Source organism: Vanessa atalanta, chromosome 30 (assembly GCF_905147765.1).
Source record: "Vanessa atalanta chromosome 30, ilVanAtal1.2, whole genome shotgun sequence".
Lineage (NCBI taxonomy): Eukaryota > Metazoa > Arthropoda > Insecta > Lepidoptera > Nymphalidae > Vanessa > Vanessa atalanta.
In genome coordinates, this window is record NC_061900.1 from 4,393,890 (window position 1) to 4,970,605 (window position 576,716).

The following is a 576,716-nucleotide window of genomic DNA, read 5'->3' on the forward strand; positions in this document are numbered from 1 at the left end:
AATGAGTAAATACGTATTTGAGCGTTTCTTGATATTCTACCTCTGAAGGGTTGAAATAAGGGATGAAAGTTTTTATGGAAGTCCGTAATTTTTTAATTTAAAAACATGAAACGTTTTTTTTTGAGATACTTATTAAATATTAGTAGAAGATACGTGTTTAAGCGTTTCTGGATATTTTACGACTAAGGGTAGAAATAGGGGTTGACATTTTGTATACAGGTTAGTCTGGAAGTCTGTCATTTTGAAGTTAGAAGCTCGAAATTTTATTTTTGGGCTACCGATTAAAAATGAGTTGATTCGCATTTAAGCGTTTTTGGAAATTCTACCCTAAGGGCTGAAATACACACCAATGTGGTATACAAAGAGGTCTTACATTAACGTAACATTTTAAGTTAATTTGTAAATATGTTCATATTGATAAATGAGTACATAAGAGGAAGTTTGAAAGTGGCACCGGTAACCGAGAAGCTATCTGGAAACCGGCTGTCTTGGTATGGGCATGTTATGCGGAGGAATGAGGACCATGTTGTGAGAAAGGTTTTGAGTATGGATGTGGATGGATATAGAGGTAGGGGATGACCCAAGAAACGATGGATGGATTGTGTGAAAGACGATATGGTTAGAAAGAATGTTACTTGTGAGATGACGTCTGACAGAGAAGTATGGAAGAAGAAGACATGCTGCGCCGACCCCAATAAAATTGGTATAAGGGCAGGAGGATGATGATGTTCATATTCCACGTGAGCAAAGCCGCGGGTAGCAGCTAGTATTATATATAAATATAGGCTTTGCTGTAATAAGGCAAATTTATATAAAATTAAGGTACCTTAGAAATTATAAAAAATCTAGTAGGAACCGGTATAAGTGTCTGCCATTATTTTTTTCTAATATATTTTAAGATATCAAAACGGCAGACATGCTGCGATCACGTATTGAAAGTCAATTTTTGTGCTTTTCAACTCCTCGGCGCGCTCAAAGGAACCCTCGATGGGAATAATAAACCTTCATTTCCCCAACAGCACGTGAAGCGGTATACCTGGCAGTATGGAGTTTACTACTATACCGTAAGTCTGATGTGGTTTCTAATTGGAAAGTCTAAAGCCGCAGATTCAGCTAGTATATTTATATATATGTAATTGTATATGCTCACTAAATATTTCTCTATAAACGGCACTTTTCGTTTTCTCTATGAACAAATTGCACCCGTGCGATGCCGGGACACTAACACGTAAATAACTTAAAACGTTTTCTGACTGATTTTAAAATAATTAATGAATAAATATTCTTAATCAAAAGATAATCTGAGTGGGTTGAAGTAACGCGATAAGATATATGTTCTCAACAGCGAAAAATTATCTACAGCCTTTTCCAATGGTAGTGGGAATAAAGATAAACAAATCTTAGATGACGTATTGCGTACGATTTCCTAATAACTCAGATATATTGTGCAAGAATATAAACTCTTGCACAATAATAAAGTATGTAATCAGAAGATTAATTATATCATTATATATAACTAGCGACCCGCCCCGCCTTCGCACGGGTGCAATGCTGATACTAAATATACGACAGAATGTCTTACAACGTTCACAGTTTTTCAGTCGTTAGACAATACAAACCGCTACGTCCCTGCGTTTTAAATCTGTGATATCTTCGAAAATATTCATTTAAATTACACGCTGTAAAGGGCCGTATTGATCTATATTAAACGCACAATGTATTTAAGGTACTTAATTGGATAAGGATTAATGCTGTATTGCTTAAAATCGCTTCATAAATAAGCCATTATTTATCGTAAAAAGTAAATGATAAAAAATGGTTATTGTGAGTTATCCCTGAGCGATAGACATATACTATCCCGGAAATTATCAGTGTTTCTCTACTATACTGTGCTGTGCATACATATAAACCTTCCATTTGAAACACTATTTTCAAAATCCGCAGCAAAAATCGTTGCGTATTTTTGAAGATCTAAGCATACCCAAGGAGAGACAGACAGCAAAAAGTGACTTTGTTTTATACTATGAAGTGATATAGCACTGTTACACTTAACTACTTATATCCACTCTAAGACTCCGATAGCAGTTTCGTCGAAGTTCAAACGCCAATCGCGAATCCACAGTGAATATCACAGATTAATCGAGCTCTCGACCAATGATGGCGCGTCAATTTGCTGTCAAATGTTGTTTATTTGGCTTTTCTCCTCTTACGACTAGAATAGAGTATAGGAATACACGGACTGCTATTATATTTTAAATAATACATACTGCTTATATACATATATGACAGAGTAGCTTGTCCCGGCTTGTTTTTAAAAACATGACGTCACGAATGTCAGGGCTTGGATTTCTATCCATCTTCGAAGGTATGAAATTCTCAGGAAATATTTTTCTCTGATTTATTCCAAATTGAGGAGGTCCGATCGCTCCGACGGCTCGAACAAGCCTCCCCATACCGGCGGGCGTTCGGCCTTTTATAACAAAAATGGGTGGGGGCACTATTCACTCAATATAACACCTATTTTAAGGACGGTAAAATATTTAAAACTAATTTCACATCTCAATATTCACTAATTATTATTAATTAAATAATCAAACAGTTTTCAATTATTAAAAATAATTAAAACAATGATTTCCGGGCACGTGTTTTTCTTAAATACGTGATTATCCGGCGACATATATTATGGAAAAAAGATCGTGGCACATCCGGGGCATATTTAACCGACTATGAAGGATGTATAATTTCAGTCGATATTTAAGTATGTCTGTCTTTTCGTATACCTTCTAAACGACAGGCTCAAATGTTTTTTATTTGGTGGAGCTCGATATTTCGACATTATACGAATGTCTTGTTCACGAGACTGAATTTTGCGGGTAGATGTTAACGGCGTTCGGAGTGCCCATATCGGACTACCTCCTTACTCCCTCGTTTGCTGCGTAAACACTGGTCACCACTACCATTGTCACTTTTACCTCTGCTATTGTCCCTTGTTTTATTTGTTTTTTGAAATATCGAGCTCCACCAAGTAAAAATAAAATACACGGTAAATGTCCCGTATTAATACTCGTAGTAATAAAAACGAATGTTAATTTAAAATCTTATATAAATAATGATGTCCACAGTTTATGTAATTTTTTTTAAAGCAAACATTACACGATAATTGAACTATTTATTGCTATTTCTACGACAACAAAAAAAAAACAGAATCGAAATATGAGCAAAAAAAAAATTAAAGTTTGCACGTTGAATCAACTTGAAGACTTAAATGCAATCATTATGTTAGGGGGGGTTTATTCGTAACCCAGGCACTCACTAATGGAGGTGTCATAGGCGGGTCATCCGTCGGGGCGTCAGGGTCGCATGCGCAAAGGATCCCGTGACGCCCCTCGAAGAGATTGGGTCACCCGATTCGGGTATTCCAGCACAGTTGGCTGCATGGCGGCAATATGAAGGTTGTGTAAGCCAGTGTAACAACAACCTATTTCAATGGAAGTAGGAAAAAACATAAACAAACCTTAGATTTACGTATTTAACTCAACCGTAACTCGGCTATATTGTGCACTACTATGAGTTTATGATTAATATATCTTTATTTATAATACAAAACTGTTACACTTAACTACTTATATCCACTTTAATTTTACTTCCAAAGTTCCGATAACAGTTTCGTCGACGTTCAAACGCCAATCGCAAATCCACAGTGAATATCACAGATTAATCGGGCTCTCGACCAATGACGTCGCGTCAATTTGCTGTCAAATGTTGTTTATTTGGCTTTTCTCCTCTTGTGGTTGGAATAGAGTGTACAACATAACTTTGGTGCATTGGCAAAGCAAAGTATTGTTAACGTATCGTATCATGTATACCATTGCCCAGACTGCCTGAATATTTGACAAAGAAAAATGAAATCACATATTTATACGTGCGAAGCCGGAACGGATAGCTAGAGTGAGCCAGTGTAATCACAGGCACAAGGGACATAACATCTTAGTTCCCAAGGTTGGTGGCGCATAGGTGATGTAAGGAATGGTTAATATTTCTTACAGCGCCTTTGTCTATGGGCGGTGGTGACCACTTACCATCAGGTGGCCCATATGCTTTTTCCTACTGCTGGGTTAAGGCCTCCTCTACCCTTTGAGGAGAAGGTTCGGAGCATATTCCATCACGCTACTCCAATGCGGGTTGGTGAAATACACATTTGGCAGAATTTCATTGAAATTAGACACATGCAGGTTTCATGTTTTCCTTCACCGCCGAGCACGAGATGAATTATAAACACAAATTAATCACATGAAAATTCAGTGGTGCCTGCCTGGGTTTGAACCCGAAATCATCGGTTAAGATGCACGCGTTCTAACCACTGGGCCATCTCGGCTCTCTACATTAACAAAAAGAGTTTATTTAAACGTGTATGTTCACAGATGACATTTAAAGGTACAATCAAAGTGAAAGTAGAAATCTCGAGATGTACAGTCAGAGTAGGAAAATCTTCGTCAGTTTTCAAATTCATTCCTTTATCAAGTCGTAAACTCTTAGTACGTTTTAAAACTAAAGCTTTAAACAGAAAACTGCACATAAAATTAAACTAACACAGTATGATAACTAGGTTCAAAATAGTGTACATTGCGACGCAATATGTCAAACTCAATCCGTAAAGCAGATTATCGCTCATACTGAGCACACGAAAATAGACCTTAAGGTGACGAACCTTTTCTTACCCCGACCGTACGATTTATTTTTTTATTGGTACACATTTCGTATGAAGCAAATTTCTCACAAAATTGAACGATTTCGTGAACCAACAGGATATTTTCCGGACCTCTTCCGCTCTCCTGTTGTAATCTACATACATATAATAAAATTGGAGTGTCTGTTTGTAATAATAAAATAACCGATTTTTACTAAAGACGGACAATTTTTGTCTGTCTGTTTGTTCCGGCTAATCTCTGGAACGGCGGGCCCGATTTTGAAGGGACTTTTACTGGTAGATAACTGATGTAATAAAGAGTAACTTAGGCTACTTTTATTTTAAAATTATACTTATATAAAATATAAATAAAATCACGCTACAATATCCAAATGACTTAAATTCAAACAACGCTCACGAAGTCGCGGGCACAGCTAGTATAACATATAATTTTTTTTACAAATTTTGTCTGCCTGTCCGTTTGTTCCGGCTAATCTCTGGAACGGCGGGCCCGATTTTGAAGGGACTTTGACTGGTAGATTGCTGATGTAACAAGGAGTAACATAGGCTAGTTTTATTTTTGAATTATATAAGTATAATATAATAATAAAAATGTTCAAATACGTCCTGTATTTAGCAACGTCGCGTGTCTCCCATTAACGACTTAACATCATAAAAGCTGCACGATACAGAATTAATAACTGTAATTGTAATTGTAACTGTACAATTACTTTTCTGTTAAATTCAAACGCGCACGAAGTCGCGGGCAAAAACCAGTTAGTTACTTTTTAATTTACTTTTTACGGGTCTATATGAATGTTGAAATATGCTTGTTCGTTGACATTCTCGGTTTTAATAAACCTTTCTCTTAGTCTAACAGTATGGCCAGCCTAAAAATTATTCCCCTTAATTTATGGAGTAAAACTTGTGAATTAATAATAAATAAATTAAATTTTGGAATTTGTACACAATGCATAAAATTTGACTGATATTATTTTATCTTAATTATTTTTTTTTGTATTTTGTAGGCGGATAGACAAATGAGTACCTGATGGTAAATGGTAACTATGGCGCTGTATGAAATATTAACCATTCCTTACATCGCCAATGCGCCACCAACCTTGGAAGCTAAGATATCAAATCCCTAGTGCCTGTAGTTACACTGGCTCAACATCCTTCAAACCGGAATACAACGATATCAAGAATTACGGCACCGTTAAGTAAAAAATCATTATAATTCAATCTGTGTCAATTTTTATTGTTTCTAGAATAAATGGACCAAGTTAAAAATATCTGTAGAATTTTAATGGAAAATAACAAAAAATTAGAGCTGTCGTGTTACACTCAATTAAAACGAAGTTACATTTGCTATATTTTTATATTATGTATTAAATAACAGACGCAATGAAATAAATCAACAGCCTTTGAGAACTATGCATTTTTTTTTAGCATTAGCAGCCTGTAAATTTTCCCACTGCTGGGCTAAAGGCCTCCTCTCCCTTTGAGGAGAAGGTTTGGAGCATATTCCACCACGCTGCTCCAATGCGGGTTGGCGGAATACACATGTGGCAGAATTTCGTTGAAATTAGACACATGCAGGTTTCCTCACGATGTTTTCCTTCACCGCCGCGCACGAGATGAATTATAAACACAAATTAAGCCCATGAAAATTCAGTGGTGCCTGCCTGGGTTTGAACCCGAAATCATCGGTTAAGATGCACGCGTTCTAACCACTGGGCCATCTCAACTATGCAATGATAAGAAATTAAATTATTATTAAAATCCCGTGTGAATTAAAACAATCACAGAACTCATTTAAAATAATGTTATATAAAACTGCATTTAATAGAAAAATAAAGAGAGTTCCCTCTCTTTATTTTTCCTTGCATCAATTTCTGCCAGTTCACTATAATGTATGCCGCATAAAATTTCTAAGATCAAATTAAACTAACCAACTGCGCGAAGGTGTTCCACTTCCCGTAGCGCCGAAGGCCAACGTGATTCGAGATCTAATTCCAAGATTCATTCCTACAAATATTACCATTGTTTGATAATAACCGTGTTTTCGCGAAAATTCCAAGTATAAAATCGTCATATTTGACATCACACAGGGAATAACAACAATAAGTGCTGGCAACACTGGAGTCTCCGACGATTAAAACTGAATTTATTATTACATATTTTTATTATCGTATTGAAATTCTTTGGTATTCGATAAAACACATGAAATAAGGAATTTAAAATTGTCTAACGATAAAATTGTCGTGATTTTTCACGAGCTCCTGTTATCATTCTTATCGCTTGTCAATAATACACATTGTTTACACTACATGGCTCAGTCGTACCCTGTCCGACAAACCGCGGCTACGTCTTATACTGGTATAATCCGACGCGGTTAAAGACGCCAGCTATCCGGTACATTTGTTGATCACGTACGCTCTCCTCAATTTGCCCGCATAATCATTTTGGCGCGTATTCGTTTTTATTTTTTTTAATTAAAACTTTGCAGCACATATAAAAACTTTTTCGGTTGATTAAATTGAATAGTGACTTTTTTAGTGAAGTGTTGTGATCGTGTATTGGATTTTTATTTACATATCTGTAAGTATTTATAAACATGATGTAATACACTTAATGGAATCGGTCATATAACATTTGACATTTGTAATAGTTTTTTTTTTTCGTATAACGTATACATTGCCATCGTGTAAAGTAACTTTGGTTATATTCATTAACAAATTCATCAATGGATGTTGCGTAATAATTATCATCATTAATTATATTTGACGTAGATTTTACAATCAAATATTTAATTATTAATGATATGCGCCATTGATTGTTTATTTTTATTTATGTTAAGTATATCTTTTATTACTTATATCGACTTGCTTCTATACTTATACGAGACACACGGAAAAACCAGTTGTTCATAACGAATTCACTATCACTTTAAACCAAAGTTATTTTAAGCATGTCGATCTAGGCAAGTAGGCACTTAAGTAAACTCGAGTATCAAGTTATCTTTACTTCAACTTGTAATAAACGATAAAAAAGATAATCAAAACATCGAAAACAATATTGGTATAAAACGATTAGCGCCATCTATACGAATTTTTAATAACTACATGAGATTTAATTTTGTATCTGTATTTTGATGTTCAGTTTATTAATCTGTTAATATTAAAACGTAAATATTTGTTTAATTACTTATGACTACGTAGTATAAAATAAAGTCGCTTCCCGCTTTCTGTCCCTGTGTATCTTTAAAACTACGCAACGGATTTCGATGAGGGTTTTTTTAATAGATAGATTGATTCATGAGGAAGGTTTATATGTATAATACATGCATAATATAGTAGAGAAACACTGATAATTTTAGAGGTTTCTAATGTGATGACGTAAATAAACTCCTTTTTGTGCTTACAAACGCTGGCTAAACCCGACGAGATAGATCAAAATAATGTAAGTACTATAGTTTTGTACACCTTGAAAAGGTCTTCAAAAAATGCGTCACGATAGGTATATGTCTATATCTTAGGGATAACCCTTTGTTTATTTTTATAAAAAAGAGAAATTACTTTAAAGACGAGACGTGTTTGATTAGTGGTCGAAAAATGATAGTAGTATTACGGTCAGTGGCGTAGCTATCGTAGGGCCAGGTGGTGCAGTGCACCAGGGCCCCGGAGCTCAGGGGGCCCTCTAACCTAAGCTTTGAATAGAGATGATGTATGGATTTAGCCTACTAATGATAAGTTCAACTCGCTGTATCCTGTATCCTATTCTTTTTCCTAGTTATAATTTTGAAGGGCAATATAAAATTTAAGATGGAGTGGAAAGGGGGGGTGGGGGCCGATGATTTTCTATGCACCGGGGCCCTTGCCCACCTAGCTACGCCACTGAGTATGGTCTATTCCAATGGAAGTAGGAATAAAGGTAAACAAACCTTAGATTTACGCATATCGTGCGATTCGCTAATAACTCAGCTATAAACACTACTAAGAGTTTACGATTAATATATCTTTATTTATAATACAAAACTGTTACACTTAACTACTTATATACACTTTAATTTTACTTCCAAAATCCCTATAACAGTTTCGTCGACGTTCAAACGCCAATCGCAAATCCATAGTGAATATCACAGATTAATCGAGCTCTCGGCCAATGATGTCGCGTCAATTTGCTGTCAAATGTTGTTTATTTGGCTTTTCTCTTCTTATGGTTGGAATATAGTGTAGACTAATGATCGCCCAATGGTCGAAATTCGACCGTAATTCATTGCTAATATTAGATGCGTTGATTCGAAAGATAAGTAGGAAGTATGAGGCTCAACTGGCCTATACCTTGTCCAATACTACAATAAAAAAATTAAAAAGTTAAATAAAAAAACTTGACGTCATTGTCAGTATGAACGTAAACTATGAATGTTATTATTACATATTATGTAGATTAAACGTGTATGTGTTGAACGTGTCGTAGTGTGTGTGATGTTTTTTTTTAATTGTTTTAATGTGTTTGTAATGCATATTTTATGAAAAATATTCGCTTTCTACAAAAGTTAAAGCTTCACGAATTAATATATAGAATATCTGTGTACCTATTGTATCCCATTGGAAACGTTATACTGTAATTCACTGATTATTCCTAAGTATTATGGAATTTTGGTTGCCTGCGCCGCCAAAAAAAATTCCGTATTTGGTACTTCAAAAAATCATCCACACAATCTTTGGTTCCTATTGTAAGTCATGGGATGGATCGATAGGGTTGAAATGATTCTCTTTTAATTGATTTCGATAATCCATGCATTGAAATAAGGCGAACTTTTATACAAAATTTTGATCACTTTGCGGTGATGGTCAAAAACACTACGCCGACTATCTTTTACTAAGTATGTTCTAAAACGCCCATTTCCTTACTTCTAAGTTTTAAAACTGACACGAGTTCCTTACGAACTTTCCTTCTAAGTTTCTAACTTATAAATAAAATAATAAATTCGATGTGTTTGTTGATTATTAAAATTATTTAATTTATAAATTTAGCATTTAACAATAACAAGTTTGTTCTGGAACACGAATAGAGTAGACCTGTCTTAACACAGATACAGGGGTGTAAAAAACGAGGCCGCCACGTTTGCCAATCCGATAAGACCCTGAAAAGGTATTTTTGGAGGCATCAGATCAACTCACGCCAGATCACCGCTTGCATCCGAAAGGTTATTGTGCTTAAGACGGGTCTGATAAAAAGGCAGTTGTTCTGATTGATTCATACTCGAATCAGAGAATTCAACAGGTGTCTATAAACACAATAAAGTCTTCTGGACATGTGTAATAAATGGGTGTTCCACTATGATGAATTTTGGGTCCATTTTTATTTTTGTTATGCATAAATTATGCTCTTTATGTTGAAGGTATTTGTGATATTGTATTTTTTGCTAATGATACCTCATAATTTTTTAAAGAAACAAGCTAACTTTGAAGGTGTTAACAATTCATTAAAACTGAAACAGAGCTGGTTGAAATAATTTAGTTCTAAATGTACAATGAACAATAGTGATCTAAATGTATCTAATTCAACAGAATTTCTAGGAATCACTCTAAACTATAAACTTCAGTGGACCCCTAATTTATCATCCCTGACTGGGAGACTCAGTTCCGAAACATACGCGTTTAGAAAAGTTTCACAATTTCAACACACGTTGATTCTCATCAATATAATTTGGTTACTTTCAAATAATATTTTAAGCCATTTTGTTTTATTATTTAGTTAAATAATTATAATATTCTGTGTCTTGCTTGACTTGTATGCACGAGCGATCCCGTGGCCCCCTTTTAAGGGACGAAGGGTACCGCTGGTGTTTTAGTGGGTATTCAGACATTTGTTTGCCAGTGAGTCCCACATAAGACGATGTAGGAAATGGTAGTTTATTTCACAGCGATGATGTCCAGACGGTTTTAAAGGTCTGGAGGTGGAGGTGGACAAAAGAGTGGAGGCCCTAGAGAAACAGAGGCATGGAGAATATTTAAATTTCAATCAGTAGGTACCTAGAATTTGTTTACTTGTATCGGTAACTTTTGAAACAGTTATTAGTAACATTATTATAATTTATATATATCTAGATATTTGTTAACTCGTCGGAATCTCTGTTTAGGCCCCTCGCAGATGGAGACCCCAGGGCAGTTGCCCCGGTTGTCCTCCCATAAATCCAGCCCTGGTAATGTCTATGAGGACCACTTACCAGGAGCTAATTTGTATACCATAAAAAGAATCACCAAACCCATGGTACATCATGGTTGCAAATTTAAATATCTCCAAGCTAAAATCACAATATAAACACACGTCCACACTTAAACAGTATTTTAACAAGAGTCAGTTTACGAGGTCATTTAACACGTGCGCCATTGTACTCCTCAATTTAGCGGTATTATATCTAACGCATGCGTATTAAGAGTTGAGTCACAGTCGGAAAAATAACAAATCACTATGTCGGTGTGTTTTTCCTGTTTCTTTATTGATACTGTACTGGGTTTGTCCTTGCGATATAATTTTACTAATATTAGAGTATGTCTACGACTTTTAATGAGGCTGAATTATTCTGTATATGTATATATTACTAGCTGAACCTGCGGCTTTACCCGTGCGATATTTATAAAATAATACTTGCGAAAAATGAACTGGGAAAATGTCGAAAAAAATTGTGTCCAACAGTTGGCTACCAACACGCACACTAGTAAAGTAGTATGCCGTTTGGCGTCTGACGCACACCAATAAAGTTTGTTTGTTTTTATTTATTAATAGACATTTTATTGCCAATTTCAGGATTATTCATGATAATTGGTGTAATCAAACTATTATTCAAATTCAGTAAGTTTTTAATTTAACAAATCAATTACACAGATAATTTCACTGTAGTCATAAATATCGTTTCGTTAAAATATCGTATACACAAACACACATAATGAATCTGTTACATAAGAATAAAGATAATATCGGAAATTAGCGATTCGTCGCATACGCGCGCGGGAAATCTTAAATGTAACCGTCGATTCAAGATGGCGGCCGCGCTACCATCGACGCGACGCTTCACTTTAGCGCCGTTCGACTCCCATTGACACTCTTTTCCAACCAGTATGAACAAAATGGCGCACCATGTGCCGTCATATTTATTTATTTCAAGGCAAATCTCCATCTCTATTAGGATAAGCCATTTATTTATTATTTTTTTAAGAAATTATGAAGAAAAGGCGATTCTTTGAAGACTTGCAATATTCCACAGTAATGGTGGCGTTCAAACTTCCCGCCAAACATCGATACGACGCTTCACCTCACCGACTAACTGTCAAATCTTGTTTCCTCGTAATTTAAAAGATGGCGCTACTCGTCTAGCCGTCATATTTATTTATTTGACAACACGAACAAGTAGTAAAACAAAACTACACAATAAACCAAAAGTCATTATAAGTAATTGGGTAGTTGCCTACTTTTTAGTGTTCCGTAGCCAAATGGCAAAAAACGGAACCCTTATAGATTCGTCATGTCTGTCCGTCTGTCCGTCCGTATGTCACAGCCAATTTTTTCCGAAACTATAAGAACTATACTTCCCCATACTTAGAACTGAAACTCAAAAAATATTTTTCTTCAAACCCGTAAGTTTGGGGTGTCTTTGGATAGGTCTATAATAATGATATTGAGGTTTCTAGTATCATTATTTTTTAAACTGAAAAGTTTGCGCTAGAGACACTTCCAAAGTGGTAAAATATAATTCCCCCCCTCCCCTGTAACTTCTATAATAAGAAAATGATGATGCAAACTTCCACTAAAAATTGATTTCAACGAGATCTAGTAAGTAGTTTTTTTTAATACGTCATAAATCGTAAACCGCAATTTACATTACATTCAAAAGTTACAACGAACTACAAGATATTTTATATTATGTGCTGCTACGGAACCCGTCATGGGCGAGTCTGGCTCGCACTTGGCCGCTTTTATTTATTTACAGTTGTTCTAAAATTACTTGGAAATTTAACTATAAGTCAACATTGTATAAAAACTTATCGATAAAATAAAAATGAGATAATATGGAATCAGTCTAAATTAAAACAGTTTAAATAAAATAAACGATTTTGAATTTAAATAGTAATAGTTTTAATTCTTTTTTAGTGCGACACTTTGTCTAGATATTATAACTCAGCGAACTTTGCTATAATGATTGGGTTGTCTGGAAGAGATGGCTATTTAGCCATAAGTCCGCCCATTGTACAACACTCGTACAATACTACACGAATGAGAATCAAAGTGACTCGCATTGAACAAACAGAGCGCAATCGGTGAGTTTTTTATTATGTAGACAGCTTCATAATAAACACATATACACATTAAAATGATTTCTGGACTCGTTTAAGGTCGAAATTAGCGCGCAAAGCGGTAAGGCCTCATTCGCACGAGAGTTTTTAACGGACGTTAAAAAAGCGTTCAAGTATACGTTCGCACGAAAACGTTTTTAAAACGCGACGCTTTTTTATCGAGAAGTGTTTCATTTTAAATTTTTTTTTTTTTTTATATTAAGTGAAAGTCCGTTTATTCTTTAGTGGCTTATATAACACAATATATAGAGTGATCCAAATATTCTATACGGTGGTAAAGAATAAATTAATATATTTTTAACACTTGTGCGAATGAGGCCTAATATACACGATAAGACGTCACGCCGTATGTCGTGACATGTCTCCTCCGTCCGCACTCTCCTGTCGTGCGTGTGGCGTGTATATATACCAATATTTAAACGCGAAAGTAACTCTGTCTTTTGCCTCTTCACGCTTAACCGCGGATACGATTTAGATGGTTTTTATCAATATATATAAAGGCAAATCTCCCTCTTTATTAGGATAGGCCATTTGTTTATTATTTTCTTAAGTAACTCCAATTACACAATATAAAAATTATGAGGTACAAAGGCGATTCGTGGCAGACGTGCCGTTGACTACCTCACAGTAATGGCGGCATTCAAGATTTCCCGCCAACCATCGACACGACGCTTCACCAGACCGACTAGCTGTCAAATCTTGTTTCAAAGATGGCGCTAGTGGTACGCCGTCAAAATTATTTAATTATAAAATTCAAAAGAATCTTAAAAGAGCGTTTGTGTGCTAAAGGATATTACAACACTGATGACTTTTTAGTTGACTGCACACCTTGGGAATGAAATGATCGCCTCCAGGCTGTTTCAAATAACTAAAATATAATAATGATTGTACATGTAACATGGAAAAAAAAATAACCCGCTGAGTTTCTTTCGCCGGTTCTTCTCAGGTCCGAGGTGTTAAACTCCGAACCGGTGGTAGATCTTTGACTATCAATAAGCAAGTGTAAACACTTCTAGATTGAATAAAGATTTTTAACTTTGACTTTAAAGATGTGAAAAAGGAGGGGGAGTTCGTACGGGGAATCAGTCGAATTCAAGTAACGAATATAAAAGTCATTTTAATTTAACTGTTGACCTATGCAATGTTTGTGCATTGTTGACCACTCGGCTTAAAGAGAAGATTAATTTTAAGAAAATTTGTACAGGGGGTGAAAGTTTACGTGCTATAAAGTTTAATGATATCTGTGTCGGTTCGGCTAGTACGTGATAATTATTCACATTAATGACTTATTTATAAACAAATAAAAATTAAAAATAGCTACAATAAAAGAACTTAAACGAACGAACCAACTTTATTATTTATTATATTTATGGCTTCTGTCAATAGGTTGACGATTCTGCCAGTGTCAGGGTTGAAAGATACACGTGGTTGCTTGAAACGGCACTTCGTTCTGCCAAATGACCAGCAGCACGATTTAAAACAAATAAGACATCACAATTTTATATAACAACACCAACACCCACTAACATACAAAATCATAAAACTACCTACATAAATATTCATATAATATAAAACTAACTTAAAGTTACTTAAAGTTTAATGTTATCTTTCAATATAATTAAATTAAATAGTTATAATAGAGATTTCTGAAGAAGACAAAATACAGGACATGTTGAAACGGCGAGGGAAAGTAGGAGGAAGAACGTCATACAGTGAAACAGGAAATCTGGTGCAATCAAAGAAAATATGTTCAACGGTACCCTCATCAAGGCCACATTCACATAAAGAGTGGTCCCGAACCCTGATCTTTGATAAAACGAACCAACTTTATTAGCTTGGTGTGCGTGACGGCTACTCTTGACACGCCTAACGTCATATTTACTAGTGTGCGTGTACTTAGTGGATAACTGTTGGCCACTGTTTCTATCGATGCGATCTCACCTTTGACAGTCTGTCTGGATATACAAATGATCCAAGTAAGGACCATTAATTCGAATCATCATTGCAGAACTATCGATAGTTTGACTATCGATAGTACACCTTGAAAATTATTCAGGATATCGATAATACTATCGATAGTATCGATAGTTTTGGACTATCGATAGTATCGATAGTTTTGGACTATCGATAGTTTAGGTTAAAAGTAATAATTTTTGCAATACTATCGATAATTTTGCTCATGGGGAGCTATCGACTCAATCGATACTATCGATAGACTATCGATACTAGCGCTAACACCTTAACTATCGATCGCGGACTATCGATGATTTGTGTGCATGTTAAACGCAACACACACACTAAGTTTGTGATGTTTTTTTTATTGTATTAGAAATAAGACCTCTTTGCATCCATCCATATAAACTTTAACTGTGGCAAAATACTTATCCGTCCGAGTAATTTTCGTTAAGAATGTTTTCATATATGACGGTGAACCAGTCCACCAGTCCACTGAACGTCCTAATCTTCATGCATTTTGTCAGGATACGTTATCACACACAGCTAATCAATATCTTCTTTAAAGAGTGTAGTACATCACATGTACAGCTGGATTAATGCCTCCCTTTGAGAAGTTAGAAGCATATTTCACCACGCTGCTCCAATACCGGGTAGTGGTTTCACATGTAGCAGAATTTCGTTGAAATTAGACACATGCAGGTTTCCTCACGACGTTTTCCTTCACCGCCGAGCACGAGATGAATTATAAACACAAATTAAGCACATGAAAATTCAGTAGTGCTTGCCTGGGTGCCTCAATTTTGTGTATATATGTACATCAGAAATCAGAAATACACACAAAAATAATCTAATCAAAACGGATGCCGTTCGTGAGGTCATCTAATCATTGTAACCTAAATCGATTCTTAGTTTAAAGGCTTTTAATTGTTCCGACAGGGCAGAGATTATTAAAGAGATTGATCGGTACGGTTGAGGTAACAAACTCAATTAAATTTTGAAGACATATATATATATATAGAAGATACATACATAGACATAGCATAGAAGTAGGAAATTCCTTGTATTAACAAATGCCTAATATCCTTAGCCTAAATGTCAACCGCTGACAAGACATCAACGGTGACATTGACGTTTTGTGAATTTGACATCTCGAAAAAACTCGCGCGAATTCTGAGCACTTTGTTAGTGTTACGAAACCACTTCTGGTTATCTTAGTTTGATAAGTAAGTCAAGTTCAACAATAAAATAATAGATAGTCTTATTTAAGTTAATCTATTTAAAATAACAACTTTAATACATAGACATATATATATTTTTATAGGCTTTAGCTCTGTCCCCCTTAGGGGTGGAGTTTCGTAAGTTCTTAGCGGATGTCTGCACCCTATAAAGAACCTACCTGTCAAATTTCATAGTTCATGAGATTTCGTGATTAATCAGTGGTAGATTCCTTACATCGCCAATGCGCCACCAACTTTGGGAACTATGTTATGTCCCTTGTGCCTGTAGTAACACTAGCTCACTCTTCACACCGGAACACAGCAATACTGAGTGCTGTTGTTCTGATGAATGGGTGGTAACTACCCAGACGGACTTGCACAAAGCCCTACCACCAAGTGAAGGCATACTACCTTAAAATCCAAGTGTTTCAAGGAAAAAGAAACTCCTTGCAACGCTTTTTTTAAGTATTGCTATCAATCAGACGGCCGTTTAGGCAACTGATGGTAAGTGGTCACCACCGCCCACAGTCATTGGCGCTGTGATATTAACAAATTGTAACATATTAATTCACCACCAACCTTGGTAACTTAAATGCTATGTAATATTGATATTACCAACAAGTGATATTAATATTATTGCGAGGGGGGGGGGCGTATGTGGAATTCGCCGGTTCCCAGGACACCGAATACCCACTAAAAACCAGTGTCTCAGTCCATCTCAGTGTCTTAGGCAGCCCGTACCCAGCCCAACCAAGACCAGACAATACGACCCCACTGATAAAGTAAAACTGAAATAGTTCACGAACGAATAAAACGTATAAACATACAAATATATCAACATTTTAATGTAAAGTAATTAAGTGCGTTTTGTTACGTCGCAGTTAAAACACTTAGATATGATTTATCTTTATGATAAGTGACGTGATTGTATTTACTAAATCAAACCCTATTCCGTAACTTACAGAGTTTATTTCCCTTTGAGTTTTTTACATATATATAGATGGTATATTTTGATAACATTGAGGTTTTTTATTGACATTTATGTATAGGAAACGAAGACAAATAAGAACTCACGTAATATGACCAGACTGCCATAAACAAAAAGACGATGGTGGTATGAGGACCATGTTTTGAGGAAGGTCCTGAGCATGGACGTGGATGGATTAGAGGAAGGGAACCACAGAAACGATGGATGGATTGTGTGGAAGACGATATAGCTGAAAATAATGTAACTTGTGAGATGATGTCTGACAGAGAAGTATGGAAGACGAAGACCGACCGACTCCAATATTAAATTGGGATATGAGCAGGAGGTTGACGATTTACGCGACTATGGAAACTATTGTGCCTATGTCAGAAGCCTGTTTGTAGGTACCACCCACTCGCTTCCCATCCAACGGCTGAACCGATTTTGATGGGACTTTCACTGGCAGATGATGTAATAAGGAGTAACTTAGGCTACAATAATAACTTTTTTGTTAAATTCAAACGCGCACGAAGTCGCGGGCATAACTATTATTAACTAATAAATACTTAAACTAACACAAACTAGACAAAGTCACGGCTCAGGGCTAACTAACATAACAATTGTAAACTTGCAGCGTGTATTAATTCCTAAAGCTAAAGAGACTTTCGATTAGATCTTTTGATTGGACATCGATGTCAAGTCTGTTCATAGAATTATAAGTCTTGTTTAATGATGTAATTTGTGAGAATTTCCCTATCAGGATACATGGGAGACATCTTAGTATCTATGGTTGATAAGAAATAAAGAAATCCTGGACAACATCACATACATTACTCTGATCCCAATGTAAGTAGCTAAAGCACTTGTGTTATGGAAGATCAGAAGTAACGACGGTACAAACACCCAGACCCGAGACAATATAGAAACTAATGAACTTTTTCTACGTCGACTCGGCCTGAAATCGAACTGACCATGAAAACCGGTGTACACACTACTCGACCACGGAGGTCGTTGATGGCGTGAACATCTTAACATTGTACTTCAAATGTTAGAAAACAATAACTTTGCAGTTTCTTGCCGGTTCTCGGTGCAATCTACATTCCTAACAGATGGTTCACATTTAAATTAATCGTTTGAAAATATTAGAAAGTGCTCGCATTTGAATAAATTATATTTTTGTTTGACGCGATATTTTGGCATATAAATAATCGACCAGGGTTATTCTGTAACAAGAAACTCGTAACTCACCGCAGAACACGAGCTGTAAACGTAAGAATGTGATACACGACATCAACTGTGATAATTATAAAATGGCGTATCACTGTAAATCGGTAAGATTTCACGAGTGAGAAACGAAGTGATTTCTTACAGAATCGCACTGCAGACATTGAAATGATTAGACCAAATCTTTTAATCGATAAGATACTTGCTATCGATTCTCGGAATGTACACGTATTCAGGGCCGGACCGTAAGTTTAGGGGGCCCTGGGCTAACACTGCTTAGGGGCCCACCTAAGACATATCTGAACGTAGACTTGAATTAAATTAATTGAATGGGTTTGATTAATTGCAGGACTCACAGGCTGCAAACCTTACGATCTGTTTAATTTAATAAAGTTATAGATACTTTCGCATTATAGTCTATTTTTGACTTTGACCTGACTTAGCTGGGGGCCCCTTGAATACACGGGGCCCTGGGCTGAAGCCCAAAAAGCGGCCCTGCACGTATTGTTAGATTTTACGCTCTATTATTATATTTCTTAGTTAAATTGTCAGCAAGGCCAAGATTGCATGAAAATGGTAACAAGGTATCCTTACAATGTTTGATTTCATGATTTTCATGGGTACGCCACTCCGAGGTCCCGGGTTCGATTCCCGGCCGAGTCGATCTAGAAAAAGTTCATTAGTTTTCTATGTTGTCTCGGGTCTGGGTGTTTGTACCGTCGTTACTTCTGATCTTCCATAACACAAGTGCTTTGGCTACTTACATTGGGATCAGAGTAATGTATGTGATGTTGTAAAATATTTATTTATTTATTTATCCTTACGATGTTCTTCATCTAAGAAGAGATCTATTAACTTAAATATTTGTGTGTAAGACATATTATGTGTGGTTAAATTTAGCAAAACACACGTATTTATACATCTTTAGCATGTTTTTGTGTGTCTGACTTTCTGGAATTACCTAGACACTTTGGTAACGTAAACGAAGCTGAGCTGGTAAGGAAGATTTGGGAAAAAAAATCTATAGGCAAAGGCACCACTTAAAAGTGCCTAAAATTTATTTAAAAAAAAAAATCACTAATTCAAAGTTTTATATAACCGTTCTATTACCTATATATAAATAACTAACGTTATCTTCCATAGTGTATATAAATAGTATGTATTTAATCTGTGTTATCGAAACGTAATTTAATCGTAGGATTACGACGTATCGCAAGTAACTATTACCAAAACACACACAATATACATACATAGGTATCTATGTGTATATGTATTTAGTGTGCGTGTTTCTGTTATCTCACATTCAAAGATATTTTTTACAGCCTACGTGAGGCATAGCGTGATGTTAGGTTGTTTATCTGACTCAATAAATACGCTGTAGCCGTCTCAAGCTATGCTGGAGCCCTTGGGCACCCATGAATTTGGGGCCCTATTGGTAGATATTTACTATCATGCACAAATAACTTGCTTTTGGCCAGGTCTTAAGTATAGTTTCAAATAAACGGTGCGGTTATTTTCGTATATTCGTAGGAATCTGATTGGTTGCACAATCTTATGGCTATTTTATAGCCTTTTTTGATAAATATGTTAGTTATTTCTTACAAATATATCACTTTCGAAAATATGCATAGCAGTCAACGTGAGAACAAACGTCTGAAAGAATTATTAAGTATTGTTGGTTCTTCGGGGCCCTCTCAGGATGGGGGCCCTGGGCACGTGCCCCATGATAAAGACGGTAATGGTTACAACACAACATAATAGGGTATTTTCATGGTGAAATATAAATAATGAAATTTGATAAAAATTAACATATATGTATGTAGAAATTACTTATATATTTTGATTTTGAGTCATAAAAGCGCATTAATAATTTATTATATTAAAATTAAAAGTTATTTTTAGTCTGTATATCACGTGACCTAAAACACGAGCCGCTATGGTGTGACGTCAGATAGGCAGAAACTGACATTTCAATATGGCAGTTTGATAAACAACTTTTTTGGAGTTTTATTGCTAATATTCGTACATTACGCTCCAATTATAGCGATTGTAAATCATTATTTTCCCTAAAAACATCAAATATTTATAGCTGTGAACGTTGAATGAGTGCCGGTCGTACATACAAGACTGTTGTTTTTAACAATCTGACGTCATCAAAGGGACTGACAAAGTTTTTGCGGGACTAAAAAAGGTTTCAAATTTAATTTAATTTTATGGCAAGTACGTGTTTATTTCGCTGAAATATATTTTTTGTGACTTTTTATTAGTAAAATCAATATTTTGAAGTACTTTTTCAGACATAGTAGAATACTCTGGCGACAAGGCAGACTTGTATGTCGTGACGAGAAACACGACGCTCTCTTATACCGACATGCACAGTTTACACAGATCTATAATAACATATTAATTAGTATAAGATTTATATTTTACATTTGAATATATATTATCTGTGTATTTATGCATCTGTCATCTCGAGTGACAGGTCGCGAAAGCGCGGGAAAATAATATAAACAAGATGGCGCGCGGTGAAGACGGTGTGCGTGCGAGGTGATATTTAAATGTCTATTTAATCTTATTTGTAAATCGACCTTACGAGTGATACTCAAAATGCCCCTTAAAATGATATACTATATACTTCGCTGATATTATTTTAATAAATATTAAAATATTTTTTTGTATTATTAAGGATTTGTTTTAATTTATCAATAATTTCAATAAATCTCAGTGTTAGGTTTCGATAGAGCAAAGAAAGAAAACAAGAGATGTCTAATACCTGGTTGGAACGAAGATTATTTACTAGCGTTTCGCCCCGGCTTCGCACGGGTGCAACGCTGATACTAAATATACATTATGTCTTACAACGTTCACAGTTTTTCAGTCGTTAGACAATACAAACCGCTACGTCCCTGCGTTTTTAATCTGTAATATCTTCGAAAATATTCATTTAAATTACACGCTGTAAAGGAATGTATTTAAGGTAATTAATTGAATAAGGATACATTCTATATTGCTTAAAATTCCTTCGTAAATAAGTCATTACTTCTCTTAAAAAGTAAAGGATAAAAAGTGATTATTGTGGGTTATCCCTAAGAGATACCATTACGGAATTATTTTTAGATATTTTAATGTGTACTATACTGTAGTGTATTATTTTGATCTATCTCGTCGGGTTTAGCCAGAGTCTCCAACGTAAGCGCAAAATTTGTGTTTAATTACGACATCACATTAGAAACCTCTAAAATTATCAGCCTTCCTCATGAAATACTCTATCTATTAAAAAAAACCGCAACAAAATCCGTCGCGTAGTTTTAAAGATCTAAGCATACACAGGGACAGACAGCCAGCGGGAAGCGACTTTGTTTTAAACTATGTACTGATATATATATATTATTGCCGCCTCAAGCATTAATACCTTGTAGCAATCCCAATAAAAAAAAAAACACGCGATCGCCTGTCATTAGCTTGAGTTTAATTTTGGCGCGAAGTTTGGGCGTTTCTGACATATTATAATTTCATAGCAAAATTTGGCGTTTAATTTGTTTTCCGTTATTAATTATTATTTAGAAGTAATGTATTTGTTGTGAAGAACTTAATTTTTGGAACGAAGTTCTTTTACGCAACAGTTTAGTGAACCGGGCAAAAATCGTCTCTGTCATTTCCTTTGTGCATTTAATATAGACCGATACGGCCCCGAAGTGACTGAAAAAGCTGAACGTTGTATACAAAGACATTCTGTAGTATATTTACAATCAGCATTGCACCCGTGCGAAGCCGGGGCGGGTCGCTAGTATCATATATATAGCTCTGTTAGTGTTCTGTTAAGGAAAACATTGCGTTACAATACAAGTGTATGTAATTATTTTGTACATGACCTCAATCGATGACGTCGTTTTAAAATTACAAGATAACTTACAGCCGAGCTATTATGTAAAAACAAAGTCGTAACAATTGTAAATAATGAGTTTTTTCTTGTTATGGTTTGGCGGACGAGCATATGGGCACCTGATGGTAAGTGGACACCACCGCCCATAGACAATGGCGACTTCACGACCTAGATGGTTGAGTAGCGCGTACACCGGTTTTGATGAAGAAAAAGTTCACTAGTTATCTATGTTGTCTCGGGTCTGGGTGTTTGTACCGTCGTTACTTCTGATCTTCCATAACACAAGTGCTTTAGCTACTTACATTGGGATCAGAGTAATGTACGTGATGTTGTCCAATATTTGTTTATTATTTAAGCGCTCAGAAATTAAACAATCTTTGGTTATGACCTGTGAACCACCAAAATTAAATTAAATTAAATTAAATATATTATTAAAAATATAGAGCAACTAAGTTTAATTATATATATTATGAGCCGAGATGGCCCAGTGGTTAGAACGCGTGCATCTTAACCGATGATTTCGGGTTCAAACCCAGGCAGGCACCACTGAATATTCATGTGCTTAATTTGTGTTTATAATTCATCTCGTGCTCGGCGGTGAAGGAAAACATCGTGAGGAAACCTGCATGTGTCTAATTTCAACGAAATTCTGCCACATGTGTATTCCACCAACCCGCATTGGAGCAGCGTGGTGGAATATGCTCCAAACCTTCTCCTCAAAGGGAGAGGAGGCCTTTAGCCCAGCAGTGGGAAAAAATTACAGGCTAATGCTAAAGTTTAATTATACTATACGCGTAAAGTATACACCACACAAGGCGCGATGTGTCACGGCATACGAATCGGTTTTACCCCCAAGACACGCCAATAGAAGTTTCACAGGAACAATTAGAGCGAGTGACCAACTGATTGATGTTTATGATTTCTGAGATAACTCATTTCGAAAACATATTATAATTGTAGAAAGCATGCAAAACTAATTTCTGAAATCCATGGTTTAATTACTATGCGTGATAATTTTTCAATTAATTATTCTGATTCTGTGTCCGCGACTTCGCGCGCGTTGTTTGAATTTAAGTCATTTGGATATTGTAGCGTGATTTTATTTTTATTATATATATATAATAACATAAAAGTTAATCCTTATTACATCCGCTATCTGCCAGTGAAAGTCCCGTCGAAATCGGTCCAGCCGTTCCAGAGATTAGCCGGAACAAACAGACAGAACAAATGAAATGTTATTTCGGTATATGTACCGTGTATACATACATATGCATTTAGTGAAAATGGGTTATTTTAATATAACAAACAGACACTCCAATTTTATTATATGTATAGATATGACACTATAGTCAGACAATATTTTTATGACATTGGTATGCGATCTAAGGGCATGGTGGTAAGTCCATAAACATTGGTGTTGTACGAAATTCTAACCATTAATAAAACGTCACCTATCTTGAGAACTATATACTTTATTCGAGTAGGCTTTTACAAGCACTTTTGAATCGTCATTTAACAAACTATTTAGAGTAAAGCTACCACCGGTTCCGAATTTAGATTCTACCGAGAAGAACCGGCGAGAAACTCTGTAGTTACTCTTTTTCAACATCTAAAAATACAGTCATGTTAGTTAAATACAATTATATATGTATGTTATGTCTCCTGCCTGGAAACCAACAAGCATTAACTCCGCGCTTTTTTATCATCAATATAATCGTGTATTTAATAATATGCTTTTTTATTAGTGTATTTTTTACAAATGATTTGTATTTATGAATCAACTGAGTTGTTATGTCCCTTGGGCCTGTACTTTCATACTCCTTTAAACCGGAACACACCAATAATATATTGAATATATGCTTAACGGTAGAATATATTAATAGTGGCTGGTAGCAGCAGATGCACTTGTCTCTTCTTGAACCTTAATAATACCTCACGGTGTACTAACAGATGGACTTGTCTCTTTTTGTGCTGTCCTTCAAAGCCGAGCTCGAGAAATTATAACAGTAAAATAACTCAGTTTTTGATCGGACTTGTACCCGTAACCTTCGGTCAAAGTACACACATTGACGCCACTGTGCCATCACGAACATTGCACAACATATAACGTAACGACGTAATCTAAACTCGTGACGCTTAAGGCACTTATACACATATCTACACTCCATTCCAACCATAAGATTTACAAAAAGCCAAATAAACAACATTTGACAGCAAATTGACGCGACCTCATTGGTCGAGAGCTCGATTAGTCTGTGATATTCACTGTGGATTTGCGATTGGCGTTTGAACGTCGACAAAACCTTTCTTTATATAATTGATTCCAAGCATTGTTAGTTTCGTTCAATGTGTCATCATCATTACACACTCGTAGTATAAAACAAAGTCGCTTACCGCTGTCTGTCCCTGTGTACGCTTAGATCTTTAAAATTACGCAACGGATTTTGATGCGGTTTTTTTTATAGATAGATTGATTTATATGTTAATACATGCACAATATAGTAGAGAAACACTGATAATTTAAGAGGTTTCTGAAGTGTTGTCGTAAATAAAGGCATTTTTTTTGGCTCACATTGCAAACGCTGGCTGAACCCTACGAGATAGATCAACATAATGTACTACAGTATTGTACACCTTAAACAGGTCTTCAAAAAAGTTCGCGCTCCGTGCTGGTGTAAGTCTATCTCTTAAGGATAACCCACAATAACCATTTTTTATCCTTTACTTTTTACGAGAAATTGCTTATGAAGCAATTTTATTAATAATGTCTAATGACTGAAAAACTGTGAACGTTGTAAGACATTCTGTAGTATATTTAGTATCAGCATTGCACCCGTGCGTAGCCGGGGCGGGTCGCTAGCTATACGTAGCGAAAGCAACTTTGTACCAACCGGGTGTCACACGAGTCCCAAGCCATAAAAAGCGAGCAAACCGCCGGCGATAACTAGTATTAGACAAATAAGACACAACTACAGCACATTTTTCTCTTCTATTTGTCAATACATTGTTTTTCCTTGTTTTATAGTTATTAAAAAATTCAAAAAAACAAATGAAGATAAAGGTAGAAAAAGTTCACCCTTAATTTTCCAAAATTAGTGATCGTATTTTGATCGCTTAGCGAGTGAACTAGTTGCTATCTGGCTTTTAAAAACATACAAAGTGTTGCCATACTAAAATTTTTGTTTCATCGAGTGTGTAAACTATTTTATACGATTGTTCCTTTACCTGGATGTTGTCTGGAAGAGATCATCTGTATTAGTTGGTTTCTTGTGTCATCATCCTCCATCATCCTCTTGCGCTTATCCCAATGTTACTTGGGGTCGGCGCAGCATGTCCTCTTCCATACTTCTCTGTCGGACGTCATCTCACAAGTAACATTCTTTCTAACCATATCGTCTTTCACACAATCCATCCATCGTTTCTTTGGCCCCTACCTCTATATCCGTCCACGTCCATGCTCAAGACCTTCCTCACAACATGGTCCTCATTCCTCCGCATAACATGCCCATATCAAGACAGCTATTAGTTGCTTTCTTTATATCATCTGTTTAAAAAAGTTCAGCGTAATACAAATTTTAATTGCAAGCGAATAATAAAATAACAATAAATATTTATTTATATATGGATTTAGAGTCCCAAAAAAAAATTACTAATCATTTTTTCAAAGTATCAAAAGCGGTGGGACTTCTAAATGTGTCTTATTTAAATAAATATAAAAAAAAAAAAAAATTGAATCGTCATGTTAGTGGTGACATACTTTTATTTGAATATAAATCAGAAGTTTTACAGTGTAGCACCCGCTTTAGTTTCAACGAGAAATCATTAAGATAATATGAAATAAATAATTACTTAACTTTCTATAATTTATGATAAACTATCAACTTCACGTCTTATCAAACTCATGGAGTAATTTTATTGTCATTGCGAATATAGCATACATACTTTTTCTTTAATGACATTTTTAAAAACATACAAAGATACATTCCATACAGCCTTGTTTAGTTTTTTTTTTTGATGCGTTACGTCTCTGATGTATCGTTTTTTTTGTCTTGAATAAAGTTTAACGGGGTATCAGTTGAATTTTATTTTTTACTTTTAGTTATATCATGAATACAAAAAAATAACACGTAATACACAACAAAGTCAATCAAAAATCTGTTATATACTCAAATAAACCATACTTTTATGCGAAAAGTACTGATATTACTTACTGTCCTGAGTATTAATTAATTCTTGAATCTATTATATGTGTATGTAAATGTCAAACATGCAAACAATCCATTTAGAATGAAGTATGGACATTTGGCTTCCCGTTTGACGTTCTGTCAGAGTGACATTCACAGTAAATCACTAAAAATTAAATCTCGATCGATGACAGCGTCGCCGTCAAATTATATTTGATGTGCCAGCATGTTTTATCAGAAATAATGACGACTACACTATAAATTGAACAAATAATTAATTATTAGTATTTCATAAGTCGTTTTAATCTTATGTAATGCAACCAATAACTAAAATGTTGAGTTTCATTGTGATGCCTAACTGAATAAACTAGTACACGTATACATAGAACTTTTGGAGCATGTTTAAGAGTTTGAAAAAAAACCAAATCCACTACTAATATTTTCTTATTTTACGTTTATAATTAGACAGATTTGAAACACACTCGTGTAAGTGTCATAAACAAAATAAAACTATAAATATAATTATTCACATCAGTTCCAATTAAAAACAAATGTTTATCGTATTTAGCAAATTGAAACGCATTTATTTAAATTGCGTTTCAATAGTGGCGTGATTTTTAAACTCGCTACTGCCCGATAGATGGCGCGCTTTAATTACCGATGTAATAACACCATATATCGTTGTTTGAAATGAATAACCTTGAACTGTGTTAACTTGATTGATAGATTGAAAGATTAATTGTTCGCCGCATATGATTGTCAGAACGATAAAAACAAGTGTATTTCCAATAAGACGTATTGGTTTGTATTATATTAGAAAGGCGGGCGGGCAAATCTGCCACCTGATATGACAGTGGAGCTATTAGAATTATTAACCGTTCTTAACATTGTCAAAGCTAAGGAACAAAAATGTTATGATTAACTAAGATGTCTTGTTGCTATGTGCCTGTATTTACACTGGCTAACTCAACCTTGAAACCAGAACATAATACGTTTTGCTGTTCGGCGGTAGAATATGTAATTACGGGTGGTATCTACTTAGACAGGCTTACACAAAGCCCTACCACCAAGTAACTCATCAAAAGTTCAAACTATAGTTATTAGTTAAAATATCTTGTAAGTCAAATTTGAATGTATAATATTTAATAATATTATTAAAGAAATAAATAAAAATAAAATATATCATTAATTATAGATGTTTATAAACAGATAAAAAATATTGAAATATATTATTTGATTGACAACTTTGTACTTTGTTCCAGTGCCCTGAAATTAAAAAAAAAACAAAACAACAAAATGCTGGACGATGTACTGCCAACCATGAGGAGCCTGAGCCCCGATCCCATAGATGTCGCTCCGATCAACAAAAAATATATACCAGTGAGTAAACTTGAAATACTTTTAAATTGTGCCAGTGTGTTTTGTGATGAAGGCTTTATCGTTTAGATAAAATATTTTTAGACAAATTTCATTTATTTAAGATTTGAGTGCTGAACGGTTTTAAACCGAGGAATTTGAAAATATTTATAAGAAATTACTAATTTAGAAGGCGTATTTAATTATTAAGGAAAATGTAGTTTTTTTTTATTTTATTTTTATCTTAATTTTTTAAAAAGCAAGCAAGATTCTTATGTATTGTTGTTTAACTTGTATTAATATTATTTTAAACATCTGTGACAGCGTTAATAGAATTATTTCCTGAAAAGAATATCGTTGCCGTGAATGTATTAAGCTAATCCTGAGCTCTAGTGAGTACTATTACTCACTAGAGCTCAGGAGATATCGGTTATGCTATCATAACCGATATCTATACTTAAAAATTCTTTCGCTCGCTAACAGATGGCGCTGTGCGATGCTAAGACATAATGTGTCGTAATTAATTTATATAATTGAATATTATGTAGTAATTGCATGATAAAATAGATTGTATGATGGAAATATATACGCATTTAATTTCTTGTAATTAATATCAAGTAAAATCTATTTCGTTCGTCGCTATAGCTCCGTCTCACTCATTTGTCAGAATGACGTGTCGTCAGCCGTAGTTTCGTTTCGATCCGAAGTCAGTCACAAACAGTATTTACTAAAGTATAATCTTGTTTCGTTTTATTGTGATATAAAAACGTAAAATTATTGTGAAATAGTGTAATTGTGGCTCTAAAACTATTACTCGAGTGTTAATAAATAAGTATAGTGCACCATAAGTTGGAAGAAGTATCGTGTTTCTGTGTAATTGTGTTGTAAAGTGACCTACACGAAACAAATGAAAAAGTAATTCGCCGTTTTTCCATTGGTTTTACCTCTTTTTGTGGATATCTTCCGTTACTGAAGGTAACGGAGCGTAACATAAGTATATTATACGGCAGTCTTTAACAAACATTTAAAATAACCTCAAAATATGTATTATCGACGAACACTCATGAAATTATTTCCATTGACATGATACCGAAAAAAAATAAAGGTTCTTTTTCACGTCGACTCGTTAGGTTAGTTTTTTTCAAACAAAGGTTCTTTATCTAATCAGTTCTTATCAGAATCTTGTATACTTTCAAATAACGTGATTCACGATTAATATGAATAAACAAACATAAAAGCATACATTATTTACTATGCATATTCTTTATTACAAACGATTACAATATTATTTCATTACCTTGTATAATAATAACAATGAATACAGATAATTATTGGCAGGAAAAGCTATTCCCTTTTCCTCAAAATTTAAAAATGTTTTAATACTATAAACAGATAATAAAATTATTGTACTTTAAAATGTGTTCAAACCTTGAAGCACTTGCCCAATTAAAATTTAATATGTACAATATTTTGTAATGTATTGTTCTTAAAACCATGTTTTCTCACATGCCATATAAATATTAATGATAATCTGAATGGAAGACAATTATAATCTTTTTTTTTTAAATATAACCATACCAGAAACCAAGTTCATACGTTTTTTTTTTACAAATGATATTTACATTTTATTTGTGAGTCTTAAATAATAAGACAAAGAGTTTTTGCCTTCATTTTAAAGGGAATTAAAAAAAAACAAACTGTGCCTAACTGATTTACTATTTTATAGTCTCAATTAAATATGACTAGTATGGATAAAAAATATAATCTCTAAAGGTTTTATTATTTTAAGACTTTAATTAAAATTCTTGTAAATCTCCAGATAATATAATTCATTAATACATATTCAAACTTTTAGAAGATGTGTTAGTAAGTTAAATATTAATTTAAAAAAGTTTTTAGTGAATTATCATACAAAAAATATGGTGCCGATACAAAAACACTGAATAGATTTTGATGACACTTCTCTTAGCTTATATTCTGTTTTAATTAATAATATTTCAGTCTTAGTATCTATAATAAGTTCATAGAGTATTTTAAAGTTTCACAATATCATATAAATGACAACAGAAAATAATTTAACACTACAAAAGTTAATGGTTTCGATAGATTCATTCTTTTACATTTATTATAATTCTTATCTACCAACTTTCCAGAAGAGTTAGTTTTAATAATGTTGTCATTATAGAAAATGATCCTATAAAATATTTATATGTTTTGTTGGATTCCAACATCAATTGCAATAAGACGGGTGCTTTAATAATTCTAAATAAGTACAATACTTCAACTACAATAAGGGATTACAAGAATTCTATGATTTAATGGATACAAAAGTAGTATTTGTAACTTAACACCTGTATAAGTCTCATTCACAAATATACGAGCCCTCATCCTTTATTTCTATATCTAGATAGTCTGTTGAAGCTGAGAATGTGTCTGAAGAAAATAGTGTCCAACGTTTGGCCACTGAGTACACGCTCTAGTGTGTCAAGCTGTCACACACACCAAGATAATGAATTGATTTATTCAGTACTTTCTTCTCTTCCGTTTGTCAACAGATATTCTTTTGTTTTTGGTATGTTTAGTATCTGTAGATGATCTTCATATGGCGATTAGAAATATACAAATTCATTTTTCCCTCAAATTTTCAATATTGATTATGATTTGACAATTTTGCAAACACAAGTATAATATTAATTAATATCCATACAAGAAGGGAAATCTATTTATGTGGTTCTTACTAAGTAACAGATTGTCTGCATCCATAAACGTAGTACTGCAGGGCTGAGGCCGTCTCCTTTTGAGAAGGTTCAGATTGCATTACACCACACTGTTTAAGTAAGAATAGGTTGTGACCTACTCACACGTGGCATATCTATCCTTATGAAGTTTATGTCAACACTGAGCATTAGATTTATATATTTTTTTTATTTAGGATTACCAACACGACTAACAGTAATTATTAGATACGAACAGTTGCCACTGAGTTTCTTGTGGGTTTGTCTAGATAAAATCTACATTCCAAATGTGCTAGCTTAATGTTTAATTAAATTGATCTTGTTTTTTTTTTTTTAATGGATGCGAAAATGACCCCTTGATCAGATATGAGTTAAATATATATTCTTATTGTTGGATTTAATTTTTTTAAATACAAAGTTTATATATACATAACTTTTAATTTGTTTGTGACCTGTCTCATAATATACTCTGTCGCATACATACACAATACTCTGTCTTACTCTGTCTTAGCTCCTATACCAATTGTGACATTTTGTATAAAAGGGGTAAAGTACTAGTCGTCAACTCATAACAATGATCTTTTTAAGAATTAAATGTATATATATACCTACAATTTTTACGCGCGGCTTCGTTCGTTGACAGGTGTGTTGACAGTTGGGGTTCACAAATTTCATTCTGTACTGAATAATCTCTTTCATGTCTTCTCCAACCTACGTGACATTGGCGAAATAATCTGTGCCCTGACAGCACAACTAAAAGCAATTAAACTAAGAATTGAATTGACAAATTTCATTAAATGATATCTTGTGGTTTGGCCGTGAAAGATGAATAGACAGAGTTACTTTCACATTTATAATATTAGTATAGATTAGTGCGTAAATAGTAAAAACGAAGATAATATTTATTAGAACGTCCTTGCGAACGGTCGGACGTGGGTTCGTTGACCGTGTTTGCTAAATATAATCGCGTTCACGTTGGTCTTGGACGTGGAAAAAAGTAGAAACGATTTTACGCGTTTTGAAGGTTAATGGCGAAAGATAGGTCTGTATTACTGTTGAAGATAGATCTGTGTTTTTATTTAGGTTGAATGTTAATGTTCCACTGGTGGGACAGCTCCTTTTAAGTTTGGTTTGTGTTATTATTTAATTGAATCTAATTTATAGGAATTTGCGCGCGAAAATTTGCTTAATAAAAAAAGAAAACTTTGTTTAATTCGATGTAAACCCACGATTGTCTGATTTAATTAACGCCATTGGTATTTTTTTTCTTATTTGACTTTATTTAACAATTCTTTAAAATGTATTTATATTAGATGAAATTTGTGGCAAAAAATTGTTCACTGATAGAAAAGTATATTTCAGAGTGCTATAGGGTTTAATTTATACAAATATATATTCTTGTTAATAAACCGCACCCGTGCGAAGCCAGAGGGAGTGCTAGTCTGAATATATAATGATGATAATTAAATATGTCTCGTAAAAAGTGCGCCAAGTGCGACCAGAGACATTTTTTTTAAATGTTATTTTACGTCTTTATTTTATGTAATTTATCTGTGAAATGTCAACTTTCGCGGTCACCTGATTTTTTGGCGGTAAAAGAAACGAAAAAGCAACATCTTCGTAATTTTTTTTAGTGTTTTTTAACGGCGTATTTGTTATTAAATATACAAAAATGAACAGTCATAAAATCATTTTTTAAGAGCTTGAAATAATCCACTTCGTATGAATATAACTTTCTAACATTTTATTGCGGTCAACAAATTTTTATTTTTTGATTTTTTTTTAAACAATGATAGAAAAAAAAAAATTATGTTTATTATTGTTTTTTCATCTCAGAAAACCAGTTAAAATGCTTGACTAAGTTAATATATTCCCCCTAATTATACAGTATAGTGGTTGATTTACTTCATATTCTTGTTTTAAAGTGTTTATATTGGTTTTAAAGAACTAATTCTCGTAAGACATTAAAATTATGTATTTTTCTAAACCTCTTCTAATAAAAATATATCGATTCGTTTAAATTATACTTTAATAAATAAGTTATAATTATTTTGATATGACTTGGGTCGTGACGTACAGTACGTGACCTCATCATATAGATCGATAAATTAAAAAATATCACGATAATATTAGTTTTAGCGACTTACCCAAAATTAATAAATCCAAATAGTAGTGGATTAACCTGATTGGTCCAAAATGTACGAACATTATTTAAGTTAGCGAAAAGTTGAATTATAATTAGTTTTATATTGCTTATTTAAGTAATTATTGAGTTCCATATAAATCTTCCAACACAAAGAAAAGAAAAGAAAAGAAGAATGAAATTTATTAAAAGAATGAAATCATGTCATGTCGTCTTAAACGATTATTTCCATGATAAAAACTAACCCATGTCCTTTCGCGGAACTATCTACATCCATACGAAATTTCATCAAAATCGATTCAGTCTTTTAAGCGTGCCGTGGTAACAGAGTTACTTTCGCGTTTATAATATTAGTAGGATGTTTTTGATTGCCTTATTGATTCCATTGTCACAATATTTATAGCAAAGTTATTGAGAAGTCATTTTTATTCAACCCCTAAAAGGTGATAAGTTTGGATTAGAAATTTTAGTAACTATGAGTTAATTATCTTGATATAATTTAGCTGGTAAGTTAACTATTTATAATGTCTACTTGATATAATATAAAGAATATTTATATTTTTTTAGAAGACGTGACGTTAAAATGGCGTGTTTACAAAATATTGCGTGATATTTGACGGCGTTGGTGGATTTCATATACAGCCTAACAAGAAAAGAAATTATATATGACTCCAGTATTTTATAACGCAGACTAAAAATAAAGAAAAAATGTCTATGAATTTACAATTGTTGGAACGAAGTTCTTTAACGCTGATTACAGTGGTGAACTGGCTGGAATGGTCACGTAAGGAATAAGCGTTCTGCCCCCCTCCAGGAGACCTTGGGATCTCTTTATCTTTCTCTGCCTCTTTTCTTTGAATACGGTTTTAAATAATGTTATTTTTTTATTGTCTACTAATTATTCTCAAACATTGTTAACTTACTTTTCGTCTGTTATTTAATACATAATATATATATCTAAAACAAATTCGATTCAACCGGTCGTCCCACGACTAGTTTTTTTTTTTTTTAATTTTTCATTACAAAACATTTAAGAAAAAAGTACTTACTTATATTTTTGTTAAATTTGCACTGACATAACTGTTATTGTTATCCGGTCAGTCACACTGTGACTAATGGTCACGTGACTATGACGTAAACTCCGAATATCTTGTCGCATGGTACACCGGTTATTATCTGAGTTAAATTATGCTTTAGCGTAATTTAGTAACGATAATAAATGTTCAAATTTATAAATGAGAGGACCGTGTGATCATCAGTAGATTGCGGTAATCGTTACTTTTAATATAGATTAGATATTATGTATTTCAAGTGCATTTTAATAGTACATTATTGTCCCGCCATTACTAATTTCCCGCCAATCGAATTTATTTCATTGTACTTTTGTTTAGGCAAAGGTAACTTGTGGTACAGCCAAGTGACCTTCGAAGTACAGATACAAAATTGCAAAATAAAAATTATTAATATTAATAGAACATAAAAATTCTTTTTTCGAATGTCATTTGAATATGTCATTGCATGTTTGGGAAAATAATTAAAGTTTTTAAACTTTTATGCCATCAATAAAAACGATATTACCAAGAAGCGTATATTGTTTAGGTAAATATTAATGTAGGTGTTACGTTCATCGTTCTGTGTGGGTGGTGTGATCTTGGGAGATAAGTCATCGTCATTAAAGGGGCGTCGTCATAATGCAATTGTTTTCGTGAGCTGTATCGTTGGCTGTTTGTTGATATACCTTTTTATATAAATTCGTAATTTAGCTAGATCGTTTTTTTTAATTATACTGTCATAATTTTAGCTACAGTTGAATTAGTAGTTCAACCATTACATATAGTGTCCAGGTGTCTAGATAATTTATTTTGACTATGACATAGTAATCTGTCATTGGTTAAAAATATCCTGGAATATTTTTTTTCTGACTTCATAGGTAGTATTAACTGTAATAGTGGCCGCTCATTGGTCGAAATTCACCTGCCATTCGGAAGGCAAAGATTATTTCGCCAATGTCGCGTGCGATGAGAAAACACTGTGAAGATAGAACCATGTGTCATTGATTTTTAACTTTGTCATGACGTGTGTTTTCACTGGTAATATGAACGTAAACTTTGAATGTTTGTTATTATATATGCGTGTGTATCAAACGCACGACACATTTTTATGAATTTAATGTACTTGTAATGCACTCAAAAACAAATAAAAATGTGTTTTATTCAAGTAGCTTCTGAATCGTCGTGTTACAGGGTTGAATCAAATGTAAAGTTACCAAATTCGGAAGGTAGATTCTACCGAGAAACGACAAGGAACTCAGTAGTTAGTTTTCCACCATTATAATTACAGAGTTTGTCAGTGAACAACAAGTATTTTTTATATATCCGGCTTAGAAGTAAATTAATACTAAGTCCACGCTTTTTTATCTTTAATATAATCTTGAATTGAGCTTTAAATTTGTTTTATATTTGATAAACCTCCGTCAGCAATTTTATAAAAAGCTGTACAAAATGTTTGCTTCATGTGTATATCAGATAAGCTGAAAGTTAGACAAGTGTGGGATGATTAAACACCCACGTATACTCTATTCCAACCATAACAAGAAAAAATTCAAATAAACATCATTCGACAGCAAATTGACGCGATATCATTGGTCGAGAGCTCGATTAGTCTATGATATTCACTATGGATTTGCGATGTTTGTTTAGACGTCGACGAAACTGTTATCGAAATTTCGGAAGTAAAATTAAAGTGGTAATAAGTGTAATAGTGTTGTATTATAAATAGAGATATATTAATCATAAACTTTTAGTAGTATTAGAGCTGTCTTTATAAACACAATGTCATAAGAAAATAATTATGAATTAGGTCTCACATAATGTCTATTGTAACTTACTCCGTAAATGCTTAATAATTGGGTCTTAAAGAATGTTCCTTAGCTGTATAGTTTTAAAATTGACATCTCTCACTTGCTTCTGGAACGTTCTCGAATGTGTTAATATACGGATTAAAAATATTTTCTCATCTCTTTGGTGTTTGCATTTCCGACATTAATCTATCAAATAGTGCACAATATAGCAAATACATTTGTTGAATTACACTATGATAAACCAAACAATTCATTTTTACCACTAGAGCGTCTTTAACGTTTTTTCTAAATTATTCGTAAGCTTTTTTTTATGTTAGGTGGCAAACGCTTAAATTTGCGGGTCGCCTGTTTTGTTTCAACACGATTTTTTAGGACAGTAGGACAAGTATCATCAACGCTGGTTTGTTTGTAAATGGACGGAAAAGAGTTACTACGGATTTTCTCGCAGTTTTATTTGGTAGATATATATATATCTTAATACACTTTAATTCGCACCAAGACGGAACAATTACTGCTTACAATAAATCGTCAGTGGAAAGAAATAAATCACATTTTCCAAAAACACCTTTTTGGCGCTTAAGCTCTTTTTCCTCAGGATGATTTTCGATAGGATATTAAAAAAGGCTTGATTGCTTAAGAGCTATCTATTCCAGGATAACAGGTAACTTAACGACGATTTAAATGTCCTATTATAAGTCTACTTGAATAAAGAAAATTTTTCTTTTAGTCGCGTTAGCAATTTTTTATTTTTTTATTTATGACAACGTAATCCCTCCTGCCCATAGACATGAGCGCCGTATGTGTTTTTTTTAAATCATGTCTTACATAAAACATGTAACACTAACATTGGAAACTGCGATGTTACCTCCCTTATATTTAAACAGGTTACTAGGAATTATCATGTTATGTCCCTTGTGCCTGTAGTTACACTGGCTCACTCACCCTTCAAACCGGAACATAATACTGAGTGCTGTTTGGCGGTAGAATATATCTGATGAGTGGGTGGTACCTACAAAGAAAAACTATGTATTTATATATTTTTCTAAATAATTTTACATTATTTATCTTTAATTATAAATTATTTCAAATACTATCGATTGCTGAGCGTACAGTGTCGACCGTATTTCCCGAACAAACAAATACCGAGATGTTTCTCTTAACAACATTAACGTGCACGGTTCACCTTGCCCGCGTCGGAACACATTCAACCCATTATCCTGTAATTTGTACGTTTCCAGAAATAAATTCAATGATCTTATCTCGACTGAAGTTACTTTAATATTTCCCTTGAACCATGCCAAGAAAATCGTTGGAATTATGGCGTTTGTTTAAAGCTGAAACGAGGTTTATATTTGTATTATTATCACGTTAAACCTCTTTGTCCACCCAATTTGTTCTTGTCTTTGTCAACCCAATGTACCCAAATCGGGTAGACCATGTCTTCGTTTTGCTTGAGCGTGACTCCAAGCCTTTGTGAGGTCGAATTTTCGAACGCATCAAACAAATTGCGATAGAATGTAACTTTAATTGGAGTTGATGCTTAAGCGATAATTATAAAAGAAAATTGAAAGGACTGTAAAAGAAGGATTTAAATATTGGCGCCCAACGTAAGCCTAATACATCATAGTACTTGTTAAAAATATTTTATGTATAAATTAGGTACCTTTACTTTTTTTATTGAAAACTAAAGTTTTATATTGTAAAAAACAATGCTTATAGACGATCGATTGGACTTCTGTATAACTTTTTGCTATAGAAAAACTTTACGTTTTGTACGTAATGCAAGTAAATAAACATTGTGAGGTTTCCGACACGGTCGGCCTTTTTACAACTTATAATAAGTTTTGTTTTGGAGGGTTGACTTCAGAATTCAAATATAAACAGTAATTCGTTAATAAAATATAATATACTGAAAACAAAATGGCGTGGGCGGTGACATCAAGGCAAAATTTAATTTCTGTGATTACATCGACCTCGTATTATTCTTAAAGGACGGACATACGTCACAATTAATTTCACTTGTGTATTTTAAGAGCCCTACTTCGCGATTGTTGTGCTAATTTAACAAACCAACATTTTCCTGTGACTTTGCACACTTGATATATATATAGGGATATATCATCTTAGTTTCCAAGGTCATATCACTATGTAAGGAATAGTTAACATTTCCTATAGTGTTAGTATCTTTGGGCAGTGGTGACCACTACCCACCAGGTGCCCCATTTGCTAGTCTGCCTAGCTCTATATTATATATAAAAAAGATGGGCATTAATCTTTTGATTTCTTTCTTTTTTCAATAAATATAGCAGTTTTCGTAAATCGGTATTAGTTTGGGCAACGTTTGTTTCGATAGTGTCTGGTATTTTCTTTCCGACTAGGTTTGAATTATGAGCTATATCTTAAATTATACAACATATAGACGAGGTTCTTCCTAAAACTAGAAACTATTATTATATACAATTTATATATTTAGTCGGATTAGTAAAGTCTGCAAATAAAGAAAAAAAGTATATGTTTATTTTAGTATCAACATATGATTCAAGGAATTAAAATTTTGGATCGAAGATAATTTATTTATCAATGTCTTATGATTAAACTTTTCTAAAGTTCCACAAAATTTCGTTTAATATTTGTCCCTTAGTTTTATTTGAACTTCGAACAACATCGAATCGATATTTACAATAGTTGAAGTCCCATACAGAGACAGCCTATGCCCTTATCAGTTAAACAGCTTCATTGACTGAGTTTCCATATTAAGGTAAGTTATAAAATGAGAATTTAGACGCCATAATTGAAAATGTTTATCGCTGTGTAAAATTTAGGTCATCGTTTGTCCTACTAAGCAAGTACTTAGTTAATTTTGCTATATGAAAAATATTAATTTCAACCTCAATAAAATAAAAATGTTTGGAAAATAATAATTGCGATGATAATTATCTACGGGTACTTTCGATTTAGAATGAGGTTATTTTAATCATAGGTAGTACAAAACAAAGTCGCTTACCGCTGTCTGTTCCTATGCATGCTTAGCTCTTTAAAATTACACAATGGATTTCGATGCGGTTTTTTTAAATAAATAAATTGATTCAAGAGGAAGGTTTATATGTATAATAAATGCACAATATAGTAGAGAAACACTGATAATTTTAGAGGTTTCTAAAGTGATGTCATAAATAAACACATTTTTTGCGCTTACATTGTAAACCCTGGTTGTGGTCTGTAATTCGCTCGCATTTTGAGGGTTGTTCTTCAGTCGTTAGGCATAACATTTGTCTAAGCATTTGATCTCTTTTGGAGTTTTAAGCTTGCTTCATCCCAATTTCATCAAATTTGGTGCAGTTCTTGGACAACAGGGCATAGGGAAGTGAACAGACTTTACTTTCGTATTTATAGTATTATTCACAGCGAATTTTCGACTAACTACATAGCGAGCAAAGGACACTTAACTGCTACGTTACATTATGTTCCAAACACTAACGGTATAAACCACATTCCCAACTACTCGTGCTAGTAACACTAAGATTCTCGAAAATTCTTAGTATAACTAAGACCATATATAGTATACTGATTTTTTTTATGATACGTTGGTGAACTGGTAAGCAATCACCAACGCCTGTTGATATTGGCCTTGTAAGTAATATTAACCATTCCGCATGTCGCCAATGCATCACCAACATTGGTATTTGGAGCCAGATTTGTCTAGAGGTCCATATTATTATGAATATTTTCATTTCTGTGTATGTTTACTCTTTGTATCAGTATTAAAACATTAATTAGTGAATTAATTATAATTTCACTATAGCCTACTCCAATTGAAGTAGGAATAAAGACAAACAAACCTAATTATAAGAATTACGTATTTCATGCAATTCGCTATTAACTCAGCTATATTGTGCACTACTAAGAGTTTATGATTAATATATCTTTATTTATAATACAAGACTGTTACACTAAACTACTTTAATTTTACTTCCGAAATTCCGATAATAGTTTCATCAACGTTCAAAACGCAATTTGTTCGCAAATCCATAGTGAATATCATAGATTAATCGAGCTCTCGACCAATGATATCGCGTCAATTTGCTGTCAAATGTTGTTTATTTGGCTCTTCTCCCCTTGTGGTTGGAATAGATTATACATCTAGATATCTTAACATATATAACATTAAAATTTATAATTTGTCAGAATATTTGTTGTAAGGGCTCAAGGTCCCAAGACAGTTCCCAAGAATCCAGCCATGGTGTCATTACGTGTCATGTGCGTACAGTTACCACAATAACACTTAGTATTCCTGTTTGGGATACACAAGGTGACGGAGATTATCGTTGCACCGAGCCCTATCACCAAGTAAATTATAATGTTATGCTCATATTTATTTAAAGAGATGATTTTAATGCCAGCAAATTAGGTCATCTTGAGAAGGGCATCGGAGATGTGATCCTTGAAAACGTGCACACGCTCTAAAATTACAACGTCCTAAATATTTTGATATTTGTGCCAGTTTCAATGAAAGTATCAAATATTTATTATATATTTTCCATCTGCCTTGTTTAAGGTTAATTACAAATGGCGAAGGCTACACGATATTTTTTTAGATCGATATTTAATGGCCCTATAGTCTCTTGCTGGCAGGGCTTTGTGCAGGCCCGTCTGGGTAGTTACCACCCACTCATCAGATATTCTATCGCCAAACAACAATGCTCAATATTGTTGTGTTCCGGTTTGAAGGATAATGATTGGATTAGCGTAATGTAAGGAATGGCTATTATTTCTTACAGCGTTATTGCCTATGGGCGGTGGTGACCACTTACCTACCGACAACCTGTATCATAAAAAAAAATCGATATTTAATGCTCGTATAATTTTTTATTCCAAATTCTTGTACGTAAGTAAGTATCAGTCGCTGTTGGTACAAGACCTGTCTTTAGTAGAAGTAACTCTTAGACCTACCAGCTCCAATGCGGGTAAGATACGTATCATTATGATTCCTCTTCGCTATCCACTTGGAAAACGACGAAAATAATCATGCCTGCGATGAACCTCTCAGGTTCCTTAAGGACTGCAGACATCCGCTAAGAATTTTACGGAACTCCACCCCTATACGGGTAAAACGGTGATTGGAAGTACAAATAGTTATATATATAATATCATAAAGGGGAAAGATTTGTCTGTGTGCAAACGATAAACTCCGAAACTATTAAGGCGATTTGAATAATTCTTGAACCATTTGAATTCCAGAAGCGAAACCGAGCAATTTTTTTAAATAATTACACGTGTGTATGTATGAATATAAATACGATTATTTGTACGATTTACGATTGATTGTCATAAACTGAATTCCACGCAGACGAAGCCCCGTCTACAAACATTTAATTATATCAGTACTTATCGCCTCTCGTGGTGAAATCCACGAATAAATTCGTTGCTCGTTTTGTGGTTAGGGGTGATACGTTTGACCACTTGTGGTATATTTGTGAACAATGCATGTAATTTTATCGATAGTATTTGTTTGTTGTCTGTAATTACACTTGCACACCAACCATTTACGACGAACGGTACGATATAAACGCATCTATGGAAAATTTACTGCTGATTGGATGATACTTATTCAAACTAGTTTAAACTGGATCTCGCTACATATAAAGATATGTTACTAGCGATCCGCCCTGGCTTCACGCGTGCTCTGTATTAATAAATATAATCATATTATATTTCGATTCTATAGCTCTAGGGAATGTTCATGATCATTGGTTCCAAAAATTAACCCCCCCCCCCCCACAAACTGAGAAAGATATGATTCATTATTAATTATATTATTATAGATTATTATATTGTCAATGGTTCAATGTCGATCACTTTCCATCTGTGTATTTAATACTTTAATTTCGAGACCAGCAAAATGTGTCAACGACTTTTTTTTTCTAATTGCAAATATCTAACCGAAGGCCGTATGGTCGTAGGCATCGCTTGTTTTATTATTTTTTTCTTATGTGAAAAATCATAAAAAACTATGAAGCGATAAAGATGAATTAGCTCATAGCTCGGATGATATCACTTGTTGTTTGCTGTTTCAAATAACGAAAATATATTAATTGTTATAGTATGACAGCAATACTTGTAAATCTGACATTAAAAAATTTTTTTTTTTTTTTTAATTTTCTTCTCCGGTCCGTGGTGTTAATTTTGGAACCGGTGGTAGATTTTTGACTATAAATAAGCGAGTGTAAAACTTCTATATTGAATAAAGATTTTTGACTTTGACGTTGACTTGGCGCGTTACTCATTGTGTTTGTAAATATTCCTCGAAACTTCGATCATATCGTGAAATCATATATTTTTTATGTATTATAGACCATACTACAAATAACCTTGAGGTATTTAGTCTGCCATCAGGTGGACATATGCTTCTCTGGCGTCTGACAAACGATAAAAAAAGTTAAACGAGGAATCGCATAAGTGTCATTTTATCTAATGCCATATATGTCACTGACACTACACGTTTCGCGCCTTTTTTAATCTGTGGTAAATCAAAGCCCGCCAATACTTAAAAGGCAAAGGAACGATGTATTCGTCATTACGTTCTGTCCTTATCTATTGTCATATAAGGGAAAGGGAAGGTGACATGTTATCCTTAGTTCGCTTCGCCCTTTCTGTTACAAGGTGACTCGGTTTTGAAGTAAATAAGTTAGAAATAGTTTACAACAATTATCGCTTTGTTTGTAATTGCGTCGAGGTTATTTTTCAATTGTTTGCAACCGTCTTCAGAGAATGAAGGCGACCTGGTTCCGTAGTGTTGTAAGGTAAATAAAAAATACTTCTTCCATTTTGATGACGTAAATGTAAATTATATTTTTATTTATATTTGAAACGAATTTAATTAATTTATTAAATCATTTATTAGGTTTAATTATCATTAATGTCAATACTAAGATTTTCGAGGCGAATGTATTGAGATCTTTCGCGCGTTTTGATTGGTCGATACTTTGACAGATGATCTTATATTTGTATAATCTGTATATTCGCAAAATGTACTTGCATTTATTCTGACATTTAAAATTAAAAGTTATAAAATATTATTCCTAATGTTAATGAAAATCAAATCAAAATGGTCTTTATTCAAGTAGGCTCATGATACAGTGTTGAATTAAATACAAAACTACAACCGGTTCCGGAAGTAGATTCTATCGGAAACTCAGCAGTAACTACTCTTTACGTTTGTACGTTACAAAAGAAAAATCAAAATTTCGAATTTAATAAATGTTCTATTTTCAATTTATTTTTCTTCAAAGTATAAAATCGATAGATTATCCGTTTTCGTACGTTCGTACGCGCTGAATAATATTAAACTTAAAAAAACATTGTTTTCGAACGAAAAATATCGACGCATAACCTTGAACTCTAGCGGTCGTACGAAAAACTTCGAGTAAGGTAAACGACGCGAAACGCCATTTTAATTGGAATTCTAAATTCAAATAGGATCAACGACCAAAGTTTGACAGATAATAAGTTATCTAAATAATACATTTGTTATCTGTATCTGTTTGATCTTTTGTAATGTTACGTACAATATTGCAATTTTATTTGCTACGGTTATTATTAATTTATTTTTTTAAATTAACTAACTTCGCATCCCGGCTTTGCACGGGTTGAGTAACGGTTTACATAGTTAATATCGAAGGACGAACATACAAAGAAAAAAAAGTTGTGTGAACTGTCGCTGTAAATGTATTTAAAGATAGTTTTATTTTGGAAGCTAGCTGTGCCCGCGACTTCGGGCGCGTTTGAATTTAATTTATTTCGATATTGCAGCGTGACTTTATTTTTATTCTACATAAAATTCTAAAATAAAAGTAGCCTAAGTTATACTCCTTATTACATCCGCTATCTGCCAGTGAAAGTTCCGTCAAAATCGGTCCAGCCGTTCCAGAGATTAGCCGGAACAAACAGACGGACGGATAAAAATGTTATTTTGGTATATGTACCGTGTATACATACATATGTATTTAGTTAAAATGGGTTCTTTCAATATTACAAACAGACACTCTGACCTTAAATCTTACTTGGTGGTAGGGCTTTGTGCAAGCCCATCTGGGTAGGTACCACCCATCAGATATTTTAATCCAAACAGCAGTACTTGATATTGTGTTCCGGTTTAAATGGTTAGTTAGTCAGTGTACGGGATATACCATATTAGTTTCCAAGGTTGGTGGTGCATTGGTGAAGTAAGGGTGATTATTTCTAACGTGAGCGGTGGTGACCACTTGACATCAGGTGGCCCATTGGCCGGTTCGTTTGGTTCAGTTCGGATAAAAAAAATCACTTTCAAACCCGATTTAAACTCCAAAAACACCACCAGTTTTCCATATACGCCATGATGGAAATAAAAAACGGTAGAAAGTTCGCGAAATATCAAGAGAAAGTAGAATAACAGGCGCGAAAGCGTTTATTTTTGTTGAAACAATTAAAAATTTCGTTACTTCATACTCGGATGGCTTTTATTTTAAGTTTAGAATAGAATTAATACATTTAAATTAAGAACGCCATTTATTTCACTAATGTTCTCAATCTTTGGATGGTATTGTTTTTTTTTTTTTTTTTTAATTATGGCAATGCATAATAATTTTTCAGCCATTCATTGCGTGTGAAGTTTCTATTAAATTATTTGTTATATTTTATTCTTATTCTATTAAAATTTATACTATTTTGTTGTTAAAATTGTATGTATAATTTTATGTTTTGTCGAGGCAGCTATAAAATTGTGTTGCTATATGCAATATTGAAACGAAACGATAGATCTTATGTTTTATTTATTTTAATCAATTACCGAGATAAAATGATCATATAAAAACTTTAACATATATTCGTTTAATCTACGCAATACTGAAATAGACACGTGCTAAACAAAGAACCATAAATCTAAAAACGCAATGCGCTCGCGCAGGCAACGCCCTAATTAAATGCAATTTATTTTTATCTATGATTTTAAAGACGTCGGAGTGCACTCGACTTTTACGAACACGTGAAGAAATTATGTTAAAAATATTTACTAAGATGTTGTGTTGTTTTTTTTTTAAGTATATTTTTGGGGCAAGGGCGTTGCAATGATATTTTGCTGGGGGGGGGGAGAATACTAACTAGCTAAATATCGATGTACAGATAAAAAATGAGGAATTTAATTTAAAGCTCGGCTCGGAATGTAGATCTAACCGCGAATGTTGGCAAGAATTTCAGTAGTTACTCTATGTAATTAAATTATATCTAAATTCTAAACAGACGTTTGGACTTATATAAACTTTTTTTTTTATGAAATTCTGATCGTGATCCTAATTTATGATTCCTTATGTTTTGCGTAATATTTAGTAATAAAATTTAAGAGAAAATGACGATTTAAAAATATTCTTACTAGCGACCCGCCCCGGCTTCGCTCGGGTGCAATTTATTAATTTATAAAAAGTTAAGTATAAAATTTGAATTTTTTAGTTTCGGAGATTGCTCCATGCATACAGACACACAGAACATCTTTGTAACATTATTGTAGATCATAGATAACATTTCATCAATGGTAAGTAAGAAACGCAAATACGCCAAAGTAATATTTTGTGAAATGAGATTTATTGTAAACGAATTAAAGTTAATTTTCCAAAAGCATACAATGGCGCTTGAGCTCTTCCTACCCAGCGACTGCGATAATACCCTGATCCATTCACATGTGATACTAGTCAACTGCCCAAGATGTATTATAGTATGTCTGCGTGAGAGCCGAGATGGCCCAGTGGTTAGAACGCGTGCATCTTAACCGATGATCTCGGGTTCAAACCCAGGCAGGCACCGGTGAATTTTCATGTGCTTAATTTGTGTTTATAATTCCTCTCGTGCTCGGCGGTGAAGGAAAACATCGCGAGGAAACCTGCATGTGTCTAATTTCACATTGAATGTGAATTCCACCAACACTCCAATATGCTCCAAACCTTCTCCTCGAAGGGAGAGGAGGCCTTTAGCCCAGCAGTGGGAAATTTACAGGCTTCTAATGTATGTATGTATGTCTGCGTATGTTATATACATCTAATTGCAATCGGTCTTCGTAAGGACGACTACCGTAGCTAAAAGAGGTCAAGTGGAAATCACCATCAAGAAATTAGACTGGTGAACATCATTGGAAGAATTAACTTAAAAAATTTAAAGGTCATGTCAAAAAAACTGACAAATAACGCATTCGATACAAGATTGTGTTTAAGATAAACAAGCTCCGACTGGACCTTAGTGTTTAATGATTGTACTTTACTGATACTTTAGTTTTGTACTCGCGATCGTCTTGCTGTGCATTATCAGATCGGCCATGTGCAATATTATTTATCGATGTTAAAAATGGCACAAACATTGTTATCATGAGTGTAAAATTATTTAAAAACTTCGTCCATCTTGGACGAGCGCCATGACGGGGAAACGGCCTCTAAGTCATTCGAAAGACGAATTCAAAAAGAGAACGCAGTAAAACTTCGATTGCATTTATAATCTGTTTCAACGGAATATGCGAATTTATGCTTGTATATATATATATAAATTAAATTGTAATGTCTGTTTGTGATATTGGAATAAGTAGCTGAACCTGCGGCTTTACCCGCGCGAAATTTATAAAATACAAACTTCCGACCCCTGTTTTACCCCCTTAGGGGTGTTTTTTTTGTAAAATCCGTTCTTAGCAGACGTCTACACCCTATAAGGAACCTACCTGCCAAATTTCAAGTTTGTAGGTGTTATAGTTTCAGAGATTTCGTGATTAAACAGTGAGTTTTATACATGCGTAATTTTTGTCAGTCCGGTGGTCTGTAAGTTTGTTATCTTTGCTTGTAATTAAAAAAAAAAAACGATCAATAGACATCTTGTTTAAACTTAAGTTGATCTCGATTTCAATGAAAGTCAATTTTATTAAATTATACGGTAAATCAACGTATCGAAAAAAAAACTCTTTATTTAAATTTATGGGATTTTTCTAATATATTATAAATTTTACGATATTATTGCGTCAGCTATTAAAAAAAAAGTAAACTCTTAAATTGTTTTTTTTTTAATACTCTGTGCTAATTCTCTTGAAATCACACTCAACCCAAACATAGTTATATAAAATCATCTGTGTACGTATTTGTTTTAATGACAGATCCGTCATCTTTAAGTCTTTGTCTGAAAGTACAATGTTTTTTTTTTTTAAGATTTGGCGCGCATCGGTAATATTTTATCTTTTTTCGTCGGTAGGTTATTTTCATTTTACGTTTCGTTAATGCGTATGTATACTTAAGTATATAGTAGTTATTTTTTATGACAATAATAAGGTTATTTAGGTGATATTTTTTACATTTTCTAGTACAAAAAGTATTTATAACAGAGGTATTAGTCAATTGATTCGGCATAAAGAGTACAGAGCTATCTTCCATAAGCCTGAGGCGGTCAATCAAATTCGTTTTGAAGGAAGTAACCCAGGAAAAGACTGGACTTTTTTTTCTGGGCGTTAAGTAATTTATACCACAGATTAAATATAACATGTCTTCCGAACACATTTGATGTTGTAAGCAAATTTGTACTAAACATATTATTATTGTGTTTCGGTTTGAAAAGAGTTCCACTGTGATCACAAGGGATGTAAGGATTAGGTCATGTTACAGTGGAACCTCGATTATCCGAACGCCGACTTATTTTAACCGTACGTTTAAGTATTCGAACGTTGGTGTTTAACGTCACGCGTCAATTAAAAATTTACGATTTAATAAAGTATATATTTAAAAATATAATCTGGCTTTTTTGATCTTAAATAACCATCTCGATTATCCGCACTTCGTTACCAAACGAATATATATTAAATGGCAATGTCTATGGGTGTTTACGACCATTTATCAATGAGGTTCATTAATTTTGAAATTTTTGAAGGATTAATTGCCAAAATATTGTGATACACGTATCGCGTTACTTCATCATGTATCCTTATACATAACTATACAAAGTTACATGACGTAATTACGATATATCAATAAGCGTGATTACTGATACACGTGTGTACCGTGATGCAGCTGACTTTAGCGCCAAGGATTGCAAAGTTGCAACCATCGGTTCTCGCTGGCTTCTCGATCGACTCAGTTGCTTGGTGTAAAAATGTCATGAGTGTATTTTTGAGTAAAATGTAAATTGTATTCTAAACGTTTGAAATAAAAAGTCACTGAGCAGTAATACATTGTATTTTTCTGGTTTTTAAGGCGAGTGAGCCAGTGTACGAGGTTGGTGGCGTTGGCGATGTAAGGAATGTTTAATATTTTTACAGCGCCTATGTATTTGGGTGGCCACTTACCACAAGATTGCCCCTTTGCCTAGCTATCTAAAAAAATGAATTTATTTGTTCTAAATGGCCGGCATAAGTTTTAGGCATTACAAGATAAATTACGCGTTTTAGGCATTACAAGATAAAAAGTTATATCTTACTAATTTTTTTAACTTACAAATCTTCATCCCCATTTTACATCCCCGAGAGGTGGAGTAAAGTAAAGTATAAACCTATGTCCTCCCCCAGAACTCAAACTATCTCCATACGAAATTTCACCAAAATCGGTTCAGCCGTTTTTAAAATCATTGTAATAACCAAAAACAGAAAACATTTCGATCGATCTACGCCAACCAACAGAGTTAAAAATGTCTAGAATGTTCTAGAATATTCTCAATTGTTCTGCCTTGTTTGATGAATAAAGAAGTATTTTTTTTATTCTGTGCTTTGTTTGTGTCAAGAGGGCACAGATTATTTCGCCAATGTCACGTGCGTCGGAGGAAACACGATGGAGATTGAACGGTACGGTCGAGATTACAGGCTTAATTCAATTTTGAAGGCATAAGAGTACTAGACTCTCTGTTAACCCATAACCTAAAACAACACAACAATAAATAATTAGATAAACATTAATTATTATTAAGACATTAATTAAAACTTAATTTTATTACGCTCAATATATTTACATGAAAATTTACAAAGTGGACTGAACACAAACGTTTACAAACATTCGACATTAACAGGGCGAGGGACTTTTGGAGGGAGAACGTCGTGTACGGGATGGAGGCGGAGTACAAGAAAACAGTATATGGGATAAGGAACCTCCGTCTATGATCTCTGACTCTATTTGTACAAAGATGTGCTCCCAGTACATTTTCAAAATTATAATTTGACATTGGCATCTCGCGTACAATACGCGCGATCTAAATTGACCGCTCTGAAGTTCTCTCGGGACGTTTGTACGTCGAAAACAGTACGATCGCCCACTGTTTACGTAATTGTAATCGCGTGTTAATTTCAGTAGTTCGGGATGGCTAAATAAAATTATGTCGTACCATGATGTTTCAATCTCTCTCTATATTTTTACAATCCCCCAATAATCAAATTGTTTTCCTTATGACAGCTCAATCACTTTTAAAATAAGAAATAGTGTTACATGCCAGTTTTAAATGTTATAAAATAATATCAACTAAAGTTGTACAAATTATTGATCAATTAATTACAATAATAATAGTAATAATATGTAATAATAATAATGTGACATTATTAATGATATTATTAATTATGATGTCCTATGACGTAGCACCGTATTGGAGGCTAGGGCTAGTCTCGTAACACGCGTTATATGTTTATTCGTACACACAAAAAGAACAAGTGAAAGCTGAATCAGCGCATCCATTCGTGACTATCTACGCTACGTTTTGTACGCAACGGAAATGTTTGAAATTTACTTGGATATCACCCTCTCCTGTGATATACCGTCAAACAGTACTCATTTTTGTGCGTCCGTAACGATGATACGTATGGCCACCTACCATCACATGGGCCATCGTTTTATTGCCGTTGTTCTAAGCATCTGACTGATTAGCGTCTATCTCTTGTCAGACTAAAAAAAATAATTATAAATAGTTTAGCACTAAAAATCACAAATAGAAACCCTTTCATTTAATACCCATGTAATGGGGGTGCATTTCAAATAGCCAATCCGCCATCTTGGATGTCCGCCATGTTGGAATTGAGTCACGTGACTATTTTTTTCTCGTATTCCTGACAGCAAACCCTTTCATTTGATATCCATTGGATTTGTAACGAAGTTTCTTAGCTGGTCATGTATTGTCATCAGAAGTCAGAGCGTGTGCAAAATTTTATCCCGAGAAGTGGGTCAAATTTTGATTTATAGTATATATATATAGTATATGAGGATCTGAGTTTATTTCTCCAATTGAAGTCGATTATTTTCTTATTTAAATATTTTATTGTTAACAATTATATTCAACAATAATGTCAAGTGCCTTCTCGTTTATTCCCCCGTTGCCATAGTTACATAATTAAAGTAATTATGTGACTATGGCCAGTTATAACTTATACATTTGAAACTTATTAGTGTACACATTACATAGTATTAAATAAATACATCATAATATTATATCTTGGCTAATTAACCTTACAAAGTGAATTTAATAAAAGCGACTTAAAAATATATAGTGTAAAGTTTTGATAATTTTGTTTTGAATTAATTCATTTTACAACGTCGTAAGCAAATTAATTTATTTAAAATTCGAACGTATGTAGTTAAGTTTTTTTTTTTTTGTAAGTTTAAAGTTCATATTCTTTTGAAATTGTAATAATATCAACGTTTCGTTGTCTGTGGACGGCTGGATTAAAGGCCAGGCAGTCTGGTCATTGAACGCCCGTATGTAACGTGTGTTGTTCTTCATTTCGTCGCAGTAGCTCGTCGAGCGTCACGGCGCGCGCGCGCGTGTCGCGTCAGTTTACTAACAAAGACATTGTTTCGTGTTGTAACGCGCGAATCTTAAATAAACTCTGGATTTATTTCATTTCAAAAGTGGAATTGGGTGTTTTATAGGGTCGTCTTTTTAAATAGGGTGTTTTATAGGGTCGTCTTTTTAAATAGGGTGTTTATTTAATTTTTTTTAAAATAAAACTCCCTTTCAATTAGGATTTTAAATTAGTGTTATTATCAATTGATGTCAAATGTTAATGAATTCTCGTAATTAATTCAGTATTGAGGAAAGTTTTATTTAAACATGTGCATATATAAGTTGTGCGTAATTCAATAACTTGTTGGACCATTTTGTAATTAAAAAAAAAAAGTTTATCCCTGGTATCGTATAATATAACATCCTTTGTTAAAGACTGCCCGTATTCAAGGTTACGATGTTGCCTACTTAGGTTTACACGAGGACTAGAGAACTATTTGGCTCGAAGCCAGTGAGAACTAAAAATTTATCCTAGTGATTCAGTGACAATGTTCCCGTGGAAAATGTGCGCGGAAACTGTTAAAAACGTGCTCAGGTGTTCGTGACGGTGCGACAAAATGTCACCGGACAAACGTAAAAGGAAAATCAACGAAAATAAAAAACAAAACACACACAACACCCGGACTTGATTCTAGCTCAGTGATATAATAATAATAATAATAATATATACACTTTTGATAATGATCTCATTAATTTAGTGCTTAACCATATATAAAGACTGAATAAAAATAAGTTCAACAAACCTTAAAAATGATAGCGTTGAAAAAACTCTACGGCGACGAACTGCTTCGGTTGGCGTTAGTTCTAAGCCTCCTGAAAGCGAACCCCGATGACTACTTCGAGCTGGAGACCCAGCAGCTCGCTGGTCTCCACATATCAAACGGATCTGATTGGTCCCTCGAGCAGGAAGCGAGGACGCTGATCAGACCGAGGTTCGTCCACCCGAAATCCCTCGACCACATACTGGTTAACTACGAAAGACAATTATTCGAGGAGTTAAATTCTCTAGGTCGCTACAATAACTTTGAAAACAATGACCGGATGTGGTATAATCAGGGTTCGATTCATACATATTTAGTTAATAATGTTGCGACCGATACAGTTGTGCCGGGACTGTCCCAGGAGGCGGTCCACGATGAGAACGCCCAGGACAATGTCTCGTCTGATGATAACGTCGCACAGGAAGTGAAAGTCGAGGAGGAAACCCAAGCGGACCAGCCCGACGCTGTCGTGACCTTATCAGCGGACTTCCTCCAAAATCACACGGAGTCGGACATATTTGCGGAGATTTCGAGTCGATCGTTCGATGTCAATGAGTTTCTGATACCCAATGAGATGCAGATTAAGAAGGAACAGGAATCTGACGAAGATCTCGTCGTTAGGGTCAAGAAAGAGAGAGACGATGATGATGACGACCTATACAGCGACAACGCCATCGACGATTATGTTCCGTATTTCTCGGCGAAAGCTGGTAAGTTGGAAGTTGGTGAACCGAATTCGGTCTTCCATCAGAACCTCGCAGATCTCCAAGACTATGAGGAACTCTTCGACGATGTCAAAGAACTCAAGAACGACCTGGAATGTTTGGACGTTAAGCAGCAACAAGAGAATTTGGAACAGTACCTTTTGGAGAATACGCCGTTGGATACAGAGGCCTACGAATTGGCGCCAATGTTTGAAGAGGAATTGGTGTTGGACGTGAAGAGAGAAAGAGCTAGTACGAGTTTTACGTCAGCTAGTTCGAGTGGTGTGAGCGAGATGGACACGTCTTCTGTTTCCGATATGCCCGATATTAAATTGGAGCCGGATGAAGGTCATCACAGTGGGGATGAGCTTACTCAGGAGGTGAGTCTTTTAAATTATAAACATCCATATTGTATTTAGTGGGTCACAGTTTTGAACTGTATGTATATTCGTGTTTATGTTTTTTATTGTATTGTAAACAACAGGATTTGCCAAATTTTTTGCTCATTTTGAAGAAGGCGTTTAGAAATATATATGTATCTCTTTCTGACGACAATGTATTCGTATTTTGGGCGAAATTTTCCATCTCGTGGAAGCTATGTCGTTAACCCCCGACGCGAAGGGTTATTAATTCGGAGATTTTGTAGCTGTCTCAAACGAATTATCTTAATAAATTATTATTGTTTAATAATAATTCTCAGAAATATTTATCTCTTGAGTTATTTCTTCCTGTACAGTACAGTCAGCATAATAAATTATGATATAACTAAAGTCTATTCCAATGACAAGAGTACCAAAGACAATTAAACAATTTTGACCTTGAATAGACGCGATACCATTGGTCGAGATTTTATATAATCTGTTATATTCATAATGGATTTGCGAATAAATGACGTTTTGAATGTCTGAAACTTTGGAATTACAGTTATTTTTAACTTTGCCTATTTTAAAATTTTTAAAGCTGTGTCAAAGAAAACATTGACAAATAAGGGGTGTTACTCAATACAAGATTATAGTAACAGCCTCTAAATTTCCCTTTTCTGGGCTAAGGTCTCCAATCCCTTTGAGGACAAGGCTTGGAGTTCATTCCACCACGTTGCTCCAATGCGGATCGTTGGACAAACATGTGACAGAATTTCGTTGAAATTAGACACATGCAGGTTTACTCACGATGTTTTCCTTCACCGCTGAGCACGAAATAGATTATAAACACAAATTAAGCACATGGAAATTCCGTGGTGCTGAACCCGCAATCATCGGTTAAGATGCACGCTGGCCACTGGGCCATCTCGGCCCAAGATTATATTTATGATAAAAAAGCTTGGATTTAGTATCTGTTCAGTTCCAGGCAGGATATTAGAGATAGTTCGGGTCCTGCGTAGGATATAAGCAAATTTTTATAACTTACAATATACATATTGGGGGTGACTGTTTATGTACAATAGATATTTTTTTTTCACATAAAAGGCAGTTTTTACTGACTTTCAAAATAATTCGTCTTCTGTCACGTGTCACTGAAGTCGTAAAATTGGACCGATTTCGATGATATTTTAAATAAATAAATATTGGAAAACATCACATACATTACTCTGATCCCAACGTAAGTAACTAAAGCACTTGTGTTATGGAATATCAGAAGTAACGACGGTACAAACAAGATAACATTGAAAACTAATGAACTTTTTCTACATCGATTCGGCTGGGAAGCGAACCCTACGCATGAAAACCGGTGTACACTACTCGACCACGGATGTCATCATTTTGTGATTGAGAGGATGAGGATGGTTTACATTCGGATCCGATAGATGGCGCTGTTATAGGATTGGTTTTTTTTGCGAAATGCGAGACTGAGTTTGTTTATTGTGTGGTCTGTTAGACGCTCACGTCGAAACTACTAAACTTACGTAACACCTTAGTTGCCAACGTTGGTGGTGAATTGGCGATGTTAGGAATTATTAATATTTGCATCAGCGTCATTGTTATCAGATACCTACAAATTCCATATGGAATATATTTAATATTAAATTGAAGAATGAGTGAGCTAGTGTAATCACAAGGGACATAACATCTTAGTTCCTAAGGTTGTAAGGAATGGTTAATATTTCTTACAGCGCCTTTGTCGTTGGTGGTGACCACTTACTATCAGGTGGCCCATATACTCCTCCGCCAACAAAAACCATAAAAAAATAATGTGGTGTTTGTGTTGTCGTCGGAATATCTCGGTCACACACACGCGCGCAAAAATTACAAGACGAGTTATGTTAATTTGTTTATTCCGTTTCCGCGCAATAACTACTATACCGATTGATAGGTAACTTTCGTATTGTTATAGTTCATAGTTTCATGTCGGACATGTCGATCTAGTATGTTTGTATGTTGTATAGTTTTTGATATATAGTTTAATACGTCGTAGTCGGAGGGAAAACGGTCGAGCCGCTTCCAAATATAGAAATTAATTTAAAAGAAAATTCTGGAATTCGATTTGAACCAACGACCTGACGTTCAAGAACACGTACCGTCCACTGCGCCACAGCGGCACAGTTTTACGATTCGTCAAACGTTCAAAGTACATTTCAAACTCGCAGACTAAATCAGGTCAGACGGGTTGTGACGTATGTTGTGACGTCATAATATATGGATATACTAGATTGACAGTTAAACTCTAACGGCTTAGTAGTTATTAGGTACGGTTTTGTTTCATACGGTACCGAGTTCGATAGTTGGGTAAATTTTGGATGATCTATATGGTTAAACTAAATTGATTCCGCTGTCTGTCCGTATGCATGCTTAGATCTTTAAAATTACACAACGGATTTTGATGCGGTTCTTCTTAATAGATAGATTGAATCATGAGGAAGGTTTATATGTATAATACATGCACAATATAGTAGAGAAACACTGATAATTTTAGAGGTTTCTAAAGTGATGTCGTAAATAAACACATTTTTTGCGCTTACATTGCAAACGCTGGTTGAACCCTACGAGATAGATCAAAATAATGTACTACAGTATTGTACACCTTAAAAAGATCTTCAAAAAAGTCCCTGATGGTATACGTCTATCTCTTAGGGATAATCCACAATAACCATATTTCGCGTCTTTGCTCGCGTTTTAGGGGTTGGTCGTCTGTAAGGCATAAAGTAGCTTGTCCTTGGAGTCCTTCCTTGGAGTTCAAGCTTGCTTTATATCGAATTTCGTCAAACTCTTTAGGTTCAGTGGGTTGGTCGCTAAGGAGCAACAGACAGACAGAGTAATTTTCGCATTTATAATATATACGGTTTTGTAATAGGATCTCAGGTTTTTTTGCTAAAAATTAAAAACGAAGTATCATACCGGTGGTAGGGCTTTGTTCTGTCGGTGTTGGTACCACCCACTCAACATATATAAGGAAATACTTGGAAGTTTTGTGTTCGGGTTTGTATGGTGAGTGAGCCAGTTTAATTACAATAGGGACATAACAGTTGCCAAGTTTGGTGATGCATTGCTTATGTGAGAAATGGTTAAAATTTCATACGTTAATCTTTATGGGCAGTGCTGACCACTTACCATCAGGCGGTCCATTTGAAATAAAAAAATAATTCACACCTCTTTGATGTAACGTTATTAATTAAAAAAATCTACAACTCGCCGGTATATGCGTATTAATGACCTTGTCTGGGACCTCAAGAATTTGAACGTCTCTCACCCAAGCGGGCAACGCACTCCGGATCGATATTAATAGGACCTTTGATTTTGCTGTCTGCAAGAATTAACTCCAAAATTCACTCTAAGATACGATCGTGAGATATCAAAACTTTAGGATTTTAGGACTATTAAAAAAACACGAGTCGGTTAAGCAGGAACTATAGTTAATACTAGCTACCAAACAGCCCGCGACTTCGTGCGCGTTGTTTGGATTTAAGCTATTTGGATATTGTAGCGTGATTTTATTTTTATTCGATATATGATTCTAAAATAGAGTAGCCTAAGTTACTCCTTATTACGTCCGCTATCTGCCAGTGAAGTCCCGTCGAAATCGGTTCAGCCGTTCCAGAGATTAGCCCGACCAAACAGATGGACAGACAAAAATTATAAAAAATGTTATTTTGGTATATGTATCGTGTATACATACATATGCATTTAGTAGTAATGGGTTATTTTAATATTACAAACAGACACTCCAATTTTATTATATAGATGTATATTTATAAAAAAAGTGTTGCCACTTATAAACAAATGTATTAAAATTCAAATCAGATGTAATTTGTTCAAGTAAACTTCACAATGAAGCGGTTTTGGATCGTCGATATTAAAACACTACCACCGTTTCGGATGCAGCCTCCAGCGAGAAGAAACGGCAAGAAATTCGCATAGTTGGTCTTTTCAAATAAACAGATCTACAATGCTGTTATGGAAACCGAGCCTAAATCCAGGCGTTCGTTGCGAAGATAGTTTGATTAATTAGTCTAAATATTTTTTTTTTAATTTGTTAAATGGTATTTTGGTTACATTTCCCGATATCTTATTATATATGCGTATACCATTGCCGAGATGGCCCAGTGGTTAGAACGCGTGCATCTTAACCGATGATTTCGGGTTCAAACCCAGGCAGGCACCACTGAATTTTCATGTGCTTAATTTGTGTTTATAATTCATCTCGTGCTCGGCGGTGAAGGAAAACATCGTGAGGAAACCTGCATGTGTCTAATTTCAACGAAATTCTGCCACATGTGTTTTCCGCCAACCCGCATTGGAGTAGCGTGGTGGAATATGCTCCAAACCTTCTCCTCAAAGGGAGAGGAGGCCTTTAGCCCAGCAGTGGGAAAATTTACAGGCTGCTAATGCTAATACCATTGCCCAAAAACGTTCTCTGTACCGTATGCAAACGGAAAGTAGGGGTTACAAGTTCATTATTATTTCTTGTATATTAAAGTTTACCTTTAATATTTATAATTATAATTATTAATTAAAGTTTACCTTTAATATTTATATTTATATTATAGTAATCTCTATAGTTCCTTCCACAAGAGAACAAAAGCCAAGTACAAAAACATTTGACATCGCTTGACAGCTGATTGGACTGTGATTTTCCCGCGTGTTTTTGAATCTGGATGGTTTAGCTTGGATCCGGTAGGCGGCGTGGCAATCGGGAAGTAAATAATATTGGTGGCAGGTACGTCAGGTTATACCACCTGATAATCTACCGCCGAATAATAAAACTCGCTTTATGCCCAAGAGATATAATATCTTGTTCCAAAAGTCAGTGCATTTTACAGTGTAGTCTATGGATGTTATGACGTTTTACTATGGGGTGGACCATTTGCTAGTCTGCCTACCGAAAGTTAATTTAACAATAAAATTGTTTAATCAAAAATATAAACAGCCAGATGATAAAAAAGCGTGGAGTTAATGCTCGTTGACTTCCAGGCAGGAGATATAACCTACATATATCATTGTATTTAACTTACATTACTGTATTTTTAGATGTTGAAAAAGAGTAACTACTGAGTTCCTTGCCGGATCTTCTCAGTAGAATCTACATTCCGAATCAATGCACGGTGTTTGATTCACTTAATATACTTTGTTAAATGACGATTCGATTTTGATGTCCCACGCGTGGGTGAACGTGCGCTTAGTATCAAATGTGATTATTTATATCTTAACGTCGCAGTTGATAATAAAATTTGAAAGGTCAACGAACTTTGATAAGAACAAGTATTTATTAAATATAGTTTTAATACCTATATTTACCAACGTCTTAAAGTAACCGGATTTCTAGAGGAAGACCTTTTATCTGTGACGATGTGTTCGTCCTGACCGATTTCGGTTACGGTGAACTATCTCAAGAACCGATATGGCCTAGTGGTTAGAACGCGTACATCTTAACCGATGATTGCGGTTTCAAATGTCGGCAAGCAGCACTGAATGCCGACATTTTGAAATGTGCTCAATTCGTGTTTATAATTCATCTCGTGCTCGGTGAACTCTTTTCCACTTCTTGAGTACATAAGAGGAAGTTTGTAAGGGCATGTTGGAGGCATTGCCATGCGGAGGAATGAGTACCATGTTGTGAAGAAGGTCTTGAGCATGGACGTAGATGGATATAGAGGTAGAGGACGAACAAAGAAACGGTGGATGGATTGTGTGAAAGACGATATGGTTAGAAAGAATGTTACTTGCGAGATGACGTCTGACAGAGAAGTATGGAAGAAGAAGACATGCTGCGCCAACCCCAAATAAAATTGGGATAAGGGCAGGAGGATGATGACACTCTTTATATCTTCACTCTCGTAATTTGATGGGACGGCAAATACAACCAAACAGTTCAGGTGCAGGACCAACGGCTTAAAGTGCTGTAAAGCATATAAGTGTACTGAATTCCAATTTCCAGACTCCTGGCTAATGAGAATTTTACAATGGAAAAACCCAACACTTTATTGGCTCGACTTGGAGCTTGAACCGAGAACCTCGGGATCTGTAGCCTTTTATCTAGCTACTAAACTATGGGGCGATCAATTATTTTTTATGCCTAACTGAAAAGGCAATGGTTTAAAAACATTTACTAATATTGTAGACGTTAAAAAGGTCAACAGAAATGTCCGCGCTGGTATATGTCTATCTCTTAGGGATAGCCCACAGTAACCATTTTTTATCTTTTACTTTTTACGAGAAATAATGGCTTGTTTACGAAGCGATTTTAAGCAATACAGCATTAATCCTTATCCAATTAAGTACCTTAAATACATTGTGCATTTAATATAGATCAATATGGCCCTTTAAAGCGTGTAATTTAAACGAATATTTACGAAGATATCACAGATTTAAAACGCAGGGACGTAGCGGTTTGTATCGTCTAATGACAAATCTGTGAACGTTGTATATAAAGACATTCTGTAGTATATTTAGTAGTAATTAACGATCGTGTTCTGCGGTGAGATTCGAGTTTCTTGTTACAGAATAGCCCTACGGATTTCCGTCGATAATGATTTCTAATAGTATGTGAGTGCAGACATTTGGCTAGACTTTCTTGAGCGCGGTTGCCTTGATAAAAATCTGTTGGGAAATGATAATCATATAATCGCAGATCGAAAACACGTGGCGCTTTCAATATAATATATAAATATAATCTCATACAAAGTAAGTTTGTTATATACTAATAATGTGGAGAACAATTTGTTTGTATACTCTGTTTCAACCATAAGAGGAGAAAAGCCAAATAAACAACATTTGACAGCAAATTGACGCGACGTCATTGGTCGCGAGCTCGATTAATCTGTGATATTCACTGTGGATTTGCGATTGGCGTTTGAACGTCGACGAAACTGTTGTCGGAACTTTGGAAGTAAACTTTAAGTGGATATAAGTAGTTAAGTGTAACAGTGTTGTATTATAAATAAAGATATATTAATCGTAAACTCTCAGTAATGCACAATATAGCTGAGTTATTAGTGAATTGTATTGGATACGTAAATCTAAGGTTGTTTATTTTTTTCCTTCTTCCATTGGAATAAGCTTTAATCTACGGAACTAATTTCACTGAAATTAAATAAGATTAAATAGACGCTTTTCACGTTAATAATTAAAATTTGAAGCGTCTTACTTAAATTACCTTCTGCTGGGCTAAGGACGCCTCTTCTATTGAGGAGATTTTCAGCGAATATAATCAATGTAACCTACATTGTACAGTCCAGATGCGGCAGAATTTCATTGAAATAAGATACGTGCCATTATAGTGTAAATTTCCCACTGCTGGGCTAAGTCCTCCTCTCTCTTTCGACGAGAAGCTTATTCCACTACGCTGCTCCAATGCGGGTTGGTGGAATTTCGTTGAAATTAGACATATGCAGGTGTTTTAATTCACCGACCACGAGATGGATTATAAACACAGATTAAGCACGTGAAAATTCAGTGCCGCTTGCCGATATTTGAACCCACAATCATCGGTTCAAATGTACGCGTTCGAACCACTAGGCCATCTCGATTCTTATATAACAATATTATTTATTAGAAACTACTGGTATAAGTTTTATGAGTGAGTCATTACAAAGAAAACTACGTCGCCTAATTTGTTAGTCACCCTACATATCTATATATATATGTAAGTATGATAAATAATTTCGTGACCTAATCGCTTTCGTTTCGCTTCATTGCTCAAGTGCATTCAGCACTTTAAATATTTGTATTTTGTACCAACATAATAATTTATTACAATGTTTTTTTTACGTTTATAAACATTCAATTGATATAAACGTCATGAATTTCTAGAATGTGATTGATAGCCGCCATTTTTTTATATACTGTTTACTTTTTCCTACTAATTAATAATATATAACCGACTTCGTACGGAGAAATAAGTTTTTATTTGTTTGTTGTGCAAAGAAATATGAGAAGCAACTCGCAGCGCCACCTAGCGAGTTCAATCTAAACCGTACCTACACAAACATAAAAAAAATAACAGTTAAGCAAGGGTTAAATACGGACCTACAAAACATAATCGTGAAAGTTTATTTACAATGAAACTACCGCCATATTGATTTATTAGATTTGACAGGAGGCGGCCATTTGCATTTACGCTTTAATTTTAATTTAAAATCGATTTTAATTATATGGTAAATTTGAGATTAATTCGATTCATAGTAACTCATTCCCACCTTGTAATACTCATACTTACTTATCGGTCATTGAATTCAACGACGTATTCGTTAAAAGAAACCGATTCAAAACCTAATCATACAGAAAATATGTCCGAATATTGAACGTAACAATAATTAACAAATATACAATGAAATTTCGACTCTATAGCGATTTAAATAAAGGTGAAAACGTGTGAGATGTTTTATTTTTAGTTTTTTATAGAACATTTAGCGTTAAAAACGTAAATTTTCAACCTTGGTTTGCCTTGACCGCCATCGACCTTGTATTTACCTCCAGCAATCATATGTTCTAAATTTCTAGAATGTTATTTATAAATATCGCGCAGCGCCATCTCTTGAGTATAGCGGACAATATAGTACTCTTACTCATTGATAATATTGTTCTCGACATCCTCAAAATATATTTTATATTCATTTACTTTAAGATAGTTTTGTTGAAAACCGAATATTTAATTTTAAATTTTAACTGTTATAAGATTTTAGACTACCTTTAAACTTGAATTTTAAATAATACGCTTCTTTTTAATGTGTTAAATATAAGCATCTGGTACTTATTGAAAGAAATATTATTTCATAACGCCATCTGCTGACGAATAGCGTTATCATAATATCTCATTGTTATCATATTCTGATTATAGATGGCGCTCTTAAAGGATAGCGCCATCTATCGCTTAGAACTTTGCTTGCAATTTGATATAGATGGCGTCTCATGCTTGAAAAGTTGTATTTTATTAATATTTTTTTACTAAATAACACAGAACAAATACATTTAAGTACTGATATCATAAATTATGTAAATATTATTTTACTATAGACATTGTGAAAAAGGTATATACGTTTTAAATATTTATTGTTTCAATAGATTCGTTCGTGTTCCTTATTTAGTATTTGTTTGTTTATTTAAATAAATTTATACTTAGTCTAAGTTGATCGAATACATATGTACATATATTACGTGATTTAAGTCAAAAACATAAATAGAATTATTATAATTTCAAATGTAAAATAAAATTTTAAAATTTACATTTTCGTAAATAATATCAACTAATTTAAATATTATTTACGATATACTGAACATAACCGAAAACTCATTGTAATTGATTATACGTTAATTTTATTAATAATTCTATACAATGTTAAAGTTGTGATTTATGTAATGTTTACAAAATATATAACACACATTTTATTGTACATGATATAAAGTATGTGAATAACAATTACATAGAAAACGAAAAACAAGTTAATCGTAATTAAAAATTCGTCATGCAGAGAACCCGACAGATTAAAAAAGGCGGTAAAGTTGCATCAAATGAAATTAAACCTTATGAATTTGACATAAAGTTCAATTTTCAATAACAATTCAATATTTGTATTAATATTAATTTTATCAAAGTCAAATATATTATTCTCAGCTTTATGTTTATGTGAATAGAGTTCAATTTGTAAAAATGTCTTAAAGAACTGTCTTATTTTATGCTTTTGTTGGGTTATTATTTGAATTTATGGAATTTAGTTTTTTGTAGAAAGTATTTAATTTATTTTATAGTTGTTTTTTTTTTTTTAATATAAACAAAATTAGATTTAAGGGTATTGCATTATACAGTCTAGTTTTTAGTAATTCACATTTTAAATGCCATTTAGTTTTCTTAGACATTGATATATTTTTTTAAACTATTTTAACTTACAGTCCATTGATCCATTTCATTAACAGGAAGAATTTCGTGGGATATGCTAATAACTCTGCTATCGGCACTGCTGTCTTTGTTTATAACACAACACTATTACAACTAAAGACTTATACTTATTTTAATAATAATTTTACTTCCAAAGTTCCGATGACAACTTCGTCGACATCCAAAACGCCATTTTGTTACGAATCAAAGATTAAACAGATCTCGACCAATATTGCTCTGTCAATTCAAGGTCGAAATTGTTTACGTATCTATAAATTATATTAAACTTTTTATTTATATCTATTAATATTTAAGACCTTTTTAAAAAAAAACCGGCAAGTGCGATTCGGACTCTTGCATTTATGGTTCCGTAGCACCAGACAGCTAGACTAATTTTATTTTTAAATTTCTTGCCAAATCATGATTATAGGTCCACGCGAAGGTTAGTGGTGCATTGGTGATGTAAGAAATGGTTAATATTTGTTACAGCGCCATTGTCCATGGACGATGGTGACCACTTACCATAAGGTGGTCCATAAATGTATATAACGGATAGTTACAGGTCTATAGTGATATATTTTTTAATGATACATTTTTTTTAACATTTTTATTTTGTTTTCAGGACATGGACCTTATCGAGGTGCTGTGGAAGCAAGATGTGGACATGGGTTTCACCATGGAGGACCCTGTTCAGCCGGTGAGTAAAAATAACCGATAAATCAATTGTTGGGCTTGGAGCTAATTCCAAAATGCTGTTCCAAACAAATTAGATACTGAAAATTTTCGCAAGATTTTTGTCACCCCCGAAATTCAGTGGAGCTTGTCTGGATTCGAACCCGCAACCATCGTTTAAGATGCATCGATGGAGCCGATGAGTTGCGTTATAAAATTTTTGATTGTGTCATAAAACTTGACTAATGGAAATGACTCCATCTAAAAAGTTTCCGCGGACAATTTTAAACTTTAAACTCAAAAGTTTCAAAGTTTATATTTGGTGAATATTACGTGCACGTAAGTCGTTTCGTAACTGATAGTGTTTATAATTTTATGTAAATTTTCGATTGTCTCGTTGCACTGGTAGAGTCCAGGGTTCTGGTTCTGGTTTCGGACTCGAAGTCGAACCGATGCAATGTTATCGGTTTTTTCTTGTCGGAAATTCTCAGTTACGTCTGGAGTTTAGGATTCTCTGCCTCTGAAGGTACGTGAACCAGTTGGTTCTGCGGCTAAATCCTCTCCAGTCATGAGCTCTTCTATCGGATTAAGAGATTTAGCCAATAGACCACGAGCTTGTCTTTGCTGAAACAAATGGTCACAATATTTTTCTTATATGGCGCAGTTAGACGGACCGGCTCGAGGTCCACGGCCCATACGCCACCGCATTTGGAGCTAAGATGTTATTTACCTTGTGCCTGTAGTTACACTGGCTCACCAACTCTTCAGACTATCAAATAATATCAAGTATTACTACCCACACATTGCACAAAGACATACGTCCAATAAAAAAAGGTTTAGTGTTTGGAAGTCTTTTTTTGAACTCCAAGTACCAGTTTTTTTTAAAGTAGCATTTATTAATAACACCAATGCTCGTCAATATATAAAATACAAAGGGATAGATTGATTGGGTAGGTTTAAGGTATTAATTAAATCTCTCGTTCTAAACAGGAGGGCCCTCAAGCCAAGAAGGTGAACTTGAACGACCAGATCGATAAGGAACTGAAGCTGGCCGAGGAGAAGATACAGAAGAAGAAGAAGGAGGAGTGCGAGAAGATCGAGAAGGTGAAGGCGTCTCTTCTGGAACCGGATAAGGAGGTGAGGGCATTTGTAGCTGAGTTATTCAACTGTTTGAATCATATAGTTTTACTGTCACTAATAAATTTCGCTCTGAATGTTCTAGACTCATTTTTCTAACTAGCTGTTCACGCAACTCCGTGCGCGTTTGAACTTCATATCTATTGTTAAGTTCGCTGATTTTACTGCAACATATTAATTCAGTATTAGGCAACTTTTGTGATTATTATTATTTATTTTATATATGATTCTAAAATAAAAGTTACTCCTTATTACTTCAGCTATCTGCCAGTGAAAGTCGCGTCAAAATCGGTCAAGCCGTTCCGATATATATAAAATCAACTCATATATAAAGTCACCTCAATGCTAATATATCAAACGTAATTATAAATTAATTAATTAATTTTTAATAAGCCTAGTGTAGTATTCTTTGATATAGTTCGAACAACACTTTGTAACGGTTTGAAAGTAATTTCGTAACACACAAACAAACATATTTATTGTAAAAAACAGCATTGTAAATCTGTTTAATTGAAAAGAGCAACTAGTTTCTTGCCGTTTCTTCTCGCTGGAGGCTGTATCCGGAACGGTGGTAGTGTTTAAATATCGACGATTCAAAAACGATTTGTGAAGTTTACTCGAATTAAATTGATTTTATTCGATATTTGTAATGTTAAAAGGATTCGTTGTCGACAGGAGGATCCGTGGGCCGGCTTGTCGTACACCGTCGATACAGAGACCGGTGAGTGAACTATTTGCTGTATCCGTTTTGATAAGGTTCCACAGGTTCGAGAGATTTCGTTTCGTGTGTGCAGGTAGTGTTGTGGTTCTTTGATGGTTAGTTCTGTAAGGTTGTCTGGTTAGGTACTCATTACGTATTCCACCACCAAACTGTAATAGTATGTGTCTGGTTTGAAGGGTGAGTGAGCCAGTGTGAAAGTATAAGATTTTTTGGGCTTCAGTCCAGGGCCCCGTGAGTTCAAGGGGGCCCCAGCTAAGTCAAGTTAAAGTCAATAATAGACGACAATGTGAAAGAATCCATAACTTAATTAAATTAAACAGATCGTAAGGTTTGCAGCGCTCCGAGTCCTGCAATTAACCAAACCCATTCAATTAATTTAATTCAAGTCTACGTTCAGATATGTCTTAGTTGGGCGCCTAAGTATTGTTAGCGCAGGGCCCTCTAAACTTACGGTACGGCCCTGGTTAAAGATCTCAATGTCCTCCAGCAATCCGTTGGGACGGTTTGAAGGTTATGCGGAGGACGAGGCTTGCCCGTAGATGCTTTCAGACACCGGTCTGCAACTGAGGATATCGGTACAGAAAATCTTCAGTAACTTTACAATGTCCTGACTCAAGATTCGAACACACAACCTCGTGATCTAAAGCCCCTTAAGCCAGCCACTTGACTAAAACCCACATAGATTATTTTATATTTTTTGAATACTTACTCAGAGCTACGAAACTACGAATCGTAACGAAATATCAATAACAGCGATGTAGGGGCGTTTAGGGCGAGTAAATAAGGGCGCAACCCTTATATAGAGGGGTGGGTATGATACATTCAATTCGGGGGTGAATTTGTAGCGGTATGCGATCCGGTTTTTTATATAGCCAATTCGATGTAATATTGTCGTAAATATTTATCGTTCTCTTTTGTGACTTAAAAAATATACCTATTAAAACATATACACGAATTTTAGTATGTAAACTAATTTCAAAATAGTTATGTTTAAGTAGCTGTCGTCCGCGGTTTCGCTTGCGTTTTTGTGTTCGGTCGTTGGGTGTTAGGTAGATAAAATTACCCAATGTCTTTCCTTGGAGTTCGAGATTGCTTGATACCGAATTTCATCAATTTCGGTTCAGTAGTTTGGCCATGAAGAAACTAAACAAGAACCGTTGCAATGGAAATGGTAATATTTCTATATACGTAAACGCATCCGAGCGAACCTTTTTCAAATAATTTTAACTATACGCATTTTTTTTGATCTTACGTAAGAACTATCGAGACTCCTTCCCACCCCCTTGTAAGAAAACATAAGACATGGTCGACCCCCTCCTGCCTAAATCGTCTTACGTAATAAATGAATGGCCCCTTAGCTTAATTTTTATTTATTGATTAATTTATAATACAAATCTGTATAAATTAAAATAAGTCTCCACGTTATACAAGATACAGTCCAAGTGGATTTTGTTGTGAGTTCGGTCACTGCAATAAAACAAATCCACCCTGTCGGTTATGACATTTAGGGTACGTAACGTGCGTAAAAACACCGCACAGGTCACTACAACGCAATAACTGAGCCCGATAAGTCGGTCTCTGTACGACCGACCGACAAATCTCGAGTTAGAACCCGCAATCATTGGTCAATATTCAAATTTAGTAACCGCTGAGCCGTCTCGTACTAAAATTGAAACTTTTTAAATTTAAAAATCTTTGAATTTTAAACGTACGGATTAGAATAATATGACAAAAGATCACATTTCGCCTAAACAACGGACGGTTAGCGCTGAATCACATGACAAACGACTTTCCGTCACGGCGGACCCACGACGGCTTGTGGTGTATTTGAGAAAAAAAAAAAGTTTTTTTTTTTTTTTGATATTCCAATATCTTTGTTCGAATTTTGAAATTAAATATATGTGTATCTTATGTGTATCTATATTTTTGACGACGATGGGTACGTCACTCCGAGTCGACGTTGAAAAAGTTCATTAGTTTTCTACGTTGTCTCGGGTCTGGGTGTTTGTACCGTCGTTACTTCTGATCTTCCATAACACAAGTGCTTTAGCTACTTACACTGGGATCAGAGTAATGTATGTGATGTCCAACATATATGTATATATTTAAATTGTTTTTTATAATTATCAAAACATCTGTATCTTATACAGATGAATACCATAATGCTTATAGTCTTAAATTTTTTATAGGTTAGAATAGTTTACCTAAATATAATGATTAATAAATAAAAACACATATATATATACAGATATAACCGACGTATCCGCAATTAATTCTCACGTAGAGCTCACTCTAAGCCCAATCGTGGGACTATAAAAGGATCTTGCTACTATACAATTGGTTACTTAAGTTGCACCCTTTTAAAACGTCATTGCATAAATGATTCGTATAGTGATCTTTACTAATATTATTAATATGAAAGTAACTCTGTCTGTATGTTCGTCACAAAAACACTGAACCGAATTCGATGGAATTTGTTATAGAGCAAGTTTTAACTCCCAGGAATAGTCGTAGTGTCTAAAACTAAAAGCGAAATCGCGAAAGGACGAATCGTTCTATATGGTGTATAACGGTTCTCAATGATTGGGCTATGTAAACAAAACGGATATTTTAAATCGGACTATAAACGCGACTACAAACTTTTCGGCTCTATACAACGTTACTAGCTATCCGCTTCGTACGGGATTAACGGTAAAGATATCTCCCATGTCTTCAAGGAGTATCGTCATTGTTCTGATGATTTATACAATTTTAATGAATAATACTAATAACTCTAAACCTTCCTCGTGACTAACTTTGACTATTATTGAAAACGGTATGAAAATATGTTCGATAGTATTTGAGTACAGACAGACAGTCGAAAAAGAAATTACTTAGTTTTATAAGTGATTGTTTTAATTTGTATAAGGTTAGAGGTCAATGTAGTTATTACATTCTATGTAATAAATACCTATTAAAGAAAAAGCGAAGCGCGGGAAATGAAAAGAAGTTTTTTTTTTAAAGTGATAGTTGTACCAAGACACAAATATATACAGACATGTCAAAAACATCTCTAAATCGATTCAAAACGATTTCGGTACGTGTGTATTTGTCAAAATTGAAACCTCTCTGAATCTATACGAAAGTACAATATCAAAGTGCAACAACTTCATATATTTAACAAAGCCAGCTGTTATATAAAAACTCAATGCTGGAAACCTTCACAAAGGTACAATACACGGACTATATTCATAATATCACCAATTTTTATCCATAAAAAAAGGCCAAGGTATTAATCATAAGAACACTGCCGAAGACGATGACTTGAAGAAATGTTTTTTGATCGAATTCGGCTGTCACTGTTGCCGACAGCCATTTTGTGTTGACCTTTCGTTTTAGCATAACGATCTTACACCATTCAGCCTAATAATAAGTTTGAAATATTTTCAAATAAAAAAAAAAGTTGTATTAATTTATTTTTATTATAGCGTTAATAGTTTCAACGTATTATTTAATAATAGTTGTATTGTTGTACGTATATGATAAAAAACATGGATTTTTGTAGGCGATGATTTTCGTGCAAAATTTATTTTAGTTTTTAATGTCAATATATTAATTATTTTTATATAAATATGAACGAAATCTAATCAGTAATTTTTGGAGTCATTCATATCTACAGAGATTTGTCTTGAATTACTTTAGACCACATGCCAGGTACAAGCTATTAAAAAAAAAAAAAACTATGTACTAATGCTCTCGTGTTCATAAGTACAGTGTAAAGTGTAAATCTGATTGATGTCATTTCATTACACGAATCGACGTAATGTTTATTTTATGAATACTTTTTTAAAATTGTTTTGTCACTTGCGTATTACACTGTACAGCCTGTCTGACCAAATGTTTGAGACAAAACATAATTAATGGTAAATTAACTTTATGACTAGTACCGGTCTTGGTTTTTTTTTTATTTTGGTACCTACTGCATGTATTTATGCCTTACGTAATATTGTTATCGGTCGCTGTACCACCACGTATAATAAATAATTTAAATATGTAAACTCTTTTAAAAATCTCTTTGAATTAGTTTAAATGTTAGTTGATAGTAACATGTATTTTGTTAATTTAAATACCTTTTAAATATGTTTTGTAAAAATTTTTTTTTTAATCTCTTTGCTCTGTAATTCCGATTTGTGACAAAAGAAATGTAAATCTGAAAGCTAATTCAAGTAAGCATTAAAAAATAACTGTCCAAATTCAAAAATCGAATACGAGAAATTTGGATCGTTTCCAATATTCGAAGTTAAACAAAATGGCGCGCACCCAAGTGTCAGTTTATAATGGCGATTTCGTTCTCATTAAATTGTTCGTATCCTTTTCGAAATTTTTAAAGATAATCGACGTTTATTATTGGCCTTTTTTTATACCCTTTGTTAGGGTTTTCGAATCGAAATTCGATATTAATTTTAATGATTTCAATATGGCGCCATTTTGTTTTAAACTTGATATAAATATAGTTTATTGAATTTGTCTGTTCTGAAACGGAGTTATATTTGTATTTTAAATTGTATCGAAAACATCAAAGAGTTGACAGTTTCAGCTCTATTGGTTAGGTAGAACTAAAAATTCGTATAATTTTATACGTAAAAGTACTTATTTTAATTAGGTTTTTGTATATAATATAATTTAAGTTACCTGTCCCGGCTTAACAAGGTACAATAAGGCTCTATATTCAACCTAACCTAAACTTTCCGGCTAGCAAAGTTGAAATTCTCGGCTTTTCTCTGCTGCTATTATACACGTAAACCTTCCTCTTGAATCGCTCTGTTTATTGCCGACCGCATTAAAATCCGTTGCGTAGTTTAAAATAACCAAGCGTCTTTGCTTTGTGCTCTGTCTAAAAATTTTTCTAGTCGATATAGTTTTTAAGTCTATGCTGGTTACCGTTGATAAGTCCTGGATGTGGAATCAGGTATCATTCACCATGAAAATGGCGTCTCATTGGAACTGCACCAATGACTGACTTTTAACTAAAAGAGGAAGTGATTCTTTTAAAGCTTACTATATTATGACATATTACACACATACATTACATTAGCAGCCTGTAAATTTCCTGCTGGGCTAAGGCCTCTGCCTTTGAGGAGAGGGTTTGGAGCATATTCCACTACGCTGCTCCAATACGGGTTGTTTATTTCAAATGCTTACACTTAACTTTAATTTGACTTCCAAAATTCCGATAACAGTTTCGCCATTTTTTCGCAAATCCACAGTGAATATCACAGACTAATCGAGCTCTCGACCAATGACGTCGCGTCACTTTGCTGTCAAATGTTGTTTATTTGGCTTTTCTCCTCTTATGGTCGGAAAAGACATATATAATCAAAGGTCATATGTGTCTGTAAGTTAGGACGTTTTCGAATAACGCATCGTAGACAATTCAAATCGTCATCAAGAGGAGTCGTTTCTTGTACGTATAAGCCGGAAATTAGCCAACTTCGTATATAACATTATTTACGATATATACATTAATCGCCCTTTGAATTGACGCGATATCATTGGTCGAAATCCGCTTAATCTCTGGTGTTTGATGTGTTCTGCAGCAGAATTTGACCGGATAGTTTTGTATTTTCACTACATAGTATAAAACAAAGTCGCTTGTCTGTATGTCTGTCACTGTGTATGCTTAGATCTTTAAAACTACGCAACGGATTTTGATGCAGTTTTTTTTAATAGATAGATTGATTCAAGAGGAAGGTTTATATGTATAATACATGCACAATATAGTAGAGGAACACTGATTAATTTAGACGTCGTAAATAAACACATTTTTGCGCTTACATTGCAAACGCTGGCTGAACCCTACGAGATAGGTCAAAATAATGTACTACAGTATTGTACACCTTAAAAAGGTCTTCAAAAAAGTCCGCAATGGTGTCACAATAACTATTTTTTATCCTTTACTTTTTACGAGAAATAATGGCTTATTTTCGAAGCGATATTAAGCAATACAGCATTAATCCTTATCCAATTAAGTACCTTAAATACAATAAGATCTAAATATAAGGTTTATTTTTAAAGCTATAAAACCTCCTTCAACGCGAACTCACCGGATCGCCTAAAGTTACTTTAGAAGTTTTATCGTAACAGACCAATTCAATGACTATAATAGTTTTATTATTATAAACCAACATTGTCATCCAAGTACATACAAAACTCCATGATTAATAGTACAGCCGACATCTCAATCCCCCGAGATTCCGATCATTAATAACGTACGGATGTACAATACGGGATTATATATATGTATATTGTGAGTCGTGTGCGCGTTGAATGTGATTCGTACAATGGTACCCTCACTGGTCTGTGACTTCAATACAAATTTTTAAATCTTAATCAGGTACGTGTTGAATACTTAAGGTATTTTAATTTGACTGAAAATATGATAATAATTTTTCGGAGGATTTGAAGGTCTCGAGGCCCCGGGTCGAAAAGGAGAGGAGGTCCTAAAGCAACAGAGGAGACCCTAATACTATGAACTACTTTGAAAAAGAATAACTACTGAGTTTTTTCTCAGGTTCTTCTCGGTGGAATCTACATTCCGAACCGGTGGTAGCTTTACTTTAAATAGTTTGTTAAATGACGATTCAAAAGTGCTCGTAAAAGCCTACTTGAATAAAGTATATTTTGATTTTTGATTGTTTTGAACCTGCGGCTTTATCCGCGCGAAATTTATAAAACACAAACTTCCAACTCCCGTTTTACCCCCTTAGGTGTGGAGTTTCGTAAAAAACGTAATTATTTGCGGATGTCTACACCCTATAAGGAACCTACCTGCCATATTTCAACTTTGTAGGTTTGGTATTTCGCTTTTATATATGTAGAAAATAAATTTGTATATTTTAATATAAATTAGTTAGCTTTAATAAATGTATTAGTAACTTTTTAAACAATAGTTAGTAACATTATAATTTAACTATATCTAGACATTTGTTAACGAGCCGAGATGGCGCAGTGGTTTGAAGGCGTGCATCTTAACCGATGATTTCGGGCTCAAACCCAGGCAGGCACCACTGAATTTTCACGTGCTTAATTCGTGTTTATAATTCATCTCGTGCTCAGCGGTGAAGGAAAACATCGTGAGGAAACCTGCATGTGTCTAATTTCAACGAAATCCTGCCACATGTGTATTCCGCCAACCCGCATTGGAGCAGCGTGGTGGAATATGCTCCAAACCTTCTCCTCAAAGGGAGAGGAGGCCTTTATCCCAGCAGTGGGACATTTACGGGCTGCTAATGCTAATGCTGATGCTAGACATTTGTTAACATGTCTGAATCTCTGTTGTGGGGGTCCCTCTCATGTTGAAGCCCCAGGTCCTCCGGCCCTGGTAAAAAATATTTACTGATCTGTTTCCTGTGGTCCAGAGAACTCAAGTAGACTCATAAAATCAATTTTGAATCGTCATGTTAGTGGTGAATTAAATGTAAAGTCGCCACCGGTTCGGAAAGTAGACCGAGAAGAACCGGCAAGAATCTCAGTAGTTATTCTTTTTTATTGCAGTTTATGACAATCAAATACTAAGTGCACGCTTGTACCCCGAGATAAAAATTTAAAGACATCACCTGTATCATTACATAGTATAAAACAAAGTCGCTTACCGCTGTCTGTCCGTATGTATGTTTAGATCTTTAAAATTACACAACGGATTTTGATGCGGTTTTTTTTAATAGATAGATTGATTCGAGAGGAACGTTTGTCTGTATAATATCGCACCCGTACGAAGCCGGGGCGGGTCGCTAGTATCTGTATAAAGTGTACCTGTATTGATGTAACCAATACTGAATATTTAAAGGCAGTGTACTACAAGGGACATAACATCTTAGTTCCCGAGGTTGGTGGCGCATAGGTGATGTAAGGAATGGTTAATATTTCTTACAGCGCTATTGTCCATGGACGGTGGTGACCACTAACCATCTAGTGGCCCATTTGCTCTTCCGAATACCTGTATCATAAAAAAAAAAAATCTTGTTGCAGAAACAGTTTGAATGTTACGCGACCATCGGTCCGGAAGTTAGATCCAACTCGTCAAGAAACTCAGTAGTTACTTATTGTAGATTCTTATGTCCTGTATTGGTGTTATACAAATTTGAACCGACTTCGAAAATTGAGCTTTTCATTGAGTCTGTATTTTTGTTAAGCATGTAGTTCCTTAACAGAAATAGTCACGTAAGGAATAATCGTTACGACCAAGGCGACGTTCCTCTCGTAGTCTCTATGATATAGTTTCGTTACGACCCCCCCCCCCCAGGCGACGTTCCTCTCGTAGTCTCTAAGATATAGTTTTTAAATAATATATAAATTTTTTATTTGTCATGGTTATTTAATTGATTTTGATGACGTTGTTGATTTATTTCGTTGTTTGGTGTTTAATAAACGGTATATAACGAGAGCAACTTCGTTTAAATCGGAAGTCCCACGACTCGCTTTTGTTTTTCTGTTTGATATCTCTGACGTAGTTCTTCTGTTTTGATTTTGGAAATTAAACTTTTGTCGTTACACATTAGCCGGTCGTGGGATTTTGATGCAAAGAAGCCTTTGTTCAAGCGTGAGGTTCGAGCTGGCTTCGCACTAAACATAAACAGATTTGGTTCAGCGGTTCGGAAGCGTAACAGACAGACATTCGTATTAATAATATTAGTATAAGGTTACGATCTTTTTATCGTAAATGGTAAATAGATGGTACCCCCCCAGACATTTGAGCTGTACCAAATATTGACCACACCATACATCGTCGACGGAAGTGTTATCAATACTAATATTATGAACGCGAAAGTAACTCGTGTCTGTCTGTTGCTCTTTCACGGTCAAACCGTATCGTATTTGATAGAATTTGATTCGGGCTTAAACCCCAAGGAAGGATATAGGCTAGTTTTATTACCTAAAACGCAAGCAAAGCCGCGGACGATAACTGGTTGTATAAATATATTTAAAAGTTCAGGTTAAAACTTTAATTCAACGACCTAGGAACTCAAGCAGCAGGCCTTGTTTATTTAATTTTACACGAAAAAAAAAAAATCCGGAGCGTCTCTAAAAGTAATTCCGATTCTAGAAAGTTCTATATAAATTTCGGAATAATATTATTCGAGTACCGAGATCGATGAAAAACAAAATGGCGCCCCCTTCCCGCCATTTCATTAAAATAAAACATCGGACCATTAATAAAAGGAAAAAGATTAATGTCTGTTGAGTACAATACGTAATAAATTAGACCTCTAACGTAAATTTTCAGAAGGGAGCCTGCCCTGGCCGCCATCTTGTTCCCCGGGCGCACCTGATTGGCTGGCGAGCTTACTAATCAATAATTCCTTCGAATTTCCGAAATGACTTAACCGCCGCAATCTTTAACATTCGATTTTCGACCGTAGTCCTTGAAGCTAAAGATCTAAATATCCTTTTTGAAGTTATTCGAACAGAGTCACTTTTGAATGTGTTACGTATTATTGCGATACAAACTACACTTTATTGCTCAGCGATACGATTCACATTAAACGAACATTTATATCGTCGCATCCTTTGAATTTGGAACTATTTATCCTAGAACTAAATGACGATCAATGAAAAAACAACCACAACTGTATAGGAATACGGTCGAATTTTGTTTACGATTCGGTTTTAAATATTGATAATGAATTCGACTTTCATTGATATTGGATTTTATATCTTTTCAATGAAAGAATAAGGTGGTGTTTCGTTTGTAGCTACTTAATAGGATTTTCATAATGCTGCGCCTATATTAGATATATTGCTTTACAAATATAGGGAGACACGGGTACTTGTTTTTTTTTTTTTAATAATTAATAGTATTGAACTTTTATTAGGTACGATTTTACCCATGACTTTGTCTGTTTGGCTTTCGTCCTGTACCACTCGAGTGTTCGGTGGTGGAGTGGTCACCATCATTTGCAATGTATGAGGAAGAAATTAATTAACTTTTTTATTTACAATGTTTGGTTTTTGTGTTACGCGCGAACTATTTAAATGTAATTATGTCGGTACCGGTGAAAGGGTTTAAACAATCAGTGAGGTTTAATAATGATTTGAATTTTAGCGTTAATTTCGTCGTGAGAGATTCATTCAAATTCTCCACATAGTGTCAAACAAAGTCGCTTCCCGCTCTGTACGCTTGTATCTTTTGAACCACGCAATCGATTTTGATGCGGTTTTCGTCAATAAACGGAGCGATTTAAGAGGAACGTTTATATGTATAATACATGCGTATTATAGCAGAGAAACGCCGAAAATTCCAACGTTAGTCTGAAATAAACAAGATTTTTCTTTGTATGTTTATATTGTGTATGTATGTCCCTTATTGTAACGTGTGAGGCCGGGACGGATATATTTCATAACGAGAAACATTGACAATTGACAATGTAATTATTTATTGACGCGTGTGTAAAATGTCCAATTACATTTTTATTAGTCTCGATTGTCTTTTGAAATAGATAATATTAGATTAGGATATACTAGTGACCCGCCCCGGGTTCGCACGGGTGCAATGCTGATACTAAATACACTACAGAATGTCTTACAACGTTCACAGTTTTTCAATCGTTAGACAATAGAAACCGGTCTTTTTTGTAGATCTTTTTAAGGTTTACAATAATGTAGTACATTATTTTGATGGGTTGGGTTAAGCCAGCGTTTGCAATGTAAGCACAAAAATGTGTTTATTTACGACATCACTTCAGAAACCTCTAAAATTATCAGTGTTTCTCTACTACATTGTGCATGTATTATACATTTAAACCTTCCTCTTGGATCAATCTATCTATTTAAAAAAAACCGCATCAAAATCCGTTGTGTAATTTTAAAGATCTAAGCATACATAGGTTCAGACAGCGGGAAGCGACTTCGTTTTATACTGTGTAATGATATTGACATTCGCTTACCGTCAGTGCACCGCAATCAAACTTCAAACCGGAACTTAAGCACGAATATATAAATTGCGGTCGTCAAACGTGAATCCATTGCAATAAGTTTTAATTAGTATAAAAATAATTCAGTTCCCCAAGTCTAACACCAGCATTAGAAACAGCAGGACGTCGAAAAAAAAACTGGTTTTCGATTAATCGAGCTTTTTTCTTTTTAACTTGTACCGGTTATGTGCTGTGGGTTTGTCTATGTTATGATCTACGGCTTCGAACATTAACAGCCTGTAAATTTCCCACTGTTGGACTAAGGCCTCCTCTCCCTTTGAAGAGAAGGTTTGGAGCATTTTCCACCATGCGGGTTGGTGGATACACATGCGGCAGAATTTCGTTGAAATTAGACACGTGCAGGTTTCCTGACGATCTTTTCCTTCAACGCCCAGCACGAGATGGATTATAAATACAAATTAAGCACATGAAAATTCCGTGGTGTTAGCCTGGGTTTGAACCCGTAATTATTACTATGATATATAGAACATCATTTATAACAGCGTGTAACAAGCTGTTATTCCCACGGCTGGGCTAAATTAGTCACACATGTAAAATATCAACCGATACATGAAAGTTTCCTTACGAATTAGAGAATCAATCGGTCAAAACTCAGTGACCGAAATCAAAATATTTCCGACTCGAGTATGTTTGATTTAGATCTTTGCGTGAATCGTAAAAAAAAAAAATAATATCTAAAGCAATATCGACTCTGTTCACGCTTGACACATTTTTTCAACCCCCATTAGTAGTTATTATCTCGAAAGCTTCCCATTTCCAGGTAAGTGTTATCTGACGATTGACAATAGAAGCGTTAATTTTTAGTAATTTTGCGGTCTGACGACAATGGGCGTTTTTTTTCTTACGTCTCTAAGATAATGATTTATGTTTCATCGTCAAAATTTTAGAGGATCTCGTGTAATGGTACCGGAATATCTGGTAATAATAATTGTTATATATTTTTCTCAGTTTGATCAAAATCAAATGAAACATTCGAGTGGGCTCGTAAAAGCACTTTTGTATCGCCGTGTTATAGAGTTGAATTAAATTTATATCAACGGTCGGTTCCGAAAGTAGATTCTACCGAGAACCGACATGAAACTCAATTTTAATTACAGACGTCAGTAAATATATATTTTTTTATATATTCTGCCTAAAAGTCAATGTATACTAAGTCCACGCTTGTTTTATCTTTAATATAATCTTGTATTAAGTCTTATTTATCTATGTGTTTATTTACATGAGCCTTAAATACTTTAATAGGCCAAGTTAAAAATAGCTGTCGAATCTTAATTCTTGTTGACTTCCAGGCAGGAGACATAACATACATATATAATTGTATTTAACTAACACGACTGTATTTTCAGATATTGAAAAAGAGTAACTACTGAGTTTGTTGCCGGTTCTTCTCGGTAGAATCTACATTCCGAACCGGTGGTAGCTTCACTTTAAATAGTTTGTTAAATGGCGATTCAAAAGTGCTCGTAAGAGCCTACTTGAATAAATTATATTTTGATTTTATTGTACAATCTGTAATGTGTTTCTGTATGTTTCGAATGGAATATCTGAACTCCTGGGGAGGAGTGGTGGTGATGGCTGGCGACTAGGGAACACTTATTCTTAGCACTTTAGATATCGTCGCTGTAAGGAAAATTAAACTTGCCTTCATTTTCTTTGTGGTAGAGCTTTCTGGGTGGGTTACCTACTACCCATTCAGCACACTACCGCCAAACTGAGTGTCACAATGTACATAAGATATTCAAGGTCGGATTCATTGACGATGTAGAGAATAATTATTTTTTATTTATTATTATAAGCGCAAAGACAATGTATTATATAGAAGCCTCTAAAGTTATCAGTGTTTCTCTACTATATTGTGCACGTATTATACATATAAACCTTCCTCTTGAATCACTCTATCTATTATAAAAAACCACATCAAAATCCTTTGCATAGTTTTAAAGATCTAAGCGTACAAAGGGACAGACAGACAACGAGAAGCGACTTTATTTTACACAATGTATTGAAACTATTTTTATTTCAGTAGGTTACGTATGTTTTACCAACGGTAACACTATGAAACAATATAATTTGAACATAGAATTAATTCGATATCGTTCAGCCGTTATTACGCAACGTTCTGACAGACATACACCCATATCTAATATTATTAAAAAAAAAAATTACGAATAAAATTAATTTGTTTAATTTTTTTTATACGTAATTGTCAAGATTCCGAACAAAACCCTTTATAAGTACTAAGGCATCATAAACCAACAGAAGTATTTATTACATGCACTTAAATCAAGAATCACGTATAATAGTCACGGTGACGTCACAAGATGGCGGCCCCGTCATCACTGATCAGCGCTTTTAAAAGCTCGACTTTCGAACTGATACGTTGAAGTTAAATATTGCTATTACTGTTTAACTAATCAGTTGAGTTGATACGTGCGTTGCGTATGATTTTTTATAGTATAGGTAGGTAGGCAAATGCGCCACCTGATGGTAAGTGGTCACCACTTCCCATACACAAAGGCGCTGTAAGAAATATTAACCATTCCTTACATCGCACCAACTTTGGGAACTAAGATGTCTCTCGTGCCTGTAGTTACACTGGCTCACTTATCCGGAACACAACAATACAAAGTATCGCTGTTTGACGGTAGAATATCTGATGAGTGGGTGGTACCTACCCAGATGGACATGAAGCTTAAAAATTGCTGGTCAAACCCTGCAAGTATCACTGACTTTTCATTTGCAAGGAAAATGTTATAAGGAAATACTTTGTAAGGATACCTATAGGTCTCTGTTACGGTCAAAGCTCTGTTACAGCGCGATTGTCTATGTGCTTTAGTGGCCACTTGCCATCATTTAGCCCATATGCTCGTCTACCATAAAGAAAACTAACTAATTGACCCCCTTTTTAAGGCTTGTAAGGAAAAGTTGGCTATATTGGAGTTCAAGCTTGCGGTTTGGTCGTGAAAGAGCAACAGACAGACAGATTAACTTTCGTCTTTATTAATATTAATATATATTTTTACAAATGCTGTAAATTAACTCTGAGTTTAGACCGTATACTTTAAATCAAACTATTCTTTATTCAAGTAAGAGCACTTTTGAATCGTCAGTGTTGAATTAAACGTAGAGCCGGTTATTACCGGTTCGGTATAATGATTCTACCGAGATACAAGAAACTTAGTAGTTACTCTTTTCGACGATTTTACTTACAGAGTTCAGTCATTCGAGTACATTTAAAGTTAGATAGATCTTGGCTAGACATCAATAAATACTAAACCAAGATTTTTATTGTTAATAATCTTTGATATTAAAATAATCACAATTGAGTTACTGCACGTGATGTAAAACCTTTATCTCAGTAACGCTACGAGTGTTACGTTAAACGTAGCTCTACAATTCGACCTTGAAATTGGTACCGAGTTCGAGTTCAATGAAGTTCAGTAAACCATGCATGTTTTGAACTCATCATTGGAGATTTCACGGAATTGTAAATTTTCGATCTATCGTAATAATAAATGAAAACTCGAAATAAACTTTCCCCTGTGCCACTGTTGTTTAAACACTTTCACTGTCCGGAAACGCAGACATTTCGAGTCACGGTGACATCACAAGATGGCGGCTAGTCATCATCTGTCAGCTATTTCGACAATAGCGTGGTTACTAGTTCAAACAACGTAAAAAAAAAACACATTGAAAAATATCTACGAATTTGTTAGTAAATGTTTTATTGGTTGTAGTTCAAGGGCGTTGCAGACTTTTTTTGGGTGGGTTAGACTTGTCAAGCAATCTCTCAGAAGCAGCCAACGAGGATTCTGGAGGAAGGAGTCTTCATTGACGGAAAATTTTACTCGTTTTGAAAGCCCTTTTCTGGGTTAAATTTTACGAGTTAAATCAAAATATACTTTATACAACAAGCAATCTTAAATCGTCATTGAATATTTGTTTGATTCAGTACGAAACAAGTTTAAAGCCTAAGGATGGACATAATCTTGCATCATTCAAAGGAGTAATGTTGGCTTTGAAGGGTTGTATAAGAGTTCTTAAAGAATTTTCTTCATAAACTGAATTTGACGCTAGTAAAGCCGTGAGCGCAGCTAGGAAAAGAACCGTTAAGAAACTCAGTAGTTTCTATCTTTGTTTAATCAACAAAAAGGAATCTCGGAAAAAACTGATATCCGAAGGGTAGGCTCTTGCTCTCTGAGGAGGAATTAGTTGGAAAATGGAACTCGGCTGGACTCCTAGTATAGCCTCCTAATATAACAAGGATTCTAATCCTGGATATACTAGGAGGATTCGTAATCAGGATCCACGGATCTTTGAAATATATTTAGGTGAACTCCCATTTTCTCATCTTATATCGTAATTTCTCTAATTTAATCTAGGAACGGAACTTGCGTCGATAGTCACGTATCCTGAACGTATGTGAGGTTTTTGCTTTGTAATTGATATTCTAAGATAATTTACATATTATTCTTAATAGTACATTTGGTACTGGTATAAAACCTGCTTCATACATCATACAGATTTTTGTCATAAAGACTTTTCAGACGTTTCATACATGGTCTGCCGTGACTTATTTTAATCAGATTACGAGTTCCTGTTTGATATTTAAGCAGTGGCGTAGCTATCTAGGGCCAGGTGGTGCAGTGCATCAGGGCCCCGGAGCTCAGGGGGCCCTCTAACCTAAGCTTTGAATAGAGATGACATATGGATTTAGACTACTAATGATAAGTTCATCTCAATGTATCCTGTATCCTATTCATATTCCTATCTATAATTTTGAAGTGCAATATAAGTTAAAGAGGGGGTGAGGGCCCGTTTCTTTTTCTATGCACCGGGGCCCTTGTCCACCTAGCTACGCCACTGTATTTAAGCTTAAAACCTCTCCAAAATGAATTATATCAGATGATGGAAATTGTTGAGATAACATTTGTATACGTAATTAATGTACATATAATTCAACTAATAAATACTAGATGGCGTTATGTCAAAATCAAAAAAAATATAAATGCTATATGCAAACAATTAGCGAATCTTGCCATCGCGATTTAGAATTATTTACAATTTGACATAACGCCATCTAGTATTTATTAGTTGAATTATATATGTACATTAATTACGTATACAACATTGTTAAATGTTTTTTTATGTGGTCTTAAAATAGCTTTCAAGAACTGTCGCTGAAGGTTTCAACGAGGCTCTATATTCTGCAATCCCTTCCTGGTTGTTTCTATATTCAACAGCCTTGATCATTGGTCGTAAAGAGGATCAGGTGATGGTCATCTCGTGCCCCAGTTTCGAATCCCAATTTGAGCCGGTAAAGTGTTATTTGGTCTTTCAAGAACATCTTGATAAGATAAAAGTGCTACCTAACTGCCTAAGAAAAAACGTATGGCTTTTGTGTAAACCTGATGTCTAGCCTTTTTAAATATTTAAAGTTGACGTCAATTATCGTGTTATTTTATTGATTAAAGTTTTAATTATGTAATCATAGATCTTTCTGTATTATAAATGTAAAAGTAAGTGCTCCGTCTGTTGATGTTTCACAACCAAAACACTGAAACTAGTTTGATGGAATTTAGATCGAAGCAAGATCGAACTCCAAGGAAGGACATAGGCTACATTTTTGTGACTTACACTTGACGACCAACCCCTAAGAATGGACCGAAGTCGCAGTACACTAAAAAGTCTAGAATATGTTTTAATTATTATTATTAAAAAAAAAAAATAAGTGTTCGAATTTTAAAATCGTCCCAGATCTCAGAAACTGTTCAGGATAATTCAACTCAATACGTTCGTAATAAAAAAACACACAATATCTAAATTGCATTAAGTATTTTTTACACAAAACCAATTTCCAAAACGAACCGGAGACCCTTGACGCCGTATACATATATATATCAAAAAACGCCTAATCGTCCATCTCTCTTTCGCGCGAGACATCGCGACATAACCAGTATGTGTAAGCGAGACGGGTATGTTTCTATCGTGACGCAGCACGGCGTCCGTGTGACCCCGCCTACGAAGGCAGTATTGGTCGGCAAGAAAAAAAAGAAGTTCACATACAAGGGAGAAAAGGTACAGCCATTATGGGTCGTGGTTGTTCGAAGGCTGTGCCGTGTTATTCGTTTATTGTGTGGTGTGTATTAAAATAAATGTGCGTAAAAACTCTTTAGACAATACACGTGTGTTTGTGTTTAATCTGTGTGAGATTTTATATCGGTGAGTTTTTTTTTTAATATCATATTTAGATATAAATATATTTTAATATTTAAATAGTGGTATTATATGCTGTAATATTCTCTGTTCTGTCTCATTAAAAATGTAAACGAATTCCTCCATATATGCGCGTTATATAGATCTCTAAGCCTTACATAAAGATCAAAATTATTATATCTATTCGCCCTTGTGTAAGGCCTTAGATTAAGGGTAGGGCTAAGTTACTACGTTACAAGTTAAACCTATGACGCAATTTATTGAGTACGTATAACAAAAACATTGCTATCGTTACTAAAATATATCGTCGATAAGTTTAAAAATGTTATAGGTAATTAAAAGTTCGAATTGTTCTAGAAATCTTTCGTTAAAGACGGTCTTAGTTTAAAATTTGTAACCAGTGTAATCACAGGCACAAGGGACATAACATCTTAGTTCCCAAGGTTGGTGGCGCATAGGTGATGTAAGGAATGGTTAATATTTCTTACAGCGCCTTTGCCTATGGGCGGTGGTGACCACTTACCATCAGGTGGCCCATATGCTTGTCCGCCAACCAATGCCATAAAAAAAAAATGTTTAAACTCTGACGCAAAAAGCTGGTGGTCATGGCTCTGAGTCTGTAGTTGTCTGATAAAACGTTCATGGAACGAATTTTGATTTGTGGCAATGAGACCGCTGTTATTATTATTATTAAAGCTGCAAATATAGCTTACAATAATCGGGCTATTAGAAATATTGCGGAATATTCGTGTATAATGGTCTAAATTTAATTGATGTCGCTGATCATGTTTAAAACAGAGAAAATGATTAGCCGAGTAAAAAGGCGTGTGAGCTAAGTTCGTGGTACGGGAGATTAAACAAAGCCTTCTTTCAAACTGTAACTGTTAGTGAGAATTGGTACTCCCAAAACCTATTAACTTCGAACGAGATCTATAGCCTTATGAACTACCTAAATGACTTACGTTGGTCAAGTAATTTCAAAGTAAATAAGTCAAAGATTTTATTAATATGTCATATAAAATTTACTGTATATATTCTTGAAGTCGTCTTAATTAAGTACGTGTACCAATAGCCCATATCATTCTATCGACTATAAACGATAATGTAATAATAGATGCGTCTAAATCGGTGTTGTAATTGTTGTATTAATCTGGAATAAACAAATAAAACCTAGCACTTTATAAAATTGATATATTTTTTATTTATTACTAGCTCTGTTAAACGTTAAACGTTACCGTTTCTTCCCCGGTCGGGTCGCAGTTATACTCTATAGCCTTTTTCAATAAATGGGCTATTCAAATCGAAAATATTTGTTGAACTAGAAATATCTTTTGGTTATTTATTCGAATAGACATTATATATTAGTATGTAGTAGTTATTACTTATACTCTATTCCAACTTTAAGAGGAGAAAAGCCAAATAAACATCTTTTGACGGCAAATTGACGCGACATCATTGGTCGAGAGCTGGATTGATCTATGATATTCACTATGGATTTGCGAAAAATGACGTTTTGAACGTCAAGGAAGCTGTTATAGTAACTTTAGAAGTACAATAGTCCTTTTATAAATAAAAATATACAATTTCGACGAAACTTCGCGTTTATTCAAAAGATTTTTTAGGTATTTCGAAAAATTATGACAGGTTTTGTTTCGATTTAATTTATTTTTATTTATTTATTTATTGGAAAAGTTACACCATCAACCTCTCAATAAGCACTTAAAAATAATATCTGACTTGGGTAACATAGAAAGTGATACGTCTTTAAAGGTGTAAACAACTAATAATTTTAACTGCAAGATAATAATCTACATTTGGCGCCAAAATTATGAAACCTTATTGAAATTAAACCTCTAATGTCAAATAGTATACATAAGTCCAGTTTGAATTGGAGTTTGTTTAAAACGATTTGTTTTAATTTTGTTTAGGTAACAATTTAGTAAATTACGATAAAGAATTTGTCTGCACATCTACGGCTGGAGTTCTTCACAATGAGACCGTAACAGATCTTCTATGTGCTGCTATCGTCCCATAATCACTGGGACAAAAATCGGCTCACGCTCTTAATATATAAAACCAGCTGTGCCCGCGACTTCGTGCGCGTTGTTTGAATCTATTTTTTTTGAATATTGTAGCGAGATTTTATTTTTATTCTATATATAATTCTAAAATAAAAGTAGCCTACGTTACTCCTTATTACATCCGCTATCTGCCAGTGAAAGTCCCGTCGAAATCGGTCCAGCCGTTCCAGAGATTAGCCGGAACGAACAGACAGACAGACAAAAATTTAAAAATTTAATACCGTGTATACATACACATGCATTTAGTAAAACGCGGTTATTTTAATATTACAAACAGACACTCCAATTTTATTATATGTATAGATATAATACATCAATAGTATTTCTATTGTAATGTCACGTGACAGCGATCGATCAATGCGAACATATTAAATGTCAAAATATTATCCAAGAATCGTGGACTCTGGGGACAAACGTGTATATCGGTTTTATCGACTGTTTTATTTTTTGATTTTAGAGTATGTTGCGCTATCCACCGGGAACGGTTTTTGTTATAATGTTATAAATGATTCAACTGCTTAACGAATGATTAATTTTGTGTCTGGTTAACTGAGTAACACCCACGCACCAGATATTCTAGCGCCAAACAGCAGTACTCATAGTTGTGTTCCGGTTTGAAGGGTGAGCGAGCCAGTGTAACTACAGGCACGAGGGACGTAACATCTTAGTTCCCGAGCTTGGTGGTGCATGGGCGATGTAAGGAATGGTCAGTCCACTTACCATCAGGCCTATATGATCGTCCGCCTAACTATAACTCAAAAAAGTTATATTAGATACTTATATATATATGTAATTTTTTTCTAATAACGTCCCCTTATTTTTTTTACTTAACTTGTTCATGCGTTGAACTCTTTTGTATGGAGAAAGAGTGAACTGATTTTTTTTTTGTATTATTTTAAATATTGACAAAACTGTCTGAGTAGGTACCACCCACTCATTATGCATTCTACTGCATTATAAGTACCTACATATGTTTTTGTAGGTACTTATAATAAATTTATTTGTAGTTCCTACATAGTATAAAACAAAGTCGCTTACCGCTCTCTGTCTGTCCCTGTGTATGCTGAGATCTTGAAAATTACACAACGGATTTTGATGCGGTTTTTTTCAAAAGATAGATTGATTCAAGAGGAAGGTTTATATGTATAATACATGCACAATATAGTAGAGAAACACTGGCTTATTTTCGAATCAATTTTAAGCATTACAGCATTAATCCTTATCCAATTAAATATTTTAAATACATTGTGATTTTCGAAGTGTTAACTTGTCATGGGGGGGTAAACCGCTTCGTTACGTAACGCGTTACGGCGCCAGTCTGTCTGTCTTCCCTTTTCTCTTACGCACATGCAGCAGCAGGCAGGCAATAATGACACTAATAAGGTACGTAAACAAAATTCTAACGTACACATTCAAGAATTACATAAAATTTATGTAATTATTTTTTCTCGAGTTAAACGATTTCAATATTAAACAGTTCAACTTGGATTAGTTCTAGTTATCACTGTTGTAGGACATCCCGACTCCCGAAACGTGCACGTTAATTTTTAAATTGGATAGTTAGTTTCGGAGTTTGTAACAACAAACCTACAAACTAACATATAACTATGATATGCTAATAATTGGTAGATATTCTTAAAAATTACATCTCTATAACCTTCGTAACTCCAATGTAATCGAAACGAAGCCTTCTTCAGAAAAAACTTACAATAACATTTTTAGAATTTTAACCCAAAGACGTAAAAAAACGTAAAGAAATGTTTAAATGAATACATTCACCCACGCGTTCGAAAGTTACGCGCGATTTTGTGCCTTATTGCGTTGGGATAGGGTTTAGAGTGTGTTTTTTTTCGTTTGTTTTTTGTCTCGGCTTAAAATGTTTCAAGTGCCATATGAGTTGATCGTGATTTCGTTTTGGTGACTTTGTTTCGTACGTGGTTTTACTTGTGATATTTTATCGTTACATTTTGATATTATTGTTAATTGAAAAATCAATTCTCTTTCTCTCTCTCTCTCTCTTTCTCTCTCTCTGACACTTTGTAAGTCATTTTTTAGAAATTCGATTTGTAAAGAAAAGTCAACACGATAAAAATATTTATATAATTTGACCTGTTAGCATGTGTGGATCAAATCTCATGTCCGTCTACAGATATAAAAAGCTTAAAGCTCATATCAAAAAAGTATTGATGAATAAGGCATACTACTCGATACAAGATTACATTAAAGATAATAAAGCGTGGACTTCTAGGCAGAATATATAAAAAAAATGATTGCTGTTTCCTGAAAGAGTAACTACTGAGTTTCTTGTCGGTTCTCGGTGGAATCCACTTTCGGAACCGATCGTAGATTTAAATATAATTCAACTCTGTAACATCACGATTCAAAAATGTCTCTGCAACTAACTCTTAAGCTAGTAATATTATGTTGAAAAGGTTTCTCGACTTTATTATTAAAATAAACACATAAAAAACATTGAAATGGATGTTAACGAAAATTTAAGGTCACTGATTCTCAAATTTCAAGCGCTACGGAGTATTATGTAAATGTATTTATAAGTGTAAGTTTGGAGAGGCGTGGTCAGGGGATGAGGGATTGAATATGAATCTATAATATTTATTAAAAAAAATGTGTTTTTTTTTTTTTTTATAAGATCTGATTCTTACTAGTTACGTAAAAGCAGGATATTCACAATTATGACGTTATTCATCTAAATTTAAAGCGACTTAATCTGCTTCAAGTAGGCTTCTACGGGTACTTTTGAATTTTGGAAAGTAAAGCTACGAATTTTAATTTAGATTCCACCGAGAAGAACCGCTGAGAAACTCAGTAGTTACTCCTTTCTGACATTTGAGATACGTCGTATGAAAACCATTATACTAAAACCTTCCCTGAAACTCGCGTCTATTGGTATGAGTTTTATGTATTTTGGTTTAGTCGTTTTTTCGGTTAGAAATTACCAAAAAAACAAACTGTTATTCTTTTAGTATGGATGGATGCCTTAGTCTTATTTGTGTCTGAAAACTGGAATTACTTTTATACATAGCTGATATCGGTCTCTGTAGGTTCATAGTAGCGTTAGCATTCGCAGCCTGTAAATTTCCCACTGCTGGGCTAAAGGCCTCCTCTCCCTTGAGGAGAAGGCTTAGAGCATATTCCACCACGCTGCTCCAATGCGGATTGAAACACAGATGTGGCAGAATTTCGTTGAAATAAGACACATGCAGGTTTCCTCACGATGTTTTCCTTCACCGCCGAGCACGAGATCATCGGTTAAGATGCAAGCGTTCTAACCACTGGGCCAGGTTCATAGTATTGTTTTAATAGATATCTATATTGTTCCTGCACTTTGAATTTGTAATATCTTCGACAATAATAATTTCTATTACATGATTCTTTGGCTCTTAGGTTATAGATTGCGCGAATAGCCCTTTTCTGCAGCACAAATATACTATGGATAGCGGCTACATTACCTCCAAAGCATAATACCGTAGGACATTATACTGTAAAAATAACTGAAATAAACTAGGCGAGCCGTATCAACATCGGTAAATAATCTAATTCTTTTGACCGCAAATGCCGCAGAACTCAGTCTACTCGCCAATCCGTTAATATGGGGGACTTGGCAAACTTGGCATCAACAGTAAGGCCAAGAAATGGATCCATCGATTCCCCATTGATAAGTACACAAGCTTACAGTTACATGGGCGATATTTATCTATATTGAATGCACAATGTATTTAAGGTACTTACATGGATAAGGATTAATGCTGTATTGCTTAACATCGCTTCTTAAATAAGCCTTTATTTCTTGTAAGATATGAAGGATAAAAATGTTTATTGTGGGTTACACGTAAGAGATAGACATATACCACCAAGGACGTTTTTGTAGACCTTTTAAAGTGTACAATACTGTTGTACATTATTTTGACCTATCTCGTAGGGTTCAGCCAGCGTTTGTAATGTAAGCGGAAAATGTGTTTATTTACGACATCACATTAGAAACCTCTAAAATTATCAGTGTTTCTCTACTATATTCTGCATGTATTATACATATAAACCTTCCTCTTGAATTACTCTATCCATTAAAAAAAACCGCATCAAAATCCGTTGCGTAGTTTTAAAGATCTAAGCATACATATGGACAGACAGAGCGGGAAGCGACTTTGTTTTAAACTATGCACTGATATATTTCTGTACATACATAAATTAATATCAAATGTTCTCAACGAGGCCATTAATATTAATAAAGTTTCAATTGCTGAAACAATTGAATCTAATTCACATTAGAGAGCCGCCATCTTTATATTTCTATCTTTCGTCTCTTTCGCACTTGTTACGTTTTATGTTATGCCGTCTCCTTCCAGGAAGGAATGGTTAGGGTGACGATGAATTTTTGCTATTAGACGGTTTTCTTGTTGATAATATTCTTTATTAATAATTTACTTCGTTATTAATGTTTTGTTTTAGGAGTGAGGTATTAGAATAGGCATTCTTTGTGCAACTCAAATGGATAGGTGCCACCCACTCTGGTATATTGTATCCCCAAACAGTAATACTTGGTGTTGTTATGTTCCGATTTGAAGGGTTAATGAACCAGCTTAACCACAGCTACAAGATACCAATACCGATGTAAGGATAGCGACAGTCTATATAGTTGACCACTTAACATAAAGAGACCCATATCAACTTACCTATTACAAAGAAAAGTGCATGGAACGAGCATGTTTAATTAAAATCAAATCTAACTAAAACTATATATGGACATGTCCGGACAATTTTATAAAAACGTGGCCACCCTAATTTTATCGTGCTCACCTAAATTACAATTCGTTAGAGCGAGACGGATTCGTTCGCTATCCTCCCTCTCATCCCTTTGACATGCCGACATGGGACCAAATTACGTCTTGCATCTGATGTTATTTGTTGTAGGGTGTTTTTTTTTTTTTTCAATAATTCGTTTCATTTTTTGTCAAGGAGGTTTTGCTCGTTAAATGTTTTTCTTTTATTGTCCTTTGGGATGTAGAGCTATTATATATGTACGTCAAACTAATTATATAGTATATGCTAAAAGAAGAACTACTCTATCTCGAGAAATACTCTTAAAATATGTCATTATAATGGTGACTCTCAATTAGACCGCCTGATGGTAAGTGGTCACCACTGCCCATTAATCCTTAATGCTCACCAACCTTGAGAACGAAGATGTTAGGTCCCTTGAGCCTGTAACATTTGTTCAATAGATTGTGTTGTTGCGGTGGAATTCTAATTAGTGGGGGGGGGGGGGGGGGTTTATATTATATTTTTACATTAGCAGCCTGTAAATTTCCCACTGCCGGGCTAAGGCCTCCTTTCCCTTTGAAAGTTCTGGAGCATATTCCACCACGCTGCTCCAATGGTGGAATAAACATGTGGCAGAATTTCGTTGAAATTAGACACGTGCAGGTTTCCTCAAGATGTTTTCCTTCAGCGCCGAGCTCGAGATGAATTATAAACACAAATTGAGCGCATGAAAATTCAGTGGTGCCTGCCTCACTTGGGGTTGCCTACCATCAAGGAAATGCTTTGGATGCCCTGCATGACATATAGACACGAGGATCGGTTAATATATCTTACAATGGCAAAGGCTTTGGATAGAGGTAACCATAAAATATACCATCATGTATACATTTGCAAGTTCCCGTATAATCTCCACATAGTATAAAGCGAAGTCGCTTCCCGCTCTGTACGCTTGGATCTTTAAAACTACGCAACAGATTTTAATGCTGTTGTGGTCAATGAACAGAGCGATTCAAGAGGAAGGTTTACGTGTATAATACACGCATATTATACGGGAGAAAAGCCTAGAATTTCAACTCTCCCAGCCGGAGGAAGAGGATAATTTTTCATTGTATGTATGTTCTTCAAATAGTTAAATATAGATACCGTGTGAACCCGCGCTATGTACCTAGTCTAAGTATAAACAAACAGTAGTAGATATATAATCGTATAACGAAATAGAATTACATAATTCAGTATCTCCTAAACTGGCACAAAGCACAACCTTGACAATGATCGTCGACGGTCACGAAAGTGAATTTACCGAACTATTGACTCTGAATCTATATATATAAAATTGTCCGTCTGTTCCGGGTGACCTCGAGTACTATTTCGGTTCGGACGGAATGGGGGGGGGGGGCGTGTTGTATTGTGAAAATTAAAAAAACTCTAATTGATTTATTTACAGTTTGTAATTAAATTTGCGTAATGGATTTTGTTTTTTTTTTTTGGTTAAAGATTTTATTGACCACCATTAGGTAAATGGGACGAAAGGCGGACTTATGCCTGAAGGCATTCTCTGCCAGTCAACCTTTAGGTCGAACAGAATACAATGAAGGCTTTACTTAATAATTGACAATACATAAGAATATACAAGAGCCGAGATGGCCCAGTGGATAGAACGCGTGCATCTTAACCGATGATTTCGGGTTCAAACGCAGGCAGGCGCCACTGAATTTTCATGTGCTTAATTTGTGTTTATAATTAATCTCGTGCTCGGCGGTGAAGGAAAACATCGTGAGGAAACCTGCATGTGTCTAATTTCAACGAAATTCTGCCACATGTGTATTCCACCAACCCGCATTAGAGCAGCGTGGTGGAATATGCTCAAACCTTCTCTTCAAAGGGAGAGGAGGCTTCAGCCCAGCAGTAGGAAATTTACAGGCTGCTAATGTAATGTAATGTAAAGAATATACATATCTATATATAAAACTATGGAAAAAAACATATACATATATCTCATCCTGCCCTCATCTCAATTTTACTTGGGGTCCAAAGATACCGGTTCGATATGTAGATCCGGCAAGGAACTTACCATTTGTTTTCATGCGTACGCCACTCCGAGGTCCGAGGGGTTCGATTCTCGGCCTAGTCGATGTTGTAAAATTTTCTTTGTTGTCTTTGGTCTGGGTGTTTGTGGTACCGTCGTTACGTCTGATATTCCATAACACAAGTGCGTTAGCTACTTACATTGGGATCAGAATAATGTATGTGATGTTGTCCAATATTTATTTGTTTGTACAATTAATTCTGAAAACATAAAATACGAACTTATACAATTCGTTTCGACATGATTACAGAACCAAATATATGTACGGCGTGTCTAATTTATCCTTATGTATATACCTAAAATAACTCCCTCGTGATTGGTCGGGCGTGAAGGACAAAATGGCGGACGGTGTTGGTTTTTTATTCGTATCCGACGAGGGATAATCGATTTTAATTCGACTTTTTTTTTGTCATTTCGATTACGGGGAAAACGATTATTTTATTTAAGTTTACGATTTTATGTGTGTTTTTTTGTTACGTGTGTGTGTTTAAGTTGGTAATGTATTTAGAAGCGACATTTTCGTTCACTATATGTCCCGGTGGTTAGAACGCGTGCATCTCAACCGATGATTGCCGGTTCAAACCCAGGCAAGCACCACTGAATTTTCGTGTGCTTAATTTGTGTTTATAATTCTATTTGTGCTCGGCGGCGAAGAAGAACATCGTATCCATCAACCCGCATTGTAACATCGTGGTGGAATACACTCCAAACCAAATCCAAAGGGAGAGGAGGCCTTAGTCCAGCAGTGGGAAATTTACAGGCTGTTACTGTGACTGTGCATGTCTGACTAATATTATGAAGATGTTATATTTGTTGGTTTGTATGTAAGGGGTAATCTCTTGCAGTAATGATTCGATTCTAAATATGTTTTTACCGGTAGAAGGCTAATTTACACCTGAGCGCTACGGAGTGTAAATTATATTCATATCATATAGTTCTTAATAATAAATTGCTATTGTGCGAAGACGGTGTTGCTAGTTTTAATAATAAAAAGAAGTACTAGTATAAATTTAAAGCGCGTGAAACATCGAAGCGCGGCTTCTTATATAACAATTCTAGCTGAATCTGCGTCTTGATCCGTTACCACTTCCAACCCCCGTTTTACCCCTTTAGGGGTGGAGTTTCGTAAAATCCGTTCTTAGCGAATGTCTACAGTCTATTGGGAACTTACCGGCTAAATTTCAAGTTTGTAGTCGTTATGGTTTTTAAGATTTCGTATTTAAACATTGAGTGGTATTTCGCTCTATTACATAGTATAAAACAAAGTCGCTTACCGCTGTCTGTTCGGATGTATGCTTAGATCTTTAAAATTACACAACGGATTTTTATGCGGTTTTTTGTTAATAGATAGATTGATTCAAGAGGAAGGTTTATATGTATAATACATGTACAATATAGTAGAGAAACACTGATAATTTCATTTTTGCGCTTACATTGCAAATCCTTGCTAAACCCTACGAAATGGTTTAAAATAATGTACTACAGTATTGTACACCTTAAAAAAGTGTACAGAAAACACTTTTTTATCCTTTACGAGAAATAATGGCTATTAAGAAGCGATTTTAAGCAATATAGCATTAATCCTTATCCAATTAGGTACCTTAAATACATTGTACATTTAATATAGATCAATACGGCCCTTTACAGCGTGTAATTTAAATGAATATTTTCGAAGATATTACAGATTTAAAACGCAGGGACGTAGCGGTTTGTATTGTCTAACTGAAAAACTGTGAACGTTGTAAGAGATTCTGAAGTGTATTTAGTATCAGCATTGCACCCGTGCGAAGCCGGGGCGGGTCGCTAGTTAAATCATAAATTATATCTTTTAGTCATATTCATGAAGGCTTCGATCGCGTTTTAAACGTTGGAATAATAAAGTAGTTTAATACTTCCCTTGGAATTCAAGCTGAATAGACAGACATAATTTATTTCTTATTTATTTAAAAATTCTATTTTCGAAATGTAAATTCGAATTTGGAACATCCATTTATTTATCCAATCAGAAGAGGCGTTCGACGTCTTAAAATGTTATCGAGATCACTTTATCTCGGTTTAATGTGATGACTTTAAGTAAACAGACACAAATCTTTTTTTTTTTTTTTGCCGACGGTAGACCGTAGGCCGTAGACAATGGAATTAAAAATGTAATCCTTCTTTTGTTTTTTTTTTTTTTCTCAACTACCGTTATGTACCGGCAATAGTTGTCAACGAATGATTTAACCGCCTCTTATAGAAAAGGGTTGTTAAAATATTAAAAATGTGTTATTTTGGATGGACGTTTTGTGGCAATCGTGATTGAAACTTTGAACGGATCTCAACGATGAGTCCAGATAGATTTGTAGTCTGGATACCACATAGGATACTTTGGAAAATGATTTTTTTTATATCATCGGCAGACGGACAAGCAAATGGGCCCCCTAATGGTAAGTGGTCACCATCGCCCATAGACAATGGCGTTGTAAGAAATATTAACCATTCCTTACATCACCAATGCGCCGCCAATGCGCTGCTTGGAAACTAAAACGTTACGTCCCTTGTGCCTGTAATTACACTGGCTCACACTTCAAACCGGAACACAACAATACTGAGTACTGCTGTTTGGCGGTAGAATATCTGATGAGTGGGTGGTATATATATACACCTAACTACTACTGTAACTCTGTCCATCTGTGTGCTTATCCGGTTTGCCACAAGTTGAACTCTACCCAGGCTTTTTTATCTAACACCTGATGGACATGTTAAACGTGAGCGAAGTCGAAGGCGACGCCTAGTGTTCCGTGAAATAATACACCCGCACGAGCTCGAACAACAAATGTTCATAAATTAAAATAAATTTTAAACTGTCAATCGTGATCTTAACTACTGGTCATTATATTACCCAAAATGTTTAATCCTTTCACGAGTAATGGGATTACGGTTGACCATTCAAATTAGGGGATCCTTTATTGACGCGTTTTTTTTTTCACGAACGGTTGACATCTTTAAGCTTCTGGCTTGATTGTCTGGGAACAATTCGTATTGTCGCCGTTTTGACGACTTTTTTTTTTTCGTTAAAACTGTTGCTTTGAATATTCGGTTTCGTGGTTTTGCGGAATTTTGGGTGTTCTTCTAAAATTGATAACGATAACATCAAATTATAGCTGGTTCTGAGTTTCTTTCGCCGGTTCTTCTCAGGTCCGAGGTGCTAAATTCCGAACCGGTGGTAGATTTTTGACAATCAATAAGCAAGTGTAAACACTTCTATATTGAATAAAGATTTTTGACTTTGACTTTGGTCTAGAAAATTCAGAAAGGTATATTGATTAAGGGTATCGACCTGACCGGCTTCGAACTTATATCCTCTCGAACTGATAAGTAATGTAATATTCTACCAGTGAAAACATTCTTAGAACTAGATCATTGGTTCCAGATATAAGCCCCCACATACAAACAGACAGATTACCTCTTTAAAATATTGGTATAGATATACGTTTTATTTTGCGTTTGTTCTGCTTCATGGTGACCATTTATAATCCTGTATATAAGTGGTCACCATCTCGCAAATACCATCAAAAGATTACTTATTTGCAGAATTCATAACGTTGCCCTCAATTTTCCAGGTGAATACGTCATCCAAGGCGAGCTGCCCCAGCAGTTGGTCAGCGAGGAGTCACGTTTCGATCTTCTCGAAGAGGCGCTTCAGCTGGTCGAGCTAGGGGACGAGGCGGACAGCAAAGATGAGACCCAGGTCAGTGCGAGTATATAAATATTTTATTATATCATCATTTATATTTTAATTAGCACATTTATATATATTAATAAAATCGCTCTCACCCAGATAAACCCGTGAGGTTTAGGTTATTACTGTAATGTATTGGACAATAAAAAAATATTTATTTTAAATTGGTACGTGGGCTACCTGATGCCGAGTGGTCAACGGTTCCCGCAGACATTGGGAGATATATTAAGCATTCCTTACATCACCGATGCGCCCACCGACCATGGGAACTAAGATGTTATGTCCCTCGTGCCTGTAGTTACACTGGCTCACTTAGCCTTTATTATTATATTGGTTGGACGTATGATGAGTGGGTTGTTTATTTATTTGGGAAACAAACAATTATAATTACACTTAAAAACAGAAAGTAAAACAGTTATACTTTAGTAATATGACGTAAACTAAATTTATTTTCGCTAATATTTGAGTTAAATACATCTAATTCTTTACAATGTATACCAACCCGTCGGATTTGTACGCAGTTATACCACCAAGTCCTAAATTAAGTCTCTCCGCAGGCGGTAGAGGGCAGCAGCGGTACCAACATGTTGCACCCGGCGATGCGGCATGTGCCGCACCACCCCCTCGCCCACTACCACAACCAAGTATGTAACATTTTTAATATATATATATATATATATATATATGTATGTATATTATATATGTTAATTAAATAGTGCGTTCACATGAGTTTCGATTTTCAAACGATTTGAACGGTTTGACTGTGTAAGGCTGTAGTTTCAATTAAATTTAAAATGTCATAGGTACGACCCTGACCCCTTGGACCCCTAAGCTTTAAGCTTAAATGGAAAGGTCAATAGGTTTATTAGTAATTCCGTTCAATGGGGGTATTACATTAAAAATAATAATAATTGAATCAAATTTTTTTAATTTGTATCGGGCCTTTTTTGTATAAGTTTTGAATTTTTTTTTTTTATCGTCTTATGTTGGTTGACTAATATCTGACCATTTAAATCCAGTATAACGAGAATTGTTTCTTAAACTCGTTTTAATGTTTTTTAATCTATTTTATTATTTTTAAACCATCACTCGAAGGGTTAGAATTTGGGGTGACGATCTAAGCGAGTTAGGCCGCAGTTTCAGCTAGTGTTTTTATGAAGTTATTCTTTCTATCATTACACATTTTTTTAAACATCGACTTGAGATACGATCGTAGCGGCGCCTGTATTTTTTTTTCACCGTCACGTCGAAAATCCGTCGATATTAAAAAAAAAAATCGAATGACAAATGGTTTGGTTAAACGTCTAAAGTTTAAATGCCACACACATTGAACGCTGGCGTCGTTTACGAAGATTCTCGATTCGAAACCACTCCTTGCTGATATTTGCTAACGTAAGCCTGTTCATTTCCCACTGCTGGGCTAAGCTGGGCCTATTGTATGGCTCGTTAACGTTTGTAATATATTATCTTACTTTGTGTAGGTCGAAAATGACAGTTCAGTATTAAATTTCAGTCCGATGTTCTGTGTTAGGTATTATTAAAAAAAAAAGTCAAAATCAAAATATACTTTATTCAAGTAGGCTCTTTTAGGTATTCGGTAAAGCTACCGCCGGTTCGGGATGTAAATTCTACCGAGAAGAACCGGCAAGAAACTCGTAGTTAGTCTTTTTCAACATCTTAAAATACAGTCACGTTTAGTTAAATACAATTATATATGTACGTTATGTCTCCTGCCTGGAAGTCAACAAGCATTAACTCCACGCTTTTTTATCATCTATATAATCTCGTATCGAATGATATGCCTACTTTACCGATGTATTTTTTACAAAAGACTTGAAGTTATGAAACGGCTAACTTAAAAATGCGTTGAATGTTACGAACTTAATTCGAGTTATGACCTATTTGTAAAGGGTCAGAGAGATGACATACTACTATAGTTTTCGACCGTGAATTTGCCCGCACTAGACATGTGTTAGATATCTTACGTCGATTTTTGTAGCTATGATAAGTCAACAATACCAAACAAACAAACACACTCACATTGATAATATTAGTTGGGATTAGGATTGTCGTTACGAAGGCCATTCTTAAAATATCAATCGCCAGTTCGATTCTGTAAGTCACTTCGTACCTCACTTGTGAAATTTTGACATTTTCTTTGCGGCTAGCAAAGTTGATATACTTGGCTTTTCTCTACTAGAATATGTGTTTATCTATACATATAATAAAATTGGAGTGTCTGTTTGTAATATTTAAAAAACCGCTTTTTACTAAATGCATATGTATACACGGTACATATACCTAAATAACATTTTTTACAATTTTTGTATGTCTGTCTGTTTGTCCCGGCTAATCTCTGGAACGGCTGGACCGATTTCGACGGGACTTTCACTGGCAGATAGCGGATGTAATAAGGAGTAACTAAGGCTACTTTTATTTTACAATTATGTATAGAATAAAAATAAAATCACGCTACAATATCCAAATAACTTAGATTCAAACAACGCGCAGGAAGTCGCGGGCTCAGCTAGTTATACATGTATACCTTCCTCTCGAATCGCTCTGTTTATTTATGTAAACCTCGTCAAAATCCGTCGCGTTGTTTAAAAGCGTACAGAGCGTTGAGATGTAGAGATTGTAAATGATAGTAAAAAAAAAAAAAATTCAACGAAATATAACTTGTCTGTCCATTTAGACGGGTCGAGAAGAAGTCGCCATCTTTTTTTTTCAATTTAAAATACAAAAGTTTCATCATTTTAAAATTAAAAAAAATATCACTCGACATTTTCGATTCGAGCGCATCTCAAGTGGAACCTAAGTCAATAATAACATTCCTTAAACGTGAGGTTTTTGAGGTGGATGCCAGTGATGGGATTTCATCGATATCTGTGTTAAGGAAAATTAAATTAATAATATATTTAATTCCTTTATTCAAGTAGGCTTTTAGAAGCACTTTTGAATCGTCATTTAACAAACTATATCAAGTGAAGCTACCACCGGTTCGGAATGTGGATTCTACCGAGAAGAACCGGCGAGAAATTCAGTAGTTACCCTTTATCGATATCTTAAAATCCAGTCGTGTTAGTTAAATACAATTATATATGTATGTCATGTCTCCTGCCTGGAAATCAACGAGCGTTAACTCCACGCTTTTTTATCATCTATAAAAAAATTTAACTAAAATTCCAGGAATAAAAGTAATCTTGATATTCATCATTATAGCTTGTCTGAGTGTCTCTTTAAACCTTTAAATTAATAAAGAAATGTTAAATCAATAGGATTATATTACAATTTAAATTTCGAATTTTTATTAATTTTTTACTGTTTTTTTTTTTTCGTATCTGGGCTTAAATGTTTTTTTCTGCAAACTTTGCGTTGATTTATTTCAGTAATATGTAATAAGTGTATATATATTTGTAAGAGACTCATAAATTAAACGTGTTACAGACAATACACATAAAAAATAAAACTAAAACAACATCAAGTGTTTAGAAACGAAAACTTATTTTTAAACTGTATACAGGCAAATGTATGTACGTATACAGCCAAGAAATATTTTATAAAATAAAATTTTGCAGAATATATTTACCGGAAATAGCTTTAATCCAGTAATTGCGATACTTTTAGTTGTTTGCCCTATATATTAAGAATAAATGTTATCAACCATCTCACGGAGGCACAACGACGTAACGATTTCTGCCATTTTATAAAAGTAACAGAACTTCGTTCCAAACACTACGCTGTATGTAAATCAAAACATCACATTTGTTTGCTATAAAGCTTCCGTATCGAATGTATCGATAATCGAATATTTAAATAGATCAAGTCACTAGCAAAAAATGCTACCGTTGACGCTGTTAACACATCACTTGAACAAACATGTACGGATTAGTGATGGAATTTCGATACATTTATTATGTATGGATTTTCGAAATGATTTAATTTTATTTGGCATTATAAAAGCCGAGATGGCCCAGTGGTTAGAACGCGTGCCTTAACCGATGATTTCGGGTTCAAACCCAGGCAGGCACCACTGAATTTTCATGTGCTTAATTTGTGTTTATAATTCATCTTGTGCTCGGCGGTGAAGGAAAACATCGTAAGGAAACCTGCATGTGTCTAATTTCAATTAAATTAAAAAAAAATTAATAATTAGGCTCGGGTTCCGTCACGGGACACTAATTATTGTAAAAAAACAGCATCGTAAATCTGTTTATTTGAAAAGAGCAACTGTGCGAGTTTCTTGCCGTTTCTTCTCGCTGGAAGCTGCTTACCGAAACGGTGGTAGTGTTTTGATATCGACAATTCAAAAACGCTTCGTTGTGAAGTTTACTCGAATAAAATTGATTTGATTGAACCTGCTTCTTATACGTGAACCATTGCCAATGGTGTTTTTATCATTCGAAGTCAGCGAAGTTATATATCACAGAATTGCATCTCGCAATCATTTTAAACATTGAACGCAATTAAATACGATATTGCGGTGAAACGACGAAACGGACAGACGAACTGACAGCTGCATAGGTGGGCGGAGCCCTTTCGAAACGATATGTCATGGCAGGATACCTGACTTTACGTCTGAGTCATTATCAATGCGGTTTCAATGTTGGATATTATTTTCTTATGTTCAAATAATGATTAGTTATGAATCATCGTTATATATTATATATATAATATGCTTGTGACGTCAACGCATTAAATGATTTTAATATATAGACGCCATTAACTCAGCCACAGGACAATTTTTTCGTTTCATTAATTTACAACATCCAGGGCCCATAACTAGGACCGGACCGTAAGTTTAGGGGGCCCTGGGCTAACACTACTTAGGGGCCCATCTGAGACATATCTGAACGTAGACTTGAATTAAATTAATTGAATTTGGCTGCAAACCATGCGATCTGTTTAATTTAATAAAATTAGGTAATTCTTTCGCATTATCGTCTATTTTTGACTTGAATCCACGGGGCCCTGGGCTGAAGTCCAAAAAGCCATATGGTAGATCCGGCCTCGCCTATAAGATTATCGGAGATATTGTTACATAAGTACTAGTGGGGCGATAACTTGAGGACGAAATACGTTAAACGTAGCCGTTCCGAACTATTCGTTCGCAAATTATTAGTCTAAAGTAACGCCGGCTGAAGTCAGAGGGGACTGAGCGGGGAGCGGGCAAGCGGGTACGTCCGTTGCTGCGTTTATAGGTGTTTGACTAATTTCGAAAATAGTTACTTTTTTTTAATAGCCGTGTGAATTATTTCATTCGAAAATTTTACTTTTTGAAGTGATAACTTCTTGTGGGAGGGTAAACCGCTTCGTTACGTAAGGTAGCTTAGGGGTGGAGTTTCGTAAAATCCGTTCTTAGCGGATGTCTACGCCCTGTAAGGAACCTACCTGCCATATTTTGAGTCTGTACGTGTTATAGTTTCAGAGATTTCATGATTAATAATTTTTCACCCTATACCACGCAGTAGTGTAGTTTACTATCGGCGAAAATATTTTTTTAATTGTATTATTAGTTGCAGTCATTTTTAACTTTGCCGTTTCATAGATTCAAGTCATTTGTAAAAAATACATCGGTAAAGAAGGCATATTATTCGATACGAGATTATATTGATGATATAAAAGCGTGGAGTTAATGCTTGTTGACTTCCAGGCAGGAGACATAACGTACATATATAATTGTATTTAACTGACACGACTGTATTTTTAGAGTTAAAAGAGTAACTACTGAGTTTCTCGCCGGTTCTTCTCGGTGGAATCTACGTTCCGAACCGGTGGTAGCTTTACTTTAAATAGTTTGTTAAATGACGATTCAAAAGTGCTCGTAAAAGCCTACTTGAATAAATTATATTTTGATTTGATTTGATGTACACACAAACAAATTTAAACTCTTAATATATCAGTAAATTACTAGAAGGATAAATTCATATGATTTTTCGTTTAACTGCACATTTGCGTCGGTTAACACAAAGCACCGAGGAATTCTATAAAGTATTCGACCACAGATCTCATGAGTAATTTGATTTCTGATACGAATCGCTTGTTCGCTTTGAACTCGCCGCCTTTATCTCCGATCAGACGGAACATCTCGTCATATTACGATATTTTATTTATACTCTATTACAACCACAAGAGGAGAAAAGCCAAATAAACAACATTTGATGGCAAATTGACGCGACATCATTGGTCGAGAGCCCGATTAATCTGTGATATTCGCTGTGGATTTGCGATTGGCGTTTGAACGTCGACGAAACTGTTATCGGAATTTCGGAAGAAAAATTAAAGTGGATATAAGTAGTTAAGTGTAACAGTGTTGTATTATAAATAGAGATATATTAATCGTAAACTCTTAGTAGTGTTTATAGCTGAGTTATTAGCGAATCGCGTGAAATACGTAAATCTAAGGTTTGTTTATCTTTATTCCTACTTCCATTGGAGTAGGCTTTATGTTGAACTCTACAAGCTTCGAAATGAACAGTCATGACTTAATTGTGATGATTTCATTTTTCACTTTTTGTTTGATGGAAGGGGGGGGGATCTCTGTACCCCTGATGACGTATATGTAAAATTTGATTAGGGTCAAGGCAGGAAGATCTTTAACGCGGCTAAGGGTGTCATGTCTCCATCTCTCTCTCTCTCTCTCCCTCTCCCGTAATATGATTTCAATTTCTTTTTCGTTATTGTTTTAATTGATGCGGGATTATTAATAACGACATTGTCGTTGACGTTTAACTGTAGTCAATCGTTGTTGATTTATTTCATTGTGTCTATTGTTTAATACGTAACTAGCGACCCGCCCCGGCTTCGCACGGATGTAATTCTGTCATTAGACAATACAAACCGCTATGTGCCTGCGTTTTAAATCTGTAAACGGCCATATTGATCTATATTAAACGCACAATGTATTTAAGGCACTTAATTGGATAAGGATTAATGCTGTATTGCTTAAAATCGCTTCGTAAATAAGCCATTATTTAAATAATAATATTAAGTAAATAGGAAATGATAAAAAATGGTTGTTGTAGGGTATCCCTAAGAGATAGACATATACCATCGCGGACCTTTTTTGAAGACCTTTTTAAGGTGTACAATACTGTTGTACATTATTTTGATCTATCTCGTAGGGTTCAGCAAGTTTCGACATCACATTAGAAACCTCTAAAATTATCAGTGTTTCTCTACTATATTGTGCATGTATTGTACATATAAACCTTCCTCTTGAATCAATCTATCTATTAAAAAAACCGCATCAAAATCCGTTGAGTAGTTTTAAAGATCTAAGCATACATTGGGACAGACAGTAAAGCGACATTGTTTTATGCTATGTAATGATGTACTTTGAGCGTATGCTCTTCCTTGGAGTTCATCTTGCTAATATCAAAATTCATCAAATTCGGTTCAGTAATTTTACCGTGAAAATCTTAGGATAATAGACGTAGATATGAGAAAGTTTAATACGTAATGCAATAAAAGCGGCGGTACAGACGGACGAAATGACAAATGTTATTTGGACAAGATTGGACAGGTGACGCCCGGCCACCTGCGTTGTATGACAAATTATTCATTGATATATTATACATGATGTTTTAGATGTTGAGCCGATGGCTGAAAAGAGTTTTATTGACTTTATTTTCAGTGTAATCTATACATATAATAAAATTGGTGTGTCTGTTTTGTAATGTGAAAATGACGAACAAATTAACATTTATTTACGGACGGCTCGACCGATTTTGATGGGACTTTCACTGGCAGATAGCTGATGTAATGAGGAGTAACTTGGGCTAACTAGTATAACTAATTGAGTTTTATTTTATAATTACACATGGTGTCCCAGAAATCAAGGTCAAACCGGCAACAGGCGATAGCTGAATTGATGGATGTTTTCAGGAAAATAAGTATATTTTTTTATAAATAACAAAAAAATTATTGGCTTTTTAAAAAATTCGAGAATTTGATATCCTTTGACAGTCTTTCAAGCTTTGTGACCACGAAGCTTGACCACGTTTTGATTTTTTTTTTGTGTAACGGGTCCCTGAATAACCATTTTATAAATTGTAATTTAAAATCGATACAAAAATGCCTCAGTTTTAGCAAAACATCATTTTATTGTGCAACCATTACGGAAAACAAGATTACATCATCCATCTTAATGTGACCGTCTTGTAAAAAAAAAATGTATTACGCTCTTTTGGCAAGTGTCTTTAAAAGATGCCGCATTTAGTCTGAAATCTAAAATGGTACTACACTTAGTAGACTACGTTAACGTTAGGTAGAAAAAAAAATAGTAACCCAATTGAAAGTTAATTATTTTTATCACTTAAATTGCTGTGGACCGCGTTTGAGTACGAATGTGCCGTGTGTGAGCGAGACGGACAGTGTCATTAGACTTAGAAGACTGTTACTTAAACAAGGACAAGGTTAAAATAGAATTCAGTTATTGGAATCTTAAGTTTATTGACTCATAACAAATGTTCAAATTGTTCGCCTTCAGCCGCAATGCAAGCCCTACGTCTTCTTAAAAGGTACGCATCCGAGCGAAGCTCAGCAACCGCGCGGTTTCCCGCGTTATTTTTCAAATAATTTTAATTTTTTCGATCTTACGAAAGAACTATCGAAACTCCTTCCCACCCCTTTGTAAGAAAACATAAGACATGGTCGACCCCCTCCCCCCCCTAAATCGTCTTACATAATAAATGAATGGCTCCCAACTGTGCCAGAATTTCGTTAATAAATGCATATTGATTTTGAATCACGCTGTATAAGTAACATGTGTATGAAAAAAAAAAAAATCTCCTTAAGTTTGACAAATGATGCGTTGACACATGCGGTCGGTCCGGACAGGTACATTTTTTTTTCATCACCCGCGCCTCCACTTGGTGGTGTGGTGGTCTTTTATCCTTAATATCGGGACCGCTAATTGATTTCGTTTCGAATCTTTTGTATCGATTGCTTTCTGTGTTTTGATGGGGTTTTAAGTATTGATAGGTATTCCTTTGCACAGGACATGTGCGTGCGAACTGTCGAACGCTTCTTCGTGGTAGTCCTTGTTTGATCTTGTTTGCAGTGTGTGGTGGACACACTAAAAAGTCGCTTCCCGCTCTGTACGCTTGGATCTTTTGAACTACGCAACGGATTTTAATGGTGTTTTCGTCAATAAACAGACCGACTCGAGAGGAAGGTTTATGTGTATAATACACGCATTTTATAGCAATTTCAACTCTGCTAGCCGGAAAGATTTTTTATTTTGTTCTTCAAAATAAAAGTTGATAATAGATGCTTATTGTACTTAAATAACTGCCCAGCTATTAAATAAATTAAACTTTGAGAACGATATTCGAATCGGGAAAATCACTAATAATATTTTTTTTAAAGTGTAATCCGCGATCATATTTGATATTCCTACGTTCCTACCACTGAACCATTGCGGCTTCTAAATGTTAACTATTTTTTTTCGAATATCATAAAACCATCACCAACGACACAGAGATCGGCGTTCATCAAACGACGAAATGTTACCGCTAGACAAAAAAATATCGGCATTTTAAGAAAACCCTTCCGTGTAGTAGCAAAATCGCTGTCATTTGTTTTATTGTTGTAAATCTTTGGGGAATATGGCGGGATTTTGGTTAAGGTGAAGGAAATTATGGTTTGCATTGTTACGGCAATGATGCGGACTTTATGGTATCGCAGTCCCAAAGGATTTTGAAAGAACAGTTCGTTAGATAGTGACGGACTTTGTGAAAAATTACTCGCTTTTTTTATCGACTTCTGTCCACGTTCAAAGGTTTAGTTCGTTTAAATTATTTTTATAAGTGATTTAAATCGGTTTACGATTGTTTTCGTTGATTTATGGCCCTTAAACGAGTAATTTATTTAAGAGTCGTTTCTTACTACTTGGTAGGGCTTTGTGCAAGTCCGTCTCCCACTCATCAGATATTCTAACGCTGAATAGATATTTTAATCAAAAATAAAAGCTGCACTGCGCTGATTTAAATTAAAACTCAATCAGATGACTTCCGCGTCAGACTGACAGCCGTTATGTGTTCTAGTTGTATAGAGTCGTGTTGTTGTTGTTGCGTTGTTGTGTTCCGGAGCGAACAGTGTAACTACCAGCACATCTTAAGTCCCAAGGTTGTTGACGTTTTGGTGTGATGTAAGAAATGATTATATTAGCTAATAATTCGATACAAGATTATATAGATGATAAAAAAGCGAGGAGTTAATGCTCGTTGACTTCCAGGCGGAAGACATAACATACATATATAATTGTATTTAACTAACTCGACTGTATTCTTAGACGTTGAAAAAGAGTAACTACTGAGTTTCTTGGCGGTTCTTCTCGGTGGAATCTACGTTCCGAACCGGTGGTAGCTTCACTTTAAATAGTTTGTTAAATGACGATTCAAGTTTTCGTAAAAGGCTACTTGAATAAAGTATATTTTGATTTGATTTGATTTGATTTACGGCGGTATAGTCTATGGGCGGTGGTGCCCACTTAACAGTCATTTTTACTTCGTCGTCAATTGTTTTAAATCCAAAATAAACTGATTATTTATTGTTAAAATTATATATATTATATACAAGTAAGGAAAGTGCATGTATATTTGTAGCCTAGATGGCCCAGTAGTAAGAACGCGTGTATCTTAACCGATGATTTCGGGTTCACCCAGGCAGGCACCGCTGAATTTTCATGTACTTAATTTGTGTTTATAATTCATTTCGTGCTCGGCGGTGAAGAAAAAAACCGTGAGTATACCTGCATGTGTCTAATTTCAACGAAATTCTACCACAGGTGTATTCCAATAAGCCGCATTGGAGCAGCGTGGTGGAATATGCTCTAAACCTTCTCCTCAACGGGAGAGGGGGAACTTGTATATATGTATATATAAATACAATAACACAACGAATCGATATCGCATTAAGAACAGATTCTCGACTTTCGTATCGATCCTTATTATCGATCATTTATCTAAAGATCTCGGATCTATGGATCGCGGAGGTCAGTCGTAGCAATTACGTTGCTATTCAGTCGTTGAGAGCGTCCGTGATTGTGTTACCGCTGATGTCGTTGTAATTGACAGTTTTATAAATGTCCATATATATATTTTTAATGTTTTATTAGTACAGTTATTTTAATTTATATCTTTGATTCAAATTACTGTATATCCCTTGTTAAGATATCCGTATACATGTGGATTGTCGAGTGATAATAATGTTATGTTCTTTATAAGGTAGATATTTTTAACTTTGCCGATTCATAAATTCAGGTCATCATTTGTAAAAAATACATTGATTATACAAGATTGTCTAAATGATAGAAAAGCGTGGAGCTAATACTTGTTGACTTCCAGGCGCGATGTATATATAATTGTATTTAACTAACATAACTTTGTATTTTAAACGTTGGAAAAGAGTAACTACTGAGTTTATTGCCGATTCTTCTCGGTAGAACCTACATTCTGAACCGGTGGTGGTTTCACTTATTATAGTTCCGTAAAATGATTAAAAATGATATAAATGTGAAAGTAACTCTGTCTGTCTGTCTGTCTGCCTGACGCTTTTTCACTGACAAACCAATGAACCGAATTTGACGGAATTTGTTTTGAAGCAAACTTGAACTCCAAGGAATGATATAGGCCTCTTTTTTTGCCTAAAACATGACAACCAACCCTTAAAACGCGAGCGAAGCTGCGGCCGACAGCTAGTAGAGTATCGTTATATGTTAGTATGAGGGGACCATTCTACCAACATATAACGATCATGATACGTTTCGATTCTATTCCGATCGAACTTCGACTTTTCCCCGCAAGAAAAACCTCAGCCTTATCGTGATTGAAGGCCAGATCTACTTATAACCTATTCCAATCGAAGTAGAAATAAAGATAAACAAGCCTTAGATTTACGTATTTCATGCGATTCGCTAATAACTCAGCTATAAACACTACTAAGAGTTTACGATGAATATATCTTTATTTATAATACAACACTATTACACTTAACCACTTATATCCACTTTAATTTTACTTCCAAAGTTCTGGTAACAGTTTCGACGACGTTCGAACGCCAATCGCAAATCCACAGTGAATATCACAGATTAATCGAGCTCTCGACCAATGATGTCGCGTCGATTTGCCGTCAAATGTTGTTTATTTGGCTCTTCTCTAGAAATGGATGTGTTGTAATGTCGCACGTTTAGGTCGTTCGCGTAAATCTCTAAAACGAAAACTGTAATTCTTCCATAAAACTTTTATTTTTTGCAAAATTAATCTATTTTTTTAATGTTCCATAGTAACATACATTTTTCTAACGGACGTTCAACGTAAGCGGGCCAACGTTACATAAAATAAAGCCGGGCTTTTCTAGAAACGTCGTAATAAAACATATTTACAGTAACGTAAACGCTGTCGTTCTGTACTTTCTTCTCGCTCGAAGTTAATTTAAAAATAATTTAATTGTTAATTTATAATTCTTTAACCGATTTCAACGAGACTAGGAGAGGTTATGGTTTTACTGTTTCTTTCTAACGGATATGGAGTGATACGTCATCGCGATGACGTCATTACGATGCAAATGCGACTTTTCTTTTTAAGAAGGCAGATGCCCTCTTGATCTATTTCTGTCATGATAAAAAGTCGCAATCAAAATATACTTTATTCAAGTAGGCTTTTACGAGCACTTTTGAATCGTCATTTAACAAACTATTTAAAGTAAAGATACCACCGGTTCGGAGTGTAGATTCTACCGAGAAGAACCAGCAAGAAACTCAGTAGTTACTCTTTTCCAACATCTAAAAATACAGTCGTGTTAGTTAAATACAATTATATACGTATGTCATGTCTCCTGCCTGGAGTCAACGAGCGTTAACTCCACGCTTTTTTATCATCTATATAATCTTGTATCGAATAATTTGCCTTCTTTACCGATGTATTTTTTACAAATGACTTGAATCTATGAAACGACAAAGTTAAATATGTCTGCGGAATTTTATTATAGAAACGGATACCTTGCCCCGAGCAGGATTTATTGACTCTGCGGAGTCGGAAACTTGGCGTTATAAGCTTATCCTTAGCAATGAGAGACCAGTCAAGTACGTAGAAAGTGTTATAATGAACGTATGTATTAGTGTGTGTTCAAACACAGATGCACTTAATGTTTATAATTTGAGGTTAACAAGGGACTGATAGTTTCACGTGCTTCTCCTTGAAGGCCTTAGCCCAGTAGTGGGAAGTTTACAGGATGTCGCTTTTGTAGGTATATCTGTATTTTCCGTGAGGCTTGGACCATATGGTCTATAGCCTTTAAGTCAACGAGACAGATGCTGCATTCTCCACAAAGATATATCTTAAAATTTCTTTTAAAATACTTTCAAAATATTCGTTCCGTAAAGTAATTGTCCCCATTGAGCTCGGTGCTCGATGATAATCAAGAGGTCGCCGGTTCAAGCTCGTGCAAAATAATTCAATGCACATAAAATGCATTTATTTTTCTACTTGTCGAATTATTTGTTGTGTTTGCACGACTCATGATACACAGAGAGTGCTTTATTATACACAAAGACAATTTTAGTTTTTATGTATTCTTGTTTAACTTCGCCGTTTCATAAATTCGGATCAATTGTAAAAAATACATCGATGAAGAAGGCATATTATTCGATACAAGATTATATAGATGATAAAAAAGCGTGGAGTTAACTCTTGTTGACTTCCAGGCAGGAGACATGACATACATATATAATTGTATTTAACTAACTCGACTGTATTCTTAGATGTTGAAAAAGAGTAACTACTGAGTTTCTTGCCGGTTCGTCTAGGTATAATCTACATTCCGAACCGGTGGTAGTTTCTCTTAATATAGTTTGTTAAATGACGATTCAAAAGTGCTTGTAAAAGCCTACTTGAATAAAGTTTATTTTGATTTTGATTTTTTATCAATATTATTTGGAAACTTCTTTCGTAACGAAAGGGTTTTTGTTACGAATGTGAGATCATTTAAACATCGTATAAGAGAATACTAGATGGTAACAATTTTACTTTATTTGAAAGCAATTATCTGGTATTCGGTGTCACAAACTATAACACAATGCAAAAGCAAAATTATAATGATTTTTTTAAGCCAGGGTTTTAAAGAGGTTAGGGTTTAGACCTTAATCTTTGAGGTATAAATTTAAAGAAATTAAGATATTGACTGTTGCTTCTCAATATATATTCTGTAATGTTTTGTATGTACGGAAAAATATTAATGTTTTTATGAGAAAATGTGATTCTCATAACGTTGGTACAAGGAACAAACACAATCTTGTTACTCCTGTTACTCGACTGCATAGAGTCAGTAACTCTTTTGTGGGGCAATGTATACGCTTCTACAACAGGATCCCAGAAAGCGTTCAAAATGCTTCTGTTGCGAAATTTAAAAAAAATGTTAAGGAACGCTTGTGTGCGAAAGGTTACTTTACAATTAGTGAGTTTATGTTTGATAGCACACCTTGGGAATGAAACGATCGCCTCCTGGCTGTTTCTACTCATATATAATTATGTATATAATTAATTTGACGTAAAGAAAAAAAAAAGTCCCGCTGAGTTTCTTTCGCCGGTTCTTCTCAGGTCAGGGTGTTTTCTTTTTCCGAACCGGTGGTAGTGTTTAACTTGACAATCAATAAGAAAGTGTAATACTTCTATATTGAATAAAGGAATTTGAGTTTGAGTTTGAGTTTACTCCGCCACGCCACGAAATTAGACACGTGCAGGTTTCCTCACGTAGTTTTCCTGCACCGAACACGAGAATTCAGTGGTGCTTGTCTGGAATTGAATCCGCAATTGGCTTTTCATGACATAAATCCATAAATACCAATTGGAAAGAATTATTAAAAAGTCGTGTATCAAATCGTTGACGAACGAGTACTGATACGAAGTCGGTTTAAATAGTATGACGGATCTAGATTGATCCTTAAACGATCACATTATTGATGCGTTCACGCTAATGATCTTTAGATCATCGGAGTGTCGTGTACGCTTTTTGCGACGTATGGTTATATCAAGAGTAATGATGTTGTCGAGTAACTGTAACGCGTTCGGTTCCCGGTTTAAGTGCTCATATCGATGGTGTTATTTGAGGTTTTTATCGTTCGATTTGTTCTAAGCCTCCTATAAATATCCAATGTGTTTATTATCTTTTGTGTATATGTTCTTATGGTAGGTCCACACGACACAGACTTGGTACAGAATTGTATCGAATTTTGTCTGTGTTAATTAGCAGCGCAGACAAAAGTCTGTGTATTGGATAAGTCTGAGCTTCGCGTGATAGTTTGCGTATTATTAGTCGTTAATCTGTTAAATTTTCAGGGATGAGATTTCCTTCTTGGATTCGTTAACTAAATACGGAGCTGTTTTGAAAAAAGGTTTTTTGTCACAACTAAAAATATAGACATTTTCTCGCTAGACTTTTTTACTCAGACTCAGTCTGTAAAGATGTCTGGACGACAAAAGTGTGTGCCGTGTGGACCTACCATAACAAGTCTTTATTTAACGGTCCTATGTCAGTCCGTTGTGGTCAAATCTCGCAACCACAAGTAGAAAAACTCTTTTTCTACGGCGTTGAAATTTTATATTTCGAGAAAATGGTTTCCCCATCAGCTACCTACCTACCCAGCTCACAAGATTTGATCTCAACTAACAATATTACAAGTTAGACAAAGCTCGTAATAAATCCAGTTTATTTAGATCCTGAACTATATCTAGATGTATAGTGATCCGATTCAGGGTTCGAACCGACGAGATCTGCAGACATGCAGCCACTGGACCATCGAGGCAACTGGACATTAATATCGTAAATGTGAAAGTGTGTTTGTTTGTGCTGCTTTCACGCATCAATCGTAATCAAATCGTGTCTCGTGAATTCGGCACATCGATATGCACTTCGAAAAATTTTTACAAACGGACACACACATTGACATCTTATCTATATATAAACAGGCAGGTTGATTGGTTACCTGATGGTGAGTGGTGAATTTTAACCATTCCTTAAATCGCCAAAGCATCAATCGTTGATGAGATGTTATGTCCCTTGTGCCTGTAGTTACACTGGCTCACACAGCCTTCAAACCGCAACACAACAATTTCTGTTTGATGGTAGAATATCTGACAAGTGCTCGTTGCCCAGGACGGGCACAAAGACCCAAGGAATTGATTAATTGTTTTAAATCTCGTGCCTTGTTACTTGCTCGTTAGCTTTTAAGTAGTTAAGGGATGTTTGATTGATACCCACAAGCTTAACCTGCGGTTGTGCCTGCGCGAATTTTATAAAAAAATACCAAAGGCACACGTTTTTGTTTCTGATCGCGCTGGAAAAACGCGTTACGCGTTTGCCCCACGTGAAAGTGGGAGGGGTATGTGGGGCACGCCGATGTCCTGAACGCATACCTTCGACGGATGCCATGGGATCTATATCATATTTACCTTAACCCACATTTTACCACCTACCGAGGCGTTGAATTTAAAAAAAAAAAGTAGCCTTTGTTCTTCCCCTGGACTCAAACTATCTTCACACCAAATTCCATCAAAATCGGTTCAGCGGTTTAAGCGTGAAGAGGTAACAGACAGAGTTACTTCCGCGCTTATAATCTTAGTATAGATTCTAATCTACTCTAGATTGTAAGCCCATCTCCTTTTAAGAACGTCATCAGCACTCATGGTGGATAATATGGGCATAATGTATCGTATACATTATGCCCATGTTATCATTACAATAAGCCGAGATGGCCCAGTGGTTAGAACGCGTGCATCTTAACCGATGATTTCGGGTTCAAACCCAGGCAGGCACCACTGAATTTTCATGCGCTTAATTTGTGTTTATAATTCATCTCGTGCTCGGCGGTGAAGGAAAACATCGTGAGGAAACCTGCATGTGTCTAATTTCAATGAAATTCTGCAACATATGTATTCCACCAACCCGCATTTAAGCAGCTTGGTGGAATATGCTCCAAACCTTCTCATCAAAGGGAGAGGAGGCGTTAGCTCAGCTGTGAGAAATTTACAGGCTTCTAATGTATGTAAATGTATCGTATACTCTATTCCAACCACAAGAGGAGAAAAGCCAAATAAACAACATTTGACAGCAAATTGACGCGACGTCATTGGTCATGAGCTCGATTAATCTGTGATATTCACTGTGGATTGGCGATTGGCGTTTGAACGTCGACGAAACTGTTATAGGAATTTTGGAAGTAAATTTAAAGTGGATATAAGTAGTTAAGTGTAACAGTGTTGTATTATAAATAAAGATATATTAATCGTAAACTCTCAGTAGTGTTTATAGCTGAGTTATTAGCGAATCGCATGAAATACGTAAATCTAAGGTTTGTTTATCTTTTTTCCTACTTCCATTAGAATGGGTTATAATTAAATCAAGAACAAACTCACGTCGCTTTTTTCCCTCGTAATCAGTTAAATGCAAGGTTTGGTCATTTTTTGTGATACTTATGAACTTTGCCAATAACTTTAGCCGGATCTAATGAAACCTCTTGATTGTACAATTGAAGGTCACAAAGATTCATTACTAGGATACAATAATAAATAAATTGTTACGTCTGTTTGTTTCGAATAAATGATTCGTTTGATTTTCAATATAAACTCTGATAGTTTAAGTGTCTCGATCGATTTGATTTAGATTAAGGTTGAATGTTAATATACTTTATTCAAGTAGGCTTTTAGAAGCAATTTTGAATCGTCATTTAACAAACTATCTTAAGTGAAGCTACCACCGTTTCGGAATGTAGATTCTACCGAGAAGAACCGGCGTGAAACTCAGTGGTTACTCTTTTTAAACATCTAAAAATACAGTCGTGTTAGTTAAATACAATTATATATGTATGTTATGTCTCCTGCCTGGAAGTCAACAAGCGTTAACTCCACGCTTTTTTATCATTTTTTTTATTAATGTATTTTTATAAGTGATTTCAATTTATGAACTGGCAAAGTTAAAAATATCTAATATACCGGTTCGGAATGTAGATTCCAGTGACTAGAACCGGCAAGAAACTCAGTAGTTACTCTTTTGCAATACTCAAAATACAAAGTTATGTTAAACTTTATCTAAATATCAGAGCAGATTTGTAAAGGCCCTGTGCTTCATCTGGCTCTCGTTGTGCACTCTGGAGGGTGAAATGTATCTTTGTGCACGCACTTGTGCCGTAAGAACTCCTGTGACGGTTCTGGGTCAATGGCCACCTTAGCTGGCAAATTTTTGCACATTTTTCGTGTTAATTTTTAAGTATGATATAATATTTTCGATGTGTGTGTTTAAATGATCACACCTATCCCTCCGTAAAACACAAGTACAATGAATACTATGGTAATTTTCGGTAGGATGTCACCAGCGACATGTTTTAATCCACACGGGATTTTTAATAGATTCTTAAGAGCCGAAATGGCCCAGTTATTAGATGCACGATCTTAACCGATGATTGCGGGTTCAAACCCAGGGAAGCACCCCTGAATTTCCATGTGCTTGATTTTGTGTTTATAGTTCTCGTAATGAAAGCGCGAAAATTGTGTTTATTTACGACATCACATTAGAAACCTTTAAAAGTGTTTCTCTAATATATCGTGCATGTATTATACATATAAACCTTCGTCTTGAATCTGTCTATCTATTTAAAAAAAACCGCATCAAAATCGCTTGCGTAGTTTTCAAGATCTACAGATACGAACAGCGGGAAGCGACTTGGTTTTATACTAAGTAGATAGCTAAACCATTTTCGTTTTCAAGCGAATCCGTGGTTTCAAAATAGTATATGTTAACAGGAAAATTTGTAATACTTAACTACTTTATAGTACGAATGTAGTACACAAAAAACTACACGCCGAAACCGGTATTGAAGATGTCCTCCCGTGGGGACCAAGGCAAGGCTTACTATAGGTTCAAGCGTGTGCAAGTTTGGGTAGATAAAGCCTATAGAAATTCTACCGTACCGAATGTGTCGTATCCCGGTGAGCGTCCTGGTTGGTGACTATGTAAGGCAACTTAAGTCATCCAGTTGCTCATACCCTCAATGGATGTTGATAAAGGAATTACATCTAAAACATAAATGTAAAAATGAGAGCCAAGTCCAATATTATGATATATACCTTGGTTGTTGACTTCAACGACAAAAGAAGTGAGATCTAAATGGGTGCCAAGTACAATGGTCCTTCCTGAAATTTATTTATAACTACATAAAATATCATTTCTTCTTATAACTTAGGATAATATATTGTTGCCTGACTTGGCTTGGCCCGTAATTTCGTGTGGGTTTGAATTTAACAAAGTTATTGTTGTAGCCTAAGTTACTCCTTATTACGTCAGCTATATGCCAGTGAAAGTCCCGTCAAAATCGGTCCAGCCGTTCCAGGGATTAGCCGGAACAAACAAACTGACAGACCAAAATTGTAAAAAATGTATTTCGGAATACGTATTGTGTATACATACATTACATACATTAGCAGCCAGTAAATTTCCCACTGCTGGGCTAAGGCCTCCTCTCCCTTTGAGGAGAAGGTTTGGAGCATATTCCACCACGCTGCTCCAATGCGGGTTGGTGGAATACACATGTGGCAGAATTTCGTTGAAATTAGATAGTTTTCCTTCACCGCCGAGCACGAGATGAATTATAATTAAGCGCATGAAAATCAGTGGTGCGCCTGAGTTTGAAACCGAAATCATCGGTTAAGATGCACGCGTTCTAACCACTGGACCATCTCGGCTCTTATATATATGTATATGTATACATATGCATTTATTAAAAAGCGATTATTTCAATATTACAAACAGACACTTCAATTTTATTATATATATATATATATAGAGTATTGATACGGATAAACGTGTCATGTAGACCCGGGGTTTATACCCGTGCGAAGCCGGACGTGTAGCTAGTACATTAACTTCCTTTAGCGGGAGGCTGAATTAACAGTTGTAAAGTCAAAAAATCTAGACGCGCTCGCGGTTAATCTAGATTTCGTATAATTTTACAGCTAGAAAACTTTCACTATGTCGTTTAGTTTTCATTAAACACAAAGATACTTGTAATAATAACAAAATGGAAAAATTATTACATTAATAAATGTATTAACAAGTCGTAACTGTTCAGATCAATCAAATTTAAAAACGCTCCGTCGACCATTTTGAATCTTGTGTCATTTTTAATAAGCGACAAAATGGCGTCGCGAATAATATACGTTTGTAATTACAAACACTTCAAAAGCTAAAGAAAGCCAACGGCGCAGTCTCCTTACGATGTACCGTTAGAAAATGTCCGACGATTTCACACTATAGTATTAAGTTTAAGTTTTTTATGGTCGTACGGTATTAAACGAGCGGAGATCGAGGCGCGCGGACGCCATTTTGAAACATGGGATACGCGGGAACTACGTAAAATGACGGGAAATTTTTACAGATAATATATATACAGATATATATCCTGACGCGAATCTTAGACGATGTGATTTTTTTTTTTTTTTCGATTTTTTTTTTTTTTTTTTAAATTAATAGCCGACGGTACCTGATTGTGAATTTCGTGCAATATACCACACGTGTGGAGTCTGAATAAGTGCAATATATAGTGTTTTAAGTTATTTTATAAGTGTGTTTTTTTTTGTTTTCGAAAATGGATTTGTATGAGTATCAGGTAATTATATGTTATTTATTTGCGTGATATGAGGACATATTACTCTCAACGTAATTATATCTTTGGATGCTGTGTGTATTTTTTTTTTTTTTATTTAAGTAGTAATCTTTAACCATGTTGAGTTTAAATCTTAATATGTCAAATGCAGCTCTGCCACATGTGTACCTACTAACACGCATTGACGCAGCGTGGTGGATTAAGCTCCAATCGTTTTCATTAACAAGGCTTCTTTCCAGTAATGCAATATATACAGGATGTTTCAAATAATCATAATTCCGAAAAATATACATTTTTTTTTAAACGTACACGATAAAGTTACATCATAATTGGTCGATCCGTATCTTCAAACGTTTGACATAATGGAGGAAAATGAAAAATAACTATACTATGTAACAAGTGTAATTATTATTGTAAATATAGGTTTTTTTAAAATAAAAACGTTCGTACGTTCCTAAGTCGTTTATCCAGTTGTTGGATTGAAGCTTTAGTTGGGTGTTCTGCATATGCCACTCAAAGTAAATTGAACTTAAGAAAAGCCTATTACGGTTGTTATCAGTACTCTTAGGGACTGGTTAGATGTTAGGAATTAAAAATACTATACTTTCAACCATAAGAGGAGAAAAGCCAAATAAACAACATTTGACAGCAAATTGACGCGACGTCATTGGTCGAGAGCTCGATTAATCTGTGATATTCGCTGTGGATTTGCGATTGGCGTTTGAACGTCGACGAAACTGTTATCGGAACATTGGAAGTAAAATTAAAGTGGATATAAGTAGTTAAGTGTAACAGTGTTGTATTATAAATAGAGATATATTAAACGTAAACTCTTAGTAGTGTCTATAGCTGAGTTATTAGCGAATCGCGTGAAATACGTAAATCTAAGGTTTGTTTATATTTATTCCTACTTCGATTGGAATAGGATGTCCTTCCTTGGAGTTCAAGTGTGTTTCGTAGCGAATTCAATCGTATTCGGTTTAGTGGTTCGAACAGCCAGCCAGACAGACAGACAGACAGACAGTTGCTTTCGTACGTAATATTAGAATGAATCGTTTAGACACGTTCTATCCGTGTTTGACAGGAGTCGTACTGCCCATCGCGTCACTTCCCGGTACTTTTTGTTATCTACAAAATAAGTAATACTAGATTTTTTTAGTGTTTTGCTTTTAATGTCAAATGTGTTCGGTGTGCGTGCCAGCGATAATGTATGAAGTCCTTGCTAATAAAATCACGTCGATCATGGCCGGAACCTTAAGGTCTAGGTTTGTTTTTGAAGGATGTCTGTATGTGTGCGTGTAGGTACGTCAAATGTGTTTTTAAACGTGAGATCGGATGTTGATGAGTCGATTTCATACGGCGCGTAATTTTATTATGATTTTATTAAATACGATTTACTTTTTTTTTTTTTTTTAATAAAAGTAGGTACTCGATGGAATCTCCCTTTCATCCTATTTTTTTTTTTGTACTACTAATATTATAAAGGCGAAAGTAACTGGTCGGTTTGTCTGTTGCTCTTTTCGGTGAGGCAAGTTTGATTCCCGAGGAATAACATAGATTAATTTGTGGTATAAAAATCAAAATATACTTTATTCAGGTAGGCTTTTGCCTTTTGAATCGTCATTTAACAAACTATTTAAAGTGAAGCTACACCGGTTCGGATTGTAGATTCTACCGAGAAGAACCGGCGAGAGACTCAGTAGTTACACTTTTTCAACATTTAAACCTACGGACACGCGGATGTCAAATCATTACATAATATGTCAGTACAAACGAAACATACAATACGGACCGGAAGTCATCTAAAGATATACAATTATACAAACAAAACTGAAGTCTTTAATAGCGAATGATTAAAAAAAAATTTGACATTCATACGATAGCCGAAACATGCAATTGTATCTCAAGGTCCTAGGTTAGTTCCCAGTTGAGGTAATTTTATCATTTTCGAACGATAATAGCGCCAATTTGCGAACGGATAAAAAGCTACAATTATTTTTGTGTTTGTTATTTTTTTTTTTTTGTACAATGATGTCGTTTAACTTGACAGAATTGGGCGTATTGTCATCTCTCTCTGGTATATGAGGTCGAGAGGGATGGAAAGTTGTTCCATTTTTTTTTTCGCTGATTTGAATGGAACAGGTTTTAGTAGGTTCATATGCTTGTCGTGTTAATTGTCTAAATTTAAAGCCTTCTCCGGAACACGTTACTTGTGGTATAAGTTTTGTATTTAATTGCTAAGGTTGTACTTTATTCGAGAAGGCATTTACGCACTTTTTAATACGTCATTCCACAACATAACATTGAATGTAAACCTTCCTCCGTAAGTTCTCGGCGTGAATCTTAAGTAGGTACTCTTTCTTCTCAAATTAAATTTAGATTTAATAATCTGTAATGATATTATTGATGCGGAAGTTATCATGTCTGTCGCTCTTTCACGGCAAAATCGCTGAATCGATTTTGATGAAACTTGCTACGAAGCAACCTTGAGCTCAAAGGAAATGCGACGGCTACTATTTGATGTCTAATTCATAACGATTAACCCCTAAAACGCGAGCGACACGTATCCCATATCGCACCCCCGGTACGAGATCGCCACTTTTGCGAAATTTTTTCAGGAGAAAAGCGTCGCCGTGATTCGCGCCAAAACCGTAATGACACTCACGTCATCTTACGGCAACTACGTGTTACGGTTATTGCACCAAGTAAAGGGTTGCACCAGGACACATATTACGCATTTGAGTAATTTTTAAATTTTTTGGTAAATGGCGGTCTCGTACAACGTCACGCCTTTTTATCTTAACTCAAAGATCGCTGACTATTTTGACATGAAATTTATATGTTAAAATAGTATATGTTCGGCGATTTTCAGAGAAGAATTTTGGATAAACATTGTCATATATTGTACAATACAATTCGAAGTATATCAGAATCACAGCAACGCGTGGGCGAGTCTCCTAGTTATGTATATAATCTTGTGTTGAGTAATATTTCATTACATTACATACATTTACATTACGCCACTCCGAGATCCCGGGTTCGATTCGTTTTCTATGTTGTCTCGTGTCTGGGTGTTTGTGGTACCGTCGTTACTTCTGATCTTCCATAACACAAGTGCTTTGGCTACTTACATTGGGATCAGAGTAATGTATGTGATGTTGTCCAATATTTATTTATTATTTATTTATTTATTATTATCTTGGTGTGTGTGATTTACGCTGGACATTCATGTTTATTCTCCAGTAGTTATTCTGGCTCACTCACTTCAAACCGAAAATTTGGTAACATAAGGTTTGACAAAAACAAACGATAGCGTTTCCGGGGCACAGCGTATAGTTTATAAGGTATCTCGAATTTATTTGGCTTTTATTTGTACTACAATTTTCGTAACAATATTATTAAAATAATTCATGCATAGTCTCGTAACGGCGCCATTTTTATTGATGTGTCAATAAGTTCCAAGTGTCAAATAACGTAGTATAATACTAATTGCGGTATAGTTATGCGTTTACGGGCAAACCTATGAAGATATGTTTTTATTTTGGGGGGGGGGGGGGGGGAGCGTCAACTCGACAAAGTTTCATCACAATCGGATGAATGATTTGGGAACTCATGTAAAACGAAGTCAGGGAAAATCCTTGCCATAAAAAAAATTGAGACTAAATGTGTAATGTTAAACACACAGATTAATATGTCAAATAAATTTTTGTTAGATATTGTTAAGTAACCCACTGCTTGGTTAAGACCTCGTCCCCTTTTTGGCACCAGGTTATAGCTTTTGCTTCTTATTTCGTTAAGCATCTCGTCTTCGTCAAACTTTATCTCTTAGCGCCTGTTGAGAAATATTTGTCGCGCTAATTGGCAACCTTAGCATCTAAGAACCAAAGGTCACCTCACATGCGAAAAATGTTCGAAACAGTTCCCTATCAACGACCTATCTTGACAAGGCAATGTATGCAAGGTAGTACCTAGAAAAGTTCTGAGTTCAAAGTCCGAATCAATGATAATTTTGGGTTGTTGTGGTTAGATCGCGTACATCTTAACCGATGGTTGCGGGTTTCTAACCCAGGCGAGCACCGCTGAATTTTGATGTGCTTAATTTTTGTACCAGAGGTACCATCCACTCATCAAACTACCACCAGCAAAAATGAACAACAATGGATAATCGTTGTGTTCCAATTTGGCAAGGGACATAATCCTAGGTATCAAGGTCGTTGGCAAATTTGTTAGGAACGGTTAATATTTATCTCATTGCTAAAGTCCGGACGTTAGTGAAGGCTGCCTACAGGACTGCTCTAGTGCATCATCAACGTCTGGCTAACGCTCGAGTGTTCAGAATTAAAAGACTTTTAAAACCAGAGAGACGTGGTCTTGCTCCGCTATTATCGTCCGCCGCGTGTCATTAGCGTTGCGTGTGACAAATGACTGTCTTGTATGTGTAATTTTAATAAGCCTTGAGTCGGCTGCAAGGTCGGCCCGTACGCTAGTTCATTAAAAATACCTACTTGATTTTTTTTTTCTTTATCACTCAACTAACCGCCCCGACTTTGAACTTTGAATCACGTGATACAAGTTCCTGCGTGTAGGCGGGGGGGGGGAGCTATGTGATGACTTAGGATACATCTCCCCCTTTACATTCTAAGCTGGTTAAATCAAATCAAAATATATAAACATAAAGTTGATTCACATTTAAGAAATATGCACAAGAGGCGGCCTTATCGCTAAACATCTCTTCCAGGCAACGTCAGGGTAGAGGAAAGAAACAGAGGTAGGGGTGTACAAGACAGATATAAACATAATATATAAATACGTTACAGTGAAATAATAATATATTTAAAATAAAATAATGTACAGTACCCGGTAGCTAAGCATACATATATGTATGTATCTCGTTAGATATCAATTAAACTAAAATTCTCTCGAACTAAATACTGGTCTGGCCTAAATTTATTGCATTTATAATATTAGTTGCCATTTATACGGTTTTTTTTTGTTTATGACGTCAGTTGAAATTAAGAGCAGAATATAGCTTAATTGCTTACGAAGAACTAGTCTGAGCACATCCAGAATTGCTCTAGAAAGCAGAATTGTAGAACACCGGTTTTTTTTTTTTAATAATGTAAGCAATCATCGCCAGATATTCAGGGATAGTTTTAACTTCAAGATACGATTGGGTGAAGTATGCTTTGTGATTATTATTATCATATGACGTATGATTTTTACATTATTTATAATAATAATAGTTGACATTTCATTGTTGACTTCCAGGCAGGAGACATGACATACATATATTTAATATTTAACTAACATTACTGTATTTTTGGATGTTGAAAAAGAGTAACTACTGAGTTCCTTGCCGGTTCCTCTCGGTAGAATCTACGTTCCGAACCGGTGGTAGGTTTACTTTAATTGTTAAATGACGATTCAAAAGTGCTCGTAAAAGCCTACTTGAATAAAGTATATTTTGATTTTTTTTTTTAATTTAAAAAACGGTTCATCATTTTTACGCCGAATGTAGATGAGTGCCTTGCGGGTTTACAACGAAATGGAATCAAAACAAAACCTATAATAAGTTTCGAAATTTCTAAAAATATCTTTCGACTAAGCGCTAAGTTTCGCGGGAGATCCACCAGTAATAATAATTACTGTACTTAGTTTTGATGTCAATCAACATACGTCTTTATAATACGGAACCCGATCAACGACGAAAACCGCTAATCCACGTGTAGCTGTAAATATTAAACTTCGATTTTCTAGTTTGTAAATAGTCGACTCTTAAAAATGATTATAAGCAAAATTTAAATAAATGTTGACACATCGAAAACGGTAGCGATATTTTTGTGGACGCCATGTTTGTTTGGTAACAGTTGAGTTGGCGCCAAAAAGTTTACATTCGATGAATGACTTTGACATTTCGAAAATCCCACAGATAACTTATGTACCGGACATACTATGAACAGAGTATAGAGCTAAGTCGCTTCCCGCTCTGTACGTTTAGATCTTTTAAACTACGCAATGGATTTTGATGCGGTTTCTATCAATGGATAGAGGATAATTCAAGAGGAAGGTTTATATGTACAATCCACGCGTATTATATTTTAAAAAAAACAACATATTTCTTTGGGGCTCAAGCTTGGTTGCAAGTTTTATCAAATTCGGTTTGTGGTTTGGTCGGGAAACAGCAACAGACAGACAGTCACTTTTGCATCTATACATATAATAAAATTGGAGTGTCTGTTTGTAATGTTCAAATTTTTACGAAAGGCATATTTATGTTTGCACGGTTCATATACCGAAATAACATTATTTTTTAATTTTTGACTCTCTGTTTGTTTGATCCGGCTAATCAATGGAACGGCTGGATCGATTTTGACGGGACTTTCACTGGCAGTTAGCTGATGTAATAAAGATTAACTTAGGCTACAACAATAACTTTTTTGTTAAATTTAAACCTAAACTTAAATTTATGATATTAGTATAGCTAAAAACATGAGCCGAGATGGCCCAGTGGTTAGAACGCGTGCATCTTAACCGATGATTTCGGTTTCAAACCCAGGCAGGCACCACTGAAATTTCAAGTGCTTAATTTGTGTTTATAATTCATCTCGTGCTCGGCGGTGAAGGAAAACATCGTGAGGAAACCTGCATGTGTCTAATTTCAACGAAATTCTGCCACATGTGTATTCCGCCAACCCGCATGGGAGCAGCGTGGTGGAATATGCTCCAAACCTTCTCCTCAAAGGGAGAGGAAGCCTTTATCCCAGCAGTGGGACATTTACGGGCTGCTAATGCTAAAAAAAAAACCTAAAAACGTATTACTAAAATTAAGGCCGTTCTGAGAAAAGATGGCGGACCGCAGCTAGTATTAAAATAAATATGCTTTTGACAGCTTGTCAATTTCATTATGCAAAAATTTACACAGATAACAAAATAACGATAAATAACGGCCCATTTGTAAACAAAATGGCTCTCGGTCGAACATTTCGAACGCTCTTGTTCGCGTGCCACTAAACAAACGCGTGCATGTAAACACATGCGCTTGTTGACAAGTGCTGAGCTAACATCGATATGGTTTTCACCGTTCGACGTTTACTCTGAGTGTTTGTACTTGAGTGTTTCACATTTAGAAGATTTAGTTTTTTCTGCATTCCAATCTTTAATAGATCAAATAACATTTCGTTCGTTGAGGATCTTTTGTTTGTCTAGCTATGCGGATTTGTCCGCGTTGAATTTACGAAATTTGACCTATGGTGCACTAAACTTCAACACCCCTTCGAGGGGTGAATTAAAAAAGTAACCTATGTATATGTATATTAGAAAATCGAGTGGGAATTATAACAATAACAAATAAATAAATATTGGACAACATCAAATACATTACTCTGATCCCAATGTAAGTAGCTAAAGCACTTGTGTTGTGGAAGATCAGAAGTAACGACGGTACAAACACCCAGACCCGAGACAACGTAGAAAACTAATGAACTTTTTCTACATCGACTCGGCCGGGAATCGAACCCGGGACCTCGGAGTGGCGTACGAAAACCGGTGTACACACTACTCGATCACGGAGGTCGTCAATAACAAAAAATAAATTTATATCTATAAATATAAAAGCGAACGGATTTTACGAAACTCTACCATAGTTCCCTTGGTTGCTCGCGTAGGTGATAAGAGGTATGATTATTCCTAACGGTAGCAATGTCCACTCATCATCAGACCCATTCGCCAGTCGGCCTACCGACGTAACCTAAAAAAAACACACTTATACGGTATAGGTATAGCTTTCGCCCGCGGTTTTTCCTAACGCACTCCATCCTTAAAGGCCGGCAACGCTCCTGCAAGCCGGTGTTGCAGATGTCCATGGGCGGTGGTAGACACTTTCCATCAGTTTTTTTTTTTTATGATATCGGTAGGCGAACGTGCAAATGGGCCACCTGATGGTAAGAAATATTAACCATAACATCTCCAATGCGCCACCAACCTTGGGACCTAAGATGTTACGTCCCTTGTGCCTGTAGTTACACTGGCTCACTCACCCTTCAAACCGGAACACAACAATACTGAGTACTGCTGTTTGGCGGTAGAATATCTGATGAGTGGGTGGTATCTACCCAGACGGGCTTGCACATAGCCCTACCACCTAGTGTACCTCTGTGTCTACCACGCACAAAGCGTAACATAAAAATTAATGTTATGAGCATTTATTTAGTTCCCATTCCTCGTAGTCAACATATAGATAAGCTCCACGAGTACGTAAACATTTCGTGTTAAAAGATATACGAACGATGCCACGGCGATCCCAAGTCGAACAAACACAGCCTAGCTCAATTAAGAATGACTCTTAATCGCATGGCAGTAAGATTCAAGGTCGCGTCAATGTCAACAGAAAAATTGAACGGTGCAATTTGACGTATGAATGTCAGAAGTGGTTTTCATTCGGGAGATTTATAACGGTACGGTAATTAAGAGCGACTTTTAAATTGATTAAATATTGCTCGTAAGCCGAGATGGCCCAGTGGTTAGAACGCGTGCATCTTAACCGATGATTTCGGGCTCAAACCCAGGCAACTCCACTGAATTTTCACGTGCTTAATTTGTGTTTATAATTCATCTCCCTGATAAAACCTGCATGTGTCTAATTTCAATGAAATTCTGCCACATGTGTATTTCACCAACCCGCATTGAAGCAGCGTCGTGGAATATGCTCCAAACCTTCTCCTCAAAAAGGAGAGGAGGCTTTAGCCCTACAGTGAAATTTACAGTTCTAACCGCTGGGCCATCTCGGCACTATTTTTATAAAACCCTGCAAATATTTAGATGCTGGGCTAATGTCTCCTCTTCCTTTTTGCCGTAATTTTTGCCGTAAATTCCACAAATTGGTGCATTGAAATTAGACACGTACCGGTTTCCTCGTGACGTTTTCCATCGCTGAGTACGTGATTGTAAACACAATGATTAACAACATCTTAAGCCAGTGGAGGGTAAGCTGGGTTTGAAGTAACCACGCAATTTGTATAGGTTTTTGGTAGTCATAGTGTTGATATTGACAGAAAAATATGAATACCATGTAAAATCCTGCATAAGGTCAGCGTGGTGGGTTTCGCTCTAAAAATTCTCGTTGAGAGGAAAGGTTATGATGCTATATGTAAGGATGTATGTATGTATTTATGTATAGCCTATTCCAATGGAAGTAGGAAAAAAGATAAACAAACCTTAGATATACGTATTTCACGCGATTCGCTAATAACTCAGCTATAAACACTACTGAGAGTCTATGATTAATATATCTTTATTTATAATACAACACTGTTACATTTAACTACTTATATCCACTTTAATTTTACTTCCGAAATTCCGATAGCAGTTTCGTCGACGTTCAAAGGCCAATCGCAAATCCATAGTGAATATCATAGATTAATCGAGCTCTCGACCAATGATGTCGCGTGGATTCAAGGTCAAATGTTGTTCATTCGGCTTTTCTCCTCTTATGGTTGGAATAGAGTACCTATATATATATATATATATGTATATATGTCGGCTAATGTCGTATTAAGTATACATATAACGTTGTTTCAGTCGCTCATGCGTTCTATGTCTGTTGAGCAGCGGTGGCAGGACCTCGCTTCGTTGCTGACCATCCCCCCACCGCCTGACCAGTACCAGCACTACCACCAGCACGCGCATCCGCATCCTCATTCTCATCCGCATCCGCACAACATCAGGTAAGACATGTGTTATAATTGACTTTTATAAATGATCACCATGGTCATAGAGAATACGCCAATGTGACCTTGGACTAAGATGTAACGTCCCTCGTGCCTTTAGTTGCACTGGCTGTCTGTACTGTAATTAGTAAACGTATAGTAATATTTATTAATTTCATAAACTGTTGTAATTTTTCAGTCACGGTGCAGCGGCGGGCTACACGCCTAACTACCACGTACCACCGCCTGTTCCGGAGAAACATCATGACGGATACGGTAAGATTTCATGTACGAACATGACGTTTTATAGGACAAAACTTTTTATTGTTGTAATGTTTGTTTGTTTACAATGTTTCCTTACTCACGATTGCGTAGGTTACTTTCGAATCGATTTTTTCCAATCGGTACTATGAACTAAACTAAGTAAGTTCCAATTTGTTTACTAAGTGGAACAGTTGTTATGAATTTCTTGTTTTTAATCTTAGGCGCACCGCCGCCGCTGGACGGCGCTTACAAGGTTGAATCAGCTCACCACCAACAGCACGACCCTCTGTACTATCAGGTAAAACATTACTTAATTTTACTTAAAGAGACTTTCCTCCACTTTTGTACTAAAATGACAATTCTCATGGACTTCTCAACTGGGCAGCGTATCATTTTGTACACACGCACACACACACACACACAACTAGAGATGCACTCTTTATCATCACACTCTTATAGGTATTTTGACGGAACAGTTGTACGGACTTTTTCCACGGAAGAGTATACTCGGTTAAATTTTGAGTTTCCAGACTGTCTTTGGAACTAAAAAACTGATCTATTTGTAGTCATTTTATATTCTTTGGCTGAGTCTTATGTCTATGGGAGTGTTGGATTTTTTAATTCGGATTACGAGAGATAAATAGATCATGGAAAAGGTCTCGGTTCGAGTTGACAATAGCGCTGAAAGAAATAAAATTTCCGACACCAATGCGTCGACAACGTCAGAGATAAGACGTTCTGTATCTTGTGCCTGTAGTTAACTGCGTGAGTTTTCAACACAACAACGCTAAGCATTGCTGTTTGGCGGTAGAATACTATGAGTGGATGGTACACAGAGGGTCTTACACAAAGCCCTACCACCACGTACATACTTTTGTTAATTAAATTTATTTTTGTTATTGTTTTTTTTTATGGCATTAGCGGACGAGCGTATGGGCCACCTGATGGTAAGTGCTCACCACCGCCCATAGACAATACCGCTGTAAGAAATATTAACCATTCCTTACATTACTAATGCGCCACGAACCTTGGGAACTAAGATGTTATGTCCCTTGTGCCTGTGATTACACTGGCTCAATCACCCTTCTAACCGGAACACAACAATACAGAGTTCTGTTCTATAAAATATAAAATAGTATCTGATGAGTGGGTGATACCCACCCAGACGGGCTTGCACAGAGCCCTACCACCAAGTTTAATTGCTTCTGTTGTTTTATACAAAATAGTGAAAGCAACTTGGTGACAACCGAGTGTAACGCGACACAAGTCTTGTTTTATTTTAAGTCTCGAAATTTCCACGTAAGTGAATATCACTTTTTATAGGGAACGATAATTATTGACTGTTGGAGTTCTATGTATGTTTTTTCTTTCACAGAATTCAACGTCGGAAATGCCTCCGAATCAAGACGGGTTTCTGCAGTCCATTCTGAACGACGAAGACCTGCAGCTCATGGACATGGCTATGAATGAAGGTATGTTTAATAATCCATTAAAACATCATTAAAATTTGGAGTAGATTCTACCGAGAAGAATCGCCAAGAAACTCAGTAGTTACTCTTTGCCACCATTTTAAGTACAGAGATTTTTTTTTATATATCCTGCCTAGACGTAAATAAAAATTTCTAGCTAACATTTTGAAGTGATAACTTCTTGTAGGAGGGTGAACCGCTTCGTTACGTAACGCGTTACGGCGCCAGTCTGTCTGGCTTCCCTTTCTCTCACGCACACGGCAGTAGCCAGGCAATAATGATATCATATTAATAATAAAAACATAAAATCTAAGTTCTGTCGGGCGTCCCAAGACGCCCTTTTATTTTTTATTACGCTTTCTAAAAGGTCGAAACAATATTTGAATTTAAATGATTACATCATGTGTATTTTTATCGTTATCGTTCAAGATAATTCCAAACGACTGAATGAAATTATCGCCTACATGTGTGATAGTTTCTTATCGTAAACATATCGTTCGATTGACCCACACGATGCCACGAAAAATCAGTCACGAAAAGATATCCTGTTAAAATGGACGGCTCGGTTCGGTTACAAGAAATTATTGAAATGATTAATCAGACGTTCGGATCTTTATTGTTTCTGTGCAAATAATTTGATAAAGCGTTGTTGTTTACTTTTAACGTTCGTTATGAGATGTCGTGATAATTTGCGTCATTAATCGTTTTCGCGCGCAACGGAACTGTCATTCGTAGCATAAAAAAATAAGAGGTCTTTTATAGTGTCGTGAGTCTTTTATAGTGTCCAGTTCGGTCTAAGTTCAATAAAAATATTTATACAGAGTTTCGTTTTATCGTCGATACTGAAGAATTATATGAATTTGTTTATTTAAAAATTGCGTTTTATCAAGATGGGAATATTCTCGTACGTTTACAGATTGTTCGTTAAGAAGAATAACATCGTTAAGTGATTACGTTATAACAAATTGCGCACTATAAAGAACTATATTTGTTTTCTTTATATATATATATATATTTTTAATAACTGCGCAGTGGTCTAAATTGTGACATTTTAAAGTTGAAAAAAAAGTATTTATTTTGTTTTCGATTAAAAACTTTTCGGTGTCAAAACTTTTTTTTTTTAAAGTTTTGTGTTGAAGTATAACAAAGGCCTACATATGACATACTTTCTGAAACGCACCACGAAGAGTAGAAAGGTGCACAACAACGAATGTTGTTTATGCTTATGTGCTTTTTGCTGTGCTTTGCGACGTCCGAGGATATCCTGCGACTCGTTGACCAAGGTCTCTGTTTTCGTGCTGAAAAGATACAACTTTTGCCTATGGTCGTTTAAATATCGAGAAAATTTCGGACCTATATGAGATACCAGCCGTTGTGTCTATTTTAGTACTAAGTCAAAGCCAACAAAGATGGTTTGTTTAATATGGAATTAAATGAAGGATAACATTGTTTGATCTGCTTTTACGACTGTTTGCGAAAACGTCAGAGAAATTTCCGAACGAAACTGTCAAAGGTCGTCGCAGATTCGAAATAGCGCAGATAATATAAATAAAAATACATCGGACCTGTCAAATATTTTTTTTTTTTTTATGAAAAATACTTCGACGCACAGATAAAAGAAAGTTTTAAGATAAATATTAAATATACTGAAATAAAAAATATTTAAAGATTTGAAGGATACGAACGGATTTAAAAATGGAACTATCGATCGTCCATTATCCGTACAGCACCTTTTTCACGTTTCCAACGTATTTCAGTCGAGTATTTCGTCACGATGCGGATTTTATTAATCCTTACTACAAATTCTATGATGGTAAGTTACAGGGGAACATTGTTTGTTTTTTAATTTTCATATGGTATTTGAACAGGGGAGGGAGTTCCAAGAAATGTATCTGAAAAAATAATTTAATGAAAGCAACACGAACTCAGCGGATATAGTATTAACAACAAAGATTTAGTCTATTTCAATGGCGGTAGGAGCTATAGACAAATCTTGGATTTAATTCCGCGAGTTCTACTAATATATCTGCTATATGCACTTTAAACAGTTCTGTGAGCCAGTGTAAAAACAGGCACAAATATAGCATCTTAGTTACCAAGGTTGGTGGCGCATTGGCGAAGCAAGGGATGGTTGATATTTCCAACAGCGCCAATGTCTACGGGCGGTGGTGAACACTTAACATCAGTCGGCCTATTTGCCGGTCTGCCTGAATACATAAACGAAAATACCGCAGATTATTTAAATCTCGTCCAACGACATCTAAATTCAAGGTCAAGGTCAGAGTAGTTTATTTATCTTGCTCCGCCTACTATTGAAATGGACTATGTTTTCGTACGTGATCGATAGCGTTGTATGTATTAATTATTTTATCCCACCACGCTGCTCCAAATTGGTGGAATACAAATGTGGCAGAATTTCGTTGAAATTAGACACATGCAGGTTTCCTCGCGATGTTTTCCTTCACCGTTAAGCACGAGATGAATTATAAACACAAATTAAGCGCATGGAAATTCAGTGGTGCTTGCCTGGGTTTGAACCCGCAATCATCGGTTAAGATGCACGCGTTAACCACTGGGCCATCTCGGCTCTCATATGTATGTGTTAGTGAATTAGAATTAAATTGTACTTTTAAGAAAAAAACCCTGTATCTCAGGTAAGCTCCTCTTCCTCTCGTTATCCAAGTTGATGATATATATCAATCAACATAGTAAATAAACAAAGAAATGTTAAAACAAATAAAATTATCATGTAAGCAATGATTATAACTATATTATATGCGTGTGTGTGTGTGTGAGAGAGAGAGAAAGACAGTACGTGGGTCTCTTTTTATGTGATCGTCACATTGAAACGCTGGTATAAACGTATACGTATACTTTTACGGCCCTTATACTAATATTTTATTTAAACTTAGGCTTGCACTGAGTCAAGTTTGATGAAATTTCGTATGAAGCAAGATTGAAACCCAAGAAAGGACATAGAACACCCCTCATAATACAAGCCTCACCCCCTCAAACTAACTCGTGTCTGTAGCCGCGGTCGATAACTTGTTCTAGAAGTAAAAAGTCTGGCGTTTATGTGTAGGGTTTCTTAGCATTGTCACGTAGAATGGAGAAGACACGTCGATTGTATCAATTTGATTTCGAAGTCAATTATAGTAATTGCTTCTGTAAGATTTACTCTGCGATCTTCTCGTGTTTTCGTTCGCTGTCTTCTCACGCAGAGGTAAGAGATCCAGAATGGAAGACCTCCATCGCAAAAATTCTCGCCTATGCGAGTGGGCGTCGTGTCGATACGAGCGTGTTTTTGCGTCCAGAACGCGTGCATCTTAACCGATGATTTCGGGTTCAAACCCAGACAGGCACCGCTGAACTTTCATGTGCTTAATTTGCGTTTATAATTCATCTTGTGCTCGGCGGTCAAGGAAAACACCGTGAGGAAACCTGCATGTGTCTAATTTCAACGAAATTCTGCCACATGTGTATTCCACCAATATGGAGCAGCGTGGTGGAATATGCTCCAAACCTTGTCCTCAAAGTGGAGGCCTTAGCCCAGCAGTGGGAAATTTACAGGCTGCTAATGTAATGTAATGCTAATGATTAGCGTGTTAGTATCAATAACAATTATTCGCTTGTCCCATAATAAAATTAATCAAGACTCGCTCAAATAAACATGACGCGACAGTTTTAAGTACATCACTTATCGTCGTCACGATGATATGTATTTTTTTTTATCTCTATTTTATCTTTGCGGTTTCAGAGGATAAAGGCGCGATCGTATTCGGCCGTATAGTTCCATTGCATAATTTTTTTTTAACGAATTTATATTCATTTGTGTCTCTCGTGACGGACGACGGTTGTTATGAAGGGTTGGGGGTTGTTGTCGTTCTTTCGTACACTCTATTTTAATCATAAGAGGAAAAAAGCCAAATAAACAACATTTGACAGCGAATTGACGCGACGTCATTGGTCGAGAGCTCGATTAATCTGTGATATTCGCTATGGATCTGCGGAAAAATGGCGTTTTGAACGTCGACGAAAGTGTTAGTGGAATTTTGGAAGCAAAATTAGAGTGGAAATAAGTAGTTAAGTGTAATAGTGTTGTATTATAAATAGAGATATATTAATCGTAAACTCTTAGTAGTGTTTATAGCTGAGTTATTAGCGAATCACATGGAATACGTAAATCTGAGGTTTGTTTATCTTTTTTCCTATATTTATTGGAATAGGCTGTATAATATTATGTCTCCATCATTCCCTCGATATTATAATGCAACATACCGTCAATTACAGATAGTATAAATTAATATTTTTTAATTAAATATTTAATATTGAATTTATTAATTATTTTGTTTTTTTAATTTATTTCTTTTTACTAATTCTCTTAATTTTTTATTGAATTTATTTTGTTGTATCTTATTGACGTGATCATTTATATTACTGAACTTTTTGATTATACTATATATTGCTTTATTTTTGAAATGAAATGTAGTTAATCTCTAGTGGTTTAGTATTATAAAATTATTTTAGAAAAAAAAAAATATATCTGTGTATCGTACCTAAAAATGCATGTTGTCGCCGTCTTGAAGAGTCACACGCTTTATATTAAGTATAAATATGTTTTTTTATATATAACATGTGTAAATGTAGTGTCTGCTGACGGTCGTTAATAAATAAATAAATAATCTTTAGAGTATTCCAACCACTAGAAGATTTAAGTCAAATAAACTTTTGACATTGAATTGACGTTCGAGTTCATTGGTAATTGGAATCATACTTTGTACCGCCAAGCATCAATATTTTGTATTGTTGTGTTCCGGTTTGAAGGGCGAGTGAGCCAGTGTAACAGGCACAAGGGACATAATAACTTAGTTCCCAATTTTAGTGGGGAATGATTAATTGATTACGGCGCCATTTTTGCCCGTTTGTCTGTCTGTTCCACAAAAGAAAAACAAGATTTTTTTTTCACTTTCATTTTGTCGAACCTTTTTCTTCTCGACGTGTTTCTTTCCGCTCGCAATGTATGCGAGTGATTGCGCGAAAGGGACGGAAGTGTGTAACGCCATTCGGTTTGACCAATGAGCGCGCGTCTCTAGAGTTAGTGCTATTTTCCAAGAAGTCGACGTTGCTCGACACCAACGTGCGTTGACAGATGGTATACGTCATTACTCTAATGTAAGTTATTTTTCTTTTGATTGTGGGAGAGTGTACTACTATTATGCTTTCAAAATTAAATTAAATTAAGCCTGTAATGTCGACCGTACCGTTCGATCTCCGCTGTGTCTTCTCTGTCGTCCGACATAATCTGTACCCTCTCGGCACAAAAAAAAAACCCAAAAAAAATAATGTTATCTTTGGTATTATAATTAAAAAAAAAAGCTAGAACAACGCGTTAATTGTTCAAATTCATTTTTTTAATATAAATATGCGGGTAATTGCATTTTTAAAAGTACCCACCGGCTTGAGTGTATTTGTACAGTCAGAGTAAGAAAACCTTCGTCAGTTTTCAAATTCATTCCTTTATCAAGTCGTAAACTCTTAGTACGTTTTGAAACTAAAGCTTTAAACAGAAAACTGCACATAAAATTAAACTAACACAGTATGATAACTAGGTTCAAAATAGTGTACATTGCGACGCAATATGTCAAACTCAATCCGTAAAGCAGATTATCGCTCATACTGAGCACACGAAAACAGACCTTAAGCTGACGAACCTTTTCTTATCCCGACCGTACATAAAACAATATTTGTGTACAAATCACGCTTGAAATTTAAATGCTAATTATTTTGGATACTAAAAAAAAATCTTAGAAGTAATGCTTTTGTTTTTTATGCCGCATGTTTTTTTCACAGTACCTCAGTCATTAACCCAAAGACGTATGAAACGATGTAAAGATAAAAAATATAGTCTAATATCTTATCTTTTCAGATAGATAACTTTCTTCGAGTGATGTTATCGTTCGTATATTTTTATGTTATTGTAAATAATTAACAGTGCTATGTCCTCGGTCCTAAATTGGTAATGGTGATTAACTCTCCAAGCGTTAGGAGTTGGCAGGAGAATTTAATTTAATACGATGGTTATTTTTTACATTTTGAATGTGCAGGCAGACTGGCATCAGTACATAGTATAGAACAAAGTCTGTCCCTGTGTATGCTTAGATATTTAAAACTACTCAACGGATTTTGATGCGGTTTTTTTTAATAGATAGAGCGATTCAAGAGGAAGGTTTATATGTATAATACATGCACAATATAGTAGAGAAACACTGATAACTTTTGAGGTTTCTGAAGTGATGTCGTAATTAAACACACTTTTTGCGCTTACATAGCGAACGTTGGCTGAACCCTACGAGATAGATCAAAATAATGTACTACAGTATTGTACATCTTAAACAGGTCTTCAAAAAAGTCCGCGGTGGTATATGTCTATCTATTATTGATAACCAACAGTAACCATTTTACTTTTTAGTGTCGTGTAACATGTACGATTTTTTGTTTCAGGCATGTACACCATGCGCATGTTGGACGGCGCTTCGGCTGCACACGTAACACATAATCAAACTCATATGCCAATGAATAATGGTAAGTCTACCACTCATAGGGACCTCTATATATATATTATCAGAATTGTTAAGCGGGCGTATATTAAAATTATTGTTCACAAATTCAATAGGTTCTTGATTGAACAAATCAATTACACAATTAATGTCACATTAGTCATAAATATCGTTTCGTTAAAATATAATAGACACAAACACATATAAATCAATGAATTTATTACAAAAGAATAAAGATAATGTCGGAAATTAGCGGGAAATCTTGCATGTAACCGTCGATACAAGATGGCCGCCGCGCTACCATCGACGCGACGCTTCACTAGAGCGCCGTTCAACTCCCATTGACACTCTTTTCCAACCAGTGTGAATAAACAAGATGGCGCACCACAAGCCGTCATATATATATGTAGATACAGTCAACATAATAATAGTCCTAAGATTCTTAATTAAGACTCATAGTTTTACCAATGTTTAAGAAACATCTGAATTCTTTAATAGAACGGGACTCAGCATCCGATAGCGCGGTGTCCTCGATGGGATCGGAGAGGGTACCATCTCTGTCTGATGGGGAATGGTGCGATGGAAGCGATTCAGCGCAGGAGTTCCATAGGTAAGTTGTTTGATAAAAATAGATAGGCAGACTGATGGTAAGTGGTCACCACCGCCAATAGACATTGGTGCTGTAAGAAATGTTATTGGAAACTAATTTCCGTTTAAACTGGACGGAAAACTAATCTAAGTATTGTTGTTTGGCGGTGGATAAATGATCAGTGGGTACCTACCCATAGACCTGCACAAAGCGTGGGGGGTACCCAGTTAAAACCGTAATCCACGTGTCCCAATCAGGAGCTTATCGCTCAGTGTCTGATTCCAGTACAGTGTCTGGTAGCTGCCTTCACTTATATTGCATTGTAATATATTTTAAAGCCTCATCGTCTAGCTAGATATAAGGCTACAGATTCCGAGGTCCCGAGGTTCCAAACTCCAGGTCGGGCTGATAAAGACTAATTGGGTTTTTCCGTCGGAAAAATTCTCAGTAACCGCCTGGTGTTTAGAAGATGTGTACACTCCTTTGCCTCGGAAAACGTAAATCTTGGACTATTTCCGGTCGTATCGGATTTGAGTGTTTGCACAGACATACACTAATATGTCCCCCGTAGTCGGCTGGTCTCCCTCGAGAACGTCATCATCGTCGTAATTTTTGATTTTGAATTTATTGAGCTTTTTGCTTCTAGCTCCAAGTTCCGACCCTACGAAGGGGCGTATGGAAGGGATAGAACTCCGCACGCGCCACAAAAGAAACATCACATGTTCGGGAAAAGATGTTTTCAGGTATTTAGTACTTTTTTTTTTAATTCATCGTCTTTGTTAATCATTATACAGATCCTTTATATCTATAATTGTATAAACGCTTTAATATTGTATATACTCTTTAGTATTTTTCCATTGTGAATATAAATGAACAAGTGTTTTGTTGAGAGATTTTTATTTTGTTGACTGTACAATATGTTTGTACGGTCACCAAAAAAAAAATTGATAAAAATAGGAAACAATTTTAAATGAATAGACGGCTTTTAATACCGTATTACTCCAGTTGCAACTTTAAAGGCAGTTAGCCTGGCTCTTCAGATATTTCCTTTATAACATTTTTGTTATATTTTATATCACAGGAACAAGCACCCGCTCCCCTCGAACCGCTGGTACCAGCTCGACCACCGGGCGTCGTCAAATACGAATGCGAACAAACATACCACGATAACATGCACATGCATAACGGTGAGTAACTAAATATAAAACTTGGAACCTGCGAAGTACAGTTACTTATATAATTAAATAATATACAAGAGCCTTCTCCGAAACGTGCTGCGTCATCTGATATAAGTTTTATCTATATCGGTTCAGTAGTTATTTCGGTTAGGCTTTACAAAAGATAATATCTATCTATGTTTATAAAGTTTGTCTAAATAATTTGTAGGTAGACAAAATGTTTTACACAACTTACAATTCCCCAGTGGAGTACCCGCCACGCCACCAGCTGCCGCCGCCGCACGTGACCGCCCTCCAGCCGGCGCTCGACTTGAACACGCCGCACACGAGTCACGCTTTGCTACAAGTGAGTTGATTTAAAAATATATATTTTAATATTTGGTCACCGCCTATAGCCCATTGAGTTATAGCCTTTTCGATATAGTAATAAAATAAAATAGTCTTTATTACTGGTTCTTTTTGCAATAAATTGATACATGCCTACTTGCTAAAAACTAAATTTATATTCTGATTCTAATTTGTGTTAAAGTGATCGGTTGCTTTTGTTGATCAGCTTGTCTGTCGACGAAGGCCTCCTCTGAAGATTTCCACGTATTCCCGTCTCTTGCTAATCGGCTATAATTCGATATAGTACAAAGATCATAACGTAGTGGGCTATTGGTCAGAAGTTTTGCAGCTCGTGGGAGAAGAGAAGATTTTTAACACGACACAAGATTAAGCGAGCGGGAATCCAGTGGTGGTTGATGCGAATAACAATCTCCTGTCTCTCCCCCAGAGTACCATACCGAGTCCGACTCGCTTCGGCTTCGCTTCCGGCGACAGGGTGAGGCACAACCACACGTACAGCGCGCCGCTGCCCGCCGCCGAGCAGCGGCAGCCGACGCGAGACAAACGAGGTTAGCGCCATTGTCTTCAGTCGATACGATGACTGACCCCTTCCTGACAGCTGGTGTCCTGGTACACTCGACAATAACCTGATTTCGTCCCATCGCAGACCTCCGACCGCGAGGTCCAATGCCCTCGAGAGTGCAACGGTGGTTATATAAACAATAGTTGGTCTTCGTTTTTAACATTTTGTATCTGTGGATTTTATTAAATTAATGGCGTAGGCAGTTGAATGTTTGAATAAATTTTGGTATGTGTATGTGTACGTTATGCAATTTGACGGATAACGTTTATGCCACCGTTATTCGACACGGGCAGGCTTCCTTACGATGTTATCCTTGATCGCTGATTATGAGAAATATAAACGGAATGAAGCAAATGAGGTCTTTGGTTAAGATTTATGTGTTCTATGAACTATCTTGACACTGGGGATATTTGAATTAACAGTTAAGATATAACTAAAATTAAAAACATTCGATCCAAAATTTTGAGCCCCAACTAGATTTAGAGACATTTGAAGCAATTATTTGAGGCACAACTAGATTTGGGGACATTTAATCCAACGCTTTGTGGTATAATTTGATCCGACCATTTAAGATACTAGATTTATTGAGACATTTCTCGCCAAGATTTGAAAAACGTAACCAGATTAGCCTTGTTACGTCTGAACTTATTGACAATGCAACAAATCTTTGGAGTTCTTGTGCATTTCATAAACAACCATCTCATGTTTTTTCCCCACAAAGGTTTGTTGGTTTCTAAAGATACATTAAAAGTACACCTGCACACCATCTAATTTCTTAAGAAACATAGGACTTTCATACAAACTTCCAACCCCCATTTTACCCTCTTAGGGGTGGAGTATCGTAAAATCCCTAAAAACCCTATAAGGAACCTATCTGCCATAATTCAAGTTTGTAGGTGTTATAGTTTCTGAAATTTCGTTATCAATCAGTGAGTGGTATTCGCTTTTATATTAAACATATATAATAATACCAAGATAAATTGTTTATAGTTCGTCGTCTCACGGATGGGAGTACGTCCGACGGAGGGAGCATTGCGGGCCACCTGAGTAGAGACGAGAAACGAGCTAAGGCCCTCGGTAAGTGATCGTCACATGTACACGTATGCACATGTACAGAGACACACGCGTACGGAACCCGCACATGCATATCAAAATGTTTATTCGATGTTTGACTTTGAATCAAAAGAAACAAATGCGAAATGTTAAATTTTAAATTTGGTGTTTGCTGAACCCCGTGTGGCCTTCTATACGTCATAGAAAGAGCGTCTACAGTGCCTAAGATGCGCTGAGTTTCTAACGGTATCCTGTTCTCCATTTGTTTAACATGGGGAGCAAGTTCATGTATCAACTCATTGTTTTCGACCCTTTCCCCCCCCCCCCTTCTTTCAAACATAAACATTAAAATAAACCAAACGTGTCTTCAATCAATCATTCCTTTAAATTCTTACGTAATAAATATTAAACAGGGGGGAGGGGGTCGGCCTATTCTTATTTTTTCTTATAATAGGGAGGGGGGGCGGTAAGAAACAAGCTAAAATAGTCTTACGTAATAAATTAGTGCCCCTTATGTATGTTAAATTATAGTTAATATACCCACTAACATAGTTTTTAAGCTTGTAAATAACACTGTAAATTAATATTTTTGTCTCTCCCAGGTATACCTCTTGAAGTTCACGATATAATCAACTTACCAATGGACGAGTTCAACGAACGCCTCTCGAAGCACGACTTGAGCGAGGCTCAGCTATCTCTTATAAGGGACATACGGAGGCGAGGAAAGAACAAGGTGAGATATATAGTTGAAAACATATACTTCATACAAGTCAATATTTAGTATTATGTTTTGCTTTGAGGGGTGAGTGAGCCAGTGTAACTACAGGCACAAGGGCTTTAGAGTTTCCAAGAGAGTTTGCACACTATCCAAAACTTTCTCAAGCCGAAAAACTATATTAATAATTCACTGCTTAAAACTCAGTTAAAGATTTTATTGTCAATCACCAGGTGGCAGCACAGAACTGCCGTAAACGTAAGCTCGACCAGATAACATCGCTGGCAGACGAGGTGCGCACCGTGAGGGACAGGAAAGCGAGGACTCAGAGGGATCATAACACTCTATTGGCCGAGAGGCAGAGGATCAAGGAGAGGTTCGCTGCACTCTACAGACATGTGTTCCAGGTTTGTTATAGTTTAAAATATTTAATCATTAGTTTTTAGGTACGTATCTATCTTTGCGGATTACGATCCAGTGAATTAACTTCGGGGACGCTGATGCCACATTTTGAGACGCCTAACTAGATTTGGGGACATTGATGCCACAATTTGAGACGCCTTACTAGATTTGGGGACATTGATGCCACAATTTGAGACGCCTTACTAGATTTGGGGACATTAATGCCACGATTTGAGACGCCTTACTAGATTTTGGGACATTAATGCCACGATTTGAGACGACTAAATTCGTGAATAAATTTGAGGATATTTGTAATTATGTAATGTTATTATGTTTATAAAAAAATGTTTCGATATCATTTAATTGTAAACTGAACTAATTATGAAGCCTTTTTTAAATGAAATCTCTAATGTCAAATAGTATTAACATTAGTTCAGTTTGAATTGGCGTTTGACGATAACAATTTACTTTTAACACTTCCGCTTTCTAACGGACTAGTACCTCTCTAAAATAAATTCTTTGTTATATCGTAACAATTTCGTGAATTGCAATCAAGTATCCTCTTTAATCTGTCTGCACATCTACGGCTGGAGCTCTTCAAAATATACCAGGCCATAACCGATCCCATAATCAATGGGGCAAAATTGGGTTTACGCTGTTAATGTGTAAGATATATTTATCGTAATATATTTGTATGTGTTTACAGAATCTACGCGACCCCGAAGGCAGGCCGTTGTCGTCGAACCAGTACTCATTGCAGCAGGCTGCTGATGGGAACGTCGTACTCGTACCGAAGATGCAGCACGGTACGTGGCGATTTTGGATTTAAAATAGAGCCGAGATGGCCCAGTGATTAGAACGCGTGCATCTTAACCGATGATTTCGTGTTCAAACCCAGGCAGGCACCACTGAATTTTCGTGTGCTTAATTTGTGTTTATAATTCATTTCATGTTCGGTGAAGGAAAACATCGTGAGGAAACCTGCATGTGTTTAATTTCAACGAAATTCTGCCACATGTGAATTCCGCGAACCCGCATTTGAGCAGCGTGGTGGAATTTGCTCCAAACCTTCTCCTCAAAGGGGAGGAGGCCTTTATTCCAGCAGTGGAACAATTACGGGCTGCTAATGCTAAAAAAAAATAATGCCTGAAGTTACACTGACTCACTCACCCTTCTAACCGGAACACAACAATACTGAGTATATGATGAGTGGGTGATACCTACACAGACGGGCTTGCACAAAGCCCTACCACCAAGGCTTTGACCGTAGAAACCTTACAGACACACAGACAGACAGTGATAGTATAACTTTTCTTGTTTATGAACTGAGTCCAATATAAGCTTCAAGGTCACACAGCACTTTTATTGTTACTTATATTCAGACGACATTGTAATGATTTTTTTGTTTTCCTATAGATCATCCCATGAATCGGTCGTCCGACGATGAAATGGACCGCAAGGCGAAGAACTACGAACAGTGACGTCGCCTGCGCGGACAGACATACGCGAACAGTAGTATTTGTACAAACCGTTAACAAGAATAGATTTTTTTTTTTATCCTATTAAACTATTTTCAGTATCTATTCTATTCTACTTTCAATATCGTACGAATACTATTCATATTGGATTATCGACCTTATATACGACTCATTAAAGACCAATTTGACATTGTATTAACTTGGGATGTGTGGAACTTTTTTTTCATACAAAAATACACGTTATGTAAAAATGTCTATGTAAAAATATACATAAAGACGTTTTTGTTACAATAAAAAGTCTTTTAAAACCTGTAACGGTTAAGTTGTAACTTAAATTGACTTAGTTCGTTTTGATATTCAACACGGTTTCCTGTATAATCTGTTGAGAGAATTCGTAATTGAAAAAAAAAGGGACGTCTATGGTAGAGGCGATATCGCGGGCCGATTTAACAGAACATATTTTTTTTATAACGTATACGACTTGTAGTTTAATATAGTCTCAAAATGAACGAAAGAACTCAGTATTTATTTATTTTTTTCACCTCTGGTGATGATTTGAACGCAGACCGACGTAACGTCGCTTTTAACGAAATTAAGTTTGATTAATTGTATTTTGTGAAACTTTCTCGATGTATATGTGATAGTCAAAAATTCCATTTTTGTTTAGCGTCGCATAGTTTTGTCGAAGTGTTGCCAGTTTAGACTTCATCGAAGTTTATAAATTGACGTGTGTAACGTCGCTGAGTTGCAATAAGTAATTATAAATTATGCTTTTCTGTAATATACGTGTTAAGTACATACTTTATTTATGTATAATAATTAATAGGATAGATTATTATTAAAAAAAAAAAAACTTTTAGATAACAATAAAAAAAAATACCAATCTGTTGAGAAAAGTACAAAATTAACGAATATGGGATTTCTATGAAGGTTTCAACTGGAAGCGTTAAATGTTGAAAGTGTGCGTTGAAGTAACGATTCGAAATTTAAAAAAAGAAACGACAATACATAAAAAAAAACTCTGACATCTTGAAGCTATAATAAGCAAATGTAAAAACTGAACTGCCATTCAGCCTTATCTTATGCATTAAAAAAAAAAGTTCATTTATTTGTTTTCATTGATGCTAGAATTGTCTATTTTTTTTCCTAATCATCCGGTTGGAACCTTGACTTTAAAGATTTCAAGTTATGTTTTTTTTTTTTTTAAATATAAGAGATCAGTCCCTAGTGATGTTACTGGTCTTTTAGATTTAACGTTTTATTTAATCTGTAAGTTATAGATATGTCATTTGTGTCGGCAATTATGTAACTTTTTTGAAGACAACAATTTTTTAAATAAAAAAAAGTATATATATATTTTTTGAGGTTTCATTTTTTTTTTTTTCAATCAATTTTAAAGATATTTTAACGTACTAATTGTATATCGTAAAGGATCCATATGCGTTATTTTTTATCTGTAAAAAATATTGTTGTCTTTAAAAATTCGAATCCCTTCTATGTGGTGCATATTTTTATTCGTAGTGTAATAGTGCTTGCAAGAACTAATTATCGTAATATTTATGTAAAGTAAGGGACTTTTAGGCGACGGGTATTGCATTTCACTAAGTTTTTTAATAAATACTTAGAGTGGCTTCGTTTGTTTTATTGTAGTTACATTTCTAAATACGAAAACAAATATACTAATAATCCTTTATATACAAGAAACAGGAGACGAAAAATTTAACTTGAAATTGTCGACCTTGATTTCCTATGTGCGTTGGCCGCCATCTTGAAAAATAACCGTCAACGGTAGGTTAAAAATGTATAGGACCTTAATTGTAGAGCGTTAATGAGGCAACAAAAAGCATCTTATAATTCCGATATCACGACGTACAGCCCTTTTAACAAGATAGCAGCGAACGCACATAGGAAATTGAGGTCGATAATTTTTAGTTAAGCTTTTCTAAGCCTCCTACAACATATATGTTAATATGTCGGAGGAGCACTGTATTAATTGATTCAATAATATTAACAAAAAAAATATCAAAGGATTACAATGATTCATCTCGATTAAGAGCAAATGGGTTTGCAAGCAACCATCGCATTCGAGTCGCCTGTCAAAACGTAACGGCTCGCGTCGCCATGACACTTACAACTCCATTCGGGGTGACCCGCTCTTGAAAGTAAATCAGCCATCAAACATTATTGCCAAACTCGATTCATTAATTATCCAAATCAACAACCAAAGTAACCGCGCCCCGTTATATATATATTTTAAACTAAAATTAATTACATATATGTATATTTATTGGTAATTTCGTGCAGGTCGTAATTATAGGTCGACAACATATATCCTCAAAATTCGTATAATCGAGATATTTCGGTATTAAATACATGAAATTCAACGACATGACAGTTCAACGGGCGGCCATGTTTGATGTTTACGGGTGCGTTCAGAAAGTGTTCCAAATAATAATTTCGTGCAGGGATACGGTAAACTCAACGGAAACTTATAAACAATAAATATTTAATAATAAATCGTATTTGTTGAGTTTTATTAATTTTATCCGATCGAAGCCGAGTATTCAGCTAGTTATATAATAAATTGCTAACAAAACCCATCTTGAGAAGTTTCATGTTTGGTAGAGTCAAGGCTAGCATGGCTTAGCAACATGGACATAGATTTTTTGAAGTAACAACTTCTTATTTGAGGGTAAACTACTTGGTTACGTAACGCGTTACGGGGCCAGTGTGTTTAGCTTTTATTAAAAGATTTTATTAATAAATAACCTTTCCTTACATTGTCATATTAATGTACATAAGATTTAAGTAATAATCTAAGCTTTTAAATATACATTTTTAATTTGATAAAGCAAGCTCAGACAACAGTTATTTTAAAAGTCCATAAATTTCGCGATCCGAATCGAACTAATTATTAATTTTTACTTTACACTTTGGATGAGAAGCGTCTATTGCCGCGCCTCCAGGGTAAGACAGATGTCCTCTTATACGAGATTTCCCCTGTGTGACCCGCTCTCTCCTGTCTGTTGTGAGGCGTTTGTACTGTACTTCGTTATTATATATTGTTATAGGAGTTAATACAAGATATTTATTAAAGTAACGAAACTGTGTTTTATTTATTTAACCATATGTCTGTAGATTTTCTTCAATTTTATACTCTTTTAACAAAAAATTACTTTGGGCTTTGTGCAAGCCCTTCTGTGTAGGTACCACCCACTCATCAGATATTCTACCGCCAAATAACAGTACTCTGTATTGTTGTGTTCCGGTTAGAAAAGTGAGCGAGCCAGTGTAATCACAGGCACAAGGGACATAACATCTTAGTTCCCAAGGTTGGTGGCGCATAGGTGATGTAAGGAATGGTTAATATTTCTTACAGCGCCTTTGTCTATGGGCGGTGGTGACACTTACCATCAGGTGGCCCATATGCTCGTCCGCCAACCAATGACTGCCTCATTTTTTATATCACTATTTTATCAGTATCTTAATTTATATTAATAAAAGCGGTATAAATATATAACTTAGACCGTAAAGTACGGGTAACTGTTGTAAATAAAAAAACGAATTATCCGCTAAATAATTTATTTACTATAATTGTCGTGATACAAAAATCTTAAACAATAATTTAAAATACTATAATTTAAATAATAATTATAAAATGCAAGATAAACACGTTAAACGAGAAGCCATTACGACGTAAGTAAAAAAGTTTACTAAAGTAAAGTACTGAAAAAAAAAACTATAAATTATTCTGTCGACCCTCCAACTGAGATAGAGTTAGCAAAACAAAACATTTTTTAAAAGTTCATTATTATTTTTTTGTGGTCTATCGCCATTCTCGTATTGGAATGTACAGTCATGTAAAGAGGTGTACTTATACACTGTCCCTTAAACTCTAAAACGAACTCAAAGCAAGCCAGATTCGTCTCGCTCTAGTGCAGCTCATCGACCAATGCCGTGCTAGCGTTTTGTTCTACATGAGTTCGATTCGAGTTACAATGGACTTTAAATTAAAAAGTAAAAAAATGTTTACAATATGTAAAATTACCATTAATAAACTGCTTAGATATAGTATAATACTTTTGCAGAGTATGCATTAAACGAAACTACTTAACATTTAACATATGTAACATAACTTTCCGCGATATAAACAAATCTGACCTTGAATTGTCGTGACGTCATTGGTCGAAAGATGTCACGAGGATTTGCGAAACAATGACGTCACTTCGCTGTCAAGTTATCAAGTGTCCCTAATCCTCTTGTGTATGGAATAAACTACAGTTGGTTGGTATAGAATCGTTAATCATTAAGGCCCGTTCGTTTATTACGTAAGACGATATAGGGGGAGGGGGGTCGACCATGTCTTATGTTTCCTTACAAGGGGGTGGGGAGGCGTTTCGATAGTTCTTACGTAAGATCAAAAAAAGGCGCAATGTTAAAATTATTTGAAGAAGCGCGGGTAAGCCCGTGATTTTCGAGGTTCGAGGATATTTCCATGACAACGGACGGACCAAAAAATAAAGATTATTAGCATCTTTGACATTACAAAGAAACAAAAAATTGTTTGAAAAATTAACATTACAAAAAACAACAGAGGTGAGAGGGGGTCAGCCTATTGTTATTTTTTCTTGTGATAGAGGGGGAGGGGGTCAAAAACCAGCAAAAATAGTCTTACCTAATAAACGAACGGCCCCTTACTCGTCCGGCTATTGGAATAGACTAGATGATTTCTGTCTAAACGATTTACGCACCTCTTGAACACTATGCACTTCGATTGGACGCTATGTTCGGTTATGGAGAGAATATTTATTATTAAATTTGTCCGTCTGACCGTGAGACTTATTACCAAGAGAAATAATAACTTACTATATAGTCTTCCTATTAACGAAATGTCGGTATTCAGTATGAAATATTTTCCCTGGAGTAAAACTGGAGTTAACTTGCTCAGTTTGTGTGCTAGCTGAGTCTCTCTCAGTTGTGGTGGGTGGCGGCGGGAGGGGGGAAGCAGCGCACGTGCTCCACGCCGGCGCGCTCGTCGTCCGCGGCGAGGTGCCTCCCGAGCACGCTGAAGATCTGCGAGTTCAGCACCTGGAACCGTCTGATGCGGTCCACCATGCGCTTCAAGGGCTGCGAGGACGAAATTGACAAGGTTCAATCTTACAATTTACGTAAACATGCATGCGGGCCGGCCTTAACCATCTAGACGCCCCGGGCTGAACATGAGTTCGGCGCACTTCTATATGACCAGGGTCGGACTTGGAAGGTCCAAGACGGCCCTTAGAAAACCTGGAACGTTATTGCAGCGAGTCGAGGACCGACTCTTAAAGATAAGCATGGAGTATCGAGTGCATGTAGGACGGGAGGCAAGAGACTCCAGATCTCGGCGCCCTGGGCCGTCGCCCCATCGCGCCCCTCCCTAACGCCGGCACTGATTACACGTATAATAAAAAGTTAGCACGAGGAAAGACAAGAGGCACAGCTGGACACTTACGATTCCCTTAACCAGTTCATCCTTCCCATCGACGCGTTGCACGCGCAGTATATGGTAGCAAAAGTCCAGGGCCTCGAAGCGCCTCTGCTGACCCAGCAACGCTATAATCGTGCAGCCAGCCCAGTGGAGACCCTCGCCGAAGAGCTCCCTGAAGAAATGCATTGTTTTGTGATTATACACTCAGTAGTATACTCAATAGACGTGGGAGGAAGGGAAAGGGAGGAAGGAACTTACTCGACTGTAAACTGAGTGTCGCCAACGGGGATACAGTATAGAAATTGGAGCGCTGACCACAACCTGAAAAGTGGTAAAATTCCTGTTGTTAATACTTCTCGACGACACCACTAGACAACAAGACACTTATTGAGGCCCATGAAGGCTTCCAATATATACAAAAATAATTCCTTTTTGATATTCTTTAAATTAGAACTACACCGTATTTACTTTTATTGGCGAAGTAGATTTTTACAGCTGTGTGTGTATGTTGTATCCAAACATTTCTCCGAAACTATTGGTTGGGATGGCTCGTAACCGATGATTTCGGGTTCAAACCCAGGCAGACACCATTGAATTTTCATGTGCTTAATTTGTGTCTATGATTCATCTATGGAAAACATCGTGAGAAAACGTGCATTTATCTAATTTCGATGAAATTCTGCCACATGTGTAGCCACCAAAGCGCATTGGAGCAGCGTGGTGGAATATGCTCGAACCTTCTCCTAAAAAAGGGAGAGGAGGCCTTAGCCCAGCAATGGTAAATTTACAGGCTGCTAGTGTAATGTGTTATATAAAATGTATTGGTTGGATATTTATAGTACATAGAAAACAACCGGACTGAAGGCAAAAACAAATGTTGGAATCGAACTCACTACACTCGGCGTCGGAGTTATTTTAATCGCTAGATCAACGTTGCAGTCAATATTTATATATATATATATAAAAAGTATAAAACTATTCTATAGATTCATAGTTCTGAAGCAACCATTTGTTGGCCAAACATTGGCTTATATTGGCGCGTGGGTTGGTCAAAAACTAAACAATTGTTGTTTCATTAAAATATTTTTATAATTTAAATTAAATAATAAGAAAGTATATCGTTCAGTTCGATGCGTTTATTTTTCGACAGTTATTTTAACAGGTTTCGAAAACATGCGCAATCGAAATTTAAATAAGACCCCCACTTTGAGGTGAGGTGTCATTTGATGGTACCACCTTTGAAACTGCGACGCGTCGTCTAGTGGTATTGTTGATTGAAGAGTTAATAGATTTATCTTGATTGACCGAAAGTAATTTCAGCTCGACAAACACTATATTGCAAATAATGTGAGTATCGGTGCGTGTGCGTGTGCGTGCGTGCGCGCGTGCGCGCGTGCGCGCGTGCGTGCGCACCTGTGGAACTCGGCGGTGTCGTCGGTGTGCAGCGGCGCGTGGTGCGGCGGCGCGGGGGGCGCGGGCCACTGCGGCGCGGCCAGACACGCGCGCAGGCGGCGCAGCACGACCGCGAACAGCGACAGGCCGCAGCACAGGCGCTCGCGCGTCAGCAGGTCGCCCTCGCGCGACAGCTGGCTCTGCTGCTCGGCAACCATCGAGACGGGTCGGTTAAGAGCTGGCGACGCGTGCCGGGTGCCGGCTCGGGTTTCCTACCGGCTTACCTTCGCGGTGCCGTATTTCTCCACATTCTGCACGATCTGTAGCGCCGAGTACTTCGCTTCGAGACGCTTCTGTTTCGTTTCCGGTTTCTCGCCCTCTGCGAATTCAGATACGATTCGTTTTAATGCGAGTATCAAGACCGCCTCGGTGGTCCACTAACTTATAAAAAAATGTTAATATTATTTTATTACGAAAAAGCATGACTGGTTATCACGTTCCGCCTGAGCCGAGCGTGCAAGCGAGAGAAGAACAAACGGTAGAGAAGCGCAATCCTGTGGCCTGAGCGTTCGGCCTGTGACACATCCATCTCTCTTCCTCCATCGACCGATGCGTCCGAGTACGTTGACACGTTAAATCATCCTACGTAAACCGACTTTACAGACGACCGAAATTTCTTTTGCTAACTCTACCACAGTTCGGAGGTCGACAGAATAATTCATCGTAAACATTTTTTTAGTACTCTACTTCAGTCAACTTTTTTACTATAATGAATATAATGGTTTCTCATCTAACGTTTAAAATTATGACATATATTTGAAATGATTCTTTAACGTTAACGGTACGTTATCATGTAAAACGTCCGTAGACTGACTTTACAGATACAGATAACCAATTCTTTTGTAAATTCATTCTCAGTAGCATTTCACAAGTTTTAACACACCCGTTCCTCAGAGAGCACCTCAAGTTTGATGGAATGCAGTATCAGATTATGAATGTTAAGGGCTAGAGATCTATAATATCCTGCAGTTGGTAAATCCCCTTAAACACGACCGCCGTTAAGGAACTCGGTTGGAAATCGTATAGACTTATTTCATTCATATATCTAGATTGAGTTTACTTAGTGGTAGGGCTCTGTGCAAGCCCGTCTGGGTAGGTACCATCCACTCATCAGATAGTCTACCAAGCAGCAGTACTCAGTATTGTTGTGTTCCGGTTTGAAGGGTGAGTGAGCCAGTGTAACTACAGGCACAAGGGACATAACATCTTAGTTCCCAAGGTTGATGGCGCATTGGTGATGTATGAAATGGTTAATATTTCTTACAGCGCCATTGTCTATGGGCGGTGGTAACCACTTACCATCAGGTGGCCCATTTACTCATTCGCCAACCAAAAAAATAGAGTGTCGCACTACAAAAGAACTAAAACAAACGAGACAACCGTATTATCTTAGTGTGCGTGACAGTTTGACACGCCAAACGTCACACTACTTTACTAGTGTGTGTGCCTTAGCACATACATATAAATAATCCAAGGTTTACTTGAATGACGGCGAAACAGCGTTGAGCGGCTGGCTCTACAACAAAGTTGATATTTGATTTTACCAAAAGTCAAACGTAACTCACCCGCCGTGTACGGTCGCGGCAGGATGTTCTGGAAGGGAGCCGCGTGGAGGAGGTCCGTCACCTCCTCTTGAGATAGAGCCTGTGTGAAAACAAAATATACATCCAAACTCCGTTCAAGCAGAAAACAATTCATCTATTTTTGAAACTGAGAAGTCAGTCTTATTTACCAAACAATGTCTTTGTTTACGACATCACTTCAGAAACCTCTAAAATTATCAGTGTTTTTCTACTATTTTGTGCATGTATTATACACACAAACCTTCCCCTTGAATCTATCTATCTATTAAAGAAAACCGCATCAAAATCCGTTGCGTAGTTCTAAAGATCTAACCATACACATTGACAAACAAACAGCGTTTTATACTGTGTAATATAAAGCGAGCATCGACGCGAGTTTGCCGGCATCGCTGACGTCACCGCTGGCCGGCGGACCGCGAGTATCTCAGCTCCGAAACATCACATATCGCACAAAGTATAATATGAGATTAGTCAGAGTCGTAGCGTACCTGTTCGATCAGCATACAGAAGAGTATGATGTTGCCGAGTTCCCTGAAAGCGTGGAAGAGTTCCGTCCTCGCGTCCGGATATTGGACGATGTCCGTCAGTTGCGCGTGATAATAGCCCAACACACCTGGAACCAATTTACAGCTAAATTATTACGAGCCAATGGTAAGTGGTCACCAATCAATCAACCGAAATATACTTTATTCAAGTAGGCTTTTACGAGAACTTTTGAATCGTCATTTAACAAACCATTTAAAGTAAAGCTACCACCGGTTCGGAACGTAGATTCTACCGAGAGGAACCGGCGAGAAACTCTGTAGTTACTCTTTTAACTCTAAAAATACAGTCATGTCAGTTAAATACAATTATATATGTATGGCATGTCTCCTGCCTGGAAGTCAACGAGCGTTAACTTAACCAGTCTGTACGCGAGACACAAATATCGAGAGGTCTGATGTTATGTCCCTTCAAACTGCAACAGTAATAGCGACTACTGCCGTTTGGCGGTGGAGTATCTGATGAGTAGCGGTTCTTCTCAGGTCCGAGGTGTTAAATTTCGAACCGGTGGTAGATTTTTACTACCAATAAGCAAGTGTAACACTATATTTCATTCGGGGTGTCATAGAATGCGTGACGTCACGTCCGGGCACGGGGCCCGGGGCCCGGGGCACCGACCGTTGGAGCCGTAGTCGTAGCGCGGCAGCTTGCAGTGGCGCGGCATGGCGGCGGCCAGCGCCCGCGTGAACTGCGCCAGCGTGCCGTGCAGCAGCCCGCGCGCCACGCCCAGCAGCTCCGACACCACCACCGCCACGCCCTGGTAGCCCAGCAGCCGCACCAGCGCGTGCAGGTGCTGCGGGCCCACGAAGCCTGGAATTCGGTGATAGCCGTTAGAATAGTCGCTTATGTAGTGTTCTTTGTCCAAATCATTATCATTCCGCCCTCATCTTGTCTTCTTCCAGACTTCGCTGTCTGACGTCACCTCACAAGATTTTTTGGACAATATTTTCGAAGATATTACAGATTTAAAACGCAGGGACGTAGCGGTTTGTATTGTCTAATGACTGAAAAACTATGAACGTAAAGACATTCTGTAGTATATTTAGTGCCAGCATTGCATCGTGCGAAGCCGGGGCGAATCGCTAGTGATAGCTTTACCGTTGTACTGCGCGTATTGAGCCGAATACGCCAGGCTGAGCTGCTTGGAGCCCCACAGCATGGCGTGCCCGAACTGCTGCAGCTTCTCGCGCTGCACCACCGGCGCGAACTGTATACCGCGACATTTCACGAACCTACGGACAGAATACGTATACTAAACATTATAAATGTTCACGCTTACACTGCTGAACCGATTCAGATGAAATTTGGTGTGAAGATAGTTCACCCCCCGAAGGAGTAAAATGAGGGGTGACTATTCGTGTGATATGGTTAAAGTTTTATAAATTTCACAAGGGTAGAGCCTCGGGTTCAACTGGGTAATAGAACAAGAGGCCAGCCATAACCAGAAACAGTGCTGAATGCACTAGAATACCATCTCTTCAGGGGACGTGGTAGGATCGCTGGCACGTGCTAGTATGGAGATACAGAGAACCCCCCTAAGCGAGGCGATGCTAACGCCAGGAGTTACCTACCATGTAGGAAATATACAACGGACCCTCACCGATCAGTCGCGGCGTTGTAACAATAGTTGGGCAAGAAGTCGTAGTTCAACTCCCAGAAAACGTGCAGCGTGATCCGTCCGTAGGGCGCCAGCACGCCGTGGTCCGACTCGCGCAGGATCGCGTCGAACTCGTCCAGCGACAGGTAGCGGCTGAGCAGCTTGTGGCAGAGCCGGTTGACGGCGATCAGACCCTCGAGCTCCTGGTTGAATACACCAAAGGAATAGTAAAGTCAGGTAAACAGCCTCGACCTTGAATCGACGCGACATCATTGGTCGAGAGCTTGATTCATCTATGATATTCACTATGGATTCGTAAATGGCGTTTTGGGGTTCGGCGAAGTTTCTGTCTGAACTTTGGAAGTAAAAATGAAAGTAGATCAGTGGTATAGCGTTGTATTATAAATAAAGATTAAACTTATAAATATATTTGAAGATTTATTCTAGAAGATCTGATGCCTTCTGTTATTCTAAGGTATGTTTAGGTTTCAAGGGTGACTGAGTAATATCTTAGTTCCCAAAGTTGATCGCGCATTGGCGACGTAAGGAATGCGTAATAATTCTCAAGGCTCTGATGTCTATGGGCGGTGGTGACCACTTACCATCAGGTAGCCAAATATGCAAAAACTTCCAATAATATTTTTCTTCTTCGTCCACTCTAATCTCCAGGAATTCAAGCCGAAAAAATAAAAGTTCAGTAACAGCTTGTAAATATCCCACTGTTGGGCTAAGATCCTTTGAGGAGATGGAGTTCTACCTTTGCACCTTGCACCTTTAAATTGAACCCGCAATCATCGTTTAAGCTACGGTCTAACCACTAAGCGATCTGCCGCTCTGAATTCGAGCGCCATGCTGGAACCGAACTCACCACCACGCCCGTGATGTCGCCCGCCTCGAACTTGGCGACCGCCGCGTCCAACGCGCGGTGCATGTCTGCGTTTATTCTTTGAGCGACCTACAAGTTAAACTTTACATCAGGTGTTGTTGTTGTTGTTGTTGTTGAATATGCTAAATCTTCCTCAAGATTTTGGGTGTCGAATGCTAAAACATTTTTTTTTAAAGTAGGCTATTTGACTGGTTTTTAAAATGCATCTTATATTATTTAGTAGAGGTCAAGGAACCCGGTAAGAGTTGTCTTTTTTAATTCTAGTACATATGTGCTGAAAAAATCCATATTTAAATAGCGCGCGAAAACGTTACTTTGACAGTATGGCGCTGCAATGGTGACGTCACTTGCCTGTATTGTAATCTGTGGCACATATAATCCAAATACAGCAGGCAAACGAGGTTAACGAGCGAGTGACGTCATCATAACCTCGTAACCCGACCAATTAGGAGCGTCTTGTGTCACGTGACAAACGTTTAAAAAAATGCATTTTTATGGATTTTTGAATAAATTAATTATCATTTCAAACTCATAATGTATGCTGATTACGATAATTGACACTTTATTTTTCGCATTGTCAAATAGCCCATTGCTAACTCCGCGCGAGCCTAGTCGGGGAATTTTCTAGTCTCACCAATACAGTTAATGCCATCCTTAAAAAAACATTAGAAAAAGTTCTATGTTTGTCTCTCGATGAGTACAAGTACACTCAAGATACACTTCTCATAAATTTGGTTGTACATGCGTGAGGAAAACTCTAAGTGTCCGGCCTTTCTCTCTTCTGCACATAGCATTTCAGGAATTTAGTTTAAGATGCCGAGTAGTGCGGTGTGTTGTGGCGTGGTGTGGTGACGTCACAGCGTGCAGTGCGGCGTGATATGGTGCGTTGCCGTGTGGCGTGGTGTGGTGACGTCACAGTGTATAGTGTGGTGTGATGTGCCGTACGGTGCAGTATGGTGACGTCACAGCGTGCAGTGCGGCGTGATATGGTGCGTTGCCGTGTGGCGTGGTGTGGTGACGTCACAGTGTATAGTGTGGTGTGATGTGCCGTACGGTGCAGTATGGTGACGTCACAGCGTGCAGTGCGGCGTGATATGGTGCGTTGCCGTGTGGCGTGGTGTGGTGACGTCACAGCGTGCAGTGCGGCGTGATATGGTACGTTGCCGTGCGGTGTGGTGCGTGACGTCACAGCGCGCAGTGCAGCGCAGCGCGGCGCGGTGACGTCACGGCGCAGCGCGGCGCGTACTCACGAGCGCGCAGAGGTCGACGTGTCGGCCCAGCAGCGCCACGTGCCGCTGGCGCAGCAGCGACGCGTAGCGGCCCGCGCCGCAGCCCGTGCTGGCGCCGCGCGCCGCGCACTCCGCGCGGTACCGCTTGTCCAGCAGCATGCTGCGCACACGACACTCGCGCTCACTCGCTGCTCCGGCCCGGTGGCACTCGGACCTCCCGCGAGCGAGATACGTGGGAAATCGAACATTCGTACCATTTTAAGTTCTAAGGGAATTTCGGCAACCTTGAGTGTCTATTTAAAAAAGGGTGCGTCTCGGGACACGCACGCACAGACAAGCACGCACGCACGCACTTGTGGACTACGATACGTTCTGCGTAGTTGGTTAATCCCTTCGACATAGACCGTGACCGGAATCGATGACGAGATAATCAAATAGATCAATCAATAGAAAGTCAATCAAACCTCGACGCCAGTTGCTTGTAGTGCGCATAGACGAGTTCGGAGAGCTTGTAGACGAACTGATCGAAGCACAGATTCACTTCGGCCTCGACCTCGTCGTACAGGAACTGCTTGCGGAAGACCGTCAGCGCGTACTGAGCGGAGTCGTTGTAGAGGTCCAAGGGGTATAGCACGTATCTGGGGATGACAGAAGATCACATTAATTTCAGCCTGTAAATTTCCCACTGCTGGGCTAAGGCCTCCTCTCCCTTCGAGGAGACGGTTTAAAGCATATTCCACCACGTTGATCCAACGCGGGTTGGTGCAGTGCACATGCGGCAGAATTTCGTTCAAATTAGACACATGCAGGTTTCCTCACGATTTTTTGAGATAAATTATAAACACAAATTAAACGCATGAAAATTCAGCGGTGCCTGCCTGGGTTTGAACCCGAAATCATCGGTTAAGATGCACGCGTTCTAACCACTGGGCCATCTCGGCTCTTATAGTTAACACAATCTTAAATTATGATTTCACTTAAACTCCTTCCCTAAGGGGGTGAAATGGGGGTTGGAAGTTTGTGTTTAATAAATTTCGCGCGAGTAAAGCCACAGGTTCAACTAGTAGTATATATTCAAGGACTCAAATTCAATTCTTACTTGAATGAAGTATCATTTGAAGTCAATGGAGGTAAAATGTATCGATTAGTAATTTTGTTGCTCAAATCGCTGTTATTAATTTTAAAATCGTTCATGATGACGTCAAAGTGTGTCTAGTGACGTCACAGTTGGTAGAAAAGATGACACGGTTCTCCTACTGTTTAATGAGCTGGTTTAGTCTAGTCTGTGTTACCGGAAGTACAAGGATATCTGATCGAAAAGGCAGAATAGGACTAACTCCATCATCGCGGGTTCCTTGCTCCGGAGGATATGATCAGTCAGGATCCAGGGCATCGACATCTCGATGGGGAACTGGATCCTCTTCTCCATCGTGATCAGGTCGTTGCACTCTTCGTTGTGCTGATGGCGCACTGTGCATTTCTGTAAGAAGATTTTTATTTTGATTTTGAATAGGGTATTTTCGGTAGTGAAAAAAAAAGTTATGAATTTTAATTAAAAATTAAAATGTAGAAATGTACTTAGATATTCTGATTTTGAGTCATAAAAGTGCATCATTATTTTATTATATAAAAGTTAAAAGTCGTTATTTTTAGTCTGTATATCACTTGACCTAAAACAGCCGCCATGATGTGACGTCATACAGGCAAAAACTGTAATTTCAATATGCTAGTTTGATAAACAACTCTCCTGGAGTTTTAATGCTAGTATTTGTACATTACGCTCCAACGATAGCGATTGGAATTCATATTTTCCCAAAAAACACCAAATATTTATAGCTGTTAACGTTGAATGAGTACCGGTCGAACATACACGACTGTTGTTTTTAACAATCTGACGTCATCAAAATGCCTGACAGCGTTTTTACGGGAATTAAAAAGGTTTAAAATTTAATTTAATTTTATGGCAAGATAACGTGTTTATTTTGCCGATATATATATATATTTTTGTGGCTTTTTAATAAAAAGCCACAAAAATCAAAAACAAAAAGAAAAATCAACATTTTGAAGTACTTTTTCAAACATAGTAGAATCTCTATGATAAAAGCTAGTGAGTGATGTAATGAATCTTACATTAACTTTCCTCCCCATGGTCATCTCGAGATAGAACTCTCTATACCACAGCTGTGATAGATCGCAGCACTTCGCCAGGGAATCTGTTGAAAAAAAAAACTTTTATTACATACAATAATGACCACCTGATGGTAAGTGGTCACCACCTGTTACTTCTTCATACACTACCAACCTTTGGAACTAAGATGTCACGTGTGCCTGTAGTTAAACTGGCTCACAGACTACAATGTGCTGAGATGGACATAGATTACCTAATATGAGCCACTCCGACGACGCCCCCCCTTCCCTCAAATGCAGAAACAACACATATCTATAAATTCGCAGCTCACCTGCCAAATTCAACATATACATCCAATAGAAACTCTGTCTGTGGAACGTCTCAATCTGTTGAAGCGTAGCCGCGTCCAGATCCTTCCGCAGTGTCCTCCGACCTCCGGACTTGTCGGAGATGAGCGCCTCCAGCTGGGTGCGCACCATGTACAGCTGGGTCGACGATGGTCCTGCGAATTGGGAAGTTTTTTATTTATATCAGGTAGACGGATTTTCGAATCGGTCACCACCAAAAAGGCGCCACCAGACTCGAGCCGGCCGACAAGATTACCGCGGCTCGCCCCGAGCACCCGCCGAGCCCCCGAGACGGCACTCACCCACGTTCCGGCGCGGCACCTTGATGGTGAAGCTGGCCTCGGCGTCCTTCTTCCCGCGCAGCGCGGGGTCCTGCTGCGGCTCGCAGCCGCGCGCCCAGTCGCCGCACGTCTCGCGCACCGACACGATGATGCTGCGGACACGCCTCTCACTCTATATCGTGTATATTCGCAGTAGCACTGAGCACTTCGATGGAATCACCGATAATCATTGTGTGTCCACGAGACGTAAGGATAAGACTATAACGCCAAGTTTCCGACTCCGCAGAGTCAAGAATTCCTTCTCGGGGCAAGGTATCCGTTTCACTTTGCCGTGTTGACTTCCGGGCAGGAAGGTATATAATTGTGTTTAACTAACATGACTGTATTTTTAAAAGTTGACAAAAAAGAGTAACTCCCGATTTTCTTGCCGGTTCTTCTCGGTAGAATCTACATTCCGAACCGGCGGTAGCTTCACTTTAAATAGTTCGTTAAATGACGATTTAAAAGTGCTCGTAAAAGCCTACTTGAATAAAGAATTTTTATTTTTTTTCCACATCGTCCAGAAAGCCATAACTTAACACCTTATTTTTATCTTAACACCTTTCGTATCCCCCGAAATTTTATACCATCTTCAACTTCATCGTCCACTTTGTTAATATAAACACTCCTTAACCCCTTGGCTGTTGGGCCCCTCGAAAGAGGAGAGACATTCAATGTTAAACTATAATACCTAGCGACCCGCCCCGGCTTCGCACGGGCCCAATGCTGATGCCAAATCTTACCTGCGTATCAAATCCTTCTTGTTCTTGATGGCCTTTCGGAGCGGTTCCCTCAGCAGTAGTTGCACGAAGTCCTGCAGTTCCGCGTATATGGACCGTCGCGCTGCGTCAGCGAAGACTGTCTCCATCCTCGCCATCAGCACTTGGAGACCTTTGATCATGGCGATCACCTCTATCATTGCGAACTTCTCTTCGGACGTGTAGTTGTATCGGGTCGCCTGAAACGAATTCTCATATTAAAAATAGAAATCAATTCACACTCGTGAGATTACATTAGCAGACGGTAAATTTCCCACTGCTGGGCTAAGGCCTCCTCTCCCTTCGAGGAGAAGGTTAGGAGCATATTCCACCACGATGCTCCAATGCGGGTCGGTGGAATACACATGGGGCAGAATTTCGTTGAAATTAGACACATGCAGGTTTCCTCACGATGTTTTCCTTCACCGCCGAACACGAGATGAATTATAAACACAAATTAAGCACATGAAAATACTGTCAGTACGAACCTAAACGTTCACGTTTGTATTCAGTGCTGAGTTTGGAGTTCTATTCGAGTTATCTTCACAGTGAAGCTTTTAGAATATTTAAACACTACCACCGTTTCGGATACAGTCTCCGGCGATTAGAAACGGCAAGAAACTCGCATAGATGTTTAATTTGATAAACAACACCGTGTATAATAAATAAAATAAATATTCGACAACATCACATACATTACTCTGATCCCAACGTAAGTAGCCAAAGCACTCGTGTTATGGAAGATCAGAAGTAACGACGGCACCACAAACACCCAGACCAGAGACAACGTAGAAAACTAATGAACTTTTCCTACATCGACTCGGAGTGGCGTACCCATGAAAACCGGTGGTTTAATTTTAATTCATATTAGTCTCACCCTCTCGTACTCTTCCGCCTCGGCAGGACACCGCGGGTTAGTGGCGTGGTCGGTGGGGTGCAGCAGCTTCCACGAGCACAGCTCCGTGAGCACGGAGCACCACGACGAGAGCAGCTGCAAGCCGCGCAGGCAGAGCTCCGTCACGGCGCGGTTCTCGGAGTCCGAGCCCGCCTCCTTGAACGTTGTCGTCACCTGCGGGGGGGGGGGGGGGGTTCTTGTGAAGGTAAATAAATTTCTGACCATCAGAGTTACAGCGTTCAAGTTAAAGGGCATCGACTGCACTTTGTGCTAGGGTTTCGTGCAAGTCCGTCTGTTTAGTTACCACCCACTCATCTTATATTTTAACGCCAACAATACTTACATTGTTGTGTTTTGATTTGAAAGATGAGTCAGTGAAACCACACAAGGGACACAACATCTTAGCTCCAAGGGCGCACTGATGATGTAAGGAATGGTTAATATCTCTTACAGCATCAGTCACAGTCGCAGTCTATGGGCGATCTTGTCCAATCAGCGTGGGGTGCGTCATTTCAACGAGAAAAACTCTAGATTCTTTTACTACCAGGATCTGCATCCACTGGACCAACGACGTAGTCGCAAGTCACGTACATCACAATTCTAGAAAAATCCATTACATTACGGACCACCAAGCACCAAGTTGCTCGAGGAGGCGCCTCTGACGCGCACGGTACGCACCCTCGACGTCATAGACAGGGTGGATTTGTTTTGTTGCAGTGACCGAACTCACAACTAAAGCCCCTTGGACTGTATCACGTATAACGTGGAGACTTATTTTAAATATTGTTAAATGTGTATTTTTAGCATTAGCAGCCTGTAATTTTCCCACTGCTGGGCTAAAGGCCTCATCTCCCTTTGAGGAGAAGGTTTGGAGCATATTCCACCACGCTGCTCCAATGCGTGTTGGCGGAATACACATGTGGCAGAATTTCGTTGAAATTAGACACATGCAGGTTTCCTCACGATGTTTACCTTCACCGCCGAGCACGAGATGAATTATAAACACAAATTAAGCACATGAAAATTGCGCGTGCCTGCCTGGGCTTGAACCCGAAATCATCGGTTAAGATGCACGCGTTCTAACCACTGGGCCATCTCGGCTCTTGTATACAGATTTGTATTATAAATAAATAAATATATAAATTCTCGGACATACCTCGTTGCTGTACCTCGCCAGCTCCGATATATAGTTCTGGTGTTCCTCCCTTATCTGCGGGAGGTGGACCATCAGGTCCGCTTGGGGGGAGGGCGGGTTCGGACTCGATGAGAGCGGCCACCTGGAAAAAGATCCATCGTGAACTTTAATTAATATTCAAAAATAGCTCAGTTATCCAAGATTTTTGCAAGGAAATCTATTTTTGGCTGGTGGATACGTTGTGTGTGAATTGAACCTACCCAGACGGGCTTGAACAAAATCCTACCTACTACCAAGAAATTGCATTTTATCGTTAGGTGTAATTGTAAACCTACGGTCTATTCCATCCACGAGGGGACAAGTCACGTAAACAACATTTGACCTTGAATCGACGCGACGTCATTGGTCGAGAGCTCGATTAATCTGTGATATTCGCTGTCGATTTGCGATTGGCGTTTAAACGTCGACGAAAGTGTTGTCAGAACTTTGGAAGTAAAATCAAAGTAGAGTTAACGCTCGTTGACTTCCAGGCAGGAGACATAACGTACATATATAATTGTATTCAACTAACACGACTGTATTTTTATATGTCGAAAAAGAGTAACTACTGAGTTTCTCGCCGGTTCTTCTCGGTAGAATCTACAACTGAACCGGTGCTAGCTTTACTTTAAATAGTTTGTTAAATGACGATTTGAAAGTGGATATATTTCACTTACTTGCTGGGATCATAATGCTTCGATCTCTTGATGTAGTTGAACGGTGCTATCTGCATATCACCAAACAACGGCACCACTTCCAGATTCTGTGGAAAACGATTATTTACTAGACAATGGTACCATCTACCTCTCTGTATATATTCTACTTGTATACTAGTATATATTTTTAAGTGTAGGAAGGCTTCTCTTTTCGATGTCTAGTTTCGAACTTGACCACGAAATTACTAAATATTATTTGGCAGTAGAGTCATGAATGAATGGTACCACCCACGTAAACCAAAAGCGAAACCGAAACACAATATAACGGTGGACTAACTAATGTATATGGTATGTATTCAAATGAGCTCGTTAAAACCCTTTTAACGAGAACATTATTAATCCTGATTTTACAAACAGGGATTCCAATCCCACAAAAACGGGATAAAACCATGTATAGTAGAAAAAGGTGGAGGGGGCAGAACGCATTTTGTTATTAAATCAAAGCAATAACAATTACAAGTTTAATATAAAAATCATTTATAATAGAAAGAGACGAAGAAAAATAGAAGGAGACAGCACAGTCGCCTGGAAAGATACTAACGCTTCCCTCACGCGACGATATCTGTCAGCTCACTCTACTACTTAACCCGGGGAGGAGAACTTCGTTTCAACAATTAAATACAAAGAAACTCAGCTGGGGATTTCATTAGTTATTAGATCCCCCCCCCCCCCCCCCACTCAGCCCCACTAATAATTTAACAACTTATTCATGAACCCCGTAACTATTCATAGCATGCGTGGATACTAATTTTGTTTCCACTTATAGCATACAACTAAATATGTATTTTCTACGTGTTAACGCGATAAACTTGGTCTATGTCAGATCCAGTTATCTATGACTAGGGATTCCCCCGCGCCTCGGTGACGGGGATTCACCTCGTGCGTTGTTTATTTACAGTGTCAAGTAATTGCGTCGTTTGCGTCTTACTTGTGATATGAGAAGATACATAAAAATATTAGCAAAATCCATCTTGGATTGGTTTTACCATTTATAAATAATCTGTTGAAAACTAAAATGTACAAAGCTGCGCTTATCGACAAGTGAAACTAAGTACTTTCGAGATTACCTTAAATATTCTATCGATGCGATCCAAGCGTATTTTTTTCTTTTGATCCAGCCTGTTTATGTTGCACGCGTCCGAGTCCATCAAGAACAGACCGAAGCCCATGACCTGGAATTAAAAAACAATAAATTACAAAACGTAGCGACTTCCGCTGGCGCCGCACGTCGAGTACGTGCGCGCATCTGTGTGTACGTGTGTGTTTATTGGACGGGAGTTGTGTGGGAGCGTGTTTGTGTGCGTGCGGGCATGCATACATGCGTGCGTGCGCTTGTGCGTGTGGGACGGGGTTCGTGTGTGAGCGTGTTTGGGTGCGTGCGTGCGTGTTTGAGTGTGTACGGGAGGGTGATTGATGTGAGCGCGTTTGAGCGAGAGTATTTCAATGGAACGAGTATATAACTATACCGCATCGTAAAGAAAAACTACCGACATTGCAGGGTTCTCATCTGTATTTATTATTGTTTACACATAGTCTGATCCGTATTTGTCAGTACTACCAGTACATGTACGGGACCAGTACCAGAAAAACCATATGTACTTTTATCACGAATAAAAAAATAAAATTGTTGAATCACAACTAAATCACACAATGAGCTCGTCTCGTAAATTTAGATTCAATCACCCCTGAACGACATGTAATGTACCAAGCGAGTGCATGGAAGGTTGGGCTCCCCTCCCCCTCCCCCCGCGGAACCCACCCGCCTGACCAGTCTGGCCGCGTCCGTCGGCCGCGGGTAGTTCTTTACGCCGCGACGTACTTACTTTGACAAGCATGTGCTTCTCCGATGGGGTGAGGTACATCTTCGTTTCGAACATGTGCACGCATATGTTGACAACGTCTGCCAGGAGATCCTCGTAGCCTGGGAAATATTAAAGATAATAGGCTAGTTGACAAAATTTGGAAATTAGTTTAAAACTATAGCTTAGCATCTATTTCACCCCAAAAATATACTATTTTAAGAAAAATAGGTTTTTTATGTTAGTATTTTGAGTTTTTAGAAATGAACTTGAAATTGACCGCGAAAAAGGCCAAGACTGTCATGGCGTCTTGAATGACGTCACACCTCGCGAAACAGCCGTGTTTGTGTATGACAGTCAATTGTGTTTTTTAATAAATAATGAATTCCTCGTATTATAAATACTGTATGGTGCCCCAATGTGAAAGTACAATGATAAAAACGCCAGACAAATTATTCATATACGTACCAAACAATAAATAAATACGAATAAAGTGCTTAAAAATGGCATGGAGGCAAGATGCTCTTATTTTGTCAACTAATTCCACAATTTATTTCTGTGAAGATCATTTCGATGTAAGTATTAAATACAACTTTATATATCTAGTTATAAATGTATCGTAAAAGAAATGAATTTAGCAAATATAATATATTACACATAACCTATAAAATGTTAGGACTAGAATAGGACTTTATAATTTGTTTGAGTTAAAATATTATTTTCGTTTTATAAAATGTAATAATTCAAACTCTTCTTATGTTTTTAGTTGCCAAATGATATGACTAATTATACAGAGTATCATATTATGGGTAAAGACACAAGTGCGCATGAAACCAGGTTGTATACCAACGAAGTTCGAATGCCAAGAAGATATATGTTGAAAAAACAAAGTTTGTCAATAATCGCAGAGTGTTTGAAAGATCCAGAACCAAGTAGTACCCCCAGTTTATCTGCCATAATGATAATTGATAGCAACAACGTAGCGTTCCGCGCTTGTTTCGCGAGGTGTGACGTCACGCAACTCTGATTGGTGTTTAATGTCACGTGATTAAATGCCTCATTTTGTCGATTTTATTTTCCAAAAATATAATTAATCTTTTATTATTTTTGTAGAAAAGTTGTTTTTTTATTTACTAATTATCATGGTTAATCATTAGAAACTCAAAGCCATCCGATTTATTATTAGTGGAAACAAGCCTATTATTCAACTTTATCCTTCGATAACCGAAGACGGTTACCATTAAAGTTAACATAAGTAATTAGGCCGTCAGCCAAGGTGACCCAGTGGTTCGAACGACTGCATCTTGACTTATGATTACAGGTTCAAAACCGGGCACGCCATTTTTGTCATGTGCTTATTTCAATGAAACCGCGTGTATCTTATTTCAATGAAATTCTGCCACATGTGTATCCACCGACCCGCATTGGAGCAGCGTGGTTGTATAAGCTCCAAATCCTTTTCAAAAAGGCCTTAGTCCAGCAGTGGGAACCCTACAGGCTGTAACTTCAAGTATGTCTATCTTCACTCCTCGTACCATTGGATTGGACATACCGTTTATTTTTTCCAAAGCGTCCTTCACGGTGTCCCTGATCTTGTTCTGCGTCGCGAGGAACATGGATAAGTTCTGCGACTCTTGGAGACTTTGACTATCAGACATCACCTTCAGGAACTGCGCAGCTCTGAAGATAAAAAAAAATAGTAAAAAAATAAACTAAACCAATATACATAAAACTTACACCTGAAGATTTAGGTAGCGAGCAAATGGGCCACCTGATAGTAAGTGGTCACCACCGCCCATAGACAAAGGCGCTGTAAGAAATATTAACCATTCCTTACATCACCTACACGCCACCAAACTTGGGAACTAAGATGTGCGTTGTGGCTGTAGTTACACTGGCTCGCTCACCCTTCAAACCTGATGATTGGGCCCTCCACAGACATGCTCGCAAAAAGTCCTACCACGAAGTAATATAGTATAGGTAGGTGGAGGGGCAAATAAGCTACCTGATTGAAAGTAATAACCGCTACCCATAAAATTTGGCACTGTAAGTGATATCTAGCGAGATTTACACCTCTAATGCACCACCAACCGTGAAATCTAAGTCCCTTGTGACTGTTGTTACACTGGCTCACTCACCCTTCAAACCGGAACGCAACAATACTAATTGCTGCTTCGTCGTAGAATATATATAATAATCAGCGGGTGGTACCCGGTCAGGCTAGAATTGAAATATCTTCAACACCGGTGACATGATAATGATACCCAAACTCACCGTCTGTACGTCGAATAGTCGTTCTTAACGGAACTCTTCATATTCTTCAGCTCGTCGAGGACTGCGAACATGTTGACGAACTTGCCCAAGGTGAGCAGGTACGCCTCCGACACGAAGTCCCGGCGCTTCTCAGCGTGACAGAGCCGGCGCACCTCGCCACAGAAGCGCTCGATCGCTTTACGCTGTAATATTTTGACTACCTTCAATATTATAATCTTGATTATGGGATCTTGGGAACTAGGAAGTTTAAAAAAAAAATCTAACATAAATTCGTAACCTAGTCGGATGTATTCAACGTGAACTGCCATCTATAACACTCTAGTCAAACCCCACTTACCATATCTCATTGAAGTCTGGGCAAGTGCCACTAAAACAAGACTAGACCACCTACAAATAGCACAAAATAAAACAATAAGAATTCTCTTCGGCTATCCCTTACAAATATCTACTACAAAAACGTATAATGAAACCAAAATAATGAATATACCAAAATAAAAGATAATCTTAAGCGTAGCACCCGAGTCCCGACGAGCTAGCTTCCTTGTATTACCTAAAACTAGAACATCATGGTAAAAAACCGTTACATATGAAGGAGCGCCATCAAAGTACAGACCACACCACTCACATCAAGTGACAACCAATATGGCGGCATGATGGCGGCGCGGTGGTTACGTAGTATTTTTATACGTATAGTATTCATTTAACTAATGATGGCGCATATATAGATAACAATTTCGACAGTCTTGTTTCGTTTCGACTGTCGACCCGAGAGTCAAAGCCATGGGCATTTTTATTAATCACGAAAATACCTGAAAATACATAAACTGCAGCAGCTTGTCCACTTCCGGGGCTAAAACCTGCACAGTTCGCTCGTATATGTGCACTCTGTCGGGCTGCTCGTTGGATCTCGGCTGTGGTATGGCTCGGCTGCAGCATCTCCAGGTGTACAGCATCACAGCATGGTCGTTGCCTTCTTCGAGCAACTCGTTCTGTAAAGATTATTATTTTATTATTAACTCAACTAGTAAACTGTATGATAACACTTCAGTCACACATTAAATAAAAAAAAGCATTGTAGTATAATGTGATATTCAAGAACTGCCCGAGTTGGTGGTAACAGACATTCATAAGTCAATACTATAAATATTCAAATCCAACTATCTTTATTCAACATTGCAAAATTACACTCTTTTATCGCCTGACATGATTTTATTGACTGTGAATGCCGCAGAACTGAGCGTAATCCACTTATGAGAACTTATGAGAGCCCCATTGTACTGTCTAAAGTTAAACCAAGACATTCTATTACGTCAATAATATCCAAGATATCTTTGACAATCAATACAATCTCATACTTACTAGGCAAGTCATTTATATCAGCGAGATAAAGAAATGGACCAAGAATATATTCCTGAGGGATCCCCATATTTAGTGGAGCTACGGGAGACGTCTTACCATTTACATCAATACAATAAATCTCAGAATATGGAGAGCATAGAGATAGCTTCCTGACCAGTATTAAAATTATAACATGACTTATAAGAATCGAATGTCATATATAAATCTATATACAATAAAATTTTACGCTCTTATTTCTTCATAGGCGACATTTTTGACGTAGCGTTAAATTATGTATGTATCTCCAGTAAATATTAAAACACGACTGCCAGCCGAGCTAAACACGACGGAACAAGCAAAACAAAACAAACGAACGAGGGCATCCCCATTGAACAAAGTCGTAGGACGGGGAATCCCCAATTTTGTATCTGGTTGTTTGAACTTCTATGCTAGTTCTGCACTGTTGCTAGATTTTTTACGATCAAAAGCAAGTGTAATGCATCTATATTAAATATAGATTTCGACTTTAAACTAACTTAACAATGTTTGGATCTCTCCTTAAGAGTACCAACAAGGTACGATTAACTTAAGAACTATTTTAAGACTAAGAAGAAAATGTAACTCAATGTTAATACGTACCAAGTTGGCATGTACGGTAGCCTCTTCGATGTATTTTGCAATGCCGGTGACGAAACCATTTCTATCCTCAAAGTTTGTATCAAAATTAGCTTGGTAGAGTATTGAGCAGGGTGCTGCTTCAATGCACGGTTGTTCATCTGAAATTAACATATTTTTTTATTGTATGAAATGATTTTCTAATAGCTGTACCGCACGAATACTTCATAGTTTCTCTAGTTTATAAAGTTTTCAGTGAAATCATTCTAGTAGTGTAGGTTTTCTGTCAATAAATACTAAGTCCATACTTTTTTATCTTTAAACAAATCTTATATGCCTTGTGGTTTAGGAATTCCCGACGATTTCAAAGTCCCGACACAAGACACAGCCTACAATCAATATCCCAGGAATACTTGGGACTTTTAAGATGTTTCTCATTTCTTTTTCTTCTTAATAGACTTTATTATTGTCTAGGAATTCTAGTATCTAATCATAGCCCCAACATTGTTAATTCCTATAATGACAGATTTGTTTCATAATTAAATAATCAAAGTAATACAAAACAGACTTATAAATTAGCTTTTTCAATTATCAACTAACACCTTAAATAAACTGCTTTGACGATTTAATAAATGAGACATTCAAAAAAATTAGAGCTTCAACAGCTTTGTCCGGTAATCTGATTTTTGTTATGATGCCACTGGACAAGGGAACTCTCGTTTTCAACAGATATTACTTTTGACAACAATTTCAACGATCTTGTCTTGATCTCGTCTCGAATCTCGGCCCGAAAATCCCGGGACTCAAGGCAACTAAAATTACGAAAAGTCCAAACCCAAACCCTACTTATTTATGAATGTTTTTCAACATGAACTTTAACTGTTTAATAGCCCATGTTAGAAATAACTGTGAAATCTTATTATAGAAAGAATGTATTCACTTTTGCTAAATTGGAAACTAGATATTATTAAGTTACCTTTCCTCCTCGTATTTATACAATGACTGACATATTGCTTTCAAAAAGATCTATTTTAATATGAATATACATAACACTAGACTCTACAGAGGAACTACACAGTATAATCTCTATAAGCCACAATTTATTGATATAGCCTTTTTTGTATTGTTAATTTATAATATTTGAAGTTAGCCAGTGCTTTTGACACTAAAAATAGGTTTTAGTTGATCTTTACAGCCTGTCTTTTACCTGGACAACGCTTTTTAAAAATATCCTTGCTGGTCGATTAGTTTAGACCAGTGTGTAGGTTGTTGCGGCTCTAACTACTTTCGTTGATACCTCATAGTCATCTTAGTGTCTTTATAGTTTTATGAGATATTTTTAATAATCGCAAGTTATTATACTATTGAGACTTAAGTCCCTGTTCATAAAAACAACGTCCAAATATGTAATATGTATTTATCAAGAGGATGTAGATATTAGTTAAGCGAGTATTGTTTCGTAATTTATACGTACCGGGTAATGTTAATTCATCCAAAACATCCACATTGCTTAATGCATCAGAAAGGGATACTTTTTCACTCACAGACATGATTCTTTTACGTAAAATAACACAAATAAACTATTAAAACTTCGCCTCGTCTTGATTATATTGCGTAGACTTCACAAATAATGAATCATCATTGACCGTTCATTGTAGTAGAAAAACTAAAGTTAAAATAACTATATATGATAATTAAATATAATTTTAATTAACAATAGCTATAAAAATCTTTGATATAAAATATTATCACAATCTCATACAATTTCCAAAATCGCTTTGGGATAGTGATTAGTGACAGATAATGATAAACACAAAATAGAGTTGTAACTTGTATTAAACAGTTTATACATTGATACACTCATAATTACTCGATGTCAGGTACATTGATATTTACATAAGTCTTCATTATATTATTAATTAAAACTAAATATGACATAAAACATCAATATTTTTTATAATAAATTATTTTTATATCCAAATATAACAAACACTGTTTTATTATTATTTCAATAAGATTTTATTGATTTAAATACCGGTAACATCGATTTGATCATTTTAATAATATACATATTCACTCGATTATTTTATCGATGTTTAATTACATCGGCGACGCCCTTTAACGTTCAGAAAGTGATTTTACTACTAATTCGTAATTTAGAGCATAAAAATACTTAATGTTTTATATTGATTTTAGGAAAGTACATTTTTCTATAAGTATATATTAGTAAATTTTATAATTATTTCAACTAGCGTCCCACTCGGTTTCGCACAAGACCAGTTTATTAAAAATGCAAATTAAAATTAAAAAAAATATTAACTAGGTTTTTTTATACTATTTTATAGCTATTTTTTTCAAGAGTGGGAGACTTTTCTCAATAGACTTTCCCTTCGACTAAATCATGAATTACTTGAGGAAAGTAATCCAAACATTTGTATTTAGCAAGCCTCCATGACATTATATCAGCAGTCATTTGATTAATTATCTGTTATCGATATTAAGTCCTTTATTACAGTCTAAGTCATATTTAACCGTTAATTCAGAAGAGCCCTCTGGTATACAGCTTCCTCTAAAGAATTCTGTACTGTCAAATATTATACATAACAACTAATCGAAGATAATAAGATTTAAAACAGAATATCTTGCTACTTTTTACTAATAGTACCTAGTGTCCGACTTCACAAAATTAATACATCCTACCTGGGGTACTGTATTCGTATTCCAGTTGTTTTGAACTTAAATTAAAAAAATTAAGCTCTTATCAAAAAAACATTCATAAATAAGGCATATTACTCGATGCATGACCATATTAAAGATGAAAAAGTATTTAGTATTTGTTGACGTCGATTAAGTAGCACTACGAGCAGATGCGTCCCCACTCCAGCAACAATGTCCTTAGCCGAGGTGTGATCTCATAGGAGACACACTCAGGATAAACATCACTCGTAGCCCCACGCCCGGTGACGCTGTAACGGTCAGTAGGGCAAACAGCAAATAACAAACAGAAACAAAAAAAGCCGTGTCGTTCATTACGTTCGAGAGCCGCGCTCAGACACAAAATGTGTTGCACTACGTCGTTGTGTTGTGAGATTCCAACGGAAGTAAATATTTATTAAGTATAACTTCTATAACATATATAGTGTTCATTACAGCTAAGCAGTTGTTTTTAGAGTTTTATCATATTTCAAATGACTCAGATGCTTCTTTTTTTCTATATAAATATGTTCTTGTCAGACCTAGTCATTGTTTAGTATAGTTAAACAAACTTATCGAGACAATAATCGATTACGCACATCATTACGACGCTTCATGAACACAATGAGTGCGAGCGAGACAGACTAATTACAATGACGTATGGCTCGACTCAGTTCTTAAAGAACATTATACTAAAACAAGAATGTTCTATATCACCAATAAGGAATTGTACTTGTATTATGGTCTCACATATGGACATAACTTAAATAAAATGGCCGGTGCATGGTTTTTTATAATAACTAGCTGTTCTCGCGACTTCGTTTTAATTTAGCAAAAAAGATTTTGTTGTAGCCTAAGTTACTCATTTTTACATCAGCTGTCTGTTAGTGAAAGTCCCGTCAAAAGCAGTTCAGCCGTTCCAGAGATTAGCCGGAACAGACAGACAGACAAAAATTGTAAAAAATGTTATTTCGGTATATGTACCGTGTATACATACATAAGCATTTAGTAAAAAGCGGTTATTTTAATATTACAAATAGACACTCCAATTTTAGTATATGTATAGATTCCGATCGAAGAAGGAATAAAGCTAAACAAACTACTAATAGTTCTTGATTAATGATAAATAAATAAATAAATATCGGACAACATCACATACATTACTCTGATTCCAATGTAAGTAGCTAAAGCACTTGTGTTATGAATATCAGAAGTAATAACGGTACCACAAACACCCAATCCAGACCCAAGACAACCTAGAAAGTTAATGAACTTTTTATAGATCGACTCGGCCGGGAATCGAACCCGGAACCTCGGAGTAGGCGTACCCATTAAAACCGGTGTACACACTACTCGACCACGGAGGTCGATTAATATATATATATTATAATACAACACTAGCTTTTTACTTAAATCCATTTTAATTGTACTTTAAGTTACGACATCAAATTTTTTAACCTGTCAGAATTCTGGGAATCTTTACTATGGGGCCCTTATGTAGCCCCAGGGCTGCTGTTCTGCCCTAAATCCGGCTCTGCCTTATATCTACACTATTCCAACCAACACAGGAGAAAAAAGCCAAATAAACAACATTTGACCTTGAATCGACGCGATATCATTGGTCGAGAGCTCGATTAATCTATGATATTCACTATGGGTTGAAAAAATTGCGTTTTGAACGTCGTCGACACTTTTATCGGAACTTTGGAAGTAAAATTAAAGTTTAAATAAATAGTTAAGTGTAATAGTGTTGTATTATAAATAAAGATATTGTAATTTCAGTAGTTCGGGATGGCAAAATAAAATTATGTTGTACCATGATGTTTCAATCTCTCTCTATATTTTTACAATGCCCCAATCATCCAATTATTTTCCTTATGACAGCTCAATCACTTTTAAAATAAGAAATAGTGTTACATGCCAGTTTTAAATGTTATAAAATAATATCAACTAAAGTTGTACAAATTATTGATCAATTAATTACAATAATAATTGTAATAATATGTAATAATAATAATAATGTGACATTATTAATGTTATTATTAATTATGATATCCTATGACGTAGCACCGTATTGAAGGCTAGGGCTAGTCTCGTAACAATATATTAAGGTTTGTTTATCTTTTTTTTTTCCTACTTCCATTGGAATAGACTATGGATATATTCACTTACGAAAACGTGCCCCTCCATGACAAATAATTAACGACGTGCATTAGTATGAGTGACGCTCGTGCTGAGTTGTCTTAGTGTGCGTGAGACGAGGGGTAGAGAGAGCAAAAAAATACAATTTATATTACATCTGTAAGTTTATTTTATTAAAAATGTAGTATTTTGTACGTAAAGTGAAGAGTTGATCTATACAAATGCTTTCATATTTATGTCCATACATCAGAAACGAATAAAAAATAACAGTAAAGGTATTAATTATAAACATTGTTTAGTCGGTTTTTAATAATAAAATAATGCAGATTTTTTTTACTTTGCCTATGATTAAATTTAAATTAATGGTTTAAAAAAAAAAAAAGATACAACATAAACTCGTGATACTCAACACAAGATTATACAGATAATAAAAAAAAACCCTATATATAGTAATTCTTGATTTACAATCAACATAGTGTTGTATATTCATCATAATCTTAATATATAAATATATTTTGTTTTCTTTGTGCATCAGTCACTTGAAAACTCGATCGAACTTCGTTGATCCTTCCCGCTTTTATCATTTAACCGTTAGGGAAACGAACTGTCAACATTATATCGTAAATTAATGTGTCGCAACTTCAGAACAAAGTAACAACCGAATATCTTGCCAAGTTTTCTCACTTCAATAATTCTTAACTGGTAAAATATTATATAAATTTAAATTTCGAATAGGCTATTTGACAATGCGAAAAATAAAGTGTCAATTATTGTAATCAGTATATATTATGAGTTTAAAAATGGTTATTTATTAACGAAAGTTGATAATAACCATTAATTAATTCAAAAATCTATAAATAAAAATGCATTTTTTTAAACGTTTCACGTGACACAAGACGCTCCTGATCCGTCGGGCTTATGATGTCGTCACTCGCTCGATAACCTCGTTTGCTTACTGTATGTGGATTATATATGCCACAGATTACAATACAGGCAAGTGACGTCATCAACCCCATTGCAGCGCCATATTGTCAAAGTAGCGTTTTCGCGCGCTATTTAAATATGGAATTTTTAATTTGATATTATTCAGCAAATATGTACTGGAATTAAAAAAAAAAAAAAACAACTTTTACTGGGTTCCTTGACCTCTACTAAATAATATAAAATGGATTTTATAAACAAGTCAAATAGCCTATTATAGGAACACTTGATCCTCTCTCTCTATCTTCAGCAATTTGACCTTTGTAAGAAGAAGACGGCAACGTTTAACCAATCACCAAACAACCAACTAAACAATGTTTATAGTTTAACACCATAACTGATTTGATTGCAATGAAAAATTTAACTCACATACCTACAACATAATGTTTGTTTGAGAAAATATATACAACAAGTAAGAATCTTAAAAAAAAAAAGTCTTATCCAATATGGTTCAACCAAATTAAAATTCTATAGGTACCTCTTGCACAACTACCTTAAATCCTAAATCATTTATTGGATACATTTTATTGTTGATTACATTCAAACGACCATTACCACCGTTCACAACAATATCCAAATGCTCAAACTCTGTTAGTTGCACTATAGGAGCTGGTATTTCAAAATCAACCGCATTCATATAATCTTCATCGTCCGATATACTATAAGTATCAAAATTGTCTTGGTTCGTTAAACTGAGATTGTCAAAATGTATTTCTGGTCTTGCATCGTCAAACGGCATTTCTGGTAGCGCCATTCTTATACAATTGTGAGTCTGCAGCAGCGAGGGCCAAACAAATACTTCTTCACAATAGGAACATTGTAAGTTCTTAGCACAGTTGGATTCCTTAACGACACCGTGAACTACTTTCAAGTGACGGTTCAAACAGTAATTCGATGAAAGATATTTCCCGCATTTCTGAAAATATAAATAAATTAATTAAAAGTAATACAAGTTTAAAGCCTGTAATTAAACCACTAGTGGGTTAGATCACCACACTACAAAAATACAGACTGGAAGCCTATGTTTTTGTTGATGTTACTAATTTATTTGTTAGAAATAGCCATTAGTGTTTAACAATTTAGTCACAAAAATTAAATTAAATTGTAATCTCGACATACAACAAACAATCAATATTGAATTGAACTAGCACTAGATGAATAGTACGTGCTTGCCTGATGGACCCACAAACTCCAGTAATAATCCAAGTGTTCTATCAACTGGGCAAATTTGGCTGCGGACTACAGAAATAATTCAGCACCTATGAGACCTACTGAATTAGTTTTCATGATTAAACAAGATTAAAATATAGAACGTCATACCTCACATCTGTGTTTAGATATAATAGTTTTCTTTGTTATCGGATCAACCACGGCTTTCTTTAATATCCCCTTAAAATTAAAATGATCAATATTGGGGACTACTGCTCTTTTTTGTTCCTTATTTTCTTGAGATTCGTTGGGAAGTTTTATTTTTTCCAATACTACTTTAGGTTGCAAACAACCTGGCAACTGTTCATTTAACTTATAAGTCGTTTTAAGTATATTATTATTTATTTTAGTTTCTTCGTTTCGCAATTGCGAATTATCTGATGTTTTTAGAAAATGGGTCCACTTGTGCTGCATCATATCCTTTTCGGTCGTGAACTTCTTCAAGCACTCACCGCAAAAATAATAATCTTTATAGCCCGTCGTTACACTATTCTGGAGATCTGGTAATGTGGAGACGTGTTCTTGTATACAATGCTGTTGTTCTGACTTCTCTTTGCAGAAATTACATTTATATGATCCATCTGCATGTTTCAAATACAATTCATTGGAACAATTTTCCGTGTGAAGGAACTTAATATGGTGAGAGACTTCACATTTTGTTTGAAATTGATCCTTGCATATATCGCATATGAAAAACGTACCCAAGTGATCGTAACTATGATCTTTCAAATCCATGTAATTAAAAAATGGTATATTACAAGTTTTACATTCGTACTTCTTAATTATCCTACAAACGTAACGTCTATGTTCTAAATATTTCCTCTTATTAGCCAATAGCAGTCCGCACGAATCACAGTGTAATTTTATATGCACTTTGAAAAATGTCCGATCGATGAAATCTTTAGAACAATAGTGACAAACGTAGCACCTACGCTTTTTATGCTTTTGTTTCATGTGGAGACGCAGGGTATTGTAGTCTTCGAATATCCTCGGACACTTCCTACATCTGTGGTATTCTTTAACTTCATGAATGATAATTTGATCAGAGAATGAAACACGTTTGGGTATCTTATTATGAGATTTATATATAATCATGTGTTTATTTTCCTTATGGTTCTGCAATTTCTTTATGTTTGAATAGGTTTTATCACAAATTTTACACTTCAAACTGTTATAATCACGTAGTGTATTGTTTTTTACCATCTGCTTAAGCTTTTCCAGATCTTCTCGCACCAGTATAACAGAACAAGTTAGAAGCAATTTGTTTGTTTTCGTATTGTTAGTGTTATTATTGGTAACCATTTTTGCCTTTATATCGGGCGCCAATGGATAGCCTAGTTTATTCAAATACGGAGTAATATCTAATCGCTGACATAGAACTAGTGGCACCTTCTCGAAACCGCGAAAATCTGTTTCCGACGAGGAATTATTGTCATCGGACTCGTAGGTGTCTCCTTGTGTCTTGAATAGTTCGGATTTCTTATCATCCACTTTAATAGAATTTGTGAATTTGCCATTGTAACTTTTGGACATTGAAATTAAAAAAAAGGAGGGAAAATTAAATAATAAACACGAAAATTAAAAATATTGATAAAAACTTCAACATCTACCCATGACATACCAAATGCCAAATTAATTATAAAAAAAAAAGAAAGGGATTGCCAGTTGCAAGTACACTTTAAGTTTGGCAAATAAATAATACAGGATTAAAAATAATTTTATTTCATATCTATGTTATATTTGAAAAAAATTAATTCCATTAATTTTAGGGTGTTTATATTTTAACAAGTGAATATGTAATTAAATGATAGTATTATTTTCTCGATTGTCTGAAACATCGTGATTTTATTCTGTATAAATCGATAAAATTATGTGACAGAAATACGTCGTAGAACTATTTTCATACAATTCTAGAATGTAGACACTAGACAGAGTTCGCAGTCTATTGATTAAGATCTACTTGATAAATCGTAAGAAAGAAAATACCGTTAAGATTTATATGACAATATACCAATTCTTATATTCATAATTTTATTCTTAGATGTAAAATGAATTATAGATATATATTTGTCTGTAAGATCTGTAATGAAATAATTAAAAACTTTTTGACGCGGTTATTTAGTTACACAAGTATTTTTATTTGGCTTAAAATGATTGTGACAGTTTTTCGTACTAGATGTTAATTGTTCTAACGGCATAATCCTCGTGTGACAAAAAATACATTTAAAAAGTCAGTATAATTACTATATTTTACTAAAGTTGTCTTTTTTATCAAATAGCTCACTCAAAAAGACCTAATATGAATTAATCTATAAGAGATATTCAAAGCGATATAAATAAGTAATACAAAATGATTCGATGTATCGAGTGAAGAGTTGTCAAACATCCCTAGTGAAAACACGTTCTAAAACCATGTTTTTTTATAAAAAGTAAAGTTAAGTTTTTTTTTATATAATAATTTACATTTTTTTTTATTACATAATATTAAAATTATGTGTTTTGCATAAAACACTTTCAACTTAATAAAATTTTTCACTAAATTCTTTCAACTGAATTCCGAACACGTTTTCAGTATTTTTTTCTGAAGTACCTATTTCGCTATCGGATGTTGGTAATTTAGTACGTAAATCAATTCCCGAAATTAATTAGATAAACATTTCTTATTTTTATACCACGAAGGAAGGTGCCCGAGTGCATAATGTTTCCACCGACGCGCATTCGGAGTTGCCTTCCAGTCATAAACCCGATGTTCAGACGTTTAAAACCACATAAACCATTTAGACAAATATCGACCATTCATAATCAAACAAAGAGCGTTAATACAACGAGTACGAAATTTCAGAAGACGAAATGGATGAATTTTCGTGCGATTTTTACAAAATGGGTGCCTCTGGGAAGTGTAATTTACGTTGGATGGTGCTATATACGTGCAAGTGTAAATTACGAGGTGTCAAAAGTAGAAATAAAATTCTACGAAATGTTCCCTTTTAGAATAACAAGTCGGTTATGGGGACGTTTGGCGGCCTGCGAGCTTCCCGTATCAATACGAAGTCTCGTTTACGGTACGTATGTTAAACTCTTCAATGTTAATTTAAACGACGCAGCTGTGAAAGATCTAACATATTATAAGAGCTTGTCTGAATTTTTCACTCGTCCTTTGCGACCAGGGGCCCGATACATAGCCCCGGCGCCTTGTGTGTCGCCTTGCGACGGTGTCGTCCTAAACTGTGGTCCAGCAGATACCGATAAAATAGAGCAAGTGAAAGGAGTAACCTATAGTCTTGAAGAGTTCTTGGGTGAAAACAAATGGTCCACTAACGAAAATAATTATTATAATTCCTTATTGAAAAATAAAAAGAATATATTGCACCAGTGCATCATTTATTTAGCTCCCGGTGACTACCACAGGTTCCACTCCCCATGCGATTGGACCTCAAACTTCAGACGACATTTCTCCGGCAAATTGCTGTCTGTAAATCCATGGATGGCTCGGTTGATACCGGGTTTGTTCACTGTCAATGAAAGAGCGGTTTACGTTGGAGAATGGAAGCATGGTTTCTTTAGTATGACAGCAGTGGGAGCAACAAACGTTGGCTCAATCGAAATATACAGTGATCCAGAATTGAGAACAAATACCAAAGGAAAGCGCAATCGAATTGAAGAGTTCAAAAATACTGTTTCTTACAAAAAGGGGGAATTATTCGGCCAGTTCAATATGGGCAGTACTATTATATTGCTGTTCGAAGCCCCAGCCGACTTCAAATTTGAGCTGAATGCTGGCGAACGAGTTCTCGTTGGACAGGCCTTAACTATGACGTCGAAGGAGCAAGCTAGATGACCGCTTTACACGGATCTCTTTCACATAGCACAGGCTGCTATTATTTTCTATGTAATTTTGCTAACGCTCTAGCAGCCTTATTGGTAATTGTATTAGTGGTAATTGAAACGGAGATTTTTATAAGACAAAGCGTGTAATAGTGATATTTTAAGTAATCGTTCCATATACGGTAGCTGTATTGTGACAGTATAATTTTTGTTATAAAAAATATAGATGTACGTTTAAACGTTGTATTTTAAATATTTTAAACGATTATGTTGTTAGACAACGAACCACCGAATATATGAAAATACATATACAGTTTGATATTTGTATCGAATGGAAGGTAAATGTAGAATAACGTAGAACTTGGTTTAGATGTTTGTGATTTTTGATATATATAGATTTTTTATTTAATCGAAATAAAAATATTCTATATAACATACTGCTTTAGTGCTTAGAAACTTCCAACTTTACTTTAATTTTATAACGACATAAAATAAAGGCCGACTTAAAGATGTGTTTGCTTCAAATTTGACAATGTCCAATATCAATTAAATTGAAATGGGACCATTTTAGAGCTATGACGAACATGATGGAAGAGAATCGTTCAAATCTGTTAAGATAACAATTACACACAACCAATATAATGATATTCAGAAAAATTGGAAATCTTTTAATTTTTTTTTTTAAGTTTGCTAACCGAGACCATGTCTTTAGTAAAGTGCTTCTTTCAATGTACTTGGTCTCCATACCCAACGGCAAAGCTAATGTGTGAAGGCAGGCCTAAGGTTCATAGAGCATTTGCCCTGAAGGGCTAGCTTATTGCCATATAATTTTCCTAATGAACCTTATAAAATAACTAAACTAAAAGCTGACTAAACACATTTATGTTTAAGTTTAATTTTAAATTCCATATAATGGAACAAAGTTTTTACAATGGTATTTGGTATGTCTTTGAAAAACAACTTAACACCAAAGTTAATTTAAAAATTAATACATTTCTACTTATTGAAATGTATTATGTTTTTTTTTTAATTTATTTTTTGTACTAAGTACATTAATAAAACAGTTTATACAAATGTCGCAGGCAAATAGCTTAACTGGCCATCGAATAAAACGCCCAGCCACTTTACTAAACGGCGCTGTTCAACCAAGCGGCCTGTATGACACTCAGCCAATAGGGCTTTTAGAGTAATCAGCCAGCGCGATATTGTAATATTTAGCATCTAACCAAATAATTATGTTCCAGCCTAAACTATCGATATAAATATTTTTACATCCATAAGAGTCCCTTATTCTATGAAAGGCGGATGTCATTCAGGTCGCTGACTGTATGGCGCACTTTAGTGAAGTGTCTAGACTGTTAAATAATTGACTAATTTAACCAATTAGCTACGACATCTGTAATAAAAATATACAAATTAATCGATTGTAACCAAATTTGGTGCGCAGCAAGCTTGAACCGCAAGGAGAACTCAGGCTGTTTGAGGGGGTTGTATAGAAGTTCTTGAAACATTTTCGTCCCAAAACGAATTCCACGTGGGCAAGTCACGGGCTCAGATACTTCTAGATATTAAAGCGCTTGCGTTGCAAAAACGCGTACCCGGTTATTTTATTTAATGAATCGCTTTTATATATCAACAACTGACTGTATTTAGCTTAACAACGACTAAATAACTGATTATACGAGTTCTTAATAGGTTTCGGTAGTGAAAATAAATTATGAAATTGAGAAATATATTTATATATTCTGATTTTGGGTAATAAAAGTACATTATTTTTTTATTATATGATAACTAAAAGTTGTTATTTTTAGTCTATATATCACGTGACCTAAAACACGAGTCGCTATGTGACGTCATATAGGCAAAAGCTGTCATTTCAATATCATCTGGAACTTTGATAATCAACTATTGTGGAATTTAAATTCTAGTATCTGTACGACTAGACACTATAACAACGAAAGCGATTCTAAATCATTATTTCTCCAAAAAACATCAAATATTTATAGCTGTTAGCGTTGAACGAGGGCCAGTCGTACATACACAACGGTTGTTTTTACCAATATTACGTCACCAAAACGAATTAATGTGTTTTTTAAAAAAAAAAAAATATGCCAAGAAAACGTGTTTATTTTGCCGAAATATATTATTTGTGGGTTTTTATTAGGAAAATCAACATTTTGAAGTACTTTATCAAAAAAATTTAAATGCACCATTGGAACTTAAATTTTTATTTATTAAAACGCTTATAATAACGTCTCGTACATGCGTTTTAGGATTCGTTAGCAATACGATTGATTTCTTAAAGTAACCGGGTAGGCAATATTTTAATGTATATCTGTAAGACGAGTACAAATACTACAATTTATATAAATTTTACAAATAACAGACTACAGGCAGTCCTCGACTTACGTCGTTTCGAGTGACGTCGAACTATGTTTTGACACTATTCCCGAAGCTTACGTCATTTGTTGTTTCGAATTCCGGCACAGGAGAATTCAATTGTCGCGAGGTCAATGTCACAGCAAGAAGAAAAAAACGAAGCAATCTAATACGTCTCGACTTACGCCGTTTCGATTTACGTCGCGTATTTCGAGAACCTAACAGTACGAGGACTGGCCGTATTTAACAGAAATATTTTTAATGACGATGAATCAAAGGGAATTATTTATATTTTAAAAATAATAATGTATTGAATGTTACAATGAAACGATAGGATCTTAGAGAGTCGTGTTTTGTTGGGATTTATACTTTAAATTTTTTTTTACGGTGTGCTGAATTTTGGCGCCATTTTTAATTTTTTTTTATCTGCACTGTGTTGACTGCTCATAATTTGGCAAAAGGCCACCTGTTTTGTGTGGCATTATTTCGAGTACGCAACTTTTTTTTTGTGTACTTGGCAAATGTCGATTGATATAAGGTTAGTTGCCTTTTATAACAAACACTAAAAATGACTGTTTTCGATGTATGCAATCTGTGTCTAATATTAAATATATAAATATAATGTGAAAGTGTTAAGTTATTAATTTATTTTGAGTGTATATATTTTAAACAAGCTGCTCACAAGAACCTGCACATGGTATTCATTGATCTCGAGAAAGCCTATGATAGGGTGCCTCGTGAAGTGTTATGGTGGGCATTGAAAGAGAAAGGTTTGCCTGGGAAGTATGTGGAGTTAGTCCGTGCTATGTACAGGGGATCCTGTACCTACGTCCGATCGTCTGCCGGCAACACTGACCAGTTCAGTGTGGCTGTAGGGTTGCACCAAGGGTCGGCTCTAAGTCCTTACCTCTTCCTGCTGATTATGGACGCTCTAACGGCGAACATACAGGAGGAGGCACCCTGGTGCATGCTTTTTGCCGACGACATTGTACTGGTTGGTGAAGATGGACCTGAGATCCAGAATAGATTGGAAGATTGGCAACAGAAACTGGAGAATGTTGGCTTGAAAATCAGTAGAACGAAGACTGAATACATGTTCTGCGATTTCGGCGGTCTCTCCGGTCCTGAAGCCATAGCGCTTGATGGCGTAGCCCTTCCAGTCTGCTCCGACTTCCGGTATCTCGGTTCACTCATTCAAGGCGATGGCGAAATAGATCGAACGGTAAAGCACAGGATTAACACAGGGTGGATGAAATGGCGGCAGGTTACGGGAACAATTTGTGACCCCCGTATTCCCCTTAGACTTAAGGGGAAGATCTATAAGACCATGATCAGACCTGCTATTCTATATGGATCAGAGTGTTGGGCTATAAAAGGGATGACTGAAAGACAATTGCATGTGGCGGAGATGAGAATGCTGAGAGCAATGTGTGGTGTTACGCGAATGGATAGAGTAAGGAATGAGTACATAAGAGGAAGTTTGAAAGTGGCACCGGTAACCGAGAAGCTATCTGGAAACCGGCTGTCTTGGTATGGGCATGTTATGCGGAGGAATGAGGACCATGTTGTGAGAAAGGTTTTGAGTATGGATGTGGATGGATATAGAGGTAGGGGACGACCCAAGAAACGATGGATGGATTGTGTGAAAGACGATATGGTTAGAAAGAATGTTACTTGTGAGATGACGTCTAACAGAGAAGTATGGAAGAAGAGGACATACTGCGCCGACCCCAAGTAAAATTGGGATAAGGGCAGGAGGATGATGTATATATTTTAAACTTAAATAAATATAATAAAAGTTTTGGCCTATCACTAATTCCATTAGGTGATATATAAAGTTTCATAAGATTTTATACATAAATATGCTGATATAAAGATCGGGAATAATAGTTGCCTGTATACATCTCTCGCTCACACAGTATCGCTGTCTCTTTCTCTCCTCATATATCGCTAATTGTATAGATTTTTTTTATCGAATTGTCTCAAATTTAAAAATAATAAAATGTGTTCACAAATAACGTAACATGTAGACGATACATTGCAAATTTGTTCTTTTAATAGGTTGTAGCCGAGATGGCCCAGAGGTTTGAACGCGTGCATATTAACCGATGATCGCATCAAACGCACGCAGGCGCACCACTGAATTTTCATGTGCTTAATTTTGGTTTATAATTCATCTCGTGCTCGGCGGTGAAGGAAAACATCGTGAGAAAACCTGCACGTGTCTAATTTCAACGAAATTCTGCCACATTTGTATACACCAATCCGCATTGGAGCAGCATGGTGGACCTTCTCCTCAAAAGGAGATAATTCTTAGCCCAGCAGTGGGAAATTTACAGGCTGTTAATGTAATGTAATGTTCACTAATCATCTAAGTTTGTCAAATTTTGTGCTGTCAACACTCGGTAATAAAAGTGTGTAACGACCGAGTGAATTAGGTGTTAAGAGATTTTGAAACAATGTCGTGTGATTTTTTGTGACTCTGGAGAACTGCAAATGTTGAAATTGTGATCTATTTATTGAAAACGTCTTTAAACTTAATAAGAACAAAACCAGTTTATATTTTTAAAATAGTTTAAAATTAATAGGAAACAAATTATTTACGTAATTATTATTAATTGTATATTTTTTCATTTATTACATTTTAAAGCAAAGTTGGAAGGGAGGCCCTCGAATCGTTCTGAAGTCTTTGTCAAAGTCAAAAATCTTTATTCAATATAGAAGTGTTTACACTTGCTTATTGATTGTCCAAAATCTACCACCGGTTCGGAATTTAGCACCTTGGACCTGAGAAGAACCGGCGAAAGAAACTCAGCGGGATATATATATATATATATATTGTTTTTTTTTTGTTTAATGAAATAAATATTTCTATGTAAATGCTTTCTTTTATTTTAGCCTAATTTTATATACATTTAAGAAATAAGTGTATCTGTTAAAAGTAACCGATCTTTACTGAATGCTTATAATTACTGATTTAGCTTATTGCTCATTATTACTTTAATGTGCATTTCACATGATTCCAATGTGTGAGATTCTGTTAATATCCTCTTAATAACGTCTCTCTTTTTAATAAGGATTGTTCTTCAGCTCAAATATGCGTTACTATAATATATAGTTCTCGAGTGGTGGCCATGGACCCAAAGTGGTCCGACGACTTGGTGAATGTCGCGGTAAGCCGCTGGTTGAGGACTGCACAAGACCGATCGTTGTGGCTATCTTTAGGGGAGGCCTATGTCCAGCAGTAGACGTCCAGATTGTCTATATCTAAATCTTATTGTCGTTGATTAGATTTTGAATATTTGACAGTACAAGGCTGAAGTCTGTTAATAACTAATTAAAACTAATAACGCAATAGTAATAATTATACACACACAAGGCGAAATTATTTTCACACAACATAATAGTAATAATCATCTTTATTTGATAAATATAAGTATTACAGTTATTACACCAAGTCGCTTATATCTGCACTAATTACTTATCTTTTTTTTTTTTTATATTCCTACTAATTTGACTAAAACATACTACTAAGGACGAATAAGATAAAATTTAGTAAAAATAAAATTTATAAAAAAAGTAAACAAAAATAAACTTAAATCTATTTAGCATACATTATTTTTATAGCATTTTCTTGCACCGCCGAAAGAATTGTAAATACAACTATGCATATAAATTCAGTGGTGCGTGGGTTTTTTATCGGCAATTGCAGACGCATGTTCTAACCATACAGTCATCGCGGTTGACTTGAATCAATGAAGTAGAAATACCATTGAAAATCAAATGCTTGCCCGCAACAATAGCTTAATTAACACGATAACAATGACAAAACAGAAACGATATTTTTTTATTGTTATTGCCTTTTTTAATACAATTAAATCCAAGTAGTTCGAAATTAATGATTTATTACACAAGCGGTGTGATATTTATACGATTATAATTAGGAATATATTAATAAATTAGAAGTATTGAAATTGGCTATGTCTTAGTTTGATTGTATTTTATTCGTTTTAATGACTTATGTAGCATAATTTAACTAATAATTAGATAATAATACAAAAAAAAAAAACAATTTATTTATTGCCGACCAAATTATCCGCATATTATTATTATTAAATAATGATATAGAAATAAAAATAAAAAAAACACTCTTGTTTCTTTGACAGGGTTTTTCAAGCGAAGCCGAAAATGGAAAAATATCAAAAGATACACGAGAGATTTAAAAAAAAAAAAAGCAATATTTGACAATTGACATAGATGTCGAATTGGCGCGCTATCATTGACATTTGACAATAAACGGAATTTATGTGGGTCGAATTCCACTTGCAGTCAGTAGTTATAACAGTATTATAAATAATTAATAGTCGGGCTAAAAGTCTGACTAATTTTACTATCATCCCAACCGGCGAAGTTCCGTTGTTAAACATTGAGTCACTCTTTTAAATACAAACAAAGTGACTTCATACGAAGATATGTTGAATAACAAAGTTGAACTATTGTATTATTTCGATTTTGTATTACTAAGTTTAAAATTATAAGGGTATCCACATATATCTTAATGTAGCCCTCTGGAGTACCGTCAAATATTAATTTACAATCTACCCTGTACAAGATAGCTTGATCTTTTTAACAGATGTAAATTTTTCTGATCGACATAACTTTGCAATGACTAACAAATTATTTTCTTAATTTAATTAAATTAAAAATTGTAAAAATATTAAAAAAAATACATATAATACAAAAGTTCCTAAAGATTCGAGCGTTATCCGAAAATTTTAAGAGTTTTTATATTATATATTATTGCCTCAAAGAAAAATTTAAATAGAAACACTGAAAACAATAGACGCTTGTACAATGTTACATCGGTCGGACGGTAGGGACGCGAATAACAGGCAGTAACTGCTACAAATATTGATTACAAAAATCCTTATTAAAGATAATTGTTAAGTTACTGTTACGAATGGGGGTCCTTTTGGTTTAAGTCTCTTTAGCTGGTATAATTATTTTTAGAAATATAAGGTTAATAGTTTGAATTCTAATTTGAATTACGCATTCAATCGTTCCATCGACTCTTATATGTGTTATATTTTCTGTTTCCCATCACTAGCCCGTCTGTCAAAGAGATCAAGCTAACTTGAAAAGGGTATAGTAATCTTATAATAAGTTACTTATTGTAAATCTGTATTATTGATGACGATGTCGTCGTAACCGATTTCAGTTGCGGCGGTGGTTCTTAAGAGGGTCTGACTAACTACTCAGGACATATAACCCCGGCGCCAGACATGTGTTCAAATAAGTGGTCACATGTGTGGCACGGACACTTGTTACTATTGTCACATTTTCGAACACACAAGTTCGAATGTTTGTGTGCCTGCCACACTTGCGCGAAGCCCAGTTGCGCGAGCATCGCCATTGAGAGCTATCGAGCGCAAACTTATATGATTTATGGCTTAACAAAATAACGATTGTATAACAAAAGCGTTTTCGAGTTTATAGAATTGATTCAAGGAGGACCAGACATGAGGGAATCAAATCGGTAAACGATCGGAAAGTTCAGGCGTAATCTTAAACTTCCCGACCTCGGACTGTTACTGAGAATTTTTCTACTGAAAACAAAACAATAACCTTGGGCTTCGAACAAAGGATCTCGCCATCTGCCGCCTCATATAAGCCACTAGAAAGGCGAGACGGTCAATCTTATGATCACCAGGTGCCGACTTCGTACGGACAAAAATAAATCAGGGACTCAAATATACAAAAAAAAAAAACATTTAAAATTAGTTCTGCCGTGTAGGGGGGATCTAATAACATACAAAGGGATTGGGTAGATGCTAAAAGCGCGTTAACGGATGGAAACACCAGTCGCATTATGAAAAATATTACCTTTAGTGACGGAACCTATTTCCGTTCGTTCCGTCTCCCCTGAAGAGATAGAGTGGTTATCGCTGGTTTTTTAGTGAAAATATTGGTGAACTAGTGCGCTCTAGGTGTTCTTGGCACCGGCGACTCGCACATTACACAACACCCCCCTCCCTTCACGTCGGGGTAACGGTTCAGCATTTTACAAATATTTTTACAAAACCAAATTACATTTTTACGTCAAGTTTACCTGATTTTACAACCAGGATTGGTTCCAAACAAACTCACCAAAACCAAAACAAAATTTAGTATATAAAGATTTTGTACTTTATTTATTTATATTATAACTGGTAACATTTATATAATATAAACAAGAAACAGCCAAGAGACAATCCTTCGTTTCTCAAGTGCAACAAATAAAACACAAAATTAAACGTCAAATTTTATTTAATCACCAGCGGACTCTGGTCCTGTACTCATCACTAAGGGAGACCCGTTTTATACTCTCGTAGCCCAGTATTATGGAGAAGGAGAAGCAGGCAGACTGAACGAGCCTCGCTGATAAACCCTTCGCATATAGACCTATAAGACCTTCTTCCCGCCATAACTCTTTGAAGACGTCTTTCATTGTACCGACTCCTTCAACCTGGAAACAATTTAATTCATTTGATATAAGTAGGCGGACGAGCAATTGGGCCACCTGATGGTAAGTGGTCACCACCGCCCATAGACAATGGCGATATAAGAAATATTAACCATTCCTTACATCACCAATGCACCGGCAACCTTGGGAACTAAGATGTTACGTCCCCTGTGCCTGTAGTTACACTGGCTCACTCACCCTTCAAACCGGAACACAACAATATTGGGTACTATTTTGCGATAGAATACCTGATGAGTGTACGGTACCTACCCAGACAGGCTAGCACAAAGTCTTTGGATATACAATTATACAGGTAGGCGTACTGGCAAATAAGCGTTCTGTTGGTCAGTAATCAGCATTGCTAATTCACCAACCTTGGGATAAGGAACTAAGGTTAATATCTGGTTTTCTCAAGGCCGGACCGTGAGTTTAGGGGGCCCTGAGCTGATATTACTTAGGGGCCCTAAGACACACCTGAATGTACACTTGAATTAATTGATTTGAATCGGTTTGATTAATTAGCGGACTCGCATGGCTGCAAACCATGCGATCTGTTTGATTTAATAAAATTTGGTAATTCTTTCGCATTACCGTCTATTTTTTACATTTACTTGACTCAGCTGAGAGCCCTTTTGATTTACGGGACACTGGGCCGAAACCCAAAAAGCCATACGGTAGATCCGGCCCTGGGTTTTGCGCAAGCTGATATGTTTACACACATATGCACTATAAATACCGCACATTTGGGTAAGCTCTTAAAATACGTGCGTCACTATCTAAATTACGAATATCGCTGTGGGTTAGAGTGAGAGAGGAGTCATATCGCTGTCGTGTGCGTGAGAAAGGGAAGACAGACAGACTGGTGCCGTAACGCGTTACGTAACGAAGCGGTTTACCCTCCCATAAGAAGTTATCACTTCAAAAGGCTTTAACTGGATTTAACGTACCTGTAGTCTCGCCCGGACAATATCGAGGGGATTGGTGAGAATCGTCGTCGTAAAGCCACCGAGCGTGCCCGCCACGCACTGTATCAACAGGTGCGACACCCACGACGGGCTGATCTTGAAGAGTTCATCTGGAAATCGAGATCTTAGTTTTAGTATGTTTTAATATTGTGGATGCCGGTGCATGGAACTCAGTGGCTACTCGTTTTCGAGTAAAAGTACGAGGTACCCTGGTAAGCGGTGTAGAGCGCCCACCAGAGCGCGGAGTTGGGCACGTAGGCGGCCAGCGAGGCGGCGTACCCGCGGTAGTAGCCGAGCGGCCCGTGCAGGCGGTACACGCGCAGCGCCACCTGCCGCGCCAGCGCCGCCTTCGACAGCCGCAGCGTCAGGTCCAGGCCCAGCGGGTTGATCTTCTGCACACGTCCACGCTTTTATTATACATGCTATATATACTACATGCGTACTCTAATCCAAACATTGGAGGACAAAAGCCACGTAAACAACATTTGACCTTGAATTGACGCGACATCATTGGTCGAGAGCTCGATTAATCTGTGATATTCGCTGTGGATTCGCGATTGTCGTTTGAACGTCGACGAAACTGTTATCGGAATTTTGGAAGTAAAATTAAAGTGGATATAAGTAGTTAAGAGTAACAGTTTTTTTTATTTTTTATTTTATAAAAAGGCCCAGGAAGTCGCGGGCACACCGCGTCTTCCTGCGCGTTGTTTGAATTTAAGTTATCTGGATATTGTAGCGTGATTTTATTTTTATTCTAAATATAATTCTAAAATAAAAGTAGCCTACGTTACTCCTTATTACATCCGCTATCTGCCAGTGAAAGTCCCGTCGAAATCGGTTCAGCCGTTACAGAGATTAGCCGGAACAAACAGACAGACAGACAAAAATTGTAAAAAATGTTATTTACGTATATGTACCGTGTATACATACATACGAAATCGCATCTTTTCAATTTTTGTCTGTCTGTTTGTTCCGGCTAATCTCTGGAACGGCTGGACCGATTTCGACAGGACTTTCACTGGCAGATAGCTGATGCAATAAGGAGTAACTTGGGCTACAACAATAACTTTCTGTTGAATCCAAACGGGCACAAATCGCGCGCACAGCTGGTACATATTATGTCGCATCGTTTTTTAATTCAAGTTTGATAATGAACACAAATGCTCACCGCGTTCTTAACGCCTGTACCCTTAGCCAAGCCCAGCACCATGAGGTGTTGGCTCAGCACGTCGAACGGAACGATTACAGTTTGACCGACGATGGACGCGCAGCCGCCGCCGATGAACGACTGGAAAACACGAACAAGTATTTTTATAACTGGTAGCATTGGATGGCAGGCGAGCCGCGATGGCCCAGTGGTTGAAATGCGTGCAACTTAACCGATGATTTCGGGTTCATTGAATTTTCATGTGCTTATAATTCATTTGCAATTTGTGTTTATAATTCATTTCATGCTCGGCGGTGAAGGAAAACATCGTGAGGATACCTGCATGTGTCTAATTTCAACGAAATTCTGCCACATGTGTATTCCACCAACCCGCATTGCGGCAGCGTGGTGAAATATACTCCGACCCTTCTCCTCTATGGGGGAGGAGGTCTTACCTCAGCAGTGGAAAATTTACAGGCTGTTAATGTAAAATTAGATGAGAGGTATTAATTTAGCCAGTGCCTCGACGGACTCATGAAGTCGTATTTGAGCTGAACCTCCTAGACAATAGAGTTTCTTGACGGTTCTTCTCTGTAGAATCTAGCTAGCTTATCTACGTAGCTTTACTTCCTACACAGTTCTGTTAAATGACGATTTAAAAGTCAGCATTTTTCACCAAAAACCTACTTCATTATTTTTCTTACGCTACACGCTATGGCTGTTTCAATGTTTGATTTAAAAGTTCTTTTATCCCGAGCTACCCACGCTGAATCGAGCTGACATAATTTTTAGTTTATCATAACTCAACAACTGTACCTCAATTCTACATTCGTAACAAATGTGTGTATAATCCACCAACATATTTAGAAGCTCAGGAACAGTTTTACAAACAAAATCGCTTTCATCATCCTCCATCCAGTTTTCTTTTTAAATATAACAAGGTCTTCCGAGAGCATACAAATCCAGAATAAAGTACCTACCTTCAATCTAGGACTAATTTCGTATCGGCCGAGTTCGTGCCTGACGCCTTCGTACGTTGATATATAGAACACTCCAGAGATTATCTGAAACTGTGGAAGGAAAAACTATCAAACGTAATGAACTGTGAACATTACATTTACCACAGATATGAACCAAGAAGAAATAATTCAAATGTGATTCTACAAAAATGTACGCGAATCTGTGTTTGCGTCTGTTTTGTGTGTGCGTGCGTGAGCGTCTTGTGTAATGAGTAAGAGATTTGTGTTGCCAACTTATCGACATTCATGTTCATTGCACGAGAGATTGAGTTTTTTTTAATAAATTGTAGCCATGAACCAAACTAAAGTGGTGAAATGAGGTCTAGATCATTCTTGGCAAAGCACAGAGCCGTCTCAAGCTATGCTGGGACCCTTGGGCACTCATGAATTTGGGGCCCTTTTGCTAGATATTTTTTGGTTTAATTTGGTAAATTGTTGGTTCTTCGGGACCCTCTCAGGATGCGGGCCCTGGGCACGTGCCCCATGTGCCCTATGGTAAAGACGGTAATGGCGAAGCAAATGAAGACATAGTTCAACAATGACATATTAAAAAAAAAGCTTAGTAAAAATAATTTCGAAAATACCACTCACACTAGACAACCAAAATCCCCGGTACAGACCGGACACGCCTTCGCTCGCGTAGATCTTCGTTATCGCGTCTGATACGCCTTTGTAAGCTTCCTTCTTCCTCTGAACTTGTATCTGAGTTTTTATTAACGTCAACGGATAGAGCGCGCATCGAACTGTAATACGTCACAGTTTTTTTTTAGTTATAGCTAATGGGCCACTTGATAAGCGGTCACCAACGCCCATAGAAAACGGCGCTGTAAGAAATATTAACCATTCCTTCCATCGCCAATGCGCCACCGACCTTGGGAACTAAGATGTTATGTCCCTTGTGCCTGTAGTTACACTCACTCACCCTTCAAACTGGCACACAACAATACTGAGTACTGCTGTTTGGCGGTAGAATATCTGATGAGTGGGCGGTACCTAGTAACTGCCCCAAGGGGAATGAACAAAGCCACTACCACCATTTCGGCGGGCGGTGGTGACCACTTACCATCAGGTGGTCCAATTGCTCGTTCTCCAAATTATAAGATAAAAAAGACACACAAACGGCATCTCCAAGCTGTCTCTGAGACTATTTGACAGAAAATTTGACAAGTTTCTTCAACATCAACAAGTTGGACCAAGACCTTAGAATTTGCAGCCCAATAAGCTAGACGTCAGCAGCGAGACTAATCATTGAATTACCTGTGAAACTGCTCAACGTGTACAGAGGATAGAATTTACTCTTGTCCATCATCCCCCACTCGATATTCGTTATGAGCTGGGGGGGAGGCGTCTCAACCATCGTCGCTGCCATCGTTTCCTTCCTATCCTCTTTCTTTTTCTCTTCTATTTCCACCGTTTCTCTCGTATTCCATACGTTGACAAACATGTAATTCCTATATATACTGATTCTATGTTTCTTTGGTACTTAAATTATCATTGTATTTTATACAATATTAAATGGAATTATAATATAATTTGATTATTAATAAAACATCTATACTTTCTTTATAAATAATATATAAATAAAACAATTCGACTAGTTAACGATGATTTTTATGTTTAGGTTATTTTTGATTTTTCCAAATATTCCGTGTGTCTTTTTATGATTTCTGCTTCTTCCATTTTTCTTGTGACGTTACGAGCGGCAACTGCAACTAAAACAATTAACTTAAGGACGCTTTACACGTGGGTTACAATATATTGGACTAGTTTTTAAAATCCATTTTATATTATTTAGTAGAGGTTAAGGAACCCAGTAAAGTTTTTTTTATATAATTTGTAAAATTTATATAATTCTAGTACATATTTGCTGAAATATATCAAATTAAAAATTCCATATTCAAATAGCGCGCGAAAACGCTACATTGACAATATGGCGCTGCAATGGGGTCGGTGACGTCACCTGCCTGTATTGTAATCTGTGGCACATATAATCCACATACAGTAGGCAAACGAGGTTAACAAACAAGCGACGTCATCATATACCCGACCGATCGGGAGCTTTTTGTGTCACGTGACAGCAATTTATTTATGGATTTTTGATTAAATTAATTATTATTTTCAACTTTCGTTAAATAACTATTTTTAAAATCATAATATATACTGATTACAATAATTTACACTTTATTTTTAGGAGATCTAGAGTTAGTAAGCCATTATCCTAACACACAAATTAAACAAAGACGAACATACAAAGCAAAGTCAGTCATGCTAAAAAATTATGCCAATATAATATAATATTGTAGACACACTAGTATGTAAGCGATCTCTTGTCGTCTTCAAAGAGCCAAAGAGCACTCTCCTCGGTGGAGTCACTCTCTCCGAGGATCCTAATCCTCTAGGACTTTTTTGACTGGGTTAATATGATGGGTTTTTTTAACATACTGTTAACACTCTGACTCATTCTTCTGGCCTTGGCGCCTTGACAGTTTTACAGAGCAGGAAATCGAGTACTAGAGACCAGTTCACCTTTTATGGGACCACCTATTAGTCCGGCCTGCAGCCTCTCGCATAAGACGGCAATAAACACATTGCTTGTTATGTGTAGTAAAATTATAAGTTTGATTCGAACGACTAGAGATGTGCAGATTATAACTTTAGTCGACTAGCCTCTTGGTTTTAGCTTTGCAGGAGTAAAAGCGATGTTTTTGTGTAAAAAATAAATTGTTATCGTTCATTAAAGTAAAACAGCTTAGGGTAATGAATTTAAAGCTCAAAAACTTAAGAGAATTAATATTTAATCATGTCAAAAATAAAGTCTTCCATATAATAATATATATAAAGTTTTTAATTATAAAGGTAAAGTATTTTAATTGACGTTAATGGTTATTTAATAAGCATTACCTACTAACTTCAACTTATAATGTATAATGTAAATAAAAATGACATGCATGATATAATATATCGATTATATAGATATATATTTATTTTATTTTAATTTCAGTAGGACAAACAACAGTAGACAAATATCACATGCAAAAATATATAACAATAATATTATTAATAACACATAATAAAACTAATAAAATATACTATAAAATTATGATAAAATCGTCCTTGTACCTGCAAAAGTTGCTATGTGTTTTATTCTTATTTTTAGATTTGTATGCCATTTTAATCGTTAATTCAATTTATTTGGCTTTCGATGTATGAACGTCACATAGCTAAATTTTAAAACTTCTAAATTATTGAAGTTATCACAAAACTGTTTTTGCATTATGTGCGTTTTGAAATAACAATTAAAACTTCATATCAATATAAAAATACGAAAAAAAAATACTTCGTGACTTTTGCAGGCGAACCGAGGATATATAAAACTATACACACATATATATATATATATATATATAAATTCTAGGTAGCAAAGGGTTATATTTATACCAGCTATCATGTTTATTTATATGATCGCAAGATATATTTATACTATTATATAACGCTGAAGAGTTTGTTCCTTTGCTACAGAATGCAAATATCAGTAAAGAATGCAATGCATTCGATACGGAAAGTGAATTGAGAAAGGTATTATGAGTAAATAATTTTGAACATAGAGATTCCTTTTTTTTAGTTCTATTAATCAAAGAGAATAATTTAAACATTACTTGATTTTAAGATATTATTTCTAGGCTGTATCTTCATTTCATGATCTTGTAAAACGATGTATTTTTTTTTTTTTATATTTTATGAAGGTGAAGTTGTGTCACCTTCATCCCAAAGACATTGGAAATAAGAGATGTACAAATGAGTTTAACTACCTTACACCATCAATGCTGCCTTAATTTCACTGATTTAAATGTAAAGTAATAATGCCTATAAAAGCTGACAATTGTATTTTACAAATGTACGAAACATTATACCACCTTTTTTTAACTGTATGCTAAAATACATGCTAAGGTGAAAAATATTGTGCCTTCTCTATTGTAACTGTATTTTCTTTTCTTAATTATTGATGAATTAAATATAATAATAACAATTATTATTATTTATTTAAAAGTTGATTAAATATAGTAACATACTTGTACTTAATTTTTTTTTTATTAGTGTATGTACATAATAAAAAATAAATACAATCAAATATATTTTTAATCCAAGGATCTTTGACGATATAATCCAAATAGACTTAATGTAACTGATAAGAAGAAAAGTAACATTTCTAAACGTGAATGTCGGGATATTTGGTTAAAATGAGTTCTTTAAAACAAAATTTTATATCAATTTAAAGCAAAGTAACCTTCATTTTTATAAACGTAATATAATGATCATAGCGAGTCATGTTTGCCGTCTAAATTAATATATATTAAATTAAATTTCAGACATATATTGTGTATTTATGTATTTATTTACATTCTTATATTTATTAAACATATTTTTGTGCACAACTAATAAGAGATACAATATCGAATTATACATAGTATATAACTCACCTCGTGTAGTCAACAAAATCCATTATAATTTGTATCACATGCGTAACAGAATTAAACACAAATCACTACGGACAGCTTTGAAAAATGTTTTATGTAATAATTTACTCAATTCAGATAATTACACCATGGAAAAATAAGTCCTTCGTGGCTGTCAGTCAGCTGATTGGTCTTTTTCATCTTATCTAAGACCACAGATAGAATAATTAATAATGTTACTGAAACTAAAACTGATGTGTATTTTCGCCTAATTCATTGGAAAACGTTTCAAATTCTAAAATAAAATTAGATATTAATAAATATTCAGCTTTAACTAGTCGTAAGAAGCTTGATAGCAATTTAATTATTTATTTATTTTATGTGGGAAATTTATCCCCTTCGTTCAATTGTTTTTCTTGTTGTTATCTGTGTTGTGTCTTTCACAACTGTGAACTGACATTGTTTTTCGCAATTACAATCACAAAACTTTTCCTAACTTTTCTGTGTTTTTCAATGTTTACATATTTCTTTTAAAAACAATGGTAATATATTAATGTTTTAAAAAAAAATATATTTGTTAGGATTTTTTTTTGTTTGTGTCTCTTTTGAGTAAAAGTATAATTAACATCAATATTTTATATTTGTTGCAGGCACGTTATTTCAAAGAACAAGACATCGATGGTATGTAGATTATTTCTATTTAATCTTGCTTAATTACCTACTTAAATAAATATAATATTCAAAATTAATAACTGGATTTGTCAAAAGTATCATTATTATGCAAACGATATTATCACCGTTATACTATGCCCTCAATATAATATTAGCAGATAGTTGATAAGATAAATAGGTGCTATTTGAGACTAATTTTCGTCGCCAGCTTCGCTCGCGTGTGTCATATGCCAGTCACGATGATTTGTTGAACATTGAACATGAAAATTTTCCTTTTTTGCGTTAATAATAATAATCATATCAGTTACGGTTCTGCCTATATCTTATATAGATATAATATGTCGCGCTATATTCGCTTGGGACGAAGTCTCTTTCGCTATATATAATGTATTAAACAACAGACACAATGAAATTAACCAATAATGTTTGAAAATAAGTAAATTTCAACATATAAAATTGTCTTTAGAAATACCTTGAGAATTAAAATAAAGATTTAAATAGTGTATAAAACTGTATATAATAGAGAGGGATCAGGGATCCCTTTCTTTCTCGTGAAAGAAAGGGAGCATAATACTTTTTCCTTACACAATGTTTTTTGCCTGCGAACTCGCTTGTAAGCCAAAAAAACAAGATAACAAACTTCTTTTCAAAAATGGATGAAATAGGTTAAATTTTTGAATATACTTAATATTTCTGAAATCGTGTAATTCATGATTTTTTTTTCAGAATTCCGGGAATGCTTCTATCTCTTTGCGAGATCCGGTCAAATCACTTCTTTGGACGAGCTGACTGTTGTAATGAGGTCTTTAGGCATGAGTCCAACTATACAGGAACTAACTGGTTTGTATATCAATTTACTTAAATTCAGTTTAGGCTGTAATGTTAATACTTGTTATGTAAATTATTGTTCTGATACATATGATACTACAACCTTTTTGTACATGACAGAGATTTTTTGTAACAAAAAATATTTTCGCTTTTTTATTTCACATAATAATTATAATATTTCTGCGTGAATAGCAGAGTTTTTTATTTCTTTTCGATGTAGACTGGCAAATGATCCACTGACAATTGATCACAATCCTCCAATGTCCCACTTTTACTGCGATAGAATCTATTTCTCCTTGTTCTTGCGGACTTTATACAAAACAATAAAACACCCAAGATATATTTCTTATGTATTTCTTAATATCATTTTTAAACTTAGTTACAATTGGGTCTCTCATAACTGCACTGATAAAAATAAATTCTTTTTTTTTTTTTTCAGGTTACTTAAAAGGCAAAGGTGGCAAAATGTCGTTTGCAGATTTTCTGGAGGTGATGCATATACATTCCAGAGCAGAGAACCTACCGCATGAAGTAAGTATTGTTTATTTCAAAATTTTAATGCCTAAACTGGGGATCGAACCTGGGCCATCAGGATTTGCAGCTATATAAATTAACCATTTCACCAAAGTTACATTAAAATTTTTTTTTGCCTATATCCATCAGTGTCTAAGAAATTTGAGTCAGTTCTGTCCCTTATACGTGTTATACACTGGCTCACTCACCTTTCAAACTGGAACACAACAATACAAAGTCTTGTTCCTTGACGGTCAATTTAGTTAATTTGAATTCTCCCTATTTAAGGTTGTTAACGCGTTTAAAGCCGGTGACAATGACAAGAGGGGTGTTATCCCATCGAAGCAGCTGCGTAACTTGTTGCAGAACTGGGGCGAAGGCCTATCGTCGAGAGAGGTAAATGTTGCCATATACTTACATGTTTCAGTAATTAATATAATTTTTGAGTTATTTCTTATAACTCTACTGATCTTATTAATCCTTTGCATATTTATATTTGAAAATTAAATTTTGATAGGAATAATGATATGTTTTTTTCTATTTACACACACACTATGGAATTAAACCTCACTTACTCGCTTCACTCTTGGTTTAGTGTATTCGTTTTTATACATCCTGTATTTACCTTATGTTACCGACATTAAATATTTCATTGCTTTAATAAATCACAAAACTGTATTCTACAAATATTTTAGTATCTCGGTTGATTCTTTCCGTTTAGATTGAAATATTTAAGTTATTTAAATAATAATATGGTTTTTAATTTGACTTGAAATTGAACATATAATAAAGTCGGAAAACCAGCCATTCGTTTGCTAAAAACCGCACAAGAAAGGTGTGCTGGCTAATTAATTACTATAACATAAAATTAGTAAGTGTCTTTAATTATAATTAAAAACAACGTCGTCCCCAAAAGTGAAAATTAAAGTGTTGGGGAGTTTGTGTGATTAAGATAGTAAGAAAAGGCCGTACCTCTTATTTGACTCCTTGCTTATATAGCTAGCTATGTTGGACCCGTGGCTTGTTATAAGGTCATTTACCCCGAGGTTGTGGGTTCAAACCCCCAGATTTTTTTTTGAGCATACTCTTGAAGACTATAATAAATCCTGCGTGTTCTCCCTTGTATGACATCAGACATCAGTACCTAGATACACTCTGTATAAAATATTTAGAAAGGATGTTTGTTATGTTAAATTTGTTCAATTTTAATTTTCAGGTGGACAATATATTCCGTGAAGCGAACGTCTCCAACAACGGTATTGTTCGTTACGAAGACTTCGTGAAGATAGCCTGCGCACCCGTGCCAGACTATTACTGAATTATAAATATTAATCACATCAATTTGAAGCTGTTTATTTTTATATTAAATGTGAATTTTTTTATTGTAATTAAAAAAATCTAAATCGTTGCCACTTGTAAAAAATATATACGAATGTTGCCAGTATACGGCTCATTGGTCTATTTATTAAGGTAGATTACTATTTTCGTAATGAAGTATTAACTTGTATTTTATTTGGCGTTCTTTAAGAGAATTCTTCATCAAAACTATTTTTACCGTCCAGTATTTATAGATAATCTGTATTTAATTATTATTATTGCCAGCAGTCACTATCACGTGGAACCCGAAAAAAGTATAATAAATTAACTATCGCTGGGTTACCATATGAAACTTATGAAGGCACTTATTCAGGTCAAGCTCTTTGCAATTAAACTTTAAAAATAACCTTTTTTTATATAAATATGCTGGAGTCACAATTCGATATTAAATTTTTTTTTGTCAAAGTTTATTTTTATATTAAAATTTTTGACTATAAATGGTTTTTTCATTTTTGAAGTGATAACTTCTTATCAGCGTTGCAGAACTATCGATAGTTGACCTCGAAAACTATTTAGGATATCGATAGTATCGTTTACACTTGCTTATTGATAGTCAAAAATCTACCACCGTTTCGGAATTTAACACCTCGGACCTGAGAAGAACCGGCGAAAGAAACTCAGCGGGATATATTTTTTTTTGTTTTTTTTTTTCAATTTGCATGTACAGATATTTGCATAGTATCGCTAACAATACTATTGATAGTATCGACCATGGAGAGCTATCGATACTATCGCTAAGACCTTAACCATCGATAGTCTATCGATAGTGGACTATCAAATCAAATCAAAATATACTTTATTCAAATAGGCTTTTACAAGCACTTTTGAATCGTCATTTAACAAACTATTGAAAGTAAAGCTACCACCGGTTCGGAATGTCGATTCTACCGAGAAGAAACGGCAAGAAACTCAGTAGTTACTGTTCTACTTCTTATGGATTCGCTTCGTTACGTAACGCGTTACGGCGCCAGTCTGTCTGGCTTCCCTTTCCCACGCATACGACAGCGTTAGGCAGGCTCCTCTCACTCTAACCCACAGCTCTAGCGGTATTTCGGACAGTTTATGTCATTACTTCTGTCGGGCACACGTATTTTATTTTGCTTCTGATGCTGGAAGATGTTTCTGTGTTAGTTGCAATAAAGGCGATTTTAATATGTTATGGTGTATTTAAAAAAGATACAATATATGCTTGACATGTGCTTAGTTAAAATAAGTAAATAAAAGTTGGATTAATTGGGCAACTGAGAGACTGTTGCCCATGGCAACCGAAATAACAAAAATGAAAAGAGGGATGTCACGATAGCAACATGTGGAAAAATAACAAACTTGTAAAAATATAAAAGATTAATATTAAAAAATATATAATGAACTAGATGTTATTGCGTTCCGTTTCACTGAGTAAGTAATATGATGTTATAAAATTTATATTTTTATAATTCGTTTTATTAATTAGCTTCGTTCTTGTCAACTTTAAAAGGTACTTAAACGACTATGCTTATAGTACGGTCAACAATACCTTGTTACAAATACCATTCAACATAATAAAAATCAGATTCAACCTAATTAAAAAAATACCTCAAATTAATTCTTATTGAAGACTTCTTCGAATATATCCTTTATACAATTAATAGAGATTTGTCTAATTATTTGTGTTAAGTCTGAAGCATTTAAATTAAAAGCTTAGTCGATAATACCATAATATTATAAGACTAAATGAAAACCCGGCTTCGCTCGGGTAAAATAGATAAAACTAAACAAATCCTGTTTACTACTGTTTAAGTTTCCATTGAGTTTACCCTGCACATTTATTTGGAACAAGCTAACGCAACGGTAGACGTCAAACATGGCCGGCGGCCGCCCGTTGAACTTAATATCATTGAAATTTATGGATTCAATATCGAAATATCTCGATTATACGAATTTTACGACTAAAAAATCCTTATTTATTAATGTCCTATAATTGTGGATATGTTTCGGTTTACGTAACGAAGCGATTTATCCTCCCATAAGAAGTTATCACTTCAAATATCTTACATAAAAGGGCAGTCAAATAAAACAATTAAATCATTAAAACATTTTATTTAAATATTAACAAACCTGTAATATGATATGGCACTAGTATCGTGGTCCAATTGCTAATTATAACTAAAGCTATTTAATTAAAAATACATAAGAGCAGTTAATTTATTACAATAGTGCTGATTCCGTTGAGAAAACTTGACAAAAATACAGCTATCTCTTTCGCTTGTGTCCTGTTAAAATGCAACCTGGTAGAATAACACATCACTTTATCTCTTTCTCTCGTAAATAATTTGACATTAATAAGTCGAATATAAAGTATGTTGATCTAAACATTCTTGTAATAAAGTCGATTCGAATAAAATCAGCTTTTACTTTGAATTGACATGACATTATCGGTCGTGATTAATACCACAGACTGTTAAAGAATTGTTAATTATGAATTCGTGTAAATTTCGTTTCGAATGTCAGAGTTTAATCGGAACTTTGGAAACAAAATTAAAATTAATACAAATACTTAAATAGAATATTGTTGTATTATAAATAAAGACTTAAATAGAGTATGTCATCTAAGGTTTGTTTATCTTTATCTCTCCTGTCATTGGAATATATTTCATTAAAGATTTTCCAACAACGGAATCAGCATTAACCTCAACTGACAATTGACAAATAATTTTTTATTAGTGACAGGTCTCATTGTCGAACACACACGATCGCAAAACCGTATTTAATAATATTGGAGTTACCATAATATCGCAATAACATTCATAACCAAACAAACTAGCAGACGCTCTGATATACACAGAACAAAAGCGTGAGCACAGGAGAAACTCAAATTTAATTCAATTCTAAATTTATTTTATTTCAAAACGAATCTATGAAGCTAAATTGATTTTGAATTAATCCAAATTCAAAATCCTTATCTCGTACAATTTGGAAAAGATCTAGAAAATCGTTCCTTAACGCACGTAACACACAAGACATAAATTTGACAGTTGAAAGTATTTCATTTCTATCTGTGTTTTGTTTTAAATCATAGTTTAGAAAGATATTGTATGAAAAAAATATATATTGTACATACATAATATATTTTATAAGTACTGCTTTGATGTATGTTTGTTAACCCGTTCAATGCCAATGGCACTGTATGTGTGTCGTGTACATTATACTATTTTATTACTCTGAACTTTCCCGCCAATATTTTATAATTACATGATTAGTCGTATTTTTGAAAAAAAAATGTCATCTGTGAAAACAGAATAAATACCCACATATTGTTAGTGGCTGTGAACGGATTAACGACGAATATCAATAGCAAAGGAAATTATTATTTTAACAATTATAAATTTGCATAATAAAAACGCGTATAACAATTTTTTTTTTTTACGAATCAATAAAAATAATCGTAAAGCAATATACAGATTATACATGGCACATATTATCTATAGTTCTCTCTCGATATTTGGACATAATTGCTTATTTTAAACAAACCACGCGACAACCGACAAAAACAATTACACTTTTTCATAGTACGGATCAATTCACTACATTTTTTTTTGTTTACATTTTTAGATTGATATGAATTGACCGTTGGCGTAAATAAATCTTAAAAATATTGAGTGTAAAGGTAAGGAAAATTATCTTTGTTTATAAAAAGTGTTCCTTAAAATGTGTGACATTTCGATGGCGTTGCTGGAGCTAAGGAGTGAGATTTGAAGGAATGCAATATACAAGTTAGTGTGATGGCGCCATTTTTAAAGTCATTTCATTCATTAAAATTAATAAATCCAGATTAAAAAATGCATAAATGTCATCCAACTACAGTAGCGCCATTTTGAATATTTATGGAATCCTACTTAGAGCCTTATGCGATATATTTCCTTACCACTTACTCGCACTTCTTATTAAAAAACACTGCAAAAGCGAAACAGATAAAAAAAATATTATTTAGGAAAAAAAAAATCTTTGATCAAAATCAAAACGAATAATAAGTTCATCAAAAAATTATTTAATTATTATTATTGTAGATTATTTATTTATTTAGTCAACGTCACGATACGTGCATAAAATTAAAATTTATTATTTGTTTTATAGTCAGAGAGACGGTAACATTTTTCATATCATTGTAGTTTTACAATTTAAAAAAAAAAAAAACGATTATTGCTTTGGCATCAAACGTTTTAAAAATGTATGAAAATATTATATTACATTATTCAAACATCTTATCGCTAATAACATCAAAAACTGACATTGACAGAATAAGAGAAAAACGCGGGAAAAATGTCGATATAAAATTAACAAAAGACAATCACAATTACTAATAAAGGAATACTTGCAACTAAAACTAAACTACGCTATTTTAGTTGTATTGGAATATCTAAGACTATTTTTAGAATTAATAAAATAAGTAAATGAGATTCACGCGAAAATTCTCAGTTCCTTTTTTTTTAAATAACAAACAGATAAAGGCATACGAGATAGTGCTTTGAAGTAATTATATATTTTTTTACTGAATACAAGCATACAATAAAATTAACATATTACTGATACATAACAGTTATATCTTTTCAGGGTCCATGTTAGTACGTCAGTTTATTTATTATATCATAATTTCTAAATATCTGCATAGATTTGGATGTATGTGGTATCGTTAGAATCCTTACATCATCTGGAGTGAGACTGTCTATTTCTTTTTTTAAATTTCGAGTTCGTTTTTCAGCAGTCATGTTTTTTTTTCTTTTGACATATTCATAATTATTCTTTTAACATATTATAATAAATTGAATAATATAACACGGTTTTCATAATTTTCAATATCTTAGTAGGTACTTAAATTAATTTTGTCAATATTCAGATACACAGTTGGTTTTTACGGTTATTACCTCTGAGAATTGTTATCATTTTTCTATATAAAAAAACAACGTTATTCTTAAATATACAAACTTCTTGGAATAAAACCTATAATTATATAATAATGCATAATATATTAGGCTTATAACACACACGCGTATTCAATTATCAGCAACATGTCTACAAAAACCATCAACGCTAACAATTTAAAATATAAAAAAGTGAATATTGCTTTAATATAATATACCGGTATTGTATGGTAGACAAACTCTAAGTTAAAAACTATCTAAAATACACGCTATCTTTGTTGAACTCCATGTGTGAGAAAGAGATAGCATTATTTTTAGTCCTGTCAAATTGGAGATTGCTAGCAATTGTGTATATTTCAAAATAATTCAACAACGAACTACATCATTGGCACCACTTTTAATTTGTGTATATTATAAAGGGAATGACTATTTAGGTAAATCTATTTTCGAGGAAATTTAAAATTGTTAATATTAGATATATCGGGAAAAAGTTACGTGAAAATTTTTAAAAAAATATTCAAATACTGTTCTTTCGTTGAGTATATTTAAAATATGGATATATTTATCGTGAATTTCAAGTCAGTCAAGCGTTAGTTATCTGATACGTGTGTCGAAGCTTAATGGTAACATTGCTTTATCACACACAATCCCTAAACAGATTAATTTAACTGATCTCATATTTGCCATCTCATTTTAACTTCACACATGAGAAAGGGATAGCTTTAGTTCTGTCAATTGTAAAAGAATTAGTACAGTTTAGGGATTGTGCGTATAAAATTCAGCAACTCTACACAATACGAGATCATTTTGAATTGCTTATACGTTTTTTACGTGGGATGAAAGTTTATGGAAACTTGTGCCTAAAATCACACGAGTTTAAGTGTCAATAAACTACTAAAAATCTAATTGACTATACCTAAACGACTTAGATTATCAAAGGGAAAATACTGATATTTCTTTATCTAGATCAAGCAACATCATAATAACGATAATCTTTTGAAAATATCTTAGAGAAAAGTGAGGATTTTTATTTTTAATCAAATATTATATCTGGTATTAAAGATAAGTTGTAACGTCCTTTCGTTAAAATAATTTCAAGATTAATACACCAGATCCTAATTATATATATACTTAGACAAGTCGATTTGAGACTAACAGACCAAAGTTCAAATATTACTTTTGATTTAACTACCAAAGTTCGTTCGATAAGGTCAACTTTTGGAAGCGGAATTAGTATTAGTATCATTTTACATCCACGATTGGCCAGACCAAGGAACCCCTCAACGATCAATAGCATGCTAACTACGCTTGGTTCTAAAAAATGTTTTTACAGTAAATTTAATAACTGGATATATCCAGTTTTGCTACATCTGTTACATTGCCACGCGTCGTGGGATCCGTTGATTAAGTAATGTGCGGTGGCGTGATTCAAGCGATGAAATGTGTTCAGTGAAATTATCAATTAATTTGACGACACTAAGTTTGGGTAATTCTGTGTGAATTTAAATTAAGTATTGTATTTTAATTTGACACTCTTGTATCTCACATTGATCAGGCAGCTTGTAATTTTAGTTACAAATTTAAACTGTAGTTTTAATAAAAAACTTTTTGGAACTTTCGCTGCGTACTTAATTCAGCCATAAATATTTACATAATCTGTTACAGGCATTGCTATTTAAAACATCGGAACAATGTAGAGTGAAACGCTATCAATAGAACGAGATGGAGAACTATTGTTTCATTAGTTTACTACGACGCAATCACAAGAGATTTAAATATTTATTTGATGTTGATGTACCTTTTAAATACCGAAATGGGCCATTGGTTAGAACGCGTACATCTTAACCGATGATTGCCAGTTCCAAAATCGACAAGCATCACTGAATTTTCATGAGCTTAATTTGTGTTTATAATACATTTCGTGCTCGGTGAAGAAAACATCGTGAGGATACCTGCATGTGTCTAATTTCAACGAAAATTTGCCCCCTTGTGTATACTAGCCCAAATGGAACAGAGTGGTCGAATTAGCTACAAAACTTCCCCTCAATTAAGAAGAGGCCTTAGCCCAGCAGTGGGAAATTTACAGGCTTACACATTACACGTGTGCCTTTTAAATAAATCATTAAATCTAACATTAGAAGTTTAATTATAAGCCTAATTCCAATACTAATTACTGCGATCCACTTAAAGATTGATGTCAAGCCTTTACGACACCGTGAGTACTAATTAATAGCACATTAAACTCTGGTCTGAAAGTCAATGAAGTTTAAGCTCTAGACACGCTTGCGATACACAAATGATCTCTTATATAAGAGTACCTCTTCATTTATAATGATCTATTATGAAATCTATGAGGCTTTAAAACTCGTATTTAAGCCATCGTTTATTTATCATTTGAGAACGCGTCTAGAGGTATAAGTATAGCTGAACGTCATCAATTCGAAGCACTGTAAAGTTTTATTATTAATAGCAGTGTCAAAAAGCATATTTTTATTATACATAGGAAACATTTGTTATTAAAGCATTCGTTGCCTACAAAGCACTTCGTTACTTAAGATATTTATGTGATATTTTATATGTATGTTATAACGCAATTGATGAATAGGTTTAAACATTTAATAAAACATTATAAGAAATAAGATACGTAAAAAATATATAAAAACAAAAAAACATCACATTGAACTACAAAAAAAAAAACAAGTTTAAGCAATATTCGCGGTATTTAATGGACTTGTATTAAATTAGTAGTAATTTACTTCGAATGATATATTCAACCGCATTGGACTGCTTGGTGGTATAAGCTCTAAGCCCACTGGTGGGACAGTTATGGCTGCCAATTTTACTTTAAACAATATTTGATTTCGTACATCACGAATTAATGTGTGAACGAAATTGATAATATATAGAAAACACAACATTTGAAAAAAAAAAAAACCGAATTGATAAAAACAAAACACTTGTGATAAATCATTGAAAAATACGAAAACGAAATTTTCGTTATGCGTATCTAATTTTACTTAAAGCTAATCTATAATTACATAATGGCGATTATTGCACGAACCCTAAATCCATCTAATCGAACGTCAAAAGAAATCTAGCGTCTCACAAATGAGCTCAGAATCTACGCTACTCTAAACCAACTACAGCCTATTCCACGAATCGAACTCCTAGGGAACAATATACTCGAATCTCATTGGTCTAAACGCGCCGTTAGCGAGCGATAAAAATCCACCATATAAGATAATCTTGAAGCGTTTTAATCAATGAGCGCACGAGGACAATTCCCTTTGGGAGCTCGTTTCGTGAAATGGTCTCTAAGCATTGCATTTATTACTATTAACTTGCTACGTCACTAAGATATTTGGCAAACATTTTTACTTGGATTGGTCGATTTGCAACAAACTTTACACACTCTAATACTTTTAAGCATAAATTTATATATTTTACAATTTCTTTAACAGACCTCTAAAACGAAGTCGACTCCTTGACTATAATTCTTTTAAGCATTTCGTGTGACGGTTGAAATAGTCAGTTTCAAGCGGACTTAAATCGCGTATAACATTGTAAACGACAACAATGAACTATTATTATTAAAAGTCGTAATTAAACAATCAATTTGTCGTGACACATTGGGCTATTATTTTTGCAAGCATAAGCATAAATTTCCATAGTGTGTCCAAACTTCAATTCAAGTCCAGTTATTAGATTCAAAAATCGAACGCCAGGAACAGGCGTTACTTTGATTGCTCGTTATGCATAACGACAAGAGTTGCATATCGATAGAGTATCGATAGTTAAGGTGTTAGCAATACTATCGATAGTATTGCAAAAACCATTACTTTTAACCTAAACTATCGATAGTGCAGCAATGCTGGTAACGGCCGTTAACGAACAAATCTTTCCTCTATAATTCAATATCAAAAGTGACGGAAACAAAACTGTGTTGCCAGCGTTTGCAAATAATTTGCCATATATATTAATTTTTATAGTTAAAATTATTTATTTTCATGTCGTATTTAAAACAATTAAAACTGTAAAATTCTGAAGTATCAAACCGATTCAAATATTTCTTACTTATGGTTAAAATGTTTAAGTACATTATTATAATAGAAATCAGCGTCGCAGGCAGGGTCCTGAGCGCTCGAAACGTCGGGATGTTAAAATAATTAATATACGCGATTAAATCCGTTAAAAACTAGTTTTATTTCAATGTGTAATAATCGCGAAAATCTAAGACAACATTAAGGTTTGAAGACCTATTCGTTTAACGCGACTGCCTAGCGATTTGTGTAATATTTTCAAGGTCGATGTATACATGTGTGAGTTACCTTATTCCAATATAACTTTAAATATCTCAACAGATTTGGATGTGTGGGATATCGTCAGAATTTTTATATCACGCCGAATGACATATTTTTTTTTTTTACGTTTCAGTTCGATTTTTGGCAGGGATGTCGTGTCTTTGATTAGAAATTAATTTAAGCGCAACAATACGGGCTCTTTTCGTTTCTCATTTTTATGTAGGACTTCGTACCAATACAACAAATTTGCAACCATAATGTTTTAATTGTGTGTGCCTATGCTCAAGAGTCCTACAGTCTGAAAATGAAGATTATGCCCTTAGCAGACCCTGGCTACGACGGCGACACATATGACAACCAGATATAAACTACAATTTTATTGATTTAATACACAAAATAGTATGTTCTATGCAAGAATACTCTTAAAAAAAATACATCAAACTGGTTTCAATGAAATAAAAAAAAAAGTAATATTTCACTATTTCCGTTTATATTCTGTGTATTTAATCATTTAAAAAAAAACAACGTTAATTTATAAGGCCCCTATTTCATCAAGTGCAGGAAAAAACACAGCCATATTCATAATGTGTCGACACTTATCAGACGTGTTTGTTTTTGATGGGGTTGCCGGGTTTCCTCCTCCTAAAGTTGCCCATCTGTCGTAATATTTGAGTGTTCTCATCGTCCACGTCCCGATCCATACCCGAGGTTCCGGGTATCGTACCCCACAGTTTCAGTTTCGATGGTAGATATATTAAACCTAATAGCGTTATTACTGAAAATAATTTAATTGATATTTTGTATTGCTGAGCTCTAATGAGTATTTTATTTCTTATGTTTATTGATAATAGGCTATTTGACAATGCGAAAAATAAAGTGTCAATTATTGTATTCAGTATATATTATGAGTTCAACAATGGCTATTTATTAAAAGTTGAAAATAATAATTAATTCATTCATAAATCCATAAATAAAAATACATTTTTTTAAACTTTTGTCACGTGACACAAAACGCTCCTGGTCGGGCATATTATGACGTCACTTGCTGGTTAACCTCGTTTGCTACTGTATGTGGATTATATGTGCCACAGATTACAATACAAGCAAGTGACGTCACCGACCCCATTGCAGCGCCATATTGTCAAAGAAGCGTTTTCGCGCGCTATTTAAATATGGAATTTTTAATTTGATATTATTCAGCAACTATGTACTAGAATTTAAAAAAAAAACAATTTTTACTGGGTTCCTTGACCTCTACTAAATAATATAAAATGGATTTTAAAAACCAGTCAAATAGCCTATTGTAGATATAGATAAAATTTCGTGTGCCTCGCCGTTACTCGCCGTAAAGGTGTATGAGTCGTACGAATATATTCTCGATTAGACATGGAACCGCATTTTGGAATAAAATTTAAAACATTATCTTTTAAGAGAGAAAATATTTGTTCAAGGATTGCATAATTATATACTGGTTGTTCTTTTATTAAATAAATAAATAATAATCAATAAAAGATATAAATTTCTGTTTCCCGTTCAGATAGAAACAGACACGGCTCTATAGCCGCGTCAGAAATTTCGTTTAAATAAAAAAAAAAAAACTGTAAATAATGTGTTCATGATTAATTTCTACTAAATTACTCGTAGTCGCAATGAACACAAAGGCATAAATTCGCGTAAATTTCTATCATCGTATTAATAAAAACGTATGGTAAAAACTTTATAATATTTCGGTCCTTCGAGCCGGATAACAATACAAAATAATTAGTAACGGAACTTGAAAAGCGAGAATTAACTCTAATCTATTTATAAGGCTGTAAAGTCATCTTCCAAACACAATTTTGATATTTAATTGAAGGAATATTTCTCATTGGTCGAGATCTCGTACCATCTATGAAATTAATTATGGATTCGCGAAAAAATCCGTTTCAAATACCTTCGAGGTTGATATCGGAACTTTGGAAGTAAAATTAAAGTGGATACGAGTAGTTAAGTGGTATAGTGTTGTATTATAAATAAAGATATATTGGACAGAAAAATATTTTGTGCATAATATGGTAGTATAAGCAAATCACATATATATGTAAATGTAAGTGATATTCTTTAACTCAAGTCAAATCAAGACTTGGAATGGAACTTTTGCACAGTCGGAGTATATTATATATATATATGTTACTGAAAAAGCTCGAACTCTTAAGATGTACCTTACATCTTAAGATTTTCCAGTAAATCGTAAGATTTACCGACATGAGTTGGTGAATGTAAGTATTTATTATAAAGGGACGACTTTTTCGTACTTTTACCATTCCAACCTAACCTAACTTAACATGTAAATCCTAAGATTTATCAAGTGAATGATGGTAGAAGTTTGAATCCCAAAGTTTTATGGACATTTACCATTCACTATTGGTAGATCTTAGGTTTTACTGGAAAATCTTAAGATTTAACTAAGACATCATATGTCATGAAGGTTGCATTAGCTGCAATAAAAATATCCAAAACTAAATATAATAAAATGGCAATACTTACTATTTAATATGCAAGGAAAAACCACATAAAAATTGAGATTAGTCGAGTGAAAGTAGAAGGCCTCCGTGAAATACAATATGATAGTCAAAAACAACGACCAATAGCCCATTGATACCACACTGAAACAAAACACATAGATTGAATAACATTTAAAAATAGAACTATGTGATCCTTTACAGTGTTACTTTTTAAAACATTATTGGTTTTTATGGACAAGATTTCCTTCAAGCAGCCGGGAGCCTGTGCCTCGAAATGCAAAATAAGCTATTGGTTTTTTGTGATACATGTAGGTGGACCAGCAAATGGGCCTCTTGATGGTATCACCCCCGTCTTTTATTCATTCTTTACATCACCAATGCGCCACCAACCTTGGGAACTATGATGTTATGTCCCTTGTGCCTGTATATACACTGATCATCCCACTCTTCCATAATACAACAATACCAAGTACTACTATTAACAATTGCTACAGCAATACTAATAAACAATTTACTCACGGTCTGTAGTGTATGTATAGTGTACAATGTATCAAAGCAAGCGCCTTCAGGACCGAATACATTCCAAGCATTCGGGATATTGTGAAGTCTCCTAAAATTAACATTTATATATAGCAACATTTATTACACTTTGGTTATGTAGAGGATTTTTTATATGGCAACATTTACGAAAGAACTTTTGTTTATAATTAAATATTATCTAATAAATATAATAAGGTCTCTTGGTATTGCTACCTTGGTATTATGTTCGAAATTTAAAGTTTAACCGGTTGAAATACGAAACTTCGTAACAACGTTATAAAATTAAACGTAACTTCGTTATAAAATTTGTGATTAATATCCTATTAATAATACTTACCGTCTAGATGTTCATTGTCACCGTTATTGCTTAAAAACGATCTTCTTTCAATATACGAACGTCCGGCCGTACCGAGATCCATGAAAGCTACGAAGGCTATCCAGCCTCTAAACGCATATAAAACTTTATTTTGAACTGCCATAGTGCATTTAATTCAATGACTTATATCTTCACCCACGTTATGACCTGTCGAACTTGAATTCAAGAGCTAATTTATACATATAAATTATAAAACACACGGCATATACTTGTCAACTTATGCGTGATTTCATAACAGCCTAGGAAAGGATAATTGAATTAACCGGGTGACTGTTCTACACGTAAATATACGCGCGTAAGTTTAAGCGTGCATCGCACTGCGGTATTTTACCTGCATTAGACATTTTCATGCAAAATTTATAATTAGATGTTAGCATCGTCGAATTTTCGCGCAGGGCATTGTAATGTCATTGTCACTGTCAATCTGATAAGATTATGTACATTTCTGAGTTGCAATTATAAAAAGTACGTCATATTTAAAACTAGTTATATAAACTTAAAGATGGTTACTAATAAATAGTAATGTGTTTAAAGCTACCTCTTTTATTTGTGTCTTGTATTTCAGCCAACTTTTATTAAATAATTAACAATTAGTGATTAAATCTTAAAAAAACATAAAAAGATATATTTTCAAATAAACCTTTAAAATTCATACTTTAACTAATCTTGGTATAAAAATAATTAATAATTTTTCTCCAATTATATACATTTATTGATTTAATGTCTAAAGAAATTCTATATATATAAATAGTTGAAATTTTGGTATTGCCAAAATAAAAATTAATATCTCACCGCGGCTGGTCACAAATACCTAAAAATATCGTCGCCATATTGGTATTGTCAAAAAGTTCGGGATCCATCGGTGTGAAGGAAAAAATGGTTTTTCTTTTCATACAATGCGTATTGGAACCGTCCGTGCATTCTAATTGATAAAGCTGTGACCTTAGATGTTTCGTTTACACTATTTCGTGTACAGAACACTTTTTGAATGATGTTTTCAATGGGAAAATGTTCGGACCGTAGTAGGTCGGGTACTGATTCAGAGGCCGGTGGTTTGGTGAAGACGTCTCTGCCTACGGACGAGGTAGCGTCTGCGGTAGCGGCGGTGTCTGACGAGATCGGTGATATCTTGAAGGATGAGCTAGGGGACGCTGAGCTTGCAGACCTCAACGCGGAGCTCGATCTCCTCGTGGAACTGGCAGACGCTCCGCAAGAAGACTTTCCATCTCTATTCGAGATCGCTGTAAGTTTATAACCTCGATTTCCCTTTATATTGGTATTGTCCGTCTCAATGTCGTTGACCTTTGGTTACTATTTTGACATATAATGTACTTAAATAATATATGACATAGCAGTACGTCCGAAGTGAAATTTCGCTCAGCATTAATTATGAAAACGCTTTAAAATCTCAAAATGCTAATTAGATATTGAGTAAAAGTAGAAAATTTACGTACTTACGTGATTACTAATTATCATATCAAACAATAAATATTTATATAAGCCAACAATTTATCAATCAATTTGTATGAGAGAAGACTGCACAGTTTATTTACAACATGTATAATTATAACAAATATAAACACAGAAATAACTTACATAGTTAAGTCACGTTTAGATATTTATTACATATCACATCAGTTTATTTTATTTTTTTTTAAATATCGATCATCGGCTTAGACTATAATTTTAACAAATCCAATGTCAAATATGAACATTAGTGAAATAGAATCTTATAAGCAGTTTTGAAATGACGTTTTAGCTTTGAACCTGAACTCCAAGTAACTCGGTCAAATATTGTATGTACAATAAGCAACAAATTCTAATTCAATTTTCACCTAAAATTATTGCTTACAGTATAATTTTTATAAGAAACTACTTTGATGCAATTAAACATACTAACATTAAGTCCTTAAATATATACAAATATTAATTAAATATTGTTACTCTATAAATCTTGACCATTTGGAATGGTAGCAAAAAAACCTAGCAGCGTATTCCCATTGAATAGCAATCCCTGTCACCAGTGGAGGCAATAAGGCGAGGTGTTATACTTTTAATAAAGCATTTTGCTCAACTACTCCAAGTGCGTAGTGTTTCGACAGCAAATGGGACAAAAAAAATGTAATTTGACATAAATTAAACACACTACTGTAATTGTCATATTCAGTGAATTAACTTTCACTAAATACTTGTGTATTTATAAATTCACCAGTTGATACACTAAAGTGCGTAGATTCTTCCATAAATAATTAAAAAATAAACGGTTTCCTTATTGGATATTATTTATAATACGTAAATGTCAAGAACTGGTAAACCTATTATATGAACTTGGTGTCGTGTTTATAAATATTTCTTTGCCATTTAAATCACTTGACACACTCACACATTATAAATTTAATGTTGCTAAAATTTAAACTTATATTTACTTGGTGGTGTGGCTTTGTGCAAGCCCATCTGGTTCGGTACCACCCACTCATCAGATATTCTACTGCCAAACAGCAGTACTCAGTATTGTTGTTTTCCGATTTTAAGGGTGAGTCAGCTGGTGTAACTACAGGCACAAGGCTACACATCTTATTTCCCAAGGTTGGTGGCGCATTGGCGATGAAAAGAATGGTTAATATTTCTTACAGTGCCATTGTTTATGGGGGATGGTGACCACTTTCATCATAAAAAAATGATAATATATCCTATTTTTTGCGTCATTGAGAGTATGCACTGCCACAGATTCTACCATTGTAACCGACTCATTAGCTCACAATGCAAGTGAACTGTAAGGTTCTTTATGAGACATTTATTTTGTTTGGTAATGTGTAGCGTTTTATGATGTTTCTAAAATCATATTGTATATTGAGATAGTTCAAGAATGTTCTGGAAGAAATGGAATAGATTACAAAACTAATCATTAAATAAATAAGACAAAAACTAGTTGCCACTCTCAGCTTTACTCACTTTTTAGTGGATAAAAAGTAGACTTTGTCCTTTCTTCAAGTTCAAGCTTGCTTCACACCAAACTACATCATATTTGGATTAGTTGTTTGGCTGTGAAAGTCCAGTAGATTTACAGCATATATAACATTGATGTGGAAAAAGTTTATTAGTTTTCTATGTTGTCTTGGGTCTGGGTGTTTGTGGTGCCGTCGCTACTTCTGATTTTCCATAACACAAGTGCTTTGGCTACTCACATTGGGATCAGAGTAATGTATGTGATGTCGTCCAATATTTATTATTAGTATAGATCTGGTGTTCTCCAATGCTCGAAATTAGACCTTAATCATTATTGAAGATACAACATATATGAATTTGTACATTTCAAATGTATATTTTTTAATTACCATAATGTTTTTATTGATAATACATAAGCACAGATGATAAAAAGGTTCTGAACTGTTTTGTCTTTAGTCTGTTTTTATACAGAAAAAATAAAGACTTATAAATATAACCAACTGTAATAGCATATAGCATTACGTGTTCACAAGACATAATCAGAACTTCATGAAATTAAAATGGTCCTAACAATATTTTTTGAATAAATCTTTTCTCATTTCTAACAAAAAAAAAATATATATATATATTTTGCTAATCCATCTATATCCCAGAGTTAGGGCTGAACATACACAAAGATAATATATAAACATACGAACTGAGCAACTCTGTTTTTCGAGTCCTTTTCATTACTTTTTTAGCTTTTAATGAATCTAAATGGTAACTTTTTATTACATATAACATTACACAATAACACATGCATTGATAATGAATTTAAAAATAGTTTAAAAAAATATATTATTAACGTTAATTAAATGAAAATACTGGTCAGTTTCGTGTAAGAGAATTTGGCTCGCACACACATTCACACACATAACATTTTCTATCGCTAAACAGCGATGCTTAGTGTAGCTGTCAGTTTGAAATATCCAAGTGGTTTGCAAATAGTTCAGCTATGTTGTGCACTACTGAGAGTTTACGATGAATATATCTTTATTTATAATACAACACTGTTACACTTAACTACTTATATACACATTAATTTTCGATGACAACTTCGCCGACAAAAATAAAATTTTAAGGAATGACTTAATATCACAGATTATATTAAAGATCTCGACCAATGATATAGCGTCAATTCAAGGTCGTATTTGTTTATTTGCCTTTTCTTCTGTGATTGGAATAGACTAGTAATTGGAGTATTTCATACCATGAGTAATCATACTATGCTCTATTCCAACGATATCACCAATTTGACAGCAAAATGACGCGATATAATTTGTCGTGAGCTCGATTAATCTATGATATTCACTATGGATTTGCAAAAAAAGATATCGTTTTGAACGTCGACGAAACTGTTACCGGAATTTTGGATGTGAAATTAAAGTATTTAAGTGTAACAGTGTTGTATTATAAATAGAGATATATTAATAATAAACTCTTAGTAGTGTCTATAGCTGAGTTATTAGCGAATTGTATCAAATACGTAAATAAAGGTTTGTTTATCTTTATTCCTACTTCCATTGGAATAGGATATAGGTCAGTTTTTTTTTAAAACTTTTGTAATGTATAATTGTTAAGATATTTTTTTCTATACTTTCAGATTGGTCACCGCGCCTCTGGCAGTGGTTCCTCGTCATCATCATGGTCGGGAGGCAGGGGGGGCAGATCGAGACGGCCCCATCGTCCGCAGCGCGTGTCACGGAGGCGTCCTATCGCTAAAGGGAAAGAAGTAAGATTAACTGTCCAAATTTTTCATGATGAATACGCTACGATGGGCATAAGTTTGAAGTTCATAATGATTGAGTATGTTTCACTTTTGGTAGTCTTATACAGTGGTTCCCAAACTTATTTTTCTCGTGGACCACCTATTGGCATGTTTCCGTAACCACAGTTTGAGAGAAACACTAAAATATGAAGTAAATTTAAATTTGTTTAATATTGGTGCTTTTAAATCTGCTCTTAGTAACCCTATGAGTATTTCAGCAATTAAAGTCTATGAATTTGTTAGTGATTCTCTCAAACTGATGAAGAAAAAAAAAAAACAACATCTTATGGACCCCCAAATTTTTAATTCACGCCTACGTAGACCCCCCAGCAAGTCTCCCGTGGACCCCTGGGGGTCCACCTGGACCACTTTGGGAATCACTGGTCTAATACATTAATGAATCGTTAAAGAACGTTTGTGTTCTAAAGGATATTACAACACTAATGACTAGGCATGTATCCGATAACCGAAACTGGTCTAAAATCGTGTGTCGTCGATTCGATGTTGACGAGTAACCGTTTTCACCGCATCTAAAAAACTATGAATATCGTTCTGGTACGTCAAAGCATTCAAAGTACGGTAACATGAAACTCATGAAATATTCGCCGTCTCTCTTTAACTTAACAGTAACCCGTCTGTGAGAAAGAGACGAAGCGAACGTGAAACCGATTTCGTAATCGCATTCGTTTCATCTCTTTCTCACATATCGTACGATTTAAAGTTAAACAGAGACGGGGCGACATCTAGAATTGGATGTGAACACCGATATTTTCATCTTAGGATATTTCTGTACAAAGAAAAATGGTTGACATCCTCTGTAAAATGGTTCATAAGTGTTTGTTAGCGCCCACTCGATTGGAGTGTATCTTGATCTGATTTGATTTACTAAAGTAGTAAGGTACTTCAGTTAAATCCTTTGTGAGAATGTATGAGTTTCTCGTTAAAAACCGTTTGATATAATTATTACTTTTGTATATATTTCTTGATGTAAAACATCGGGAGCTTCGGGGTAAGGAACGACTCGTGTGTCGTGACGGCAGACGATATTACGCTCTTATACCTTTGCCGCTCTCTAATGTCGACTCTTGTGATTATTATAACTATGTATGTATAACACAGCAACTGAGCCCGCGGATGTTGTAAATTAAATAAATAAAAAACCCTAACGCATTCACGGGGAAATCACTGAATCGATTTTGATGAAATTTGGCGTGAAGCAAGTTTAAATTTAGGAAGGAACCTAAAATGAGCGAAGCCACAAGCGACAACTAGTAAAAAATATGTGGTTACTTGGTGGTAGGGCTTTGTGCAAGCCCGCCTGGGTAGGTACCACCCACTCATCAGATATTCTACCGCCAAACAGCAGTACTCAGTATTGTGTTCCGGTTAGAAGGGTGAGTGAGCCAGTGTAATCACAGGCACAAGGGACATAACATCTTAGTTCCCAAGGTTGGTGGCGCATTGGTGATGTATGGAATGGTTAATATTTCTTACAGCGCCTTTGTCTATGGGTGACCACTTACCATCAGGTGGCCCTTTTGCTCGTCCACCTACCGATACCATATAAAAAGAACTTAGGATCATTTTACTTTTTCCATATCAATAAAATCTTAAATGATTCGGATGCGCAGATGTGCCGGCGGCGCAGCGCGGTGGCGCGGCGCGCGGCGTCGCTGCGCGTGCGGCGCGTGGAGGTGGTGTCGGACGCGTCCGACGTGGGCGCCGACTCCGACTCCGACGACCAGTGGACCGAGCTCGACAACTGTGAGTCTCGTGTGTCCCTTGACTACGCAACGTTACAAGTATTATCTCTTTTCTGCAATACGACCCCCCCCCCCTCCACAAATCAATTTTGAAGTGACAAGTGCGATGATAAATTAGTTCTAGCGTTCATATAGATTCACATTGCATTCAAAATCTTCAAAGATTTTAAATGATCAAGTATTATTTTTTTTTTATTAAAAATTGTATGCAAATTCTCGTGTGTTGTATCTGTGCTATTGAATGACTGAGGAGTCGGGTCAGGTCGTGTAAAATTTCAACTACATAAGATTAGAGGAAGCTTTCAGCTTGCAGGATCTGACCGAATCAAATTATCATTGCAATTTAAATAAAACTCTATATATTTTTACAGCTGGCAGCACTGATACCTCTTCGGGCAAGGATATAGGCGGATTGGACATTGAATGTCCGTCTTATCAGCATAAAGGATCGGTAAGGAATACTGTAATATTAAAAATCACACGTAGGTTAATTAAAAAAAAAAAAACACGTAACTAATCTATTTTGACGACCTCCGTCGAGTCGATGTAGAAAAAGTTCATTAGTTTTCTACGTTCTCGGGTCTGGGTGTTTGTGGTGCCGTCGTTACTTCTGATCTTCCATAACACGAGTGCTTTGGCTACTCACACTGGGATCAGAGTAATGTGTGTGATGTTGTCCAATATTTATTTATTTTTTTTTTTTTATAGTTCAGATTAAAAATTTAAATGTTAACACTGTTTCTAATCTTACACTTCCTAAAACTAACGCAACCGTTTTATTAATTTAAACAATTTTTACGAATTAGGGAACTAGTATAATCATTACGTATTATAAGACTAAGTCGGTTAGTTTTATTTTCATAAAATTGTCGAGATGACATTACAGTAACAGGCTGCAAATTTCCTTAAGGCTAAGGCCTCCTCTCCCTTTGAGGAGAAGGTTTAGAGCACCATCACGCTGCTCCAATGCGTGTTTGTGGATACACATGTGGCAGAATTTCGTTGAAATTAGACACATGTAGGTTTCCTCACGACGTTTTCCTTCACCGCCGAGTACGAGTTTTTAAACACAATTAAGCACATGAAACTTCGATGATGCTTGTCTGGGCTTTGAACCCGCAATCATCGGTTAAGATGCACGTGTTCTAACCACTGAACCATCTCGGCTCTTATCTTCATCTTAACATAAGATTTACATATTGATATAAGTTCATTTCAATGAAATGAGTTCAAGAAATATAACGACATTTAATCCAGTGTGTAGTGTGACCAGTACAATAGCGCAGCGTTGACAGGCAAGTTGTTCTAAAAATGTTTTGAAATTCTTCAGCAGGTGGACCCCCCAGCGATGGGCCAGTTCCTGTTGCCTCTTCTCAGTGCTGACCCGACCGCGCCTGACCCCGAACACTTTCTGATCCGGCACGAGGATATACTGCAGGTTAGTTTTGATACTTTTAACTTTTTCTCAACCATGAACACCAATGATTATTTAGATTCAAGGTCATTAATTTATTACCCGATGGGTCTGACTATGGAACTCTTGATATGTTACAGCTTCTCGCATCTGCAGAGGACAGTGTTCGGGACGAAATGCCTCTCGAAGATGACGCAGCTCTGGACTCGGCGCCTGACATGTGAGTCCTTTGCATGTTGTATATTACAATAGATCTGATAACGCAACACGTGGAAAAGAGCAGTTGGATTATGTGTAGAAGGTCAATAACCTTTTAATGCTCAATTTCGATATGATAAGTATATGATAAGTATTTCGTTTTTATATACATATATAGATTTCGAGATCAGTGGTGTAAGTAACCCCCCCCCCCCATTTCTAAAACAGTTGATGTACGAATCGAATCGCATTCCATTGTAAGCCTGTGTAATCACAGGCACAAGGGACATAACATCTTAATTCCCGAGGTTAGTTGCGCATAGGTGATGTAAAGAATGGGTAATATTTCTTACAGCGCCTTTGTCTATGGGCGGTGGTGACCACTTACCATCAGGTGGCCCATAGGCTCGTCCGCCAACCAATGCCTTAAAAAAAAAAACTTTGAAGTATTGTCGTAATGCAATGCATCTGTTTTAGGTTGAGCGGTGACATTTATGAATGCGAGGAGCCAGTGGTGACCCCGGAAGACGAGGCCGCGCTATTGCATTTCGTTTGTGGTACGTAAAACCTTTTTTTTTAATCTTGTATGAATATCACAGGCGACGGATTACTAATAGAAAACTTGTCCCCAGAAGCTGAGCAAGCGATGAACTCGAAGGAGATACCGTTCAAGCCCGTTGAGGAGTGGTTGCTGGGCGTTTATCATTCTTGGTGTGAAATAAGTGCTCTCATGTATACACTCATCGGGACCAATATGTAAGTATATCATCAAATAATATTAATAATAATAATCATATAATTTCAGGCAACAAAAGTCCATACAGATGAGTTATATGGACCAATTTCAAATTTTTTACAATGTTATGTTATTGTTGGTAAAAAATTATCCTTAAAACTATGTAAGGTTACATCATTCAACTAAACTATTACTTACTAAGCAATTCAGAAGTAAACTACTTCATATGTATAAATCTGCTATATGTGTGACTATATGATCTGGGAACGGTTGAACCGATTTCGACTTATATGTAACAACGACCCCCCCCCCAGGAGCGTGGATATGGTGAAGTCGGACTGGTCGTACCGCGCCCGCTTCGGCTGCCACTGCCGCCTGTGCCTGTCGCTCGCCAACAACGCGTCGGCGCTGCACCGCTTCCTCGCGGCGCTGCTCGCCGACCTCGCGCACGGTATATATCGTATATGTTGCTAAAATAGAAGCGGTTAGGTATTTCTTGTATTGTATCTTGTGAATTTAAACCATTTAATAGCACATGATATCGGGGCTTGATTCATTTGTGAGCCTGTAGCCCATTCGCCACTGTAAACATTTTTTTTTTTTTTAATTTATTTCACGAATATTAATGTGCCTTTAAAAAAACATGTCTAGAAGTGCAAGATGTAGATTCTAAAGTTTATAATGATAATCAATAAGATCTTAGCATGTCTTGGGTATTTATTAGCGCCGGTACCGTCTGTAAGAAGTTTTTTCTTCTAGTAATTCTGACGTTCGTGTGCTGAGGTGGACATTTACGGTCACGTGGTCCATTTGCTCGTTTGTTTTTTAACGCCTGCTTTGTGGCGAGCAGAATAGTTTACTACAATTCAAAATCTAATATTAGCTTAAGTTATTGCTCCTTTCGGATCGGTATAACGGATAGTAGGTAGATGTATAAAGATGCTAGTGTTGCTAAGAAAAAAATGCTTTTTTAATTAAATAACCGTAGCTTATAATTAACTGTAAGAAGTCATTAAATGTTTGTCTCTCCCATTGATTTTTATTAAATCGTGAACAATTATTGCTTTCTAGGTGGCAACACAGTCTCCATCGGTGCGAACATAGTTCGAGCGCTCCGCCTCACTCCGGGCAGGGATAGTCGGCCAGCTGATTGGGACCTCCAGAGGCTACAGCGTGTCAAAGTTTGTGATGACGGTAAAATTATTGAATTATTTTTAAAAACAATTTAGTTAAAAAAAAAATACGTGTGCGACTCGGGACGCCCGACAGAAGTGATAACTGAAACTATCCGAAAATTAGAGAGAGAGAAGAATATTGCTATGCCGTATGTGTGAGAAAGGGAAGCCAGACAGACTGTCGCAGTAACGCGTTACGTAACGAAGCGGTTTACCCTCCCATAAGAAGTTATCACTTCAATTAAATTAAAATATCCTCTAACTAGTACTTTCGGAATTTTTAAGCTAAAAACTATTGGAAAAGTATTTTGTATCGAGTCAAACTATCAAGAAAAACAGTAATAATTGTTTTACGTCGATCGTATTACCTATTGTGATCTATTTTATAGCTTTTGAATAAAAATGATATGGTTTATTAATTTTTCCAGGTGCCTCGATTATTCAGAATCATCTAATAAGGTTAGCGCGCGAGAACGAAGTGGCCGATCAGATCGTCAACAGCATCTGTCTCTGTCGAGTTTATGAACGACCGTTTGATAAGCAGTGAGTAATTCGCTTGTATTCAGTTAGATTTTTTAACGACCGAGTCGAGTCGAGTGTTGTGTACACCGGTTCTCATGGGTACGCCACGTTCGTTCGTACAAAAAGTTCGTTAGTTTTCTACGTTGTCTCGGGTCTGGGTGTTTGTACCGTCGTTACTTCTGATCTTCCATAACACGAGTGCTTTAGCTACTTACGTCGGGATCAGAGTAATGTGTGTGATGTTGTAAGTACTTCGGATTTTACATTATAAATAGTGGACAACGTTTGTTTGTGTACACACACACACACACACTGGTAAAGTAGTATGACGTATGGTAGTGTCAAGCGTGACACCAACACGCACATAGATAACAAAGTTGCCACGTTTGTTTAAGTTCTTTAGTAATACGACACTATCTAGACTTATAAATAATTCAAGTATACAACGATAATTTGTCAATTTTTCATTCAAATATTTACAATTATTTACTCTAAAGCAATATCGTTTATCGAAGTTTTCACTGTTTCCAATAATGAACGTGTCATTTATGCGTGTAAGGAATAGAAAGGGTCTAAATATTGATCCTTGAGGGACCCCGCTTAACTTTGACCACAGGAGACGTCGTATTTGTTTGTCTTCCAAATTGTATGGTTGAGATAAGAAATGTCTAATGTGTGACGTTTATTAAACTATTCCTCCAATCAGAGATGAGTTTCCGTCTCGTCGGAACATCCGTCCCTGTGTCACGGGTGAAACAATTAACTTTTAAGTTTTTTTTAGAATTAAAGTCTTGATGTAATGTTTTTGTTCTCAGATACGCGATGGAGAGACTGTGCAAGCTGCTGGATAATTTTAAGACCGCCTCGTCTATTACTTTTAAGGTATTGTACGGGATGTCGTCATAAGTCTCTTTTTATTCTCTTTGTTGCTCCCCCCTCGACACTAAGGCTCGCCGTCCGCAGGTGGAGATGGTCCCGGAGGAGGGCGCGGCGTGGGGCGAGGCGGCGCGGGCGCGGCTGGCGCGCTGCCTGGCGCCGCACCAGCGCCGCTCCACCAGCGAGCGGCTCGCGCACATGGCTGCGCGCACCGCGCCGCACGACCGTACGTACGCACCCGCACACGGGGACTATTGTTAAACCACGCCGAGGGGATTGGCCGTCGTCAATCCGCGGGGCGAGCCCGAGCCGCCACGAGACGAGCACGTTGATGTTTTTGTATTTTTTTTTATTATATAGATACTCATTATATTCTTGGTGCTGGTACCCTCCATACATGTCATACCATTCAATAAATACGGAACAGACTAAGTATAAATGTGGCAACCCTGCAGCAATCGCGACGAGCGGCATTTCGCGATACTTCAAAGGCGATGGTAGTTTTTTTATACTCTGCGGTAAGCTGTGTCCTAATCTGTAATGTGTATTTGACAGTGAGCGCCTGGTCGGGCTACAAACATCGCTGCGACTGTCTCACTCCGAGGACCCTGTGCGCTCAACAACGAAAGCAACTGCTGAGGTAATAAACTTACAAGTCTCAAGACCATCCCGTACTAAATTTCCCAAGCATAGTCGCTAAGTTGACGAGGTCAGCATGTTTACTTTTAATTTTAAAAACTAATGAGGTAGGATCTCAAGAATAAACTTGTAACCCCTACTTTCCGTTTGCATACGGTACAGAGAACGTTTTTGGGCAATGGTATACGCACATATAATAAAATACCGGGAAATGTAACCAATTTACCATTTACTTAATTAAAAAGTTTATTAAGACTAAATTAATAAACAAATCTTATTATTTATTAAAAGTGTATTTAAAAAAAAAAGCGTGGATTTAGGCTGTGGTTCCGTCCCCCCCCTAAACTAATATTAATGAACACTCAAGACTGTCACCTCACATATAAAATTACTTTTGAGTTTGGATGTATAGTTTTTAGATAGAACATAGTTTATTTCTACCCCCCCCCCCCCCCACTTTTATCCATTACAGGACACTGATTATTGCAAAAAAAACACTGTAAATCTGTTTATATCTGTTTATGGACGATATCAAATCAATTTTATTCGAGTAAACTTCAATTACTCGAATAAAATTGATTTGATATCGTCCCCTCCAATACGATGGCTTCCATCAGAGTTTATGTAGGATGTGTGATCGTTGATTTTAACATATATAATTTGTATGTTTCAGAATATCCTTCTTCGGTATGATGCAAACCGTGAACGAGTTCAATGGGACTAAGGATGTGTTAGACAAGGTAAACCTACGATTATAAACGCTTAAATATAATTATACGACCTACTGGAGCGAGAGTTATTTAGTTGAGTTTTAGTTCGTATAATAGAATTATACTTTGGCAGTAAAATTATTTATTATTATTATTCCAATGGAATTCGGTAATTTTTTTTTTTTTTATGGCATTGATTGGCGGACGAGCTCATGGGCCACCTGATGGTAAGTGGTCACCACCGCCCATAGACAAGGGCGCTGTAAGAAATATTTCTTACATCACCAATGCGCCACCGACCTTGGGAGCTAAGATGTTACGTCCCTTGTGCCTGTGATTACACTGGCTCACTCACCCTTCTAACCGGAACACAACAATACACTGTACTGTTATTTGGCGGTAGAATATCTGATGAGTGGGTGGTACCTACCCAGACGGGTAAATTTAAATGCGATTCGCTAATATTTCAGTTATATTGTGCACTACTGAGAGTTTGTGATTAATTCTGCGTAACATACATATATAATTGTATTTAACTAACATGACTTTATTTTTAGATGTTGGGAAAGAAGAGTAACTACTGAGTTTCTCGTCAGTTCTTCTCGGTAGAATCTGTATTCTGAACCGGTGGTAGCTTCACTTAATATAGTGTGTTAAATGACGATTCAAAAGTACTTATAAAAGCCTATTTTAATGAAGTATTTTACTTGATTTGTTTTAAATATATCTTTATTTATAAAACAACACTGTTACACTTAACTACTTATATCCACTTTAATTTTGTTTGCCAAATAATCAACATTTGACCTTGAATCGACGCGACGTCATTGGTCGAGAGCTCGATTAATCTGTGATATTCACTGTGGATTTGCGATTGGCGTTTGAACGTCGACGAAACTGTTATCGGAACTTTGGAAGTAAAATTAAAGTGGATATAAGTAGTTAAGTGTAACAGTGTTGTGTTATAAATAAAGATATATTAATCGTAAACTCTCAGTAGTGTTTATAGCAGAGTTATTAGCGAATCGTATCAAATACGTGAATCTAAGGTTTGTTCCTTCTCAATAGACTATAGATGGTCTGATCAGTCGATATATATTATTTTAAATATTTATTTCAGGCGATAGACTCGAAGCCTGACAGTTCGAGCAGGGAGTTGCAGCAAGGGGACGGGACGGGCGCCAAGTAAGCGTGTTATAATTTTAGCAACCAGTAGCACACACATACACACACACACACACACACACACACACACACATACACACATACACACACACACACATACACACACACACACACACACACATACACACACACACACATACACACACACATACACACACACACACATACACACACACACATACACACACACATACACATACACACACACATACACACACACACATACACACACACACACACATACACACACAAATAAAACAACAGACCACGGCCTCGCTTAATTTTTATTTTCATTACAACAGATCAGTACGACATTCAGTAATTCACGAATAATAATATTAGACGCGAAAAAGGTTAAGATGCACGCGTTCTAACCACAGAGAGCCGAGACGGCCCGTTGGTTTCGGGTTCAAGCCCAGGCGCACCACTGAATTTCATGCGCTTAATTTGTGTTTGTAATTCATCTCGTGCTCGGCGGTGAAGGTAAACATCGTGAGGAAACCTGCACGTGTTTAATTTCAACGAAATTGTGCCACATGTGTGGACCTACCCGCATTCGAGCAGCGTGGTGGAATATGCTCCGAACCTTCTCCTCAAAGGGAGAGGAGGCCTTGGCCCAGCAGTGGGAAATTTACAGGCTGCTAATGTTATGAAAAAAGTTTAGCAAAATAAATAGCGGAACGAAAAGGCTCACGTATACCAAGAAAATGCGAACAGGTCCTGTCATCTCTAGGCATCGTCCTTTTATATGTTTACTTGGTATATAGCATTAGCATTAGCAGCCTGTAAATTTTCCCACTGCTGGGCTAAAGGCCTCCTCTCCCTTTGAGGAGAAGGTTTGGAGCATATTCCACCACGCTGCTCCAATGCGGGTAGGCGGAATACACATGTGGCAGAATTTCGTTGAAATTAGACACATTCAGGTTTCCTCACGATGTTTTCCTTCACCGCCGAGCACGAGATGAATTATAAACACAAATTAAGCACATGAAATTTCAGTGGTGCCTGCCTGGGTTTGAACCCGAAATCATCGGTTAAGATGCACGCGTTCTAACCACTGGGCCATCTCGACTCCACTTGGTATATAATGTTAACAAAATAAGAGTACATCTAATAATCACATACCTTAAATTTTATATACGGGCAGTCCTCGTATTGTTAGGTTCACGAAACGACGTAAGTCGAGACGTATTAGATTGCTTCGTTTTTTCTTCTTGCTGTGACATTGACCTCGCGACAATTGAATTCTCCTGTGCCGGAATTCGATACAACAAATTACGTAAGCTTCGGGAATAGTGTCAAAACATAGTTCGATGTAACTCGAAACGACGTAAGCCGAGGACTGCCTGTACATTGTTTATACTTTACAACTGAACCGAATCTGATGGAAGCTTCAACCCCAGGGATGGACGTAGACTTCTTTTCATGCCTAACACCTTACTAGCAATCGCGAAAACGCGAGAGTAGCCGCGGGCTACAACTATCAATTATACGTACGTATCGTATTTTGTTCGTACTGACTGTTTGGTGTATTATTCCAGGCCTCCCGATACGTTCGAGGATCGTCTGAGCAAGTCGAACTCGGGTTTGGATATGAGCGACTCGAACTTCACGGATGACCTTGACGACAGTGAGTTGTGACTTTCATTTGGTTTTATTCAGATTTTTAGTTTAATCGCACAAAACTACTAATATTTAGTGGTTTTGCGCAAGTCAGTCTAGGTAGGTAGATATGCCAGACTGCCAAACAGTATTACTAAATACTGTTGTGTGTCGGTTTGAAGGATGAGTGGGCCGGTTTAACTATAGATGGGCACAAGGGAAACTTGGTCGATGGCGCTTTGGCTACGCGTACAGCTTCCATGTCTATGGGCAGTCGTACCATCGGTTCATTCCATTCGCTTAAAAAAAGTCTTATTTGCTTTATATAGTACTTCGAAATCGAAATCACGAGTCATTATTTTTAGAACTATAGTGGAAGCATTGGTTTGACAAGAGCCTGTATGATTCTTATGTAGATGTTATAATGTAACGTACTAGTTCTGGCCCGCTGCTTTGCTCTTCTATGTGAGGTAGTATGTGATCATGTAATTGGCGTGGCAAGATTTGAAAAGTATAAGTGGGAAAGATCGGGGCCGTCTAAGCTCATTCCAGTGTCCTAAAATCGAGGGGGGGGGGCTTCTTTTTTCAATTTACCCGTTTTTTTCTATTTCTAAACTTTATTCTTAAGGTTGAAGCGCGAGTTTTCTTTAATGGGGGTGGGCCCACGTTGCCTCGATCTCGATCGAGGATCTCGATAACTTGAAATTTTGCATATACAATTGAATTTTGACGTAACTGTGTGACGCGAACTAGTTTAAAGTGGTTGATCAGATAATATGTCGGCGGCAGGCTCGTCGTCGTCGCCGTCGTCGTCGTCGGGCTCGGGCGGCGGGCGCCTGTGCCGCTCCGTGCGGCGCCTCATGCGCTCCATCGCCGCCATCGAGCGCCTCATGGACCGCGTGCTGCGCCACTGCGACCGCTGGACCGACCGCGACGCCAGGTGCGCCTCTCCGCTTGGGCTCTGATGCTGGGCTGCTATATGGCAGAATTTGCAGAAAAAACAGTTCATTATAGTCGAATGTGTTTGTATCGTAGACGTCGCGTGCACGCCGGTCTGTCGGAAGTGGATCGCAAGCTGATGGCCATGTACCGACGTCTGCCCGACGTGCACCGACGACAGCTGCAGCTCTATCGGAAGCAGAAGAGGTTGTCCACGGTAGGATCGATAACTTTTCGTGGATAATGAGAAGGGTTAAAAATTGTATTTCTATTCTTTTGGGTAGCTTCCGCAATTCCTCGCAAGGCGTGAATATCAACTTACTGTATGAAAAATTATCATCAGTATCGACCAGTCAATTCACAATTAGAATCGGTCCTTCGAGCCGGACGTGTATTTTTTATCGAAACGAGCTGATTTAGCTTTCGTAGAGGAGGCACAGCGCAACAGCGGAGTGTAAGTGGAGCCCCCCGCAGGTGTGCACGCAGCTGGTGGGCGGGCCGGCGCCCGCGCCGCCGCCGCCCGGCTCGCCGCCGCCCGCGCCGGCGCACGCGCCGTGCCGCCTGCTGTGCCCCGAGTACCACCTGCAGCGCTTCAAGGAGGTGCGTGTGAGAGGCGCGGCGCGCGGGTCCGGCCGCCCTCTACCGCGAGCGTGTCGTTTCAGGTGCGGCGGAAGGTGATGCACATGCGGGACCAGCAGCTCTACTACCACCGGCTGCGGATGTGGCTCGAGGACCAGCTGCGGCAGGAGAGGGAGAGGTACTTCCTCTACGTTATAATATTATAGATGCGAAAGTAACCACTGAAAAATCAAACCACTGAACCGAATTTGACAATATTTTAGTCTCGTGACCTACCCCTAAAACGCGAGTGAGGTCGTGGGTGTTTCTCTAAAGTGAACTATACATTAATTTAAGTTATTTTAATACAGGGTATAATAATATCAATAATGTAATTTGCTAGTTTTTTCGTCCATTCTTTTCGGTCAAATCTACATTCGAAACCGGTAAAAGTTTGACATAATATTTAATCCATTGACATCATCATGACGCTTTAAGAGATAATTCTTGAATATAGAGTATTTTGATTTGAATCTATATTAAATCTTTCTCGGTTGAAAAGTTTTAAAATCGTTTTTTTTTAATCGATTTCATCATGGGTTAAGGTCAATGACATATTTCTAATACGGAATTTTGAAATTCGTTTCCAGCTTACCAGATTGCAACGTGTCCGACCTACCGAAACGGAAACGTCGTAATTTGAGTCCAAAATTACAGAAAATGGCGTCAGCTCCGAAACGAAAATTAAAACCTCAACTGTCCCAAGCGATCATAAAACCCCATAAAATATTACAAATGCTCAAAAGTAAAGTCTCCCACCACAACCAAGACATAAAATCCCCCTACAAAGAAATAGATAGCGCTAAATCAGAAGCGGAACCGCCGGAAGCGTTCCCGTTAGACAAGGAAGACAACATAAGCGATACGGAAACGATAGTAGGCGAAAGAGAGACGGGTGATATTTGCAAAGAGATGAAAGAATGTCTCGCTAAATTCGCTAATTTTGCACTGAATAGTCCAGAGGGAAATCCGAAGGACGAATACGAGATGCAAACAGACATTGACGGTAAATATCCCGATTCGGTGAGTCCGCCGTTGCAAGAAATGTCGCCGACCACCACCGAACCGATTCCAGTTTACACGCAAAAGTCTCAGAGGATCATAGCTGTTAATAAAATATTCAATAAAGACGATAAGGTTATTGATTTCCAGTCCCAAGTGCCGGATATTAATGTACCCCTGAATGCGAGAGCGAGGGATGCAAATGAAACGAAAGAGACGGACAATAACGAAGAGAGAGACGAAGACGACGTAGACGTGTTCAAATATGTAATATTCGGTTTGAAAATTAAAAAAGCAATGGAGGAATGTCAGAATATAATCAATTCATATAATAAGGATGCGAAGAAGAGGGACGATGACGAGCCTCCCACTCTAGAACAGATCGTCGAAGTCATGCTGACACTAGACAAGAATTCTGCGGAGTTTCTAGAAAAAATGGACGCAGACGATCCGATAGATATGAACGTCGCAATGTCGAAACTATCAGAGCTAGTCGAGAATATGCCCCAGACGTTGGCGAATATGCCGGAGATCGCATCGAAGTTGTCCGAATTCGCAAACGCCAGCACCGAACTACCAGAATTCGCGTCCATTATGAATAGTCTACCGGATGTCAATAACGACGCTCAATTGACGCCGGAAACGCTGAAACAGATTCGCGAACTGAAACTGTCGAAGCGTGACAACATTAAAGTAACTAAAAACACTGCCAAGCGTAAAATTAACCGGAGATACAAGACCGATGACGATGTCTTCGAATTCGAAGGTATCACCGAAATACTAAAAGACGAAGAAGATCTGCAGAACATTGTTAAGAACAAAAACAATAAGGACGACTTCAAAGATTTTCTATTTTCTACGTCAGCTCAAGTAGTTATTAATAAGGCTTTCGATTACCTCAAACAGAATAAGAGTCCGGAGCTATCGAAGTTTCTCGAAGAAGGCAAGGAACTACTATTCCTGCCGCGCAACAGTTTAAATACGGAAATGTATTCGAAGGCTTCGACGTTGTTCGATAATTCTGTGAAGGATGCTCTGAGTATGACCGAGTTACGGGATATCGTCAAATCGAGGTTCAATTCTTGGAAACACAACGTCGCAACCAAACTTAAAAGTATACCAATCGAGATATTAGAAAATGAAATTGAAATTATGTTAGACAAATTCTACTCGTCGATCCAAGACCTCGCGTCGAAACAGTGCAACAGCGAAAGTGATAAGATAATTGAAAAGATAGATGAACTGAATAGAAACAATGACGACTCAGATAACGAAGGGTGTTCGGCTTCAAAAGAAACACTCAAACAGATAAATAAATTACTGAGCACGTTCGCCGGTAACACTCTAGATTTGTTAATAGTTAAATTGTCGAAAATGTCCGACGATAAAAAGTCGGCTGTGAAAAGTCTCAAGTTTAAATATCTGGACGTCGTAAGACGATGTGCCGAGTCGCAGCAGCTCGTGACCTGGATATTTCTGGATCCAGAAATAGCTATCAATGTTATCCAGGAATTGACGGGATTAGAAGTAAGGAAGTTAGACAATGCTCCGGATTTTTCGACGATGTCGAACGATAGAAAGAAAGATTATTTCATGAATCGTTTGAAAGAAACGAATCGACAGTATATGGAGACATTACCCAAAAAAGGCTTAACCGGGGACGAATGGCTCGTTATGTTGTATAGATTAGAGCAATTGGAAGACATGTTGAGAGACTCGTTCTCGAAAATGGCTCCGCCCACCAAAGTCGTACAAACTCAAGCGAGCGAAGCAGAGATCCTTGCAGCTCGGGGTCTAAGCAAAATTATCGGCAAAGCGAACGTTAGAATCGTCAAGAAGACGAACCAGGAACCGCCGAAACCAGTCAAGAAAGAGGAATTACCGAATAACGAGGACGACGATAAAAAGTGCAAGAGTTACGCTCTTCTAGCGAAATGCGAAGCGGTACTGACTTCGAAGGGTGAAAAATCCCTCCTAGATAGTTTCAATGCCATAAAGTCTTACATAACGCAAGGCCTTCCCGTCCCAGAGACATATAAAAAACATGTAATCACAATATGTTCGAGCATCGACGCTAAATTGCTGGACATAGAGGAGACGCTGAAAACGGACGAAGTCGAAGCCGATTTAAAAGACAAAGACAAAGAGCTAGTGGCGAAATATTCAGCGCAGGCGCTCCGGAACGCGAAGCAGACGTTGAACGCGGTCGCCTTCAGGAACATGTCGAGGAACGGCCAGACGAAGTCGGAGAGCGACGTCTGCGATACACCGAAGAACAGCTGCAAGTGGACGAATGATTGTGTCTGTGACGCGTGTAAAGATTCCGACGTTTCGTCCGTGTGCTTGGGCGATATAGTGAAGTGCTACGATGATAAAAACAAGAGTGTCCTAGACGATAAGAAGAAGGAGAAGAAGGTGGTGCAGAAGCCGAAACAGCCGCCGAAGGCCTGCGAAAATGGGAGCCATCAGCAGCATGTCTGTAAAGGTGAGTTACACTAATACACTTTCTTCGGTTTGATGGTGTCAATATGAGCAGGTCTTCAATTATCATAGCTCTTCGCTTCCGTTCCGGTCACATTCCATTGAATAACTTTGGTTTTCTCTTGGGTAAAACACACTTACTCCTAATTGCAGAATATTTAACGTCGTAGAAGACACGTACCGTGTGATAATGGAGTGTGCTCGGAACGAGGCTGATAGAATATCTTTTTTACGTGTAATCAATTATTGCGGGGAAGTGGGGGCATGTAATAGTGTCCTAACTGACCCTCCTCTAAACCAGCGCAGGCTTTAATTAAGCAATGTATGTTTTGCAAGCACTATGAGGGTGGTGTTTTCTTAAAGAAAAAACCCTCTTTAAAATAGAACCAAATAACCATTTAAAATGCAATTTTTACTTAATTTAAATTCACACACGATTTCATTGAACACATCTCATCACTTGAAACACGCCCCTGCACGTAACTTAATCAACAGAACCCACGACGCGTGTAAATGTATCAGTCTTGTAAACACACAAGATACCTACTTCAGCAAAAGTGAAGGTGACTTCCAGGCAGGAGACATAACGTACATATATAATTGTATTTAACTAACACGACTGTATTTTTAGATATTGAAAAAGAGTAACTACTGAGTTTCTCGCCGGTTCTTCTCGGTGGAATCTACATTCCGAACCGGTGGTAGCTTTACTTTAAATAGTTTGTTAAATGACGATTCAAAAGTGCTTGTAAGAGCCTGCTTGATTTGATTTGATGAAGTCCACGCTTCATTCGCAAGTTTCTGGTGTCTAACGAATGTACTACAGTGCCATTGACATTATCAATCTGAGTATCGATAAAAATATAAATAAATAATTGTTGTATTTCACAGTTGGCCACGGAAGCTGTGCTGGCGAGGGTCCCGCCGACCAGCCCTGCAACTGCTGCTATTGCACCGTATTCGGACATGCGGTAATTGTAACTCTCTTTCTCTTCTTCTTGAATGTGAGATAACTCGCCCGCACTAATGTCTCGTTAGTCTAGCGGCTCGCGAGGCTGCAGATCTCGAGGTCTTTGTTTCAAATCCCGGGTCGTGCACGTGGCTGTGGCTTTTATATTTTAATAAAATGAAATTCCTTCATTTAATATATAATCACACTTGTCTATTGATCTTTAAACGACTAAAGAAACTCTGTGGTTTCTTTTTAATATCAATTTGTGTTTATTATGTAACGTCACTCAAGGGACTCTGTGAGAAATGGAGAGAATAAAAAACTGTACTAGAAAAAAAAAAAACGTTTATCTCAGACTTGTCTTAGTAATTAGATAAAACAAGCCTTATTTGAACGCTATTACGTACGTTCTGTTATTATCGTCTGACGTCTTTGGCTGTACCAGTAATTTTGTTGTAATTTTATCACTTATACATAACTTACTAGTACTTTTTTAATAATTTTTGCTGCTTCCAAAGCTTTATCGCGCAAGCAATCATAATATGTAAACTGAAGAGCAGATTTATTCGAAAGTTCGGTATGTATGATGCCGACAGTTCATTACGGGCTAGGGCGACAAAGGAACGTACACGTCCATTAGCATTAGCATTAGCAGCCTGTAAATTTTCCCACTGCTGGGCTAAAGGGCTCCTCTCCCTTTGAGGAGAAGGTTTGGAGCATATTCCACCACGCTGCTCCAATGCGGGTTGGCAGAATACACATGTGGCAGAATTTCGTTGAAATTAGACACATGCAGGTTTCCTCACGATGTTTTCCTTCATCGCCGAGCACGAGATGAATTATAAATTATTAAGCACATGAAAATTCAGTGGTGCCTGCCTGGGTTTGAACCCGAAATCATCGGTTAAGATGCACGCGTTCTAACCACTGGGCCATCTCGGCTCACACGTACACGTCCGCGCTGTTTTTACTATTTTTGGCGAATGAGAAAAAGGTTTTTTATAATTCAGTGTGTCGTTATTGAGATTGGGTGTAACGCTATATAGAGTGTATCATTGTACGGAAGACGAGCTGAACCAACCAAAGTCGAGGGATTTCGACGCTTTGGGGAGTTTGTCGTTAAATCGAGTGGCGTTACATGGAGTTCACACTGTGTATATATTCAATATCAAAGAGAAATGCCCTATTAATATATTATAATCTATCATTCGTCAAAACATTAAAAAAATAAATAACACAAGTATTTTTTTTTTTATGGCATTGGTTGGCGGACGAGCATATGGGCCCCCTGATGGTAAGTGGTCACCACAGCCCATAGACAAAGGCGCTGTAAGAAATATTAACCATTCCTTACATCACCTTGGGAACTAAGATGTTATGTCCCTTGTGCCTGCGATTACACTGGCTCACTCACCCTTCTAACCGGAACACAACACTACAGTGTACTGTTATTAGGCGGTAGAATATCTGATGAGTGGGTGGTACCTACCCAGACGGGCTTGCACAAAGCCCTACCACCAAGTAAAAATTAATTAAAGTAACAATTATATACAGCAAAATAACAAAAACATTAAAGAACTCACATCATAAGCAACCGACTATTCAATTCTATCTCTCATGTCAACTAAAGATGGCCGCCTCGCCGCCCGCGTGTCATATATTTTCTTATGCCACGTCGTCTGTCCGGTGACGTCACTTCCCAAGCCACGTCACTCAGCCTTCGTTCAACAATATAATGAATTATAACTCGGAAGTTTAAAGTTGTCAGGGTTAAGTCTCCCGTGCTCTGAAGAGCACGTGAAGCTATTGGTTCTGCGTCTGAGGGAGGGAATGGGTACTGCACGTTTGTTTGTGTACATTTGCGCACAAGAGTATCTACCTTGTTAGTTATTCTTCATTACGAATGGTATTGGTGTGGCATTGATGGTGCATTGCCACCAATCTGTATGAGTAGTACACCAGGTAGACCATTTGGTCGTCCGCTTACCTATAATAAATGTCCTTGGAATCTGCTATATTCGAATTCTAAATTCAAATTTATACTTTCTTATTGTTAAAATTGTACCGTTAGGAAAGAAATACCTCATACCCGAGAAGTACCGACGACAGATAGTCATCGGGCTCTTTTTTTCTTGTCATTTTTTTTTGTTAACAATGATTAATTATCGAATTGTGAAAGTAAACAGAGGTCGCAATACCTTAAATAAATATATGAAATTTAATTTGATTAATTCCAGCCGCCATTAACGACACCGGTGCCGCGTAACTTCAACGAGACGAGGGAAAGATTACGATCTATATTAAATAAGAAGAAACAGAAATGTAAAACAAATGTATGTATATTTTGATTATTACTAACCGCGCGTGGTTTCTCACTTTAACGAATTAACCACAGACCCCCCCCCCCCTCTAACACATCATGCAACGCAGTGTGATGTTATTTAATCTCGATAAATGAGATAAATGTCTAACCTTTCAGAATAACCCAGTAACTTTATATTAGTTCGATTCTGGATTCGAACTGGAGACCTTGGCGATCTGCAGACTCATGTATTAGCTTTTGGACCGACAAGGATGTTTAATATAACTAGCTTTATATCCCAATACGTCAATATGCCCCCCCCCATTTCTTCTTAAAGTTTAGTTATCAATATCTTTACGTAATAAAACTTTTTTTTTTGTGTTATTGTCTGATGTGTATCATGTTTGTAGAATACGGTATATATTCAAATTGCTTGTCAATGTTATATGTGAATGTTGTGGAGGCGCGTGTTTGTACGTAATCGTTTTCGCAGGGAGAAGTTGATTCTACCCCCGAGCGGTCGCCTCCTCAGCTGCCATCGGCTCCGCAAACTCCCCAAGCCCCATTGACCCCGCAGCAGTCTTCGACACCACCAGTGAGTGCACAACCAGTATAATTTTTTTACTGAATAGAGTTCTTTAGAGTAAATATTATATATTGCTAATTGCCAAAACGACTATTTTTTAAATTCAATCCGAAAAAAAAAAATTAAGTCTTTTTTTTTAAAAACTGCACATGATGAAGCTTAATTGAAAAGACAGGCCATTGATACATTAGTCTGTGAAAGCATACTGTATTAATTAGTAATGAATATTCACAGGCTCTTCCCAAGACTCTTCCGCCGACGCTGACACCTGCGCAGGCGCAGCAGAAGCGGCAGGCGATCGAGAATCAACAGAAACAGTTAGCTGATAAAATGGCGAAGATGGTTGTGACTGAGAAACCGGAAATTAAACCAAAGGTTATTTTATAAAATGTATTTAGTTGAATTCTTGTAAAATAACATATTCGTCTTCATCTTCTGAAACAGTCCTGAGTCACTATCCCCTTGGGGATATCCCTACCACAAACGCGTCTTATCTAAATACACTGACACACATCTCACAGCCCAAGTTGGCAAGTCTAGCAGGTTGCACAGGAATTATTTATGTAATGTTGATAAGTACTAAAAGAGGATTTATCATAATTCGATTTTCTTGTTTAGATTTTTCCTCAGTTAATGCTGGCAAACGGAAAGTAGTATCTGAATCTAGAAACTTCCAAGGAGTTTTTGGTTGCAAGAACTTTTTTTTTTCAATTTCAGTATTTAAATTAAAAAATCATTTCGTTTAGAACTTTGCCTTAATTAATGTTTGAAGTTACTAGTAATTCAACAGTTCGGTAATTCGGCTTCTATTTTTAGAGAAAGAGGTAGTCGCTGGATTGTTTTTGAAGTATAAACTTACCTTACTTAACCCTTAAAGGGATTACATAAATGATCTTTCAAGAAGGTTTTGAACTGCTATAAGACATCGTTGTATAATGTAATTATGTTTAGTAGTGGTTCATTAGATATGGTTTTAGTTGCAGGCGCTCCAGCGCTCGATACCCGTCCAGGTGAATATGCAGGCAGCGTTGAAGGCGGAGGGGAAGGTCAATGCGAACGCAATGGAACAGATACGATTGCAGGTAACTATGCTTATAGTATAAACGCAATGCAAGCCCGTCCGGGTAGGTACTAGTGCTGCATATCGATAGACTATCGATAGTATTGTCACGTGTCAATACTATTGATAGTATCGATAGTTTTGTGCTATCGATAGCCAGTAATTTCCGATAGTATTACTTTCTCAAGATAAGTAATTTAGTAGGCCAACTTAATGTATATTTAAATAAATGAAATTAAATTTACAACAATATTTGTTTTTAGAATTAAGACATTTTGTGCGGAATAAGGAATAATGAAAAAAATTACTGACTATCGATAGTCCAAAACTATCGATACTATCGATAGTAGCAATAGTATCGCTACTACCAATAGTATTGCTTACAGCGAACTAGCGATACTATCGATAGTATTGCCACTATCGATAGTATTGCTCACGGAGAGCTATCGATACTATCGATAGTATCGATAGTATTGATCAATACATACTATCGATAGTACTATCGATATCCTGAATAGTTTTCGAGGTCAACTATCGATAGTTTTAACTATCGATCTGCAACGCTGATTTAAAACTATATTTAAACTCGAAACAATAGTAAAATCAGAAATCACATAACTGACACCAGTGAAATTATCTTGACAGCGCGATTTAACAGAAAGCACAACGCCATCTATTGGTATAAAAAACTACATCGGTATTTGACTCGGACGCATAACATCCATTATCTATACATATAATAAAATTGGAGTGTCTGTTTGTAATTTTAAAATAACCGCGTTTTACTGAATGCATATGTATGTATACACGGTACATATACCTAAATAACATTTTTTACAATTTTTGTCTGTCTTTCTGTCTGTTTTGTTCCGGCTAATCACTGGAACTAAAATTTTTACGGGACCGTCACTGGCAGATAGCCGAAACAATAAGGAGTAACTTAGTCTACTTTTATTTTCGAATTATATTTAAAATAATAGTAAAGCCACGCTTTTTTATTAAAATCAAACGCGCACGAAGCCGCGGTCACATCTATTTATAAATTCATTCATTCATTAAATAAAATAAATTTTATCTTTAATCTTTTACTTAATGTCTTATTGATTAAACTTATTATATTAAAAAAATAGTGTATCATCACAAATTTGAGCTAATGCCGATGAATTAAAAATTGTAGCATTACAAACAGCAGCAGCAGCAGGCTCAAATGCAGCAGATGCAGCAGCAGCAGCAAGCCCAACAGCAGCAGCAAGGGCAACAACAGCAACAGCAGCAGCAACAGAATAAACCGGAACCGATATACGACTTGCCGATACACAACAAACCAACTCTAACGCCGGAACAGCAACAGCAGATCAGAGAACAGCAGGTGTGTTGAGATAACTATATCACTTGGCAAATAACTTGGGTGACTTAAAATAGGGCGTGAAGAGGCATCTTGTGGGCTTCCATGGCGAGGGCGACTAGTGCGGTTCATTCTTGCTGACTGTACTAGTCGTCTTCGCGTTTGGACACTATTTCCACTTACCATCATGTGGAATAGAGTCATATGCGGACCCGGGCAGTATATATATATATATATATATATTTTGATTTTAAGAAATGCTTGGTAGTAGGGTTTTCTGTAAGCTTTGGTAGGTACCACCCATTTATCAGATATTGTACCGCCAAACAGCAGTAATCGGTATTGTTGTGTTCCGGTTTGAAGGATGCATCAGCTAGTGGTAACTACAGGCACAGGGGACATAACATCTTAGTTCCCAAGTTTGGTGGCGCTTTGGTGATGTAAGGAATGGTTAATATTTCTCACAGCGCCGTTGTCCCATATGCACGACTGCCAACCTATGACATAAAAGATAAACTAACACCAACCATAGGAGTATTTCCTATTAACAACATTGACATTTAACTGAGACGATATCATTGGTCAAGAGCTTGATAATAACGTATGGTGTCCATTCTGGATACGCGAAAAAAATGCATTTTAAATATTGGTGTGTGTTATTGGAACTTTTAAAGTAGTACGAACTAGTAGATAAGCTGAAAATTATATTGTAAATAAATATGACGTCATGGCGAACTGTTTGTAGCGCATAATATAGTATCTTGCTCTAAGGGTTGTTACAAGATTATAATAGGCTGTAGTGAAAAAAAAACATGTAGATTGAAAACCGTACTTTTTAAATTTAACAGCAAGAAAGGCACGACGCACTGATCCGACAACGTCAGATGCAGCTTCATAAACAACATCACCTGCAGCAACAACAACTGCTACAAAAGGAATACCAGATGAAACAGCAGCAGAAACAATTATTAAAACAACAACAACAACAACAACAACAACAACAGCAGCAGCAGCAGCAGCAGCAACAACAACAAAAGCAGCAACAGCAACAACAAAAACAGCAGCAACAACAAAAACAGCAGCAACAACAACAACAGCAGCAGCAGCAACAACAACAGCAGCAGCAGCAGCAGCAGCAACAACAACAGCAACAGCAAATGCGACAGAGTCGACAGCAACAGAACACTGCTTCGATATCAAGTAGAGATACTAGCGTGTTCTCAACGAGCTCCGGGTGTTCAGGGTGAGTTCTCGAATTTAAAACATTTTTAAAAATGCTTTAAACGTAATTCTTAAATGTTCTAAAGTTTAAAACACACCGATTGAATTGAATACATAAAAAAATAAAATTAATAATAATTAAACCAAAAAAATTTGTTCTCATATAAATATGGATTTTCTTTTGTTCGTCTGTTGAAGTTTTTATAATCTTGTTTTCTTTTTAAGTGGCTCGTGTTGGCGAGGTCGCGGTGGTTGCAATAACAGGGCGGAGGACCCTCGCGATCTGGACGCGCTCCTGCAGTACATCGAGGGTCCAGCGAGGCACGTGGACAGGGGCAAGAAACGAGCGAAGAAGCAGCGGCAGAAAGCTAAGAAGGTAGGGGGGGAGCGTGGTCAATTTAAGTAATTTAGTCTTACGTTATATATTTAAATAATGGCCGACTGCCTCGTCGGCTTAGTGGCTAGATGTAAAGTCGGAGATTCCTGATCCTGGGTTTTTCTGCAAGCGATTTTTGACTTTGATGGTTTCCCGCGCCCGCAGACGGAGTCGCGCCTGCTGAGCCAGCTGGAGCAGCTGCGGCGCGAGCTGTGCGACGCGCGCGCCACGCACGCGGCGCTGCACGGCGCGCACGCGGCCGCCGCGCGCGACCTGCACGCCGCGCGCGCCGCGCTCGCCGCGCGCAAGCGAGGTCGGCGCCCCCCCCACCCCCGTGTTGTACTTAGAGCCACTTACGGGCCGCCTAGCGATGTATAACGTCGCAGGATCGAGTCTGACCCCCCTGTGTTATTGTCTTCCCCATTTCTAACACAAGTGATAAGCTTAAAAAAAGGGGTAAAGCGGAATATTAGTAATTCCTTAATTAGTTAGGGACATTGCTACCATTTTGTTTTCATTTTTTTTTTTTATTTTAACAGTATGTTTTTCTATTGGCAATGCGAATGGCAATTATATATTTGGTAGTGAAATATCCTCAGTCGGTTCGTTAAACGTCCATGCTTAACCGACAGGCAAGAAGCAGAAATTAAATCCGGCCCAGCAGGCGAAAATGCAACTGGTGGCGGAGCAGCTCGGGGACTGCACGACTCTCGTCAATACAACGGCCAAGGTAAGGATATCGTGCGATGGTCGTCTTGATCACGGGTTACAATAACATATCTACGCCCCTTCCTTCGTCAAAGGAGAGGGAAATGCTCGTCTCGGTTTAGACCTTATCAATAATCTTATTGGAACGAAGTTCTTTTACGCGGCTTAGAGTTCATTGAACTGGCAAAAAATGTCCTGTAAAGAAAAAGCGTTATTCGTCCATACGATCATTCTCTCTTTATTTCACATGTCATACAACATAATAAACTATATAATCATTTAATAGAAAAAAAAATGTCCCACTGAGTTTCTTTTCCCGGTTCGTCTCAGGTACTTTCTTCTCCGAACCGGTGGTAGTGTTTAATCTGACGATCAGCAAGTGAGCGTAGTGCTTTGATATCTTTTGTTTTTATGACAATTTAATCTCTCGTCTGTTACTTAATAATAATCAGTCCGTCCGCGCTTGCAGGAGCTGTCGGCGGCGGAGCGGCGCGTGGCGGAGCTGGCGCGGCGGCTGGCCGAGTGCCAGCGCGGGCTGGCCGAGGCGCGCGCGCTGCAGGGCGCGCCCGCCGAGCGCCCGCGGACGGTGCGCACGCTCCCGCTTCCTATGCACGCGCGGTGGCCTTGCCCGCCAGTCCCCACTGTTCAGGCACTCGGGCCTGCCATTGAATCTTTTTCGAGTCCACCGCTCGGTGTTTGGTTAAATTTTCAAATCAGTAATGTACAAATTCTATTAGAATGGTAAACACAAGTAAGAGTGATGTTCTACTAAAATCACATTCATAAGAGAACATTCAAAATAGTGATTTAAAAATACAAACATTGAGACCTAATTTCGTCACGGATGAGTTAAATTGATACCATCACAAACAGACGCAAATCTAACGTGACGTTTGTTTGTAGATCTTGCTTATTACTGATGACTTACCAGCACGTGGCTCATTTGACAGTCTGCCTTGTCGCAGTAAATTGATGTATTGTTTTAAAATGTTTAATAAATATTCTTGAATTTTCCAGCGAGAGATGGAATCAGAGATCGAGACGATACATCGGCCGATCGCACCGGCGCTGACCGACGATCTCACCGGTACGTCCCCAAGCCGATAGCTATTTTATTTAGAAAAATACAAGAATATTAAATTCACGCTCGTCCAATCAAATTAAATTAAAATATACTCTATTCGAGTAGGCTTTTACAACCATATAACTATGGAAATTGATAAATTGAACCAGAAGTTAAACAATTCGTAAGGTTACTCATCATAAATGAGATGAAAGTGACGTTTACACGCACGTGCTCGTTTAAGTAAACGCACACTTACGTACGCGCACACAACTTTAGATCAAAACAAGATTTAAACACAAAATTTCTTAAATTCTATAGCTACTAACTTTTATTGTCGGTGTTTCTGGGTTAGAATTACATTCTGATCCAGTGGTAACATAAATTTATTTAATTTTGTAACCTAACAATTCAAAAGTTCTCTTAAAGATAATAAATATCTAGGTATAAAATTGTTATTAAAACAACTTTGCAGTGTTGAAAATGACTGAAAATCGAACTCAAGCCCAGAAACAGACGGAGAGTCAGAAGAAACAGTCGTGGGAGCAAGCGATCGCTCACATCAACCAGCTAGCCAAGGGATCCGTGAAAGAGAAGGTAATATCGTGATTCCATAGACCACTCCCATGCCAGAGGTACCACCAGGTCGTGTATTCTACCGCCAAACAGCAATGCATAGTATTATGGTTTTCTGGTTTTAAAGTTGAGTGTTGATAACTATAGTTTATACTAACCACAAGATCTAAATAAACAACATTTGACATCGAATCGACGCGATGTCATTGTCAGCTTGATAAATCTATGATATTCACTATGGATCTGAGAAAAAATGGCGTTTCGAACGTTGACGAAACTGTTATCGGAACTCTGGAAGTGACATTTAAATAGAATATTTTTGTACTGTACATAAAGACTAGAAATATCAATCAATCAACTGTTAAATTAGAACTGTTAGTAGCGCACAATACATACGCTTGTAGTAAATCGCTTTCGATTGGAATAGACTACACAGGGATAAATGACGTATCGTCGTAGTTCCTAAAATTGGTGGCAAGTGTGTTGGTGCGATTGTCTTTTGATTTTGAGGTACTGTTAACAAAAAAATATTTTTTTTACAATTAGTGGAAACTAATGTTTTATTATATATGTTTCAGAAGAAGCAGAAAGAACCGCAACCGCAACCGAAACCGGAGGCGAAGCCGAAGGAGAAGAAAGTCGCACCGCCGGTCGTCGAACCCCAACCGATGTCTAATAAACAAAGGAAATTGTTAGCTAAGCAACAGGCGAGTAAATCGAGTGAGAGGAGGGGTTCTGATCCAAGTGATTAGAAGACTGGAATTAGAACTCGCAATTCCGAGTTCAAGTCCAGGCAAACGCACAGATTTATAGGCTCGAATTATTTGAAATTCATTTCGTGCTTAGCGGTGAAGGAATACTCGGAGATAATAGCACGTATTGGATAAAAACCCGTCACGTATATAACCATCTGCATTGGAGCTCCTAAGCTTTCTAAAAAGGCGAGACTTAGACTTAGCCCAACAGTGGACATTCGCAGGCTGTATACGGTGTCGTCATCAAGTATGTTACACGACCCTTGTAGAATCACCAAACTATATATAGTAAAAATATCGGCTGCAATTTTTAACATCCAAATGATTTTGATAAAATGAATGAAACAGATCGGTTTTCTTAGAGAAACTAAACCTTAAATCCGTAATTATTTGGAAAATTTACAAGTTCGAGCGATATAATAACACTGTTCTATTTTTGTCCACAGGCAGAAGAAGAGGAAAGAAAGAAGCAGCAGCAGCAACAAGAAGCGAAGGCCAAGAAGGAGAAGAAACCGGAACCGCTGAAAGTAGAGAACAATAAAAAGGACAAGAAAGAAACGAAGAAGGAAGAGCCGAAGAAGAAGAAAGACGATAAGAAAGAGGTTAAGAAGGAAGATAAGAAGGGAAAAGAGAATAAACAGGAAGTAAAAGGTTTGTTTGATTCGCTTAAAAATTTAAAGGAGTGAAGTGCTCGTGTAATGTTAGGCTCTCTGAAAATCAAATCAAATGTATTTTATTCAAGTAAACTTCACAATGAAGCGTTTTTGAGTCGTCAATATTTAAACATCCAGCGAGAAGAAACTGCAAGAAACTCGCATAGTTGCTCTTTGAAATAAACAGATTCAGTGCTTTTTCACAATTAGTGTTCGATCAGTCCTGTGATGGAACCCGAACCTAAATCCAGGCGTTTTTTTTCTACAGGGTATTATTTTAATGAATAATAATAAGATTTGTTTATTAATTTAATATTAATAAACTTTTTAATTAAGTAAATGGTATATTTGTTTACATTTCTCGGTATCTGGTATATGTGCCTATACCATTGCCCAAAAACGTCCTCTGTACCGTATGCAAACGGAAAGTAGGGGTTACAAGTGTTTTTAATCTGTGACCTCTAGTCGCGCACATCGCCCAATGTGATGCGAGTATTTTGACCCCTTGGAGATCAAAACGAGGAATGGACAATAGGAACTAAATCTCAGTTAATTCCATTTTTCAGCGACACCATCAACGAAAACGAAAGCCACACAACAACAACAGCAACAACAACCATCCAATAAGAAGGAGAAGAAGAAGGAGGCTCAAGCGAAACCTCACGTCATCAACATAACCCCGGACACGACATTAGAGATTGTTACTAAAAAGGTTCGTTTCTTTGGTAATATTATAACAATTGGAATCATCAGAGATTATACAAGCTCTACTTTTAAATATAAACAAACATTTTTTTCCCTAGTGTGTGTATTAATTAATGATTTATTAAGGACAACTCACAAAACATACACCATTTATAGGTTAAAAATAAAGGTAATTACATTTCTAAGCTAAGGGTTGTTTCAATTAAAAGTTATGGCATAAAAAGGACAGTTTTATCTATTAACTTTTTTTCTACTATGTAATACAAAAAGGGGGAAAAATTTTTTATTAACAATAATAATACAATATTTTAGCAACAAATTACTAAGCAATTAATACATCACAAAGAAATTATTCTTGGTGGTAGGGCTCTGTGCAAGCCCGTTTGGGTGGGTACCGCCCACTCATCAGATATTCTGTCCCCAAACAGTAGTACTCAGTGCTGTTATGATCCGGTTTGAAGGGTGAGAGCCAGTGTAACTACAGGCACGAGGGACATAACATCTTAGTTCCCAAGTTTGGTGGCGCAATGGTTAATATTTCTTACAGCGCCATCTTGAAAACGCTTGGTTTCCCGAGAAAATGTGATATAAACTTTTTATTGGAAATTTTATGAGCTTCAAATTTAATAGCTACTTTTTTCATAATTATGACTGGTTACGAAAAACGCAAAAACTGTTTGTCGCGAACTTTGACCCTGAATAACTTTTTTAGCGGCACATGGATTTTGTTTAGAACTACAAAAGGAAGGTTTATCCAAAACTTCAGCTTTTTCTAATATTTCCGAAGTTCGGTCCTTATTCACTGGACTATTATTCAAAATGGAAGCATTACACTTACTTATTGATAGTCAAATTACACACTACCACCAGTTCAGGAAATTAAACACCCTGACCTGAGAAGAACCGGCGAAAGAAACTCAGCGGGTCTTTTATTTTTGTCAATTTTATTAAATACATATATTGAATATGAATAGGAATAACCGAATAAATATGCATATCTGAGGTTTCATAATTTGGTCTGACCGATAAAAAGTTGTAAGGGTTTCCTGTCAAAGAAGGCTCATAGTATCCTCGTGTCTGGAGGTTGGAGTTGGAGGACGTGAAGCCGTTGGTTCTGCACCTGAGCTCTCCGGTTATAAAAGCGTTATACACACACACATTAAAGCATTATAATATGTTCAGCGTGATTGGCTTTCCTTCCTTGACTTTTAACCCAGGATCTCGTGATCGATGATCTCAAACCCAGCCAATAGACCAACGAGATTATCAAACTGAACTGCGCTATACCGTAAATGATTAACTGTGATGACGTTTTAATATTTTCAGAACCAAAGTACGAGTGAACCAGAGAAACCTGCGTCTTGCAGCATCATGGAGCAACTCAGTAGTGGTGTACAAGTAAGATACATGTATCACTATATATTATAAGACAACGTCGGTCTGTCTGTCTGGATTGAATGGACGTCAAAAACTACCGAACTGCTAGAATGTAGTGCTGGGTTTTCCTTTTAAAAAAAAAGAAAATTAAATAAATCTTAAAAAGTATTTTAACTATTTAACTGAACTTGAACGGATTTAAAATAAAATTCTCATTTATAATTACTAACAAATATTTGTTTAATTGTTAATAATCACGGTGTAAAACTTAAAAAGGGATTCAAATCAAGAATATACTTTATTCGAGTAGGCTTTAACGAGCACTTTTGAAACGTCATTTAACAAACTATATTAAGTGAAGCTACCACCGGTTCGGAATGTGATTTCTACCGAGAAGAATCGGCAAGAAACTCAGTAGTCTGTGATTTTCATCAAACATTATACATTTTTATAACTTTATTTTTAAATGATATCTCTATGAAAATCGACTTGTTAAAACTCCGGGCTCAAATGGTTCACCACTGCCCATAGACAATAGCTCTGTAAGAGTTATTAAGCGTTCCTTGCTTCGCCAAAGCGTCGCCAACCTTGGGAACTAAGATGTTACGTCCCTTGTGCCTGTAGTTGGCTAATTCACACCTCAAAACGAAACTAAATTATTTGATTGTTTTCAAATCCATGACATTGAATAATGTCGAAGCGTCAATAGCGCAATGGTTGGCCGTCTAGCGATGTAAAGAGTGGCAGGATCGATCCTGACTCCTTGGGCTATTGTCGTCCCCACTCCTAACACAAGATAAGCTCAAAAGCAGGGGTAAATAGGAATATTAGTAATTCCTTAATTAAAAAAAAAAAACAATAATGTTTAATTTCATCTCGTCCAACAGGTTGCTGATCTCAAACTACCGCCCGGCATCACGCTCACGCGTGTCCAACCTAACGAGAAGAAGGAGGCGCCCGTCATCAAGTCTGTCGTAAGTGTGGAACTGTCTCACCGTTGACATGGTGACTGGTAAATTCAGAATAATAAAAATATATACGCCAATACCAAAAATTGACACATTACGTCTGTACGTCTAAAAACTATTTTATGAACTGCCAGTGCTGGCAAAAATAATATAATCAATATAAGATGATGCAGATCGTGTTTTGGCTTATCTCGTGTTTACCGGTGAAGGAAAACGTGAAAAGGTGTCGTTAGTAAAACCTTCATTTGACGGACGAATATTATTATATAATAGCCTAACCATCACTGTCCCCCCCCAGCCGCTGTGGCGCCACAGCCAGCTCGAGGCGGCGCCCACGCCCGCGCCGCGCGCGCCGCCCGTCATCACCGCCGACCCCTCGCTCATGATGTTCTCCACGCACGCGCACAACGGTACGCACGCATTCTCGTCTCCCGGTTACCTAGCGTCGCTACCTTTAGCTTTTTTGATGAGAATGGTGTTCGTTGCAGAACCACCGAAGACGATCGTCGTGCCGGAAGCGCCGCCTCAGCCCGCCGGGAAGTCGAAGAAGGCCAAGAAGAAGGCCAAGAGAGCCGCGGCGGAGACGACGGAGCAGAGACACGAGGGAGCCAAGATGGTCACCCTGCGGAACCCCATGTTCCACCCGAACCTCCCTCCCGTGCAGATCGCGAACCCCGCGCAGAGCAAGGCCGAGATCCGGATCCCCGATCCCATCCCCATGCCGCCGGCCCCCTGCCAGGCCACCATCACCCCCACGTCGAACGGGATGTACACCATCCGGAACCCGTTGATGTCGATGATGCACCAGCAGAACCTGATGGGTATCAGGAACCAGAATCCTCAGATGACGCCCGCCTTCGGCCAGCCCCAGTACAGCTACGTCAATCCGAACGTGTACACGCCGCAAGCGTACGCGGAACCCGCACGCAACTCCCCCAAGATGCCCGAAAACGATTTCCAGAACCGCATCATGAACCTGGCGTCGTTCACGCAGAAGAACGACGAGGGGTACTCCCTGTTCAAAACGCCGGACGAGAATCCACAGAAAAGTTTCCTGACGCCCGAATACTTCGACGACCAGGCCCCGAAGGTCGTGTCCCCCAACCCGATAGGCACGCGACCGGACCACAACCGGAACTACGAGAACGATTCGCTGTTCGCGAATCCGATCCAGCGTCCGGAGCCGATCGGCACTCCTCTGAAGAAGGACGAGGAGAAGCAGTACTGCGGGCTGTACACCCCCTTCGGGCAGGAGGACAGGAACGTCTTCCGGAACGCGCTGTTCAACGACAAGCAGGAACCGAACCCGCACTCGAAGGTCGACGAGTCCACTCCCTACGTGAACGGGGAGCTGCCGTATTTCCAGAGACTAAGAGCGGGCTCGAAGCTGAACAACGAAGTGACCATCCACTACGTCACGGACTCCAAGTTCTACAAAGGGCAGGTACGTCCGCCGACCGCCGGCGTCGACTGTAGGGCTCCGGTTAACGTGCTGACGTGCTAACGGTGCGCCTGTCCGCAGGAGGCCTGCGAGCGCGAGGAGTCGCTGTTCTCCCGCCCGCAGCCCCGCGCGTGGCCCGAGCGCCCGCACAGCCACAGTGAGTCGCCCGCCTGACCCCCCCCTCCCCAAAAGGCACCTCGTGTCGAAACAGATTCAACGAGTCTGATATTAGTGTAGAGTTCCTTCTTTTATTTCGTACCAGTTCCTCGGTCTACTTCTAAGTAAGGCCGTCGAATGTCTCTCCCGTTACAGAACTGCGTTCGGAAGTACGGCGCCTTATTTACGGATTGTTTTTTATTCTTTTCATATTGAAGTCTGATGGTATATCCGCCAGGTGTCCAATCGTCCGTGAGCTCGATGACGTGCGAGAGCGCCTGCGACAGCGGCGGGACTTCGCCCCCCCAACATAGACCCGGTGAGTTTGTGTACACGCGGTAGGGATTGAATATCGAAACATCTAGAATATAAATATTTTCAACGACCTATAGTTAGGGCAGGATACAGTACTCCGACGTGAATAACGTGTTTCCCGGTCGCAGAATCCAGCGTGTTCCTGCCGGACCGCAGCATCACCAACCTCTCGTCCCTCGAAGTCTCCGAACGGGAGATCGAGTCCTTCAAGCGGTTCGACTTCTACTTCGAGCCGCCGCAGCACAAGCCGAAGGTGCAGCTCGACGTGCGCGACATCGCGGCCGCGCTGCGGCACCACCAGAAGTAGGGCTCCGCCCTCGCTCTAGTTGATTTCGTCACAAACGATTGTATTTATTTGTAAAGTTTAATTTAACATCGGTCAGCGTCTCGGGCCCCTATGTAATCAAAAATAAATTAGATTCCTGGCCCCCCGAGCTCGGGGCCCCGCACCACCGTGTCCCAGGCGGCTTCGCCGCTGAGTCATCGCTTGAATGTCTTATCATTTGAAAACTCCTCGATTAAGCTCTTTGAGATCGATTGGACATTTCACACAAGAAGGCGGAATTATATTTATAATGTTAAACTGCATCAATAATAAGTAACTAAAAACAAGCTGATCGACGAAGAGTCCACGCTGAGCCGTCCGGGCAGAACCGGATCGTGCCGACCGTGAAGACACCAGCTCCGCGGGATCAGAGGGACGGATTCCAAGTTCAACAAACGCTTGCCGGAATATGTGTTCAACAACAGACGCGATGACATAAAGAAACAATAAAAAAAGATGTTTCTAGAACTCCCGTTTGACTGAAAACTATGACAAGTCAGGTTATACAGAACAGGACGGAGAGATCGGAAGAGAGGGACGCGACGACATCTGCCGTCTCGCTCTGCCGTCCGCCTTCGGAGTTTCACTTCGGCGGATGCGACCAGATCTAATGAAATTCCGACAAAATATTGTCAAGACAACTTGTGTGTAAGGTAACCGAGAGACAGCGACCTAACAGTTGGCATCAGTGATATTCGGCTCTTGCCAATGATTTGCCGAATGGCAAAATGTGCTCAGGAATGAACTCGACGACTCACTTCGGTCCTGCTTAACGACCACATCATCGCTCGGAGGAAACACTGCAAGACTCGTACAAGAGTTCTCACGCGATGGACTCCAAGAAAAGATTTCGCAACGAATACGATCGAGGGTCGCCATATTCGTTCAGTCGATTCGACTGACTTTCGAAACCGCGCACTCGTTCCGCAAACTTTCGACATTGTCTTAAGCGAACGTTCGGCCGCTTCTGCCGATGGATGTTATTCTAGAACCGGGCGTGGAAGTATCCTTCGGCCGAGAGCGTCAAGTTCAAGCGAACGGGTGTGTCCCGGAACCGGAACGGACTAGTATTTTAAGCGCCACTTTATATATATCGATAGCATGAGGATTTGTTCGTTTGTGTATCACAGATCAGTGCTAGGGGTTGTAAGATTATGAATAAGAAATGTGTATATTATAGCCAGGGTGTGTTTTATTTCATCCCTTCCCTCGTAGTAGGAAGTGTAATCAGAACTCTGGAAGTAAAGTTAGTAGAACAATGTCGTGTAGTCTTGGCCTTTTCAAAAGATCGGAGCTCACGTCAAAGAAACATTGATAAAGGAGGCGTATTACTCGATACGTCGGCCGTGTGAGAAATGTCAATCCCTATTTAACCCCTTAGAGGTAGAATATCTAGAAATACTTAGTATCCCAAGAATTAAGTTAAATGTTATTATCTTAATAAATGACTGACTTCTATATAAACTTTCAACCCTTATTTCACCTTCTTACGGGTAGAATATGCAGAAACACTTAAATAAGTATCTACTCCTTTTATTCAGTATCACAAAAATAGTTACATGTTTCTAACTTGAAAATTTACGGCCTTTCATACATAGTTTCATCCCTTATTTCATCCACTTAGGAGTAGAATGTGTAGAAACGCTTAAATAATTATGTACTCATTTTTAATCAGTGTCCTAAAAATAAAGTTTTATGTTTCCAACTAAAAAAATGACGGACTTCCATACAAACGTTCAACCCCCTATTTCAAAATTCCCTCCTAAGTGTCATGATATCTTATAAGTGTACAGCCTAAAATAAAAGTTTTATGCTTCTTGTTCTAAAAATGACATACTTACATACAACATTTTATCCCCCTTTTTAACCCTTTACAGCACTTTTTTTTTATTTATTTGGTTTTTCAACAATGTGTACACTGATTATAACAATATATTATAACAAGTACAATTATATTCTAAGTGTCACAATTACTTATAGACGAACAATTGTTAATTAAAAGGAAAAAAAAGTAAAAAATAAACTATGTAATAAAAATATGAGGATGTATCAACTTGGACCTCATTTTTGCTGCCCAGTACGATCTTTTTCATGGACGCAATGGACGCAATGGACGTAACATTTAGGTCGACACTGTTTTGATATTCATCATGAGCATTGTACATTTGTGAAAGTGGGCTATGTGGTTTAAGATTTGTGCGATGCTTTGCTTTATTAAACAAGTGTAAATTATTTGATCTAGGTAATCTGGTGGAAACATTAGAAGTAAGCTTTTGTAATAGGTCAGAATTAATAATAGACCCAGTAACGATTCTACTTAGAAATATTAAGTGAAACGGACTTCTACGTTTCGACAATGGAGAGAGTTTGAAAAATTCAATACGTTCATCGTAAGATTTAAGTACTTCGCTAAGTTTGCAACTAAAAGTTGAATGTCTAATGAATTTCTTCTGGATGGATTCGAGTCTATCAAAATGATTCTTGTATTTAGGAGACCAAACTACACTATAACTTTTTTCAATTAAAGAGTAGCCTATGTCCTTTCTCAGGCTCTAGACTATTTGTTTAACAAATTTCCATTACGTCGGTCCAGTAGTTTTGGCGTGAAAACGAGATTAATTCGTTGTAGATACTCTAATAATACTAGTAGTGTAATCAGTAGTGCAGAAGTAACTCTGTCCGTCTGTTACTCTTAAACGAAAAGCCGAACAGATTTTGATGAAATTTTGTACGGAGTTTGAGCCCCAAAAAAGGTAATAAGCTACTTTTTTTTTTTAAATAAGGAGTAAAACGGGAGTTAGTGTTTTGTGTGCTATGAAGTTTTAACAATTTCAAGCGAAAAAAATCCGAGATGGCCTAGTGGTTAGAACACGTTTATCTTAACCGATGAGTACTGGTTCAAACCCAGGCAAGCACCGCTGAATTTTCATGTGCTTAGTTTGTTTTTATATTCTACTCTTGCTCGGCGAAGAAAAACATCGTGAGGAAACCTTCATGTGTCTAATTTCAACGAAATTCTGCCAAATGTGTATCCAACAACTCGCATTGGAGTAGCGTGGTGGAATATGCTCCGAACCTTCTTCTCAAAGGGAGAGGAAGCCTTAGTCCAGAACTGTCTGTAATATATCGATCTCATGGAATACGTAAGTGTAAAGGTCGTTTATTACAAAACTAATAATTAACCATTTTAAGCCAATAGGATATTCTACTATCTTGATGACGTCAGATTGTTCCAAACAACAGTCGTGTATGTACGACCGGCACTCATTCAACGTTAACAGCTATAAATATTTAGTGTTTTTGGGAAAATAATGATTTACAATTACCATCCTTGGTGTGTAGTGTCCGAATACTAGAATTAAAACTCCAGAAAAGTTCTTTATCAAAGTGCCGGATGATATTGAAATTACAGTTTCTGCCTATCTGACGTCACACCATGGCGGCTCGTGTATTAGGTCACGTGATATACAGACTAAAAATGACAACTTTAATTTTAATACAATAAAAAATAATATGTTTTCATGACTCCAAAATCAGAATATTTAAGTATATTTATTTTTCACGACCAAAAATACCCTGTTCTGTAAATAAAGTTGGAAAACATCTTCATTGGTCGGTGTATTACAGCCGAAAGCCGAACTCATGTACTGTGGGAGGTGTATCGTTAGGAGGCGAAATAAAACAGTCAGATCGAATCAGAATATATTGGTCGGTCACACGCGGTGGTGCTTGTTGTGCGGCGCGTGCGCGTGCGCGTGCGCGTCGAGGCGGCGCTTGCGGCGGGGGGGCGCGCACAGCCCCGCGTGCGCCTGCGCCGCCAGCAGCATGCCCAGCTGGCACTGCGCCTGCCGGCCCGACTTACGTTACTCCACCTCAGTTCGCCATTTAACACCTCAAGCCTTGTACGTCTACATTAATTCGAGTGTTTTTCAAGTGATAACCTCTTGTGTGAGACTGAACCGCTGTCTGGCTTCCCTTTCCCACGCATACGGCAGCGGTAAACAGGCTCCTTCTCTCTCACTCTAACCCAGAGCGCTAGCCGTATATCAGACAGATATTTTTTTTAAACTACCCCTTACGAATATTTCTTTTAAGGCGTAAGTGAATGTCCCAAACTCACGTCTTCGTGCATCTCCCGCGCCATCGCGTACACGCTGTGCGAGCTGCTGTTGTAGAGCAGCGCGTTGGACAGCATCAGCAGCACGTCGCGCTGGAACTCGGCCGTAGTCCTGGAATGGAAACAGTGTACAATCAAACGTAACTTCAAAAACTACCAACGAATATTCCCGAGTACATTCTTTTATAAAATGTCTAAAAAACAAATCTTCGATACGAGTCACGGTAATTGAAAACAAGCTTTGTGCAAGCCCGTCTGGGTAGGTACCACCCACTCATCAGATATTCTACCGCCAAATATCAGTACACTGTATTGTTGTGTTCCGGTTAGAAGGGTGAGTGAGCCAGTGTAATCACAGGCACAAGGGACATAACATCTTAGTTCCCGAGGTTGGTGGCGCATTGGTGATGTAAGGAATGGTTAATATTTCTTACGGCGCCTTTGTCTATGAGCGGTGGTGACCACTTACCATCAGGTGGCCCATATGCTCGTCCGCCAACCAAAGCCATAATAAAAAAATAAATAAACAAATAACACGTGCACGTAATTCTAGTTAACGGAGAAAAGTCACCGGCGGTTATAGAGAACTAATTACATCATACATCAACGTTACAATTACGTTATTAGAGAACTGCAGCCCATACCTCACGTGACCGGCGTCGATGTTCCGCCTGACGGTGGACAGGTCCATGGGCCGCTTGACCACCACGCTGTACCCGGGGGCCTCCTCGTCCGAGATCGGCCGCAGGAACAGGGACGCGTACTTGTGTGCGCACAGTCTTGGGGACGAACGAACGGAACATTATTCATTTACTTAAAACAATACAAGATTAAGACGACCTCCGTTGCCGAGTGGTGCGTACACCGGTTTTCATGTTAATAAAGTAAAAAGTTCATTAGTTATCTATGTTGTCTCGGGTCTGGGTGTTTGTGGTGCCGTCGTTACGTCTGATCTTCCATAACACGAGTGCTTTAGCTACTTACATTGGGATCAGAGTAATGTATGTGATGTTGTCCAATATTAATTTATTTATAAAAAAATGATGATTTGGATAATCGGACAAATCTTAAAGTACTTAGATTCTCGTCGGTTTTGGACAGACTCTTTAAGCCTGGTGGAATTCGTGACAATGAATTTCATGGACATAGCTATATATGTATCAGCTCGCGGTCCCACCGGCTGTACACCAGCATGACGCTCTTCTTCCACAGGCGGTGCTGTCTCTCGGCGTCGCTCGCACTCGGGGACTCCGGGGCGCTCTCGGAGCCCGAACACGCTGGAATATCGGAGACGATAACGCAATTATTATGACATCAGAATTAGTACATCTATTTAGTTAATAGCATCTAACGAATGGGCCACCTGATGGTCACCACTGCCCACAGACATTAGCGCTGTAAAAAATATTACCCATTCCAACAACACCAATGCGTGATGAATTGGTGTTGTAGGGAATTTAATATTGTTAACTTGCCTTCTTCTTAAAAAAACTTCTAAGCAAAGACAATTATTTTCATTATCCTCATATATATATATATAAGCGGATCTTACGAAACTCCACCCGTAAGGAAGCAAGACGGGGCTTGGAAGTTTGTGTTTTACAAATTTCACGGGCAAAGCCGCAAGTTAAGCTAGTTTCTAAGATCAAAAATAAAACCTCACTTCTAGAATCAGATTTCTTCTTCCTCGAGTAGTCTCTCTTCTTTTTTCCATCTTTCTCTTCCTCGCGACTGAGCTGAAAAACAAAAAAAAAATCCTTAGCCCAGCAGTGGGATATTTATAGGCTTAAACTTTTATAAGACACAATCCCAAACTATTGTTGGATCTTGGCTTACGATATATAGATAAAAAAACATAGATTTAAATATCGCTAATAACTCAGCGATAAACACTACTGAGAGTTTACGATTAATATATCTTTATTTATAAGACAACACTGTTACACTTGACATAACATGACTGTATTTTCATATGTTGAAAAAGAGTAACTACTGAGTTTCTCGCCGGTTCTTCTCGGTAGAATCTACATTCCGAACCGGCGGTATCTTTACTTTAAATAGTTTGTTAAATGACGATTCAAAAGTGCTCGTAAAAGCCTACTTGAATAAAGTATATTTTGATTTGATTTGACAACCTCTTATATGCACTTAAATTTAACGTTGTCATTTAAAACTCTACTTAATGGTGGGGTATTGTGCCCGTCTGGATAGGTACCACCCACCCATGAGATATTCTACCACCAAACTGCAGTACTTAGTCTATGTCTTAGTCTTGGTATGGGCATGTTATGCGGAGGAATGAGGACCATGTTGTGAGGAAGGTCTTGAGCATGGATGTGGATGGATATAGAGGTAGGGGACGACCAAAGAAACGATGGATGGATTGTAAGACGATATGGTTAGAAAGAATGTTACTTGTGAGATGACGTCCGACAGAGAAGTATGGAAGAAGACATGCTGCGCCGACCCCAAGTAAAATTGGGATAAGGGCAGGAGGATGATGAAACAGCAGTTCAAGTTTGAAGGATGACTGAGCCAATATAGCTACTGGCACAAGAGACATAATATCTCGGTTCCGTTGAAATTTCTTACAGCCCCAATGCCTTTGGGCGATGGTGACCTTACCATCAGGTGGCAATAAAACACTATTTCGACGACCATAATAAATACCACAGATTATTAAGATGACGTATGACGTCATGTCAATTCAAATTCAAAGTCGTTCAGTTATCTTAACTCTTCCTGCTAAAACGGACACGAAGGGTCTTCAATCGTAAGAATTCATTCTATGAGTACCTCCATGGGAGTGTCGTCGTCTGTTTCCGTGTGTGTGTCCTCTTCCAAGCCCTCCCTCTTAACTTCCTCTTGCGACAGTTCGTCTCGTATCATATCTTTCAGTGGAATCGAATCCTGTAACACACACGCAATAAAATGAAAAAATTGGAAAAAGTTCTCAATCGGATAGAACATTAGTTTAATGATTTAAATTTTGGAAAAATATGTTTTTTTTGCGCCTGAAGTCGCTCTGTATCGGATAACAGTCCCACTGATTCAGCATCTTACTCGACACAGATTAAATATGTCGCAGGCAACTGGCTCAACTAGCCGTCCACTTTACTAAATGGCGCTTTTGAACCGGCGGCCTGAACGAAACTCGGCCAATTCACCTTCATGTTATTTTCTTAATTTAAAAATTGTAAAAATATTTAAAAAAAAATACATATAATACAAAAGTTCCTAAAGATTCGAGCGTTATCCGAAAAATTTAAGACTTTTTCTATTATATATTATTGATTCAAAGTAAAATTTAAACAGAAACACCGAAAACAATAGACGCTTGTACAATGTTACATCTGTCGGACAGTAGGGACGCGAATAACAGGCAGTAACTGCTACAAATACCGATTACAAAAATCCTTATTAAAGATCATTGTTAAGTTATTGCTACGAACGGGGGTCCTTTCGGTTGGGGTCTCTTTGGCTGGTATAACTCTTTTTAGGAAAAATAAGTTAAAAAACGTTGAATTCTAATTAGAATTACGCATTCCATCGTTCCATCGACTGTTATATATGTTATAGTTTCTGTTTCTCATCACTCGCCCGTCTGTCAACAAGATCAAGCCAACTCGAACAGGGTGTCAGTTCTTACACCGATCATAACTTCCAATTAAAAAACATTAAAATGCCACGTAACATACCTCAGCATCTTCTTCCTTCTTGATCTTCTATCAATTTCTCGTCAGCATTCTCTTCTGGAACCTCTTGTTTCTTCTCGGCCTCTTCCATGACGGGTTCTTCTTCTTTTTTATCTTTTTCTTCTACAACTTCTTCGGGGACTTTCGCTGGTTCTTCTGGCTGTGGTTCCAGTGGTTGAATTACTTCTGGAGCTAAACAATTTTATAATGTTAATTTTTTTTTGGTATTCGTTTTTAGGGTTCCGTATCCAAAGGGTACGCTAGGGTATACTAAGACTCCGCTGTCCGTCCGTCCGTCAGAGTGTATCTCGTGAACCGCGATAGTTAGACAGTTGATATATTTAAAGGGACTCCCATACAACAGACATGTTTTTTGTTTGCTGCTTTTACAGATAATGGTAATGAACCCTTCGTGGGCGAGTCCGACTCGCACTTGGCATATTTTTCCAAATTAATTTAATTAATAACACAAATGCTCGACTAAAGTGATTTACGTAACAAATCTATTGCCGTTACCTTCTTTTTCGTCCTCCTTAGACTGAACTTCCGGTGGCAGCGGTATGTCCTGCGGGTCTGGGACAACTTCTTCTTCAGGCTGAGGTTCTGCTGGTGGCGGTTCTACTGCTTCCTCGGCTACTGTAGCCGGCGGTTCTTGAATTGGTTCTCTGAAATTATCATCTTTTGGAAACATCGATTTGCACGCATCGGGCGTACGAACGACTCCTATGCCGAAACTGTCTCCTATTTAAAACGGGATATTTACCATACGAGATGGGACAAGTCTCGTGACCAAGACGTTCTCGTAGATTATGTCGAAATGTCGAACTCCACCAAATAATAAATATCAAATAATACAATAATTATCCCGTTCCACCAAATAAAAATAAAAAACATGGTAAATAAAAATAGCCGTGTTAATTCGAAATCTCTCCTATACCGTCCGCATAGTATGAGATAAGGTCTCTTCCCGCTCTGTACTGTTTTGATTTTGATGCGGTTTTCATCAATGAAGCGATTCGTGCATAATATAGTATAGAAATGGCAAGAATTTCAACTTTCCTCGTCGGAAACAACAACATGTAGACCCTTGGTCACCGCCGCCCATGGACAATGGCGCTGTAAGAAATATTAACCATTCCTATGCGCCACCGACATTGGGAACTAAGATCTTATGTCCCTTGTGCCTAAAGTTACACTGAGTACTGTTTTGCGGTAGAATATCTGATGAGTGGGTGGGACCTACCCAGACGGGCTTGACAAAGCCCTACCACCAAGTAAATCTTCCACGAGGGACATATTTACTGTAAAAACAGTTGCCATACATACGGTTCATTTGCGATCTTCTCCTCAACTTTAGACATCTCCTGTTCATCTTCTTCCATATTCTCTGTTCTCGTTTCAGCCGCCACCGGTTCAACTTCCGGCTCCGGTTCCGGTTCCTTGACTTCCTCTTTGACCTGGGAATCCTTGTGCTCGTCGAGCTGTATAACCTTAATTTCCAGCGTTGGGAATTTAACTTCCGGAAACGCTACCTTCACTTCCGTTTCTTTGGGCTCTGGTATAATCTCCTCTTGTATCTGTGGTTCTTGCTCTTCGACCTTGAAACATCCGATTAAAATTTAACCCATCAATCTTGCAGCAACATATTCACTTATCTATAGAGCACTAACTACCGGATCTGAACGGATCGAGAAGTGTGTTAACATACGTTGCCAGGGGTTCTTAAGATCACCCCTCCCCCAAACGGGGGTAAACGGGTGCTGGATATTTGACAGACAGACAGTCAATAAATAAGTGCAATCATATTTAATAGAGATTTTCGAATTGGACTAATATCGCATACCTAAATAAGAATTAAGATAAACTATTTTTTTTCCGAACTGTGTTCGGTTTCCCTAACGTCTTCAAATGCGTCACGGGATAACGGATATATTAAAATGTCATAAGTCTGTGTCGTCCGGGATTTAAGACCTCTCTCATCCGAAGAATCAAACCAAACTCAAGACAAACAGCGTGATGGAACCCTCTCGTTTGAGGTGGAACTTTCAATCAGTAGGAGAAGAAGGACTGTTCTTCTACGCAGACACAGGTCGAACTCCTACAGATATTAATTAAAAATCATACCATTTCCATAACATCCGGCGTCATAGCGTCGTCCACGATCTTCGCCTCAGGAACCGGTTCCTCCTGAAGAAAATAAACATAACAGATTCAAAGCATTCAGCATTCTTAAAAAATATAAAAGAACTCACAAATATAAATACTTTTATAATAAACCATTACACACACACACATCGAAGCGGCCCCGTACCTTAGGGCTCAGTATTGAGTTTACATTTTATAAGAAAATTAAGACAAGAGTACAAAAATATGTCGAACTAATGCGAAAAGGAATTCTCTGCATTTTTTGTACTAGAATATATCAAATCAAATGAAAATATACTTTATTCAAGTAGGTATTGACGAGCACTTTTGAATCGTCATTTGACAAACTATATTAAGTGAAGCTACCACCGGTTCGGAATGTAGATTCTACCGAGAGGAACCGGCAAGGAAATCAGTAGTTACTCTTCTTCCACATCTAAAAATACAGTCGTGTTAGTTAAATACAATTATATATGTATGGCATGTCTCCTGCCTGGAAGTCAACGAGCGTTAACTCCACGCTTTTTTAATAATACAATAGGCTATTTGACTGGTTTATAAAATCCATTTTATTTTATATTATTTAGTAGAGGTCAAGGATGGGTTCCTTTTGGTAGCTATGTATATGTAAGTTTTTTCGTAGTATTACTTTTATATATATTATATATAGACGATTATATAACAACTACAAATTACGACGGTATATATAAATTTAAAAAAAAAATGTAGAAGCGTGTTACTGGATAAAATATTATAGAGATGTGTTGTCGTCCGCGTCTTTACTCGCGTTTTAAAGCGAAGTAAAAGTTGATTTTTTTTTTAATTCTAGTACAAATTTGCTGAAAAATTCCATATTTAAATAGCGCGCGAAAACGTTACTTTGACAATATGGCGCTGCAATGGGGTCGGTGACGTCACTTGCCTGTAGCTTGAAGGTGTGTAATGACCTTGACTTCTACCGCAGGCTCTTCGATCGCTTCCGGTTCGGACGCCGGAACTTCGATCTCTTTCTTCGGTATCGGCTTTTCGGCCACTCTGGAACAGAATTAAATATATATAAACGAAAATATACTTTATTCAAGTACGCCTTTACGAGCACTTTTGAATCGTCACTTTACAAATCATATCAAGTGAAGCTACCACCGGTTCGGGACGTAGATTCTACCGAGGAGAACCTTCAAGTAGTTATATTAGTTAAATACAATTATATATGTATGTCATGTCTCCTGCCTGGAAGTCAACGAGCGTTAACTCCACGCTTTTTTATCATCTGTATAATCTTGTATCGAATAATATAAGGCTCTCTTTACCAATGTATTTTTTACAAATGACTTGAATCTATGAAAGCATATCTACAGTCTTTCTGGCGGCACCACTGAGAGAATTATTCGCAGTAGATACTCTACTAACTACACTACTAGTATTATTAATGCCAAGGTGACTCTGTCTGTCTGTTACTCTGAAACGCAAAGCCGACCAGATTTTGGTGAAATTTGGTACGGAGTAAGTTGGAGCCCAAAGAAAGGACACAAGGCTCCAGATCCGGCTAGCCGCCATGTCCAGCCGATCGTTGCTATATTTAATACCCTTTCATTTGAGTCTTATTAATTAAATTAAAAAAAAATAATTTTACTTATTCACTACACTCAAAAATCGGAAGTCCATGTTAATTTCGAATTAAATTAAAAAAAAAACTTAATATTAAGAAAACACACTATTCTCGGCGTCCAGACATTACTCCTTTTTTTTTTAAATAAATGTCGTACATTGTACGTCAAAAAACAATAATGGCGAAAACTATTTATAACAATAATTTATTAAAATATTTAATAAATAATACGCACACAACTAATTGGGTTATTTTATGATTGAATCAATATTTGTAAATCACAATTCGTGATTACCTTCGCCAGATAAGGAATGTTTAAAAAAACTTACAAATAGCAACATAATTAAGTTTGATTCTTTACTGTTTCCCGCGTAATCTCGTGTCGTAAAATTGTCGCGAAGGAGTTTCGCACGACTATGTACTCACTTCAATCACCACAATTTGTCCGATAATTATTGTATTGTAAATATATTGATTTTCGAAAGTGATAAAAGTTGTTTGTGCTGGATTACGAACTACTGAAAATCATCCTCGCAACGATTCTCGTTCCCTCCTTACACCATGGTTACACTCTCTCCGGAGAGCGAGTGCAAAATGAAATAATGCAATGTTAAGGTACGATGCTAGCTTAGAATAATTAACAATTAAATATGTTTATTTGTAAATATTGTATATATTTAATGTAAATAAAAATCTCTTATTTCTAACTTATTCCGCCAATCATTATAATTTATTTTACTAAATAATTAAAACTTTGAAATTTTAATAAAAATAAAGTAATACTTAAAATAAGGAATAAAATGGTCGTCTATGGTTTGTGTGCTATGAAATGTTATCAATTCCGCGCGAGGAAAGCCGTGGGTTCAGCTAGCAGCATAGCAATCTCATGGAATACGTAAGTATAAAGGCCGTTTGTAGTCATGTACTCCTTCGATTGGATTTGCAAATGTAATAATCTACCACAAATTAAACAAATTCAAAAGTGAAGTCCCGGAAAAGACTCCACAACCGTCCGGCCTAGCGCCTGGGTCCGAGACCTGACTACGCGCGCGCATAGCACAGCACAGCCGCGTGGCGCCACAGCCAGCTCGAGGCGGCGCCCACGCCCGCGCCGCGCGCGCCGCCCGTCATCACCGCCGACCCCTCGCTCATGATGTTCTCCACGCACGCGCACAACGGTACGCACGCATTCTCGTCTCCCGGTTACCTAGCGTCGCTACCTTTAGCTTTTTTGATGAGAATGGTGTTCGTTGCAGAACCACCGAAGACGATCGTCGTGCCGGAAGCGCCGCCTCAGCCCGCCGGGAAGTCGAAGAAGGCCAAGAAGAAGGCCAAGAGAGCCGCGGCGGAGACGACGGAGCAGAGACACGAGGGAGCCAAGATGGTCACCCTGCGGAACCCCATGTTCCACCCGAACCTCCCTCCCGTGCAGATCGCGAACCCCGCGCAGAGCAAGGCCGAGATCCGGATCCCCGATCCCATCCCCATGCCGCCGGCCCCCTGCCAGGCCACCATCACCCCCACGTCGAACGGGATGTACACCATCCGGAACCCGTTGATGTCGATGATGCACCAGCAGAACCTGATGGGTATCAGGAACCAGAATCCTCAGATGACGCCCGCCTTCGGCCAGCCCCAGTACAGCTACGTCAATCCGAACGTGTACACGCCGCAAGCGTACGCGGAACCCGCACGCAACTCCCCCAAGATGCCCGAAAACGATTTCCAGAACCGCATCATGAACCTGGCGTCGTTCACGCAGAAGAACGACGAGGGGTACTCCCTGTTCAAAACGCCGGACGAGAATCCACAGAAAAGTTTCCTGACGCCCGAATACTTCGACGACCAGGCCCCGAAGGTCGTGTCCCCCAACCCGATAGGCACGCGACCGGACCACAACCGGAACTACGAGAACGATTCGCTGTTCGCGAATCCGATCCAGCGTCCGGAGCCGATCGGCACTCCTCTGAAGAAGGACGAGGAGAAGCAGTACTGCGGGCTGTACACCCCCTTCGGGCAGGAGGACAGGAACGTCTTCCGGAACGCGCTGTTCAACGACAAGCAGGAACCGAACCCGCACTCGAAGGTCGACGAGTCCACTCCCTACGTGAACGGGGAGCTGCCGTATTTCCAGAGACTAAGAGCGGGCTCGAAGCTGAACAACGAAGTGACCATCCACTACGTCACGGACTCCAAGTTCTACAAAGGGCAGGTACGTCCGCCGACCGCCGGCGTCGACTGTAGGGCTCCGGTTAACGTGCTGACGTGCTAACGGTGCGCCTGTCCGCAGGAGGCCTGCGAGCGCGAGGAGTCGCTGTTCTCCCGCCCGCAGCCCCGCGCGTGGCCCGAGCGCCCGCACAGCCACAGTGAGTCGCCCGCCTGACCCCCCCCTCCCCAAAAGGCACCTCGTGTCGAAACAGATTCAACGAGTCTGATATTAGTGTAGAGTTCCTTCTTTTATTTCGTACCAGTTCCTCGGTCTACTTCTAAGTAAGGCCGTCGAATGTCTCTCCCGTTACAGAACTGCGTTCGGAAGTACGGCGCCTTATTTACGGATTGTTTTTTATTCTTTTCATATTGAAGTCTGATGGTATATCCGCCAGGTGTCCAATCGTCCGTGAGCTCGATGACGTGCGAGAGCGCCTGCGACAGCGGCGGGACTTCGCCCCCCCAACATAGACCCGGTGAGTTTGTGTACACGCGGTAGGGATTGAATATCGAAACATCTAGAATATAAATATTTTCAACGACCTATAGTTAGGGCAGGATACAGTACTCCGACGTGAATAACGTGTTTCCCGGTCGCAGAATCCAGCGTGTTCCTGCCGGACCGCAGCATCACCAACCTCTCGTCCCTCGAAGTCTCCGAACGGGAGATCGAGTCCTTCAAGCGGTTCGACTTCTACTTCGAGCCGCCGCAGCACAAGCCGAAGGTGCAGCTCGACGTGCGCGACATCGCGGCCGCGCTGCGGCACCACCAGAAGTAGGGCTCCGCCCTCGCTCTAGTTGATTTCGTCACAAACGATTGTATTTATTTGTAAAGTTTAATTTAACATCGGTCAGCGTCTCGGGCCCCTATGTAATCAAAAATAAATTAGATTCCTGGCCCCCCGAGCTCGGGGCCCCGCACCACCGTGTCCCAGGCGGCTTCGCCGCTGAGTCATCGCTTGAATGTCTTATCATTTGAAAACTCCTCGATTAAGCTCTTTGAGATCGATTGGACATTTCACACAAGAAGGCGGAATTATATTTATAATGTTAAACTGCATCAATAATAAGTAACTAAAAACAAGCTGATCGACGAAGAGTCCACGCTGAGCCGTCCGGGCAGAACCGGATCGTGCCGACCGTGAAGACACCAGCTCCGCGGGATCAGAGGGACGGATTCCAAGTTCAACAAACGCTTGCCGGAATATGTGTTCAACAACAGACGCGATGACATAAAGAAACAATAAAAAAAGATGTTTCTAGAACTCCCGTTTGACTGAAAACTATGACAAGTCAGGTTATACAGAACAGGACGGAGAGATCGGAAGAGAGGGACGCGACGACATCTGCCGTCTCGCTCTGCCGTCCGCCTTCGGAGTTTCACTTCGGCGGATGCGACCAGATCTAATGAAATTCCGACAAAATATTGTCAAGACAACTTGTGTGTAAGGTAACCGAGAGACAGCGACCTAACAGTTGGCATCAGTGATATTCGGCTCTTGCCAATGATTTGCCGAATGGCAAAATGTGCTCAGGAATGAACTCGACGACTCACTTCGGTCCTGCTTAACGACCACATCATCGCTCGGAGGAAACACTGCAAGACTCGTACAAGAGTTCTCACGCGATGGACTCCAAGAAAAGATTTCGCAACGAATACGATCGAGGGTCGCCATATTCGTTCAGTCGATTCGACTGACTTTCGAAACCGCGCACTCGTTCCGCAAACTTTCGACATTGTCTTAAGCGAACGTTCGGCCGCTTCTGCCGATGGATGTTATTCTAGAACCGGGCGTGGAAGTATCCTTCGGCCGAGAGCGTCAAGTTCAAGCGAACGGGTGTGTCCCGGAACCGGAACGGACTAGTATTTTAAGCGCCACTTTATATATATCGATAGCATGAGGATTTGTTCGTTTGTGTATCACAGATCAGTGCTAGGGGTTGTAAGATTATGAATAAGAAATGTGTATATTATAGCCAGGGTGTGTTTTATTTCATCCCTTCCCTCGTAGTAGGAAGTGTAATCAGAACTCTGGAAGTAAAGTTAGTAGAACAATGTCGTGTAGTCTTGGCCTTTTCAAAAGATCGGAGCTCACGTCAAAGAAACATTGATAAAGGAGGCGTATTACTCGATACGTCGGCCGTGTGAGAAATGTCAATCCCTATTTAACCCCTTAGAGGTAGAATATCTAGAAATACTTAGTATCCCAAGAATTAAGTTAAATGTTATTATCTTAATAAATGACTGACTTCTATATAAACTTTCAACCCTTATTTCACCTTCTTACGGGTAGAATATGCAGAAACACTTAAATAAGTATCTACTCCTTTTATTCAGTATCACAAAAATAGTTACATGTTTCTAACTTGAAAATTTACGGCCTTTCATACATAGTTTCATCCCTTATTTCATCCACTTAGGAGTAGAATGTGTAGAAACGCTTAAATAATTATGTACTCATTTTTAATCAGTGTCCTAAAAATAAAGTTTTATGTTTCCAACTAAAAAAATGACGGACTTCCATACAAACGTTCAACCCCCTATTTCAAAATTCCCTCCTAAGTGTCATGATATCTTATAAGTGTACAGCCTAAAATAAAAGTTTTATGCTTCTTGTTCTAAAAATGACATACTTACATACAACATTTTATCCCCCTTTTTAACCCTTTACAGCACTTTTTTTTTATTTATTTGGTTTTTCAACAATGTGTACACTGATTATAACAATATATTATAACAAGTACAATTATATTCTAAGTGTCACAATTACTTATAGACGAACAATTGTTAATTAAAAGGAAAAAAAAGTAAAAAATAAACTATGTAATAAAAATATGAGGATGTATCAACTTGGACCTCATTTTTGCTGCCCAGTACGATCTTTTTCATGGACGCAATGGACGCAATGGACGTAACATTTAGGTCGACACTGTTTTGATATTCATCATGAGCATTGTACATTTGTGAAAGTGGGCTATGTGGTTTAAGATTTGTGCGATGCTTTGCTTTATTAAACAAGTGTAAATTATTTGATCTAGGTAATCTGGTGGAAACATTAGAAGTAAGCTTTTGTAATAGGTCAGAATTAATAATAGACCCAGTAACGATTCTACTTAGAAATATTAAGTGAAACGGACTTCTACGTTTCGACAATGGAGAGAGTTTGAAAAATTCAATACGTTCATCGTAAGATTTAAGTACTTCGCTAAGTTTGCAACTAAAAGTTGAATGTCTAATGAATTTCTTCTGGATGGATTCGAGTCTATCAAAATGATTCTTGTATTTAGGAGACCAAACTACACTATAACTTTTTTCAATTAAAGAGTAGCCTATGTCCTTTCTCAGGCTCTAGACTATTTGTTTAACAAATTTCCATTACGTCGGTCCAGTAGTTTTGGCGTGAAAACGAGATTAATTCGTTGTAGATACTCTAATAATACTAGTAGTGTAATCAGTAGTGCAGAAGTAACTCTGTCCGTCTGTTACTCTTAAACGAAAAGCCGAACAGATTTTGATGAAATTTTGTACGGAGTTTGAGCCCCAAAAAAGGTAATAAGCTACTTTTTTTTTTTAAATAAGGAGTAAAACGGGAGTTAGTGTTTTGTGTGCTATGAAGTTTTAACAATTTCAAGCGAAAAAAATCCGAGATGGCCTAGTGGTTAGAACACGTTTATCTTAACCGATGAGTACTGGTTCAAACCCAGGCAAGCACCGCTGAATTTTCATGTGCTTAGTTTGTTTTTATATTCTACTCTTGCTCGGCGAAGAAAAACATCGTGAGGAAACCTTCATGTGTCTAATTTCAACGAAATTCTGCCAAATGTGTATCCAACAACTCGCATTGGAGTAGCGTGGTGGAATATGCTCCGAACCTTCTTCTCAAAGGGAGAGGAAGCCTTAGTCCAGAACTGTCTGTAATATATCGATCTCATGGAATACGTAAGTGTAAAGGTCGTTTATTACAAAACTAATAATTAACCATTTTAAGCCAATAGGATATTCTACTATCTTGATGACGTCAGATTGTTCCAAACAACAGTCGTGTATGTACGACCGGCACTCATTCAACGTTAACAGCTATAAATATTTAGTGTTTTTGGGAAAATAATGATTTACAATTACCATCCTTGGTGTGTAGTGTCCGAATACTAGAATTAAAACTCCAGAAAAGTTCTTTATCAAAGTGCCGGATGATATTGAAATTACAGTTTCTGCCTATCTGACGTCACACCATGGCGGCTCGTGTATTAGGTCACGTGATATACAGACTAAAAATGACAACTTTAATTTTAATACAATAAAAAATAATATGTTTTCATGACTCCAAAATCAGAATATTTAAGTATATTTATTTTTCACGACCAAAAATACCCTGTTCTGTAAATAAAGTTGGAAAACATCTTCATTGGTCGGTGTATTACAGCCGAAAGCCGAACTCATGTACTGTGGGAGGTGTATCGTTAGGAGGCGAAATAAAACAGTCAGATCGAATCAGAATATATTGGTCGGTCACACGCGGTGGTGCTTGTTGTGCGGCGCGTGCGCGTGCGCGTGCGCGTCGAGGCGGCGCTTGCGGCGGGGGGGCGCGCACAGCCCCGCGTGCGCCTGCGCCGCCAGCAGCATGCCCAGCTGGCACTGCGCCTGCCGGCCCGACTTACGTTACTCCACCTCAGTTCGCCATTTAACACCTCAAGCCTTGTACGTCTACATTAATTCGAGTGTTTTTCAAGTGATAACCTCTTGTGTGAGACTGAACCGCTGTCTGGCTTCCCTTTCCCACGCATACGGCAGCGGTAAACAGGCTCCTTCTCTCTCACTCTAACCCAGAGCGCTAGCCGTATATCAGACAGATATTTTTTTTAAACTACCCCTTACGAATATTTCTTTTAAGGCGTAAGTGAATGTCCCAAACTCACGTCTTCGTGCATCTCCCGCGCCATCGCGTACACGCTGTGCGAGCTGCTGTTGTAGAGCAGCGCGTTGGACAGCATCAGCAGCACGTCGCGCTGGAACTCGGCCGTAGTCCTGGAATGGAAACAGTGTACAATCAAACGTAACTTCAAAAACTACCAACGAATATTCCCGAGTACATTCTTTTATAAAATGTCTAAAAAACAAATCTTCGATACGAGTCACGGTAATTGAAAACAAGCTTTGTGCAAGCCCGTCTGGGTAGGTACCACCCACTCATCAGATATTCTACCGCCAAATATCAGTACACTGTATTGTTGTGTTCCGGTTAGAAGGGTGAGTGAGCCAGTGTAATCACAGGCACAAGGGACATAACATCTTAGTTCCCGAGGTTGGTGGCGCATTGGTGATGTAAGGAATGGTTAATATTTCTTACGGCGCCTTTGTCTATGAGCGGTGGTGACCACTTACCATCAGGTGGCCCATATGCTCGTCCGCCAACCAAAGCCATAATAAAAAAATAAATAAACAAATAACACGTGCACGTAATTCTAGTTAACGGAGAAAAGTCACCGGCGGTTATAGAGAACTAATTACATCATACATCAACGTTACAATTACGTTATTAGAGAACTGCAGCCCATACCTCACGTGACCGGCGTCGATGTTCCGCCTGACGGTGGACAGGTCCATGGGCCGCTTGACCACCACGCTGTACCCGGGGGCCTCCTCGTCCGAGATCGGCCGCAGGAACAGGGACGCGTACTTGTGTGCGCACAGTCTTGGGGACGAACGAACGGAACATTATTCATTTACTTAAAACAATACAAGATTAAGACGACCTCCGTTGCCGAGTGGTGCGTACACCGGTTTTCATGTTAATAAAGTAAAAAGTTCATTAGTTATCTATGTTGTCTCGGGTCTGGGTGTTTGTGGTGCCGTCGTTACGTCTGATCTTCCATAACACGAGTGCTTTAGCTACTTACATTGGGATCAGAGTAATGTATGTGATGTTGTCCAATATTAATTTATTTATAAAAAAATGATGATTTGGATAATCGGACAAATCTTAAAGTACTTAGATTCTCGTCGGTTTTGGACAGACTCTTTAAGCCTGGTGGAATTCGTGACAATGAATTTCATGGACATAGCTATATATGTATCAGCTCGCGGTCCCACCGGCTGTACACCAGCATGACGCTCTTCTTCCACAGGCGGTGCTGTCTCTCGGCGTCGCTCGCACTCGGGGACTCCGGGGCGCTCTCGGAGCCCGAACACGCTGGAATATCGGAGACGATAACGCAATTATTATGACATCAGAATTAGTACATCTATTTAGTTAATAGCATCTAACGAATGGGCCACCTGATGGTCACCACTGCCCACAGACATTAGCGCTGTAAAAAATATTACCCATTCCAACAACACCAATGCGTGATGAATTGGTGTTGTAGGGAATTTAATATTGTTAACTTGCCTTCTTCTTAAAAAAACTTCTAAGCAAAGACAATTATTTTCATTATCCTCATATATATATATATAAGCGGATCTTACGAAACTCCACCCGTAAGGAAGCAAGACGGGGCTTGGAAGTTTGTGTTTTACAAATTTCACGGGCAAAGCCGCAAGTTAAGCTAGTTTCTAAGATCAAAAATAAAACCTCACTTCTAGAATCAGATTTCTTCTTCCTCGAGTAGTCTCTCTTCTTTTTTCCATCTTTCTCTTCCTCGCGACTGAGCTGAAAAACAAAAAAAAAATCCTTAGCCCAGCAGTGGGATATTTATAGGCTTAAACTTTTATAAGACACAATCCCAAACTATTGTTGGATCTTGGCTTACGATATATAGATAAAAAAACATAGATTTAAATATCGCTAATAACTCAGCGATAAACACTACTGAGAGTTTACGATTAATATATCTTTATTTATAAGACAACACTGTTACACTTGACATAACATGACTGTATTTTCATATGTTGAAAAAGAGTAACTACTGAGTTTCTCGCCGGTTCTTCTCGGTAGAATCTACATTCCGAACCGGCGGTATCTTTACTTTAAATAGTTTGTTAAATGACGATTCAAAAGTGCTCGTAAAAGCCTACTTGAATAAAGTATATTTTGATTTGATTTGACAACCTCTTATATGCACTTAAATTTAACGTTGTCATTTAAAACTCTACTTAATGGTGGGGTATTGTGCCCGTCTGGATAGGTACCACCCACCCATGAGATATTCTACCACCAAACTGCAGTACTTAGTCTATGTCTTAGTCTTGGTATGGGCATGTTATGCGGAGGAATGAGGACCATGTTGTGAGGAAGGTCTTGAGCATGGATGTGGATGGATATAGAGGTAGGGGACGACCAAAGAAACGATGGATGGATTGTAAGACGATATGGTTAGAAAGAATGTTACTTGTGAGATGACGTCCGACAGAGAAGTATGGAAGAAGACATGCTGCGCCGACCCCAAGTAAAATTGGGATAAGGGCAGGAGGATGATGAAACAGCAGTTCAAGTTTGAAGGATGACTGAGCCAATATAGCTACTGGCACAAGAGACATAATATCTCGGTTCCGTTGAAATTTCTTACAGCCCCAATGCCTTTGGGCGATGGTGACCTTACCATCAGGTGGCAATAAAACACTATTTCGACGACCATAATAAATACCACAGATTATTAAGATGACGTATGACGTCATGTCAATTCAAATTCAAAGTCGTTCAGTTATCTTAACTCTTCCTGCTAAAACGGACACGAAGGGTCTTCAATCGTAAGAATTCATTCTATGAGTACCTCCATGGGAGTGTCGTCGTCTGTTTCCGTGTGTGTGTCCTCTTCCAAGCCCTCCCTCTTAACTTCCTCTTGCGACAGTTCGTCTCGTATCATATCTTTCAGTGGAATCGAATCCTGTAACACACACGCAATAAAATGAAAAAATTGGAAAAAGTTCTCAATCGGATAGAACATTAGTTTAATGATTTAAATTTTGGAAAAATATGTTTTTTTTGCGCCTGAAGTCGCTCTGTATCGGATAACAGTCCCACTGATTCAGCATCTTACTCGACACAGATTAAATATGTCGCAGGCAACTGGCTCAACTAGCCGTCCACTTTACTAAATGGCGCTTTTGAACCGGCGGCCTGAACGAAACTCGGCCAATTCACCTTCATGTTATTTTCTTAATTTAAAAATTGTAAAAATATTTAAAAAAAAATACATATAATACAAAAGTTCCTAAAGATTCGAGCGTTATCCGAAAAATTTAAGACTTTTTCTATTATATATTATTGATTCAAAGTAAAATTTAAACAGAAACACCGAAAACAATAGACGCTTGTACAATGTTACATCTGTCGGACAGTAGGGACGCGAATAACAGGCAGTAACTGCTACAAATACCGATTACAAAAATCCTTATTAAAGATCATTGTTAAGTTATTGCTACGAACGGGGGTCCTTTCGGTTGGGGTCTCTTTGGCTGGTATAACTCTTTTTAGGAAAAATAAGTTAAAAAACGTTGAATTCTAATTAGAATTACGCATTCCATCGTTCCATCGACTGTTATATATGTTATAGTTTCTGTTTCTCATCACTCGCCCGTCTGTCAACAAGATCAAGCCAACTCGAACAGGGTGTCAGTTCTTACACCGATCATAACTTCCAATTAAAAAACATTAAAATGCCACGTAACATACCTCAGCATCTTCTTCCTTCTTGATCTTCTATCAATTTCTCGTCAGCATTCTCTTCTGGAACCTCTTGTTTCTTCTCGGCCTCTTCCATGACGGGTTCTTCTTCTTTTTTATCTTTTTCTTCTACAACTTCTTCGGGGACTTTCGCTGGTTCTTCTGGCTGTGGTTCCAGTGGTTGAATTACTTCTGGAGCTAAACAATTTTATAATGTTAATTTTTTTTTGGTATTCGTTTTTAGGGTTCCGTATCCAAAGGGTACGCTAGGGTATACTAAGACTCCGCTGTCCGTCCGTCCGTCAGAGTGTATCTCGTGAACCGCGATAGTTAGACAGTTGATATATTTAAAGGGACTCCCATACAACAGACATGTTTTTTGTTTGCTGCTTTTACAGATAATGGTAATGAACCCTTCGTGGGCGAGTCCGACTCGCACTTGGCATATTTTTCCAAATTAATTTAATTAATAACACAAATGCTCGACTAAAGTGATTTACGTAACAAATCTATTGCCGTTACCTTCTTTTTCGTCCTCCTTAGACTGAACTTCCGGTGGCAGCGGTATGTCCTGCGGGTCTGGGACAACTTCTTCTTCAGGCTGAGGTTCTGCTGGTGGCGGTTCTACTGCTTCCTCGGCTACTGTAGCCGGCGGTTCTTGAATTGGTTCTCTGAAATTATCATCTTTTGGAAACATCGATTTGCACGCATCGGGCGTACGAACGACTCCTATGCCGAAACTGTCTCCTATTTAAAACGGGATATTTACCATACGAGATGGGACAAGTCTCGTGACCAAGACGTTCTCGTAGATTATGTCGAAATGTCGAACTCCACCAAATAATAAATATCAAATAATACAATAATTATCCCGTTCCACCAAATAAAAATAAAAAACATGGTAAATAAAAATAGCCGTGTTAATTCGAAATCTCTCCTATACCGTCCGCATAGTATGAGATAAGGTCTCTTCCCGCTCTGTACTGTTTTGATTTTGATGCGGTTTTCATCAATGAAGCGATTCGTGCATAATATAGTATAGAAATGGCAAGAATTTCAACTTTCCTCGTCGGAAACAACAACATGTAGACCCTTGGTCACCGCCGCCCATGGACAATGGCGCTGTAAGAAATATTAACCATTCCTATGCGCCACCGACATTGGGAACTAAGATCTTATGTCCCTTGTGCCTAAAGTTACACTGAGTACTGTTTTGCGGTAGAATATCTGATGAGTGGGTGGGACCTACCCAGACGGGCTTGACAAAGCCCTACCACCAAGTAAATCTTCCACGAGGGACATATTTACTGTAAAAACAGTTGCCATACATACGGTTCATTTGCGATCTTCTCCTCAACTTTAGACATCTCCTGTTCATCTTCTTCCATATTCTCTGTTCTCGTTTCAGCCGCCACCGGTTCAACTTCCGGCTCCGGTTCCGGTTCCTTGACTTCCTCTTTGACCTGGGAATCCTTGTGCTCGTCGAGCTGTATAACCTTAATTTCCAGCGTTGGGAATTTAACTTCCGGAAACGCTACCTTCACTTCCGTTTCTTTGGGCTCTGGTATAATCTCCTCTTGTATCTGTGGTTCTTGCTCTTCGACCTTGAAACATCCGATTAAAATTTAACCCATCAATCTTGCAGCAACATATTCACTTATCTATAGAGCACTAACTACCGGATCTGAACGGATCGAGAAGTGTGTTAACATACGTTGCCAGGGGTTCTTAAGATCACCCCTCCCCCAAACGGGGGTAAACGGGTGCTGGATATTTGACAGACAGACAGTCAATAAATAAGTGCAATCATATTTAATAGAGATTTTCGAATTGGACTAATATCGCATACCTAAATAAGAATTAAGATAAACTATTTTTTTTCCGAACTGTGTTCGGTTTCCCTAACGTCTTCAAATGCGTCACGGGATAACGGATATATTAAAATGTCATAAGTCTGTGTCGTCCGGGATTTAAGACCTCTCTCATCCGAAGAATCAAACCAAACTCAAGACAAACAGCGTGATGGAACCCTCTCGTTTGAGGTGGAACTTTCAATCAGTAGGAGAAGAAGGACTGTTCTTCTACGCAGACACAGGTCGAACTCCTACAGATATTAATTAAAAATCATACCATTTCCATAACATCCGGCGTCATAGCGTCGTCCACGATCTTCGCCTCAGGAACCGGTTCCTCCTGAAGAAAATAAACATAACAGATTCAAAGCATTCAGCATTCTTAAAAAATATAAAAGAACTCACAAATATAAATACTTTTATAATAAACCATTACACACACACACATCGAAGCGGCCCCGTACCTTAGGGCTCAGTATTGAGTTTACATTTTATAAGAAAATTAAGACAAGAGTACAAAAATATGTCGAACTAATGCGAAAAGGAATTCTCTGCATTTTTTGTACTAGAATATATCAAATCAAATGAAAATATACTTTATTCAAGTAGGTATTGACGAGCACTTTTGAATCGTCATTTGACAAACTATATTAAGTGAAGCTACCACCGGTTCGGAATGTAGATTCTACCGAGAGGAACCGGCAAGGAAATCAGTAGTTACTCTTCTTCCACATCTAAAAATACAGTCGTGTTAGTTAAATACAATTATATATGTATGGCATGTCTCCTGCCTGGAAGTCAACGAGCGTTAACTCCACGCTTTTTTAATAATACAATAGGCTATTTGACTGGTTTATAAAATCCATTTTATTTTATATTATTTAGTAGAGGTCAAGGATGGGTTCCTTTTGGTAGCTATGTATATGTAAGTTTTTTCGTAGTATTACTTTTATATATATTATATATAGACGATTATATAACAACTACAAATTACGACGGTATATATAAATTTAAAAAAAAAATGTAGAAGCGTGTTACTGGATAAAATATTATAGAGATGTGTTGTCGTCCGCGTCTTTACTCGCGTTTTAAAGCGAAGTAAAAGTTGATTTTTTTTTTAATTCTAGTACAAATTTGCTGAAAAATTCCATATTTAAATAGCGCGCGAAAACGTTACTTTGACAATATGGCGCTGCAATGGGGTCGGTGACGTCACTTGCCTGTAGCTTGAAGGTGTGTAATGACCTTGACTTCTACCGCAGGCTCTTCGATCGCTTCCGGTTCGGACGCCGGAACTTCGATCTCTTTCTTCGGTATCGGCTTTTCGGCCACTCTGGAACAGAATTAAATATATATAAACGAAAATATACTTTATTCAAGTACGCCTTTACGAGCACTTTTGAATCGTCACTTTACAAATCATATCAAGTGAAGCTACCACCGGTTCGGGACGTAGATTCTACCGAGGAGAACCTTCAAGTAGTTATATTAGTTAAATACAATTATATATGTATGTCATGTCTCCTGCCTGGAAGTCAACGAGCGTTAACTCCACGCTTTTTTATCATCTGTATAATCTTGTATCGAATAATATAAGGCTCTCTTTACCAATGTATTTTTTACAAATGACTTGAATCTATGAAAGCATATCTACAGTCTTTCTGGCGGCACCACTGAGAGAATTATTCGCAGTAGATACTCTACTAACTACACTACTAGTATTATTAATGCCAAGGTGACTCTGTCTGTCTGTTACTCTGAAACGCAAAGCCGACCAGATTTTGGTGAAATTTGGTACGGAGTAAGTTGGAGCCCAAAGAAAGGACACAAGGCTCCAGATCCGGCTAGCCGCCATGTCCAGCCGATCGTTGCTATATTTAATACCCTTTCATTTGAGTCTTATTAATTAAATTAAAAAAAAATAATTTTACTTATTCACTACACTCAAAAATCGGAAGTCCATGTTAATTTCGAATTAAATTAAAAAAAAAACTTAATATTAAGAAAACACACTATTCTCGGCGTCCAGACATTACTCCTTTTTTTTTTAAATAAATGTCGTACATTGTACGTCAAAAAACAATAATGGCGAAAACTATTTATAACAATAATTTATTAAAATATTTAATAAATAATACGCACACAACTAATTGGGTTATTTTATGATTGAATCAATATTTGTAAATCACAATTCGTGATTACCTTCGCCAGATAAGGAATGTTTAAAAAAACTTACAAATAGCAACATAATTAAGTTTGATTCTTTACTGTTTCCCGCGTAATCTCGTGTCGTAAAATTGTCGCGAAGGAGTTTCGCACGACTATGTACTCACTTCAATCACCACAATTTGTCCGATAATTATTGTATTGTAAATATATTGATTTTCGAAAGTGATAAAAGTTGTTTGTGCTGGATTACGAACTACTGAAAATCATCCTCGCAACGATTCTCGTTCCCTCCTTACACCATGGTTACACTCTCTCCGGAGAGCGAGTGCAAAATGAAATAATGCAATGTTAAGGTACGATGCTAGCTTAGAATAATTAACAATTAAATATGTTTATTTGTAAATATTGTATATATTTAATGTAAATAAAAATCTCTTATTTCTAACTTATTCCGCCAATCATTATAATTTATTTTACTAAATAATTAAAACTTTGAAATTTTAATAAAAATAAAGTAATACTTAAAATAAGGAATAAAATGGTCGTCTATGGTTTGTGTGCTATGAAATGTTATCAATTCCGCGCGAGGAAAGCCGTGGGTTCAGCTAGCAGCATAGCAATCTCATGGAATACGTAAGTATAAAGGCCGTTTGTAGTCATGTACTCCTTCGATTGGATTTGCAAATGTAATAATCTACCACAAATTAAACAAATTCAAAAGTGAAGTCCCGGAAAAGACTCCACAACCGTCCGGCCTAGCGCCTGGGTCCGAGACCTGACTACGCGCGCGCATAGCACAGCACAGCCGCGTGGCGCCACAGCCAGCTCGAGGCGGCGCCCACGCCCGCGCCGCGCGCGCCGCCCGTCATCACCGCCGACCCCTCGCTCATGATGTTCTCCACGCACGCGCACAACGGTACGCACGCATTCTCGTCTCCCGGTTACCTAGCGTCGCTACCTTTAGCTTTTTTGATGAGAATGGTGTTCGTTGCAGAACCACCGAAGACGATCGTCGTGCCGGAAGCGCCGCCTCAGCCCGCCGGGAAGTCGAAGAAGGCCAAGAAGAAGGCCAAGAGAGCCGCGGCGGAGACGACGGAGCAGAGACACGAGGGAGCCAAGATGGTCACCCTGCGGAACCCCATGTTCCACCCGAACCTCCCTCCCGTGCAGATCGCGAACCCCGCGCAGAGCAAGGCCGAGATCCGGATCCCCGATCCCATCCCCATGCCGCCGGCCCCCTGCCAGGCCACCATCACCCCCACGTCGAACGGGATGTACACCATCCGGAACCCGTTGATGTCGATGATGCACCAGCAGAACCTGATGGGTATCAGGAACCAGAATCCTCAGATGACGCCCGCCTTCGGCCAGCCCCAGTACAGCTACGTCAATCCGAACGTGTACACGCCGCAAGCGTACGCGGAACCCGCACGCAACTCCCCCAAGATGCCCGAAAACGATTTCCAGAACCGCATCATGAATCTGGCGTCGTTCACGCAGAAGAACGACGAGGGGTACTCCCTGTTCAAAACGCCGGACGAGAATCCACAGAAAAGTTTCCTGACGCCCGAATACTTCGACGACCAGGCCCCGAAGGTCGTGTCCCCCAACCCGATAGGCACGCGACCGGACCACAACCGGAACTACGAGAACGATTCCCTGTTCGCGAATCCGATCCAGCGTCCGGAGCCGATCGGCACTCCTCTGAAGAAGGACGAGGAGAAGCAGTACTGCGGGCTGTACACCCCCTTCGGGCAGGAGGACAGGAACGTCTTCCGGAACGCGCTGTTCAACGACAAGCAGGAACCGAACCCGCACTCGAAGGTCGACGAGTCCACTCCCTACGTGAACGGGGAGCTGCCGTATTTCCAGAGACTAAGAGCGGGCTCGAAGCTGAACAACGAAGTGACCATCCACTACGTCACGGACTCCAAGTTCTACAAAGGGCAGGTACGTCCGCCGACCGCCGGCGTCGACTGTAGGGCTCCGGTTAACGTGCTGACGTGCTAACGGTGCGCCTGTCCGCAGGAGGCCTGCGAGCGCGAGGAGTCGCTGTTCTCCCGCCCGCAGCCCCGCGCGTGGCCCGAGCGCCCGCACAGCCACAGTGAGTCGCCCGCCTGACCCCCCCCCCCGACAGGCACCTCGTGTCGAAACAGATTCAACGAGTCTGATATTAGTGTAGAGTTCCTTCTTTTATTTCGTACCAGTTCCTCGGTTTACTTCTAAGTAAGTGTGACCGCCGCATTGCATCGCAAAGCGCCCGTCGAATGTCTCTCCCGTTACAGAACTGCGTTCGGAAGTACGGCGCCTTATTTACGGATTGTTTTTTATTCTTTTCATATTGAAGTCTGATGGTATATCCGCCAGGTGTCCAATCGTCCGTGAGCTCGATGACGTGCGAGAGCGCCTGCGACAGCGGCGGGACTTCGCCCCCCCAACATAGACCCGGTGAGTTTGTGTACACGCGGTAGGGATTGAATATCGAAACATCTAGAATATAAATATTTTCAACGACCTATAGTTAGGGCAGGATACAGTACTCCGACGTGAATAACGTGTTTCCCGGTCGCAGAATCCAGCGTGTTCCTGCCGGACCGCAGCATCACCAACCTCTCGTCCCTCGAAGTCTCCGAACGGGAGATCGAGTCCTTCAAGCGGTTCGACTTCTACTTCGAGCCGCCGCAGCACAAGCCGAAGGTGCAGCTCGACGTGCGCGACATCGCGGCCGCGCTGCGGCACCACCAGAAGTAGGGCTCCGCCCTCGCTCTAGTTGATTTCGTCACAAACGATTGTATTTATTTGTAAAGTTTAATTTAACATCGGTCAGCGTCTCGGGCCCCTTTGTAATCAAAAATAAATTAGATTCCTGGCCCCCCGAGCTCGGGGCCCCGCACCACCGTGTCCCAGGCGGCTTCGCCGCTGAGTCATCGCTTGAATAATTATCATTTGAAAACTCCTCGATTAAGCTCTTTGAGATCGATTGGACATTTCACACAAGAAGGCTGAATTATATTTATAATGTTAAACTGCATCAATAATAAGTAACTAAAAACAAGCTGATCGACGAAGAGTCAACGCTGAGCCGTCCGGGCAGAACCGGATCGTGCCGACCGTGAAGACACCAGCTCCGCGGGATCAGAGGGACGGATTCCAAGTTCAACAAACGCTTGCCGGAATATGTGTTCAACAACAGACGCGATGACATAAAGAAACAATAAAAAAAGATGTTTCTAGAACTCCCGTTTGACTGAAAACTATGACAAGTCAGGTTATACAGAACAGGACGGAGAGATCGGAGGAGAGGGACGCGACGACATCTGCCGTCTCGCTCTGCCGTCCGCCTTCGGAGTTTCACTTCGGCGGATGCGACCAGATCTAATGAAATTCCGACAAAATATTGTCAAGACAACTTGTGTGTAAGGTAACCGAGAGACAGCGACCTAACAGTTGGCATCAGTGATGTTCGGCTCTTGCCAATGATTTGCCGAATGGAAAAATGTGCTCAGGAATGAACTCGACGACTCACTTCGGTCCTGCTAACCGACCACATCATCGCTCGGAGGAAACACTGCAAGACTCGTACAAGAGTTCTCACGCGATGGACTCCAAGAAAAGATTTCGCAACGAATACGATCGAGGGTCGCCATATTCGTTCAGTCGATTCGACTGACTTTCGAAACCGCGCACTCGTTCCGCAAACTTTCGACATTGTCTTAAGCGAACGTTCGGCCGCTTCTGCCGATGGATGTTATTCTAGAACCGGACGTGGAAGTATCCTTCGGCCGAGAGCGTCAAGTTCAAGCGAACGGGTGTGTCCCGGAACCGGAACGGACTAGTATTTTAAGCGCCACTTTATATATATCGATAGCATGAGGATTTGTTCGTTTGTGTATCACAGATCAGTGCTAGGGGTTGTAAGATTATGAATAAGAAATGTGTATATTATAGCCAGGGTGTGTTTTATTTCATCCCTTCCCTCGTAGTAGGAAGTGTAATCAGAACTCTGGAAGTAAAGTTAGTAGAACAATGTCGTGTAGTCTTGGCCTTTTCAAAAGATCGGAGCTCACGTCAAAGAAACATTGATAAAGGAGGCGTATTACTCGATACGTCGGCCGTGTGAGAAATGTCAATCCCTATTTAACCCCTTAGAGGTAGAATATCTAGAAATACTTAGTATCCCAAGAATTAAGTTAAATGTTATTATCTTAATAAATGACTGACTTCTATATAAACTTTCAACCCTTATTTCACCTTCTTACGGGTAGAATATGCAGAAACACTTAAATAAGTATCTACTCCTTTTATTCAGTATCACAAAAATAGTTACATGTTTCTAACTTGAAAATTTACGGCCTTTCATACATAGTTTCATCCCTTATTTCATCCCCTTAGGAGTACAATGTGTAGAAACGCTTAAATATATGTACTCTTTTAATCAGTGTCCTAAAAATAAAGTTTTATGTTTCCAACTTAAAAAATGACGGACTTCCGTACAAACGTTCAACCCCCTATTTCTAAATTCCCTCCTAAGTGTCATGATATCTTATAAGTGTACAGCCTAAAATAAAAGTTTTATGCTTCTTGTTCTAAAAATTACATACTTACATGCAACATTTTATCCCCCTTTTTAACCCTTTACAGCACTTTATTTTTTTTTTATTTATTTGGTTCTTCAACAATGTGTACACTGATTATAACAATATATTATAACAAGTACAATTATATTCTAAGTGTCACAATTACTTATAGAAAAACAATTGTTAATTAAAAGGAAAACAAAAGTAAAAAAAAAACTATGTAATAAAAATATGAGGATGTATCAACTTAGACCTCATTTTTGCTGCCCAGTACGAACTTTTTCATGGACGCAACATTTAGGTCGACAATGTTTTGATATTCATCATAAGCATTGTACATTTGTGAAAGTGGGCTATGTGGTTTAAGTATTGTGCGATGCTTTGCTTTATTAAACAAGTGTATATTATTTGATCTAGGTAATCCGGTGGAAACATTAGAAGTAAGCTTTTGTAATAGGTCAGAATTAATAATAGACCCAGTAACGATTCTACTTAGAAATATTAAGTGAAACGGACTTCTACGTTTCGACAATGGAGAGAGTTTGAAAAATTCAATACGTTCATCGTAAGATTTAAGTACTTCGCTAAGTTTGCAACTAAAAGTTGAATGTCTAATGAATTTCTTCTGGATGGATTCGAGTCTATCAATATGATTCTTGTATTTAGGAGACCAAACTACACTATAACTTTTTTCAATTAAAGAGTAGCCTATGTCCTTTCTCAGGTTCTAGACTATTTGTTTAACAAATTTCCATTACGTCGGTCCAGTAGTTTGGGCGTGAAAGCGAGATTAATTCGTTGTAGATACTCTAATAATACTAGTAGTGTAATTAGTAGTGCAAAAGTAACTCTGTCCGTCTGTTACTCTTAAACGAAAAGCCGAACAGATTTTGATGAAATTTGGTACGGAGTTTGAGCCCCAAAAAAGGTAATAAGCTACTTTTTTTTTAAATAAGGAGTAAAACGGGAGGTAGTGTTTTGCTTGCTATGAAGTTTTAACAATTTCGCGCGAAAAAAATCCGAGGTGGCCTAGTGGTTAGAACACGTTTATCTTAACCGATGAGTACTGGTTCAAACCCAGGCAAGCACCGCTGAATTTTCATGTGCTTAGTTTGTTTTTATATTCAACTCTTGCTCGGCGAAGGAAAACATCCTGAGGAAACCTTCATGTGTCTAATTTCAACGAAATTCTGCCATATGTTTATCCAACAACTCTCATTGGAGTAGCGTGGTGGAATATGCTCCGAACCTTCTGCTCAAAGGGAGAGGAAGCCTTGGTCCAGAACTGTCTGTAATATATCGATCTCATGGAATACGTAAGTATAAAGGTCGTTTATTACAAAACTAATAATTAACCATTTTAAGCCAATAGGATATTCTACTATGTTGATGACGTCAGATTGTTCCAAACAACAGTCGTGTATGTACGACCGGCACTCTTTCAACGTTAACAGCTATAAATATTTGGTGTTTTTGGGAAAATAATGATTTACAATTACCATCCTTGGTGTGTAGTGTCCAAATACTAGAATTAAAACTCCAGAAAAGTTCTTTATCAAAGTGCCGGATGATATTGAAATTACAGTTTCTGCCTATCTGACGTCACACCATGGCGGCTCATGTTTTAGGTCACGTGATATACAGACTAAAAATGACGACTTTTAATTTTAATACAATAAAAAATAATATGTTTTCATGACTCCAAAATCAGAATATTTAAGTATATTTATTTTTCACGACCAAAAATACCCTGTTCTGTAAATAAAGTTGGAAAACATCTTCATTGGTCGGTGTGTTACAGCCGAAAGCCGAACTCATGTACTGTGGGAGGTGTATCGTTAGGAGGCGAAATAAAACAGCTAGATCGAATCAGAATATATTGGTCGGTCACACGCGGTGGTGCTTGTTGTGCGGCGCGTGCGCGTGCGCGTGCGCGTCGAGGCGGCGCTTGCGGCGGGGGGGCGCGCACAGCCCCGCGTGCGCCTGCGCCGCCAGCAGCATGCCCAGCTGGCACTGCGCCTGCCGGCCCGACTTACGTTACTCCACCTCAGTTCGCCATTTAACGTCTCAAGCCTTGTACGTCTACATTAATTCGAGTGTTTTTCAAGTGATAACCTCTTGTGTGAGACTGAACCGCTGTCTGGCTTCCCTTTCCCACGCATACGGCAGCGGTAAACAGGCTCCTTCTCTCTCACTCTAACCCAGAGCGCTAGCCGTATATCAGACAGATATTTTTTTTAAACTACCCCTTACGAATATTTCTTTTAAGGCGTAAGTGAATGTCCCAAACTCACGTCTTCGTGCATCTCCCGCGCCATCGCGTACACGCTGTGCGAGCTGCTGTTGTAGAGCAGCGCGTTGGACAGCATCAGCAGCACGTCGCGCTGGAACTCGGCCGTAGTCCTGGAATGGAAACAGTGTACAATCAAACGTAACTTCAAAAACTACCGACGAATATTCCCGAGTACATTCTTTTATAAAATGTCTAAAAAACAAATCTTCGATACGAGTCACGGTAATTGAAAACAAGCTTTGTGCAAGCCCGTCTGGGTAGGTACCACCCACTCATCAGATATTCTACCGCCAAATATCAGTACACTGTATTGTTGTGTTCCGGTTAGAAGGGTGAGTGAGCCAGTGTAATCACAGGCACAAGGGACATAACATCTTAGTTCCCGAGGTTGGTGGCGCATTGGTGATGTAAGGAATGGTTAATATTTCTTACGGCGCCTTTGTCTATGAGCGGTGGTGACCACTTACCATCAGGTGGCCCATATGCTCGTCCGCCAACCAAAGCCATAATAAAAAAATAAATAAACAAATAACACGTGCACGTAATTCTAGTTAACGGAGAAAAGTCACCGGCGGTTATAGAGAACTAATTACATCATACATCAACGTTACAATTACGTTATTAGAGAACTGCAGCCCATACCTCACGTGACCGGCGTCGATGTTCCGCCTGACGGTGGACAGGTCCATGGGCCGCTTGACCACCACGCTGTACCCGGGGGCCTCCTCGTCCGAGATCGGCCGCAGGAACAGGGACGCGTACTTGTGTGCGCACAGTCTTGGGGACGAACGAACGGAACATTATTCATTTACTTAAAACAATACAAGATTAAGACGACCTCCGTGGTCGAGTGGTGTGTACACCGGTTTTCATGGGTTTGATTCCCGGCCGAGTCGATGTAGAAAAAGTTCATTAGTTTTCTATGTTGTCTCGGGTCTGGGTGTTTGTGGTGCCGTCGTTACTTCTGATCTTCCATAACACGAGTGCTTTAGCTACTTACGTTGGGATCAGAGTGATGTGTGTGATGTTGTCCAATATTTATTTATTTATAAAAAAAAATGATGATTTGGATAATCGGACAAAACTTAAAGTACTTAGATTCTCGTCGGTTTTGGACAGACTCTTTAAGCCTGGTGGAATTCGTGACAATGAATTTCATGGACATAGCTATATATGTATCAGCTCGCGGTCCCACCGGCTGTACACCAGCATGACGCTCTTCTTCCACAGGCGGTGCTGTCTCTCGGCGTCGCTCGCACTCGGGGACTCCGGGGCGCTCTCGGAGCCCGAACACGCTGGAATATCGGAGACGATAACGCAATTATTATGACATCAGAATTAGTACATCTATTTAGTTAATAGCATCTAACGAATGGGCCACCTGATGGTCACCACAGCCCACAGACATTAGCGCTGTAAAAATATTACCCATTCCAACAACACCAATGCGTGATGAATTGGTGTTGTAGGGAATTTAATATTGTTAACTTGCCTTCTTCTTAAAAAAACTTCTAAACAAAGACAATTATTTTCATTATCCTCATAATATATATATATATATATATATATATATATAAGCGGATCTTACGAAACTCCACCCCTAAGGAAGCAAGACGGGGCTTGGAAGTTTGTGTTTTACAAATTTCACGGGCAAAGCCGCAGGTTAAGCTAGTTTCTAAGATCAAAAATAAAACCTCACTTCTAGAATCAGATTTCTTCTTCCTCGAGTAGTCTCTCTTCTTTTTTCCATCTTTCTCTTCCTCGCGACTGAGCTGAAAAACAAAAAAAAAAATCCTTAGCCCAGCAGTGGGATATATATAGGCTTAAACTCTTATAAGACACAATCCCAAACTATTGTTGGATCTTGGCTTACGATATATAGATAAAAAAACATAGATTTAAATATCGCTAATAACTCAGCGATAAACACGACTGAGAGTTTACGATTAATATATCTTTATTTATAATACAACACTGTTACACTTGACATAACATGACTGTATTTTCATATGTTGAAAAAGAGTAACTACTGAGTTTCTCGCCGGTTCTTCTCGGTAGAATCTACATTCCGAACCGGTGGTAGCTTTACTTTATATAGTTTGTTAAATGACTATTCAAAAGTGCTCGTAAAAGCCTACTTGAATAAAGTATATTTTGATTTGATTTGACAACCACTTATATGCACTTAAATTTAACGTTGTCATTTAAAACTCTACTTAATGGTGGGGTATTGTGCCCGTCTGGATAGGTACCAACCACCCATGAGAAATTCTACCACCAAACTGCAGTACTTAGTCTATGTCTTAGTCTTGGTATGTGCATGTTATGCGGAGGAATGAGGACCATGTTGTGAGGAAGGTCTTGAGAATGAATGTGGATGGATATAGAGGTAGGGGACGACCAAAGAAACGATGGATGGATTGTAAGTCGATATGGTTAGAAAGAATGTTACTTGTGAGATGACGTCCGACAGAGAAGTATGGAAGAAGACATGCTGCGCCGACTCCGAGTAGAATTGGGATAAGGGCAGGAGGATGATGAAACAGTAGTTCAAGTTTGAAGGATGACTGAGCCAGTGTATTTGGCACAAGAGACATCTCGGTTACGTTGAAATTTCTTACAGCGCCAATGCCTTTGGGCGATGGTGACCTTACCATCAGGTGGCAATAAAACACTATTTCGACGACCATAATAAATACCACAGATTATTAAGATGACGTATGACGTCATGTCAATTCAAATTCAAAGCCGTTCAGTTATCTTAACTCTTCCTGCTAAAACGGACACGAAGGGTCTTCAATCGTAAGAATTCATTCTATGAGTACCTCCATGGGAGTGTCGTCGTCTGTTTCCGTGTGTGTGTCCTCTTCCAAGCCCTCCCTCTTAACTTCCTCTTGCGACAGTTCGTCTCGTATCATATCTTTCAGTGGAATCGAATCCTGTAACACACACGCAATAAAATAAAAAAAATTGGAAAAAGTTCTCAATCGGATAGAACATTAGTTTAATGATTAAAATTTTGGAAAAATACGTTTTATTTGCGCCTGAAGTCGCTCTGTATCGGATAACAGTCCCATTGATTCAGCATCTTACTCGACACAGATTAAATATGTCGCAGGCAACTGGCTCAACTAGCCGTCCACTTTACTAAATGGCGCTTTTGAACCGGCGGCCTGAACGAAACTCGGCCAATTCACCTTCATGTTATTTTCTTAATTTAAAAATTGTAAAAATATTAAAAAAATAATACATATAATACAAAAGTTCCTAAAGATTCGAGCGTTATCCGAAAAATTTAAGACTTTTTCTATTATATATTATTGATTCAAAGTAAAATTTAAATAGAAACACTGAAAACAATAGACGCTTGTACGATGTTACATCTATCGGACGGTAGGGACGCGAATAACAGGCAGTAACCGCTACAAATATCGATTACAAAAATCCTTATTAAAGATCATTGTTAAGTTATTGTTACGAACGGGAGTCCTTTCGGGTGGGGTCTCTTTGGCTGGTATAACTCTTTTTAGGAAAAATAAGTTAAAAATCATTGAATTCTAATTAGAATTACGCATTCCATCGTTCCATCGACTGTTATATGTGAAATAGTTTCTGTTTCTCATCACTCGTCCGTCTGTCAACAAGATCAAGCTAACTCGAACAGGGTGTAAGTTCTTACACCGGTCAAAACTTCCAATTAAAAAACATTAAAATGCCACGTAACATACCTCAGCATCTTCTTCCTTCTTGATATCTTCTATCAATTTCTCGTCAACATTCTCTTCTGGAACCTCTTCTTTCTTCTCGGCCTCTTCAATGACGGGTTCTTCTTCTTTTTTATCTTTTTCTTCTACGACTTCTTCGGGGACTTTCGCTGGTTCTTCTGGCTGTGGTTCCAGTGGTTGAATTACTTCTGGAGCTAAAAATTTTTTATAATGTTATTTTTTTTTTGGTATTCGTTTTTAGGGTTCCGTACCCAAAGGGTACGCTAGGTTATAGTAAGACTCCGCTGTCCGTCCGTCCATCAGAGTGTATCTCATGAACCGCGATAGTTAGACAGTTGATATATTTAAAGGGACTCCCATACAAGACATGTTTTTTGTTTGCTGCTTTTACAGATAATGGTACTGAACCATTCGTGGGCGAGTGCGACTCGCACTTGGCAGTTTTTTTCAAATTAATTTAATCAATAACACAAATGCTCGTCTTAAGTGATTTACGTAACAAATGTATTGCTGGTACCTTCTTTTTCGTCCTCCTTAGACTGAACTTCCGGTGGCAGCGGTATGTCCTGCGGGTCTGGGACAACTTCTTCTTCAGGCTGAGGTTCTGCTGGTGGCGGTTCTACTGCTTCCTCGGCTACTGTAGCCGGCGGTTCTTGAATTGGTTCTCTGAAATTATCATCTTTTCGAAACATCGATTTGCACGCATCGGGCGTACGAACGACTCCTATGCCGTAACTCTCTACTATAGCATCAGCATTTAAAACGGGATATTTACCATACGAGACGGGACAAGTCTCGTGACCAAGACATTCTCGTAGATTATGTCGAAATGTCGAACTCCACCAAATAATAAATATCAAATAATACAATAAATATCCCGTTCCACCAAATAAAAATAAAAAACATGGTAAATGAAAATAGCCGTGTTAATTCGAAATCTCTGCTATACCGTCCGCATAGTATGAGATAAGGTCGCTTCCCGCTCTGTACTGTTTTGATTTTGATGCGGTTTTCATCAATGTAGCAATTCATTCATAATATAGTAGAGAAATGGCAAGAATTTCAACTTTCCTCGTCGGAAAAAAAACATCATGTAGACCCTTGGTCACCACCGCCCATAGACAATGGCGCTGTAAGAAATATTAACCATTCCTTACATCGCCAATGCGCCACCGACATTGGGAACTAAGATGTTATGTCCCTTGTGCCTGGAGTTACACTGAGTACTGTTTGGCGGTAGAATATCTGATGAGTGGGTGATATCTACCCAGACGGGCTTGACAAAGCCCTACCACCAAGTAAATCTTCCACGAAGGACATATTTACTGTAAAAGCAGTTGCCATACATACGGTTCGTCTACGATCTTCTCCTCAACTTTAGACATCTCCTGTTCATCTTCTTCCATATTCTCTGTTCTCGTTTCAGCCGCCACCGGTTCAATTTCCGGCTCCGGTTCCGGTTCCTTGACTTCCTCTTTGACCTGGGAATCCTTGTGCTCGTCGAGCTGTATAACCTTAATTTCCAGAGTTGGGAATTTAACTTCCGGAAACGCTACCTTCACTTCCGTTTCTTTGGGCTCTGGTATAATCTCCTCTTGTATCTGTGGTTCTTGCTCTTCGACCTTGAAACATCCGATTAAAATTTAACCCATCCATCTTGCAGCAACATATTCACTTATCTATAGAGCACTAACTACTAGATCTGAACGGGTCGAGAAGTGTGTTAACATACGTTGCCAGGGGTTCTTAAGATCACCCCCCCCCAAACGGGGGTAAACGGGTGCTGGATATTTGACAGACAGACAGTCAATAAATAAGTGCAATCATATTTAATAGAGATTTTCGAATTGGACTAATATCACATACCTAAATAAGAATTAAGATAAACGTTTTTTTTCCGAACTGTGTTCGGTTTCCCTAACGTCTTCAAATGCGTCACGGGATAACGGATATATTAAAATGTCATAAGTCTGTGTCGTCCGGGATTTAAGACCTCTCGCATCCGAAGAATCAAACCAAACCGAAGACAAACAGCGTGATGGAACTCCACCCTCTCGTTTGAGGTGGAACTTTCGTTCTGTAGGGGAAGAAGGACTGTTCTTCGACGCAGACACAGGTCGAACTCTTATAGATATTAATTAAAAATCATACCATTTCCATAACATCCGGCGTCATAGCGTCGTCCACTATCTTCGCCTCAGGAACCGGTTCCTCCTGAAGAGAATAAACAAAACAGATTCAAAGCTATTTTTTGTATTATGTCATTCAGCATTCTTAAAAAATATAAAAGAACTCACAAATATAAATACTTTTATAATAAACCATTACACACACACACATCGAAGCGGCCCCGTACCTTAGGGCTCAGTATTAAGTTTACATTTTATAAGAAAATTAAGACAAGAGTACAAAAATATGTCGAACTAATGCGAAAAGGAATTCTCTGCATTTTATGTACTAGAATATATCAAATCAAATGAAAATATACTTTATTCAAGTAGGTATTGACGAGCACTTTTGAATCGTCATTTGACAAACTATTTAAAGTAAAGCTACCACCGGTTCGGAATGTAGATTCTACCGAGAGGAACCGGCAAGGAACTCAGTAGTTACTCTTGTTCCACGTCTAAAAATACAGTCGTGTTAGTTAAATACAATTATATATGTATGGCATGTCTCCTGCCTGGAAGTCAACGAGCGTTAACTCCACGCTTTTTTAATAATACAATAGGCTATTTGACTGGTTTATAAAATCCATTTTATTTTATATTATTTAGTAGAGGTCAAGGATGGGTTCCTTTTGGTAGCTATGTATATGTAAGTTTTTTCGTAGTATTACTTTTATATATATTATATATAGACGATTATATAACAACTACAAATTACGACGGTATATATAAATTTAAAAAAAAAAATTTAGAAGCGTGTTACTGGATAAAATATTATAGAGATGTGTTGTCGTCCATGTCTTTACTCGCGTTTTAAAGCGAAGTAAAAGTTGTTTTTTTTTTAATTCTAGTACAAATTTGCTGAAAAATTCCATATTTAAATAGCGCGCGAAAACGTTACTTTGACAATATGGCGCTGCAATGTGGTCGGTGACGTTGCTTTCCTGTATTATAATCTGTGGCACATATAATCCAAATACATTAATACAGTAGGCAAACGAGGTTAACGAGCAAGTGACGTCACCATAAGCCCGACCAATCAGGAGCGTTTTGTGTCACGTGACAAACGTTTAAAAAAATGCATTTTTATTTATGGATTTATGAATTACTTAATTATTATTATTAACTTTCGTTAATAAATAACCATTTTTAAGCTCATAATATATACTGATTACAATAATTGACACTTTATTTTTCGCATTGACAAATAGCCTATTAAATTACATATGCACGCGTGTAAGTGTGTGTGTGTGTTAGATGTCCTGGTGCGTGTCGTTACATACGAGACACGTCTAGTTAACTCTAGTCGCGCATCAACCAATGAGGTGCGAGTATTTTGCACCCTAGGAGTTCGACTCGTGGAATCGACCATACTGAATTTGAAGGTGTGTAATGACCTTGACTTCTACCGCAGGCTCTTCGATCGCTTCCGGTTCGGACGCCGGAGCTTCGATCTCTTTCTTCGGTATCGGCTTTTCGGCCACTCTGGAACAGAATTAAATATATATACATGAAAATATACTCTATTCGAGTACGCCTTTACGAGCACTTTTGAATCGTCACTTAACAAACCATATCAAGTGAAGCTACCACCTCCAAGTAGAGGAGAACCTTATCCGCCGTACAAGTGCGACTCACCGGACGCCGGCCTTGTGCAGCGCCGCCACGGGCGGGATGTTTATGTCGATGTCGCGAAACGCGTACACGTCCTCCGCCTTTATCTCGATGTCGTCGATGTCCACGGCCGGCGCCGCCGTCGCCGCCGTCGCCGCCGTGCTCGCTGCAACGACACGTACAATCAAAGTTCATTTTTGTTAATTGATTTTGATTGAGTGTGCTATACGTGCCTCGCACTAAATGGGCTATTCGACAATGCGAAAAATAAAGTGTCAATTATTGTAATCAGTATATATTATGAGTTTAAATATGGTTATTTATTAACGAAAGTTGAAAATAATTATTAATTTATTCAAAAATCCATAAATAAAAATGCATTTTTTAAACGTTTGTCACGGTCGGGTTTATTATGACGTCACTTGCTTGTTAACCTCGTCTGCCTACTGTATGTGGATTACATGTGCCACAGATTACAATACAGGCAAGTGACGTCACCGACCCCATTACGCCACATTGTCAAAGTAGCGCTTTCGCGCGCTATTTAAATATGGAATTTTTATTTTGATATTTTTCAGCAAATATGTACTAGAATTAAAAAAATAACATTCAACGGGTTCCTTAACCTCTACTAAATAATATAAAATGCGTTTTAAAAACCAGTCAAATAGTCTATTGTCAGATGTTGAGTTATTTTAATTGTCTCACTCGATATTTTTCATGGTATTGTTGGCAAACGTACAGCAGTCTCACCCGATGGAAGATTACCACATTTGCAACACCGGAAAACTTACTCAGGTGTTGCCAACCTTACAGAAATGAAACCCTATTTCATGAAGGTTCCCATGTCGTATCGGTTCGAAGAATGTCTAACACAGATCACATTGAAAAGTTCGTTGAATATCTGAGTCTAAACTTTAAGAGCCGTGATGACTCGGTGGAAAGAAATCATGAATCCTATGTAACCCCCTCAAAAAGTGGGGGACGTTTAGTCCAAATCCAGAAACTGACTTAAATGAACCTCGGTTCGAGAATGTTCGATGACAAAAAGATATGTAAACTAAAATGAACTCTATCGACATTCAAATAGAGATAACATTCCTGCGTGATAAGTTACCTTTGAGCTGGTGTTCGATCTGGACGAGTTGGCTCTTGATATGTTCAATGGCTGCGTTCTTGCTGTCCTGCGCCTGTTCCAGCAACAGGGACAGCGTCGGGGCACCAGCCGATGGAGACACGGAATCTGCAAATATCAAGATTCATCGGAAACGTTGACAACATATCTTTCACACAAGTTTGCAATTGATATTATTATTACTTGGTAGGTGCTTTCTGGAAGCCCGCCTGGGGAGGTGCCTATCGACAAACAGCAGTACTCAGTACTGTTGTGCTCCGGTTTGACGGATGAGTGACCCAGTGTAACAAGCTCAAAGGACACAACATCTTAGTTCACCCTGTTCTCCTGACAGATCGGATCTTGCCGTGTATGCATACATTTTTTACATTAGCAGCCTGTAAATTTCCCACTGCTGGGCTAAGGCCTCCTCTCTCTTTGAGGAGAAGGTTTGGAGCATATTCCACCACGCTGCTCCAATGCGGGTTGTTGGAATACACGTGTGGCAGAATTTCGTTGAAATCAGACACATTTCTCATGATGTTTTCCTTCACCGCCAAGCACGAGATGAATTATAAACACAAATTAAGCACATGAAAGTTCAGCGGTGCCTGCCTGGGTTTGAACCCGCAATCATAGGTTAAGATGCACGCGTTCCAACCACTGGGCCATCTCGGCTCGCGTATGCACAGACGGCATAATAACACCCAAGTATGTGCGCAAACAGAACATCGAGCTCACCGACGACGGTCGCAGGGTGCGGTATGTGCTGCGGCGTGGTCACCACCGGCGACGACTTGAGCAGCGAAGTGAGCAACGGCGAGGACGGCGGAGCTGTTGTCGCTGTAAATGTAGAAATATTGTTTTTGTATATAGCAACACCAGTCTTCACACGAGCAGAGCAAGGAGCGGCGGGGGCACAACGCACGCGCGGCGGAGGCGGGCGGCGCGGGGCGCCACGTGCGCTCGGCGCGCGCGCGGCGCTCGTCGCGCTCCTTGAGCCAGGCGGCGCGCCGCGCGGCGTCGCGCTCCCGCGCGCGCTTCGCCGCCTCTATCCCCGCCCACAGCTCCTGCACGCGGTCGTCGGGCGTCGTCTGGCTTCGCACCTCTGCTATTTCGTTCTGAAACCGAACACGTGTCGGCTGAACTTTACGAAAAAGCGGCGTAATGTCGAGTTACGGTTCTTGATTTATTTTATTATGTCCGCCCACGACACATCTCTCTTATTTTACTAACGAGACCTTTTTAATTTTGCTCAATACTTATTTATTTGTCGTCTTGATCACTACTTAGTATAAAACAAAGTCGCTCCCCACTGTCTGTCTGTCCCTGTATATGCTTAGATCTTAAAAACTAAACAACGGATTTTGATGTGGTTTCTTTTTATTGACAGTGATTCGGGAGGAAGGTTTATATGTATAACACATGCATTATACAGTTCAGAAACGCTGATAATGTTATAAGTTTCTAATCTGATGTCGTAAATAAACACATTTATTGCGGTTACATTGCAAACGCTGACTGAACCCAACGAGATAGATCAAAATAATGTACTACAGTATTGTACACCTTAAAACAATCTTCAAAAATTTATGCAATGGTATATGTCTATCTCTTAGGGATAACCTACATTGCAACCGTACGAAGCCGGGGCGGGTCACTAGTTATACATATAATGCCAATACAATCAGTTATTATATAATTTCGATGGCTACATTTATCAATAATTTTATATAATATTATTAGGATCATACCTTCAACTGTTCATACTGGTTGTTCATCTCGCTCAGTGTACTCTGTATCTCAAGAATCCGTTGCTGAGTGAGTTGTTTGAGGATACTCTCCTGTGGCGTCTCGACACCGCCTTCCGAGTTCCGTTTCTTGCGTTTCGGAGTTTCCACATGTTCTAATAGTGCTCCGTACTGCGCTGCGCAACTGAAATGAGACATTTCTCATTAATAAAAATAATAAAAATCCTTATTTACAAAATTATTACGAGTTGAGATGTTACGTCTCTTGTGCTACAAGAACACAACAAGAGGCTTCGTTGCTTGGCGGTAGACGGCAGGTAGGCGGCAATGGGTGGTATTTACCTAGATATACAAGCCCTAAACGCAAAAAAAAGTCTGGCAGTCAATGATTATATCTTACCTTTTTTGGGAATACCAGTCCGGGGGTCTATTAGGTTCGCCAACAGTTTTCAGAGCCCGGGATACAGACATCCAGTTTTGATCACCGCTCCGCACTACAGCTGACGCGAGACATAATTGTTCTCGAACGTTCCATGTGTCTAATGGCACTCGTTTTAGTTGTAAACGTTCTTGTACCGAACTCATTTTGATTTTTAATTAAACTTTCGTTTGTAAATAATAAAATGAAAACATTGCGTTCATGTAGCATCAGCAAAATGACATTTGACAATAACAGACATCAGTCACAGATAATAGCAAGCGGACAGATACTAGTTACAAACCCAATTTATAATGACAGCTGTCACACATGGGAGTGTTACCCACGACAAATAATTTTATTACTAAAAATTTCTTCTTTTGCAAAAACTTTACTCCATAATTGCGGAGATTTAAGCACACTTTAATTAAGCCCTGATCCAAATGGTATATTATAGGTTTAAGGTATGTATTTTGTGTATGACTGTACCTCCTTAAAATATTAGCCGATTTGATTTCGTTTTTTTATGTTTATTAGGTAACTTGTTAAAGAATATACTTAGCTGTGATTAAAGAAAATTTATTTTGCTGTTCATCAGCTCTTACCTAATTGTTTATAGCATGTGAGCAACTACTACTAAATAGTCTGATTGATTTAAAATTATCCATTTATATTCTGTAATTTTAATGATATAATATAGTTTGTGGCGGACTAAGCCCGGCAATGCTGAATGAAATTAAAAAAAAAAAGTTTTAAAAATATAGTTTTACAAGATTTTTATTCATTTTACATTTGTGTGTATAAATAAATGTTTATTTTATTTATGTTTATGTGTAAAAAGTCTAGATGGCTGTAGTGTTAAATTATGTAGGTACTAAGCACATTTTTAAGTCTTATTTAGGATTTGATCAGGGGAACGCGGATGCATTTGATGGCCCCCAAGACTGGAGGCCCGCGGCGAACCACCAGTGGCGTAGCTATCTTAGGGCCAGGTGGTGCAGTGCACCAGGGCCCCGGAGCTCAGGGGGCCCTCTAACCTAAACTTTGAATAGAGATGACATACGGATTTAGCCTACTAATGTTCGTCTCAATGTATCCTGTATCCTATTTTTATTCCTATCTATAATTTTGAAGCGCAATATAAGATAAAGAGGGGGTGAGGGCCCGTTTCTTTTTCTATGCACCGGGGCCCTTGTCCACCTAGCTACGCCACTGCGAACCACCCCTTTCGCCCCCTGTTAGTCTGCCACTGAATATGGTTACTCTGATGCTGTATCGTCAGGAATCAGCAGGATACTAACTTTTGACAATTTTCAGCAGAGGTATCGTGTTTGAGCATATATTAAATTCATTGATAAATTTTAAAATTTGATACAGTAAAGTGTTTTTGTTAGAAAATGTTATGTGACCTCCTTATTGATTAAATGAATTATCAGATCCATACATAGTAAATGTCAAGCATAAAATATTAAAATGCAACATTTAATAAGTAAACGTAGGCAATAATAGCGAAGTTTCTTTTTGAAAATAATATTAAGTTATTTTTTGGGGAAATGGACATCACACATTGTCGTTCAAGTCCAATATAATTATTATAAAAAGGACACAAAACTACATCTTAGAACGAATGTCCAACGATCAATGCTTAATAGAAATATGAAATTAAGAAAAAAAATGATTGTCATGACGCATCTGGTTGGAACGAAGTTGCTTTCGCTATATGTCATGTAGAATGTACACAATGAAGTAAATTAACAATGATTCTCAATAACAATGACAATTTTTCTTATAAAAAAAAACACATTAAAAAAAAAAGGTTTAAATACTGTTGTAGATAACCAACATTACGTTACCAAATTCTGCAATGACGCATTTTTGTAATTACTATAAACATGCAACGCATCAAAATAAAGATATCCATTATTTGCGCATATTTCGTCTTATCTCTACACAACAACAAGTCTTGTCACCACAGTGTCATAAAAAACGTACGGCTTTTAACAGAAAGAGATGGAGAGAAAGAGAAAGGAACATTCAGGCAGGGCCGGATCTACAATAATGGCTTTTTGGGCTTCAGCCCAGGGCCCCTGGATCCAAGGGGGCCTCAGCTAAGTCAAGTACAAATAAAAAATAGGCGATAATGCGCAATCGTATGGTTTGCAGTCCAGCGAGTCCTGCAAATAATCAAACCCATTCAAATGATTTAATTCAAGTCTACGTTCAGATATGTCTTAGGTGGGCCTCTAAGTAGTGTTAGCCCAGGGCCCCCTAAACTTACGGTCCGGCCCTGTGTCTAGAGTCTCTCCAGGCATGACGCTTTGTCCTTACGTGACGATTTCTGCCAACTTCAACTGACCACAGCCGGGGTAGCTCGTAGACTGAAAGTAAATAAACTACACACCCAAATTTAAAATGAGGTACAATATATCATATATATAAAAAAGATGATGACATTAATTCATTTTTTATAATAATCGCTGGACATACTAAATAGAAAAGAGGTTCAAATAAAATATGAAATTGTAATTATTTGTATTTATTTAAACCGATAACAATACTAGGTATTTATAATAACAGCCTTAGTCCTCGTAACAATATTAAAAATAAGATCACATTTTATGCAACCTCTTCATTATAATCTTTATTATCTATATAAAATAAAGTATTCTTTGTTGAAAGCATAAAAAAAAATCTAAATCTATTTTATTAACATTTTACGTGTTTATGGCAGTGCGTTAGAAATTTCAAATATCATCTTCGAAACACCATTCAACACAATAAACACATTAAATTTATGTAATATTGTTTAGACAAAAAATATTTCCGTTGTGATTTCGTCGTACATGACGTTCTTTAATATTTAGTTTTTTAGGAACTTTGAAGCTGTCAAAGTGTACATGGTTATCTCGGTGGGTTCGTGATCGTAATGAGTTTTTTTATATTTTATTTAGGATTTAGTAAGTAAAACGCGCTGCTCTATTTTCCACGAAGGGAAGGGTATGGTAGCTCAACCCAGACGTAGTAGATCATATTTCCAGCCGACTGAATTTCTTCTGACATTTAATTTAGTGCGTGTACCCAGATAGAAAATCTGAGGCTAACAAATAACAATAGAAGTCCCTCACGGCTTTCTTTGCACTGAAACTATTGGGAAAAAGAATGGGGCGCGTCAACGTGATTTGACCACAGGTCTGCTCTAATCACAGGAGAATACCTAACTATAAAGTATGGAGGGGACATTACGGCATAAGAGAGCGTCACAATATACGAGTCACCTAAGCGCGCCAATAAGTGTCACATTAAAAAAAAAAAAGTATATTTTACTTAACCATATCTGTTAGTGTTAAATCTTGTTTCTGATTATTAAACCAGTTTTATTTCGCCTCGTTTGCAATGTCCTTTAAGAAGTATTATATATAGCCTATTCCAATCGAAGTTGCAATACAGATAAACAAAACTTATATGTACGTATTTAGTGCGATTCACTAATAACTCGGCTATATTGTGCACTACTAAGAGTTTATGATTACTACATCTTTATTTATAATACAAAACTATTACACTTAACTGCTTAAATCATCTTTAATTTCACTTCAAAAATTCCGATAGCAGTTTCGTCGACGTTCAAGACGCCATTTTCTTTCAAATCCATAGTGAATATCATAGATTAATCAAGCTCTATACCGCGTCAGTTTACTGTCAAATGTTGTTTATTTAACTTTTTTCCTGTTACGCTTGGAATAGAATATAAAAGATTTGTAAGAAACCAGATAATTCCCCCTGACATGATACCGATATAAAACAGCTGCCCTGCGTCTATACGATTAAATCTTTTAAACAGCGCAACAGATTTGATTGCGGTACATTAATGTATATTAAGGTACAGCGATTCAAAAGGTATAAGGTGCATACTATAGTAGAGGAAAGCCGAGGATTCAGAGTTTTAATTAATAAAAAAGAGATTACTTTGCGTTATCTAGTATTTGAATGAATTAATCGCAAACGTTGACATTCTATTTATTGTGTATGTTATTTAATAGCACATGATCAATTTTGTTTGAACCGGCCGTCATGTGACGTCTTGTTTCGTCATCGTCCTCTTCTTGAGGTGCCTCTATCACGTTGGTTGTCAGTCAGTTACTCCTTATTCTTGTTGCCATTTTTGTCATCATGATGTTACATGCACGTGTTAATTCTCTGATACCTGAACATATGCCCAAGATATGGAAACTTTTTTCATCTTGACAGTGTCCAAAAAGATCTTAATTGTGACGCATCACGTTACAATATTCCCTTTCGTTATGCTGATTAGAAAATCTGTCAGATGAGACCTACTCCTCGGAGGCATCTATACCTTACCTCACAACCATGTAGAAGGTTTGATGTAACAATTATCAAGTCGAACGCTCAAGATATTTTCCGCCGTAAAAGTGTAATTTAAGCCTTCAAATTCGTTATATGCTTTTTACCAGTACAATGAGATATTTCGCAACGTCTGCCGACTTGAACTACACACACAGCACAGTAAACGTCATCGTCGATAACGACTAATCGATTTTCTTTTAAGAACATTTTATATTTGATCGTATGGCTGACGCCTTGAAGATGCGTCTTTATATTCGCCTCACTCTTTGACAGTTCAACTTTGCAAATAATACAATTTATAACACCGAAAGTTTTCGTTTCGGACAATAGATAATTTGCTTGTTCCGAACCTTTGTTCATACATTCACGTTTTTTGACAAGTTTCGCCTCTAATTGGTCCAAATTCTTCTTATGAGGTCGTCCCTCAGTGTGAACTTTAATATTGTGATAATTATTCGGAACTTTAACCTGACAGACGTGACAGAAATAATAATTTGGATCGTCAGCGTTGCCTATTGTTTCAGCTTTATTTATATTTGTAACTGTTTTAACATTTTTCTCAGAGTTATCAACATTACTACAACTTGGAATTGATTCAACGATTTGACTAACATTTGTAACCGGTTTGACGATTTCAGCAACATTATTTGTTTGTTCAATCGTAGTAGTAACATTTGTAACTGGTTTAACACTTTTACTAACATTTGTATCTGGTTCGACAATTTTACAGACATCTGCAGCTGGGTCAACAATGTTACTGACATTTTTTGTTTGTTCAACCGTAGTATTAACCTTTGGTTCGACAATTTCCCCAACGTTTGTTTCTGGTTCAACAGCTGGTTTATCAATCGTATCATTTCGATTTTCTGTTTCATCAATTTCTCTAATCATATTTGGTTTAACATCTAAATTCGATTGAATTTTATGTTCTCTCGATTCTATGTGTAAAAATTCGTTTTTAAACAAGATAGAAACATTACATTTAGCACAGTAGTACGTAATTTTATCTATCTTTATAATACTGTTCGCGTTTAATAGTTTGTCGTAATTGTTAACATGATCCGCATGACTGAAATGGTTATCAATATCGTCGTAATGATTACGAACGTCAACCTCACAAACTTTACATCGGAGAAGATTTACGTCAACAATTTTAAGCAAGTAATGACTATCAGTCATTGTATTGAAAATATGTTTCATTGTGTTCTCGTGTTTTTTCATTTTCTTTGTACTTATCGACACGTTACACGCATCGCAGAATCTTTTTCTATTTGTTTCGTCATTAATAGTTGATTGTATCTCGTCTATATTATTATTAATATTCGTATCAATGTAAGAGACGATTGCATTATTATTTTTTGGTTCATTTGAAGGGATACTCTTTAAAACGTCATTGTACAAAAGTTTACGCTCACTAACTGTTTCGTTTACTCTGAAATCTGCATTTGTATCACTTTCATTGTGAATTTCATTTACTTTATCAGATATAAGTAGATTTTGCAAATTGTTACTGTGGTCTGTATTACAAAGTGTGTGTAAATCGGTACATTCAATGATTGCGTTACATACCAAGCAGTGCCTCCACGAGTCACTGATCTGAAAACAACATATATATAAATTAACATGAATATACGTCTTAATAAATATTTATATGTTTTTGATGAAACTCTGTAACAGTTAAAAGTTAAAAATGATGCTAAAGTGCCAACTATGTTTTAACCATGGGGGTTAAAGTATAGTTCTGTCCTGCAATACAAACTTTTTTTGTAAACCTTAATTCTATCCGCGCGACGTCTATACTAGCCGGGACGAGTAGCTAGTTTATAAAATACTAGTTCTTGCCCACGGCTTCAGCTCAGCGGCCTCTGATTTTGGCGGGACCAGGTTAGATACAATGTATAATTTTCCGTACTCTTATCAGTGTGAAAGCGTAACAGACATTATTTTTAATTATATAGGTAGGCGGTCGAGCAAATGGCATTAGCAGCCCGTAAATGTCACACTGCTGGGATAAAGGCCTCCTCTCCCTTTGAGGAGAAGGTTTGGAGCATATTCCGCAAATTCGAGCAAATGGGCCACCTGATAATAAGCGGTCACCACCGTCCATAAACAATGACGCTGTAAGAAATATTAACCATTCCGTACATCGCCAATGTTCCAACAACCTTGGTAACAAGATGTTATGTCCCATGTGAATTAAGTTATAGTGGCTCACTCACCCTTCAAACCGGAACACAACAATACGGGGTACTGCTGTTTTGCGCAAGAATATCTGATGAGTTGGTGGTATCTACCCGGGCTAGCACAAAGCCCTACCTACTAAATAAAGCCTTATAATATGAGCTAGGATACAAGGCTCAAATCAAATTATTTTAGCAGATAAAACTATTCCTGTACATATTACTGTACAAACTTATGCAACACGTGTACCTCTAAAGGGCTTGTATCCTTTTTTTAGTATTGATTGTTATAACGGCAACAGAAATACATCCTGGTGACAGATGGACCGGCGGACAACAGACATACGGACACTTAGTAATAGGGTTTGATCTAAAAACAAGCTTATATAGTATTCCGTATGTCACGTCTACATTGTTGACTGTCGAGGAGTATCTGTCATGGAGCATATCCTGGGTGTAGAATCAAGTCATGCTCAACATTGAAAAGCATCATCGTCGGACCCGAACTGACATATGAAATTACAATTCCGAGATACGATACGAGGACGAGAAGTTGTTCTATTTTAGATTTCAAGATTTGACCTTTGAATAAAAGTTGGTAAAAATAAAGGCAGTCTTACCTGTCGCTCACAATGCTTGTCTTTTAAAGGTAGGCTCACCATCTTCATATGACCGTCGCTCAGTATATGCTCATTATACGATTTCAAATCGAATATATCTTTGCATATCATACATTGGATGAATTTCTGCCCCAGTTTTCTCAAGGCGTGAAAACTCTCTTCGGAAACTCTAACAACACTTCCGTCTAGTGCTTCGATTTCGACATAATTACCATTTGCTTTAAAAAACATCGGTTTGGTATTAACTTTGTTATTTAAAATCGTTAAATAGTCTTCCAGATTCATCTTAGGTTTATCGACTATTGTAACTGTCGGATTTTTTGCAATTCTTTTATTATCTACTTGGTCTCTTTTAGATTCGATTTTAAATTCGTTATCTGTATCAACTGTTTCCGTTTTAATATCTTGCGTGTCTTCAACATCGAGTTGATCATCATTCGTATACAAATGAAGGAAATCCTTTAGAAATCTTTCGAATAGAACTGAATTTTTATGCGGCATCGATTTTTTATGAGTGATCTCATCTTTACGATCAACAATTATGGAACATTCCAGACAGTAATATTTAGAAGGATCTCTTTCGATATTTTCTGAATCTGTGTTGTCGTTTCTTGTCATGTATAGTTGCAAGCGCTTTAAAGCGACGTCCGCTATTTTCGTATTGAATTTGTGCTTGAAGCTTTTGTTGTGTTCGTTCAAATAAACTCTTGGTACATCCATGTCACAAATATGACATGCCATAAATTCGATAGTAACGTTTTTCTTATCTGTTAACAATAAGTTAAAATTAATCTTGTTTTTAAATAAATAAATTATTAATAAAATGCGTTGCAGAAGTATGACCTCTGCATAGCTTTCCTGGCTTCACGTGCAGTAAAATTTCATTTGACAGTTGCAGGTTACTCACAATGACATTTCTTCAACACAATCGACAAACTTTATTTTTTTCAAGTAAATTATAGTTTTACTCGCTTTTTATACTTACTATTTTAGTTTTTATTTTTAATGTAAGTTGTAATTTGTTTGTTTTTCTTATATTTGTTTTTTTTTACTGTTAAGCGTAATTACAGTTCTTTGTTTCCCAAATAAATAAATAAATAAATAAATAAATACCTTCGTCCATTTGTCCTTTATAACGGACATTTAGCAAAAAAAAAAACACCAAAAACTAACATTTGAAATCTAAACCACTTTTTCAAGCCTGACCCATGAATACGTGAACTATTTGTACTTATATTAAACTCCAATGGCAGAATTAAAAATAATTAAACTTACATTGCCATATTTCATGTTACTTACTAGCAGTTCTGCTATATCACAAACAGTTTTCGATTAATAAATCCTTATTCATAATACAACACTAATCAACTACAAATTCGCTTCTAAAGTTCCGATAATAACTTCGCCGTTACTGAATAAGCAATTTTAACACATCAGTAAAGAAAACCAGAGATTATTATAGATCTCGACCAATGATGAAAAATATCAAATTAAAAATTCCATATTCAAATAGCGCGCGAAAACGCTACTTTGACAATATGGCGCTGCAATGGGGTCGGTGACGTCACGTGCCTGTATTGTAATCTGTGGCGCATATAATCCACATACTTTTTCAAGCAAGTGACTTCATCATAAGCCCGACCCATCAGGAGCGTTTTGTGTCATGGGACAAACGTTTAAAAAAAATCATTTTTATTAATGGATTTTTGAATAAATTAATTATTATTTTCAACTTTCATTAATAAATAACCATTTTTAAACTCTTAATATATACTGATTACAATGATTGACACTTTATTTTTCGCATTGTCAAATAGCCTATTCAAGGTCAAATTCGTTTATTTCACTTCACTCCTGCTGGTATTGTAATCAATGTCACGAGAGACATAACATCTTAGTTCCCAAGGTTGGTGGCGCATTGGCGTTGTAAGGAATGGTTAATATTTCTTATAGTGCCATTGTCTATGGGCGGTGGTCATCTGTTCCGCCTAAATATATCACAAAAAAAATTACGTAAGAAACCTACCTATCGGTTGAATACATTCATTTGATCTAATCTCAAATTCGTAATAATCATTATTCCTCAAATCCAAGTTGCTTTTAGTCCAAAGCGGAACGATTTTCTCGTGAGCGTACTTGTAACTTGTTGGCAACAAATTCACGTCAACAGCGTCCAACGATATTACGAAGACTTCGTTTTTTGATTCCATCGTTGATTCTGTAAAGATACATGATATTAGTGCTGCATATCGACATTCTATCGATAGTTAAGGTGCTCCCCATGAGCAATACTGTCAAAAGTATTGTTAAGCCCATTACTTTTAACCTAAACTATTGTTAGTCCAAAACTATCGATAGTATCAATCGCTGCTACCAATGGTATTGTTTACAGATTTTGCCGTGTAGCGGTACTGGTCCCTAGCTTACTTGTTGTTACTATTCGTAGATATTTCTTGAGTAAAAGAACACTTTCTTGCTGGTCGGATCGGAATGGTTTTATTTCGAAAATGTGTCGATATATACACAAAAACTAGGAATAATATTATCCAATGGAATAATTACAGTGCATATTTACAAATTCTTTCGTCCAAAGAAAACGCTTACTTTTCTACCAATAGAAAGTTACAAATAAGATAAAAATTATGATTCAGCCAATTAAAAGTTATACATTACAATTGAAAATATTTTGGAAATTAAACTACGAATTAAATGTTCGATTTTTCGACCAATGACGACGCCGCAATTTCATATGTTCATTTCGTGTGTTGACACGAAAGTCCGATAGAGCGCGCTGGGTAAGCGCCGTGTGCGCTTGCCGATTTTCGCGTAGTATAAATAGCTCCCGAATTTGGTTTTTAATTTTTAATGCCTAACAGACTCAGGCGACCTATGCACGTCCTGAACGACGAAGACGACAGCTTCACCATAGCAAACGCACCATTAGTAGTAGGGAAAACAACAACCACCACACTACACAACTCACACCCACAGCGTTTCCGCCGGCGGAAACGAGGACCCAGATTGGCGACGTCACGGAGGCGGCCGTGACGTCAGTAAATTCTATCAGTGCTTAAATTCACACCCCACCGACTACGTTCTGAGCCGAGGTGCGATCTCATAGGAGACACCCTCAGCACGAACGTCACTCTCGAGCCCAAAAGGGTTCACTCTAAGGCAGAGTCGTAACACTCGCCCCAACGTTCGGTGACGCTGTAAAGGCCAGTAGGGCCAACAACAATACTCAACCATGATACAAAAAGGTTTTTAATTTAGTCGGAGCGCGTCTCTGGACGTCGACGCATGTATGAACGTATGTATGTATGATGTAGAATGCAATTCCTACGTAATCAACAGTATTGCTCACTTAGAGCTATCGATACTATCGATAGTACTGATCAAAACGATACTATCGATATCCTGAATAGTTTTCGAAGGACAAACCTGAGAATTAAGATGTTATGTCCTTTGTGCCTGAAGTTACACTGGCTCAGTCACCCTTCAAACCGGATCACAATTATACTGAGTACTGCTGTTCGGCGGTAGAATATCTGATGAGTGGGTGGTACCTACCCAGACGGGCACAAAGCCCTACCATCAATGAAACGAGGATTAATACTCGTTAATATAAAGCTAATAAAATTATCGGAAATACAAATATAAAAGTAAAAAAAAGTGAAATATTTTGAACAAAATAATTCACACGGAAATTAAAACACCATTTCCAATATTGGTTCAATTTCCTGTAAAAACGGCAACGCCGCGCGGCAGCGCGAGCGCTGGACGTATCTGCTCATCCGCTCCCCGCATCCCCTTTGAATTGAGCAGGCATTACTTTAGGTTAATAACTTTTTGAATGAATACTTCGGAACGGCAACAACCTTTACTCGTAAGTTATCGACCCGCTAGTATTTATGAAAAAATATCTCCGATACTATTACCTATTTGCCATTTTCTTTATACGACATTCTCCCTCCAGATATACTCCGACCTATCAATTTTAAGTCTCTTAACTATTGAGATTATTCTCTTTATTTCCTGCTAATATTTTCTATTTACTACTAATATATACGTATGATACTATTGTGTGTTGTGATGTCTGTGTCGCCATTTTATGTTATCTGTTTTAGGTGTCCTGGAACAAATCCCTGACATTTTTCAAAGCTGAACACCGAACATTTTCCTTTACTTTATTATAACGTCGTAACTGGCCAAATAAGTTTCACAAACAAGAGATGTGAAAGCCATTAAGGAAAAAAAATTTATAGGATGTTGTACATTATTGAATTGAATTAAAATTGTTCTCTCATTATGTTAATTAATGTATTTAATGGCTTTTTTTTGTGTTTGATCTTAAACAGACATATATTACTAGTGGTTACATTTAATGCATACTAATAATTCAAGTCACAGGCACATTATATAAAAATGTCTTCCCCTAACATTAGGAATAGCTGTTAGTTTTCCTTATGAAACAAAATCTAAAGTAATTTTATTGTTTTCAAATAGTTATAGTTCCTGAAGTATTTTTTTTTTTTCATAATTAAAACTTTTTACTGTATTTTGCATCTGTGCCTTTTCAAATCTCCATTTTTTTTTTTTATTATTTCATAATGAATATTATATGAACTTAGTTTTAACCTGAAAGATTTGTAACAGAGAGCAACTAATTCATCTATTTCTGGACACTAAAACTATTATTTGTGATAAACTTTTTTTTATAAATTGTTAAATTATTTTAAACTATTTTCGCCCGCAACAAATAATAATTACATCATTGTTGTAAGAAAATATTACAAAAGTAAGCTTGTATATATGAGTTTACAAATAGAAAATAAAATATTACTATTAGTTATATAAGTTTTTGACGACCTCCGTGGTCGAGTAGTGTGTACACCGGTTTTCATGGGTACGCCACTCTGAGGTCCCGGGTTCGATTCCCGGCCGAGACGATGTAGAAAAAAGTTCATTAGTTTTCTATGTTGTCTTGGGTCTGGGTGTTTGTGGTACCGTCGTTACTTCTGATTTCCATAACACAAGTGCTTTAGCTACTTACATTGGGATCAGAGTAATGTATGTGATGTTGTCCAATATTTATTTATTTATTTATTTTAGTTAAGTACTCTCTTTAAATGTGGTTTGGCACTTTACGAAGAGTTAAATTATCCTTTGTGTTAAGGATAAATTGTAAATATTTATTATAGTATATATTTATTGTTATCTGTAATATGTAATATTATATTATGACTTACCCTATACCCTATATAATAACTGTACCCTTCCCATGTATGTAAATATTATGATCCACTGCCCAAAGGTTGCCTGGAAGAGATCGCTGCTGAGCGATAAGGCCGCCTGCTGCACCTCATGCAACTTTGTGTAGCAATATTGTAATTTTTAGTTTTAAGTTTGGGTGCAATAAAGAATAAATAAATAAATAATCAGCCCATCCCCTAATGAAACAAGGTTGGGCATAAGGTAAGCTAAGTTGGCTCCAAGGTTATCTCCTTGGAGTTCAAACTTGCATAATAGCAAATATCATTAATTTTGGTTCAGTAGTTTGGCCATGAAAGAGCAACAGACGGACTGTTACTTTTGCATTTGTAATAGTAGTGAAGATTATTGTTAGATCGATCTTTAATGAAGTCGAACACAACAGAAGCACTATATATATGTTATATCAAGGAAAATACAGTGAACAAAATAGCTTAAATCAGTAAAATTTGGCCAAGTTTATACCCACCAACCCACAGTACAACAAACAGCTTGAATAAAGATGTCAAAACACTTATCATTTATAAAACATAACATTAACAGTCGGTAAATTTCCACTGCTGCTGCTCCAATGCATGTTGGTGGAATACACATGTGGCAGAATTTTGTTGAAATTAGACACACGTAGGTTTCCTCACAATGTTTTCCTTCACCGTCCAGCACAAGATGAATTATGAACACAAATTAAGCACATGAAAATTCAGTAGTGCTTGCCCGGGCTTGAACCCAAAATCATGGGTTAAGATGCACGCGTTCTAAGCACTGGGCCATCTCGGCTCAATGTCATTTTCCATTTACTAAATATTTATTAGGATTATTTTTATATAATAGTATAGTATTATTAGGATTATTTTAATATATTAGTATAGTATAGTAGACTATTTGGTTTTTTTTTTTACAGAATGTTAAATTGGCCAAGAGATTGTTAGATTGTAGCTAAAATAGTATGTTATGTGTGAAATATTTATTATTACATTTAAATTTTCATACTATACTCAAATAATCAGTCATCAAAAGTCAACATGTTTTGGCGAATGTATTTATAGAGTAAAGGTATATTAGATAAGTTTAATAATAATTATTTTATAGTTCTTAATTTATATTTATATTACGACAATAATAAAAACAACACCAAAAAGAATAAATGTATTATTAGAATAGTTTCCTTATGATAATAACATCATTATTTTTAATATACAAACAATAACAAAAACACATACCTCGAAACAAAATCACTTCGAAAAATGTCCTTTTTATAAACTTTTCGAAAACTTCTTTTCTCACTGTTCGATGTTCGTTAACTTTGACACATATATTCAACTCTACAATAGCATACAAAAACTGTTCGTCATACAAATATTAAATACGATAATCTGATTGACATCACATGAACGAAAAAAACTTACTGATAAAAAAAAACACAGTAATTTTTTATCTATCTTATTATATATATCCTATTATCTACTACAATCTGCGTCATGTTTTTTATAATTTTACATAAAATGGTTATTCCCCATTTCACCAAGTAGGGTTGTAATACTACGTGACCAGAAACTTTAAATCGATGTTTTAGTGAATAGATTTTTGTACTTCGAATAATGATGAAATATAAAAACAAAACATTAATTTAGTTTAAAAATATAACATTTTTCTTACTAGTTATTTATATTGTCCGTAAATAATAAACGCTATTATATACTAGTAGGTATAACTTTGGCTTAAAACGGCCCTTTCCGATTTCCCAAGGTGACACAAAAAATTGCATTTTAAAAAATGCATTGTGTTTGCAATAAATTCACTTAGTAATAGGGCAGGGTTTAAACCCATGTTGTATTTTAGTGTGTGATATAAATTTATTAATACCACATACTCATCATAAATTTTACCGCCAAAAATGAATACAAATATTGTTGTGTTTCAGTTGAAAAATGAGTGAGACAGCTTATGGTTAATATTTCTTAAAGTGCCAATGTTTATGAGCGGTGGTGACTATTTACCATCAAGTGGCCCATTCGTCAGCCAATCTGTAGGCCCCGCCGTCCTTCCTGTGCACACCTGGAGCGCAGGCGCACGTCCGTCTCGTACTTTGTTTGCAACACGACTCCCCGACAGTCACAGCTACTCCACTGTGGTACGTGAGACAGGGTATTATATCTACTGTATACAAACACTACACCATCTATAATATAGAAAAAATCTTCGATAACAAATATTTCTCTAATTTAAGTAGGGTGTCAAATCTTCGTACTATTGTATCGCCGTAATTATAAATAAAAATAATTTATAGTAGAAAAAAAATATCTTAAGAAGCATTTTTTGTATTTTAATTGTGATCTCGATTATTCGAACATGTAAAATCGATTTTAATTAAGTCATATCGACGACTTAGTGTAATAAAATATCAATTGTATCACATTCAAAGTACGTCACTAACCACTGAGATATACAAAATTACAAATGTACAAACTACAATACAAATTGATACAAATTACAAAGTTAAAAATAAAAACTTTAAAACGAAATTTATGTACTTGGAATTGATTTTTCAGTGTTATTTCGATGAACTTATCTGTAAATAATCTATTCATATTGTCAAAGCACTAAGATTAACAATAAAGCGTAAGTATTTTAAATTTTAAGGTACTTTTGTTATAAAGAAAAATTACTAGTAGATAAGGTAATTTGTATTACCTACCGTATGCATCTGTACAAAGTGTTTTTTATTATTTCTTTTGTGTTTGAAACTGTCTATAATGTGTGAAAAAGTAAAGTTTTAAGTTATTCCAGTACTTAATAAACGCCTAATATATCTTTGAGTTTCCGTTCAAATGCCCAAAGAGAATAAACTTTATCTTAAACAAAATAAACATAAGTAAAGTACACTGTCCATTTTTATTTTCCTGTGTTGTAGTTTTTAAGTCAATATTGACTTAAGTGCAAGAGTTTAAGTCCTAATACTTGTCATTTTAACTGTGAGATAATGACCACAGAACTATCTGGCTAGTATTGTGAACCTATGTCCTAAGAAATTAAACCAAATACTTGTTTTGTAAAAAGGTTAATTGACTATATAACATTTGTTTTTTTTTTAGTATTACAAATATGGCAAAGGAGAAATTTCAAAAGTATGTAATATCTTTAGACGCTGTTGATGTCAGTCTTTTGCCTATCAGTTATCATTCTAAATTTGACAATGTGGCACCGCTTTGGACGAGAAATAATCTTGACATGCGAAACGATGACTACTATGAGTTTGAAATTAAAAATGTTGATGCAAAACTTGATGGTAAGTATATTTGACAAACATATATATATATATAAATATTTATATATGTATATGTGTATATAATATTTAGTATGTGTATAGGGTATATTTAAAATTCAAGATTTGCATCCCACTGGGGCCATTGGTCCATATCTTAGAATTCATATATGACAAGTGACCTGTCCTGACTCCATATGGGTGTAATCAATAGTGTAAACAATACTGGATCATGATTGCATCTATATCTACTGGGTTCAATTTATACTCATAAGTTATTCTATATATTTTTTCTAAAACACGCACAAAATGAAATCATAGAGGTTCATTTCATTCATTCATTAGCAGCCCGTAATTGTCCCACTGCTGGGATAAAGGCCTCCTCTCCCTTGAGGAGAAGGTTTGGAGCATATTCCACCACGCTGCTCCAATGCGGGTTGGCGGAATACACATGTGGCAGAATTTCCTTGAAATTAGATACATGCAGGTTTCCTCACGATGTTTTCCTTCACCGCCGAGCACGAGATGAATTATAAACACAAATTAAGCACATGAAAATTCAGTGGTGCCTGCCTGGGTTTAAACCCGAAATCATCGGTTAAGATGCACGCGTTCTAGCCACTGGGCCATCTCAGCTCTTCATCTATCATAGAGGTTGGTCCACCCCTTTAGCAAAAGTTCAGCAGTAGGCTGTAGAGGGCTGGACCCTGAGCTGGACTGAAAATGTATATATGTGTATATATTAAAGATAAAGTACTGCAGTACATTGTGACATATGTGTTACGTACAGTACAAATGAATTATCTTGGTGGTAGGGCTTTGTGCAAGCCCCTCTGGGTAGGTACCACCCATTCATCAAATATTCTACCGCCAAATAACAGTACTCTGTATTGTTGTGTTCCGGCTAGAAGGGTGAGTGAGCCAGTGTAATCACAGGCACAAGGGACATAACATCTTAGTTCCCGAGGTTGGTGATGTAAGGAATGGTTAATATTTCTAACAGCGCCTTTGTCTATGGGCGGTGGTGACCACTTACCATCAGGTGGCCCATATGCTCGTCCGCCAACCAATGCTATAAAAAAAAGCTCAAATAAAAAAAATATTTATTATATATTATTTTTTCTATTTATGAGTAGTATATGCATAGAACATTTAATAAGGGTCATCTTTTTCCGCCACATATTATATTAGACAGGGCAGGAATATATCAAATAAAAAAAAATGTACATTTTGCTACAGGAAATTGATAAAAAGTAACACTTATATAATGATTGAATATTATATTTGGGCATTATTTTTTACTCCTTTATCTGACTGCTGTCATGTTTAAATTATAAAATAAATTCCTATTAATCATGAGTCTTTTTGAAATCCGTTAACTAATGAAAAGATTTTCTATAAGTTTTCAACTATAGATAGATAGTAATTAATGAGGAATATTTAAATGTATTTTAGGTTTATTTCTCATGTTTGTAATGTAATACATATAACTATTGGTGCGGCGCACGCCAGTAAAGCGCCAAGTCGCCATGATTTTTACGACATTTTCAACAATAGGCTATTTGACAATGCAAAAAATAAAATGTCAATTATTGTAATCAGTATATATTATGAGTTTAAAAATAGTTATTTATCAACGAAAGTTGAAAATAATAATTAAATAATTCAAAAATCCATAAATATGTATATATTTTTTTTTAAAGGATTTTTGTTGGTCGGGCTTATGATGACGTCACTTGCTTGTTACCCTCGCTTGCCTACTGTATGTGGATTATATGTGTCACAGATTACAATACAGGCAAGTGACGTTTCAGGCAAGGTCACTTTAATTTTTAATATACATACACTGCCTAGGGTTGTTAGGTTGATAGACTGACAAATAGGCCACCTACCGCCGATAGCAGTGGTCACCGTCATTAAATAGTAACCATCCCTTACATTGTCAAAACGCCACAAACCTTACTAACGAGCATTTCATTTTCCATGTCCTTACTTGACCAGCTTAAAACCCTTTAAATTCGAACATACCAATACTAAGTTTTACTGTTTTGATGGTAGAATATATGAGTAGGTGTAGCCCACAAAGACGGGCTTGCACAAAGCCTTCATCTTTTTTAAATCTCTCTATTGTTAAACGATACTTTTTCACACATTATAGATAGTTGTGAACGCGTACATCTTAACCGATGATTGCGGGTTCAAACCCAGGCAAGCACCACTGAATTTTCATCTGCTTAATTTGTGTTTATAATTCATCTTGGGTCAGTGAAGAAAAACATCGCGAGGAAAGTTGCGTCTAATTTCAAAATTCTGCCACACGTGCATGCACTAGAGCAGCGTGGTGGAATATGCTCCTAATCTTCTCAAAAGAGAGAGGAGGCCTTAGCCCAGCAGTGGGAAATTTACGGGCTGTACATGTTGTTTATGTTGAAGAGTGTACAATTTTATTTATTTCATTCTAGATGATCCAGAGGATGAAATAATTAAAATACCTTGCCATATATGTAATATCGACGTGCCTGTACCGTTTTTGAGACAACACATTGATAGTAACAAACACACGATTAACATGAAAATAGCAGACATGGCTGTGGAAAGATTGAAAAAGTCAATGCATCATCACAGTGTCTGCAACGAAGAAACGCATCCTACGCTTCACTTCTGTCCAGCTTGCGTAACCGTTATCAAATTAAAAGATAAAACAAATCATGAAAAATCAATCGCGCATAAAAACTCATTAGTAGTCAATAAATTTTTAAATGATTTCTATATTTTGTACACGAATGATACGAATTGTGACGACGATGGCAATTTAGATGAGAATATTGACGATATAAATGAATCTAATGATCGATATGTTCAAAGAACGAACGTCGTGAATGATAATGTCGATCGCAGTATTGATTCACTTAGTTTTAAAAGCGCAACAGATTCTGCTTCGATGATAAAAGAAAGTGATCATGATACATCTGATAAAAACAAGAAGAATAATGATATTAAAACAATAAAAGAAATGAAAAAGGTAAATAACACTTCTGTAAATGTTTTTGAAAGTGTCGAAGATAAAGCAACAGTAGGAGATGCTTCTAAAGAAACTTCTAGTCCTATAAAAAAAGAGAATATTAAAAAGAAAAAGGCTAAAGCGAAGAGTAATGCGGGAATCGCTCAAGATCTCGTTGTCGAAGCTGAGAAGATTCTAAATCACCGCCAAAGTTCTATTTCATCGTCTTCTATCGAAGATAAGGTCACCGAAGAAGCTTCTAAAATTGATTCTGAATTTATAAAAGTAGAGAAAAACAAATCGAAAAAAGCAAAAAAAAATAATAACCAAGATATAGTACAAGAATATATTAAAAGCATCGATTTCGTATCTGTTTTCGCTGATGAAGCGACCAAAACGAAAAAATCTAAAACGAAAATTAACCAAGAAGTTGTACATATTTCGAAAGAACAAAAACACAACGGCAAAAGTGTCGAGTCGTTGTCTTTTTTGGGAGATTATATAACAGTACAAGACACTTCTAGAAACGCCCCTGAAGTTAACAAAACAGAAAATAACAAAACGAAAAAATCGAAAAACAAGCAAGATATATTAGAAATTTCTAAACAGGCAAAAGATAAAACTAGACCAACCGATTCATTGTTTATCGTCGATAATCTCACAAAAGGAGCCTCTGCAAGGGTTCTGGAAATTTCCAAAACGGGAAAAAAGCAGACAGATGCCCAAATAAGAATTAAAACGACAGAAAAAAATGAAACAAAACGCACAGATAAAGAACATTTATGTAAAATATGCAATCAAGACGAGAACAAAGATCACTCCGTCTGTTATTACTTGTGGATTAAATTATGCGAAAGATTCGATACAGACGATGAAATTACAGACGATTTCAATGATCTACACTACCACTTGGTGATGAAATGCAATTCACCGTTCTGTATGGTCTGCAAGGTTAATTTCTACGGTGATATTGATGTCATAGCTCACTTATTGAGCGAGGAACACATCAACAGGTACAAAATGTTGATAAGCGAACATTATTTGACTTTAGACAACGATTTGACAACATGTACCGTTTGTGATGTTAAATTTAAGAAGGAATTTGAATTGCTGCACTGCGAAGACATCAAACATATAACTAAACAGGAGAAGTATAAAAGGATATTGAGCAAAACGAACGCGTAATACATTTTTATGAATCGATACAACTGATTGAAGATCACCAGCATTATTCTTGTTGTACAAGCTTTATTAGTCTGATTGATCAACCTTAAAATGAGACTTCAATGATATGCGAGGCTCTTACCGTTAGATTGATATCAAATAAAATCAAATAATTATAAAGCATTATCCTGGAACTATGCAGTAGGATAATATTCGACAGTACTGATTTTGACTCAAACTTCAGTAGATATATTGAGTTTCAGTTCATTGGTATGTTCACAATGAATATGTTTCAGAAAGATATATGTTTTGAGTCAGCTCAGTGGTTCGGTTCGATAGAGTTTTGACTTTTTAGTAAAACTTGCTAAAACGCTTACAGTACTGAAACTGGTAGAAAACCTCACGTAAAGCAGGGCCGGATCTACCATATGGCTTTTTGGGCTTCAGCCCAGGGCCCCGTGGATCAAGGGGCCTCCAACTAAGTCAAGTCAAAATCAATAATAGACGATAATGCGAAATAATTACCTAATTTAACTAAATTAAACAGATCGTATGGTTTTATGCGAATCCTGCTTTTAATGCGCCCTAAACACACGGTCCGGCCCTGACGTAAAGAAAAAACGATCGACCAACCACCTTTCCGTCTTACTCTCTATCGCTCTGTCCCTTTCTATTTTTCACGGTCATATAAAATAATATTTAAAGTTTCTCTGGTAACAATTTTGTTTATTGTTATGTTATTATTCTCAAAAGTTGATTTATTTTAATATCTTTTATTTAATACATAATATTAAAAGCAAAGAACTTCGAAAGCAACTTCGTCTCAACGGGTCGTCGTTCGGGTCGATACATTGTGAATGTTTGCAACTTTAAAATAAAGTAATCCTCGTTGACCTGGTCGAATACCTCATTAGACTCAAAGGCTCTAAGTTTCCAGAAATTCTAAGTACCGGTCTGGAGTTTGGAAGTTAGTGTCTCATTCCTGTGACTTCTTAAGCTGTTAAAGCTGTTGTATCTGAAGTTTGTGGTCGTGACCATGTTTGAACCCACGCTGCTGTACTTAAATATGATCTACGTAGTCTTCTTGACCCATATCGGCGATGGTGCCCAATAAGACTAAGAATCAGATAACTACGCAGAACACATTTTGGTACCAAGTGTGTGTGCGAACACCGGTGTACTCTAATTCTTCACTCTTAAACTCAGATGGGACGTCATATCCACAAGACTGCAAATAGTTACACGTGTTTCCGTTTCGACGTGCAATGTACACACTTAACTTCTAGACTTTTGCTACTGAGATCTTTACACAGAAACCCGATAACGAAGAACGAGAAAGGGAAGCCAGACAGACTGGCGCCGTAACGCGTTACGTAACGAAGCGGCTTACCCTCCCATAAGAAGTTATCACTTCAAAAATATATGTTCTGTATTATTTAGGCAATTATGAAGGCAGCATCTAACTTTTACCCTCTGTCATGTTACGTATCTACTGTACAATTTTTCTTATGTGTATATTATATTCTAATTATTAGTATTAAGCAAAGTTGTGAATTGGTTAAAAATAAACAAATTCTGCAAGAGGTAACTCGAAACTATGCAAGTGGATCGTTAATTGAATCGCTCTGCTGATGGATCGGTGAGGTAACTTACAGAATATCTCTGCACCAGTGAATCGAAAAGGTCCAGTGCTTCGGACACGTCAAATTAAACGTCAAAAGATTAAATGTCATCTATCTGTATCACGTATTCGGCGTTTTAAGGAAAACAACGTGATGTTTAATCATGTGTCATACCGAATCATAAGTTGACAAATCCTTGCCCAGCTGTGGGACTAGAACTAACATCGTAAGATACAAAATTATATCGAAATACTCTTTTAATCTATAAGTTTTGTATAAAATATGATTTAAATCGGATATATTTTTCAGTAAATTTTATCAAATGTCAACTATTTTTTTTGAATTCTCTATACAATAAGGATAAATTTTATAGACATGTTTTTGTACATAAATTTTTTTATGCATACTTTTCTTTCAATCCATCAAACCTTTAAATTTATTAGAAATGAAATAAAACTCATTATAACATTTACTCAAAATCTAGACACGCGGTAGCGTGTCAGCCAAGTTCAAGTAACAGAACTGGCGAGCAGCACCGTGTGTAATATTACACGAACCATTTGGAGCCACTTTTGACCTCCTCATAACTCAAAAACTATTTGACATAAACGTGTCAAAATTGTAGTTAAAACAGACCTTAGGCTACAATATGTTATCCTAAATTATAAGAAGAAATAATATTTTATGTAGTTATAAATAAATTTCAGGAAGGACCATTGTACTTGGCATCCATTTAGATCTCACTTCTTTCGTCGTAGAAGTCAACAACTAAGGTATATATCATAATATTGGACTTGGCTCTCATTTTTACATTTATGTTTTTTATGGGATATACTTTATCCAAGTAGGCTTTTACAAGCGCTTTTGAATCGTCAAACTATATTAAGTGAAGCTACCACCGGTTCGGAAAGCAGATTCTACCGAGAAGAACCGGCAAGAAATCCAGTAGTAACTCTTTTCCAACGTTTAAAAATACATTCATGTTAGTTAAATCTATTATTCACTTAGAGTGGCTTTATTAAATACGATGAACAACACGCTATATAACAAGCCGCAGTCTATGAAACGAGTAACGCCTCAAAGTGAGGTCTTATTACAATGTCTCGGTGTGTGTTCGTAAACAGTAAAAATGACTGTCGATAAATAAATTTATCGGACTAAATTAAAGGTTTTAATTTAAATACTCAAATATTTTAATTAAACAATAATTCTTTAGTTTTTAACCAACCCACGTGGTTGATTAGCCAATGTTTGGTCAAAAAATGTTTGCTTTAGAACAGTGAATCTATAGAGTAGTTTTATAAGTATAAATCCGTAATACTCTGTTCGGAGCAGTAAAGATATTATCATAAATTTAACGTGGCGTAAGTGAACTGTTTTCTAATTATCTACCTTATTGGAAACTAAATAAGTTCGAATCTGGAACAAAGGTTATTTTGTATTTATTTTTCTTTCCGTACTTCATGGTGTTAGGTTGAAAGTGAACGTCAACACAGTCCACGCTTTATTGCTTGGGAACAAGACATAGTTTCTGTTGAAATTATTAAACCTTTACGGTGTGATTCTCTATTTGATGGTATATTTGGTGCCACATTTGAGTTGTGTTTTTGTATGTAATATCTATTGGTTTTAATCAAAGCTAAGCATTATGTTAAAGGTTAAAATTAAAAAATTTAGCTTGTAATAAAACAACGTGATAAAATGCGTATTAATTTATTTTAAAGCTCTTAAAGCTAGCGATTATGACAGACAATATATATATATATATATATATATATATAAATTACGAACCAATGGCAATAAAATTATTTAACTAAAATAACGTAACATGAAGTATTTTGAGCGTATGGTTATACGTAGCACAGATAATAAAAAAAAATCCGTGACAGTTACAGGAACATTTGGGCGGGAAATTAATTATGATAAAATTTTATGGAATCTAAACCTCTGAAATTGAAGATTCTCACTAATAACGAAAAAATGTTGATTTCTTCTACGCCTTGATTAAGAATTAATATTTTGAAAGTTTAAAATGCAGTGTGCAGGTGAGGAAACGTAACTTTGTGTAGTAGAATGTGTCCGTAAAAATGTCAAACTAACATTAGCGGAAATTTCATACATTTTGAGGGCCAGTTTTTATACACGAAGATATGTTTCTCTACACTCTTTACTCGCAGAAAGAGCTGACGATAGTACTTAAAATTAGATTTTATAATGAAGTCTAAAATTTCGTGACATTTTTGAACGAAATATGGCAATTTAGTCCTCCATCCTATCAAACATGTCAGTCAGTGTTGCAGAACTATCGATAGTTGACCTCGAAAACTATTCAGGATATCGATAGTAACATTTTGATCAATAATATCGATAGTATTGACACGTCACAATATTATCGATAGATACTATCGGTTACACCTTAACCATCGTTATGCAACCCTAGTGTCAGTTCAGTTTTATTTTGATTAAACTTCAAAAATCGAACGCCATCATGTCCACCTCTGTCAATTTGACATTTAAATCAGAGTTAATGTATTCCATGTATTCGTTTCGTGGTGTATCATGTAAGTCATTGTGGCAATCCAATTGAAACAAGTTTTAATCGATATTTTAGCATTGTTCCTCAATTACTAAATTGTATTTAATACAGGCGCCATTCTGTGATTTAGTAACGAGTTATACAGCCGGCGTAAGATTTGTGATCGCTCGAAATATCGAACAACAAAAAGCTAAAGCCGACGACACACGTTTCATAAACTTACCCAGTTCGCTATCAATATAAATCTCACACACGAGAAAGTATATAACAACAAAGATTTTCGCATTTATTACTTTATTTTTCATATTACTTACAAATTAGTACAAAATGCAAATGTTGCCAACTAAAAAAAATATATCGAAACAATTCTTTATTTACTAAAAAGAATACAAATTCCGAGAGGTTCGTGCTAAAGAATAAACTACATCATCAATCAATCATGGCGTTTCAAATTCAAGTTTTTATCATCAAATGTTTCCTTTTCAGTTATATTCCACGAAACGACCTCCCAAAGGAAATTGCCTTGCGCCCGTTGGTTAATACACATGACGTTTATAAGCCAAATCATTCTTAGAATCGTTTTACACACTAGATTCGACTCGCTTGTCATTGGCCGCGCGCGTCGACCAATGAGGTGCTAGTATTTTGTCCCCTAGGAATTCGACTCGTGGATTGTAGAGTTCTAAATTAAAACAATTTTACAAGAAAATCTATAATATATCGCTGCATCTGTTTTTGTTAATAAATATTACTTTTTTAATATCCCGCAACAGTATTAACTTAGAACTGTAATTTGTAACTTAAAAAAAAAAAAACAGAATAAAAATTAAAATCGATCAAATTCTAAAACAAAATAATTGCCAGGTTAAAAAAATAATTTCATATGATACAGTAATTTATTTTTAAAAGTAATAAAACTAAATAAACTTAATAGTTACTTGGAAATACTTACGACTAGGTTTCTTTTTTTTATATAAAATTCAATGACAATATTGTTCATTTTATCCGTTGATACATATAAACCAAAAAAGAAAAAAAAAATACCAAAAATTATAGTTTTTTTTTTTTACTACACAAATAAATACGAATATTATTTCTATCTCAACAGATAAAACAAAAAAATAATCACCAAAAGTGGGGATGACAAATAGTAAGAAAATACAAAATATCGGGGTTTGAAATACATTTTTTTTTTTTGTATTATTTTTTTTTTTTTTTTCGTTTTGCTCCTCGTTACATTCTAGCAGTCTTGTTTGAATCAAAGTTCAACGAATACAAAAAAAAAAATTAAAACCAAATATTCTAAATTAATTAAGCTTAGAAAAAAAAAACATTTAATAAATACATTCCATTACAATGCTAATATTATGTAGTTTTTTATTATTATTTTTTTTGTATGCATTAAACTCATGACTCAAGCCTTACAATATTGAACCTAAAATGGATATTTTCCGTTCAAATAGTATCAAGTCCAAGTCGAAATAAAAAAAAAAACCTAAATCAGTAATAATATATTAAAATGAGTAGCGTTATCGTTAGTCAAAAGATTTATGACAACAAAAAAACTAATCAGAAAGGTTAAGACGAAAACTACAACAGAATAAAAATAATTTAAAGACAGACAGGTGTTGCCAGGTATACGAAAAGTGTGAAATTGTCTTAAATTGATATAAACTGTGTCGATTTACAAAACAAAGAGTCTAGAACGAAGAAGAATTAAAATAGCCTACTCAATCTTTAAAATTGTATTCAGGATTATACTAAAAGACAATGAGAGAGATAAATAAAAAATTTACACAGTATTACAGACCAAGAAGGACGCCATGTCGGAGTGTGCCAACTACTCAAAATTCTCGACTGCCTGGAGCAAGAAATCAAACAAAAAAAAAAAATATCCATTCCAGATACAAAAATTGGAATAATTCGACTCCTTAATTTAAATACCAAGATACTTACTCATTCTTAAGATCACTTCATTACAAGCGAATATGAACTTTACTGTCATAGCACTAAGATTCACAAAAAAAAAAACTTAGTAATCCTTATAGAATAAAAAAAAAAAATTTAAATCTAATTTTTTTTCTAAAACAAATTCCTTCTTATAGAAATAATTGTTCCCGATAAGAATCGTTATTGTTATGACAATAAAGTCGATAATCGCATAACTATACCTAAACCGTCGATATTCAGTCTTAGAACCTAGTTGAGAATGATGAGTCTGGGAGGGAGCATGCCTTTCTTGCTCAGCCACACACTAGAAAAAAAAAACGCATAGGAATTAAAAATGTTTGTCTTAGGTCACGTGTTATCCATAAAAAAAGGATATCAAGCTCGCTTCATAGCGAATTTCATCAAAATCCGTTCAGCGGTCGACCTTAAACGAGCAACGACACAGACAGACAGACAGTGCGACTTTCTCATTTACAACAATTACAACATTTGTGATAAACAGCTGTGACGTCATGCCTATGCCGACTTCAGTCGACCAATGAAAACCTTTGACCTTGAATTGACGCGATACCATTGGTCGACATCTTGAATAGGCTGTAATGGTCATTATTGATTGGCGAAAAATGCTGTTATCGGAACTTTGGAAGTGAAATTAAAGCGGATATAAGTAGTTGAGTGTAACAGTGTTGTATTATAAATAAATACGTATCGATCAAGAATTTATGGCAGTGGATAATACAAGCCAATCACGTGGAATGTGTTATCAAGCCTCAGGTTTAGTCGGAAGGTCTAGCCCTACACAAAGTGTTTGAACAAGACTGAGTGCACACATTCCGCCTGAGCCTGAGCCATTATACTTCTACCACCAGTTAAAGTATACTCTTCGTATGGGACACTTACCCGATTCCAGCTCCCAGGAGGAGGGATACGATGTTTGTAACGAGCACAGCGGCGACCGCGCCACGGCTGAACAGACACGTGCGACGGACAGACAGACAGTGGCTCTGTTGATGATATATATATATTTATTAATTATAATTATATTTCGATAAAACATTCTGTAAGCTTTTTACTTTTTAGGAAGGTTTTTTAATCAAGACAAAGCCTTATAATACGTAGTAACTTATTATGTGTGTGTGTGAGAAAGAGAGAGAGAGAGATAGAAACTCAAACTCAAAATTCCTTTATTCAACATAGAAGCATTACACTTTCCTATTGATGGTCAAATTAAACACTACCACCGGTTCGGAAAAAGGAACACCCTGACCTGAGAAGAACCGGCGAAAGAAACTCAGCGGGTCTTTTTTTTTTGTCAAATTAAGGAGATACATAATTGTATATGAGTAGAAACAGCCAGGAGGCGATCGTTTCATTCCCAAGGTGTGCTATCAAACATAAACTCACTAATTGTATAGTAACCTTTCGCACACAAGCGTACCTTAACAATTTTTTTAAATTTGAGAGCGAATGAGTCAGTGAGAGTATGTGTCTGTTTTGTGTGAGTCCTGTGAACATGTTTGGTTTATACATGTTGCGACTTGCTCACCTGTTGCATAGCCGGCGCGAGCTGCTCCAACACCTCTATGGAGGACGTGGCTGACGGCGGACCTCTGGCGCTCTGGGGGTGTTTAAAGCGCCAATCCCTGGAAATCATTCATATATATTATAAAGTAAACCCTAATTCAGTGTGGTTTCTTTGTAAGGCTCTCACGTCCGAACTACTCAACCGGACATCATCATTTTGCTTACGCCTTGCAAGGGGTACACATAACCTAACCGAAACCTGACTACCTGAAATTTTATATCCCTTGTGCTTGTAGTTTACACTCATCCCTCAAACCTGAACACAATAGTAACAAGTGTTGATATTTAGTGTTGGAATTGGATGAGGAGGAGGGGGGATAGGGGGGATTAATCGTAGCTTCATCTATATGATGAAGTGTTCTCGAATATTTTCACTCTAGACGTACGGAACCCTAAAAATTACCTAGCTAGAACAACGAGTGACTTACTTCGGAGGCACCTGGTCGGGCCGACTGCTCCATTCCCACACCCAGTCATTGGAGTCATCCTGAAATAAAATAATGTATTTGTATATGTTACTCTAAAAGATCGAACTAAGGTAAATCTTAAGATTTTCCAGTAAAACCTAAGATTTGCCGACTATGGACGGTAAAAGTCCGAAAAAGTCGTCCCTTTGTAATAAATACTTACATTTACCAACATATATCTCTCATAACTCGGTAAATCTTAGGTTTTACTGGAAAATCTTAAGATTTACCATAGTTCGAGCTTTTACAGTAACATTTACATTTAACACAAAAAAAAAGTTACGAGAATTACAATTTTTAGGTACAGTAGAACGTCGATTATCCGAATTAATTGGGACCGCGGTCGATTCGGATAATCGGACATAGACCGGTAATAAAGAAAAAAAAAACGAACTGTCACACATAGAATAAACATTGTCAAGTTTAACAACCATAAAAGTTGAAATGCATCTGGACTCCAGCGATTTCCAACTTGTTACAACAGTACTAAACAAAAATTATGTAATTGGTTTTAATATTTAACTTAGGACCGATTCGGATAATTGGCAATTCGGATGATCGGCGTTCGGATAATCGACGTTCTACTGTATTTTAATTTCATTTGGGTGCAATTCTTTAAAGAAAATGGACATATATACATACACATAAAAGGACTGTATTCCAATGCTCCTCCTGAGCAGGCTCAGAACTCCCGAACTCCCGTCATTTACAAGTTCATTTTGAAAACTCTTTTGTTCGTTTAGAATTTAACACGAGTTATTTTTTAAGCATTTATGTGAATACTCCGTACAATAAATTCGTGACTTACCTTCCAACAATTGATATAGACCCCTTTAAGTTCGTCTTCAGTAGACGGTTCTAGATTCGGACTGTTTGGTGGCGATTTTGGACTGAAAAAAAACCATATAAATAATTAATTAATTATAAGAAATTTTTATACTTATATACTTATTCTAAATAATAAATCATACGTAGTGACTTGTGGTTAAGTATGTGTGTATATAAAACTCATTATAATTCGACTTTTCGCTAACTTTAATAATTTATGTGCATTTTTGTCCAATCAGGTTTAATATACGTACGTAGGGTTCAGCTATTATTTACATAATAAAATTTATATACAAAAAATAACACCTATTCCCAATTTATCGACCTAGACCTGACCGAGCTAGGCTAGTCACGCAGCACCAACATATTCACAACAACCTAGATTTAATCTGAATCATCCCACAAGTCTATATTCTAGATAAAATCTAGTCAAACCGGCTCCGAGTACCAGGCGACAAGGAACGTTAGAGAGATCGCGAAATAACTTCACCGGTAGAAACAATATGTTTTAATCTATACTAATATTATAAACGCGAAATTAACTCTGTCCGTCTGTCTGTTGCCCTTTCACGGACAAAACACTATACCGAATTTGATAAAATTTTGTACGATCCAAGCTTGAACTCCAAGGAAAGCTATTTTTCTCGCCTAACCGAGCGAAGACGCTACAACTATTAGCATACACGACGTAGTAGTTTAGCAACTAAATATAAGACCCGCAGATCCCCAGTTCTGGGGTTCAAACCCTAGGTCAGGTCGATGAAAAATTACATGGTTTTTCTGTCAGAAAATCCTCAGAAACAGCCGGGAACTGTGTGTGTGGCTATTGGAACTGTATACAATGTGCCACGGAAAGTACTCAAGCCGTTGGTCCTGGGCCTGAACACCATTTAAGCTCACCCCTGTACACACTCTTGTATACTATTCGTAGCGTTGTTTCCTTGGGGGTAGACCGTCGTTTCCGAAATCCTGTACATATCCCACTGCTGGGCTCCTCTACCTTTGAAGAGAAGGTTTTTCGAGCATATTCCACCACTCTGCTTCAATGCGGGTTGGTGGAATACACGTGTGGCAGAATTTCGTTGAAATTAGACACATGCAGGTTTCCTTCACCGCCGAGCACGAGATGAATTATACACAAATTAAGCACATGAAAATTCAGTGGTGCCCGGCTGGGTTTGAACACGAAATCATCGGTTAAGATGCACGCGTTCTAACCACTGGGCCATCTCGGCTCTCATGTCATTTATTAATATAGCCATATTTACTACTAAGCACACGTGTGTAAGTCTGCGTGTTCCAACTTAGAACTTTTATACGAAACATCTCGGACAGTACTTGCCAAACTTTAAATGTGTTACAAGGTCGTTTGTGACATATTTGTATTGTTCGTTTAATAATGGCACCCACCCACTCGACGTGTCTTAAAATAATACAAAACAAAGTCGCCGATCCACGTGTTGTGTCGATTAAATTCTAGTACTTCTATCGATGGAGTTTCCACTGATATTAAAAGCGGTTTTTTAAGAACCTTATTTACGTGTGGATTTATTGAAACGGGCGAATTTTTATGCGGCTCGCAGTGGGAACTGTCAGAAATTGTCACGTATATCCTAATCCAATGGAAGTTTTACCTATTTCATGAGATTCGCTAATAACTCAGCTATATTTTGCACTACTAAGAGAATATGCACGGGCTCCGTGGCACGCCTTGGGGGAGGCCTAAACGAAACGAAACGAACAAAAACAAACGCCAACGAACCTAAATTGTAGAGGGTCAATTAGGCAACAAAACAGTATCTTATCATAATTCTCGTATCACGACGCACAAAGCCCAGTTATCGCAACGAAACGAACATCAACCCTTTTTTAAAGATGGCGGGACGCACAATCGAAGTCGACAATATCAAGTAAAACTTTTCTAAGCCTCCGCTACAACATATCCAAATATGAGCCTTCTCGGATCATTGACTTTTTTTATGCCATTTGTTGACGGGCGAGCATATGGGCCACCTGATGGTAAGTGGTCACCACCGCCCATGGACGATGGCGCTGTAAGAAACATTAACCACTCCTTGTATCGCCAATGCTCCACCAAGTTTGAGAGCTAAGATGTTATGTCTCTTGTGCCTGTAGTTACACTGGCTCTTACCCTGTTATTTGGCGATAGAATATCTGATGAGTGAGTGGTACCCACCCAGACGGCTCGCACAAGGCCCTACCATCAAGTATAATAATGCACAATACATATCGAGAGAAACTTCGTTACAACCGGGTACTCCAAGACACCTCTGGTTTTGCTTAGTGGTCAAAATCAAAATTTCCTATATTCAAGTAGGCTTTTACAAGCACTTTTGAATCGTCATTTAACAAACTATTTAAAGTAAAACTACCACCGGTTCGGAATGTAGATTCTACCGAGAGGAACCGGCGAGAAACACTGTAGTTACTCTTTTTCAATATCTAAAAATACAGTCATGTTAGTTAAATACAATTATATATGTATGTTATGTCTCCTGCCTGGAAGTCAACGAGCAGGTTTTGTTAGAGCTTCGAAATTTCAACTTTAAGGGGTTAACCTTGTATGATTCAAACGAGCGTGAACCCATGACGGACAGCGAGTTACGCCATGAAAATTGATAAGGTTGAAATTAATACCCCATCAGTCGAAATATATCACAACCGGTAATCGAAGTGCAACCTCACACGACACTTCGAAGGTCGTACGGCCTTGCTCTATTTCATAAAGGCTCAAGTGACATTATTCGTTTTGAAATTGAAGATACTTGTAATAGAACACTCACTGCTCGGGGCTTAGTCTGCTTTTTTTGCCGGATTAAAAAAAAAAAACTATCAAAAATAGTTCCCGTACAGTTTCAACGGCTTAATGTCTATCTGAGATCAAACTTCCAGATTCCGAACTGCGATCAACATTCAATAAATATCGGACAACATCACACACATTACTCTGATCCCAATGTAAGTAGCTAAAGCACTTGTGTTATGGAAATCAGAAGTAACGACGGTCCCACAAACACCCAGACCCAGGACAACATAGAAAACCAATGAAATTTTTCAACATCGACTGACATTGGCTTCATGTTTTTTTTTTGAACAGGCAGCCTGGCAAATTTGCTCCCTGATCGGAAATAGACCCTGGGAAATATCAACAACACAACAACCCTTGAAGCGCCAACGTACAACCACACATGGGAACTAATTTGTTATATCCCTTGTGTTTGTAGTTAACAGGCTTGTCAAAGTATACTTTATTCAAGTAGGCTTTTGCAAGCACTTCTGAATAGTCATTTTACAGAACTGTATTAAACTTAAAGCTTCCAGTTCAGAATGCAGATTCTACCGAGAGGAACCGGCAAGAAAATCTTACTTACTCTTTTGCAACACTTAAAACACAAATTTCATCATCCTCCTGCCCTTATCCCAATTTTACTTGGGGTCGGCGCAGCATGTCTTCCTCCTCCATACTTCTCTGTCGGACGTCATCTCACAAGTAACATTCTTTCTAACCATATCGTCTTTCACACAATCCATCCATTGTTTCTTGGGTCGTCCCCTACCTCTACATCCATCCACATCCATTCTCATAACCTTTCTCACAGAACACAAACACCTCTTTAAACACAAAGTTATGTTAGTTAAATACAATTATATATGTATATAATATATCCTGCCTGGAAGTCAACAGTCAGCTCTACGATTTTTTATCATCTATACAACCTTTTCTTGAATATCGGCAAAGTTAAAAAAAACTGCGGTATTTTATTACAGAAACGAATACTCTACCCCAAGGAGGATTTATTGATGAAATCGGAAAAATGACGTTAGAAGTTCATCCCTACTTCCTTACAATTTTTCCAATAAGGATATCGTCCAAATTTTTGTGATAGATTCGTAAACAGTACAAAAAATTTTTTAATTATTTTTGTTCCAGGTAAGATAGGACTTAGGAAAGCAGGTTAAATGACTTAATAACACGTCTATACCATGTATTCCTTAGGGGTATAACATCTGATGAGTTGGTAGCTACCTACCTCGTCTAGGTAGGTAGTCTTGCACAGTGCCCTACCACGTACTAGTTCAGTTCAAGCTTCGCATACCTTCCCTTGACGCTGGACGCTCTCGAGTGCCGCACGGAGGAGTCCCGACTCTCCCTCTGAGCCTCTCTGAGTAGACGTATGTATTCATTCTCCGCACCGCTCAGCATCCCGCCAGAGTTGAGCTCGACCCACGATTCTGGAACAAAGAGATAGATAACTTAAAAAAATAAAATAAAAATTGTGACCGTTACGGAATGTCCGGCACAAATCAAAATACTTAAAAACATATAGTTTTGTTTAAAAGTGAAATTATTTTTAATATTTCATAACAGAGTATAAAACCAAGACGCTTCCCGCTTTCTGCCTGTGCCCGAGTATGTTTAGATCTGTAAAATTACGCAATGGAATTTGATGCGTTTTTTTTTTTAATTTAGATCGAGTAATTCAAGAGGAAGGTTTATGTGTGACATGCATATTATAGTAGAGAAACACCGATAATTTTAGAGGTCTCTAATGTGCGCGCTTACATTGCAAACGCTGGCTGAACCCTACGAGATAGATCAAAATAATGTACTACAGTATTGTACACCTCAATAAGGGCTTCACAAAAGTCCGCGATGAGGTATATCTATCTCTTAGGGATAACCCATATTTTCAAGCAATACAGCATTAATCCTTATCTAATTAAGTACCTTAAATACATTGTGCATCTAACATAGATCAATACGACATAAGAAAGTTATGATAACAGTAAATAAATAAAAAGTCTTATAAATAAAAAATACAAACTATATAGTATTATATATACATATAAATGTTCCGTAGACAAAATCGTTGCACACAAACAACACGACTGAGGTATTTTAAATGTAAACCGGTTCCTCTGACAATAGGCGATTGTCTGGACGTCGCATGTTACCAGTATATACAAAACAGCCATTTAAAAGATTCTATTTCTTCGAACTAGATAAATTTCTGTAAAAGGGTGACCATGCTCGTAGCATTTTAGTAAGACTGTTCCGATATTATATATGCAAAATTAACTTCCTCTGTCCGTCTGTTGCGCGGAGAAAACACTGAACCGATTCTGATCAAGTTTGTTTTGAAGCAAGCTTAAACACCGATGATTATTACAACCTTTTTTAAATCTAACGGCTGAACCCCTAAAACGCGAGCGTAACCGCGCTGTTATCTATTAAAAATAATTGTTTTCTTTTTTTAAGTTAACTTATCTTCATTTTTGTATGTCAGTTATTACTTAAAACTTATATAAGTAAATAAGTTAATAATAATAATAAGAGAGTCGATATGGCCCCGTGGTTAGAACGCGTGGATCTTAACCGATGATTTCGGGTTCAAACCCAGTCCGGCACCACTGAAATTTCATGTGCTTAATTTGTGTTTATAATTCATCTCGTGCTCGGCGGTGAAGGAAAACATTGTGAGGAAACCTGCATGTGTCTAATTTCAACGAAATTCTGCCACATTTGTATCCAGCAACCCGTATTGGAGCAGCGTGGTGGAATATGCTCCAAACCTTCTCCTCAAAGGTGAGGAGGCCTTTATCCCAGCAGTGGGACATTTACGGGCTGCTAATGCTAAAAAAAAAAAGTAAATAATTTTTAATTAACTTTTTTTTTAAAGTTATATTTACTAATATTATAAATACGAAAGTAACTCTGTCTGTCTGTCCGTCTGTTGCTCTTTCACGGCCAAACTACTGAACCGATTTTGATGAAATTTGCTACGAAGCAAGTTCGACTGCAAGGAAGGACAAGGACTACCTTTTATGGGTTATACCTGACAATCAACCCCATTATAAATATAGGCGTAATTTGAAGATTATTGGGCAGTTTGTGTTTACATCAAAACACATATTCAATAAAAAAAAAACTTATATACTTATTTATAATACGCTCTGTGTAGACTGTTAATGGATCGTTTAGTTTTGCAGTTAGAGCGTAACTGATAAACTCTGATAAGGAAGACGTGATCGCTCGCATGTTTTGATATTCGAATATTAAATATTTTTATTTATATTTAGAAAGCCACGGGAGACACTCTAATATTAAATTGTTTTTTTTTGTGAGGAGAGAGGGGTAGAGAGGATAAGGGAGAGTCTTATCATTTGGGGCCATTCATTTATTACGTAAGAATATTTTCGTTTGTTTTTGACCCCTCCTTATTATAAGAAAAAATAAGAATAGGCCGACCCCCCCCCCCTGTTTAATATTTATGACGTAAGAATCTTAAGGAAAAAATGAATACAAGTTTGGTCTATTTTAATGTTTATATTTCAAATAATTAATTTTTTGAAATTAATTAACTTTGCGCATTTTTTTGATGTTACGTAAGAACTATTGAGACTCCTTCCCACCCCCTAAATTGTCTTACGTAATTAATGAATGGCCCCTTTACCTTCACGGCATAGTGGGACAAAAAAACGGATTATCCTCTTTTAACGATTCAACATGGTCATCCGAATAGCGACTCATTGACCAGGAAGATTTTTTCGTGTACACAGTAATACAATCCTTAACCCTTACACAAGAGACGTCTATTCCGAATGATACTACCACAGTAAATCACACGAAATCGAAAAAAAAATACACCCTTTAATCTTTTTTTATGAATTGCTTTCGGTATTTTTACGGGACCTGTATAGGCAGGTTACCTGACACTCGCTTGACTTAATAAATGACTTATGTTAGTCATAAAAAAATCCCTAAAAAGAACTACTAAAACAAATGACCACGAATATATAAAAACCTTTTTTTTTTCTTTACCCGAATGTCCGAATATCGGCCGAATATCAAAGTTCGGTTCAAGCTGCCTGAACAGAATGCCAAACGAATTTCGCCCATCATCATGTGAAGAAAGGTCGACGTTAGATCGGAATAGAATCGAAAAGTATCACAATTGTATTATGAGTTGAATACCCCCCCCCCCCCATCATATAAAAATAACAAGAGAGCTTTCAAAATTGTTTTCAAGATTGTGTACGCAATTAGCACCATCAACATGAAACAGTTCTTTGTCGGCAGAATACAAAACAAAGCTCTTTATGAGCTTTCATTGAACCTAACCTATCAGTGTGTGTGTGTGTGTGTCAAAATTGAATGTTAAACCACACAACCTAACGTCGCTTGAAGTCAAATGTTGCAAATGAAATATAAATACAATACAGTCCAAGGAATACGATTTAAAAAAAAAATAAAAAACATATTCTACTCATATTAAGCCCCGGCTTCGCACGATAGTTGCTTGGGTTGCAATAAAGCACTCAGGAACAATGTTCACTTCGTGGTAGGGTTGTGTATATGCCTGTCTGGGTAGGTACCACCCAATCACCATTTATCACCAATCACCGCCAAGCAGCAACGCTCAGTATTGTCGTTTCTGTTCGATGGGTGAGTGAGCCAGTGTATATATAGACACATTGTCAACGTAAAGAAAGGATAAGTATTATTTTAGTCTTATTACGGTGCTAATATTTACGCGCAGAAGGATAAAAAACAACCATTATGTTAACAAAATCACATTTAGGATAGTCACTTGACTATTTTGGAGTATAATAATTTTTTTTTTATGCGAGCGGGTAGCACTTGAAGAGTTTCGAAGGAGTGACAGCGCGGGAAAACGGGCATTCGAACGTGGCTGGGGTCGACTGGCACAACATAGGAGTTTTGTTTGGAAATTATTGTACTTGTTATAGTCAAATTAAGTGAATACATCTATTTACATCTACAAGTATTGTGTCATTTTCCAACATCGTAGCGGATATATACGGTAAAGTGTAATAATTATCACCCCTTTCATAACTTTTTAAAAAATATATATGTATACATATATGTAAACATAGTATTCGCCCATATATGTCGTATAGAGGTCGAGATTCTACTGTTACAAATTTAACATTTTTCTTCATTAAATCAACACCATATAAGCCCCCCCTCCCCCAAACAAACAAAGACAAAAAAGACTGTTTCAAACCAATTTTTTTTTTTTTTTTTTTTTAATAGAAAACTGAGTATGGTACTCATTAGTTACACTTGTATTTAATATTCGAGCGAAAGGAAACGGCAGAAAACCCGATGGGATTTCTCATCGATATAATGTCAAGAAACTTCTAGCACAAAACTAATACAAAAGTTTTTTTTTATAGCATTGATTGGCGGACGAGCATGGACCACATGATGCTAAGTGGTCACCACCGGCAATAGAAAAAGGCGCTGTAAGAAATATTAACCATTCCTTACATCACCTATGCGCCACCAACCTTGGGAACTAAGAATTTATGTCCCTTGTGCCTGTGTTTACACTGGCTCACTCACCCTTCTAACCGGAACACAACAATACAGAGTACTGTTATTTGGCGGCAGAATATCTGATGAGTGGGTGGTACCTACCCAGACGGGCTTGCACAAAGCCCTACCACCAAGTAATTAAATTACGGGTTACATCTAGCTACGAGATCGACGAGACAACGGGGGGCTGTTTTAAAAGATCTACACTTCTGTTCATTTAAATAATAAATATCTATACCTACTATTTATCATTTCATTCATTCATAAAAAGTGGATTCAAAAGACGATCGTAAAATAAAAAAAAAAAGTAAAGTTTATTTAATTAATTCGCGGTCTTAAAAGTACGTAACAAGACAAAATATTACATTTATTTTATTAAAATTTTATGTTAAATATCATTCGTTTATATTACTTCTAATAATAATTCATCCAAATAAAAACTTGATTTTGCTACGAACTAGCAAAGATCCGACGTTACGCTGCCAAATACAACTCACACACACGCGCACACATACACAATCAGAGAACGACTTTGATACAATTTCTACATTATAAACCTTCACACTAGCGAAAACACCGACTGCATAAAGTTCCAACTCAACAAGATCAAAATGCGCGAGAGCGTAGAGCACTTACAAAAACAAACACCATTTTTAATACATACATTATTTAAAAAAAAAAAACCATCCGACTATCATTGGCTTTCGACTAGTAAACTGCAAAAAAAAAAAAAAGAAAACCAAGTCATAATCAAAGTAATTAACATCGAATAGTTTAAGCGATAACTTGTTCCGTTCCTATAAATACAACATCCAGTTTCGTTTTCGTTGGATTTCACGCGCATGCGTATAGTAAAATACAATAAATATTTACCGAGTTCATCCACCGCCGATGCGTTCATTGGCTCAATCATTTTGGCACGTTTCACAAACCCACCATATACTATAATCGTTCACGTATATATATTAACTGCGTAGTTGTCGCTCTGCACTGTGTATCAAACGATAAGGTTTACAGGAGCGTACCGCTGACGCGTCCGCACGCGTCGAGCGCCCGAACGAGACTGGCGTCCGACTCTATTTTCGAATTTCGAACGTAAACAAAGCGATTGCGTAGGCGCCGATATTCTTGATATCTTAACGCGTAGATCGTTTTTACTTTGTCGAGATGCATTCGCAAGTGTGAAATAAATATTGCATGTATATGGGTAAATGATCGATTTAATTACGATTTGTGCGTTAGGAAATTGGTATGAGAAAATATTCGCCGATTCTTGGTCGAGTCAAGACAATCTTTTGTCAAGGAAACGTTTATTCAGATGTGGCTACACAGATTTGGAATGTAGATCCATTCGAGAACCTCCGAAATGAGCTCGGTCGATTAATATACAATAAAATTAACATATCCTGTATATAATAGCTCCACTCATTTTCTTCGTCAACATATAACTACATAGTACAGGATAAAGTCGCATCACGCTGTCTGATTGTCCCTATGTATGCTTAGATCTTTAACACTTTTTATGAAGGTTTAAATTGCCCACTGCTGGGCTAAGGCCTCCTCTCCCTTTGAGGAGAGGGTTTGCAGCATATTCCACCACGAAAATCCAATGCGGGTTGGATTCACATGTGGCAGAGTTTCGTTGAAATTAGACACATGCAGGTTTCCTCACTTGATGTTTTCCTTCACCGCCGAGACCGAGATGAATTATAATCACAAATAAAGCACGTGAAAATTCAATGGTACTTGCCTGGGTTTGAACCCGAAATCATCCGTTAAGATGCACGCGTTCTAACCACGGGGCCATCTCGGCTCATAGATGCAATACATTGTGCATTTGATATATAATGCACAATGTATTTGAGGTATTTAAACCCCTGAACTGATTTTGATAAAACTTTGTATGAAGCAAGCTTGAACGTTAAGTGTTAATAAAGGCTATCTTTTATACCCAAAAACCTACGACGCATCGCATATAACTGACAATAAAATTTACCTAAATGTATTTGACGTCGAATTGATGCTAAATTTTCCGAATGATCCGTTGAACTTGGCAAGGTTTCCTATGACGTAGCGCTTTCCGGAAACAACTCCATACTTATTTCGAGGAGTGCATTACGAAAATAAATGCCTACCTAATTTGCGTCTGCAGTTTCAATCGTATACTCAACGATTATTATTGGATATGACATACCAATCAAAATATCGTGAGGAAACCTGCACAATAGACGTGTTTATTTATTCAGGAAAGGCGAACTGGCTTATGCCACCAGATACACTTACCTTTGCAACGCACAGCTATGGTACCAAGTTTGATAGAGGATTGGAGATTCTTAAGAGGCCAATGTCTATGGGCGGTGGTGACCATCATTAATACTTAGTACTAGCTGTGCCCGCGACTTCAAGCGCGTTTGAATTTAACACTAATTCTAAAATAAAGCCTAAGTTACTCCTTATCACATCAGCTATCTGCCAGTGAAGATCCCGTCAAAATCGGTCCAGCCGTTCCAGAGATTAGCCGGAACAAACAGATAGACAGTCAAAAATTGTAACAAGTGTTATTTCGGTATATGTACCGTGTATACATACATATGCATTTAGAGTTAGTGTCTACACACACATGGAAAATAACACCTTAACTCCCAAAGTTCGTATCGCATCGACGATGTATGAAATAGTCAAGTAAATATATCTTATCCTGCCAATCGTTTGTGAGTTGGTCCAAAAAAACGCAAACGAGGATCACCTGATGTAAAATGACCAAGCCATGGGCGTTAACAAGACCAGAGGCGTTGCAGATGCGTTGCCGGCCTTTAAGAAATATGTAGGCTCTTCGTTGAAGGTTCCCATGTCGAATCGTTTCGGAAAAACCGCCGACGAAAACTGGTTCCACAGAGTGGTTACTGGTCGTGCGAGAAATGCCTCAGAAATCGAGCTGGTGTGACGGACACCTAGGTGGTTCGAGTGGAACTTGGAATTTAACAAGCTGGAATGGAGGTAGCCTAACGAGCGTTTGGGCATTGACACCTGGCTTCTTGCAGCTGCGTTGCCAGCCTTTAAGGAACGTAAATCTAATTTATCGGTATTATTCAGATTAGCACAACTCGCACAGATCGCTCAAATAAACAATAATATGACCCTATGAAACAGTGTTCTTGAAAACGCTAGCGTACGCCACGACCCCTGTTATCAGTTGTTTGTTAATACACGGTGACATACAGCTATATGTACTGTTCGTGGTAAATAGATTGATTAAAATGACGCATCGAACATTCTACGGATTAATTACACTAGCTCCCGCCTTTGCATTTTTTTGCACTAATTTTTCAATTCCATCTAAGTTCAGCAGATTCATTGATAATTCAACCGCTAAGCAGAAATGCTGAGAATTATGTTACGGTTCCAAGGGTGAGTGAGTCAGTGTAAGTATCGCCACATAACATGCTAGTTCGCAAATAAGTCAATCAGCAGTGATCAGAACCGTCCCTTGGGCACGGGAATTTGGGGCCCTTTTATTAGATATTTACTACCATGCACAAATAATTTTCATTGGCCAGGTTCTTAAGTATAGTTTCAAGTAAACGGTGCGGTAATTTTCGTAAATTCGTAGGACCTGATTGGTTGTACAATCTTATGGCTATTTTATATCATGAAGAGCACGTCCTTCTACTTTTAATAGCGTTTTTTGATAAATATGTCAGTTATTTCTTACAAATATATATCTTACGAACACTTTCATAGCTGTCAACCTGAGCACAAACGTGTAAGGAAGTTGTTGGGCCTTCTCAGGATGGGGGTCCTGGTACGTGCTCCATATGCCCTACGGTAAAGACGGTAATGGCAGTGATGCCCAATTACCACAAGATTACCGAAAAAAAAAACATTTTTAAAAATATCGTGCTATTAATATTTAAAAGTGATAACAGCCGGTATACATCCCATCGCTGTGCTAAGATCCATCTCTTTGAGGATACTTGAAATACCCAAGTTATATATAACATCAGACACATACATACGCGAAATGACCACTTGTGATTAAAATGATGAAAGGCTTCATTGTACCCAATTCTTTTAACTTCTAACTGACTTTTCAACTCCTTATTTAAAAATATATAATCAGAAAGAAAATTCCAAAAACATGAGTCAATAAAAGACTTAAAAAAAAAAAAAAACATTTATCGAACAAAAGAAATATTTCCTAAGCAATTACGTTCCACAGAATACATTACCGATAAGAACAAATGCAGTACCTCAGTTATAGTTTATAATGACAACACTAATTACGGACGTCACTGATGACGTTTCGGTAACGTATTGACTTGTCAAAAAGCCTGTAATCTCGAACGTACCGTTCAATCTCCATCGCACGTGACATTGGCGAAATTAACAGACAAACTTTGCCGTTTCATAGATTCAAGTCAATTGTAAAAAATACATCGGTAAAGAAGGCATATTATTCGATACGAGAGTATATTGATGATAAAAAAGCGCGGAGTTAATGCTCGTTGACTTCCAGGCAGGAGACATAACATACATATATAATTGTATTTAACTAACGTGACTGTATTTTTAGACGTTGAAAAAGAGTAACTACTGAGTTTCTTGTCGGTTCTTCTCGGTAGAATCTACATTCCGAACTGGTGGTAGTTTTACTTTAAATAGTTTGTTAAATGACGATTCAAAAGTGCTTGTAAAAGCCTACTTGAATAACGAATATTTTGATTTTGATATCTGTGCCCTCTTGGCACAAATAAAAGCCAAAAAAAAAAAAGTCTTGTCAAAATAATACTAACTTAACTATTAATTAATTCATAAGCGAATTATTTAAACGATCATAATTAACCTACCTACCTACCACGAAAGGATTAACGGATTACTGTTTTCAAAGATCCAAAAATAACTAGTCTAGTCATAGTTCACACAGAACATAGGTCACAGACCCGATATTTAGGTAACATTTGAAGCAAAACACATTACCCTCCCGCTGAGCCGCAGTCGAGTAACCAGCGTATCATTAAATAGCAATCACAGCGACACGTCACGCGACACATAATTCAGAACGCAACGGTCAAGTGTCTACGTGACGAGGGAGACGAGACCAATGGAAACGTGAGTTCTGTCAGGTTCTTAACGCGATCTTTCGTTTTGGATTGGCCGATAAAAATCTACTAAGTGCCGCCCATTCGTCGAAATTCGACTTAGAGAAAAAGGACATCTGTCGAGAGTTGAGATTATGTACCAATGTGCCCGCGACTTCGTGCGCGTTTAAATTTACCAAAAAAAGTTATTTTTCAGTTCGCTGACTTTACTGTAACTTATTAATTCTGTATTGGGCAACTTTTGTGATTAAGTTGGTGGGAGGCACCCGACGAGATGGCGGAGTGGTGGCATGCGCGAGGGCTGCGCGCGGTACTGGACAGTATTTGGACATTGAAGCGTGACTCTATTATTATTTTATATATTATTCTACAATAAGTAATAGCCTTAGTTACTCCTTATTGCATCAGCTATCAGCCAGTGAAAGCCACGTCAATATCGGTCAAGCCGTTCCAGAGATTAGCCAGAACAAATAGACAAACAGACCGACTGACAAAAATTGTTATTCTGGTATATGTAACCATGTATACATACAGATGCGTTTAGTAAAAAGCGATTATTTCAATATTACAACATATTATGTATAAAATAAATAAAATAAGTTTAAATAATTGTATTTAAAACCGTATGCAATAGACAGAGAGAAGGGAAAGAGAGGGAAAGGTCTCTAGACCGCCCCCCCATTAGGATTTTCCTAAAGAGAGAGGAGGCCTTAGCCCAGCAGTGGGTAATTTACAGGCAGTTACTGTGTTACACTCATAAGAATGCACACCGATTGTTTAGAGTGGAGGGGCGCGTCTTCAGCAGTGAATACGCATTTGTACACTGACGCCATTTTTACAAAATTACTTTCTGCATCACGAACAAAGATGCGAGCTCTGAGTCACGTACGCCCTTCAAGTGAGATACAAACAAGAAAGAAAACAGATGCACTTTGTCATTATATAAATAAACCGCCGACTTTTCCTTTTTTACCGTTACAATCGAATAAAAATAAAAAATATATAATAAGACGAAATAAGGAAATAAATAAAAAAACCGGCCTAGCGCGAGTCGTATTCGAGCACGAATGATTCCGTACCATTAGGTAGAGAGAACAGATAAGGCATAAAAAATACTTTTGTGGTGTGTAAGCCCCCCCCCTAGATATTGTTTTATTTTAATTTTATTATTAAATTAAAAATTTAACTGAGTATTTTGTTAACATTTCAAGTGTCTGTTGCCATTGTTGATATCGAACAAAAAAAGGGCAAAAAACATCGTATTTGTTGTACGGGAGCCCCCCTTAAATATTCATTTCATTTTGTCTTTAGTATTTGTTGTAATAGCGGCACCAGAAATATATAATTAGTAAAAATTTCAACTGTCTAGCTATAGCGGTTGAGATACAGCCTGGTGACAGACCAGTCAGACGGACGGAAAGCGAAATCTTAGTCGGTCCCGTTTTTACCGTTTGGTTACGGAACCCTAAAAAGAGGTGTCGTAGGACACCTGGTCGGGACGAATTCGAAATACCAGACGCAATGAAATACCACCGGTTTATTATTAAGAATCCGTTACAAGTAAATAAGTAAAAGTAAGTTTAAATATCTAAGCGTATACAAATAGAAAGAGATAGAGCCATAGAGAAAGAGAGAGTGGTCGCCAGAAGGGGTCATAACCTTAATTTTCAATTCCTGCCAGTTTACTTCACACCGCGTTAAAGGACGTTCTTCCGATGTGTACAACACTAAACACCGAGCAGGCGAGGATATAAAATTGGTATTTAATTAAAGACTTATGATTAAAAGGAAACCAATAAAAAACTGTGGAGTAAAAAATAAATGTATGATTATTTTTTTTTTAATAATGTCCCTTTTCACCTTTGCAAAAGCAAAGACTACGGAACTACGAGTTTATAATGACCTTACTCGACAGTTCTCCTTTAGGTCCGTTACGGTCCAAAATATTTATTTTTTTAAATCCGCTCATTTTTTTTCTATTTAAATCTACGCAAAATATCTTGCAATTTAGTTTTTAATCTGTTGAATGGCGAAATGATAAATACCATAATTGAAAGTCCTTCATTCGGTCTGTTTTTTGCTTTTATTTTTATTTGATGCCAAATTACAGTGGCTCCCCCATATAAACGGATTGGCGGGTAGACTGAGTTCTGCGGCATTTGCGGTCAAAAAAATTAGATTATTTACCGATGTTGATACGGCTCGCCTAGTTTATTTCAGTTACTTTCACAGTATAATGTCGTACGGTATTATGCTTTGGGGTAACGCAGCCGCTATCCATACTATATTTGTGCTGCAGAAGAGGGCTATTCGCGCAATCTATAACCTGGGAGCCAAGGAATCTTTGAGGTATAAATTTAAAGAAATTAAGATATTGACTGTTGCTTCTCAATATATATTCTGTAATGTTTTGTATGTACGGAAAAATATTAATGTTTTTATGAGAAAATGTGATTCTCATAACGTTGGTACAAGGAACAAACACAATCTTGTTACTCCTGTTACTCGACTGCATAGAGTCAGTAACTCTTTTGTGGGGCAATGTATACGCTTCTACAACAGGATCCCAGAAAGCGTTCAAAATGCTTCTGTTGCGAAATTTAAAAAAATTGTTAAGGAACGCTTGTGTGCGAAAGGTTACTATACAATTAGTGAGTTTATGTTTGATAGCACACCTTGGGAATGAAACGATCGCCTCCTGGCTGTTTCTACTCATATATAATTATGTATATAATTAATTTGACGTAAAAAAAAAAAAAAGTCCCGCTGAGTTTCTTTCGCCGGTTCTTCTCAGGTCAGGGTGTTTTCTTTTCCGAACCGGTGGTAGTGTTTAACTTGACAATCAATAAGAAAGTGTAATACTTCTATATTGAATAAAGGAATTTGAGTTTGAGTTTGAGTTTGAGTTAAGGTAGGTAACGAAACAAATTGAAAATTAAAACAAGGAGTTACTTTACCTTAACAGACCTTTAAGGGACCTTTCGATTGAAGGTCATTATCATTTCGAATTTGTTCAAATGAGGTGCCGAATTAGCAGGAAACATGACGGCATAAGAGGCCCTTTACCGTCACGGGATACGACTCCGTCTAACACCATTACACAATTACTGAGATCTCTTTTTTTTTTTAATTGGAATTCGATACGTTATCAGTTAAGTTATTAATTAATAATGTTTGTGAGATTTTTTGCGAAATTGATATACGAAACTTAGTGCTAAAGTTTTTATTGAAATGTCTTAAAAAACTGGTGTCTGTATCGGATCGTAACTAAGGGGCCTTTCATTTATTTCGTATGACGACTCAGGGGGGGAGGGGCGTCGACCATGTCTTATGTTTTCTTACAAGGGAGTGGGAAGGGGTCTCGATAGTTCTTACGTAAGATAAAAAAATATGCGCAGTTAAAATTATTTGAAAAGTTTCGATTGTCGAGGTTCGCTCGGATGCGTACAGGTATAAAACGATGTTTCCCTTTCCATGGCAACGGGCGGGCCAAAATATAAAGTTTATTAGTACCTTTGAAAATAAAAATAGGCCGATTTCTTTTTGACCCCCTCCCACGGGGGGAGGGGGTCAAAAAGAAGCGAAAATAGTCTTACGTAATAAATGAATGGCCCATAAATTACATGAGGAATTTTAAGTTAAGTTTTACATACGAAACAACAAATTTTTAAGTAGCGCGCGAAAACGCTAAATTGACAATATGGCGCTGCAATGGGGTCGGTGACGTCACTTGCCTGTATTTTAAAGAAATGCATTTTTATTAACGGATTTTTGAATAAATTAATTATTATTTTCAACTTTTGTTGATAAATAACCATTTTTAAACTCATAATTTATACTGATTACAATAATTGACACTTTATTTTTCGCATTGGCAAAATAACCTATTGTAATTTCTAAGCGAATTTTGGGTACAGCCAAGTACCAGGTAAGTAGATACCTGCAGGAGATGTTTTAGTTCCCAAATGCACGTCTCTCAGCCTCATTCTCATAGTCTCATTGAACGTCTATCATACACGACTGAAAAGATTTAAGCCCATAACCAACGGCTTTACGCGCTGTGCGTATATATGGAATAATTTTTTAAATTTAAATAATCTCTAATTTACATACACATGTATAAATTTAGCGTTGTAAAATTATAGAGCAAGGTTAGGCTAATAACAATAAATTTCTTCATATAAAATCGGTTAAATTATGCGCTCTATTTAATTAGGTGACATTTTAAACAACAAACACAAGGCCATCTTGATTTTATTAGATACTCCATCCTTGTTTAAATCCCAACATTTAGAAAGAGATAGCAACATTTTTTTCTTGTCCTATCAGATAAAAAATTATGATATTATATCATTTTTAAGGTTTTTTTACAACTACATATTCAAAAAAACCAAACAAATATATATATGATAACATATATATGGATTTCTCTAATGGGTTGGTGATTCATGACGAGGGAATTAAAAAGTAAAGGATAAAAAATGGTTATTGTGGGTTATCCCTAAGAGATAGACATATATCATCGCAAACTTTTTTGAAGAACCTTTTAAGGTGTACGATACTGTAGTAAACTATTTTGACCTATCTCGTAGCCAGCGTTTGCAATGTTCGCGCAAAAAATGTGTTTATTTACGACCTCACTTCAGAAATCTATAAAATTATCAGTGTTTCTCTACTATTTTGTGCATGTATTATACATATAAACCTTTCTCTTGAATCAATCTATCTATTAACAAAAAACCGCACCAAAATCCGTTGTGTAATTTTAAAGATCTAAGCATACATACGGACAGACAGCGGTAAGCTACTTTGTTTTATACTAAGTAACGATAATGATGATTAGAGGTGATTAATCATTTTTCAATAATTTAAATACTCGGAAGATTCATTCGATAAAAAGAAACTCAATCAATATAATCGACGATTATTTTTAAACGCTTACAGACTGACCGACTGACGTCAAAATATGTATTAAAATCAACCGATGCGTACTACGAGTACCAGGAGAGCACGTGTACGGAAGAGGTATCTGGCAGCATTCCCGAAACGATCGAGCGTCATTTAAATTTAAACCTTAAAACCATGACGTAAAGTTGAAAATAGAAGTAATATATATTAGAAATCAAACTTTTTAATATTGATGAGATAAAAAAATGCACAAATTTTTAAATTACTAAGGCATAGTGTAGACATATTAATGTTTTATTTTTTTTTTATAATAATAATTTCGAAAATATCTGATAAATGTATTTAAAACCACACTCGTTTTTTTTTTTTAAATCATTTAATCGATTTCAAAAAAGGAAATTAATCTCAATTCGAAATTATATGACAAAAATTGAAGCGACAAAATTTAAGAAAAAAAAACGAATTCCTTTTTTAAACATGAATTTAGAAGTATCATACAGGTACGTACATTTGATATTATTTATGTTAATAGACATCAAATCGCTTGTATCGATATCTAAGTTTCGTGTATCTTCACGCATTAGCTTGTAATGAATTTGTAGCTATTTTTAGCTTTAAACAAATTAGGACAAAGGATAACTAACCGCCATACTGTCGTAACGGACAATTTACGTAGCAACTTTTAGTATTGATTTAGTAATCAGGCAACCAGTTACTAACGCTAATTAAAACTATTTCTTTGTAATGTATAATTTACTAATAATTATATTTTCCATATTGACTACCCTCGGTCTAGTGGCTAGGTTGTAAGAATCCTAGGTTATAATTAGTGGGTGTTTAACACATTTTTGTCTGGTGGAATGCATAGTTTGATCTTGAATTTAAGAAATTAATTATTAAGGTTGGATTATAAAATGGGCCACCTGATCGTCGGCTTTCACCTCCGACCATAGACATTGGCACCGTATAAAATTTCTTCCATCACCCAATAACCCAACCTTGGAAACAAGTCCTATTCCTTGTGTCTGTAGTTACACTATTTCTTTAACCCTTCAATACGACACATTGCTGCTTAGGGGTTGAATATAAAGGATAAATGGTTGGTACCTACTCTTACCACCAAGAAATATTAGATTTATCTCTCGTAAAACTTTATTGGCCGCTCGAAAGTCTGGAAAAACATAGCGTTTACTCCTACGTGCCTCGATAACAGGAGTGCCGTCTCATGATTATGATAATTCGGAAAAGAAAGTGCACCTGTGTTTGTGCACACACTCGTGCGCAGTTTTCTATTCACCATTGATAATGAACTAGTAGATACATAGTTCGTACGACGTAAAACAAATACATTTCCAATCGTTCATCATTCTACATATAATTAACATATCTTTTGACAATATCAATATCAATTCTTCCAACATCAATTGTCACCTTTAAATACGTATAGTTTCGCAATATCATTTGCCACGAGTTCCGCACGATAAACAATGTATATTTACATCTTATATCGAGACAATAAACACGTCTTCTCTCTGCCAAGGTCAAGTGACGAATGAACATAAACAACGCGTACAATGACCGTTGGAAGCGTGCTGAATTTATTTTCAACCTACTTCATGAAATGGAGGTAACATGTTCGATGCATTTTTTAGAATGTTACGATGACTTAAAAACGGCCAGATTAATTTGGATAATTTTTGAGGACTTACCGGGGAAGTACCCCCGGGGGCCCGGATGTTCCGATTTAATCCGATTTTTTTTTCTTAACTAACTTACCCGTAGCGCCTATTGGTCACATAAGAGACTTTTTGATTAAAGAACAAATATATGTAGCGATTTAGCGAGGAAAGTTGAAATTCCCGGCTTTTCTCTACTATGATATGCGTGTATTATACATATAAACCTTACTCTTGAATCACTGTGTTTATTAATGAAAGCGGTTTCGTCGATCGCGTTATCTACATACAGATAGACAACTGTTTGTCAATCGATTCACCATTGCGTTCCTCGAATATTCAACAACAATTATTGCCGAATTTAAACAGGTACAAAACGTACATTGTCCGCTTGGAAACTTCGAACAAGAAGTCGATAGTACGTACAGACCAAATAGAACCTAGAATAATTGACAATGATTACAACGGTATTAGGACGCGCCTTTGTATTGTCAAGAACAGGAAAACTGAGTTCATAGCACCCTAAGGCAAATTCGTTTTTTTTAAATAAGGTAGGCAAACGATCAATCGATATACATAGAGCCTTACTCCCATCGACGTAGGAATAAAGATAAACAAACCTTAGATTTACATGTTTCATGCGATTTGCTAATAACTCATCTGTATTGTACTATTGTACACTACTTAAAGTTTGTGAATAAGATATCCTTATTTATAATACAACACTATTACTCTTAACTACTTATATCCACTTTAATTTTACTTCCAATCTTCCGATAACAATTACGTCGACGTTCGAAACGCCATTTTTTCGCAAATCCACAGTGAATATTAATCAAACTCTCGGCCAATGATACCGCGTCAATTTGCTGTCAAATGTTATTTATTTTTGTGAGAAATAGTCGAAATATAATCGGGACGTATCATAACCTTACTTTATTTACCTTAGTATAATTAACCCCCGTACTAAGTATTACTGTTTAGTGACAGAATATGTAGTAAGTAGGTGATACCTGCCCAGACGGGCTTGCACATATCCCTATAGTCTACGACATAAGGACGCGCCTTTATTTCGACAAGCAACAGGAAACGGGAAACAGGAAAACAGAGTTCATATCGCTATAGAGAGGAAATCGTTGTAAACTACGTAACTATCAGTTCTTAATGTAAAAACGTTGTATCTACATTTGTGTATTGAAATTAATTTAAAATCGTTATTTACAAGAACCTTAATGGTCCAGTGGTTAGAAAAATGATTAAGTATACACTACTGAATTTTTACAAGCTCGTGCTCGGCAAGGAAAACATCGTGAGGAAAACGGCTATGTCGGGTGAAATGACAACTAATCCCAGCGGTGGGTAATTTTTTTTTAACATTGAAAGTAAAATTACGATAGTAATAGCGATTAAACTGAAATTTCATTTACTTGTCAAAATATCTAAAAGTAATTTTAAAATAGTATTTCTTTTGTATTTTGCAACAAAAAAACTACGTGTACACCAAGCTTTACCAGCAAAAACAGAACAATTAAACACCATTAATTATGCACGTTTGATGTTTAGAAAGAGACAGTAAAGTCGGCATCCCATTCTAACAGGGTCAATAGTCGAATATCAAAACATGCCAGCGATCACGTCTTCCTTATCAGTGTCTATCAGCTACGCTCTAACTGCAAAACTAAACGATCCATTAACAGACTTCACAGAGCATATTATAAATAAATATACGTTGTTTTTTTTTTTTTTTAATTAATCATGGATTTTGACATAAACATAAACTGCCAAATTATCAGCAAATGACGCCTATATTTACAAAGCAGCCCTTGTTTTTCCTTGGAGTTTAAACTTGCTTCGTAGCAAAATTTTATCAAATTCTCTTTAGTGGTTTAGCCGTGAAAGAGCAACAAGAGTTAATGAAGTTATTAGAGTTAACAAGAAGACAGAGTTAATTTCATATTTATTATATCATTATCAACGAGTTACTAATTTTTGCCCGGGACATCGGGTAGGTAGCCTGTCTCTTTCTATAAGCGAAATATATTTTGCCTGAGTCGTTACCAATGAACAAGACATCTATTGTATACACAGATAACATATATTATGTTTTTAAATATACGTATTGTCTAGATTAACGAGATGCGGGAACAATGAAAGATAAGATTTGTTTTGATTTACTAAAAACAACAAGATATTTATTATCTTAAAAAAAAAAACAAAAACAACATAGAAAGTACCAGGAGAGCATACATTGCAAACAAGTATATCGATCGAAGGTTAGTTTACAATATCAACTTTTGAACATCTAAGGTCAAGCACCTAGACGTCTCGCCTTCGGGTTCAACAAACTCATAATGTACGGAATAAACTCCCTAAAGATCTCTGAGTGCCTGGTACTTTCAACCCGTACGCGATGAAAGCGGCCTTGTTTTTTTATTCAACGCATGCATATTTCATGCAAAGGGGGTTTGCATGCCTCAACCCAACTTCATACGACAAAATGCAACATTGTTGTCATGATTAGGATAAAAATTTTATACACAACATAATATTACCATTTTGCATTTACGATTTGCAATCGTAAAATAAACGTCAAAAGCGGTCAGTGGTTCTCAACCATTTTACAAACATCGCCTTTATTTATGGATATTTTAGTTTCATTTACATTTTTTGTCGCGTATTTAAAGTAATATAAAAACAACTGCATAATAATTACCTTGTAAAACATATAACATGTTTTCGTCCATGAAATCGTGTAGATCTGATAGTCATTTTATTATTTGCGTAGTACATAATTAGACATAACGCGAATATCTTAAGAGTATAATTTTAAAATTAAATTCCTTATCATCGCGATATAAAATGATATTGCCAAAAGCATTAAGAAAAAACAACATATAATATATACTGTTTTTAAAATATAAAGAATCAATGAAGTATCTGTTGTATTAATATCGTAAGCCGTATTTTTGTCCCAGTGATTATGGGACGATAGCTGCACATAAAAAATCAGTTATGGTCTCATTTTGAAGAGCTCCAGTCGTAGATGTACAGTTAATTAGAGATGATTCTTGATTGCAATTTACTAAATTGCTACAATTTAACAAATAGTTTATATTATAGAAAGGAAAAATTTACGAAAGTCCTAAAAAAGTTTTTGAATAAAGTTGAAGTTGATGACTTTAGAATTTAGACAATAATACTTATTTAGTTTAGCGAGTTATTTCTATAATATATTTTTTTATAAAATTTTATTCAAGAATGGTCAAACAAATGCCGTAACGTAACGTACGTATTTACGTGTAATACGTAAATGGTACATTTGATGGTGAGTCAACCACACCCATAGACTTTAGAAGGATTTTAATAATCTTACACCGTCAAAGCGGTTTCAACCATGAGAGATCATAATGTTATCATGGACGTCAACACTGATACGACCGAAATAAGTTCAGACACAGAACAAAGACTTTACGTACTTTTCAAGGCGATGCTCCCGGCGAAAATTTATTGAAAGAAAAAGCGATTAACTTTGTCTGGGGATTGAACCTAGAACTTTGAGATTTGCAGACTTATAAGCCAGTCATGTGCAGCCGATTACATTATTCATTCAATCTTCCGCGCAGACTGGTATCGTAAATTTTACAAGCACGTTATTACTGTGTCATTAAAGTTACGACAAAACTGAGTGTAATGTTTTCAGGGTTCATTTATGTTCTGTTACATAACTTTTAAATACTTGAATTGATTTGGACTGATGGGATTGGATTGATTTTTATAATTTAATTCAAGTTAGTCGCGTTTTCTAATTTTACCGTATTTTTGGAACGATTGGCAGAAAACGTCACGTAGGGAAAAATCATTATGCCCCTTTACCTTCCTATCTCTTTCCTTTCTCTCTGCCTCTTTCTATTATATACTTTATTATATATAACATTATTTAAACTTATTATTTACCTCACAAACACACACACAATATTTAATAACAATTTTATTTCAAGTCATCTAATTTTACTCTCAAACGTTGTTAATCTAATAAGTAATATATATCGAAAGTAACTTCGTTGCAATCTGATATCCTATCCTGGTACCCTGGTTCTCTTTTTTATATCTTTGGAATCTGATGATTGCAGCTAGTCATCATTAGGATACAATCTGTGTTACTTTTAATTACAAAACAAGTCACGTATGAGTCAGTCGCAAGGAGTGAGCCCGTGACCGCGTTAACAGGGACTAGCAATAAGAGTTGCTATACAAATAATCATTACTCAGACGTCATAATTTAAATAAAACAATTTATAATTAAAGTACGGATATATAAAAACCGATTCTTGTCCACTATCAACTAACAATCGTGTTTATTCGTGAGATTTAACTGTTAATTCGAATTCCGAAAAAACCGAGGCCTGAGTTTTTTTTAAATCCTCTAATTTTTCTAGAACTACTATGAACGTAACATTTTCACTGCAACAAACTACATTCCAATAACTTTAAATATAAAAAATATATGTTAAGCCTCATAGACAAAGCTGAATAATTTGAATTTTAAATATAAGGTATCATGTAATAATACTATGATCCTTAAACGCCTTAATGCTTATGAGCAGATAAATTATAATTTTAGGGCGTGAAAAAATCCTTTTTAAAACAAAGTACTTTTACGCGGTTTACAGTATACTGAAAAAGCTTTATCTACTCTAGGCTACCTTTCCCTATCTTGCCATTACATATTGTTTTATATAAAATATAAAAAAAAATATTGTATATGTTATACATAATGTATAGCGAAAGAAACTTCATTCCAACCAAATGACCACCAACACGTCACCTCTCGTTTTTCCAATAAAAAATATTCTTATCAATATATTTTCCAACCTCATAAATATTCCTCGTGGTATTTATAGCTATGCCATAAATCAAATATCCTCTAAACGATATACAGTTCAAAACATAAGTGGATTTAATAGCTCAGATAACTGACCTAACTATTAAAATCCCGCTCATCTAATATAAGATTGCCTTTGTCATCAAATTACACTCGATTATTCCAAAATAGACCTCAATAAGACCATCCAAGCTATATATAGGCGGGTCTTTGGTCTGCAATTTATTCATTGAGCCAATTTATTGTTCAATCCATGTGGGGTCCTGTGTTACTAAGAGTCATATTTAGGTCAAAGTAATATTCGCAACCAATATCAACTAACAGCACTTACTTGAGCATTTGGTCGAAAAGCTTTTATAGAAACTATAGGGGTTCCATAAGAATGGTCTATTCGTTTTGAGTTTAATCTTAATCATTACTCCAGCCAATATACCCCGCCCCGTCTTCGAACGGGTACAATGCTGATTCTAAATATACTACAGAATGTCTTACAACGTTTACAGCTTTTTTTCATTAGACAATACAAACCGCTATGTCCCTGCCTTTTAAATCTGTAATATCTTCGAAAATATTCATTTAAATTACATGCTGTAAAGGGCCGTATTGATCAGTATTTCTTCACTATTTTGTGCATGTATTATACATATAAATCTTCCTCTTGAATCAATCTATCTATTAAAAAAACCGCATCAAAATCCGTTGTGTGATTTTGATGATCTAAGCATATAGAAACCAACGGTAAGCGACTTTAGTTTGTACTATGTAATGAAGATTCAGTGTATTACATACAAGATTATGTGTTCTTAAAACATATCACTGCAATAACTGATAAGTGGTCACCACCTGCCCCTAGGCATTGGCTCTATAAGAAATATTATCTGACTTCCATACGTGTAGTTATTGTATAGTTGTACACCCAGACGATATTGCACAAATGATCTACCACTTAATCACTTTACACAGAAACAATAGCGTAACCGATGAAGTTACTTTAATGTGCGATTATTGGTAGTTAACACAATTTGAGATCTATTCTAGACATCTGGTATAATCTATATTAATATGATAAATGCGAAGGTAAATCTATCTGACAGTAACCCAAATTTATGAAATTTGGTATATAGTAAGAAAGGACATAGATTTTTCTTTGCCTAAAACCTGACAACTAACTCCATAAATGCAAGAAGTAAATCCACATCCTAAAACTAGTATATATAAAAAATAATCTCGATAACATAGCCTTACTTCCCAATATTATCTAACACTTTCGCAAAACACGCCACATTATAAACACTTCTAACAGCTCTTTATCAAGTTTATGTTCAAGGTCAATGTTTTAATCAGTTCTTAAAAAATAATCTTTACAGGGAAATTTCGTCTTCAAAGATTGATAATATTTTTAAAATTAACGCACATCGCAATTACAACATAACTAATCTATAATACGAACTCTGATGTGGACGTCTATTTGCAAATATCAACGTATGAAGAAGAAATTTCCCTGTAAAGTTTATTTTTAAGAACAAATTAAACAATTGATATCACGAGTGAGACATGAAGTGTGTTCCTATTGCACTATTGGTTTTCTTTTATAACATAGACGGACTGGCACATGGTCCACCTGATGGTATGTAGGCACTACTGCCCGTAGACATTGGCGCTGTATGACATTTTGTCCACCTCTTACATCCCCAATGCGATACCAATCTTGGGAACTGAGATGTTTGTCCCTCGTGCCTGTAGTTGCACTATGTTCGACCAATGATCAAAATTCGATCGCAATTGAAGTATCATTATAATTATTTACATTTTCGTTAACCTCCCAAAATATCAATGATTTGTTGACTCGACACGATCGCGTTCAAATCTTAATATCAAAGAAAATCCTCTATAGATTAGAACACTTAACCCGTGAAGTATATTAACATTCATAATAATCGATTTAATTAATGCCTATCTATCATTTATCGAATTGTGCTGCCACACAGTTATATAATTTAACTAGCTATCCGTCCCGACTTCGCACGTACAGAATAAAACACAAAACATTTACACTGAAATACAATTAAATATTACATTTACACCAGTCGATATGTTTTTTTCCGAATGAATCCTAAACCTTCTTAATGAATTAATCCTTCCACTGGTGAGGTCTTATAAAAATCCGTTCCGTAGTTTTTGAGTTCGAGACGTTCAGACGGACAGACGCGGCAGAGACTGTCTTATTACATGTAGTGATATTGAACATATGTTAATTAACATATTGTCACAAATTGTAGCAAATGTTATCAAAGGTTTTCATGATATGTAACATTATTTAACATTAATGTTAAATAAACAAATGACCTATCCCGGACTCAAAGTCCAAACTGTATTTCTGTCCGCGAATTTCTTATGGATTATTCTCACTGCTTTCCGAAAAACTATTACAGAATTATAACGCATTAAAAGACTTTTTTATGATAATGAAAGGCGTACATGCAAATGACCACCTGCTGGTAAGTTGTTACCAGCGCTCAAAGACAATGGCACTGAAGGAAACATGAACTATTCCTTAAATCCAACAATGCGCCGTAAGGCCATTTTTATGGTATTGGTAGGCGGACGAGCAAATAGACCTAGTAAGTAGTCAACATCGCTTATATACATTGGCGTTGTAGTAAATATTAACCATTTCTTACGTCACCAATGCGCCACCAACCTGTTACCTTTGAGAGGGAGATGTTAACTTTTGCGTGCAGTTACACTGGCTCATCCTCACAACAATACAAACTATTACTGTTTGGCAGTCGAATATCTGATGAGTGGGTGGTACCTACCCAGGTGGGCTTGGACAAAGCCACTATAATAGAAATAGCACCACTATAACTTAAAGTTCGACTCTACAAAGCGAAGTCAAATTAGATTCTATATTTTTGATTAATCTCTACCATAGTATAAAACAGTCACACCCTGCCGTCTGTACGCTTAGATATTTTAAACTACGCAACGAATATTAATGCAGTTTTCACCAATAAAAAGAGCGATTCAAGAGGAAGGTTTACATGTATAATACAAATATATTGTAGTAGAGAAAAGCCGAGAATTTTAACATTTCTAGCTGGAAAAAAAGCAAGAACTTTTCATTTTGTTTGTTCTTCAACCTTAAACTTTACCGTACCCGTTTTACTGTACCCGTGTGAAGACAGGACGAGTAGCTAGTCGTAAGATGTAATAAAAATGGCGTCGTAAAACTATCTCTGCAGTGAAATCGGGATCCGAACCCATTCCAGGCTCTCTGGTAAGCTCGAACATAAATAGTTGACAGAATATCGCAGTCGGAAAACTAACATATGTCCAAACTGAAAGTTGGAACCTTTTGAAATCACCAACTGATAAAATACAACGATGGCCTATAATATAGCGACATTTATTTCCATACTGATAAATGGTAACGTTTTTGGGTTTCGTCAACCCAACCTTCAGTAAATTTGTGTTTATAATTTATCTCGTGCTCGGCGGTGAAAGAAAATATCGTGAGGAAACCTGCATGTGTCTAATTTCAACGAAATTCTGCCACATGTGTATTCCGCCAACTCGCATTGGAGCAGCGTGGTGGAATATGCTCCAAACCTTCTCCTCAAAGGGAGAGGAGGCCTTTAGCCTAGCAGTGGAAAAATTTTCAGGCTGCTAATGCTAAAATACTAATGCTAAGCTTCAGTAAGTTTTAGTTTCAGCTAAACCGCCACAAATTTCAGCAAACTTCAGCGGCCTCAGGAACTACCAGTCTTGCGAACTGTACTCAAAAAGTATATACTCAATATTTTATAAACGTCTATTTTAATTCAATTGTAAATTTAAACATCAAGAATTTTCAAGAAGATCTCAGTGCCATATTTCATTCGGATCCGTTCAGTCATTATTGGGTAGCAAACTTTCATCCATCCAAACTTTCGCATTTATAATATGTATTAGTGAGATTGTTAGAAATCTAGGCAATCTATAGACTCATGATTATAATACACTTTAGGCTGTATTTAAAATAATTTCTCATCAACCTTCAGAGCTAAGCTATCACAATATGTTCTTGAATATAGATTACATTCGGGGTCAGATGTTCTCAAAGAGTAGGCGTTGTAGGCCCACTGAATAGATTTTTATCTTACTACGCACACATGAATTACTGATTGCGAAATCAAGCATTGAATAAATTTTCAATTACCCCGGAATATAAATATATTTAAACTAACTTCATGTAGTCATTCATATAAAACCACCCGAATACCACATTACTATTCGTGTATTTTGACCATTATTATTGGACTCCCATTTTTTTTTACTACTTTATAATACTGCAGATATAGAAGTACATACCGATGAAAAGTTATTGAGTTTTTCCGACGGGATTTACGATAGCAACCCGGAGTTTGGAAATTGGCAACGTTGCAACATCTGCAATTCAAGAAGCACATAAATCCGATCCTGCTACTGAGCTCTCTTTGTTTGTATTGGATTCCTAACGAAAGATTATAAGAGTTTGAGCAGACGAGAGCATTATAATATCTTCAACTCAGGCTATTCTCCGTTGAGCATAGCCACCTTGATAGAAATAAGTCAGGACGATATCATTGGATCATTCACATAATATGATTCAATAGGTCCTCGTTTTCTAACAATCCTTCATTGAAAAATTACTCTGTTTCACTTATATCTCAGATTATAAAACAAAAGGCAGACGGAGCGCTAGAATCATTATAGTGAAGCAACAGGAACGAATACAAAATCAAAAGCGAATGATGATTCCCGGTAGTGCGAAAAGACCTTGTAATGTACGTACGTTACTTTTATTACGTCAAAATCGCTATCACTTTTATTATCAATTATTGACGTATTATAACAAATATTTAATTACGACACACACTAGCGGGAATTTGCATTCGAAATTGTTTTTGTATCACTTAATGTTCCAAGCGCTCGGTCTGCCTTTGTTTTATAAACTGAATCTTACATAATTATTGAATACTAGCTGAACCTGTAGCTTTACCTACGCGAAATATATCAAACTGTTCTTATAGCAGGGGTAAATTGAAAAAGTAGCCTGTCCCTCCCCGGGGCTCAAAGCAAATTTATGTATAATATCCTCATACCATATTTCACCTAAATCGGTTCAGCGGTTTAAGCATGAAGAGATAACAGATAGAGTTACTTTCGCATATCTCTATAACACTAATTTAGATAACAAGGAATATATGTCGATATCCTTATTATTTATTATTACATATTAAATATTATAACTAAATCCATTGCATCATCTATATCACTTGGCTCATAATATTTCAAAACGATAATGGATAATGGAACGAAGGAGGTAGCTAGTAAGCCTAAGAACCGCTCCAAATTTTAGTGCCTCTTAATTTAAGAATACTCTTTAACAATTACATAAAATATTCTACTTTATTGTCGTTTTATCCAGTATAACTACAGGCACAAGGGGCGTAACATCTTATCTCCCAAGGTTAGTGGCGCATTTGATATAAGGAATGGTTAATATTTGTTAATGGCAATATCTATGGGCGGTGGTGACACACCAGGTGATCAATTTACACATCCGCCTACCCATATCATATAAAAAATTTATAATAACCGCAAAATATTCATTCAATTATAGTAGAACTAGATCATCGGGATCAGATGACAAAATGGTTTAATAATATAAGCAACTCTATCTTCAGTTTATCTAATAAACTAACGACAAGTCAATTATCTTAGCGTAATTGCAAGGTTATTTTGGGGTCAATGGCATAATTTTAAAACGCGAAACAAAAGATACCTTTGTAAAATACATAATAACATCTCATATGCACACATTATAATATTTGACCTATTAAAAATAATTCCAATTTATTATGAAATACTAAACAGAAATACGAAATGTACCGTAGAACAGCCGGATGGAACCAAGTTCCTATATATTATGTATTTAATAATAGATAGAATAAAATAAATTAACAATATTTTTTTAAAAAAATCCCATCCGAAATAAAATAACAACAAAAAATATTATACAAAACCAATAACAACAATAACGATAGAAAGAGAAATATAGGGAAAGGTCGCCTGGAGGAGGCATAACGATTACTGCCAGTTCACTGTGTAAAAAAAAACATCATTCCAATAAAAAACAAATACATCCAAACAATTGTTTTAGCCTAGTAACATCGGTCCATGTTTAAATAATTAATTCTACATCAAACGTCTTAGCGCAAATACTAGGCTCAGGAAGCTAGATTAAAAGATTAAAATGTGTAATAGCATTGTTCGCTTGTTTTCTAATGCTATTTGTACAATTATAAAAATAAAAAAAACTGAGAACATTAATTACAATTGAACGGCAAATAATTAAAGCTTAACATGGTTAATAATAGCATAAATATTTTGACTGGATGAAATCACACTGAAGCATTAATTTCTCATATGATATCTTGTTTGTCTATTTCTCATTCATAAATTCAAATCATTTGTCAAAAATACTAATAACTAATTAATAAAAAAAGTATATTATTCAATACAGGACTATATAGATAGATGATAGGAAGGTGTGGACTTAATACTTGTTGACTTCCAGGCAGGATATATATTATATAATTGTATTTAACTAACATGACTTTATATTTTAAATTTTGAAACAGAGTAACTACCGAGTTAAAAAATAAAAAAAAATACTTATAATCTTAAAAAAAATATTATTATATTCACAATTTGTTTTATATTTGCAAATGTTTCCCGTGAAGTATGTGCATTGAGATAAGATCAAAATAATAAATAATCTCGTCCAATCCAGATTATAGTAATAATCTGACCCTGGATTTATATCAGGAAAATAAACAGGAAGAGATTAACAGACAATTAAAGGATTAAACGAAACTATAACATATTTTTATATCTGGAGATATATTGTTAAAATAGTACCTGTTGCACCAAAGTTTGAGAATCATTGCCTTTTGCAACTGTTTTGACTATTTATCTTTTATAATTTTCATTCATTTATCATACTTTGCCAAATAAAATATGTATTGAAAAAAAAAAAAAACATTTGAAACTTAAACTCAACAAAAAGAAAGCCAATAAAAAGTTAAAAACAAATTAGCAGTCTGGTAGGTATCTCATTATACGATGTTAATTGCAGACATGTTTTTTTCAAACAATAGAATATTTACAATACAATAACAACATACATCCATAATTCATATATACATAAATACATTATAATTAATTACAAAACACAAAAAATTCGCAACGGATAAAAGAAACAAAAAAAAAAAAACTAAACGAATACCAGGCGCTCATAAATACATAATAGGTAAGAGTCGAAATAACTAACCAAATAAAGATGACCCAAAACAAATCGAGTCTCTAGCGAATATATGCACTATCAATAAAACCCGTTTATATTAATTACCATTTAAATACGTTTGTTTATGATTTCGATGGCCTCGAAGGTTACATATCAATAGATTGCCTACTTCAAAATACCTAACTTTCAAGGACAAAATCACACCAGCTGTTGCGAAATAATAACTGCGCAATTGTTAACGGAAAACAATGTACATAGTAAATACATTCACGCTATAATTTCTATTTATGTATCGGAACATGTGTTATTGAAAATAATAAATAGGTGTTTCGTCATATTCGTGAATCAATTGTTTATTTACGTTCAACTTACCACTTAGATCTTCGATGGTATTCAGTTTTCTAGCCCCCATTCTCGTGGAATACTCACAACACCAGACAACTTAAGGTTTCTTTTCAATTTCCACAATTTAAAATGAAAAAAAAATGAGATTTTTTGCGTTGTTTTGTGACAAAAACAAACACGGCGAGCGTTTTCGTGCGATGTTCTTTGTTTTATGTTTTGATTTTAGTTGACAGGAAAGCGCGCAACATTACACGCTACAAATATCTGACGATGCTTTCGACGAATTGGAAAGCAGTGCGTAATAATGTCGTGCAGCCATTGGATCAAAAATTGTAAACAAAAACTAGTGTTGTCATTTTAGATCTAAATGTTTTTTAACAGAACGAATTTTCTTTTGTCAATCTTAACTTAACTTAACTTTTGAAATAAAAGTCCTTGAAATAAATGCATTTAAATTTCAATTATTAAATATAGATATTTAACAAGATTGAAAACAATATTACTACCACAATCAGTTATAATGCCTTGTCTATATTGTAAAATTTGAATTTTTTTTTATCTGTAAAATACATAACAATTAAATATGTAAATTTAATTTTATTTTACAACAAAAAAAATAATGAAAGAAGAAATGTAATATTTTAAAATATGACAGCTATATTTTTGAATATTTATTTAAAGCTTGCAACACTGGTTTCTTTTCAAATAATTTGTTGAATGTTGTCTATTCTTTTTTCTAATTTCGTCAAATTATTGAATAGTGATGACGTCCTTTCTTTGATCATTATAAGAGTTAAAAATATAATTAAAATGAATGTAAACAGTGTAGAAGATGACCACACTTCTTCTGCTCTCGATGTGATCGAAAGTCCTCGGTTAGCTGAGTACTTTTTGTGTTAAAATTGATAAATTCTAGCTCACCTGTCTCTGACAGCTGATTTTGAGCGCCAAAGTTAAAAGGCGCCAAATGTTTATAACGTGTCAATTTTATATTTCCATCTGAATTCGTGTGAATATTCAAGGAATCTGTGTGTGTTTTAGGAAAAGAATGCGTTTAGACACCTCAGCGCGCAAATCTTGGAGTCTGATGGACCGAAGAACGGATACTGAAGTGAGTAAACATAATTCCTTCCCGCTTTTTTTGTTAACCACACCTTCGGCTAAAATTCGCTGTAAAATATAATTACTGCGCATCCTGATCTAGAAAAACTCTAGAAGGTTAATATTTTGTTGGTAAAACGTAAAAATAGCACAGATATAACATCGATATTTGATGTGTATCTTAAAAAGCATTTAACGAAGGAACTCAGTGCTGGAAGATAACTTATTGAAGCACGATATATGTGCTTAGTAATTTAAGTCGAATTTACATACAAAAATCTATTAGGAGTCCGTGTTTCTTACACCAAGTGATCGACTTCACTAAATTCTTAATAAAAAAACATCCCTATTCAATTCTATATTCAAATTCCGCAGATCAATGTACCTTCCTATATATCAATTCAAAACTTAAAATAAACATTGTACAGGGTTATATATATGATAAAAGTGCTTGGATTTAGTCCTACACAGCATATCCTCTGAACAGAATACCTTTATTCATTTCTTTGATAATCCTAAGGTAGTAAAGATAACTATGGAATAGTTAAATAAATATTATAATATATTTATTACCCTGTAAAGTGTTAATATCTCCAATGTCCGGCTAAGGTTAGAGATTATTCCTCCATTCCCGGATATCGGTCAAGCCTTTTGCAAGTTCTCTTCACTCAGCGCATATTCTACTGTTAAAATGCAATACTCAGTATTGTTGTGTTGTGGTTCGAATATTTTGTGAGCCAGTGTAACGACAGACACATGACAAGGAACGTAACATCTGTTTCCAAAGTGCATTAGTAATGTATGGATATGTTAATAATTATAATACAAGGGGTTGTTATGTCTACTCGACGATGGGTGATCTCGATGCACGACAACCTAGAGACTTATAGAAAAAAACTCTCTCTGATACTTAATGGACCATGTTATAAAGTAATGTACCAACCCACAGAAACACTGATCAAATCAAAACTTACTTGATAAGTTATTAAAGTAGCCTTCTATGAGCACTTGAATCGTCATTTTATACAACTGTATTGTTCATAACTATCTCCAGTTTTATTCTAATGAAAAGAAACCAGCAAGAAACTCGGTAGTGAACTTTAGCAACATTTAAATAAAAATACATTTAAAAGATAAAACTATGTTATGAGTTCAAAAAATGTCCAGATATGTCTTTAAAATATTAAATATTATGTAACAGGCTCATTTAAATATCAATATACAAACTACAGTATACCCTTCAATTATAAACACAATTTGACGACCTCCATGGTCGAGTAGTGTCTACACCGGTTTTCATGGTACGCCACTCTGACGTCCTAGGCTCGATTCCCGGCCGAGCCGATGTAGAAAAAGTTCATTAGTTTTCTATGTTGTCTCGGGTCTGGGTGTTTGTGGTACTGTCGTTACTTCTGATCTTCCATAACACAAGTGCTTTAGCTACTTAAATTAGGATCAGAGTATTGTATGTGATGTTGTCCAATATGTATTTATTATTTAAACACAAATTCAGCGTTGCTTGCTTCGGCTTGAATACATATCATGACAATGTTTGATATCAAATTGCACTCATTCCATTTTGTTACACACACATAGACAACATCTTATTTTATCACACATATTAACAATCATTAACAGATACTTTACAATACAAAAGTGAGTATTAGGTTTGTTAGGCACTCAAAAAAAAAATTGCATTAGTAATTCAAAAAAAATGTATGTCCATAGTGCCTGTAGTTACACTGGCTCCCCATTCAGACCAGAACACAACAATATTAATCTTTGTTCTTTGAATTCAGAATACCTAATGTTATATACCATCAATTGAACATACATTCATGATAACAATACATAAACTGTTAAGTAAATAAATAATTTATAAATACAATAAAATTTAATTTACTTCTAGGTATTACAAGAGATGGGTGTCAGTTTACTAGAGCCGGAGGATGGTGAAAATAACTGTGATCCAACGAATAATACAGTAAGTTTATTGATGTTTTCAATTAAGCTTGCTATCTCTCATGAAAGCTTCTTTCTCCTTGCGATTATTTTTTAAAGCACTCAAACTTTAACCCCCACTTTACCTTCCAAAAGCGATAGCCTGTCATTTCTTGGGACTGAATCTTAGTACCAAATTACATCAAAATCTGTTCAGTGTCTGAAGGCGTGCCAGACAGAGATACTTTTGCATTTATAATATTTGTTGTGTATTTAGTAGTGTATTTACTACTAATTAAACTCTTAATGATAATTATAGATTAATTTTAGATAAGGTTTACCTACGACCTAATTAGAAAACCCGCCCAAGTGCGAATCGGACTCACACACGGAGGGTTCCGTACCATTTATCTATAAAAACGGCAAAAATATCATGTTTGTAATATGGGACACCCCATTTATTTTTGTGTTGTTATAGTGGCAACAGAAATTTATCATCTGTAAAAAATTAAATTGTCTAACTATCACGGTTCATGAGATTTACTTGGTGGTAGGGCTTCGTGCAAGCCGTCTGGGTAGGTACCACCCACTCATCAGATATTCTGCAGCAGTACTCAATATTGTAGAGTTCCGGTTGGAAGAATGAGTGAGCCAATGTAACAGGCATAAGGCACAAGGGAGATAACATCTTAGTTCCCAAGGTTGATGGCATATTGGTGATGTAAGCAATGGTTAATATTTCTTACAGCGCCTTTGTCTATAGGCGGTGGTAACCACATACCATCAGGTGGCCCATGTGCTCGTCCGCCTACCTGTATCATAAAAAAAAAAGATATACAGCCTGGTGACAGACGGACAGGGGAGTCTTAGTAATAGGGTCCCGTTTTGTCTCTAAGTACGGAACCCTAATAATTGTCGTCTAATTAATAATTGTCTGATTGGTCAGAAATCCACAAAAAATATCTAAGTTCCACATTATTTAATTTATTACGAGTTTTATATTCCTTACTTACGATGATACTCAAATGATTAATCCCCCATACATATTTCCAAGCCCCATTTAACAGCGACAAGGTATAATTCCGTGATAAAAACTAACCTATGTCCTTCTCCGGTAATCAAACTATATCCACACCGAATTCCATCTAAATCGGTTCAGCGGTTTAAATGCGAAGAAGACAGACAGAGTTACTTTCGTATTTGTAATATTAGTTAAGACTAGGTACCATGGCTTGTCATGGGTATGTAGTCCCCGTATGTCTTATGTAATAAATATTTTCTCTACTATAATGTGCATACAGTATAATTAATACATGTGAGCCGAGATGTCCCAGTGGTTAGAACGCGTGCATCTTGACCGATGATTTCGGGTTCAAACCCAGGCAGGCACTGACTAATGACCACTGAATTTCCATGTGCTTAATTTGTGTCTATAATTCATCTCGTGCTCGGCGGTGAAGGAAAACATCGTGAGGAAACCTGCATGTGTCTAATTTCAACGAAATTCTGCCACATGTGTATTCCGCCAACCCGCATTGGAGCAGCGTCTTGGAATATGCTCCAAAACCTTCTCCTCAAAGAGAGAAGAGGCCTTTAGCCCAGCAGTGGGAAAATTTACAGGCTGCTAATGCTAAAAAAAAACCTAACACAAATATTATGAAGTATCGAAATTATTCATATTTTATTGTAAATTGAATAAACGCGTTCTATTACAATGGCGCGAAATAGATTATAATCTAACGGTATTTAAATTTTACGGTGAAATAATATGGCGGATGCCGGGGAGGCGGGGGGCACATAACGTTCAACCAATCAGCGCGCGAGATGCATTCCGTTCTACGCCAGTTCACAATTTGCCCGCTTCCCATCGATAGATTACAATATAGCGAAAAATAATACGTTAAATTGCAATCATATTTCACGGTTCACAATATTTCGACAGTTTACAATCTGACGAGATAGATTGTAATCTAACGATGTTTGTAATCTTACGGTGACGTATACACGTATATACGAAAATAACATTTTTTACGAGTGGTTGCGGTGGTAACAATTGCTGGCTCGCTATATACTCTTGAACGACATATATTTATTTAATCATAGTGTATGTTAGTTTGTACGTTACGTATTTGCGTTTGAATGTCTCGATAATCTTTTCTTTGATTTCAGCATAGACAACTTAAAAGAAAACGTGATATAGAAAATGTGAACCCAAACATATCCCGAGTTATCAGCCCCCCGGGGAAGTCGAGCCCCGGACCGTCACGGAAGAGCCCCAGGAGCTGTGATAAATGTAAGCAAATATCACGCACGCACGCACAAACACACAAATGTTTATGTTGTCGTTCTCCTTTTTGAAAAGCGAGTCCGTGTAACACGTACAAGATATATATGTACATAGCTATACCCTTGTTAACACACAAACATATGGAACACAAGTTGGCGCACGCGGCTTTGCTTGGATTTTAGTAGTTAGTGTGTAAAATGCCTTAAAAAAGTAGCCTATAGTATAGTCCTTCCTCGGAGTTCAATCTTGCTTCATATCAAATTTGATCAATACAAAAAATACCAACAGACAGACAGAAGAGGTACTTTCGGATTTTTAATATTAGTATACATTATGAAAATGTCGCGGTCATTAAAGATTGATATCTCTAGTGTATCATTCGATAAAGTTCTTCCTTCCAAACGTGCAATTTTAAATAATATCTTTTCAACATTCCAGTACCCCTCCAACCAACAGAACAATTGCTGGACACGACCCTGACCAGTGCTTACTTGATAGAAGAGGAAACCCCCCTGGGTCAGTCAGTCAGCGCTGGCTACAAACACACGAGCTCCGGGTACAGCGCTACAACCACAAGCGGCAAGAAACTTAAGGAAATTGAACGTGAGTCGTTTTTTCCTTTAATATCTATCCGTCTTGCTCGCACGGGTTGTGTAAGGCTTCCAGTTTAGTTGAGTACTGCTGTTTGGCGGTAGACTATCTGATGAGTGGGTGGTACCTACCCAGACGGGCTTGCACAAAGCCCTACCACCAAGTCGACGGATTTCCTTTCACATCTATAATATTATTATAGATTTTAAATAAGATCCAGATAGTATAGTTTGTACATGACAGTGAGACTGTTATATAAATCCATATGTGATTATTCAGGTCCATCAGAGGAGCCCGTGAGCGTGATCGGAGCCTTGGCGTCCAGCAGGGATACATTCTCCATGTTACCGGACGAGTTGGTGCTGTCTGTGCTCCGCTGGCTGCCGAAGAGGGCTCTGGCTCATTGCGCTCTCGTTTGCAAGAGGTAAGCTACATTTAGAGCTCTACTATTGATACGATTGCTTATTCGATGAATAGTTGAGGAATATTATTTAAATAATCATACAAATACCGGCCAATGATTTAACACTTAAGACTATTTTCGCTTGTTTTTGACCCCTTCCAGAAAGGGTGAGATAGGTTGCCTGCCAGTTCACTCAAACAGACAGTTCTCTGAACAGATGATAGAATCTAGACCAATGTTTTCTCTATATTTCAGGTTATACAGACTAGCCTGCGACGAGACGCTCTGGCAGAGGTTAGATTTAGGCAACAAGACTCTAGCGAAGGATGCCCTAGGCAGGATATTGGCCAGGAAGCCCGTCATCGTCAGACTCGCCAGTTCCGAGGTGAGATTATTTTTATTGCGAATTCCACACTCAATGAATACTTATATATTATATAATTATACAAAGTAAATGTTCCAAAAATGCTATAATGGCTCCGCCCCCCCAGATAGGCGCGTGGGCGCCGGCGGCGTGCCCCCCCTCGCGCGTGCAGTACCTGGACCTGAGCATGTGCTCGCTGGACGCGCGCACGCTGGAGCACGCGCTGCTCGCCTGCCCCGCGCTGCGCAAGCTCAGCCTCGAGAGCGTCGCGCTCACTGCGCACGCGCAGCGACTCCTCGGTACGCTCGCGATGAGTTAGCGTTCGTTAATGTCTAATGATTGTACTCTGACTATGAGAGTGAGATAGGGAGCTCGTGTTGACGTCTGTACGCTTTAACTGTTGTTAACATATCCCATGTTTCGTGTCGCGTAACACGTCACTGACGATGAATGTGTCGAATTTCAGGCAAATGCACAAACTTGGAGACGCTCAACCTGACGATGGCTCAGGGGATCACCGCCGAGGGGTTGACGTGTATGCTGGAAGGATGTGCGGGGTAAGATATATTCGATCGTGACTCCTTGGGCTATTGTCGCTCCCACTCCTGATACAAGTGATAAGCTCAAAGTAGGGGTAAATAGGAAGTATTCTCTTTAAAATATATTATACATATATTTATGTATACAGCTGATAGGTGACCGTTGTAGAGTTTCTTCTTCTTCAGCCAATCTTCTAAAAATATTACAAATGCAAAAGCAACTTTGTCTGTCCGCGTGTTGAATTTGATGAAATCTGGCATGAAGCTGAACTCCTAGGTAGGACATGACCCCCCCTCCCACTATTAATGTCTACATGCGTGTTCCAGTCTGCAGTCCCTGAACATATCGTGGTGCAACCTGAGCGAGGCCGCGCTGAACGTGCTCGTGACGATGTTACCGCCGAAACTGCAGAGGCTGAACGTCAGCGGAGCGAGGGTCATGACTGACGACAGTGAGTTTTAAAAAAGTTATTTTATGATAAACGGCCACCTTTGACTCACCCAGCGGCGCCCTGCGATGGCTCGGAGAGGGCACCGCCGGTCGTTTAGTGGATATGAGTTCCATATAAACGCCCCCCCTTCTTACGTCAGTTGGCAGTTTTGCCTGGAATGCTGGAGAGAACATTGCGGCGCTCGTACGCTGGAATTATTGATATTACAATAAAATAAAGGTTACTGCATAAATTGTTGGAATATTTCTATAGTTCATTATTTTACAAAGTAAAGTAAAAAAAAAAAGTATAAAAAGTAAAAGTAAAAAGTATGTTTTATTTAACAAGTTTGTACTTAAATATGAAGTTGTTGGAGTCTCCTTTTAAGCTTATGAAAAGCCTGTGCCAGGAAACTCCGCTCTTCCATATCACGAATTAGGTACAAGTATACAAGATATTTAAGGTACAACAATAATAATGAAACAATATAAAAAAGTAATAATAAGAGAAGTAACTACCAAAAAGGAAGCGAATGTGGGATTAAAATGTGTGTGTGTGTGTGTATGTGTGTGTGTTGTATGTGCATGTTGGTGTGAGTAGGATATGAATGCTAGTTCCCATATTCTACAAAAATTTCCGTTTCTTGAAAACTTAAAGATTTTATCCATTTTATTATTTTAATTTTACACTCTCTACAAGTTTTTGAATATATATCAACGTATTTATTTATTTTATTATATAAATAGGCAGATCTATTATCAAACTGAATACTAGCGAAGACTGTTTTAGTAGCAGGGATTGATATAACATTACAAAACTACTTTTATCGTGAAAGTTACTCACAAAGAACCGTTTTGAGCGCCACTCCCCCGACACTGCGGCGCGAACATTCGCAAAGAGCACATCCGAATCTATAAAATATATTGCCCCAAATGACCGAGAACTAACCCAGTGCCCCCCCAGTGGTGGCGGCGCTGGTGGCTCGCTGCCCGCGGCTGCTGGACCTCGACGTGTCGGACTGTTCCCGCCTGGGCGTGTCGGCGCTGACGGCGCTGCTGGCGCTCACCCGCCTCGAGCACCTCGCGCTCAGCCGCTGCTACCTGCTGCCGCCGCACTCGCTCATGTGCGTACTGTCCGCCCCCCCAATATGTCCGTTGTGGCGACTGGTTTCAGCAACGAATGGTTGCACCCGAACGCGGCGTTACATCCATGGAAACCAAACCAACGTCACACGTTGCGTTGCATATCAAGTCTTAAGACAACAAAACAAGCCCATAGACGCCACCGAGAGTACGACAATACGACCCATCCTCTGGTAACGTTCTTGACGTAATGTTTTCAGTTCTCCCGTACGAACTCTCCGGCATTTGTGGAGACTGTGCGGACGATTCTGATTGTGTCTTGGGGGTTTTTTTATCCGTATTTACCAAAACATTGTCAGTAGTAATTTCTAAAAGACACTTGTGTTCTGGCGATCTCCCCTCTCCCCGAGATAGATTTTTAAGAGACTTTCCGGGTGCCTCATCGATGGTCTCAGTCTTTACCATAATCTCAGTGCGTTTGCACCCCCTACACCGATTAAGAGGGGCCTTGTTAGTGGCAGCCTGGATTAATCATCCAACTTAACGATTCCAGTCGAGTCAGTATTAGGCCTAACACCTAACGACCGATCCCATACACAAATACATAAAGCACTTACCGAGTATGTGACCTCACCGATTGTACTCCAGGAAGCTGAGCAGCATGACGTCCCTGCAGTATCTCGAGGTGTGGGGAATGCTGCAGAGTGGCTCCCTGAACACTCTGAGGAAGGCTCTCCCCGCGATACAACTCAATCAATTTATGTTCAGGTAAGTTGAATCGTGTTAAGATCGAATGAGATATGGTGACCACATATCATGATGCGGCCATTTTTTGATGGTAAGTGGTCACCACTGCCCATAGACACTGATGTTGATTTCTCTCATCACACCAAAGCGTCACCAACCTTGGGAGCTGAGATGTTACGTCCCTTGTGCCTGTAGTTACACTGGCTCACCCTTCAAACCGGACCACAACAAACTTAAATGTTGTTTGGCGATAGAATATCTGATGAGTGGGGGGTGCCTACCCAGTCGGGCTGGCAGAGCCCTCCCACCCAGTGAACGAGGATATGACGACCGCAACTGGTCTGACAAGAGTGGAGAGCGATATTCGCGCGTGTGAGTCTAAATATCTGTGCCCCTGTGTGCGTGTGCACTCCATGGCGGTCGGAGTGGTGGGGATGTTGTAACCTGATAATACTAATTGTGGCTAACATTCCTCGGTATGTTTCAGCGCCATCGCGAGGCCCACGATCGGCACGAGGCGGACGTCCATCTGGGGCCTCAGGACGAGAGACTGATAATTATAATTCGATATAGTGTAAATATTTATTGTAATTAGGTGAAATAAATCTTTAAATCGAAAATAAATTCTTCATTGTGTACGGAGTCGTTTATTTGTACCCACCAATGTTATCCGGTAGTTACTCTGTGCTTTCACGCTTCACTCCTCCAAACGGCTGGACCGGTTTCGATGGGGTTTGCTATGAAGGCTTGAACTCCAAGGAAGTTAGATGACACCAAGCCCTAAAACGCGAGCAAAGTCGCTGGCGACGTTTGGTATTTCATACAATTAGAACAGCTGACTCCGCTCGAAAATCAAAACCAAAATATTGGATCGTCAATTTAGTTTTGAAATAAATGTAAAGCTACCACCGGTTCGGAAAGATCTACCGAGAAGAACCGGCAAGAAACTGTATTTCCACCATCTTAAAGACAGTATGTCAATAAAGTACATTTTTTTTATATATATCCTGCCGACAAATACCAAGTCTACACTTTTTTATCTTAAATACAGTCTTGTATTGAATGATACGTGTTAACACTTGTGGGTTTTATGAAAATAAAGCACAGTCCAATAATTGGTAAACTTCAATTATTAATATTTGGACAGCGTAACGTTGTGCCAGGAATTATTAAAACGACCGAATGTGTTCCTTTGGCGCGTCCTACCTTTATACAAAAATAATCGGAAGTCAGTGTACGAACTGTTAAGGTTAAATTATTGTTCACAGCGTAATTTATTACTATGATTAACGAAATTATTAATAATGAATATAAATATAGAAATAAGGTATTAGTAAATGTTGTCGCTACGATTTTTGAAGCGGGCAACATTAAAAAAAAAAAGAAAACATTGGCGGGAAATTTAAGCTCTCTTCTGGATACGCTGGAAGCGGGAACGTTGTTATAACATTATTTTACATTACTGTATTGTTTTACTTTAATTCTTAACTTAACCAATAAAGAGAAAAACGTTATTAAATTATTTCAAGAGTGATACATACAACTTATATAAATATACAGTACAAATAACTTGCAGCAGTCAATTAACAAATAACTTTCTTTTACATAAATAAATCACTAAGATAAATATAATTGAGATTAGTTATTATATGCCATAATAGCTGGGCGCCTATGTGCTACTTGTTAACATATGCCTTATATATCAAGTTAAAAATAACAGAGGAATTTTATTATAATATGAATTGCACGCCTATTTCCAAGCACTCTTATTTTCTTTTCGAGTTACGCTTTGCCAACATTTTAATTACAGATTAATTAATATTACTTAACAGTAAATAAATAATTTATAAATACAATAAAATTTAATTTACTTCTAGGTATTACAAGAGATGGGTGTCAGTTTACTAGAGCCGGAGGATGGTGAAAATAACTGTGATCCAACGAATAATACAGTAAGTTTATTGATGTTTTCAATTAATTGCTATCTCTCATGAAAGCTTCTTTCTCCTTGCGATTCTTTTTTAAAGCACTCAAACTTTAACCCCCACTTTACCTTCCTAAAGCGATAGCCTGTCATTTCTTGGGACTGAATCTTAGTACCAAATTTCATCAAAATCTGTTCAGTGTCTGAAGGCGTGCCAGACAGAGATACTTTTGCATTTATAATATTTGTTGTGTATTTACTACTAAATAAACTCTCAATGATAATTATAGATTAATTTTAGATAAGGTTTACCTACGACCTAATTAGAAAACCCGCCCAAGTGCGAATCGGACTCACACACGGAGGGTTCCGTACCATTTATCTATAAAAACGGCAAAAATATCATGTTTGTAATATGGGACACCCCATTTATTTTTGTGTTGTTATAGTGGCAACAGAAATTTATCATCTGTAAAAAATTCAATTGTCTAACTATCACGGTTCATGAGATTTAATCGGTGGTAGGGCTTCGTGCAAGCCCGTCTGGGTAGGTACCACCCACTCATCAGATACTCTGCAGCAGTACTCAATATTGTAGAGTTCCGGTTGGAAGGATGAGTGAGCCAATGTAACAGGCATAAGGCACAAGGGAGATAACATCTTAGTTCCCAAGGTTGATGGCATATTGGTGATGTAAGCAATGGTTAATATTTCTTACAGTGCCTTTGTCTATAGGCGGTGGTAACCACATACCATCAGGTGGCCCATTTGCTCATCCGCCTACCTGTATCATAAAAAAAAAGAGATACAGCCTGGTGACAGACGGACAGGGGAGTCTTAGTAATAGGGTCCCGTTTTGTCTCTAAGTACGGAACCCTAATAATTGTCGTCTAATTAATAATTGTCTGATTGGTCAAAAATCCACAAAAATATCTAAGTTCCACATTATTTAATTTATTACGAGTTTTATATTCCTTACTTACGATGATACTCAAATGATTAATCCCCCATACATATTTCCAACCCCCATTTCACAGCGACAAGGTATAATTCCGTGATAAAAACTAACCTATGTCCTTCTCCGGTAATCAAACTATATCCACACCGAATTCCATCTAAATCGGTTCAGCGGTTTAAATGCGAAGAAGACAGACCTCTGTCTGTCTGTCTTACTTTCGTATTTGTAATATTAGTTAAGACTAGGTACCATGGCTTGTCATGGGTATGTAGTCCCCGTATGTCTTATGTAATAAATATTTTCTCTATTATAATATGCATACAGTATAATTAATACATTTGCATAATATACCCATCGATAGATTACAATATAGCGAAAAATCATGCGTTAAATTGCAATCACATTTCACGGTTCACAATAATTCGACAGATTACAGTCTGACGAGATAGACTGTAATCTAACGATGTTTGTAATCTTACGGTGACGTATACACGTGTATACCAAAATAACATTTTTTACGAGTGGTTGCGGTGGTAACAATTGCTGGCTCGCTATATACTCTTGAACGACATATATGTATTTAATCATAGTGTATGTTAGTTTGTACGTTACGTATTTGCGTTTGAATGTCTCGATAATCTTTTCTTTGATTTCAGCATAGACAACTTAAAAGAAAACGTGATATAGAAAATGTGAACCCAAACATATCCCGAGTTATCAGCCCCCCGGGGAAGTCGAGCCCCGGACCGTCACGGAAGAGCCCCAGGAGCTGTGATAAATGTAAGCAAATATCACGCACGCACGCACAAACACACAAATGTTTATGTTGTCGTTCTCCTTTTTGAAAAGCGAGTCCGTGTAACACGTACAAGATATATATGTACATAGCTATACCCTTGTTAACACACAAACATATGGAACACAAGTTGGCGCACGCGGCTTTGCTTGGATTTTAGTAGTTAGTGTGTAAAATGCCATTAAAAAGTACCATACCTTGGAGTTCAAGCTTGCTTCATGTCAAATTTGGTCAAATAAAAAAATACCAACAGACAGACAGAAGAGGTACTTTCGGATTTTTAATATTAGTATACATTATAAAAATGTCGCGGTCACTAAAGATTCGTTTCATTCGATAAAGTTCTTCCTTCCAAACATGCAATTTTAAATAATATCTTTTCAACATTCCAGTACCCCTCCAACCAACAGAACAATTGCTGGACACGACCCTGACCAGTGCTTACTTGATAGAAGAGGAAACCCCCCTGGGTCAGTCAGTCAGCGCTGGCTACAAACACACGAGCTCCGGGTACAGCGCTACAACCACAAGCGGCAAGAAACTTAAGGAAATTGAACGTGAGTCGTTTTTTCCTTTAATATCTATCCGTCTTGCTCGCACGGGTTGTGTAAGGCTTCCAGTTTAGTTGAGTACTGCTGTTTGGCGGTAGACTATCTGATGAGTGGGTGGTACCTACCCAGACGGGCTTGCACAAAGCCCTACCACCAAGTCGACGGATTTCCTTTCACATCTATAATATTATTATAGATTTTAAATAAGATCCAGATAGTATAGTTTGTACATGACAGTGAGACTGTTATATAAATCCATATGTGATTATTCAGGTCCATCAGAGGAGCCCGTGAGCGTGATCGGAGCCTTGGCGTCCAGCAGGGATACATTCTCCATGTTACCGGACGAGTTGGTGCTGTCTGTGCTCCGCTGGCTGCCGAAGAGGGCTCTGGCTCATTGCGCTCTCGTTTGCAAGAGGTAAGCTACATCTAGAGCTCTACTATTGATACGATTGCTTATTCGATGAATAGTCGAGGAATATTATTTAAATAATCATACAAATACCGGCCAATGATTTAACACTTAAGACTCTTTTCGCTTGTTTTTGACCCCTTCCCCCCTATTATAAGAAAAATAAGAGTAGGCCGATCCCCTCCCCCCCAGTTTAATATTTATTACGTATGAATCTAAAGGAAAAAATGAATACATGTTTGGTTTATTTTAATGTTTGCGCATTTTTTTGATCTTACGTAAGAACTATCGAGACTCCTTCCCACCCCTCCCCTCCTAAATCGTCTTGCGTAATAAATGAATAGCCTTTTCTTAAAAGTTCCAGTAATTCTACGTAAGTTATCTATTAAATAACAGTTAATTTAATTACAAGATATAAATTGAACAATAACAAAAATATTGCTTAAGTAATCGTATGTAAAACTATATATGATAGAGAAAGAGAGAGAGGAGGAGTTCACTCAAACAGACAGTTCTCTGAACAGATGATAGAATCTAGACCAATGTTTTCTCTATATTTCAGGTTATACAGACTAGCCTGCGACGAGACGCTCTGGCAGAGGTTAGATTTAGGCAACAAGACTCTAGCGAAGGATGCCCTAGGCAGGATATTGGCCAGGAAGCCCGTCATCGTCAGACTCGCCAGTTCCGAGGTGAGATTATTTTTATTGCATTGAATGACTCAATGAATACTCAATGAATACTTATATATTATATAATTATACAAAATAAATGTTCCAAAAATGCTATAATGGCTCCGCCCCCCCAGATAGGCGCGTGGGCGCCGGCGGCGTGCCCCCCCTCGCGCGTGCAGTACCTGGACCTGAGCATGTGCTCGCTGGACGCGCGCACGCTGGAGCACGCGCTGCTCGCCTGCCCCGCGCTGCGCAAGCTCAGCCTCGAGAGCGTCGCGCTCACTGCGCACGCGCAGCGACTCCTCGGTACGCTCGCGATGAGTTAGCGTTCGTTAATGTCTAATGATTGTACTCTGACTATGAGAGTGAGATAGGGAGCTCGTGTTGACGTCTGTACGCTTTAACTGTTGTTAACATATCCCATGTTTCGTGTCGCGTAACACGTCACTGACGATGAATGTGTCGACTTTCAGGCAAATGCACAAACTTGGAGACGCTCAACCTGACGATGGCTCAGGGGATCACCGCCGAGGGGTTGACGTGTATGCTGGAAGGATGTGCGGGGTAAGATATATTCGATCGTGACTCCTTGGGCTATTGTCGCTCCCACTCCTGATACAAGTGATAAGCTCAAAGTAGGGGTAAATAGGAAGTATTCTCTTTAAAATATATTATACATATATTTATGTATACAGCTGATAGGTGACCGTTGTAGAGTTTCTTCTTCTTCAGCCAATCTTCTAAAAATATTACAAATGCAAAAGCAACTTTGTCTGTCCGCGTGTTGAGTTTGATGAAATCTGGCATGAAGCTGAACTCCTAGGTAGGACATGACCCCCCCTCCCACTATTAATGTCTACATGCGTGTTCCAGTCTGCAGTCCCTGAACATATCGTGGTGCAACCTGAGCGAGGCCGCGCTGAACGTGCTCGTGACGATGTTACCGCCGAAACTGCAGAGGCTGAACGTCAGCGGAGCGAGGGTCATGACTGACGACAGTGAGTTTTAAAAAAGTTATTTTATGATAAACGGCCACCTTTGACTCACCCAGCGGCGCCCTGCGATGGCTCGGAGAGGGCACCGCCGGTCGTTTAGTGGATATGAGTTCCATATAAACGCCCCCCCTTCTTACGTCAGTTGGCAGTTTTGCCTGGAATGCTGGAGAGAACATTGCGGCGCTCGTACGCTGGAATTATTGATATTACAATAAAATAAAGGTTACTGCATAAATTGTTGGAATATTTCTATAGTTCATTATTTTACAAAGTAAAGTAAAAAAAAAAAGTATAAAAAGTAAAAGTAAAAAGTATGTTTTATTTAACAAGTTTGTACTTAAATATGAAGTTGTTGGAGTCTCCTTTTAAGCTTATGAAAAGCCTGTGCCAGGAAACTCCGCTCTTCCATATCACGAATTAGGTACAAGTATACAAGATATTTAAGGTACAACAATAATAATGAAACAATATAAAAAAGTAATAATAAGAGAAGTAACTACCAAAAAGGAAGCGAATGTGGGATTAAAATGTGTGTGTGTGTGTGTATGTGTGTGTGTTGTATGTGCATGTTGGTGTGAGTAGGATATGAATGCTAGTTCCCATATTCTACAAAAATTTCCGTTTCTTGAAAACTTAAAGATTTTATCCATTTTATTATTTTAATTTTACACTCTCTACAAGTTTTTGAATATATATCAACGTATTTATTTATTTTATTATATAAATAGGCAGATCTATTATCAAACTGAATACTAGCGAAGACTGTTTTAGTAGCAGGGATTGATATAACATTACAAAACTACTTTTATCGTGAAAGTTACTCACAAAGAACCGTTTTGAGCGCCACTCCCCCGACACTGCGGCGCGAACATTCGCAAAGAGCACATCCGAATCTATAAAATATATTGCCCCAAATGACCGAGAACTAACCCAGTGCCCCCCCAGTGGTGGCGGCGCTGGTGGCTCGCTGCCCGCGGCTGCTGGACCTCGACGTGTCGGACTGTTCCCGCCTGGGCGTGTCGGCGCTGACGGCGCTGCTGGCGCTCACCCGCCTCGAGCACCTCGCGCTCAGCCGCTGCTACCTGCTGCCGCCGCACTCGCTCATGTGCGTACTGTCCGCCCCCCCAATATGTCCGTTGTGGCGACTGGTTTCAGCAACGAATGGTTGCACCCGAACGCGGCGTTACATCCATGGAAACCAAACCAACGTCACACGTTGCGTTGCATATCAAGTCTTAAGACAACAAAACAAGCCCATAGACGCCACCGAGAGTACGACAATACGACCCATCCTCTGGTAACGTTCTTGACGTAATGTTTTCAGTTCTCCCGTACGAACTCTCCGGCATTTGTGGAGACTGTGCGGACGATTCTGATTGTGTCTTGGGGGTTTTTTTATCCGTATTTACCAAAACATTGTCAGTAGTAATTTCTAAAAGACACTTGTGTTCTGGCGATCTCCCCTCTCCCCGAGATAGATTTTTAAGAGACTTTCCGGGTGCCTCATCGATGGTCTCAGTCTTTACCATAATCTCAGTGCGTTTGCACCCCCTACACCGATTAAGAGGGGCCTTGTTAGTGGCAGCCTGGATTAATCATCCAACTTAACGATTCCAGTCGAGTCAGTATTAGGCCTAACACCTAACGACCGATCCCATACACAAATACATAAAGCACTTACCGAGTATGTGACCTCACCGATTGTACTCCAGGAAGCTGAGCAGCATGACGTCCCTGCAGTATCTCGAGGTGTGGGGAATGCTGCAGAGTGGCTCCCTGAACACTCTGAGGAAGGCTCTCCCCGCGATACAACTCAATCAATTTATGTTCAGGTAAGTTGAATCGTGTTAAGATCGAATGAGATATGGTGACCACATATCATTATTTGGCCATTTTTTATTTATACAGAACAGTAAATGGACACCTGTTGGTAAGTGGTCACCACCGCCCATAGACACTGATGTTGATTTCTCTCATCACACCAGAGCGTCACCAACCTTGGGAGCTGAGATGTTACGTCCCTTGTGCCTGTAGTTACACTGGCTCACCCTTCAAACCGGACCACAACAAACTTAAGTATTGTTTGACGATAGAATATCTGATGAGTGGGGGGTACCTCACCAGAGAACGAGGATATGACGACCGCAACTAGACTAGAGTGGAGAGCGATATTCGCGCGTGTGAGTCTATCTGTGGGCACAGATAGACTGTGTGCGTGTGCACTCCATGGCGGTCGGAGTGGTGGGGATGTTGTAACCTGATAATACTAGTTGTGGCTAACATTCCTCGGTATGTTTCAGCGCCATCGCGAGGCCCACGATCGGCACGAGGCGGACGTCCATCTGGGGCCTCAGGACGAGAGACTGATAATTATAATTCGATATAGTGTAAATATTTATTGTAATTAGGTGAAATAAATCTTTAAATCGAAAATAAATTCTTCATTGTGTACGGAGTCGTTTATTTGTTCCCACCAATGTTATCCGGTAGTTACTCTGTGCTTTCACGCTTCACTCCTCCAAACGGCTGGCCCGGTTTTGATAAGATTTGGTGTGAAGGCTTGAACTCCAAGTTAGATGACGACAAAGTCCTAAAACGCGAGCAAAGTCGCTGGCGACGTTTGGTATTTCATACAATTAAAACAGCTGACTCCGCTCGAAAATCAAAACCAAAATATTGGATCGTCAATTTAGTTTAGAAATAAATGTAAAGCTACCACCGGTTCGGAAAGATCTACCGAGAAGAACCGGCAAGAAACTGTATTTCCACCATCTTAAAGACAGTATGTCAATAAAGTACATTTTTTTTATATATATCCTGCCGACAAATACCAAGTCTACACTTTTTTATATTAAATATAGTCTTGTATTGAATGATACGTGTTAACACTTGTGGGTTTTATGAAAATAAAGCACAGTCCAATAATTGGTAAACTTCAATTATTAATATTTGGACAGCGTAACGTTGTGCCAGGAATTATTAAAACGACCGAATGTGTTCCTTTGGCGCGTCCTACCTTTATACAAAAATAATCGGAAGTCAGTGTACGAACTGTTAAGGTTAAATTATTGTTTACAGCGTAATTTATTACTATGATTAACGAAATTATTAATAATGAATATAAATATAGAAATAAGGTATTAGTAAATAAATCACTAAGATAAATATAATTGAGAATAGTTATTATATGATAATATGAATTGCACGCCTATTTACAAGCACTCTTATTTTCTTTTCGAGTTACGCTTTGCCATCATTTTAATTACAGATTATGTCAGATAACAATATTTTTTTTTTTTAATATATACTGCCTAGAAGTTGGTCATTGATTCGCTTTTTATATTTAATAAAATCTTAAATGCAGTGATTTGTCTTGTTTATCAATGTTATTTTGATACGAATTTAAATTTTTGAATGCAGGCGTATGATCAAAGTCGAATCTTAGATTCTTGACATTAAAGCCGAAGGCATGATTGTTAACGTATCAAATTATTAAAAAAAAAAATGTGTTTGGTAACTGCTCAAAATCACTGCGTGTAACGCTGTTTCAAAACAATACATTACGTCAGAAACACGAAGTAAGCCGATCAGGTATGAATATACTTCAATTAAGGTATCTCCAGAGATGTTCTACATATACGTTATTACTGCATCACTGAAATAGTGGCTGGACTGGTATGGTCTGAAAAAACGAAACAACGAGACAATATTTTTCTGCTTGTTAAAGATTATGCTCCGAGTTAAAAGTTGTAATGTAGGCAAAGAATCAAGTACACTCTATTCCAACCATAAGAGGAGAAAAGCCAAATAAACAACATTCGACAGCAAATTGACGCGACGTCATTGGTCGAGAGCTCGATTAATCTGTGATATTCCTTATGAATTTTCGAAAAATGGCGTTTTGAACGAAACTCATATCGGAATTTTGGAAGTAATTAGTTAAATGTAATAGTGTTGTATTATAAATAAAGATATATTAATCGTAAACTCTCAGTAGTGCACGATATAGCTGAGTTATTAGTGAATCGCATGAAATACGTAAATCTAAGGTTTGTTTATCTTATTATTTACTAAGGATTCATAATTACTTACTAAGGATTATTCATAAATAAGCCATTATTTCCCGTAAAGAGTAAAGGATAGAAAATGTCTATCGTAGATTATCCCTAAGAGATAGAAACGTACCATTTCGAACTTTTTGTAGACTTTTTTAAGGTGTACAATACTGTAGTACATTATTTTGATCTATCTCTTAAGGTTCAGTCAGCGTTTGCAATGTAAGCGCAAAAATGCGTTTATTTATCTCATCACATTAGAAACCTATAAAATTATCAGTGTTTCTCTACTATATTCTGCACGTATTATACATATAAACCTTCCTCTTGAATCACTCTATCTATAAAAAAAAAGCCGCAACAAAATCCATTGCGTAGTTTTAAAGATGTAAGCATACATAGAGACAGACAGACAGACAGCTATACCAAGTTTATTTTACATAAGAACATATTTAAATAAAAATATATATTTTTTTAATAGATATTTTATAAAAGTTTACAAGACAAGACAGCCTCGTGAACAAGACATTCGTAGATAATGTCGAAATATCGAGCTGCACCGAATAAAAATAAAAATCCCGTTTTAAATACTCGCAGTAATAAAAATAACCACGTTAATTTAAAATCTTATATATTTATTTATTTGTTTGACAACACCAACAAGTCGTACAACAAAAATAGACAGTAAATCAAAAGTCATTATAAGTAAATGGGTATTGCCTACTTTTTTACAGGTGTTCTAAGATTACTTGGAAATTGGAATAAGTCAACATTGTAAAAAGCTAATTGATAAAATAATACGTTATATAATTAATAAAGATAAGGAGACAATAGGAGAACAGTCTAAATACGGTTTTATGTCAAAATGTTAAAAATAAATGAAATTAAGCAAAGTTGTCGAATGTGATATATTATTTTAAATCAATTAAAAAGAACTTCCAAATATTTAAACAAGATATTTAATTAAAAATACATTTATTTTATCGATATGTACACACACTACAAGTGATTTATATTTACGATGCGACCATTTCATATTTCGCGATAAAAGTCCTGATTTGTTTCGCTTTGATCTGAATCTTCAGACGATCGTCGGTCGCTTCTCCAGCATCAGCCCTGGCCCGGGGTACCGAATTAAAATTATTATACTCCAAGTTAAAACTCTCAGAGAACTCATTCTCGACTTTCCAGGTCCACTTTTCGACATCGTCCACCCACCGATTGGCGGCTAGTGTTGTCTCTTTAATCGATATAATCTTAACATTATTAAAAACTTCCGATAAATCGATTTCTATCGTCGAATCATTCGATTTATCGACATAATTCTCGATTCTCAACAGTAAACTATCTTTCGTCCACGGTTCTAGAGTCAATAAATGCAATCCATTGGGCAGTTCCTTCATACCTTTGAAACAATTGTCTAGTTTCATCCAAGTATCAAAATCGACATTATCAGAATTCGATACGAATACTATCGGCTGTAAATGGGTTTGTATGACGAGTTTTCTTTCGGCGATCACTTCTACGGCGTTCTTGGGGTTAATGTTTAGTAACTTATGGTGCCCTCGCATCACAAGACCTTTGCCTTCCGCGACTTCATCTAACGCTTCTCCAACCCCGAACGCGTCATCATGTAACAGCCGCCGATGAAGCATCAATTCAATATTCCCTTCCTCCAGAGACGACCCGCCCTCAGATCGATCCGTCAATATCGATATTCTTGTCTGTTCGTCTTGTATCGATATTTTATTCGTGACCGGATAGTAGTAACCGGCGATCGGTTCCTCGAGGGTTAAGTTCCACTGCGGACGCTCGTTCAACTTGCGTTTCAGCATCTGCCTTCCATTGGAATCGGTGTAGAACTCGCCATTATTAACGACATTAGTGTCGTATCTAACGACGTATTCCTTACCGACTTTGTCTTCTATCGGTATTGGACCGACAACAAAATCATGAACGAAATAATTCAAACCGCTGTAAATTCTGAGCACGCTCGCTGCGTTCTCTTTGGTTTCAGCGCGATACTCTTGAACGATTGGGCCTTTAACTGTGCCGCTGTTTCTGTACGTCATTGCGTAGGGAACTGTTGTTTGTGGTCGGAAGATGTAAGCGCCGGACGAGCGTTCGTGAGTGTTTGTGTTGTTTCCATAGCAACCGGTCCAGTAGTGTAGCTGCACCTTTAGGTTGGTCGTTCTGTCTGGTAGGATCATGTGTGTGACGCCGGTGTTGTCCATGCGAATCTTCATGTACTGAAAAAGTTGTGAGATTCTTTTAATGAGTAATAATTTAACGCTTAGAATATCTCTACAGCAATCACGTGAGTGAGCCAGTGTAACTACAGGCACAGGGCAACAACATCTTAGCTACCAAGGTTGGTGGCGCATTGGTAAGGAATGGTTAATATTTTTAACAGTACCATTGTCTACGGGGACCACTTACCATCGGGTGGTCCGTATAAATAAAATATATAAAAAGGGCCACATAATGGTATGTGGTCACAACCGGGCGGTGGTACTCAGTATTGTTGTGTTCCGGTTTGAAGGGTGAGAGAGCCAGTGTAACTACAGGCACGAGGGACGTAACATAGTAGTTGCCAAGGTTGGTGGCGCATTGGCGATGTAAGGAATGGTTAATATTTCTTACAGCGCCTTTGTCTATGGGCGGTGGTGACCACTTACCATCAGGTGGCCCATTTGCTCGTCCGCCTACCGGTAACATAAAAATAATAATAATTAAGAAACAGAAACTATCACTCAAATCGGCAACGCACCACATACTTTGGGACTAAGGTGCTTTGTACCAGCGTTGCAGATAGTTCGATAGTTGACCTCGAAAACTATTCAGGATATCGATACTATACATACAAAGTATGGATAGTTTAGGACTATCGATAGTTTAGGTTAAAAGTATCGTATTTTGCAATACTATCGATAGTATTGACACGTGACATTATTGATACTATCGCGAACACCTTGAATATCGATAGTCGATATGCAACACTACTTTGTACATGTATTTAAACTGACTCAACTTTTCGAGCGCAGTTTGAGGCCGCTTAAGCCTAAACGACCAGAGAAATGAGCAAGTCAATATTTAACCCATCTGCCTGACTATATCGCCAAAAACTAACCAAGCTCGTTCATAAATTGAAATAATTTGTAAAAAATACATCGGTAAAGAAGGAATATTATTCGATACAAGATTATATAGATGATAAAAAAGCGTGGAGTTAACGCTTGTTGACTTCCAGGCAGGAGACATGACATACATATATAATTGTATTTAACTAGCATGACTGTATTTTTAGACGTTGAAAAAGTGTAACTACTGAGTTTCTCGCCGGTTCCTCTCGGTAGAATCTACATTCCGAACCGGTGGTACCTTAAATAGGTGGCACTTTAAATAGTTTGTTAAATGACGATCCAAAAGTGCCTGTAAAAGCCTACTTGAATAAAGTATATCTTGATTCTCTAACATCTACTAACGTACCTCATTCTCCAAATAATCTTCATCAGCCCGTTCGACGACCAGCGCTTCATCAGCCAGCATCCTCAGCTCCTCTTCATTGAGATTCGGATAGTTCAGCTTCTTATCCAAGCTCCTCGCCTTACCGATCGTCTCCAATTTCGTTTCCTTTATAATTCTCTCCAATTCTTCGACGTCTACGTTGTCGTCTTTATCTTTTAAGATATCCGCGTTGATATCTTTTTCTATGTTAACCTTTGCGTCGACTTTCATTATTGGCAGAGGTATTTGTTCTCGTTTGAACTTATGGTCTACAGTGTCATCCAGGTTGTGTATTTCGACGAAGTTGTCGTGTAAGTTTTTCCAGTAGTCGTTTATGTTGCCGTAGTATTCATTCGTGTTAACGACATCTCTTTTAGATATCTTCGACGTCTTCTTTATGTAGAACGATTTCACGCCAAGGGGATGTAGTTTGGCTATGAAAACTAATTCGTGGCTCGCCTTCGACTTTCTCGTCGGTATCTTTTTCACCGGCTCCGGTATGTCTACCAATTGAGATGTTATCTTTTCGCCTGTAATTTTATATAGTGGACATTATATCTTTGAGTTCTTACACAATAATTGACTCAATTCAGGAGAGACTAGGATATCAAGTGCATCTTAAGCGATGATTGTGGGTATCCAGGCAGGCACCACTGAATTTAATGTGCTTAATTTGTGTTTATAATTCATCTCGTGCTCGGCGGTGAAGGAAAACATCGTGAGGAAACCTGCACGTGTCAAATTTCAACGAAATTCTGCCACATTTGTATTCCACTAACCTGCATTGGAGCAGCGTGGTGGAATATGCTTCAAGCCTTCTCCTCAAAGGGAGAGGAGGCGTTAGCCCAGCAGTGGGAAATTTACAGGCTGCTAATAGGATATCAAGTGCTCGTGTTTGTGTGAACCGGGAAGAGTTCAATCAAGACCAACCGTTAAACTTGTTTTAGGACAGTTTTTAGGAGTTAACTTGAATGCTAGGAATACGTCTAACTATTCAAAAAGCAGTAACTTGTCTATGGTTCGAAAGTGGTTCCTATGTATGAGTATCTTCTGTATTGGATACCCTTACAGTATATATATATGTCAACGTAAGATTACAAACATCGTTAGATTACAATCTATCTCGTCAGATTGTAAACTGTCGAAATATTGTGAACCGTAAAATATGATTGCAATTTAACGCATTATTTTTCGCTATATTGTAATTACGATGACATATATATACTTACAGTATATATATAGCCTTGTAGTGATAATAATACTGAGACCATCCCGTCTTAACCTGAACAAGTCAGGGTACAAGCTGAATTTTCTGGCAAACCCAACTCCTCCCAACATGAAGATTTTCAAAGACCTTCTGGGGCTCCTCACAAATGGATCAAGAGTTGACCATCATTAGCGAACCCGTCAAGCACAAGGTCAAGGTTTTGTGTACGAATTAGAACCTTATTGAGGCATTGCTACACCTTTGTAATAACTGCCAAACTTTACATACCGAACTGCTAAAATTTTTGATTTTAAACCTCATCAATATTATAAATAAAAAAAAAAATATCCCGCTGAGTTTCTTTCGCCGGTTCTTCTCAGGTCCGAGGTGCTAAATTCCGAACCGGTGGTAGATTTTAGACAATCAATAAGCAAGTGCAAACACTTCTATATTGAATAAAGATTTTTGACTCTGACTTTGACTATTTTTAAAATGAAAAAAACCCTGTACGACATTGAAGACAAAAGATATATCAAGTTCGAGAGTGTCTGTATGCTTTGTACTCACCATTCGGCGCGTAAACTTCATAGGTACCATCTAAGACCGGCACGTGTATCGGCTCCATGACCATCCATCCCACAGGATTGTATATCGTTACCTTTAAGTAAACAACGATATAAGTATTCAGACTAAATAAAAAAAATCGAAACTGAATGGTTGAATGAGCAATGGTTTACGGGCATTTTTTTTTCTCGCTTGAAGAACCCATTGCGCGTTTTTCCCAGTCAAGTGGGGGTGGGCTATGTGGGACTCGTCGGTGCCCAGGACGGCGCTAAGTACTTCGGGATAAACTTGCAACCAAAAAGCTAAATATTAAACAGACTCACCACAAACTGCCTGCTGTTTTCGCTCGTAGGGCAACTTGACTCATTAAAACGGCATCTGTCATAGCTGAAGAGCGGCTGCTTTAAAGCGTCCCTTTGTGCAATTTTACTGAAGACAAAAACATAAGGCGGTTGAAACAAGTGAAACAGCTTAGTTATAATCTCGTAGGTTGTGATGCTGCTTGGAAATAAACGTGTCGTTCGATAAATGAGGCATATTACCGAATCGAAGATTATATTGAAGATAAAAAAGCGTGGACTTAGTGTTTGATTAGATTGACAAAAGAAAAGACCCGCTGAGTTTCTTTCGCCGGTTCTTCTCAGGTCAGGGTGTTTCCTTTTCCGGACCGGTGGTAGTGTTTAGTTTGACCATCAATAAGTAAGTGTATTACTTCTATATTAAATAAAGGAACTTGAGTTTGAGTTGATGATTGATGAGTTATTAAAATCGTGGAAAAGACTAACTAACGAGTTTCTTGCCGGTTCTCGGTAGAGTACGTTCCGAACCGGTGTTAGCTTTACATCCAATTCAAAACTGTAACATGGCGATTCAAAAGTGCTAGTAAGCCTACTTGAATAGACAATAATTTGATATGTGTAGAAACTTCAAAATTATATAAAACACCGAAGAGGAAACGTCTTTGGTTGAAGAACCAGGAAGTTCCCTTATCCGCCCGGAGGATCGTTTACGAACCAACGACTAAAACAATTCCGGAGGAGAAAATTTGCATATAAATTTTAAGTAAGTTAGTTAGTACTTGTTAAATTATAGAAAAAAATGCTATCCACAAGTTCATGGGCACAAACACCAGTTTTTCAAAATATTTACTGGGAGTTTTCCATTGAGAAATACTCCAGATGCCTCGTATATGGCAGTAGAACACTTTAACCATTCGTCCTGTCCTGAAAATCTATCTAAACATGTGTCACCACCCTACCGGACTATGGAAGGGGGGGTGGCTGTTCGTAATAAAGGGAAGCGGGAATCTGTGAGCAATGGCCTTGGCAATTGGCATCAATATTTGTCAAATCGATACCTATAAAAGCGAAATACCACTCACTGAATAATCAAGAAATCACTTAAACTATAACACTTAAAACCATGAAATTTGGCAGGTAGGGGCTAAGGTATCCTCTTTGATAGGGTGTAGACATTCGCTAAGAACCGTTCTTTTTTTTTCAACCGATTTTGGTTGGGAGGTTGTGTTTTATATATGTCACCGTGAGATTACAAACATCGTTAGATTACAATCTATCTCGTCAGATTGTAAACTGTCGAAATATTGTGAACCTTGAAATATGATTGCAATTTAACGTATTATTTTTCGCTATATTGTAATCTGTCGAATTCAAACTGATAGATACAATCTGTCTGTCTGTCTATAACTTTTATACTGGAAGTTAAACGAAACGTTAGCGCGATTCAGGCATGTACTCACTTGAAAGCCTGTCTCGCTACGATGAGGGCGTCTTCCACGGCCGCGTCCAAGAGCCTCTCGTAGTCGTGAGCGACGTGTTGCTTCTCCGTGCCCGTTATCGCGTCGTGATGTTGCATAACTCCTGAAAATATGAATTCATGTTTTAGGTATGGGTCGTTAAGTGCTAGGCATAAACCCTTTTTTTTCAATGGCATTGGTTGGCGGACGAACATATGGGTCACCTGATGGTAAGTGGTCACCACCGCCCATAGACAATGGCGCTGTAAGATTCCTTAAATCACCAATGCGCCACCAACCTTGGGAACTAAGATGTTATGTCCCTTGTGCCTGTGATTACACTGGCTCACTCACTCTTTAATCGGAACACAACAATACAGAGTATTGTTATTTGGCGGTAGAATATCTGATGAGTGCCCTACCACCAAGAATAGGTCTAGATAGACCTAGATCCTTCCTTGGAGTTTAAGCTTTTTTTAGTCTTATAGGTGACAAACGAGCTCACGTGATGGAAAGTACCACCTACCTACCACTTACCACCGCCCATGGGCATTTGCAACACCGAGGGGCTTGCAGGTGCGTTGCCGGCCTTCAAAAAATGAGTACGATCTTTTCTTGAAGGTTCCCAAGTCGTATCGGTTCGAAAACCGCCGGCGAAGGTTCCACAGAGTGGTTGTGCGAGGCCAAAAATGTCTTAAAAATCGCGCTGTTGTGGATTTTCGAACATCTCGGTGGTGCAAACCATTGTTTGTTTGGCCGTGAACAACAGACAGACAGAGTTACTTTCGCATCTATAATATTAGTATACATAATCCTCACCCATGGCACTCTTCAACTCGTTCAGCACGAAGCTGTTGTGTTCCTCCAAACCTCCCAACACTTGTAAATGTTTTACCATCTGTAAAAAAAATATTTCCAGAAAATACAACTGAAAATGAATCTCCTATACCACAATACCAGCAAATTTCCCACTGCTGGGCTAAGGTATCCTCTTTGAGGAGAAAGTTAGTAGCATTGTATACACACGTGGCAGAATTTCGTTAAAATTAGACACATGCAGGTTTCCTCACCGAGCACGAAATGAATTATAAACACAAATTAAGCACATGAAAATTCAGCGGTGCATTCCTGGGGTTGAACCCGTAATCATCGGTTAACATCCTGTACGAGTGAACTTAAACGGTTGGACCTATTTCGGTGAAACTTTTCGTGTGTATCATGTCATAAGATTTAAAATGGACCCGGTAGGTGGCACTGCGATCGAAAGCTACATGAAATTCTAGTTTAACCCAGACAAAATCAAAATATTTAACCAGTTTATTTTTAATCGGCAAAGATCAACTAAAAATATATTACAATTTATTTGTAGTAATCAAATGTTCAGAACGTGTAAATCTTAATAGTGTAATTCTAGTTACCAAAGGTAGAACCCAAGCTTACCTGAAGGTAATCATTCCCCTGTCGCTCGAAGAACTTAGTTGTGGGTCGGGAGGTGAAGTAGCCCGTCCAGTACGCTGTGGGGTCACTCGCGTAGGGGAAGAAATCGTCCTGCTTCGTCGGTAGAGTCGGACTGGAATTACATACATTTGCCTGTAAATTTCCCACTGCCGGGCTAAGGCCTCCTCTCCCTTTGAGGAGAAGGTTTTTAGAGCTCCAATGCGCTCAAATTCGGGTTAGTGGAATACACATGTGGCAGAATTTTGTTGAAATTAGACGCATCACATTCCTCATGATGTTTTCCTTCACCGCCGAGCACGAGATGAATTATAAACACAAATTAAGCACATTAAAATTCAGTGGTGGTGGAAATCAATCAGAGTACACATTGTTTTAAAAATGGTACCATTTCAACTAGGTAATCTATATTCATATTATAAATATGTACTCGGTGGTAGGTCTTTGCCTGTCCGGGTAGGCACCACCCCCTATCAGATATTCAACAACCAAACAGCAAAACTTAGTAACACTCGTTGACTTCCAGGCAGGAGACATAACATACATATATAATTGTATTTAACTAACATGACTGTATTTTTAGATGTTGAAAAAGAGTAACTACAGAGTTACTTGCCGGTTCTTCTCGATAGAATCTACATTCTGAACCGGTGTTAAATTTACTTAATATAGTTTGTTAAATGACGATTCAAAAGTGCCTGTAAAAGCCTACTTGAATAAAGTATCTTTTGATTTTGACTATGTGCTGATTTGAAGCGAGCCAGTGTAAATACAGGCACAAGGGGCGTAACATCTTAGTTCCCAAGGTCGGTGGCGCGTTGGTGATGTAAGGAATGGTTAATATTTCTTATAGCGCCATTGTCTATGAACACATCTAATGGTTCAATTCTAAAAATGATTTCTCTGGTAGAGTATTTATTTTTTATGGCATTGGTTGGCGGACGAGCATATGGGTCACCTGATGGTGAGTGGTCACCACCGCCCTTAGACATCCCTTGTGCCTGTGATTACACTGGCTCACTCACCCTTCTAACCTGAACACAACAATACAGTACTGTTATTTGGCGGTAGAATATCTGATGAGTGGGTGGTACCTACCCATGCGGGCTTGCACAAAGCCCTACCACCAATTGTACTCTATTACAAGTATTATATTATATTAATAAATTGCACTCGTGCGAAACCGTGTTTTCTAGTGTAACATCAGATGTGACACCAGAAATAATTTTAATACGATTATTTTAAAAGCAATGAAATTAAATGATTGTGTTTAATACGCAGAACGAGCTACTTGTTCAAACAATGAAATTGTTCTAACCAAAATGATAATGGCTCTTTTCCCATGTGGCTATTTTTGCGTCCGCTTAAATGTTTAATTTTTTCACATGGAATTTTAATTGCTAACTTAGATGCAAGATACATTTTTGGTACATATCCGAATATAGCCATATCTATCTTAAATGCACAATATATTTAAGTTACTTAATTGGATGAGGATTCATTCTGTATTGCTTAAAATCGCATCGAAAATAACGCATTATTTCTCGTAAATAGTAAAGAATGAAAAATGGTTACTGTGGGTTATCCCTAAACGATAGACATTTACCATCGCGGACTTTTTTGTAGACCTTTTTAAGGTGTACAATGCTGTAGTACATTATTTTGAACTATATCTTAGCACTCAGCCAGCGTTTGCAATGTAAGCACAATAAAATGTGTTATTTACGACATCACATTAGAAAATTCAAAAATATCAGTGTTTCTCTACTATATTCTGCATGTATTCTACATATAAAACTTCCTCTTGAATCACTATATCTGTTAAAAAAAATGTATCGAAATCCGAAGCGTTAATTTAAAGATCTAAGCATAAACAAGTACAGGCAGACAGCGATAAGCGACTTTGTTTTATACTATGTTAACCATAAACCAATGCACTATTATAAAGAGAGTACTGTTAAAATCATCTAATAGTGATTGGAGTCATCTGTAAACAATAATATCTAGTACTAATCCTTCGCAATATGAAAGGAGTCATTAATATAAACGAAGAAGAGAAATGGACCAAATGTGAACCCTTGAGGGGTCCCCGATACTTACTTGGAATCTTTAACGGCTTTCAAATAGCAATCCGGTGTCGAATAAAAGAGTTTAATTTTTAAACCGTCTCTCGCCGATTTTATATTCGTGTACCTGAAACGTTAATTAATTCTTTAATATTTTAAACTTATTTTAAAGATTAGTCGTGGATCGCTAAATGCGTGACCCACAGAATAAAAAGATTCATTTATCTATACTAATATTATAAATGGTAGTAACTCTGTCGAATTCGAATTAAATGATTATTATTTTTTATGGCATTGGTTGGCGGACGAGCGTATGGGCCACATGATGATAAGTGGTCACCACCGCCCATAGACAAGGGCGCTGTAAGAAATATTAACCATTTCTTACATCACCTATGCGCCACCAACCTTGGGAACTAAGATGTTATGTCCTTTGTGCCTGTGATTACACTGGTTCACTCACCCTTCTAACCGGAACACAACAATACAGAGTACTGTTATTTGGCGGTAGAATATCTGATGAGTGGGTGGTACCTACCCAGACGGGCATGTATGAGCTTGAAGTCCAAGAAGGGAAGGTTCTTTCTATGCCTCTGACGACATACCAAGTGTGGAACGATGTCTATTATAAAATGGACTAGGTAAATATTGAATTATTTAAATCATTCGGTAAACTAACTATTCTAAACGATATTTAAAACGGGATATTTACCATGTTTTTTTATTATTATTTGGTGGAGCTCGATATTTCGACATTATCTACGAATGTCTTGTTCACGAGAGAGAGAGAGAGAGTCTCGTGAACAAGACATTCGTACCCGTTTTAAATACTGTTAGTAATAAAAATAACCATGTTAATTTAAAATCATATATTCTAAACGAGTTATTTTTAAATCATATATTAAATTAAATGCATTAATTTATAAAAACACATGCAATTTTAACGTTACGTATGCAATTACATGCATATCAGCTTGAAGTAGCTTATTAAATAAACTTTTTCTATCCCGGTCCACTTTTATATTGCAGAAGATACAAAGAGAAAATTTCTCAGCTTTTCTCTGATATAATAGGTGTGTATTATACATGTAAACCTTCCTCTTGAATCGCTCTGTCCATTGACGACAACCGCAATAAAGTCCGTTGCGTAGTTTAAAAGATCCAAGCGTAAAGACGGCGCGGAATTCAGATTCAAGTTACTTAGACATTGGACGTTTCAGAAATTAGAAGCTGTGGTTAATTTTGACCAAGATATACATTCTTGAGAGTGACTAGCTTAGATTGTGCGGGACTTATTTGAGTGTGCTTAACTAACATACGGGACGGGACGAACACACGAACTGAGAGTGAAAACTCCCAAACACATTGAGAATTATTGCCAGAAAAAGTTTACGCACACTACACCAATGAGACCGTTGTGTTTTTAATATTAGAAACTTTTTTCTCTAATTGGGCTGTACTGACGAGTTACATTTGCCTGGCCGAAGGCGATATTTTTTTTTTTCTACGATTGGCGGGAAAATATATATACAATTGTATTTACTCCCTTGCAATTTGAGGAAAGTATAAATAAATGACTCACTCGATCAATTTGTCTAGATTTTTGTACCACATCAACGCGTCCTGGTAGGTAAAATCACCCCCCATCGTTATAATGACGTTATTTGTCCTGAAGTTATTTCTCTGTTCTAACACGTACTTGATGAACGAGTCTATCTGTTGAATTCAAAAACATAAATCATTTTAAAATATTTTCTTCGACTGAAATTTGAAATATCGAAAAACAACGCCATCTAATAGCCCGTTAAATCAATGATGTGCGTTTTGGGGGGGTTGGTTGTCTGACAGACAGGAAGGCCTACAGTCACTATTGAACTAAAGTCCTAAAATGCGTCTCTGTTAGCTCCGTGAGCGAATGGACATATCCCTTTGGGATAGCCGAATTATATATCTTAACCGCTGTGCCCAGAATCAGTGATAATAATTGTATGTACACGAGACGCAAGAATAAGTTTATAACGCCAAGTTTCCGACTCCGCAAAAACAGTAAATCTCTCTTGGCGCAAAGTATCATTTGTAAAAAATGATATTAATGAATTCAAGATTATGTAGATAATTAAAAATATATACTGTATTTAAGTAACATAAATTTGTATTTTAAATGTTGAAAGAGTGACTACTGAGTTTCTTGCCGGTTCTTATTGGAAGAATCTACATTTTGAGCCGGTGGTAGCTTCACTTAGTATAGTTCGTAAAATGAAGATTCAAACGTTCTTGAATAAAGTTTATTTTGATTTTGACTGTAAAGGCCAGACAAGACGAGGATTGAAGAGGCTTTAAGCCCCCATTATTTGGTCACATTAAGAGCTGGGATAAAACCTCATCATTCCTTTTAAGGAATAGTTTTCGAAATTATAACATGCTGCTCCAATACGAATTGTTAGATACTTGCAACGTAGGTAGGTTCCCTCAAGAAATTTACTCAGTGCAAAATCCAGATAAATAATAAAACCAAATTCAACATATGTGAATTGATTCAACAAGATTCACGTGTTCAACCGACTAAGCCATTTCGAAATCATTCACCAAAAAGAACATTATATGTAATAAAATGCTTCAGCCGTACAAATATGTACATTACTAGTTGCTTAGGCGATATCCGAATTTTGTGACATCGTTTTACATTACATTAGCACCCTGTAAATTTCCCACAGCTGGGCTTAGTCCTCCTCTCCCTTTGAGGAGAAGGTTTTGGAGCATATTCCACTACACTGCTCCAATTCGGGTTGGTGGAATATACATGTGGCAGAATTTGAAATTAGACACATGCTTTCCTTATGATGTTTTCCTTCACGGCCGAGCACGAGATGAATTATAAACACAAATGAAGCACATGAAAATTTAGTAGTGCCTGCCTAGGTTTGAACTCGCAATCATCGGTTAAGATGCACGCGTTCTAACCACTAGGCCATCTCGGTTCGACATCGTTTATGTAACGGATATTTTAATTAAATATCCGTCTTGACATCCGATTTCAGATATCCTCTGTCTTTGTTTAACTTTACATTGTACGATATGTGAGAAAGGGACGAAACGGATGTGATATCGAAATCGATTTAACATTCACGTCATCTCTTTCCCACAGATGGTTACTGTTAAGTTAAAGCGAGATAGGGCGAATATTTCATGAGTTTAATGTTATCGTTATTATGACGACTGACTGAATGTCGTCTGATATTCAGGCGACATGATTTTGGATTAGCTACGATATGTCGGACACATGCCAACTAGCTAGTCGTCTGCGGCTTCGCTCGCGTTGAGGACATACAGACATATGTATAGACGATTTGAGATACCTGCTTCATACCATTTACTTGGTGGTAGGGCTTTGTGCATGCCCGTCTGGGTAGGTACCACCCACTCATCAGATATTCTACCGCCAAACAGCAGTACTCAGTATTGTTGTGTTCCGGTTTGAAGGGTGAGTGAGCCAGTGTAACTACAGGCACAAGGGACGTAACATCTTTGTTCCCAAGGGTGGTGGCGTATTGGTGATGTAAGGATGGTTAATATTTCTTACAGCGCCATTGTCTATGGGCGGTGGTGACCACTTACCATCAGGCGGCCCATTTACTCGACCGCCTACCGATAACATTAAAAAAAAAAACCGAATCTCATCAATTTCGGTTCAGTGTTTTGGCCGAGGAAGTGTTACTCTCGCATTTATAATTTTAGTACAGATTGAACCATTGCTGGGCTAAGGCCTCCCTTTGGAGAGAAAGTTCGAAGCAAAAGCCACCACGCTGCTCCAACGCAGATTGGTGAATGGCAGAATTTCGTTGAAATTAGACACATGCATGTTCCCTCACGATATTTTCCTTCACCGAGCACGAGATGAATTATAAACACAAATTAATCACATGAAAATTCAGTGATGCTTGTCTGGGTATCACCACTGGACCATCTTGGTTCTTATTGGACATTTGGAACAATTTGGGGGACTTACTTTATTAATTTGTCTAGATTCGTATACCACATGTCTGCTTGCTGGTATTGGAAATCATCGCCCATCGTAACTAGGATATTACTTGTTTTGTATGCTGTTGACATTTGAAGAACTTTTCGTATAAATGACGTCACCTGGTGTAAGATTTAATTTTAATTAGTTTTCGATAAGTTTATCGTAGGTTACATCATTTTTATGGACTGATGGGTGCCAACTTAGGAAATGAGATGTTATGTCCCTTGTGCTTAGATACGCTAGCTGACTTCGCCTTTCAAGCTGGAACACAACAATACATCGGACTGGGCCACAGGGGCCTGACTGGTTCCGGGACCATTTTTGGTAAAAAACCTGGACGAAATTTTTTTCGAAGTAAGGGTAACTGCAGTGTAATCAGGAACCGACTCTGAATATATGCACAGACCATAAAATTGATGGTATGCGGTATGGAATGCCTCCAAACCTACGCGCCATCCCAAATTTGGCACCCTGGGCCGCCTCTCTATCGCACGGCCCTAACGCCGATCCTTCTAAGTATTACTGCTTGGCTTTAGACGAGTACCTATTAAGTACGGACTTGTAAAAAGCATTAATAACAAGATTCAATTTTCTTAAGTGTTTTGGGTGTGCGTTGATGATCAGTCAGGATAATTTATTAAATGAGATACATTTGAACGGATACTCATCTGTGTTATCTAAGTTGTTAAGTATTTCCACTGGCAAACGGGAGCAAGATCGACAAGTGTAAGACTTGGACCGTCACCACACTTTTGCTATAGTGGCCATTACAACGAGACGGTAAAGTGCACTCAAAAGAGTACACGTGACCTCCAGGCCTTAAGACCCCCACTGTCAAAGGACATCGAAAATCTTATACTGTATTTTGTTTATAATGTTTCGAGTTGTACGTCACCCAAGGGGTACTCACCCGTGAGTTGAAAACATACGAAAAAAAATATATTTGGGTATATTATAATTTTTGATACAGGGAATAGAAAAACTTAACCATGCACTGTACGTGCAACTGGCAGAGATTGTAAGAAAAAAGCGTTACGTACATTCCAGAAGAACTTTCTTATAAAAAAAAAGTCACACGTGATTTTTAACCACAAATCATGCTAAATATTTCCTTGTCTTTTATTTAAGACATAAACCAACTTCGTACCAGCATGGTGTCCAAAAACGCGGATTTTATAATTGTTTAAAATAATAATAATAAAAAAACTCCTCCAGAAAATATTCCCCTATTCACCTTAAGTATCAACAAATTAATGATAAATTCAACCAATAATAAATAGACTAGCAATAAAAATGCTTTTATATGCAAAAGTCGTGCAAAAACACGCGCATGTAACTAGCATGCACTAACATGCGCTTGCATTTAACTCACTGGATAAGTTTGTCCAAATTGATGAACCACATCGCTGCGTCCTGATACTGAAAGTCTTCGCCCATTGTCACCAGTATATTATTGGTTTCATAACTTTTGGACATATTTCTGCATATTTCGATAAAACTTGCGACCTTCAAAAGACATTTCTTTTTCTTTTAACCATTTCAATAATGTGCGCAAGTCTTAAACTTGAGATACTTAGTGGTAGGACTTGTGCGATCCCCGCAATGCTTAGTATTGTTGTGTTCCGGTTTGAAGGGTGAGTGGGCCAGTGTAACTACAGGCACAAGGGACATAACACCTTAGTTACCAAGGTCGGTGACGTATTGACGTTGAAAGAAATGGTAAATATTTCTTACAGAGCCAAGATTTGGCGTTATACAAATTAAAAGTAAAGCTACTGTTATTTATACCATTTATAAATGGTTTAATTAATTATAAGTTACACTTCAAAGGATCAACAACTCCCATCCCAACCCCCTCCCTACAGATACGTTTCAAGGTCACCTGGAGGATTTAAATAGTAATAATTTTGACTGATTTCAGCCATCACAGCAATTGTCAGAGGCAGCCAGCGTGCGCTACCTAATCTCAATCTACTAAGTCAACATCATATCAAACATTACATTTATGGCAATACTGCCAGGGGAAAGTAAAGTCACATGATCTCCTCCCACCCCACGACCTACGCAAAAGCTGAAACAACTGTTTTTAATATTTAATAATAACCGCTTTTTGATAAATGCTTGTGTATGTTTACACGGTACATATACCATAAAAAAAACCATAATAGCATTTTTTATAATTTTTGTCTGTCTCTCTGTTTGTTCCGGCTAATCTCTAGAACGGCTGGACCGATTTTGGTGTGGCTCTGTGACGGGACTTTCACTGGCAGATAGCTGACGTAATACGAACTTTTTTGTTCAAATCAAACGCACTCCAGGTCGCGGGCACAGCTAGTTTTAATACGAAACTCGATACATTTTGAAGAACGAGACGATAGATGGCGTTGTTAGTAACTTTTGTCGATTAGAACAAATCAATAAGGCTTAATATACACGAGGCAAGTTAGTGTAGACAAATAAAAATCGCATTTGATTCGTACCGGCACCCCATCGATCAGATCATAGCACTGTCGGACACCCAACTATTTCATCAACCTGCCTATCCCAATTTTACTTGGGATCGGCGAAGCATGTGTTCTTCTTCCATACTTCTCTGTTGGACGTCATTATTTGCAGCCAAATCGTCCTTCACACAATCCATCCATCGTTTCTTTGGTCATCCCGTACCTCTATATCCCCTCTTCGAACTCTGAACTTTTTATCCCTATAGCCTTATTATCTAAGCTCGTTGAACCAAATTTGATGAAAATCAGTTCAATGGTTTGGTCGTGAACGAGCAAAAGACATACAGACAACAGACAGACATACAGAAAGCAGCGATGGGGGCAGTTTTGCGTACGTACACATTCCGTCCAATCACAGCAGCCCAAATACAAGTGAGATCCAATAGACGACAAGCATGAACTGACGCACCAATCGCTTGCAGCCTCGGCGCCTCCGGCTCCTTCATTCCTCAAAAGAGACCAATCAATGCACTGCACAGGACAAGGTCGTACTCACGACATATACCGCTTACAATACAGATATTAATTTACAAAATGCTCCTTTCAACATTGACGCGGCAGGGATGCGGTACCGTTGCTGTTCATATGCCATCTTTACTTGTCAAGACTAACTTACGTAAATTCATTGAATTAAAATATCGTAATCCAGTAATAATCGATACGTACCCTCGTTTCAACATTGAACATGGGCGAGTTGGGATCGTCAATAATCGGTTCGTCATCGCAGAGCACGTCGAAACAGAAGCCCGGTGGAGGGGAGTAAGTGTTGTATAGGGCACCCGTGAAAATGTCTGAGGATTTACCTGAAAAATTACCAACAATTTCAAATACAGTGTAGCACAGACATATTTAGAAAAATTTTAAATCGCTAAACTCACCTAAATCATCATCCCCCCTCCACAGCATTTCCATACGTTTCTGCTTCAGCCTCGCTCTTTTATCCTGGTAGTCTATCCTACCTAGAAATAGACCGTCGTATCCCATCGCTGCCAGCAAGGAAGCGAATTCACGGGAATGACCGAATGGATCTATCTGCCATCCCACGCGTGGTATCGCACAAGGACCGAAGGTTTCATTCAGCTTTCTAAAACATTCAACGGTGTAAATGTACGAATATTTTTACTTTAAACAAATTAAATATAACTAAAATAAGAGCTTGTACATCCAGGCCGGATCTACCATATGGCTAATCAAGAAATTTGTGGTAGCATCATCGAATCTCCAGTATCGTATTTATCATCGACATGGTCTCATTGAACAAATTAGACACACAGTTAGACTTTAGGTAAATTGTTGAGTCCAATTTTTTTTTGTAAGGTATTATATAAATGAGTACAAGACAGAAATTATAAGGCCGAAATCATGAAAATACCCTTAAACACACAGATAAACAATACTTACTTCAAACCCCAAGTAAATTGATCAATAGTACTCTGGTAGTGAGATGCCGCCTCATCGTTCATACTCCACGCCCCCCCTACAAACTGGAGCCGACCTTGTCGCACCAGAGTGTGGACTTTGTGTCGTACATCGTCACTTTGGCGTATCCACCACATCCAGAAGAATGCCGTCTCTACGTAGATAAATCTAAATATTTAAGTTTCTATAATCAATTGTATAACTATATTATACATTATGTATATATATATACAAAAAATTAATTGAATATGATTATAACATGTACATGTTTGTCTATACCTAACAGAATAGCTGCTGAGTTACTTGCCGGTTCTTCTCAGCAGAATCTACATTCCGATGCCAACTTAACATTTAATTTGGTCTTCAAAAATTACCTTTCAAAAGTGCCCACAAAAGCCTACTTGAATAAATTATATTCTGATCTTTAAACCTAATTATTTAACAAATTTATTAGTTTGTGTCCTTGAACAAATGGATTGCCAGTTGACAATTATAATTGAATTTTGTGTTTCTTCAATCACATGTTGAAATAAAATCAAAGCTATAATTTCAGACACAAAAAAAAAAAATATATTTTAAAATAAGTTTTAAAAAACAATTCTAAACATTTATTAATTTAAGTAAATAACTGTTCATATTAAAATTCAACATTAACATCGATCACAAAACAAAAGATCTAATATCCAAAAAAAAGTTAGGGGTCCCACAGGGGTCCATTTTAGTTCCGTTACTATTTCTTACGTTTATAAATGGTGAATTATCGAAGTGCAAAGATCAAAAACCAAAATCAATATTTGTACATGGCAACATAACTATATTCGTTTTACCTTCTCTTGGGATCCTGCCATAGCTCTTTAATGACAGAGTCTAAGATGTACTGCACTCCAGCCTTTTGGATATTGTTGCGACCTAAAAGAAAAGAACATTGAAACTCTTGTTCAATCCCCTAAGCGAATAAGCGCGTGTTTACATACGCGGCATCTTATTTCCTAATATATTGTTAAATGTACCTCGTTTTGTTAACATTCTACACGAACCAAACATACAGGACGGTGCCTAGCGATGATGGGGCCTTTCTTCTCCCGACATCGCTCTGACCGAACCATTCCGTGAGCCATTTCGTTTTGTTTACGGTTAGAGAAATTTATTTCCTCAAAAGATTTACATTTAAATCACTTACAGAGAAAATTACAAAACAATTCGTATAAAAATTAAGTCGAATAGGCGTAAATAATTGGAGTAATATTAAAATAACCAAATAATAAATATCAGTACAGTGGTAACAATACAAGGATAATTTGTGATGAAAATGTAGAGTAGTCTACTAAAAATAATATATATGTATGTAGTGTAGTTTTTTTTTATGGCATTGGTTGGCGGACGAACATATGGGCCACCTGATGGAAAGTGGTCACCACCGCCCATACACAAAGAGAAATATTAACCATTCCTTACATCACCAATGCTTCACCAATCTCGGGAACTAAGATGTTATGTCCCTTGTGCCTATGATTACACTGGCTCACTCACCCTTCTAACCGAAACACAACAATACAGAGTACTGTTATTTGGCGGTAGGATATCTGATGAGTGGGTGGTACCTATCCAGACGGACTTGCACGAAGCCCTACCACCAAGTCGTAGTGTTTAATTTTATCACGTGTTATACAACATTCATTCGTGTTTACTGATTGTCGTACTGATTTAATTGAGGCTGTGGCAAGTTTTTCTTTTGTGTTTCCTCGCTTCTGGTTGCTAAATATATTATATTTTTTTATACAACGATAGTTTGGATGCTTGTTTGCGATCACAACAGGACGGATATGAATAAAATTTGGCACAAAGATATAAAGTCAGGAATAGCACATAGGGTGCTTTTTAAACCTAACGAAAAATATTAATGTTTTTATGAGAAAATGTGACTCTCATAACGTTGGTACAAGGAACAAACACAATCTTGTTACTCCTGTTACTCGACTGCATAGAGTCAGTAACTCTTTTGTGGGACAATGTATACGGTTCTACAACAGGATCCCGGAAAGCGTTCAAAATGCTTCTGATGCCAAATTTAAAAAAATTTTGTTAAGGAATACAATTAGTGAGTTTATGTTTGATAGCACGCCTTAGGAATTAAACGATCGCCTCCTGGCTGTTTCTACTCATATACAATTATGTATATAATTAATTTGACGTAAAAAAAAAGACCCGCTGAGTTTCTTTCGCCGGTTCTTCTCAAGTCAGGGTGTTTTCTTTTTCCGAACTGGTGGTAGTGTTTAACTTGACAATCAATAAGAAAGTGTAATACTTATATATTGAATAAAGGAATTTGAGTTTGAGTTTTAACGACTCCGGACAAAGCCACGCGCAGAAACTAGCGCTTCATAAATATGACAACGTGTACATTTTTTATCTGTTATTTTGTATTTAAACGAAGACGAGTGTTGACCGACCTTTTTCTTTTATTTCGTTATCTGTACTTATAAATAACAACACTATTAAGATATCGATAAATATAACCACGCTTTGATTACAGCAATTAATTTATACACCTATTGAAATGCAATTAGTTTAATTTTTTTCTTAATCACATTACGTTAAGATCTGTTAAGCCGTGACTAATTATTTAGTTTAATTCTCTACGAACGTTATATTCGATGAGCAAGATGTACCCGCGACTTAGTGCGACTTTGAATTTAACAAAATAATTATTGTTGTAGCCTAAGTTACTCCCTATTTCATCGGCTATCTGCCAGTGAAAGTCTCGACAAAATCGGTCCAGCCGTTCCAGAGATTAGCCGGAACAAACAGACAGACAAAAATTGTAAAAAAAAATCTTTAGGTATATGTACCGTGTATACATACATATGCATTTAGTAAAACGCGGTTATTTTAATATTACAAACAGACACTCCAATTTTATTATATGTATAGATGTAAGTTGTCATTTGTTTGTATAAATTTTAAGTGGAGACTTGATCGATTTATGTTCTTCTTAAGCATTAGCAGCCCGTAAATGTGTCTTTGAGGAGAAGGTTTGGAGCATATTCCACCACGCTGCTCCAATGCGAGTTGGCGGAATACACATGTGGCAGAATTTCGTTGAAATTAGACACATGCAGGTTTCCTCACGATGTTTTCCTTCACCGCCGAGCACGAGATGAATTATAAACACAAATTAAGCACATGAAAGTTCAGTGGTGCCTGCCTGGGTTTGAACCTGAAATCATCGGTTAAGATGCACGCGTTCTAGCCACTGGGCCATCTTCTTTATATTTGTTTTTTACTAATAAGTGTAATTATAATTGTTTGTTTCCCAAATAAATAAAAAACTTACTTCCGTAGTAATACTGGTCCACTGTCTTCAGCCAGCCGACGTCGTCGTGCGTGTGGGGGACGATATGGACGTTAAGTTCATCTTGATTCACTTTGGTGCAACTCTGAAAATATAAAAATTTTACCTTCCAATAAAATTTGTATTATGTTTCCTAAGACGTCCGAAGTCCATTATGAGAGAGTACATCGTCTGATTTCCGCTGCAGGTCGCTAAATTTTACCACTTCCGTTTCCTAATTCACGCCTACCACGCCCCCTATACTCCTTTCTGGAACTAAACTGACAAAACAAATACAAGCCGCCAAATTTGTCATTGTTCGGCTCATAATGATGGATGTAGCCCCAGGAAGACATTACTTGGACTTCGGACGTCTTAGGAAACATAATACAAATTTTATTGGAAGGTAAAATTTTTATATTATGTGTTCCGGTTGACGTCCGAAGTCCATTATGAGAGATTGTTTGTTATCTTCTGGTGGCTTGTATTTGTAATAAAAATAATATTTATTTAAAACGCAACAATGTGATTCATTATATTTAATTGAAACATAGCATTAATATACATAATTTAAATTCCTTGAAGATAAGCATATAACACTAACTTATGAATTTAAATCAACATAAATCAAATATTTTCCAATGAAATATTAAGATTTAGCATGAAAATACTGAGATATAGATTTTTCAGCAGTTATCTCTTTATTTGTTGTATTAATAATATGTTTTTGATAGAACTTCTTAAATGTATGCTCATGTTGCCAATTACCTTTAGCTAAGATATCATTAATGTGGTAATTTTCTACCCAATTTAAAGAGGATACCGCTGCTCTACAACTTCCAGGTGAGGCCTGAATACCAGAATCAGCTAAAAGACCTTTTATCCAACCACCGATCATCGCTGCAGTAGCTGGTCTAGTAGGGCCTTTAGTTGCTAAAAATAGATTACTAATATTACCTCTGATTTGTTGTGTCATGTTCACTAGAGTACGTAGCCAGTATACTGCATCGATGTTTCGGTCAGGAGCAGCTACAAAAGTCCAACTTGATTGTTGATATGAAGATGAATCGGTCTTCGACCCAAATATAGGATGCAAGGTGATGGAATCTACATTATCTATAAAATGTTCACTGTCAACATGTAAAAGAGTAAGGTCATGTACTCTGCGACCAGAAGCTAACAGCAAAATAGCGGCAGTGTGCCTGGATATTTGATATACACTATTCAAATCTATAATATAATTCTTTAAATAGCGAATCAAAATTCTTGCATCCCATATAGGTAGTTTAGGAGGTGCAGGTTTTGCCAGGGAAATAGCTTTGAGTATATGTTTCACTATTGGACTTGACGCTATTTTTATATCCGATATGGTTTCACAAACGGATGCTATAACCGATTTATAAACTAGAATGGTTCGATGGCAGAGACCATGAGATAAATACAGGTAACCGAGATATCTAGTTACATTTGATGGTTCAGGTACACGAGAGTTAATGCTATTTTCCTGACAAAACCTTACCCACTTATTCCAAATAGGGGCGTATGTCCTTATCGTAGACTCTCTCCAGCATGATAACAGTAAGCTTTTCTCCTGCGATGTCCATGTCTCAGTCAGCGCGTCCCACCCGAAATGAGCCAAGCTTCCAGGCCTAGATTGCTGACTTGAGCTGGCGGTATCATTGTCATTGTGTCCACCAGACTGGTGCTCAGATCTCTGATTTTCACGGGTCGTTTGAGGGCCCGTGCTTTCAGGTCTGGCCTCCAAAAGGGCTTCTTCCACTTGGGTGCCACTAGTATGTACCGACCTGAGGCTGAGTTGAGGTGGCCTAGTACTCTGGGTATCAGACTGGGTGGTGGAAACAGCCATGCCAGTCGATAGTGCCAAGATCTGCTGAACGCGTCGTGAAAGCAGGCGTTCGAGTCTAGCAAGTCTAGAGTAACATAGTTTGAAACCACGTGTGCGGTCCGAGACGCGAACAAGTCTATGTCTGGTATTCCCCACAGATTGAACAGCCTCGTGGTTGCTTCTTCTGTGAGATGCCACTCGGAGCCGGCGCGATTTCGAGAGAGGTGGTCGGCTTCGGTGTTGTACAGTCCCGGCAGGTGGTGAGGGAGAAGTACAACATTGAGGTGATCTACAAGAGCCAGCAGTTTTTGAGTCAGATCTAGCAATTGTCGTGACCGGGTTCCTCCCTCGTTCTTTATATAGGCAACAACTGTTCTGTTGTCGCACTAAAGAATTACTCTCGAATCTTGGAGCAACGTTGCTCTGCAGGATATGGCGGCTATGACTGCATACATCTCCTTCAAATTGCAGTGCCATTTTCTCTGGTGGTGTTCCCATGACCCTTTCACCATCTCGTTGTTTACAAGGGCTCCCCATTGAATGTCCGACGCGTCGGTGATGACGTGGTTCGTGGCCATTCTCTGAGGATGAATGGGTGTCCTCTGACTGATGTTCTCTAGCCACCACTCCAGCTCTGCACGTACCTCGTCCGGATACCGCTTTGATAAGTGAGGATACTTCCTGAGCTTGTTGCTGTGGTACTGCAGGACTCGGCAATGCAACCTTCCCCGGTGGGTGATGAAAGTTGCAAAGTTGAGGTATCCTAAGAGGCGTTGCGCCTGCTCTAGGTTCCAACTGCCGGTCGCAAGCCGCACGAGCAATTTCTGTCGAATTTTCTGTATTTTTTCTAAGGGCAGGGACTTTGTGTTGAATCTGGTGTCCCATCTTATTCCCAGAAAGTCTATTAATCTCGTTGGTGTCATAATCGATTTTTCCATATTGATCCACCAACCTAGGTTGCTCAAAAAACGTATAGCCATCTTTACTTGAACTTCCAAAACGTCTCTGTCCTGGTGTACGAGCAGATAATCGTCTAGATAAACCACTAGACGCAGACCGTTCTTGCGAAGTATTTCGGCTGTCCAGTTTGTTACCGAAGCAAAAATCCGCGGGGCTGCAGCTAATCCGAATGGCAGACAAGTCATCTGGAGGAGACGACCCTGATAACTGATCCGGAGAAACCTCCTGTGCTGCTCTTTTATTGGAAGATGATAATAAGCCTGGCTTAAATCCAGCTTGACCATCCAATCCCCATGTTGTAAGAACCTGGGAACTTGTTGATGGTGGAAAAGATGAAAATGTCTCGGTTTCATGTACTGATTCAACGACTTGAGGTTGGAAATTGTTCGATTTTTTCCATTGGTCTTGGGGATTATAAAAAGCGGAGATATGAAAGACGGTGTCAGGGGAGCGGGTTCTAAAACTCTCAATCGAATTAAAGTCTGAATTTCGATTGACATTATATGTGATGTTGGAGTTTGAAATTTTGCTAATACATCCAAGGTTGGAAGAACCAATGGAGGTGTTTCGTTGAAGGGGATTCGAACACCTGTTATTAATTTTAATATTACGTTGGGTGCATTGTAGCGAATCCAGGTGTTTCGATAGAGTCTTAGACACCCGCCTGAAAATCCTGTCGAGTCATTTATTTTTATTTCCTGACTTTCTTCCCGTCTTGTACTTGCGTCCCCCTCCCCCCATTTTCTTTGCAGAGGAGTTATTCGGGTAGAATCGCTCAGAATCTCTGTTTTCGTTCTGTTTAGTTTTATTAGCATTTGGCTTAGCTCGAAATGGCTTTGCACTGGTAGTAGAAGGCGAAGGTTCAGGCGATTTAGGCCGTGTGCGAGAAGCAGATGGTGCCCGCTTTTGTAATTTATCTATACCACCAATTTTTTGTATATATGCTGTTAATATGCTGGGGTTAAACATATAATCACAAGAAGGGGGTATTTTCTCTAAATCTTCTCTGATATATTTATCCTTTAATTTCTTTAAGAGGTCCCTACGGCGTAACTCTAAAACTTCGGCTCGTTTACCGCAAATTATCTGAAGGATATCGCGAGAAACTGTCTTATAGCCAGAATCATTACTAAATAGCTGTTTCAATTTTTCATAAATAGAGGAAGAATTAAGCTGAACGTCCGATGAATTTGACCAGTCAACAAGGCTTTGTAAGGCAGTATTAACGTATTCATTTTGTGCCAAAAAGGCATTAGATAACGCAGCAAAACTACGTTCCATCTGGAACCAACGTAATGGACTACAGTTGTCCTCCAGACGTCGAAACTCCTCATTCACTCTTAATTCAGTAAAAGCCGGAAAAGCAGCATACTTTTTCTGAACATCGGTATAGCGCACCGCGTTCCAATCCGGCGAGTCAAATCTTTGCATATCCTTAATTTTGTCAACACGTGATTGAATTGCTTTCGGTACAGTGGGTTATTTTACAGTAACGCTCAAATCTACAAAACTACCCGCCACTATTACTGGTGGACGTAAAAATTGTTCGTCTGTCGTTGTCGAACTTTGAATAGTAGTTGAAGCTAGATTAGACTCATTATTATTATTATTATTATTTGCCGGTTGTAAGAAAGAGGGCGGTATCGCTGGTGTACAACTAGTATGATTCGAAGTTAAAATATTATTTACATGACTCACCAATTGTTGTGACAAAAAGTCAAACCTTTATCCAGATCCCGCGACCAGTCACGTTTTTGGCGCTTCCTTGGTGGTCCCTCGTATTCATTTTCCGACGAATCCGATGAAATATCCGAAGAATTTGAACTACCCTCACTTAAATCTTTATTTTGATTAGGCGTGATCACCTCTTCACTCATTGTTGAGCTTTTAAGGTTTCAAGAAAACGGAAGACAAACAACACTTGTTTGAAAATAACTTTCTACTTTAAATCTCGAAAGTTTATATTAATTTAAAACTATTATTTTAACTTTTAACGACTGCTCGTGTGGAAAAACGACGCAACAATGACAAATTTGGCGGCTTGTATTTGTTTTGTCAGTTTAGTTCCAGAAAGGAGTATAGGGGGCGTGGTAGGCGTGAATTAGGAAACGGAAGTGGTAAAATTTAGCGACCTGCAGCGGAAATCAGACGATGTACTCTCTCATAATGGACTTCGGACGTCAACCGGAACACATAATATAAATTTGTTAATACTTGATAATATTAACCATGTCCCTGTATTTTAAATCTGTAATATCTTCGAAAATATTCATTTAAACTACACGCTGTAAAGGGTCATATCGATCTTTATTAAACGCACGATGTACTTAAGGTACTTAATTGGATAAGGATTAATGCTGTATTGCTTAAAACCGCTTCGTAAATAAACGATTATTTCTCGTAAAGAGTAAAGGATAGAAAATGGTTATTGGTGGGTTATCTTTAAGGGATAGACATATGCCATGGCGGACTTTGTTGTAGACATTTTCAAGTTGTACAACACTATAGGACATTATACTGATCTCGTAGGATTCAATGAGCGTTTGCAGTGTAAGCGTACAAAACTATGTTTATTTACGACATCACATTACAAACTTCTAAAATTATCAGTGTTTATCTACTATATTATGCACGTATTATACATATAAACCTTCCTCTCGAATCACTCTATCTATTAAAAAAAACCGCATCAAAATCCGTTGCGTAGTTTTAAAGATCTAAGCATACACAGGGACAGACAGACTTTGTTTTATACTGTGTAGTGATTGAACCGATGTGGATTGTGTTAGCTATGATTTATTTTATTTATTTATTAATTTATTGCTATAATTTATTATTAGTCTGTGTCATTTTCTTTCTCGGTTGTCAACATTTACGTCAAACGAAACGTTTTAAAATCTTAAAAAAAAAAACGAATGTCATTCTCGCTTGAAGGATTCGGGTTTGTAACGGTAGTGATTTGATTTTAGTTCAGGTGATTTATTGAGATACACGGTTCTAAAGAAGTATTGTGGAGTTTGGAGTATCATCTTCATCAGCCCACAATCGTCCACTGCTGGACATAGGCCTCTCCAAATGCACGCCACTGTGGTCTTTCTTCGGCAACTCGCATCCAGCTTCTGCCAGCCGTCACTCCACCGTGCCTGAGGACGTCCTACACTACGTTTGCCGAGACGCGGTCTCCACTCTAGAACACGTTTTCCCCAACGGTTATCCGTTCTACGACAAATATGGCCGGCCCACTGCCTTTAGCTTACTAATACGCTTGTTTACTTTTAATAATAAATTTATTTAATTATCATACGTTTTGATATTTCTCCGTGACGTGCCGTGACGGACACGTTCTTATTTATCAAAAGCATATAATCATTTATTTACTTATTTATCACAGTAAATAATAATTCTATCGAGTTCTGATAACACGTGAACTTTGACACTGAATCAAGACCAAAACAAACTACAATATCTATTTCTAGCATAATATAGTTCAAACGGGTTCATTTGGGAAATTATCCGCCATATTGGATTTAGAATGACGTCACGCAGTTAATAGTGCATTGTCATCCAAACTGAACGTATATATAAAAAAATTCGGCTCATTCGGTTAAAGATATCTACTCCTAAATTGAATTCAAGGTTTAGGAGTCCGCCATATTGAATGAATTGTGACGTCGCATTTTTTTTCGACTTATTCTTAGCAAGCTCTATTATTTGATACCCATATCGTAGGTGAGTATTTAAAATAATTGGTACGCCATCTTGGGTATGCCGCCATGTTTGATTTAGAGTGACGTCACAGTTAACCATGCATAGTCATCCAAGCTTAACGTGTATACAAAATTCAAGCTGAATCAGTGAAGATATCTGTTTCTAAATTGAGTTGCAAGATTTTAAAAGCTTGTAAGATCGGACTTGCGCACTTAGGGTACCACCAGACAGAACAACAGACACTGATGTAACACAAAAATTAGATTTTCTTCTCTAATTGTGCTAAAAGGAAGATTCTAGATGAACGGAAGTACCCTATTGTTTTTTTTTAATTCCTTTTGCGATAGAAATAGAACGTTAAAGGTAATCATCCTTTGGTTACGTACGCTTAGAGGTCACAGTTCCAAGAGATCGCGTACCTCACTATATGGTATTAATACCAACTTTTCGCCTCCACGCGTTCCCGAGAAAAAGATCGTCAGACAGACGAGACGGACAACGAAGTAATCTTATACGGATTCGTAGTCGTATTCGGAGTCGTAGGATAACAAAAGTAGTCAATATCATTCCTTTAAGTTTCATCAAATTCGGTTCAGTCTTTTTTCCGTGAAAGAGCAACAGACAGACAGAGTTATTGACGTTTTTATTTTAGTACAAATATAGATAATTTAACTATTTTGTGACCCAAGGGTTCATATCGTTACACTGGTCCTGTTCCGAATACGGTTAACGAACTCTTAACGGCTCCGTGTGTACCAGATATGGTACACTGAACTGCTAAGATGATAACTTAAAGTCACGAACCGAATTCAAATTGATATTTGGGCGCTCATTGGTCCCCTAAAGCATCGTCAATTTCAACCAACCAATGATCGTTGAGATTAAAGTCAATTTACTTAACCAAAGTTTGACGTTTCAGAACCTGGAGATCTTTTAGTAGTGTTTGAATTTATATTACTTCTAGACTCTTTCCTTATCATTTTTGGAATTAAGTTCTTATGCTCGGCTTGCAGTCGAGTAGACTGGCAGAATACGTCGCGTGAGGAAAAGGCGACTCTTCCCTCTCTTTCCTTTGTCTCTTTCTCTTTCTTTATATTATTTTATTCCTTATTTTTTTAATTCAGACAGGTCTTTTAATGGCATCATTATTAGCAGCCTGTAAATTTCCCACTGCTGGACTAAGGCCTCCTCTCTCTTTGAGGAGAGGGTATGCAGCATATTCTACAACGCTGTTCCAATACGGGTTGGTGGATTTACATGTGGCAGAATTTCGATGAAATTAGACACATGCAGGTTTCCTCGCGATGTTTTCCTTCACAGCCGAGCACGAGATGAATTATAAACACAAATTAAGCACATGAAAATTCAGTGGTGCATGTCTTAATCATAGGTTAAGATGCACGCGTTCTAACCACTGGGCCATCTCGGCTCATGACTTCTTAAATAAACAGTTCAATCTCACCTCGTATCCACATTTTTGAGAGCTGACGTCATTTAAGGGTACCGAAGATGATAAGCCGACGACGCAGAGGATCAGCAAAGTGATTGACATACTTCTGTGAAATAAAAATATTAGTCTTAAATAAAAAAAATGTTACTCGTTTTATATATATATCTACGACTAGGGGGTTAATAACATATCAACATAGTAGCGTTATTTCGTGTGCAAAATTATGTTGCACACGAAATGATACTACACTTCAACCAGATTAGATAAAACAAATTTATTTATATTCGGATAAGATACATCTAAAATATTATTTAAGAAATTCTCTAATAAAGAACCCATAAATTGACTCGTCCGTATGTACGTATGCCTGTCTTGTACATAGTATACAAAAAAATCGCTTTACGTCTTTACGCTTGGATCGTTAAAACTCCGCAACGGATTTTAATTTAAAAAATCAAATCAAAATATACTTTATTCAAGTAGACTTTTAAAGTAAAGCTACCACCGGTTTAGAATGTAGATTCTACCGAGAAGAACCGGCAAGAAACTCAGTAGTTAGTAGTAGTAATATTACATTAAAAATGTAAACCTTTCTCTTGAATCGAATTAATTAATGAATATATTTCAACTTTTGAATACTAGATGGCGTTATGTCAAACCGTAGACATTTCTACATCGCGATGGCAAGATTCGCTGACTGTTTTATATAGCACTATGAAAATATTCAAAACAGCTTTGCAGAACTATCGACAGTTAGACTATCGATAGTTGACCTCGAAAACTGTTCAGGATATCGATAGTACTATCGATAGTATCGATAGCTCTCTGCAAACAATACTAATTGTAATTGCCGGTAGAATATCTGAGTGGGCGATACCTTTTTTTTTTCTCGCTGGAAAAACGCTTTACGCGCTCCCCCAAGTGATGGTAAGTGGGGGGGGGGGGTATGAATCCCCGGAGCCCTGGACGCTGAGTGCGCCCAGGTACGCCGGGTTTACCCACTAAAAACCAGCGGTACCCTCTCCGTTTTTCGGCGGGCGCCACGGGATCGCTTACGCATACTACCGTGACGAAGTGGGTGGTACCTACCCAGACGGGCTTGCACAGAGCCCTACCACCAAGTAAATATTATATACTTCTTACAGCGCTACTGTTTGTCTACTTACAAACAGGCGACCAATTCTCTCCTCGATCTGCTTCTATCATAAAAATAAATCATCCTACCCGAGCGTACTCATTAGTAACGTCGTAACTTTAATCGTAAGTCAACAAATCAAGGTCAATAACATTAAACTAATGTCTTAGTTAGTTACCCTTTAAGTGATAAATAAATTCTTTTATTTATATACAGTACTAATTGATTTATTTACAATTAAAAATCAATATATAATCAAACAATAGGCTATTTGACTGGTTTTTAAAATGCATTTTATATTATTTAGTAGAGATCAAGGAACCTAGTAAAAGTTGTCTTTTTTTAATTCTAGTACATATTTGCTGAAAGATATCAAAATAAAAATTCCATATTTAAATAGCCCGCGAAAACGCTACTTTGACAATACGGCGCTGCAATGGGGTCGGTGACGTCGCTTGCCTGTATTGTAATCTGTGGCACATATAATCCACATACAGTAGGCAAACGAGGTTAACAAGCAAGCGACGTCATCATAAGCCCGACCGATCAGGAGCGTTTTGTGTCACGTGACAAACGTTCAAAAACAGCATTTTTATTTATGGATTTTTGAATAAATTAATTTTTATTTTCAACTTTCGTTAATAAATAACCATTTTTAAACTCATAATATATACTGATTACAATAATTGACACTTTATTTTTCGCATTGTCAAATTGCCTATTACACCCTTAGATATAAACTTTAACGAGTTTGTCTCGCTATCCCTTTCTCTTTCTGACACTTTGATTTAACGTTTTAAAGAAGTTTTACTTGGTGGTAGGGCTTTTTGCCCGTCTGGGTGGGTATCACCTACTCATCAAATATTCTACAGCCAAGCAGCAGTACTCAGTATTGTTGTGTTCCGGTTTGAAGAGTGAGCCAGTGTAACTACAGGCACAAGGGACGTAACATCTTACTTCCCAACGTTGGTGGCACATAAGTGATGTAAGGAATGGTTAATATTTCTTACAGCGCCTTCGTCTATCGGCGGTGGTGACCACTTACCATCAGGTGACCCATTTGCTCGTCCGCCTACCGATATCATAAAAAGAATGAAGACAGCATTATTTAACGGATCACCCATTGCTACTAATAAGTTAAGCAGGTAACACTGAAATAGGATAAACTCGATAAAAGGCCACTTGGTTGTTGTTGTCTCCAAACTAAATAGACACTGCAAATATTTACCAATACGCCAAAGTGCGACCAACGTTGTGGACTAAGATGTTATGTCCTTTGTGCTGAATTACACTATAGTTAAGGACCAATAAACCAAGATAAAGGAATTATTAATATCTACAGATTTTTTCAATGAAGGAGTAACGATAATCAAACCTTAGATCTTATTTCATCCGATTCGCTAATAACTCGGCTATATTGTGCACCACTGAGAGTTTACGATTAATATTTATCTTCTTTACATAGTATAAAACAAAGTCGCTTTCTCTGTCCCTATGTCCCTTTGTACGCTTAAATCTTTAAAACTACGCAACGGATTTTGATGCGGTTTTTTTTTAATAGATAGAGTGATTCGAGAGAAAGGTTTTTGTATATTTGTTTGTGTATAATACATAGACAATATAGTTAAGTAACACTGATAATTTTAAAAGTTTCTAATGTGATGTCGTAAATTTATACATTTTTTGCGCTTACATTGTAAACGCTGGCTGAACCCTACGAGATAGATCAAAATAATGTACTTCAGTATTGTACACCTTAAAACGGTCTTCAAAAAAGTCCGCGATGGTATATGTCTATCTCTTAGGGATTACCCACATTGCACCCGTGCGAAGTCGCTAGTTATTTATAATACAACACTGTTACACTTAACTACTTATATCCACTTTAAATTTACGCCCAAAGATATTCGTCGATATTCAAAGACATTTTTACACCAATCATAATGAATATCATAAATATTAATCAAGCTCTCGACCAATGACATCGCGTCAATAGATTTCAAGTGTTTTTATCTTTCTTTGTATGGTTGGGATAGACTTTGTTTATTTTTAATAAATAAATTTATGTTCTTCTAAAATGAAGATTCAAGCTAGACCTTAAACAGACAGCACGTTTTCTTGTATATATAGATTTAATTGAAACGAGGTTAAGATGTTCGACCTGTTTTTAATTATAAGAATTTAAAAAAAAATACTACAGTACCTTAAGTCGGTATGTCGATAAAAACGACGCATTCGCCTCCGTTATGAGATCCTGGTACATGTGAGAATAGGTCGCTTAGTAAACCTAGATTTTTTGCTTTTAAATCCTATACGGATTCGTTCTAGATCTAACGGTTTGTTTGGAGAAGGCTGGGTCAATTTTAATAAAACTTTTACATTAGCCAAGTCTCAGTCCTGTCGTTTCGGGTCAATATACTTTTAACAGATAAAAAAAAGTAGAGTAACAACCCGTTTATACCATAAAGCTAGGCTAATAAACCTCTCATCACAATTATTGGATTATTATTTTGATTTCTCGATTGGAGATTATTCCACCATATATTTCTATAGTTATATCTTTGTGGCAAATTTTCATTAGAAAACATGTTCCGCCTGTCTGTCATTAAGATATTTTAACCGTTCTACACGAGATACGCACAAATTAAGCTCATGAAAGTTAAACGGTGCTTTTAAACTCTACTTTTGGTTAAAATTAACGACTCTATTTTAGTTTTCCGAAAATCAGGGAATTTTCGGAACCTAATCACAAGCACGAAAATTGTCCATCTCTACATAGTATAAAACAAAGTAGCTTCCCAGCATCGGTACGCTAAGCTAGTTTAAAGAATCCGGTTAAAACCGGTATCCATATAGTAAAATAACATCACCCTACGCTCAGGAGGGTGGAGCAGCATCCACCGCTGGTAAAACATCACGAAACTGCTAGGAATATAAACAAAACTAGGTCTCCATCCCGACTTTATACGTTTATAATTCATACAAAGATATTTATCTCATTTAAACCCAAATATGTCGTTTTAAGCGTTTTGGGTGTTAGGTAAAAAAAAATCCTACATCCTACCTTAGGGTTCAAAGCTTGCTTCTTAACTAAATTCATCAAATTAATTTCAGTGGTGTGACCGTGAAAGTGAATTAGTTCAGATAAGGAATACGAAAATGATGTACATTTATCAGAACTAGAGCCGAGATAGCCCAGTGGTACGAACGCGTGCATCTTTACCGATGATTTCGTGTTCAAACCCAGGCAGGCACCACTGAATTTTCATGTGCTTAATTAGTGTTTATAATTCATCTCATGCTCGACGGTGAAGGAAAACATCGTGAGGAAACCTGCATGTTTCCAATTTCAACGAAATTGGGCCACATGTGTACTCCACCGACCCGCATTGGAGCAGCGTGGTGGAATATGCTCCAAGCCTTCTCCTCAAAGGGAGAGGAGGCCTTAGCACAGCAGTGGGAAATTTACAGGCTGCTAATGCTATCAGAACTAGTGTTCACTTATCATATTCACATTCGACTTAATTAAAAATTCATGGCCAACAAACTTGTCTTCTTTCTCATCTTTTGTCTCGCTTCCTTTCAATCAGTGATTTCGCGAAAGGGACGGAAATGTGTAACAGGAAACCTATTAGATTTGACCAATGAGCGCGCGCGGTGCTTGCGTGCCCAAAAGGTACTAACCAATTTTCCGAGAGGATTAAATGTACAACAATATTATGTATATTCACAGTAAAATTGATCAGTTTGATAGAAAAAGTGATAATCATTGTCTGTACACGAGACGTAAGGATTAGCTTGTAACGCCAAGTTTCCGACACCGCAAAGTCAATAAATCCTTCTTGGGACAAGGTTCTGTACTCAAATTCCGCGGATATTTTTAACTTTGCCGATTCATAAATTCAAATCATTTGTTAAAAAAAAACGCATTGTTAAATAAGGCATATTATTTTATACATGATTATATAGATGATAAAAAAGCGTGGAGTTAATACTCGTTGACTTCCGGGCAGGATGTATTATATACATACAAAGTCATATTAGTTAAATACAATAATTCTACTATGATTAAAAAAGCACAAAAAAATATTTCGGCTAAATAAACACGTTTACTTGCCATAAAATTAAATTTTAAACGTTTTTTTATTCTCGCCTAAACACTGTCATTTTGGTGACGTCACATTGATAAAAACAACGTCGTGTATGTAGGACTGGTACTCATTCAGCGTTAACAGATATAAATATTTGGTGTTTTTGGGAAAATAATTAATTACAATCGCTATCGTTGGAGTGCAATGTACAAATACTAGCATTAAAACTCCAGAAAAGTTGTTTATCAGAGTGCCAGATAATATTGAAATGACAGTTTTTGCCTATCTGACGTCACACCATGGCGGCTCATGTTTTAGGTCACGTGATATACGGATTAAAACTTACGACTTTTAATTTTAACATACTAAAACAATAATGTGCTTTTATGACTCAAAATCAAAACATTTAAGTACATTTCCAAATATATTTTAATTTTATCAAATTTCATAATTTATTTTCAGTACCGAAAGTATACTATTGTATATAACTAACACGACTTTGTATTTTTAAACGTTGGAAAAGTCTAACTACAGAGTTTCTCGCCGGTTCTTCTCGGTAGAATCTGCATTCCGAACCGGTGGTAGCTTCACTTAATAGTTTGTTAAATGACGATTCAAAAGTGCTTGTAAAAGCTTACTCGAATAAAGTATATTTTGATTTGATTTGATTGGTAATCGTTGTATATTATCCAGGGGAAATATCAGATATTACACTTCGTATGCGACTTCGATAAGGCTCGCTTTTAATTTCAACATAAACAGCCTGTAAATTCCCCACTGCTGGGCTAAGGCCTCTTCTCCCTTTGAGGCAAAGGTTTGGAGTATATTCAACCACGCTGCTCCAATGCAGGTGGAAAACAAATGTGGCAGATTTCATTGAAATTAGACACATGCAGGTTTCCACACGATGTTTTCTTCAAACAAATACTAAGCACAAGATAATTCAGTGGAACTTCCCTGGGTTTGAACCCGAAATCATCGGTTAAGATGCACGAGTTCTAACCACTATTACATCCTGACTCTTTGCAAACTTCCGACGTGTATTTATTGGCAGCTTGTCAATGACAAAACAAAAGAAAGGGACATAACATCTTAGTTTCCAAGGTTGGCATTGGCGAAGTAAGGAATGGTGAATATTTCTAACAGCGCCAATGTCTACGGGCGGTGGTGACCACTTAACATCAGGTGGACATTTGCCGGTGCGTCTACAATCCTAAAATCGGTTAAAAAAACAAGGGAGCAAAAGCTGCGGGGCTTTTATACATATTAGCGTTAGGTTCTTTACAGTTAAGCCATGTAGTTCCTTAAAATCCTAGGCGATAAAATATTCGCAGTTTGTCGACATAGGCAAACCTTACTCCTAAGCACAGTCGTATTTAAAGGTCTGGAGGCCGTGGGGCAACAGAGGCGTCAATATCCTAATAATTTGTTATGAATTAATTTGAATACTTTGATTTCAATCAGTAAGCTATAATTCATTTACTTGTATGGGTAACATTTGAAACAGTAAATAGCAACATTATTATTAATTTGACTATGACTATGGGCCACAAGGCGGTTGCCGCGTTTGCCCTACCTTCCCTCAAATCTAAGGATAATTTGCGATGAGTTTCGCTCGCGTGCCACACATCAATCGGACACATTTTTGTTTATGGCAATGGTTGGCGGACGAGTATGTGGGCCACCTGATGGTAAGTGGTCACCACCGCCCATAGACAGAGGCACTGTAAGAAATATTAACCATTCCTTACATCACCAATGCGCCACCAACCTTGGGAACTAAGATGTTATGTCCCTTGTACCTGTGATTTGCTCACTCACCCTTCTAAACGGAACACAACAATACAGAGTACTTTTGTTTTGCGGTAGGATATATGATGAGTGGGTGGTACCTACCTAGACGGGCTTACACAAAGCCCTACCACCACGTGAAACGAGTGGACGAGTGCAATAAATACGTGTGTATATTTTCGATACGAAAACCGTTAAATATAAATTAAATTTGACTTTATTAGTAATTATCCTTGCGATTTCGTAACGAATTACAAGGCGATGTAATATTCCCGAGCATAAGAAAAGGCCTTTAACCAGGCTTATTCACAAAAAAGCCTTCTTAAGGGCCAGCCCTGAGCCCAGTGGCTAAGCAACAGGGTATCTTGTATATCGGTGTATTATATTTTTGAATATTTTTAATGAGAAATTATTTAAAACATTTATTTTATGCTTTACTTATTTAAGTACCCTTATCTCTATTGTTCATTGCGTGCATAACACATTTCAGAACATTTTTTTTATATCTATATTTAAATAATTTTATATTTTTTCCTACATTCGTTAGTCTAAGGATACTTTAAACATTTATATCAGTAATTATAAACAGTCTTAATTAATAGTGTACTGAAAAGCTTACCTTTTTATTATTGACATCATGAATACAACTAATAATTAAACTTCATATTTTTTTTATAAATAAATCAATAAAAACAACTACTCTCGTTCGTTTAAATCTAATAACTGAATTGGATTTAGATAAATCTGATGGACAACTTAACAAAATGATGACAGATGACTGACAAGAATATTTTTTCTTTAACACAATCAAAGGTTATAGATCTTACATCCTAGTCAATTATTTAAAGCTAATGGTTGGTATTTAATATGTATGTATGAATTTATTTTTATCATAGGTATTATATTTAAAATGTTTTTTAGGAATTTGATGTTAAGTTGACAAAGGCCCATAATTATAAAGAAGCAAGTAAGACCAGAAGGGCTACTAAACGACACTAGTAATTTTCTTCACGCCGTAAAATTTGTTGCAATTTCTAGATAAGTAGTTTAAGTCCAGGAATATTCATCGAAAGATAATTTTATAATCACTCTATATATTTTTAAATAGCATAAATTTTACAGAAAATGACCAAATGCGATTATGGCATAGTACATATTATGTAGTCTTTTTTAGGTAATATGACGGGCTTAATAAAGAAATATAATTTCTTAAGGAAAATTTAAAATATCGATATTGTCTAAAATTATTTTCAGAAGTTTATATGGAAATACATAGATTTTAGTTATAGTTTGCAAATATTATTGATAACATATAATTTTTTTTTTTAACTGTAATTTATTTATATCATGTGGCAATATTGCAAATGTCAAATGTATATATAGGAAATTTTAAATTTTATTTGACATGCTTATAAGCAACTTAAAGCTCAATTTAAGCAACATTTAATATTTAATTATTAATTTAATATAATAGACTATGTCACTGTGGCAATTCTCCGAGTCATCGCTGCCGCTTCTCAAACGTTGTATCGAAGCTTCGAAATTAGATTTGAATAATAAATGGATTAAAAGGTTTGGTTCTTATAACCACTTGGATATGAAAAATGTTGTAAACGAAAACGACAATAAAGCAATTCCAATCCCGTCACCAGAGAATACGAATACAGATAACAAAGAAACACTAATTCAAGACAAAGACGAAATATCTGACGACATTTGGCGGGAAATAATTGATATTGATCCTATTTCTCAATTCGATTACTTGGTGGAAAATTGTTTAAAACATTCAGCCCTATATACAATGCTGGCCGAAAAATTATCACTAACATCCGTTGAAAAGTTGTGCAACCATATTTTCGAAACGAATGTTCTAAATTTGACATTCCTTCAGAAATTCTATACGTCATTTTTGCCGGTATATTTGAAAAGAGAATACACGAGGACCTCCTTAGATATAATAATAAAGGCTGAGAAATATAATAGTGATATATTTAAGTATTTATTAGAATTAATAATTAAAGATACAGAATTACCCGGTCAAGTTATACAGCAGTATATATCGACAATAGACACTAAATCTCAATTGGAATTAATGAAAAATATAATTTTATTTAATTTGTCTAATGAGGTTTTCATGCATCACTTATATTCAATACACATATTGTATAAGAATTGTGAAAAAACTGATTATATACAACAGTTCATATTAACAAAATTATCAAATGTCTCGCAGCATTGTGTTAACGATAAGAACTATGGTAGACTTCTGTTAACTTATCTGCAAGCTCAAAAGAAATTTAATAAAAATTATACAGTTATACAAAAGATCATTGACTTGCACAGATCTCCGTTTAAAAAACCCTGTATGAATGCATTCAACGAATTGCAGAAATTACATGATGATTCTGTTTTAAATTCAAATGAAAATTACTAAAAAGGAATGTTTTTGTTTCTTATTTATTATCTGTATGGTTTATAGTAATATATCACCGTTTCATTTCCAAGTAACATCGTTATTAAAATCGGGATGAAGTAATTGCCATAATTTTTTATAAGAATTACATTGTAACATGTAAAGAGCCGAGATGGCTCAGTGGTTAGAATGCATGCATCTTAACCGATGATTGCAGTTTTAAACCCAGGCAAGCGCACTGAATTTTCATGTACTTAATTTGTCTTTATAATAATTCATCTCATGCTTGGTGGTGAAGGAAAACATTGTGAGGAAACCTACATGTGTCTAACGTCAATGAAATTCTGCCACATGTGTATTTCACCGTATTGGAGTACCGTGGTAGAATATGCTCCAAATCTTCCCTTCAAACATGAGAGTACGTCTTAATAATATAATTAAAAAAAAAAGTTAAGTGAAGAGCAGGTGTTGGAGAGAGTGGTTGGAGGGGTGAGAGGTGGGCTATATAAATGTGTTGTGAAATTATTTATACAAGGTTATTGGTACTACAAATTTCCACCAGCTTCCCTTTTTTTTCAGTTGCTTTGAAAAGAGGTCCTAGTTGTTATACATTGCTGGAGAGCTAATAAATTGGTAATGTTTTTAAAATAATTTACCACACAATCGTAATGTTTTCTTGTATTTAAGGCATTCCTGTGGAAAATAATATAGTTTTACGACTCGCATGTTTAAATTTGAACCGATAATTGTTTTTGTTACATCAATAAACAACCAGTAATTATTCGTTTATATAAATCGGAAGAAAAAATTAGATTTTAATTGATACCTTTTTTTTAAAATAAATTTTTTAAGTTGCATTTTTGTAAAAGCTAAACTATCGCAAATAGTCACTTAAAGGGAATACGTCGCATTACCAATAACATAGTTTATTTACAAATAATTGTATTTTCTGTGATATAAAGTGATTTGCAAAGAAAAAACATCTTTATTTTCCCTGAAACCCTTATGATGTTGCATACCGAGATATGAAATGGTACTGCCACTCTGCAATTCGAAAATACTAGTTATGGACCGCTGCGTCTCTCGTCCCTCAGGGGTTGGTCTTAAGGTATGAGGCATAAAAAACTAGCCTATGCCCTTCCTTGGTATTCAAGCTTGCTACAAAACAAACTTCATCAAATTCGGTTCAGTAGTTTGTCGGTGCAAGGCAACAGACAGACGGTTATAATATTATTATAGATTAATTAACAATTGAAAACAACGAAATCTTACTTATGTTAGGAAAGTGTTATCTTAATTAATATTTAAAAAAAAATATTTAATAACTGCAGTGTGGCAACACCAAAAAAAGTATAAAAGGCAAGTCTCAGTGAGCGAGTCCGAGAAGCGCAAATAAAACGTTCAATTACTTAAACTATTTATCAAAAAAAGAAGTAAGAAATGACATTTATCCTATATAACTAATTAATCTAGTTTCTCCTGCTCGAAGCGTGAACCAGAAGTGAAATTTCCCTCGTACTCGGTACCGATGGTTGGCGGGGATTCACCGGTGGTCTTGATACTGCTCGTAGGATTCCCATGTTATGATTTTGACATATTCAATTTGTTGTATTCCACAGAATGCTTGAGCAACGTGTTTCGAGAATTCTTGAATTTGGAATGTCGAGAAATATAATGCGAAAAGTATAGACCGCTGATTTATCAATACATATTATAAGGAGAATTAGTGTGACTTTCCGAACGTCATGCGTCAAGCTGTCAGACATCTTTTAAATGCATTAACTTTTTGGCGGGAAGCAGCGCGTTATACGGTCAGGCGTATCATTGAAAAATGTTTTTGTAATAATATTAGTAAACCAGAAATTGATTAAAGTATTTTGTTAATAACTAATTATTATTTTATATTCATGTAATAAATTTATTAAAAGTAAATTTTGCCGCTTTTGCTCTGTACACCTGTTCGTTTGTGTGTGTCTGCGTGTGTGTGAATTTGTATCTATATTTCGTTACTATTTATGAATGAAACTGTAGTAGTTTTAATTTATATATATCCATTCCTCTAGTCTCGTGCATTTATAATCAAGATATTTTATTTTGCAACGTTATAATTTACAACCATCTTCAAAAAGGGGGATAATAACAATTCATGTGTATATCTTATTGGTTTATTAATTATATAATAGTTAAAAATATATGTCGGAGGAGCAGGATGCCGAACAGTTGGGTTCGGGGATTGATCCGACATTTGGAAGGCTATGTGGGCGTACAATGGAGATATTCACAAAATAAAAAGGATTTAATATCGTCTAATCATTGTATTCATTGATTCAATAATCGTACACTACAATAATATCAAAGGATTACAATAATTCATCTCGATTAAGAGCAAATGGGTTGGCAAGCAACCATCGCATTCGAATCGCCTGTCAAAACATAACGACTCGCGTTGCCATGACACTTACAACTCCATTCGGGGTGACCCGCTCTTAAAATTAAATCAGGCATCAAACACTATTGCCAAACAAAGTAACCACGCTCCGATATATATTTTATACTTCTTATATCTAATTATTATAGCTTGTATTTAATTTATATTTTTAATACATAGTGTGCAACATGATAGTGCACGGTGAGACTACCTGTAAGTAGAACTTCGCCTAGATAATTTTGAACTGTATTTTTTTTTTAATTTTGATGTATGGTATCTACTGTTGGTTGTCCTAATGATAATAAATAAATAAAACATTTCTCATGAAGTAAATTAAAAATTAGCACGTATGTAATTATGACAAATTTCTGATCGATTTTGAACACTTTAGGCATTATTAACAAAGAACAGCAGACAATTATTATTTTCTTATAATGTAGTAAGAAAATAATAATTGTCTATCAAGTACACTCTTCACGTATCAAGAATGTAAGGTCTCCATAGAACGCCTTGTCATTTAAGGCAGAGAAGTGGTGTACTAGTGCCACAGGCCAGGGCGCCGAGGTCTGGAGTCTCCTGCCCGCGTTAGAGTCGGCACTCGCTTACATAGCTCGAAAAAAATTTATCCACGATTTAAACTCAAAAACGGCCCTTGAACCAGCCGGGCTCTTGCAGCCTAGTTGATCCTGGTCGAATATAAAAGTTCACCAAATTCATGTCCAGCTCCTGTCCTAGATGGTTAACGCCGGCCCTTATTGGACTGATCAAATGTGAATAGCCAAATAAGGGCCGTTCGTTGCCGAGTATTCTAAAATTACAGCTAAATGGGTAAGACGTTACATCGTAAGTAACATCTGCCAGCAATTCAAAATCAAAATATACACTATTCAAGTAGGCTTTTACAAGCACTTTTGAATCGTCATTTAACAAACTATTTTAAGTAAAGCTACCACCGGTTCGGAATGTAGATTCTACCGAGACGAACCGGCAAGAAACTCAGTAGTTACTCTTTTTCAACATCTAAAAATACAATGCTGTTAGTTAAATACAATTATATATGTATGTTATGTCTCTTCATGGCGACTACGTCAGCTTTGCCATAGTTATGTAGAAATTTTGCAGGATTTTCATCTCTATATGTACGACGAGAGAAGGCGTAAGGCTAAGCTAAGTTAAAAAATAAAACAAAGATATCCAAACTACACTCATTTAATCACTCGAAAATCGGATGTGGCTTACAAAAAATTTAACAATGAATCCAACAGACCATAAATTGCAGAAACCTCACTGTTTTTAATGAATAAACCTTTTTTGGCTCTATAATAACAAGCCTTTACCTAAATAATAATAATATAAAAGTCAGTAAAGGAATGCTTGGGAAGATTAAAATATAATATAATTAGGTCTCTGCAATTTCTGATTTTATCCTATTTGTATATGAACACTTTTTTGTGGATCACAGCGGTTGTGTGGCGACTTTAATAAAAAAAAAAATTCTAATGACAACAGTGTAGCAGATAAATTTTCACTATTACGATACATTGATGTAAACATATTTTGTTAAACTAAGAAAATGTACGTTAACTTTCAAACGGTAAAACATTTTCTGATAGATTTATGAAAAATAAAATGTATTCGTTTTATATTCATTAATTTAAAAAATATATATCACAATGGCAGAACGTGTCTTTTATTAAACATTTAAAGCAAATATATTCGCAATAACAAAGAAATAAGCAGTATGGAAGACAAGAAACAAAGAACTGTAAAGTCGACACACATTTTAACAATCCTAAGATTAATTTCGGTTTATCAACAGTAAAATCACAGATGTATTTTTTTTTAAACAGCCATCCCCGCCATTATAAATATTAAAGCTTTTTTTATTCTATCGTGCATAATATGATTTTATAATGTTAATTGTAGTCTTACAGAATAATTTAAATTAAAAAAAAAAATAATAAATGACAGTTGACTGAGTACCTATTAGAATTGTTTTCGAACGAACTATTTATTGCTTTTTCCCACTTTGAAATTTGTACGTACTACGTATAAAAATAGTAATATTATTGTAAAAAAAAAAACCATTACATTTAGAAACTTATTAAAATGGATGCCTAATTAAGTAGATTATATGGACTTACGTTCTAAGATAAGTATTTTAACAGATTAAATTACTGATCCTGTGCTTGTCACCACATAAAACGATCGCAATGATATAAGATATTGCTTTAAGAAAACACAGTTCTGGAAATAGACGTTCTAACCTAGATTTATTTTAACTATTAAGAATAGGCGGTCATAATCGGTACCTTGGCATAATTTGACGTTTGTTTTTTTTTTTAATACTTTTGAACACTTGATTCAAAATCAGTCTTTTTGGAGGCTTATTTATGTATAGAATTATTGAGATCCGGTTCGCAGTAAATTAATTTGAGACTATTATTATACATGCAACTATAATATAATTCTACATTAGTCGTTAATACGTAATGAAGTAAATAAAAGTTATTGTTCGACAAAATTGCTGAGAAAATACGAAAAAGTTAAATATTATTTATAGAAAAGAAAATCTGTTTAAGAGGACGACGTTAAAATTAAAAACTTAATAAGATATGAAATAGAAATAACTGTTTTTAAAAAAAAACTGAATTGAATATCTATTTTTTTTTTAATCTGTGACTTAAATTGATGTCTTAATACAACTGTAATGTTTTTGAAAAAAATTAAACTACACGCGAAAGAGTTCATTATCAGATATATGACTTTAAAGAAAACTGTGCCTACTTATGTATATACAACTACATTTTTTTATTCATTTTTTATTTTGCGAGTTATTATTATTAAGGGTATTCTACATTAATTCTAAATCGTTACGTAAATAGTAAAAAAAGCGAATTAATCTTATAAACCCTGTGCATTCGAAAATTCGACGTCTCACTTTATTTTTTATTGAACACCGGTAAAATTTTTAGGAACATATATTATTTTTTTGTAAATATTTTTCTTAAGATTTATAATTTTATTTCAAAAAAGAAATCATGTTCTGGCTGTATGCGAGCGGACAGATGGCGCAAAACGTTTAGAAAAAAAATAAACTTAATAATCTATAATTGCTCGTCGTAAACTTATAGTTTTTTAAATGTTTCGCAAGCCTTGTATGCGTTATCGTACATACCACAAACTGTTAATTTCAAGTAAATCGAATGAACGATAGGCATGTCGCACGAACAAACAAATTCCTTTTAATATATAAAATAAATATTGATAACCAGTTCACTTATGTATATTTTGGTACGTAATTGTGCTACAAACATATCTGGAGCAAGAAGTAGAACTCAACTTCAATAGCATAAACATAAATTTAAAAATATTAATTATTTAATGATATTTAAATGATCATTTTTACGAAAATTCAAAAGCAACACTTTCATTATGCAGCAGAACTTACCCAGATAAGTTTGTTTATTTTGTATGTGTGTTTAATTATTAAGATAGTGAGAGATTATTAATTATACATATATAAAACAAATTGCTTTCTAGATCTATTTACCTTAAAATATCGATCTCATCCAAAGTATAACATAGATGTAATTAAACATGATTTTAGATTAAAGCCAGAATACTTATACTAAATTCAGAATTAATATTAGGATGAACGCAGCTTAGCATATAAAAATGAATTTGAGCACCTTTTGTTTTGTAAAGAAATTAAAAATATAAAATAAATGAAGTTTGGAAACAAAAAAAAAAATCAAAATTAACAGTCAACAGACAATAAATAGAAAATATAGAATAGAAAAAAAAGGATAATTAGTTTTTGTCAAGTTTACATTAATGTGAAAATTAGTGTAAGATTAATTCAAGTTTAATTCTTGCATAGATCAACATGCAAACTGATAAAATTAAAAAAAAAATCACATCAAACATCGATTTGACAGTTCAAAATTAAAAAAAATATATATTGTTAAGAAAAGTAATTGAGCTAGTGAAAATTAAATCGATGCGGGACGTTTAAAATACATGATATTTAATAATAAATTGTATAACATCACTAACCAACTATATCTTCAAGTTTCTCCCGTCGGTCTACGTGTTGAGGGTCGGAACAGTGGGCCATGAGTACTGATTCACCAACGATTAAATTCTCGAAACATAACGAACAAGCGTATACTGCATCCCCAAAGCAGACAATCTTATTCTCATCGCGGTACATTCTCATAGAGTTCAATACGGTGCTTGGTTGAATTTCCTTGCCAGCCGACATACATTTCTTAATATAGGCCGTTTTGTATATAAAATGTATTTTTTCACAATGTGTCTGACTTAATATGTGTCTCAACAAGCTATTCTCATCGTTATGTGTATCTTTGCATGACGGACAGTAGAAAGTTATAATATTCTTGGATTCTATATCTGAGTCCGTTAATTCACAATTGAGTTGTATGCTATGGACTTCTACGTAGAATGTTATGCGTTCGATAGCGGCTTTCTGGAGCAATGTATTGTAGAGACTCGTGTCTTGGAAGCTATTGTAGCTGACAATCTGGTCTAGAGACTCCGAATAAGCTGTTAATGTAGATGAATCAAGGCTGAAATTACCGATCGATGATGTGATTGATGAAGAACCGTCACTTGTTTTTGTCGTTAGTCCGGAATCAGTTTGCGAGCTCGGTGAAGATGGTTGGTGACATTTGCAAAGGCATTTACATGTATCTGAGTCATCGGAATAACTCGTGTTATCAATGTTGTTTGTGTGGACGTCATCCATGGAAAATAGATTTATCATTGCTTCTCTTAAATCTGGAAAATCAAAGTGTTTTATTCTTTTCTTATTACTAACGTTTTGACGTTTCGATACAGAATGTTTCTTCGTATTAAATGTGATACTCTTATAGTTTCCTAATTTATTGCTCTCCGTATTACTTTGTAAATAAATTCGTACAAAATCTTCTATAATTGATTTCATAGATAGTAACTGTTTTTTCAATTTCATTTTAACGTCATCATCTTCCCTCTCCATGACGATATTCCACCCAATGGGACTTGGACCTCTATCATTCTTATTGTATAAGTGTTCACTATTTTTAGAAATATTGCTTCCATCTGTTCCGGAAAGAGCAGTAACAATAGACTTTGAATAAAACAGTTTTGATACTTCGATGTGAAATTGAAAGTCATTGAACAGTTTCCTTAAGAAAGACTCGATTTTATCCAATTTGATTTGATAATTCAATAACAACTGGACTCGTTCCTCTTCATTCTTGTCCAATTCAACATCTCCGAACGACTCGAGACTAGTTGAGGGTACTAACTGATTTTCATCACTTGATTGGCTGTCGGTGACTTTACGACACATTTTAATCGATGATTTATTCGTGTGAACCGACACATCAGAATCTGATTGCTCCGATAAAGATTCAATATCTATATCCTCAACAAATGGTGAAGATGGTTGATCGTCTGATATTGCATCAATTAAATCAAAGGATTTATTGAAATCAAATCCTCTGAACCGCTCGCTAAACACATCAGAACTCTTACATTCTAACAAAACATGCTTTGGTGTGTTCTCAACATTATTGAAGCTATCTTCGCTTAAATGGTTCATAGAATGACTCGCTTTTTTGACGTCTAATTTAAGTTTTTTACATTTACGCCTTTTTTCTCGCAATGGCGCTTCCACACTTAGCGTTAGTAAATCTGTGTCTGATAAAGAACCTTTCTTGGCCGCGAAGTTTTTTACAGATTCGGGAAGTTTTAGACTACTTGTGCATTGTTTCGATGTAGAGTCTGGCTCTGTGGACTCGAAGTTTATGATAATAGGTTCGTCCGAAACATATGTATGTCTACGTCTCTTCAAGTTCGTATCAGACAAGACATTTTCAGTATTATCTTCAGATTTTTTGAAATAATTGATGTTCGATAGCATTTTTCGAAAAGAAAACGCCATCGTCGAGTGTAAATTTCATACGTTTTCATACAAAAGCGAGTTGGAACACTGGAAATAATCAAAACACGACATCAAAACAACAAAGAACTCACGAAAATTGTTTAATAAACGAGCAAATTTTACCTGTAGTTTTAGAATGTTGCTAGAAAAGCGTCGGTCGGTTGATATTACACTGATCCTACCTCATACTAACTGAGTTTTAGTATTATATTATTAAAAAATACCCTCAAAGTTATTACAAATCAAATCCTTTGTCAATTCTTGTTTGACAAGTTACTACCCAAACCAAAACATAAGAGAAAACATCTGGTATAGTCCGATTAAATTAGTAGGTCATTCGATTATTAATCATGGTGCAATGTCACATCAATCGATACATGCAACGTGTTGACCGTCTCAGTGCTTTTTAAATTAGTTGTGTATTAATGTTACATATATTGCCATATAATAATTAGAAAATAAAATCAATGCTACTATTACGTGAATCAGAACGCATTATTTTAATGTAATAAAATACGTTAAATTTCAGATACAATTTTGAGAAATTTAAATAAGAGATTATTTTAAGAGGTTGCGAAATTTGATTCTATACTCCTTGACAGGTCAATCTTAAAAGCTTGTAAAAAAATGGGTCCTCAAAAATATGTCACTATTAAGCGTTAAGAATTTATACTGTTCAAATTTCCCACTCAAGTAAGTAATGAGCGCTTCTTAAAATTAAAACTAGGGTGTATAAAATAAATTAAGGTCCATGAGGTAGATTATCGTATAAATAAAACCCTATTCCAATTCACGGAGCTGTCATTGGTCAAGATCCTGAATAGTCTTAACCGTTATTTTTGTATTCGTGTTAGTAAAAATGTAAATAAAAATTTTAATAACAGCAAAGTTGCTATCGGAATTTTAATATTAATATTGAAATGGATAAAAATAGTTGACTGTATAAATCTAAGATATATTTGTCTTTTTTCTGTTGATCACGTACGTACGTACGTATTTTACAGTTATGACTTTCTTTACCTAAGAAATTACTAATTTTAAATTTTGTTTACTATAAAAATAGTTATTTTTCATTTTACTTAGAATTTATATCAGTAAAAAACAGATGAAAATGGCTTGTGAAAAGAAAATGAGAAATTTGAATGAATTTTCCTTATTTTCGAATGATAGTATTCAACAAAGTATTTGTTATATCGTAGAATATTTAATATAAGAAGCTTGTATAAACTAACTAGAATTAGGAAAACTGTGGTATTTGGTCAAGTCAATAGGCCAAATATTTAAATCATCAGTAGTGTTGCCATCCCACTCCCAGTCGACGGTCGCGATTTGATGTAACCCACATTTTCTAAGGTGTTTTTTTTAATTATCTGTGTAGTAATAGCAAATATTCACGTATAATTTATATTGTATTTTTTCTTTAAATTGACCAATATTCATAGACGGGATGGCTGTCTATGGTGTATCTCTGTTTTTATTTGGTAACTTGTGTTGAATGTGCCACCTTCTTTTTATTTGAGATAGATAGGTGGTTCCTACCACCAATTGCTTATGAAAGCCGGTCTGGTTAGGACCACCCATTCATCAGATATTCTACTACAACACTCAGTACTGTTCTGTTCCGGTTTGAAGGGTGAGGAGACTACAGGCATGAGGGACATATCATCTTAGTTACCAAGGTAACTTTGTTACTACAAATGTTAATTTTATTTATAGCGCCAATAGCTGTAGGCGGTGATGACGACTCATAGTTAAATGGTAAAAAAAGGGGATCGATCGATTTATGTTCTTACGTATTTATAGGAAGGAATTTTTATATATTTACATTATTAAAAAAGGAAAAAATAGGCTATTTGACAATGCGAAAAATAACGTGTCAATTATTGTGATCAGTATATAGGTATTATGAGTTTAAAAATGGTTATTTATTAACGAAAGTTGAAAATAATAAGTAATTTATTCAAAAATCCATAAATAAAAATGCATTTTTTTAAGCGTTTGTCACGTGACACAAAACTCTCCCGATTGGTCGGGCTTATGATGAAGTCACTTGCTTATTAACCTCCTTTGCCTACTGTATGTGGATTATATGTGCTACAGATTACAATACAGGCAAATGACGTCACCGATCACATTGCAGCGCCATATTGCTATTTCAATACGGATTTTTTTTAATTTGATATTTTTCAGCAAATATGTACTAGAATTTAAAAAAAGCAGCTTTCACTGGTTTCCTTAACCCCTACTAAATAATATAAAATGGATTTTAAAAACCAGTCAAATAGCCTATTGATTGTATGTATGGTGTATTTCTGGTATGTTTACATGAAATAATTCTCTTTATTAATTAAATACACCCGAAGGTCGAAGGTCACTGCGAAGGCGGGTCGTGTCGCTATTCTATAAAAATTAAAAACAAGAACAATTCTTATCAACTCATTTATTCTAAGTGTACAAGTTCGGATGTTTCTCGACGATGTCCTTCACTTCACCCGGAAACGTCGCCATCTTGCTTGAGATGAAGAACTTGAGCGTGTCTCGGAGAGCGTTGGGGAAGTATGGCTCGTCGATCTGCTTTGCCAATACCAAGTAACAGGATGATATGCGCCAACGTACCTTGTAGTCTTTGTTTTCGGACTGAAAAATAATAACAATTAATCCATAACGACAAAACTACCAATCGTAAATTTTTATGCGAACCTTGGGAATAAAACGAACGCGTCCATAGTCTATTCCAATCGAATAAGGAAAAGAGGTAAACAAAACTCAGATTCACGTATTTGATACAATTCGCTAATAACTCGGCTATAAACACTACTAAGAGTTTACGATTAATATATCTCTATTTATAATACAACACTGTTACACTTAACTACTTATATCCACTTTAATTTTACTTCCAAAGTTTCCATAACAATTTCTTTGAAGTTCAAAACTGTTCCGTCGCCGGTCCTTCTGAGATCTGAAGTGTTTAATACCGAACCGAAACGTAACGCTTCTATATTGAATAAAGATTTCGACTTTGACTTTTCGTTTTAAATAGTATATTATTGTATTTGGCTAACATAACTTTGTATTTTAAATGTCGAAAAAGAGTAACTACTGAGTCTCTTGCTGGTTCTTCTCGGTAGAATCTGCATTCCGAACCGGAGGCAGCTTCACTTAATATAGTTTGTAGAATGACGATTCAAAAGCCTTGTATCGTAATGGTCTTGAGATTAAAATTAACAACAGATATTTACCTTAATAAGTTGCAAGGCCCGCAGCAGCGCGTTCGCGAGCGGCCATTGCTGTTTCGCTCTAGCGACGACTGTGTGAAAGAGACGGCTGGCGCTCTCCGCTGCGGACGCGCTCTCCGCCGACAGACCCGACACGCAGCAGAGCGCTTCCACGTACGCGTGGATCAGACTCTCCGGGTCGTGTATTGTCTGAAATTTTATTATTATATATTGTTAGTAAAATTAATTGCGTCGTTACTCTTGTTGTAAGTCACTCGCTCTTGATGCAAACGTGCGTAGTCCTATGGACAGGCCCTTGGAGGTAAATAAGTTCCAGTCTCCTATGAGTAGAAAACTACTCAGCTGAGGGGTCCACGTTTATCGTTTAAATATAGAGGACTCGATATTCAAATTATTTTTATTATAAGAGCCGAGATAGCCCAATGGTTAGGACGCGTGCATCTTAACTGATGATTTCGAGTTCAAGCCCAGGCAGGCACCACTGAATTTTCATGTGCTTAATTTCAAGCTCGGCGGTGAAGGAAAGCATCGTGAGGAAACCTGCATGTGTCTAATTTCAACGAAATTCTGCCACATGTGTATTCCACAAACCCGCATTGGAGCAGCGTGGTGAAATATCCTGCAAACCTTCTCCTCAAAAAGAGAGGAGGCCTTAGCCCAGCAGTGGGAAATTTACTGGTTCCTAATATAATACATTAAAAACTTCTCCGAAATACGCTGCGTCCTTTGGCATGGGTTCCATGTTTATGAGTTTTTTTGGCTCTTCAAGCGATGTTCTCGGCTTGTAAGCGTTTGAAGTGGGGCTTCCTAGTTTTTTAATAGCCTAGAAGAGGTCGGGATGACATTGCGCGGCTGTAGGCATCGACGCAGGGGATCGAGAGATCACTCTCTGTGTAGTCAGTGCTGAATGCGTGCATCTAGACGAGTTTCCTTTCCATTGGATAAGGAACAACTAAGGATGTCGGGACTGAGCTAATAATAATAATAAAATAATATTGGACAACATCACACACATTACTCTGATCCCAATGTAAGTAGCTAAAGCACTTGTGTTATGGAAGATCAGAAGTAACGACGGCACCGCAAACACCCAGACCCGAGACAACGTAGAAAACTAATGAACTTTTTCTACATCGACTTGGCCCAGAATCGGACCCGGAACCTCGGGAGTGGCGTACACTCGACCACGGAGGTCGTTGAGATGAATGAGATGAATCTCTCCCCCTCCCCCCTTTTAAGAGTTCTGTTCAATACGCAAGGAGAGCCATGGGACAGTTTCAGCAATATTTTATTGCCGTTAATTCAGATTGATATCCTTGTTGGTGGTATTACAGTAGTACCCAAGGTTAGTGGCGCATTGGTGTTATAAGGAATGGTTAATATTTCTCACGGAACCAATGTCCATAGGCGATGGTTTCCTCACCATCAGCCAGCCTATTTGCTCTTCCATCATTTTATCATCAAAAAAAAAAACAAAAATAAACCTGTAGATGAACATCGATGACGTCAGCGGCGTTTGATCCAAGCTTGGTCAAATTGTCCAACGTTGGTTCGTGCAAGAATTTACCAACGTCCGTTTCAACTTCTTTTACAATATCTAGAAAAGATATAACATTAGTTACTGACTGTTCTGTGGTACAGTGGACTCCGGGCACCTGTAATCCGAAATGTCTACTATTATTGAACATCTTTCTGACAACCATCGCTAACATATACTCTATTCCAACCATAAGAGGAGAAAAGTCAAATAAACAACATTTGACGGCAAATTGACGCGACGTCATTGGTCGAGAGCTCGATTGATCTGTGATATTCGCTGTGGATTTGCGATTGGCGTTCGAACGTCGACGAAACCGTTATCGGAACTTTGGAAGTAAAATTAAAGTGGATATAAGTAGTTAAGTGTAACAGTGTTGTATTATAAATAGAGATATATTAATCGTAAACTCTCAGTAGTGCACAATATAGCCGAGTTATTAGCGAATCGCATGAAATACGCGAATCTAAGGTTTGTTTACCTTTTTTCCTATTTCCATTAGAATACCACCAATATTGCGCTCGATGCGTTTTTTTTGTTTCGATTCTGTTTGCTTAGTTTGAATTCGACTACACGTGATAGTGTATTGGTAGGAAGTATGATTGGTACTTCAGAGTATAACACATAGAGTCTTATCATTGTATATGTAATTTGTCGGTACAATGTACTTTTATGTCATAAAAATACATCGGTAAAGAAGGCATATTATTCGATACAAGATTATATAGATGATAAAAAAGCGTGGAGTTAACGCTCGTTGACTTCCAGGCAGGAGACATGACATACATATATAATTGTATTTAACTAACATGACTGTATTTTTAGATTTCGAGAAAGAGTAACTACTGAGTTTCTCGCCGGTTCGTCTCGGTAGAATCTACATTCCGAACCGGTGGTAGCTTTACTTTAAATAGTTTGTTAAATGACGATTCAAAAGTGCTCGTAAAGGCCTATTGAATAAAGTATATTTTGATTTGGATTCTTAGAAAGTACTCCGACAGCAAAATTTATGACGGATTACCGGGGGGGTCCACTGTATTAATGAACTATAAACAAAGTCATCGACTTTATAATACTAGATGAAGTTTCACCGGTCTGCTCCAACGTTATGTTCCCGGCGTCCAGGCTGGTCTCGAAGTGTTGAGCGTCCTCTGTGGCGCTATCCTCTGAATTCTCCTGTTCTGATTCCTCTTCGTCATCGTCCGAGCCGGATACATCTAGAACGAATTATATTTGCATCGAATCGATTTCACAGCGTTTAGTAGGCTAGATCTAGATTAGCATGCGAAAGCGATCCAGCGCCCTCGACGAGTCCCACATACCCGCCCCCCCAACTTCTATATCTTCTGGGGAAACGCGTAATACGATTTCAGCGACACAACGAGGCTTTAGCCCAGACCAGTACAAGAAACCTTTTTTTTTTATTTACTTATCAATTTCTTATACTAAGGTTGTCTGTTAAGGATATCCAGTCTAACTTTCCATAAATCCCGCGAGTTTGCTCGTGTTTTAGGGGGGTCGGTTGTCAGGTGTTAGGTAGAAAAAATAACCGTTATCCTTCCTAGGGATTCAAGTTTGTCTCATACCAAGTTCCATCAATTAAGATGCAATGGTTTGACCGTGAAGAGTAACAGACAGCAAGACAATAAGTTACTTTCGGATTTGTAACATTAGTGTCAATAAGGAAGTACGTACATTCATCTTCGCTTCCTTCACCGTCGCTGAGTTCCGCTGACGGTCCCAATTTACTTTTCATCGTTTTCTTGTTCGCTGCACCTCCTAAACTGTTACCTGATGACAAAAAATTATAATAAATATATATAAAGATTGATTAATTAACTAGATGACTTCTGTGTTCCAAGTTTGGTAGCGCATCCGTCATGTAAGGTTAAAAAGTACTATGCTCTCTAAAAAGATGTGTTCCGGTTTGAAAAGTGAGTGAGCTAGTGTAAGTACAAGGGATACAATATCTCGAACTCCAAGGTGTACATTTCCTATCAAATTGCCAAATCGGGTCGTACGCCTCTTCGTCCATAAAAAAAAATTTCAACATCGCCAATCTCTATGGTGGCCACCAATTTGTCGGATTAAAAATTAAAAAAAAAAGAATCGACGCGATTTTGTCGACGCTACCACCTTCGGTCCGTAAGGTGGTAGCGTCGACAAAATCGCGTCGATACGTATATCAGTTCCAAAAAAATTGTATTGTGTTCAAATCAAATCAAATTATATACAATAAAGTTCACAATGAAGCCTTTCTCTTTCTTCACCGGAAAGCAAGTCTCACCCGCGAGCACGACCCTCGTGAGCCTGTCGGCGCTGTCGGGCGGCGCCGTCAGCGCGTCCACGACCTCCATGCACGCCTCCCGGCCTATCTCGTTGTGGCTGAGGTCGAGTGACTGAAAATATCAAGAAACTAAATTAATAATAATTCAATTTTTGTATATTTTCTCAAATGTTGCCAATATAAAAAAATATAGTCCATTCCACTGGTAGGAGTTCCGGCGAACAAATAAATCGACTTTGACTCGACGTGATTTTGAACAAGGATCCGTGAAAAAATTGCATTTTGACGCAACCGTAACGTATTTGAGTTTAGGCAAATCAATCCGAAGGCAGTCTCCGAGAGTCGATTATTTTAAACAACCCGAACAGCTCATTTTTAATAAATAAAAACAGCTCCTATTTTTTTTATTAACATAACAATGCCTCAAATTAATTAAGGAATTACATATATTCCTATTTACCCCTACTTTTAAGCTTATCGCTTGTGTTAGGAGTGGGGAGGACAATAGACTAAGGGATCAGGATCGTTGCTGGGACTTTTTACCAGTGCTTTATTGACGCTTGGATCCTTCCTTTGGTTCCTTTGAATATTCCTATTAACAAATCTAGTAATGGATATCATATTTTCAATGTTAGTTGTCTCTGTTTTGTAATTGTAAATACTACGGGATTTCTTTACTAACGCTTCAAATCTAAAGGGATTCCTCATATACTTTATTACCTACATCAAGATAAGTTGGTTTTACTTTAAGTGGATATAAGTTGTCAAGTTTTGTATTATAAACAAAGATATATTAATTAAGAACGAATAATGTTGAGCACGAATAGACTATTCGACAATGCGAAAAATAAAGTGTCAATTATTGCAATCAGTATATATTATGAGTTTAAATATGATTATTTATTAACGAACGTTGAAAATAATAATTAATTTATTCAAAAATCCATGAATAAAAATACATTTTTTTAAACGTTTGTCACGTGACACAAAACGCTCCTGGTTGGTCGGGTTGATGATGACGTCACTTGCTCGTTGACCTCGTTTGCCTACTGTATGTGGATTATATGTGCAACAGATTACAACACAGGAAAGTGACGTCACCGACCCCATTGCAGCGGCATATTGTCAAAGTAGCGTTTTCGCGCGCTATTTAAATATTGAATTTTTAATTTGATATTTTTCAGCAAATATGTACTAGAATAAAAAAAAACAACTTTTACTGGGTTCCTTAACCTCTACTAAACAATATAAAATGGATTTAAAAACCCAGTCGAATAGTCTATTATGTACACGTAAGGTTTATTTATTTCTACACCTCCTACCATTGGAATGGACTATTTAACAATCATATTTTTATTGAAATCCTCCGCCACTCCGTTCGAATGATCACCAACACACGTGCAGCGTCGTCACTCGAGGAACTTCAAGGTCGCCCCCCTCCCACCTCCAGTCAGCCCTTCCCGTCATCATCAAGTCTTTGCCAATACGGTCCAACATGCGCTACGTATCGACAAAAACTTGACTGTGATGGAAGCGCTTGGGATCGAAGCGTCGAGTGGATTAGTGGGCGGATATCCGGAACACTAGCGTTGGTTAGTAATGTGAAGCAGCTAGACACAGTCAAGAGATACACACCTGCCACCATTATAGACTAAATATTCTACTATGTTTGAAAAACTAATCACAAAATATTGATATTCCAAATAAAAAGCGACAAAAAAAATGCATGCGTATAAATAAACACACTTCCTTGCCATAAAATTAAATTAAATTTTAAACCGTTCTTATTCCCGCTGTAAGTCATTTTGATGACGTCAGATTGTTAAAAACAACAGTCGTGTATGTACGACCGGCACTCATTCAACGTTAACGGCTATAAATATTTGGTGTTTTTTGGGAAAATAATGAATTACAATCGCTTTCGTTGGAGTGGAATGTACAAATACAAGCATTAAAACTCCAGAAAAGTTGTTTATCAGAGTGCCAGACGATGTTGATATGACAGTTTGCCTATGTGACGTCACGCCATGGCGGCTCGCGTTTTAGGTCGCGTGATATACAGGCTAAAAATTACGACTTTCAATTTTAATATAATAAATTAATAATGCACTTTGATGATACAAAATTTAATATTTAGAGGTATATAGTTCTGCAATTATTTTAATTTTTATCGAATTTCATAATTTAATTTTCACCACCGAAAGTATCCTATTTAAAGTATATTATATTGTGTAGAGCGGGTACACATACAATGTGTCTGTGACTTCAACGCATCAAATGATACCGCTAATAATATAAGGCGTTTTAAGACCAAACACAAAGATACAAAGTAAAATTAAAATTTAATTATATCACAACGTCCTATAAGATTATCGGAGATATCGTTACACAAGTACTAGCGTGGCGATAACTTGCGGACGAGATACGTCAGACGTTGCCGCTCCGAACTATTCGTACGCAAACTATTACCCCAAAGTACCGCCGGCTGACGTCTAAGGGGGGGGGGGGGGTTTCAAAGGGGAGCGGGCGCGTCCGTCGCCGTTTGCAGGTCATTGAACTGATTTCACAAATGGTGTTTTAATGTCCGTTTTTTATATATCGTTCGAAAATTACACTTTTTTATTATTCGTTTTTTTTTATGGCATTGGTTGGCGGACGAGCATATGAGCCACCTGATGGTAAGTGGTCACCACCGCCCATAGACAAAGGCGCCGTAAGAAATATTAACCATTCCTTACATCACCTATGCGCCACCAACCTTGGGACCTAAGATGTAATGTCCTTTGTGCCTGTGAATACACTGGCTCACTCACCCTTCCAACCGGAACACAACAATACAGAGTACTGTTATTTGGCGGTAGAATATCTGATGAGTGGGTGGTACCTACCCAGACGGGCTCGCACAAAGCCCTACCACCAAGTAACGTCGTCTGTTCGATCGTTTGATTTAATGTGATGACGTCAGCGGCACTCTGTGTAAATAATACAATCGAATACCTAAAGAACGAGATGCATCATTTAGTATGAGTCTTATATATATTATATTCCAACCATAAGAGGAGAAAAGCCAAATAAACTACATTTGACGGCAAATCGACGCGACATCATTGGTCGAGAGCTCGATTGATCTGTGATATTCACTGTGGATTTGCGATTGGCGTTTTGAACGTCGACGAAACTGTTGTCAAAACTTTGGAAGTAAAATTAAAGTGGATATAAGTAGTTAAGTGTAACAGTGTTGTATTATAAATAGAGATATATTAATCGTAAACTCTTAGTAGTGCACTATATAGCCGAGTTAATAGCGAATCGCATGAAAAACGCGAATCTAAGGTTTGTTTACCTTTATTCCTACTACGATTGGAATAGGCTGTATATTGGTTTAGTAAGTATTATTCAGTCAGGCAATACAAAAGATATATCGTTAGTGGTTAATATTTACATATATATTAATTTACATAATATAGTTAATTGTATCTAAATATATATACACCATACCTCCAACAAGACAGAGTTCTCCTTGAGCCCTTGCGCCAGCGCACGAGCGCCCGAATTCTTCAGCAGACAGTCGCCAAAGTTTATTGATTTCAGGTTTTTTAATCTGTGAAGGACGATTATTGTTCAATTACTTTTATTAGGGAACAATATCCCCTTGCCCAAGAAGATTGGTAACTCTTTTCTTTGTCGAACCGCCTTAAAATGGAACTCGCTTCCAGCAAAGATGTTCCCCTCCTCTTATAACCTGGATCAGGGCCGGATCTACCATATGGCTTTTTGGGCTTTAGCCCAGGACTCCGGGGATTCAAGCCCGAGATCAATACGTTTAGGTATTAGGTGGTGTCACCAATTTTAATGGGTACGCCACTAGTCGATGTAGAAAAAGTTCATAAGTTTTCTATGTTGTCTCGGGTCTGGGTGTGTGTGGTACCGTCGTTACTTCTGATCTGCCATAACACAAGTGCTTTAACAACTAACCAAGAAGCTATCTGTAAACCGGCTGTCTTGGTATGGGCATATTATGCGGAGGAATGAGAACCATGTTGTGAGAAAGGTTTTGAGAATGGATGTGGAAGGATTTAGAGGTAGGGGACGACCGAAGAAACGACGGATGGATTGTGTGAAAGGCGATATGGTTAGAAAGAATGTTACTTGTGAGATGACGTCCGACAGAGAAGTATGGAAGAAGACATGCTCCACCGACCCCAAGTAAAATTCGGATAAGGGCAGGAGGATGAAATGCTTTAGCTACTCGCATTGGGATCAGAGTAATGTATGTGATGTTGTCCGATATATATTTATTATTATTAAAGGCTGGCATTGTAAAAAATATTAACCATTCCTTACATCCCAAACTAAGATGTTAGGTCCTTTGTGCCTGTTGTTACACTGGCTTACTTATCCTCTAGCCTGAACACAACAACACTAACTGCTGTTTGGCGTTAGAATCTGATGAGAGGGTGGCATTTATCCAGACGGCACAAAGCCTAAACTATGCAATGAGAAGTATTTATAAACAAACAGTACACTCCTTGGTCTCTTTTGAATTCAAACTTCAATATTTTCATCATTCGAACTCCGTCTTCTATCAAAATCGAAGAATAGACCACTATTCCTCTACAAGATTTTAAATTAACATGGTTACTTTTATTACTAATAGTATTTAAAACGGGATATTTGTAATAGTATAAACAGTAGGGGTGAAAGTGACAGTGGTAGCGCAACCAGTGTTTACGCAGCAAACGTACGAGAAAGGAGGTAGTACTCCAGTCTCTCCCGTTTCAAATAGCGTTAGTACTGGAGTCCGTACCGCGGCAGCGCGGCGGCGAGGGCGGCGGCGCCGCGCGGGCCGACGGTGTTGTCGTTGAGGTTGAGGCGCGCCAGGCGCGGGTTGTGCTTCAGCGCCTCCGACAGCGCCGCGATGCCCACGTGGTAGATGCCGTTCTGCGGCATCGCGATCTCCTCCAGGGTGCCCATCGACTGGAAATTGAAAACGATTCTCCTCTTAGGCCAGTTCGGGTACAAAATTCACGGTTAAGATGCACTGGTTCTAACCACTGGACCATCTCGGCTCATCTCGAGTACCTGAGCTCAAAAACAGGGTCGAGTCATTAAAAAATCTATACTAATATTATAAACGGGAGACTAACTCTGTCTGTTACGCCTTCACGTTCAAACGACTGAGCCGAAACATTTAAAAAAACCATAAGTAAAGTAATAAAAATCTTAGTTCCAAGGTTGGTCATGCATTGGTGATGTAAGGAATGGTTAATATTTCTTCCAGCACTATTGTCTATGGGCGGTTGTGTCCACTTATCATCGGGTGGGCCATTTGCTCGTCCGCCTACCGAATCGAATTCGAATCCAACACCATTTAAGCAATAACTAAAAAAAAAAACTCACAAACTCAGTTCTAATTTCAAATAATGTAATCTTACCCGAAAAACACCAGCTAATGCTTTCGCCCCCTCGTTCTCCAATCTGTTCCGCCCCGCTATGAACACACGGAGGCTGCGAGGATTCGCCGACAAAGCCTTCGCTAGCAACCGACCTCCGGTTATACCTAAACCATTATTGTTTAAGCGTAACTCCTGAAAAAAAACGTAGTACAAATTATAATTCTTAAGGTTTTATCATGATAATAATATTTCCTGTTATTATAACTGTATGTCTAGTCGGAGGTTTTTTTAGTGCGATAGTGGTAGAATTCTGTCAATCGATAAGCAAGTGTAATAAACTCTATTCCAAACATAAGAGGAGAAAAGCCAAATAAACATCATTTGACAGCAAATTGACGCGACATCATTGGTCGAGAGCTCGATTAATCTGTGATATTCACTGTGGATTTGCGATTAGCGTTTGAACGTCGACGAAACCGTTATCGGAACTTTGGAAGTAAAATTAAAGTGGTTATAAGTAGTTAAGTGTAACAGTGTTGTATTATAAATAGGCATATATTAATCGTAAACTCTCAGTAGTGCACAATACAGCCGAGTTATTAGCGAATCGCATGAAATACGTAAATCTTAGGTTTGTTTATCTTTATTCCTACTTCGATTGGAATAGGCTATACTCCTGTGTTGAATAAAGAACTTTGAATTGACAAACTTACTCAATAAAGTAAATTTTACTTGAGATTGTCAATATAAACGCCCGCACTCGCAAAATACTGGAAAAAACCGATCACGAGCGTTCACGTCGTCACATTCGAATGCAATAATATATTATAAACTCTTTAGACAAAGTAAAGAATTGTGATTCCGATTTCTGTCACTAGATGGCGTTGCTTTGATCCCATACAAAGCGTAGTAGCCATCAAATCTATAGAATAAGTAAAAAAACACTCGAACTAGGCATATAGAGTGACTGGTTAGAGCTCTTGAATTCCCGTATGTTGTGGGTTTTAATACCAGACAAGCACATTTCATATGCATACTTAATTTGTATTTATATAATTAATCTTGTGTAAGAAAACCACGCGAGGATACCTGCATGAGTGTAAAACTTATTCCAAAACACTCTAATTCACTTGGCATTAGAGTGTTGTGGAATAAGTTCCAAATCTTCCCCTCAAAAGAGGCTCTAGTTCAGCAGAGCATCCTTAACAGGATATCAAATACTTTATTACAGAATATTACATACTAATATCCAGCTTAAACATGTTAAAAATATCACAAGAAATAGTTTGGTCATATAAATATCTCACCTGTAATTGTGAGCACACATCGCTTTGAAGCAACTTCGCCAAACCCTCAACCCCGATGGGACCAAACGCATTGTCACTCAGGTCCAGAATCGAAAGACGGGCACCGGCTTCTATCATGCCATCGCCGAGTGCACTCTGGAATAGATTATTATATTTATTAGTTTAGGAAGCACATTCGGATTTTAATTAATATATATATATATATATATATTAAATTAATTTAAGTACAAAAAGATTTCTATCTTTCACCTATTCAGGAGTCTTCTTTCTTCTTCTCGTTAACCTTCACTGTTAAAAAGTTGACACTTACGGTCTCAAACACTTCAGTTAGTCAGTGATAAAATTATCTTCAGTCACTGCAGTGTCGTATTTGTTAAGAGAACTTAATATACTTAACTTTATAGGTGGTAGGGCTTTGTGCAAGTCCGTCTGGCTAGGTACCACCCACTCGTCACATATTCTACCGCCAAATAACAGTACTCTGTATATCTCTGTATATCTGTGTTCCAGTTAGAAGCGAGTGTAATTACAGGCACAAGGGACATAACATCTTAGTTACCAAAGTTTGGGGTGCATAGGTGATGTAAGGAATGGTTAATATTTCTTACAGCACCATTGCCTATGGTCGGTGGTGACCACTTACAATCAGGTGGCCCATAAGATCGTCTGCCGTCCGTTTTATAGGCAACAAAAGGATAAGTTACTTACTAAAGCTGGTGGGATCTCTGTTTTCATTCTCCCGGTAAACATGTCTGAGAATCTCGCTGTTTTTAACTCGGGATGTTGGGCTAACGCTTTTGCTATGGCTTGTGCGGCTTCCACTCCGAGAGTGTTGCCCGTCAAAGTCAGGTACTGTAAGTCTGGACATGCATTGATAGCATTCACGATTGGCTGTGCTGAAATAACCACAACACTTATTAAAAATAATATAACACAGATGAAACGAGTGTGGTTGTTGCTTTATTCTTCTTTAAAGAAGCAATATGATTATTATAATGAATAAAATTGCATGTGGTGGAGATGAGAATGCTGAGAGGAATGTGTGGTGTTACACGAATGGATAGAGTAAGGAATGAGTACATAAGAAGAAGTTTGCAAGTGACACCGGTAACCGAGAAGCTATCTGGAAACCGGCTGAATACCGGCATGTTATGAGCATGTTATGCAGAGGAATGAGGACCATGTTGTGAGAAGGGTTTGAGAATGGATGTGGATGGATTCTATATCCTTGGTAGGGGATGATCAAAGAAACGATGGATGAATTGTGTGAAAGACGATATGGTTAGAAAGAATGTTACTTGTGAGATGACGTCCGACAGAGAAGTATGGAAGAAAAAGACATGCTGCGCCGACCCCAAGTAAAATTGGGATAAGGATAGGAGGATGATGATGATGAATTAATGAAATAATTGTTTAATGTTTAAAGAAACAATATCAATGAGTGTGTACATTATTATCAGCTTGCTAAAAACTTATTGAAGCTTTTCGTCCTATATAACACATCTACTAAGATATTTTTAAGCAAATTTGTGTATAAAAAGGCGGTTAATAAAGAGGTTATAAATTATAAAAAAATAGTAATATATTGATGTCATTTATGTATTATATTATTATTATTTAACGGTATAACTATAGTTGTATACAGTAGGCTTATAATATTGTTGATGTTTCACGTGTTATTATATTTACGTACCATCGTTTTCGTTATCCAATTTCAACGATCTTCCAGAAAAATCAACACCACTCACTGTTCTATTTGGTTCGTTTAAAGCTGTACATATTGCGTTCAAATCGAACGACATTTTAAGTTATTCTATTTGTTTATTAAATAAAAATCAACAAGAAAATAATCGTAGCAACGGATTTTTTTTAATTTTTCTGCGCTCCGCTTGTCAATAAAAAAGTCAATTCGATCGATTGTCAACTTCGTAGTGACGTTTATTATACGCATACTCCAAAGTCATTTTGTGATAAGATTATTTTTCAAATAATCCGTATTATACAGTTAAATACTCGTATACGTATATTTAATAAATTCATTCTGTATATTATTGTTATTATTATTTTTTTAATGTATGAAAAAATATTTCCTTAAGATTATGTCACAAAATAAAATCAAATTACATTATTACCATTGGCTCGCAAATGGCAGTAAAATGGAAGAAAGTATTTACTCTTAAATAGATTATTAAACACAATAAAATTAATTATTACTTGTCCCGCATGCAAATCAAGAAATACTAACTACACTAATTTTTTTTTCGATTCGATTAATAAATCTAATTAATCAAAGTTTTTTAACATGTAAATGAGTTTGTTATATTTATAGCCACTCTATACGTGAAATTATTTAAGAGCAATATATAATGCCAAACATATAAAAAAATAGTCTTTTGGCTTTTTCTTTAATATCATTGTTTAACACCTGAAATGTAGCCATTGGTTATAAACAAGTAAAGAGAGGGTTGAATTGAACTATGTATAATTTAGAGAACTTATTTTTTTAATTATTAAGAATATTGATTTACATTTGTATGATGATATCGATTTTGTAAATCCATAAAAGAGTATCTATGTAATGATTATTTTGGTATAGGTCGTAAGAATATTTTAATTGTCATGTATTTATTCGAAAAATTACGACAGTTATTTTAAAAAGTTAATTATAAATTTACTAGTGCTAAGTATCAAATATAATGAATACATTTTAACCAAGTAAGTTGGATATCAAAATTTTTTAAAAATCATGGGCTTTTTACGGCGATCTTTGGTATATAAAATTTGTATTTCATCGTTATCCAAGCGGGCGTTACGTAAGAAATATATAAGCATATACTAAATGTATTCAAACAGATGCATTACTAATTAAATATATACTGTGATTGTGCATATATTACATTATATACAGCATTAGTTGACCTTATTCTTAGGAAATTTATACATGGACGTTTTTAGTGTGTATCATTAATTTTAAAATAGTTTACAAATTGTATTGTAACTAATTTTTATTCGTAGGAACGCTGTAAATTATTAGCACCTAATTAAATGTAATCTCTCCAAATATTAATTGAATAAAATTATTGATTTAGTTCCATATTGAAATATTATTCATGTGTTTTATATGAAGTGGTTAGCCGTTATAAAAACGCTAGTGTGTAGTCATAATACTTGCTTTCCAAACGTTGTATTTGTGTGTCAGTCAGACAGTAGTTCGGAATGACAGTGATTGTTCGACTACCGTAGTACTGTTATATTTCAGTTATTTCCCATTAATTTACGATAAATTTTCGATAGTTCAATCACTAGGTCTACGTGACTTTTTGACTGGACACCATGGCGGGTGTGTATTTTTTTTTTTTTTTTACATTTTTAATTTATGAACTTTCGATTGTACTTTTTAACTCCTTCGTCTTATTCTTATCAGATAATAAAATTTAATCACGACGTACATATCATAATTATCTCTGTCTCCAATAACATTATGAGGTGTTTAATTTATACGTTCTCATCATCATTTAACCTTTGAGCTTATTTATGCGTTTAATTAATAACTATATCGCTAAGCAAACCAAGCAAAAAACTTTCAAGGTTACTCGTTGTAAATAGAATTATTTTCTTTTAAATGTGTTTTATACACTTTTTTTTTTTTTTAATTCCCTTGCCAAGAGTCTAATTTGCGTATTAGGTATAAAATTTTTGTTTTGAGTATTGGTAACAAGGTGCCTACGGATGTTTCGTAGTCAAATTTGAATTAAATTAGTTTATTGTCCTCGGTTTTTTCACACGATTTACACAATTTATTCCCGTTTATTATTGACCCTCAACAATTGGAATATTTATTAATGTCAAAAGTTCAGTTATACAATGTTACTTTTATCGTTAGATATATTATTTATTTTTGGAATTCAATTGAGAATTTGGGTTATTCGTTTTATTTTATTGTATTTGGAGTTATTTTTTAATGTTTAATATTTAATCTATGCCTATCATTATAATCTATACGACACATATGCATATATTTTTTTAAAATAAATATTTAGTTGTAGAACCTGCTTCATACATTTCTTCATTGCCTAAACTTAAGTTCCTATTTAGCTCAATAAAGATTTTTAAATAAATAAAACCAATTTCCATAGAATTTATTTTCAAATAGCTTCTATAAAATAGCTTCAAAGCTATTACTACTATACTTTTTAAAGTTCTAACTTAAAAAGTATTTATATATTATTTTTTAAATGAACAACATTGTCTGAAATAGTCACTTCTATAGTCTATTCACATTAAAAAAAATATAATAATATGTAGGTTTATATTTAGTTTTATACAGTACTACAAGTTTTTGATTAACATATCTTGTTTATAATACAACACTATTCCACTTGACTATACACTTTAATTTTACTTTGAAAGTTTATCACGAAAGGAAAAATCCTTATGCCCCCTCCACACAACCTTGCCCTCTTTTTCTTTTTTCTACTGTATACAGTTTTAAAGATGTTTTTTTAAATTTATTTTAAAATGGTTTGTTGTTTCTGTTATTTACTATAAAGCAAAACCAACTTCGTTCCAACCTTGGTCCAAACCACCTCCCAACTTTATTTTATGATATTTAATTTAATTTTTAAGCTTATTATATTTTTTGTTGATAAAATATACTCACTTTAGCGTAATTATCATTTAAATTACCAACACTTTGATAATTGTGTTGGTCATCTGTCCAGTTTGTTTAATGTAAAGTACAGTTTTAAATTTATTTAAATTTTGGCTTACAAAATTATACATGAGATTCACTCTGGTGGGAAAATGATAATTCATTCTTTATATACAATTTTTTCTAATAATTTGAGTTGTAGATGTTGTTCTCTATTACAAAAATAATTTCACTTTTCTATTTTCAGCATACATTGAACGAACCTCTAAATTTTTTTTTTTAATGTCAAATTGAATTTACTTGTTTCTTTTAAAATGTTTTATATAAATAAAAAAAAATATTTGAAGTCTGTGCAATGCCACTGAACTTTTTTTTAAATTGCTATACTGATTTTGATCTTTTAGATTGATGGCATGATCCATCCATTATTCTTTTTTCAAAAATTATCCTTTTTTTACTTTATCTGTACGAACTTGGCATTTGCATATTTTTTTAATATATAACAAAGCATCTATAGTTCATTTTAACCACAAGAAGACAAATAAACGAAATCAAAATATTCCTTATTTAAGTAGGCTCATAAAAGCACTTCAATCGTCATGTTAGTGTTGAATTAAATGTAAAGCTACAACCGGTTCGGAAAGTAGATTCCACCGAGAAGAACCGGCAAGAAAGTCAGTAGTCACTTTCTATCATTTTAATTACATAGCATGTCAGTAAAGTACAATTATTATTTTTGTATAACCTTTCTAGAAATCAATGAACACTAATTCTATGGTTTTTTATGTTTAATATAATCTTGTATTGAGTAATATGCTTTATTAATCAGTGTTTTTTTGAGATTATTTAATGTCTTATTTAATAATAGGCCGAGTTTAAAATAGCTGTCAAAGGAGTATTAAGCTTGCGAAGTTTGAAACTAGGTGTTATTGTTTACCTTTCCTCCTCGTCGATATGATAATGATTGTCACCGTTTCTTACAAAAAGATTTATATTATCGTGAATATACATAATATTGTTGTAAACATATTTTGAAACATCTGTAAGTTATACCCTTTTGACGCAATGTCATTGGTCGAGAGCTTGAATAATTTATGATATTATTATTTTTTTTTGCCCTTTATTTTTGTCGATAGGACAAGACCTCAGGTTTTTTTTTTAAATTGTCATTTGGCATTTGGCGGCAAATTGACGCCATATCATTGATCGAGAACTGTAATCTGTGATATTCATTATTTCGATTAAGCCGTTATCGGAACATGGAAGTAAAATTACCGTGAACGAATATACTAAATGGAATTGTGTTTGTATTTTATTAAATAAAGAAATGTTGATTGGGAATTGTTACTAGTGTCCAATATTACCTGAGCTATTAGCGAATTCCGTTGAAAACGATAAAACTAAGATTTATGTCGACGATAAAACTAAAGATTTTCCAGTAAAAGCTAAGATTTACCGATTATGAATGGTAAATGTCCATAAAACTGGTATTCGAACTTTTACCATCATTTACTTGGTAAATCTTAGGATTTACATTTAAGGCACGGTGAACACATAACGTGTTATAAAATAATATCCGAAATGAAAATAATTTAAATAGGTTTGGTTAGTTTTTTTAATTACTATCGTTTGATACTTAAGGTTTTGACTAATAGTTAATTGAAACAAGTGATTAAGAATTACTCAATTGTTTTATTCCTAAAACCAACATCTACCAGCTGACAGCGGTAAAACCTAGCATATACTGAATTCGAATGGTAAAAGCCCGAAAAGATCGTCTCATTTTCAGAAATACTAACATTTACCAACTCATTAGCAGCCCGTAAATGTCCCACTGCTGGGATAAAGGCCTCCTCTCCTTTTGAGGAGAAGGTTTGGAGCATATTCCACCACGCTGCTCCAATGCGGGTTGGCGGAATACACATGTGGCAGAATTTCGTTGAAATTAGACACATGCAGGTTTCCTCACGATGTTTTCCTTCACCGCCGAGCACGAGATGAATTATAAACACAAATTAAGCACATGAAATTTCAGTGGTGCCTGCCTGGGTTTGAACCCGAAATCATCGGTTAAGATGCACGCGTTCTAACCACTGGGCCATCTCGGCTCTGGGATATCTATTAATTTCTATCAAATTAATTATTTTATATTACGTTATATATAATATACTGTTAGTAATAAAAATAACCATGTTAATTTAAAATCTTATAAAGAAATTATTTCTCGTGAAAAATTGTTATTGTTGGTTATCCCTAAGAGATAGACAAGTTTTTATTTTATTTTTCCTTTTTTTATTTTTACTTTATTAGCGAAACAAACAGTACAAGTCCTTCTTAAAGCTAAAGCATAAAAATTAGCACATATACCAGTAAAGTTTCCACTTATAACTAAAAACATTATAAGAGCAGAACAAAATTAATTATAATATCTAATATAATAATAATAAGAAAAAACAAACCTATGAAAAAAGGGCAACTTTGAAAAAGACAAATAAAAGATCTAGGCTCTATGGTTCTAACACAAATTTCCTGAAGTTAGCAACTGATTCTGTAAATATATCAATACTGGAAAATTTTGTGATATACTCATTACAGATTCTATATATAAAAGTTTGTTTATTTACATCACATTATAAACCTCTTAAATTGTCAGTGTTTCTCTACTATGTTGTGCATGTGTTAGGCATATGAACCTTCCCCTTGAATCACTCTATCTATTAAAAAAAAAACCGCATCAAAAATCATAAAAAATCCGTTGCGTAGTTTTAAAGATCTAAGTATTCTGCGAGCTGTTGGTATTCATTCCACGCGGTCAATATTTATACAGTAACTATTTTTAATTCATATTTTTATATACTTTAGAACTTAATGTTAATAGTTCTTATGTAATCCGGTATATTATATAATATATCACAGAAGTAGAAGACAGAAGTCAACAGAAGTCGTATTCGATTCAATCCTTCAAATGTCAGCAAATTCAGTCGATCATAGACATTCGTCAAGACATTTTGAATTTTATCAGTAATTTATACATACTATATCTTTCCGAATGGCCTTGTTTAGATATATTTAAGTTATCATCATATATTCGCTTAGTCATTCTAAGTGTTCGGATAGAAATTTGATAATTACAATGACTGAATAAATATTTGTTTTCAGTCAAGTTGAACTTGGGAGCTTTGATGCGAGTCCCACGCTTAGAATCAGTGTCGAAAGTCTTTATTAAATATAGAAGTGTTACGCTTGCTTATTGATAGTCAGAAATCTACCACCGGTTCGGAAATTAACACCTTGTGGAAAACCGGCGAAAGAATTTCTCAGCGGGTTTTTTTTTAATGTAATTTTTTGTAACAATTGTTTGCAATACATACAATGAATGTGTTTTCGTTATTTGAAACAGATTGGAGCCGATCATTTCATTCCCAAGGTGTGAAATCAACTAAGAAGTCATTAGTTTTGTAATAACTTTTTTTATTTAACTTTGCCGTTTAATAGATTCAAGTCAATTGTAAAAAATACATTGGTAAAGAAGGCATATTATTCGATACAAGATTATATTGATGATAAAAAAGCGTGGAGTTAACGCTCGTTGACTTCCAGGCAGGAGACATGACATACATATATAATTGTATTCAACTAACACGACTGTATTTTTAGACGTTGAAAAAGAGTAACTACTGAGTTCCTTGCCGGTTCTTCTCGGTAGAATCCACATTCCGAACCGGTGGTAGCTTTACTTTAAATAGTTTGTTATATGACGATTCAAAAGTAAAAGTATGCTCGTAAAAGCCTACTTGAATAAAGTATATTTTGATTTTTTGAATATCATTTAGTACACAAAAGTTTTTTAACGTTTTTTTAAAATTTTACAATTGGATATTTTTGAAAGTTTTCTGGGATTGTGTTGTAAAATATGATTTTACAACACAATCAGCCATATTTAGTCGTGTTGTGATTTGACGGCTGAGTGAGTCAGTGTAGCTACAGGCACATCGGACATGACATTTTATTAACGTTGGCTGTGCATAATTTAAAAAAAAAAACCGCCCCGCGGCCTCTATTCGGCAAATCTAGCAAAAAAAAAAATACAGTACTTGACTTTTACCGTGTCCTGTCCGAATTAAACGATTTTAGTTTTTCGTTTGGAATCTTATTTCTTTTTTTTTTTTAATTTATAATAGTTTAACTTTCTAAAATATTATCAGTGAAAATCTCGTCAGAATCGGTTCAGCCGTTTCGTTACCCGGAATAACATCTATCTATTAAAAAAACCGCATCAAAATCCGTTGCGTAACTTTAAAGATCTAAGCATACATAGGGACAGACAGCGGTATGCGACTTTGTTTTATACTATGTAATGGTATATATATGTCGGAGAGCAGGATGCCGAACAGTTGGGTTCGGGGATTGATCCGACATTTGTAAACTATGTGGGCGTGCAATGGAGATATTCACAAAATAAAACGTATTTAATATCGTCTAATCACTGTATTAATTGATTCAATAATCGTACACCACAAATATCGAAAGATTACAATAATTCATCTCGATTAAGAGCAAATGGGTTTGCAAGCAACCATCACATTCAAGAAGCTTGTCAAAACATAACGACTCGCGTTGCCATGACACTTACAACTCCATTCGGGGTGACCCGCTCTTATAAGTAAATTAGCCATCAAACATTATTGCCAACTATTCGATTCATTAATTATCCAAATCAACAACTAAAGTAACCACGCTCCGATATATATATATATATATATATATTACAGTACGGTAGCGAAGGGCGTGACGGCCTTTAGCAATTTATGCTTTAGTTAGACGATAAAGTAGCAATTTTCATATGTAAACAGGAAACATTGATTTTATCAAAACAAGTGACGTCATAGCTAGTGTCAAGGTATTTCTTTACTCAATAATATTGTAGAGTATCTGACTGATGAGTGTGTAGCTCTTACGGGATGAAATTTTGCACAGGTACCTCGTGGAAGGTAGCACTAAAAACTCATCCCCCAGTGGGGGTTTAATGGAAATTCGTTTTTGATGTTAGATATATGGCAATCAGTGTTTAGACTTGTTGATTGCTTTCCAAAACGGTGGTTGAGTTTAAATATTCACGATTCAAAAACGCTTCACTGTAAAGTTTAGATAAAATACATTTGTTTATGTAACGGAGTTACCGTGGTCGAGTAGTGTGTACACCGGTTTTAATGGGTACGCCACTCCGAGGTCTCGGTATGTTGTCTTGGGTCTGGGTGTTTGTGGTACCGTCTTTACATCTGATTTTCCATAACACAAGTGCTTTAGCTACTCACATTCGGATCTGAGTAATGTATGATGTGGTCCAATGTATATTTATTTTATTTCATTCAAAAGTTTTTCTGTTTGGCGGTAGAATATCTTGGGGTATATATCCAGACGGGCACAAAGCCCTACTAAGTATCAATCAAAAATGAACCTTATGTCTTTAAAATAAAGCCTCTTAATATTCAATGATGTTTTTGTTTCAGCATCGAACAATCCGTACAACAAGTTACTGAAATCGTTGGACTTGGAAGGGAAGCGATATAAGTACTATGATCTGGCGCAGCTCGGAGATAAGTATGGTGAGGATTTATACCAAGTCACTAAGATATTACTAAGATAGACTAAGAACGGGAGGCCGAGAATTGGAGATGGGTTTGCCTCGTAAGTCAAGAGAATAAAAATCGGTCGAGTGCGAGTCGGACTCGCGCACGAAGGGTTCCGTACCATTATTATTATTTATTTTATTATTAACTAGCGACCCGCCCCGGCTTCGCACGGGTGCAATGTGGGTAATCCCTAAGAGATAGACATATAACATCGCGGACTTTTTTGAAGACCGTTTTAAGGTGTACAATACTGAAGTACATTATTTGGATCTATCTCGTAAGGTTCAGCCACCGTTTACAATGTAAGCGAAAAAAATGTATAAATTTACGACATCACATTAGAAACTTTTGAAATTATCAGTGTTACTGAACTATATTGTCTATGTACATACATTTTACATTAGCAGCCTGTATGCTATATGTATATGTATGTATTATATACAAAAACCTTCCTCTCGAATCACTCTATCTATTTAAAAACACCGCATCAAAATCCGTTGCGTAGTTTTAAAGATTTAAGCGTACAAAGGGACATAGGGACAGGAAAAGCGACTTTGTTTTATACTATGTAAAGATAAAGAAGAAAATAAACAATTGAGTATTTTGTGAATATATCAAGTGCCTACCTGTTGCCAATATTGATATGGAGTTGTGTGGGAGCCCCCATAAATATTTATTTTTTGTTTTTTAGTGGTTGTTTTTATAGCGGCAACAGAAATACATTATTTGTGAAATTTTCAACTGTCGTACTGTCGCGGTTCTTGAGATACAGCCCGGTGACAGATATTTGGGCGGACAGACAGCGCAGTCTTAGTAAAAGGGTCCCGTTTTTACCCTTTGGATACGGTACCCTAAAAAAAGAATTTAAAAAGAGGCATAGTGCACACACTCCATTATAAAAATTGATGTGAACGAGTAAAGTATCCACCCCACGTATCTCACCACTTCTGCTTTATGTTGCAGAACTGTGAACGTTGTATATAAAGACATTCTTTAGTATATTTATAAGCATTGCAGCCGTGCGAAGCCGGGGCGGGTCGATAGTATGGTATAATACTGAATGGTTTAATTTTAAGTGATTTAAGTTTAACATTTTTAAGCCAATGTGATGGGTTTTTTCATGGCATAAATCTGCGGACCTGATGGGCAGTCACCACCGCCCATAGACAACGGCGCTGTGAGAAATATTATCCATTCCTTACATCACCAATGCGCCACCAACCTTGGCAACTACTATGTTATGTCCCTTGTGCCTGTAGTTACACTGGCTCACCCTTCAAACCGGAACACAACAATACAGTACTGCTATTCGGCGGTAGATTATCTGATGAGTGGGTGGTACCTAACCAGACTTGCACAAAGCCCTACCACCAAATAAAAAAGATTTTTAATTACCATTTGTCTGTGAGCACAATCTTGTGCGCCATGATGTGATTTGAGTTGAGCAGTTCTCCTTTAAGAATGTCCAGTGACCGATACCGGTCAGAGATAGGTTAGAGGATTTCATCATCATGTATATTTCTAGATCGCCTCCCGTACAGCATCCGTGTGCTCGTCGAGTCGTGCATCCGTAACTGCGATAACTTCCAAGTCCTGGAGAAGGATGTCAAGAATGTTCTCGATTGGGAAACGAATCAGAATTCCGAGAGCGGGGTCGAGATAGCATTCAAACCGGCGAGGGTTATTCTACAGGTAGAGTTTCATGTGTTGCTTACTGTGTCCGCGACTTCGTGTGCGTTTGAATTTAATAAAAAAGCGTGACTTTATTATTATTTTACATATAATTCTAAAATAAAAGTAAAAGCCTACGTTACTCCTTATTACATCAGCTATCTGCCAGTGAAAGTCCCGTCAAAATCGGTCCAGCCGTTCCAGAGATTGGCCGGAACAAACAGACAGACAGACAAAAATTGTAAAAAATGATATTTAGGTATATGTACCGTGTATACATACATATGCATTTAGTAAAACGCGGTTATTTTAATATTACAAACAGACACTCCAATTTTATTATATGTATGGATTAAGTAACATTGATCACTTTTATAGAATCAGTGATAATCATAGTACGTACACGAGACGCAAGGATAAGCTTATAACGCCAAGTTTCCGACTCCGCAAAGTCAATAAATTCTTCTTGGGGGCAAGGTATCCGTTTTTATAATGAAATTCCGCAGATATTTTTAACTTTGCCGTTTCATAGATTCAAGTCATTTGTAAAAAAATACATTGGTAAAAAGTATGCCTTATATTATTCGATACAAGATTATACAGATGATAAAAAAGCGTGGAGTTAACGCTCGTTGACTTCCAGGCAGGAGACATGACATACCTATATAATTGTATTTAACTAACGTGACTTTATTTTTAGATGTTGAAAAAGAGTAACTACTGAGTTTCTTGCCGGTTCTTTACTGTAGAATCTACAGTCCGGTGGTAGCTTCACTTAATATAGTTTGATATGCTCCAAACCTTCTCCTCAAGTGAGAGGAGGCCTTAGCCCAGCAGTGGGAAATTTACAAGCTCCTAATGTAAAATGTAATGTAACGTAAGATTTCAACTGTCCTTTCTCTAGGATCTCACCGGCGTACCGGCTGTTGTGGACTTCGCAGCCATGCGGGACGCGGTGCGTGAGTTGGGCGGTAATCCCGACAAAATCAACCCGATTTGTCCCGCTGATTTGGTCATCGATCACTCGGTGCAAGTCGATTTTGCGAGAACGTAAGTTTAGTTCAATATAAAATAGTCAAAATTGTATTAATAATAATGTCCTCGAAAAGTCTTCGTCTGGATATACTGTCAACGGTACGAACGCGTCGAAAATAATATTGGCCTCTAAGTACACGCACACTAGTAAAAGGGCATGCTCTCTCTGATCGAGCACGGAGCAGGGCCCCTTTAGATTGCAGTAATTAGGATAAAAAAAAACACTACCATGTACAGTATTTTTATATATAATCGCATATTATTTATTATGGATTATTTATATATTATTTTAAATTGAAAAAAAATATCAGTGTGGGCCACGTCTTCCAAGAAGACGACAAGCTCGAAGTCCAGCGAAGATCTGCTGATGTTCAGCAAAAATATAAAATAACGCCAAAATTTATAAAAATAAAATGTGAAAAAAGGCACGGGCTGTGAGCCCGTGGATGTTGTAAATTATAAAAAAGGGGCATGACGTGTGACGTCATATCAAGCGTAGATGTCACGCACACCAAGAGAATAAAGTTGGTTCGTTTGTTTTAGTTCTTTTGTAGCGCGACTCTACCGAGATACATAAACAACTTAAGCACTTTACCTTTACTTGGTGGTAGGATTCAATCTCATTAAATTGTGTTTCGGTTCGATGACTGAGCCAGTCACAGGCACAAGAACATATACCTTAGTTCCCAAGGTCTGTGGCGCATTGGTGATGTTATCCTTGATTTATTTTCCGATCAGGAATTAGTGGTGGATTTTTTAAATGCCTGGCAGAAATAATATTTTGTAAAAAAAATTGGACTACATTTTGTTGCTGACGGTATATTTAATGAATATACTATAACCTGTACAAGATAGCTAGATCTTTTTGACGTCTAAAAAATAACGTTTTTAAATACTTGTAACTGTGACGAGATGGTCTCGGTGTATTATGTGTAAAATCCTTTATTGCACTAGATGTATAAAACATTAGGTAGATGAGCGACGGTGGGTCAATTCAAGCACCTATTTAATATTTCAGGGTTATTTTTGGACCTCCCGTCAAATTAAAATAGGTGGTTCAGATCATGAAAGTAAACTACTTTCCCAAAAAAACACGAAAATTGAAAAAATAAATTCAGACCGTCGGTATACATTTCCTATTTTAATTTTACTTTGAAGCAATAAAAAGTCTTAAAATTTTCGGGTAACGCTTTAATCTTTAGGGACTTTTGTGTTATGTGTATTTTTTTTAAAATATTTTTTCAATTTTTAAAATCAGAAAATTAAGAAAATGATATGTTCGTCATTGCAAAGTTATGTCGATCAGAAAAAATTACATCTGTCAAAAAGATCAAGCTAACTTGTACAGGATAAATTAAATTAATTTCCTATATAAATATCTCCAATAATGTTATTGGTTGTTGTAAATTAATGAAGTGAAAAAAAGTTCTGTGGCTAAGTTAATGGACGTGTTTGATTGTTTGTTTGTGTTTGGTCTTACAACGCCCTATATTATTAGGTGTACATTGTATAAGCGTTCGACCAATACGAATACTAGTAATTAATTATCACCTGTCCGCAGACCTGATGCCCTCAACAAGAACCAAGAATTAGAATTCGAGAGGAACCAGGAGAGGTTTCAATTTCTAAAGGTAATCATTATCATGATGTCTTCTTGACGGTTACGACCATTTGCAAGAGACTATTTCGCTTCGCTGTATACACAAACACAACACACACACAAGTCTACCGAGTTGCCGGTCTTTACCGGTAAAATCTACATTCCTAACCGGTGACAGATAAGTTACGTTTAATGTAATCTCTTAAAACGTTACAACGTACGTTTCAAATATATTTGTGAGAGGTTTTATGTGTTTGATTTTGTCGAAATGTTTTTAATTATTCTTTGATCACAGTGGGGTGCTCAGGCGTTTAACAACATGCTGATAGTCCCGCCTGGTTCTGGGATAGTCCACCAGGTAAGTTGTAAATGTTCATATTACAGTCAATCCCCCAGCATCATAACGTCCTAATTGACAAAGTTCTTGACACACACAAACCCATCTTTCAAGTAATTAGTAAAGAAGGCATATTATTCGATACGAGATTATATTGATGATAAAAAAGCGTGGAGTTTATGCTCGTTGACTTCCAGGCAGGAGACATGACATACATATATAATTGTATTTAACTAACATGACTGTATTTTTAGATGTTGAAAAAGAGTAACTACTGAATTTATCGCCGGTTCGTCTCGATAGAATCTACATTCCGAACCGGTGGTAGATTTACTTTAAATGGTTTGTTAAATGACGATTCAAGAGTGCTCGTAAAAGCCTACTTGAATAAAGTATATTTTGATTTGATTTGAAATAGAAGATAGATGTGGATAAACAAACCTTAGATTTACGTAATTGATACAATTCGCTAATAACTCGGCTATAAACACTACTGAGAGTTTATGATTAATATATCTCTATTTATAATACAACACTGTTACACTTAACTACTAATATCCACTTTAATTTTACTTCCAAAGTTCTGATAACAGTTTCGTCGACGTTCTGACGTGACAAAATCAAAATCTTACAAGTATTACAAAGACGACACGTATATTTTTGTGTCTAGGTTAATTTGGAGTACCTAGCTCGTGTAGTGTTCACTGGCGATCTCCTTCACCCGGACTCGGTGGTGGGAACAGACAGTCACACCACCATGATCAACGGTCTCGGTGTGGTGGGATGGGGTGTTGGTGGTGAGTTACAATTACTTATTTTATATATGATATATATATTTGAATTCGACTTATGTACTGATATTATATCTAGGTTTTGATTCATCTGATGGTAAGTGGTAACCACCACCCATAGACAATGGCGCTGTGAGAAATATTAACCATTCCTTCCATCGCCATTCGACCACCAACCTTTGGAGCTAAGATGTTATGTCCATTGTGCCTGTAGTTACATTGGCTCACTCAACCTTCAAACCGGAATACAACAATACCTAATGTTACTCATGAAGAGTGAGTGAGCCATGGGAACAGGCGCTTGGATTTAACTTACTTTCCAAGGTTGGTGGTGCACTGGTGTTTGGAATACTTATAAATTCTTAGGGCGTCAATGTCTGGCCGGTGGTGACCACTCTTCCTTATATGGACCATATGTATTTTTGCATGTTGGATGCCTCTTTCGACTTCGTACAGTTGAAATTAGGTCATTACCGAAGTATTAAGATTACCGTATGAGAAGTTTCACTTCGACTAATAATTGTTCGAAGGCATTGAAGCAGAGGCAGTCATGCTTGGACAAGCGATTAGTATGCTGCTGCCGAAAGTGGTGGGCTACAAGCTCATCGGGCAGTTGAACCCGCTGGTGACGTCGACGGACCTCGTTCTGACCATCACTAAGGTAGCGACTCGGTTTTGTTATTCATAGAGTGAAATCGGTTCGTGGACAAAATTTGGTCCATCAATGGACTACAATTGGTCCATAGTACTTAAAAATGTTTTAAAATTTATATATATCTCTGATATTGATACTAAATTCAGTAGACTAATACTAATGTTTGAAACTCGCGCCCATTCAATGCATATTTTTAACCATTACTTGGCATTGCTTGTGATTTGACAAGACATCCACCAGATATGACAACCTTCCGGTCTGCTGGATCTGGATATGCTGGTTTTTACTTATAAGTAATTAATACTTTAGCTGCAGTTTATTATGGGCGAAATTTATAAAATTTTACCGATAGCACACAAACCCTTAACGGCCATTTTAAGCTCTGGGGGGGGGGGGGGTTGTGAATAGAATAAAGTTGCTTATATTCCTCCTACCGGGACTCAAACTACCTCTATAACAGAATTCATCTAAATCGGTTCGGCGGCACAACCGCGAAGAGGTAAAAGATAGTTACTTTGATATTTATAATATTAGTATGCATTATTGTACTATTTTTGGACCAAATCCGCTCCTCATAAATGTGGACCGAATTTGGTCCATGATCATAAAACATGTTTTTCAGCATCTCCGCTCGTTGGGCGTGGTCGGTAAATTCGTGGAGTTCTTCGGTCCGGGCGTGACGGCCCTCAGCATAGCGGACCGGGCGACCGTCGCCAACATGTGTCCGGAGTTCGGTGCCACGGTCGCGCACTTCCCGGTCGACGAACGGTCGTTGCAGTATTTGAGTCAGACGAGTGAGTTCCGTTGTATACTCTTTAACTGTAACCTTGGCGAATGCATCGGAAGATCTCAAAAGGAATCATTTTGCGTCCGTATCTGCAACATTTTTCAATGATACTCGGCTCTTATTAGTCGTAACGTGATGGTATATAGTCTATAGCCTCAGTAAATGGGCTATTCAACTCTAAAAGACATTTTTGAATCGGACCAGTAGTTCCTGAGATAAGTGCCTTCAATCAAACAACTACTAATAAAGTTAGAGCCATGAAATTTAGTGAGTAGGCTCGTTTTATTGAGTAGATACCCACTAAGGATAAAATTTTGGAAATTCTTTCCCTAAGGGGATGAAATAGGGGTTGAAAGTTTGTATGGAAGTCAGTCATTTTTAAAGTTAAAGTTAAAAAATGACTGGATACGTATCTAAGGGGGTGATATTCACCAATCTGGTGACAAGGAGGTTTTGAAATTAAAGTAATATTTTCAGTTAATCAGTAAATATATTCAAATCCACGCGAGCAAAGCCGCGGGCAAACGCTAGTTAAGTTATAAGATTAAGAGTTGCGGTATACTTAGGTAGAGAAGCTCCATAATATGTTTACAACAGTATTATATCTATTCTCAATAATATAGATCTTTTTGAAAGAAACTATGGCAACCATTGTACAGACAAAAACATTTCGCAAAGTTAATAAATCCTTCTTGGGCCACGGTATTCGTTTCTATGATAAGATTCCACAGAGATTCTTAACTTGGTTCATTATAAAGTTTAAAGCTCTTGAAAACAAGGCATATTATTAAATAGAAGATTAAATTTAAGGCAGGATATAGCATTAGCAGCCTGTAAATTTCCCACTGTTGGGCTAAAGGCCTCCTCTCCCTTTGAGGAGAAGGTTTGGAGCATATTCCACCACGCTGCTCCAATGCGGGTTGGCGGAATACACATGTGGCAGAATTTCGTTGAAACTAGACACATGCAGGTTTCCTCGCGATGTTTTCCTTCATCGAGCACGAGATGAATTATAAACACAAATTATGCATATGAAAATTCAGTGGTGCCTGCCTGGGTTTGAACCCGAAATCATCGGTTAAGATGTACGCGTTCTAACCACTGGGCCATCTCGACTCTCGCCTGCCAGGATATAGGCTAGGCAGCATATATAAAAAAAAAAAATGTTTTCTGACATACTTTGAAATTAATTATACTGAGTTTCTTGGCGGTTCTTCTCGGTAGAATCTATTTTGATTTTGATTTTGATTTTGATTTTGAAGATTTTTATAAATTACTATACACTTTATTTTGGTACAAAATCTTCCTAAAAGATTTCAGTAAAACAAACCACCTTCATAGTCAGGGGCGTAGCTACCGCCGTATCTGCCGTATCAATCATACAAGGCCTATGTCCCCCCAATGTGCGTAAACAAAAATTAATATAAATTTCCTATTTTCTTTATTTCATAAATGACAAAAGTCGAAAAAAGCATATTGTTAAAAGTGCCCAAAATATTGGAAAAAGTGACATAATTATTATGAATAAGTATTTCTTAAAAATTTATGCATTTTATTTTCCTTTGCGAGATATATTTACCCTTCCTAAGAGTCCTCAAAGGATTTTTTACATGTTACGCTTCTGTTCATGGTACCGATCCATATATTCTTACCAGTATCGATGGTGTGGCAGCACCCTGAATGATTTCCGTCCGAGTTTATGATCTATCGTTGTGTTACAGATCGTTCAGCGGAAAAGATAAAAATTATCGAAGCGTATCTGAAAGCGACGAAGCAGTTTAGGGATTACAGTAACTCGGCGCAGGATCCCGTGTTTTCAGAGGTTAGTATAAGAAGATATGTTTAAAAAAATCCTTCAAATATTGATTTTCTTAATAAAAAGCCATAAAAAAATATATTTTGGCAAAATTTCGCTTTCTTGCCTTTAAATTATAACACATACAAACTTGAAATTTGGCAGGTAGGTTCCTAACAGAGTCGAGACATCCGTCAAGAACGGATTTTACGAAACTCCACCCCAAAATGGGTAAAACAGGGGGTTGGAAGTTATTGTTTTATAAATTTCGCGCGAGTAAAGCTGCAGTTTCAGCTGGTTTAATTATAAATCGAGTGGTGACTGACACGCTTTATACTTTATAGAAATGTCACGTCATCACGTCACATATCTAGCTCCGCCCCTTTTTCGTTCATTATTCTAATAATAATATTTTATTTAAACCTTACAGGTGGTAGAACTGGATCTGTCAACGGTTGTGACGTCAGTCAGTGGCCCGAAACGGCCGCAAGACAGAGTGTCCGTCTCTGTTATGAAGAAGGACTTCAACAAGTGTCTCAGTAACAAGGTATGTTAATGTACATGCATGCACACATAAAAAGGAAGATACTCACACACACTAACACATACATTAATCGCTTATAGCCTATTCAAATGGAAGTAGGAAAAAAGATAAACAAACCTTAGATTTACGTATTTCATGAGATTTGCTAATAACTCAGCTATATTGTGCACTACTGAGATTTTACGATTAATATATCTCTATTTATAATACAACACTGTTACACTTAACTACTTATATCCACTTTAATTTTACTTCCAAAGTTCTGATAACAGTTTCGTCGACGTTCAAAACGCCAATCGCAATTCCACAGTGAATATCACAGATCAATCGAGCTCTCGACCAATGATGTCGCGTCAATTTGCTGTCAAATGTTGTTTATTTGGCTTTTCTACTCTTATGGTTGGAATAGAGTGTACAACCGATGTTTTTGTATAATAAAGATATATTAAGTTAATATCGTATAACGCCTTAACTCACAAATGAACTGGATTAAAAACAGCTGGTCGGCCCATCAAAAAGTGATTGAATTTTTCCGTCGATAAATTATCACGATTATATGCTAAGAAATAGAAATTGCACTTGTTTTGTGCAAACCTTTTATGTAGTTCCCTGCTTATTTCATGGCATTTGCTTTTGGCCCTACTGGCCTGTACAGCGTCACCAGGCGTAGGGGCGACTAGACTCGGCCTTGAAGTTTGAACCCTTTGTGTTATCTAGTCGTTTGGGGTGGGGAGCGCTTCTGCTCTAGCACTGATTAACGACGTCACGACCGTTTTCGTGACGTCGTAGGTGTGTGCCGTGTTGAGTTTTCCCTACGATCCTAAGATCTGTGTACACTAGACGTTTGATATTTAATATAAGTCGTTGAGTGACTCCGAGTGCAGCTTGTCGACGCCATACAGGCTGTGCTTCTTACAATAATATATTTCTCATTAAAATAACAAATTTGCAAATAAAAACATAATTATACTTAAAACATTCAAATATATTTGACACAATGACATGTTTTTTTTTAGACACAAGATTAATTTGACAGCACTAAAATATTGGCTATCGTTTTTGACACCATATATAAGAAAGAGATGGCATTATAATAGCTGCAAGTAATCTCCGCTAACAGTGTATCTCTTGCCCAGTGACAGTTTGACGAAATGTCCACAGTGCAAGTGATCACTATTATTGAAAGATGTTTGCTTAGAACCCCGTTCACTGTTGATTTTCACCGATGCTACTCCCCCCAGTGGCAGTAATCACAAACCCAGTGACGATTTAGAACGTCCGCTGAGCGTGTGAAAACTGCCACTGGTAAGATTTGTGCAACTATGGTCGATGGAAGATTGGCACCTAATACCACATCGCCAATGCGCCGCCAACCTTGGGATGTTCAGTCCTTTATGGCTGTACTGGCTGACTCATTCTTCGAGCCGTAGCACATAGTATTGCTGTTTGGTAGTAATAAAACTGATGAGTGGATGGTACCTACCCAAACGAACTCACCAAGTAAATGTAGAAACGTTTTTTGAATTTCAAAACATGACTTGTGGGTTAAATATTATCGTGACGACTAAAAAGGATCTCACCATGATTCCACGTCCCAGCTCGTGAGATCTGTCTATAAATGAGCGGTACTCTCTCGCGTTGAAGGATCGCTTGATAATACCGTGACGTACTGATGGTTCTTGAACTGCTTTTCTGAAAATATTCTATAAATTTTTGCATTGAAAAACAGATGTAGCGTTGTTTATTCCTCTTGATCTTCCAAAGTTTAAAAAGAACAATTATAATTTGAATCCTAAGTTCACCCTATCGAATACACGCAATAGCCTTTGTTATAGTATTCCTTGGTGTGTGTCCTCCGCGGCAGTAATCACAAACCCAGTGATGGACTAAAACATCTCCTGAGCGTGTGAAAACTAACACAGGCGACTTGATATAACAATACATTGAGACCTTCGGCAGAATTATCCTTGGCAGAAATTTCTTCGAGCGCTTTTCTTATAATCGATTTATTGTCTTCCCAGTGGCAGTAATCACAAACCCAGTGATGACTTAAACATCCGCTGAGCGTGTGAAAACTAACACAGGCGACTGACAGTACTTATATACACACACACACACACACACATACCTCGCCTCGCCATTTAGATTTTCGATAATAGTCTTTTTCGTAGTATCGTCTTCCCAGCGGCAGTAATCACAAACCCAGTGATGACTTAAACATCCGCTGAGCGTGTAAAAACTAACACAGGCGACTGACAGTATTTATATACAGACACGCATATCTCGCCTCGCCATTTAGATTTTCGTAAATAGTCTTTTTCGTAGTTTCGTCTTCCCAGCGGCAGTAATCACAAACCCAGTGATGGACTAAAACATCTCCTGAGCGTGCGAAAACTAACACAGGCGACTTGATATAACAATACATTGAGACCTTCGGCAGAATTATCTTTGGCAGAAATTTTTGCGAGCGCTTCTTATAATCGATGTATTGTCTTCCCAGTGGCAGGAATCATACACCCAGTGATGGTTTAGAACATCCGCTGAGCGTTTGAAAACTGATACTGGTAAACTGTAGATCCGTTAATGAGTTGTCGGTCATGTTGTTTAATAGTTGATAAGTTTTTAAATATAAGCAAACACTGAATTTATGAAATGATTTTCTCGGTCTGCCGGTTCTCGTCTTTTCAGTGGTAGTAATCACAAACCCAGTGATAATGTAGAATATCTCCTGAGTCTGTGAAAACTATCATTGTTAAGATTTTGCAATATATAAGAATTTCAGATAACTGAAAAAAAAACTAATGATTCAACACGATTCATAAGAAAGCACAGGGAATAAAGAAAGATAAATTTGATTATATATGTTGTATATCTATAAGATATATATGTTTTACTTGCGTTTTAAGAAGTAATCACAGATCATGTAGTGTATTCCTAGTGGATCGGTGAAAATGACACGTGCGATTAAATTATCCCACCTTAAGTCATGTGCCGTAAATTTCCCGCTGTCTAAGATCTTTTGAGGAGGTTTTGGAGCTTAGTCCACTACGCTGTTCCAATGCGGGTTACCTAGGATATTTCTCTTAGTCTCCAGTAGCTATGCTCACAAACCCATTGACAAATGATGTCCAATCTTCAGTATTCGTGCTTCCTTGTAAATTCTGTTAACGTCACCAGTGATAGTGATCATAAACCCAGTGACAGAACTAAAACATGTCTACTGAGATTATAATAACTGTCAACAGTACATATCTTGAAATTCTTCTGGGTCACTTTTTGTTTTTAGTGTTGTGTATCTGATAAATTCAGGTCTGTTAAAATGAAATAACATCCTACCGCCTTTGCCCAAGACCTGAAGCGCCTATAACTAGACATAAATTATTGCTGCTTGGTGGAATATGGATAATACCTACGTACGCCTCAGCCCTACCATTGATTTTCACTGTCGATCTTCAGTTGTTTAAGTCATCCGTAACACCAATCACGAACCCAGTGACATATTTACAAAGGCATGTCAACTGAGCGAGTGACCGCAGTCACAGACGACCCGTATTTTTTATCGTTGTGATTACATCTATTAAACGATTCTCCAGCAACAATAATCATTGTCCCAGTGACAGTAATGTTGACGTGTCGACTGCGTCAATGATTATCGTTTCTTTGAGTTGTCGACACAATAACATAACAAATCGTTTAGTGTCGGGGGATTCCCGGTTTGAACGAAGTTGCTGTCGCTATATATTAGGTAGACAAACGGACACAATTAAATTAATTGACAGCGTTTGAGAATTATTGAATTACAATGACAATAAGGTGTTTAAAATCCCGTGTCTATTAAAATGATAACAAAAATTATTTGCAATAGAAAGAGATAATGTAAGAGAAGAAAAGGTCGGCTGGAGGGGGGGCACGTAAAGATTTTTGCCGAGTTAAAGGATTTCGTTAAAAAAAAAGTTAGTGACGTCTCCTCTGGTTTATGATGTGCACGATTGTCTCCCAGTGAGAACTGTCAAACACCCAGTGATAGAATGCTGACACTATCAAATGAGCGTCTGACAGCTCCGACGGACAGACATTGTTGACAATAAACACACATTTTTGTTTAGTTTAACGGTACAGCTTAAAAAATGGTATTTAAGAAAAGAACCTAAAAATTTTCGTTTTTACAAATCACCTTTAAATATATAACGTACATAAATCAAACGCCCAAATATAGTATGTTATAACAAAACAAATTTCAAAATACAGGTTTATAAAAAAAGTTTTGATGATTTTGTTTTAAGACAGCAAACGCCATTTCTAGTACATTATATATTATAAGTTATATAAATGATTTCAATACATACCTTCGACAAAATCCAATCTATGATTCAAACCGAGGTTCAGTGATTTTTAATTCGAGTAACACTTGTAGATGTTGACGTATCGAAAGCAAGATTGCAATTCATTAAAATTCGCGATAACCTTGCGTTTTTATAGCGAGGAGTGGGGATAGAACGCGTTGGAAGTCATTTATTAATGATCGTTCGTTAATCCGTTATTTGTTAATGAGATATGGGAAATCGTGATTATTTAATTAGTTTGTTGATTTCATGATGTATTTTTTTTTAAATGTAATAGATTGTTTCGCACGGTTTCGTTTTCGATTTGGAGTTTGGTTGGAAACGTAGCCAATGTCCTTCCTTAAGGTTCAAACTTGCTTGATGTCAAATATTATCAAATTTGGTTCATTTGTTTGGGAGACAGACAGGAACCCTACGAGGTAGGTAATAAGGTACTACAGTATTGTACAATTTAAAAAGGTCTTCCAAAAAATCCCTAATAGTATATGTCTATCTCTTAGGGATAACCCACAATAACTATTTTTTATCCTTTATTTTTTACGAGAAATAATGGCTTATTTTCGAAGCGATTTTAGCAATACAGCATTAATCCTTATCCAATTAAGTGCCTTAAATACATTGTGCATTTAATATAGATCAATATGGCCCTTTGCAGCGTGTAATTTAAATGATTATTTTCGAAGATATTTCAGATTTAAAACGCACTTACATAGCGATTTGTATTTTCTTACGACTGACACTGCGAACGTTGTAAGCGTGCACCCGTGCGAAGCCGGGGCGGGGCGCTAGTAGTCAATATTAAAAGTTGTAAAGAGTACATTATAAAATACATTTTTACTCGGTTTTGTACAAACCCGTCTAAGTAGGTGCCACCCACTCATTAGATATTCTACTGCCGAACAACAGTTTGAAAGACAAGCCAGTGTTACTACAGGCACAAGCGACATAACATCTTAGTTCCCAAGGTTTTGTTATAGATATTTCTTATATATATTGTCTATGGGCGAGTAATCACTTACCATAATGTAGCCTGACTATATGTATGATTATATATAGTCCATGTTTTTATTGATAACGTTAAAGCTCGTCGATGGCTACGAAATTAAAAAAACAAAAGAAAGTCGTTCGATTTACAAGGAAGAAAAAGATGTTGAACTGTTTTGTCTCTGCCCATCTAAGTGCAGATAAATAAATACCGATAACAAAAAAAAAACATAGATTTTGTTATAAAATAATGTACGAATTTATACATGAAACTGCCCTAACATAATCGTCTGTTGATAAACTATTCGTTGATATGACGTGACTTAGTCAATTTAAGAACCGATTATCGAGGGGCAATTCGACTAACTTGTAATAATAGAACTTCGACAAAGTCAAAGTCAAAAATCTTTATTCAATATAGAAGTGTTTACACTTGCTTATTGATTGTCAAAAATCTACCACCGGTTCGGAATTTAGCACCTCGGCCTGAGAAGAAACGGCGAAAGAAACTCAGCGGGATATACTTTTTTTTTTTACCATTTTGCATGTAAAGTTCAGCTTTATCGTACCTGATGGTCAATTCTGCTTATACAGGTCACGATACAGTTCCGCTTATATTTTGATGATGGTAAAAAATCGTGGAGCAAATACTTGTTGGTTTCCAGGCAGGATGTTTTTATATAAATAATATAAATTGTATTTAACTCACATAACATTGTATTTTGAATATTGAAAAATAGTAATTACTGAGTTTCTTGTCGGTTGTTCTCGGTAGAATCTACATTTCTAAATTTTTTTTATCATGAGACATAAAATTTATGAAAAGTCAAAGTTTTTTTCTTGACACAATAAAAAGCAATGCCATACAATTAAATAATAATAGATCGGACTTATATTGGGGGGTTTAATGCCCATAGTCGCTACGCTGGGTATGCGATTTGGCGATGATGTACGGAAGGTGCCCGGTAGAACATGGATGAGAAGGGCCGAAGTCGGGCTCAGTGGCGCGCCTTAGGGGAGGCCTACGTCCAGCAGTGGAATATTACAGGCTGTTCATTATAATGATAATGAAATTATAATACACAGAGTATTAACTTGTTTATGTGCGCTTTTTTTATATAAGTAAAAATAGTAGCAATGTCCTAAATTATTAAGTTTTAAGTTTATCACTTGTGTTAGAATTGGGGACGACTATAGTCCATAGGGTCACGGTCGATCCTGCCTCTTTACATCGCTAGGCGGCCCTTAAACTATTCCGATATTAACGCTTCAAAAATTTATTTCTGGAGTAGAAATTCCAACCACAAGAGTACTAAAGCCAAATAACATTTGACAGCAAATTGACGCGATATCATTGGTCGAGAGCTTGATTAATCTATGATATTCATTATTGACTAGCTGGGCCCGCGGCTTCGTTTGCGTTTGGATTAAACAAAAAAGGTTATTGCTGTAGCCTAAGTTACTCCTCATTACATCATCTATCTGCCAACAGACAAACATTGTAAATTTTGATATATGTACAAAGTGAAAAGCGGTCATTTTAATATTACAAACAGACTCCAATTTTATTATACGTAATATAGAAGTATGGCGTAATAATTGAGTTTTACCGTTGCGCTATTGGCGTTTCAATTTTGATTCCAACGTTTGGATGAGACGTGATGTTCGTCCACAGATCGGCTATTTAGTGAAACAGCTTTATGAGGTATCGTAACTCATAAACCGAATCACCAAATGACTGAAGTGCGTATCTATTAAGGAAAGATCCCGATTCCTGTTTTTCTTTTCCTCTTGAATTTCTATATCTGTGTGAACTTTTTCTTTGCCTTTAAAAAAATAATCATTGATTTTTTAGTATCTGTGCGATTATAGTTTAAGTAATTTCGATGTCAGAAACACGACACAGCTGTCACTGATTAAAATATACAGATTAAAAATGAACGTATATTAACTGTCAATTTTTTTTTTTTTAATTTAATCTTTTGTCACTTTACTGAACACTCACGATTGACGTCGTAGTATATAAATAATTTTTAATTATATAACATTCTTCGTTTATATGTATTAGATTTTGTTTTTTTATCAATTTTTGTGGTTAGTATCTGTAAGCCGCATGTTGCAGTACGATTCAAATTCGAGTAAAAACCACATTGTCTATAAAAATATAATTTAAAATCGAGCTTTTCATACTGTCCGATATAAGATTATATAGATGATTAAGCGTGGCGTTAGTAATTGTTGATTTTCGGACAGGATATATAAATACTAGTCTATTAATAAATGTGTAAGTTTATTGGTGAAAAAGAGTAAGGGCTTATAAACCAAACCAATTCAGAATTGTATTCCTCGGTAGTGATCCTATGGAGGCACTTCAATCCGTATTGGAGCGGCTGGAATACGCTCCTGACATGCTGGTCAAAGGGCTTTAGCCCAGCAGTGGGATAATAAGAGCCACTTATATAAATTATGATGATATATATTAGTTTGTATTTTTGTAATATGTCGTAATTAAAACGTAATATAAACTATATCTTAATATTGTCAATGAAGGCGTTCAATGATATTGGAGACAAAGATCGTACCATTGACGAACATAGGCGTTTCAAAATATCGCCCATTTCCAATATTACCGTAACGATGGTTTTTTTTTTTTAATTTGACGATATATCGTTATCGACGATTGCGGTTGAGGTAATTGTTATAGCAATAGCTTTTTAAATTAATAAACAATTTTCTTGACATTTTTTTTTTTTTATGAACAATTTTCGGCGTACAGAAAAGGCATGAGTATTTGACATCCATGTATTTGATTGCGTTTGTATAGATATCGTCTTATCTAGTCTAGTGATACCCTGTTCAAGTTGGCTTGATCTTGTTGACGGACGGGCGAGTGATGAGAAACAGAAACTATAACATATATAACAGTCGATGGAACGATGGAATGCGTAATTCTAATTAGAATTCAATGTTTTTTAACTTATTTTTCTAAAAAGAGTTATACCAGCCAAAGAGACCCCAACCACCAGCCAAAGAGACCCCAACCACTAGCCAAAGAGACCCCAACCGAAAGGAGCCCCGTTCGTAACAATAACTTAACAATGATCTTTAATAAGGATTTTTGTAATCGATATTTGTGGCAGATACTGCCGGTTATTCGCGTCCCTACCGTCCGACCGATGTAACATTGTACAAGCGTCTATTGTTTTCGGTGTTTCTATTTAAATTTTACTTTGAAGCAACAATATATAATAGAAAAAGTCTTAAAATTTTCTTAAATTTTTGAGACAGATCAAAATAATGTACCTACTACAGTATTGTACACCTTATAAAGATCTTCAAAAAAGTCCGCTATGTATATGTCCATCTCTTAGGGATCACCCACATTGTACCCGTGAAAAGCAGGGCGGGGTCACGTGGTCCAATCAGCTAGTCTATATAAATAATTATAAATTCGAAAGTAACTCTGTAATCTCGTCACGCTTAGACTGCTGTATCTATTTAGACGAAATTTGTTAAGGATATAGTTTGAGTCCCGGATAAAGACATAGAGTACTCTTATTAATTTACCCTACAAGGAGGTAATATCTAGCTTTTTATGATATCGTTAGGCGGACGAGCAAATGGGCCACCTGATGGTAAGTGGTCACCACCGCCCATAGACAAAGGCGCTGTAAGAAATATCAACCATTCCTTACATCACCAATGCGCCACCAACTGGGAACTAAGATGTTACGTCCCTTGTGCCTGTAGTTACACTGGCTCATCCTTCGAAACAGAACACGACGATACAGAGTACTGTTATTTGGCGGTAGAATATCTGATGAGTGGGTGATACCTACCCAGGCGAGCTTTGCACAAAGCCCTACCACCAAGTAAAGGCTTGAGGAATTGTGTGCGATAGGTAAAGTATTATAAATCAAAAATAAATATATCTACAATACAAATGGTCATAATATTTGTCTGCATAATATCGCAGTAATTACTAAGATAGTTAATTAAGTGGATATTCATTAATACGAAATAATACTTAGTCTTCTTTCTTAATGTTAAATATTTTTAATGACATTCTCGTAACGAAAATAATATAACTAATACTTAAATAATGACTGGATCGTTAAGACGATTGTTAATTAAATGCGTATCGTGGTCGAGTTCGTCTCGTTAGTATTCAGGAATTGATTGTCAAAGCCGAGATGGACCAGCGGTTAGAACGCGTGCATCTTAACCGATGATTTCGCGTTCAAAACCAGGCAAGCACCGCTGAATTTTCACGTGCTTAATTTGTGTTTATAATTCATATCGTGCTCGGCGGTGAAGGAAAACATCGCGAGGAAATCTGCTTGCTCCGAAACCTTCTCCTCAAAGGGAGAGGAGGCCTTAGGCCAGCAGTGGGAAATTTACTTTGCGTTAAATTTACACGCGTTGTAATCACTGGGCCATCTCGGGAATTTTAGTAAAGCCTTATAATGGGACATTGCTACTAGCGTTTTTTTTTATAGATTTGACATTTAACCAGCGGCTTAGTAATTTCGTCAAGTTATTTTTATGTCACCCGTGTACGCCAAGATAATTCGCAATGACTTAAAAAACTTGGTTTTACGGTTACTACGGCTACACTCAATCATTATTAAATAGTATAAAACTGATTCGCTTCCCGCTGTCTGTCTGTCCCTGTGTATGCTTAGATCTTTAAAGTTACAGGACGGATTTTGATGCGGTTTTTTTTAAATAGACAGATTGACTCAAGAGGAAGGTTTATATGTATAATACGTGCACAATATAGTAGAGAAACACTGATAATTTTAGAGGTTTCTAATGTGATGTCGTAAATAAACAATTTTTTTTGCGCTTGCATTTGCAAACGCTGGCTGAACCCTACGAGATAGATCAAAATAATGTACAGTACAGTATTGTACACCTTAAAAAGGTCTTAAAAAAATTCATGATGTTATATGTCTATCTCTTATGGATAACCCACAATAACCATTTTTTATCCTTTACTTTTTTTCCTTTAAGGTAAATAACGGGTTAATTACGAAGTGATTTCAAGCAATACAGCATTAATCCTTATCCAATTAAGTACCTTAAGTACAGGGACTGAGCAGTTTGTGTCGTTTAATGAAAAAAAAAAAGCTTTGAACGTTGTATATAAAGACATTCTGTAGTATATTTAGTATCAGCATTGCACCGTGCGAAGCCGGCGGGTCGCTAGTTTATATTAAAAAATAAAATAACAAAAGATATACTCACTGAATCACTTCTGCCACAGATTATCAAAAACTATACGACATATAATAAACTATATCTGTAATTGAATGGACGTGATGATTATATATATATTTTTATATATGAGACGAAATCATCTTAATCAGCCGTTTTGCTACATAGTTATTATAAGTATTAATATATATGTATAAATAGGGGTGTTTGTTTGTTTATATGATAATAATTGATTTAAAATTACTTGGTGGTAGGGCTTTGGGCAAGCCCGTCTGTGTAGGTACCACCCACTCATCAGATATTCTACCGCCAAACAGCAATACTCGGTATTGTTGGGTTCCGGTTTGAAGGATGAGCCAGTGTAACTACAGGCACGAGAGTTTTAACGTCTTAGTTCCCAAGGTTGGTGGCGCATTGGTGATGTAAGGAATGGTTATTCTTACAGCGTCATTGTCTGTGAGTGATGGTGACAACTTACCATCAGGTGGCCCATTCGCTCGTCTGCCTAACTATACCATAAAAAAGGATTCATATGTCCCAATTACTATCTTTATTGTGTTTTAATCATGACCCCTTCGGCGAAATTTACTATTTGACAAACCCTTAGTTCCTTTAGATGCTTACGTAATAAATAATTAACCTGTGGAAAGGGTCGATCTAAGCTTATTTTTTACATTACATTAAAAGTCTGTAAATTTCCCACTTCTGGGCTAAGGCCTCCTCTCCCTTTGAGGAGAAGGTTTTGAGTATATTCCACCACACTTCTCCAATGCGGGTTGGTGGAATACACGTGTGGCAGAATTTCGTTGAAATTAGACACATGCAGGTTTCCTCGCGATGTTTTCCTTCACCGCCGAGCACGAGATGGATTATAAATACAAATTAAGCACATGAAAATTCAGTGGTACTTGCCTGGGTTCTAACCACCGGGCCATCTCGCCTTCAACCTAAGCTTATTTTTTCTTATTATACTGACCCCCAGGTCAAAAACTAGTAAAAATCGTCTTACGTATTAAATGAATGGCCCTCAGTCCTCTGCCCTCTGTTTACTGAAAGAGATCGCTTCAATTTTTCTAATATCAAATGTCAAATTATTTTTTTAGCATCGCCGTGTAATAATGTCAAAATATTAATAAAAAATCACGTTAAAAACCGCGTGCATTGATATGTATCGTATCTTTGCTTACATTGCAAGGTCTTTCATTGAATCGGCACACACGAAACGATACGTAAGCGAAAATGTACCTTGTTTTTATAAGCATAAGTGTCATTACCTCATACGCAACAGTGTTGAAGATTCTTCCGTGTTTATATTGAAAAATATGTCACTGTGATTTTACGAATCGAATGTTTTAGTTGATTATTTTGATGATTTAATTATTATAAAATATGTTTAATAAACGCGCGATTTCCGGTAGTTGAATGGTACCCCGTGTGCTCGATTGTAATTTTATTTATAGCTGTGCCCGCGACTACGTGCGCGTTGTTCGAATTTAAGTTATTCGGATATTGTAGCGTCATTTTATATATAAATCTAAAATAAAAGTAGCCCAAGTTACTCCTTATTACATCCGCTATCTGCCAGTGAGAGTCCCGTCGAAATCGGTTCAGTCGTTCCAGAGATTAGCCGGAAGAAACAGAAAGACAGACGAACAAATATTGTTAAAAATGTTATTTTGGTATAATATGTACCGTGTAATATGCATTTAGTAAAAAGTGTTTTTTTTATTATTACATACAGACACTCCAATTTTAGTATATGTCTAGATTAATTTGCTATCCGTACCGAGGTGGCACGGGTTGAATCGGCGTCTAAAGCCTGTATTTGGTAAAAGCTCAGTCTTATGGTTGTCCTCTGGTGGTTGGAATAGACTACACATAAGAACGTTTATACCACAAACCATTTAACTATTGTAAGCCAATAGTTTATTGGTTTGTGGTATAAAAGCTTGCTGGTAAATCTCACAGTCGAAATGATTTCAACAATCTGTGGAACCAGTTTCCGTTAGCGGTTTTTCCGAAGCGATACGACTTGGGATCCTTTAAGAAAAAAGCGTACACATTTCTTAAAGGAAGGCTACGCACCTACAAGCCCACCAGTGCTGCCTTGTCCAAGGGTTATGGTAGTCACTTTCCATCAGGTGTGCCTCCTGCTCGTTTGCCAACAAAAGTTAAATGAATTATACACCTAAAACTTCATGATTCATTTCATCTGTATGTAAATCCATTCGGTAGTTTTTGAGTTTATTGCGTTTAAGCAGACAGACATTCAGTCTAACATATATAGCAACGAAGCACACGCAGTGTTGTGAGCTTCACAGTAGCACGCGAAAGCGATCCTGTGACTCGAAGGGACGGAGAGGGTACCGCTGGTTTTTTAGTCGGTATTTCGGTGTACCATACCGCCCTGCTCCATTTAATATGGGGCAAATTGTAACGTGTTTTACAAGTGAGACCAAAATAAAAGGGAGTAGAGATCAACGATCAAGAGGTCCGTGACGGTATAAGAGTGTCATGCTTTGTTATAGGTTGGATTCAAAGGTTACGGTCTGAGTCCATCTCAGCTCTCGACCACGGGCAGCTTCTCGTTCAGCGACGGGAAGACGTATACCATCACCCATGGCTCGGTGATAATCGCCGCGATTACATCGTGCACCAACACGTCCAACCCTAGCGTCATGCTCGGAGCTGGTTGGTATATCATTCATAGTACTTAAATTTTGTTGTTCCTATTGCTTTAATTGTATAAAATTCACCCTTTAGGGTTGACAATGACCGGGATTTAATGTTTATAATGATATATATGTCATAAATTGCTTGTAAAACTTTAGTATCGTTTAAGTTTCATGAAATTCCGTAGACATTTTTAACTTTGCCGTTTCGTATTTTAAATGTTGAAAAACTCATACATTATTAGGGGTATCATTTAATACGTTGACGTCACAGACACATTGTATATTCAAAATAAGACTTTTTCTTTGTATGTCTGTCCGTCAACATAAACGTCCGCAGACTTTTTTAACTTTAACTTTGCCGTTTCATAGATTCAAGTCAATTAGTAAAAAATAAATCGGTAAAGAAGGCATATTATTCGATACAAGATTATATAGGCAGGAGACATAACATACATATATAATTGTATTTAACTAACATGACTGTATTTTTTGATGTCGAAAAAGAGTAACTACTGAATTTCTTGGCGGTTCTTCTCGGTAGAATCTACATTCCGAACCGGTGGTAGCTTTACTTTAAATAGTTTGTTAAATGACGATTCAAAAGTGCTCGTAAAAGTCTACTTGAATAAAGTATATTTTGATTTGATTTGATTTGAAAAAAATTATATTGACTCTATCTCTACCTGTGCGAAGAGACGGGTGGCTAGCTTATAGTAATTTATATAATGCTTGTATTGATGGTAATTTCTTGAAATCTAGGTCTCCTTGCTAAGAAGGCAGTAGAGGCAGGTCTCAGCGTTCTGCCGTACATCAAAACGTCCCTGTCTCCTGGTTCAGGAGTCGTCACCTACTACTTGAGGGTGAGTTTAATCCATTATCCATTATAGTATATTACTAATATCAAAGATTTGACATTAGCAAGAAGAAGATACTTTTCTCCCTAAACAACATTTATGGGTTGAGACAAATATATACTAATATCATGAATGGGTAAGTAAATCTGTCTGGTACGCACGAATAAGTCCCTGAATCGAATTTGAGGAAATTTCTCGTGTCTCCAGGCCGTCTTTATCCAGGGTCCAGGTTCAGATAACAGCTTTGAATCGCCTCGGAAGGTTTCTTTAATATTTTTTGGGATGGAGGCGATCCTGTCCCGATGTGTGTATTGTTCTCGATGTGCTGAAAACGGAGCTGGAAGTTCCACGGGATTGAGATCGTGAAAGCATAGTGAGTTTGTATCTGAGTACCTGCGTTGTCGTTATCCATAAAAAATATCCAGTTAAAGTCCCATTGTTGGGCTAAGGCCTCCCTTTTAAGGAATAGGTTTGGAGCTGATTCCGATACGCAACCGGACTACGATTGCGCACCCGCACCACTTAGATGTCCGTAAATCCACAACAACGCGGTTTTTAAGGCATTTTCTGCCTCGCACAACCTCTCTGTGGAACCAGCTTTCGCCGGCGGTTTTTCCGGACCGATACGACTTGGGAACCTTCAAGAAAAGAGCGTACTCTTTCCTGAAAGGCCGGCAACGCACCTGCAAGCCCCCCGGTGTTGCAGATGTCCATGGGCGGTGGTAGTCACTTTCCATCAGGCGAGCCTCCTGCTCGTTTGCCACCTTTGACAAAAAAAAAAAAAATACGATTCTAGGAGAAGCTTTACATGAAATTCTCTCAACAGAGATTCCAACGAGATAACAAATATAGACAAATTATACTATATAATATAACTACTGTTTTAAAGATACCGATACAAGTAAATCAATTATAGCGTAGCGTAATTAGTAAATTCAAATTAATTCATAATATAATTATTAGGGTCTCCAAGCCTCTGTTGCTCTACGGCCTTCACTTCTTTGTGGCCCCAGGGCCTCCAGAGCTTTGAATCCGACTCTGGTTGGCGGATACACATGTGGCGGGATTTCATTCTCTTCAACGCCGCGCACGATGTGAACTATAAACGCAGATTAAGAACGTATAAAATTCAGTGGGGCTTCTTAATTATATTCAATTAGTGGTGATACTATTTATTAAATTTTTCAGGAGTCAGGCGTTGTTCCGTATCTGGAGAAACTGGGATTCGACATCGTCGGCTACGGTTGCATGACGTGCATCGGTAACTCGGGACCGATTGACGACAACATCGCGAACACAATAGAGAAGGTGAGCCCTTTGATCTCTGTGCGTATGGTGGTTTAGATGTGGGGTTCTACTTGGTAGGGCTTCGCGCAAGCCCGTCTTGGTAGGTACCGCCCACTCATCAGATATTCTACCGCTAAACAGTCACTCAGTATTGTTGTGTTCCGGTTTGAAGGGTGAGCCAGTGTACAGGCACAAGGGACATCACATCTTAGTTTCCAAGGTTGGTGGAGTAAGGAATGGTTAATATTTCTGACAGATCCAGTGTCTATGAGCGGTGGTGTCCAATAAATAGTGCTTTTATTTATTCGTCCCCCAAGCTAACATCTCGACCAATGATATCGATTGAATGAGCCGATGGAACGATGGAATGCGTAATTCAAATTGAAACTAGATTTTTGTTTAATTTATATTTATAAAAAGAGTTATACCAGCTAAAGAGACCCCAACCACTAGCCAAAGAGACAACAGCCAAAGAGACCCCAATAGAACCCCCGTTCGTAACAATAACTTAACAATGATCTTTAATAAGGATTTTTGTAATCGATATTTGGAGCAGTTACTGCCTGTTATTCGCGTCCCTACCGTCCGACCGATGTAACATTGTACAAGCGTCTATTGTTTTCAGTGTTTCTATTTAAATTTTACTTTGAAGCAATGAAAAGTCTTAAAATTTTCGGATAACGCTCGAATCTTTAGGGTCTTTTGTAATATGTGTATTTTTGAAATCATTAAATTAAGAAAATAATATGTTCGTCATTGCAAAGTTATGTCGATCAGAAAAAATTACATCTGTCAAAAAGATCAAGCTGTCTTGTCGTAAATATATTGTCGATGCGTTGATTTATGTTTACAAAGAACGAACTGGTCTGCTGCGGCGTCCTCTCCGGGAACAGGAACTTCGAGGGTAGGATCCATCCGAACACTAGAGCGAATTACCTGGCTTCGCCTCTGCTGGTCATCGCTTACGCCTTGGCCGGGACCGTCGACATCGATTTCGAGAAGGAACCATTAGGTAAGCCTCGATAATCTATATTTAGTTCGTGTTTATACCTCTCATTATTATTCCACCGCCAAACAGCAGTACTCAGTATTGTTGTGTTCTGTTTTGAAGGGTGAGCTCGTATAACTACAGGCACAAGGGACGTAACATCTTAGTTCCAAGGTTGGTGGCGCATTGGTGATGTAAGGAATTGTTAATATTTCTTACAGGGCCATTATCTATGGGCGGTGGTGACCACTTACCATAAGGTGGCCCATTTGCTCGACTGCCTACCGATATCATAAAAATATATATATATAAATAAAATTAGTTACTTTGACGTAACTCATCCGTTTCCATTGAATGTTGTATCGAAATAATCTGCCTTTTTTGCACAAATAAATGCCAAAAAAAAAAAAACAATTGTGATATCGCACAGGAATATTTTTTTAAGAATCAAAGTGATCACTGAAATTTATAACAAGTTAATGAAATCATTCTTTTAATTAATTAAAGTACGTATTTAAATACTAAAAGTTACCAACACCTCATAATCAAAATATACTTTATTCAAGTAGGCTTTTACGAGCACTCTTGAATCGTCATTTAACAGACTATTTAAAGTAAAGCTACCACCGGTTCGGAATGCAGATTCTACCGAGAAGAGCCGGCGAGAAACTCAGTGGTTACTATTTATCAACATTTAAGAATACTTGTAACTTACTTTACAGGTAAACGCGCTGACGGTTCATCTGTGTTCCTGAGAGACATCTGGCCGACCAGGTCTGAAATTCAGGAAGTCGAGAACAAATACGTCATACCTGGGATGTTCAAAGAGGTGGGTAGAGGGGGGAGGTTGTCGTATTGTTGTGTTAGTACGATGGGGTGTTAAATAAAAGTGAGGCTCGTTTGATTTAGATAAAATTTATTGCCAAAAAAGGTGATTAGTAAAATTTACGATTCAAAAATTCTTTATTGTAAAGTTTACTTGAAAAAGTTGCTAAACTGGGTAGAGGTTAATACCGGCAATTATAATTTATAATGTAAATTGTACTTTTAATACAGGTATATGAAAAGATCGAACAAGGTTCGCCATCATGGCAGGCGCTCGACGTGCCCAAGGGAAAGCTGTACTGCTGGGACCCCAACTCCACTTACATCAAGAGGCCCCCATTCTTCGATGGAATGACTAAGGTTATCTATACGAATATTACAAATGTGGTAACTCTGTCTGTTTGTTGAATCGAATTTGATGAAATTTTTTGTGTACCAAGCTTGAACTCCAAGGAAGAATACATGCTTTATATGCCTACGCTTTTATGCCGTGGACGAAGCAGCGGACGATAACTAGTATTATATGTATAATATTTGTATATGGTGTCCCACCAGGATCTCCCCCCCATCAAGAGCATACCGAACGCGCGCTGCTTGCTGCTGTTGGGAGATTCGGTGACCACGGATCACATATCGCCGGCCGGGTCGATCGCGAGGAACTCCCCGGCCGCGAGACTCTTGGCTTCTAGGGGGTATGTGAATTGATCTGGCTTGACGCCTGCCTCTGTCTTCTCAATAGTAGTCGAGGGTCTGATGTTAGATATCGTTTAGACATTTGTATCTCGGAAACCATGTATGTAGAGTCATTGGACATGCGTCGGTACTTTTTCCGATCGTGGCGGATTTAAAAGCACGTAAATTGGGTATGCATATAAATTATTTTTGGTCTTGTCGGATTGTGAAAGTAGGGGGGGGGGAGGTTGTTGCACACATACTTATGCTTTACGATATGTCTTGTGTGGGCAGTGTTCTTGAGAATTAGTTCATTCATTGATTCGATTTGTTTAATTTAAAGCTGTATATATTGTATTTGGATTGTGAATTTATTCAATTAATTTGATTGTTTTTCTGACCCTACGTTTAACTTCTTTCGTGTATCGCAGTTTTAAAAAGGTCCTATCCAAAAATCATTGGAAAAAAAACAGTAAAAATTTTTAAGTTGAGTTAGAGGTAGCTTTACATTAAATCTTTGATTATTTATGAGTAAAGATAGTGTCGCGCTACAAAATAACTAAAACAGAAGAGCAAACATTGTCTTAGTGTGCGTCACAGCTACGCTCGTGTGCGTGACGTTCGGCCCGTCATACTACTTTACTAGTGTGCGTGTACTGAGTGACCACTATTTTTCGACGCGTTCTTAGCTTTCAATAATCAAAGTTATACATTTGATCTTTGAAAATGAGATTTTGTTTGTAGGCGTGGTCGAATAGTATAATAAAATAAGGCAGATATTTCTAACTTTGCCGATTCATAAATTCAAATTATTTGTAAAAAATACATCGGTAAAGAAGGCATATTATTCGATACAAGATTATATAGATGATAAAAAAGCGTGGAGATAACGCTCGTTGACTTCCAGACAGGAGACATAGCATACATATATAATTGTATATAACTAAAGTACCCGTCACGAGAAGTTATAAATTATGTAAACAAACATATTTTACTAAGTAAACATTTTATACTGCGAGATAATAATAAATTGACCATATTCAATCGACACGAAATATAGACGGGTTATATGAAAGTAACAACCTATTTAATTTAGTCGGATCATATTTTAACGACGCAAAGCGCTAGCGAGGAACGCGTCCGTCGCAGGGATTGTAAACTATCGGGACGCCATTTTGAAATAAACGCGTCATTCGAGTTTCGTTTTTGTTGTTTTTTCATTGTTTCATTGCTTTGCATATATCGCGGATCTGGTTGTTATTGTTAATTTTACTTATGAATCTGACGAATAATTATTCTTAAATAATATATGTTAATTAATATTTGTTACTAAATAATTTATTAAATCTTAAACAAATTCATTTTTTTTGTTGGTCCAAATGTTGTGAACTCCTGAACACTTGTTTACAAAATTTATAGCTTCTCATGACGGTTACTTTAATATAATTTTGTATTTGAATGTTGAAAAAAAGAGTAACTACTGAGTATCTCGCCGGTTCTTCTCGGTAGAATCTGCATTCCGAACCTGTTGTAGCTTCAGTTAATATCGCCCGCCCGCAGGCTCACCCCCCGCGAGTTCAACTCGTACGGCTCGCGGCGCGGCAACGACGCCGTGATGTCGCGCGGCACGTTCGCCAACATCCGCCTCGACAACCGCCTGGCGCCGCGCGCCGGCCCGCGCACCGCGCACCAGCCCAGCGGCGACCTCATGGACATCTTCGACGCCGCCGACCGGTGAGCGCCGCCCGCCCGCTCCCCGCCCGCTCCCCGCCGGACTCTCCCTGTGACCGCTCGCTTGTTCCGCAGATACGCCAAAGAAAGCGTCCCCCTGATCGCGATCGTCGGCAAGGACTACGGCTCCGGCTCCAGCCGCGACTGGGCCGCCAAGGGGCCGTTCCTGTTGGTCAGTGTTCTCTCCATATTTTGATATCTATTTTACTCTATTTTATGATCGAATCGAGTGTCCCGATTGAACCCTCAGGGCATACGAGCGGTGATCGCGGAGTCGTTCGAACGCATACATCGTTCGAATCTCGTGGGTATGGGTATAATGCCCCTCCAGTTCCAGCCCGGGGAGAACGCGGACAGCCTCGGCCTGAACGGGACGGAGGTGTACACGATCGACGTCCCGGCGGACCTGGTTCCGCACCAGGCGCTCACGGTTCGAGTGAGTCGACATTCATTTTAGTAAATCAACTGTTTCTCAACCCGTCGTTGCTCGTTCTAGCGCCTGACGTGGTCTGAGTTCCGGTTTGAGTTTGTGTGGCTACAGGCACGAGGGCGTTGCCTCTCAGCTCCCAAGGTCGGACGCACGGTGATGACGTAAATATTCGATATACGGGCGCTGGTGACGACCAGGTGTGTTATGGTGCTCCGTAACGGAAACCATCGGTTAGCCGACGCCCCAATTTCATTACAATACGCTATTTGACAATGCGAAAAATAAAGCGCTATTTAAATATGGAATTTTTAATTTGACATTTTTCAGCAAAAATGTACTAGAATTAAAAAAAAAAAGCAACTTTTAATGGGTTCCTTGACCTCTCCTAAATAATATAAAATGCATTTTAAAAACCATTCAAATAGCCTATTTTGCTTGTACATAGTTTCAGGCTGTTAAAGGCGTACAAATGAAAGCGAACTGTTACCTTGTAATCCTCTATAATAAATATCTTACAGTTTGTACATAGTCACATGGCGCGAGTTTAAATTAATTTAATTTTCAGGTCGACAACGGAAAGTCGTTCCGAGTGATTGTACGCTTCGACACCGAAGTGGATCTGACGTACTTCAGAAACGGAGGAATCTTGAACTACATGATCAGGAAGATGCTTTAAATGTAATCGGATAATGTATTCGACTGCGGACCAGTGGCGTAGTTTTAAATGGCATGGGTGGCAGCGTTTGGCGTTATAAGTATGGTCGGGGCCACCTGGAGACCGGCACGCCCCCCTCCCTAATTATCATTTGTATTTAACTTTTACCGGGTAGTTATTTAATGTTTATTAATTTTTTTAATTGATTTGCAAGATTGTAGCAGTTATATTATTAGTTTGTTAAATAATGAACAAAACAAACGCGTATTAATTAATTTATTCTTTTGTTTTTGAAGCCCTAGTTAAAAGTGTAGACTGCGTCTGTTTTATCTGTGGTATGACTTAAAATGCCAATGGTTGTAGGCAGGATGTACAACTTGGCTTATTGTGCAGCCACAAGTGTAATGGTCGGATATCGCTCGGTTCAACATCGTTGTTTGATAAAATATCAACGAACTACCAACAAATGTTTCATCTTAGTGGACAGCGTTACACATCCATTTGTCTCTTTCTCTCTGTAGTGGTTCGACATTAGAAGGAAGGAGACAAAGTCTATTCACGAGTCACATACAAACCGACGCGCAAGTGACTCAAATATATCAAAGTAATTCTTCATTCATAACGCAAGACGCAAGAGCGATTCGAGTTAAGATTCGCCATATTCGAATCCTTTGATGTTTAATTAGAAGCCGACGGAGCTCTGATAGTTGACATCTATGTGCAAATCGAAGAGTCTCCCGTGAAACTTCGCGATTATTCAAAAGATTTTGTTGGGAATTTCAAACCTGATGACAGATCTTGTTTTGATTTCATTCCATTGTAAACTGCGAGTCACTCGTCTACATTTGGCGCCAAAATGATGAAATCATATTCGAACAAAATTTTAACGTCCAATAGTATACGTTAGTTCAGTTAGAATTGGAGTTTGTCGATAACAGTTTACTTCAATTTGTTTACGCTTATCATTCTTTTTCTTATACTCTTTTCCGCTGTCTAATATTACGATTTAGTAAATTGCAAACAAGACTTCGCTTTTGACTGTTGTGTTATAAATAAAGATATACAAATAGAGGCCGTTGGTGGTGCACAGTATGGCAGAGGTGTTAGTGTGGCTCGTTAGGCCCGCTGTACACGCGGCGAGTCGCCGAGCGAAGTGTTGCCATTATGTAGCTGTCTGGGTCCCGACAGGTTGAGCGCGTGGGCTCCGCTGGGGAACATGAACAGGGTCGACGCGAAGGCTGTGCTGGTTTTGTAACTATATATCGGTGGACCGTTTGTTATCTTAATATATTTAATACATTATATTTTGAATAAATATTTATGGTGGAAATTGTCGATGGTTTTTTATTTTCATGTATAGCGTTTGCAGTTTGTGTCGAATTAGAGTTAAACGAATTTATTTTGTTTCAATTTAAGTTATTTGGATGTTGTAGCGTGATTTTATTTTTATTCTATATATAATTCTAAACTAAAAGTTACTCCTTATTACATCCGCTATCTGCCAGTGAAAGTCCCGTCGAAATCGGTTCAGCCGTTCCAGAGATTAGCCGGAACAAACAGACAGACAGACAAAAATTGTAAAAAATGTTATTTAGGTATATGTACCGTGTATACATACATATGCATTTAGTAAAACGCGGTTATTTTAATATTACAAGCAGACACTCCAATTTTTTTAATTGATATGAATACTGTCACGAAAACTGCAACATAACTTTGATTGATAATTATTTTATTTCTCGAGCAACTGACCTCCGATAACAAGATTCAAATGTATTTTGACAAACGTCAAAATGACGCTACTCCCCCCCCTCACCTCACCGCAACTCAGTCCACGTCACTCCGCTGACGACCCCTTTTATGGTCACCCCAAAATAACACTCTTGGCTTTTCATATAAATTCAAATAAAAATAAATTAATACCATGTACCATAATATTATTACTTAAAGTACAAGTACAAACATTGACTGTCGTCAATATTAAACAAATAACATTCATCCATTCGAATTATTAGACTAGGAAAATAAATTAAATTCAAACAATTCAAGTATCGAAAAAAGAATTTATTTTTCTATGTTAGTGAATCAAAGTCTCTATATCTTCGTTATACATACATTTTTTACATTAGCAGCCTGTAAATTTTCCACTGCTAGCCTAAGGCCTCCTCTCCCTTTGAGCAGAAGGTTTTGGAGCATTTTCCACCACGCTGCTCCAATGCGGTTTGGCGGAATACACATGTGGCAGAATCTCGTTGAAATTAGACACATGCAGGTTTCCTCGCGATGTTTTCCTTCACCGCCGAGCACGAGATGATTATAAACACAAACGAAGCACATGAAAATTCAGTGGTGCCTGGGTTTGGACCCGAAATCATCGGTTAAGATGCATGCGTTCTACCACTGGGCCATTGGGTGATGAAATTTGGTTTAAAGAGATTTTGAGGTCCAAGGAAAGACGTAGGCTATTATTTTTATACCCAAAACCTACAATTCTGTAAGCGAAAGCTGTTATGTATTTACCTCTAAGGTATATAATATTTAATACTAGCGACCCGCCCCGTTGTCTTGTAAAATTGTTTATTTAATAAGCCATTAAGGAATTCTAAGAATATGATATTTATTCTTAAAAAAAATTAAAATATTGGACAACATCACGTACATTACTCTGATCCCAATATAAGTAGCTAAAGCACTTGTGTTATGGCAGATCAGAAGTAACGACGGTACCACAAACACCCAGACCCAAGACAACATAGAAAACTAATGAACTTTTTCTACATCGACTCGGCCGGGATTACGTATTAGCTTTGCTTTTTGTATTTTTTGAAATCTTTAGGTAAAAAAGTGCTGCAAAAGTGCTCGTAAAAGCCGACTCGAATAAAGTGTATATAGTGTAGGATTTGTTCAAAGCTCGAAGTAATCGACAGTCGCAACGTGGTCGCTCCCGCTACCGTGTGCACGTATACATGACGCCCGCAGGCTCACCCCGCGAGTTCAACTCGTACGGCTCGCGGCGCGGCAACGACGCCGTGATGTCGCGCGGCACGTTCGCCAACATCCGCCTCGACAACCGCCTGGCGCCGCGCGCCGGCCCGCGCACCGCGCACCAGCCCAGCGGCGACCTCATGGACATCTTCGACGCCGCCGACCGGTGAGCGCCGCCCGCCCGCTCCCCGCCCGCTCCCCGCCGGACTCTCCCTGTGACCGCTCGCTTGTTCCGCAGATACGCCAAAGAAAGCGTCCCCCTGATCGCGATCGTCGGCAAGGACTACGGCTCCGGCTCCAGCCGCGACTGGGCCGCCAAGGGGCCGTTCCTGTTGGTCAGTGTTCTCTCCATATTTTGATATCTATTTTACTCTATTTTATGATCGAATCGAGTGTCCCGATTGAACCCTCAGGGCATACGAGCGGTGATCGCGGAGTCGTTCGAACGCATACATCGTTCGAATCTCGTGGGTATGGGTATAATGCCCCTCCAGTTCCAGCCCGGGGAGAACGCGGACAGCCTCGGCCTGAACGGGACGGAGGTGTACACGATCGACGTCCCGGCGGACCTGGTTCCGCACCAGGCGCTCACGGTTCGAGTGAGTCGACATTCATTTTAGTAAATCAACTGTTTCTCAACCCGTCGTTGCTCGTTCTAGCGCCTGACGTGGTCTGAGTTCCGGTTTGAGTTTGTGTGGCTACAGGCACGAGGGCGTTGCCTCTCAGCTCCCAAGGTCGGACGCACGGTGATGACGTAAATATTCGATATACGGGCGCTGGTGACGACCAGGTGTGTTATGGTGCTCCGTAACGGAAACCATCGGTTAGCCGACGCCCCAATTTCATTACAATACGCTATTTGACAATGCGAAAAATAAAGCGCTATTTAAATATGGAATTTTTAATTTGACATTTTTCAGCAAAAATGTACTAGAATTAAAAAAAAAAAGCAACTTTTAATGGGTTCCTTGACCTCTCCTAAATAATATAAAATGCATTTTAAAAACCATTCAAATAGCCTATTTTGCTTGTACATAGTTTCAGGCTGTTAAAGGCGTACAAATGAAAGCGAACTGTTACCTTGTAATCCTCTATAATAAATATCTTACAGTTTGTACATAGTCACATGGCGCGAGTTTAAATTAATTTAATTTTCAGGTCGACAACGGAAAGTCGTTCCGAGTGATTGTACGCTTCGACACCGAAGTGGATCTGACGTACTTCAGAAACGGAGGAATCTTGAACTACATGATCAGGAAGATGCTTTAAATGTAATCGGATAATGTATTCGACTGCGGACCAGTGGCGTAGTTTTAAATGGCATGGGTGGCAGCGTTTGGCGTTATAAGTATGGTCGGGGCCACCTGGAGACCGGCACGCCCCCCTCCCTAATTATCATTTGTATTTAACTTTTACCGGGTAGTTATTTAATGTTTATTAATTTTTTTAATTGATTTGCAAGATTGTAGCAGTTATATTATTAGTTTGTTAAATAATGAACAAAACAAACGCGTATTAATTAATTTATTCTTTTGTTTTTGAAGCCCTAGTTAAAAGTGTAGACTGCGTCTGTTTTATCTGTGGTATGACTTAAAATGCCAATGGTTGTAGGCAGGATGTACAACTTGGCTTATTGTGCAGCCACAAGTGTAATGGTCGGATATCGCTCGGTTCAACATCGTTGTTTGATAAAATATCAACGAACTACCAACAAATGTTTCATCTTAGTGGACAGCGTTACACATCCATTTGTCTCTTTCTCTCTGTAGTGGTTCGACATTAGAAGGAAGGAGACAAAGTCTATTCACGAGTCACATACAAACCGACGCGCAAGTGACTCAAATATATCAAAGTAATTCTTCATTCATAACGCAAGACGCAAGAGCGATTCGAGTTAAGATTCGCCATATTCGAATCCTTTGATGTTTAATTAGAAGCCGACGGAGCTCTGATAGTTGACATCTATGTGCAAATCGAAGAGTCTCCCGTGAAACTTCGCGATTATTCAAAAGATTTTGTTGGGAATTTCAAACCTGATGACAGATCTTGTTTTGATTTCATTCCATTGTAAACTGCGAGTCACTCGTCTACATTTGGCGCCAAAATGATGAAATCATATTCGAACAAAATTTTAACGTCCAATAGTATACGTTAGTTCAGTTAGAATTGGAGTTTGTCGATAACAGTTTACTTCAATTTGTTTACGCTTATCATTCTTTTTCTTATACTCTTTTCCGCTGTCTAATATTACGATTTAGTAAATTGCAAACAAGACTTCGCTTTTGACTGTTGTGTTATAAATAAAGATATACAAATAGAGGCCGTTGGTGGTGCACAGTATGGCAGAGGTGTTAGTGTGGCTCGTTAGGCCCGCTGTACACGCGGCGAGTCGCCGAGCGAAGTGTTGCCATTATGTAGCTGTCTGGGTCCCGACAGGTTGAGCGCGTGGGCTCCGCTGGGGAACATGAACAGGGTCGACGCGAAGGCTGTGCTGGTTTTGTAACTATATATCGGTGGACCGTTTGTTATCTTAATATATTTAATACATTATATTTTGAATAAATATTTATGGTGGAAATTGTCGATGGTTTTTTATTTTCATGTATAGCGTTTGCAGTTTGTGTCGAATTAGAGTTAAACGAATTTATTTTGTTTCAATTTAAGTTATTTGGATGTTGTAGCGTGATTTTATTTTTATTCTATATATAATTCTAAACTAAAAGTTACTCCTTATTACATCCGCTATCTGCCAGTGAAAGTCCCGTCGAAATCGGTTCAGCCGTTCCAGAGATTAGCCGGAACAAACAGACAGACAGACAAAAATTGTAAAAAATGTTATTTAGGTATATGTACCGTGTATACATACATATGCATTTAGTAAAACGCGGTTATTTTAATATTACAAGCAGACACTCCAATTTTTTTAATTGATATGAATACTGTCACGAAAACTGCAACATAACTTTGATTGATAATTATTTTATTTCTCGAGCAACTGACCTCCGATAACAAGATTCAAATGTATTTTGACAAACGTCAAAATGACGCTACTCCCCCCCCTCACCTCACCGCAACTCAGTCCACGTCACTCCGCTGACGACCCCTTTTATGGTCACCCCAAAATAACACTCTTGGCTTTTCATATAAATTCAAATAAAAATAAATTAATACCATGTACCATAATATTATTACTTAAAGTACAAGTACAAACATTGACTGTCGTCAATATTAAACAAATAACATTCATCCATTCGAATTATTAGACTAGGAAAATAAATTAAATTCAAACAATTCAAGTATCGAAAAAAGAATTTATTTTTCTATGTTAGTGAATCAAAGTCTCTATATCTTCGTTATACATACATTTTTTACATTAGCAGCCTGTAAATTTTCCACTGCTAGCCTAAGGCCTCCTCTCCCTTTGAGCAGAAGGTTTTGGAGCATTTTCCACCACGCTGCTCCAATGCGGTTTGGCGGAATACACATGTGGCAGAATCTCGTTGAAATTAGACACATGCAGGTTTCCTCGCGATGTTTTCCTTCACCGCCGAGCACGAGATGATTATAAACACAAACGAAGCACATGAAAATTCAGTGGTGCCTGGGTTTGGACCCGAAATCATCGGTTAAGATGCATGCGTTCTACCACTGGGCCATTGGGTGATGAAATTTGGTTTAAAGAGATTTTGAGGTCCAAGGAAAGACGTAGGCTATTATTTTTATACCCAAAACCTACAATTCTGTAAGCGAAAGCTGTTATGTATTTACCTCTAAGGTATATAATATTTAATACTAGCGACCCGCCCCGTTGTCTTGTAAAATTGTTTATTTAATAAGCCATTAAGGAATTCTAAGAATATGATATTTATTCTTAAAAAAAATTAAAATATTGGACAACATCACGTACATTACTCTGATCCCAATATAAGTAGCTAAAGCACTTGTGTTATGGCAGATCAGAAGTAACGACGGTACCACAAACACCCAGACCCAAGACAACATAGAAAACTAATGAACTTTTTCTACATCGACTCGGCCGGGATTACGTATTAGCTTTGCTTTTTGTATTTTTTGAAATCTTTAGGTAAAAAAGTGCTGCAAAAGTGCTCGTAAAAGCCGACTCGAATAAAGTGTATATAGTGTAGGATTTGTTCAAAGCTCGAAGTAATCGACAGTCGCAACGTGGTCGCTCCCGCTACCGTGTGCACGTATACATGACGCCCGCAGGCTCACCCCGCGAGTTCAACTCGTACGGCTCGCGGCGCGGCAACGACGCCGTGATGTCGCGCGGCACGTTCGCCAACATCCGCCTCGACAACCGCCTGGCGCCGCGCGCCGGCCCGCGCACCGCGCACCAGCCCAGCGGCGACCTCATGGACATCTTCGACGCCGCCGACCGGTGAGCGCCGCCCGCCCGCTCCCCGCCCGCTCCCCGCCGGACTCTCCCTGTGACCGCTCGCTTGTTCCGCAGATACGCCAAAGAAAGCGTCCCCCTGATCGCGATCGTCGGCAAGGACTACGGCTCCGGCTCCAGCCGCGACTGGGCCGCCAAGGGGCCGTTCCTGTTGGTCAGTGTTCTCTCCATATTTTGATATCTATTTTACTCTATTTTATGATCGAATCGAGTGTCCCGATTGAACCCTCAGGGCATACGAGCGGTGATCGCGGAGTCGTTCGAACGCATACATCGTTCGAATCTCGTGGGTATGGGTATAATGCCCCTCCAGTTCCAGCCCGGGGAGAACGCGGACAGCCTCGGCCTGAACGGGACGGAGGTGTACACGATCGACGTCCCGGCGGACCTGGTTCCGCACCAGGCGCTCACGGTTCGAGTGAGTCGACATTCATTTTAGTAAATCAACTGTTTCTCAACCCGTCGTTGCTCGTTCTAGCGCCTGACGTGGTCTGAGTTCCGGTTTGAGTTTGTGTGGCTACAGGCACGAGGGCGTTGCCTCTCAGCTCCCAAGGTCGGACGCACGGTGATGACGTAAATATTCGATATACGGGCGCTGGTGACGACCAGGTGTGTTATGGTGCTCCGTAACGGAAACCATCGGTTAGCCGACGCCCCAATTTCATTACAATACGCTATTTGACAATGCGAAAAATAAAGCGCTATTTAAATATGGAATTTTTAATTTGACATTTTTCAGCAAAAATGTACTAGAATTAAAAAAAAAAAGCAACTTTTAATGGGTTCCTTGACCTCTCCTAAATAATATAAAATGCATTTTAAAAACCATTCAAATAGCCTATTTTGCTTGTACATAGTTTCAGGCTGTTAAAGGCGTACAAATGAAAGCGAACTGTTACCTTGTAATCCTCTATAATAAATATCTTACAGTTTGTACATAGTCACATGGCGCGAGTTTAAATTAATTTAATTTTCAGGTCGACAACGGAAAGTCGTTCCGAGTGATTGTACGCTTCGACACCGAAGTGGATCTGACGTACTTCAGAAACGGAGGAATCTTGAACTACATGATCAGGAAGATGCTTTAAATGTAATCGGATAATGTATTCGACTGCGGACCAGTGGCGTAGTTTTAAATGGCATGGGTGGCAGCGTTTGGCGTTATAAGTATGGTCGGGGCCACCTGGAGACCGGCACGCCCCCCTCCCTAATTATCATTTGTATTTAACTTTTACCGGGTAGTTATTTAATGTTTATTAATTTTTTTAATTGATTTGCAAGATTGTAGCAGTTATATTATTAGTTTGTTAAATAATGAACAAAACAAACGCGTATTAATTAATTTATTCTTTTGTTTTTGAAGCCCTAGTTAAAAGTGTAGACTGCGTCTGTTTTATCTGTGGTATGACTTAAAATGCCAATGGTTGTAGGCAGGATGTACAACTTGGCTTATTGTGCAGCCACAAGTGTAATGGTCGGATATCGCTCGGTTCAACATCGTTGTTTGATAAAATATCAACGAACTACCAACAAATGTTTCATCTTAGTGGACAGCGTTACACATCCATTTGTCTCTTTCTCTCTGTAGTGGTTCGACATTAGAAGGAAGGAGACAAAGTCTATTCACGAGTCACATACAAACCGACGCGCAAGTGACTCAAATATATCAAAGTAATTCTTCATTCATAACGCAAGACGCAAGAGCGATTCGAGTTAAGATTCGCCATATTCGAATCCTTTGATGTTTAATTAGAAGCCGACGGAGCTCTGATAGTTGACATCTATGTGCAAATCGAAGAGTCTCCCGTGAAACTTCGCGATTATTCAAAAGATTTTGTTGGGAATTTCAAACCTGATGACAGATCTTGTTTTGATTTCATTCCATTGTAAACTGCGAGTCACTCGTCTACATTTGGCGCCAAAATGATGAAATCATATTCGAACAAAATTTTAACGTCCAATAGTATACGTTAGTTCAGTTAGAATTGGAGTTTGTCGATAACAGTTTACTTCAATTTGTTTACGCTTATCATTCTTTTTCTTATACTCTTTTCCGCTGTCTAATATTACGATTTAGTAAATTGCAAACAAGACTTCGCTTTTGACTGTTGTGTTATAAATAAAGATATACAAATAGAGGCCGTTGGTGGTGCACAGTATGGCAGAGGTGTTAGTGTGGCTCGTTAGGCCCGCTGTACACGCGGCGAGTCGCCGAGCGAAGTGTTGCCATTATGTAGCTGTCTGGGTCCCGACAGGTTGAGCGCGTGGGCTCCGCTGGGGAACATGAACAGGGTCGACGCGAAGGCTGTGCTGGTTTTGTAACTATATATCGGTGGACCGTTTGTTATCTTAATATATTTAATACATTATATTTTGAATAAATATTTATGGTGGAAATTGTCGATGGTTTTTTATTTTCATGTATAGCGTTTGCAGTTTGTGTCGAATTAGAGTTAAACGAATTTATTTTGTTTCAATTTAAGTTATTTGGATGTTGTAGCGTGATTTTATTTTTATTCTATATATAATTCTAAACTAAAAGTTACTCCTTATTACATCCGCTATCTGCCAGTGAAAGTCCCGTCGAAATCGGTTCAGCCGTTCCAGAGATTAGCCGGAACAAACAGACAGACAGACAAAAATTGTAAAAAATGTTATTTAGGTATATGTACCGTGTATACATACATATGCATTTAGTAAAACGCGGTTATTTTAATATTACAAGCAGACACTCCAATTTTTTTAATTGATATGAATACTGTCACGAAAACTGCAACATAACTTTGATTGATAATTATTTTATTTCTCGAGCAACTGACCTCCGATAACAAGATTCAAATGTATTTTGACAAACGTCAAAATGACGCTACTCCCCCCCCTCACCTCACCGCAACTCAGTCCACGTCACTCCGCTGACGACCCCTTTTATGGTCACCCCAAAATAACACTCTTGGCTTTTCATATAAATTCAAATAAAAATAAATTAATACCATGTACCATAATATTATTACTTAAAGTACAAGTACAAACATTGACTGTCGTCAATATTAAACAAATAACATTCATCCATTCGAATTATTAGACTAGGAAAATAAATTAAATTCAAACAATTCAAGTATCGAAAAAAGAATTTATTTTTCTATGTTAGTGAATCAAAGTCTCTATATCTTCGTTATACATACATTTTTTACATTAGCAGCCTGTAAATTTTCCACTGCTAGCCTAAGGCCTCCTCTCCCTTTGAGCAGAAGGTTTTGGAGCATTTTCCACCACGCTGCTCCAATGCGGTTTGGCGGAATACACATGTGGCAGAATCTCGTTGAAATTAGACACATGCAGGTTTCCTCGCGATGTTTTCCTTCACCGCCGAGCACGAGATGATTATAAACACAAACGAAGCACATGAAAATTCAGTGGTGCCTGGGTTTGGACCCGAAATCATCGGTTAAGATGCATGCGTTCTACCACTGGGCCATTGGGTGATGAAATTTGGTTTAAAGAGATTTTGAGGTCCAAGGAAAGACGTAGGCTATTATTTTTATACCCAAAACCTACAATTCTGTAAGCGAAAGCTGTTATGTATTTACCTCTAAGGTATATAATATTTAATACTAGCGACCCGCCCCGTTGTCTTGTAAAATTGTTTATTTAATAAGCCATTAAGGAATTCTAAGAATATGATATTTATTCTTAAAAAAAATTAAAATATTGGACAACATCACGTACATTACTCTGATCCCAATATAAGTAGCTAAAGCACTTGTGTTATGGCAGATCAGAAGTAACGACGGTACCACAAACACCCAGACCCAAGACAACATAGAAAACTAATGAACTTTTTCTACATCGACTCGGCCGGGATTACGTATTAGCTTTGCTTTTTGTATTTTTTGAAATCTTTAGGTAAAAAAGTGCTGCAAAAGTGCTCGTAAAAGCCGACTCGAATAAAGTGTATATAGTGTAGGATTTGTTCAAAGCTCGAAGTAATCGACAGTCGCAACGTGGTCGCTCCCGCTACCGTGTGCACGTATACATGACGCCCGCAGGCTCACCCCGCGAGTTCAACTCGTACGGCTCGCGGCGCGGCAACGACGCCGTGATGTCGCGCGGCACGTTCGCCAACATCCGCCTCGACAACCGCCTGGCGCCGCGCGCCGGCCCGCGCACCGCGCACCAGCCCAGCGGCGACCTCATGGACATCTTCGACGCCGCCGACCGGTGAGCGCCGCCCGCCCGCTCCCCGCCCGCTCCCCGCCGGACTCTCCCTGTGACCGCTCGCTTGTTCCGCAGATACGCCAAAGAAAGCGTCCCCCTGATCGCGATCGTCGGCAAGGACTACGGCTCCGGCTCCAGCCGCGACTGGGCCGCCAAGGGGCCGTTCCTGTTGGTCAGTGTTCTCTCCATATTTTGATATCTATTTTACTCTATTTTATGATCGAATCGAGTGTCCCGATTGAACCCTCAGGGCATACGAGCGGTGATCGCGGAGTCGTTCGAACGCATACATCGTTCGAATCTCGTGGGTATGGGTATAATGCCCCTCCAGTTCCAGCCCGGGGAGAACGCGGACAGCCTCGGCCTGAACGGGACGGAGGTGTACACGATCGACGTCCCGGCGGACCTGGTTCCGCACCAGGCGCTCACGGTTCGAGTGAGTCGACATTCATTTTAGTAAATCAACTGTTTCTCAACCCGTCGTTGCTCGTTCTAGCGCCTGACGTGGTCTGAGTTCCGGTTTGAGTTTGTGTGGCTACAGGCACGAGGGCGTTGCCTCTCAGCTCCCAAGGTCGGACGCACGGTGATGACGTAAATATTCGATATACGGGCGCTGGTGACGACCAGGTGTGTTATGGTGCTCCGTAACGGAAACCATCGGTTAGCCGACGCCCCAATTTCATTACAATACGCTATTTGACAATGCGAAAAATAAAGCGCTATTTAAATATGGAATTTTTAATTTGACATTTTTCAGCAAAAATGTACTAGAATTAAAAAAAAAAAGCAACTTTTAATGGGTTCCTTGACCTCTCCTAAATAATATAAAATGCATTTTAAAAACCATTCAAATAGCCTATTTTGCTTGTACATAGTTTCAGGCTGTTAAAGGCGTACAAATGAAAGCGAACTGTTACCTTGTAATCCTCTATAATAAATATCTTACAGTTTGTACATAGTCACATGGCGCGAGTTTAAATTAATTTAATTTTCAGGTCGACAACGGAAAGTCGTTCCGAGTGATTGTACGCTTCGACACCGAAGTGGATCTGACGTACTTCAGAAACGGAGGAATCTTGAACTACATGATCAGGAAGATGCTTTAAATGTAATCGGATAATGTATTCGACTGCGGACCAGTGGCGTAGTTTTAAATGGCATGGGTGGCAGCGTTTGGCGTTATAAGTATGGTCGGGGCCACCTGGAGACCGGCACGCCCCCCTCCCTAATTATCATTTGTATTTAACTTTTACCGGGTAGTTATTTAATGTTTATTAATTTTTTTAATTGATTTGCAAGATTGTAGCAGTTATATTATTAGTTTGTTAAATAATGAACAAAACAAACGCGTATTAATTAATTTATTCTTTTGTTTTTGAAGCCCTAGTTAAAAGTGTAGACTGCGTCTGTTTTATCTGTGGTATGACTTAAAATGCCAATGGTTGTAGGCAGGATGTACAACTTGGCTTATTGTGCAGCCACAAGTGTAATGGTCGGATATCGCTCGGTTCAACATCGTTGTTTGATAAAATATCAACGAACTACCAACAAATGTTTCATCTTAGTGGACAGCGTTACACATCCATTTGTCTCTTTCTCTCTGTAGTGGTTCGACATTAGAAGGAAGGAGACAAAGTCTATTCACGAGTCACATACAAACCGACGCGCAAGTGACTCAAATATATCAAAGTAATTCTTCATTCATAACGCAAGACGCAAGAGCGATTCGAGTTAAGATTCGCCATATTCGAATCCTTTGATGTTTAATTAGAAGCCGACGGAGCTCTGATAGTTGACATCTATGTGCAAATCGAAGAGTCTCCCGTGAAACTTCGCGATTATTCAAAAGATTTTGTTGGGAATTTCAAACCTGATGACAGATCTTGTTTTGATTTCATTCCATTGTAAACTGCGAGTCACTCGTCTACATTTGGCGCCAAAATGATGAAATCATATTCGAACAAAATTTTAACGTCCAATAGTATACGTTAGTTCAGTTAGAATTGGAGTTTGTCGATAACAGTTTACTTCAATTTGTTTACGCTTATCATTCTTTTTCTTATACTCTTTTCCGCTGTCTAATATTACGATTTAGTAAATTGCAAACAAGACTTCGCTTTTGACTGTTGTGTTATAAATAAAGATATACAAATAGAGGCCGTTGGTGGTGCACAGTATGGCAGAGGTGTTAGTGTGGCTCGTTAGGCCCGCTGTACACGCGGCGAGTCGCCGAGCGAAGTGTTGCCATTATGTAGCTGTCTGGGTCCCGACAGGTTGAGCGCGTGGGCTCCGCTGGGGAACATGAACAGGGTCGACGCGAAGGCTGTGCTGGTTTTGTAACTATATATCGGTGGACCGTTTGTTATCTTAATATATTTAATACATTATATTTTGAATAAATATTTATGGTGGAAATTGTCGATGGTTTTTTATTTTCATGTATAGCGTTTGCAGTTTGTGTCGAATTAGAGTTAAACGAATTTATTTTGTTTCAATTTAAGTTATTTGGATGTTGTAGCGTGATTTTATTTTTATTCTATATATAATTCTAAACTAAAAGTTACTCCTTATTACATCCGCTATCTGCCAGTGAAAGTCCCGTCGAAATCGGTTCAGCCGTTCCAGAGATTAGCCGGAACAAACAGACAGACAGACAAAAATTGTAAAAAATGTTATTTAGGTATATGTACCGTGTATACATACATGTGCATTTAGTAAAACGCGGTTATTTTAATATTACAAGCAGACACTCCAATTTTTTTAATTGATATGAATACTGTCACGAAAACTGCAACATAACTTTGATTGATAATTATTTTATTTCTCGAGCAACTGACCTTCGATAGCAAGATTCAAATGTATTTTGACAAACGTCAAAATGACGCTACTCCCCCTCCTCACCTCACCGCAACTCAGTCCACGTCACTCCGCTGACGACCCCTTTTATGGTCACCCCAAAATAACACTCTTGGCTTTTCATATAAATTCAAATAAAAATAAATTAATACCATGTACCATAATATTATTACTTAAAGTACAAGTACAAACATTGACTGTCGTCAATATTAAACAAATAACATTCATCCATTCGAATTATTAGACTAGGAAAATAAATTAAATTCAAACAATTCAAGTATCGAAAAAAGAATTTATTTTTCTATGTTAGTGAATCAAAGTCTCTATATCTTCGTTATACATACATTTTTTACATTAGCAGCCTGTAAATTTTCCACTGCTAGCCTAAGGCCTCCTCTCCCTTTGAGCAGAAGGTTTTGGAGCATATTCCACCACGCTGCTCCAATGCGGTTTGGCGGAATACACATGTGGCAGAATCTCGTTGAAATTAGACACATGCAGGTTTCCTCGCGATGTTTTCCTTCACCGCCGAGCACGAGATGATTATAAACACAAACGAAGCACATGAAAATTCAGTGGTGCCTGGGTTTGGACCCGAAATCATCGGTTAAGATGCATGCGTTCTACCACTGGGCCATTGGGTGATGAAATTTGGTTTAAAGAGATTTTGAGGTCCAAGGAAAGACGTAGGCTATTATTTTTATACCCAAAACCTACAATTCTGTAAGCGAAAGCTGGTATGTATTTACCTCTAAGGTATATAATATTTAATACTAGCGACCCGCCCCGTTGTCTTGTAAAATTGTTTATTTAATAAGCCATTAAGGAATTCTAAGAATATGATATTTATTCTTAAAAAAAATTAAAATATTGGACAACATCACGTACATTACTCTGATCCCAATATAAGTAGCTAAAGCACTTGTGTTATGGCAGATCAGAAGTAACGACGGTACCACAAACACCCAGACCCGAGACAACATAGAAAACTAATGAACTTTTTCTACATCGACTCGGCCGGGATTACGTATTAGCTTTGCTTTTTGTATTTTTTGAAATCTTTAGGTAAAAAAGTGCTGCAAAAGTGCTCGTAAAAGCCGACTCGAATAAAGTGTATATAGTGTAGGATTTGTTCAAAGCTCGAAGTAATCGACAGTCGCAACGTGGTCGCTCCCGCTACCGTGTGCACGTATACATGACGCCCGCAGGCTCACCCCGCGAGTTCAACTCGTACGGCTCGCGGCGCGGCAACGACGCCGTGATGTCGCGCGGCACGTTCGCCAACATCCGCCTCGACAACCGCCTGGCGCCGCGCGCCGGCCCGCGCACCGCGCACCAGCCCAGCGGCGACCTCATGGACATCTTCGACGCCGCCGACCGGTGAGCGCCGCCCGCCCGCTCCCCGCCCGCTCCCCGCCGGACTCTCCCTGTGACCGCTCGCTTGTTCCGCAGATACGCCAAAGAAAGCGTCCCCCTGATCGCGATCGTCGGCAAGGACTACGGCTCCGGCTCCAGCCGCGACTGGGCCGCCAAGGGGCCGTTCCTGTTGGTCAGTGTTCTCTCCATATTTTGATATCTATTTTACTCTATTTTATGATCGAATCGAGTGTCCCGATTGAACCCTCAGGGCATACGAGCGGTGATCGCGGAGTCGTTCGAACGCATACATCGTTCGAATCTCGTGGGTATGGGTATAATGCCCCTCCAGTTCCAGCCCGGGGAGAACGCGGACAGCCTCGGCCTGAACGGGACGGAGGTGTACACGATCGACGTCCCGGCGGACCTGGTTCCGCACCAGGCGCTCACGGTTCAAGTGAGTCGACATTCATTTTAGTAAATCAACTGTTTCTCAACCCGTCGTTGCTCGTTCTAGCGCCTGACGTGGTCTGAGTTCCGGTTTGAGTTAGTGTGGCTGCAGGCACGAGGGCGTTGCCTCTCAGCTCCCAAGGTCGGACGCACGGTGATGACGTAAATATTCGATATACGGGCGCTGGTGACGACCAGGTGTGTTATGGTGCTCCGTAACGGAAACCATCGGTTAGCCGACGCCCCAATTTCATTACAATACGCTATTTGACAATGCGACAAATAAAGCGCTATTTAAATATGGAATTTTTAATTTGTCATTTTTCAGCAAAAATGTACTAGAATTTAAAAAAAAAAGCAACTTTTAATGGGTTCCTTGACCTCTCCTAAATAATATAAAATGCATTTTAAAAACCATTCAAATAGCCTATTTTGTTTGTACATAGTTTCAGGCTGTTAAAGGCGTACAAATGAAAGCGAACTGTTACCTTGTAATTCTCTATAATAAATATCTTACAGTTTGTACATAGTCACATGGCGCGAGTTTAAATTAATTTAATTTTCAGGTCGACAACGGAAAGTCGTTCCGAGTGATTGTACGCTTCGACACCGAAGTGGATCTGACGTACTTCAGAAACGGAGGAATCTTGAACTACATGATCAGGAAGATGCTTTAAATGTAATCGGATAATGTATTCGACTGCGGACCAGTGGCGTAGTTTTAAATGGCATGGGTGGCAGCGTTTGGCGTTATAAGTATGGTCGGGGCCACCTGGAGACCGGCACGCCCCCCTCCCTAATTATCATTTGTATTTAACTTTTACCGGGTAGTTATTTAATGTTGTTTAACTATTTTTTTTATTTGATTTGCAAGATTATAGCAGTTATATTATTAGTTTGTTAAATAATGAACAAAACAAACGCGTATTAATTAATTTATTCTTTTGTTTTTGAAGCCCTAGTTAAAAGTGTAGACTGCGTCTGTTTTATCTGTGGTATGACTTAAAATGCCAATGGTTGTAGGCAGGATGTACAACTTAGCTTATTGTGCAGCCACAAGTGTAATGGTCGGATATCGCTCGGTTCAACGTCGTTGTTTGATAAAATATCAACGAACTACCAACAAATGTTTCATCTTAGTGGGCAGCGTTACACATCCATTTGTCTCTTTCTCTCTGTAGTACTTCGACATTAGAAGGAAGGAGACAAAGTCTATTCACGAGTCACATACAAACCGACGCGCAAGTGACTCAAATATATCAAAGTAATTCTTCTGTCATAACGCAAGACGCAAGAGCGATTCGAGTTAAGATTCGCCATATTCGAATCCTTTGATGTTTAATTAGAAGCCGACGGAGCTCTGATAGTTGACATGTATGTGCAAATCGAAGAGTCTCCCGTGAAACTTCACGATTATTCAAAAGATTTTGTTGGGAATTTCAAACCTGATGACAGATCTTGTTTTGATTTCATTCCATTGTAAACTGCGAGTCACTCGTCTACATTTGGCGCCAAAATGATGAAATCATATTCAAACAAAATTTTAACGTCCAATAGTATACGTTAGTTCAGTTAGAATTGGAGTTTGTCGATAACAGTTTACTTCAATTTGTTTACGCTTATCATTCTTTTTCTTATACTCTTTTCCGCTGTCTAATATTACGATTTAGTAAATTGCAAACAAGACTCCGCTTTTGACTGTTGTGTTATAAATAAAGATATACAAATAGAGGCCGTTGGTGGTGCACAGTATGGCAGAGGTGTTAGTGTGGTTCGTTAGGCCCGCTGTACACGCGGCGAGTCGCCGAGCGAAGTGTTGCCATTATGTAGCTGTCTGGGTCCCGACAGGTTGAGCGCGTGGGCTCCGCTGGGGAACATGAACAGGGTCGACGCGAAGGCTGTGCTGGTTTTGTAACTATATATCGGTGGACCGTTTGTTATCTTAATATATTTAATACATTATATTTTGAATAAATATTTATGGTGGAAATTGTCGATGGTTTTTTATTTTCATGTATAGCGTTTGCAGTTTGTGTCGAATTAGAGTTAAACGAATTAATTTTGTTTGAATTTAAGTTATTTGGATGTTGTAGTGTTTTTTTTTATTCTATATATAATTCTGAACTAAAATAGCCTAAGTTACTCCTTATTACATCCGCTATCTGCCAGTGAAAGTGAAAACGAAATCGGTTCAGCCGTTCCAGAGATTAGCCGGAACAAACAGTAAAAAATGTTATTTAGGTATATGTACCGTGTATACATACATATGCATTTAGTAAAACGCGGTTATTTTAATATTACAAGCAGACACTCCAATTTTTTTAATTGATATGAATACTGTCACTAATACTGCAACATAACTTTGATTGATAATTATTTTATTTCTCGAGCAACTGACCTCCGATAACAAGATTCAAATGTATTTTGACAAACGTCAAAATGACGCTACTCCCCCTCCTCTTTCAATATATGACGATGTGAACAATACTCTCTCTGAAATAGTAAATTGGTTTAGTGTTAATAATTTAATGTTAAATAGTAAAAAGACTAAATGCATTAAATTCACTACTCCCAATGTAAGATGTGTCAAAACGAGTGTACGTTTAAACGGGGAAGCATTAGATGTTTTAGAATCTACAGAGTTCCTTGGTATGACAATAGACTCTAAGCTCCAATGGGGCCCCCATATAAATAAATTGGCGAATAGACTTAGCTCTGCAGCCTATGCGGTAAAAAAAATTAGACTTTTGACTGATGTGGATACGGCACGCCTTGTGTACTTCAGTTATTTCCATAGTATAATGTCGTATGGCATCCTACTCTGGGGTAATGCAGCTGACATTAATACTATTTTTGTACTGCAGAAGAGGGCTATTCGTGCAATTTATAACCTGGGCCCAAAAGATTCGTTAAGAGGTAAATTTAAAGAAATTAAAATATGTACGCAAAAACATACATGATTTTCCCAGAAATTGTGACGTACATTATGTTAACACTAGGAACAAGAATAAACTTGTTACTCCAAGTACCCGATTACACAGGGTTAGTAACTCTTTTTTGGGGCAATGTATACGTTTTTACAACAGGATCCCAGAAAACTTTCAAAATTATTCAATTATAAAATTTAAAAGAATCGTTAAAGAGCGTTTGTGTGCTAAAGGATATTACAACACTAATGATTTTTTAGTTGACTGCACACCTTGGGAATGAAATGATCGCCTCCAGGCTGTTTCAAACAACTAAAATATACTTATCATTGTACCTACATGGAAAATGGTTAAAAAAAATTAAAAAAAATATATCCCGCTGAGTTTCTTTCGCCGGTTCTTCTCAGGTCCGAGGTGCTAAATTCCGAACCGGTGGTAGATTTTTGACAATCAATAAGCAAGTGCAAACACTTCTATATTGAATAAAGATTTTTGACTTTTGACTTTTGACCGCACCTCAGTCCACGGCACTCCGCTGACGACCCCTTTTCTGGTCACCCCAAAATAACGCCGTTTCATTTCAATATTCTTTTTTGTCTGTGGCAACATTTGTCACTTTACTGGCACGGTTGGCAGCGTATTGCTAATTTATTTATTCATAGATACATTAACATAATACAATCAGAACGGACATTAAAATTACGGACTTTAAAATTTGAGCTGGATTACATGCCTAAGCTCTACACAGCTTGCTAATGACACAGTCAGGTTCCTTTCTATATAATAATCAAACATAAATAAATTACAGTAAATATATATGCCGAGCCAAGATGGCCCAGTGGTTAGAACGCGTGCATCTTAACCGATGATTTCGGGTTCAAACCCAGGCAAGCACCACTGAATTTTCATGTGCTTAATAATCGCGAGGAAACCTGCATGTGTCTAATTTCAACGAAATTCTGCCACATGTGTATTCCGCCAACCCGCATTGGAGCAGCGTGGTGGAATATGCTCCAAGCCTTCTCCTCAAAGGGAGAGGAGGCCTTTATCCCAGCAGTGGGACATTTACGGGCTGCTAATGCTAAAAAAAAAAAAATTGTCTTTGTGAACCCTCACTGATTTTATAGGATAATCCGTGCCGGTGCACACACTGCAAATAAGCATATATTCCCATCTGCTATCTGAAGCTGCCCCTGGACTTAATTTTTTTTGATATTATATTATTTACTTTATTTAAGAAAGGTTTGGAAAAAGTGCCGGTGAAAGCTGATTCCACAGGGTGGTGGTACGAGACGGAATGTCTTATAAATCGCGCTGTTTTGGATTTTCGGACATCTAGGTGGTTCGCGCGGAACTTGGAATTTTGACGAGATGACGGAAAGTGAAATGCAGCTGCCGGGATTAATCAAAACAATTCCTCCGAACATTCCCTATGAAAATTCCGAGAAGATGTAGATCGATCCAACATCTCTACGTAAAGCCAAAGGATCAAGCAGATCGGAAAGGGTTTGATCGTCGATAATTCGAGCCGCTCTGCGTATACGTTATATTCGTGTAATACAGTCAAATGGAAGAAGCTGGTACGCCATGTGAGGCCGAATTTAGATTTATAAAGATTTTTTGAGATTTATTTATATATAGACATAACCTTGCAAGCCCCGTTTGACCCCCTCATCTTTGAGTTGTCACGTTTTTTCACTTTTTCGAAATAAGCCAAAAATGCAACTCCATAAATGTTATTTAAATCATTAGAAATCAAAATATACTTTATTAAAGGAGGCTTTTACAAGCACTTTTGAATCGTCATTTAACAAACTATTTAAAGTAAAGCTACCACCGGTTCGGAATGTAGATTCTACCGAGAGGAATCGGCAAGAAACTCATTAGTTACTCTTTTTCGACATCTAAAAATACAGTCATGTTAGTTAAATACAATTATATATGTATGTTATGTCTCCTGCCTGGAAGTCAACGAGCGTTAACTCCACGCTTTTTTATCATCAATATAATCTTGTATCGAATAATATGCCTTACTTACCGATGTATTTTTTACAAATGACTTGAATCTATGAAAAATATAAATGTAAAAAAGTATCAATTTAAATTTAGTTTTTTCTTCTGATTTAAAAAAAACAAAAGATTAAACACTGGTTATTTATTAATACTTATTAAAACGATTATTATTTTCACGGACCATTCACAAGGACTTGCTTAACTTTTAAAGTTTTAAGAAAACACGATCCAATTAAAATTAATTCTTTTTTTTTTGTTATAAGTGGAAACTTTACTGGTATATGTGCTAATTTTTATGTTATAGCTTTAAGAATAAATTGTACTGTTTGTTTTAAAAATAAAACAATATAGAAATCATCGTTACAGTCATCCAAACAGAAATATCATTTTCATTAAATAGTATAAAACAAAGTCGCTTACCGCTGTCTGTCCGTGTGTGCTTAGATCTTTAAAATTACGCAACGGATTTTGATGCGGTTTTTCTTTAATAGATAGGTTGATTCAAGAGGAAGGTTTATATGTATAAAACTTGCACAATATAGCAGTGAAACACTGATAATTTTAGTGGTTTCTAAAGTGATGTCGTAAATAAACACATTATTTGCGCTTACATCACAAACGCTGGCTGAACCCTACGAGATAGATCAAAATAATGTACTACAGTATTGTACACCTTAAAAAGGACTTCAAAAAAGTCCGCGATGGTATTTGTCTATCTCTCAGGGATAACCCACAATAACCATTTTTATATCCTTTACTTTTTACGAGAAATAATGGCTTATTTTCGAAGCGATTTCATTAGAATTGTCTAATGACTTAAAACTGTGAACGTTGTAAGACATTCTGTAGTATATTTAGTATCAGCATTGCACCCGTGCGAAGCCGGGGCGGGTCGCTAGTGTGTATATAAAATTCATCAAAGAATTCCCATCGTCATAAAACAAAGTTGATGTTTATAAAATCAAGTGTAAACATAAAATTAAATACTTCACTCCCGATCGTTCGCTTCGTTAGACATATTGGTATTCAAATCATTTATTGATATATATAATGCACATATATATATGTTTAGTTATATCGTGCCTGTTAAATTATGTGTTGACAATTGATCCGTTAATAAAGGATTTGTTGACGCCGCTACCGCAGCTTAACGAGAAGTGCGGTTACGAAGTGAGTAACTAATTCAGTATTATATAGTTTTCTAATTGTGATGATTTTACGCCAATGATCCGACTAGTTGTTGCCCGCGGCTTTAAATTTGATTATATTGACATTATTTTACCCCATTAGGAATAGAATTTAATTGTTGCGTGTTTATTTATTTGTAATCAAACGCTTGAAGACAAAGATTCATGCTTATAACCTCAAAAATTACGAACTTCACCCCTTAGGACTAGAATATCCAAAAACGCTTAAATACGAAGCTACTCATTCTTAATCAGTATCCTAAAAATAAAGTTTCATGTTTCTAACTTCGAAAATGACGGACTTTCATACAAACTTTCAACCACTTAGGGGTAGAATTTCCAAAATTCCTTTCTTAGTGGGTGTCTACTTAATAAAACGATCCTATTTACCAAATTTCAAGCCCCTAACTTTAATAGTTTACGCTCGGCGATGATGAATCAGTCAGTCAGGACTTGTTATTTTATATAAAAAGATATATATTTGACGACCTCCGTGGTCGAGTAGTGTGTACACCGGTTTTCATGGGTACGCTAGTCGATGTAGAAAAACTTCATTAGTTTTCTATGTTGTCTTGGGTCTGGGTATTTGTGGTACCGTCGTTACTTCTGATCTTCCATAACACAAGTGCTTTAGCTACTTACATTGGGATCAGGGTAATGTATGTGATGTCCAATATTTATGGGAAGCTGCAATGATATCGCTTCTCATAACATTTATTTATAATAGCAATAGTTTTAAGAAAATGCCAGTGGCGTAGCATAGGTCACTAGCACCCGGTGCGGATTCCAAATTTGCCGCCCACTTATTTTTGCAATCCATTATAAAAAAATTGGGGCATGTTAAAAAGAGTACTTTTATTGAATAACACTAACCTGAAAAGTGAAATTAACATTTTTTGACATAGAGTGGAAGGTAGAATATCAATTAGAAAAATTACAGAGAAAACGTAATACAATAATGATAATACACTCATAGAACCTGCATAGGTACCTGGGTATTTGGTAACGACAAAAAAATGACGAAAAACACACTGAAAGAAATTAACTTTTTTTCTTTTAACTGCCACCTCCGCAGCGCCGCCCCCCTCCCATGCCACGCCACCGTTAACTAAAATGCTAACCTAATAAGTTTTAAGTAATTTTTTTGTTATTATTTTATGACTAGCTGTGCCGTTTCGTGCGCGTTTGAATTAAACTGATATTTCATATACAATTCTAAAATATAATTAGTCTAAGTTACTCCTTATTACATCAGCTATCTGCCAGTGAAAGTCCCGTCAAAATCGGTCCAGCCGTTCCAGAGATTAGACGGAACAAACAGTCAGACAAAAATGGTAAACAGTGTTGTATTAGTATATGTACCGTGTATACATATGCATTAAGTAAATAAGCCATTATTTCTCGTAAAAAGTTAAAAATAGAAGACGGTTATTGTGGGTTATCCCTAAGAGATAGATATATACCATCGCGGACTTTTTTGAAAACCTTTTTAAGGTGTACAATACTGTAGTATAGATGTAGTGAATAATCCTTTCCTTTCGTATTTTCTCGGAAATGTTCGTTTTTGTCTTACTACTTCACTCGCACTCAGTACCCATCGAGACAACGTAGGGAACGGTCGCATTGCAAGAGGAAGTATCTATATAGAGTAGTTAATACCACAGAAATATTTTGTTGATATTTATGTTAGATTTTGTGATAAACTTCATGGACTCGTGTACTAATGCAGGCCACCTATATTTTGATATACTTTTTACATTTCACTCTTGTCTGTCATTTTTGTAAATAATAAACATTGATTTTATTCGATCCACATTAACAAATCATATTTATTTATATTAATTTCTCTGCTGGTATTTTTTGTTTTATGTTGAGGTGTCTTTTTTGTTATGTCATAGTATTTTTAATTAATTACAAAAATTTATTGTTATAAAAAGATCTGCAAAATCCTACTGTAGTTTTGACTTATAGTTAGACTTTTGGGGTTCCAATCCTTATAGAATCATTAGATCATCTCAACCGGAATTTGGTTTTTATCAGTGCGTTTTATTGAAATAAAACGTCCTCGGTAACTAGTTATATTTTTGTTTACCTAACGAATTCTTTATATTATAGAATCGTGGTGGTTTTAACATCTCATTGTAATATACGTCAAACAGGCAGTTTGACATTTGACATTGATAAATAAAGTATGCGATTTATTTGATACCTAAACGTAATTTAATAATACAGTAATTCATAGACACATCGGCACCATTCGGGTGTTATCGTTGTTCCGAGTTTTGCCGATAGGAAAGGATTATTCACTACATCTATACATTATTTTGATCTATCTCGTAGAGTTCAACCAGCGTTTGCAATGTAAGCGCAAAAAATGTGTTCATTTACGACATCACATTAGAAACCTCTAAAAGTATCAGTGTTTCTCTACTATATTGTGCATGTATTATACATATAAACCTTCCTCTTGAATCGATATATCTATTAAAAAAAACCGCATCAAAATCCGTAGTGTAGTTTTAAAGATCTAAGCATACACAGGGACAGACAGCGATAAGCGACTTTGTTTTATACTATGCTATGATATTATGATTTATATTTAAAAATATTCATTGCTAGAGTTGTCCAGCTGTACGAACTGGATGGATTAATGTTCACATCGTTCCGCATTCCCACGCAGAGCTCGGTTACATGAACACTTTCGACGGTTACTACACTGGACGTAAGTATTGCCTTATTCACGACATAAAGCGAAGCGTTGGCGGACGAGTAAATGGGCCACCTGATGGTAAGTGGTCACAATCGCCCATAGACAATGGCGCTGTAAGAAATATTAACCATTCCTTACACCATCAATGCACCACCACGGGAACTAAGATGTTACGTCCCTTGTGCCTGTAGTTACACTGGCTCACCCTTCAAGCCGGAACACAACAATACTGAGTACTTGCTTGGCGGTAGAATATTTGATGAGCCCTACCACCAAGTTCAAAACATCAGACATATATTTTTCGTCTTTTGGCAACTATTTGTATTATTACGCTCTTGTTAGTTCATGTAATCAAGATAGGTTTACGAAATGGCGATCAGTTTTGTTTTTACAAAAATTTCCCGACTGAACTGAAACTTAAAACGATGGACCTTTTTTTTAAATAAATAAATCTTTCTCAGTGTCATTTCAGGACCGGATTTAGGGGAGGGCAACCGGGGTAACTGTACTGGGGCCTCCACTTGATATATAAATTATAATAATGTTACTAATTAATGTTTTAAAAGTTACAGTTACTGTCAGACATTAAAATATACAAATTAATTTCTATAATAATTATGAGGCCCTAAAGGAGTAGTCCTTTGTGGACCAAGGACCTCCATACCTTTAAATTTGGCTCTGTGTGCTTACTTATAATTAAAAAAAAAGCAAAGAATTATATCGTATATATATATATTTTTCGTTTCTTTGAGACTTTGCAATAAGTAGACTAGATTTTTGTCTGTTTGTCTATGCGTGATAGCTTTTCTCAACGCAATAAACATGACAATGTCAGAAATTTGTCTATGTTACAAATTGAAATCAAATGTGCGTTACCGACAAACAGACAGATTTAGTTTTGCATCTATGAAATGTTTGATAAACATAATTATTCTAGATGACGACTTCTTTGCCCCGAGCAAAATCAACATGAGACGTATATTGGACGCGACAATAAGCGAACTGTGGGCTGACAAAGAGAGGAAGTAAGTTAATATACCCAATAGACAAACATAGAGTTAACGTAGCCGATCATGAAGGTATGATTCAACTAAGATATTTGAGAGAATTAGAATTAGGGGTGCACCGTAATCTTTATAAATGAGTAGAGTTTTGGATCAGACCTTAAAATAACACTTAGAATAGTGTAAACATTTTCCGAAGGTAAATATCTACTTTAAACGACATTTTCTACTTTAAACATGAGCCGAGATGGCCCAGTGGTTAGAACGCGTGCATCTTAACCGATGATTTCGGGTCCAAACACAGGCAAGCACCACTGAATTTCATGTGCTTGATTTGTGTTTATAATTCATCTCGTGCTCGGCGGTGAAGGAAAACATCGTGAGGAAACCTGCATGTGTCTAATTTCAACGAAATTCTGCCACATTTGTATTCCACCAACCCGCATTGGAGCCGCGTGGTGGAATATGCTCTAAACCTTCTCCTCAAGTGGAGAAGAAGCCTTAGCACAGCTGTGGGAAATTTATAGGCTGCTAATGTAATGTAAACGGCATTTTCTTGCGTGAGTGCGTTTACTTGGAAGGTTTTCGAGACAATCTTCTGGGATAGTTCTGTTAACGCGTCCATTTTGTATTGCAGGTTTACGTTATCAGATAGTGAATTGCCGTATTTCTTTTATTGGTGGTCTAGAAGACACGATACTGGTAAGTTAAGGATTTTTATAATCAAAGGAAGGGTTATAGAATGCCGGTTGCCAATATCAAGAAACAGATTTCTTTCTCCTTCTCTCCAAGTTCGTGTGAGCAGGCAAAACTGTAAACCTCCTAAAAGTAGTCAAACAGCAAGCCTTAACTAATATTTATACATGTCTGTCCAAATATTACTGAAATTTCAACATTCGTGTATATATGGCTATATATACACGATAACACGAATACACGGTAATTATTATTCAATATAACCTATTCCAATGGAAGTAGGAAAAAAGTTAAACAAACATTAGATTCACGTATTTCACGCGATTCGCTAATAACTCGGCTATATTGTGCACTACTGAGAGTTTATGATTAATATATCTTTATTTATAATACAACACTGTTACACTTAACTACTTATATCCACTTTAATTTTACTCCCCAAATTCCGATAACGATTTCGTCGACGTTCAAAACGCCTCATAGCGAATATCACAGATTAATCGAGCTCTCGACCAATCATGTCGCGTCAATTTGCTGTCAAACTTTGTTTATTTGGCTTTTCTCCTCTTATGGGTGGAATAGAGTATATGTAAGTGTCTTTGTTATCGATAACTTTTAAATTCCTGTACTGTTTTGAATGTATGGGGTATCCTTACATCGTCCCATCATAGCTTCATAGCTGGATAGTTTTTATCGTGTTATTTTGTTGCCTTTGAAGTTAAAAATGTATATTTCCTTGTAGTTCGTCGCATGGTGTACGAGCTGATAAGACAAGGTCGGCTCATGATAGTTGGAGGTGGCTGGGGGATGGCGGACGAGGCCTCTACGTATTACCAGTCAGTTATCGACAGCTATACGTATTCGTTGAGGTATATTCATATTTATAAAAGTATATACATGTTAATAAAAATAATTTTTAAAAATAATGCAACAGAAACGCCGCTGAAAGTGATGTTATTTCCTTGATCGTCAAGCATAAGGTGAATCATAAACATTGACGTAGCTATCGTAGGGCCTGTCGTAGGTATTCTGCGTCTGAGTTAAAACTTTATAATTTTGCTTTAAAACAATCCTACCTTGATTTTAATATATTATATATAGTTAAAAGTATAAATTATGATAAGATGAAAGTTCTACATCAAGCAGATTTTGCGGGAAACCAAAAAAAAAACGTCACTAATCAAAAGAGATGTTTTTTAAAAAAAAAGCAAATATGATAAAGGGGACACCCGGGTTTGAACCGGGGACCTCTCGATCTGCAGTCGAATGCTCTACCACTGAGCTATATCCCCGATGACAATACATTTGAAGTATAAATACATTTACTAACTATAGCCTATTTATGAAATAAATTTTGACCAAAATGGTGTTACAAAAAAAAAATCGCTAATGTGAGCTCTAGATCATGTTTAAATATAATTCATTATTCAGTTTTTGTCTCAGTTTAGCACTTCGAGATCAATATGATACCTTTTATTTAAGTTTAGTTGAGTTTATTTTTATCTTTGACATAATGGCCAATGTGTGATTGGTCACCAATTGCAAATAAACATTGGTCAGCCAACTCGCCAGCTCCTGAAGCTAGAAAACCACGACCCTGCTCACAAGTTTTATTTTATCCAATATAATGCCAATATAAGTTAAAGAGGGGGTAGAGGGGTTGAGGGCCCGATTCTTTTTCTATGCAGCGGGGCCCTTGCCCACCTAGCTACGCCACTGATTATAAACGGTGTAATTGTATCGTTATAAACGCCTTTGTGGTGTAACTTTGCCCAAGGGAAGTACCACTCAGTCATTATAAATTCTACCGCCAAACACAATTACCAAGTATTGATGTGTTCCGGTTTGAAAGGTGAGTGAGCTAGTGTAACAAGTCAAAAGGGACATAATATCTGGGTAACCCAATGGTCATGTAAAGAATAGTTAAAAAGCCTCACAGCAGAAATCCCAATGAGCGGTAGTGACCACTTACAATCAGGTTAGTGGTCGTCTTAGTCTGCTCATCTCGTCATGTTCAAAGTTATTTTTCAGAAAAATTAATGCCACGTTCCTCTCCTGCGGTCGGCCGCTGGTTGCTTGGCAAGCGGATACTTTCGGTCATTCGCGGGAATACGCGTCACTGATGGCCCAAATGGGATACGATGGGTTATTCGTAAATCCTATCAGTTTCGACGATGAGATTATCAGAATGGATAGAAAAGGATTGGACTTTGTTTGGAGGGGGAGTGATGATTTGGGTAAGACTGTATATTATAGCTGTTCCGTTTCAAATCAAAATATACTTTATTGTGGGCTTACAATTAGGCTTTTACAAGCACTTTTGGATCAACATTTAGAAAACTATTTAAAGTAAAGCTACCACCGGTTCGGAATGTAGATTCTACCGAGAAGGACCGGCAAGAAACTCAGTAGTTACTCTTTTTCAATATCTAAAAATACAGTCATGTTAGTTAAATACAATTATATATGTATATTATATATCCTGCCTGGAAGTCAATAAGCGTTAACTCCACGCTTGATGTTATATAATCTTTCTATCTTACTTATTTTATACTTTATTGTACACCACAAAGAGAAAATATTTGTTGCCGTCTTGTGACTATTATAAGGCAACAGATCTCGTGATTTTGGGTACCCTAGGTTGGGCCAATAAAAAGTATAAACATATTCAGTAGCAGTACAAAGTTTGTTGGACCAATAAAAAGATTTCTGTATAAAAATACTCACTAGCAACCCGAAGTTTGCATGTTACGTGCTACACTCCTTTGCCTCGGAAAAGCACGTGAAGTTGGTTTCGCTTCGGAGTAAATAATGTAATTCACTATAATGAATAATAGATGGCTAGTTTAACTTGTAATAACCGAGATCGGAATCAATCAGAAATATTTAAAGGGTTATTTATTTGTTCAACGTGTCGAGTGCTAAAACGTAGATGCCAAGATTTTCTTACATACATAGTTAGTTACAAGGGAAGCTAATAAAAGCGTTTTAAAAATGGGTCATAATAAGCGACATGTCGCTATAAGTGAAGTCATTATATCCGATTCTTTTACGAAGAATTTTATACGAGAACCAAACTTCATAGTGTAATTACGTCAAGAAACGGCTGGTCTTTATAAACGGATCCTACTGTATTAAGATAAGGATTGTCAATTATATGCGTAAGAATTTAATGAACAAATTTCTGAAAACTTTTCTATGTCCTCCATGTTACAGGACCAGAAACAGACATTTACACGCACAAACTATTCGACGGCTACTGGTCGCCACCAGGCTTTTGCTTCGACAGCATGTGCTCGGATCCACTCCTCATAACCTCAGACACCTTCTTCAGTAACGTCGATGAACGGGTAAGCTTTTATATCTGCCCAACGTAGGGAAGATAATGTTTTAGGGGCCAAACATTTTCCTACCAATCTGAGATTTGAGAGGTGCTGGGATGTTGAAAATTAGGGATTATGTATATGATGATGTAGAACATTTATCGATTGCCTCGTTGCTATTGGCTTTTGCTACCTAGAAGGCTCTCGAGGTCACGGTTTCAAATCCGTAAGGTCAATAAAAAATGAGCTTTTCTGTCAAAAATACACAGCAACAGCTCGGAGTCTCGAAGTTGGGTGTATGTACAGTCGGGGTAAGAAAAGGCTCGTCACCTTAAGGTATATTTAGGTCGTGTGCTCAGAATGCGCGATAATCTGCTTTACCGATTGTGTATGACCTATTGCGTCGCAATGTACACTGTTTTGAACCTTGTTATCATACTATGTTAGTTTAATTTTATGTACAGTTTTCTGTTTAATGCTTGAGTTTTAAAATGTACTAAGTGTTTACGATAAAGGAATGAATTTGAAAACTGACGAAGGTTTTCTTACTCTGACTGTACACTCCCTTGCGTCGAAATCACGTAAAACCTTTGCTCTTACGCCTGAACTCTCAAAGGTTCGGAAAAGGAAACACCCTGACCTGACCTGAGCAGGTATTTTTTTTTTGTTAAATCAATTGAATATAAATAGAAATAGCCAGGAGGCGATCGTTTCATTCCCAAGGTGTGCTACCAATCATAAACTCACTAATTGTATAGTAACCTTTCGCACACAAGCGTTCCTTAACATTTTTTAAATTTGGCAACAGAGGCATTTTGAACGCTTTTTGGGATCCAATTGTAGAACCGTATACATTGCCCCACGAAAGAGTTACTAGCTCTATTCAGTCGAGTAACTCTTTTCGATCCTATCGGATTTTCCTTCCTATTGGATCATGAGAGTTCACTCGTGTTTGGCTTGTTGGACATCATCATCAGAACATATAATGGCGATCAGGGATAAGATTGATGTCAGATAGAATATGCCGTCATGTCCTGTCTCCGCCATGTCTCTCTACTCCCTTCTGTGTGTGTGTGGCGCGTGTATAATATACATTGCTTGGTATATATTTGCCGGAGGAGCAGGATTCCGAACAGTTGGGTTCGGGGATTGATCCGACATTTGTAAGACTATGTGGGCGTGCAATGGAGATATTCACAAAATAAAACGTATTCAATATCGTCTAATCACTGTATTAATTGATTCAATAATCATACACCACAAATGTCAAAGGATTACAATAATTCATCTCGACTAAGAGCAAATGGGTTTGCAAGCAACCATCGCATTCGAGTCGCTTGTCAAAACATAACGACTCGCGTTGCCATGACAAGACCATTCGGGGTGACCCGCTCTTAAAAGTAAATCAGCCATTAAACATGATTGCCAACTACTCGATTCATTAATTATCAAAATCAACAACCAAAGTAACCGCGTCCCTATCTATATAATAATAATAATAAGATAATGTATTTATTTCATTAACGAAACTTCTATTTATTTTTATACGATAACATATTAATTTCTTGATTTCCTGTAATCACAGTCGCATCTGCTGGACGTCTCGTATCGATCGCAATTTTTTAAAATATGTTAGAGTATATAGTATGATTTCAGGTTGATCTCTTCGTTAAGTCTATACGAGACCGTCAGGCTCCAAGTTATAACACCAAACAAGTGCTGGTGATGATGGGCAAGAGGCTCGGCTACTTCAACGCGAAGATATGGTTCGAAAACATAGACAAGCTAATTGAGTAAGAATACGTGATATCTTTGCTTGGTTTAAGTAACTGTGGGGGTGGGGAGGAGGGTTTGGGGTATATGGGGAAATTCTACCACTTATAACGGATCCAATCTCGAATATTCTTTGCAATACGAAAGTTAATCGATCGAGGATCGAAAAGGTTACAATTTAGCCAAAATTGTAACCTTTTCGATCCTATACCGATCCAATTTCAACCGAACCGTCGATCGTTGTGTTAAAGGAATGCAATCCTGGTATCCTAAAATACCAGGATACATTTTGCTTACGCATTTTTTTACGGTATAAGTTGACGTTTTTTCCTGTTATATTTGGAATAGAGTATAGAATTGTCCGTAACCTTCAAACTTTCCACTGTTTGGCTCAGTTGGCTTTGAACGTGGGAACTCATCAACGGTCAACTGCATAGACAAAAATTTGATTTATTTAAACTTTGCCGATTCGTAAATTCAGATGATTTGTTAAAAATACATTAATAAATAAATTATATTATTCAACACAAGATTATATAGACGATTGTAAAGCTAATACTTGTTGATTTCCAGGCAGGATATATTATATATATAATCAGTGGCGTAGCTATCTTATGGCCATGTGGTGCAGTGAACCTGGGCTCCGGATCTCAGGGGCCCTCTAACCTAAACTTTGAAAAGAGCGGGTCAGCCAACTCGTCAGCTCCGGAAGCTAGAAAACCTCGACTCGAGATAATTTTTTCTTTCTATAATTTTGAAGGGCAATATAAGTTAAAGTGGGGGTTGAAAGAGGGGGCGAGGGCCCGATTATTTTCCTACGCACCGGGGCCCTTGCCCACCTAGCTACGCCACTGTATATAATTGTATTAAATTAACATAAAATATATGAATTGGAAAAAAGTAACTACTGAGTTTTCTGTCGGTGGTAGATTCACGTTAAATGTTTGAGTAAAATTTAAAAGCTTACTTGAATAAAGTATATTTTGAATTGGATTAAATACACTTTTTAAAGTATTTATTTTTATTACAGTAATGTTAACAAAAAGACTTACAAAGATGGCGATCAAATACACATCATGTATTCAACGCCTGCTTGTTACTTGAAGTCTGTTTACGAAGAAAAGTTGAGTATTGTATCTATACTATTGTTATAAAGGTAACTCTGTCTGTTCTTTGCTCTTGCACGGTCAAACCATTGTTTTCATTGATAGGTATATATTAATTTTCGATCTATCATTGTTTAGAGTTTGCTTCATAATACGGTTTTTTTATGATATCGGTAGGCAGACGAGCAAATGGGCCAACAGGTGGTAAGTGGTCACCACCGCCCATAGACAAAGGCCCTGTAAGAAATATTGACCATTCCTTACATCACCAATGCGCCACCAACCTTGGGAACTAAGATGTTCTGTCCCTTGTGCCTGTGATTACACTGGCTCACTCACCCTTCTAACCGGAAATTCGTTGAAATTCTCGGCTTTCCTTTATGCATGTTATACTCGTACATGTGAACCTTCCTATTGAGTCATTCTATTTGTTCAAGAAAGCCGAATTAAAATCCGTTGCGTAGCTTAAAAGATCTAAGCGTACAGACCGATGGAAGCGATTTGTTTTATACTACGTAGAGATATACATTAGCAGCCTGTAAATTTCCCACTACTGGGCTAAGACCTCCTCTCCCTTTGAGGAGAAGGTTTGGAGCATTTTCCTCTAAGCTGCTCCAATGCTGGAATATGCTCCACTTGATATACTGTGAACCACTAATATCAAATAAGAAGAGTATATTTTTCGTAATTTCAGTCCAGTTTTGGAAACAAAGCAGGATGACTTCTTTCCCTACGCATACGATAAAAATTCGTATTTATCCGGAATGTATACGTCTCGTCCGACGTTCAAATACTTGGTGAGGGAAGCTAACATATTCCTACAGGTAAACCAATTTTGTCAAGATATTTTTTTCCCTGATTACTTCCATAGACATTTGCGTGTTCAGAAATGTCCGCGAAGTGTATGCCATGCCCTTAATATCAGAATCCAATGGAACGGCAAATTCGAAACGACCAGAAAATGTTAAGCTATGAGACAAACTTTGCGTGGGGATAAATCTTGCAAGCAGATTTTGAGTCATTTTGGTCCTTAGTGACAATACAATACCCACTGAAGTGAAATGTTAGTGACATTTCACTTCCAGGACCAAAATGGTTTACTAGATTTTATGTATGCTTTTTATAACTGTGGACTGGTACGTGTCATCTTATGGTAACTGTTCACAAACGCCCGTAGGCATCGTAGGCCCGTATCATCAGTGATAATCCAATGATTATCCTTACTTCTTGTGCACATCAATATGTGCACAAGAAGTAAGGATAAGCTTATAACGCCAAGTTTCCAACTCCGGAAAGTCAATAAATCCTTTTCGGGGCAAGGTATCCGTTTCAATAATAAAATTCCGCAGACATTTTTAATTTTGCCGTTTCATAATTTCAATTAATTTGTAAAAAATACATCGGTAAAGAAGGCATATCATTCGATACAAGATTATATAGATGATAAAAAAGCGTGGAGTTAATGTTGACTTCCAGGCAGGAGACATAACATACATATATAATTGTATTTAACTAACATGACTGTATTTTTAGATGTTGAAAAAGAGTAACTACTGAGTTTCTTGCCGGTTTTTCTCGGTAGAAACATTCCGAACCGGTGGTAGCTTTACTTAATATATTTTGTTAAATGGCGATTCAAATGTGCTTGTAAAAGCCTACTTGAATAAAGTATATCTTGATTTAGATATCTTGATTTTTAGGTGTTGGTAACTTCAGCGTTCAGTATTTAAACACGTACTTTAATTAATGTATATTTTTATAAAGTATATTTTGATTTGATTTGAACACTATGTGAAAACTTAACTTAACAGATCCTATTTCCTAAATATTTTTTCCGTAATTTGACTATTTGGATTTGTCCTACAACAGACTGTTTTTATAAAAATAGTAAAGTGCTCGAGCATATAAGCCACTTAATACTAATTTGCCATCACACAAAAACATTGGCGTCGTAACCATTCCTTACATCACCAATGCGCCACCAACCTTGGAAACTAAAATGTTGAGTCCCTCGTACCAGTTACGCTTGTGAAACCGGAACCCAATAATACTGAGTATTGTGGCTTGGCGTGATTGAGCTATGTTTGATGTTTTTTTTTCTACTGTCAAATTTTTTTTTAAATGTCACTAATTAGTCTTCAAACGTATGCTTTATTGACAGATGTCAAAACAGTTACAAGTTTTAGGCAACTTGGGGAATAATGATGCTCTGTTCGAGGAATTTATGTGGATTATGGGTATGACAGCTTTTTACTGTACTTATATTAATAGCGTGAGCCGATTTTTGTACCAGTGATTATGGGACGATAGCTGCACATGAAAGATCTGGAAAGAATATTAGGTAATTTTAGAGAGCGGAAAAAAGTTACTGGCCGGTTAGAGTATACCCCAATTCTAACTTAACTAATGTACTGGCAATAAAAAAATAATTTAAATAAGGTTTCAACATTTTGACGCCAAGTGTATATGAGTGTCTTGAAGTTTACAATGGAATGAAATCAAATCAAAACCTGTCATAGTTTTGAAATTTCCAAAAAATCTTTTGAATAAAAGCGGAGTTTCGCGGCTGACTTACTAGAAAATTAATAATAAATCTATCAATAGAACGATTACTTATACTGAAGACTTCTGGCAATGTTTTTAATACCCTTTAAGTGGATATAAAATAAGTATTCTGAATAAATTTGCCTCGATTCCCTTACCTTTTTGAAACAAGCTTTTATTGTGCGGTCATCTTCGACCATCACCAAAATTCTTTGGAGAATTTGCTATAAGCTTGGAGAACAGGTTTAAATTTCAACTATAAGAATAAAACTTGGCCTTGATGTTAACTGTAGGTGATATTAAATAATTGTCAAATATCACTGACATATTGTCAATAATTATTTAAGCATTAGTGACGAAATATTAAGTGAGTTTTTTCAGAATAGCACCGCGATCATTGATGTTATATTTCCGCATTAGGTGTATCACAGGACCACAATGTAATATCTGGTGCAATGAGACCCCACGTACTTAGTTTTTATACGAAGAAATTATACCTTGCGGTACAGAGATCTACTCTACTGATAGAGGAGGCGTTCAAGTAAGTTCCAAGTCATTCATTTTCGATAATTTTTTGGGTTATAAATATAGGCAAAGATAGAACATTTGAGTATCTCCCTTTCTCCTCTTTACTCAATTGATTTTCTAAATTATTAATGGTAGCTAACGATATAATTGAAAAAAAAGAGATGTATCGTGGCCTATCCGTTTGGTAAGAAGTTCCTTTTGAAAACTCTATGATATTAATTAAGAAAGCAAATTTAAATAATATTATATAACATTGTATATACAGAGAGGAAGGAGAAAAGAGGGAAAGTCTGCCTATATAACGCTTTTACCTTACGTGACGAACAAACAAACAGAAATACTTATTATTGTTGTTTGGAGTTGTGCTTAATAGACATGACAGAGATGACAGAGCTAGTGTCTCTACCACACACAGGAGACATAACATCTTAGTTCCCAAGGTTGATGTCGCATAACGACGTAAATGGTTTAAATTTCTTATGGCGCCGATATCTATGATCACTTACAATAAGATAACCCATTTCCCTATTCACTGCCCAAGATCTTGATCTATATAATCTGTATATTCCTAGCAGCTGTATATAATATAATTGAAATTCATTATTTTAGTAAGATTCGTGGATGTCCAAAAACGACGGAGTATCGATTGTGTTTCTTCAATCACTCGGCTTGTCCCAATACGGAGAAGAGTACCTTTCATGTGAGTCTTCAAGCGCTTTATAAAACTTCACATAAAATAAATAGAAAAAATGTGACGCAAGAGCCGAGATGGCCCAGTGCTTAGAACGCGTGCATCCTAACCGATGATTGCGAGTTCAAACCCACTGAATTCGCATGTGCTTAATTATTTTTTTTGTTTAAATTATGGACAACATCACATACATTACTCTGATCCCAAAGTAAATAGCTAAAGCACTTGTGTTGTGAAAAATCAGAAGTAACGACGGTACCACGTACACCCAGACCCAAGACAACATAGAAAACTATGAACTTTTTCTACATCGACTCGACCGGGAATCGAACCGGAGTGGCGTACCAATGAAAACCGGTGTACACACAACTCGACCACGGAGGTCGTCAAATTTGTGTTTATAATTCATCTCGTTGTTGATGGTGAAGGAAAACATCGCAAGGAAACCTGCACGTGTCTAATTTCAACGAAATTCTGCCACATGTGTATCCATCAACTCGCATTGGAGCAGCGAGGTGGAATATGCTCGAAACCTTCTCCTCAAAAGGAGGAAGCCTTAGCCCAGCAGTGGGAAATTTAAAGGCTGTTTATGTTGCGACGCAATGCAAAACAAGTACTATAGTATCCTGACTAATATTTGTCATGTTATTTACAAGTGAGATAAGACTAAAAATTTAAAGTCAAAGTCAAAAATCTTTATTCAATATAGAAGTGTTCACACTTGCTTATTGTCTGTCAAAAATCTACCACCGGTTCGGAATTTAACACCTCGGACCTGAGAAGAACCGGCGAAAGAAACTCAGCGGGATATTTTAAAAGGGGGGGGGGGGTTTAAACACGTGTACAAATCAATGATAAATCTATCTAGACCAGATAGTTTGGGTGCAAAGGTTCTTTTCGTGCTTTCCGAGGCCCGGTGTACGATTGTACGACTGAGAATTACTCGACGGAAAAAAAATCAATGAACTGTCGTTTCGAGACGTTTCGGAACTTTTTGGAATTATACTTTTTAAACTATTGTATCGCACTAAACTAATAATATACTTTGAAATTTCAGATAATTGTGTACAATCCCTTGGCTTGGTCGGTGACGATGCCAGTGAGATTACCGATTTTAAATAAAATGTATGATGTGTTTGATCCAAAAGGTATGTATTCACGAATAGCTCGTGGAAACGTTTTTAATTGGTTGAGTTTTAGTTGTAGTTGTTAGCAATAATTTGTATTGTTGTGTGTGTTTAAAGAAGTGAGACAGCATCTTAGCATCCAAGGTTGAATGTTTAATATTACTTACATCGCTGAAGTCTATGGGCGGTGGTGACCACTTACTATCAGGTGGACCATTTGTCACCTACCTTTCTACCTTCTTTGACCAAAATTTTGTTACCAAATTCGGTATTTCGTAATCAATATCTTCGTTGATTTTGTACTGATTTTTTTTTGTAAATAGGTGTAATTGTTAGGTTTAAAAAGCGGCGTTTTGTCATTTATCATAAATTAGTTATCTAAACTAATATTATAAATACGAAATAAACTCTAAGCATGTCTCTCTGTAACGCTTTCACGGCTAAACCCCAAAGAACAAACGCTACATCTTCATACGTAAAACCTACGACCGCCATTAAAACGCAGACGAAATAAACTGTAACATTAATTTCCAACTAAGACCAAAATGACAGTTAATAGCTAAAAATTTATATAAATACTTTTAATTTAACACAGATCATATAACAATTATTACAGGAGATAAAATGAAGGCCGTTGCCATGAAAATACCAGAACAAGTAAAGAAAATACCAAACAGGCGCAGCAAAGCGATAACCGAACTGGTTTTCATGGCTAAACTCCCAGCGTTAGGTTTCAAATCGTATTTCGTCGACGAGACGGAAACATTCCGTCAAAAGAAATCAATAATAAAGAAAATAAACAAGAAAATGCAAAAGAAATATTTCATACGACAAACGGCTAAGGATAACGAAACGTATTTTAATGACGAAGAAAATAATTATTACAAAGAAATTAAATCAACGAATAAAATAGTTTTCGGCAATATAAGTAATGTTAACACAGATGATGAGTATAACGATTTTTTAGTTCCTAGAAGAACTGACACGGTTGATTTTAATAATTATATCAATGATAAAGTGACAACGCATTACAATGACGTCGCAACTGATAAGAATATGATCAATGATAAGATTTTAGAAGATGATTTAAATCGTAATTATGTGGGAGAAGAAAAATATTTTTTTGAAGAATCCACCGAGAGTTTTATAAGAAACAAGGTATAGTAAATGTTATCGTTAAAGTTAAAAAAATACTAGTAAGTTACTCCATAGTTTTGTCCCTTTAATAACATAAAAAGAAAAACAGTTTTTTCCAAAAAGAAAAATCGAAATTCTCCACTTTTCTCTACTATAATACGTATTTATCATACATATAAACCTTCCTCGTGTATCGCTCTGTTTATTGGTCAAAACTGCATTAAAATCCGTTGCATAATTTAAAAGATCCAAGCGTACAGACCGCCGGAAGCGACTTTGGTTTATACGATGTAGATATTGGTATTCTAATGCATCAGGATTTGACTCTAACATTTTATTTTAAGTACATTATATATCAATAATAAATTAGTAATGTCTATCCACACGACTATTGTATTGTATTTGTTTCTTTTCGATCTTTTTTCGTTGAATACATTTAAGAATAGCTATGAACATATCATATGAGGAGTGAGGACCATGTTGTGAGGAAGGTCTTGAGCATGTATGTATTTGACGTAAAAAAAAAAGTCCCGCTGAGTTTCTTTCGCCGGTTCTTCTCAGGTCAGGGTGTTTTCTTTTTCCGAACCAGTGGTAGTGTTTAACTTGACAATCAATAAGAAAGTGTAATATTTCTATATTGAATAAAGGAATTTGAGTTTGAGTTGAGTTTGATGGAGATAGAGGTAAAGACGGATGAATTGTGTGAAAGACGATATGGTTAGAAAGAATGTTACTTGTGAGATGACGTCCGACAGAGAAGTATGGAAGAAGACATGCTGCGCCGACTAAGTAAAAGTGGGATAAGGGCAGGAGGATTATGAGCCATGAACATATCCCTGTAGTGACAAGTTGGTTAATATCTTTGTAAGTGATTATATATTTTCAACTGTCATTATTTTTAGTACATCCAGATTAATCTAAACGAATATCGAAAGGTAGCCAGCTTAAATCTTTCGAATGGTATCAATATAAGCTTAGATTTGCAATTTTATTTCTACGTCTCGGACGATCCTGTACAACTAAATAACACCAAGAGGAGTCCTGGCGCTTATATTTTTCGACCCATGGACAACGAACCGGAACCGATGATAGACAATTTCGAAACGAAAATATACAAAAGCTATATATTACAAGAAATACATAGTAAATACTCGGAATACGCTTCTTTTGTACTGAGACTGTATGCCGATAGTCCAGTACTGGAAGTCGATTGGATAATTGGTCCAGTTCCCGTGAGTGATGATTTGGGCAAAGAAGTTTTTATAAGATACATGACTGACTTGGAAAACAATGGAGTTTTCTATACAGATGCCAATGGAAGGCAGACAGTTAAACGGATAAGGAATAAGAGAGCGTTGTACGAGCCATATAATTTAGATCATGTTGCAGGTAATGTAACGCTCAGAAATTAATTTCTTTTAAATCATTTGATATTTGAATTAAAAACAAAAAAAGTTGATAAATTAGTTTTGAGAATTGACTAATCATTTTGATTTTGTGTCTGGAAATAAAACAGGTATATTAAAAAAAAACAACAGAAAGACAAATGACAATGACGTCTGTGGAGATTTCATTTATAGGAAAAATATCGATTTTTTCAATATTCATTAAAAACATTTTCTAATATTTTAAATTCATCTATACTAATATTATAAATGCGAAAGTAACTTTGTCTGTCCGTCGTTCTTAAACTAATAAACCACAAAATCGAATTTGATGAAATTTGGTTTGAAGCAAGAACGGACATAGATAATTTTTTATGCACAATAATAGCCGATGACTAAACGCTAAAACGCAGGCGAAGATACGGGCGTCAACTAGCTATTCATATATTTCTGAAACTAATCACAGTTTTTCTTATATTAATAAGCCACCTTTAATGTTTGATAATAAATTTTAGGTAACTTCTATCCAGTAACATCTAGAATTTATATGGAAGACACAAAGAAAAACTTGCGTCTATCGATTTTCAACGATCGTTCTCAAGGCGGCGCATCCCTTCAAGACGGTTCTATAGACTTAATGGTTCACAGACGAATATTAACGGACGATAGTGGCGTGCAAACATATTTAAATGAAACGGAAAATGATGCTGGAATCATTGTCAGAGGAACTCACTACTTATATCTAACGAAAGCCGATTTTAAACAAAATCGATTATTCGAAAAGAAATTCCTTAAAGAGACCGAACTCAAACCACAGATAATAGTGTCTAAAATAAATCAAATGACAGATAAAGTAAACTGGCTCAGTTACAAGAATCAATTTTCAGGTTTAAAAACTAAACTGCCCTTTGGAGTACACATTTTGACATTACAGCAATGGGATCAGCACACGTTACTGTTGAGGTTAGAGAATTATTTAGAAAACATTGACGTCGTCGCAAATAGAATTAAGAGGGTATTTTTAAGAGATTTATTTGTGAATGTTAAGTTGAAAAAAGTTTCAGAGACAAATTTATCGGCCAATATTAATTTAATTGATTGGGTTCCGCTGTCATGGCGCACTAATGGGACTTTTTTAAAGAATTTTAATGAATTTTACGGTAATGAGAAAATTGAATACAGCAACGACGTTTTAGGCTCACTCGATGATGTCGATTTAAATAAAGAGGTCACTTTAATTCCGCAGCAAATAAGAACTTTTTTAATTGATTTTGTATACCTATTTTGATTAATAAAGATATATTTTTTTTATTTATAGTTTTTCTCTAGTTTATGTTTTGTTCTATGACAAAAAATATATTATTAACCAAAATAAAAAAAAAACGTACATACGTATGAACGCCGCTATTATTTAAAAAAACTAACCTATATTGGTGCATTTTTTTTGCTGCGGTGGCGTTAGTACATAAATACCAAAAAATGTAGTTGAGTAACATGTAATTTGCAAGTATCTGGCATCTCGTTCTCAGCGGTGAAGGAAAACATTGGGAAGACTGAATACGTCGGATGAAATTGTCATATTTTGATCTACCAACATCATCACGAGCAGCTTGGTAGAATAAGCTTTCCCTAAAAAAGAGGAGGCAGTAGGCAGGGCAGGATTTAGGGGAGGTCAACCCGGGCAACTGCCCTGAGACCTCCACAATAGAGGTTCCGACCAGTTAAGAATTTTAATATAATATATGTTTAGATATCTAGAAACATTCAAATGATAGTAATAATATAATATTGCTGTTATAAAGTTACTATTAATAAACTTTATTTCTTTCTCAAGATTACATTTAGTAGGCCATGTAACGTCACTATATTTAAATAAGTTTAATTAAATTTGCGCCAGTAAAGAGTATAAGATTAAGACTTTTGTATTTTTTCTTCGATTTATGAAAAGACATTAAAGTTTACATTTAAGTTTAAAAATTGTGTCTGCTTGTAGAATTTACATAATAACAAACGACTGTGGATGTCCAAAGACGCGTAAAAAGAAAGATGCTTAATTGTGACAATTTTTAGTCCTAGTAGTAATAAAACATTTTTTTAAATGTAAAACCGACCAATTCCTGTTCGTTTACTAGAAAATGTAAGGTTAATTTTAATTCAAAATTGAATTGTAAAACTATTTAAAGTCTTAGTATTTAAACTTTTTTTACTTGTTGTGTGTAAAATTTAGGCCTCTCCACCTAACTATACTCTATTCCAACCATAACAGGAAAAAAGGCAAATAAATAAATAACATTTGACAGCAAATTGACGCGATATCATTGATCGAGAGCTTCTTTAGTCTATGATATTCACTATGGATTTGCGAAAATAAGGCGATTTTTATAACATTATAGTGGAAATAAGTGGTTAAGTGTAATAGTTTTGTATTAACAACAAAAATACTATTAGCAGCCCGTAAATGTCCCACTGCTGGGATAAAGGCCTCCTCTCCCTTTGAGGAGAAGGTTTGGAGCATATTCCACCACGCTGCTCCAATACGGGTTGGCGGAATACACATGTGGCAGAATTTCGTTGAAATTAGACACATGCAGGTTTCCTCACGATGTTTTCCTTCACCGCCGAGCAAATACTATAATATTCATTAAATCTTTATAGCGCACAACATAGCTGAGTTATTAGCGAATCGCCTGAAATACGTAAATTTGAGGTTTGTTTATCTTTTTTCCTACTTCCATTTGAATAGGCTAATTACATTATAATTACAAAAAAAAACATCCTTGCGGCCTAATCTAGTAAATAAAAAAGACAACATTTTATTTATTTAATTTTTCATAGATAAATGAATTGATTTTTTATAAGATAGAGAATTATATATATATTTATTTTATTAAGCGTCGTCTACAATTATTTAAAACTCCTCTTGGCTTTAGCTTCGGCTGCATCGCTGGCTTCGACGAATGTACGCTTCAATTTGTTCTTTCTGCTCTCCTTGTATTTAGCGGATACTTTTTCAGCTAACTTGGCTATCCTTTTCATAGTTTGCGCTGGGTACCTGATATGAAAAATTATCGATATTAACTCTTGAGTTTATGCCGGTTCCTCAACAGGTGGAACCATTTTGTTTAATACAATTCTGTAAACAAATGACTCAATCGTACTTGTAAAAGTCTACTCGAATGATGTATACTTTTGGGTTTGATTAATATTAGCTTAATTCAAATGTTTCATCAACCATTTATGAGATTTAATTTAAGATGTACATTATAAGCATCAAGCAACCTATACTCCATTCCAACCTTAAGAGGATAAAAGCCAAACAAAACAACATTCGACATTTAAAAAAAAAAAATTATCCCGCTGAATTAATTTCGCCGGTTCTTCTCAGGTCTGAGGTATTAATTTCCGAACCGGTGGTAGATTTTTGACTATCAATAAGCAAGTGTAAACACTTTTAAATTGAATAAAGATTTTTGACTTCCGACTTTGACGGCAAATCGACGCGATGTAATTGGTCGAGAGCTTGATTAGTCTATGATATTCACTGTGGATTTGCGAAAAAATGGCGATAAACGTCGACGAAACTGTCATCGGAATTTCGGAAGTAAAATTATAAAATATAAGTTAATTGTAACAGTGTTGTATTATAAATAAAGATATATTCATCATAAACTCTTAGTAGTGCACAATATAGCCGAGTTATTAGCGAATCGCTTGAAAAACATAAACCTTTAGTTTATCTTTATTCCTACTTGTATTGGAATACAATTCAATAGTTAAAATTAAATTAAACATACTAATAAAATACATAATTTAGTAAAAATCTTCAATAGAAATTATTCTATCCTTCATGAAAATTATTTGTTTACTAATTATATTAATTAATTTCAAATAAAGGAGGTTATTTATATGTTTGTTATATATTATATCTAACATAGAACTATATCATTTGAGAACAAAAATATTTTTGTGTTTGGTAATTGTGCATTCATGTGCATCTCAATTGATAATTGCGGGTTCAAACCCTATGTCGGTTTGAACCCAGAGCTGATTTTTTAATGGCATTGGATGGCGGACGAACATATGGGTCACCTGATGGTAAGTGATCACCACTGCCCATAGGCAATGGTGTTGTAAGAAATATTAACCATTCCTTACATCACCTATGCGCATCAACCTTGGGAACTAAGATGTTATGCCCCTTGTGCCTGTGACTACACTGGCTCACTCACCCTTCTAACCAGAACACTACAATACAGAGTACTGTTATTTGGCGGTAGAATATATGATGAATGGGTTGTACCTACTCAGACGGGCTTGCACAAAGCCCTACCACTTTGCACAATTTGTATATATAATTTATCTCATGGCAAATGTTGTGGGTAAAATTTATTTTATTTCAATGATATTCTGCTACGTATGTATCCACTAAACATAGCAAAGTGAGAGGAAGGCTTGGAGTTTCCACACACAATTACCGGCTGTTGCTTTCCTCCATGTAAACATTTAAACACAATTAAAATTATAGAAAAAATTCGAGATAATTTTTTTTTTGTTAAAATTCTTTAACTGTATATTTTTGTAGGTAATAATATATATTTTTTAAAAAGTACCAGCATTGCCTTCTTAAGGCAGTACCACAAAGTTGTATAAGTCTGCTGTCTGGTTTGGTTTGCTGTTCTATTGAATTATGAGAGGGCACAAGTGGCTCACACACTTGCGCTCTATATTATTTCCTATTATAAGTCTCCCTATATTAAATTAAATTGACCTGCAACCCAAAAACTCGATATTTGTGAAGAGCTGAGCCAATGTAATGAGTTCCTCTTCATCAAAATCCTCCTTGTGTTCCTGCATGAAGCTTCGTCGCACTTCCCACTGTTCATCCGACTCATGCTCCGTGCGGAGCGCATCTATGTCTATCGAGGGTTTCATGACTGTAATTTGAAAAAAAAAAAGAAATGTTATAGAAAATACTTTTATTTACTAATTACGTGAAAATAAACTTAATTTAACAAGACATTTATAATAACAGGATTCCATTCCATTAAAATCGCATGATTAGTAAAGGGGGGTATAAAAACTTAACCGATGATTTCGGGTTCAAACCCAGGCAGGCACCACTGAAATTTCATGTGCTTAATTTGTGTTTATAATTCATCTCGTGCTCGGCGGTGAAGGAAAACATCGTGAGGAAACCTGCATGTGTCTAATTTCAACATGTGTATTCCGCCAACCCGCATTGGAGCGGCGTGGTGGAATATGCTCCAAACCTTCTCCTCAAAGGGAGAGGAGGCCTTTATCCCAGCAGTGGGACATTTACGGGCTGCTACTGGTATAAAAATAAAGTCAAGTTTAGTTTACGTTTTAGTTTTGCGTCGTAACATAAGACTTTTAAGACGAATACCTTTCGAGAATTCTTATGCTCAATAATACAATTTGTTTAAAAAGAGTCAACGTACAACTTGATATATTTAATTAACAATAAAATTGCGATTTCTTAATTTAAACTTTATGTTTTTTTTGCTATTTTCTAATGTTTATGATCAATATTGATTTGACTTTGATTGCTGACAGTGACAGACTGTTTTATTTTTTTTTTAATTAAAGATCTTTGGATACCAGTCTTTTGCTTATATAAGCATCTACTGCACGTTGGTTCAGCCAACTGGAACATTGATGGCAGGCTTTGGTCAACTAGCCGAGTAGAGTCACTTTTTCGTGTACAATAAATTTCAATAGAACTGATTATTATTCAGTATAATTTTTTTTTTAAATCAATTTGTACTTTATACAAGTAATCTTTTATAAGCACACATAAAGGTATTATTATTTAACTTGCATGGAGGTTTATTTCTCATTTGTAAATTTTTATTAACTTATTATTTATTATTAAAAAATGACAAAAATGGAATCGTTTATCCCATGCATTGTACCTTCCAATTGGATCAACTAGTAGTAGAGGCTTAAGAGACTAAAAGACTCGAATCCAGGCTTGATAATTGAGCGCAGATTTGAGAATTGACCGCCTTTATAATATGACATAAAAACAATAATAATCATAACCTACAAATTTTACAATTATGAGTTTTTATAACATTTAAAGTAATATATTATTTTTCCTAACATTATTTAAGTTTAATTAAAGATAATAATAATAAAGAAAAAAAAAACAAAATAAGAAAGAACTAAGCAATGAAATAAGTAATAAGAAAAAGGGTAAATATGTCTATTAAGACGAACAAACATATTATATTTAAATACTTAGAATTATTTACTTGGTGGTAGGGTCTTGTACAAGCCCGTTTGGGTAGGTACCACTCACTCATCATATATTCTACCGCTAAATGGGTTTAGTATTGTTGTTTCCGGCTTTAACAATGAGTTAGTCTGAGTAACTTCGGGGACCAGGGACGTAACATCTTAGTATCCACGGCTGGTGGCGCATTGATGATGTAGGGTATGCTTAATATGTCTAGCACCACTAATCTGTGGGCAGTGGTGACCATGTAACTGGTATATATAATAGAAGAATACCAAATGTTTGTAACATTACATTATTGTCAGGTCACCCATTAATTTTTGTAGTGTATCTCTAATCGAGACCACCTGACAGATTTAAGACTTTTAAATTAACATGGTTATTATTGTTACTACAAGTATTTGAAACGGGATATTTACTTGGAGTCTTGTGAACAAGGCATTCGTAGATAGTGTCGAAATATCGAGCTCCACCAAATAAAAATAAAAAACATAGTAAATATCCCGTTTCAAATACATCTGACAGATGACTGGTACAAATAATTTTCACCATCTTTGAAATTGCTGAAGATAGATGCCTTCTCGTTACACAAATATGTAATAAATGTACTGATTGTTACGAACTGCTTGTTTCAGAAAATTAATACACAATGGAACCATTAAAAATACACATACAGTTTGGTGGTGGAGCAGAATTGTTGTTTGATAAAATAAAGAGGAGAGAAGTTGAATTGCCAGCATTAAAAAAGTATTACCCAGATTGCAAGCATGAAAAATGGTTGATAAAAGACCTCCTTGTGTGGATTAAAGACAATCTACTTAAGGAGAGACCGGAGTTATTTTTACAAGTAATTTTTTTATTGATAGCCAAACTAATTGTTTAGTTGATGGTAGCTGGTAAGTCTACCATCTATTGTTGTGGTCACTTATTAGTGCTAACTATTTGGTGGTATAACTTTGCAAACTTGGCTAGGTAGGTACCTACTCATCACTAAACAGGAATACTTTAGTATTATAGTTTTTTTGTTTGTTGCACGAGGGTGACAATGTAACTTTAGAAACAAGGTACTTAACATCTCAGTTTCCGAGATATTGGTGATGTAAGGAATCATAAAAATTTGTTACAGTAGTAGTATCTATAGAAACTGAACTTACATAGGGAGCCCATATTTTTAAGGTTTCAATGAATCCATTTACCAAAGTGAAATAAATTAGTATATAGCATTGTCCTCAGTGCCAATCTTGTGCAAATTCAACTCAATTGGTTCGGTGAAATGTAAATAAATACAATAAGATATATATATTTTTAAATAAGGAATTTTTTTAAGAAAAAAATAGACTTATACAAAATTTCGTGTCTATACTTTTGATGTTTGACTTCATCTGGAGCCAGTCTTGCCACCTTGATTTCAATTGTTCTCCTCCGCCATCATTTTAACCATTTTAGTTCGTAGCTATCCAGAGCGCTAATGGTTTTTCTAGTACAATTCCTGGTATGACCATATTTTTCTTAAAAAAATTGACCGAAGATTTAATGTATAAGGTTAATTGTAGAGTATTTTGAAATATGTGTCTTTTTTTGTACTCGTATCTACTCCGAGTCCGATAAATTGACTAGAACTTTATTGGCCAATCAGAACTCTCGGTTGAAAACGTAAAATCTAATTAGGCTAGACACCCCTTTGGGGTTAAAGCATGAGAAAAAGTGTTGAACCATCGGAAATGGCCTAGATTCTGCCCAAAAGGGGCTAAAGTGACACTGTCTGCAGCCAATAAAGTGCAAAAATAGGTCTTACCTCACATAACATATCTTTGGAACTGAATCAAGTTTTAACTCCATAGGGTTTTTTTCCGCCTGCAAGATTTGATCGGACCAAACAAACATTGCTAGTTAAATTAAAGTTTGTAAATTAAATTTTTATTGTATTGGCGGACCTGCAGATGGGCCACCTGATGGTAAGTGGTAACCACCGCCCATAGACAATGGCGCTGTAAGAATTATTAAGGTTCGGCTACCAAGATGTTATGTCCCTTGTGCCTGTAGTTACACTGGCTCACTCACCCTTCAAACCGGAACACACAAATACTGATTACTGCTGTTTGGCGGTAGAATATCTGATGAGTGGGTGCTACCACAAACCCCTAAGTAAATGGCATATTTTACAACTATATAACTCTTGCTTCTGTTACAGGGTGACTCGGTCAGGCCGGGCATATTGGTGCTTATAAACGATGCGGATTGGGAACTCTACGGGGAGCTGGATTATGAACTTCAACAAAACGATACAATAATGTTCATATCTACATTACATGGAGGATGAATAAATGATTAGATATTTTGTTTTTTATTATATCTTAGGTTTAATTAACGCTTAGTTATCCAGGAGCGGTCGCAGCTGTAGTATCCACCCCCATTGTCATATTTATTAAATATGCCAGCGTGGTATTTATTATAAAATCAAAATATACTTTATTCAAGTAGGCTTTTACAAGCACTTTTCAATCGTTATTTAACAAACTATTTAAAGTTAAGCTACCAACGGTTCGGAATGTAGATTCTACCGAGAAGAACCGACAAGAATCTCAGTAGTTACTCTTTTTCAACATCTAAAAATACAGTTGTGTTAGTTAAATACAATTATATATAATACAAGTACACAGGAATAATATTATAATTCTACCAGTCATTGTTTTTTTTTAAATTGGAACCAGAAAAATTCCGAAGATTAACAAAACAAATAAAATTAACCTCCTTATATAATACAAGCTGTGCCCGCGACTAAAATAAAATAAAAGTAGCCCAAGTTACTGCTTATTACATCCGCTATCTGCCAGTGAAAGTCTCGTCGAAATCGGTTCAGCCGTTCCAGGATTAGCCGGAACAAACAGACAGACATACAAAAATTGTAAAAAATGTTATTTAGGTATATGTACCGTGTATACATACAAATGCATTTAGTAAAAATGGGTTATTTTAATATTACTAACAGACACTCCAATTTTGTTATATGTATAGATTAGTATAGGTGTTACAGGCCCCACAGCTTTGAGGCCCTGGTGCACCGCACCGCAACCTGCATAGGTCCAAGGGGAATATAACTATTACGATTTATGGCGTCGGTGCAATATATTTGCACGACAATATCCTGACATTTGACATTATGTGATGCTGTCCATTGGAAAAACTGTTTTTTTTTAGTAAATACCTTTTAATGAAATATTTTTAATTTATCATGTGTGTGTGTGTTTGTGTGTGGCGCGTAAATGATAAATTATTGTAATCTACATCTAAGCCAATATTATAAAGAGGAAAGATTTGATTACTTGTAAAATTGTAATTGATAAAAACAAAAACTACTCAAACGATTTAAAAAAAATATACTTGTTTTTTATAAATAAAATGAGGGATTCTTTATTTAAAAAATCAAAAGTCTTTTATTCGAGTAAACTTTACAATAAAGCATTTTTGAACGGTCAATATTTAAACTGGACCGCCATTTTGAACAGCAGCCTCTCGTGACAGGAAACGTCAAGTAACTCGCATAGTTGTTCCTTTAAATAGGTTAGCTAATATGTCCTGTACTAACGAAAGTAATATTCCCGATTCCCAAAACGAGGGGGTTGGGTTTAGAATAATCCTCCACGATTTTGGGGAAACAAATTGTTGTATATGTTAGAGAATTGATCCCTGATTTCAACAATACCACTCGCGTCCTGCGAAACTGCACCATTTTCGAGAAAATTAAGAAAAACTATCATAACCTATACACGCGGAAATATGTCAAATAGATCGTAATATTACTATAAGAGCAGGATAAGTAACTATTTTGTATAAGTTCGACAAGGATGCAATATACATAAGGTGCTTGTCATATGTCAAAACGCTAAATGAATGTGTCAAATATCACGAATGTGTTTTGACGTTATTCATATTTAAATATGTCGTTCGTTGTTGTTTTTTGACTCGCGTATTTCGAATGAGTGCTCATTTTGTTTGTTGTGATTTATTTCGATGATTTTGCTAGAAAGCTTAGATTTATACATTTGATTGTATAAAATTGACACAAAACCGACTTTGTTAACTCTGACTCAATATGGTCTTGTCGGTCTTACCCCTAGAGTGTTTTTTAAGAAACCGAAGGCGCGAAGGGGGGGGGGGCAATTGATAATAAATAGCCTGATTTGAGGTTAGAATTATATGATTAGTTTTTGCCAATATCTCAAGAACGAAGCAAATTCGCATAATGGGAATGGTACCAGAGCATAGGGAGAATACTCATATACTTCCCCAGAGCCCCTCTAGCCCCCGCTCCTGGAGCAGATTACTAAACCGCAACCAAACGAGGTCCCAGATTAAGACATTAATAATAATCAGTGCTACGAGCAGAAACGCTCCCCCCCACCGACTAAGTTCAGATCTCAGGTGCGGTCTCAAATGACAGCTTCAGGACGAACGTGACTCGGTGCCCGAGAGGGCTCAAACTTCAAGGCTGAGTTTAGTACTCGCCCCCACGCCCGGTGACGTAAAGGCCAGTAGGGTTAATTTGTTATGGAGCAAGCTTGAACCAACACTTATAACAATGGTAGAGCTGCGAAAACTAGTTGTCATAAAAATCGAACAAAAACCCTGTAAATGAAACTAAAAACATCGAAAAATTATTTAAAATGACTAATGTAACGTCAGAGATTAATTTACAATTTAATTTGACAGACATTTTGTGGGGTACTCCTGGGATTAATCTCTGTATTCATAAAAAAACGACCCTCCTCGAAAGCTTGAGTATTACATGCTAATGGAACAGTCCCTCTTGATTTTTCTTGATAATTTATTCATTTTATTGTAACATTTAAAGATGAATCTTTTAAAGTAGTTAAAGAAACATTTGGTCAATTTCTAATTTCTAGACTTGGTAATTTTCACTGCTCGTACCAGGAATATTATGTCCGTGACCGTAACAGAACTATCGGATATCCATAATAAAAATCTATCCGTAACAATAACCGTACAGAAGCCGATTAAAACTATTTTTAAATTTAATTAATAGGTATACTTTAGACCTAACATCGGACAACTAACCTCTGAACCGCGAACGAAGTCGCGACTGACTATTAATTCACTGTGTACGTAATGATTATATTATTAGAAATTTAATTTATTTTTAAAAGTACAATTTATTACTTAAAACTAAAACTTTATAATTACTTAAACAATTATTTGGAATTAAATGAGACGATATCTTTCAAAATTAAAACTAATAACAATTTAAATATGACAAAACTACTACACACACTACTAAATTACGACACACGTCTATCTCGCCCGACGGATGCCAACCGAATAGGGTTAGGGTCGAGGCGCTTTTTTTTTGTACCTTGATTGAGTATCGCTGTTGGCCTTACTGGCCTTTACAGCGTCACCGAACCTTTGGGGCGAGTGTAAAAACTCTGACTTAAGGTGAACCCTTTTGGACTCGAGAGTGACGTTCGTCCTGAGGGTGACTCCTATGAGATCGCACCTCGTCTCAGAACGTAGTGGGGTGGTGGGGTGCTGGTATTCAGCCGCTTATGTAGCAACCGTCATCATAACGCCACTTCTATTTTTTTATGGCATTGGTTGGCGGACGAGTATATGGGCCACCTGATGGTAAGTGGTCACCACCGCTCATAGACAAAGGTGCTGTAAGAAATATTAACCATTCCTTACATCTCCTATGCGCCACCAACCTTGGGAACTAAGATGTTACGTCCCTTGTGCCTGTGATTACACTGGCTCACTCACCCTTCTAACCGGAACACAACAATACAGTGTACTGTTATTTGGCGGTAGAATATCTGATGAGTGGGTGGTACCTACCCAGACGGGCTTGCACAAAGCCCTACCACCAAGAGAAACTTAACTTAACTTAAGAATTGTTAACTTAAGAAATCTCCAACAATATTATTAGACGTAGGCACTAATAATACACGCCTTCTGGCGTACTATACATTGGTATAAATATTCTTATGGTTTAGTTTTTATCTGTTATCTATTTCTTCTTATATTCGTTCTAAGCTTCTATCACCAAAGATCTGTGAGAGATCACTATAAGACCGCCTTTGCGCACATTTTATTTAAAGTTTTGTGTTTCCCTTATGTATTCCTGTGTCGTGCAATAAAGTGTTTTCAATTAAATTAAATATCCGCTAAGAAAGGATTTTACGAAACCACGAGATCTAGTATTATGTAAGACAGTAGAAAGATACAGAGAGTAAGGAAAAGAGAGGGGATGTTTCCTGGAAGGAGCATAACTATACTTTGTAATTAATTATTCTAATTATTCAACGTACGTCACTTAAGCGATAGGGGTAATCCTGAATCCTTGTAAGACTGTCTCCCACAAGTGGCTGGATTAGTGACGAAGTAGTCTCCAAGAATGAGCTCAAAGTACTGACCTAGTATATAAGGGTCGCTATACAAATGACAGCCGAGATGGCCCAGTGTTTAGATCGCGTGCATCTTAACCGATGATTTCGGGTTCAAACCCAGACAAGCACCACTGAATTTTCATGTGCTTAATTTGTGTTTATAATCCAGCTCGTGCTTCTTCTGCACAATCTGCCACATGTGAATCAAACAATCCGCATTGGAGCAGCGTGGTGGAATATGCTTCGAACTTTCTCCTCAAAGGGAGAGGAGCCCAGCAGTGGGAAATTTACAGGCTGTTAATGTAATGTAAAATTAATTAATTGTTATTGTTTTAGTTCATACCGGATTTTAATAAGATTTTTATGATATTTGTTGTCGTTTATATCGTCAATAGTTGTTGATTTATTTAATAGGCTTTTTGACTGGTTTTTAAAATCCATTTTATTTTATTTAGTAGAGGTTAAGGAACAGAACAGTAAAAGTTGTTTTTTTTAATTCTAGTACATATTTGCTGAAAAATATCAAATTAAAAATTCCATATTCAAATAGCGCGCGAAAACGCTACTTTGACAATATGGCGCCGCAATGGGGTCGGTGACGTCGCTTGCTTGTATTGTAATCTGTGGCACATGTATTCCACATACAGTAGGCAAACGAGGTTATCAAGCAAGAGACGTCATCATAAGCCCGACCAATCAGGACTCTTTTGTATCACGTGACATACATTTAAAAAAAATGCATTTTTATTTTGAATAAATTCATTGTTATTTTCAACTTTCGCTGGTAAATAACCATTTTTAAACTCATAATACATACTGATTACAATAATTGACACTTTATTTTTCGCATTGTCGAATAGTCTATTGTGTCTTTTGTTTAATACGTAATATATAGCGAAGGCAACTTCATTCCAAACGCCCCCCCTTTTAAAAAAAAAATGTCATTTCGAGTTTTCGCGTCACGAACTTTCTACCATAAATTCACTGCATTCGTCTTAATCGTTAACCATAAGATTTTGATTCGAGCATGCCTTGAATTAACTTGGTAGTAGTAGTAGTATACCCTTGTGCTAGTCCATCTAGGTAGGTATCATCCACTCATCAGATATTCTACCGCCAAACAGTTGCCAGTATTTTTATGTTGCGGTTTGAAGGGTGAGTCAGTGTAACTAAAGGCACAAGGGATATAACATCTTTGTTAACAAAATTGATGGTGCATTGGTGATGTAAGGAATGGTTAATATTTCTTATAGAACCATTGTCTATGGCTGATGGTCACTTATCTAAGTAGTACACTTTCATGACTACCTGACACCTGATCAACCCCTTCGAGCGATTTAAGCACTATTCGAAAACGTACCGGCTGAATTGATCTCCATAGACGGGTAAAGGGATTATACATGATTTCACTTAAAACTAACAGATCAAGATCTTGAAAGGACATTATTTGAAACGCGACCTTAAAAATAAAAATTTAAATGATACAAGTATCAAAATTGCGTATCAACGTAAGTCGGTTACAACGTTACACGACTGAGATACGGTTCGAAGACTTTCCATCACTGCGTCCGCTTGCAACTAACTTACTTATTAAGTTGCCACGTCCACTACAAACTTAATTGTTTTATCGTGTTGTTGGACGTTTTTTTATGTAATTTTAATTAAACCAATGTATACTATATTCCAACTATGAGAGGAGAAAAGTCAAATAAACAACATTTGACAGCAAATTGACGCGATAAAAATGGCGGTCTGAACGTCGACGAAACTGTTATCGGAATTTTGGAAGTAACATTAAAGTCGATATAAGTAGTTAAGTGTAACAGTGTTGTATTATAAATAGAGATATTTTAATCGTAAACTCTCAGTAGTGCACGATATAGCTGAGTTATTAGCGAATCGTATCAAATACGTGATCTAAGGTTTGTTTATCTTTATTCCAACTTCTATTGAAATAGGCTATACATAAAACTTTTATTAAACGATGCAGCGAGTTTAGAAGGTTTATTTTATTTTGTTTTTTTTTTTTTTTTATTAGGATAATCAACAGTGGATACAAAATTACATTTCAAAATTATCTTGACAAATGTTCTACTTTTTACAGGTACTCAGTAGTTACACTATCACATCACACGATACGTATTAAAAATAGAAATTTAACATAATCAATGATTAGAGATGAAACTTATAATACGTTTTTTTAACTATTATATACTAGCGACCCGCCCCGGCTTCGCACGGTGCAATGCTGATACTAAATATACTACAGAATGACTTACAACGTTCACAGTTTTTCAGTCATTAGACAATACAAACCGCTACGTCCCTGCGTTTTAAATCTGTAATATCTTCGAAAATATTCATTTAAATTACACGCTGTAAAGGGCCATATTGATCTAGATTAAATGCACAATGTATTTAAGGTACTTAATTGGATAAGGATTAATGCTGTATTGCTTAAAATCGCTTCGTAAATAAGCTGTTATTTCTCGTAAAAAGTAAAGGATAAAATAGTTATTGTGATTTATCCATAAGAGATAGACATTTACTATCGCGGACTATTTTGAAGACCTTTTTAGGGTGTACAATACTGTAGTACATTATTTTGATCTATCTCGTTGGGTTCAGCCAGCGTTTGCAATGTAAACGCAAAAAATGTGTTTATTAACGACATCACTTCAGAAACCTCAAAAATTATCAGTGTTTCTCTACTATATCGAGCAAGTATTATACATATAAACCTTCCTCTTGAATCAATCTATCTGTTAAAAAAAACCGCATCAAAATCCGTCGCGTAGTTAGACTTTGTTTTATACAATGTTGTTATATACAAATTTAGCAGGTAGGTTCCATATAGAGTGTAGACATCGTGAGTAATGTGATGTGTCTAATTTCAACGAAATTCTGCCATATGTGTTTCACCAACCCGCATTGGAGCAGCGTAGTGGAATTTGCTCCGAACCTTCTCCTCAAAGGGAGAGGAGGCCTTAGCCCAGCAGTGGGAAATTTACAGGCTGTTAATGTAATGTAAAAAATGTAATTCTCGTGTGAACTCAGGGAAAGTAGAGAGTCTATATTAGTTTGAATATTGCATGTTCTTTGTTCATTGACATTTCCTAGTAAAGGACAGCGAGTGTGACGCCATGTCAAGTTGGACCAGACAGTTTTGACACTATTTATAATAATTTGAGAGAAATATTTCTGAATGCATTTAATTAATATCCATATTAATATTATAAAAGGGAAAGTAACGTAAAGTAACTGTCTGTCTGTTGTTTATTCACGGCTAAAACACTGAATACAATAAGTTTGAAATTCAAGGAAAAAGTTTAATTAGCCACTAAACCAGCGGCCTGAATAACCAGCGAATACATCTTCCGTTCATAGAATAGGGCAGCTTGGTTCACCTTTTTTTTTAAATTGGTGGTAAAACCCTTCTGTTCACTGTCTTTCTCTATGGGATCTGATCGGATTAGCTTTTAAGAATCCGAAGACATGAAGGGGAACAGCATCCGCACACTGTAGCATTTGGTACAGCTCTGCTATAAATCTCGGTGAATTTCTTTCGCCGGTTCTTCTCAGGTCCGAGGTGTTAATTTCCGAACCGGTGGTAGATTTTTGACTATCAATAAGCAAGTGTCAATCACTTCCACATTGAATAAAGATTTTTGACTTTGAGTAATTTTCCGTTCATGTAATAGGGCCGCTTTCAAGCCGCTGTGCGAATGGCGTCGCTTAGTAAAGTGACTAGGGTGTTAATAAAAAGGCTAATTTAAGTTCGATGCGACAGATGCAAGGGTAGTATTTTTTTATTTAAATAGATCTAGCTACCCTTTCCGGTTTCACGGGTGTACACTAAGGGCCTATGTACATTAATTTTTAAGCGTGTATTATACATGTAAACTTTACTCTTGAATGTTTATTGATGAGAACCGCATTAAAATCCGGTGCGTTGTTAAAAAGATCTAAGCGTTACAGATGGCGGGAATCAATTTTGTTTTATAATACACAAATATATAAAATGTGTTTGACAATGAAGTATTTTTGACTGAGTTAAGCAACGGAAGTCATAATAGAGACACATTAGTTAATTGCGTAGGTTATAGCAATGTGTGAGCAAAAAGCAAATAACGATATGATTACCTGATCAAGTGAACCGGCCCGTCTTAACCCAGGTAGCGGAGGGTGCAAAGTACCCGGGCTCCATGCGATAGCAGCGCCTCGATAAGAATCAGCTCTGAAACCAATGGTGAGGCGCTCCAAAAGGTCTCCTAAAAATCATTCTGGAGTAGTTTACTCAGAACTTTCGGACCTGCAAGCCAAGTGACAACAGTTAGCATCGAAGGGGAACTAACTAACTTAACTGTTGCTTATCAAAATATATATTCTGTAATGTTTTGTATGTACGGAAAAATATTAATGATTTTATGAGAAAATGTGATTCTCATAGCATTGGTACAAGGAATAAACACAAACTTGTTACTCCTGTTACTCGACTGCATAGAGTCAGTAACTCTTTTGTGGGGCAATGTATACGCTTCTACAACAGGATCCCAGAAAGCGTTTAAAATGCTTCTGTTGCCAAATTTAAAAAAATTGTTAAGAAACGCTTGTGTTCGAGGTTACTATACAATTAGTGAGTTTATGATTGATAGCACACCTTGGGAATGAAACGATCGCCTCCTGGCTGTTTCTACTCATATACAATTATGTATATAATTAATTTGACGTAAAAAAAAGACCCGCTGAGTTTCTTTCGCCGGTTCTTCTCAGGTCAGGGTATTCTTTCCCGAACCGGTGGTAGTGTTTAATTTGACAATCAATAAGTAAGTGTAATGATTCTATATTTAATAAAGGAACTTGAGTTTGAGTTTGAACTATGGGGCTTTTATCATAAATCCACATACAAAACCTCATACATTTAATTGTAATAATTGTTCAGTGACGATTCGGAACTGTTATAAAGATCTTGAATAAAGTATAATTTAAATTAAATCGTTTACAGGCCTCAAGTATCAAGGCGTACCATTTCAGTGTAATCGCCAGAACATATTATTAACGTCGTTCAAAAACGGCTTAAAATCAAGTATCAAATTATATCGACGCTGTACAATAAATAACAGTAAATTCTCTGGGTTTTCCTGAATAAATAAAAGCGTTCGTGTCCGAGTGTTTGTGATGTTTGTCGTTACTTGAATTATTATTTGATTTAGTGAGGAATCAATCTATAATGTTCATAATTTATGCTTATAAAATTACATGTACTGTCTGACTACATCATCGCCGAGCGTAAACTATTCATGTTAGGGCCGTGAAGTTAGTTGTGTAGGGTCGTTTTATTGGGAAGACATTTTGGAAATTCATCTACAGGTCTACAGGTCAACTCTTCTTACAGCATCCTCTTCGTAAATAACGCGCACAGGATTAAAATGATAATACAAAATATCTTAATTGTAACTTAGCTACTGAACTGTTTATGTATCTAAATTTTAATTTATATTTGTATTAAGTAAGTAAGTTAAGTAAATAAGTTAGGTTTTTTTTTTACATTGGTTATTATTTTAAATCAATTTTATGGGAATTTTAAAGAGCGACCTTTAGTAAAAATTCGGTCTTGTTCGAATACGAATTTCCGCCATCGTCATTTCCGATCATTTTATTTCGGTTGCTTTGAAATAAAATCCTAGTTTTTATACATTTTCGGAAAGCTAAGTAAACGATTATGTTTTTAGAATAATCTACAGAACAAGTTTCATATTGTTTTTTTTTGTTTTTCAGGCATATTTGAGGGGAAAAAAAATTTTAAATAATATCGTTTTCCGTCTCGCATTTTTAAATTTGGACCGATAATCTTTGTTTAAATATTGAAAAATATCCAGTGTTTAATCGTTTTTATAAATAGAAAAGAAAAAAATAGATTTTAATTGATACTTTTTTTTAAATAAATTTTTGAAGTTGAATTTTTGACTTATTTTGAAAAAATCTAAAAAAAAACGTGATAACTCAAAAATGGTTCACTTTTGCATAATGCATATGGGGGTTAAAATTATCGCAAATAGTCACCCCTATCACCTCCTAGCGGGAATACGTCGAATTACCAATAACCCTGTATATAATTTTATTTATTTACATATAATAAGAAAACCGCCATTTTTTAATTTATATATAATTTTAAAGGCCAGCAACGCATCTGCCAGCCCCCGGTGTTGCAGATGTCCATGGGGTGTGGTAGTCACTTTCCACCAGGTGAGCCACGCGCTCGTTTGCCATCTATAACATAAAATAAAAATTTAGAACCACCCTCTACCAAATCTACCCCTAAGGGGTGAAATCCAACCCAATGTGGTATACAAAGAGGTCTTAGATTAACGTAATATTTTAAGTTAATCTGAATATATATTCAACTTCTAATTTACACAATTTTCAATCAAACACCGTTTTACCCACTTAGGGGTAATATTTCATCACATTTTCTACCACCAAACAGAAATGCTTGGTATCATTGTGTTCAAGTTTGAAGTGTTAGTGAGCCAGTGTACTGGGACATGGGACATAGAATCTTAGTTCCTAAAGTTGCTGGCGTAATGGTGATGTGTGTGGAATGGTTAATATTTCTTACAGCGCTAATGTCTATTGACGGCGGTGAGGTGGCCCATTTGTCCGTCCGCCTAACTATATAATAATAAAAATCTACTGAGGTACCGTAGAGATATGACCGACTCATTCGCCGTGACGGTGAATGGCAGGACACTTTCTTAAGCTGCCTTCTTTACAGCCATTCTTTGTCTATTCAACGTGCTTACAAGCCGCATATACGATATCGTTGTTTTTTAAGTATTCGTACTTATGTAACATTCCGTATAAAAAAAATAAAATGTATGTAAAATATATTTTAAGTTTTTATATTGTTATGTATTATTTTAATATAATCATAATTAATTCTTATCGCCTAATGTAGCATACCCTTGAGGTGTCAACAATTAAAAAAAAAAAAACGCGCGAAATGTCACTGTCAAATGTCACCTGTCACTTTTTGGCGCGAAGCTTGAGTGCATTGGACATACTATTTCTGGAACGGAAAATTTGTCGTTTTTCTTGCCGGTTCTTCTCGGTATAATCTACATTCCGAACCGGTGGTAGCTTTACTTTAAACAGTTTGTTAAATGACGATTCAAAAGTGCTTGTAAAAGCCTACTCGAATAAAATATATTTTGATTTGATTTGATTTAGCGCGTCTTTGTATTTGAGTCCAAGACCTCAAGGTCTACAGCCTAATAATCTACTAGACGAAATTATCTGTGTAACAATTGTATGAAGCGTTGCTGACGAAATTACAGTTCACGGAAACATGCGAGCTTTTAAAAAGGTCATTACATTTTCATTATATTAGCAGCCTGTAAATTTCCCACTGCTGGACTAAGGCCTCCTCTCCTTTTGAGGAGAAGGTATGGAGCATATTACAACACCACGCTGCTCCAATGCGGGTCCGTGGAATACACATGTGGCAGAATTTCGATGATATTAGACACATGCAGGTTTCCTCGCGATGTTTTCCTTCATCGAACACGAGATGAATTATAAACACAAATTAAGCACATGAAAATTCATTGATGTCTGCCCGGGCTTGAACCCGAAATCATCGGTTAAGCTGCACGCGTTCTAACCACTGGGCCATCTCGGCTCTTAAATAGGTCAAATAATTAAAATTAAAAGTGACATTCATTCTTGTGACGTTTTGTGAGCACCTGAGTATTCTTTTTGTGAGCGTTTCATGGCGTCCCGTGACGGCTTAAGCTTATACTTAATCCGACCCCTTTTTTAGGAAAATGGCTGATTCAACAGAACATTTATACGTAACTAGCTATCGGCCCAGCTTCGCACGGGCGGAATATACAAGACAAACTTCGTAAGGCTTTGTGCTAATCCCTCTGAGTAGGTTATAGTAATTAATTTTACCTCCAAAACAACATAAAATTAATATATACATTTTAATTTACTTGGTGGTACGTTAAATTTAAAGCTACAAACGATTCGAAACGAAGAGGCTACTAAGAAAAGTCACCAAGAAACTCAGTACGTTTGTAACAGTTAGGGTTCCGTAACCAAAGATTAAAACGGGACCCTATTACTTTTCTTAACTAAAAATTATCTACATGGAAATTATGTGGAACTGAACGCGTAATCTTCCTGTGTTTCACGTGTATCACTGCGCCATTGCGGTGAAAAAAGATTGTTATATTTTAATTTCCGCCGAGCAAAGCGTGTAGGTTATATTTAGTCATGAATAAAGCGGTCGTGATCACATTTTTGTTCCTGTGGGTGGGTAGAATAAAGGAGGCTACACATTGTCTCTTGCAACGGCAGGAGAAGTAAATGTACACTAACCTTAGATTTACGATCTACGCTAATATCTCTGCTATATTAAAAACAGTTCTTGTTTAATATATATTTATTGGTAATACACTATTGCAATTAACTAATTACTAGCGTTTATTCAACAGATTTACTTGGTGGTAGGGCCGCCTGGGTAGGTACCACTCACTCATCAGATATTCTACCGCCAATCAGCAGTACTCAGTATCGTTGTGTTCCGGTTTGGAGGGTGAGTGAGCCAGTGTAACTACAGGCACGTGGGACGTAACATCTTGGTTCCCAAGGTTGGTGACGCATTTGTGATGTAAGGAATGGTTAATATTTTTTCAATATTTCGTCAATGCCATTGTCTATGAGCGGTGGTGACGACTTACCATCAGGTGCCGATAAAAAAAAAATTCGAAACCCATGATATGTTTTGTTTCGATTTAATTTCATTGTAAACTATCGACGTCTGTTCGCGCGATTTATATATATATATACAAACATAGTGCCACTCTCTACCCGACCAGTAAACTTTTTCCGCTCTTTAAAATTAAATCTTTGTTAAATCGTAACAATTTAGTAAATTCCAATCAAGAATCCTCTTTAATTTTCTGCACATCTACAGCCGAAGTTCCTCAATGTAACCATTACTGGTCTTTTATGTGCAGCTATCGTCTCATTACCATTTTGTCAAAAATCGACGTAGGCAATATTAATATTTAAGATAAAAGTGTAGGCCTCCTCTCCCTTTGAGGAGAAGTATTGAATCAATAATACCATCACGCTGCTCCAAATTGCAATGCGGGTAGGTCATACACATTTAGTAGATATAAGCACAAATTAAGCACATGGAAATTCAGCGGTGCTTGCTTAGGACCATTCGACCATCTCTACTTATACTGATTATATTCCCAAAGTTCCGATAGCAACTTCGCTGACATTCGTTTTCGTGAATCCATAATGTATCTCGACGGATGACGTCACGACAATTCAAGGTCAAATTAGATTATTCATCTCAACTCGTCCTTTTTTTTTTTTTTTTTTTTTTTTTTTTTTTTATGTCATAAGGTGGCAAACGAGCAGGAGGCTCACCTGATGGAAAGTGACTACCACCGCCCATGGACATCTGCAACACCGGGGGGCTTGCAGGTGCGTTGCCGGCCTTTCAGGAAAGAGTACGCTCTTTTCTTGAAGGTTCCCAAGTCGTATCGGTTCGGAAAAACCGCCGGCGAAAGCTGGTTCCACAGAGTGGTTGTGCGAGGCAGAAAATGTCTTAAAAATCGCGCTGTTGTGGATTTTCGGACATCTAGGTGGTGCGGGTGATATTTGGAATTTTGACGAGATGTCCGAAGGTGAAATTCAGCAGCCGGGATTAATTCGAACAATTCCTCGGAACATTCCCCGTGATAAATTCTGTAGAAGATGCAGAGCGATCCAACATCTCTACGCAAAGCCAAAGGATCAAGCAGATCGGAAAGGGCTTGATCGTCGATAATTCGAGCCGCTCTACGTTGGATACGGTCAAATGGAAGGAGCTGGTACTGGGGAGCACCCGCCCAGAGGTGAGAGCAGTATTCCATGTGAGGCCGAATTTGCGCCTTGTATAGTCTTAGACGATGGGCCGACGTGAAATACTGTCTTGCCTTGCTGAGCACACCCAGCTTTTTTGATGCCAATTTGGCTTTGCCTTCCAATTGACCGCGGAACTGAACGAGACTCGAAACATCAACGCCAAGTATTCCGATACTAGCTGTAGCGGCTAACGGAATGTTCTCGAATCGTGGAGATACGACAAATGGTGTTTTTTTAGCAGTTAACGCGCAAACTTGCGTCTTTTTGGGGTTGAAGTGAACTAGGTTTAGCCGACCCCAGTTCGAGACTTTGTTTAACGAAGACTCGATTTCAGATACAAGTTTGTTCCGGTTTTCTTCGACGTTTTCCCGAGAAATATTAGCACGGCCGGTGTATGAGGTGTCTACGGTGCTGTCGTCTGCATAGCAATGAATGTTACTGATTTGCAACAAGTCATTGATATGCAGAAGAAACAGAGTGGGTGATAGAACGCAGCCTTGTGGAACACCAGCATTGACGAATTTTAAGTCAGAGCATGCACCGTCGACAACGACCTTGATGCTCCGATCTGCCAAAAAACTGGTAATCCAATTGCATAATTTCCCGGGAAGCCCATAGGAAGGAAGCTTCGAAAGAAGCGCTTTGTGCCACACGCGATCGAAGGCCTTCGCTATGTCCAGACTGGCTGCTAATGCCTCCCCTTTGCTCTCAACTGCTTCCGCCCATCTATGAGTAAGGTAAACTAGAAGATCACCGGCTGAGCGACCCCGACGGAAACCGTACTGGCGGTCGCTAATCAGCTGGTACTCCTCTAGGTACCGCAGGAGCTGGCAGTTTATAATGGACTCCATTAGCTTGGAGAACAAGGAGGTGATGGCTATAGGCCTATAATTGGACGGGTCTGAGCGGTTGCCCTTTTTAGGGATCGGATGCACCAAAGCAGTCTTCCAGGAGTTCGGGACGACGCCGAATGCATAGGATTGCCGGAAAAGACGCGTTAAGACCGGCGCCAACTCGGGAGCACAAGTCCGTAGCACGATTGGAGGGATGCCATCGGGTCCACTCGACTTATGAATATCCAAGGAAAGAAGTGCTTTACGAACTGCACTTTGCAGGAATTTAACCTCCGGCATCGTGGTATCACACCGCGGGATTGTTGGTGGTGACTTTCCTCGGTCATCCAGAGTCGAGTTCGCTGCGAAGAGAGAGCCTAAAAGATCAGCCTTCTCCTTCGCTGTATGGGCCAATGACTCACCGTCCTTGTGCAGAGATGGTAAGGAAGGCTGACAGAAATTCCCTAAGACAGCCTTGGCGAGAGACCAGAACGCACGTGTTCCTGAAGGGAGGCGCACCAGTCTCTCGCCAATTCTGCCAATGTACTCCGTCTTCGCCTTAGCAATCACGTTTTTGAAGGACCTAGAGGCAGAGTTATATTCCTTTCTGATTGCGCTGGTATTTACATCACGAGACGCTGATGCGTTAGCCCAGTCTTGGTAGCGTTCCCATTTTCTGCGTGAAGCCGTTTTGCAGAAACGACCAAACCAGGGCTGGGACTTGCCACCGATGGGGACCGCAGAATACGGAATGAATAGTTCCATACCCTGAAGTACCACATCGGCAACAGAGTCAGCAACAACACTCGGATCATCCGGCGAGAAACAAACCTGCCCCCATGGGTAGGATGCAAAGAAGGACCGCATCCCATCCCAATCTGCTGACCTGTAGTGCCACACTCGGCGGCAGCCCACGAAACGAGGTCGTGAGTAACGCGCAACCGGCACTGTACTACGGACGAGACAGTGGTCCGACGAGCCCAGAGGGGGTTCGACGATAACCTGGTAGCCATCCGGATGGGAAGTCAGCAGAAGGTCCAACAGGGAAGGTGTATGATCCTCCACGTCTGGTATTCGCGTTGGCGAGGGGACTAGTTGTGTCAAATCATATGCTAAAGCGAAGTCGAGAACAGATCTACCCGCATGATCGGTAGTGCGCGATCCAAGCCATTCGGCATGGTGGGCATTAAAATCGCCAAGAATAACGATCTCTGCGGATGGGATCTGCTGCAGTACGGAATCTGTAGCCATTTGGACGTGCTCAACCAGTCGGTCGGTTTCGGCATTACCGCTATGGGACCTATAAAGGCAAGCGTAGATTCGCGGATGGTCGTCACAATCTACACGCAGCCAGATAATTGATAGGTCCTGTCCTTCAAGGCTGCCGAGGCGTCGAGAGCAGATATCATCTCTGACGTAAACGCACACCCCAGCTCGTGGTACAAAGGAATGTTCCAATTTATACCCGGGGTAGGAAAGAAAAGTCGTATCGGCAGGAGAAGATATCTGAGTCTCGGTAAGAAAGAGCAAGGCCGGCTTCGCCGTCTCAAGGTGAAAGTGGACGGCGTTCAAGTTCGAGTTGAGTCCCCTTATGTTGCAGAAGTCCACAGTGAGGGTGGTAGGGGTTGCCTTATGATGCCTGCTCCGCTTGCCCCGAACAGTGGCGAGCGCAAAATTGCCCCCCCCAGAATTCGGAGGGCAGCCTGGGCATCCCTGCTCAGGTGGTGTATGTCCTGAGCATGGATGCCCAGAGAGGGATTCTCCACCGCAGTCGCTGATGGTACCCTCCTGGGGTAATGTAACCAAATTCTGCACAACCATCATGTTTAAGGGGGGGGGGGTATCGGGCCTCCGGGACTCTCACATACCAGACGAAACGCGGTAACATAGCTACCACTTCACGCCGATTTTAAGTGAGAGAGTGGTACTTCCCCGGGCGTGCCGGCCCATTCGGCTGCAACCCGAAGGTATGCAGTGTGGCACTACCACTTACGAAATTTTTTGCCATCGAAACGGACTGTACAATAATTCTGGTTTGATAATTACAAATTGTTGCCAAGCCAAGCGTGGCTTGATAGACAATATTTTTAATTATGATATTTTTGGGCGTTTTTAGGGTTCCGCAGCCAAATGGCAAAAAACGGAACCCTTATAGATTTGTCATGTCTGTCTGTCTGTCTGTCCGTATGTCACAGCCACTTTTTTCCGAAACTATAAGAACTATACTGTTGAAACTTGATAAGTAGATGTATTCTAACCGGCAAAAATAGAAAAAAAAAAACAATAAACTTTGGGGGTTCCCCATACTTGAACTGAAACTCAAAAGTTGTTTTTTCGTCAAATCCATACGTGTGTGGATAGATCTTCAAAAGAGATTTAGAGGTTTCTAGTATCATTTTTTTCTAATCTATATAGTTTGCGCGAGAAACACTTCCAAAGTGGTAAAATGTGTCCCCCCTGTAACTTCGAAAATAAGAGAATGATAAAACTAAAAAAAATATACATGTACAATACCATGCAAACTTCCACCAAAAATTGGTTTGAACGAAATCCAGTAAGTAGTTTTTTAATACGTCATAAATCGTAAACCGCAATTTATCTTTCATTCAATCAGCTCAAATTTAGAAATAAAAAATTGCATTTCATAAACATAAACCTTGTTACTGCTACGGAACCCTTCATGAGCGAGTCCGTCTCGCACTTGGTCGCTTTTTTATATTCTGTGGATTATAGAGGTGATAGAATAGCTTGAATTTTCATGCAGGATATGTATTTACCTTAAAACGTAAAACTCGAACCAAACTTGTCGTGATAATATTCTTAGTTTGAAAAGGGAGGAAGTACGTCGCGTACTTTTGTAATATTCATTTTATAAACAAAAATATCGAGCAAATATAGGCAAAAAATGGCGTTTGTTGTACGAGAGCCCCCTTATATATTAATAATAGTTTATTTTTAGTATTTGATGCTATAGCGGCAACAAAAATACATCGTCTGTGAATTCCAAGTGTCTAACTATCACGGTTCTTGAGATACAGCCTGGAGACAGACGGACAGAAAGACCTATGGACAGCGAAGTCTTAGTAATAGGGAACTGTTTTTACCCTTAAAAGCCTAAAAAGGGCTTGCAAAGCCAAACCAAGTAAATTAAATTTATGAAATTAATTTTAATTTAATTGTTGGTACGAGATGAATTAAATTTCGAGAAACTTCACAATGACAGCTAAGGAGAACCAACAAGAAACTCAGTAGTTACTGTGTTCAGCATTCCGTACTCAAAGGGTAAAACAGACCCTATTATTAAGACTCCGCTGTCCATCCGTCTCGTTGACCTGTCTCCAGGCTGTATCTCATGAACCGTGACAGTTAGACACTTGAAATTCACAGACGATGTATTTTTGTTGCCGCTGTCACAACAAATAAACAACAACAGCATACAACATATATGTTTTTTTTGTCGTTTTTATAGATAATGGTACGGAACCCTTCATTCGCGAGTCCTACCATCGATCATGATAGCCATCGAATGAGATTTCATGTTAACAATAAAAGTAATGTTCGAAACATGAAAATTTGTGTGAAAATCGTTTAGATGTTGAAAAAGATTAACTAGTGAGTTTCTTGCCGGCTCTTCTCGGTAGAATCTAATCCGAACCGGTGGTAGCTTTACTTAATAGTTTGTAAAATGATTCAAAAGTGCTTGTAAAAGCCTACTTAAAGTATATTTTGGTTTTGATTTGACCTACTATGTTTTCCTGGTACTTTGGGCGATGAAAGAGTCAGGCGATCTTTCCATCTCTTTCCCTCGCTGTCTGTTCGTAGCAGCAGATAAAAGACATTTTTACATTTATAATATTAGTATAGATTTACTTAAACATTTCTACTAAGTCATAACGAATACGATACGATTCCGATCCTTCGACGAAACCGCAACTCGATCGATGTTTTAGAAGAATAGGAAAACGACTTAAGGGCAAAGTTCAAGTTAACCCTTTAGCTGGTGAATCTAACAGGATTAAAATAACATATGATTTTATTATAGAACAAATAGAATCTTATTCAAGTAAACTTCACAATGAAGAGTTTTTGAATCGTCATATTAAAACGCTACCACCGTTTCGGATGCAGCATCTAGAGAAGAAACGGCAAGAAACTTGCTCTTCATTACTTAGTATAAAACAAAGTCGCTTAACGCTGTCTGTCCCTGTGTATGCTTAGATCTTTAAGATTACACAACGGATTTTGATGCGGTTATTTTAATAGATAGATTGATTCAAGAGGAAGGTTTATATGTATAAACATCCACAATATAGTAGAGAAACACTGATAGTGACTGATTTTAAGAAATACAGCATTAATCCTTATCCAATTAAGTACCTTAAATACATTGTGCATTTAATCTAGATCAATATGGCCCTTTACAGCATGTAGTTTAAATGAATATTTTCGAAGATATTACAGATTTAAAACGCAGGGACACAGCGGTTTGTATTGTCTAATGGGTTAAAAACTGTGAACGTTGTATATAAAGACATTCGGTAGTATGTTTAGTATCAGCGTTGCACCCGTGCGAAGCTGGGACTTCATTTAAATTACACGCTGTAATGGGCCGTATTGATCTATATTAAATGCACAATGTATTTAAGGCACTTAATTGGATAAGGATTAATGCTGTACTGCTTAAAATCGCTTCCTTAATAAGCCATTATTTCTCGTAAAAAGTAAAGGATTAAAATTGTTTATTGTGGGTTATCCCTAAGAGACAGACATACCATCGCTGACTTTTTTGAAGACCTTTTTAAGGCGTACAACCTTGTAAGGTTCTTAGAAACTTAAGAAACCTCTAAAATTATCAGTGTTTCTCTACTATATTGTGCATGTATTATACATATAAACCTTCCTCTTGAATCGATCTATCTATTAAAGAAAACTACATCAGAATCAGTTGCGTGGTTTTAAAGTTCGAAGTATACATAGGGACAGACGGACAGCGGGAAAGGACTTTATTCTATGAAGTGATTTCGTGCTCGGTCGTGAAGGAAAACATCGTGAGGTTGCCTGCATATGTCGAATCCTCACGGGATCATGTTGCAAGCTCCAATCCTCAAAAGGAGAGGACACTTTAGCCCACCGGTGGGACTGTTTAATCTTTTAATTTAATATATAGCCTTGTTATTTAAGTATTAAATTATATTAAGTCATTAAACAATGTTATTTTAATGAACGTGTTCTATATTTATTATAAAATAAATATTTTTTACGATTTTCTTCCGTCGTATTCGGAATAGTCCGTCTCACTCTTGCACGCGTTCGATAACATTTAGGTTATTACCTATCTCTTTCTAGAGGTTTTCCGAGGCTTGACGGGGAATATTGAACGATCTCACTACCGGGATGCTAGGCTAGTGATGTGGTTTGTTGAAATGTTATCGATTGATATTTGTTTCGGGGAGGATAATGTTTATTTTGTAGAAATTTTCGATATATATTAAATTGAAAATGAAAAAAATAACTTCGTAAAAGATATAATCTTTAAATATTATAATAATTCTAAAAAAACCGTAACTACTGTGATACTAGTGTTAGCGACTAGCCTCCATTACGGTGTTACGTCATAGGATGCCATAATTAATCATATCACATTATTATATATCATGTTTATAATCGAAGCTATTTATTTTACACTAGCTGTGCCCGCGACTTCGTGCGCGTTTAAATTTAATAAAAAAGCGTGACTCTATTATTATTTAACATATAATTCTAAAATAAAAGCAGCCTAAGTTACTCCTTATTGCATCAGCTATCTGCCAGTGAAAGTCCCGTCGAAATCGGTCCAGCCGTTCCAAAGATTAGACGGAACAAACAGACAGACAGAGAGACTAAAATTGTAAAAAATGTTATTTACCGTGTATACATACATATGCATTTAGTAAAACGCGGTTTTTTTAATATTATAAAATTATTCTTGTAATTAGTTAAGCTTTAATTAATACTATTTTATTTGACATACTATTTAATACTGACACGAATACATATACATACTTTTTTGTTTAAAAAGATTGATCTGTCACGAGAAATAATGAGATGATTTCGAGGGATCGAAAAAGATATATTTGATGGAGAATTATTACGAAACGTAAACTACTGAAATTACACTAGCGTTTGCTGTTCGTCTCGGTTCTACATTCTGAAATGGTGGTAGGCGGTACATTACCTCATAAAGAGCCTCGAATGAAACAAAAATACTTAGTATTATTGTATTTCGGGACAAGGAAAAACTACTATAAGCCAATAAGTCTTCGAATAACACCAAAATAGTATTCAATGACAAAAATGACGGAACGAAATTCATTTACGCGACTTACAGTAGACAGAACTGGCCGAACTCGTCACTAAAGGCAGCGTTATCAAATCAAAATGATTTAGAGCCTCTTCCTCTAGTCCTACATATTTGAAATTTTACATGTTGATTCCGTTAACGATGCATTTTAAGGTTAAAATTAACCTGATTCTACATCCAAGATGAGCCGAGCCGAGATGGCCCAGCGGTTACAACGCGTGCACCTTTACCGATGATTTCGTGCTCGGTGAAGAAACCTGCATGTATCTAATTTCAATGAGTTTCTGCCAAATGTGTATTCCACCAACCAGAATTGGAGCAGCGTGGTAGAATATGCTCCAAACCTTCTCCTCAAAGGGAGAGGAGTCCTTAGCAGCAGTGAGAAATTTACAGGCTGCTAATGTAAAAAAAGACATCCAAGATTGGCTGATGAAGGAACTCCTCAACGAACAGCATATACGCTTTTTATATCATTGTTTTTAAAAATGATTTTCGACTATTAATTTATTTATATAGTTGTTCAAATAATAAATACATTTTAATTTTAATGTAGCAATAGATGTTATTTATATATTTACGAATACATTTTATAACATCGATATTAGAATCTGGAATATCGATAAACAAATCTCGCATCACTAACAACAAAGCTACGTCGCTTTTAAGGGCAGTAATTCTACGCGTGCGTAAGAGGAAGGCTGCCTCGGAAGTCTCTAATAAATATATAAAAATACAAAATCAATGAAGGATAAATGATAAAAGGAATCTATATTGTGTTTAAATGATTGTGTGAATGAATAGTGATGTGTCGGAAAGAGTTTCGGTGAAAATAATATAACACAGCATTACACGTAAGTTATATAATTTTATTAAATTATTTTTTACTTTGGCATTATATTTTTTATCTGTGCTAAATTTAAAGTTAACTAACAATGACAATCTATATATTAAAAAAAAAATTGCACCATAAATTTGGATCTTCGTCGTTTTAAAACTAACATTAACATTTAAAAAAAAAACACGTCAATTCAAATAGAAATTTTGTAATATTTTTTTGGAACTATTTAACCTTGAAATTTTCCAATGAAATGTTAAGATACTTATTAGAATCAAATTTAGTCTCAATTGTATTAAGATTTACAATCCAATAATCGTAATTCTTAGTATATTCCAAATTTAAAACAAACAGTCCGCCCCGACATCGTACCGTAGTGCTAAATACCTACATCTATATACACTAACGATCTTTCCCGACTCCACACGAACGATTAAACTCCGAATAAAAAATCATAATTGCCGACTTTGGCCTTACGCTAAAAGACGATAAATTAAACAAAAAATCCATATTTTTATCGTAGTGTCAATGACTGACGTATCTTGTACGTTTATTTTAATATGCCTGCATGTTTTTTTTAATAAGGCAACATTTAAGAAATATAATATTTATTTATGACAATAAATTCATTTATAAATATATGTTTGTGTAGGATTATACGAAGATGACTTCGTCGATATCAGTAATGTCAAAATTTACAGTATGAAGGTCATCCTCGACCTCTTTACTGCTTGGAGAGGCTTAGCCTTCTTTTTTCCACAGTCTTTTTAAGACTGAACTGGAAGTTTATTAACGTCAGCTTTAAGCATGTGTGGGTCACATACAACTGAAAATTAAACCAGTTCTACAGACGGGATTGAGTTGAAGTTTGACACAGTTTTAGTGTTGCTTGCAATAATTTTAATAATATTTTTATTGCAACACTAAAGATGACGATAATTTTAATTTCACGTTTAATCTGTGGCAGAAGGAGTCTTTTAATTGTAGTCTATATCATAAAAAGCTCTTTTTTGGTGATCTCTTTTGAAATTACGCAAATAATTACACAGTATAAAACAAAGTCGCTTACTATCTGTCCTTATGTATGCTTAGATCTTTAAAATTACACAACGGATTTTGATGCGGTTATTTTTATAGATAGATTGATTCAAAATGAAGGTTTATATGTTGAATACGTGTAGAATATAGTTGAGAAACACTGATAATTTTAGAGGTTTCTAAAGTGATATTGCAACCAAAAACCATTTTTTTTTGCGCTTACATTACTACAGTTTACTACAGTTTTGTACACCTTAAAAGGTCTCCAAAATGTCGGCGTGTCAATCTCTTAGGGATAACCCACAATAACCATTTTTTATCCTTTACTTTTTACTAGAAATAATGGCTTATTTTCGAAGCGATTTTAAGAAATACAGCATTAATCCTTATCCAATTAAGTACCTTAAATACATTGTGCATTTAATCTAGATCAATATGGTCCTTAACAGCGTGTAATTTAAATGAATATTTTCGAAGATATTAGAGCTTTAAAATAAGGGGATATAGCGGTTTGTATTGTCTAACGACTGAAAAACTGTGAACGTTGTAAGACATTCTGTAGTATATTTAGTATCAGCATTGCACCCGTGCGAAGCCGGGGCGGGTCGCTAGTACTATATACATATATATATTATGTACGTTTGCGTACGTTTTATTTTTTTAAATTGATTTCGTTTTTAATGGTTTATAAAAGCGTACGAGACAATTTTTACAGAGATATTTTATTTTCTAGATGAGATGGCTCAGTGAAAACGTGTTCATCTCAACCGATGATTGCGGGTTTAAATCAAAGCACCACTAAATTTTCATGTGTTTAATTTGTGTTTGGAATTCATCTTGTGCTTCATCAATGAAATTCAGCCACATGTACATCCACTAACTAAACTTTCTCCTCAAAACAGAGAGAAGGCTTTCGCCCAGCAGTGGGCAATTTACTTTTATTAATCAACAAATGATGAAGTCGACTTTCCTATAAACAGTTATTGTAACATGTAAAAAACACGTACTAAGTTCTAGTATTGTTTAGTTGAATGATGCTGTCTTCTTCTTGCAAATGTGACATCAACGATGAAAGAAAGAGATAAATCTATGTTTCAACATATTTTGTATAGTTAATGCCGTATTATCAGTTTACACGGGTTATTTAATGTAGGCTGTAAGACAAATATCAGGACGACGTCTAACAAAAAAAAAAACAGACTTCAATTGATGACGCATGACAAAAAACATTCATCCTAATGGGTGTTCTTTTTTTTAAATTTAAATCAATCATTTGGGAAGTATACAAGCCAAATTTTTTTTTTTTTAAATCCGTTCTAAAACGACGGAATTAGCAGCGCGGTTGAATAACCTCCAATTTTCCTGAAAAATTTAACAGGTCTTTGACCGGGATATTTACGAGCTGTTATTTAGATTCTACTTTACGTAACAGAACAAATATTATAAATGTCTTGACTGCACGTAGAAGGATACAGGGTTTCTGATATCAACTGCACTCACCCACTCATGTGAGTGAATGATATCTGCACAGAGGGGCTTGCACAGAGCTAATGTTTAAAGGTTTATATTTCAAAAACTCCTCGAGATTATATAATGTGTGGTAGTTTTAAACATACGTACGGATAAAGCCGCAGGTTCAGCGTATACGTAAATATAAAGTGTATCACTCAAAACGCTTTGCTATTTTTTTCCGACAACGGTCACGTAATTACAGCCTACAAACATATAACCTAAAATTAAGCTATTAAAATATTAATACGTTGACGCTCATTGGTCGAAAATCGACCTTCGTTATGTTTCTAACAAAAATATAAGATTAAAAAAAATACGGCTCAGCTGGACGATAGCTTGTCCTTATTATAATAAAAAACTCAAAATGTCAAAAATGGCGGCAATGATTTTTAGCGTAGACATGACGTGTGTTGTCAACGACAGTATTTGTGTTTGTGACATATTCATGTTAGTGTTTGTATTATTATTTTTTTTGTATAGATAAATAATGACTTTTTGTATTCCTTCAAACGTCCAGCGAAATGTCAGAGTATTTTACGTAAAAAAAAAAACAAATTTACTTCACGTATTAGTTTAGTAGACTTTTTTGTTAAGATTGTATCTGCACGGACACGTTTTTCATGGCGTATTTAATTTAAATTCTTCAACATGTTTTTTTTTTTTAATAATTTAATATCTAAAGCACAGATAGTACACTGTACAGTCTAAAAATATATTTAATGTCAAAGATATAATTTAGAGCAATAACAAAGAAATGTTTCCTTTTTATACTATAATAATAAATACAATAAAAGGGGGTATCCCTTATCCTCCAGGAAGAGTTTGTTTATGTTTGTAGTAGCTTTTTCCTTAAGCTATATAGGTTTTAATAAGGAAACGATAATCCTCCTTAGGGGATAAAGAAGGCTTTAATTAAAGGAAAATTGAGTTCTATTATTTGTAAAGGTGTATTCTGGCTGGTTTTATTTTGATGATGTTTTCATTGTTGCCTCTATATGTTTAGAGTAAGCAGTTTACTTGAACATCATAATGAATTCTAAAATTAATTACAGCCATTTTAGCAATAAAATTGCTTACAGATGGTAGGTAATCAATTTAGTACCCAAGAAGAGTTTTTGCAGTTTATATCACGATTATAGTACGACACATCTTAGACGTAGAATCGGCAATATTCGTAAAACCGATCGCATCCGAATTAAGTGACTTCAAAATCATCAATCATTATTTATTTCTTATGTCCCTAATAATTTGTAATGTCATTTAACCGGAAACATTTTACAAATTGACGTTTCGCACGTGACATTGGCAAAATAATCTGTGCCCTCTTGGCATAAATAAAAGCCAAAACTAAAAAAAAAAAAAAAACAAATTGACGTTTGTGGTTTTATTTTTTTGTTTTAGTTTTTTAATTTGTCATCGATACATTTAAATCGCGTCGAACACGAACGCACAAAGTCTTAAGTAGTAACGCTTCAAGTTTGTGCGTAGCAGAAATATCGCACATTTGGTTGTATGCCTACTTTTTCAATTTTGAGTCAAATTACGACTTGTAATTCTTGTGTACAGTGTCGGCTCAAGTCAAGTGGAGACCCCAAGCGGTAAAAACGAAGTCCTCGAAATCAATTTAGAAATAATAGTTTTAATCAAGGATTAATTGTAAAATAACATAGTTGACAATAAGCGTAATGCTTATATATTTAACAAAGATTTTGACGTTAATTATATTTTGACGTTGAGTTGACGTTTTCATAAAGTTCTTGTGAATTACAACGAAACTTTATCAGTATTAAGATGGTATAAAGCAAATAATTAAACAAAATTTATTAATTATTATGTATTGTACATAGATTAACAATTGTTTAATTAATCTCTATATATAGAAGCGAAATACCACTCACTGTTTGATCACGATATCTCAGAAACTATTACACCTACAAACTTAAAATTTGACAGGTAGGTTACTTATATGATATCGACATCCGCTAAGAACGGATTTCACGAAACTCAACCCCTAAGGGGGTAAAACAGGTGTTGGTAGTTTGTGTTTTATATATTTCGCGCGGTCAAAGCCGTAGGTATAAAAGTGTGCCTTAAATTTGGTATAAAAGTGTAATTGATATACAAATAAAATCCTTTTCGTTCGACAAGAATCGCACTCTCTCAACTGATCTAAACTGGTGCAATGTGTACGTTTTTACAACGGGATCCCAGAAAACGTTCAAAATTATTCAATTATAAAAATCAAAAGAATCGTTAAAGAGCGCTTGTATGCTAAAGGATATTACAACAATAATGACTTTTTAGTTGACTGCACACCTTGGGAATGAAATTATCGCCTCCAGGCTGTTTCAAGTAACTAAAATATAATTATTATTGTACATGCAAAATGGAAAAAAAAATATATCCCGCTGAGTTTCTTTCGCCGGTTCTTCTCAGGTCCGAGGTGTTAAATTCCGAACCGGTGGTAGATTTTTGACAATCAATAAGCAAGTGTAAACACTTCTATATTGAATAAAGATTTTTGACTTTGACTTTGTTACCTTTACCCAGAAAGGTTACGTATGTGTACAGCAGGGATTAAGAACTATGGGACGATACTCGAACATATTTACAACTGGTGGTACCATTATATATTCTATATAAAAGGAATACTTCGTCTTGTTGTGTTGTTTGAAGGGCGAGTGAGCCAGTGTAACTACAGGCACAAGGGACATAATAACTTAGCTCCCAAGGTTGACAGCGCATTGGAATTTTCAGGAATGTTTTTTTTTAATAAGCAATCAGCGGCTGTCCATTTAATTAAAAAAAATGTTTATCCGTAATCATCCTGCACTTGGAAAGCCTGTAGGCTTAGTAGTTTTATCAGAGGCATTACAAAACAATGTTGCGTTACTTATTAATATAAATAATTGTACGATACAGCTACAAATACGGACGGACGGACGTAATACGTAAGATTAGGAATGAGGTACCCTTTATAGCAAATTCCGGTGACATAACGACCTTTTAACACACAATTATTTCTTAAATAAATTAACCCTTTATATAAAGCCTAGTGCTTCGTACGTTGCGTGAACTTTTCAAATAAAAAAGCGTTGTCAGTACCGTCAGCAGAAAAATGTTTTGTTTTTATTACTTTACGAACAAAGCGGATATCCGTCTTGAAACCATAATCTGCCATAATTAAAAGTGTTTTTTTTTTTATATATAAAATTAGTTGGATGGGCAAAGGTGATGCCAGATGATAAGTGGTCACCACTGCCAATATTAACGCTGTTAGAAATATTAACCATTCCTTACATCACCAATGTTCCACCAAACATGGGTGCTAAGATGTTCCTTGTGCCTGTAGTTACAGTGGCTTACTCACCGAAGTAAGTCATCATAAGTTATTTTGTTTGTCAATCGAATATCTGATGGTGATGGTGAGGTAGTATATACCCAAACGGTTAAAACGGGAAAATCCGGGTCAGTAACGTGCCCTGGGATAGGCATTTTAATTTACTTTTTTACTTATAGTCCATGAGAGATTATCCAGTTTTAGAACGCATGTATCGAACCCAGACAAGTGCCATTGAATTTTACATGTGTCTGATCAGCGTTTATAATTCATCATTGGCAGTGAAGGAAAACAACGTTGGGAAATCATGTGTCCAATGAAATTCTGCTAACATGCGTATCCACAAATTGAAAAAGCGTGGAGGAATTAAAAAGACCCAAAAACTTCTCCTTAAAGAAAGAGGAGACATTATCCAGCAGTGGTATTTACGTAATAGTCTCCACAGACGTGGCACCTTCAAATAATAGCATGTTTTACCAAAAACACCTTCCTATTTCTGGTAGGGTTTATGTCTCCGTGTTTTTATTTCCTTTTTACAAAAGCGAATCAAAAGCGAGATCCGTGGTATTAATTACGACATCATTGCAAGATCTAATAGACTGACATTCATTACGTATTCGTTAAAAAAAACTGTTTAATTATGGAGATCTTGACATCGTAAATTTGTAAGTTTTTTACTTGGTGGTAGGGCTTTGTGCAAGCCCGTCTAGGTAGGTACCACCCACTCATCAGATATTCTACCGCCAAACAGCAGTACTTAGTATTGTTGTGTTCCGGTTTGAAGGGTGAGTGAGCTAGTAACTACAGGCACAAGGGACATAAGATCTTAGTTTCCAGGGTGGGTGGCGCATTGATGATGTGGAGAATGGTTAATGTTTCTTACAACGTCATTGTCTATGGGCGGTGGTGACCACTTACCATCAGGTGGCCCATTTGCTCGTCGGCCTACTGATATGATAAAAAAAAAAAAAAATTCATCAAATACAACTCAATCAGAATTTTTATATACAGATACTTGATATTAACGGAATTCTGGATTGGAACATTCTGTCCATGCTTATATTTATCGGGAGAAGACTTCATTAGTGTTGCATACCGACAGTCTACTATCGATAGTTCGATGTAAGTGATAGTATCGATATATCACGTGTCAATACTATCGTTAATATCGATCCCCATGAGCAATACTATTGATACTATATAAGATTTTAAATTAACATGGTTATTTTTATTACTAACACTATTTAAAACGGGATATTTACCATGTTTTTTATTTTTATTTGGTGGAGCTCGATATTTCGACATTATCTACGAATGTCTTGTTCACGAGACTATCGATAGTATTGCTGTTATCAATATTACTGCTCAAGAAGAGCTATCGATAATATCGATAGTATCGATAGTCCTATCGATATCCTGAATAGTTTTTGAAGTCAACCATCGATAGTAAAACTATTAGAGTATTATTTTCAAACGGATCAAAGTATTCGTTTTAAATGTATTTCTTGTAATTATATTATTCTGCTGACGCTACTCATAAATCTATCATGCCGTTCAATTATTCAGTGTTAAGATTAAAATGACGATAAATTAAATGTTCTTATCGAACATTTAAATCTAAATAGTGTTGGGGTTTTTCTTTGTTGCTTGTTTATTAAAAGATTTCGTTTACAACTTGGATAATTGATGTTGAGTAAGATTATTTTTAGAGCGCCGTTTTTCTATATCTATTTCTGTCTGTTGCTCTTTAAATGATACTCTTGGGAAAAATACTTGGATTTATATTCGGGTTTCATCACAGGACTGATTCAACTATGTGAACGGCCGGATCTACCTTATGGCTTTTTGGGTTTCAGCTCAGAGCCCCGTGGATCCAAGGGGCCCCCAGCTAAGTCAAGTCAAATAAAAAAAAGTTAGACGACAATGCGAAAGTATCCGTCATTCTATTAAATTAAACAGATCGTGTGGTTTGCGAATCCTGCAATTCAACAAATCAAGTCTACGTTCAGGTGTGTCTTAAGTGGGGCCCCATTAGTATTAGCCCAGGGCCCCCTAAACTCACGGTCCGGCCCTGTATGTGTATGCTATTATTATTGTAAATCTGTTTATTTGAAAAGGGCAACTATGTGAGTTTCTTGCCATTTCTCCTCGATGGACGCTGCTTTCCGAAACGGTGGTAGTGTTTAAATATTGACGATTCAAAACCGCTTTATTGTAAAGTTTACTTGAATGAACCACATTTGATTTGATTTGTTTTCCCGACCAAACTACTGAACAGAATTTGATAAAATTTGGTATAGGGCAAGCTTGAACCCCAAGTTATGACAAACCCGTAAAGTTACAGTAAAGGAAAAAGTGTACCAAACATCGTTGCCCTCCCTCACAAGCAGGCTAAGTCAAGAACGGAGACAAAATCTAGAACCCTGAGAAAAATGTTCTCGTACGATCGAAGTTCAGATCCATGATCATCCCTTCCCCTAATTGCCCTAATAATGAACCCTAAAATGTGTTGTTAAGTAAGCAATAACTCCAAGAACATTGGCGGGAATATTTCGGTAATAAACTGCATCAACTAGCGTTGGTCCTGTTTCCTTACTTTTAGTATGTACCCCTCCTATTTAAGTTCTGATCTCCATAAACTTTTCGCATCTTTGTTGCTAAAGGAAACAATTCAATTTTCTAATCAATCTGACTGAATCTGACTTTAGTATTAGTAAGCAATCGTCAAAATATTTATTGTTAAAACTGTTTTCCCTTCTTGTTACCAATTCTTGGCCTACTTATGTATATATTTGTCTAACCTGTACAATTGGAGCCACTAATTTGATGATACTATATGCATATTAAAACTGACTGCCAAATGTTCCATCAGATGGTAGTGTCACCAAGTTCCACAGACCTTGCCACTGTAAGAAATATTACAAGATTATATAGATGATAAAAAAGCGTGCAGTTAACGCTCGTTGACTTCCAGGCAGGAGACATGACATACATATATAATTGTATTTAACTAACACGACTGTATTTTTAGATGTTTCTCGCCGGTTCTTCTCGGTAGAATCTACATTCCGAACCGGTAGCTTTACTTTAAATATTTTGTTAAATGACGATTCAAAAGTGCTTGTAAAAGCCTACTTGAATAAAGTCTATTTTGATTTTGATTTACCACACCTTACGTCGTACCAAAATTGGAACTTAAGGTACTATGTCCCTTGTGCTGACACTCTCATCCAATCATCATTCAAACTGAAACCCAACAATACTGATTGCTGTGTTTCAGTAGAATAGTTGATAAGTTACTTTCATTGGTGGTAGGGCTTTGTGCAAGCCCGTCTGGGTAGGTACCACCCACTCATAAGGCGAGAGAGCCACTGTAACAGGCACAAGGTCATAGTATCTTAGTTCCCAAGGTAGGTGGCTTTGGATGGTTAGTATTTCTTGAAGCGTTATTGTTGTATATTGGATAACATCACATACATTACTCTGATCCCAATGTAAGTAGCTAAAGCACTCGTGTTATGGAAAATCAGAAGTAACGACGGTACCACATACACCCAGACCCAAGACAACTTAGAACTTTTTCTACATCGACTCGTGGCGTACCCATGAAAACCGGTGTACACATTCGACCACGGAGGTCGTCTACATTCGATGGTGACCACTTAAAATTAGGTGGCCTATTATGGTCAACCTATATCATAAAAAAAGTTGGTGATACCTAGATGGGCTTGCAAAATACAACTATCAATAAATTAAAACAATTCGTCTGCAAACGAAGTCGCGAGCATTTCACTAGTTTATCAACATCGATTAAAGCATTTAGGGTCTACGATGGCTATAAACGAAATTAATCGTTTCAGGCCTAATGTCTTTCTAGACAGGGAGATTCCAATAACTAATTATCCTCCCGCCAAAACAACGCTTTGCTTGTGTGCGGTGTCATGTATGTGTGCTGTAATCATAGGAAGGTTCGTTTCAATGGAAGGACGAGTGCAGATAAACTCTAATTGACCTTGAAATAATATTCTATTACATAAATAAAAATCAAAGGCGGACGTGTAAGTGATCGCCATTGCCCATAGACAAGGGCGTTGTTAGAAATATTAACCATTCCTTGGGAACTAAGATGTTACGTCCCTTGTGCCTGTAGTTACACAGTCTCACTCACCCTTCAAACCGGAACAGACATATACTGAATATTGATGGTACCTACCTCGACGTGGTAAAAAGTGACCATGAAAATAAGTATTTTTAAAATTGGCGAAGTTGTTTTCAGAACTTTGGAAGTAAAATTAAAGTGGATATAAGGAGTTAAGTGTAACAGTGTTGTATTATAAATAAAGATATATTAATCGTAAACTCTTAGTAGTGCACAATATAGCTGAGTTATTAAAAAAATCCCATGGAATATGTACTTAAATGAGGTAAATAAGGTTGATTTATCTCTGCTCTTCCTGTTGAAATACAATATACATATGTGTGCGTGATTATTTATATGTGGTACGTGTAATTACGGGATGGACAGCTCAAACCGATGGGTATATTCATTTTCATAGCGCATGTTCGGATATGAAATGCTATAAACTGATTCATATCTTAGGATAAAACTTTTGACGTGAAACGTCAAAGTAATAAATTGATTTTACATTAAATTACCAGCCTGTAAATTTCCCACTGCTGGGCTAAGGCCTCCTCTCCCTTTGAGGAGAAAATGAATTCATAAAAAAAAATATTACGTGTGCGTCAAAAGTGAACTAACTAACTAACTAATCTAAGTTGAACTATTTAATACTGAAATTGTTTAACTCGAGATAGGCTTAAGTTATTTATTTATTATGTACTTAAATTTTATGTATATAACAATTTACGGAAAGGTTATTTATTAATAGAATATATCATTGATTGTAAAATTTATTTTATTTTTAATTCCAATTCTTGAATTTGTACATTAGAACTCTGTGTATGTATTGTTAGAATCAGAAGTGGAAATCACTTAAAAAAAAAAACAATCGTTTGTCAAATACAATTTAATGATTTTAAATTATTTTAACAATTTACACAATTAACCTTAAACCTAAGAGATTGAAGATCAATTACACAAAATAAAATATAAATAATACGAAACATCGTAACGATTACTTATTTTAAACAATTAAAGCAAACGAAAAGTGGCTTACGTGACCTCTAAGACTAATACCGACAATGACGAGTATGTCCGCTTAGCACGAACGTTGACAAACAAATGGACTTACTAGGGGTCGTCACGTCATATATAGTCTTCGTTTTTGAAGACGCCCTTTTTCTCTTATAGTATATTATTAGTATCAGAGACTGCCTACCGCTGTCGTATGCGTAAGAGAAAGGGAAGCCAGACAGACTGTCGTAACGCGTTACACAAAAACAATTTTCTTAATATAAACTTTGCTTAATTTTGACTTAGCCAAAGTATTAATGTTTTATCAATACAGAATGAATACTTTGTTATCGATTGTCAAAAGTCTGCCATTATTGTACGATGTTAAAAGGAATCGTAATTTTAAGCCTCTTATTACTAAAAGCATTTTAAAAAGGAGTCCCAATACAATGATACAACCCCAAAATTTTATAAAATCTAATTATATCAACCCCACATATCGTTGATGTACCTTCAAAGTGGTTTTGAAAACTATTTGAGTATTATTTATTATTCTCGAGTGGCGACCACGGACCGGAATACCACAAGAAACCTGCATGTGTCTAATTTCAACGAAATTCTGCCACATTTGTATCCACCAACCCGTGGTGGTGGAATATGCTTCAAACCTTCTCCTCAAAGGGAGAGGAGGCCTTAGCCCAGCAGTGGGAAATTTACAGGCTGCTAATGTATAAATAATTCATGTTTTACTATTCATGTATAGTATAGATCTCCATTTACTTTGTAGATACTATATGTGTATGTATGTATATGTGTATGTATGTATATTTTTATATATTGTCAATTATTAAATACAACCTTCATGGTTTTCTGTTTGACCTAAAGGTTGACTGGCAGAGAATACTTCTGACATTAAGGCCGCGTTTTGTTCCATTAACTTTGTTATGGTCAATAAAGTATTTTAATAAATCAATAAAAATGATGTATTTTCAAATAAAATTACTTTAAGAACATAATAGTATTATACGTTTGATTTACGGTACCCTAAAATTTGTACGGAACCCTTATAACATGGGGGATCACAGATTGGTTCGTGTGTAACAAGATTTACTGGCGACGTCATGGGGTTTCCTGTGACGTAATGCATTTAGCCATCAAAGTTCATTCAAAATTGAAAGCTTCTGAGATACTTTCTAAATTGAATTTATAGGAAAAATGATATCCGTATCAAAATATACATTGTACAATGTTACTCAATGTTAGTACCGGTTCGGAATCTGAGGTTTGCAATGCTGATACTAAATATACTACAGAATGTCTTACGACGTTCACAGTTTATCAGTCGTTAGACAATACAAACCGCTGTGTCCCAGCGTTTTAAATCTGTAATATCTACGAAAATATTCATTTAAATTACATACTATAAGGGCCATATTGATCTATATTAAATGCACAATGTATTTAAGGTACTTAATTGGATAAGGATAATTGCTGTATTGTTTAAAATCACGTCGTAAATAAGCCACTCTTCGTAAAAAGTAAAGGATTAAAAATTTGAAGGTTAAAAGGTTATTGTGGGTTATCTCTAAGAGATAGACATATACCATCGCAGACATTTTTAAAGACCTTTTTAAGGTGTACGATATTGTAGTACATTATTTTGACCTATCTCGTAAAGTTCAGCCAGCGTTCGCAATGTAAGCGTAAAAATGTGTTTATTTACGACTTGACGACATCACTACAGAAACCTCTAAAATTATCAGTGTTTCTCTACTATATTGTGCATGTATTATACACATCAACCTTCCCCTTGAATCAATGTATCTATTAAAAAAAACCTGCAGCAAAATCCGTTGCGTAGTTTTAAAGATCTAAGCATACATAGAGACAGACAGCGACAGACATATACCATGTAGTGATGTTTGTAGACTGTATCGAGTATATCCTTTAAAACACAGTATTTATAACAATTAAGTATTTTTTAATCAATTTGATATATTTCAGCAAATATGTACTAGAATTAAAAAAAAAACAACTTTTACTGGATTCCTAGACCTAAATAATATAAAATTGATTTTAAAAACTAGTTAAATAGCCTGTTAGAAACTATAGGAGTCCCATGATATAGCCGAGCTGTTAGCAAATCCCATGGAATATGTAAATTTAAGGTTTGTTTATGTGTACGAGTTGTCGCACGCGGCTTTACTTGCATTTGACGTCTGGACGTCAGGTGATAGGCAGAAAAAGTATCCTTGGGTTCAAGCTTGCTTAAAAACAAATGTCATCAAATTTGATTCATAGGTTTTGCCGTGAAAGAGCAACAGACAGACAGACTGACAAAAAAAAAACTTAATTAATATAAATACCGTGTTTTAAAGGATATTCTCGATATAGTCTACAAACATCACTACATGGTATATGTCTGTCGCTGTCTGTCTCTATGTATGCTTAGATCTTTAAAACTACGCAACGGATTTTGATGCGGTTTCTATACAAACATATGTAAAACGAAACGATAGTTTAATAATTTCCAATTTTATATTTCAGATATAAAATCGAGAGCTGAGCGGCCATTAAACAGGTAATTTTAATTTATCACGACCAAAACGAATTTCGTTAAATCAAATCAAAATATACTTTATTCAAGTAAGCTTTTACGAGCACTTTTGAATCGTCATTTAACAAACTATTTAAAGTAAAGCTAACAGCGGTTCGGAATGTAGATTCCACCGAGGAAAACCGACAAGAAACTCAGTAGTTACTCTTTTCGACATCTTAAAAATACAGTCATGTCAGTTAAATACAATTATATATGTATGTCATGTCTCCTGCCTGGAAGTCAACGAGCATTAACTCCACGCTTTATATCATCTGATAAAAAACGAATATAAATATTCCAAAGATCTCTCTGTTCGATCTCATACCTTATAAGTATATTTAAGTTAAGTTTTTGTCTTTTTTAAATTTTCTAATTTGTTTATGTTCAGTAAGACAACAAAGATGAACTACTGTACTTGGTATTAATTTAAATTTTACATTTTTAACATTAACAGCCTGTAAATGTCCCACTGCTGGGCTAAGGCCTCCTCTCCCTTTGAGGAGAAGGTCTCGGACCATATACCACCACGCATGTATTTAAGGTACAATGTATTTAAGGTACTTATTTGGATAAGGTTTAATGCCGTATTGCTTAAAATCGCTTCGAAACGAAGCCATTATTTCTAGTAAAAAGTAAAGGATATAAATGGTTATTGTGGGTTATCCCTAAGAGACAGACACATACTACCCTGGGTTTTTTTGTAGACCTTTATAAGGTGTACAATACAGACAGCGGTAAGCGACTTCGTTTTATACTAAGTATATAATGACTAGAATATAATATGTTAAGCCGAGATGGCCCAGTGGTTAAAACCACTGAATTTTCATGTGTTTTATCATTATATATATCTGTGAATAAGTTCCAAGTTCTCTCCTCAAAGGGAGGGGAGGCCTTAGCTCAGCCGTGGGACGTTTACAGGCCTTGAGTTACTGTAGATATTTTTACATATATTTTCTTTTGGTCTGTATCTTTGTCTCTGTCTTTTAAATACAGTTTAATGTAACTTTTTTTTTTAAATAAAAATATGTTATTTTATTTAAGTAATTTTTAATAAATAATTTTGGTTAAATCTTGCAAGGACTTAGTTGGTGGTAGGGCTTTGTGTAAACCCATCTGGGTGGGTACCACCCACTCATTAGATATTCTACCACCAAACAGCAGTACCCTGTATTCTTGTGTTCCGGTTTGAAGGGTGAGTGAGCCAGTGTAACTACAGGCACAAGGGACGTAACATCTTAGTTCCCAAGGTTGGTCCCGCATTGGTGATGTAAGGAATGGTTAATATTTCTTACAACGCCACCATCAGGTGGCCCATTTGCTGGTCCGCCGACAGATATCATAAAAAAAGCAGAATTAGAACCATTTTAACTCATCATACGGCGTTTTCGTGTTGGTAAGAATGATCTGAATGACGATTTATGCAAGATTGGCTTCAGATGAAGGAACTCAACGAACAACATTATAGATAATTTTGTTTACTAAGAAATTGCCTTTTAATTCAATTGTTTTTCATAGTTGTTTTGACTGTCAATAAGTAAGTAAGCTTCGATACTTTAATAAATAAATTTAGAATTAAGATTACATATAACAAAAACGTTATAAAATAAACATTGTACTAAACTTTCGTAAAGTGTGATATTTACGAGCAATATTGAGACATGTTATCATAATTTATTCAAGCTCTCAGGCGAAAGACTACGTTTAAACATGTAAGCCCAAATATTTTTGTATGAAACATAGTTGATTTTGTCTTATCTATATAAAGGCGAGAGATCGCCGTTGTCAGGATAAGCCATGATTTATGACGTTTGGATATAAACGGATAAAAAGTCAAAATCAATCGTATAATCAATTTACGTCTTCAAATATAATTAAAATTAGTGCTTAGTCCAAAAATCAAATAAAAAGTCTCACTCTATATCACAAATGAATCGAAATTAACAAAAACTATCGTAGATTACACGGAACAAAAGCGATTCGTCGTATTTGTGCGTTTACGATGACGGATTCTCTTCCCAGTTGAATGCCGCCATTATGTCTGCGCTAACCATCCACACGACGCTCCGCTAGATTTTGACAGTTACGAGTAGTTGTCAAATCTAGTTCCGGTTAAATTCAACAGATGGCGCTACCCTTGCGCCGTCATATACATAAAATAAAAATCGTAACTGCTTGAAATCTGTACATAGAAGATTTTTGAGACAAAATTGTATTGGAGGTATTACGTAAAAGATAACAAAAGTGCGATATTTAGAACTATTTTGTTCGTTTATCTATTCGTTTGTTATTGCTAATCTCGGGCTAAACCGATTTGGATACGGTTCTCACTGATTTACTGTAGTATTGTTTTATTAAAATCGACTTATGGGACCAGGGCTGATGAGGTTAAAACCTTTTTAAAGAGTTCCAGTGGTTACATCATCCCTTTGCGTTTGAAAATATATATCCTATGTAGAAATGATCGTTTACTTTTAAGCGAGTCCAGTGTACCAACTAGCTTTATGTGGCTCCGTCGCGTGTTCGCAACTGCAAAAAACATCTATGCTTTGATCCCCGACGGCACTACGTGTAATATACAGTGTTCAGTTAGACAAATACTTATTGGGAACTACAATGCCACGATAGACTCAAAGATACACAGATATGTCAACCATATAATACTTTTGAGGCTTAAAATCACGCGAACGGAGTCGCGAGCATCGGCTAGTAATAAGAATAAATTATGCCGACAAACAGCAACACCACGTTTAAAAAAAAAGTAGCGGAGGCCTTAGGAGACATTCAGGGCTGTTACTTTTGGGTTCCGTACATCTAAAGGTAAAAAGAAAACCCGTATAAGATCACTTCTATCCGTCAAGACGCTTTTTTTTTGAGGTACTCTTATATTATACCTCATAAATTACAATAATTGAAATGAATATCAAATACTGAGGTCCCGTGGAGCTGTAAAAAAATTGAACCTCTACGTCTACGCAATCAAAATTGACGACCTCCGTGGTCGAGTAGTGTGTACACCGGTTTTCATGGGTACGCCTCGAGTCGATGTAGAAAAAGATCATTAGTTTTCTACGTTGTCTCGGGTCTCGGAGCCGAGTTGGCCCAGTGGCTAGAACGCGTGCATCTTAACCGATGATTTCGGGTTCAAACCCAGACAGGCACCACTGAATTTTCATGTGCTTAATTTGTGTTTATAAATTATCTCGTGCTCGGCGGTGAAGGAAAACATCGTGAGGAAACCTGCATGTGCCTAATTTCAACGAAATTCTGCCACATGTGTATTGCGCCAACCCGCATTGGAGCAGCATGGTGGAATATGCTCCAAACTTTCTCCTCAAAGGGAGAGGAGGCCTTTATCCCAGCAGTGGGACATTTACGGGCTGCTAATGCTAATGCTCGGGTCTGGGTGTTTATGGTGCCGTCGTTACTTCTGATTTTCCGTAACACAAGTGCTTTAGCTACTTACATTGGGATCAGAGTAATGTATGTGATGTTGTCCAATATTATTATTACAACGTTAAATGTACAAGTAGATTATTCCACTCCTGCGAAGCTGAGACGCTAGGGTATTAGGACGAAAAAAAAGGGCACTTATTACTTCAAAATCCGAGCTATTTAGAAGACGCTTTCTTCTTGGGAGCGCTCCCTTGGTCTTAACACACTTGAAGAACACAAGCCAAGGGATAGGTGATGTTATTTGTAGGATAGGAGAAGGATAATAGTTTGTTACACTAGCTAACTTTTAAAACGCGGCACCCTCACGATGAACACGTTGCGGCAACGTGAAGGGAAGGACGTCACACGTCAAAACCATACCATAGACAATTAACAACGTTACAATTTATGCACTAATTCTAAATGTACAAACGTTTATAGTGGATATACCTACATACATAACTGTAGGTCAGTTAAGTTCAGTCTTTATTTATTTCGACAACTTGAACCATCATCTTCATATAACTAAAACCTCAATAAATTAATCACCTAAACCTTCCTAATAACCTAGTCTGTCTCTCAATGTAAACCGTATCAAAATCTGACAGGTAATTTTTGAGTTTATCGCTTTCAAACAGACATACGTACTTTATTTGAAAATATGAAGACTTAACCCCAAAACAGCTTTAGCTGCTTTCTAAAGCGCTTACAAGATCGGCGTATTTGGAAGATCAGACCAGTCAGAGCAGAAGATTTACGATGGTCGAGATGCGATCGAATGATTAATTCTGAATTTATGACCCGGTTTCTGGTCGCTTCCACTGTTCCCGCTCACTCGGGGCTCGAGTTGGTTACATTTTCAGGATACTTGTGTGTTATTTGTTAAGTTTAGATGTTTAGTAAGTAGCAATCTGCCGAGGACGCTGCAAATCTCAGCATTATAAAAAACAAAGTCGCTTCACGTCTGTACGCTTAGATCTTTTGAACGACGCAACGGATTTTAATGCGGATTTCATAAATAAATAGAGCAATTCAACAGGAAGGTTTACATGTATAATACGTGTTTATTATAGCAGAGAAAAGTCGAGAATTTCAACTCCGGAAAAAAGCAAAACAAAAATGTTTTGTGCTTCAATGTGAAAGTTGTATTGGCCCTTATTTTAGCCGTGTGGAGTCGGGACGAGTATGATGATTATTACTAAGTACAGAGAGATGGTTTGTGATGCATTTTGTATTGAGTTTAGCCCATTTATCTGATGGGACAGTACTTTGGTTTGAAACATCCATTGGAGCGCCTCAGGGATGATGAAAACGAAAGCGATAAGCGATAAATCGATATAATTAATAAAATAAATTATCAAACCCATATGTGTGGGGTATCTGTGGATGACTTCATCCAAATATTACTTGCTGCTACGAAACCCTTCATGGGCGAGTCCGATTTGCACTTTGCCGCTTTTTTATAAGCTATAAAGAAATTCCTACTTCGAAGAATCTTAATCATAAGTCGCGAAAGGGGGCGTGTTATTTCTTTTACATACAGATTAAATAACACGCTCCGAAGCCTAGGTCCAATAGAAATAATTACAAATTGCACCCTTAACCCTACAATCAGGTTACGGCAAAGTTTCTAAGTATACCCTCGTAATTGTATTTAATAAGCCCTTGCGGCTTTCGTTTGAAAGGACATTTGTTTTAAGCAAAATTATTTATTGGGTTATTTAGTTAGTTACATTACATGCATACATTAGCAGCCTGTAAATTTCCCACTGCTGGGCTAAGGCCTCCACTCCCTTTGAGGAGAAGGTTTTGGAGCATATTCCACCAGGCTGCTCCAATGCCGGTTAGTGGAATACACATGTGGAAGAATTTCGTTGAAATTAGACACATGCGGGTTTCCTCGCGATGTTTTCCTTCACCGAGCACGAGATGAATTATAAACGCAAATTAAGCACATGAAAATTCAGTGGTGCTTGCCATGGTTTGAACCCGAAATCATCGATTAAGATGCACACGTTCTAACCACTGGGCCATCTCGGCTCTAATTTTCGCAGCACTTTAAAACAAATGTGCCATTACAAAAACGAATATCATTAAAACGCTGTTTGGAGTTAACGTAACGTAAAAGACTCTTTAAAATCGATTCATTTATGGATTTTAAAAGTCAATGATCTTAACCTTTTAATAATAATATACTTACAAATAATGGAAAGTGTGTATTGACGCGTAGTAAAAGGGTATTTCACAATAGAACCGACGCCTAAAAAGTCACACGCAAAGATTATTCTTCGAACGAACTTTACAGTACAGTGAACTGCCGCGGTATTTTAAATCCATCAATTTGCGTTGGAGTAACTTGGTGGTGGAACCTTAGGACATTTGACAGAGAACTGGTAGAAATCGTCGTGTAAGGCAAAAAGGTTAACGAGACGACATTTTCCTCTCTTTATCTCTGTCCCTTTCTATTGTATACGGTTTTGTATAAAACTAGTTGTCGCCCGCGGCTTCGCTCGCGTTTTAGGGGGTGGGTTGTCATGTGTCAGGCAAAAAAGTAGCCAATGTCCTTTCATACCAAATTTTATCAGATTCGGCTCATTGTTTTGGCAGTGAAAGAACGATAGACAGACACACAGAGTTACTTTCACATTTATAATATTAGTATTTTTATTAAATTTTAACCATTCCTTACATCGCCACTGCGTCAACAATCTTGGAAACTAAGATCTTTTGTCCCTCGTGCCTGTTACACTGGCTCATTCAACTCTATTCTCAAGAAGAACTTCGTTCCACGAACAAAATTTATTGAATTCAATAACACTTTCTGACTAAAAAATATATCACGTTGAGTTTTGAGTAGGTTAGGTTAGGTTTGAGTAGTTTCTTTCCGAATCGGTGGTAGATTTTGACTATCAATGAGAATGCATAATACTTCTATGTTGAATATTTATATTTGGATATGAATTTGACAATGTTTTAGTCTGACGAGTTCAAAAGATAATCGATTTACCGTTGGAATTGCAGTTTCCGCGAACCGACCAATTTGTCGTACAACAATAGAAAAATACCACGTCAGAAACTCTAATTTAATTTCGTAAAGCTTTTGACGTTTTTTCCCGCTCTCCGGTGCCTCCATTTTGATCGTTTGGGTTCGTTTTTTTGACAATTATAGATCTATTCGTTCACGTAATTGGTTTTTTTTTTCATGATATTTTTTGGCGGACGAGCAAATGGTAAGTGCCCATAGACAATGGCGCTGTAAGAAATGTCGCCAACAAACTTGGGAACTAAGATGTTATGTCCCTTATGCCTGTAGTTACACTGGCTCTACTGCGGAGTACTGCTGTTTGGCAGTAGAATATCTGATGAGTGGGAGGTACCTACCCAGGCGGGCTTGCACAGAGCCCTCCCACCAAGAAACTCTCCTAAAACTTTTATGGAACTCAACTAAAATTGTACATAGGTCAAATATAATTGGAGTGGAGTTCTTTAACGCGGCTTACAGTAGAGAGAACTGACAGAAATCGTGACGTAAGGATCTTTGCCTCTCTTTCTTTCTCCTCCTCTCTCTTTCTTTTATACGGTTTTTTTTAAGTTTTCGTTATTGTTGTAAGTATCACAGGATTGTTAATAACAAATTCATTTCTTATCATTAAGTCATTCTCAAACATAGTTATTTTATTTCATTGTCTGTTATTTAATACGTTATATATAGACAAATAAAATTCGTTCCAACCGGGAACCCACGACTTTTTTTTAAATAATATTAGTTTCCGAAAATAATATCTTTAATTGACTACATTACCGATCATTAGCAGCCTGTAAATTTCCCACTACTAGGCTAAGGCCTCCTCTCCCTTTGAGGAGAAGGTTTGGAGCATATTCCACCACGCTGCTCCAATGCAGGTAGGTGGAATACACTTGTCGCAGTATTTCGTTGAAATTGGCATTGCCGGTCACGAGATGAATTATAAACACAAATTAAGCACATGAAAATTAAGCGGTGCCTGCCTGGGTTTGACCCGAAATCACCAGTTAAGATGCACCCGTTCTAACCACTGGGCCATCTCGGCTCAGTTTTACAAACTTTAATTGACTACATTACCTATGTTAGGGTTTATTTAATAATACAAAAATTTAAAAATACATGTTTATTAAACTAATTACACAATTTAACAAGAATTTACAGAAAATCTTTAAAAAAATATACATAATCAGACAGTACTGGCAACGAAGTTCTTTTGCGCGGCTTACAGCACTGAACTGGCAGAAATTGTCACGTAAGGAAGCGTCACGCCCCCTCCAGTTGACATTTCCCTCCTCTCTTTCTCTTAGTCACTTTTTATACGGTTTTATTAATTTATCGTTACTGTTTTAACTCACACGGAATTTTAAATAACAATTTCAGCCAATCAGGTGTCTTAACATTTTTTGTTTTTGAAATAAATATTATTCTTACTTACTGCCTCTGCTGTTGGTTTGATTTATAACAATATATATAACATAGAAATAAAAATAAATATGTATAGTGTTACGAATGGATAGAGTGAGGAATGAGTACATAAGAGGAAGTTTGAAAGTGTCACCGATAGCCGAGAAGATATGTGGAAACCGGCTGTCTTGATATGGGCATGTTATGCAGAGGAATGAGGAACATATTGTGAGGAAGGAAGCATGAACGTGGATGGATATAGAGGTAGGGGACGACCAATGAAAAGATGGATGGATTGTGTGAAAGATGATATGGCTGGAAAGAATGTTACGCGTGAGATAACGTCAGATAGGGAAGTATGGAAGAAGACATGCTGCGCCGACTCCAAGTAAATTGGGATGAGGGGGTGGGGATGAGCGGGAGGATGATGAATAAAATTTTAAAATAAAAGCTGCGACTATCCTGTTAGATATACATATTCTAACCATATACATAAAAATACCGAGCAAGTGCGATTTGGTCTCGCGTGAGGATGACGCTGATGTAACAGACTTAAAAACTAATTTACGCTTCTCGGTTTTTTTCCTATACTTATGCTACAAGATATACCTGTTTGCAAAATTTTATAATTCGAGGTCAACGGGAATAGGGGTTCGATTCCCTTTGCAAATCCATGTAAATTGCTATATAAATGGGCATATATTTGATTGCGTAGACTTAGAGGGTCGATTACACAGTATTTATAACTAATTACAGCGTTATACCTCTACGCATTCCTGAAAAAAAGGGTCTTGACGGATAGACAGATGCATAACGAAGTGATCTTATACGGGTTAATTGATAAAGGGTAAGGAACAACGGATTTCAAATAAAAATATCCACAATAACCGACCAATCCAAGTTGATGGGATCCACATGTGGCAGAATTTCGTTGAAATTAGACACATGCAGGTTTCCTCACCATGTTTTCCTTCACCGCCGAACATGAGATGAATTATAAACACAAATTAAGCACATAAAAAATCAGTGGTGTCTGCCTGGGTTTGAACCCGAAATCATCGGATAAGATGCACGCGTTCCAACCACTGGGCCATCTCGGCTCCGTGGTTGGAACCGTCCGCCTATATTAGCATAAAAAAATTCCGATATTTAATTTTTTGAAGGTTAACATTAAATAATAGAAACTAGTAGATTTTGGTTTCCCTTTAATACAATATTAAAAGTATTCGTTACGCTTATAACTTTAACAAACGTTTTTAGTACAACATTTACAAATTGTCGGCCATATTAAATATACTATGTCCCCCGTTTTCTTTGTTAAATCATCAATGATAGCGTACGGCTTATAAAAACTGGGCATTCCTGTTAAAACAATGGGTTCACCATAATGTTCTTCAACATACCTCTTAACCGTGTCTAGAATCATTTCCGGTTTGTAATTTGCAATATTCCTAACGATTGGAACAAAATTAAACGTCATCAATTCAACCTCGTCTAAAACTATTCTCGCTTTTAATAGTTTCAGTTTAGACATCCACGCTTTGAGTTCTATGTCAGGATTATTAGTTTTTATATTGTATTTAATGAAATCATTTGGTTCGTATTTTGCTGTACCTATTCTACGAATCGGTATTACAATGCTATTGTTTATCTTATCTACATTGTATAGTTTATCAAATAGAGCATACGGTGTTAATTTCGTATCTGTAATATCATAAATTTCGTTATTAGATTTTGGAACTTGCGTATCGGCAATACGTTGTAAATTCCATTGAACAGGATTACAGATTTCTCTAGGTTTATATTGAGGATATTTTACCGAGCCGGAATGTTTTGTGTCTAAATTTATTGGAGTTTTTCGACAGGGTAACGATAGATAAGGGATGAGTACTTCTTCATTCGAAGGTTGTGTAGGGACTTTAGAATTGTAAGGTGAAACTTTTATTAATTTTTCTTTGTAGTAGGACGGTATTGTTAATAAGGTTTGTGACGTAGACGGCATTTTGGGTTTGGAACATATCGGTTTAAACTTTGAAGCAAATATTGGCGTATCTATATTAGATGGATATTCACTAGTATCTGAAAGATTTGGTTCTAAATGTTCTTGTTCATGAAGTTTATGAGTTATATTCGATTCATTTTCTTCCTTGACTGATTGTGGTATTAGAACAGGTGGTATTTTGATTGTTGATTTAAATAGTGGGTAATGACAGGGTTTTCTTAAATTTGAACTTTCAGGTAAGTTCAATTTAATTTCTTCTAATTCACGCAACACATTTGAGCCTAATTGTGGGGTGGACTTGTGATAATTAGGCGTAGAGCTTGGACTGTAAGAATCAAGATAACGTTGACCTGTTTTGTTTCTCAGTGGTATAATTTCAAGTTCTTGATGTGATTCAATTGGCAAATACGAATATGTTGTCGATAGTGGACTTTGTGGTTGAACTGTTACCGTAGATTTGGGCTCAGCTTTACATGGGTATTGAGGTTGTAAACTATTTGCAATAAAAGAATCTGGAACAGTGTTATTCAAAACTGTAACTTGTGGCTTAGGTATTAATTCGAAATTAGAAAAAATTGGCTTTGGATATGAATTAGAATTAGGAATCATACTAGTTTCGGATGGTGAATAATTAGAAATTGATGAATAAGGAACTGGTCTATGTAAAATCGTATCTGGTGACTTAAGCGATGGCTTTGAATGTGTGTCATTTATTGCTTTACTAGGAAAATAGTTGGGAATGAAAGGCCGTTGATAAAATGGATTATGAGAAATGATTGGATAAGTAATTGGGTTTGTAAAAGTTACTGGTGATTTAGGTGTAGGAAAAGTGGCACGAGGAGTAGGCTGTAAATTAAAAACGTTTGGCAATTTCTTTGAAATTTCTTGTGGATACCTTAAATCCCTGTTTTCAGAGAATGTTGGTGGATTTTTATCGGTTTGATGAGGTTCTAATAATTTAGAGTCCAATCTTAAATTTGATTTATTAAGAGGCGTTTTTAAACCAACCTCAGAACTTTTGAATATAGGTAAATTTAAATTGGGTGAAATATATTTTGGCCAAGATGAAACAAGACATGGAGAATCAGTAGTCACTGAAATAGGCATCGATTCAGTAGGTGCTGGAAATATTTTTGGTTTATTTTCTAAAGTGGATAAAGAAGGTAAAGCTGAATTACGAGATGGAACACCTTGCCAACTTTTATATTTAGGTAGAATAGGCACAAATTGTTTAGACGTTGGAGACGTTTTCGGTTTAACATCTAAATTCGATGGAAATATCCAAGATAGATTAGCCGGTGCAAAATTCTTTAGCTTAAGATCTTGATCCGATGAATGAGGCCAATGTGAAACAGGAGGTAGGAAATCATTTGAATTTAAATTTACATTCGATGAAGTTGGCATCTTTGGTAAAGAATGTGTAAAACTTTTTGGATTAACATCTAAATTGGATGAAATAGGCCAATATTGTACATGCGGTTTATCTTTTGGGTTAATTCCTATAGTCGATGGATTTGGTAATGATAAACAAGGAGAAGGTAAATTGTTAGGACCAAGTTCTGTGTTAGATGAAACTGGTAAAGACGGCGTACAAGGCGTAATGTTTTTTGGTTGAAGTTCCGACGTTAAATATGGAACCGAAGAAGGAAAACTTTTTGACGCAATTTTTGAAGTCGATGGAATAGTTGAATATGAAAAAGGAGTTACAATATTTTTTGGTTCATCATATATATTCGATGAAGGTAAAGGTAAAACAGGGGAGGATATGTTTTTCGTTACGAATTCCGGAGTCAGTGAAATAGGTAAAGATGTAAATGGAACCGGAAAACTATTTAAACGACGATTAATATTTGATGAAACAGGCAGAAATTGATAAGACTTTGGAGTTACTGGCTTAAGTTTTGAAAACGATGAAGTAGAAGATGGAATTTTGTTTGAAGTAAGATATAAATTCGATGTAATAGGCAATTTTTGGATGGGTGTTGGAATCACATTAGGGATTAATTCTGAAGTCGATGTAAAAGGCCAGGATAGGCCAAGATTAGTCGGGGAAAAACCTTTTAAACTAATATCTTTATTCGATGAAGTTGGCAAAGAATAAATAGGAGGTGTTAATGTTTTTGGACTAGTATCTATATTCGTTGAAATTGGCAAAGATTGGATATGTCCTGAAATATAATTTGGTTTAATTCCTAAGGAGGATGAAATTGGTAAAGAGGAATAAGAAGATGGTAAAATGTTTTTATCATGTTCTATATTGGACGTTATTGGTGAATATGATATAGGATGTGTAATAATTTTTGGCTGAAGTCCTATATTTGATGAAATTGGCAAAGATGGAATATTAGGAAGGAATTTTGATCTCATTTCTGAAGTCGATGAAATGGGCAAAGATGAGAAAGGCCGTACAGGGATTATTGGTCCAACTACACTCGATGAAGGTAAAGGTAGAACTGGTGAGGCAGGAGTTTTTCTTTCAGTCTCCAGGGGCGAATAAATAGGAGTTCGTAAGTCTTTTAAACATAAGCCAAGATTCGATGAAATAGGAAAAGTCTGAATTGGCACTGGCATTGTTTTTGGTTTACTATCTGAAGTCGATAAAATAGGCCATGTCAAGATAGATGGATAAAAATCTTTTAAACTTCGATCTTGATTCGATGAAGTTGGCAAGGATTTAGGCAATGTAAAAGTTTCTGGTGTTGATGAAATAGACTCAGATAAATTCGGAATAGATGAAATAGGAGTTGTAATATTTATTTTATCTTTTTCATTATTTGATATAATAGGTACAGATGTGATAGGAATAACAGAACCTCTCGAATTTGAAGCTATGTTTGATGAATAAGGATAAAATGAAACAGAAGCGGGGAATCTTTTTAAACTAAAATCTTTATTCAGTGTAGTAGGCAAAGATGAAGTAGCAGTCGGGAATTCTTTTAAATGATTGTCTGGCTTCAATAAAACAGGAAATAAATTCGGAGGTTTTAGAAAAGTTATTGTTCTAGGTTGCGTAGCCGAAATAGGTAAAGATAATGTGGGTAGTGGTGAAGCTGAATCTTCATTTGATGAAGCAGGTAAAGTGGAAAAAGTAGGCGGAAAATCTTTCGAAATTAAATTTGGCTTCGATGAAATTGTCGAAGTTTGAATTGGCTCCGGAATTAGTTTTGGTCCATGATTTGATGTTAATGAAATAGGCCAAGATGAAATTGGTACAGATGAAGTAGGTATTGGAAGACTATTTGCACTTAGTTCTTTTTTTGCCGAAATAGGTAATGGAAAAGCTTTTGAACTTAAATCTGTATACGGAGTAGTAGGTGAAAATGAAATAAAATCAGGAACTCGGTTCGAGCTTAGATCATGATTTAAAAAAGTTTGTGGATATGAACTAAGAAGTGGATAAGCTTTTAGTATGTGATCTTTATTAAAAAAAGTAGGCAAAGATTGACCAGGTGCTGGAAAAGGCAATGGTCCACGTTCTAAAGGCGATAAAATAGGGATAGATTGAACTGGCGTTGATGAAATTGGAATTGGAAGATTATTCTCACCCAGTCCTTTATTTGGATTAGGTAAATGTGCCATAGGTAATGTAAAAACTTTAGAACTATAATCTTTAATCGTCGAAGTAGGCGAAGATAAAATAGGGGCTATGATACCATTTGAATTAAAATCATCCGTAAACGAACTAGGTAAAGATGGCATTGGTGCTACCAAACGAGTTTTATTATGAATTGGTGCTGGAAGACTAGTTTTAAAATTATAAGGATACCCAATAATTGGTTCAATAAAATAATATGGATACACTTTACCTTCCAAAGATTTAGTTAGTCCAATACCATATACGTCCATAAAATTATATAAAGATTTCGTATATAAAGAAGCGATGGGTAGAGACGTTGTTGGTGAATATAAACTTACAAGAGGTGAACCAAATGATGGTAAAACTTTTATTGGAAAAATGCTATCATTCTGGTTTGGGTACATAACAGATGTCTGTGAAGATTTTAATTTTAACGAAGAAGTAACAGAAGTTATTGTGTTGGGAAAGTAAGGATATTTTTTATTCGATCTATCGTAAGCTGATTCTAGTGGCAAGTCATAAGACAGTTCAGATAGAAAATTAACTTTTTTTGAGGTTGCATACAAAATTGGGTTTATTGAATCAATTTTTCGAGGTTGAAATGTATTCGAATTTTGTCGATTTTGTAGTTCACATAATGTTGGATCGGTTGAATAATATTTAAACGGATATAACGACGATGGAATAAAATCAACAGCAGAATATATGTCTGTCAATTTACTTAGATTTTTTTTTGTTTTTAGGAGATAAGGTACATTACCTTGCTCGTAGCCAAACGAATAAGGGCAGCGTAAATGTTTGGGTTTAAATTTCGAATAAGTAGATGTAACTAATGGTTTATTTGGTAAATTTGTAACTGTGGGAAAAACGTTCGTTAAAGTTGAAGAATCTATGTCTTTAGTATCATTAATTATCTTACAAAAGGTTTGATAGGATTTGTTTACAATATCGCTATTTGTTGGTTGAATTTTTGAATAGGAGTTACATTTTGTCAAGTCATTCAAATGCATGTTCTGTGTATCTAAATAAACATTATTTTTAAAGTATCTTTGTATGTCTTGAGGTTTTGAACATTTATAATGCCCATAAAGAGGTCTTATATCATTATAAGATTGATCAATAACACTCTTATCAGTTGCAGGATATAAATAGTCTACAGTTGGATTTTTCCGTGCAGATATCAGATCAACATTTTCATATGAATTGTCTTTTAAATCTGAATTTTGATAGCTTGGAACTCGGTTGTCATTTTTTTGTGACAGAGGTAATTTTTCAGCTGATTGCTTTACATCATGGTAATGTTGCTTGATGCCAAGACTGTTTTTCAGTGGATTTTCCTCGTTTATTATACTTCTAAATGAATCTTCTGCTCTTTGATTGAATTTAAAAGACGTTGATGGTAAACGAGCTAATGGTATATTATTATTGACACTTGAAACTGGGTATTCGTGCTGTACAGCACACGCCTTATAAGGACTGGTACGCCAAGGTGCATAATTATACATATCAGGTAAGTTACTAGAAAGTTTGTTAGGCTGTTTATTTTGTACATTAATCTCGTGTATTTTTTTTAAATATTCTTCATTTGGTAATTTAGTTGAATTCATTTTTATAGAATCTGAAGGCTGTAGGTATTTTTCTAATGAATATTCAGGTTGCCCAAAAATATCCTTAGCTTCATTCAAATTCGAGGGTACTAAAATATTTTTCAGGTTATTGTTATACAATGGGGGCAGTTCACTGTTATTATATATTGCTGTTAATGGAATTTTATTTAGCTCAGGTTGCTGTGTACCTATATCCGGTAAAAAATTACGATATAAAGGATTATCTTCCACTATAATTTCTATACTTGGAGGTCCAAGTTTATCAGTTTCAAACCCTGTAAAATTCGTTAAGTTTTCATCGAAAACTTTGCTCTCAGACACATTGCAATGTTTATCATACCGTCCATAGTCTGCATAATTTGAATCATTTTCATTAGTAATTATTTTATTCGTTAATAACAAATAATTTCCACATTGTAAAACATTAGCTTCGTTAGTAGATGTACCGTTAATTGTTTCAGGGGTACTTGGTATTGAATCTTTTAAAACATCAGTCGTTTCAATTTTTCTAAAGTTTTCAAGTTCGTTATCATTATTTTCATCGTTGTCAATATTTGGTATTATATTAGGTTCCGTACTATGTATTATACCAGCGTAGTTAAGGTCATTGCTATCATCAACTTTATCATTTATATCGTTATAACAGACCATGTCTTTAAATGTTGTAGGATAAATAGAGGAATTGGTTCGTTTATTTTCTTTTCTTAAAGGATTTTCTACAATTCCAGTATTGGGGTCAATATAATCTTGCTTGTTATAATAGTTAGGATTTAGATATCTCGTGTTGACATTTTTTCTGTTAATACTTCGTTCCTTTAATTTTGGATTAATGTCAACATTTATGTCAGTATCTTGTAAGTAATTTTCTTTTGGGTGAATAATGTTTGGACAATATTTATTATGTTTAAGTGGAATATTTGTGAAATGGTTTATATTACTCTTTTTTTGTTTTTTATTTTCATTCTTGCACATTCCATTGACCGTATATTCGATGTTTTGTACTGGACGATCGTTATCATCTATAGTTTCTTTTCGCTTAGGAAAATTGTATGTAGCATAAACGTCATCCAAACACCATGTAGGTTTTAAACATTCACTATCTACGCAAAAGAAATGTGAGTATTTCCATGAAACATCCTGTAGATTTTTAATGTCAGTGTAGACGCAACCTAAATCATTATAATGTAAGTCCTTGCAAAGGTAAAAACATAAAAGCAGTTCAGTACCTTCGCCTTTTTCTTCGATGTCTCGTTTTAATTGTAAAATCTCATCATCGTATCCAGCTAAGTAGATCGTAGTTACGTTACTTTTACGATTCGTTATTTCCTTCTCATTTGTCTTGTCTATGTGTTCATTGAATACCGTTTCGCTTTCAGCTTGATCGTTATTAACAATATTCGTTTCGTTATTTCCTAATACTTGTGTATCATCATCAAAGTTGTCAGTATTGTACGCAAAACATTCATCATTATCGATATATGTGTCATTGCTATTTTTATTATTGAAAGCAACAGATGTTTTATATTTAGGTTCATTTTCTTGTTCAGATATAACTGTATCATAATTATTATACAACGGGAGACTCTGATCTGACTGAAAACATACAAAATTACGCTTAAGAGCATTATTAAAGATTATATTTTCTTTATAAAAAAGAGGGCTTGTTACCTAAGATTATCACGTGATACGACTGAGAAACCTAAGGGAGTAACTATCGGCTCTGTTTCGAATTCATTGAAAAGTAATTCTTCCTCAAAATACATCTCCCTATCTTTCCATAATCGGTGAAAACTTTAGTAATATAATTTGACAATGTTTTTTTAAATCACAATGAGAAATAAATATAGATGAAAATGTAAATACCGTAAACTTAAGTGGACGATTCGATGAAGCTGAACCTGTGGCGATAACATTGATGACGATATATTTCAGAATACCTGAAAAGATAAGATATAATTATTTAGAGATAGATATGTTTTGCTTCATGGTAGAACTTTGTGTGAGCCTGTTTTTAGATACCATCCACTCATCAAACTCAAACTCAAATTCCTTTATTCAATATAGAAGTATTACACTTTCTTATTGATGGTCAAATTAAACACTACCACCAGTTCGGAAAAGGAAACACCCTGACCTGAGAAGAACCAGCGAAAGAAACTCAGCGGGTCTTTTTTTTACGTCAAATTAATTATATACATAATTGTATATGAGTAGAAACAGCCAGGAGGCGATCGTTTCATTCCCAAGGTGTGCTATCAAACATAAACTCACTAATTGTATAGTAACCTTTCGCACACAAGCGTTCCTTAACAATTTTTTTTTAATTTGGCAACAGAGGTATTTTGAACGCTTTCTGGGATTCGGTTGTAGAACCGTATAAATTGCCATCAGATATTGTAACGCTAAACAGCAATAGTTAGTATTGTATCAGTTAGTTGTGTCTATGTGTCACTAGTAAGCTCGTGTAACAGTCTAATGTATCCTAGTTCCCAAGGTCGGTAAGATAGAAATATTACCCATATTTTTATGGGAAATATTTCTTATAATATCTTATGTTAAGTTAATCGTTGATATAAAACAGCACTTACACACACACACACACATAACACATACCGTATAACTTTTTTCATAAACATCGTGATTACCAAACATTTATAACATCACCCGTCAACGTCAAACATGGCCGCCCGTTGCACTGTCATGTCGTTGAATTTTTTAGATTCTAATCGAAATATCTCGATAATAATCGACTGAAAACCATTAATTTTTTAACGATCTATAATTGTGAATAGATTTCGTCTAGACTTGCATGAAATCATTAAGAAAAATTAAGATATAATACGTTTAACGCGTTAACTTTTTAAAACACGTACGAGGTCGGGAGTGCCCAGTGTATGTTACACAAGAACAAGAAAACAAACCGCAAATGCATGGTAGAATAATAAACAAAATAAGAGAAAACGAGGGTTGGGTTTAGTGTTGTATACGATAGAGGTTTAGTCCCAACAATACCACTCGCGTCGTCGCGAGGATTACAACAGTACCACTCGCGTCGTGCAAAACTACATCGTTTTCGAGAAAATTAAGAAAAACTATCATAACTTTTATACGCGGATATATGTCAAATAGATCGTAATATCATTATAAGAGCAGGATAAGTAACTATTTTGTTTGAGTTCGACAAGGATGCAATATGCAGAATCTGCTTGTCATATGTCAAAACGCTAAATGATTGTGTCAAATGTCACGAATGTGTTCTGACATTATTCATATTTAAATATGTCGTTCTTTGTTTCTATTTGACTGGCGTAATTCGAAAAAAAAACGGCCAAGTGCGAGTCGGACTCGCCCATGAAGGGTTCCGTTGCAGCAAGTTATTATTTTTATATTTGAGTTGATTGGGGGGTTGGGGGCGGTCACACGCATTTTACCACTTTAGAAGTGTCTCTCGCTCAAACTATTCAGTTATGAAAAAAATGATATTAGAAACCTCTATACCATTTTCGAAGACCTATTCCCGGATTTGATGAAAAAAATTTTTTTGAGTTTCAGTTCTAAGTCTGGGGAACTCCCCAAATTATTGTTTTTACTTCTATTTTTGTGTGAAAATCTTAATGCGGTTTACAGAATACATCTACTTATCAAGTTTCAAAAATATAGTTCTTATAGTTTCGAAAAAAAGTGGCCGTGTAATACGGACGGACAGACAGACAGACATGACTAATCTATAAGGGTTCCGTGTTTTGCCATTTGGCTACGGAACTCTAATGGGTGCTCATTTTGTTTGTTTTGATTTGTTTTTGATGATTTTTCTAAAAAAAATTAGATTTACACATTTGATTGTTTAAAATTGACACAAAACCGGTTCTGTTAACTCTGACTGAAAATAAGTGCCGGTCTCACCCCTAGAGTGTGTTTTAAGAAACCGTAAACGAAATTGGAGTCCACTTAAGTTTTTACTGTAAGAAAATTAAGAGCGACCATAAACAATTCTAATTTAAATTGCACTTTCGGTCGCCATTATTCGACCACAAGTAATATTCAGTGAGTTTTAAATCTGACATAAGATTTTTTTGCAAACGTATTTTGGAAGTCCTATTCTAGTTTGGTGCAAATTAATACCGTATTTTAGCGTGACACATGAAGGATGATTCTCATTCATCCAGATTAAAAAAAAAAAAGAAACTATATAGTATGTCATAGTGTCAACTTCTTAGTATAAAAAATATTTTTGGAACAATGTTCTTTTACTGTAAAAGTCTTACAACAATTAGCATTAGGATTTTTTTTTAGCATTAGCAGCCCGTAAATGTCCCACTGCTGGGATAAAGGCCTCCTCTCCCTTTGAGGAGAAGGTTTGGAGCATATTCCACCACGCTGCTCCAATGCGGTATGGCAGAATTTCGTTGAAATTAGACACATGCAGGTTTCCTCACGATGTTTTCCTTCACCGCCGAGCACGAGATGAATTATAAACACAAATTAAGCACATGAAAATTCAGTGGTGCCTGCCTGGGTTTGAACTCGAAATCATCGGTTAGAATTTCGAAATTATCATCATACAACAATACTAAGTTCATATTTAAAATCTGACCTCAAATTTATGTATTAAAGGATAATATAAAAACAAAAAAAACAATGCACCAATCCTCTTAACCGTAAACGGT

At 36.7% G+C, this 576,716-nt stretch overlaps 32 protein-coding genes, 1 long non-coding RNA gene and 1 other non-coding gene across 56 annotated transcripts in view; 17 read left to right on the forward strand and 17 right to left on the reverse strand.

The window, feature by feature from the left end:
• Window positions 1–7,037: 7,037 nt before the first annotated feature.
• On the forward strand, window positions 7,038–141,136 carry LOC125075265 (segmentation protein cap'n'collar-like). Of its 8 annotated transcripts, none has more exons than XM_047686973.1 (22): window positions 7,038–7,288; window positions 27,741–27,858; window positions 62,770–62,844; window positions 63,810–63,956; window positions 64,632–64,677; window positions 94,412–94,539; window positions 95,088–95,174; window positions 124,763–124,908; window positions 125,090–125,166; window positions 125,376–125,452; window positions 126,530–126,626; window positions 133,125–133,205; window positions 133,679–133,790; window positions 134,416–134,512; window positions 134,851–134,956; window positions 135,193–135,293; window positions 135,723–135,843; window positions 136,848–136,934; window positions 137,513–137,643; window positions 137,859–138,032; window positions 138,734–138,833; window positions 139,444–141,136. In XM_047686973.1, the coding sequence occupies exons 2-22, from the start codon at window positions 27,775–27,777 to the stop codon at window positions 139,506–139,508; spliced, it is 2,139 nt and encodes a 712-aa protein (XP_047542929.1). In that variant the 5' UTR covers window positions 7,038–7,288; window positions 27,741–27,774; the 3' UTR covers window positions 139,509–141,136. The 8 variants fall into 8 exon arrangements, with proteins under 8 accessions (XP_047542929.1, XP_047542922.1, XP_047542923.1 ...); XM_047686966.1 differs by lacking the exons at window positions 7,038–7,288; window positions 27,741–27,858 and adding exons at window positions 28,552–28,809; window positions 50,790–52,222; XM_047686967.1 differs by lacking the exons at window positions 7,038–7,288; window positions 27,741–27,858 and adding exons at window positions 28,552–28,749; window positions 50,790–52,222.
• Window positions 141,137–143,096: 1,960 nt separating this feature from the next.
• LOC125075263 (cytoplasmic FMR1-interacting protein) lies at window positions 143,097–166,408 on the reverse strand. The gene is made up of 28 exons (XM_047686962.1): window positions 166,101–166,408; window positions 164,651–164,787; window positions 163,483–163,662; window positions 162,674–162,855; window positions 161,952–162,079; window positions 160,424–160,521; window positions 159,668–159,772; window positions 158,562–158,647; window positions 157,867–157,987; window positions 156,693–156,884; window positions 155,801–156,015; window positions 155,040–155,170; window positions 154,722–154,892; window positions 154,393–154,475; window positions 153,600–153,742; window positions 152,727–152,900; window positions 152,284–152,422; window positions 151,016–151,102; window positions 150,151–150,350; window positions 149,649–149,782; window positions 149,169–149,360; window positions 148,496–148,620; window positions 147,990–148,068; window positions 146,649–146,743; window positions 146,386–146,567; window positions 145,231–145,293; window positions 144,997–145,144; window positions 143,097–144,632 (listed from the first exon to the last, which is right to left on the reverse strand). Exons 1-28 carry the CDS (start codon window positions 166,174–166,176, stop codon window positions 144,477–144,479), a joined length of 3,822 nt encoding a protein of 1,273 aa, XP_047542918.1. The 5' UTR covers window positions 166,177–166,408; the 3' UTR covers window positions 143,097–144,476.
• A 4,179-nt stretch (window positions 166,409–170,587) lies between these two features.
• Window positions 170,588–173,260, reverse strand: LOC125075218 (zinc finger protein 91-like). The gene is made up of 2 exons (XM_047686910.1): window positions 171,764–173,260; window positions 170,588–171,359 (listed from the first exon to the last, which is right to left on the reverse strand). Exons 1-2 carry the CDS (start codon window positions 173,183–173,185, stop codon window positions 170,904–170,906), a joined length of 1,878 nt encoding a protein of 625 aa, XP_047542866.1. The 5' UTR covers window positions 173,186–173,260; the 3' UTR covers window positions 170,588–170,903.
• A 944-nt stretch (window positions 173,261–174,204) lies between these two features.
• LOC125075244 (phosphatidylserine decarboxylase proenzyme, mitochondrial) lies at window positions 174,205–175,716 on the forward strand. The gene has a single exon (XM_047686942.1). The coding sequence runs from the start codon at window positions 174,351–174,353 to the stop codon at window positions 175,488–175,490; it is 1,140 nt and encodes a 379-aa protein (XP_047542898.1). The 5' UTR covers window positions 174,205–174,350; the 3' UTR covers window positions 175,491–175,716.
• An 8,428-nt stretch (window positions 175,717–184,144) lies between these two features.
• On the reverse strand, window positions 184,145–192,123 carry LOC125075196 (solute carrier family 25 member 44). Of its 2 annotated transcripts, none has more exons than XM_047686837.1 (8): window positions 191,968–192,123; window positions 188,747–189,195; window positions 188,081–188,232; window positions 187,451–187,540; window positions 186,492–186,611; window positions 185,532–185,715; window positions 185,306–185,433; window positions 184,145–184,361 (listed from the first exon to the last, which is right to left on the reverse strand). In XM_047686837.1, exons 2-8 carry the CDS (start codon window positions 188,931–188,933, stop codon window positions 184,167–184,169), a joined length of 1,056 nt encoding a protein of 351 aa, XP_047542793.1. In that variant the 5' UTR covers window positions 188,934–189,195; window positions 191,968–192,123; the 3' UTR covers window positions 184,145–184,166. The 2 variants fall into 2 exon arrangements, with proteins under 2 accessions (XP_047542793.1, XP_047542792.1); XM_047686836.1 differs by having other exon boundaries at window positions 188,747–189,201.
• Window positions 192,124–192,366: 243 nt separating this feature from the next.
• Window positions 192,367–195,716, forward strand: LOC125075224 (calmodulin-like protein 4). Its single transcript, XM_047686917.1, has 6 exons — window positions 192,367–192,485; window positions 192,594–192,624; window positions 193,342–193,455; window positions 193,883–193,974; window positions 194,245–194,352; window positions 195,173–195,716. The coding sequence occupies exons 1-6, from the start codon at window positions 192,483–192,485 to the stop codon at window positions 195,272–195,274; spliced, it is 450 nt and encodes a 149-aa protein (XP_047542873.1). The 5' UTR covers window positions 192,367–192,482; the 3' UTR covers window positions 195,275–195,716.
• Window positions 195,717–200,091: 4,375 nt separating this feature from the next.
• LOC125075243 lies at window positions 200,092–208,336 on the reverse strand. The gene is made up of 4 exons (XM_047686941.1): window positions 207,914–208,336; window positions 207,556–207,646; window positions 207,059–207,177; window positions 200,092–205,307 (listed from the first exon to the last, which is right to left on the reverse strand). Exons 1-4 carry the CDS (start codon window positions 208,053–208,055, stop codon window positions 205,132–205,134), a joined length of 528 nt encoding a protein of 175 aa, XP_047542897.1. The 5' UTR covers window positions 208,056–208,336; the 3' UTR covers window positions 200,092–205,131.
• Window positions 208,337–208,781: 445 nt separating this feature from the next.
• On the forward strand, window positions 208,782–245,964 carry LOC125075366. Of its 9 annotated transcripts, none has more exons than XR_007120201.1 (45): window positions 208,782–209,195; window positions 212,541–212,669; window positions 214,337–214,469; window positions 214,840–214,919; window positions 215,799–215,906; window positions 216,023–216,102; window positions 216,558–216,637; window positions 216,713–216,836; window positions 217,131–217,267; window positions 217,888–218,010; window positions 218,420–218,534; window positions 219,329–219,395; window positions 219,477–219,615; window positions 219,945–220,029; window positions 220,702–220,768; window positions 221,859–221,923; window positions 223,465–223,553; window positions 224,315–224,465; window positions 224,561–224,681; window positions 224,939–225,064; window positions 225,127–225,221; window positions 225,673–228,569; window positions 229,457–229,536; window positions 231,755–231,850; window positions 232,313–232,414; window positions 232,640–232,780; window positions 233,383–233,487; window positions 234,643–234,834; window positions 235,659–236,053; window positions 236,257–236,407; window positions 236,573–236,720; window positions 237,040–237,137; window positions 237,585–237,701; window positions 238,133–238,202; window positions 238,654–238,775; window positions 239,333–239,461; window positions 239,956–240,160; window positions 240,729–240,874; window positions 242,194–242,265; window positions 243,132–243,218; window positions 243,511–243,622; window positions 243,701–244,656; window positions 244,735–244,810; window positions 245,028–245,128; window positions 245,253–245,290. XR_007120201.1 is itself a non-coding variant. In XM_047687106.1 (45 exons), the coding sequence occupies exons 1-45, from the start codon at window positions 208,941–208,943 to the stop codon at window positions 245,429–245,431; spliced, it is 9,111 nt and encodes a 3,036-aa protein (XP_047543062.1). In that variant the 5' UTR covers window positions 208,782–208,940; the 3' UTR covers window positions 245,432–245,964. The 9 variants fall into 9 exon arrangements, 8 of the variants coding, with proteins under 8 accessions (XP_047543062.1, XP_047543057.1, XP_047543061.1 ...); XM_047687106.1 differs by having other exon boundaries at window positions 223,465–223,554; window positions 224,331–224,465; window positions 245,048–245,128; window positions 245,253–245,964; XM_047687101.1 differs by having other exon boundaries at window positions 245,048–245,128; window positions 245,253–245,964.
• Window positions 245,965–249,146: 3,182 nt separating this feature from the next.
• LOC125075370 (bromodomain-containing protein 8-like) lies at window positions 249,147–253,301 on the reverse strand. Its single transcript, XM_047687112.1, has 7 exons — window positions 253,265–253,301; window positions 252,363–252,476; window positions 251,230–251,302; window positions 250,744–250,843; window positions 250,211–250,345; window positions 249,570–249,678; window positions 249,147–249,294 (listed from the first exon to the last, which is right to left on the reverse strand). The coding sequence occupies exons 2-7, from the start codon at window positions 252,453–252,455 to the stop codon at window positions 249,163–249,165; spliced, it is 642 nt and encodes a 213-aa protein (XP_047543068.1). The 5' UTR covers window positions 252,456–252,476; window positions 253,265–253,301; the 3' UTR covers window positions 249,147–249,162.
• Window positions 253,266–257,578, reverse strand: LOC125075424 (protein TsetseEP-like). Its single transcript, XM_047687165.1, has 6 exons — window positions 257,574–257,578; window positions 256,354–256,441; window positions 255,386–255,448; window positions 254,588–254,859; window positions 253,778–253,926; window positions 253,266–253,453 (listed from the first exon to the last, which is right to left on the reverse strand). Exons 1-6 carry the CDS (start codon window positions 257,576–257,578, stop codon window positions 253,266–253,268), a joined length of 765 nt encoding a protein of 254 aa, XP_047543121.1.
• A 237-nt stretch (window positions 257,579–257,815) lies between these two features.
• Window positions 257,816–260,535, forward strand: LOC125075425. The gene is made up of 6 exons (XM_047687166.1): window positions 257,816–257,910; window positions 258,078–258,193; window positions 258,272–259,227; window positions 259,306–259,381; window positions 259,619–259,699; window positions 259,824–260,535. Exons 1-6 carry the CDS (start codon window positions 257,816–257,818, stop codon window positions 260,000–260,002), a joined length of 1,503 nt encoding a protein of 500 aa, XP_047543122.1. The 3' UTR covers window positions 260,003–260,535.
• A 3,182-nt stretch (window positions 260,536–263,717) lies between these two features.
• On the reverse strand, window positions 263,718–267,872 carry LOC125075371 (bromodomain-containing protein 8-like). The gene is made up of 7 exons (XM_047687113.1): window positions 267,836–267,872; window positions 266,934–267,047; window positions 265,801–265,873; window positions 265,315–265,414; window positions 264,782–264,916; window positions 264,141–264,249; window positions 263,718–263,865 (listed from the first exon to the last, which is right to left on the reverse strand). Exons 2-7 carry the CDS (start codon window positions 267,024–267,026, stop codon window positions 263,734–263,736), a joined length of 642 nt encoding a protein of 213 aa, XP_047543069.1. The 5' UTR covers window positions 267,027–267,047; window positions 267,836–267,872; the 3' UTR covers window positions 263,718–263,733.
• Window positions 267,837–272,149, reverse strand: LOC125075426 (protein TsetseEP-like). Its single transcript, XM_047687167.1, has 6 exons — window positions 272,145–272,149; window positions 270,925–271,012; window positions 269,957–270,019; window positions 269,159–269,430; window positions 268,349–268,497; window positions 267,837–268,024 (listed from the first exon to the last, which is right to left on the reverse strand). Exons 1-6 carry the CDS (start codon window positions 272,147–272,149, stop codon window positions 267,837–267,839), a joined length of 765 nt encoding a protein of 254 aa, XP_047543123.1.
• Window positions 272,150–272,386: 237 nt separating this feature from the next.
• LOC125075427 lies at window positions 272,387–274,778 on the forward strand. Its single transcript, XM_047687168.1, has 6 exons — window positions 272,387–272,481; window positions 272,649–272,764; window positions 272,843–273,798; window positions 273,877–273,952; window positions 274,216–274,296; window positions 274,421–274,778. The coding sequence occupies exons 1-6, from the start codon at window positions 272,387–272,389 to the stop codon at window positions 274,597–274,599; spliced, it is 1,503 nt and encodes a 500-aa protein (XP_047543124.1). The 3' UTR covers window positions 274,600–274,778.
• Window positions 274,779–278,296: 3,518 nt separating this feature from the next.
• LOC125075369 (bromodomain-containing protein 8-like) lies at window positions 278,297–289,742 on the reverse strand. The gene is made up of 17 exons (XM_047687111.1): window positions 289,491–289,742; window positions 289,094–289,274; window positions 288,268–288,460; window positions 288,081–288,182; window positions 287,343–287,468; window positions 286,250–286,391; window positions 286,009–286,096; window positions 284,595–284,657; window positions 283,794–284,065; window positions 282,961–283,109; window positions 282,447–282,637; window positions 281,544–281,657; window positions 280,418–280,490; window positions 279,914–280,013; window positions 279,361–279,495; window positions 278,720–278,828; window positions 278,297–278,444 (listed from the first exon to the last, which is right to left on the reverse strand). The coding sequence occupies exons 1-17, from the start codon at window positions 289,673–289,675 to the stop codon at window positions 278,313–278,315; spliced, it is 2,355 nt and encodes a 784-aa protein (XP_047543067.1). The 5' UTR covers window positions 289,676–289,742; the 3' UTR covers window positions 278,297–278,312.
• Window positions 289,743–292,234: 2,492 nt separating this feature from the next.
• LOC125075368 lies at window positions 292,235–303,372 on the reverse strand. Its single transcript, XM_047687110.1, has 4 exons — window positions 303,165–303,372; window positions 298,700–298,891; window positions 296,674–297,440; window positions 292,235–295,469 (listed from the first exon to the last, which is right to left on the reverse strand). The coding sequence occupies exons 2-4, from the start codon at window positions 298,881–298,883 to the stop codon at window positions 293,946–293,948; spliced, it is 2,475 nt and encodes an 824-aa protein (XP_047543066.1). The 5' UTR covers window positions 298,884–298,891; window positions 303,165–303,372; the 3' UTR covers window positions 292,235–293,945.
• Window positions 303,373–304,386: 1,014 nt separating this feature from the next.
• Window positions 304,387–311,397, forward strand: LOC125075313 (E3 ubiquitin-protein ligase RBBP6-like). The gene is made up of 3 exons (XM_047687036.1): window positions 304,387–304,563; window positions 305,037–305,230; window positions 307,669–311,397. Exons 2-3 carry the CDS (start codon window positions 305,047–305,049, stop codon window positions 309,390–309,392), a joined length of 1,908 nt encoding a protein of 635 aa, XP_047542992.1. The 5' UTR covers window positions 304,387–304,563; window positions 305,037–305,046; the 3' UTR covers window positions 309,393–311,397.
• Window positions 311,398–315,643: 4,246 nt separating this feature from the next.
• On the reverse strand, window positions 315,644–351,235 carry LOC125075161 (BCL2/adenovirus E1B 19 kDa protein-interacting protein 3). Of its 2 annotated transcripts, none has more exons than XM_047686784.1 (7): window positions 350,994–351,235; window positions 322,477–322,612; window positions 318,339–318,420; window positions 317,492–317,550; window positions 317,026–317,122; window positions 316,380–316,483; window positions 315,644–315,783 (listed from the first exon to the last, which is right to left on the reverse strand). In XM_047686784.1, the coding sequence occupies exons 1-7, from the start codon at window positions 351,031–351,033 to the stop codon at window positions 315,729–315,731; spliced, it is 573 nt and encodes a 190-aa protein (XP_047542740.1). In that variant the 5' UTR covers window positions 351,034–351,235; the 3' UTR covers window positions 315,644–315,728. The 2 variants fall into 2 exon arrangements, with proteins under 2 accessions (XP_047542740.1, XP_047542739.1); XM_047686783.1 differs by lacking the exon at window positions 350,994–351,235 and adding an exon at window positions 327,597–327,801.
• Window positions 351,236–351,701: 466 nt separating this feature from the next.
• Window positions 351,702–361,078, forward strand: LOC125075220 (S-phase kinase-associated protein 2-like). Its single transcript, XM_047686911.1, has 13 exons — window positions 351,702–351,841; window positions 352,008–352,077; window positions 353,977–354,051; window positions 356,178–356,301; window positions 356,734–356,898; window positions 357,166–357,310; window positions 357,545–357,674; window positions 357,781–357,952; window positions 358,120–358,210; window positions 358,520–358,644; window positions 359,587–359,746; window positions 360,354–360,473; window positions 360,940–361,078. Exons 1-13 carry the CDS (start codon window positions 351,777–351,779, stop codon window positions 361,004–361,006), a joined length of 1,509 nt encoding a protein of 502 aa, XP_047542867.1. The 5' UTR covers window positions 351,702–351,776; the 3' UTR covers window positions 361,007–361,078.
• Window positions 361,079–361,115: 37 nt separating this feature from the next.
• LOC125075428 (S-phase kinase-associated protein 2-like) lies at window positions 361,116–369,207 on the forward strand. The gene is made up of 12 exons (XM_047687169.1): window positions 361,116–361,214; window positions 362,330–362,404; window positions 363,991–364,114; window positions 364,523–364,687; window positions 364,955–365,099; window positions 365,656–365,785; window positions 365,902–366,073; window positions 366,241–366,331; window positions 366,641–366,765; window positions 367,708–367,867; window positions 368,475–368,594; window positions 369,063–369,207. Exons 1-12 carry the CDS (start codon window positions 361,116–361,118, stop codon window positions 369,127–369,129), a joined length of 1,473 nt encoding a protein of 490 aa, XP_047543125.1. The 3' UTR covers window positions 369,130–369,207.
• Window positions 369,208–371,760: 2,553 nt separating this feature from the next.
• Window positions 371,761–408,356, reverse strand: LOC125075155 (lysosomal alpha-mannosidase-like). 3 transcript variants are annotated; one of them, XM_047686771.1, is made up of 16 exons: window positions 408,248–408,356; window positions 400,624–400,717; window positions 392,651–392,753; window positions 390,144–390,225; window positions 389,299–389,484; window positions 388,776–388,981; window positions 388,564–388,700; window positions 382,955–383,088; window positions 381,407–381,499; window positions 379,292–379,421; window positions 378,671–378,749; window positions 377,855–377,975; window positions 376,419–376,524; window positions 376,099–376,189; window positions 374,307–374,854; window positions 371,761–373,066 (listed from the first exon to the last, which is right to left on the reverse strand). In XM_047686771.1, exons 1-16 carry the CDS (start codon window positions 408,265–408,267, stop codon window positions 371,834–371,836), a joined length of 3,363 nt encoding a protein of 1,120 aa, XP_047542727.1. In that variant the 5' UTR covers window positions 408,268–408,356; the 3' UTR covers window positions 371,761–371,833. The 3 variants fall into 3 exon arrangements, with proteins under 3 accessions (XP_047542727.1, XP_047542730.1, XP_047542728.1); XM_047686774.1 differs by lacking the exon at window positions 382,955–383,088 and adding an exon at window positions 385,379–385,512; XM_047686772.1 differs by lacking the exon at window positions 382,955–383,088 and adding an exon at window positions 386,766–386,899.
• A 733-nt stretch (window positions 408,357–409,089) lies between these two features.
• LOC125075258 lies at window positions 409,090–410,205 on the forward strand. The gene has a single exon (XM_047686955.1). The coding sequence runs from the start codon at window positions 409,106–409,108 to the stop codon at window positions 410,060–410,062; it is 957 nt and encodes a 318-aa protein (XP_047542911.1). The 5' UTR covers window positions 409,090–409,105; the 3' UTR covers window positions 410,063–410,205.
• Window positions 410,206–413,662: 3,457 nt separating this feature from the next.
• LOC125075340 lies at window positions 413,663–418,687 on the reverse strand. Its single transcript, XM_047687067.1, has 2 exons — window positions 418,546–418,687; window positions 413,663–418,470 (listed from the first exon to the last, which is right to left on the reverse strand). The coding sequence occupies exon 2, from the start codon at window positions 418,420–418,422 to the stop codon at window positions 416,524–416,526; it is 1,899 nt and encodes a 632-aa protein (XP_047543023.1). The 5' UTR covers window positions 418,423–418,470; window positions 418,546–418,687; the 3' UTR covers window positions 413,663–416,523.
• A 2,160-nt stretch (window positions 418,688–420,847) lies between these two features.
• Window positions 420,848–434,098, reverse strand: LOC125075365 (ran GTPase-activating protein 1). Its single transcript, XM_047687100.1, has 12 exons — window positions 433,882–434,098; window positions 432,897–433,084; window positions 432,189–432,323; window positions 430,921–431,073; window positions 430,293–430,462; window positions 428,984–429,086; window positions 425,486–425,597; window positions 424,894–424,989; window positions 424,290–424,415; window positions 423,146–423,258; window positions 421,665–421,850; window positions 420,848–421,059 (listed from the first exon to the last, which is right to left on the reverse strand). Exons 1-12 carry the CDS (start codon window positions 433,988–433,990, stop codon window positions 420,868–420,870), a joined length of 1,683 nt encoding a protein of 560 aa, XP_047543056.1. The 5' UTR covers window positions 433,991–434,098; the 3' UTR covers window positions 420,848–420,867.
• A 1,297-nt stretch (window positions 434,099–435,395) lies between these two features.
• On the forward strand, window positions 435,396–473,686 carry LOC125075364 (cytoplasmic aconitate hydratase-like). Of its 2 annotated transcripts, XM_047687099.1 has the most exons (23): window positions 435,396–435,528; window positions 442,350–442,445; window positions 443,998–444,164; window positions 445,048–445,193; window positions 446,740–446,809; window positions 447,074–447,136; window positions 447,786–447,912; window positions 448,437–448,567; window positions 449,184–449,355; window positions 451,070–451,170; window positions 451,574–451,690; window positions 464,763–464,925; window positions 465,669–465,769; window positions 466,952–467,071; window positions 467,906–468,062; window positions 468,761–468,867; window positions 469,095–469,223; window positions 469,419–469,555; window positions 471,096–471,269; window positions 471,342–471,438; window positions 471,517–471,702; window positions 472,262–472,374; window positions 473,540–473,686. In XM_047687099.1, exons 1-22 carry the CDS (start codon window positions 435,522–435,524, stop codon window positions 472,370–472,372), a joined length of 2,679 nt encoding a protein of 892 aa, XP_047543055.1. In that variant the 5' UTR covers window positions 435,396–435,521; the 3' UTR covers window positions 472,373–472,374; window positions 473,540–473,686. The 2 variants fall into 2 exon arrangements, with proteins under 2 accessions (XP_047543055.1, XP_047543054.1); XM_047687098.1 differs by having other exon boundaries at window positions 472,262–473,686.
• A 1,616-nt stretch (window positions 473,687–475,302) lies between these two features.
• Window positions 475,303–477,919, forward strand: LOC125075189 (cytoplasmic aconitate hydratase-like). Its single transcript, XM_047686827.1, has 4 exons — window positions 475,303–475,502; window positions 475,575–475,671; window positions 475,750–475,935; window positions 476,495–477,919. The coding sequence occupies exons 1-4, from the start codon at window positions 475,318–475,320 to the stop codon at window positions 476,603–476,605; spliced, it is 579 nt and encodes a 192-aa protein (XP_047542783.1). The 5' UTR covers window positions 475,303–475,317; the 3' UTR covers window positions 476,606–477,919.
• A 1,616-nt stretch (window positions 477,920–479,535) lies between these two features.
• LOC125075191 (cytoplasmic aconitate hydratase-like) lies at window positions 479,536–482,152 on the forward strand. The gene is made up of 4 exons (XM_047686828.1): window positions 479,536–479,735; window positions 479,808–479,904; window positions 479,983–480,168; window positions 480,728–482,152. The coding sequence occupies exons 1-4, from the start codon at window positions 479,551–479,553 to the stop codon at window positions 480,836–480,838; spliced, it is 579 nt and encodes a 192-aa protein (XP_047542784.1). The 5' UTR covers window positions 479,536–479,550; the 3' UTR covers window positions 480,839–482,152.
• Window positions 482,153–483,768: 1,616 nt separating this feature from the next.
• On the forward strand, window positions 483,769–486,385 carry LOC125075192 (cytoplasmic aconitate hydratase-like). The gene is made up of 4 exons (XM_047686829.1): window positions 483,769–483,968; window positions 484,041–484,137; window positions 484,216–484,401; window positions 484,961–486,385. The coding sequence occupies exons 1-4, from the start codon at window positions 483,784–483,786 to the stop codon at window positions 485,069–485,071; spliced, it is 579 nt and encodes a 192-aa protein (XP_047542785.1). The 5' UTR covers window positions 483,769–483,783; the 3' UTR covers window positions 485,072–486,385.
• Window positions 486,386–488,001: 1,616 nt separating this feature from the next.
• Window positions 488,002–490,622, forward strand: LOC125075188 (cytoplasmic aconitate hydratase-like). The gene is made up of 4 exons (XM_047686826.1): window positions 488,002–488,201; window positions 488,274–488,370; window positions 488,449–488,634; window positions 489,194–490,622. Exons 1-4 carry the CDS (start codon window positions 488,017–488,019, stop codon window positions 489,302–489,304), a joined length of 579 nt encoding a protein of 192 aa, XP_047542782.1. The 5' UTR covers window positions 488,002–488,016; the 3' UTR covers window positions 489,305–490,622.
• A 2,303-nt stretch (window positions 490,623–492,925) lies between these two features.
• Window positions 492,926–514,832, forward strand: LOC125075429 (lysosomal alpha-mannosidase-like). The gene is made up of 22 exons (XM_047687170.1): window positions 492,926–493,005; window positions 493,118–493,134; window positions 494,640–494,737; window positions 497,374–497,480; window positions 497,949–497,963; window positions 498,424–498,489; window positions 499,106–499,170; window positions 499,907–500,033; window positions 501,196–501,401; window positions 502,381–502,514; window positions 504,144–504,280; window positions 505,291–505,383; window positions 506,061–506,190; window positions 507,528–507,603; window positions 508,331–508,451; window positions 509,048–509,138; window positions 510,187–510,277; window positions 510,873–511,110; window positions 511,186–511,414; window positions 512,296–512,782; window positions 513,294–514,023; window positions 514,772–514,832. Exons 1-22 carry the CDS (start codon window positions 492,926–492,928, stop codon window positions 514,830–514,832), a joined length of 3,399 nt encoding a protein of 1,132 aa, XP_047543126.1.
• On the reverse strand, window positions 500,385–500,456 carry Trnac-gca. The gene has a single exon. It is a non-coding gene; the product is annotated as a tRNA-Cys (tRNA).
• Window positions 514,833–515,605: 773 nt separating the features above from the next.
• On the reverse strand, window positions 515,606–518,344 carry LOC125075250 (partner of xrn-2 protein 1-like). The gene is made up of 3 exons (XM_047686948.1): window positions 518,183–518,344; window positions 517,547–517,712; window positions 515,606–515,830 (listed from the first exon to the last, which is right to left on the reverse strand). The coding sequence occupies exons 2-3, from the start codon at window positions 517,708–517,710 to the stop codon at window positions 515,683–515,685; spliced, it is 312 nt and encodes a 103-aa protein (XP_047542904.1). The 5' UTR covers window positions 517,711–517,712; window positions 518,183–518,344; the 3' UTR covers window positions 515,606–515,682.
• Window positions 518,345–518,829: 485 nt separating this feature from the next.
• LOC125075254 (ubiquitin-related modifier 1) lies at window positions 518,830–521,375 on the forward strand. Of its 3 annotated transcripts, none has more exons than XM_047686951.1 (3): window positions 518,830–518,880; window positions 519,673–519,884; window positions 521,229–521,375. In XM_047686951.1, the coding sequence occupies exons 2-3, from the start codon at window positions 519,687–519,689 to the stop codon at window positions 521,355–521,357; spliced, it is 327 nt and encodes a 108-aa protein (XP_047542907.1). In that variant the 5' UTR covers window positions 518,830–518,880; window positions 519,673–519,686; the 3' UTR covers window positions 521,358–521,375. The 3 variants fall into 3 exon arrangements, with proteins under 3 accessions (XP_047542907.1, XP_047542906.1, XP_047542908.1); XM_047686950.1 differs by lacking the exon at window positions 518,830–518,880 and adding an exon at window positions 518,942–518,994; XM_047686952.1 differs by lacking the exon at window positions 518,830–518,880 and adding an exon at window positions 518,981–519,085.
• Window positions 521,376–573,582: 52,207 nt separating this feature from the next.
• Window positions 573,583–576,716, reverse strand: part of LOC125075256 — a 9,620-nt gene continuing 6,486 nt past the window's right edge. Inside the window, exons 3-4 of the long non-coding RNA XR_007120184.1 lie at window positions 573,913–573,986; window positions 573,583–573,642 (exon numbers count right to left, since the gene is read on the reverse strand). This is a non-coding gene — a long non-coding RNA (uncharacterized LOC125075256). The remainder of the gene's footprint in view (window positions 573,643–573,912; window positions 573,987–576,716) is intronic.

Excerpts from the sequence above, each read along its gene's own strand:
- LOC125075265 (XM_047686966.1), top strand. The coding sequence starts at position 51,128 with ATGATAGCGTTGAAAAAACTCTACGGCGACGAACTGCTTCGGTTGGCG. Across the intron at positions 62,845-63,809 it reads TGGAGGACCCTGTTCAGCCG|GAGGGCCCTCAAGCCAAGAA; the intron begins GTGAGTAAAAAT and ends CGTTCTAAACAG. Across the intron at positions 137,644-137,858 it reads GGAGGCGAGGAAAGAACAAG|GTGGCAGCACAGAACTGCCG; the intron begins GTGAGATATATA and ends GTCAATCACCAG.
- LOC125075263 (XM_047686962.1), bottom strand. The coding sequence starts at position 166,176 with ATGTCTGTGAGTGAAAAAGTATCCCTTTCTGATGCATTAAGCAATGTG. Across the intron at positions 155,171-155,800 it reads AAGAAGGATTTGATACGCAG|CATCATCGTGTCGGTGCGCG; the intron begins GTAAGATTTGGC and ends GCGTGTCCGCAG. Across the intron at positions 144,633-144,996 it reads ATGAACTGGTTAAGGGAATC|CCCTTGAAGCGCATGGTGGA; the intron begins GTAAGTGTCCAG and ends TCGTCCTCGCAG.
- LOC125075218 (XM_047686910.1), bottom strand. The coding sequence starts at position 173,185 with ATGTCCAAAAGTTACAATGGCAAATTCACAAATTCTATTAAAGTGGAT. Across the intron at positions 171,360-171,763 it reads TATCTAAACACAGATGTGAG|AAATGCGGGAAATATCTTTC; the intron begins GTATGACGTTCT and ends TTATATTTTCAG.
- LOC125075244 (XM_047686942.1), top strand. The coding sequence starts at position 174,351 with ATGTTTCCACCGACGCGCATTCGGAGTTGCCTTCCAGTCATAAACCCG.
- LOC125075196 (XM_047686837.1), bottom strand. The coding sequence starts at position 188,933 with ATGTTTGTCAACGTATGGAATACGAGAGAAACGGTGGAAATAGAAGAG. Across the intron at positions 188,233-188,746 it reads CACGTTGAGCAGTTTCACAG|TTCGATGCGCGCTCTATCCG; the intron begins GTAATTCAATGA and ends GACGTATTACAG. Across the intron at positions 185,716-186,491 it reads GTACAGGCGTTAAGAACGCG|AAGATCAACCCGCTGGGCCT; the intron begins GTGAGCATTTGT and ends GGACGTGTGCAG.
- LOC125075224 (XM_047686917.1), top strand. Across the intron at positions 193,975-194,244 it reads CAGAGAACCTACCGCATGAA|GTTGTTAACGCGTTTAAAGC; the intron begins GTAAGTATTGTT and ends TCCCTATTTAAG. Across the intron at positions 194,353-195,172 it reads AAGGCCTATCGTCGAGAGAG|GTGGACAATATATTCCGTGA; the intron begins GTAAATGTTGCC and ends TTTAATTTTCAG.
- LOC125075243 (XM_047686941.1), bottom strand. The coding sequence starts at position 208,055 with ATGGCAGTTCAAAATAAAGTTTTATATGCGTTTAGAGGCTGGATAGCC. Across the intron at positions 207,178-207,555 it reads CTATACATACACTACAGACC|TGTGGTATCAATGGGCTATT; the intron begins GTGAGTAAATTG and ends GTTTTGTTTCAG. Across the intron at positions 205,308-207,058 it reads TTTTCCTTGCATATTAAATA|TAATAACGCTATTAGGTTTA; the intron begins GTAAGTATTGCC and ends AATTATTTTCAG.
- LOC125075366 (XM_047687101.1), top strand. The coding sequence starts at position 208,941 with ATGATGTTTTCAATGGGAAAATGTTCGGACCGTAGTAGGTCGGGTACT. Across the intron at positions 220,769-221,858 it reads CTAAGGATGTGTTAGACAAG|GCGATAGACTCGAAGCCTGA; the intron begins GTAAACCTACGA and ends TATTTATTTCAG. Across the intron at positions 245,129-245,252 it reads GCCCCCCCAACATAGACCCG|AATCCAGCGTGTTCCTGCCG; the intron begins GTGAGTTTGTGT and ends TCCCGGTCGCAG.
- LOC125075370 (XM_047687112.1), bottom strand. The coding sequence starts at position 252,455 with ATGATACGAGACGAACTGTCGCAAGAGGAAGTTAAGAGGGAGGGCTTG. Across the intron at positions 250,346-250,743 it reads GTCATGCTGGTGTACAGCCG|ACTGTGCGCACACAAGTACG; the intron begins GTGGGACCGCGA and ends TTCGTCCCCAAG. Across the intron at positions 249,679-250,210 it reads ATCGACGCCGGTCACGTGAG|GACTACGGCCGAGTTCCAGC; the intron begins GTATGGGCTGCA and ends TTTCCATTCCAG.
- LOC125075424 (XM_047687165.1), bottom strand. Across the intron at positions 254,860-255,385 it reads CGCCGGATGTTATGGAAATG|GTCGAAGAGCAAGAACCACA; the intron begins GTATGATTTTTA and ends GGATGTTTCAAG. Across the intron at positions 253,927-254,587 it reads GAGAAGATCGCAAATGAACC|AGAACCAATTCAAGAACCGC; the intron begins GTATGTATGGCA and ends TGATAATTTCAG.
- LOC125075425 (XM_047687166.1), top strand. The coding sequence starts at position 257,816 with ATGGTCGTCTATGGTTTGTGTGCTATGAAATGTTATCAATTCCGCGCG. Across the intron at positions 259,228-259,305 it reads CCAAGTTCTACAAAGGGCAG|GAGGCCTGCGAGCGCGAGGA; the intron begins GTACGTCCGCCG and ends GCCTGTCCGCAG. Across the intron at positions 259,700-259,823 it reads GCCCCCCCAACATAGACCCG|AATCCAGCGTGTTCCTGCCG; the intron begins GTGAGTTTGTGT and ends TCCCGGTCGCAG.
- LOC125075371 (XM_047687113.1), bottom strand. The coding sequence starts at position 267,026 with ATGATACGAGACGAACTGTCGCAAGAGGAAGTTAAGAGGGAGGGCTTG. Across the intron at positions 265,874-266,933 it reads ACGACGACACTCCCATGGAG|CTCAGTCGCGAGGAAGAGAA; the intron begins GTACTCATAGAA and ends TTTGTTTTTCAG. Across the intron at positions 264,250-264,781 it reads ATCGACGCCGGTCACGTGAG|GACTACGGCCGAGTTCCAGC; the intron begins GTATGGGCTGCA and ends TTTCCATTCCAG.
- LOC125075426 (XM_047687167.1), bottom strand. Across the intron at positions 269,431-269,956 it reads CGCCGGATGTTATGGAAATG|GTCGAAGAGCAAGAACCACA; the intron begins GTATGATTTTTA and ends GGATGTTTCAAG. Across the intron at positions 268,025-268,348 it reads TAAGGAGGACGAAAAAGAAG|CTCCAGAAGTAATTCAACCA; the intron begins GTAACGGCAATA and ends AAAATTGTTTAG.
- LOC125075427 (XM_047687168.1), top strand. The coding sequence starts at position 272,387 with ATGGTCGTCTATGGTTTGTGTGCTATGAAATGTTATCAATTCCGCGCG. Across the intron at positions 273,799-273,876 it reads CCAAGTTCTACAAAGGGCAG|GAGGCCTGCGAGCGCGAGGA; the intron begins GTACGTCCGCCG and ends GCCTGTCCGCAG. Across the intron at positions 273,953-274,215 it reads CGAGCGCCCGCACAGCCACA|GTGTCCAATCGTCCGTGAGC; the intron begins GTGAGTCGCCCG and ends TATATCCGCCAG.
- LOC125075369 (XM_047687111.1), bottom strand. The coding sequence starts at position 289,675 with ATGAGTTCGGTACAAGAACGTTTACAACTAAAACGAGTGCCATTAGAC. Across the intron at positions 288,461-289,093 it reads ACCAGTATGAACAGTTGAAG|AACGAAATAGCAGAGGTGCG; the intron begins GTATGATCCTAA and ends GTTCGGTTTCAG. Across the intron at positions 278,445-278,719 it reads CGCGGGAGATGCACGAAGAC|GCGCAGTGCCAGCTGGGCAT; the intron begins GTGAGTTTGGGA and ends TCGGGCCGGCAG.
- LOC125075368 (XM_047687110.1), bottom strand. The coding sequence starts at position 298,883 with ATGGAATCAAAAAACGAAGTCTTCGTAATATCGTTGGACGCTGTTGAC. Across the intron at positions 297,441-298,699 it reads TGAATGTATTCAACCGATAG|ATAAGAAAAACGTTACTATC; the intron begins GTAGGTTTCTTA and ends TATTGTTAACAG. Across the intron at positions 295,470-296,673 it reads ACAAGCATTGTGAGCGACAG|ATCAGTGACTCGTGGAGGCA; the intron begins GTAAGACTGCCT and ends TGTTGTTTTCAG.
- LOC125075313 (XM_047687036.1), top strand. The coding sequence starts at position 305,047 with ATGGCAAAGGAGAAATTTCAAAAGTATGTAATATCTTTAGACGCTGTT. Across the intron at positions 305,231-307,668 it reads TGTTGATGCAAAACTTGATG|ATGATCCAGAGGATGAAATA; the intron begins GTAAGTATATTT and ends ATTTCATTCTAG.
- LOC125075161 (XM_047686784.1), bottom strand. The coding sequence starts at position 351,033 with ATGGGGGCTAGAAAACTGAATACCATCGAAGATCTAAGTG. Across the intron at positions 322,613-350,993 it reads TACCATCGAAGATCTAAGTG|AATCGTGGGTCGAGCTCAAC; the intron begins GTAAGTTGAACG and ends TCTTTGTTCCAG. Across the intron at positions 317,551-318,338 it reads TCTATATCAATTGTTGGAAG|GATGACTCCAATGACTGGGT; the intron begins GTAAGTCACGAA and ends ATTTTATTTCAG.
- LOC125075220 (XM_047686911.1), top strand. The coding sequence starts at position 351,777 with ATGAATGTAAACAGTGTAGAAGATGACCACACTTCTTCTGCTCTCGAT. Across the intron at positions 352,078-353,976 it reads ACCGAAGAACGGATACTGAA|GTATTACAAGAGATGGGTGT; the intron begins GTGAGTAAACAT and ends ATTTACTTCTAG. Across the intron at positions 354,052-356,177 it reads GTGATCCAACGAATAATACA|CATAGACAACTTAAAAGAAA; the intron begins GTAAGTTTATTG and ends CTTTGATTTCAG.
- LOC125075428 (XM_047687169.1), top strand. The coding sequence starts at position 361,116 with ATGTTATCCGGTAGTTACTCTGTGCTTTCACGCTTCACTCCTCCAAAC. Across the intron at positions 361,215-362,329 it reads AAGGCTTGAACTCCAAGGAA|GTATTACAAGAGATGGGTGT; the intron begins GTTAGATGACAC and ends ATTTACTTCTAG. Across the intron at positions 365,786-365,901 it reads TCAGACTCGCCAGTTCCGAG|ATAGGCGCGTGGGCGCCGGC; the intron begins GTGAGATTATTT and ends CCGCCCCCCCAG.
- LOC125075155 (XM_047686771.1), bottom strand. The coding sequence starts at position 408,267 with ATGATGTCAATAATAAAAAG. Across the intron at positions 381,500-382,954 it reads AATCTAGACAAATTGATCGA|GTACACGAATATAAAATCGG; the intron begins GTGAGTCATTTA and ends TTAACGTTTCAG. Across the intron at positions 376,525-377,854 it reads GTAGCGAGACAGGCTTTCAA|TAAAATTGCACAAAGGGACG; the intron begins GTGAGTACATGC and ends TTTTGTCTTCAG.
- LOC125075258 (XM_047686955.1), top strand. The coding sequence starts at position 409,106 with ATGTCACTGTGGCAATTCTCCGAGTCATCGCTGCCGCTTCTCAAACGT.
- LOC125075340 (XM_047687067.1), bottom strand. The coding sequence starts at position 418,422 with ATGGCGTTTTCTTTTCGAAAAATGCTATCGAACATCAATTATTTCAAA.
- LOC125075365 (XM_047687100.1), bottom strand. The coding sequence starts at position 433,990 with ATGTCGTTCGATTTGAACGCAATATGTACAGCTTTAAACGAACCAAAT. Across the intron at positions 430,463-430,920 it reads CATTAGCTGGTGTTTTTCGG|TCGATGGGCACCCTGGAGGA; the intron begins GTAAGATTACAT and ends TTCAATTTCCAG. Across the intron at positions 429,087-430,292 it reads CTCGCCGCCGCGCTGCCGCG|ATTAAAAAACCTGAAATCAA; the intron begins GTACGGACTCCA and ends CGTCCTTCACAG.
- LOC125075364 (XM_047687098.1), top strand. Across the intron at positions 447,137-447,785 it reads GTTCTGGGATAGTCCACCAG|GTTAATTTGGAGTACCTAGC; the intron begins GTAAGTTGTAAA and ends TTTTGTGTCTAG. Across the intron at positions 469,556-471,095 it reads AGACTCTTGGCTTCTAGGGG|GCTCACCCCCCGCGAGTTCA; the intron begins GTATGTGAATTG and ends GCCCGCCCGCAG.
- LOC125075189 (XM_047686827.1), top strand. The coding sequence starts at position 475,318 with ATGACGCCCGCAGGCTCACCCCGCGAGTTCAACTCGTACGGCTCGCGG. Across the intron at positions 475,503-475,574 it reads ATCTTCGACGCCGCCGACCG|ATACGCCAAAGAAAGCGTCC; the intron begins GTGAGCGCCGCC and ends CTTGTTCCGCAG. Across the intron at positions 475,936-476,494 it reads ACCAGGCGCTCACGGTTCGA|GTCGACAACGGAAAGTCGTT; the intron begins GTGAGTCGACAT and ends TTTAATTTTCAG.
- LOC125075191 (XM_047686828.1), top strand. The coding sequence starts at position 479,551 with ATGACGCCCGCAGGCTCACCCCGCGAGTTCAACTCGTACGGCTCGCGG. Across the intron at positions 479,736-479,807 it reads ATCTTCGACGCCGCCGACCG|ATACGCCAAAGAAAGCGTCC; the intron begins GTGAGCGCCGCC and ends CTTGTTCCGCAG. Across the intron at positions 480,169-480,727 it reads ACCAGGCGCTCACGGTTCGA|GTCGACAACGGAAAGTCGTT; the intron begins GTGAGTCGACAT and ends TTTAATTTTCAG.
- LOC125075192 (XM_047686829.1), top strand. The coding sequence starts at position 483,784 with ATGACGCCCGCAGGCTCACCCCGCGAGTTCAACTCGTACGGCTCGCGG. Across the intron at positions 483,969-484,040 it reads ATCTTCGACGCCGCCGACCG|ATACGCCAAAGAAAGCGTCC; the intron begins GTGAGCGCCGCC and ends CTTGTTCCGCAG. Across the intron at positions 484,402-484,960 it reads ACCAGGCGCTCACGGTTCGA|GTCGACAACGGAAAGTCGTT; the intron begins GTGAGTCGACAT and ends TTTAATTTTCAG.
- LOC125075188 (XM_047686826.1), top strand. The coding sequence starts at position 488,017 with ATGACGCCCGCAGGCTCACCCCGCGAGTTCAACTCGTACGGCTCGCGG. Across the intron at positions 488,202-488,273 it reads ATCTTCGACGCCGCCGACCG|ATACGCCAAAGAAAGCGTCC; the intron begins GTGAGCGCCGCC and ends CTTGTTCCGCAG. Across the intron at positions 488,635-489,193 it reads ACCAGGCGCTCACGGTTCAA|GTCGACAACGGAAAGTCGTT; the intron begins GTGAGTCGACAT and ends TTTAATTTTCAG.
- LOC125075429 (XM_047687170.1), top strand. The coding sequence starts at position 492,926 with ATGACGGAAAGTGAAATGCAGCTGCCGGGATTAATCAAAACAATTCCT. Across the intron at positions 500,034-501,195 it reads AGCTATACGTATTCGTTGAG|AAAAATTAATGCCACGTTCC; the intron begins GTATATTCATAT and ends GTTATTTTTCAG. Across the intron at positions 510,278-510,872 it reads TGATGTGTTTGATCCAAAAG|GAGATAAAATGAAGGCCGTT; the intron begins GTATGTATTCAC and ends CAATTATTACAG.
- LOC125075250 (XM_047686948.1), bottom strand. The coding sequence starts at position 517,710 with ATGAAACCCTCGATAGACATAGATGCGCTCCGCACGGAGCATGAGTCG. Across the intron at positions 515,831-517,546 it reads ATCGAGTTTTTGGGTTGCAG|GTACCCAGCGCAAACTATGA; the intron begins GTCAATTTAATT and ends TTTTCATATCAG.
- LOC125075254 (XM_047686951.1), top strand. The coding sequence starts at position 519,687 with ATGGAACCATTAAAAATACACATACAGTTTGGTGGTGGAGCAGAATTG. Across the intron at positions 519,885-521,228 it reads GACCGGAGTTATTTTTACAA|GGTGACTCGGTCAGGCCGGG; the intron begins GTAATTTTTTTA and ends CTTCTGTTACAG.